Below are 511,467 nucleotides of genomic sequence, written 5' to 3'. Positions count from 1 at the left end.
AAGGAATGATGTTGAATGCAAGCACCTATTCACCCCGTGACCCTGCAATTCCATCTCTGGGAACATACCTCGAAGACACTTCTCCAATAATGTAAAAAGACATATACAAAATGTTATGCATGTAATATTATCTGAGACTGTGAAATTAGAAACAACATGAACACTCAAAGACAGAACAGCTGAGTGAATGATACTGTGTGACACACAAGGCAGCTGCAAAAAGATACAAATAAGTGGGTATGCACTCACAGGGAGTGGTGTCTATTAAATAAAGAAGACCAATTAACAGCTAGGTTAAGGTGGACAGGGCAGGCCTTGTTATGCAGTGGATCAGGCCACCCCCTTTTGACGCCGGCATCCCCTATGGGAGTGTCTGAGTCCTCGCTACTCTACTTCTGATCCAGTCTCCCGCTAATTCACCGGAGAAGCAGCAGGTTGGATCCCTGTCGCCAATGATGGAGAAAGGATGGAGTTCCTGGCTCCTGGCTTCAGTCTGACCCAGACCTAGCTGTTGCAGCCATCTGAGGAGTGAACCAGTAAACAGAAGACCCCTCTCTCTCTCTCTCTCTCTCTCTCTCTCCATCCCTCCCTCCCTCCCTCCCTCCCCACCGCCTTTTCTCAGTCACTATGACTTTCAAACACATGTATAAGTAAATAAATAAAACTTTAAAAAATAAAATAGTGTGAGGCCGGTGCTGTGGCATAGCTGATAAAGCCACTGCCTGCAGTGCCAGCATCCCATATGGGCACTGGTTCAAGTCCCAGCTGCTCCACTTCCAATCCAGCTCTCTACTATGACCTGGGAAAACAGTAGAAGATGGCCCAAGTCTTTGGGTTCCCACAGCAGCATGCGAGACCCAGAAGCAGCTCTGGCTCCTGGCTTTGGATTGGCACAGCTCTGGGTGTTGTGGCCATTTGGGGAGTGATCCAGCAGATGGAAGACTCCCTACCTCCCTCCTTCTCTCTCTGCCTCTCAAATAAATAAATCAATCTTAAAATAAAATAAAATAGTCAGATCAGCAGTGTGGTGCAATAGGTTAAGCCACAGCCTGCCGCGCCAACATCACATATGGGAGTGCCAGTTCAAGTCCCAGATGCTCCACTTCTGAGCCAGCTCCCTGCTAATGTGCCTGGAAAGTAGCAGATGATGGCCCAAGGCACTAGGCCCCAGTACACGAGTGGGAGAGCAGAAGAAGCTCCTGGCTCCTCGCTTCAGACTGTTCCAGCCCCAGCCATTGTGGCCATTTGGGGAGTAAACCAGCAGGTGGAAGATTGATCTCTCTCTCTCTCATTATAATTCTGCCTTTCAAATAAATAAATAAATCTTTACAAAATAAAATGGTAAAGAGTATCAAGGGTGAAAAAAGGGTACAAATTCAGACTATTTCCAGATGGACTTTGTCAGTTAGAACACAGAGCTCATGGCCAGTGCCGCAGCTCAACTGGCAATCCTCCACCTAGTGGCACTGGCACACCGGTTCTAGTCCTGGTCAGGGCGCCGGATTCTGTCCCGGTTGCCCCTCTTCCAGGCTAGCTCTCTGCTGTGGCCAGGGAGTGCAGTGGAGGATGGCCCAAGTCCTTGGGCCCCTGCACCCCATGGGAGACCAGGAGAAGTACCTGGCTCCTGCCATCGGATCAGCGTGGTGCGCCGGCCGCAGCGCGCTGGCCACGGCGGCCATTGGAGGGTGAACCAACGGCAAAAGGAAGACCTTTCTCTCTGTCTCTCTCTCTCACTGTCCACTCTGTCAAAAAATAAATAAATAAATAAAAAAGGAAAAAAAAAGAACACAGAGCTCATAACTTGCAATTTCTTCTAAAACTTGAACAAAGAACCCTGGACACATTGACAATGGCACTGTATTAGCCACCATAAAACTTAGTAAATCAGAGACAGGAGAGGTGACCTTTGGGAAATACCCACACTGTGCACATTGACCAAGAGCTGCACCCAGCGTGAGACACAGCAGAACTGTACTGGATTTATCTACTGCATTGCTATGCTGCTTTTCTTTTGAGTTTTTTTTTTCTTTCTTTCTTGCAGTGGACCTGGGGGGCGGGGCAGGCTCTAGGGCTGCAGGAGTTTCTAACCCATCCTGCTTTGAAAGCCAGTCTCAGCTCCCTGTGATTTCTCACAGGGTCACAGCCTTCATTTTCTGAAAAGCTCTAGGGGAAACGTGTGCGGTGTTTCATGCGATGACCAGCAGAGGGCAGCAGCACCCACAGAGTCCCGCAGAGCCAGGCCCCGAGGCTGCTCAGGCCTCTGGGAATTCCGGGCCAGGTGGGTGCGGGATGCCCACACCCCTGCGGAGGGGACGGGTGCACGCTACCGAGGCATTTGCTAGGAATCGCAGCAAATCTCGGTGTTTTCTGATTCTCATCAGGGAGAAAACCACTCCCATAAAAACTGGGCATGTCCTTAGAAACGCCGCCCCGAATTCTACTTTGCCATGAAGCCAAAGAGCCTTAAAGAACCACTTCCCCCACTCTAAACGCTGACGTCCACTGCTGCCTCAGAAAATGTCCAAGTCTTTATTTCCTCCCTTCAGCCAACCGTGTACTGAGTCAAGGTCCACCAGATACATGTGGCCACCAAACCAAAAATTCTAAAACCTTAACCCACAATGATTCCAAGTTGAGACCAGCGCTGTGGCCCAGTGGGTTAGGCCACCACCCCGTGACACCAGTGATGGCCTACCTGGGGCCCCTGCCACTCACTTGGGAGACCCCCATGACGACCCAGGCTTGGGTTTCCTACGGGCCGGCTCCCACCCTTGCGGCTGTTGGAGGAGTGAACCAAGGTCTGGGAGGTCTCTTTCACTGTCTCTCCCTCTCTGTCACTCTGCTTTTCAAATAATTATTTCAAAAGAGAAAAGAAGATTTCCAAGCCGGTAATTTTTAACAGAGAGTTAGAATGATACCAATGAGGACAAGGGTGAAGAACGAGGTGACTCGGGAGCAGTGTCCTGTAAGCCAGGGTTCTTGATGAATTCAAACCACGGAAAACACACATCTGAGCTGCACTGCATCTAAGATTCTGATGTCCTCGTAAGTTAAATGGGTCATACATATAAGGAAACTTTTATTTTGCTATCTATCATAAATTAATAATAATCATTATGTCACTAAATCCATATACCACCTTCTGTGTTGCAGGTGCTTGTTCAAGTACAATTAAGTATATATAAAGTCACTTAAAGAAAAGCAACTCCTACTTATTTTATTTACTCAAAAGGCAGAGAGACAGATCAACCATCTGCTGGTTCACTCCCCAAATGCCCACTATAGCCCGGGTTGGGTCAGGCTGAAGCCAGGAGCCCAGAACTCCATCTGGGTCTCCCATGTGAGTGGCGAGAATCCAAGTACCCAAGGCATCATCTGATGCCTCCCAGGGTGAGCAGGAACGATGTTGCTGTGGATTCGTTCTGAGAGGAGGAGCGTGGTGGGGGCAAGAGGCGGGGAGTCACCACACAGACCCCAGGAGTCAGGTGAAAGCAGGCGTGAGGCAAGCAGCCTGCAGACTCGTTTATTGCAGTTGGTATAGTACCTTATATAGCCAAGGCAGCCAATCCGGTCAAGGGGCGGTCTATGCCCTAACCAATCATACCCTGTTGCCAGGCAGTTTCCAAAACCATCCAATCACAGCCTGTTGTCAGTCAGGCTCCATTGTCATGTGGTTTCCGAAGCCATCCAATCACAGCCTGTTGCCAGGCAGGCTCTGTTGCCAGGTGGATTTCAAAGCCATTCCTGAGTAACTGACACTGGCTTGCCAGTGGCCATCTTGGCATGGCCTTCTCGTTCCACCACATTTCCCCCTTTTCGTTTATTTTTAAGCAACGGGAGGCATGATTCTTGGCCATACCATTGTTGACCCCATTTCCATGTGGTCTCCGTACAAGGCTGTGCCTGTCTTAGGGAGACCACAGAACAGGAAGTTGGATTGGTTCTCAAACAAGGCTTTCAGATATGGGATGCTGAAGTCTCAAGCGGCGTCTTAACCTCTGCACCCCGTGCCCACCCTCACAGTGAACTATTGAATCAGACAACTCTATGAGACAATACTAATCTTACTCTGTGTTACAGACATTCAGAGAGGTTAAGTAACTCAAAAAGGCCACACAGCTAGTACACTATCAAGCAGGATTTGAACTCAGAATGTCTGGATCCAGATGCCTTTCTTCTAGCCAAGACATCACACGTCCTGCAGTCAAACAGGAACCACAATGCACCCCTCCGCCAAAAATTATTCTCTGCAGAGAATGAACTCACTCGCCCTCCCTGGGCTCCCTGTTCCAGCCATACGAGTTGAGCTGGTTGAGCCCAGGCTGGCCTCCCCCTTGCCCTTGCTGTGAATCACGGGGCTGCGTCACATGAACTTGGACGACCAAGACACAGCAGAACTCCTGTGTATTTTTCCTAAAAGAACACCACACCCAATTCTGGCCTTTTTTCCCCCCTTTCAACTCTTTGATGGTAACTTAATGACTGTTTTTGTGACTTTGATGGAAGTTTAATTTTCACTGTGCAGGTTACCAGACGCAGAGCATCTGTCATCCTCGCCTGTTGTCCCCAAGATCATTTCCTGCCTCCTGAGTAGTCCTAAAACATCTCTCCTAAATCTTTGTTTCTATTTCAGTAGCTGCTCCTTGCACCTCTTTCTCCGGGCTTGAGCTTTCCTAACAGCCTCTCAACTGCTCTCCAGACTCCGATTCGTCCCACAAACCACAGCCAGCTGGGGCATCCCATGGCAACACCCCAGCCAGCTCGTATTTCTTGCTCTGAAGCCCTGGGAAACTTTGCTTGTCTACAGACCTCAGTCCTGAATTAATGAAAAGTTAGTCCTATCAACCAGGCCCCCACTCGTGTTTTTTTTTTTTTTTTTTAATTTATTTTAGAGGTCGAGTTACAGACAGAGAAAGGGAGAGACAGAAAGAGAGGTCTTCCAGCCGCTGGTTCACTCCCCAAATGACCATAATGGCTGTGGCTAGGCCAATCTGAAGCCAGGAGCTTCATCTGGGTCTCCCACATGGGTGGAGGGGCCCAAGGACTTGGGCCATCTTTTACTGCGTTCCCAGGCCATAGCAGAGAGCTGGATCGGACATGGAGCAGCCGGGATCAAACCAGTGCCCACAAGGGATACCAGCACTGCAGGTGGTGACTTAAGGTACTATGCCACAATGCTGGTCCCATCCCCCCATTTGTTTTTATTACCTCCTGGTCCCCAAAACCCTTCACTCCGTGGGCAAATTCATACAGACAGAAAGCAGAATTACAAGTTCCCCAGGGCTGGGGGCGGGAGGCACAGAGGGGGTGCTTGTGATGGATGGGCACAGAGTTGGCAGTGATGAAAACGATTTGGAAACAGACAGTAGGGACAGTTACACAACTGATGCCACTGAATCATACTGCAAAACAATTCAAATACCAAATTTTGTTTTGAGCATTTTATAATAATAATAAAGTTTTCAAACAGTAAACCACATCCTAGGCCAATGACACCATGGCTGCTTTGTCTCCAAGCTCCATTTCTTCTCCTTACCTTTTAAAATAAATTTTTTTTTATTTGAAAGGCAGAATGACTGAGAGAAAGGAAGAGAGAGAGAGAGAGAGAGATCTTTTATCTCCTGGTTCACTCCCCTAATGACTGCAACTGTCATGGCTGGGCCAGGCTGAAGCCAGGAGCCAGAAGCTCCCTCCGGTCTCGTAGGTAGATGGCAGGAGCCCAAACACTTGGGCCATCTTCCACTGCTTTCCCAGCTGCATTAGTAGCAGGGAGCTGGATTGGAAGCAGAGCAGCCAGGACTGGACCTAGCATTCTGATATGCGACACCAGCACCACAGGCAGTGCCTAAACCTGCTGCACCTGCCCCCCCCCCCTTTTAAGTTTGACATAAGAAAAAAATTGGCTTTTTTTTTTTTTAATTTGACAGGTAGAGTTATAGACAGTGAGAGAGAGAGACAGAGAAAAAAGCCTTCCTTCCATTGGTTCACTCCCCAAATGGCCGCTATGGCTGGCGCTGTGCCAATCCGAAGCCAGGAGCCAGGTGCTTCCTCCTGGTCTCCCACGTGGGTACAGGGCCCAAGCACTTGGGCCATCCTCTACTGCCCTCCGGGGCCACAGCAGAGAGCTGGACTGGAAGAGGAGCAACTGAGACTAGAACAGGCACCCATATGGGATGCTGGCGGTGCAGTCGGAGGATTAACCTAGTGCGCTATGGCGCCGGCCCCCGGCTTCTCTGTATTTTTGAAAACTCTTTCTCTACACCTAGTTGGCTTCCTGTTTCCTCCTTATAACCAGAGAAATGCTAAAGATTTCCAAGTGTCTCTGGGGGCTTTTGTTTGTTTTCCCGGCTCAAGTTTCTAGGGACATTTTTTCCTTTCTTCTCAGTGAGCATCTGTAGTACCAGCCAACTCCGTTTCACAGACTGCTTTCTACTCAGATGGTCCCTTGTGGAACATTTTATTTTTTCTTCTTAAAGATTTTACTTATTTACTTTTTTAAGGACAGAGATACAGAGAGACAGAGAGAAAGGTCTTCTGTCCGCTGGTTCACTCCCCAAATGTTCGCAATGGCTGGAGCTGGACCAATACAAAGCCAGGAGCCAGGAACCTCCTCTAGTTCTCCCACGGGTGCAGGGGCCCAAGCGCTTGGGCCATCTTCCACTGCTTTTCCAGATGCATTAACAGAGAGCTGGATCAGAAGTGGAACAGCCAGGAACTATCTGATGCCCATATGGGATGCCGGCGCTGCAGGTGGAGGTTTAACCACTATGCCACAGTATCGGCCCCGGGGAACATTTCCTAAGGGTGTGTCATAGATGCTCTGGTTGTCATACCCAGCACTGGGAAATCTTACCTTTCCCTGTTCAAAGGCAAGGCAGCTGGTGGATTTCTTAGATCCAGCAGAGGCAAAATGTTTGTCTGAAATGTTTAGTATGCCTCCATTTCTTTTCTTCATTAGAGAACACTGATTTTTTCCCATTCAGCTGTATTTTAGGGAATGATTTAGCAGGTAGTCTGTTTAAAATGGTGCTACAGGGACCAGCACTGCGGTGGAGTGTAAAGCTGCCGCCTCCAGTGCCAGCATCGCATAAGGGCGCCAGTTCAACTCCCAGCTGCTCCCCTTCCATTCCACCTGCCCGCTAATGTGCCTGGGAAAGCAGCAGCAGGAGGCTCCAGTGCTTGGGCCCCTGCACCCGCACCAGAGACCCAAAAGAAGTTCCTGGCTCCTGGCTTTGGACTGGCCCAGCTCCAGCCATTGCAGCCATTTGGGGAGTGAACCAGCAGATGGAAGCTACCTCTCTCTCTGCCTCTGCCTCTCTGTAACTCTGCCTTTCAACCAAATAAGTAAATATTTTTTAAAAATAAAGTTGTGCTATAGTTACTGCACAGCAGACTGACTGGCACAGAGAGAGCTGTGAATTGGAAGGGCTCACCTCCGCAGAGGGGAGTTCTGCCTAAACCACTGTCCTGTAAGCGAGGGATGAGGGGCATTCTGGGAGCATGGCCACCAGCATGAAACTCCTTCTGCCCCAGGTTCACCTCAGCCTCTACATCTGACCCTCAGGGCAGGAGGGGTTCAGGCGAGGCTGTCAACTCTGTGGAAGACTCAGGGTGTTGGGGGGACAGATAGAAGCACTTTCCCCAAGTGTGGGAAAAATCCCTGGGCACCAGACTTGGGACACCTGTGATTCTTGTGATGAAAGATGGCTGGGATGGGTTGGTACCTCCTGGATTGTGCATGGTGACAGCCCCACTTTTTACTGTTCTCCCTTCCCAAAACCATCCCTTGTTCCCCAGTGCACATGTGTGCATGCACAAACACACACACATACACACACACACACAGATAAACTCATCAGGATGTCCTAAGACTTCTTACCTGCAACACTGACAATCAAGATGCGACGGAAGGCCTGCACTGTGGTGGAGTGGGTTAAGCCACCACCTGCAGCACCGGCATCCCATACAGGCACCCGTGGACTCCTACCTACTCCACTGCTCATCCAGCTCCCTGCTAATGCACCTGGGAGAGCAGCTGAGGATGGCCCACGTACTTGGACCCACATGAGAGACCCGGAAGAAGCTCCTGGCTCTTGGCTTTGGTCTGGGCCAGCCCCATTTGGGAGTGAACCGTTTTGGGAGTTGCTGCCATTTGGGGAGTGAACCGGCAGATGGACTATCTCTGTTCCTCTCCCTTCCTTCCACCTCTGCAATTGTGCCTTTCAAAGAAAATAGATAAATCTTTAAAGAATAGATAAATCTTTTACAGAAATACGTTGGACTCACATCTAAACCCAGACAAGATAACTTCTCTCCACCTTGAGATATTTGGTGATATGCAAATACCCAAAAAATGTAACATTCAGACCAAGGAAATGACTAAGACTCAAAACCACCACAGGGAAACCAGGACAGAGACCTGGAGATGGGCGTACATGAATCGGAGAAGTCACAAGCACTCAATGGGATACAGAGCACAATTCTGCATCCACAAACCTGACAACTACTACAAATTCAACAGACACAGCATATATGCACCAAACTCTAGAAACCAAACATATAAAGCAAAACCTATTGCAACTCCAAGGAGAAACAGATAACATTACTATTATAACCAGAGACTTCTAGATATTGCCCTTACAGAGTCTACCCAAGGAATAGAAGAGCAGAAACATAGAGAAATCAGGAACACAACGAATCAACTTGCAACTTTTACTTACAGAACCTTCTGTCCCTCGAATAGGAGAAATACATGATCTTCAAAAGTCCAAGAATACCTATAAAAAATGACCATAGAGAAGTGACATAAGAGTGTACATCAAAAAGTTAATGAAAAATAGACCTGAAAGACAAGTTTATTTTGATTCAAAAATTCTAAATCTATTCATGAGAAGTTTTCAAAAAGTTCATGACAATGTGTATTATGGAAAAATGAAAAAAATGCACTGATTTCAAAACATTTACCCCAAAACAAAATTATTTAATTCTATTTTTGCATTAACTTCTTAAAAATTTTACTGATATATTTTACAGACAGAGACCAAAAGAGATGATATATCTGTAGTTCATTCCCTATAATCCCTCCAACAGTCAGCTCTGGGCATGGCCTCAGCCAAGAGCCTGGCACTGCATCCAAGTCTCTCCCTTGGATGACAGGGACCTGAGGACTTAAGTCATCATGTGTTGCCTCCTGGGTGTGCATTATCAGGAAGCTGGATTGGAAGCAAAGCAGCTGGGATACAGATCCACCCCAGCGCAGGCGGTGGATATTCCATACAGATTATTCCACCGACCCACATTGGCTGTCCCTTTCACGAACTTTATGAAGTTCCCATTCCGAGTCCACAACCAAGAGCTTAAACTTTGAAAAACAATGAGATTTTATAAGCCACAAATTTCCAGCCTGTAATCCCATCATATAATCAGACAAGCAATTTTAAAAGGACTCCCAATCTTACCTTCCTGGAAACTAACAAGTAGCTATGAACAATTTGGATTACAGAGAAAATCAAGAGAAGATTATTTGCTGGAAAGCAACAGGAAGCAGGGCATAGCAGACAGAACTCACAGGACCCAATGAGACGCAGCCTGGAGGGCACCAGTGCCTTCGCTGCCAAGGAAGAAAGACCACAAGGGTGTAAGGGACTCACTTTGCTAGTTTTCTAAAAATTAAATAAAATAAAATAAACCCCAGGATACTGGAAAGAGACATGAAGTCCATATAAACCTCAAAAGTAATAAATAACATAAATAGATGGCAGGGAGGATAAATGAACTGAAACAGTGCTTGTTGGCAAGAAAAATCTAATGAAACAGATAAATCCCTGAATATCCCAATTAAGGCAAGAGTGGGCAAGTGAGATAAGACAGAGAGAGAGTGAACAAAAACAGGCACATTAGAGAGACAAAGAAGGAATAACCAGAGATCAGCAGTGATTAAATTAACTTAATAAGCAACTCTATGGCAACAATTTTTCAAACCTTACAAGCATGAATAATTATCTTTTTTGACAGGCAGAGTTAGACAGTGAGAGACAGAAAGGTCTTCCTTCCATTGGTTCACCCCTCAAATGGCCACTACGGCCAGCACGCTGTGCCAATCCAAAGCCAGGAGCCAGGTGCTTCCTCCTGGTCTCCCATGCCGGTGCAGGGCCCAAGCACTTGGGCCATCCTCCACTGCCTTCCCGGGCCACAGCAGAGAGCTGGACTGGAAGAGGAGCAACCGGGACAGAATCCGGCGCCCCAACCGGGACTAGAACCCCCCAACCGGGACTAGAACCTGGGGTGCTGGCGCCGCAGGCGGAGGATTAGCCTAGTGAGCTGCAGTGCCAGCCAGAAGCATGAATTATTAGCAACAATAAAATATGAAAATTTACCAATGGAAAAAAGTTTTAAAACTTTGAATTATCAAAGAGAGGCAGAGAATACCGCTGAAAGACCACCACGAAATTTTCAAAACCCAACCATATAGGTCTTGGAGATACTCGAGATATTTCAAAGTAGACTGTGTATGAAACAATACCAGGCATTAAAATTGATTTTCTTTGTGTGGAAAGTATGGCAAAACCCTTCTTAAAATTTTCATACTGAAATGTTTAGGGGTGAAATATCACGATGTCTGCAACTTTAAATATCCACATAACCCACATCTACCACACACACACACACAAATATGACATTATCATTATTAAACTATAATCATCAAAACATCACAGTATTGCCATAAATACAAAATATTCAATGGAAGAGATGAGAGAGTCCAAAAATAAGCACACATACATTTTTTTAAAAAACTTGCTTTTTGACAAAGCTGCAAAGGCAAGGCAAAAATGGCAAGTTGATTTTCAACAAATGACACTAGAACAATTGGATGGCCATATGCTAACATGTACCTGGTTCCCTGTTTCTGAGCATATTAAAACCAAAGGCTATAAAAATTCTAGAAGAAAACAACAGAGAAAATCTTTGTGAGCTAAGATTAAGCAGAAGCTTGTTAGCTACAATACCAAAACCCATAAACGAACACCTATATGTGTTGGACCTCATCAAAATGTGTGTATTTAAATTCACCACAATGAAGCACCCGCGAAGAAACCCATGAGGAAATGGGCAGCTTGCCACATCAACAAGACAGAGGCTAGGGCATTCCAAGAGAAGTACGGAGCACTGAAGGGCGCTAGCTGCTCTCTCTTGACCTTCAGGGTCTGATCCACAGGCCTGTGGCAGGAGACTGGAGAGGCAGACCCGGCGGAGTTAAGCAAGGAGGAATGCCATCAAGGGCGACGTGGACGCCCACAGGAGGAGGCTGAAGCCTTGGCGTCCATTTCCCATATGGGACCTGTAGCTGTTCTGCACAGAGAAGCTTGGATAGAGGAATGTTAGCTTGTCTTCCTTCCTCTCCTCATCACCTCTCTCGAGTGATGGCCCTTTCTCGTGACCTGGCAGCAATGCTCTCTGTCATCCCCGGGTGTGGGAGTCAGGGGTACCAAAGCCGGAGCCCCCGTGTCCAGGGTCAGCCCTCTCAGCGCCCTTGGTCTTGGAGGATCTCCTGTGTGTCTCTGTCTGCCCTGCTCTGCCCTCTGCCTGGGAAACACTCCCTCTGTGACTTTCACCACTGGCCAGAGAAGCCAGGTTCCGCTGAAGGCTCAGCACACAGATGCTTTGGGCCCCTGGGGCTCAGCCAGTTCAACCTGATGGCACAAAGGACACGGATCCCGGGGCTGGCATCACAGACACCGAGCTTCCCATGATTCCAGAGGTCTGAAATGCGAGATCAGGGTGTCTGCCGGGCTGGCTATCCTGAGGCTCCTCCTCGGCGTGGAGCCAGCCCGCTTCTTTCTGGGATTTTCCGTGAACGTCCCCACGTATTTATTGTCTGTGTTCTGAGCTGCTCTTCTTCTTCTTCTTCTTCTTTAAGATTTATTTTATTTATTTGAAAGAGTTATAGAGAGAGGTAGAGACAGAGAAGTCTTCCATCTGCTGGTTTACTCCCTAACTGGCCGCAATGGCTGGAGCTGTGCCAATCCGAAGCCAGGAGTCAGGAGCTTCCTCTGGGTCTCCCATACGAGTGCAGGGGCCCAAGGACTTGGGCCATCCTCCACTGCTTTCCCAGGCCATAGCAGAGTGCTGGACCAGAAGAGGAGCAGCCAGGACTAGAATCGGCGCCTATATGGGGTGCCGGCACTTCAGGCTAGGGCATTAACCCCCTGCGCCACAGCACCGGCCCCACGAGCTGCTCTTCTTAGACACAGGCCAATCAGATGGGATTAAGGTCCACCCCTACGTCCTTGTGTACTTTATTTTCCTCTGTAAAGACCCAAGACCTTTCTTTTAAAAGATGTATTTATTAATTTGAAAGTGTTACAGAGAGACAGATAGACACACACACACAGAGAATCCTCCATCTGCTGGTTCACTCCTCAGATAGCCACAAAGGCCAGCGCTGGGCCAAGCCGAGGGCAGGGACCAGGAACTTCTTCCAGGTCTACATGGCTGGTACATTCTGAAGTGGTGGAGGGTCAGAGCTTCAACACGGGAAATGAGGGAGGAGGCATACAACTCAGTCCATAAGACAGTGGGTGCATGTGGCAGGTGTTTTCTTGGAGCAGGGAAGGAAGAAACCTGATAAACCGACGTGCCTCAATACATTGATTTGGGTATGTTTGAGAGCTGAGCCAGCAGTCGGCTCACCCCCCAGCTGGTGAACTCTGCTCCATGCTTGGGTTGGTAGCCAAGTCAGGGGGACACTCACACCTGCTGTGGTTGGGTGATGCGTGTGTGTTGTGAACATACAAGGAAGCTGGGCTGGGGCGTTGAGCCCAGGGGCATTGCTAACCCAGGACCACCTTCATGTCTTCAAGACTCTCAGGAACCATCTGCAACTCAGTTCTCAACCTCATACAGTTACTCCACCAGAGGAACCAGAGGAACCGAGCCTTGGCACCCCAGCCCCCTGCCTCTGCTTTGTGGCCCAACACAGGCTCTGGGGCAGACAGTACATTTACACCCCAGCTCCGCTGCTGGTGGCCACTGTGTGCACTTAGAAAAACTCCCCTCTCCACACGTCAGACTTCCATTCTATAAAATGGGTCATGATAATGAGCATCCTAGCCACAGGGCCCCAGGGCCGGTTACGAGTAGTCTTCCACCGCATGCTTAGAACCAGGCCTGACAAACACCAAATGTCAGTAACTGGGAGCCATTGTTTATTATAGGGCAGCTTAGAAACTTACATGTTAGGGTCACTGAATGACTGGAGGAGTTACTTTACTCGCCCAGTGGTTAAACGAATAGAAGCAACTGCCTCCCTCATTGAACGCCACACCTCTGACAACCTAATCCCCTTACAGTGAGCAGGGAACATGGCAATCACAGAGCCCAGGTCCAATAATACACCACGGTCCCTGGGCCGTCACTTGCCCCTGTGGACTCTGGCCTCACATACATGTCGAGCAACGCTGCCTCTCCTGCAGAAGCAGCAAATGAGAAAGGGAGGCAGGAAGGTGATTAGTAGGAGGCACACTGACAGTAGCAAGAAGTGACAGGTGACAGCTTGTCAGCCAAGGAAGAGGAAAGAAAATTAAAAAGCAGAGCAAACAGTCCCATAAGGCCCAGTAACCCCGGCAGGCTCTGCTGCCCAGTGCAATGATTGATGTTCCAGAGGATGACCCCCAGACCCGCATTCCCCTTGGCCACCCAACCTAGAAAACCAGCCTCCTCCCCATCGCCTCCTCCTCCTCCTCTCCTTCCGCCTACACGGAGTCGATCACCAAGTCCCGTCAATCCACTCCACAATGCATCTGGACATTGTGACACTGCACTAAAGGGAATGGACATCTTGAAACCTTAACACGGGGACCAGCTTGCTTACTGAAGCCAGCTCATGTGCCGGTCAACTGTGCAAGCTACTTCTACCTGGTCTGTCTGCAACCAGTCTCCCGACTACGGAAAGCACCATCCAGGCAGGAGTGGGCCTGGGATGGAGGCACCCAGCATGGGCAACAAAATCTGAGCATCATTTGATTCAATACAGAGAATGGCACCCCTGGACATAGGTTATTCGACATGAAAGTTGCTATTTAAGTCACTTTGGCAAATAAAACTAAGTCATTGATTTCAAAGTGATTTACAGAAAGTAATTGGCTCAATAATTCAGATTGCAAAACCCACTTCTAGGGGTTCTTAGGTTCATCTTTTTTCAAGTCTCTCAACAACCTAGGCAAAATTAAATGGGGAGGTGTGGCTTGGGGGGCCCTTTAATTCTTCTCTTTGAAAAGAACAAGGTTTTGCTTTCCTTTCCCATTTCAGTATCTCGCTTTGTTCTTGTGCTCATATGCCATCAGGGGGTTGGTCAAACGCTTTTCTGGTTTTGTTCTGTTTTTTCAACACCTGTCAAAACTCCACCCCGGCCCCCTCTGCCCCTCCCCCATCATGGGCAGATCCTCCGGAGGGTGCTGGGGCTCGAGGCCGAGCTGCCGCCATGCTGGCTGCTGGAGTGTGTGCCAGGCTGGTGGGGGAAACAAGCAAGCAACCACGCAGGATGGTCTTCTGGCGCCAGGGTCTCTGCACCGCACTCACGCTCTCCCCTCGCTGCTCCCCGGGGGGAGCCATGATCACAGAGGCCGCGGCCAACTTCAGATCTGTATCTGAGACTCCCGGTTACTGCCCCTCTACCTCAACTCTGAACCGAATGCAAATGCTTCCCAGCCGTAACGAAGGCTTTTCTAATAATCAGCATCCTCCTGATCGTGAGCTCGATACATACTTTCCAATTATGCGCCTTAAGTGGCGCATTTTGCTTGCTCTGAAGCAATTTGCCAGTCAAGTCACAAACCTTTCAGCGAGGGTATTAGTTGACTCCATTTAGGCATGCATGGGTTCTGGCTGCTCTACGGAGCACCCTTGGTTATCAACTGCCAGTCCTGAAGAAAATGTTGCTAGCGACTGGCGCTGCGGCTCACTAGGCTAATCCTCCGCCTGCAGCGCTGGCACCCGGGGTTCTAGTCCCAGTCAGGGCGCTGGATTCTGTCCCCGTTGCCCCTCTTCCAGTCCAGCTCACTGCTGTGGCCCGGGAAGGCAGTGGAGGATGGCCCAAGTCCTTGGGCCCTGCACCGGCATGGGAGACCAGGAGGAAGCACCTGGCTCCTGGCTTCGGATCAGCGCAGCATGCCGGCTGTAGTGGCCATCTGGGGGGTGAACCAACAGAAGGAAGTCCTCTCTCTCTGATTCTCTAACTCTGCCTGTCCAAAAAAAAAAAAAAAAAAAAAAAAAAAGAAAAGAAAGAAAATGCTGTCAACACCTGCGTGACCTGCGTGGCTGTCCCAGTTTTCCCTTGGTCACCTCTGAGCACCGTGGATTCCCATTCTTGCTCAGAACTTCCCTGGGTTCAGGCCGCATGTCTGCTTCTGATGACATGCTTAGCACCAAGCAGACCTTATGAAGGCCACAGATTGCCCCTTACCCAGTGACCTGTCCCCTCCTGTGCCTCGTGGAATGCCACAGAGCCAAGTCAGGATGCAGCGTCTCCACCAAGGCCAAGTTGAGAGAGTGGGCACTGAATGCCAAAGACAATTCACGCAACTAGCCAGAGGAGAGTTTATTCCCAATATCCATTCACCTGACACCACTCACAGCCCTGCATTGATTTCCTGGGATAATGCCCGTCGAAACTCTAGGCTCACTTGAACTTATTTTTATCTATGATGCGCTCACATTCAGGGAACTGAGAGAAAGAGAGCATTTCTGGTAGTTTTCTCCTTCCAGCACTTGGGGCCAATTTCACATTTCTCTGCAGTGGAAACTGATGCAAATAAAGTACTTTCACTTTGAATGGCCAAGTTTTCTTTTCTACGTGGCTTTTGACCTAAAATGCTCCAATAATTGCACAGACACAGCTGAAGACTCCCTCAAATTTTTCAGAGCCACTTACATAACCACTTTTTATAGGTCACCATGCACTATTTCTTTTTATTTTCACCTTTCTTTCTTTGTGTTGAATTTTCTCTTCTGATCCTTTTATCAACAATCTGGAACGCAGGAAAGCGATGTCAGAGAAATATGCACTTCTCCTCGGAATGCTTGAGAACACCAAGAAAACCACTGGGGTTGTCCTTATTAAAGAATTTTTTTTTTTTTTTGGACAGGCAGAGTGGACAGTGAGAAAGAGAGAGACAGAGAGAAAGGTCTTCCTTTTGTCGTTGGTTCACCCTCCAATGGCCGCCGCGGCCAGCGTGCTGCGGCCAGCGCACCGCATGGATCCGATGGCAGGAGCCAGGTGCTTATCCTGGTCTCCCATGGGGTGCAGGGCCCAAGGACTTGAGCCATCCTCCACTGCACTCCCTGGCCACAGAGAGAGCTGGTCAGGAAGAGGAGCAACCAGGACAGAATCCGGCGCCCTGACCGGGACTAGAACCCGGTATGCCAGCGCCCCAAGGCAGAGGATTAGCCTAGTGAGCTGCGGCCGTGGCACCGGCCTAAAGAAATATTTTTATAATAATATTTATTTTTTTCTCGTTTGACTTCTTGCCATTATCTAAAAGAAAAAAAAAAAAACTAAAATCGTTTCCAAGCCTACCTCTCAGAGCTAATCACTGTTAATGTATAGACATTTAGTCTGATAAACAGAGAACCTGTGATAAATGCTTTGTGAAAAATGTTAAGACATTTAGTTCATTATTTAATGGGAGGGGGAGGGAGGGAGGGAGAAAGTGGTTACACTAGCATTTTCTAATTCACTGCCAAAATGTTCACAATGGCTTAGGGGCCTGAAGCCACAAGTAAGGATCAGAAACCAGGTGTCCCATATGGGTGGCAGGGATCCAACCACTTAAGGCATCCCCACTGCCTCCCAGGGTCTGCATTACCAGGAAATTGGAATCAGGAGCCAGGTTTGGGTTTTGAATCCAGATACTCTGATATGGATGCAGATGTCCTGAGCTGGTTCACCCCCTAAATGCCTGCAACACTCAGGATTGAGCCAAGCTGAAGCCAGGAAACCAGAACTCATTTGGTTTCCACCATGGGAGGCAGAGAGCCCACAACGTGAGCCTCCCAGGGTCTGCATTAGCAGGAAGATGGATTAGAAGTGGAGCTGGGACTGAAACACAGGAACTCGGATGTGGGATGCCGGTGTGCCAAAGGGCATCTTAACTGTTGCACCAAACACCACCCCATTACATAAACTTCACAGCTTAGATAACATTTCTGCTATTGGCTTACAGAAAAAAAAAAAAAAAAAAAAAAAAAAAAAGGCAACAAAAGCATGTGTCCAGTATCACCCTCAGATGTTTTGCTCCTGGGCCAGTGTTGAGGTCATGGCTGTGAGTAAGAATGGGTTATGTGAGGGAAACTAAGAGAGACACACACTTATACAAAGAGGGAATGCTGACACCTATGGGTACTTTCAACTGCACCCATGCCTGGTGATTTCCCTCATTTCTACACATGACGACATTGCAGCCTCCATGAACAGCCCCCCTCTTAGGTAGACGTGCGGGTGCCCTAGTGACATACCCTTCTCCACCCTAGACAGCAATGAAACCCAGAGATTCTAATAGCCCACAGACCAGCCTAAATGGAACACATCTCTTAGACAACTAGACCCCCATGTGGCTTGGGCCCTGAGCTTTGCTGTATTGAAGGAAATATGGGGCCAATGCTGTGGTGCAGTGTGTTAAGCCACTGTCTGCAATGCCAACATCCCATGCAGGTGCTGGTTCAAGTCCTGGATGCTCCACTTCCAATCCAGGTCCCTGCTAATACACCTGGGAAAGCAATGGAAAATGGCCCAACTGCTTGGGCCCGTGCACACTCCTGGTACTTCCCTTCCAGGAGACCTGGAAGAAGCTTCTGGCTCCTGGATTCAGTCTGGCCCAGCCCTGGCAATCGGAGCCATTTGGGGAGTGAACCAGCGAATGCAAGATCTCTCTCTGTCCCTCCTTCTCTCCCTTGCATAACTCTACCTCTCAAATAAATAAATAAATCTTTAAAATAAAAAAAAAAAGACGAAAGGAAAGAACTAGCACCATGACAGCAAATGAGCATCCGAAGGCATTAATTTCAGTCTGTGCTCCGTCTCACAAGAGATCAGCAGGGAGCTCCTGTGTGGCGCAAAGCACATTTCCACTCCAAAGCCTCCCTTAGACTCCACTTTCCAACTCCTGGGCTGCCCTGGCTGACTTGGGCCAAAACCACCACGGTCTCCCCGTCCTCTCCTTCCTAACACGTCAGGCCTAGATCCAGACGCCAGGGCGCCTCCAGCTCCATCCCCACCTCCGTTCCCTGCCCTGTTTCTTGATTAAGTCAACCAGGTTGCCTGCCCTCCCTCCCTTCCTTGTCTTTTGTGTTTTTCATTTCTCCCATTAACAGGATTCTGCACAAGAACACCAAACATCAGAGCTGATCAAGCAGCCACAAAGTCAAGATATGTGCCTGTTCTGATGGCAGTTATGGGGACAGAAGTGGTCAGCTCATGGAGCGCAGCCCCGCCTGGGCCCTAGAACTGTGTGAAAAGGACCACTCGCGTCCACTCCAGAGGCCAGGAGCTCCAAGGCAGCACTGGGAGCCCCTGGAGGAGGCATTTGCGCTATCTGCCCACCCTCTTCTGTGCGCCTAATTCACCGCACGAGCATTGCCGCACCACCCCGTGCGAGGAATCCAGAGCTGACACGGCCCTGAGGACCTGTGGCCAGTTCCTTGGTTCTTAGGCAAACACACACAGAATGTGGATCAACACGGGTCAAGTTCTCAGATGAGGGGAACACCTGGTAGGAGATGGATTCTGAGCTAAACACGCAGAACACCGGAGGGAAGGCAGAAAAGGGGCTCTGCCGAGGCACAGAATACAAGGGAGACAAGCAGACAGGGCTGCGGTAATGACCATCACATGTCTGGGCACCCCACTTTCCATGGGAAGAGAAGACTTAGAGTTACTTCCGGGCTGAGACACGGGATACATAGGCAAGAAAAAGGAATGCCAAATTCACCCAATCTGAAAAAGAACTTTCTTATACACGGAACAACTTGACTGTAGTAATAATAAAAGCAAATATTTATCACTTATTACATGCCAAGCCCTGTTCTAAGTGACATATATACTTGGAAATAAAGAAACGTATGCACAATTTATGTACAGCATAAAAGAATTTTTATGTGTGTATGTGGGTGGGCCTATATGAGCAATTTTACAAGGATTAATTATAATTCTACTACTACTATAATTCCCAATTTATGGGCACAGAGATGTTAGGGAACACATCCAAGGTGCCACAGTCAGCAGCTGGTGGCCCCTGACCTTGAAGCTTGGCAATCTGGCTCTCGGATTTGTGCCCCTACCAACTCTTTGATACTGCCAGGAACTAGCAAGCTATGTTATATTGCACATGTAGTACATCATACATTAGTCTGCACGTTTATCTTAGTGCACATTTGGTATTGCGGGAGGTTTACAAGGTTCATCTGGGTGGTCCTTGCATAGGACACTTCCCACAAGGCTTCCTGCACTGGATGGGAGGTTGAGCTGAATCATTGACTAAGGCCCCTTTCCTCTCTGAACCTGTGAGGCTGACAACTTGTCTCAGTGTTTCTTTGTAGGTTGATAACTGAGAAGTTGCAACCATACTTATGCAAGTCTCCGTTCCTTCTTCCTCCACTTAGGAAACCACTTAACCCGACGGTCCAAACCCTCCATGGTAGCTGCACAATTCCCTTCTGCACTCGCATCCTTGTCTCTCCCAAACCTTGGTATCCCAGGTACAGGCAGGCTTTCCGGGAGAGTCTCTCCACCCTCCTCTCCTGCCTGTCAGCTGGCTTCACTGTTTTCTCTCCCTGTGCCTCTTCCTGCAACATCACCCCTGTTCAGCCATCAGTTTGGCAAAGACAGGATTTAACTCTGAGAATGGGGGGGGGGGTGCAGGGGAGGGAGACAAAGGAGAGAGGGGTGTGGCTGGCCGGGCGCTCATCAGTATTGTCCTTTCTGTGGTACAGTCATTTTGTGGACACTTTGTTCCTGTCACCAAGAACTTCCTGGGTTTGGAGAGCAGAGCGTGCGGACAGCGGAAGAGGAAAAAGTGAGTTGTGTGTGTCAACCTTGGCCACTTGTGCTGGGAGGCTTTTTAGCTGAAGGGTCGCTCAGCCCGGCCACACAAAGCGGGAGCCATCTGCCTGGCCTCCGGAGAGCCAGCAGCCTTCTTAGACATTTCTATTTGCCTTATAAACAGCTGGTGACTCCCCTGTGAATCCAATTAAGCCTCTTGCTGGCTGCAAACCCTTCAAATTCCACTCTTAAGGATAAGGACGGCTTCCCTATATCTCACGGAAGATCAGCTCCAGCCGTTTTATCTCCAACATGCCATTTGTGGTGCGGGCTAAACCTCATTATAGAAATTACTCCACCCTGGGGCTTGGCCAAGTCAATAATATTGATTGATGAACCCAGGATGTTAACTGCCTGAACACAACGCATCAGAGCAGACCCCTTGTTCTTTAACCTTGTCATATCTGTGGCTAATGCCCCTTCCCTGCCAGACCCTCCCTAAAATAATAAATGTCACAGAAGATGGAAACTGACTGCCTTTGCTGCTATCAAGAGAAGCTGGGATGCAGCTGTGTTTAAGACTGTGACATGTGCTGGCACCTCTGCGGTCCTTGGAACTCTGGCCAGTTTGGATGGTCACTGCTGAGGTCTCCTTTGCCAGCCCTTGTAGCACTGTCCTGTTCTGTCCCATTTGCCAAGAGTCACGGTGCGACATTCCTAGCAAAAGCGGCAGGCAGACCGTGGGGTGCTCAGTTCGGGAAAGCAAAAGCCAGCGTCAAAAGAATCCAATTACAGGGAAGAAAATTCCAGGGCTGCTGCAGTCTGTTTTTATTCTTATATACTGACGCTCCTCGACTGTACAACTGAGTTCCACTCCAGTAAACCCACAGTAAATTGAAAATGTGGGGAAGTAAAAAATGCATTAAGTCCACCAAATCCACCGCACATCACAGCTCTGCCACACAGCACCCTGCAGAGTGTGAGTTGCTCAGTCTTCGCGGGGCCCTGCTGGGAGCTGTGGCTGCTGCTACCCAGCTTCGGGAGAAAGGAACACGAGCGAGGGAAAAGGCTCAAATTCCCAACTCTAAGGACAGTTCCGACTGAATGTGCATCATCACCAAGGCAAAGCCTCCTAAGTTGTATCACGGAAGTTGGGGTCTGTCTGTATGCCTAAGTCCAACAGTCTCTCTGGGATTCTATGCTCTGCTGCCTCCATCATTAGCAGGTGTAACCAGGCAGCGAGAGCCCTCTATGAAAGGGAGCAAGAAACCAGAGGCTGCAACCTACCAAGAGGTTTTTCTACCCCCATTCCCCCAAAAAATAGTACAAAATAAAAGAGCAAAGCAAAAGCAAGAGTAGAATAGATTTTTTCCCCCTCTGCCTAAAGAAAAAGAGAGAAAAGAATTCCAGCAACCCACAGAAGGCTGCCTGTTAGGGGCCTGGCATTCATCTGACCAGGGGATGGTGGGGTGGGGGATAACAGGGGCGCTGGGCAGGATTGGGGGAGGGGGATGGGAGAGGGCTGCATTAGGGAAACAGCACAAATAGGACAACAGAAGCCAGCAGGGGGGCCCAGAGCCAGGCTATAAAAAGGGGCAAATAGTAAGTCTTCTTTCCGAATTCCTTCTTTTCAGTTCAGCGCAGCCAGGGCTTCCTGTAATTAGCCAGTCACAGAGAAGGCATGCAGATTAAGTGGGGCTTCGTTTTAGAGAGGGGAGCAAGGGAAAAGGTGTTGGGTTCCAGCTTGACAGCAACCTCCCCTGGACACTCCCCAGCTCCCCAACCCCCAGGACAGGCTGGCCTAGGAGACAAAGTTCAGGCGTCCTCAGTAACTGCCAGAAAGATTTTTGGGGGGCAAAGCAGAGTTTGCGTACGCTGCTGCTCCACAGACAGGAAAGGTTCGCGTTTGATGCTGGGAAGTTCGCGCCACCTTGACGCCGACCAGGCAACTTCAGCTTGCTTCTCTTCTCCCCATTTCTATTCTTGGCTGTGTCAAGGAGCAGCCCTCGGCCAGACAAGAAGGGATACAAAATCGACAACTCCTCTGTTCAGGTATAATGGGAACTCTATAAGGAGAGAAAGAGATCCACAGGAACAAGCCTAAGAATAGCAGAGCCAAGTAAAACCCCGGGGCCTACCAAGGTCACTTCCAAAAGAAAGCAAGAAATACAAACATTGCTGGGCAGAGTGGTAGCCGCTGAGAGCCAAAGGAAAGAGCAATCGTGGTGAGACTGCGACGCAGGGCACTGTCGCACCCATTCTTGCACTCTGTAACTGATGACGTGGCATTTTGAAATTGTGGGCCAAGCCAACGGCCAGAGTTATTTACAGTCACTTTTCCCCGTGTTTTTGCAGGTGCATGGAAATCGTACTACAATTTCTCTCACCACAAACCTCAACACCTGTGTTTGTCTTCCTTCCAGTAAGTCAGACCCACTCAACAATTCCTGCCACTCTAGTGACAGATGCTTTTGTCCAAGCTTGCTGCTTGCTTCTTCTGCCTCTCCACCAGCCCTGTGGCTTCCGGCATGTGGCCCTGCAAGTCACTGTGCCCTTTCCGTTCCCGGGAACTGTAGGTAATAAAATTTCTTTCCAAGGCATTTGTTCCATGCCCATCATCTTACTTTGATGTAAACAAATACTGGGTACACTTTAACATCTATCTATCTATCTATCTATCTATACATTAAAAATATATAGCAAGACATTTAAGCATATTCACTTTAAATATTTATTTTTGCAAGAGAGCTCTACTGTACCCGGTTCACTACCCAAATGTTTGCAGTGGCTGGGCCTGAGCTGCACTGAAGCTAGAGGCTGAGAATGTCATCCAGGCCTCCCACAGGGATGACAGGAGCTCGATTACTCGAGCCATGACCACTGCTTCCCAGGGTCTGGATTAGCAGGAACCTGGAGTCAGGAGCCAGAGCTGGAGACTGAACCCAAATATTCTGATGGCGCATGTGTGTGTGCTTTAAATGGTAGGCCAAATGCTTGTCCCCAAAGCCTGCATATTTATTAAAACAGCAATAGAACATCACTCTGGATCTTTAACAGTGGATATGGCTCTTCATGGTGTTCATTTAAGCAGTGGTCTGTGAGAAGCTTTGTCCAAACAGCCTATGTGATTTTTTTTTTTTTTTTTTTTTTTGACAGGCAGAGTGGACAGTGAGAGAGACAGACAGAGAGAAAGGTCTTCCTTTGTGCTGGTTCACTCTCCAATGGCCGGCGCGGCCAGCGCACCGCGCTGATCCGATGGCAGGAGCCAGGTACTTATCCTGGTCTCCCATGGGGTGCAGGGCCCAAGTACTTGGGCCATCCTCCACTGCACTCCCGGGCCATAGCAGAGAGCTGGCCTGGAAGAGGGGCAACCAGGACTGAATCTGGCGCCCCAACCGGGACTAGAACCTGGTGTGCTGGCGCCGCTAGGCAGAGGATTAGCCTGTTGAGCCACGGCGCTGGCCAAGCCTATGTGATTTTAAAGATGGAACTCAGAAACTGGCTAATGGTGATAACAGCTAACCAGGATTGATTACCTGTAAACCATAAGAGTTTCATGAGACTCATATTAAAAAAAAAAGATTTTATTTATTTTAAAGGCAGGGTTACAGAGAGAGAGAGAGGGAGAAACAGAGAGAGACAGGTCTTCGATCCATTGGTTTACTTTCCAAATGGCCACAACAGCTGGGACTGAAGCCAGGAGCCAGGAGCTTCTTTCAGGTCTCCCACATGGATGCAGGAGCCCAAGCAATTGGGCCATCTTCTGCTGCTACCCCAGGTGCATTAGAAGGGAGCTGGATAGCAAGTGGAATAGTTGGGACTCAGACTGGTGCTCATATTGTGGGGAGCAACTGGGAGCAACTCGGACTAGACTAAGTTACTGGAATTAAGACTTATTCTATACATCTGCTCTCCCACAATATGGCACTGGGAGAGGAGGAAACAACTTCTACACAGCTGCCTCCAGTTCAACCAATAAACAGCAGGACCTGCTCCTGATTGGAGAAGAGCAGCGTACTCGGCGTGTGGGTAGCAGAGTTGGGATTGGTGGAAGAGGACTATAAAGGAGGAGAGAGACAACATGCACCAGGAACATCTATCTGAAGGAACACCTGTGCAGCCCCCGAGAGAGCCAGCCGGCCGGCCGGCCAGCAGTGTGCCGCTCCCCCGCAGAAGTGGGGAAGGTGGCAGGGGGAACCGCCCTTCCACAGAGGTGGAAGGGACGGTAGCCAACCCGGGAAGAACCAGCAGCAAACCCGGGGAGGGCCGAGCAGACGAAAGAACAGCGCAGGGTCCTGTGTCGTTCCTCCACGAAGACAGGGAGCGACACATATGTGATGCCAGCACGGTAGGTGGCAGCTTTACTGATACCCCTCAGCATTGACCCCAAGACTCATTTCTTAAAAAAAGATTTCTTAGGGGCCAGCGCTGTGGCACAGCAGGTTAACACCCTGGCTTACGCGCCAGCATCCCATATGGGCACCGGTTTGAGTCCCGGCTGCTCCTCTTCCAATCCAGCTCTCTGCTATGGCCTGGGAAAGCAGTGGAGTATGGCACAAGTCCTTGGGCCCCTGCACTTGCGTGGGAGACCCAGAAGAGGCTCCTGGCTCCTGCCTTCAGATAGGTGCAGTTCCGGCAGTTGTGGCCAATTGGGGAGTGAACCAAGGGATGGAAGGCCTCTCTCTCTCTCTCTCTCTCTCTCTCTCTCTCTCTCGCTTTCTCTGCTTCTCCTCTCTCTGTGTAACTCTGCCTTTCAAATAAATAAGTAAATCTTAAAAAATATTTATTTATTTGAAAGGCAGAGTTACAGAGAGAGAGAGAGAGAGAGAGAGAGAGGAAGAGACAGAAACAGAAAGTCTTATATCTGCTGGTTCACTCACCAGATGGCCATAATTAAGTCTTCCATGTGGGTGGCAGGGGTCCAAGGATTTGGGTCATCTTCAGCAGCTTTCCCAAACTCATGAGCAGGGAGCTGAATTGGAAGTGGAGCAGCCCAGACACAGACTGGTGCTAATATGGGATGTTGGCATCACAAGTGGCAGCTTGACCCTCTGCACCATTTCATCCTCACCCCAGTTCTGTGAGGTAGGTGCCGTCCCTGTCCTCAGTTTATGCAGGAGAAAAGTCTCAGAGAGGCTGAGTGAGGAGCTTGAGGTGACTTAGCCAGTGCACAACAGACCTCAGAGGCAGTGTGACTGCGAACGGTGGGTTTCCGACAATTTGCAATGATTCTTCACTCACATCCACTTGCTGTATCTTTAGTTCTCTCTGTCGTGTGGCTGTGACCATTTACTGAGGGTGAAATCCATACATCACATTATGGTACATGCCAGGGAAAGCTGATTGTGATGAAATGAGCCCTGCCCTTAGGGAATCTGATGCAAACACAGCAGACCAAGCATCCACTAAGAACTAGTGGTCGAGACAACAGCTGCTTGCTTGGAGGGGGGGCGGGGAATCCTATGCCTTGAGATAGCTGGAAAAGTGTTGTGGTGCAACGTGGAAGGGAGGTGATTCCCTTTAGTGTACAGCAAAGAGGGAGTTTGCAAATGGACAGCTGAGGGCAGGGCAGTTCTAGAAGATACGAGAGGCGAGAGGAAAGACAACATAGGAAGACTGCATGTGGCAAGCCTACAGTCTGGCTGTAATGACCCTTTCCTGACTTCAGTGAAGGGTGAAGTTGAAATGGAAGATGAGGACCCAAGACAAAGACGGGTCTCCCTTGTAATACTAAGGGCTCAGACACCTAGGGCTGTGGGAGAATTGGAAGCGCTGGGGATGAGGCGAGTCAACTGAGCAAGAGAGCAGAGGACCAGAAGGTGGGAGGGGAGGCTCACCGAGGCTGGGATGTGCTGAGCCAAGCCAGGCGGGCAGCAGAGATGAAGGGAATGAGGCGGGAGCACCACAGTCCTTTGTTAGCGTCCTAGAGTCAGCATCCCGGAGTGGATAGAGATGCATCTGGCGATAGCATTACTGGTGTTACAGGCAACAGCATGGAACACCCACTGAACTTCTTGCCCTCCTTCCCTACATCAAGTCCTGCTGTGGACATTTTATAACGGGCATGGCACGGTGTTTGGTCTACTAGTTGGGTTCCTGCCACCCACATGGGAGACCTAGATTGCATTCGAGGCTCCTGGCTTTGGCCCTGCCTAGCCTCAGCCACTGTGGGCACTCAAATAAAAAAAAAAAAAAAAAAACCACAGCTGACATATAGTGGATACTTGATGCCTTAGTTTTCAAGCACTACATATTAGTATTGTATTTGACAGCAAGCAATCTTTTTATGTTTTATTAAATAAAAGTCACTAAAGAGAAGAGAAAGTATAGATATCATTAAGGATATTTTGAAACACATGTTATCCTACAAGCTGGATATAATGACAGCAATTTTCTTTGTATTTTCTAACCTTCTAGACATTATATATGTTAAGTATACATATATAATCCACTTGCTTTATAAGGAAACAATCACAAGTATGCATAACGGTGTAAACCTGCTTTAATTCATTCACCAGCATACTAGCACTGTATTTCAGTGCCAATTGTGGGGAGCAACCGGACTAGACTGAGTTACTGGAATTAAGACTTATTCTATGCATCTGCTCTCCCACAATATGGCGCTGGGAGAGAAGTAAACAGCTTCCGCACAGCTGCCTCCAGTTCAACCAATAAACTGTAGGACTTGCTCCTGATTGGAGGAGAGCAGCGTACTCGGCGTGTGGGCAGCCGAGTTGGGATTGGCGGAGGAGGACTATAAAGGAGGAGAGAGACGGCATGCACCGGGAACATCTATGGGGAACATCTAAGGGAACCCGTGCAGCCCCCGAGAAAGCCGGCCGGCGGTGTGCCGCTCCCCTGCGGAAGTGGGGAATGTGGCCAGGGGGAACTGCCTTTCCACGGAGGTGGAAGGGATAGTAGCCAACCTGGGAAGAACCAGCAGCAAACCCGGGGAGGGCCGAGCAGACGAAAGAACAGCGCAGGGTCCTGTGTCGTTCCTCCACGAAGAGGGGGAGCGACATAATGGTGCCGTGACTCGGATAGGAAACCTAGCTCGGATAGGAAACCTAGCTCGGATAGGAAACCTAGCTCGGATAGGAAACCTAGGACGGATAGCAAACTTAGGAGGGAAGAAACGGGAAGAAACGGGAAGAATTGGGAAAATACCGGAGAGAGAGACTAGCAAACAGCCTAGGGAAAAGCCGGACGAAAAGGGTGCCGGAAGAAGCTATTGAAAGCCTAGGCATAGATTCAGATACGGACTACGGGGGGAAGCTGGGAGAAATCTCTAAGGTCGAAAGCGAAAGTGAAAGCTAGAACAAACAGACTCAGATGCGGACTGTGGGGAGAGGCCAGGAGAAATGAGGGAGGAATATCGTTGGAGGAAAGTTTGGGGAAACATACCGGGTAGAGAAAAATGTTAGGGAAATTGAAGCCGCGGGGGGCAGGCCGAGGCGGACACGAAAGCCACTTTGGGGTTCTCAAGTTAGCCCGGGAATAGGGGGCGAAAAGTTGAAACCAGAAGCTGAAACTTAAGCCAGATTGGGACCCGTCTGATTAGCCCGGGGAGCAAAGGACGGGAAGCCAGATCGTGGGGCGGAGACGTATGCTGGGTTGAATTCGCCAGGCTAGCCCGGGGAACTTAGATTGAATGCTAGTGGCGGACACGTAAGCTACGCTGTGTTACTCGCGGAAGCCGCCGCGTGCAGAGAGAGCACGGGGCGTGAATAGATAGGGAACGGGGCTGGCGCGAGGCCGTGGTGCAGACGCGAAGGGCGTGGAGACCGCGGAGCGCGTGAAGCCAAGCCGCGCAAAGCCGAGGCGCGGGCTGAAGCGGCTCAGAGCCGGCGGGGCGAGGTGCCGGGAAGCTGCGGGGATAAGAGAAACAGAAGTTTAGAAGTAAAGTGAGAGAAATAGGAATGTTGGCAGACAGAAGTAAAATGGGAGAAATAGGAATGCCCGGAGATAGAGAAATAGAGAAATAGAAAGGCCTCCCCACAACATGGCAATTAGAGAGCTTGGATTCGGTCTGCCCGATTAAGTGAGGCGATGAGCACGATGAGCACCTGCGGCGGCTAGCAGCTTATGCGCTGCAGGTCACCGAAGACAGGCACGAATTAACATCAGTAAGGCTTCCCCCACAATACAACAATTAGGAGGCTTGGATTCGGTCTGCCTGATTAAGGCGGTAAGCGCCAGCAAGCAGCTCGACCAGAGTATGAGCTGCAGGTCACCGAAGATAGGCACGAACCAACACTAATAAGTCTCCCCCACAATACGGCAATGAGAAAGCTTGGATTCGGTCTGCCTGATTAAGGCGGTAAGCGCCAGCAGGCGGCTCGACCAGAGTATGAGCCGCAGGTCACCGAACACAGGCACGCATCAGCGCCTAAAAACCTCCTCACAACATGGCGAAGAGAGGACCCGGATTCGGTTTGCCTGATTGATAGGACTTGTAAGAGCCTGTGGCAACTCTAGCAAGTAGAGCAGAGTGTGTGCCGCGGGACACCGAAGACAGGCGCGTATCAACGCCAAAAAATAAAAAGAAAGGGGGATCTGTGGGGAGCAACCGGACTAGACTGAGTTACTGGAATTAAGACTTATTCTATGCATCTGCTCTCCCACAATATGGCGCTGGGAGAGAAGTAAACAGCTTCCGCACAGCTGCCTCCAGTTCAACCAATAAACTGTAGGACTTGCTCCTGATTGGAGAGCAGCGTACTCGGCGTGTGGGCAGCCGAGTTGGGATTGGCGGAGGAGGACTATAAAGGAGGAGAGAGACGGCATGCACCGGGAACATCTATGGGGAACATCTAAGGGAACCCGTGCAGCCCCCGAGAAAGCCGGCCGGCGGTGTGCCGCTCCCCTGCGGAAGTGGGGAATGTGGCCAGGGGGAACTGCCTTTCCACGGAGGTGGAAGGGATAGTAGCCAACCCGGGAAGAACCAGCAGCAAACCCGGGGAGGGCCGAGCAGACGAAAGAACAGCGCAGGGTCCTGTGTCGTTCCTCCACGAAGAGGGGGAGCGACACCAATAATTATGTGTGTGGATATATATATATATGTATACCCATATACATATATATATATAAATGTTTTTGACCTAACAGTTACACAAATGTCCCAAGTGTTATTTAGATATTCTTCCTGCTTTCTTAAGTATGATGCAAGATGGAGCAGTAAACACTTGCAGACATATTTCTGAGTACTTTTGATTCTCAAAAAACAATTAAAAATGTAATTTTCACACTTTTTCTCCTTTGCTGTTCTCAGGACTTCCTCTTCATCTCCACACACATGTTAAACATAATTTTCTCTTTGGTCAATTTCCTTTTTCAATTGAAAAATGACTATGCAAATCTCCCATGCACAAGAATTCTGAATAATTTATGTGGCTCCTCTGCCTTCCAGGGCAGGAAGCACAAATCCCCCCTCCTTAAGGGTGGGCTATGCAGAGTGATGCTGTTCCCCGGGGTATAACATGAACCAGAGAGAAAGAGCGATCCCGCGCAGTGGGGCGACATGGCAACATGACCTCGGCTCAGAGATCAAGGTCAGCATCCACAGCCATCAGTCACAGCCAACTGCTTACCCTTGACAGGAACTAGTGAATACATCACCCATACTGCTAATCCTCTCATGAGAAAATCCCAAACAATATCTCTATAGTGAGACAACTTACAAAAATACCTAACCGGTGCTCTGCTAAACCATCCCAGTCCTCAATTCTGAGCAACCATCAAGCCAAGAGGCATCTAAGGAGACAGGACACTGTAATGTGGGACCCCCAGTAGAGTAGTGGGACAGAAAGGGAGCCTGTGGGACTTGAGTTACATCTCTGTGTCTATGTATCACCATTGGTTCATTAATTATAACAAGTGTGCCCACTGATATAAGATAATAATGATATAGAAACTTTGGGGCCAGCACTGTGGCGTAGCAGGTAAAGCTGTCACCTGCAGTGCTGCCATCCCATATGGGCGCTGGTTCGAGTCCTGGCTGCTCCACTTCAGATCCAGCTCTCTGCTGTGGCCTGGGAAAGCAGTAGAAGATGGCTCAAGTTCTTGGGCCCCTGCACCCACATTGGAGATCTGGAGGAAGCTCCTGGCTCCCCGCTTTGGATGGCACAGCTCCAGCCATTGTGGCCATTTGGGGAGCGAACCAGCAGATGGAAAACCTCTCTGCCTCTGCTTGTCTGTAACTCTGTCTTTCAAATAAAATAAATAAATATTTAAAAAAGAAAGAAACCTGGCATTGAGTATATTGGAACCCGCTGTATCAAAATCTGCTCAATTTGTCTATAACCCTAAAGTCACTCTAAAAATAGTCTCTTGGAAACAAATCTAAGGACACCCTATACAAAATGAGAGAGCGGCTCTGTCTGAAGACCCAATTGCCAAAGTGAGGACTGGACTTGAGGCTACCGCTGTGCCTTGTTTGCGCCCTCCCTGAGGTGGGGGAGGAACAAGGGGTAGTCTGCACAGCACTGAGTGTCGTTCCTGGCCCAGAGGGAGAGCTAGGCACAGAAGAGCCATCATCACTGTTTATGAACACTTTTATAATTCACTTTAGCCATTGCTTTTTTCTGAAACCAGAGGTTTTTTTTTTTAAATATGGTTTTTATTTATCTTCATGTATTTAAAAGACAGAGAAACACACACACACACACACACACACAGTGCTCATATAGGATTGCGATGTTTTGCAAGTGGTGGCTTAACCCACTGCACCACAGCTGCAGCCCTGTGCACACGTATCTTCACTATGCAGCATTCTAAAATGGTCAGATACTCCATAATACCGAGTTCTGTTTCGACTGAAACCCAAAATAGAAAATCCCTGACTGTGTAAAGGTTCATAATACCATTTATAGGTGACCCTATACACAGACGACATAAAGAAAGAACAATTTGATAATACTTAGAGGTGAATTCGTAAATGAAATGCCATTTTCATACCCACTTTAGCACACAGGAGCCTTTGAAGACGAGCCGCCTGTTATCCAGAAGAAAGGAGCTCTCTCTTTTACAACAGCTATTACCAGAGACGCAATGTTTAAGTATGAATAGGAAACCTGAAATCCCCCTGGAATTGAGGGAAGAGACTCCTCTGATGAACGCCATTTCCAATTCTCCTAGGGAACATAATACAGGCAAGATTGATTTTCTCTTGGAGTGACTGAGGAGGCATTTTTTAAACCTCCCCCCCCCCAGATAGTTGAGCTCTGACTTGGTATTTCAAGTCTGTAGGTCACAGATAGGTCATTGTCATAAATGCTTACATAAATAACCCAACAAATAGATGCTGCTGGCATTTTGAAGCCTGATTTTTATTATTGTTTCTAAGATGATATATCACTCCAAATAGCTTGGCAGTCAAGCAGAAGGCTTTGAGTTATTTCTGCAACAGTGTCCCCAAAGTGGGGACAGCCTCCCATCCACACCCACAAAAACTGGAGAAGTTTCCAGTGGCAGGAACGGGGTAAGGAGTACGGGGCAGGTGATGGTCGGGGAAGTTGGACCAAACTTGCAGATACAGAGAGAAGATGCTGAATAGTTAAAGATATACAGAACCCACGCGGCTATTCTGAACATCGTGTGCTGTCCTGGCCAACACCATGACCGAAATTCTCCCGAGAGCTGTGTCTCACAAAGCCACGTGCAGGTTTTCCCTGGGGGGGAGAAGCCCTGCTTGTGTCCACGTTACCATGGTGATACCAAAACCCATTCACAGGAGTTCTCTGCAGGGAGGTGCTTCCGTGAATGTGTCTTGCTCTGTGTGCACTTGCTGGGGTAACTCACACACACACGCATGCACACGCAAGTCAGATACAATGGCTGCTTCTTTTGTTCAGTAGGAGTTTGATGGCAGGATTGTGTGACTTATTTTCAGCCTCACTCCTCAGAAGTAGGTCATCAGATGCCATGTGACACAGAAATTCCCCTTGTAACCATGGCTCTCCCTGAGGCAAAACTGTCCCTTCTCAAGACTAAAGGTGAATCCCAGGGTGGAGAGAGGGGCATGTGACATGGAAACACAAGGAGTGTTTCAAGGGTTCTTTTTGGTAGGGCCCATGTGAACTTTCTTAGGCAAGAAGAGGGAGCCTCATAGATGTTATACATCACTGAAAGGAGATACTGTGAAGGCACGAAAGAAATCCATCCATCCTTTCTCACAGTTTGTTTTGGTAAAAGGAATCACCTGGTGGCTACAGTAGAATCCCTGGTTGCTCCTGCCTCTGCCCTCTGTCCTGCCCCCATCCAGGGTAGTTTTTCCCATAGCCTCTTTTTTTTTTTTTTTTTTTTTTTACAGGCAGAGTGGACAGTGAGAGAGAGAGACAGAGAGAAAGGTCTTCCTTTACCGTTGGTTCACCCTCCAATGGCCACTGCAGCCGGCGCACCATGCTGATCCGATGGCAGGAGCCAGGTACTTATCCTGGTCTCCCATGGGGTGCAGGGCCCAAGCACTTGGGCCATCCTCCACTGCACTCCCTGGCCACAGCAGAGAGCTGGCCTGGAAGAGGGGCAACCGGGACAGAATCCGGCGCCCCAACCGGGACTAGAACCTGGTGTGCCGGCGCCGCAAGGCGGAGGATTAGCCTAGTGAGCCACGGCACTGGCCCCCATAGGCTCTTAAATCTGACCTCTACTCTCCATGTTCGTAGTCACAGCACTCACTCAAGACCTCATCATCTTTGCAAGAACCGGCGTAGAAAGGTCTGAATGGACTTCCCTGAACTGCTGACACTGAGACCATCACCACATGGTCACCAGAAAGACTCCACGACAGACACAGTTTTGTCATGCCTTAGTGACAAAACTACCCATTGGAAGAACATTCGAGACCATTTCAAGCCACATGTGCCAGATACGTTTCCATTAAAAATCTGGAGGCCAGCTGAGGTCAGCCTGACCCTTACGATGTCACTCAAATCCTACTCAAGTCCCTGTGTGGGGTTCTGGAGAAGATCCATCCTTCTCCCCAGGAGTTTTCCTAATTCCTAAGGTTTATGTTCTCTCAGTCTAGCTCCCTAAAGTTGATTTGTAACACCAATGTTTTCTATGGTACTATAATGTACTCCATGTTTATTGTACTTGTGTGGGAGGCATATGTTGCACATACCTTCTCTAACTTTCTCAAAAGCCTAGTGAGGCTGCAACTAATATCAATTCTATTTTATGGTTAAGGAAACTGAGGCTTAGGGACAAGTCTGTGCAAGGGTGTGCAGACAGGAAGTGGGAAGTGAGCAGGCACTTAGGGGGGGTTAGGCTCCATCACCACTCCATGCTGCCTCACTCTTGCTTCATCTTTTGATCACTCATTCACCTAACCATCTTTTTTTTTTCTTTAAAACTAAAAATTTTCTTTGGTTTGGGGGAGTGATGAGTGTTTCTATCTGCTGGTTCACTCCCTAAATGCCCAAAAATGCTCTATGTAGGGCCAGAGCCAGGAGTCTGAAATGCAATCCAGGTCTCCCACGTGAGTGGTGGAGATGCATTCCCTTGAGCCATCCCTGCTGCCTCCCAGGGTCTTCTTGCATTAGCAGGAAGCTGGAATCTGGGGGCCGGCACTGCGATGTAGTAGGCTAAACTTCTGCCTGTGGCGCCAGCATCCCATGTGGGTGCTGACTTGAGTCATAGCTGCTCCTCGTCCCATCCAGCTCTCTGCCTGTCGCCTGGGAAAGCAGTGGAAGATGGCTCAAGAGCTTGGGCCCCCGCACCCTCATGGGAGAGCTGGAAGACACTCCTGGATCTTGGTTTCGGGTTGGCCCACCTCTGGGCACTGCAGCCATCCGGGGAGTGAACCAGTGGATCGAAGATCTCTCTCTCTTATTATCTATAACTCTCTCTCAAAAAAATTAATAAATCTGTTTTTAAAAAGCGGAAAAGTGAATATATAATTGGCTACTGTTTAACTCACAAGTTTAGCAGATAGATGAACACAGACTTACTATGTTGCATAGCTTCTTAATAGTAAGTGAATTTAGAGTGGTTGAGCTGGTTAGTTCTAATTCAGCATCTAGGCTTACAAAAGTCAGGCTATTTGTTGGGTCTACAATTCTACGAAGTCTTGACTGGGGCTGGAGGACCTGCTTCCAAGACAACCCCTTTGTGTGGCTCTTGGCATAGTTCCTTGCTGTACAGCCTCCCACACAAGGCTGCTTGAGATGCTCACCACAGGGCAGCTGCTCCCCCTACTGAGGGACCCAAGAGAGAACAAGGAAGAAAACTCAACACCTTTTAGGACTCCGCTCCAGACATCTCACACTATCACTTCTGCCACGTGTGATCAGTTAGGAGTGAGTCACTGACATCAATGCATGCTCAAGGAAAGTAGAACTGAGCTCCACGTTTTTAAGGGAACATCAAAGCATGACACCATTGCTGCAAGAACATCTTGAATCTCGCAGGATCTCACAGAGCTTCCAACCTCAAGTGGAAATTGAAATCGATACTGTAAAATTTCAGAGAGGCCTCATGCTCGACTCTTCTCTCTCCACGTGTCTTTGGGGAATCCCTTCCCCATTCTACAGAGAAAATCTGACAGAGATAGATAGGACACAGGATGGCAGAGAAAAATATGAATGTGGGGCATGCCAACGTTTAATATTCTATGCCATCCGGAATGATGCCAGAAGTGGAGTGAGATTAATTGCGGGAATTAACTTTCCTCATATCTTGTTCTATGCCGTTCCCTCCCAGATCCTTCCGCCTAGCCACGGAGGTTATCAAATGACATGCAGAATTTTTTCCTCCATTATTTTTAGTCCGAAGGACCCATTAAGCAGCATCGGTGTTTCCAGGGATCAAACAATCAATCATTTTTTCCTCTGAAGCAGGGACACAGTGATCACACATTTTGCTCTGGTTTTTAAAGGGAATGGTGAGGGAGCCAGCACACTCATGATAAAAATACTTTCCAATTGATACGCAGCTATTATTAGAGCTGGTATTTACTTAAATGGTTTGTGTCACCATATTGCATTTTCTGTATTGTGTCGAAGAAGGAATGTTTAGTTCCACAAACAGATTTCTTCTTTTTTTTTTTGATGTTGCTAAGCTGCTCTGATTTACATCGGCAATTTCCAGTCACTGTTTCCTCCCCTTAGAAAAAAGTAGCCCTGTCCCCTTTTTAAATTGAAGTTTTCATTTAAAGCAAAGAATTTGGGGTTTTAAACCCAGTCCTAAATTTAGAACTCCTTACAAGTCTAAAAACTGATCTGGCATAATAGATTAATACATAGGATTGCCAGAGACCTTTATTTAACACAATAAAGTCTCAAATTAGAAGCAGCTGGCCAGAGGATTTTTTTTTTTTTTTTTTTTTTTTTTTACGCAACAGCCTCTATGTACCTCTGTGTATTCCATCCTAATTCCAGTGCTGAGCAAGCAGCTGACTCGAGGGCTTAGGAAGCTCATGCTCCCTCCTCAAGTCTCTTCTTACTCCAACTACTTCATTTAGTATCATTTCATTATTTGCTTAATGTTTATTCATTTTAAAAATTTATTTGAAATGGAGAGAAAGAGAGACAGAGAAAGACAGAAATAGAACACAGAACTATCTTTCACCCACTGGGTCACCCCACAAATGTCTACAACAGGAGGTTCTGGGCCAGGCCCAGACCACGAGTCAGGACCTCCCACACCTGGATGGCAGAAACTCACACACTTGGGCCATCACCTGCTGCCTCCCAGGCACATGAGCAGGGAGCTGGATAGGAAGGCAGAGGTGCATCTTGGTCGCAGGCACTCTCATCCAGGATGCAGGCATGCTAACCCCAGTGCACCACAACACATGCCCTGCTACCACTTGTAACTGGAGTTAGAATGTACTTCCTAAAACCAAAAGATTGTCATGTGGGATCAGATATGAAAACCCATTTATGATAAAAGGGATAAGAACCCATTGTAACCCATGGTAAGGTGCAGGGTTACCCCAAAGTTAGGAAGCCATATGAAGATGGCAGCATGCTTCAAAGAGCCCCTGGTGGCATGCCTGGGACAAAGCAGAGGCTCAGCAGGTAATATGCGAGTGAAATTATTTAAATCAGTTTTGGAGAAATTAGGGCATTTGAGACCCAGATCCTGAAAGACGAATTCATTATTCTCTAAGTAAAAATCAGGTATGTTGGAGTAATCTCAACTATTCCAGAAACTAGAGATATGTCATTACTATAGGAACAATAATAGCAATAAGAAATTGAATTGGCTCTCCCTTTGCCATATTGCTCTTCAAATTTCAACCCTTTAAAAATGAGTTCATTATTTGAGATTATACATCTTCTACAGGCTCTTTATAGAGTATCTAAATAATACCCAAAAGTATAAAGACAAAAAATCCAACCATAAAGTCTGTGCCTAGGAACAGACATTGTTACAATTTTGGCTTCCTTCTCTCCACTAGTCTTGCAACCATGTTGTGAGGATAATGCTGCACCGTATCTGTTTTGGGGTAGGCACTGTGGCCAGCTGGGTGAAGCTGTCAGTTGGAACACCTGCCATCCCATATGAGTGCTGGTTCAAGTTCTAGTTGCTCTGCTTCCAGTACAGCTCCCTGCTAATGCACATGGGAAGGCAGTGGATGATGGCCCTAGTGCTTGGGCTCATAGCATGTCGGGTAAATAGGCGGTAAATTAGTTTAGGAGAGATGAGCTGCAAGTCACAAGTCCCCATGTGTATTCTTTTCCTTCTACTTGTCAACCAAAATGCCACCTTTTCTGGGATGCATCTATGTATATTGGGCTTCACATGGAACTTGTGGAGGTGCCAAATAATTCACACCCACAAAGATACCACCCCTGGAAAGTCACCAACCCCTATCTTAAAAAAGAGAACAAAAACTAGGAGGTGCTTTCTCTCTTTCCCACCATGGACCATACCAGGTGCTCTCTCTACTTCCCTTCCCCCACCCCTTATCCCTTCAAGCAAATCTTCCGGCTCACTCATAATGGGTATGTCTCTCTGTGGGGCAACCCATGTTCACGTGTGTGTGTGTGTGTGTGTGTGTGTGATAACAAAGATCATCACTTTGTGTAGGCCCTTAGAAGGCTTGTCTTTGTAAAACAATACTCCCTCATCCACATCACCTGCTACCCACATAGGATATTGAAACCAAACCCCAATAATGTGAAAGCAGGACCCAGCCTCTTATCTCCCTTAACCCAAGGCATCCTTGCCTGTCCTTTATCAAAAGGAATTCACTGACTTAAGGAGTGATTCAGCTGTCCCTGCAAGGTTCTCATCATGGGACTCAAGGACTCAAGGTGCTTCTCCATTAGATATGAACCTTGCTGACTAGTGTTGTCCTGGGGTGGTCTGTGGAAGGCAATTCCAGGTCTGGGTAGAATGCAGCTGCCATCTTCACATAACCCCCAGACCAGCTGGAGCCCACCTGGCCATCATAAATTCCCAAAAGCGCCCAGCATCACTGACCATAGAAAGGTCATGGGCACCACTGCCAAACCAGGAACTTGGACACAGCTGATCACTCACCCTTCAACCCCAATTTCAGTCTACAAGAAATTTAACCCCTAACTCTTTGGGGAGCCCAGCAATTAAGCAATAGCTGCCCAACTCCTTGCTCTGTGCTTTGCAATAAACACCTACTTGCTTCCACCACTCCCACTGGGGTTCTACAGCAAAACCTCCAACCAATTTGGGGTGTTGTTTGGCAACAATATCAGACGGAGTTTCAAGCAGCCTGCTTTGGCCTGGCCGAGCCCTAGTTGTGGCCATCTGGGAAGGGAGACAGCAGACAGAAGACCTCTCTGTCTCTCTGCCACTGAACCTTTAAGTAAAAACAATACACAACAAAACCCCAAAAAGCCTCTACATCCTGCTTTGCAGAAGTAGAACATTTCACTCAGACTAAAAAGCAAATACATCTTCATTGTAGAAGAATCTGGGAGAGAAGGGAAGAAATCAGAAAAGTGTGAGGCAAGAAATAAAAGCAGCACTGGTCAGCTTACTTCACCTAAGCATGGTTAATAATTTGGTGACCTTTCTTTTCTTCCCAGATTTTTTTTTCCCTAGTCCTTAACAAAACTGTGGACGTGACAGAGCTGGGGTCATTTCTCAAGTGTCCAATTACCATTTCAGCACAATTTAAGTTAAAGACCCCTGGAGAAGTCAGCAGTTGAGTAAAAGCTAAGGGGATTTCTTTTCCCAGCCGACATTTCTTACTGTGGCCCGCGGGGGTCTCAGGGACGTGCAGTACTAACTGGGAACAAAGATGCCACTCGGGCTGCAGGGTATCTGCCTCTCCCAGGCAGTGAGCTTCTGTGGCTTTGAGACGAGGCAGAAGGGGCAACAGGAGACAACAATGCCTGAATGTTGGTTCCAGGGCTAAGAAGTAGCTTGAGAAAGTCTGTGAGAGCTTCAGTCAGTAACTCTAACTCAATGCCTCTGCTACCAAAAAGTCTATGTAGCTCATAAAATTTATATTGAACAAAATCACACTAACCAATGGCCTCTGTTTTCCTCCCAGGGGACTCCCGCACTATGATAAGCTAGGATCAGCTCTTACTGCCAAGAGGAATTAAACTCAATGGTCTCATAAAAGCAGACATAAAACCCAAACAATCATTATTCTACATGTTTTGTTGCACTGACATACAATTTTACGAAGCTAGTTTGATGTCATGTAGAACAGGCACAAGGCAGCTCGGACCCACATTACGTGTGATTGTGAGCAACTTACTATGAGCTGGATTTACCACATGTACAACTGGAGCTTATGCTGTCTCTGCTTGGTAGCAAGAAGCTCACATCAGCTGAGAATGGGCAAGTGTCTTACATATGGGGGTACTTCAACAAGGTCATGGAAAAATGCAACCAAAAAGCATCTTTTGGTACAAAAAATTATGAAATCCAGGTATAGTGTTTTTAAGAAGCACATCTCCGATGCACTTATTAATGACCCTGTGTATAGAGGAATAGTGCTAGTTAACAGTTATCTTAAAAAAAAAAAAAAAAAAAAAGATTCGGCCGGCACCGCGGCTCACTAGGCTAATCCTCCGCCTAGCGGCGCCGGCACACCGGGTTCTAGTCCCGGTTGGGGTGCCGGATTCTGTCCCGGTTGCCCCTCTTCCAGGCCAGCTCTCTGCTGTGGCCAGGGAGTGCAGTGGAGGATGGCCCAGGTGCTTGGGCCCTGCACCCCATGGGAGACCAGGAAAAGCACCTGGCTCCTGGCTCCTGCCATCGGATCAGCGCCGTGCGCCGGCCGCAGCGCGCTGGCCGCAGCGGCCATTGGAGGGTGAACCAACGGCAAAGGAAGACCTTTCTCTCTGTCTCTCTCTCTCACTGTCCACTCTGCCTGTCCAAAAAAAAAAAAAAAGATTCACTTTATTTATTCAAAAGGCAGAGTCAAAGACGGGGAGGGGCTGAGGAGGGGAGAATAGAGAGAGGGAGAGAGGGCAAGAGAAAGATGTTTTATCTGTTGGTTCACTCCCCAGATGGCCACAAAGCTTGTACTGAGCCAGGCCAAAGCCAAGAGCCTAGAACTCCATCTGGGTCTCCCATATAGGTGGCAGAGGCCCAAGTACTTGGACCATTTTGCTTTGTTTTAGAAAACATTTATCTTATTTATTTGCAAGGCAGATCGACAGAGAGAGAGAGAAGGAGGGAGGTGGGAGGTTGACAGCAAGAGAGAGACAGACAGAGGGCGGGGAGGGGAGGTCCTCCATGTGCTGGTTCACTACCCAGATGGCTGCAACAACCAGGTCTGGAGCGGCTGAAGCCAGGAGCCAGGAATTCCATCCAGGTCTCTCATGTGGGTGCAGGGTCCCAAGCACTTGGGCCACATTCCATTGCTTTCCGAGCTGCATTAGCAGGGTGTTGAATTGGAAGTGGAGCACTTCCAGTGCTCCACTATGGAATGCTGGTGTTGCAGGCAGTGGCTTAACCTGCTGAACCACAGTGGTGACCCAGTTATTTATTTTTTGTAAAAGAAAATTTGATTATAAGTGTGGCACACCCTTGTCATGAAAGAGTGAAACATGGTGGGCAATGAACCTAGCAGTTAGGATGCCCGTGGAGATGCAGTTTAAAGGGCCTGCATTCCCCGTCAGAGCACCTGCAATGGGTACCTACCTCTGGCTCCTGACTCCAGCTTCCTGCTAATGCAGACCCTGGGGTGCAGTGGTGAGAGCTCCAGTAAATGGGTTTCTAGCACACACATGGGTATCCCAGATTGCATTCCTGGCTCCTAGCTTGGGCTTTGGCCCAGCCCTGGCTGCTGTAGGTATTTGAGGAGTCAACCCGTAGATAGGAGCTTTCTCTTTCTATGTCTCTGCTTCTCAAATAAATTTACAAAATTTGTTTTAAAAACAAATCCAACAGTACATGACTATACAAAGTAAATAGCAACTGTGTCTATCCCTCATCACACACATATGACAGTTAACACTGTATTGTGGTACTGTAACCATAGTACAGTGCTTCCTGAAACCTTTTAATTCATCACATATACATAAAACACACTTGTGTTTTCATGATACTAGCTCAGAATTGAGGCAATCTCCCCCTGTAAGTACACCATGGAGGGCACCCACGTGTCTTCAACAGCTGTAGGAGTTCTCCCTAAGATGAGTGAATGACAATGTAACTGAGTACCCAAGAGAGGAAGAGGCACACAATGCCATCTCAGAGCCACAGTGAGAAAAATACCTTCTTCCTCTCTGAGATCAGCTACCTTGAGGTAGAAAATCACCGCCCCCGCACAGCATTACTGTAAGAAGCCAATGAGATAACACACATCAACCTGTTTTACCGACTCTCCGAACAAAAGCATGGTGCTGCCTCCTATTTGGCACAATGAGGAGTGGGATGGGGAAGAGCAGAGCTCGTGCTAAGCCAGGCCTGGCTCACTGTTCATGTATTAATGCTGAACGCTAACGCCATGGGAAGTCCAGCGACGAAACGTTCATGAGAACTTGTCTGACATCAGAGCTGTCTGCCCTAATATTTGCATCTCAGTTCTTTACTGATCTAACCCCAAAGACTTCCGTTCTCCTTTTTTTTTTTTTTTTTTTTAGGGCAATCCTTTGTACATCAGGTAGAAACCACCAGATTTAGAAGGCTTCCAAATCAGAAAAAAAAAAAAAAAAAAAAAAAAAGACGCTATATCTTCCCATCTGCCTGATGAAGAGAATTGAGAAATGAAGCCAGGGTCGTTTGCAGTGTCCATCAGAAACGGCTGGCTGGCCATGCGGCTGCATTGCTCAGTAAGCGGTGGATGCTGAGAGGTGGGAAGATAAGAGTGAAAAGAAGAGTCACCGGAGGTCAGATTAATAAGGTCCCTGTCGGGGCGCGTTCTCCCTCTCTCGCAATGCCACACATCGTGCTTTTATGAAGACGAAGCCATTCCATCCCCTTGACAGCAAGAGAGGCTTGATCTTGCCTTCCGCACGACCTACTGTCTCATCTCTAGATCACCAACTCCCTCCCACATGACTCCAGCCTGCACACGCCAACATTGCCTTCAACTTCATTCTTGGGTTTGCCATAAAAAAAAAAAAAAAAGACTGAGACAGAAAATTAAGGCCTTTGATTTCTTAGCAGGGAGGAAAGGAAGTGGGATAAATCTAGCTGTCTGAGTTACTAAGGACGCGCACCTCACATCCACCAGGATGTTCAAGTCCCATTGTGCCAAGTTATTGCTATGGGTTTGTGGTGGTTTGAGTGTGTCCTCCAAAGATTCACTGCTGGAGACTTGGTCCTCAGGTTGGTGGTGCTGAGGCGGTGGGACCATTAAGAGGTGGGGCCCCACAGGCGTTGGTTAGATCACTGAGGTTAGATCACTGCCAAGAGAAAGGACCAAGGAAGTTCTCCTGGGACCCTGCAAACTAGTTCTCTTGGTTTCCCTCTCACATGTGCTCCTGCTAGAGTGCTGCTGTCAATCAGGACAGGCTGCAGCCAGGGGTCCTCCCAAGAGTCAGTGCCTTTCTCTTTGGACTTTTACCCACTCCCTGACCCCCACCAAAACTGCCACCTAAGGGAAACATCTTCTCTTTGTAATTTACACAGCCTCAGTATTTTGCTACAGTAACAGAAAGGAAACTAATGCAGGGTTTACTGAGGCTGAGGCTAAGATGAATGCATGCCCAAGACTGTGATAACACAGCCTCCACAACAACACGAGGGAGCTTCAAATTCAAGGTCAAAGGCAAGCCAAACACAAGAGACTCCATTCACACAGACTTTGAGTGGAGCAGAAGGAATCTGGTCATCAGATTGCTGGTCACGGAGTCAGTTGTTCTTGAAGTTCACTAAGGAATTTTTCAACTTCTTTGATTCTACCCTGGATAATAAATCTTACTGTATAATTCATTGACTTTTAATCAAAATACTGTGGATCATCAAAATTGCACAAGTGGGTGCTCGAACTTGAAGTGTGTTTTTTTCCTCCACTCCTGTTGACTAATGAGTGTTTTCTACCTCTTACCAATTGCTGACACCTGGGAAATACTTTAAACATTTATTTGGACTTTCCATAGGGAAAACATTTCTATGAGCTGAAAGCCGACCTTCCCCATTTTGTAAGAAACAAGCATCCAGAGCCCAAAGGATTCTGCTTGCATGGACGATTCCTCCTACTGCCTCCTAGCTCTACCGTCTGGCTCATCTCCATGCTACATTTTTTTAAACCAGGAAGTTTTCCTTAACCGGGGGAGGAGAGGGGAGACTATGCTCTTATCACCAACTTCAAGACACTGCTTTGCTTTGATTTCAGGTGTGGTATTGTTTGTCCTGCTTCCTGGAGAGCAACTTTCAAACCCATTGTGTGAGTGTCCTTGTGATGAAGAAGACAAACCATCTGTCAACTGAACAATGGTTTCCACTTAGGGGAAAGACTACGTCTTGTCAGTTTCAACTGGCATTGTCCCCAACATGTTTGTAAAGCTCTCTACCCTGAATAATCTGTGATGCATACAGTATCAAGTCAAAACCCCCCACACGGAATGACTAACAAAGGCAGATGCGAAACAGCTAACAATGAAAGCAAACACAAAAATAAAACAGCATGCATCAGGCCCCATGTCAGTCACAAGGGAATGTTTTGCACATCTCATCATCAAAGATTAACAGTCGGATATTTAAGGAATAGAAAATAGAATGTCCTTTAACAAACAACTTAAATTAGGTAAGGAGCTTGGAGATGGAGGGGGGTGGGAAAATGAAATGTGGAATCAAACCTCGAGCTCAAGAACCATTTCCTTTGCTGTGAATTAGTTGGCTCCCTGGAGATGATCAAAGTAGTTTCTAAGACTCATTTCCACTGTCTGTAGATGGGCACAATTGCAGCAACAGGTGTCAGGGCCCAGAGAGGATCAGGTAAGATCATGCACATCAATTTATCGCACAGAGCTCCATAAATGGATGCATTTGATCTGAATGAGCAGAGGTAGTGGGCGGGGGGCTGTGATGGTGGATTTGTGAGAGCTGCAGATGGCTGCACATCCGTCTGGTCACTCCTCCCCTACCCCTCCACCCAGGGAGGCCATCGGATCAGGTCTCCCCAGCAGGGTGCTGGAGAGACTTGATGGGGGCAGCTGGTCAACTGTGCAACCATCCAAGGCCCTGAGATTTCTCTCCGCACAGTCTCCTTCGCTCACTGATTTCAGGGAGCGTCACCCGTGTACTGAATGGAAACAGCAAGTCAGCGGCAAACTCGGTCTGCGGCAGCTGGAGTGTTGAGGGTGATTTTAATGACTTTGTGATTCTCTGGAACTTTAACAGGGGCCTGGAGTGGAAAAATAATATTCTGAAATGGTTTCGTTCCAACTCTGTCTATGAATTCTTTTCCAATTACTTTTGGACTCTAGAGGGAGGCAGAGAAGAGAGAAAAGAAAAAGGAAAAAGCCAAGAGGAAATAAAAGAGAAAAAGAAGAAAAGACACCCATAGGAAGAGCAAACGCTCATTCTGACTCGGCAGAGCAAAAGAGTGACATTTCCCTCCTGCCTATAATTCACCTTCCCATACACTTATGTTCCCTGCATCCCCAAGCCCATGACGGAGTGAAGTCTACTCTACGCCTGTAAACAGGTGGGCACATAAACCTTATGTATTTATCTTTTCCTCCATTAATCAGAGCCATTCCCAGGGCTGAGCCTGGTGAGACCTGGGCCAGGAATAGAGTACTGGGTTTGGAGTCTTGAAAGCTTCAGCTTGATTGATGACAGATCCTACTGTCATCAGCATGTGATACTGAGCTGGGCTTCAGGCACTGAGTTTGGGGATAGTCATGGAATAAGGTTCATGGAAGATTCTGGGCTCTCAATCTGGCCGCCACTGGAAGGAAGATCCAAGGACAAGGCACTGGGGGAAACCCTTCTTCCCACATGTCCTGAATTCCCTAGAAGATAGTCCACAGAAACTCTGGTTTGTCTGCTCTGGGTTTCAAGAATGCTCTGGTACAACTGTTCTTTCATCCAGACCAGTAGTTCTCAAGCACAGACACACATTAATAATCTGGGAGCCCAATTCCTATACTCCCAGTCCTTCCCCATCTTACCAAATCTTGATTGTTGGAGCTGATACCCGGGAATGGGGTTTTTAAAAAATTATTATAATGAAAATACTAGAAATCCAAGAGAAAGAGTGGCTTCCAAATCTTAAAATCCCAAATCATATATTTTTTAATGTTAACTCTATCCCTACCCATAGGCAGATTTAGAACTTTTGTATTTAAAATTTCTATTCATTTATTTACTTATTTGAGAGGCAAAGAGAAAGAGAGAGAGCTCCCATCCACTAGTTCCCTTCCCAAATGCCCACAACAACTGGGACTGGAACTGGCTGAGGTCAAGATCCAGGAACTTAGTCCAGGTCTCCTATGTAGGTGGTAGGAACCCATCTACTTCACCATTGCCTCTTAGGATCTACAGCAGGAAGCTGGAGTCGGGAGCTGGAAGCAGAGGTCAAACCCAGGAAACATAGCTGTCTCAAGTGGCACCATGACCCCTAGGCCACATGCTGACTCCCGAAGTTCAAAATGTTATTTTTTAAAATTAGATTTAATTTATATCAATTAATTTATGATTAATTAAATTTAAATATCATTTATTTTAACAGATTCAGTGCGCTTTGTAGATATAATTCAAAGAACATAATGATAGTCCCTTCCTACCCCCCACCTCCCTCTGCCTCTCTCTCCCTCTCGCCCTCCTTGTATTCAATTATTGTTTATAGCTGTTGTCTATATTCCCACTAAACTAGGATTTTTTTTTTGCTTCTTAATTGTTCAACTTCTTACTGTAATATAAATTTAAATATGTTATTTCAAAAACTAAAAAAGGAAAAAGTTTTAAATTTTAAATATCAGGTAATCTAATATTCTATAATTTTCACTCACATTGTTTGATCAATATGCTCATATCTCCCCGAAGTTGCTTTAGTATGCCTCCCCAATGTCCTTTAGATAACCACCACTGTAACTTGTTAGATTTTCTTTCACTCTTTTCTGCATGCTTATACATAATATACCATATATACATAACATGTTCAGTCATTGCTCCTTTTACAACACATAGCTTCATGTCTCGATTTTTTTCACTTGATGATGTATCATGGGAATCTCTTTAGCTTTCTAGGTACACACCTAACTCATGGGTTAATCAGGGTTCTTAGGAGAAAAGGAAATTACAGGACATGTCTCTCTCTCTCTCTCTTTCTCTGTTAAGAGAGAGAATCAGAGAAAGACACGGAGACAAAAATACTTTTATTTTAAAGAAATGGTTCATGCAAATGTGGACACTTCATTAGCCTGAAAGCTACAGGGTAGGCACCAGGGTTGTGGCACTGATTAAGATGCTGCCTACAACATTGGCATCTCATACTGAAGTGCTAGTTTGCATCCTAGATTCTCCATTTCTGATCCACCCTCCTTCTAATGTGCTTGGGAAGACACTGGAGATGGGCCCAAGTCTCTAGGCCCCTACCACCTCTGGGGGAAACCAGGTAGACATTCTGGCTCCTGAATTCAGCCTAGACCAGTCCTGGCTATCGCAGCCATTCGGAAAGAGAGATAGTCAATCAGTAGATGGAAAATATTTCTCACTCCATCACTCTAACTGCCTCTCTCTCTTTTTTTTTTTAAGATTTATTTATTTGAAAGTCAGAGATACACAGAGAGAAGAGAGGCAGAGAGAGAGAGAGAGAGAGAGAAAGAGAGAAAGAGAGAAAGGTCTTCCATCTGCTGGTTCACTCCCTAATTGGCCACAAAAGCCAAGCTGCGCCAATTCGAAGCCAGGAGTCAGGAGCTTCCTCTGGGTCTCCCATGTGGGTGCGGGGGCCCAAGGACTTAGGCCATCTTCTACTGCTTTCCCAGGCCACAGCAGAGAGCTGGATCCGAAGTGGAGCAGCTGGGCCTCAAACTGGTGCCCATATGGGATGCTGGCACTTCAGGTCAGGGTGTGAACCCCCTGCGCCACAGTGCCAGCCCCTCCAACTGCCTTTCAAATCAATCAATCAATCAATCAATCAATCTTTTAATAAAATCTGCAGAGTGGACCAGAAGGCTGGAGACCTTGGAACAGTGATAATCAGAATCCAAAGTGCACTGGCACAGTTCCTTCCTAGGCAGGAAAGGTCACTCTTTGTTCCAGAAAGGTCTTTACGGATTCCACGAAGCCCACTCACACTGAAGAGTCATCTGTACAAAACGGTCACTCATTAAATGTTATGCTCAGCCCCAAAACACCTGCACAGAAACAGGCAGAAAAATGCTTGGCCGAATAACTGGGGACATGGTCCAGTCACGTTGACACACAAGCTCAGACATCCCTGTTAGGGATGCACTCTGATTCATTCGTATCCCAATTCACTTTTCCATTAATAGATATTGAGGATTTTTTTTTCTGTATTCTGCCTCTACAAGCAATACTCAGGTATCAAAATCCTTTTATTTCTGCCACACAGAATTTCAGAAAAAAAGATTTTTGTGTTCAGTGGTGTGGTTATTTATAATTTTCACACATGTGGTTGGATAATGTCTGCAAGGAGTTTCTTCTCGTTCTTAGGTGCTCCCTCACTGAGCCACTGCTGAAATCCTCCTGACTCTGCCAAGACTTCAGGGCTGTGTACCCATGGCCCTGTATCTACTGTACCTGAATGACACTATTGGGATTGAGGAGCACCCCAGATCTCTGCTGACACTGCCATGGATTTCAGGAGATAAGGAGACGACACTGGAGTATCCAACCGAAACTAAAGCCACAGCGGCCCACCAAACTAATACCCAAAGACACATCTTTAGGAAAAGCATTTTACCATGAAAGTCAGCCTTATAAAGCAGTGAAGAAGACAAATGATCTACCACATGCACAGATATTGATGTGGGAATACAGTCACTGTGAAACTGCAAGGCAATACAACAATTCCAACGGCACCCAGTAATGCTTTAGTAGCAGACTGAAGAAATGGCGGTTAACAACATGCTCCATAAAGAATTCAAACAAATGATTAAATGGATACTCAAAGAGTTACACAAGAATGCAGGCAGTTCAATGTATTTAGGAAAACAATACCTGGGATGAGTGAGAAATTCAGCAAAGAGAAACAGATCTTGAAAAAGAATCCAATAGAAATCATGCAGACAAAGAACTCAGTAAGTCACAAAAAGAACAGAGCTGAAATCCTCAACAGACTAGACAAAGCATAAAAAAGAATATTTGAACTTGAAGACAGATTTCATGAAATGTCCTAGTTAGACATATACACACAAAGAAAGAAAAAGAAAAAAAAAGAATGATGATATTCTTTGAGACCACGGGACACCATTAAACAAATATTTAAATTTTCAATATCCTTGAAGGAGAAGAGAGAAGACAGAGAAAACCTATTCAATGAAGTAATAGCTGAAAAATTCCCCAATTTTGAGAAGTATATGCATATCCAAATACAGGACCCCAAAATAGCCACAATCAGCAAAGATTTTCAAAATGTATTATTGCCAAACTCTCAAAAGTACAATACAATTAGAAAATTCTGAAATCTGCAAAAATAAAGTACCAAGTCACATTTGAGGGAACCTCCACTAGGTTAGCATCACCTTTTAAGCAGAAATTTCATATGCCAGGAGGAAATGGAATGATATATTCCAAAGCCTGAAAGAAAAACATTGCCAATCAAAAATATTATAACCAGATACCCTTTGTAAATGAAGGAGAGACAGTTTCCAAGACAAGCAAAATCTAAGGAAATTCACCACCACCAAACTGGCCTTACTAAATGCTTTAGAGAGTGATATGTACAAAATCTAAAGAAAGATGACTACTGTGATGAAAACTATGATGAAAGTGTAAAACCCACTAGAAGGACACATCCACAAAAGAGAAAGAGAAAACAATCAAGCCTTATCAACACCATGAACAATCAAAACACAAAGATGAACAACAAAAGAGGAAGAAGAGGAAAATGGATACTCAAAATAAATGGAAGAAAATTTTTAAATAGGCATAACATTATTTATTAATATTAATAACAGTGCATGTAAATGGATTAAATCTCCCAATTAAAAGATACAGACTTGCTGAATGGATTAAAAAACAGACCCAACAATATGTTGCCTACAAGAACTCACTTAATTATAAAGGCACACACAGACTAAAAGTGAAAAGATAAAAATAGGGGCCGCACTGTGGCAGAGTGGGTAAAGCCGCTGCCTGCAGTGCCAGCATTGCATATGGGTGCCGGTTCAAGTCCTGGCAGCTCCACTTCTGATCCAGCTCTCAGCTAAGACCTGAGAAAGCAGTGCAAGATGGCCCAAGTCCTTGGGCCCCTAAACCCACAACGGAGACCCAAAAGAAACTCCTGGCTCCTGACTTTGGAATGGTGCAGCTCCAGTTGTTACAGCCATTTAGAGAGTGAAACACCAGATGGAAGATCTCTCTCTGCCTCTGCCTCTCTATAACTCTGCCTTTCAAATAGATAAAAACCTTTAAAAAGAAAAAATAATATATATTCTGTGGATACCAGAAGTCAGCAAGAATAGCCATACTTATATTAGATAAAATAAGCTGAATTCAAAAACTGTAAAAACAAAGATCACTATAAAATTATCAAGGGATCAATTCAACAAGAAGATAGAATGATGATAAATGTGCAGTTAGTACTAGAGTACCAGATCTTCTTAATACAAGCAATATTAGATTTAAAGAGAGAGATCGGTTTCTCTACTATACTAGTGGGTGAATTCAATACCCTACATCCATCAATGCAGAGATCATTCAGACAAAACCAAGAGAGAAAAATCAGAGTTAAATCACATTTACTCTTCTTTTTTTTTTTTTTTTTTTTTAATTTTAGCTCCCACCTATAAGGGAGAACATAGGATATTTGTCTTTCTGTGTTTGGCTCATTTCGCTCAACTTAATGTCCTCCAGTTGCATCTATTTTGATAAAAATGGTAGAATTTTACTCTTTTTTTATAATATTGCATTGCATATATATATACCACATTTTTTTATCTGTTCATCTGAAGATGAGCACCTTGGTGAAATCCAAATTTTGGCTATTATGAACAGTGCTGCTATAATCATGCTGGTGCAGGTATCTCTTGGATACAACATGTTCATATCTTTTGGGTATATACCCAGAAGGGGGATTGCTAGATGATATGGCAAGTATATTTTTGCTTTTTAAAGAAATCTCCATACGTGGTTGCACTAATTTACATTCCCACCAACAGTGTATAAATAAGCAATCCTCTTTCTCTACACATTTGTCAGCATGTTACTGTCTGTCTTTTGGATTTTAACCATTCTGTTGGGATAAGGTGATATCTCATTGTGGTTTGGATTTGCATTTCCCTGAACCAAATGGATCTATCAGACATTTGTAGATCATTTCATCTGACAGCTACCAAATACACACACATTCTTTTCACTAACATGGAACATTCTTGAAAATAGAAAATTTATTCGGCCAGAAAACAAGTTTCAACTATTCAAAACTATTTAAATTATACCATGTATTTTCTTCTGACCACAATGGAGTAAAATTAGAGATTTTTTAAAAAAGAAACTTTAGTTATTACATAAATGCATGCAGAGTGAACAACATGCTTCTTTTTTTTTGCATTTTTTTATTTTTTATTTTTATTTTTGACAGGCAGAGTGAACAGTGAGAGAGAGAGACAGAGAGAAAGGTCTTCCTTTGCCGTTAGTTCATCCTCCAATGGCCGCTGTGGCCAGCGCGCTGCGGCTGGCGCACCGTGCTGATCTGATGGCAGGAGCCAGGTGCTTCTCCTGGTCTCCCATGGGGTACAGGGCCCAAGGACTTGGGCCATCCTCCACTGCACTCCCTAGCCACAGCAGAGAGCTGGCCTGGAAGAGGGGCAACCGGGACAGAATCTAGTGCCCCGACCGGGACTAGAACCCGGTGTGCCGGCGCCGCAAGGCGGAGGATTAGCCTAGTGAGCAGCGGCACTGGCCACAATATGCTTCTTTTTTTTTTTTTTTTTTTTTTTTTGTGACAGGCACAGTGGATAGTGAGAGAGAGAGACAGAGAGAAAGGTCTTCCTTTGCCGTTGGTTCACCCTCCAATGGCCGCCGCGGAGGCGCGCTGCGGCTGGCGCACCACGCTGATCCGGTGGCAGGAGCCAGGAGCCAGGTGCTTTTCCTGGTCTCCCATGAGGTGCAGGGTCCAAGCACTTGGGCCATCCTCCACTGCACTCCCTGGCCACAGCAGAGAGCTGGCCTGGAAGAGGGGCAACCGGGACAGAATCCGGCGCCCCAACCGGGACTAGAACCCGGTGTGCCGGCGCCGCTAGGCGGAGGATTAGCCTAGTGAGCCGCAGCGCCGGCCCCACAATATGCTTCTAAAGATGCAATAAGGCAAAGATAAAATAAAAAGTGAAATTGCAAAATTTCTCAGAACAAAAAGGGAAATAGCATATTAACATGTATGTGATATTGCAAAAATGCTGAGAAAAGTTTATACCAATGAGAACTTCTATTTCCAAAAATAAAGATACCAAATAAACAGCCTAATAATGTATCTCAAGAACCTACAAAAGCAGTCACAGACCAAACACAAAGATGGTAGAGGAAAATAAATTAAAAATCAGAGCAGAAATAAACAAAATAGAACCTAAGAAAACAATAAAAAGATCAATTAAACAAAGTTAGGTTTTTAAAAGGAAGTATGAAAACTCTTTATTTAGACTGAACAAGAAAAATAGGAGATTCAAATACATAAAATCAGGAGTACATGTTCAGCACAGTGGCTAGCAGTCCTCTTGGAATGCCCTAATTCTGTATCAGAGTGCATGGGTTTCAGGCCTGCCTCCACTTCCAATTTCCACTCCCCGCTAATGTGTATTCTGAGTGCAGTATCTCACCCCATTTTGCTGCCCACACTACAGATCTAGAATGAGTTCTAGGCTCCTGGCTTCAGCCTAGACCATTCCTGGCTGTTGTGGTCATTTGGGGAGTGAACAAGTAAATAGGAGATCTCTCTGTCTGATTTTCAAGTCAAATGAAAGAATTAAAGAAAATATTACTGCTGATCCCACAGAAAGGCAAAAGATCATTAGCAACTATTATCAACAACTATAAATCAACATATTGGAAAGAAGGAATGGATAAATTTCTAGACACATAAAGCCTACCAAAATTGAATCATAAAGACATAGGAAACCTATCCAGACTAATAACAAAAAATGAAATTTATTCAGTTATAAAAAGCCTCCAAAAAAAAAAGAAAAGCTCAGAACTGGAAAGTTACACTGCTGAGTTCTTCCAAATCTTTGTGGAAGAACTAACACAAATTCTTCTCAAAACACTGCAAAAAATTGAAAGGCAGCAAACTCTTCAAAATTCATTCTATAAGACCAGCATTACTCTGACACCAAAACCAGATATAGATCCAACAAAAAAGAAAACCATACACCAATTTCACTGGTAATCTTAGCTACAAAAGATCTTAACAAAATACTATCAAATTGAATCCAACAGCACATCAAAAAGATCATTCACCATAAACAAGTGGGATTTATCTCAAAGCTGCAACAATGGATCAATAATGTACCACACCAACACAATAAAGGGTAAACATCATACAATCATCTTGATAAATGCATAAAATGCATTAAATAAAATCCATTTATAATTGAAATAATGAACAAATTAGGTGGAGAATGATCACAGACTCAAGGCTGTACATGACAAATTCACAGTCAACATTACAGTCAATAAAGAAAAGCTAAAAGCATTTCTTCTAACACTAACATCTGGAACTAGACAAAGGATGACTGCTCTCACCACTCTTATGCAATATTGTATTGGAAGTACTGGCCAGAAGAAATTGGGCGAAAGACAGACATGAGAAGCATACAAACAGGAAAGAAGAAAGTCAAATTATCCCTGTTTTCCAATGATAGGATTCTACATTTAGAGAAACCTAAAGAAAACACCAAACGACTGTTAGAATGGATAAATAAACTCAATAAAGTTTCAGGTTATGAAATTAACACACAAAAATCAATAGCATTTTTATATACCAATATCAAACTCACTGAAAAAGAAATAATAAAAAGCAGTCCCATTCACAATGGCTACAAAAATATTCCATCCACAGATAAATTTAACCAACTACCTGAATGATCTCTGCAATGAAAATAATAAAAAACTGATGAGGATATTAAAAAATTGAAGAGGACATTTAAAAAAATACAGACATCCCATGTTTGTGGAATGGAAGCATTAATATAGTTAGAATATCCATACTAACCAAAGTGATTTACAGGTTTAATGCAATCCATGTCAAAATACCAACGACGTTATTGGCATAACGAGGGAAAACAATCCTAAAATTCATTTGGAACCGCAAAAGACCTGAATAGCCAAAACAACCTGGAGGAAAAAGAACAAAGCTGAAGATATCACAATATCTGCTTTTAAGACATACAACAGAGCTATAGGGATCTGTTGACATAAAACAGATACACAGGGCCATGGAAAAGAACAGAGGTCCCAGAAACAAACCCACACATCTACAGCCAACTGATTCTCAACAAAGATGCTGAGAAACACAATGGAGGAAGGTGGCGTCTTCAATAAACAGTGCTAGGAAAACTAGGCATCTGTAGCGACAGATTTAACTTGATCCCTACCTCTGGCCCCGTGAAAGAATCAACTGAAAATATGTCAAAAACCTAAGTTTAAGACCTGAAACTGTGAAAATGCAAGAAGAAAACACAGTAAGCACTTCAACATATTGGTGCAGCCAGTGGTATTTTGGAGAAGATCTGAAAAAATAGGCAACAAGAGCAAGGGAGACAACTGGGTTTATAGCACACTAAGAGGCTTCCACATAGCAAAGAAAGCAACCAGCAGACAAAAGGGACAACCTACAGAATGGGAGAAAATTTCTGCAAATTATTCATCGGACTAACTCAAAAAGCTCAGGAACAACAACAACAAAATCCAATCTAAAGAATGGACAAACAATAGGAACAGAAACTTCTGAAATGTAAATGCCCAGGGCTGGCACTGCAGAACGCCAGGTTAAGCTACCACTCGCAGTTCCCAAATCCTATAGAGGAGGGCCGATTTGAGTCCTGGCCGAGTGACTTCTGATCCAGCTCCCTGCTAACGCCCCTGGGGAAGCAGCAGAAGACGGTCCAAGTGCTTAGGCCCTTGACACCCATGTGGGAGAACAGAATAGAGTTCCAGGCTCCTGGCTTCAACCTGGCCCAGCCCCAGCCATTTTGGCCATTTGGGGAGTGACCCAGTGGATGAAATCAATCTCTCTCTGTTCCTCTGCCTTTCAAATGAACAGGTAAATTAATCTTTTTGAAAAACCCAAATGCTAATAAATGATAAAATCCTCAATATCAGCCACTAGAGAAATGTGAGATATTATCTCATACCAATTAAAATGGTTATTATCAGAAAAACAAAAAATAACAAAGGTCAACAAGAATGTAGGGAAAAGAGAACTCTTATACAGTGTTTATAGGAATGTAAATTGTAACAGCTATATTGAAGAATAGGGATGTTCTCAAACACTACAAACAGATCTACCATATGATTTACCTTTTATGGATTGAACAGGTTCTGGCTCCTCAAACTCATTCAGATGCTCAAATCTGAAGTCTTAATGTTGAGGGGTGATGGCTTAAGGGTGATTTGATTTAGTTATGGCGTCTGAGCAGTGAGCCTGGGGATTTGCTCTCACCATGGGGTTGCTTATTTAAGCTGAATTTGGCTGAGCTTCTCTCTCCTTCCTGGCTTACCATGTCATCAGTCCCCTACTCCCCCTCTGCCATGGCCATCCTCCACTAGATGCCAGACTCATCGGGCCCCCCGATCCTGAAATGTGAAACTTTAAACTAAGCTGATATAAACCTATTCCTTCCCAAGAAACTCCTCTCAGGCATTTAGTTAATATAACAAAAAATTACTATATCCCCTATTCCACTACTGGGTATCCATCCGAAGGAAATGAAGTGAACATATCATTGAGATACTTGACTCTCATATTTGTTGTTGCACCACTCACAATAGCATAAATACAGAGTCAACCTAGATGGGCAAATAGAGAAAATGTGGAATGAATACACATGGAATATTTTTCAGCCATATAAAGGACAACACTCTAGTAAAATGGATGGATCAGGAGGCTATCATGTTAAGGGAAACAAGGCAGACACAGAAAGACAAATCCCACATGTTCTCTTTCATACATGGATGTTACAACAAAACTCAATCTGATTATAGAACAGTGATTACTACAGGTGGGGAGGAGTTAGAGAAGTTAGGATAGAGGTCAGTTGGTAACATGAAAACAACACAGCTAACAGGACTAAGTTCTAGTAAGACACGGCCCAATGGAGTTACTATAGTTCATGATAACCTATTACATAGTTTATGAACAAAGAGAGGAGGGGAGCTTGAAGTCTCTAAAGTTACAGTGACGACTGGGAGAAAGAAATGCTGATTGCCCTGATCTGATCAGTAACATTATATACATTTACAGAAATACTGCACCATACCCCATATGTATGGACAATTATTATATGTTAATTATAAAAAATATTTATATATTTCTCTTAGAAGAAGAGAGAGATAGAGATAGAGATAGAGATAGAGATAGAGATAGAGATAGAGAGAGAGAGAGAGAGAGAGAGAGAGAGAGGGAGGGAGGGAGAGGATGGGGGAGCGAGCGCCAGACAGACAGGATCACTCCTCAGACGCCTGCAACAGTGGGACTGGGCCAACCAAAGTCAGAAGCTAGGAACTCCACCAAGATGTGCAGGTCAGTGGTAGGAGCACAATCAACTGAGCCATCACTACTAACTCAGAGTGCACAGTAGCAAGAAACCGGAATAAACACTGGAGAGGGATACTGAGCCGGCCACTTTAATTTGGGATGAGGGCATCCTAACTGCTATGCTACCAATCTGCTTCCAAAATTTTCTTTTTAAATGTTTATAGAGATGGAAATGCTAGTTAATCTCATTTATTCATTTCATCATCACAACTGAATACACATAATGAATTATCACATTGTGCCCCACAGATTGGTATAAATTAAAATAATAGTTTATAAAAGGATCACATCACTTTCTTAACTTGACTTTACTGGGATCACATCATTTTCTTAACCTGACTTTACTGCTGCCTTTGTGACTGCTGGCTATTTTGAATATTAATTTATGTGTTTTTTCCTTTCTCCTATTTCATTAGGGCACAAGGTGAAATACAAGGTTACTTCAAAAAGTTCATGGACAAAAAGAATTTTAAGTTTATTTGGTGCAATTTTTTTTAAATCCATGCACTGTTTTCTTCTAACATGCATTGTTTTTCAATGAGCTGTTTGAAGACTCCGCCTCACCTATGTGGATTATGAATACACATATAGGTCAAATAACAAAGTAGAAGGTCCTAGGAGATTCTAACTCTCCTATACAGGACCATGGGGTTTGTAAAGAGAGGCAGAGTGGCAGAAGAGGGAGGGGAAGAGATGTGCTAAAGGATTTCTCCCAAGCTAGGGGCCTAAGGGAAGGGCTTATAGGTTCTGGAGCCATGAGGGGTCTCAGTATCCCGCCTGGTGGAGAAAGCAAAACAAAGGCATTCTTAGGCAGATGGGACCTTTGGCTGACTCCCAGAAGATTCTACATTCCAAGCATTCTACCCCTTGCCCAACCGTGGCTCAGTCTAGGACCCCAGAACTGTGATACAGCTCTGGGTCAAAACCCCAACAATAGCTGACATTAATCGTCTTACCAGCAGAATCAGAGGCTTGAAGTAGAAATGTTGATTCAAGGCAAGATTTCGCAACCTCAGCACGACTGATACTTTGGGTTGGGTAACCGTTTGCAGTGGTAAACTCTCCTGTGCTTCCCAGGGCTCACAGCAGTGTGCCTGGTCTCTACTCTCTAGCTGCCAAGAGCAACTCCTCTCCCAGTTGGAACAACTAAAAGTGTCTCCAGACATGGGCAAATGTCCCCCGGAGGTGTAGATACAAACAAATTTGTGCTTGATTGAGAACCATGATTTAAGGCAAAGGAAAGAAAATCTATATTACTCAATTTGTAGACAGAGATCCTTTTTTGCACTGATATCAATTTTATTAACAGTGCTAAGGCAAGCATCCCACTTCTCTTTTGCTTCAGGTTTGCTTCTCTGAGAATGTTTGCCTCGGGCTAATAATTAAACCTTAGCTTTCACTCTCTGAATGCCTTGTCAACAAGAGGACAGCATCCAGAAACAGAGGGACATGTGTCTTAATTATACCTGCGGTGGTTAATGGGCCAGTGAGGCATTCAGGGTGCTCTAAACCCTGGCTGACCTGTCCCAAGCTGGGGCCTGTCAGTTCGACGACGGTGCCAGACTGCAACCAATGCCAGCTCTGGAAACCCTGGCTGCCCTTTAGGGCCTTTTAATTTGACAATAATAAGCCTGATTTGGACTTTGTGTTGCAGAACAGCAACCAAATGTGATTGCCAGCAAGGGCGAGTAGCTGATGTCAGCACTCTTTCCCAGGCAAGAAATGAATGTGATGTTTGCTCCACCTCCTCTCTTCTCACAGAGAAGATGATTCTTGGAGATGATCCACTTGATTATCTACGGACGTGATCATAATTTGGAGGCAGCAGTCACGCCAGATGGCCCACTGAAGCCAGGAGCCTGGAATTCATCCTGAGCCAAATTTCTCACTCCCTGGAGGAGCAGAGGGTGTGTGTGGATGGCGAAGGCCAAGCTTTTCATTTCTGGAAAGGAAGGGAAGACTGGGCGAGGCTCACAAGAATGACCACTGTCTGTGCCAAATATGCATGGTATGACTTAGGTGAGTGCTTAAGCAAACTTCCTGACTGCCGGTGTGGACAGATCCTGGAACAGGATGTAGAGGCCAGCTGGGGGATGACTTCCCCTGGAGGTTGGAGCTGCCTGGGTGGTTTCAAAGCCCAGCCCAGGCATCCCGGATGGCCTCTAATGGTGTATGAACTCACAGAGTCCTTGAGCTGTGTAGGCTGCGGGCACTGGGGTGGGGTGAGACTTGAGGCCAGTAACACAGAGCCACCATGAGCTGGGGACTCCACTATGTGCACAAACAAATGCAGAGAAACCTGTCCACTTACTGGGGATGAGAATTAGTGCTCACTGAAAGAAAAGAAGACCAGAAGGAAGGAGAAGTAAAGGGCATGTGGGAAGCTCTTCTGAAAGTGGTACGCGTGCACAGTCAAGCCAGAGATAAATGAGAGATGCCAAGAGAATTACACTGACAGTTTGATTTAATGAAACAGGAAGGATGAAAAGTATGCTTCAGGATGATGGAGTGGGCCTATTTTACTCTATTAATTTTTAAATATATATTCTTTTTTATCGCTCATTTATTACTGAAATGTACCAGATTTTTCATCCTTTGTCTTGCAAATTGGATCCTGGGGAAAACTCACTTGGGCTTTGGTCTTAGAAGTCATGGTTTTGTCACTTAATCTGTGACTTCAGGACAAGTCTTGCCACTTGTCTGGGCCCCAGCTCCCTGCACATATATACTAGGGGTCTTCAAAAAATGTTCAAGGGAAGCTCCAGTCCGGGCATTTGAGGAGGGAGCCAGTGGACAGGAGTGTACTCTCTCCTTCTGTCTTGCAAGTACACTTAAAAAAATTAAAATAAAACTTCAATCCTAAAAAAAAAGAAGAAAAGAAATCTCACAGGCAATGTATATTTTGAAAAAAACTATGCACGGATTTCAAGTGTTTCTGTATCAAAATAAACTCATCTTTTAATACTGCTTTTCCACCAACTCCTTGAAATACTCTCTGATGTATAATGCTTGTTTCCTGAAGCATTGTGAAGGTCAACTTTTTAAAAATATACAAACTCTATACAAAAAGGAAATGATACTCCTTTACAAGAAAAATATAATCTCTTCCAGTTCATTCTTTAACTTTCAACGTGAAAATCTGAAAACATCTAATTAAGCGGACTCTCAAAGCTACAATGCTCCATGGTTCCCCACAGTTTTCCAGAAATAGTTCAAACTTTGCAGCCTAGCCCACATGACCTCCCTAGTCTGCCTTTTGTGTATCCGAAGCCTCACGTCCCACTAGTCCCAAGCCTAAACTCAACAGGGCAGCTATACTAATTAATCCACACTGTATCCTCCTAAAGCAGTGAGCACACCTACCTTGAGAGTCGCAGCATGGGAGCCTCTCGCTGGCCATGGCAGACTGCACTCTCAGGTGTCTCCTGGGGCCAGGCAGGGACCATCAGCAGTGATGGACCCACCTGGGGGTGTTGGGTGTACAGATGAGGCAGTTACTACTCAGATTCAGTGAAGTCGCTTGCCTCTTAAGAACAGGGCCTCTGTGCTGTCAGATTTTCAATAGAATTCCTCCCCATCCAGATTTTTATGTGAACTTAATTTCTCAACAAGGAATTTTAAAAATCTTCAGAAGGAATTAAAAACGTTTAAAGCCAACTGTTACCCAAATAAAATATGTCACAGAGCTGGATATGTCTATGAGCTACCATGTTCAACTCCTGCCTTTATCCTTCACATATGATGAAATAAAAACAAAACTAGATAAATATACAAAAACAAGAAATGTTAATAGCTGTCCCAATATTTTTTCACTTGATAGAATCATTCTGGTTCTTCGAAATGCTATATAAACACCCCTCTTATGGGAAGCCTGGATAGACATGCCTTCCATTTTCCAGCGTCCCCATCATGCCATTCTCTCTGCCGCCCTCTCAGGCCAAGCCACCATCACATGCTGTCTGCCGCATGACCCAGTATGGCAGCCTAAGCTCTGGGCATTTCATCTGTACTTCAGGGAGCAGGTGGGCGGAAAGGGGTGAAGTGCAAAAGTCCTTCTTCCAGATGAATCAGCCCCTCTCAGAGAGCTTTCAGATGCTTTATCCAGCAACGTCACTTGCTTTGCTTATATCTCGTTTTCCCATCATTGCTGTAAGGGAGTTATAGAGATGAGCTACGCCACCAAGAAGAATAAAGCCAGGGACCTATTGTCGAGGGGAAAAGGTATTAGGTGGGCAATTAGAACTCCTATCCATATTTATTGACTTGCTTCAACTATTTTAACAAAAGATTTACTTATTCACTTTTTTCAAAAAGGTGGAGAGAGAGAGAGAAATCTCCCCTCTGCTCGTTCACTCCCCAAGAGGCTGACAAAACTGGTGCTGGGCCAGGCTGAAGCCAGGAGCCAGGAACTCCTCTGGGATCTCCCAGGTGTGGCAGGGACTCAAACACTTGAGCTATCATCCACTGCTTCCCAAGTGCATGAGCAGAGAGCTGGGTAGGAGGCGGAGTAGCTGGGGTTCGAACTTGCACTGCAATATGGAACTCTGGTATCTCAAGCAGCAGCTGAATCCACAGCCACAACAACACTGGCCACCTCGCTTCTCCTTTCGAGTGTCCTTTACAATTCATTCCCCAAACAATATCATGTCTTCTTTTTGTTTTTAAACAAAAAAATGCTTATTTTTATGAGGGAGAGGGAGGGAGGGAGAGAAAGATAGAGGGGGGCACATCAGATCTACTAGCCACTTACCAACACCTAAAAGCATCCAGTTCCCATCCTTTCTGCTCCCCCTTCCTTCCTATATCAGCCCTCCCATGTCTTCCCAGTTCAACAGTTCTGTGCTTCAAGATTAATGCAGGCCGGTGCCGCGGCTCACTAGGCTAATCCTCCACCTTGCAGCGCCGGCACCCCAGGTTCTAGTCCCGGTCGGGGTGCCGGATTCTGTCCCGGTTGCTCCTCTTCCAGGCCAGCTCTCTGCTGTGGCCAGGGAAGTGCAGTGGTGGATGGCCCAAGTACTTGGGCCCTACACCCCATGGGAGACCAGGAGAAGCACCTGGCTCCTGCCATCGGATCAGCCGCGGTGCGCCGGCCGCAGCACCCCGGCAGCGCGGCCATTGGAGGATGAACCAACGGCAAAGGAAGACCTTTCTCTCTGTCTCTCTCTCTCACTGTCCACTCTGCCTGTCAAAAAAAAAAAAAAAAAAAAAAAAAAAGATTAATGCAAAGAGGGCGCTCCCTCCTCCCCAGCTCAGTTTAATGCATTAATCGAACATCAGGAAATGTGTTTCTGGGGTGGGGGGAGAGGATGCCCGTTTGTTTACATTTTGGGGAAGCCAAATCTGGTGCTCTAAAACATCAAAACACAAACAAAAAATACAATCTTATGAAGTTATTTTCCATTGCCTCCAAAATGAAAACACAAAAACAAACAAACAAAAAAAACCAGAAACACACACACACACACGAGTCTCAGAACTGGAAGGGAATTCTCAAGACATAGATCATGCAACTTTCTCTGAAAATGCAAAATGAAGAAATGGCTGGCAATGTTTGCAGCTGGGACAGGGGGAGACCCGTCAATTATTGATACTTGCTTTTCTCTCACCGAATGTGGTGTGTTCCATGCCGGCTCTAATGTATGCAGAGGAAAAGCAGAGAGAGAATGCAGGGTCTCTCATTGACTTGAAGGCTGACATTGCTTTTCAGCTCCAATCAGAGTGAGACCTTCAGAGTTAGGGTGATGCCCTCTAGCCGTACTTCGACACAAAGTGTTGGAGGATGGGAGATCCAGGTGCCTTGCCCCAGTGGCAGATGTCAACACTGAAATGGTCTGAGCAAGTGCACATTTACAAGCCTCTCCTTCACGGGAGACTCAGGAGATAGTATCCGACAGCCTTATTCCAGATGCTAATCAGATTATATCCAGATGCTCTATAAACATGTGTCAGCAGCTGAAAACCCTTCCTCTAATTGGGACAGAATTATTCTTTCCGATGCTGTAGGTAAAACATACAACTTAATATATAACTCTGTGGTTGTTTAAATACACCCTAAGGTGCTTTATTTTTCTGTAACACACACAAAGTCCAGGTTGAACAAACACTGTATGGGCTTGCAAGAAATTTGCTTGCAAGAGAAGAGTGGCGAGAGGCAGCAATCAGGTATCTACTCCGGCTCCCTGTGATTACAAATGCCCTCTCTTCATGGTTTAGGATTCTAGCATCTGACTTGCAGACGGTCAAGGTTTTAGTACATTTTCTTTCATTCTTTCTCACTGAAAAGCTCCTAACATTAGCAAATATAACCTAGTATGTATTGAAGAATGCATTAACGCATTTTTATTGAAATGTATTTATTTGAGAGACAGAGAAGGAAAGAGAGAGAGAGGGAGAGAGAGCGAGAGCAAGTTCCCATCCATTTGCTCACTCTCCAGATGCACACAAAAGCTAAGGCTGGGCCAAGTCCAAATTCAGGGGCTGGGAACTCCATCCAGGTCTTCAACATGGGTGGCAGAGGCCCAGTTACTTGAGTCATCACTGTTGCCTCCCAGGGTCTGCGTTAGCAGCAAGCTGGCATCAGGAGCTGGAGCCCAGTATTGAACCCAGGTGCTTCAGTGTGGGGTGTGGGGTGTGGGGATTTTAACTACTGTCCAAGTGTCTGCCCAGCGCATGTATGTTTCAACTAAGATTTCAACCACTGCTTGTTGAGGGTCTACCTTACCCACTAGGAATACGACAGTGGAGAGATTCAGTGACCAGTATTGTAGACAGTGGTGAGTGAGGAACTCAGGTTCATAGGCGGGTTGACCAGCACAAAGGAAGTTATAGAACCTGTGGAACAATACATCGGAGGAACTTGAGGATGCAAAGGGAAGACAGAGGGAACTCCCCAGATTCAGCACAGCGTTGGGGATGGTCTGAGAAAGGTTCCCAGAGAAGGAAGAGTGGGGTAAAAGAGCCAGGTGAAGTAGCGGTGAGGCACCAGAACACTGAAGACATAGGGAACATGCTGTGCGTGGTGCTGTCAGTGGCTGTCATTACAGAAATTCTCACTGAAGGTAAAGAACTAAAACTGGCTAAAAACGCAAGAGGTTTCCCTTGAAAGCATCAGCTTCCATACTACTAGTTGTGTGCAGAGCAGACCCACACTTCGGGAAATTCCGTTTCTCTTTCGGTTGAGAGGCTGTATTGGGACGAGATATCCCAACTCCAGATCCAACCCCGATCTCCAGAAATAGAGTTCTGGAAGGCACATTCTTAAACAGCTCCCTAGCTGGTCACTAGGCAAATGGAAACCACAGATAGATAATCATTTCACTGCCATTTGGTGTACCAAGACATTAAGATGGTTATTCATTAAAAATATGGAACACAACCAATGCTGGTAAGGATGTGGAGAAACTCCTGCTGTCAGGAGTGTAAAATGGTCTGGCTGGTCAGGAAAGCACATGCGACTCCTCCAACATCAAACATAGAATTCAGAAATTCTAGTTACAGAATCAAAGGCATTCAAAGTGGGGACTCAAAGATACACAAGGGTATTTCAAAAAGTTTGTGGAAACATAAATTGAAAGACAAGTTTATTTTGGTGCAACACAATTTAGAATTCCATGCATGGTTTTGTCATAGAGTGCATTTTCCATGACAATTTTTTAAGACCCTGTGTATGCATGGATTTCAAAATTGTTTTTGCACCAAGATAAACTCGCCTTACAATTCTGTCTTCCATGAGCGATTTGAAATTTCCCTGTGCTTGCACACCCGTGTTCATAGCAGCATTATTTACAATAGACAAAAGGTGGGAGCAATTAAAATATCTCCCAAATGGAGGAATGCATAAACACAATGTCATGTATGCATACAATGGAATATAATTCAAGCTTAAAAGAAAAAGGAAATACTGATAAAGGGCACAACATGCATAAACCTTGAAGATGTTATTTTTAAGTGAAAAGCAGGACACAAAAGATCAACTATTGTATAATTCAGCATACTTGAAGCATCTAGAATAAGCAACACAAGAATTAGAGGTCAGGCCAAGTGCTGAGGCATAGTAGGCTAAGCCTCTGCCTGTGGCACCAAAATCCAATATGGGTACCTGTTCATGTCCCTGCTGCTCCTCTTCCAATCCATCTCTCTGCTATGGCCTAGGAAAGCAGTAGAAGTTGACCCAATGTTTGGGCTTCTGTATTCGCATGGGAGACCTGGAAGAAGCCCTTTGCTCCTGGCTTTGGAAAGGCTTAGCTCTGTCTGTTGTGCCCATCTAGGGAGTGAAGCTGCAGATGGAAGACCTTTCTCTTTGTTTCTCCCTCTCTCTTTAACTCTACGTATCAAATAAATAAAAAATCTTAAAAAAATTAGAGATTACCTGGAAATAGGGGCAGGAGGAATGGGGAGTTAGTGTTCAATGATTCTGGACTTTCTGTCTGGAATAAGAAAAAGGCTTAGCAATGAGGGTGGACAATCCCCCACTCCAACCCCATCCCCACAAAAGCACTGCTCACAGCCGAGGAGCTCTTGCTGTCAGGTGCAAAGCAGAGTGAACTGGCAGCGCTTGAGTCTAAAAAAATCCCTTCTGTGGTGTACCACCACCGTCTAAACACAGGAGTCATCTGGTGAGCTCTAGTTAGTTCAGTACCTGGTTCCTATTCCTGGGAAAACGTCAAGACCATGAAAGACAAAATGAATGAAGAAACTGCTCTAGACTGAGAAGGTAACGAAACACCCCCAGGAACTGGACTGAATGCTGCTCCTGAAAAGACGGTTGTAAAGAATGTTGTTGGGGTGACTGGGATGTTGGCAGGAGGCCCATGGATCAGGTGCTGGCACTGGATCAGCACCAGCTTCCTGATGTCAAGGGGTTGGCCCTGGTCATGCAGGAGAAGTCCTTGTTTTTATGTTACATGCACTGAAGTATTTTATGGTAAAGGGATATCATGTCTGCAATGACTCAAATGATTAAGCAAATACAGACAGGCACCAAGATGGCGGAATAGGGAGGGAGCTTATTGCTATAGTCTAGGGAAAGAGAGTTTAAAAAATGTGGAGAGAGCAACCTCAGGGAATAGTTAGGGAGAAAACGGCACTGTAAACTCCATACAAATTAGAGGGACACTGTGGACCTACAAGGAGCGTGTGGACGCACAAAACTCAGGACCCCAGCAGCCAAGAGCCTCAGCACCAGCTTTGGAGTGAGGTGAGACCAGACTGCAGCAGCCCAAGCCACTGGCAATAACGCTGTGGGAAGAGACTGGTGGGAGTCTGGCTTGGAGCCCTGTGGGGGACAGTGTACCTGCCAACCTAGAGGGGAAAAAAAGGAGGTACATTTCTCTCTCCCCGACTACCCAGTACCAGTGTCCTGTAACTAGCCGGGAGAGGGCGGGTGCCATTTTGGATATACATAACAGCTGCACCAGCTTATGTTTTCATGCCCAAAACCCAGCCAAGCAGAGATGTCTTAGTCTGGCTGGGAGAAATGACAGGCGGTTGGGTGCTTGTGACTGTGGGAGCCTTGTATGCTGGGACTATGAAAATAGTGTGGCTGTGTGGGAGGGTGTAGGGTGCAGCTGGGTCTTTGGGCAGTCACTATGGGCAGCTCCACATGCTCAGGGCTCCCTGATCCCCTCACGAGGGTCATTGCTGCAGGATTCGTGCTCACACCGAGAATTGTATGAATCCTTTGTGTGGTTCTTATGGCAGCATGGACAAATACTGAACCCACTGGGACTAGAATCCAGGCATTAGTCTCCTTTGAAAATAGGAAGTGAGTATGACAGTACACCAACAGAGCTAAACAAACGTGCCCTCTGATTAAAAAGAGAGGTGGAGGGAGATTTACCATGCCCCAGTGGAGAGTCACCTTGGTCACTCTCCTCACCCTGGAGCACTGAATAGAGCTCCCTGGACACACCCAGCATACACCTCAGAGTATTCATTGAAAGAACAGACACTCCACAAATCCAAAGAGACACAGTCCAAAGATAAAAGCCATCTCAGGGGGAAAAAAAAAAAACAGTTAGTATCTCTACAAATGCCTAAAAATAAACACAGCAAGTTAAGAAATAAGATTAAGGAAGATAACATTACACCCCCAAAGGAACATAACACTTCAATACGAGAATGTGAAAATGAAGAGATTGAAGAAACGCCAGAAATGGAATTTTAAAAAATTGATCATAGGATTACTTAGAAGTAATCAGAAGCAAATCTGAAAGAAATCCATATATGACATGAAAGAAACTTTTTCTCTTGAAATTGAGATTTTAAAGAGAAATCAAAATGAAATATTGGAAATAAAGAGTTCAATAGAATAAAAAGTGTGGTGGAAAGCCTTAACAAGTTAACTGGTGAGACAGACGAAAGAATATCTGAGCTAGAAGACAAATCTCAGGGCTGGCGCTGTGGTGCAGTAGGTTAATCCTCTGCCTGTGGTGCCAGCATGCCATACAGGTGCCAGTTTTAGTTCTGGCTGCTCCTTTTCCAATCCAGCTTTCTGCCATGGCCTGGGAAAGCAGTAGAAGATGGCCCAAGTGCTTGGACCCCTGCACCCACATGGGAAACCAGGAAAAAGCTCCTGGTTCCTGGCTTTAGATGGCTGCAGCTCCAGCTATTGTGGTCGTTTGGGGAATGAACCAGCAGATCGAAGACCTATCTCTCTGTCTCTTCCTCTCACTATCTGTAACTCTGTCAAATAAATAAATAAAATCTTAAAGAAAAAAAGGACAAATCTCTGGAAATTTTATATTCAGAAAAAAAAGAAGAAATTAGAAAACTAAAAAACAGTATTGGAAGTCTATAGATATTATGAAATGATCCAACATATGGTCTTAGGAGTTCCTGAAGGTGTGGAAATAGAGAATGAATTAGAAGGTCTTTTAAGTGAAATAATTACAGAAAACTTCCCCAATTTGGACAAAGAAAGGGATGTTCAAGTACAGGAAGCACATATAACTCTCAATAGACATGACCAGAAAAGATCTTCACCATGACACACTGTAGTAAAACTCTCCACAATAAAACATTAAGAAAAGATTCTAAAATGTGCATGACAGAAATGCCAGATTACTTTCAGAGGAACTTCAGTTAGACTCACAGTTGACTTCTCATCAGAAACCCTACAGGCTAGCAGACAATAAGATATATTCCAAATCATAAAAGAAAAAAAAAACTGTCAACTCAGAATATTATACCCTGTAAAGCTCTCATTTATGAATGAAGGTGAAATAAAGACTTCCATAACAAACAGAGATTGAAAGGATTTGACACCACCCATCCAGTCTTGCAAAAGATGCTTAAGGATGTGCTACACACAGAAACATGGTCATTACTATGTAGGAAGGTGAAGAAAGATCTTCCAAAGAAAATACAAAGCAAATCCAAAGTAAAAAATAGGAATATTTATGGAAAAATGGCAGGGACAAGTTGTTAATTATCAATAGTCATGGGGCCAGCCCCGTGGGCAGTAGGTTAATCCTCGGCCTGTGGCGCTGGCATCCCATATGGCCACCGGTTCTAGTTCCAGCTGCTTCTCTTCCAATCCAGCTCTCTGCTATGGCCTGGAAAAGCAGTAGAAGATGGCCCAAGTCCTTGGGCCCCTGCACCCATGTCAGAGACCGGAGGAAACTCCTGGCTCCTGGCTTCAAATTGGCGCAGCTCTGGCCATTGTGGCCACTGTCTGTAACTCTAACTTTCAAATAAATAAATAAAATATTTTAAAAAATTATCAATAGTCACGTTGAATGTAAATGGCCTCAACTCTCCAGCTGAAACATACAGACTGGCTGAACGGGAAAAAAAAATAAAAAAAAAATAAAAAAAAAAACCTATCTATTTGCTGCCTACAAGAAACACATCTTATCAACAAAGATACATATAGAATGAAAGTGAAAGGATGGAAAAAGATATTCCATGCTAACAGAAACCAAAAAGAGCTGGTGTCACCATCCTGATAGCAGATAAAATAGACTTTAACACAAAAACTGTTAAAAGAGACAAAGAATAACGAATCGATTCAACAGGAAGATGTTACTACAATAAATGTATATCCACCAAATTACAGGGTACCTGGCTATTTAAAAGTAATGTTAATGGATCTAAAGGGAGACACAGACTCCTATACCACAGTAATGGGGGACATCAATACCATAATTTCAGCAATGGACAGATCAACCAGACAGAAAATCAGCAAGGAAACAACAGTTAATCACACTACATATCAGATATCCACAGACCTTTTCATCCTGCAGTTGCACAATACACATTCTCACCAGTGCAAAGAAGTTTCTCTAGGATAGACCACAGGCCAGGCCATAAAGCAAGTCTCAGCAAATTAAAAAAAAATCGAAATCATACCATGCATCTTCCCTGACCACAGTGGAATGAAGTTGGAAATAAACAACTCAAGGATCTCTAGAACATATGCAAACACATGGAGACTGAATAACATGCTCCCGAATGAACAGTGGGTCATAGGAGAATTCAAAAAACTGTTGAGGAACAATTTTTTATTTTCATATTATTTAACTCTTAATTTACTTAGTTAATCTTCTGTGTACAAAGTAAATTGAAAATAGATCTTAGAAAAAATAAGAATTGGAATAGGAGAGAGAGGAGGAAGAAGAGTGAGAGTGGGGGCAGGTACGGTGGGTAGACTCATTATCACTACATTCCTAAAGTTTTATTTATGAAATACACGAAGTTTGTATACCTTAAATAAAAGGTTTCTGGGGGGAAAAATGAGAAACAAGTAGCGGTTGTACAACGTTGATGCACTTAATGCTACTGAATTAAATATTAAAATGCTAAGGGGTTAGTGCTTAGCCTAGCAGATAAATGCCAGTTAAGACGTCTGTGTCTCCAGCAGAGTACCTGTGTTTGATTCTGGCACTTGCTTATGACTCTAGATTCCTACTATTTCAAACCCTGGCAGGAAGCAGCAGTGGCTCAAGTAATTGGGTTCCTGCCATCCACATGGAAGACCTGGGTTGAATTCCCAGACTCTGGTCCAGCCTAGCTCTAATCATTGTTGACATTTGGGAGACTGAATGGAACCTCTTTCCCTCTATCTCTGTCTCTCAGATAAATTATGAAGTGGTAAATTTTATGTTATAAATATAGGGGTACTTTTAAAAATTCATGGAAAATATAATTAGCAGTAAGTTTATCTTGGTACAAGTTTTTGAAATTCATGCATAGTTTTAAAGTAATACATCTTCCGTAAACTTTTGGAAACCTCTCATATGCATGGATTCCCATTTGAGGGGAGAAAAATTTTTAACTTATTTTTTTAATTCCATTTTCTGTGAAAAATTTTAAGCTTCCTATTTTACTACAATTTTAAGAAAAGGACAAAATCTCCCTTCTATCATTTCAGATCCTACAGTAGTTGTGAACAATCACCAGACTAAATCACACAGTTCAAGAAGTTTCAGAGGACAGAAAAGCCAGACAGAGTATTTACAAGACATGTCATGTGTAGGGAAAGTCAAGTGCATGTTATGTTGGCATTACAGACATCCAAGAAGACCCTTGGTTACCAGGCGAATATCTGCCTCTTAAACTAAAACAAACTATAGGATGTACCTTTGGGATTTACCAATTGTGAGCACAGATAAACTCCTAGCCTCTCTGATATCTGCCTGAGACAACAAAGCGCCTCACCATGATGAAAACAATGAAATCCATGGTCTTTCTCTAGGAAGGGAGGCGGTAGACAGGTGATATTTCAGATCCTGTTGCCCACTTCCACCAATCACTTACAATTTCTTTTCTTAGCATTTCTTAGCATGACACCACCCAACAGAAGCCAACTGACATCACCATTCCCTTCTGTAGTCCCTCCAAATGTCATATATACTTATGTACCTAGAATCCGTGGATTTGCATCAATATCCAGAAGATAGAAAAGGAGAAATCTGAGCACAGTTAAGTGTCTTAGCCTGGGTTCCCTATAAAGTGGAACCTGAAACAAAGGGTGGGTGGGTGCAGCTAGGTTTAGTTGGGAAGTGATCCCAGGGAGCAGCAGTGAGGCAGTGGGATGGAGTCAAGAGGGAAGGACCAAAATCCTAGACTCAACTGCCACTTGCTGCAACACCTTGATGGTCAATTAATAATCCCATGGGACATTCTGGGAAGCCATAGGACCGTCTACCTAGAAAATATTTATCAATCAACTCAGTTGCTTCTTGTTAAGAACGACCTCGTGGAAATAAATGACTTGCTTCCCACTCTTGGGGTGGGTGTGCAAGAGGCCTGAGATCCAGGGCCAGAAGACAGAGAGGATCCAGGGGCAAAGGCTAGAGAGGATCCAGGGCCATAAGCTAGAGGCAAAAGGCCCCAGGGCCATGACCAAAGGGGCAGTCATATCAGGCTGGCCCTACATGAAGCTGCTTATAATCCGAGTTGACCTCTTTAACATAGCAGCGGGTGCTGCAGAGGCCAAGGGGACATGAAGCAGTGTACACCAGGGACCCCATGTGGGAAGAAAGGATCCTACAGTTCTAATGACATCTATGACTGCTGCAAGGAACCAGCATCCTCCCAGGGAACCTCCAAAATATTGCCCACAAAGTGCCAGATCAGTTTACAGAGTGATCAAGGAAAAATGACCGGAATTTGACCGGCAGAGACAATATTGCTTATAGAGAGTAGATTCCGTTTGTGTGATTTATAACTTGGCCTCTATAAACCACAGCAAATAAAAAACATGGTCTTTTTTTTTTTCCTTTTCATTATCTGCTTCTTTCTCCCAGAATTTCTACTACTCTCTAAAATTAGAAATAGTCATTTGCCCCAGTTGGCTGCAACCTTCAGCTCCATAGATCTCCAAGTGTGGTTCTGAGCTAGCGGCATCAATATCACTTGGGAACTTGCTGGAAATGAAAATTCTTGGGTCCTACCCCAGACTTCCTGAATCAGAAACTGTGGGGGGGTACAGCCAGCAATCAGCTTTAATGAGCCCCCAAGGTGATTCTGATACACACACAAGTTTGAGAATGGCTATTTGAAAAACTTAATGAACCAGTCACATGCTCTTAACCAGAATTCTAGAAACTCCCATTAGAGCTAGGAGCCTGAAATCATGAACTTGTCTTCATTTTTATATTGGCAAATACTGAATATGCTTCCATGACTTTCACAACGCTGCCATAATACATTGCCGTCAACTGGGTGGCTTCCAACAACAAAACATATTCTTTCACTGTTTTGGATGCCACATTGCAAAGCAGGGTGTCAGTGGGGCCATTCTCACAATGGTCTAGAGTAGAATCCTTTCTTGGCTCTTCCCATGACTTCCAGTGCTGCTTGGCAAATGATCATAGAGCCTAGCAGCGGCCTCGTTTCCCCTCAGCTTTTCTCCCTGTGTGTCTTTGCATCTTGCTCTTCTTCCCTTTCTCCTTTTTCTTATATAAGCAGTCATTGGTTTTAGGGCCCAGACTGAAATTCAGGATGATCTCATCTGGGGAGCCTTGGATTGATTACATCAGCCATGACCCCAAACAAGGGCATATTCATAGTCCAGTGGGGTTACAACTTGGGATATACCTTTTGATGCATAAAAACCCAACCTCCCTACAATGTCCAACATGCTGAAATCCAATATCCTCATAAAATTCATCAGCCTCTTTTATGGATAAGCAAACATGAAATCCACATATGGCTTTCTTCCCTTCCCCAGACAAGAAGGCAACAGAATCACATGTCACTGGGATGTCTATTCACCATTTTGGTGGACAACCATTATCATCCCACGCAGATGCTCCAAAGTACAGTAACTCTGTCCCTGCCTGCTCAGATGAGTGCCCATTTACACCCAAGAATGTGTTAGTTATATGCAAATGCTGAGTTGTTCCCATGTGGTATTTGCCCCTGTGAAGCTGACGGGCACGATCAATGCCTCAAAGTCACGTCCCTGGAAATCTGTCATCTCTGCCCCACAGCAAAGGCTGGTGGTATGCTGACCTTGTATCCCAGGCTCCACTGCTGCCACTGGCTTGAGCACTTACTCTCTGTCTTCCCCCTATCTGACTGCAGAGGCCAGGAATATGGTCTTTTCTCTAGCGCATCACCCAAGCTTAGCTACAGGTTCTCTCCATTTGTGCTTAATCCTGTAGACATTCCAAGTTCTCCCATGGAGCCACTTTCTTGTTTCTGTGAGACACAAGGCCACCTTCACATTCAACTCCAAGTACAAATTCACACTCTAGTCTCTGACAATGGTGCCCTCATGGTCCATGGCATATCCACAGTCCAGGCACACCCAGAGAATGTTTTACTCTTGGGACCTTTTCATGCCTCTTGGCCTGACTCATCTCCAGCCTTTGACAGAAGTTCACTCTTCCCCTAAGAGTGACTTACACCCAAGTCAGCTGGCAACAGGATCATCTGTTCCCTTTGGTGGAAGCTCCACTCTACATGCAGGGATGTACACGGTCTAACCCCATGGGCCCAGAGCAGAACTTTTAAGAGGTTTCAAACTAAATGCTCTTCAATCTTACCCATGCTATCTTGTTTTAAGTATAGTCATTGAAAGACTTCTGTAGGCATCAGTCATTACAGTGTTGGCAACAAATGCAGTTTGTTAAAAAAGGAAAGTCAACTTACTCTCGCACTTGCCAAGTATCAATCAAAAGATGCCATCTGGAAATGATATAAATAAGGACTGGCCCCCAGCACCGGCCAACTTTGCATTTTCCTGGGGCTCACAGATGGGATGCCACATGATCACATCCAGAGGCTTGGTGACTTGGTCCTTGTTCTGTCCTAGATTGTCCCTGTTGGAAGAGAGTGAGAAAAAACAATATGGTATTTCACTGGAAGTCAAATGGAGGGCTGTCCTGTTTGCAATTCAAAGAGCACATCCAGAGACCTCCTCCTCCACGTCCCCTGTCCTGCCATCAGCCGAGCCAGCTCCCAGGTTGAGTAGCTGGTTGATGAATGTCATCTGAAAATACATGGGCTCAACCAGAGCGAGGCCGGGAAGAAGGAACTGGAGTCCATCAAGCAGACCTGTTTTCTTTCTTTCCTTGGCTCAGTATATTTGGGCATCGTTTGCACTCATTCCCAAATAATCTTGCTTGGAATGATGCAATAGTTTCTCTGACCTCAATTCTCAATTTTCCTTCCACTCTGAAATTGTTTAGTAATCCCTCTTATCCTCAGGTACTGAATCCCATATATACATATATATGTGTGTGTGTGTGTATACACACACTTTGTGGTGTCACTTTGGCATACCCAAGTTGCCATAATCTGGTGCCTTGGACCATTATTAAAATAGGGGTTACTTGAACAGAGGAACTGTGATACTGCAATGCTTGATCTGGTAGCTGAGATGGCTACTAAGTGGCTCACGGGCTGGTAGTATTTACAGCCTGGATCCACTGGACAAGAGGACGATTCAAGATCTCATCACCCTGTACAGAGTGGCACGCGACTTAAAGCTTAGGAACTGTTTGTATCTGCAATTTTCCAGACTACCAGGTGACTACAGATGACTAAAGCTATCGAAAGTGAAACCACAGGTGAGGGCAGGCTGCTCTACTGCGTACTGCTACCACAGTACACTTTCTGTAAAATGAGTTCAGTCCCTTCAGGCCCCTATTTAAGAAACGTAGAGGCTCCTCACTGCCCAGAAAACAGAGCTCAAGCTCCTTTGCAATGACATTCAAGACCTTTCTCCATTCCATCTGTCTCCCCAGTGTCATCTGGCACCTGAGACCCTAACCACACTCAAGGTATAGAATTCCCTGAACACGTCACACCATTCATGTTGTTGAGCTTGTCCTGTCTTCTCCATCTCCTGCTGAACTCCTGTATCCCAAAGAAGCAAACTCAAATAGTCTCTTTGAGAAGCATTTATGCCTATTTCTTCTTATTAGGTAGACTGTTCAAGGGCAAAGCTATATCTTTTAAATCTCTCTGGTGCCTCACACAATGGCTAGCACATAGGCGGTTTAATGAGATTTTATTAACAATGCTTACTGAGCTATATGGGTCAGGCTCTCTGCTGGGCTCCAAAGATGTAGAGATTTGATAAACACTCTTGGGACACTCTCCTGAGCTGAATGGGGAATGCCCTTCTTTATACTGCGGCATTCTCACTTTATCATAATTCACTCACAGCACCCAAGAGTTGTACTGGTGGTTTCTTATTCATACATATTCATGCAGTCACATCAAACTTGTTCTCACAGGCTTGCTTCTAAGAAACAGTAGAGAGGCCAGCGCTGTCACGCAGTGGGTTAATACTCTGCCTGTGGTGCCAGCATCCTATATGGGTGCTGGTTCAACTACTGGCTGCTCCACTTCCAATCCAACTCTGTTATGGCCTGGGAAAGCAGCAGCAAATGGCCTGAGCACTTGGGCCCCTGCACCAATGTGGGAGACCTGGAAGAAGCTCCTAGCTCCTGGCTTCCAATAGGCTCAGCCATCTGGGGAGTGAACCAGCAGATGGAAGACCTTTCTCTCTGTCTCTCCCTCTTACTGTCTGTAAATCTACCTCTTAAATAAATAAAAAATACAAAACTTTTACTTATCTACTATTTTTAAAAGTTTTTTATTTTTTATTTAAAACTTTTAAAAATAGTAGATAAGTAAAAGTTTTGTAAAGCTGTCAGATAACACACACTGAAGACGTATTTTTGGGGGCCAGCACTGTGGCGTGGGTAAAGCCACTGCCTGCAGTATAGGGATCCCATATGCACACCGGTTTGAGCTGTCCCACTTCTGATTCAGTTCTCTGTATATCCTGGGAAAGCAGTGGAAGATGGCCCAAGTTCTTGGGCCCCTGCACCTGCATGGCAGACCAGGAAGAAGCTCCCAGATCCAGCCATCATGGCCATTTGGGGAGTGAACTAACGTGAAGAAAACCTCTCTTTCTCTCTGCTTCTGCCTCTCTGTAACTCTGCCTTTCAAGTAAATAAATAAATATTTTCTAAGAAAAAGTTTAAAAAATATTTTGGTGGACTTGTTATAATATTAAATCTATCTGCTCTGATATACACAACTCCTAAAAATAGATCTCCACAAATCTATAGTTTATACGTGCATATACACATGTGTGCACATACACACACACGTGGACATATTAACATTATTTGCTGTGCAATGGGGTCCTGAGACAGATTATAATCCCAGAATCCAGGTGCTACTGAATGCTGAACCTCTACCATACAGGTTTTTTCCTTGGCTACTTAACAACTAAATCATTGTCCTTTGTGATGGCAAATGATGGATGCAAGGGAGTGAAAGTCTATTTACAGCTAAATTTCCTTTCTTACGGTACAGTGTCGGAGAAGAGAGTGAGAAGAAAAAAAATCAAATATCAATAGTAGCAGAATTGCTGAGCATGCAGAAAATATAGATGATTCCCTTAATTTCATGCCACTGAAGAGGATCCATAATAAAATTCACAACGCCTATTTCTTAGAAGTTAGCTCATTAGTTCAATCATCTAAGATTAAAGAATGTCTACTGCCTAATCTGCATATGAATTTTTTCCCTGCTTTGTAGACAAGGACCCATTCCAAGAATGCAGGGAGGTATGTCCTGTCCAGATTTCATACTTGTAGACCCTTTATCTTGTAGATGGCTGTGGGCCGGCTCTGTGTTAAACACCCTCAACCAGGAACTCACAAAGAAGAGGAGGAGCCCCTCTTTGTTTCTCCTTCACCCTTTGCTATGGGTCTGACTGACTCATATTCTTGATTGAAATCAGAGTTCACAGGGTTCTCCAATACAGTACTCTTTTGCCTTGGGGAGGGTAGCACAAAAGCTCTTTCGCCAGCATACTGCAAACACTTTGGTTGTGGTTTCCCTAGTTATTATCCTCACTATTTACCTGGAGATACCAGTCAAAAGGAAGAAGCCTTTGCTAGCTCCAGGAAGATACAGGCACATGTTCGAGGTCAGGGAGGAGACAGGAAGAAGAGAAAGCAGAGGCCTCATGAAAGAAGCAAAGGAAGACTTGGAGATCCCCAATGCACCTGCTCACTGGGGTCCAATTTCTTTGCCAACTTCTTCAATAGCTTCTTCTTTGCATGGTACTTAACTACTCACTCCAAGAGATCTTACCTGCAGGTGTCAGCATACAAAGTTGTAATCCTATGCCCTGGCTGGCCAGGTCTTGGCCTCAGTCTTCAAAAAAACAATTCACTTACAGGACTGTTTGGATGGCATTAATTTGTAGAACAGAGAGCTGGAAAGAGGAGGAGGACTGCCTGGATGGCTTCAGGAAGACTTCTCACAAGAATACATGTTTCTGGGTGACATGGGCAAAGTTGGGTCTGCTCAAAATACTGGTGAGTACTTAAGAGGTTGCAAAGGCAGAGATGGATACTGGCAAATCTCTTTCCATTCCAGATCCTCAAGGATGGTCAACTTGCATTTCCAACTGTTTGGTGACGCTCCAGCTGTTGGGGAGGAAGCACTTGTGGAGGGTGGGGTCATGAGCAGCTGCTGCTGGCTTGCAGAGCACTGCTCACTCATCACTTGGATGCTACTGTGTGGTCTCTGGCAATCTGAGGCATCAACAGGGAAGGAAACAACCTTTGAGTCCTTTGACCAGTTCAGTTCTGACTGCAACTAGGACCCCAGGGACCTCGTCTCTTGGGAGGCCGAACCGCTTTTGAAAACACTCTTCGTTGTGAGTTCCTGGCCGAGGGTGTTTAACACAGAGCAGGCCCACAGCCATCTACAAAACCCGTGATCACAGCAACAGCAGGAAATGGAGCCAGGAACATCAAGAGATGTTTGCAGAAAGAAACAGCTTTTCTTAAGAATGAGTTGGTCAAGAAGGTTAGGAGTCATCTGCTCTGTTGAAACAAGAACTGAGAAGGTGGGGATCTCCACGGAGATCCAGGTCAGCAGCCAGGGGCTCCAAGAAAGCACGGTTTGTTGAGTGACACTCAGCTAGGGTATTTGGACCTTCTGCCTTGCCTTAATTTTTAGACCAGATAACTAGATAGCAGAGCAATTTGCTTTTTGCAGGCCAAAACCTGGCTTTAAAAAAAGACATGGGAGATAGTAAAAGCAGACCTCCAGGAAGGCAGGGCATTTGTCTGACTTGTTTATTGTTTTATCCATAATCTGAGACTAATGCACACAGTGGGTACTCAATAAATATCTGAGAAATGAGTGTGCTGTCCAATGAATCCGGCTCAGTGATCTTCTTCCACAACCTCTACCTTCCTATCTTCCCATGTCTTTCAAGACAAGTGCTTGAGGCGACTAAGTGCTCAAGGCAATCTACATAATATTTGCATAATTAAATTATTTAATTAGATACTTCCATTCTGTTTATTCAGCAAGAATTTACTGGATGCCTACTGTGTACACTTAGTTGAGCACACGTGTACATAACATTGAGCAAAATAGGTTGTGCACCTGCTCGGAGCTTGCAGTCTCACAGATTCTCCAAGGGCATCCTCAGAGCTGCAGGCTTTAATTAACTGATCCATTCAGACAAACCTAAGCGAACAAGCAACCAAACCTAGAAACAAAAAAACACCACCAAAGCACTGGCTACCGTGGCCTCCAGAGCTTCTCCCAACTACCAGATGAAACATGGGAGTAGATGCAGTAGGTGAGAAAGAACTCAGAGCTCATTTGGAACTGGCCTCCTGGGTTAGTCACAATAGTTTGGAGTAGCCAGTAGTAATAAATGAACCCCGAAATCTCTTCAGTTGAACACAACAGAGGTATATTTCTTTATTTAAGCCAAGTTCCACAAAGTCACTTGGGACCTGGTCTGCCTGCTACTTAGTAACTCCCCTCTGAACACACGGTATCCAGGTCACCACAGCGTGGAATGAGATAATGTAGGTGAATGCCCAGGACATGTCCACTGCCTTTGTCTGCAAGTGACACCTGACCTTCTCTCGCGGTTACTCAGTCTGTACTACTTACACAACCTGTCCCCATTGCAAGGGCATTGTTAAGTGGATGGCAGCAGGCGGTGGGGGGAGAACACATTGATATCTGATGAGTAGTAAGTGCCTCAGCCACGACCATTCTGATACAAATCTTCCCCAGACTCTCATTCTGCTGAATGGAGAAACAACCTTGCAACAGTAGGTAAATGAGATTTAGAGAACAGATTTTACAAAGAAGCAGGCCAACTCCTTTTTTGGACTGTTTATCTGGACTAATTTTGAAATGAGTTAGCTCTTCTTTCTAGGTCTGGGGGATTTGCTATCGACTGGTGGGTGTCCATCATTCTCCACGCATTTTTTTCATAGATCAGGAAAATTTCATCTCATACTACATATTTTCAAGTGGCATTGTCTGTTTTTCTCACATTGACCAAAGAGAGAAAACTCTTTGTAGAATAAACAAATTAATATTTCTGAAAACTTCAGGGCTGGAGTACTCCCTAATGGCTGAATGCTTACCTTTGCAAATCTTTCTCCACTGGAATCCTAATTTATAAGAAATACTAAACTAGATTATATATGAAATACTTGCCTAACATTGGCTTTTCTTAGATTTATTAGTGACTTTTTGTTGCGTCAACCTCTTTCTTCTGCCACTGGGGCTTCTATTAAGCGTTGCAGCATCTCACTCACTTCCAATGCAGCTGCAGATTCCTATTACCTGCTAAGTGTGCCTTGATTTTGTCCTTGCGTGCTCAGACACATTTTCCAATAAACAATGGTACTGTAATTAGCACTAGGCCCATGGAAGAAATATGTTCAACTATGATAATTTATTCCATTTGTTAATATACTGCTATTGCTTGGTACCATTTCCCCAACCCATATGGATTTGATTACTCTTGAATCTTCACTTCTTCGTGATGGTTCTTTCATTATATTATAAATCATCTGATTATAATTCAGTGGCACGAACTCTTGACTTTGCTTTTTTGTATTTATAGTTGATAGCACTTGACATGTTGGTAGCTTCATTACAGAATCCAAGAGCACTGTGGACTCCTTGAGACTGGAAAACATGACTGCCTAGTTGGAATTTATTTCTAAAAAATATCCCTTTGCAGGAAATTTGGTAAGGCAAGGCTCATCGCAGACTCCAAGGCTGACAGGGAGCTTGGCATGACATTTTGCTGGGCGGCAATTATCCAGGGGGCAATAAGCCTTCCCTTAGGAAGGAAGGCTATAAATGGGAGACTCACTCAAAGGTGTGAAAAGCCAATTTTCCTTTGAATATACTTCAAAACATCCTTTGAGCATACCTGTATGTTACATCTTGGAGGAAGAGTCCTGGAAAGACAGCTAAAATACTTGCCCCCAGAAATACAGGTTCTAAGGGTAGAGAAAAGGCAATGCACAATCCCCTCAGGGGTGAGGGAGAGGCAGAGTTCCACAGGAGCCCGCATCACAGGTCCCCTTTCCAACTTGCTGGGGCCAGATTTTTCTTTCTGGAAGAAGCATGTGCAGGCCGAGATTTGGTGAATGACAACTCATGAGCCAGATAGAGAACAAGTAGAACGCGGATGGAAGCCATGTGACTGTCCTCTCTGGACAGACCATCAAAGAGCTGAACGCCAAGGGGAGGCCAGGGAGAGGCAGTGTTTTTGCAGTTTGATGGCACCTGTTCAAGTGCACATCACACAATGCTCTGCTGTGGCTGTGTGTGTGTGTGTGTGTGTGGTGGAGGGGGGGTGACAAAGAAGACAGGCCTGAGATCTTATCTATCACAAAGGACTCCCAGCTAGTTGTGGGCCTTGACCACCTTTCACACAACTGGTCTCTTACCTCCCACATAACTGGTCTCTTACCTCCCACACGGACACCAGCTGGAAGGAATTCACACAGGCTGTGGAATCAGGGGAGAAGTTCCTCCGTGGTCCCTGCAGCTTGGGAGAAAACAACAACACAGTTTGAGACAAAGTACTGAGCAAAGAGACAAAAAAGGAAAAGAAAGAAATTTACATAATAAAGAGCAGGTGAGGGAAACTGGAAACTGTGACCCAAAAGGCCTGTACACGTGCAAGTTTGTTTGGGGGCGGAAATTGCGGGGAAAGAACAGAACCTGGTGGGAGCTGGGGGGTGGGGGAGCTGGCATCCATATGCAGAACAGACACAGAGGCAGCAATGGGGAGAGAAACTTTAGGCTGTCTGCTATGCATTAAGAATTCACCTGCTCCGTTAGCAATTCCTGGAGAGAGGTTTGAGCACAGAGCTGAAACTTTTTTTTTGGTTCCTGAACTGTGTGTGTTTGTATGCAATACTTAGCTAGGACTGGGCCAATTAGAATGCTAGGGTTTGGGTAGGGAGATGGTTGTAGAAACTTTTCCTAGGAGATTACAACTTCAATAAATACAGTGCAAAGAACTTTTTGGAAAAAATGTCCAATAGGTAATCTTCCAATACATCATCATCCCAGCTCTTCTCCTCGGGTTGTACTAGGATCTACTTATTTGTTTGAAAGGCGGAGTTACAGAGAGGGAGAGGCAGAGGTGGAAATGGGGTGGGGGGCGCAGTGGGGAGAGAGAGAATATAAATCTTCCATCCGCTGGTTCACTCCCCAAATGGCCGCAATGACCAGGGCTGGGCCAGGCCTAAGCCAAGAGTTTCATTCAGGTCTCCTAAGTGGGTGCAGAGGTCCAAGTATTTGGGCCATTTTCTGCTGCTTTCCCATGCACATAGCAGGGAGCTGTATCAGAAGTGGAGCAGCTGGAACTTGAACCGCTGTTCGAATGTGATGTCAGCATTGCAGATGGTGGGTTAACCCACTACACTATAGCACCAACCCCTAGGATAATTTTTTTTAAAGATTTATTTATTTGAAAGACAGCGTTACAGCAGCAGTGGCAGAGAGAGGTCTTCCATCCTCTAGTTCACTTCCAAAATGGCCGCAATGGCTGGAGCTGAGATCCGAAGCCAGGAGATTCTTCTAGGTTTCTTACATGGGTGCAAGGGCCCAAGCACTTGGGCCATCTCCCACTGCTTTTCCAGGCCATACCAGAGAGCTGGATCAGAAGTAGAACTGCCAGGACTCGAACTGGTGCTCATATGGTACGCCGGCACTGCAGGCGGAGGCTTTAGCTGCTGCGCCACAGTGCTGGCCCCCACCCCCCAGGATAATTTTTATCAGAAATATATTTCGGGGGGTTCTGCCCAGCCCGTGACTTTGCCTACAAACTGTTCCCTCCACGAGAATCAGCACTCTGCCCCCATGTCAGCACCTAGAATTCCATCCCTGGTCATCTCCTATTTGCTAGAGCCAGGAATTAGCACTTGATCTAAATAGAACCAAACAGACTCTTTGAAGAATAAGTGATTAAAGGAGGGAGATGGTAACTTGGGAGCAGAGGAAAATCACAGACGTCCATGAGCCTGCCACAGCTGCAAACGCTGATTAACAAAGATTAAACACAACGAAAAGGAGACAGGGTCTAAAAATTTGAAGTGGAAACCTTCTGAGCTCTTGGTGGCTTTTTTTTTTAATTACTTATTTTTATTTTATTGGAAAAAGAGAGAGAGAGATCTCATCTGTTGATTCACTCCCCAAATGCCTGTAGGACTCAGGGCTGAGCTAGGAGCTGGGAGCTGAATCCAGGACTCCCTATGTGGGAGGCAGGGAACCAAGCTGGAGCCATCATCTGCCTCTCAGGACGCACATAAGCAGGAAATGGAAGCGGAACTGGGACTTGAATTCAGGCTCCCACAGTGGCTTTTGAACCACTGTCTGAACACTCACCTCTCTGGGCGGCTTTCTTAATCAGGGTTCCAGGACCTGATGCTTCTGCTTCAGGGTTCTTGCACCATAGACAGCGTCTTTTTTTTTTTTTTTTTTTTGACAGGCAGCGTGGACAGTGAGACAGAAAGGTCTTCCTTTGCCGTTGGTTCACCCTCCAATGGCCACCGCAGCCAGTGCGCTGCGGCCGGTGCACCGCGCTGATCTGAAGGCAGGAGCCAGGTACTTATCCTGGTCTCCCATGGGGTACAGGGCCCAAGCACTTGGGCCATCCTCCACTGCACTCCCTGGCCACAGCAGAGAGCTGGCCTGGAAGAGGGGCAACCGGGACAGACTCCGGCGCCCCGACCGACCGGGACTAGAACCCGGTGTGCCAGCACCGCAAGGCGGAGGATTAGCCTAGTGAGCCGCGGCGCTGGCCAACGTCTTTCAAATAAACTCCTTTTCCCCCTCTCCTTAGATCGAAGGACGTTCTGATTACTTAAAATCCAAAGAACCTGGCTTAAGGTTGTTGACTTTTATGGCCCTACTTCCCTGGGTTTTTCTAGGACTTCTGGGCCCATCTGTTTGCTAACAGGTGGTGTGTTAAGGACAAAAAGCTGCTCATCAACGCTGATGATTTGTGACCAGCCAATCCAGTAGGCAATACAAGTACCATAGAACTTTAGTAGTTTGCTGAGAAACCTCTTAAACCTCTGCATTAGCTCCTGCTGGGTGTGATCGTGTCGTTGAACAGCTTAGCCATTTCTCTATAAACTTCAACCCATGTTTGCCTGTGATTATTTTAGCTACTATAATTTCTGATAGATTTTCCTTCTTGAAATCATTTCTGGACTCTGTCTCACACAAAATGAGCTATATTTGGAAGTTAGGCTGGGATGGGATCTCCAAAGGCATTGTTTCTAGATCAAAAGTGAGTAAGTGCCTGATTTGCACACAGAACTGGTGGGTATTTGAGCAGCAGACCCTTCCACACCCAGGGGTTCCCAGGAGATCAAGAACATCCCATGCTGAGAGGTTCAAGTCAGCTTTTCCCAAAAGGTGGTGTCCAATCTCCCTGGATGCTTTGAAAAATGCATTTTTTCCAGGCCTTGTTAGAGACATGCTAAATCAGACCCTCTAGGGATGGGGCCAGGGACTCTGAATTTCAAACAGTCTACCTACATTTTGATGTTTGAAAGCCAAGAGTAGCAATTCTCAAGGCCACAAAAAGCTCACCCTCCTCTTCCACGCACTGGCGGCATTCACCTACCAGGAACATTAGAGCCGTTTACAGAATACTCTTTTGTTCAAGACGATTGCTACTGTCCCGACTCTCCAAAACTGGACGCTGAGCCCCAGGAATGCATCTCTCCATGCAGACCGAAGGGCAGCAGCAGATGAGAGATGTGTTCTTTGTTTTTGTTTGTTTGTTTGTTTTCTTAGGGACTGGGAAGCAAAGAAATATGCTAAGGCTGAATTTCATCAGTGATGTCACTCACACAACCTCCATCACAGTGACGTAAGGGGCTTTGATAAAAAATAGTGCCGGGATTCTACCAGAGATGTTATCAGCCAGGACCTCCAGGGGGAGCACCCAGAGTTCTTCCCAAATATTTAACAAATTCCACAGGCCTTCAGGCATCCCTCTGACATCTCTACATCCTGCTTACATTAAAGAGAAAAGTTGAGAGGCATTCTTGGACCAGAGAGCAATGGCATCTAGTTCCTGCCACCCTGTCTTTGGATGGGACTAACAATAACAATGATAGCAACAGTGGATAGGTTTTGAGCTCTTACAAGGGCAGACCTATTGCTGCAGTAAATCCCTTCAACCTGCTGCTGCAGCTGCCACCAGTATAACCCCATTTGATAGATTAGAAAGCAGGGCTGGGAGAGACAGGATATGGGCAGTTCCCAAGACTACCGGCACACAGTTGAGATTGATGTAAAAACTTAAGGGGGAGAGGAGGACAAAGGAAAAGGCGCACAGCTGGCATTCCAAATTCAGTAGGTTGTGGCATAGCGGGTAAAGCGCCTGCCTGTGACAACGGCGTTCCATGTGGGCATCAGTTCAAGTTCCGGCTGCTTTGCTTCTGATCCAGCTCCCTGCTAATGACCTGGGAAGGCAGTGGAAGACAGCCCAAGTGCTTGGGCTCCTGCACCACATGGGAGACCAGGAAGAAGCTCCCTAGCTTCAGCCTGGCCCAGCCCCAGTGGCAATTTGGGGAGTGAACCAGCAGATGGAAGATCTCTCTCCTCTCTTTAACTCTGCCTTCCAAGTAAATCAATCTTTTGCAACAAAGAATTCACTGAGCTGTTTTCATTTGGGTTGCAAGGAACACCTAATCAAAGCTGTGTGTGTATAGTAATGGCACAAAAGCTCAGGGGGGATGGGGGTAGAGAGGGACCAAAGTCGAATGGAAATATTGAAAAATTACCTCCACGGCGGGAACAGGAAGCTGTTTGGAGGCGAGGGCGTCCTAGGGACCAGCTCTTCTGGCTCAGTTCAGATCTCTGTGCTCCTGTTTGGCCTTGTTCTGGGACCTGCTCCTTGCCGGAGTTTCTGATTCCTCATGCTTCTTACCGTGATGCTCTGCGCCTGGCCCTGCCTTCAGGCTCCTCCCTATGCATTCTCTTACTTCAGCTGCCAATGCCAGGCGTCTCTGTCTCTTGCAGTTCTTAGTTATGGTTTGTGCATTTATTTGAAAGGAGGAGAGAGAGAGAAAGAAATAGACACACAGAGAGATAAATAGAGACAGAGAGGGAAAGAAAGAAAAAGAGAGAGAGAATCTTTCATCTGCTGATTCACTCCCCCAGTGGCCACAAAGGCTGGGGCTGAGTCAGGCTAAAGCCAGGAGCCAGGAACTCCATTCAGGTCTCCCACATAGGGGCAGGGGTCCAAGCACTTGGGCCATCTTCTGCTGCCTTCCCCAGTGCATTAGCAGGGAACTGGATCTGAAGAGGAGCAGCCAGGACTTGAACTGGCGCTCTGATATGGGATGCTGGTGTTGTCAACAGATGCTTAAACCTCTGCGCCACAACACCTGCTCCTGTTAATATTGAGACAGGCAATCTGGTTAGTCCAGGGGGTCTGGTTGCATACAGAATGCTGATGAGGTTGCTCTTCACTCTGATCATTTTGGCTGAAGAGGACAGAGAGCAAGGCCATACAATCAAAACCACGGCTGCCTGCAGATCCTATACCCCAGCAGCGTCCATAAGCTGAACAGGCACAAGAATTGCTGTTTTCAATATCAGCCTTTAGCCAAAGGCTTTCATCACACTTGTCACCAACTCCCAGGTCCTGAGGTTAGGGTGGCTGAGGCTACTGACGGCTCTCCATCCCTTGCCTAGCTGAAAGTAGTTTGTATGTCCCTTTAAGGTAAGTATTTTTGTGTTTTGTGTGTTGCTGTCCCAACTTTCAGACATGGGAAAACTGACTCTCCATGATGGCTTGGGCCCAGACAACATGAATACCATCCTAACCAGAACACAACCAGGGGGGTAACTCTCCCGACATACCACTTATTATTTGCTTAAAAGCAAACACAAAGTATTTTGGGGTCAATGTGTTGGTTTCAATTCTTGCCAATAACTAGACATTAACTGTGTGGCCTGGATACGAGTCAGTTTCCAGAATCCTCAGGAAATGGATTCTAAGAAGGCCATGCATTGAAACCAGTGGTTCTCCACTGGGGTCCAGGGTTGGGGGAGGCAATTGTGCCCTCAGGGGAATATGTGGTGATGTGTGGAGACTTTTAACTGTGGCAAAATAAACATCATATAAAATTAACTGTCGTGACCATTTCTAAGTGTACAGTTCAGGAGTATTCGGTCACATTATTCTGTATCTGATCTCTGGAAGTCTTAGACAACTGAAAGTCAGTACCCACCAAGCAGTAACTTGACATTCCACCCTTCTCTTAGAATAACCACAACCCTTTTGCTTTCTACGTCCCTGGATCTGACTCTCTATCCCTTCCATGAGTGGAATTCCACAGTGTTTGTATATGACTGGTTTACCTCACTTAGCACAACGGTTTCAAGGTTCTGATATTCAGGCTGTAACACATGTCATGACTTCCTTCCTTTGTAAGGCTGCACAATACAACATTGTGAGTTCATAATATACCGTATTGTTTATCTGTTCATCCATCAGTGGATATTTGTGTTGCTTCCATCTTTTAGCTGTTGTGAATAATGCTGTTAAGAACAAAGGGGTACAAATATCTGAGTTTCTGCTTTCAATTCTCTGAAGCCTACATCCAGAAGTGGAATTGCTAGATGCTGTGGTAACTCTATTTTTAATTTTCCCAGGAACTATCACACTGATTTCCAGAGAGCTGGCTCATTTTATGTCCCCACCAACATTGCATAAGGGTTCCAAGTTTTCCACATCCTCACCAACATTTGTAATTTTCTGTTTTGTTCTCTTAGCAGTAGTCACCCTAATACAAGAGTGTTTCAAAAAACTTATTAAAAGGTAAGTTTATTTTGGTGCGTTTTTAAAATGCATGCATAGTTTTTTTCTCAGCATGCATTTTCTATGACTCTTTGTGTCGCTCCCCCTCTTCACGGAGGAACGACACAGGACCCTGCGCTGTTCTTTTGTCTGCTCGGCCCTCCCCGGGTTTGCTGCTGGTTCTTCCCGGGTTGGCTACCATCCCTTCAACCTCCGTGGAAGGGCGGTTCCCCCTGCCACTTTCCCCACTTCCGCGGGGGAGCGGCATACCGCCGGCCGGCTCTCTCGGGGGCTGCACAGGTGTTCCTCTTAGATGTTCCTGGTGCATGTTGTCTCTCTCCTCCTTTATAGTCCTCTTCCGCCAATCCCAACTCGGCTGCCCACACGCCGAGTACGCTGCTCTCCTCCAATCAGGAGCAGGATCAGCTCCTGGAGGTCATCACTCAAGTTGGCAAGAGGCAGCTGTGTAGAAGCTGTTTCCTCCTCTCCCAGCGCCATATTGTGGGAGAGCAGATGCATAGAATAAGTCTTAATTCCAGTAACTTAGTCTAGTCCGAGTTGCTCCCCACATCTTTGGAAGATCCCTCTTATGCACATATTTCAAAATCTTTTCACACCAAAAGCATCTCATCTTTTAATTCTGCTGTCCACCAGCAATTTGAGGTGCCCTCACAGGTAATATGTGGGGACATTTTGAGGTGTCCCAACTTGTGTGAGGGGTGCTACTGGTATTAAATGGATTGAGGCTGCCCATGTTGCTAAACCTCCCATGATCCTACAAGGCACAAGATAGGCTCTACAAGCAAGAGTTAACTGGCCCACCATGTTGATAATAGTGGGGCTGAGACTCATGTCTGACTCAAGCAATTGTGAGTAAAATGCATCCCTTGAAACATGGCCTTTTCTTTTCCTGCTTAGATACTCAAAAGGCAAAGATCACCCAGAAAAATCTGCAAAGTGAGGGAGGGTTGAGAAGACAGCAATATTTCTTTTATTCAAATTTTATTGGAAGTTTACAAATGTATTACAGACATCAGTAAAACATCATATCCATTTTACAGGGCACAGATCTCAAGCAAAGTGTTCGGAACAGTCTCTGGCAGAGCACACGCCCAAAGGCCTGTGGCAGGCCTTCCTCACAGATCGCTTGACACTCGACACGTAACACAGACTCTGGCCTGCCTCCCCTTCCCAGGCCCTGCGAAGTTTTAAGAGGGGTAAAGCAATCCTGTGTGGGAAAGAACAGTTTAAGAGCAGGAATACTGCTGAAATCCCAATTTTCCAAGGAAAATGGTGGACTCACAGGACTTAGAATGTTAAGTCAGGGTCTGTGTTAGAATCCCAATATATAATCGTGGAAAAATATGGAAATCAACCAGATAGGCTTGAAAATAGACTTTACTAGTGACTCGCTGAAAAACTGAGGGAAACTTCATCAGCGATGCACTGAGCGTTAATGGCCAATCGCCCAGTAGGTTCAAAGGCTAGCTCAGAAAACCCCCAGGACAGAACAGGACACGTTTTCTATCCTGTGGATGCATCACATCGAAATTTATGGAAAGGATTTGCTAACACGATGTGACTTTCTCCTCCTCAATTTTATTCCCTTGAGAAAAGCTAGTTCTGTCAGCAGGAAGTAAGCTTATAAAATAGTCTAGCTCCCAACAGTGAGTCATGTTTTATGGGAGTCTTGTGTTGACTGGGCTGTTATGAGAAAATGGAAAAAGAATCCAATTCTTTCTTGATCTTAACCTTGATGACTACATCCAAATGGTCACACAAACAAGCTCTGGGGTCTGCTGAGGTCCCAAAGGGAAAAAACCACTGGAGACAAGGTCCCTTTATCTCCTCTTCTCTTGGGTTGAAAGAAATGTATCTCTAAAGGCAGCCATGGGAAACTTCCTTCAAAACCCGCAGCGGAGGCTGGCTGATGAGTACTGCATATGGAATGCAGTGTGCAGAGCCCACTTTGAAGCCCTGAAGGTGCTAAACAGTTGGTAACAGCAACTCTTCTGGCATGAAGGAAACTGGTTCAATTTTCCACTTTCCTTTGTCATGCATGGGTCCTCCTCCTTAGGTGTTAGAATCCGCTTTCTGTTAGAAAGACACAAAGAGCACTTCTCCTCGGAACTTAAATATTTATGTTATTTCTTGCTACAAGGTAGGATGAGATGAAGAAGATGGACTCTTATTTGACCTTTGCAAAATAAACAGAAGGCTGCTGATACTAATTGGCAAAGAACGTGTGAAGAAGGAGGCCAAAGAGATTTGTCTTCATTTAGCCCAGGAAGTCAGCTTCCGTTAGCCTCCACCATCTGGGGAGCAGAGGAATGGGAGTCTCAATTATTTATGAATGATGCTTTCCTAAATTTCTGGTGCACTGTTTTCCAGCCTAGGGTGCAGAGATCATTAGGAAGACTGGTTCTGATCAACAGGCCCTCGCTGGTAGGAGCACTGCAAATGTTTCTGAGGCTGTACCCACATTTTCTAGGAAAGTCTGCACTGATCCAGGGCAGACAGTGCTATATGGATGCTATTACTGGTCCCCTCTGAACTCCACCCTGGTTGGTGGTATACTCAAGAGCAGAAAGCTGCTGGAAGAGGAGAGGAAATCAATTGTGTCACAGTGCAGGAGCATCGCACGGTAAAAGAGGATGAGGAAATGCAGCCTCCAGGTTCCATGCTAAAAACACAATATTACTCATGTGTTCAGCAGCACGGGGCAGACAGGAAGGACTACAGAATCAAGAAGTGAATGTGGAAAGGTTTCAAACACCACCAGGGCGAATTCCCTGGGACGTGCGGAAAGCCAGAAGCATGGCTCTCATCTCCCTCACCTCATTCACCTTCACACTTGGTAGAGATCCCAGAACTGTGCGACAGAAGGAAGAGCCCCAGCATGTCGGGCTCACAGCCGCCAGGCTGCTTAGCAATGTTTTCATAGTACCAAGGGCGGTGTGCGTCAGCGGGGCATTCCGGAAACCGTCAACGACTTACACTTCTTGGGCCTGGGAAGAAATTGGTCTCCTGCCACCGAAATCAGCTGCAGCAGGAAATGAATGAACTGCAGAGTTGCTGTTTCATCAGAAGACAAGAACATCGATATTAGGAGAGGTAGTAAAAAAAGAAAAAACCATCGAGGCATCACAGAAGTGGAGAAACTGGGAAAAGATCACTCTTTTGAAAACTGGTCTACTAAGAAGAAGGAATGATGAAGGAAGAGCTGAGTACAGACCCCACTCACTAGAGAAACCTGACCGCTAAGAGGTAATGGTGAGGCTGGAGGAATCAGGGGAGGACTTTGCATTCTTGGCTCAGGGAAGAATGCAGGGGATTTCTGGGAATGGGATTCTGGGGCGTTATGTGTACGTTCTCACTCACCAGTGGGACTCCCAACACAAGGTCTCCCAGAAGGGGAAGGCTATCCTCCATCCACTTGGATGTGCTGCCTCACTGCAAGGACCTGGCCTTCCTCCTCCAGCAGTCTCTGTAAGGGGCCTGGCTGCACCTGCGTGGGCAGCAGACATCTGCAGGGGTGCGACAGGTGGAGGGGATCTCGAAGGCAGACAGTGTGACCCCCGGGGATGGCATCTCACTCTCCTTCAGGCTCGGAGCAGCTGGATGTGAAGTCACTCACTTCTTAGACCCCTCTGGGTGTGTGCCACATTCTAGGCTACCCGCTTTCTGCTGATGCTTGGTGAAAGCCTTATTTGGGAAATGTGAAATGTGTTTTGGGAAGGATGGAGACAGAAAGCCACTTTTCACTGGGAGAATTTTCTTTCACTGAATGTGGGGCCACAGAGGACGTACAGCTTTTCAACCATTTGCTAAGTTCAGTGATCTACTTTCCCCCCTCTCTTTTCTTTTTCCCCAAGTGCCTTTATATTCTCATCAATTAAAAAACTCAAAGCTCCAAATGGGACTCGCTCAATTTCTACCAGAAATCTGCCACTTTAGTAGCATGGTGTTGCACGTTATTTCTTAATCAGTTTGCCAAGCAGTTTACAAACTTACTATACAAACGTAATAGTTAATTCTCCAGAGGCTCGGATAATTAATGAAGCATTTAGATATGAAGATAGCATGCGGAAAACAGCCACGACCAACATTTGCATTGCTTTTTTAAAAAATCAGTGACAATGACAAATGTCTTATTAATACCTGAAAAGCAAATTATTTTAATACATCCTGAATGGAGTGTCACTACCACATCCTTGACACCTTTCCTTCCCCCAGACCCATGTGGGATGGTGTCTGAAAAGCTACTTTTCACATTCTCTCCATAAAAAAATACTAGAAAATGTTAAGTACTATACTGAAAAGAGACCACGCTCACCTCAGCATGGCAGACACCACTGAGACACACCGTGTACTACACTGACGGTACAGCTCACTAAAGGTGGGTCCTCCGACGGATTATTTCAATGGCCACAATCCATCACGGGGAGGAAGAGAATGGGAGAGAAAGCGAGGGCTTCATTTTTACCTGAAGCAAGGTAGGAAGTTCTATTTTACTATAAACAGCACAACCGTGAAATGTCTTCTTTAAGCAAACTCACTTCTGCACCCACTTTCTGTCTAACCAACAGTCCTTCAAGTTCAAAACGAAACATTCCCCCCCCACAACCGCCCCTTTTAACAAAGTCTGGTTTTCAAAGTCTGACTCAGCTTGTTAAGGTGGATCCTCTTTCTACAGCACGGGGCTATGCAAGGGGCTGTCGCCTCTCCTCTATTTCATTTCCCGAAGTTCTTCTTCCCTGATCTTCCTTTAGAGTCTCCTTCCCTGTCTACCCTTGACCTGCTTTCTGTTTTCTGATTGCCTTGTTCCTTCTCCACGCATCACATGCAACACACCGGGACTCCCAGGACCCCTTCTTGTCCTGCGATTCCAAATGCTTCAGTTCATTTGCTTTGAGGACAACTGGTTGTCAGGTGCAGGCAGCAGTTCTGTCTGCCTTGGTAAAGGAAAGCAGATAATACAATCCAGGAAACATGAGCACCAGAAAAGAATGCCACATTCAAAACAACGTCATGCTGACATCACACACAACGGCATCACTCACAGTCACGTGTGTTTCCCCCAAGGGACAGAGCAAGAGTAAGCAACTTCAAGTTCCCAGCAGGGATGGCGTTTCTCACGGAACTCGACTGGCACTGGTTGGTCTCTCTAATTGGCAAAAGTTACATTTGCAATCCAAGAAGAAGTACTAGCACTTTGTAGAGAAAAAAAAATTCTACTGAGGGAGGGAGCAAACTTATAAAATGCTTTGGGTATAATATTTTTTTTTCTTTTTTTCCAGCCACAAAAAAACGCCAAATTGAATATACTCCTTTGAAAAAAAGTCTCACGGACATTTAACAAATTTCTATAGGAAAAAAAAAAAAAACCCAGGTGGTCCTGGGCCACCTTTGGATTACTACTCAAAGACAATGCCAGATGTGCATGCAAGTCCCCACTGAGTCCTACGATATAGAAATTCCTTTGATATTACAAAATACAAAAATATTTTATCAGAACTCTCATTTACATTGCATTTACAATGGACATGGAAATAACTTAAGTCTTGGGTCCTGGCTAATAAACAAATTACTTAGAGGTCTTGAAAGGAAAAACAACAGAAGAAGATAAAAGCAAGCAGGAAATGATTTGCTGGCTGGCCGGCCGGCAACTCCACCCACAGTCGGTGGGAAGGACGCGGTGACCAACCCTGGCCCCCGTGGGCTACTGTGTTTCCAAAGTGAAATGTGCAAATAAGATTCAACATGCCAATAACCGTGACTACCAATTGAGTCCATCCATACCCTCGCCTCCGTCATTTCCCCTTTGCTTGCCCAAACACCACCCCCACCCCAGAGCGCTCCAAAATCGCCAAGTTTCTGAATGTACATTCTCAGCTCCCGCCTTGCCCCGCTCCCTGACCACGATCACATTACGAAATGATACAGTTTTTGCTCTTTTGTCTTTTCCTGCTATGCAACTGTCCTCTGCCGCCTAACGTGGACGATTTGGGGCCCCCATAGGAGCTGTATTTGTGCAGCAACTCGTCGCTCGTGACATATCGCAGGCGGGCCGGTTGCGGGATGGGCTCTCCAAGGAAATAGCCCTCGTTGTCAGACTCGGAAGAGGAGGAGCAGGTGGAGCACCAGTCGTACTCGGTGAAGTAGGGTCCCCAGCGCTCGCCAAAGGCATTCTGCAAAGCCAGGTCCGACACAGTCCTGGGGCACTGGCCGTACAGGTCCCTCCGGGACCCCTGGCCCAGGCTCTCCTGGAAGCTGCGCTGGCGCAGGAATTGGTCATAGTCCTCCCTGGCTCTCAGAGGGGGCCTTTCTTTTAGGCGAGAGATGGCTTCGCGCTCGCTGGCCAGGTGCAGGGCGTTGTCCGAGCGCGAGCGGCGGGAGCGGCGGGAACGGTGCGGCCGGAACCGGCGGCCGTCGTCGCGCGCCGTAGTTCTTCTCCGCGTGCGTTCGCTCATGGGCTGGATCCTCACGCCCTCCTGGCCCGGCCCCTTGCTGCTTGCTATCCCCCCGTCAAAATCGAAGCTCTGATGCATCCTTCCGTGGGCCTGCAGGTCCCTGTAGCCGATGGGGTTGCCGAGCTGGTGGAGGTTTCCCTCCATCTCCTGGTACTGCTGCGCAGACAGCAGGCTGCGCACCGACTCCGCGCTGCGGAACTGCATGGACGAGTTCAGGGTGCCCATGTTGCTCAGCTTCTCGGAGACGTTCATGCCGGAGTCCTTGCTGAGGTCAGGCATGGAAAATCGGGACAGGTGCTCCTGGCGCTTGGCACCACCATCCGCGGAGAGGCCTGCAGGGTAGGGGAAGAGAGCAGAGGACCAAAGAGGTTAATGCACAAACGCGGTAGTGCTGGTGGCGGTGGTGTGTATGGGGGCACTATCCCTGGAGGTCATCTCTCCAGGGTCGTTCAATACACTTGTGAGCTTGTGCACTGCACAAAGGCTGACTCCCCAGGGGCCTGTGTGGGCGGGGGCTCTCCTCACTCCACGGCAGGGCAGTGTCCGCCTAGAGGGGACTCCACAGACATCCATTTTCCTAGTTCCTGATTCCCCCAAAGGCTCATCTAACTTCCTGGGAGCCCACTATGTACCTTGGGCATGATGCTTCCTGTGCTTAGAAAGTCACTTTACAAACTACTTCAAAGCCCTGATTCTCAGGACGCCCTATAGGACAGTTTTGAGGAAGAAACTTGAAGCTACAGAGGCTGGGCCATGCCTAAGATCCATGATGCTAGACCGTTTCACCTCTCTGTTAACCCTGAGTGGCAGGGAGCCCTCTACCTGGAATGGTTTGGTGCTGATAGAAGGGTATTTACTCTCTCAGCCTATTTGGTGAATGACTGCTCACGATTTTAATTGAGTCTGCGGGGCCCCTGGAAGGTGCAAGGGGGATCCTGGGACACTCTGCTGTCCCCTGGGGAGGCACTTTTGAAAATAAAAAGAGTGATCCTAATCATCGTCTAACAGCAGGGGCCCCCAGCAATGCACTTTCATTTCCTAAGCGCTCTCAAATGAGCTGCTGGCATCCCTGAGATCAGAACCATGGGAAGACAGTGGGAGACACCGGCTTGAGTGACTTCCACTTTGCTCATCTCTAAGTAGCACCCTGTGAGGAGATGCTTAAGAATGGGCAAGGTGGCCAAGTCTCAGCATTTTCCACTCATTATACATCGAAACGATCAGTAATATCGCCATTTCCAGTCTCAGACAACAAGCCTTTGGATCACAATGGTCCATTATCACCCCGGCCCACTGATTATTCTGGCCTCCTCCTGAGCCTAAGAGTTCTTTTTTGACAAAACCAAAGCAACCTTATGAGCACTTCAGATCTATGAAACCAAAATATACCTACATCAACACATACAGGAGTCATGAGTAAAGCTACTTTGACTACTTTCGTGTGTGTGTGTGTGTGTGTGTGTGTACTTGTGCACTCATTTCTGATGTAGGCAGGCATATAGGATAAAATTGATTAGATCTGTGAGCTGGAAGACCACGCCTTCACCACGCCCCCATGACGGCCCCCTGTGTGAGCTCATGCCCCTACCTGACCACACCTGTGCACTCACCTGCCAATCAGACTAATTAACTACTCCCTTTGGAAGTGGATTAAAGGCCTGGAGCATGGCGGGCCCAGCCCTTCTTTTTCCTCCCTACCCTTGATCCCTTTGCTGCCCAGTGCCCTTGGGCATGTGGCCTTCGGGCCACCTGCTCCAGGCTTTCCGGCCTGCATGCTCCTCCACAAGGCTTGCTCCTGGCAGGCTCTCTGCTCGGTATGAATCCAGACTTCCCTTTCTCTTTTAGATAGAGCCCTCACTCGCCTATACATTTCCCTCACTAAATATAAAGCTTAAGAACTTACCATGCTGCTGGTTTATTTGAGCCAGTATTCAGAAGTCTTCTCTAAATTCATGGCAAGAGTTCACACGGGTTAATATGGGAAATAGTAATTAGGCAAATTGGTATTTCTTTGGGTTTATAACCAAGAGTGGACAGTCCATGACTTTTCATGACCTTTCTTGGTTGTATACCTATTAAAAGTTGGTACACAAGGCCCCAGATGGGCAAAGATATTCAGGTAGTTTTCTTCTATAGTATCTCAGATCTCAAAACAATCCATATGTCAATTAACTGAGAAATGCAAAAATAAATGGTGGTAGTATTTCACATTCCCCCATTCAAAAAAACCCACAGCTTTTTGGGAAAAATGACCCATTCTAAGATACAGGAAAGGAAAGGAGAAATGAACTTGGACTATCCTGTTATTCCAGAAAGTAAGGAAGCATGAAAAATAAAATACGATGGAGGCTTGTTATCAGGACAAGGGGCTCACACAAAGGGGCTCCCCCCAGCCAGACCTAGGAAACCCTAGGTCTGTGCTGGAAACATGAGAACAACCAGTGTACAGACAAAGGGAGTGGAAGAGAAAGATTTGTGCACAGCAGTGTGCTGACCATGCCCAACAGAATGAGTGCTCGTGGAGGGAGAGAACCTGGTTTGGAAAATCATTTTGTAGCCACGGAAGGCTAAGAGTGGCCCAGTAGAGAATGGGAAAGTATGCCAAATTTCAGTGGTCAGAAGTAGTGGGAGAGCATGGTCTCAAAGCCTTTCCCTACATTTTGCAGATTAGTTGTAAGGGGAGAATCAATAACTAACAACAGTGAAATCAGACCACACTTCTTCTTCTTTTTTTTTTTTTTTTGACAGGCAGAGTGGACAGTGAGAGAGAGAGACAGAGAGAAAGGTCTTCCTTTGCCGTTGGTTCACCCTCCAATGGCCGCCGCGGCCGGCGCGCTGCGGCCGGCGCACCACGCTGATCCGATGGCAGGAGCCAGGAGCCAGGAGCCAGGTGCTTTTCCTGGTCTCCCATGGGGTGCAGGGCCCAAGCACTTGGGCCATCCTCCACTGCACTCCCTGGCCACAGCAGAGAGCTGGCCTGGAAGAGGGGCAACGGGGACAGAATCCGGTGCCCCGACCGGGACTAGAACCCGGTGTGCCGGCGCTGCAAGGCGGAGGATTAGCCTAGTGAGCCGTGGCGCCGGCCTCAGACCACACTTCTTAACATGGAAATCAAAGTTAACTTCACCAGCGAGGCACAACTGGACCACATGTGCTTCCCTATGGGATGGCCTGAGAAAGATACGCTACGCTTTCTTTAGTCCTGCAGCCAAGAATGCATATCCTGAACATATTCAAGAGGAAACATTTCAGAAAATCCTCAAAGAAGGGGCATTTTATTAAAAAAAGACACTATATGTTTTAACAAGTCAGTATCATAAAAAATATTTAAGAAAAAAAGGTTGAAGGAATGTTCTAGATTAAAGAGTATTAAGGAAACAGGGTAACTACATACAGCATTTGATCCTGGACAGGAACCTGCTTTCTAAGAAAAAAAAAAATGCTTGGCACTGTGGTACAGAGGGCTCAGCCTCCACCTGCAGAGCTGGCATCCCTTATGCGCAGTGGTTCAGGTCCCAGCTGCTCCTCTTCCAATCCAGCTCTCTGCTGTGGCCTGGGAAAGCATGAGAAGATGGTCCGAGTGCTTGGGTCCCTGCACCCAAGGAGGAGGCCTGGAGGAAGCTCCTCGCTCCTGGCTTTGGATTGACTCAGCTCTGGCTGTTGTGGCCATTTGGGGAGTAAACCAGCTGATGGAAGACCTCTCTGTCTCTCCCTCAGTCTGTAACTTTGCCTCTCAAAAAATGAATAAAATCTTAAAAAAAAAGTTAATGGAAGAATGGAATTAAAAGATGGCCGCATTTTTAAAATGCTATAAAGAATAACTTTTGGTCAACAAGAAAAATATTGGAACACAGACAACAGATAAAAGCATTATACTGAATTTACTGAGGCTAACAGATAATTGTGATAATATTGGAAGATTCCTCCTCTTGGGAAATACACATGGGAGGGTGTGGTGGTAATTGACCAAGACGAATGCAACTCGATCTCAAATGGCTCAGAAATAAATCCTTTGCCTGTATGAACACCAGAGAATGAAAGGGGCAAAATAGTAATGCCAATAGGTGAATCAAGGTAAAGAATACATTCTAGGTGCAGTGCGTTCTAGCTTTGCAACTTCTCTCAGTTTGAAATTACTTCCAAATAAAACATTTCTTTAAGCTTTTTCAACTCTAAGGGAAATGTGGAAATATCTGGAGACATTCTTGGTTGTCACAACTGGGAAAGGGTATTATTAGCATCTGATATGTAGAAGCCAAAGAGGCTTGTAAACATACTGTGATGCACAGGACAGTCCCCATCCCCAAAGATTTATCCAGCCCCAACTGTCACCAGTGCCACAGTCAACAAACCCTGAGATAATGGAATACTACACAAATATACAAGGAGAATGCATAACTATACTCAGCCAACATGGATAAGTCTCATGGAAAAAGCAGAGACAAAAAAAAAAAATAGAATGTGCTGTATGATTCCATTTATATGAAGTTCAAGAACAGATGAAGACTGTGGTGACACAGGCCAGGGCAGTGAGGGGAGAAAGAAGAAGGAAGAGTTTAGGCCAGCAGAACTGTTCCATAGCTGGATCTAGACAGTCGTTATAAAAGGATACACATGCGGGGCCGGCACTGTGGCGCAGTGGGTTAACGCCCTGGCCTGAAGCGCTGGCATCGCATATGGGCACTGGTTCTAGTCCCAGCTGCTCCATTTCTGACCCAGCTCTCTGCTATGGCCTGGGAAAGCAGTGGAAGATGGCCCAAGTACTTGGGCCCCTGCACCTGTGTGGGAGACCCTGAAGAAGCTCCAGGCTTCGGATCAGTGCAGCTCCGGCCGTTGCGGCCATCTGGGGAGTGAACCAGTGGATGGAAGACCTCTCTCTCTGCCTCTCCTCTCTCTGTGTAATTCTTTCAAATAAATAAATAATAAATCTTTAATTTTTTATTTATTTTACCTGAGAGGTAGAGTTACAGATAGTGAGAGGGAGAGACAGAGAGAAAGGTCTTCCTTCCATTGGTTCACTCCCCAAATGGCAGCAACGGCCGGAGCTGCACCAATCCAAAGCCAGGAGCCAGGTGCTTCTTCCTGGTCTCCCATGCAGGTGCAGGGGACCAAGCATTTGGGTCGTCTTCTACTGCTTTCCCAGGCCACAGCAGAGAGCTGGATTGGAAGAGGAGCAGTCTGACTAGAATTGGCACCCATATGGGATGCTGGTGCTGCAGGCAGAGGATTAACCTACTGCGCCACAGAGCCGGCCCCAATAATAAATCTTTAAAAAAAAAAGACACACATGCATAAACACGCACTGAGGTGTACTTTCACTATTCATTTGCCTTTATCTACGGGACACCTCCCTCCAGCGATGCAAACATAAAGCATTGTTTGTTAAAGCGCCAAATTCTAACACTGGATATATCTAAGGAGAAACTCTTTGGCCAAATATCAGATAGTCCAGTAATTCTTTAAAAGTTTCCTTTACTGGGATAACTGTCAGGGTAAGGGGAGAGGGGTCCTCCAACTCCTGCTTTCCCGCTGCTTATCTCCAACACACAAATCATAAAAGCTCATTTACAGGCACCTAATCATTTCCAGAGCCTCCCTGGCGGAAGGCAGGGAGGGGCGGGTATCGCTCTGTGATGATGAATGAGGAGTCTGAGCAGATGAACTCTAGTAGGCAAGGGAAAAATGATCTTCAAAATCATAGCTTCATCCTTGAAATGTCTGCCATGAAGGATCGGCACCACAGTCTTTCCAGGGCTTTCTTCCCAAGCTCTGGAGTGGAATTAGCGTCGGCATAAGAAACCTAGCAACGTGGGACATTTGCAAACATGACGTTTTCCCAAACCCATTTCTCTGGGAGCCCCACAGGGCACTGTTTCTGAGCACGCCCCGCGTGTGAATGGATTGCTACTTCCACGCGAGGTAAATGAGAACAAGAACAGCTTCTGTGCTGCCATGGGGTCACGTGCTCTCTCGGATGTGCTGCTCCATCCTGGTGAACAGCAACAGTGCCCTGGCAAGAGCCGAAGGGCCCGCTGCTCAAGCCTGCTCTCTACTCTCTGCATCCCCTGAAAGGTAAGTGATTCCCTGGTGGATGTGGGGCCGGCCCTGGAAATACCACTTGCTCGCTCCAGAAGGGACAAATGTCTCTCTTCTGATTCATTAACTCAGCTTTTCCTCCAGGGACTTTTGGCATGCAGGACACCGAGCAGAAAGGCCAAGGTTGCCCAACAATGAGCAATCATTGTGTGCTTGAATCAAAACAGCGTGGTTCTACGGTTACTTTTATTACTGGCAAAATCCAGAGTCCTTATGCCGGGACGCAAGGCTCTCCGTGACTTGCCTCCCTTCTTTCTCTCTCCATGATCATTGACTCGACACTCCTCCTCGCTCACTCTGCCTCAGTGGTGTGCACACCCTTCCTCCCACTCCTCCAATACACCAAGTTCATTGCAGCCCCCCACCCCCAGGCACATGGCTGATTTCTTCTGCCCATGAACGGCCCAGGCAGAATGTTGCCTTGTCTGCAGTGCCTGTCATGGTCACTCCTAAAGTAGTGGAGTTTGTCATCCCCTGGCCAAACACTCTTGCATGTGGGCCTTTTCTAAGCTACCCACCTGGATCTCTGCCTTGAGTGGGAGTTTAAGTCTGGAGCTGCACAGATCCACTGTGGGAGTGGGATCTTGTCTGCTGTTCGATGTCCTCTGACAGAAACATCAGTGCTCCCCAGGGGTGCTCAACAAATATCTGTGGCATGAAGGTGAATGAACCCTAATGCTGCCCACAGCTTGCCAAAAACAACCCCTCTCTGACCTAGAGTGGGCACCTGCCAGAATTCAGAAGGGTGGATTTCCACATACCAGGAACAAAATACGACCACGAGACTGCTCTAGCTCCTGTCTCTGGATGCTTGCTATAGGGTCCTCACATGGGGCTTTAAATATTCATTTATTTTATTTGAAAGACACAGTTACAGAGACACACAGAGAGAGAGGGAGACACAGACAGACAGACACAGAGAAAGAGCTCTTCCATCTGCTGGCTCACTTCTGAAATGCCTACAACAGTTGGGTTGGGGTCAGGGTAAAGCCAGGAGCTAGGAATTCCGTGCAGGTCTCCCATGTGGGTGACAAGGTCCAAGCACTCAGGCCATCTACTGCTGCTTTCCCACGCAAATTAACAGGCAGCTGGATCAGAAGCAGAGCAGCTGAGAATAAAACCCACACTTGCATAGGATGCCACAAGCAGTGGCTTAAACTGCTGCACCACGATGCCAGCCCAGTTCTTCCATTTTTAAGTCAAAGAATGTGTGGTTACAGTTAGCTCCCAGCAATGCAAAAATGACTTGACTTTATTAACTATAGCTCTGGGCATCTGTTGAAAGCGGCAGTTCCTGTGTCCCCAGGAGGGAACTGTAGTGCTACAGCTCACCCACCAACTTGAAAAATCACCTTCTCCCTTACAGTGGACAGAAGTGGACAGCCACTTTCTGATTGCGAGGCTTGGGGGCCATTTTCCACCTCCTTGAGTAGCATCAGGAAAATGGGTACAATAACAACATCTCATTCACAGAGTGGCAACAATGAGTAGATGAGGAAAAAAGGACTTTTCCTTTATGAGATTTTTCACAACTGCAATACATTTGTGTGGTTTTTGTGTCACCTGTCTTCGTGGTTTAGACTCTAAGCTCCAAGAAGGCAAGGACGGTGCTGTTGGCTGGGTTCCTTCTCAGTATCTGAAGTTAGGATAGGCAGAGAGAGGGAGCAGGGCCTGGAAGTCCCCAGTGGCAGGCAGTGTGCCCCAGGCCTTTAAATCCAGCCAACTTCAGAAGCAAACAAATACTCTGAAATGCACGCTTACAAGGGCACTTCAAATTGGTCTTGGAAAAACAGTTAAGGGATAAGATCATTTTAGTGCCAAAATATTTTGAAATCCATGCAGTTTTTTTTTCTCCCACAATGTTCATTTCTATGAACTGCTAGAAGACCTTCTGTATACATGGATTTCAAAATTCTTTGCATCTAAATAAGCTTGTCTATTCAGGTCATTTTTTTCTGAACATTTTCCCAAGTACCCTAGTATATAAATGAATGAATCCAAGAAGCAAGATCTACACAGGGCCTGACACTCAGTGATGTGCACTTGAATCCGAGCCACTGGTATCCATCATTTGTGCCTCCAAGCTGTGGCTGGGGATTTTTTTTTTCTCCACACAGACGAAGTTCAACTCCCTCTTCCATTTGTCTGTGCAGAACGAGACTTGGAGACAAAATACTGTACATCAATAAAGTCCAGCTAAAGGAGGCTCTAATACGTCTTTCTGCCCTCCTGCAAGAAGTGCACTTTTCTTTCCCTTGTTCCCTGTATATGTGTGTGTGGGGGGGGTGTACACGTGCATTCACATCTTTGCACAGCACCTGCATGGTCAGAAAGGTGGACACTGCAAATTCCAAGAGCTCTGGCTGCCTTGTATCCTGTGACCCCCACATTAGAAAACCTAGCACTATGAGCACCCCAATACACCCTGGAGGACCTGGCCTATGAGACAGATCCCCTCGATGGCAAAGTCATGCTGATGCCAGGTCGTTTGTCCCTCAAGGGGCAACTCTGTTTTATTAATAGACAGATTTTTTTTTTTTTTTTTTTTTTAGTTCCTCTCCAAATAATGCAGGCTTTGTGAGAAGAGCTCCACGTGATTGTGGAGCTGGGGGCTTTGATTCCTCCTTATCCCAGGGGTCAGTGCGGGCTGGGAGCTACACAAATATGCATGCGCAGCAGCGGGCAGGACCCTCGGGCCCTGCTCCAACAACGAGAGGGCAGTATTGAATTTAGCCTGCGGCTCTCCGCGGTTAAATTGTCAACACGAGGGGGCAGCTGGGGCGTTTTAAGTGACACCACCATTCCTGTCTGAGCGATGCCTCCCTCTTGCACACAGAAGGTCTCACAGAACCTGGGGACTGGGAGAAAAATCAATGCCCTTCTCAGAACGCTGTGGGTCTGACGGGCTAGAAAGGCAATCATGGCCGCGTGCCCCTCCCCCACCCGCTCTGCTGTCACAGAAAGAAGACAAGACATCTTACTGTTCTTTATTTATTGTTCTGTCCCAGTCCACTCCTCAAAAAAACCCAAAACTGGAACAGGAAGACTGAAAGCAAGGTTTCTGCTGATCGAAAAGCTGCAATCACATTCCCCATTTCTGTACAGCCAAAAAAAAAAAAAAAAAAAAAAAATCTGTTCACCCGTGCCTTGCAGACATTTGCAGCTCAGACGGATGATTTTGTTCTCATTCAGTAAGGCTTTCCCTATGTGATTTTCTTCTTCCTCTCCTGAGAAAGAAACCTCAAGAAACTGGCATTATTTAGACCAGGGGTTTGCAAACTACTACTGTCTTTTTGCATGTAAAGTTTTAAGGGAACACAATGACGGCTACTCAGATGCAGAGTAGGTACATGAGTATGCATACTGTCTTTCCAGAGGTGAGGAGCTGTGAGAGAGAGAGGAGGACCTGCAAAGCCTCAGATCCTGACCTTCTGGCTCTTTACTGAAACACCATCAGCGCCAGCTTTAGCACAGGGTAGCTAGCCTGAGTGTCCTGGGCCCCACACCATCTAGGTGTCTCATACCATGCCAAAAATATCTTGGGGTGGCCTTGAACGAGTGGCTAAGAAGTCAGCTAAGACTCCCATGTCCCAGCTTGGAGTGCCTGAGTTGGGAGTCCTGGCTATGGCACCCTTGGGGTTCCAGCCCCCTGCTAACACACATGCTGGGAGGCCGCATCAGTGGCTCAACTACTAGGGTCCCAGCCACCCACCTGGGAGACTTGGATTGAGTTCCCAGCCTTGGCCTCAGCCCTAGTCACTGTGGGCATTTGGAAAATGAAAGAGGATGCAGCTCTCTCTCTCTCTCTCTCTCTGTTCTGCAAATAAGTAAATAAAATTTCAAAAAGAAGTCTTGAGGTACACACTTACTTGTTTCAACTATTTGTGTGTGTGTTGGAGGCGCAGGTTGATCAAGTCCCTTGGGATGCTCTTTCCAACACAATTGATTACATCAACACCCTGAACTTGAAACTGGCAACAGCTGGACAGAAACTGACATCTGGGCAGTGGAATTTAAACACCACCACATGTATCTCAGTGACAGGGTGTGGAACGGTTCCGATGGAGCATGACAGGGAAGGCTCGGGCGGAGGGGAGTGGGAGAAGAGGAACACGCTCAGAGCCCCATGCCAGAGTGGGATATGGGGCCCAGGGACCATGCCAGCGCCCCGTGGGAACCAACAGAACAGGTGTCAGACTCCAGCAGGACGTGCACACTACATCTGCACTTGAGTGATCCCCCGGCACGCCCAGGCCCATGCGCGAGCCCCCGAGGAATGCCACTCAGGGACTATTCTCTTGGCCACAGAAAGGTACTTCTGCTCCAGGAAACCAAAACCCTCTACTCCCAGAGCCCGTCATTCAGGGGCTCTGGGGCAGACGGTTCTTCGTCACGGGGCTGGCCTGCACGTTTCCAGAGGTTCCGCAACACCCCTGGCCTCCCACGACCAGACGCCAGTGGCACCTGCTTCTGGGGGTGACAGCCCCAGACACTGCCCTCTGTCCCTGGGGGTAAAACTGCCCCCAACTGAGGACCACTGCTCTGACAGAGCCAGTCCTGCAGCTGCCGCCTGACCACGGGCTAGGAACCGGGCTCCTGTCCATGGGGGCAGCAGTAGGTTAAACTTGTACTGCCCACGCTGCCAACAGGAGCCCACTCACCATAGGGGGTCAATGCTCTTTCTACAGCATGGTGGGGAACCTTTTTCCTGCCAAGGCTATTTGGATATATCTAACACCATTCGCAGGCCAAACAAAAAGATCAACTTGAACGAGCCCTGCTATACATTTATTGAATTTTGAGTCCTGGTGTTGATTGCCTTCACAGGGTCACATCAAATGATTTCATGGATGTTACATGGCCTGTGGGCCAGATGGTCCCCACCCCTGCTCCAGAGAAAGACTAACAAAGCCCACCAGGCTGGGCATGGTTAGAGCTCTCAATTTAGGAAACTGCCAGGTTGTTTTCTCTCCAAACTCCCATGCACCAAACCCCCATCTTGCCCTTTGTGTGTTTCCAGAATCTCCTTGTGTTACAGCCTTCACTGTCTTATTTCCATGGTCTGTTTGAAGCCTGTGACAGTCCAAGCCCCGGCTGCACCTGACTTCCTTATTCTGGTCACCAGCCTGTCTAGCAGGTCCCAAGGGACCAGCAGGTCACAAGTCAGCTCGCAGCTATGCGTCTGCCATCTGCTGCAGTGGTACCAGGCAAAGTGCCCGCAGACCCTGGAGCAGTCTCCTGTGTCAGCTGCTGCCAGGGGCAGGTGGAGCAGGCGCTTCTGTCTTCATATCCCTCCCCTCCGCCTCCAGGCCTGGCCAGCCTCCCTCTTTCCTGGAGGAAGGGCTGTTTCCCCCATCCCTGACCCTTGGGGAGACTGGCTCCAGCTAAAGCAGTTTCTTTAGGACCAGCTAGTGTCAAAATCATGGCTGTTTTTGGCTTCCCCAACAAAAGCGCTTTTGAGCGGTAGACTTCCTGGGGACCTTTGAGCCAGCAGCCCTGGGAGGTGACAAGCATCACAACAGGACTGAAACCACTGCTCTTAGCAGATGCAGTCCCGGATCCAAACCTCCCTCCTCTCCCCTGACTTGCCCATGCGATTCCCTTCTGCTAACCCGGTTATCCCGGTAGAGGTGGGCTCGTCCAGGAGAAGGGAAAGTCAGAAGGGCACAGTCTCGGCAAACACGCGGAGTCAATTTTAACCACTACTCCTCAAGCTCCACGGGGGATCCTGGCTGTGTTGCCACAAAGCCCACTGCTAATTGAAAGGATGCGCAAAAAATTCAAACCAGTTGAAGACTGTTTGCCAGAGTTTGCTCTGGGCTCCCAGTGACCCCATGCTGCTTTCCAGAATCCATTAGCCCGAGTCAACAAGCAGACCACACTGGAAGTGTTTGCTCAGGAAACACTCGACTACACAGGACAGAAGCTCAGTGGCTCCCCAGTGGGACAAAGTTGGGCCGGCAAGGCCCCGGAGACCATGTGATTTCTTCCAAGACTTTTGGCAAAGCCTTGCTGTTGCCAGGCACCGTGAGTACAATGGGGAATAAGGCCCTTTAAGGTCATACCTCACAAGCATGCTCCATTGTACAGGGGGAAAGAGCTACCTAAATATAGCAGTGCAACTCTTACAGATAATAACCCCCAGGAACAGAATAAAGGACTCCTGTGACAGAGCGCTGGCAATGAACCCTGCACTTGGGATAATTAGGGTAAGACCTACAGGGTGAGGAGGAGCCCGCCAAACCAAGCCAAGTCAAAGTGTGTTTTTTTTTTTTTTTTTTTCCAAAGGGAGCAGGAACATTGTGTATCTGAGAAAGTTCTATGTGTTCTAAGGAGTGGCAGAAGGGGATGGGGCTGGAGCACTGTGAGTGAGGAGGAGAGAGGCAGCGACCAGGCTCCAGAGGCAGACAGGAGCCAAAGGGAGGCTCCTGCCAGGCCACCCTGGCCTTTGAGAGGGTCCCTCATGTGCTTCTGCGAGACAGCACAGGGGTGAGAGCAGTGGCTTTGGAGTTCACTTTCCAGTTCTGTGCCTTTGAGCTGTGCCCCCTTAGGCACAACCTTGGCTGCTTGGCTGACTCCATTCTCTCACCTGTGAAATGGCAATGGACATACAATCTAAGGATGATGGTTTTCCATGGGTTACTAGTGAGACTTCTTAGAACAGTGTCAGCACAGTGAGATCCGACGCAATATTCAACCTTACTATCCTTTACTCCGTATTTGTCACTATGAAAAAGATTTGAAAGGCAGAGTGACAAAGAAAGAGGTAGACACACACACACACACACACACGGCATGCATGTACAAATCTTCAATCCCCTGGTTTACGCCGCAGATGTCCACACAGTCGGACTGAAGCCAAGAGCCAGGAACTCTAGGCTCTCCCACATGGGTAGCAGGGACTCAAGTGCTTGAACCATCATCTGTTGCCTCCCAGACATATATATAGGAAGATGGATTGGAAGTGGAGTAGCTAGGACTTGAACCAGGCACTCTGATATGGGGTGCAGGCATCCCATGTGGCAGCTTAGCCTGCTGAGCCCCAACGCTCGCCCTTAAAGCATCTGTATGCAGCTTGTCAGTCTGCAGTTTTTCTGAGTGGGTAACAGAGTCAGGATAATGGCCCAAGGTCACACTGCTTGGCCACTTCTCCGCTCTCCTCTGAGCTCTCGCTTTTTCTTACTGTGAGTAGACACAGTAAGAGGAATGTGGCCTGAGTGCTAGCCATCTGGGATCAGAGGGGCAGGAGGCAAAGAGATAAAGGCAGGGCCGCTACCCAGCGGCAGCACCTGAAAGCAATCCTCCTCATTAACGTTTTGTGTTTCTGTTGTGTAAATACGAATGACGGTTACATGCAACAGCACGGATGAATCTCAGCAACATAATATAAACTGACAGATGCCAGACATAAAAGCACATGTACAGTATGATTCTATTTATATAAAATTAAAAGCCATCCCCAAGCAATCTGTGCTGTTGGATGTCGGGATAGGGTTTACTGTGGAGAGCAGGGAGGGGCAGTGAGAGGGGAGGCTATAGTTCTGGAATACTGGTCACGCTCAAATGCTTGACTTGGGACAGGGCCTGTGAGTTTAACAATCACTGAGCTGCAACTCATAATTTATGCATAATTGCATTTGTTATGCATCTATAAAAGGTTTATTAAAATGACCACCAAGGGGGGCAAACATGTACTCATGACAATAGGAAAGGTAACTATGTGGGACTCACCCCACACCCACATTCTTCTTCAACAGCATGTCCAGGACTCCAGACTGGCATGGCTGGGACAGGGACACCCAGCTCACATTGCTAGCCAACGCACCACGCTGGTGTGGCTGAGGGGTGACATTTCCTTCTTTGCATTCCTCTTCCTTTTTAAATTGGAATCACAGGGACCTTCATCACCTATACTCACGCTGGCCAAGCTGACACATTTATTATACCTGCCCATCGTCTGTCTTCCTTGCCTCCTTATGCATGCTTCTCATCAGTGTCGGCCAGCTTAATAAGGGAGGGTAGAAGTCTGCATGAAAGTGGATTATGGATTTAAGCCTCCACAATGTGCACTTTCAAGTCTAAGATGCTTGCTTTTTAAGAACCCACTTTCAGGGCTGGCGCTGTGGTGTAGTGGGTAAAGCTGCCGTCTGCAGTGCCAGCATCCCATATGGGCACAGGTTCGAGATCTGGCTGCTCTACTTCCTATCCAGCTCTCTGCCATGGCCTGGGAAAACAGTGGAAGATGGCCCATGGCCTTGGGCTCCTGCACCTGTTGGGGAAACCTAGCAGAACCTCCTGGCTCCAGTTTGGCCCAGCTCTGGCCTTTGCAGCTATTTGGGGAGAACTAAAAGATAGAGGCTCTCTCTGCAACTCTGCCTTTCAAATAATAAATTTTTTTTTTTAAAAAGAACCTACTTCTGTACAGCCTGGGGTTGACAATGTGCCATTCTAAGCATAACTGTTTATGATGTCATGCACTACAGAGCGAGTCACTGGACTGATGGACAGATGGATGGATGGATACTGGACAGGTAGAAAGGACGGCCTCAGAATGGAGGTGGGGATAGTAGGAATGACACGTGGAAGGACAGGGGTGCATGGATGTATGAGCATCAGTGAATGGACACAAAAACAATGCACATGCAGAAGAAGAGACATGGTTCGGGGATCTTAAAAAGTCAACCTCGGGGAGACTGCTGTGGTGCAGTGGGTTAAGCTGCTGCTTAGGTGACCCCCATTCCACATGGGAGAGTGCCTGGGATAGAGTCCTGGCTCCTCTGCTTCTGAATCAGCTTCCCGCTAGTGCATTCTGGGAGGCAGCAGATGATGGCCTGAGTATCTGGGTCCCTGCCACGCATAGGAGACTCAGAGGGAGTTCTTGGCTTTGGCCTGGCCCAGCTCTGGCTATTGTAGGAGTGAACTAGCAAATGGAAGATCTCTTTCTCACTCTGTCTCCCTCTGCTTTTCAAGTAGATGCAAACAAACAAACAAATATTAGAAGTCAACATTCTACACAATCAAACTAAGGAACTAGGTTCTTAGATAAGAATGAAATTTTCAGTAATCGCTACCTCTTCTGCCATTCCTGTGCATTGACAGAGCTGCTCATACTGTCCAAGAGTATGGAAAGCTGGAGAGGACGGCAGGGGGGCCTTCCTTTGCCTGACATGAGCTAAATGTAGTAAAGAGCAACACCCTGCCCAAGGTCATGGGTGAGGGTAGGAGTCAGAGGTAGATGCAGAGGGCCAGGCTTTCTCAGGAAGCCTCTTGTTAAGCTTTAGGAGACACACAAATCACCCAGAAATTCTCTTAAAATCAAAGTTCAGATCTGTTTAATCAGGAGGTCAGAATATGCTAAGCCTGCTGATCACAGACTACATCTGGAGCAGCAAGGATCTGGGCACCTTTTGTGTGTTTTCATCTCACCAGTCTGCAAGGCAAGTCTGCTGCCCCTTGTTTCTCAGATCCAAGACGATGTGGATCAGGACGACTAGCTGGGGCGAAATCCAAGCACGGACCACTCCCAGGCGTCTGGCCAGGGAGGCAGGGAAACTCGGAGACAGAGAGAGGAGGAGAGGAGGCATAGCTTTGCTCAAGCTTGCTCCCTTCTCCTCTCATCCATGCAGGCGAAACTGCCACACACCTGTTACTTTACCTCCGCCAAAAGTCACAGCAAAGCCAGCACCGGGTTCTGGGAGAGCATAAAGATGTAGAGCAGGGACGTGAAATTTCCTTTCCTGCTCTCGGTCTCCAGTTCCTGCCACAGGCAGCCTGTGCCGCTCGTCTGGCTTCCTAAAGGCAGCCTGGGCTTGGCTCGGCTCCCCGTCCACACAGATGGCGTGAGCAGCTGCTCACCTGGCAGGTGCTCAGCACCTGGAGGGTCCTTCAGGGCCCTCCAGTCTCTCTGTCCTCACACACTGCCAGCCTCCGCATGGATCCAGCTTGCGAATTACCGAACCCTTTCCAAAGTGTCCTCCCAAGCTCGTGCAAAAAAAAAAAAAAAAAAAAAAAAAAAGAAGGCGGCTTGTGTTGGCAACTGGGAATTTCTCAAAACCTGGCTTAAGCACACAGGAATTTTCAGAGGAGACACGGAAAACACACGGTTCTCCATGCTTGGAAAATCCCTTCCCCATCTAGTCCCACCAGGACTTCAAGGGCTTCCTACGGAAAATGCCCACTTACTGACTTTGATTCCTGTGAACATCCACACATACCTGTTAGCATTTCTGTCCCAGTTACTCTAACAGTGTTGTGCCCAGCTAACGTGGAGCCACGGAAGGCAAAAGGGAAACAAACAACAACAACAACAACAACAAAAACTCCACAATGGATCCCTCCTTTATTTACAAATTGTGTATTTTGTTAAGCATGCATGTTTTGCCATGGTTTTTGATTCTGCAAATATTGCATGCAAATAATCCTTACCTCAATTACTCAGTTTTCCACCCCAGCCCTCCCACCCCCCTATAAATCCCATAGCAACGGGAGGGAGGAGTGGGTTCCTGGCCCAGCCACTCTCCTTTCACTTCAGTTAAATCTTTGCCTTTCATTTGTGGGATTCCACTTGGTGTACACTCACTATTAACCGTGCCTGCCAGGGTTGTGAGGAACGTGACTGATGGGCAAAGTCAGCCACTGCTATGGAACACCAGTGAGTCCTGATTCCCCTCCCTCCCCCCACCCAGGAGCCTGGCCGCCGCCTTCTGATCTCTTCCAGGGGAGCTCTGAGCTCCTCCCACCTGGGCCTGGGATTCTGGTTCCATCCTCCAAGCTGGACACCCCCATGATCAGGTCAGGATGGACTATTCCAGGGCTTACCCTGGCAAAGCATGACCCCAAGGGAAAGGTAATTGGTAGGGTCAGTTTTCATAACGGCAGGCAATGGGAGAGGAAGGAGATATAGGGATACTGCCAGGGAGGTTGGAATGTAAGAGTTATTAGGAGGTTCCTGGACAGTCATGGTGGGTAGTTTCTGGACAGGAAGAAGAGAAAAAGAAAGAAAAACCAAAACTCCAGATCCGCCTCTTCCATCCCCTTCCGTTATTAATCCAAACCTGTTACCACGTCTCCAGTAGGTTGCTACCTGCTTGTCTGCGTGCTGGCCCTCGAAATCGTGACCTAACGACCGAGGTTCACTTGCAAGAACAGTCCTGGCCCTATCTATGTGTCAGAATCACCTCGGGGGCTTTCTCAGATTGAACAAATCAGAGCTCCTGGGAACAGAGCTCAAGAACTGGCATCTTCAACATATTCTCCGGTTGACTTTGAGACCTTCCAACCACTGTTTTGAAGTCACGTGGTTATGAACAACCAGGCCCGAAGCACTGGCTCCCTCCTCCAGTGAGCAACCTTGGAACTCAGAGCCGGAAAGCTGCTGCTTATAGGATTCTGCCTCGCTGGCACCAAGCAAGGTGTGAGGAGTCTGTGACCAATCAGGCCTGGGCCACTGTCAGACGCAGGAGTTCCAGGACGATCTGTGTGTCACCCCTCCCGCCAGAGCTTGGCTGGTGAAGACTGATGACTTAATTCCCCTGCTCTTGTCACTGAGTGTGGTCCCTGTGCCAAGCCAGCCAGGGTAGATGACAATCTAGCTCCCCTGGAAATTGGTCAGATGGCTGTACCTGCGAACCACACAAGATGCTGCAGACCCGGGAGACAGGGAGCACTTTCCTAGACCTGGCTCCAGCTGTTGGGCCGTGGGAGCTGTTCTCTGCTCTGTGAGTGCACAAACCCCAAAATACCACAGCAGGTGGACAACCAGTCTAGGCACTGCCACACAGTGCCGACCTCAAGCATGATTTGGACCCATCAAACACCCACATCACAGCCTTTCCTCTTTTGTGCAACTGACACAACCTACAGGAACACAGATTGGTAAAACCAAGACAAATTTACCATATGCTAGCTGTGGATCCCACGATCCCATTTCCAGAAACGTATACTACGGAGGAATTTGAGTAAGCCCACAAACGTAAGTTAAAAAGTTATTCATCACAATGCAAATTGCGATGGTGAAAAATCTAAGAACCCAAATGTCCACTAATAAGGGATGGATTACAAGACTTAGGGTACAAGGGATCCTTTTACTGCATGACTTTATGTGAAGTAGAGCTCCCCACATCACCAGAGGAAGATGAACGAGGTGTCGTGCTCAGTGAGAACACACGGCAGAACATGATGATAACTTTTTTGTTTTAATTATATAACTGCCAGTGTATATGCAAATACCAAGGCGGGGGAAGGAAATTTTGGAATGATTTCAACATACAGGGTATACATTTCTGTAGTTCTGTAATTTTTTTTAAAAAATGATTTTGTTTGTAATTAGAGAAAACAACAAAATGCCATGGAAAAAGCTAGGGGTTTATGGCTTTCACCTTGGCTTACTTCTGTGAGAACCAGCAGCTTAGCGGGACCTCACTCTGAGTCTGCAGCATGGATGTGCGACACAAGGTGCATCGTCTGGGGCCACTGTGAGGTACGATTTCCTCCCCAGATCTTTGCTAAGTTATGCAGAGCTATTCCAAAACGGAAAACATCTGGAGGAGCTTGGGGGGAGGCAGGAGACGCCAGGTCAGGTTGCTTTTAGATCTGGGGAGCATCTCATACCACCCCATTTTCCTCCTTAGCTCTACCTCAAAGCTCTAGACCCCAAACCTCTTTTTTCTTAATAAAAAATTATTATTTGAGAGGTACATGCACACGCACGCGCGCACACACACACATACATATTGACAGACTGAACACTCCTATCTTCTGGTTCACTACCCAAATGCCTATCATGGGTGGGGCAGGGCTAGGACTGAATCCAGGGCAGGGAACTCCAACTAGGTCTCCCTTGTGGGTTGCAGGTTCCCAGTCACTGCTGCTTCCCAGGATCGGCACTAGCAGGAAGCTGAAATCCGGAGTGGGAGTCAGCTATCAAAGCCAGGGACTCTGATATGGGAAGCAGATGTCCCAAGTGGTGTCTTCACTGCTGTGCCAAATGTCTGCCCTTGGATTTCAAAGGTTTTTCTTTCTGCATCAAAATAAACTTATGTTTATCATGTTATTAAGCTAAAACTTATGTTTTAACTGTATCTTCTACATACTTATTGAAGTTCCCTTGCATGTCAGGTTTAGCAAGTCAGGCAGTGCTCCAGCTGCTGGGACAATGACAGCCAGAGGGAAGTGTCTGTCCTCACCAAGCTATCATTCTATAGGAGACAACAGTCATACAGAAAGTAAGGAAGCAAATAGCATCAAATGGTGCTAAAGCATTAGGGCGAACAAAAGGCAGGGAAGTGGTAACAGGGTAGTATGTAGGGGGAATAAGAACCCACCCTGATAGGATGTGATAACTTGCCATATGATGCTCTAGTGCCAGCCCCCACCCCACTGAAACCACACAGTGACAAACGCCATTGCTGCCACCACTCCTGTGACCACCACTAAATGCACCTGCACTGCCCCCACTGCAGGGAGCCTGGTTTTCTGTAAGTTTATCTCCACGGATATTTTACAAGAGGTCCTACTTCCAGTGTTTTCCATGGGCAAGCCATGGTGCTGAAGGATTTACACATCCAACTTCATTCTATTCTCATGAGTCCTCTAAGAGTTTGTTGCTCTTGGTTTTCTAGGAAGGAATCTGAGGCTTAGAGAGGTTGGGGGTTGCTCAGGTGACACAGGAACATTCAAATCCTGGTCAGCCCGGCTGCAGGCTGAAGCTTCCAGCCACTCTTCCGCCTCCTAGGCCCCACGGCCAGATGTACCAAGCTCAGAGCAGCCTCTGCCCTTTCTCAGGACCTCAGGCTGTCAGTGTGGGGTGCCCTCTGCCACCACTTCCTGTTGGGGAGCTATGCCAGGCTGTGGCAGTGATGACAACCTGTGGAGGCACACCTGCACTCCCCACCTGTGTTGGGATTTTTGGGTCTCCCTATCAGATTCAGCTTCATGTCTTAAATGAGTTCCCCTATGGGAAGAGAGCAGCAGGCACTGATTAACCTGGGACCCTCAATAAGGGAGGGGAGGGTGAGGGAGGCAGGTGAACTAAAGCACTGAGGCTAAGCAGCCAGACAAGTTCCTCCCGGTTTCCAGGATTCCCTAAGTTCTGCTTCTTTGCCTCTCACACCTCTTTGCAGCAGGTGGGGCTGCTCCCAGACTCAACAGGAAGGAGGTGGTGCTAGTGTGGGTGCTAGAAGGGGAGGAGCATGAGACGAAGAGGAACTCCTGTGGCACAGGAAGGGCTGGCCAGGCCTGGGCGTGTCCAGGACATGTCAACAGGGCCAGCCGTGCGCACCTGCTAGAGCGACACCCACAGCTGAATTACTGCTGCCTGTCTTGCACAGAAATGGAACTTCTCCACAGGCACCAAGAGATGTTTGAGAACACATCCACCCTTCGCTGCTAATGCAATGTGACATTTTTAAACACAGTTATAGTAGAGAGTGGACTTTAAAGACATATCATTTTCATGATACAAACTTCTCCCAAAAGGTAGCGTGGTAGTGTAGAGGTATAGCAGGATTTTCCAACCTTGGCACTACTGGTATTTGTGCCCGACAGCTCCTCGCTGGGTGTGTGCATGTGTGGGGCAGGTAGGCTGTCCCGCACACTTTAGGACATTGCCACCAGCCCTAGCCTTCCTCCTCTCTCAGGACACCCAGGATCTCCAGACAGTGTCCTAGGACCCTGGGGTGGGGCAGGGTGTGGTGGGGTGGGGGCAGGGGCTGCAATCACCCTGGGGTTGTATCCACTGGGACATGGTTAAAGATACAGGACTCGAAACCTGGGATACCTGGCAGGGCCCACTTGCGAGCGTGGGATCTGAACATGTATCTCACCATCCAGTCTTGATTTCCTTGTCTGTAAAGTGGAAATGAAATGCAGTTTGTGCCTTATAGCATTCCTGTAAAGATTAGCCAAGGTAACCACAGTTTAGTCATTAATGCACGCAAAAGGCTGGACAGCTCTGAGCTCTACTTAAGACAGTAGATGGCTGTTGCCTTGGAGATACCTAGAGGATATCTCTGGACAACAGCGTGGGAGTGCAGAGGGCCAGGGACTTGGGAGGGGTGGGGAGTGAGGCTTGTTCAGTATGGTAAAAAGAGGGCATGTCTTATAGAAAATCAAAGGCCTGAGAAACGCTGGCGTGAGGCCCGCTGTTGAAAGCAGACGTACAGAGGACCTTGGTCCTGCTGGGGCAGTGGAAGGTGATGACCTGCACGTAGAGAACGGGAGCCCCAGCCAGCTGGAGGTCTAATCTCACTAAGGCAGATGCTGAGAGTGCGTGGGCTGAGCCTGGATGCTGGGGGGGCCACGTGGGCTGGATGGCCACGCGGAAGGGAAATCAACAATCAATAACAGGAGTGGGACATGATTTTGAGAGGTGCCTACTGCACTGGGTGGGTTCAGCGCATTTCAGCTTCACCTGCTCATGTCTCTTGGGAGAACCTTTCCCATGGAAGAAGGGCCTGCTTGGTGTTACTCCCCCTTCCTCAGTCAAGACTGAGACTTGACATCACCAACAAGCCCGTCCTACTTGGGCTTTTGTTTTATGCTGGTTCATGGTGCAGAGTGGCAAAGCCGCTCCAATCACCACTCACCCACTCACTGACTATGTGAACTGAAACCTTGGTCTGTTGCTCCCTCATCTCCAACACCGGGATCACTATGATGGTTGTGGTGGTTAACTGTAGGTCACTCAACTTCCACTCCAGTCTCGCGCTATCACAGTATTAACATCCTGAGAGAACCACGTACCTGTTCTGACAGACAGGACAGAGATCTTGAAGCATTTATGGTGATGTAAGCATGAGTGCAGTTTTATTTAACTCTATGAAAGAGTCTTTGAAAGTGAGCCTCAGTTGAGGCACAAAGCATTGAGGTAGCTTGCCCAGGGTCACAGAGCTGGGAGCTGGCAGAGCCAAGCTGAACAAGGATCTAACTCTGAACACATCACCCACCAGCTAGGAAGGCTGTGCCATCTCCCGCAATCTCTGGGTGTTTTGGGTAGGAGTGGGCAGAGCAAGGGTGGAACAGAGGGCATTTTATACACTCCTAGAGGAGCTCTCTTCTCCTGAGATGTGCTAATTCAGAGAGACAGGCAGAGAGCGAGCGAGCAAGAAAACTTAGGCACTAGAAGGAGAACTGGCCACAAATTACCCCAGAAGCTAGCACTATAGGAATCCAATGAAAAATCTGGGCTTTCCCTAATTCCATGGTTCTCAATCTTTGCCTGGTAGAAATATTAGGGATTTTTAAAACAGTGCCCTACCCAGGGAAACACCACACCAGCGAAATGGCAATCTTAGGGGTGGGACCCAGACGTTGGCATCTCTGCAAAAGACTATTCCAAGTGTGGCCAAGATTGAGAAAGTGTGTCTGAGTATTCTTAATGCCTACTTTATGTCTTTCCAGTAGGTGCTCAACAAAACCATCTCTCTCTCTCTCTTTTTTTTTTTTTTTTTTTTGACAGGCAGAGTGGACAGTGAGAGAGAGAGACAGAGAGAAAGGTCTTCCTTTGCCTGGTTCACCCTCCAGTGGCCGCCGCGGCCAGCACGCTGAGGCCGGTGCACCACGCTGATCCGATGGCAGGAGCCAGGTGCTTCTCCTGGTCTCCCATGGGGTGCAGGGCCCAAGCACTTGGGCCATCCTCCACTGTACTCCCTGGCCACAGCAGAGAGCTGGCCTGGAAGAGAGGCAACTGGGACAGAATCCGGTGCCCCGACCGGGACTAGATTCTGGTGTGCTGGCACCGCAAGGCGGAGGATTAGCCAACTGAGCCGCAGCGCGGGCCTAAAACCGTCTCTTAACACAGCTGGAGGAGACTCAGTGACCTGGTGACTCTTTAGAGCAAGTGTTAAGTATTCACCTGAAACCTATCACGGCTGAAGCAGGAGTTCCCCTGAGCCACTGGCTTCCTTTTCTGTGTCAGGCAGAATAGGCTGAGGGACCCCTATACAGGATGATTCTTGAGGTTTCTAAGGCTAAGCCTTGGTCATCAGTCCTTGAATGTGCCCTCAACTGTGAACTTGCTTGGTCTCCTCTCCTATGTCATCACAAGTGCTGAGTTGCTATGGTGACGATGTCACATGACAGTTTCCCCTCCAAATCACGTAGACTCTTCCTGCTGAACGCCTGGGCTTCGAGCTTAGGAAAGGGATTCAGAGGCAAGATGGAAGGATCCAGATCTTTGAAAGACAGAAGGAAGCTTCCAAATGATGGCAACATCAACAGGGGAAAATGACAATGTTTCTTCTTAAGGATCAACAGATGTATCCAAAAGAGCCCTGGAATGGTTCTACCAGAGCCAGTGCTGCCTAATTTGCGCAAGGAAAGAAGAAAAATAAGGAGATTTGTGAATCATACTTCTGTATAGCCATATGTTTTCAAGGCTTAGTGTTTACTTAAGGAAAAGCTTGTGCTTTAATCAGATTTATATATTAGTTCCTTGGCTAAGCCAAGATATCTGGGGTAAAATTCAAACGCTCTGTGGATATGAAATCCAGGATCTAACCAAGGCAGAAATTAGCCCTGAAAGGAAAAAGAAGCTTTAGCTACAGGAGGATCAACAGGGAGAGTTCACAGATTGTTTTCTTCTTCTTCCATTTTAAATGCTAAGTGCTCCATACACACATTTCTGACCTGGGCTTCCTGGTAATCTTTTCCACCCTCCTCTGCAAAGTCATCAGACTTTTCCTAGCTTAAGAAACACTACTGAAAAGGGGCACTAGGACGATGTTCTCAGGGAAACCCTGGGACCCTAATTTAGCCAGCAGTAAAATTTGAGTGCTTCAAAACTCCAATTCTAGTTCTCCCTCCCTCACAACTATACTCTCTGGCCTCCTTTAAGCTCCTGGAACTAAGCCAGTTCTCTCCTTCCTCAGGGCCTTTGCATACCTCATTCCTAAGGCCAGTACCCTTTGGCAAGGCTATATTCCTTAGTTATTCTTTTCAAAATGTCCTTTACCCTCAGGATCTCTTCTCTTCCCTGCTCACCACAATCTGTCCCTTCAATCTGTGTTCCTACAAGGAGACTTCAAACCATCTGTGGAGAATGGAACTAAAAGATAAGTTTTGCTCGGGCATCAAAAGATTTCAAGATTCACACATCTAAAGGGTCTTCAAGAAGTTCATGGGAAATGTGTCTTCTCAAAAAACTAGGCATGGATTTCAATTTTTTGGGCCTCCAAATACACTTAATTTTTGAATCCATTTTTTTCCCCTGAAGAACCTTTACTAATACTCCCTGAGATCCATTGCTAGATTACAAAGCATACTCCACCCTGCTGTCTCGAAAGCTGCCAGAGTGGCTACCTTGCCCTCGGCTCCTGGGTTTGAGCAGCGGGGAGGTCAGAGGGCAGAGGACAAGAGAGGTCGCAGTGTCTACATCGGCCCGGCTTCCTCCTGCTAGGCTGCAGCTCGGCTGCCACCCTCCACCTCAGGCCTCAGCTCCCATCCAGGGGACCTCGCCTTCATTAGGCCTTCTCTAATTTCCCCAGAGTGCGCCATCTGTTTCCAGCTGGGCCCTGACCCACCCGGGGACTGTGTCTGATTTGTCCACGAATGGATACTTGGCAACTGACAGAACGCCTGGCCACATGGTAAGCGCTCAACAAATATTTGTTGAATAAATGAATATAAAACAAGGCCCCATCAAGAGTTTAAAAAATGTCTTTCTCTTCCCCATACTTTTGGTTGCCAAAAAATCTCTTGGATCAAACTCTAGTATAGAAACAGATACAACAGGGTTGCTGGGATGGGGGTGGGGGAGGAAAAATACATCAACACAGGGTTCTCTTGAATGGGGACTGGAGAAACCCAGCACGGCAGGGTTTGGGGGAGGCTGCTGTGTGCAAGGAAGTGGCGCTGTGTGCAGTTTCTGCAAAATATCAGGGCCTGGGTGAAGGGTGCTCCCAGGAAGACTCCAAATTCAGCTGCTGGGAGACACTGCAAGTTGGGCAGGGGATGGTGTTCTTCCAACCCATGGAGAGGGTTTAAACTTAAATCGCGGAAGGAAGACCTTTCTCTCTCTCTCTCTCTCTCTCACTAACTCTGCCTGTAAAAAACAAACAAACAAAAAACCCAAAACTTAAATCGTACCAGCTCTGGGGCGCCAAAGAAGTGTGGAATAAAACACACACCCAGATCTGATATGTGCTCCATCCAGGCATGCCAGGAAAAGGTGTGTCACCCAGATGGCCCTAACCCCTAAAGCCAGGCCATCAGCAGCTTCCGAAGGCAGAGAGCAAATGAGGAAGCCACCTGCTTCGTGGGCAGTGCTGACCCTGTGGCAGGAAGAGAGCCACAGAGGCTGATGCTCAGGTGACACAAGACGTAGTACGCTACAGGTCATGGTACACTCAGGGATGGTGAGATGTGGCTTGTGTCCAGGGGAGCTCGGTGCGAGGGAGGCTCAGGCCACGCCGGAATTGGTCTCCTTGTAGAGGAGCCAGAACTTGAAACAGAGCTGCAGCCAAGGGCCTGGCCGGGCTTGCATCTGGAGCTGATAATGATCTCAATGGAAAACTTCCATTGTTGTACGTTCCCCATTGTCTTCCTTGCTCCAGGCCCAAAGCCCAGCCTGTTTGTCATCCACAGACTCAAAGAACAAATTAACTCCTCTAAGCTGTGGCAAATGGGAATTCTCTGAGAAGCTAATTGATACAGGGGGGAGGGGGAATCCGTGCAGGCAAGCCGAGCTGGTGAGCCAACAGCCTGCTTTCCCGCACGGGGAGGCCGGGCTCCATTAGCAGTAATAGGTGTTACATGGGCATAATTAGACCACAACTCTGGTAACCTCTTTTAGCTCCGATGAGGCTGGGTATCAGAGTCAGGATTTCTGGCTACAGGAGCTCTTGACAACCCAGGCAGCAAAGGCCCAGGGCTGTCGCGGGGTTCAGCATGGGTCTGTTTGCATCATTGACAGTTGTGGAATGGCCAAACCTTACACAGAGAACCACTGATTCCCTTGTTTTCCACCCTTTCCTATTATACTGAATCCCTGTTAAGGGAGCAATGGGCTGAGACAAAATTAAAAGGAAGGCTGCAGGAGGTCGGCACCCTGGGGTGCCTAATGGTTAAAATAACAGTGACTCTCTAGTGTTGAGTTTGCCATGTGCCTGGCCAGGGATGCAAGGTGCTTCATGTGTGCACCTCGAGGGATGGGGAGAGTTAAGCCATGTGCCTGAGGTCACACAGCTAGAGAGCTGGTGGCACTTCACCTGCGTCACTTTGACCCTTGAACATGAAACCCCAAGTGCACACTGCAGTTGGGGCCAGACCGTGAGGCAGAAAGGGCTCTTGCGCCTGCAGAGGGGGCTCTGAAGTGGCCAGCTGTGGAAGCCCCTTTGCGTGACATCACGCATTCCTTGGCTTTGCCTCAGAAGGACTGTGATTCCCAGGGAACTGGCCCAGCTTGAGGTCAGGCCTTGTCAGTCTTGGTAACTGCTGGACGATGGAGCAGGCCAGTTCTTTCTTGGTTGGGGCAGAGAGAGGCACTATTCTGTGCTCTGTACGGAACACAGCAGCAACCCTAACCTCCACTCACTGGAAGTCAGTAACAGCCTACACCCCTACTGTGGCCTCTGACCTTGCCAACTGCCCCTGGGTGCAAAAAATCCTCTCCCTTGCAATCCCCATCCACTTTGTTGGTAGCCACTGATGGGGTTCTCTCTGCTCCCACAGGGGCAGTGCTTGTAGACAGTGTGCAGCTCAGGGAAAGCAAATCCTTGCCCTGATCTCTTTACATGGGTCTCAGCATCCAAAGAGAAATAAATAAAGATGACTTATTCTTGTCTGTTCTCTTCTCCCATTTTCAGCTATGAGTTTAATCTATGTTCAAGAAAAAGGCACAAGTCAAGTCTGAACTGGACTGTTCTGCCTTTCATTTTTATTTATTTATTTTTAAAGATTTATTTATTTATTTTAAAAGCAGAGTTAGAGAGAGAGAGAGGGAGGAAGAGTCAGTGACAGAGAGATCTTCCATCTGCTGGTTCAAATGCCACAATGGCCAGAGCTGGGCCAGGGCATAGCCAGGAGCCAGAAGCTTCTTCTGGGTCTCCTACACTGAATGGCGGGGGCCCAAGGACTTGGGCCATTTTCTACTGCTTTCCCAGGCCATAGCAGAGAGCTGGATGGGAAGTGGAGCAGCCAGGACTTGAACCGGCATCCACAGGAGATGCCGGCACCGCAACCCACCACGCCACAGCGCCAGCCCCTATTCTGCCTTTTAAACTTGGCATCTTTGATTTAAAAGGCAGCCTTGGGGCACACTGCCCCAGCCAGGATAAGGAATCCCGGCCAGGTAGAGACTACATTCTGCTAGGCAGTGGAGAGTCACCTCCGGGGATCTCGAGGACCAGCACAGGGTTCGATTCAGAAACCCCTGTACTGATGACACCCGCAGAGAGGCAGCCTGCATCGGGCTGGACCAGGGACTCCAAGAGGCAAGAGTCCTACAGACCTAGCACAGTTCAGAGTTACAGATTCGCTCTGAAGGCCCAGTGAACAGAAATGCACACATGTACACTCCATGTTCCGTGGGGCAGGAAGCAAAATGACTTGACTTTTTGCTTTCATTCCTGGTGCAGGGTAAAAATAAGAGAGAAAAGAGGAGACAGGAGCTGGATAATCTGTAAGTTGGAACTCCATACCCTTGGGTAGCCAAGAGTTGAGAAAGGCTATTTTCTGGAAACATAGACAAAGACTGGGAGAAACAGGCCTGCTTTAGCTAAGTGGGTGAGGAATTCAGCATGACATTTTTAAGTGGTTGTAACTTTTTGTACCAAAGCAAACACTAAGCTTTTTCTTAGTAATTTTGTGGTGGAAGACACAGACTTTATCTTCTAAATGGTGGCCTGCCTGTTTGCTCAGGCTGATTTGTAACAGCTGCCTCCCAGAAATATGTTGTAATTTTGATTTGGGGTGGGCAGGTAGGAGATGCCTGGCAGAACAGGGCTGGGTACACACATACCCACACACATGCAAGCTGTGCACACATGCATGCACACATGTTGGCGATCCACACACACACACACACACACACACACACGCATAAATGCACGTGCCTGTGTGCACACAATATATACACACACATACATTCAGCTGCCCGACTGCCAAGGTAGAAAACCAGGGAGGGCTGGTGAGAATTATTCTAGGTTAAACAAGCCAACCAACCTTCAGTTCCTAAAAAACTTCGGTCTCATGGTGTTTTGATTTTTCCTGCTGATTCTCGAGCTGAGAGCCGCCCTATGTGGAGATTAGAGTGCTCTGCTGTTCACTTTTTCTGATGCATTCAGTGACAATACCCAAGCCATCAAATGCTCTTGGCAAGAATTACCCTCTTTCATATTTAATCCATGCCATGTATTTAAGGCTCATCCATATGCTTTAGATAATGTGCTCTCAATTCACTAAGATGCTATTCACTGCACCAAGAGTTATTTGATGTCAGGGATGTCTTCAGAACTTTTGAGGACAAGCATAATTGAGTTTTTCTTTTGTCTCCACAGGGGGCTGGCCTCAGGGCTAAGGGAAGATGCGAAGGGGCACTGTAGGAAAGACGCAAGCTCTAACCATAGCTGGTGAGACTGGTCGATCAGCCAGAACTAAGACAGACAGTTTGCATTTCTTTGGTCACTGGTCCCCAGACCCTGTGCATTCTCTGGGGACACATGTTAAAGATGCTGACTCTTGAAAGATTCTGCGTGCAGGACTGGAGTGGGGCCCAAAGGATGCATGACTGACAAGCATTCCAGATGAACAGACTCATAACAGGGGTGAAACCGGGGCTACCGTGATGGACGGAGGCAATGGTTGAGAGTTGATGTGGAGAAACGTGCTCCCCAAATTTGGTTCCAGGTTGCCTGTACTAGAAGTAGGGGTTGAAAAAAATGTTAATTTATGGCCGGCGCCGCGGCTCACTAGGCTAATCCTCCGCCTAGCGGCGCTGGCACACCGGGTTCTAGTCCCGGTCGGGGCGCCGGATTCTGTCCCGGTTGCCCCTCTTCCAGGCCAGCCCTCTGCTGTGGCCAGGGAGTGCAGTGGAGGATGGCCCAGGTGCTTGGGCCCTGCACCCCATGGGAGACCAGGAAAAGCACCTGGCTCCTGGCTCCTGCCATCGGATCAGCGCGGTGCGCCGGTTGCAGTGCGCTGGCCGCGGCAGCCATTGGAGGGTGAACCAACGGCAAAGGAAGACCTTTCTCTCTGTCTCTCTCTCTCACTGTCCACTCTGCCTGCCAAAAAAAAAAAAAAAAAAAAAAAAAAAAAAAAAAAAAAAGTTAATTTATTTTCATCTCCTTGAAAGGAAGAGTGACAGAGAGGAAGGGTGGGGCTTGAAAGGATGGTGGGGGGTGGGGATCTCATCCACTGGTTCCCTCCCCAAGTGCCTCTTATAGCCAGGGCTGGGGCCAGGCCAAAGCCAGGATTCTGGCCATGTCTCCCACATGGCTGGTAGGGACTCAAGTACTTGATGGATCATCTGCTGCTTCCCCAGATTCATTAGCAAGGAGCTGGATTGGAAGCAGAGTAGTTGGAACTCAAATGGGCACTGGGATACAGGATGTGGCTGTCCTAAGCGGCAATTCAAGTTGCTGTACCACAGTGCTAGCCCTGGAAGGAGCGCTTGAATCACACTAGTTTTCCCTTGCTCTGTGAGGGACTTTGTGTATGGGCACAGGAGGGGAGGCTCAGACAGGTGCTGACCAGGGCAGAGTCACCATCAGGACCCTGTGAGGAGGTAATGCTAATGCTGCTTTTCAAGGCTTTTCACTTGGCCTAGAGTCAAGATATTTAAAAGGTTTATGCATACAAGAGAAAGGAGGCTCAAAAAGTATACTTTCTTGATGGAAGTCAAAGAAAATCAAGCTTTAAGTATGAATCATTTTGAAAACTGCCTGAACAGTCTATTCCGGAGATGCAGTAATAACCAGGAAACACAATGTTAATGCAGTCATTCAAAATGATGCCTATGAAATAATCATGTAAACGAAAAAAATGTCATGACAGAATATAAATGCAGAAATTCAGAACAAAATATTCAGTATATATACAACCAAGTTAGGAAAAAGTAATGCCTCATTGTATAGGGGAACATCTTGAAAATTCACCAAGGGACTGTAGTTGTGGCGTAGCCAATTAACCCGCTGCCACCAACGCTGACATCCCACATGAGTGCCTGCTCACATCCTGGCTGCTCCACTTCCAATCCAGCTCCCTGCTAACACACCTGGGAAAGCAGCACAAGATGGCCTAAGGGCTCGGGCCCCTGCCACCCATACGGGAGACCTGGACAGAGTTCCAGGCTGCTGGCTTCAGCCTGGCCCAACCCTGGCTGCTGCCGCCATCTGGGGAAGTACATCAGTGGATGGAAGGTCTCGCTCTCTAACTCTACCTTTCAAATAAATAAATGGAATCTTAAAAAAATGCACTGAAGTACCAACACCAGTAAAGTGGTTAAATTCACTTTTTTCTTCATTTGTTCTCTCTCACATTTTCCTCACTGTCCACATTTAAATCAATCAATCAGAAAACCCAGGCCTCGAAGCCACCCTCAAACAAACAGCAGCTATCTCATTTCCTTGGGGGAGATTCCCAGCTTCCAAAAGTTCCAAGAGAAATGTTCAACTATTCTTGCCAAACTGGCTGTAAAGATCTGCGATCAGTCTAAACAGCACATCACTGCCCCTCCCCCACACCTCAACAACGCAACGCCGCTTCCACACTGGATCCATTTCTCCCAGGGCCGCATTTTCAGTAACAAAATGAATAAAATCAGCAATCTTTTCTCTCCTGTCAGCAGCTCTGGTTCCTTACTCTGGGCATAGATGATTGCCCACACCCAGGATGTTATAAATAAGCCTGGCGAGCAGTTATTAAAAACCAGGGCACTGGAAACATTTTTCTGGGACCCAGAAAACCTCAGAGAGGCCATGACACACAGCCGAGGTGCACTGGCTGCTTTGGGCTGGCTTCTCCTCTCTGCCTGCTGCTCCCTGGCTCTGGGAACGTCCTCTGCTTCTCCCCACACCAGGAAACTGACTCTGAAACAGAATCAAGGAGCAGATTCCCCCACGACTTCACTCTGTCGCTTTTTGTCTGGTCCCCGGTCTGTGACCCACAGTGGCTTTCAGAGCCATCAGATCCCAATGAGGGGGCCTGGCTTCCTTGTGGGCCGGCGGGGAAGCCGCCCCGTGGAGTAGCTGGAAGGTGCAGCACAGATCCATCCTCCCCACTGCATCGGGAGGTGGGTTCCGTCCAGTCACCCCTCCAAAACACCTTTCCACTGGCCTGAAACTCCCATACTACTACTACCACACAACCGTACCTGTCCCCAAGACTAGAGTTTTGTCTCCGGAGAACCACAGCTAAAACACAAAATGAATGTTCAATGTCAAATCCGTAAGGCGGGGCATCTGGGTGCGGGGACCGGACCAGGGCAGCCCCGGTGGGTGGGAGACCTGCAAGGCTGCAGCAGAGCCTGTGAATTTCGCTGCCTGCTGCACAACCCCTCTGCCTACGAGAACATGACCTTGATTTCCCTTCGAGACTCCCTCAAACCGCGTTCTCATTCCTGCAGTTCTGACCTCCTTGCCTAGTTCCTGGGCCGGGCACAAGACTCAGGTGTGACTTTGTCAGAGCAGTCCTTCCCTCTGGCCACAGGGGTTAGTGTAAGAAGAGTTAGGATGGGGTAGGCATTTGGTGTAGCACTGAAGACACAGCCTGGGTCATACACATCTCTTATCCGAGTGTTCGGTTAGAATCCCAGTGTTTGATTAGAATCCCGGCTACTCCACTTCCAATCCAGCTTCCTGCTAATGCGCACCCTCAGAGGCCGGCATGTGATGGCTCAAGTTGGGTCCCTGCCACTCATGGGGGAGACCTGGATGGAGTTCTAAGCTGCTGGATGGAGTTCCTTGGCTTGTCCCAGCTCTGCCTACTGCAGGTATGAGCCAAACAGCCAATGGGAGGTCTCTATGTCCCTGCCTTACAAACTAATAAAAATTACATAAAAAAACAGAACTGTTAGGTGACCAACGTCAAGCAAGTAACATTTAAACCTCTGGGGGACACTATCAGGAAAGAGCAGTTGTGGGCATTTGAGGACAGAAAAGACAGATGGAAGATCTCTCTGTCTCCAGGCCTACCTTTCAAATAAAACAGAGAGCGAGAGAGCGAGAGAGAGACAGAGGACAGAGAGAGATCCTGTCCCCCTTCCCTGGTGCTACTTTGCTGGGTCACCTTTGCTATTCCTGGCAAGACCCTGCTTGAGAACAGAGTCTGCATGGAGGAAACCAGCACTGAGACCCAGGAAGCAACCCAAGTCCTGATGACATAACTTGGGCCCCTGCAACTTAAAATCTAGCAGCTCTGCAGTTATTTGATTCCTCCCAAGTTTTTACTTTTGTTTCTTTGCACCAGTGGAGCTGGGATGCTGAGTCCTAACAAAGGGGTGTGTAACACCAGGGAACAAAGACAACCCCGAGGCTTTCCAAGCATAGCCCCAGCCTGCTGGCCGCTGGACAGGATGAAGGCCAGGCTTGAGCACACATCTCCCGTCGTGCTTGGCATGCTCAGAAAGATCTGGGCCACACGATTCACGAGCATGTCTGAGGTGTGGCCACTTAAGCACAGGCGCCAGATGGTTAGGAGGCTTTACCCAACTATTTAAATAAAGAAATTGAGTTAGAGCATGCAGATCCAAGTTATGCAGGAGAACGGGAGAAAGTCTCCTTCCCCAAATTAAATATAGAAAGGTTTTGCATTACAAGGATTCAAACCATGGCAGACATTCCTGGGAAAGGGAGCCGCCTCGGTTGTCCCTTCGGGTCCTCACACTGTCGGCTGCTCATCCCTCTCCACTGTGCCAGCAAGGCTGAGAAGTCAGCCCACTCCCCACCCCCTTCCACTCCCCAGAGCAATCAGCATGCCTCGCTGTTGCACAAGCACACGTCCCTTGCCTGGGTGTGTAGGTGATGTGTGCTGAAGGTGTGGACTTGCCACGGCAACGCTACAGTGATCAAAGAGAGCTGGAAGCCCTTCGAGGCGCCTCTGCCCGCTGCGTGTCCTCACACCCATGCCAACGACACGTGTGCCTTCCACGGGTGCTGGCCTGAGTCAAAAATCACAGAGGGGGGCAGAACTGACTCAGTTCTAGTCCTCCCTCCCCTCTCCCCCAAATCTATCTTTCTCTGTCTCCCAGATACCTGCCCCCAGGGACGCTGTAAACCTTTATTCATTTCTTCTCCAAAGTCAATGTCATTCCCATGCTCATAGTCTGGTCTTCCCCCTGTTTACACCCAGGGCTGCTGTAGCCTCTTCCTCCTGTCTGGCCTGGAGTCTGAGGCACCTCTTAAGAGGCCTCTCTGAACCATCATCTGTCTTCTTCCAGTCAAATCCCCACACAGCAGCTGGAGCCACCTTTTCAAACTGCAAACCAGTTCATGTCACCTCCTGCTTTGCTTAGCTTGATGTTTTAAGAGTTTTTCCAGTGCTCTTAGTGGAAAAGCCTAAACCCTTACAACAACCCTAAGTGGGGATCAGCACTGTGACGCAGCAGGTTAAACCATCACCTGTGACGCCAACATCCCATGTGAGTGCTGGCTCAAGTCCCAGCTGCTCCACTTCCAATCCACTTCCCTGCTAAGGTGCCTGGGAAAGCAGTGGAGGATGGCCCAATTGCTTGGGTCCCTGCCACCCAAGTGGGAGACCTGAATGGAGTTCTGGGCTCTTGGCTTTGGCATGGCCCAGTCCTGGCCACTGCAGCCATCTGGGGAGCGAACCAGCAGATGCAAGATGTCTCTCTCCCTCTCGCTTTGTAACTCTGCCTTTCAAATGAATGGATAAATCTTAAAGAACACAACAAAGAATGGCTCTGAAGCATCCGGCCTTTGCCTTCCTTCCCAGGCTCATCACTCTCTGTAGTCCAGCCAGTTACAGGACATCATTCAGCTCTTTGCACTTGCTAGGCATATTCCTACCACAGGACCTTTGAACACACTGTGTCTGCTGTCTGGAACGCCCATTGTTTATCTTGTACACACCACTTTTGCTGGATGTCCTCTCCAACCTCCCTGACTCACCTATGTCCTTCTTGGTATACCCTTCAAGCCCTGTGGTTCCCACAGATGAATTTTACACCAACAATGGATGGCTATACTCTATCAACTCCACTGGAAGGTGAGGTACGAGAGAGCAAGGTCTATGTTCAGGCTGAGCACTGCTTCCCCTGACCTTGCACAGGCTTTGGAACCTACTAATAGCACTATTAGCCGCTAATATTCAGGGAGCACTTAGGAAGTGTTGGCACTGTTCTAAATTACTGATATGGATTAACTCATTTAATTCCCATTCATAAGGCGCTGGCTCTCATTCATCTGCTGTAAATCACAGGGCAGGCACTCCAGTCAATTCCACTGAATGAATAAATGAATACAAATGACTGGACAGAAGTCAAGTCTCTACAGCTTGACTCCCTTCCTGCAGATCCCAGCTCTCGCCATCCCAACCCTCCCCTGACGGAAGCTGGCTGAGCCGCTTGGAACAACCATATTCCCAGACTCACTCCCTCACACCAGGGTCCCTCACCAGGGACCGGCTCACCTTTGCCTGTTGTCCTGTAATGTGGCCCCTGCCGAAGACAACCAATCTTGGTTCCAACTCTACCACACAAGGTACTTTGGAGCATTCATGGAAAATCAGATTAAAAGCTAAGATAACTTTGGTGCAAACGTTTTTGAGATCTACCCATACAAGGAGTCTTCAACAAAATACTCCATGTTATGGAAAAACTAGGCATGGATTTCAAAAAAATTTTTTTGCACCAAAATAAACTTAGCTTTTAATGCCATTTTCCCACCAAGTGTCTGAAGCAGCCTCAGGTACCTGCTTCCAGTGGGTGACCTGAGCCCTGAGGCCTGGCCTGCAGCTGCGGTCCGGATCTCTCTACCTGCTGCCGCCTCTTGCCCTGGGAACTCTGCACTTGTCTCCCTGTCTTCCCTAACTCTGGCCTTCACACACAGCCTCCGACGGCCACCTCTGCCTCCTGTCATCCAGCTCTTTCCCACTTATGCTCTCCCGTGTCCCTCCAGCATTGCCATGGTCACATGGCTGCAACAGGACAGGGAATCCTTGCCCTTTCAGATACAGCCACCGTGCAGCTCAGAGAGTGACTGTGACCCTGCCTGGGCACTTCAAAAAGTCCACTGAAAAATGGAATGGAGGGGCCGGTGCTGTAGTGCAGCGGGTTAAGCCCCAGGCTGCAGCACTGGCATCCCATATGGGTGCCGATTCGTGTCCTGGCTGCTCCACTTCCCATCCAGCTCTCTGCTATGGCCTGAGAAAGCATTAGAAGATGGTCCAAGTCCTTGGGCCCCTGCACCTGTGTGGGATACCTGGAAGACGCTCCTGGCTCCTGGCTTCGGATCAGCTCAGCTCTGGCCATTGCTGCCATCTGGGGAGTGAACCAGCGGATGGAAGACCTCCCTCTCTGTCTTTACCTCTCTCTGTAACTCTGTCTTTCAAGTAAATAAAAATAAACTTTAAAAAAGAAGAAAAAAAAAACAGAATGGAAAATTTATTTTGGTGCAAATATACTGAAATCCATATCTCTTTTGCATATTATTCATTTTCCATGAACTTTCTGAAGGTCCCTCTTGTACATCATGGGCTTCCTGGTCTATCATACATAGTCCAAGTCCCGACCATGTGTGGCAACCATAGAGAGGTCACAACTTCTATGAACCTCAGCATATTCATCTGCAAAATGGGTATAATCATGCAACTTATCCCCGAGGGTTGTGAGGGTTTCCAAAGAGACGCTATGCGCGAAGCCATAAGCATGTCGGGTCGTCAGTGGTCTACTGTGACGGTCACCACTTAGAGACATCAGCAGTACTCACATTTACCACAGTAAGGGGTGAAGGGCCTAGGCTCAGAGCCATGATGCTTGAGTTTGAATCCTGCTCCTCTGCTTCCAAGTGGTGTGGTCTGAAACTACTCAGCTTCTCTGTGCCTCACTTCTATCATCTGTACAATGGGAACAGCTGTATCCACCTCCCAGGGTTGTGGTGAGGCTTAAGTGAGCTGGTAAATGCAAAGTGCTTACAACCATATTTAGGACCTGATACACATTGAGGTTAGTTCTTGATGTCGCGTATTGCTATTTCCCTGCCTCTGATCACGCAGGCTGTAAAGTACTTCGCATGCACATTTCGGGAAGGGCAGGGTTAAACAGCTCCTGCAAGGCTCCCACACTGTGGTGGTGTCAGTGGTGACTGTGCCCGTCTGATTCACTCGGGGTGAGCATAAGGGGTGGATTGTGTTTCCCGTGAGGGGCCTGGACACTCCCAGTTCTAAACAAACCGGGAGGTGCCAGAGCCCAGATCCGAGGCTGGCAAACCACCGGAGCTATCTGTTTTTCCAGATCTGTTCTAAGGAAAATTGCTGCCCACAACAAGCTCACGCTGCGTGCCAGATTAAACACTGCAGACTCAGATGACAACGTAAGTTACCGAGCAGGGAAGAAAACCAAACGCATTATCCTGAAATCTAGCTTCAGCTGCAGGATCAAGGTAGTCTGACTAAGCCTTTTGTGACACGTCCCTCTTACTCACTGACTGCCATTCTAGGATTTAAAGATACACACAGCCAGTTCAGAACCCCGACTTCTCAAAAGATGACGCAATTGCTAGCAAGACGCACAGTGAGGGCAGGGACACACTGGCTACCCAAGCTTAATGAACACTGTGTCCTTGTGTGAGTAGCAGCGGTGGAGGATGGGGAAGACTGGTTAGGATCTGCTCCAGTGAGGACTGCTGAAGCTGTCCATGGGATGCCAGCCACAAGCATTGGTCACTGGTCGGATGGGAATGCTCCATGGAAAACAAAAGGCACAAATGAATGGGCTCAATTCCCTGTTTCTCACACTCTCCTCTTGCTGGTAAAGGCAGAAAAGCCCACATAGGTATTTTCAAAATTAAAATGCAAACCTGGGGGTGGGTGTAGGATGCAGTGGGTGAAGTCACTGCTTGGGATACCAGCATCCTGTTCTGTTGTGCCTAGCATTGGGTCTTGTCTCCAGCTCCCTACTAACATGCTTGGGAGGCAGCAGATGATGGCCCAAGTACTTGGGTTCCTGCCATTCATGTGGGAGCCCTGAATGACATTCCAGGCTCTAGGGTTCAGCCTGGCCCAGTCTTGGCAAGTGGGGGCATTTTAGGGAGTGAACCAAGCAAGATTCCTCTCTCTCTTTCTCTCTCTCAGCACCTTTCAAATCAATCAACCAATCTTAACAATAAAATAAAATGCAAACCTGAACAGCAGGTAGACACTGGGAGAAATTAGTGGCGAAAACATACTTAGGGACCCAAACTAGGATTCCTTGTGTTTAGGAGGAGAAAAAATTAATAAAACTAAAAGGATTAGCCAACCACTGCAGAAGATCCTATGTGTCAGCATATTAATGAGCTGAAAGGCCTTTATCTCTTAAATCTCAGAAACACTCTACCAAGTCACTAAATTCCATAGATGAGGACATGGACTCGAATAGCATTTAAGCAGCTTTTTCAACTGCTCCATGATAGTGGATTTGGATCCAGGGAGGATGGCTTCCGAGCCACTTCTTCTAACCATTAGCTGAGTGAGGATCTGGGAAACTAGGACTCACGAGAGGCAAAAAAAAAAAAAAAAAAAGTGAGCTCCTACCATCAGCTCAGTTCCGCCACCTGCCCAGTCCAACAGTGCTGGGGCCCCATGAGGCTACTAGAACCTGCATTAGTGAAAACTCCAGGGGGCGGATGCTTCCGCCCAGGGCTGCTGCTGGACGATCTTGGCCTCCAAGATTCATTTCGGTTCATTTTCATCTCCTTCAACGTCCACAGCCACCTGTGACTACTGATGAGCCTATCAGACAGGGCTGACCACAGGACTTTCCCCTTGGGTTTGTCCAACACCGTTTGGGGTTGCTTCCCAAACGTCTGAGACAGATAGCACCACAGGCTTTGTGCAAGGAGCCCTAGAAAACCATGGGGAGAATTTCTTATGGGCTCTTCTGTAGGAACGGGGGGTGGATAGCCTTCCTCACTGGGCTTCCCTACAGGCCCTAACCCCGAGCCCTCCTGAGTTCTACACAGGGCACAGCATGAGGACAAAACAGAACTGCAAACCCAGCAACACGGGTTTTCGTCCACGGTGCACGCCAGCAGCAATAGAGAGATGGTTAAAATGCAGGTTCCAGGGCCCCATCTCTGTAGAGTTCTGGTGCAGAGAGCACAGGGCAAGGTCCAGGAGCCCCCGTTGGAATCAAGCACCCCAACGATCCTTACACAGGTGGTCTAGCTTTGAGAAACTCTGCTTTAGACACTCAACTGCATATTTATCTGCTGGCCTCTTAAATAATTATAGCACATAAATCTTTGGAGACTAACATAACCTGGGCTGGAAGCCAGGCAGTCATCACTCTGCACTAATTGCTTACTTCCACGACATTCGGGAGGGCGCTTAGTCACCGAGGCCTCATTCTCCCTTCCATCTGCAATACAGGGGGATGAGTATCTGCTTCTTGTCCTCTGGGACAAACGGGAACACAGATGTGAAAGCATTTGAAGGGACAAAAGGTGAAACGCACGGGAGGGACATCCTACAGTCCAGACACATGTTGTGTCTGTCTAGCACAGAGTTTAAATGGATTTCCCGCTTAAAAAAAAAAAATCCATGTTTTCAACTCTTCTGGAAGAACTGGAAGACTTGAAAAGATGGGGCTTCTAATCAGTTGCAGCCTGGGTCAGAGGGCAGCTCACCGGTTCAAGTCCCTGCTCTATCACTTCAATGCTGGGTGACTTTGGGTGCATCCCTTAACTTTTCTGTCATTCAGGTTTTTTCAACTCTGAAATGAGAACTATGATAATACAGCTCCCTCCCAGTGCTGGGACGATTCTAGGAAGCACACTAATGTTTGTAAAATGCTGGGATTAGTGTGCGGTGCCGGGGAAGACCTACGTGACTGTGAGTTGAATAAACATACATCTCTGCAGGTGACAACTGGTGGCTGGACAGTGGCTGTCCATTTCTGACGCTGGCACACACAAGTTGATCAGAATATCCATCCAGATACCTTTGAGAACAGGGTCCCTGCCCTACGGAGGAAACCTGTGTCTCCCTGCACTGGTACCCTCCCCTTCAACGGGCAGATGCACTGAGCGCATCTTGGAGTACCCTCTCTCAAGCTTTCAGGAGTGCAGGACCACTTTGCTTTTGCTTGCAGTCCACTGTGGCTCATGTCTGGTGCTGCTGAGGACGACGGACGCACAGCACACACTGTGACTCCCCACGGGAGCTCTACTACATCCGGACCTCTTTCCATCCTGATCAGCGGGATGAACCCGTAGCCATGGGGAACTGCCCTAAGGGTTTCTAAGGACCTTCCATGTAAGCACCGCCTTCACGGTGGATGGGATGCAACTGGTGGTGAGCTGCAGTCCTCAGATTCCACATCTACGCAGGCTCCACAGGCTCACGAACCAGATGGACAGAGCACGTATGGGCTGCCGAGAGCACACATGAGCTTGTCTCTCTCTCTCTCTCTCTCTCCATTTGCACCCATATATACATATATGAAAGGCAGACAGAGAGACAGAGAGAGAGAGCATGCTCTCGCCTTCTAGTTCACTTCCCAAATGTCTTCAACAGCTGGGTCTGGGCCAGGCCACAGCCAGGGGCCAGGAACACAATCCCGATTTCCCAAGTACTCAAGTGCTTCAGTCATCACCTGGTAGGCATACCAGGATGCACATAGCAGGACGCTGGAATCAGATGTGAAGCTGGGACTGCAACCCAGGCACTCCAATAGGGTATGTGAACATCTCAAGCGGCTGCCTCAGACACCTGGCCCGAGCCATGCATTTCTGGTATCTTCATCTATACCTTCAGAGCAGCTCCCTGGGAGAACCTGGGGTTCAGCATGGTCTTGAAAGCTGTCGTGGATGCCCTGGTGTCCCCGCAGGCCCCCGGATTTGTGAGTACTACCACGAGCTCTCAGCTGCCCTCTGCAGCTTGCACTTGGAGCTGCTGGGACCCCAGCCCCTATCCACAACCTTGCTTCCCTGTTGCTGCCGAGCGGCCCAAAGCCAGCGACTGGTTGACAATGGTAGCACAAAACACAGCACCTCTGTCCCAAGATAAAACCGACTTCGGGGCAAGGCATCCTCCAGTGTCCCTGGAGGATGCAGCTGAGGTGACCTCCAGGCAAGACCTCATCCTCACTGGGCTCCCTGCCTTAGCACATCCAGGGCAGCCAAAGCCACCAGACACAGAAGCCATCTGACACTCGGGATCGCCTCCCTTGGCAGCCGGGTGGACACATGACAACGACATGTTGAGGACCAGCATCCGGTCCCCCAGAGACCACCCCTTGCCTTTTGCTTCCCAGGTGACCAGAACCTACCTGTCGCATTAGACAGGGCCAACGACTCCATGGAGCCTCGAGGCGTCTGCTCCGTGGGAGTCATCTCCTCCGTGTATTTCAGGGAGCTGATTGGATGCCGGGTCCGACACTGCTGGGTGGACATGCCCCCTTCCTCCTCCTCCTCCTCCTCCTCCTCATACTTGGGGACTTGGATGTTGCCGCGGGTTTCGCTGAAGCTCTGGCTGGACATGTCGCTGTAGCTCTCCTGGGACCTCAGCCTTCCGGGGTAGTAGTCCTCCCTGCACTCCTTGATGAAGCTGCCTCCGTGCCCTTTCATGGCCAAGGACGAGCTCCTCTTGGGGTTGCTGAAGTGCTTGGCCCACATGTCGGGCTGGGCCCCCGCCCCTTGCCCCCCTGGGCTGTACGAAGTTCTGATGTTGCACTGGCTGAGAAGCTGCAAAGGACTCTGGGACTGGTTCTGCTCCATCTTGCTCCCATAATGGTAGGGCTCGTCCCGGCTCCTCCAGATGGGGTCCCGGTTGAGGCTGGGCGTCTGGCTGGACAGGCTGAGGAGGTCCATCTGCAGGGACAGGGGGTCCACATCCGCCGACAGCCGGTTGGAAGTCACCTGCAGCTGGCTGTGCTGGTTCAGCATGGCCTCCTCCGTCTTGCCCTTGTTCTTGCCGATCTTGGCACTGCGGCGGGACTCCTTGGCACGGGCATTCTGAAAGGCCGAGTCGGAAGAGTCGGAGCCGTTGGGATCCTCCCCGGCACTGCAGGCCCGGGAGCAGAATATCTGGCCCTGCTTCGGGAGGAACGGCCGCCCCAGGAGGGATTTCTTGCAGTGGGCACAGCAGAAACAGGTCTCGGTGGCGTGCCAGTGCTGGCCATCATAGGTCATCTGGCCTTGGTCGATGCCTGGGAAACAAGACAGGGAAGAGGCTAAGGGGCTGCTAGCATTAGGACATGACACCCACAGCACCTGGGTGATGGTATGAACAGGTGGGACCTTCTTAGGTGACAGTTAGATGCTAGGACTCATGCATGGGACAGTGGCCTCGTCAGAGGGGCCAGGACCATGCTCACCATTCCCAGTGTGTGAGGACATGGGGAGAAGGTGCCAGGAAAGCAGGCACTGGCTCCAACATGACAGCAAAGCACCAAGTTTACAGGCTTGCCCCCCTGTGCCCTGCGGGATCCTCTCCCAGCCCCCACTGTGCTGGTTTCTCATCTCTTCCACCCTCCTCTGGTCCCAGAGCTTCTGCTGCTCAGGGGAAACCATCTCCCTGCCATCCTGGGGCTGGGAGCTTGGGGCGAGGCTGAAGCCTCATCCAGATCCAACACTGGCCCGTGAGAAAGCCTAGGGCCCAGCCCAGTGGGCATGTGAGCTGCACCAGGGCACTGTGAGGTCACCTGAGACGTTTGCAGGACGCAGGGACATAGCAGGCTCCCTTTCTACAGCACTGGTGACACAGGCAGAGTGGAAGCCTGGAGCTGCTGGGACCCCCGCCATGGGGAGATCCTGGGGGAAGGGAGGCTCACTGCCCTTCCTTCCACATGACTCCCAGGGCGACATACTCGGATAACAGGTGGTACCAGGGTAAGCCTCCACCCTTTGGGACTGGGAGTTCCTGAGCCTGGACCTTCAAGGAGCAGCTTCTAGAGACTGATCTGGAAAGAGCAGGGCACTGAGGGCAAACGGGAAACATAAGAACCAAAGACACAATGCACAAAAGCCACTGGGCCGTCCTTGATCTCTCCCCTGCTGAGTTTAGTGTCACTGCGGCCAGGCAGGGAAAGGCGCTAAACTCTTCCTTTATGAGCTCCTCTCCACACTAAGGGGGAGCGGGAGATCTTTCTTCATCTGGGAACCTGGCCCCAGGAGCTAACAGGGGACTCTGAGAGGGACCAGAGCAGTCCCAAGACCAAGTGAGAGGGACACTGTCCCTCTGGTCCTTTCCACACCAGCGCTCCCAGCTGGCATGAGGAAAGACCAGCTCAGCTCGACACAGACAACTCGGAGCTGTGACATCATAGCCACTTCCTCCCCAGGCCGCTGGGCAGCAGCACAAAGCACAGGGACACACAACTGTGCACTCGCTGAGAGAGAGGTGACAGAACTGAGACCCATGCAGATTCCAATGCCGGCTCCATCTCGTTCGGGCTGGCTGTCAAGGCACCAGAGCCACCTTCCTGGCCCCAGAGCTGGTCTCTGTGCTTCCTCATATTGCAACCGCAGGCTTCATCTCTCGGTGCCTCAGTCTTCCTGGCAGTACAAAGGGGCTAACAGGACTCATGGGTTGCTGTGGGGATTACTGAGCTACACTCAGGCCTGCTAACTATTCTTATTGGGGCTGGAAGTCTCTCTTCCTCTTTGCCCATGAGCAGTCCAAGAACAAACTCTGAGGCTGCCTGAACCATCCTCCTCCCCTCTGCCTTCATCTCCTCCTCTCTGCTCCCTATCTCCTGTGCCAAGACTCCAGATGGCTGGTGCCAGCGTCCCTGGCTGCCCTAGGTCCCTGACTGTGAGCAGCTACTCGGCACAGCATCCCAGCCAGCTGCACAGGGCTACTGGGCCACAGGAAGTCCAGCTCGTCTGGCCTGCCCTCCCCTAGCTGTTCCTCTGTGCCTCTGCAGGGCAGCACACCCAAGGCCAAGTTCCTGGGGATGGGGGCCAGGGTGGGGGAGGCGTGGTAGCAAGTGGCCCAGCAGGCAGCGGGATGGGGTCCTTGATAAACATCAGCGATGTCAGATGGTCCTCTGAACTGCTCCTGAACTTGAAACATCTGGAAAAGGGCTCTGCCGTCCAACATCTAAGCGCTCCCCTTTTATTCCCCCTCTAAGCCCTTTAAGCACTTCTCCGAGGCTGGAGGAATCCACTGCCGCCACAGCCCGCTCTGTGCGTCCCACTGTTTATTCTGCTGTGTGCAGGCAAGGACCGTTGCCCTAGCAACGGCCGCCTGATGCAGGGGCCGCTCCGAGCGGCTGGATACATAGGGGATATTTGCACAGGATGGTCAGAGGTGAAACACCCAGTGACGGACGGACACCTGCTGTTGTGAGGATGTTACATCGTACAGGGAAATGGACTAAATGCAAAGCATCAGGAACAGCATGTTAATGACAGCAGCAAGAACACAGCGGGCCGTGGTGCTTCCCTCTTCTGGTAAAGCACAGATGCCTTTTTATGGATCTAAGAGGAAGGGAGAAGGAAATGCCCATAAAAGCCCTGGAAGCTGAAGGCGGAGAGACAGGGGACGACTGAGGGCCATTGCAAGAGTGCCTTGCAATCAACAAGCACGTCTCTCCTCTCCCGAGCTGCCGAGTGACAATTCCACAGGGAAGTTTCTGGAGAGGTTTTCTGCTTGCATGGAAAGAGACAGAAATGCTAAGGGGAGTGGCAACTGTTGCCATGGGTTCGGTTTCTGCACACCCAGCCCTGTTCATTACAGCGAACCCTTTTTTCCAGAATGGAAGCTACAAGTAGACAAGCCTGGGTCAGCCCCCAGGTGCACCCCTTTCCCAGACCGAGTCCCTCCTGCCTTTCTGGCCTCAGAGACACAGACCTCTATCTGAGCTGAGCTGTTTCCTAGCCTGTAGCACAAAGGACAGTGTATCTGACTGTTTGGATCTCATGAGAAATGAAAGCTCTTTGGGTTCTCCCTGCAAGCATCCGGCTGTGAGATGCTAGGGTTTTGAGGGTTCGGGGCAGGGGAATGTATCATCACGCAAAAGCCCCCAGGAGTTCATGCAGCTGTACCCAGCAGGGCTGCACCTGCACCCTTCATGGCAGGCCCACCCAACACCAGAATCAGGGCTGAGCGGACAGGAGGTGTGTTGGCTGCAAAGCTGGGAATTCTATCTGTGCACAACGCTCTCCCAATACCAGTGAATTTTCCATGTGGATGCATCACTTCTGATGGACCAGGCAGACAAAGACCCTTCCTTTTGGCCCCCAACAAAACGTTTTAGGCAAAATGGGCTCTCAGAGAGATGCTCTTCACCTCTCCCCACTACAAATGAGATGCTAGCAGTCTCTGAAGAAAGTTCTTGGAGTGGCACAAGCCCCAGGAAGATCAGGCTGTGGTCTCACACACGTTGCATCGGTGCCCATTTTCTTTTAGGGAGCAGCTCACTGCTAAGGTGCCAGGAGCAGCAAGGTGAACAGAGAAGGCACAGTGCGGTGGTGTCATCTGGAGCAGTGCAGAAGGGCTGCACACATTAGTGAATTTGCCAAGGGAAGACGATTCTCACCACCCTGGACTGCTGCCTGTGTGTGCAGTTTATAGCTCATGAGCTATTTGAGGTTCTCTTCATTCGGATTTGGCTGGGTTCATTTTCGCTGATTTTTTTTTTTTTTTTTTTTTTTTTTTTTTAATTTTCAAAGCCACGCCTGCCAGAAGCCACTTGGTTTCCTTGACTAGCCCTCCCTCCCAAGAGGACTGCCACGGTCCCTCCTTCTGCAGAGCCCTGATTTTTCCCAAGGAGGCTGTGGAAGAATCTATTTATATTTCCTTCCTATTTTCCTTCTGAGGCTCCCTGCCAGCCCTCGGGAGTCTGCCTTTGCAGCACACAGTCCTACCTCAGAAGTGGACCCACCCCTAGGGCAGGGCTGCTGGGAGTCTTATTTGTAGGAACTCACCTGGAACGTCGAACATTGTCCCTCTCCTTTTGAGAATGCTGTTTTTTAAAACATATACTTTATTTATTTGAAAGGCAGGCAGACAGACAGACAGACAGAAAGCTCCCATCTGCTGGTTCACTTCCCAAATGCCCCCATCAGCCAGAGCCGGGCCAGGCCAAAGTCAAGAACTGAGAATTCCATCTGGGTCTGCCATGTGGTGGCAGGGGCCCAGTTACTCAAGCCATCATCTGGTGTCTCTCAGAGTGGGTACTAGCAGGAAGCTGGAATCAGAGAGGATCTGGGACTCAAACCCAAGCAATTTATTAGGGGTTATGGGCATCCAAGCTGCATTCTAACTGCTGCACCAAGTACCAACCACAAGAATGCAATTATTAAGAACGCATACAGGGCCAGCATTGTGGTGCAGCAGGTTAAGCCACCACCTATGACATGGGCATCCCATATGGGTGCTGATTCCAGTTCTGGTGGCTTCACTTCAAAGCCAGCTCCCTGCTAATGTGCCTGTGAGAGCACCAGACGACATCCCTTGGGTTTGGACCCTTGCCACCTACGCAGGAGACCTAGATAGAGTTCCAGGCTCCTGGCTTTGGCCTGGCCCAGCCCTGGCTGTTGCAGCCACTTGGGGAGTGAACCAGAAATGCAAAGTGCCTCTCTCTGTCTCTCCAGCTCCCTCTCTGTAAATCTGCCTTTTAAATAAATCTTTAAAAAAAATAAACATTTTATAACTTGGGAATCTTCTTGGTCACCATGCAAAGATGACTCACTCCTACAGAATACCAACAGAAGGCAAGGTAAGCTGGGATATATGGGAAAAGCAAACTGTGGTTGAAACCTTGATCTATCCCTACCTGAAGCCATCATACTCCTCAGCTTTTCCAGTACCATGCATGAGTCAAGGAATTCCGTTTTTCATTTAAACAGGTAAGAGTTGGATATGCATTACTTGTAACCAAAGGGATTCTACTAGCACAGATACAAAGAAGATGCCGTCACAGAAGGATGGAGCTGAGTGCCAAGGGTTGCCTCACCTATATGCTGGGCACAGGTGTCACAATATTCCGCATACAAGGACTCGAAGCAGTGGCAACAGTAGGGCCTTCCCTCCTTCATGATGTAGCGCTGGCCGCCCAGGACCGTCTCACACTCAAAGCAGCAGAAGTGTTTCATGTGCCAGTGCCGCCCCTCAGCTTCCGTACACTCGTCTGCAAAGATGATCTGGAGACAGGAAGCCAATGGTCAGTATTTGAGACACCCCAAACCCTGGCCCCACACTTTGAAAGGGAAAATCTACAGGAGCCCCCAACCAAAGGGTCAGAAAACAGGTCTTCCTCACCAATCATTAAACAAAAATCTCCATGTTTAGGCTTATTCTTTAATATCTACACGAGTGTCAGCTCCCACACAGCAATTTGCCTAAAGTATAGTTCAACATGATTTCTGGCCTGGCCAACGGTGAACTCCATCACAGTTCAGTAAGAGAAAGCATGATCAACCTTGAAGATAAACAGCAGGATCAAATAGTGACGGCCTTAGACTTTACAGGCACACTGGACGTACACATCTTTTCTGAGAAAGAGAGAGAGAGAGAGAGAGAGAGAGAAATCTTCCATCTACTGGTTTACTTCCCAAATCACAACAGCTTGGGCTAAGCAAGGCCAGAGTAAGGAGCTAGGAACTCCATCTGGGGTCTCCCATGGGAGTGACAGGGGTTCAAGTAGTCAAGCCAACATCAGCCACTTCCTAGGTGCATTAGTGGGGAGCTGGATTGGAAGCAGAGCACTGGGATTTGAACTGGCACCCCAATGATCTGGCCTGTCCGTGGTACTATTAAAAAAATGGGCAATGTCAGAAGTCCTGATTTCTCTTTTGAAAACAGAACACATGGCCATGCTCAGTACATACTCCTCCACAGCAAAAAGAACCTCCAGCCAAGAGGGGCTGCTGCTTCCACGGGAAGTGGCAAGTTCTCCGCTTTCCCCTGTTCTTCACCACTCCACACTGCCTTCCGGTGGGCCAACTCATTCACAGTACCGCCCAGCCCTCAGAAACACCTGAGTTTGGACCCCTGACAACAGAGCTGACTGAAATTTCAAAGCACAGACTTAAATTTTTAAAAAAATTTCCAAGCAAAAATTTACCATCCAGCTACAGTTAAGAAGTTGGTCTGGTACTTGTACAACGATGCACATATAAATGAACAGAATGGAATTGAGGATCCAGAAATAAACCCATACATATATGGTCAATGGATGTCCAAAAGGGGAACACGGCAAACCCCCCGGGGAAATGGTCTCTTCAACACATAGGACTGGGATGAATGGACAGCCTTACATAAAAGATGAATGTGAACTCCTATCTCACACCATGTATAAACAATTAACTCAGGCGGCTGGCACTGGGTGTAGTGGGCAAAGCTGCTGCCTGCAGTGCTGGCATCCCATATGGGTGCTAGTTCAAGCCTTGGCTGCTCCACTTCCGATCCAGCTCTCTGTTATGGCCTGGGAAAGCAGCAGAAGATGGCCTAAGTGCTTGGGCCCCTGTCCCTGTTTAGGAGACCTGGAAGAAGTTCCTGGCTCCTGGCTTTGGATCGGGACAGCTCCGGCCATTGTGGCCATTTGGGGAGTGAACCAGCGGAAGGAAGACCTTCCTCTCTGTCTCTCCCTCTCACTGTCTGTAACTCTACCTCTCAAATAAATGAATAAAACATTTTTAAAAAATTCACTCAAAATGGTTCAAAGACTTAAATGTAAAAGCAACAAAACTATACAATTCTCAGAAGAAAACGTAAGTGTAAATCTTTAGCCCTTCGACTAGGCAATGGTTTCTTGGCTATGACTAAAGACATAAACAACAAAAGAAAAATAAAGCAAACCTCATCAAAAGTAAATACATTCATGCTTCAAAGGACATCATCAAGGAAGTGAAAATACAATCACAGACTGTGAGAAGATATTTGCGAATCACATCTATGATAAGGGACCAGTATTGAGAATATGTAAACAACTCGCACAATTAACTCAAAGATCAATGAAAAATAATCCAATCAAAAAGAGGCAAAGGATTTAAATAGATATACTTTCACAAAGCAGCATGTATAAATAGACAATGAACACATAAAAAGACTCTCGGCATTACTAGCTGGTACTAAAATGTGAATCAAAACTTCAGTGTGATGTGATTTCATATCCACTCACATAACTATAATAAAAAGACAATAACAAACGTTAGCAAGTATGTGCACAGAATGGAATCATCACTCATTGGCAGGGGAACGTAAAATGGTACAGCTGTATTAAGAGACAGTTTCATATTCCTTTAAAAAGTTAAGCTTAGAATTAGCATATGACTCAGTGAACTGTATGTATGTATATAGATACATGTAATTTTAGTTCCAGACAATTAAAAATAAGAAGTGTACATAAAAATTTGTATATGGGGACCACTATTGTGGCGTGGTGGGCTAAGTTTCTGCCTGCTATGCTGGCATCCCATAGGGGTGCCAATTTGAGTCCTGGCTGCTCCTATTCTGATCCAATTCTTTGCTATGGCCTAGGAAATCAACAGAAGATGGCCCAAGTGCTTGGGCCCCTGCACCTGTGTGGGGGACCCAGAGGAAGCTCCTGGCTCCTGGCTTTGGACAGGCCCAGCTCTAGCCATTGTGGCCATTTGGGGAGTGAACCAACAGATGGAAGTCCTTTCTGTCTCTCCCTCTCTCTGTCTATAACTCTACCTCTCAAGTAAATAAATCTTCAAATAACTTGTATATGAATGTTCATAAGAGCATTGATCATAATTCCAACAAGTAGAAACAATTCAAATGCCCATTATTACTAAATGTCCAAACAAAATGTGATACATACATGCGATGGAATATTATCCAGCCCTGAAAAGGATGAAAGTACTAATATATACTATAATACGGATTAGCCTTGACAACATCACACTAAGTGAAAAAAGTCGGACACAAATGGTCACCTGGCCTGGTTTTCTTTCTATGAAATATCTAGACTATGCTAACTCACAAAGAGGGCATGTAGATAAATGGCTGACAAGGGGCAGGGGTGAGAGAAAAAGGGATGGCATTGCTAGCGGATACTGAATTCCTTTGTGGTCAACAGAGATGATGTGAAATTTGATAGGAGTGATGGTTGTAAAACACAGAGAATATGGTGGCCTTCCCCTCCCCCCCCCCCCCCCGCCTTTACCCATGGTTTTGTTCTCTGTGGTTTGTTTCCTGTGGTTCCAACTGTGGTCTAAAAAGATTAATATTTGTGGGGACTCCTTTAAGAGCAAAAGACTTAATTCACCTAAGTTTCATTACATTCCATTGGTGTAATTGTTCTACTTCATTATTGGTTACTACTGTTAATTTCTTACTGTGCCTAATTTTTAAATTAAACTTCATCATGGCTATATTGGTATAGGAAAAAATTAGTATATATGGGGCTCAGCATTGTTAGTGGTTTTGGACATCCATTGAGGTCTTTTTTTTTTTTTTTTTTTTGACAGGCAGAGTGGACAGTGAGAGAGAGAGACAGAGAGAGAAAGGTCTTCCTTTGCCGTTGGTTCACCCTCCAATGGCCGCCGCTGCAGCCGGCGCACCGCGCTGATCCTGGCAGGAGCCAGGAGCCAGGTGCTTTTCCTGGTCTCCCATGGGGTGCAGGGCCCAAGCACCTGGGCCATCCTCCACTGCACTCCCTGGCCATAGCAGAGAGCTGGCCTGGAAGAGGGGCAACCGGGACAGAATCCGGCGCCCCAACCGGGACTAGAACCCGGTGTGCCGGCGCCGCAAGGTGGAGGATTAGCCTATTGAGCCACGGCGCCGGCTTCCATTGAGGTCTTAGAATGTATCTCCCACAAACAAGGGGGGCTCCTGGGTGCTAAAAACCTCAAACTGTACACCTTAAAAGAGTGATCTTTCATGCTATTCCAGTTCTATGTCAATACCCAAAAAATTCCAAGCACACTCACTCCACCCATCACATTCTATTTGCTATTAGAGAGCACAGCTCTATGCCCTGATTTCTGGATAGGGAAACTGAGGCATGAGTTAACACGGCTGCCATCAGAGTAACAGAGTCGGACCTGAGTTCCGTTTTCCTGTTATCTTCCTAGAAGTTCTCTCTACAACATAATTAGCCTTAGACTCCAAGTTGGCTAAGTCTGATCAACCTCTTCCTGAAAGGGCGACTCTCTCACAGACGGTTAGTCAGACAGAAATGAAACCACCATGCACTGGTGGACCGTAACTGAGAAAGAGAAGTGTCACCTCTACACTGTTCCTTATAAGGCCAGACGAGCCCCCAAAACTCCACTGCACAGGAGGAAATCCTTGCTCAATACCTTCCCCAAATTGCTCCCACCAAAGTGCTCAGGCTTAGAACGTTCTTCCTTCTGCAACTTTCAAAGCTAAGCCCGGTTTTCTGTTCTATTCTGCAGGTACAATGGGGAAGAAAACCAGGCAGGGGCTGTGGGTTCTATCTTGCATTCTTCCCCAGCGAAGCCAATTCAAATCCCTCCTAGAACTCACGGTGGAGTAGCCATCGGCCTGCCTCTTGATTTTCCACTCAGATTGTCTGTAAACCGTCAGGGAGTCCAAGAATGCTCCTCATTTTCTCCTCTTCCATAACCAACCTGTCCCACTGAACTTGGGAAATGGAACCACTGCCAAGTGTCACTTAACGGCAGGGTTCCCACACGCTGACCACTGAGCTGCCACGTGGTTTCAGTGTCTTGTAGACATCACAAGTGTGGTCACCCAAATGGGATGGGTAGGAAGGCCCCAGGTGATATTATCTCACCAGCACCTAGGTCCTTTGTCACTGAGCGAAATGAGGGCCTGCTGCATTTTAAGTCGTAGGTGGCACTCACTCCTGCGGCTGCCTCCTGGGGACATGAGCTGCAATCTATCACCGTGCAATGCCTATTTTTAAAAATTCTGAACTGACCTGCAGCCGGTTGCATCCCACTCAGGAATCTGCCTGGCTACAGAAAATGCCTTCCCAGTGGGAGGCTATGAGACTGCACAGGCAGTAAGAAGTGGGCCACAGTCTACATGTTCCAGCCAGCAGGGCTGGGTGGGGCTTCCCCCTGGAAAGGGTTAACAGAAGAGAGTGGAAATGGCCTGGGGTTTCCTTCTGGGCAGAAGCCAGCAGACAACATAATGACCATGGCACAGGTGAGGGGTGACAGGCAGGCCTGCAAGCCCCCTGGAGTATGCTCTGACCTCGTCACAAGCGGCGCAGCGTGGCTTCAGGCACTCTGCGTGGTGCCTGCCGCAGTAGATCTTTCCGTCTTGGTAGAAGTAGATCAAGTCCACCAGGAGCTCTTGGCAAACGGTGCAGATGAAGCAGGGTGGGTGCCAGCAAACGCCATGGCCCGCGCGCGACGCGAACACGGCGATGTCCCCACCGTTGATCTGGCCTCCGCACTGTCAGGCAGAGAGAGACATCAGCTGAACCTCAGTCCCACCTCTCGAGTGGTAAACTCCTACCACCAACAGCTGGGGGTCAAGCACTGACTTCTTGTGTGGGGCAGCTTTTCCATGCCCCACCCCCATCCCTAACTCTCCTTTCTTCAACGAGATGATAACTGACGGAGCAAGGAATCGCGCAGCTGGGAAGCAGAGAGAGACTCCTTTATCACTTACACACTAACTTACGGGGACTTTGCTGGGGGGAGGCAAACAGGCATAGAGTGCAGGTCTCATTACTTTTCAGATGGCAGACTGCACGCAGGGGAACAGCTGAGCTTAATCCCAGGAGGTGAGCTCTGAGGACGGGAAGGGGGCGGAGCCTGCACTGCTGCATTGAAGGGGAACAGGTGCATACAGATGTGCCCACCTTCACCTGTGCTCTCTGAACGCCTTTGAGATATGCTGTCAGCCTCTTCCTCTAAGGTGTTTTCACACGGTCTTGGTGGAATTGGCACTGCTCCTCAGGCTAGACTAGGGGAAGGGAAGCTGTGGCACCCCTACCACACCTTCTCATTCATTTTCCAAAGCTCCCTCCTCTCTCCCGAAAGGAACAAGGCAGAAGCACGGAGGATGATGGTGATAGCCAGGGTTGAGATAAAGGATGTGGTGTGAGGGTCTTTGTCACGGGGTAACGTGCGAGGCAGGAGGTCCAGGGGAATGCCCTCTGCAGACCACGCTGCTGGCAGTGAACGTCCCGGCTTGAGTCCGAGCGCCGGGAACAATCTCGAAAGAGTAGAGACCACCTCCCAATCTCTCCCATGCTATGGACGTGGCATGGGCTGAAGTGCAGCACAGAGAAAGGAAATGCATTTCTCACGGCATAGTCTCTGGGAGCTTATATGAAAAGATACCATGTCACAGGAAGTACCATCCCTACCTTCCACAACAATATAGGCAGAGCTACAGTACACATGCATAATCTTACTTAATCTTCACCACAGTTCTAGAAGGTTTGTTACCCCCATTTTGCAGATGACAAAACTGAGGAAACCGACCTGGTCAGGGTGAAGACACATAAGTCAAGCTCTCAACAGGTCTTTCTGCCTCCATATCTTTGGCACTCCTCTATGCTACTCTGGGCATCTGCCTGCAAGATGCCCAAGCTTCCGTCTCCCTTAGGGGAGCCCAGCTAGGCCGGTTCCAGGAATCTGATCTGAGAGTATCAAAGGCCCAAAACTGAACACGGCGAAATCTCACATCCTACACTGCCAAATCTTTGGTCAATAGCTCCTCGGTCCCACCCACCTGGACCTTCTCTGTTACTCCTCTGCTCAGGGCTCTGGATGGCTTATTAAGGCCCTGCATGAACTCTGCCTTTATCTGCTACCCCTCCCCCATGCCCCTCTGTCGCAGCCACACGGGACAACTCACTACTTTCCTAATGCCACAGATGCCCCTGGGTCGAGGCCTGTGGCCTGCCATGTGCGTGACTCCTGCCTTACTGCACATCTGGGCTCAGATGCCTTCTTCTCGGGGTGGCGGGGGGTGGGGGGGGGGTCTTCGCGGCCATCCCCTTCATTTGCAGCCTCCTCTCCCTGCCACTGTTTCCCAGCCCCTCCCTGCTATATGTTTCCTCTTTCAGTGGCCACACTGCTCACGTGACTCCTCTCCCCACGACGCATGACCCTCACAGCACAAGACGAACTTCCCTTTTGTCCACTGCAGCATCTCCAAGCCTTGTAACCGTGCCAGGCACATGGCAGGCACTTGGCGACCCAGCTGTTGAGGGGATGTGTGAGTGACAGGATGCCAGGACAGTGGGGCTTCATGGTCCCAGGCTCACCTGCTCGCAGATAGCTCCGGTCATGGTCACGGGGAACGGCCTGACGTTCCCTCGGCCCAGGTTCTCGCGCTTCCTCTGGTTGCTGAAGAGCTTCAGCTCCCTCTTTTCTTCCTCATCCAGGGAGTTGCAGTAACGAACCTGCACAGACACAAAGCATGGTAGAGGGAGGCCACCCCGTCCCCTTAGATTCCTGAAGCCCACGGCCCAGAACACACTCACAGAAAGCCCAGCAATTTGGTTGTACGGCCCTGGCATGAGCTTCATCAAGACGGGGACAAGGGCTATTGAAACCGAGCTTCTGCTAAGGCCATGGGCTGCCCAAAGGGCTTCTGGAAGGCCGAGGGTCTGGACCTGTCCCTCACCCTGGTCCCCACCCTAAGCTCTAAGTCATCTGGTGTGGCCTGCTGCTGGGCAAGATCTAGGGAGTTCCCCCTTGTCCATATTCTGGGAGTAGATGCTTTCGCCAGCCTGTGCCCACAACCGCGACCCAAGAATGGCTCCAGGCCCACGAGCCAGAACAACGGGAATACGCTCCCGGCTCTGGCCTCTCATCCTGTCTTGGGAAAATGGGGAGACAACGGCCTGAGCTTGGAGAACTGCATCCAGAAGCATCCAGAAACAGCCAGGCTGCTGCAGGGACGCCCCTGTGCGAAGTCCCCACAGCCGATTTGCATACAGGACGAAAACCACTGCCTGCTGGTCTGTGGTCGGGTGTGTCAACTTGCAAAATGTATTTTCCTTCTTGTGAAACAGAGACTCCGATGTAAAGGGGTGGGGTTATTACAAAAGAGATTCAGCCCCAGTATTTCCTATTCTCTCCCCTGATTTATGTGCACGGTGGGAACTGAGCCATACTCTTGAACTGTTATTTACTAAGTGCTGTTTTTTTTTTTTTTTTTTTACAATGGATTCACTTCGAATACATTTATTGTGAAAGAAAGTATATTATGACTATAAGTGGAAAATCAATATCACTTGCAAAAAACAAATGGTGACCATAAAGCTAAGTAGGGTGAGAACAAAGTCCCATTGTGAGATTCTAGCCGGAGGCTTTGCTTATGGGAGATGCCGAAAAGGAGCCTCCCATGATCCTACTTCAGACTGGAGACAAGCACGAGACAGAGATCTGTGCTTGGATCAAACCGAATTTTCCTCCTTGACTATTTAACCACTGCAGGGATCTCCATGAATGGAATAGGTATTAAAAGGTTTGATGTTACTTCCTGCAGCATCCACGCATCTTTCCAAGTCTTGGACCTACCACCCGCTGGGAACCATGGTCCTAACCCCATCTTCCCTCTTTGGAGCAGCAGTTTAGGTACAAAAAGGGTTGCTAAAGAGTTGAGCTGACTTGTGAAAGATCTTCCAACTAGGATGCTTGCCTGCTCCTTTACAAGACAGCACGACTGTGCATCAAGATCGCCTTATCTGATGAAATACTGACTTTATGATCATCCTTTGCCCTCCAAAGGTCAAGTCCAATGGGCTAAGCGCCCACTACTGAGGCACATGGACAGAATTCCGCCAATAGGAAGTAGAGATCTGATGGGTCTCTTCTCATCAGAGCACTGTTAACCATAAACAGAAAAAAACTACTCAAAGGAGAAGAGCAGGTCATCTACCAAGATCAAGCAAAAAGAGTTAAAGAGAAAGCAACGTCTCCATGAGAATATTTCAGAGAGACAGAGCGAGAGCTGTAGTGATCTGAACAGCCCAGCATATAGGGTTACGCCACTGACATTTTATGGACATGCTTGTAAAGAAAGGCACACCCCTCCTGCTTGTAAAAACCCGCATTTTCACTTCCAGATCAGTTAGCTGGGCATCGGGTTACAATGCTTGCTCTCAGCTCTAAAGGAGACAGCGTTCTTTATATTTGTTTTATGAAGCTGGAAATCAGCAGCAGGACGGGGACCTGCGATCTCTTTCTAGGAGTTGCTTTGCTGGTAGAGTTTGTGTCTCGCTCACTTCCATTGACTTCTGAGGCTCTCAGATGAGCCCTTTTGATCGGAATGTGGAAAGAAGACGACAAAAAAGTACTCATTTCCCCCAGGACTGGGCTATCAGGATGCAGCGTGTGGGTGGGCAAAGTGGGCAGAAAGCGGAGTCTAGCGCTCCAAAGGGGTTTCTCCTTCCAGTGACAAATCCTATTTCTGTCTTAAATGCAGCAAGAAATAAATAGGCAGCTTCATTCCACAGGATCCCGAGTTTTAAAACTGATAGCTGCAACTTAACTCCAACCTTACTGACCCAACCGTTCCAGCATGAAGATCTTGTAAAAGCAGGGTTAGAGACTTCCCTGTAAGGATCAGTTGTGCTGGCCAGGTTTGTGAGTTCAGAAGAAAGGATAGACTGCAACTCACACGTTGAAACATACATGCGATGCCCTGGCAAGTCCAACCTCACCCCGAGAAAAACACACAGGTCTGGAGCCCTCGGTCTGCATGTATGACCACCTAGGGCAGTGCATTTAATAAGAAATGATGCCAAAAATTCCAGCCTCACAACATTTTTGCAAGGCTGAGACTGGCCCGAGGGATCTCGGTCATCATCTCTATAACTACACAGGCCAGCACAGGACACAGCCCGCACGTGAACTTCACGATTTCGGTGCTCTCCAGCTCCCCTCCCCACCCCATGCCCCAACATCAAGCAGTGTCAGCTGTGAAAGCTACGACATCATGCAAAGGCCTCTTGCCTCTTGGGTCACACTTTCCAGAGGCTGTCGGCCAGTTTCTTTTTGGCTCTTAGGAAAGTGGGTAAAACCGAAAACGAAGTGCCAGAATTTTCCTTTGGCCATCTTACTAACCCCAGCCACGAGATCATGAAAAGGGGACCGCTGGCCCAAGAGCCACAGCCCCCTCTGGCCTCTTACCTCATTGTCATGGGGCGGGAGCTGATGCAGCAGCTGCTTGATTCGCAGTTTCTCTCCAGGGCTGTTGACATAAGGGACCTTCTCTTCTGGGAGGCAGCTATAGTACTGGTGCACCTGAAAGACGGAGCACACGGATCATCTGTCCGCTCCCCAGATCACATGCCCTCTCCCAGGGCCTGGGAAGAAGATGCACCAGGCAAGGCGCCCCCCACCCCCACCTCTGGCTCCCATTGCCCGCAGCCTTCATGAAACTCAACAGTCACGGAGCTCACACTTAAACACTCAACTGCATTTCCCACATCTTGAGAAATTCCCTCTCTCTGCCAAGTTAAAATACAGCCAGCGAACTTTCCTCGAAAAAGAGAAATCGGCAAATCGGCTGGCAGACCCGGAGGGTACAGCTTTCTCGGCAAACTCCCATAAGCGCTGGCTTTACCATGTTCTCCGTGAGGCTCCAGCCTGGGACGCGCCTCCCCAGCCAAAGGGATATGTCAGTGCCTGCCTCGGCCTCGCAGCCAAACCCAGGCTCTGGCACTCGGCAAACTCCTGGGTACCTGAGCCTCCACCTACGCAAAGAGCTCGCCAGGGTTTGAGCCGTGTGTCAGGCAGGCAGAGGTTGACAGCCACCAGAAAGAGACTCGGTAAATCCGGGACGCAGAGCATGTCATGAAAACTCTTCGTTACCGTGAGGATTTTGGCACATCCTAGACTGCTCTTGTTAACGACTGTTAGGACACATTCCTGCGCCTTCTGAGATGCAGTTAACCCTGACATCCGGCCTGGGACACACCAAGTGTCTAATGGTGCTTCAGAAACAACACACAGGCTACCATCCCATCTGGCTATATGCTAAACCAGAGGCGGGGGGAACCAAACTGGCCCAAACAGAAGGTGTGCCATTAGACAGGAGAGGCACAAAGAGAAAAATGCCACAACACAAGCTCTGATAATGTCATGGAAGACACTTTCCCATTCCTCTTCTTGGCATGATCGGTTCTTGTGAAACACTGCACACTCATTCAACCAAATGGAGGAGGCACAGACTGGGGGCTCCGCGCTCCTCACTCTCCTTTCCACGCCCCACATTTGGTCTCATTCCTTTGTGTTGAGGGAGGCTGGGGTAGAAACAAAGGCTTCGGGAATGTTGGGGTGAAGTGTTGCGAAAGCTCGGTCTACTTTGATCTCCGGCAACTAAGTCATGGTGTTCAAAGAGAAAGAGAGAAAGGCTTTGTGATGACAAGGCCTTAAAAAATGTGAAAGCCACCTCTATTTTCGTAACTCATGATCGCAACCGGTCACCATCATGGGCCTGTTGTCCTGCTCATCACATCCCAGAAGCAACCGTCCACGGGGTGCCCGTGGCAGACTAGCCGGCTCTCCAAACGCAGGGTCCCTGGAGCTTCTCCCTGGAGACACCTGGCAGGCAGCCACGGCCCCGGACTGGAAGGAGCAAGCTCCGGGTTTTGAAGGCAGCCCACACACTGCCAGCACTCCCCGCGAAGAAAGCAAAGCGCAGACCACAAGAGAGTCTGGGATTAAGAGCTGGCTGCTGGCACACGACCCTGGAACGTCCTGGGGACTGGGCCTGGACCATATGCCTCATCAGATCCGGGCCAGGTCTAAGGATGCAGGCCCGGTCTCGGAGTCCTGGGGGAATGGCCCTGTCTCCCAACTCACAGGAGCGCTTGGAGGAGGTCTGGCTGCGCCACCATTTTGCAAGTTTTACAACTCTCGATAGTCACAGAACACCACGAACAACTGCCACGGAGTCCAGTTGGAACCTGACCGAGCCAGCTCCTGCTTGCCCCTCAATACAGTCACACCCCTGTCTTCCCTTCTCAGAGCACAGGCATCCTGGTGAGCCCTCCTGGATCACCAGCTCAGAGCAAGCCCTCTGGAAGACAGAACCAGGCTGACCCAGGCGGGCACATCCCCGCGCCTCCCACTGCATGGCCAGCGAGCTCCAAAGGCCCCGTGACGGCACTGTCGTTCCTCATCCCGGGTCCCGGGTAAGTTACACCTGTGCTCAGAATACTCAACCCCAGCCTAGGATGATCACGTGAGAGAGCGGGAGCACAGGCTGTGGCCCCCAATGCCAACAACTCACAGGAATGTGTGACAACCATCAGACTTCCCATCCCGGCCTCTGGCAAATGCTGCAGTCCAGATGCTTCTGGAACTTTCTTCCACTGTAAACTATGAAGCAACATGGCTGGCTTGGAGAGCCAGACCTAACCTTAGGGCCACTTAGCTTGGCCCAAGCAAGAAAAACACAGGGCAAGGATACAGACAATTTAAACCAGTTTGATTTCAGAGGGAAAGAAGAAAAAGTTAGATCAGCAAAGAGGTCCCATTTTTTCAGGAAACCCAGCCAACAGGAGGGCTGGGGGGGAGGGGGGAAATAAGATGCCACTGGCAGGTGACTGACAGCAGACTTCTCACCTCTCTAAGCCCAGTGTCCTCTTCCCTCTGCACTACTTACTCTTTCTCTCCTTTCTCTCTCCCCTCCCTCTCCCCTCTCTCTTCCTTCTCTCTCCCCTCTCTCTCCCCTCTCTCTTCCTTCTCGCTCCCCTCTCTCTCCTTTCTCTCTCCCCTCTCTCTTCCTTCTCGCTCCCCTCTCTCTCCTTTCTCTCTCCCCTCTCTCTCCTTTCTCTCTCCCCTCTCTCTCCTTTCTCTCTCCCCTCTCTCTCCCCCCTCTCCTCCTCCTCCTCCTCCTCCTCCTCTTCTTCTTCTTCTTCTTCTTCTTCTTCTTCTTCTTCTTCTCTCTCTCTCTCTCTCACTCTCACTCTCACTCTCACTCTCACTCTCACTCTCACTCTTTCTCTCTCTCCAGGTCTGTTGCCCACCTTCTTAAAGCTCTGGGTTTGTCTCAGCACTTGAGCTAACACAGCTTCGGTTCAGGGGTGTAGATCACAGACCCACTAGCTTTTTTCAACTCCAAGTTCCCCAGAGAAGGGTCCTAATGTCCCAACTCGGGCAGGGGCCCCAATCAGAGATTTGACAGAAGAAGTTCAACATGTTTAAAAACTGGAGTATAAAGGAATCCCAACCTGACCTGATTTGGTTTATAAAGGTGGAGTTGGCAGTGACTGAGAGCTCCAGAGATATTAAAGAATAAAAACGTATGTTGGCATGCTCAGGTCCATAGGTCCATCCTAAAGACACTGAATTCCTTTTTGTAAAAGCGTCTGCACTTATCTTTTCTGATATTATTTATTTAAAAGTGTTATTTGAAAGAAAGGCAGAAAGAGAGAGAAAAAGAGAGAGAGGGAAACAGAGAATGTGTGTGAATACCGAGTGATCCTTCTAGGGATTTATTTCCTAAATGCCTGTAACAGGCAGGACTGGGAACTCAATCCATGTCTCCAAGGTGGGTAGCAGGCCCAATGGCTGCAGCTATCATCCATATCTGCAAGGGTCCGCATTACAGAGGTCAGGGCTGGGTATGGAAGTCAGATACTCAGATGTATCACATGAGCATCCTAACCAGTGTCTTCACTGCTACATCAAATGTCTGCCCCAAGACACTGATTCCTTTTTTTAAAGATTTATTTATTTATTTGAAAGGCAGAGTTACAGAGAGAGGGAGAGACAGAGACAGAGAGGTCTTCCACCTGTTGGTCCACTCCCCCAAGCAGCTGCAAGGGCCAGGGTGGAGCCCGGCTGAAGCTCTAGGAGCCTGGAAGCTTCTTCCAGATTTTCCATGTGAGTGGCAGGGGCCCAAGCACTTGGGCCATCTTTTGCTGCCTTTCACAGCCATTAGCAGGGAGCTGGGTTGGAAGTGGAGCAGCTGGGACAGGAACCACACTCATATAGGATGTCTGCCACGCAGTGGTGGCTTTTATACCACATCGCCGGCCCCCAGATGTTGAACTCTTAAGTCCTTGGAGAGCACGGTTCCCTGTTTCTTGGACACCTTGCAATACCTTGTATGACTCAAGCCTACTGATAAACACTGAACATTTGTCCTTTCTACTAGGATTCTAATGTTGCTCAAATATAGAATACACTAAAATTTTTCTTACAAGGTAATCAACAGTTTATTGGGTGACTTAACAACTTATGTAGTTGGTGAGATCTATTTACGTTCATCAGCAAACTGCCAAAGCTACAAATCACATGGTCGGTGAGCTGGCTGGCTTGGAGGAAGGAGAACGAGTTAGTTTAGTGCTTTGTGACTTCCAGTCCTTTCTAAAGCTTGTTCACGTCCAGGTGAAAAAGTAATCCCTGTACTACTGGCTTCTGAGTCTCCTCCCAGTCTGCAGGTGCTGGACTTTCCAGGTTATTCATGAGGAAAAGAGGTTAGCAGATGGGTGCGCATGAGGGACAGTAACTCTCTTATACCCCCAGCCTGTCTCTGGTTGAATGAGCTGGACTCGGGCTGCCTCCATAGCAGAACTGCTGGCCAGCCCCAAACAAATGCCAGTGGGAACAGGAAGTGGGAAAACTTCCTGGCACTCTGAACATTAAATTCAGCAGCACCCTTGAAAATCCTTCAGATCACTCATTTAGCTCCAATATGTTTTACCTGTTCAGTTTTAAGTACCTAAGCAAATCCAATAGACCGCTGTCCATGACAATCATAACCAAGCTTTTACCCAGTAGGCAGGAAACTTTTTTTCCTCCTATGTGTAGAGAGCACCTTTCTTCAAAAGCAAGCCTGTAGAATGTGCTAGCAAGTTTGCTCCATTTCAGCATTCCCAGGAAAAGGTGTCCTGTGACTGGGCTCTGGGTGATGTCACACCAGGTAGATTTCCCTTTAACAAACAGCATCTGGAGCGTGGTAAACCGGCTTAGGGAAATGAGATAGCTGAGGGCTTTAATTTGAGGTGTTGCTGCCCATCAGGGAGGCTGGCAACAGCTGCAGCCGGTGCCAGGCGGATGGTGAGAGGTTTAGTCAGAGTGCAGACAAACTACAAAGCAAGGCCTCGCCCACTGGCAAAGACTGGGCTTGTCAGAGGGAGCTGCACACTGAACGACGTTTCTATCTGGGCAGAGAGACGGAAGGCACAGAGAAAAGTGCATACCAAAACAGCGTGCAAATAAAAGTGTACAGAGCACTCCGTGTGGATTAGTGATTCTTAGCCTTTTAGCCTGCGTTAGAACCTGAAGGCTTCAGAAAACACAGATTTCTAACTCTGTAGACCTCAGGCGGGGCCCCGTAAGTTGCATTTTTCATCACTTTTTGGGTCCTGTAGCCATACTTTGAGAATGTGAGGGCTATGTGGCTGTTCTCCCTCAACAACCAGCCCATGAAGTGGTCAGGCCAAGGATGAAATACCTTTTCTCCAAGAGGCCTTCAGGAGATAAAGAAACTGTTTGACTTCACTCAATTGTTTTTTTTAGGTGTCTGTTTGCACACAGGCATATACACACACACACATGCACACGAATTAAGCCAGGGGATTCCACCGGCTTTGGCAAGAACAAGACGTCCGAGGCCAAAGTGCTCAGCCTTCCCAGTGGGAACATCGTCTATGTCTCAAGCATTCTTATCTTAGCACAGGAACCCAAAAAAGGCAAGTCCGAGGTTCTCGCTGATCTCCGCAGCGGCTGTTCCTCAGTGCCTAAATAAAGCCAGGGATCAATGACCTATTTATTGACTTGAGTGGCTCTCACCCCGGGCCTGAAGCGCTTTGTATGTAGTTTTGTTGGCAACGCTTCCCCACACCCTGGAGGTGGGCATTTTATACTCATCAGACGGAAGATCACAGAGTTAAAAACTGGTAGAAGCCGGCACCGTGGCTCACTAGGCTAATCCTCTGCCTTGCGGTGCCGGCACACCAGGTTCTAATCCCGGTCGGGGCGCCGGATTCTGTCCCGGTTGCCCCTCTTCCAGGCCAGCTCTCTGCTGTGGCCAGGGAAGTGCAGTGGAGGATGGCCCAAGTACTTGGGCCCTGCACCCCATGGGAGACCAGGAGAAGCACCTAGCTCCTGCCATCGGATCAGCGCCGTGCGCCGGCCGCAGCACGCCAGCCGCGGCGGCCATTGGAGGGTGAACCAACGGTAAAGGAAGACCTTTCTCTCTGTCTCTCTCTCTCACTGTCCACTCTGCCTGTCAAAAAAAAAAAAAAAAAAAAACACAACTGGTAGAAGCATCTTTGAACTTGGCCTCCTCATCTTCCACCTCTGTTATTCACAGATTCTTGGACTTCTTTATCAAGAAAACCAGAGACTGGCAGAGGGCTCGGAAGGGAGACAAAATCCAGGTAGAGGAGATGCCCAGTGTGTCTGAATGGCTGACTACGGCAATGCTCAACACATTTTCCTTCGGTGTTCTCTAACATAACCAACACAGCGTTCCCAAAGAAACCCCAAGTGGCCTGGCAGTAAGTAAAAAGCATTCTCGGCGTTATCTTTCCTGGGGGGAGGTATGTGGCACGTGGGGTTAAGCTGCCTTTGGGGACGTCCGCATCCCACAGCAGAGCTTTGGTTTCAGTCCGCCTACTCTGCTACTGATCCAGCTTCCTGCTAATGTGCACAGAAGCAACAGGTGATGGCCCAAGCACTTGGGTCCCTGCCACCCACAAGGGAAACCCTGATGGAGTTCCAGGCTCCTGGCTCTGCCTGGAACTATTGCAGACATTTGGAGAGTGACCCAGCAGTGAAAGATATCTCTCTCTCTCTCTCTCTCTCTCTTTCGCTTTCAAATAAAAAAATAAACAAATCTTAAAGACCACAACAGTCTTTCCACAACATCATGGCATGCTGGTGTAAGAGAGTCATGTTACAGACGGCTGCCCACTCACATCCACTGTTTTACCTACAGTATCAATATGCCCACATGCCCAGCCAAGAATAGTATTTCTGTACCTTCCTAGAAGCCACATGTGGCCAGGGAAATACACTGCGGTCAGTGACATGCAAGGTTCTAACTTCTGGGAGCGTTCTTTCCAAGGATGCCAAGCAGTTAGCAAAAGACCATTTTTCTTGCCCATTCCTTTCTTTTCCTGCTTGCTGTATGGTACATAAACAGAATGGCTGGAGCTCCAGCAGCCATGCTGTATCATGAAGTAACTTTAAGAATGGAAGTCATCAGCTGAGGATGGTAGGACAGAAATTAGGAGTGGGTTTGTTTTCAGTTCCACTTGGAGCCACCATACCACCCCGGGATTGCCTATCACTCAAGTTCTTTTACCAATAAGAGCAATCAACTAGTTCTTTCTTTACAGTCTCTGTTTCTAAGACATGAAATGCAATTGCTAAATGATAATACCAGGGGCTCCTGAATCATCACTGGTCCTTTTTTGAACACTATGTCTAAAAAAGGAGCCCAGAACTCTACATTCTGTTATTTTTTTAAAAAAGATTTTACTTATTTATTTGAGAGGCAGTTACAAAGATAGAGAGAGATAGAGAGAGGTCTTCCATCCATTGGTTTACTCCCCAAATGACTGCAATGGCTGCAGCTGGGCCGATCTGAAGCCAGGAGCTTCTTCCAGGTCTCCCACATGGGTGCAGGGTTCCAAGGACTTGGGCCATCTTCTACTGCTTTCCCAGGCCATAGCATAGAGCTGCATTGGAAGAGGAGCAGCTGGGAGACGAACTCATGCCCATATGGGTTGCTTAGCCTACTATACCACAGCACTGCCCCCCAACAAAGTCCTCGTTTTTTTATTTGTAAGTCAGAATTACAGAGAGGTGGGAGGGGTGTCGGTGGAGAGAGAGAGAGAATCTCCTGTCCGCTGCTTCCCTCCCTAAATGGCTGCAATGGTCAAGGATGGGGTAGACTGAAGCCAGGAGCCTAGAACTCTGACAGAGTCTCCCACGCCTCCATGTGGGTGCAGCAGTCCAAGCACTGGGGCCATCCTCCCTCTGCTTTCTCAGGCCCACGAGCAGGTGGCTGGATCAGAAGCAGAGCAGCTGGGACTGGAACTGGTGTCCACATGGGATGTGGGCATCTCGGGCTGCAGCTTAACCCACTGCACCCTGTAAAACTCGGTGTTCCTAACCAAGCCCTCACACTACAGCAGGAGAAACGCCGGTCCAGGGGAAGGCAAACCCACGCCCACATGACAAGGGCACGGGCTTCCGCAGCGCCCTCTCTGATGTCAGCTGGCACATTCGCAAGGTTTATCTCCCATGCTCCTTCATACATAGTTGGAGAATGTCGAGTAATCCATGCCAGTCTGGGCCGACAGTATTCGCAGCGCACCTGAACCTCTCGGGAGGCAGGGTGCACAGAGGAGCCCGAGTTCGCAGCCCGTGGTGGCTTTATGAACAGAGCAGCTGCAGCACAGTCCAGTGGCGTGACAGCTACCAGCAAGGGGGGATGGGCTGCTTCCGAGGCTCCGTTTGTTGACTTTGGCCCCGCTTTCCAGAACTTCATCACCCAAGCGAGGGAGGAAGAGTGCAGAGCGGCATCTAAGTGGTGGCGCGGCACTAAGTGTGGCCCCTGTTTTCTCCTGGAGACCCACATTCCAGTGTTAGCTGCCCCACTCAGGACGTGACTGGGGAAACAGCAGCCCAGTACCTAAGCCCTGAGCGCTGTCTCCATCATGTTCGCACTCCCCCGGGCTCGGGATCAGGATCAGAAGCAACAGCTCCTTGGGGTCCTCTCCATGAGGCATCTTTCAGAGACTCCTTTCCGTTGCTCATTCTTGACCTTCTAACGGAACAGCAAACGCTGCCAACTCTGGGTTTAAACCGGTCCACAGTCCGGTCACTCTCTACCGCCCCCTTACGGCCAGCCTAGCGCTGACGACGGCTGCCCTGAACTACTGTCATCCAAATAAAAACATCAGGAGTGAAGACATTCATACATCTTTAATCTAACTGTCTTCAAAGAACATGTCAGATGGCGACAAATGAGCCACTTGTTATTTCTGTCTTCCCTCTAGAAAGGGACTGTGCAGGGCACTGTTCTCTAAAAGAACCAAAGAGCGCTGAACACTTGGTTAGTGCTGCACACGGGTCCGTGGAATGGATACATCCTGTGCTCCGACTCATCTTTCTCCCAGGCTGACTTATCAAAGGGTTCGGACAGACACATGCAGCAGCAGAAGACACAGGTGGGGTGTCTGGAGGCAGCAGAGGAAAACTCGCCTTTCCTTCCACCACAGCACTTGCTGCTGCTTCAAAGACTTGGGGCGCGGAGTGGGTGGAAGAGCAGTAAGCAAAGGAAGCGGGAATGAACTGTCAGCGTACTGTTCTTTAAGGGGAAGACGGAGGAACAACAGGGAGTTCTTTTCAGATTGAGATAACTCTGTTCAGACAAACAGGAACACAACCACGCAGCCTCCGAAGCGGGTGCTGTAATTCACAAGCACACCATTGCTTTTGCTTCCTTATTTGTTATCTCTCTCCTACTGACTCTTTTCAATTTGTCTGGGTTTTTAAAATTTTGTATTTACAATACTCCATGTTCGGTTAGAAAATACTTTCCATTTAGTTGGACACACTACTTCACAGTCACTTTAAAGTGTCTTAAAGAAAAATTCTCAGGAATGAAAGAACTTGGAGTTCAAATACCTTTCCTTTAAAGTTACCATTATCCAGAGACTCCTCCATCACATTCTACCAACACACTCTTGGCAAAATGTTGCTCCTTTTGCACACATGCCCTACTAAAAATTCCCCAGTAGTTGTTTACTTTTTGGAGGGACAACAATTTCAATGTTGCCCTTAAACCTGATAGACACATTTATACATATGTATAAAAGCAGATGGCTATATCTTACAGTGGTTATGTGTTGTTTGGGCTCTGGGATCAAGTTCTCTGAGTTTGAATAATGGATCTAGTGCTTCCCTGTGAGTCAATGTGTCCATCTATAAAATGGGGACAATTACATTTACCGTGAAGTCATGCTATCAGGCTCAAATGATACAACGTAACCACCACATAGACAGGCACACTGTGAAGGCTGCTTCAAAAAGTCTGTAGAAAATTAAATGATAAATTGATCTGGCACAAAAAATTATGGAATCCATCCAATATAGATTCCATCAATCAATTTAAGACCCTGTATGCATAGATTTCATAATTTTTGGACCACAATTAGTTTCTGACTCCACATTCCACGACCTTTTTGAAGTGCCTTCATGTAGCTTAGCTTTGAAGCCATCTAATACCTAACTCGCCAATGTCCATGCTACAAGCACAGTGCATTCTCCTCCAAATTCATACATTAAATCCCTACCGCCCATGCGTAAGTGTGTTTGCAGACAGAGTCTTCAAGGAGGTAACTAAGGGGAATGGGGTTACTGAGGGTCCCATCCGACAGGACCACTGTCCGTGGAGGGGGAAGAAAAGACAGCATGGATGCACACACACAGGGAAAAGCCTCCTGAGGGTCCAGCGAGACGAACGCTGTCTCTAAGTCAGGAAGTCATTCTTGGACTGCTGGCCCCCAGAGGTGTGAGAAGATAAACGTGTCTGGGTATTCTGTAATGCCGCGTGAATACAGGAATATAATCTGCTACACGCAGGAAGCAGTTAAGCTCTTGCAGAGAAAGGACACACACAGGTTGAACAAGAAACGGCTCTGGGGCCGAGAGAGGTTATACTTTGGTAGAGTTTGTAAGAAGCCAAATGACTGCAACACAAAGGTTGAACAATACAAAAGCCATCAAAAGACAGACAAGCACCACAAAGGTTCAAACAATAAATCAAGTACATGCTTGCGACACTCGCCAATGGCAGGGGTATGTACGTCACCAATGTGACCTCACATCGGTCAGGGATAGGCAGTAGCACACCATTATACGGTATTCCCACCTAGCAGACGTAACAGACGGGGCTGGCGCTGCAGCACAGAGGGTAAAGCAGCTGCCTACGATGCCAGCGTCCTATGCAGATGCTGGTTCGTGTCCTGGTTGCTCCATTTCCGATCCAGCTCCGTGCATTAGCACCTGGAAAAACAGCAGAGGACCGTGCAAGCCTCTGGGTGCCTGCCACCCATGTGGGAGACCCACAGGAAGCTCCTGGTTCCTGGCTTCAGCCTGGCCCAGCCTGGGCCGTTGCAACCATCTGGGGAGTGAACCAACAGATAGACTACCTCTCGCTCTGTCTCTTCCTCTCTCTCTGTAACTCTTCCAAATAAACAAACCTTTTTTTTTAAAGATATGACAAAAAAATCATAAAATACAGTAAAGTGAGTACAAAGTGATGAGCTTCGGGTTTTCACTACCTTTGCTTTTGACATATTGTGTTCAGCTGTAAGTTTACTTAATCACAGTTTTACAAATGCATACTGAAGTGGCTTTCAGAATTCCTGACAACTCACCAATCAGCTCCTACACAGCAGGAGCCGGCTTGGGTGCTTTGCTTTCAGAAACTGACATAGTTTCTTGGGCAACATCTCTTTAAAACAGTGAAAAGACCAGACCGCTCGAAGAGCCGCGTGCAGGGGTTAAACAGCTAAAGGACACTTTCAAGGGGATGATGACAGCTTCTCTGTGGCTCTCCAGCTCCGCCGTCGTTAGTAGTCCTGGCAAATCGCACCCTAAGCTGAGTTATCCCCTCTGGTCGCATGGCTTCAGGCCCGTCGTGAATTCCAAATCCCTCCTCTACATCTCCCCAGAATTCTGCCGCTTCTCTCATTGGCTTTTGCTTTCCTCCATTTTTTTTTTCCTTTCTAAATCCCCAGCCCTAATGCAGAACTGAAAAACCCTTAGAAGTATCCATGTACTGGGAGGGGCTTTGTTTTCTCTTTTAGGATACAGAGTATGTGATCTGGATGGACTGTAGCTCTCCCCGATGAAGAAGAGCCACAGCGGAAACTTCCACCCCAAATCTTGAAAAAGCACTTCTGTTTTTAAACTAGTAAATAACTGTCCAGAGATCTCCCTGTAGGTCCGTGGTTCGTACTCGCAAGACAATTAAAGGCCCCCTAATTCCGGGATGCTACTCAAGTTATCAGCTACAGTATTATTTACTTGCAACGTGGGAGAACGAAACTGCATTAGGTGTTTGATGTTTGAGTCCAGATTAGGACTAATGCTAAGTCTCCGACTTCGGCCAAGTTATCTAGGTGCTCGGGGCTTCCGTGTACTCGTCCTTAAGCCTAGAATACCTGGAATTATCTCACAGAAGTATTAGGAGGATTAAAGGCAACAACAGGATGAAAAACACTGTGAACTATAATGCTGCATATAACTAGTAGATCAGGATTATTATTGAAAATAACAATACCCTTGGAAATCAGAAATGCATTGGGCTGCAGGTAATAATGACCTGAGGATAGCGCTCTACGTATGAGTTCATATTTCATAAGACCATCAAACACCCATACTCTTCCCGTCTCTCTGTACCTACTACCCTATGGGGTTCACAGCACCTATTCTCAAGATGGCAAAATGATTGCTGGAGTTCCAGACCTCACATTCATGTTCCAGGGAAGAAGATGAGGAAGGGTAAAGGGCAAAAGACCTATTTCCCAATTGGTGGAACAGCATTTACTGCAAGTACCAACAACCTTATAGTTAGAATCTCCGGGCGAGATCTAGCTAAGAGGGAAGCTGGAAGATGTAATCCTTGGAAGGGCGCATTGCTGCTCAGAACAAAATCCGATTCTGTTGGTAAGAAGGGAGACACTGAGACTGGGGTACCTATGGATCGGTGTCTGCAGTCAAGATCCGAGATGTGGTTTACCACTTCCTGTGTCCTAGACTCCTTATGAGTATCCAATTTGGCTTCTTTCGTGTGTGTTTTAAGTCATTTTAGGAATTTGACTTCATACTTCAGGTAAAATGTAATTAGCCCACTTGCCTCCCTATTATTTCTTTTTTTTCTTTTTTTTTTTCTATTTTTATTGTTTTTGACAGGCAGAGTGGACAGTGAGAGAAGAGAGAGACAGAGAGAAAGGTCTTCCTTTGCCGTTGGTTCACCCTCCAATGGCCGCTGCGGCCAGTGCACCACGCTGATCCGATGGCAGGAGCCAGGTGCTTCTCCTGGTCTCCCATGGGGTGCAGGGCCCAAGCACCTGGGTCATCCTCCACTGCACTCCCTGGCCACAGCAGAGGGCTGGCCTGGAAGAGGGGCAACCGGGACAGAATCCGGCGCCCCGACCAGGACTAGAACCCGGTGTGCCGGCGCCGCAAGGCAGAGGATTAGCCTAGTGAGCCGCGGCGCCGGCCATCCTCCCTATTATTTCTAAGTGCAGTGTCACGATGTCTTGAAAAACTGTGTGAATGAAGGTCTGAAAACAGACGCAGCTGACATCCTAGGGCCAATGCAACTTTATTAACTGTCCTGATTCTTAACCAACGCATGCTAACACCTGAAGGAAGAATTCTGTCTTGAGGAGACTGGAGCTTGCTGACCCCAGGCGGGGGCTGCAACCCCATTCTAGGATATGGTCTGCAGTCAGTTCGCTTAAACGCCGGTTTCAGCTCCGCACACGAAGGTGCTCACTCACACACACACTGCAAAGCCCCACTGCTGAGCCTGCAGCCTCACCAACCTACCCTGCCCCACGCGCTTGCGATGGATCACAGACGCGACTGCAAGAATTTGTTCTCACTTGTTCCAAGAGGTCAACAGATCAGCCAAGGCAACACCTTAGCCTACAGATCCAAGTTTACACAGGGTCATAAAACTTTGAATGCCTTATTATGTTGTTCTGGACAAAAAAAGAGGAGGAAGAAGCTTTGGATAGGGTGAGCTAGATGATGCCAAAGTAACAAATGCAACCAACATCTTCCAGGCTTTGAACCACAGTTGCTGTATAATTAAAAAGTCATTTTTGAGCAAACTATTGTAGCTTAACTCCGGCCATTGCGACCATTTGGGGAGCGAACCAGTGGATGGAAGACCTTTCTCTCTAACTCTCCCTCTCTCTGTAACTTTACTTCACAAGTAAATAAAGCCCTATTGTTAAGATTTATTTTTTATTTATTTGAAAGACAGTTACAAAGAAAGGCAGAGAGAGCGAGACAGAGAGAGAAAAGTCTTCCATTCGCTGGTTTACTCCCACAACGGCTGGAGCTGAGCTGATCTGAAGCCAGGAGCTTCTTCTGGGTCTCTCACGTGGGTGCAGGGCCCAAGTACTTGGGCCATCCTCTACTGCTTTCCTAGGCACATCAGCAGGGAGCTGGATGGGAAGTGGAGCAGCAGGGACTCAAATCGACGTCCATATGGGATGCCGGCGCTACAGGCCAGGACTTTAAGCTGCTTTGCCACAGCAGCCAGCCCCAATAAATATAATCTTAACATCATCATGTCAAACAGAAATTGCACTAATTAAGCGATAATTAAGCAGTAATTCTCCATTTCTCCCTTTCGACAGCCACAGTAACCTCTAACCTACAACCTGTCTCTGCACCTGTTTGAGTTATTTCCTATAAATAGAATCACACAATGGCCCGTGCCTGGCTTATTTCACCTGGCATAATGTTTCCAAAGTTAATTCATGTACTCCCCATTGATGGCTGACTAATATTTCACTGCAGGTACAAGCCACATTTTGCTTATCCATTCATCTACTGATGGAGCTTGGGTTGTTGTCATCTTTTGACTACTATGAATGACACTTGAAGAAACACTGGTGTTTCAATGACTGATTGAATCTCCTCTTCCAACTGTTTGGGTTATATACCTAGGAGTGGAATTGCGGTCCCATCAGTTAACACTGTTTAGCTCTCTGGGGAACTGCCAAATTGTGTTCCATAGCAATGCTCCACCAGCAGGTGCAGAGGCTCCAGTTTCTCTGCATCATGGCAACAATGATTATTTCCCATTTTAAAAAATTATGCAATCTTCCTGCCACCCCTATAGGAGACTTGTATTTAGTTCCCGGAACCCCATTTTGACTGTGGCCTACCCTCAGTTATTGTGGGTACTTGGAGAGTGAACCAGTAGATGGCATTTTTCTATCTCCTTTTCTCATTTTTACTCTGTGTCTCTCTTTGTCTAACAAACAAGTAAAACTTTAGACAAAATCTATTGCCATCTTGGTAGACATAAGGTGGCATTTAATTGTCATTTTGATTTGCATTATCCTAATAATGAATGACGCTGAGTATCAGTTCATGGGCTTCTTGGTAATTTATACATTTTTAGCAGATATGTTTATTTAAGTCCTTCCTCCATTTTTAACTGAACTATCTTTTTGTTGGTGAACTATTAGGGTTCTTTATATATTCTAGATATAAAACCCTTATCCACAGCAGTTTTACTTCTCACTCACTCTGCTTCTCTCACACGGGGTGATGGAGGCTCTATAATAATATGCACTTCCATGGTGATGGTAGCAGAGAAACGCCGGCCGGAGCGGAGACCTGGTGATTAGATGCCTTCCCCAGGTTGAGATGCATGTGGCTTCTGTTCACATTTCAGGGGTGAATGGAAGTCAGGGGGTCACATCTCACTGGAAGGGGAAGGAAGGTGAGAAGGCACATCCCTCCCCTGTGCCTAGAACAAGATGGAGCCAATTCATTTGTACACAGCCCGAATCCCTGCCACAACAGGGCAAAATGGGCTGCTGTGTGAGCAAGATGTTACCTGTCGCAAAGGCGAGGACAACGGATGGTCTGAATTCGTGTCCTACAAAGTCACTGCAGACACTGAGTCGGTGAATACTCACCGCTGCTCCCAGGGTACAGTTCCTGTGGTCCCCAGTCATGTGTTCATGTGTGTTTCTAGCCGGCATCATGGCACAGTGGGTTAAGCTGCTGCCTGTGACGCCGGCATTCCCTAAGGGTGCCGATTTGAGTCCTCGCTGCTCCACTTCCAGGCCAGCTCCCTGCTACTACACCTGAGAAAGCAGCGGAGGATGGCCCAAGTGTTTGGGCTCCTGCCACCCAGATGGGAGACCCAGATGAAACTCCTAGCTCCTGGCCTAGCCTTGGCTGTTGCAGCCATTTGGGGAGTGAACCAGCAGATGGAAGACCTCTCTCTTTCTGTAACTTAGCCTTTCAAAGAATTAAAAAAAAACTTAAAAAAAAAAAAAACTCATTGAATTAATATTGTTCAATCATTAATACTGAACTCATGGCCAACAATACTGTTAACTCACACTACTTCCAAATACACTTTTCTCCCTAAAGCATATCACAGCCTTCTTGCTCTTAGAAACACTACTTATCTTGCAGCCAAAGCAAACTAAGCAAACACATACATACCCGATGCAAAAAAGTGACACCAAAGTGAACACTTGTCTATTTTTTATATATATATATATACATATATATATATATATGTATTGTAAGATAGTCACAAAACATACCAGACACCGGAGTAAGGGAAAGGGATTATTGGGGAAAACCCAGCAGGCCGGAGAGAAGGGGCAAGGAAGGAAGGGAGAGAGAGAAGGAGAATGTGAGAGAGACAGAGAGGAGGGGAGCTAGTGAGGAGAGGAGAGAAAGCGCAGAGAGACGAGAGACAAGAGAGGAGAGGGGGAAGAGGAGAGAGAGCCACGTGTTCAGGAACAGGTCCTTTTAAAACTTTACGGGAGGGCAGGCAGGGAAGCAGGAGCAGCGAATCCCATTAGGCTGGGGGTGGAGCTTGACACCGGTGGGTGGGCCATGTGGCCACCTGGCTTCCAGCAATGGCGGTAGTGGCTAGAGCCTAGGATGGTGTCAGGGTGTAGATCGTGCCATAGATAAAACTGCACCATTTTCCTAATCTTATCTTATCTAAAATCTTATCTAAAAATCTTATCTAAAAATATATGTATGTATTTGTGATTTAAGAGGAAAAGAGAGACAGAGATGGATATAACTCCCATCTACTGATTCACACCCCAAATGCCCACACTAGCCAGGACTAGGCTGGGCCAAAGCTCTGAGCTGGGACTACAATCCAGATCTCCATGTGGGTGGTAGGAACCCGGACCCTTGCGCCATCACCACTGCCTCTCGAGATCTGCATTTGTGGGAAGCTAGATCAGGAGCCCGAGCTGGGAACTGAAGCCAGGTACTCCAACACGGGATACAGACATCTTAACCGAAGTCTTAACCATCAGGCCTAATAGCTGCCCCTACGACCACCTGCCAATCCAACATGAAAGCAGAACCAGGAAGCCGAGCATCATCCTGCTGTACCTCAGCCAGCAACATATATGGTGAGTGGCTCAAATTTTTTTAGTCCTTTGCGTATATCCATGACCAACCATGAAAATGCTGCAAGTACTGATTCGGAAGTTACAAATGAATTTTGTGAGTAGGCAAATTTGCAAACACAGAGTCATGAATAAGGATGCTCAACAAAATGACATGCTACGTAACCTGCTCAGGAAGAGAGAGCTGAGCCAGGATTTCAATTTCGGTGTGACTCCGAGCTCATTCGTCTCCATTTCACCCCTCTGTCTCCATAAACTAGTCAGAGGATTAGACTCTGCCCTGTATTTGATGAATCAATGAACAGTGCAGTCACAGTTCATTCTCCACGTCTGTGATACCTGCTAAAACCTTGAATAATGAACAGACGAGAGGGGGTGCTTAATCCTAAAAGCCAAGTGGATCAGCTGGAACTCCAAAGAGGGTGGAAATTGGCAATGCTCTTGCTTTGAATGTTATGTGCATACATTAGGTAGTAAAGACAACGCAAACGACTCAGGCTTGACAAACTTTTTAATATTCATTTGAAAAGCAGAGAAAGAGAGGGTTCTCATCTACACAGGTTCGTACCCCAAATGCCCAAAATGGCTGGGGCTGAGTCAGACTGAATATGGGAGCCAGCGACTCCATCCAGGTCTCTCAGGTAGCTGGCAGGGACCCAACTACTCAAGCTTCCCAGCGAGCCAGAGGTGGGCACTGAAGCCAGGCGTTGATATGGGGCACGGGCATATTAAGTTATAGGCCAAACGCCTGTCCTCTTGACAAACATTTTCCCCTGGGTCAGTGCTGGAGGTGTGGATGTGTGCACTGCGGTTTTTGAAGGGCCTACTCCAATTCGGAGCAATTTGATTTTATACGTGTGTATGTACTTCGTGGTGAAACACACGTAACGTGTCTCTCTCTTTTTTTGACAGGCAGAGTGGATAGTGAGAGACAGAGACAGAGAGAAAGGTCTTCCTTTGCCATTGGTTCACCCTCCAATGGCCGCCACGGCTGGCGCGCTGCGGCCGGCGCACCGCGCTGATCTGATGGCAGGAGCCAGGTACTTCTCCTGGTCTCCCATGGGGTGCAGGGCCCAAGGACTTGGGCCATCCTCCACTGCACTCCCTGGCCACAGCAGAGAGCTGGCCTGGAAGAGGGGCAACCGGGACAGAATCCGGCGCCCCGACCGGGACTAGAACCCGGTGTGCCGGCACCGCAAGGTAGAGGATTAGCCTAGTGAGCCGGGGCGCCGGCCCTTGACTCATTTTTAAGCATACAGCTCAGGGGCACCGCGTCCCTCCACACTGCCATGAATGCGTCACCACCGCTCATCTCCCAAGAGCCCGTCACACCTCTCCATGCAGAGACTCGGGCTGGTGAGACACGCACTCCCCCTGCCCCCACCTAGCCCCCTGACAACCACCGTTCTGTCTCCGTGAATCTGACAACTTGAGAGTGATTTTTATTACATGTTGGGACCAAATGTTCTCCTGTGGTAACACTTCTCTGAAATTACAGGGAAAAGCAGTGGGGGAAAACCATGAGTCACACAATATGTCTACGCTTACATTTCAGTCCTCCGCCTCGGAGCAACGCTCTTCCTGTTTTTTAATAGGACGATTAAAGATGGCAAGGGAGACGCGGGCCTCGCCATTAGAATCCGAAACGATCGAGAGGCTGGGGACGTCTGGTGACCAAGGCGTGTCGTGTGCGCTGGGACCCACGGCCTCAATCGCCACTCATAACAGGGCAGGCTGCTGTCTTGAGTCCTTCTCTCTACGTTTTACAGATCACAGCATTCGCATTACAGAGCCCCCTCTTCCCAGCTCAAGACACCGTGCGCTGGAGCTCCAGGGGGGGCCTGAGAAGCAACCCAGAGCCTTAGCCACCGACGGTGAGAGAAGCACACCCACGATGGACCAGGCTCAGAGCACGCAGGCGGTCTTCAGCATCTTGTCATGCCTGAAACATGGCCAACGCCATGCCCCTCCTCCGCCTCATGCTATCGACAGCGGCATCAAAAAACACCGTGGGCCCTGGGACAGGCGAGGCCCAGAACAGTGCCCAGCTGCAGGAGGGTCTTCACGGCTTGGGTCTCTGCTGTAGTTACTCCCTTGCTCTTGTTGTCTACAGCATGATTTTTAAAAAGATGTATTTGTTCAAGAGGTGGGGAGAGAGGGAGAGAGAAAGAGACAGACAGACAGATACTGAGACTGAAGTATCTTCCATCTGCTGGTTCACTCCCCAAATGGCTGCAATAGCCCAGACCAAAGCCAGGAGCCAGGGGCTCCATCTGGGTCACTCACCTGTGTGGCAGGTGCCCAAGCACTCAGCCCTCTTCCACTGCCTTCTCAGGCACATAAGCAGGGGTCTGGGTAGGAAGTGGAGCAGCCAGGACTTGAACTGGTACTCAGATACGGGATTCCACTGTGAAAAGTGGCAGCTTACCCTGCTGTACCACAACGCTGGCCCCAGCCGCAGCATTTTTTTTTTTTTTTTTTTTTTTACCCTTCTTTTAGTTACTCTGCTGTGGACTCCTCTAACGCTGTTTACTAGTCTGGAAACAGACGAAAAGTAAAGAAAACCTTAAACTTTATCCAGGTATTTTAGGGGAGCTGACCTGTGGAAACAGGAAGTTTCAGAATCAGTTCTTCGCTGTGTCAAAGGATGGGAACAAACGTGAGGAAACTATCAGTGCTGACCTGATTCTGTTTGAAACAGAAACTGTCCAAAACTGCACTTTAATTAGGCTTGAGCAAACAGGAACTCAAGGTCAGTTGGGATGTTCTAGAAGTAGATGGAGATTCAGGCTTTGTATGACACAGGGAAAAATCTTCCATAACTAATCTAAAACACGACAGTAGAAAGTGTGTCCTGTAAGATCACCATGATATTTAGAACAAAGGCTAGAACAACGAATAACTAGGGACTGATTCAAATGAACGAAGAAGGGAAGCAAGGCAGAAAGTACAGGCAGGGTAAAGGCCTGAGCACGCAGGATGCTCAGGGTCCAGCTACGTTCCCTGAAGTTCACGTGTTGGAAACGTGATTCCCGGTGCATCACTGTTGGCAGGTGCATCCTCCGGGATATGTCTGGCAGAGCCTCTGTGAGCAGATTTGCTGCTGCTGTATAAACGGCTTGCAGGAGTGGGTTTGTCCTCCTCTGTTCCTCTGTCATGTGGGGACACAGTGTTTGTTCCCTCTCTTGCCCTTCTGCCTTCTGCCATGGAGGGCTGGAAGCAGCAGCAGAACTCGCACCAGACGCTGCTGCCTTCATCTTGGGCTTCCCAGCCTCCCAAAGAGTGACGGAACACGTTTTTTTTGTTCCTTACAAATGACTTAGTCTCAGACATTCTGTTAGAGCAACACAAAAGAACTAAGACCAGTGGCAAAGAATTCCGCCTGGCCAGATGTTAACGAATGGTAGCTGATCTTTCCAAAATGACAGGAATCTTCCATAGTTTTCCACCAAGCAGAGGGAAATGAAAAACACTGGGAAGACATCTTTAAAAAAAGAGAAGTCAGGGCAGGTGCTGTGGCACCAGCATCCCATATAACGGGTGGTTCTAGTCCCAGCTGCCCCTCTTCTGATCTAGCTCTCTGCTATGGCCTGGGAGAGCAGTAGAAGATGGCCCAAGTGATTGGGCCCCTGCACCTGCATGGGAGACCTAGAAGAAGCTCTTGGATCTTGGTTTCGGATTGGCCCAGCTCAGCTGGATCCTGGATTCGGATTGGCCATTTGGGGAGTGAACCAGCAGATGGAAGACCTTTCTCTCTGTCTCTTCCTCTCTAACTCAACATCTCAAATAAATAAATAAAATCTGAAAAACAAAAACAAAACCAGAAGTCAAGTTTGGCCGAGTGATTAAGATACTCATGTCCCACATCAGAGTGCCAAGGCTGGGTATCAGGCTCCATGGCTAATACAGACCTGGGAGGCAGCAGATGTTGGCTTTAAGTAACTGGGTTCCTGCCACTCACATGGGAGACCTGGATTGGGTTCCTGGCTCCTGGCTTTGGCTTGGTCCAGTGCTGGCCTCAGGGGGCCTATGGGGAGTAAACCAATGGACGCAAGTTTTCTCTCTGCATGTCTATCTCTTCATCTCTTAGACAGACTGATAGATAATAAAACTGGACTAAAGGAAAAATAGGGGGAAAGGAAAAGCAAAAAGAAGGTAAATTGGTAGGAATAATTATGTAAGTTACCATAATAAATGTACATACATAAATTAAAAGACATATCATCTTGAATTAAAAAGTACCTTATAGTTTCAGCTAAAACAAAACCATAAGAGGTTGAAAATATAGACTTAGAAAAGTATAACTTTTCAACTAGTCACCAAAAGAGAGTATACCAAGCTACTATTGTGCACACCACAATCTAACTAAATGTAATTAGTAAGGATAAAAAGGTAAATTACACTTGGCTAGCACATCCTCTGTCATTTCAAAATTTTTAGAAATACAAATTTTGGGGGGCCTGCGCTGTGGCGCAGTGGGTTAACGGCCTGGCCTGAAGCGCCAGCATCCCATATGGGTGCCGGTTCGAGACCTGGCTGCTCCACTTCTGATCCAGCTTTCTGCTATGGCCTGAGAAAGCAGTAGAAGATGGCTCAAGTCTTTGGGTCCTTGCACCTGCGTAGGTGACCCAGAAGAAGTTCTTGGCTCCTGGCTTCGGATCGGCACAGCTCTGGCCATTGCGGCCAATTGGGGAGTGAACCATCAGATGGAAGACCTCTCTCTCTCTCTGCCTCTCCTCTCTGTGTAACTCTGACTTTCAAATAGATAAATAAAATCTTTAAAAAAATAAAAATAAAAAAAGAAATATAAATTTTTGGCCACTTTCATAGTAGCAACTGGTTCACAATCTATATTTTTGGAAAATATTATTAATGTATCTATTTATAAGCTTTTTAATAATCACGAGTTATTTTCATGTTAAAAATAAATTAAATGCAGAAGCTCATTAAAAAGGGGATATAAAAGGAATAACCTGTAGAAAATATAACCATAAACTTGTAGGTACCCAAGATTATATCCACACAATCATAAAGCAAAAAGCAGAAAAACAAAGAGAAAGAAATTTAATGGCAGTGAAATATTAATAAATGTCTTTATTAAGCATTAATGGATCAAAGGGACAAAAATTCATGAAGGCTACAGAGTATTATATCAAATAGTATTTATTGCTCATTAATTCTGTTTCTTCTAACAATTTAGAAATATTGCGTTATTTATTCTTAATTTAAAAAAGGAAGAAAATATTTCACATCCTTGTATTCTAAATAGGGAACAGAAGCTAGAAGACGCCCAGAACCTTGGTCAAGGCCACTTAACCAATTTTCCCTTTCCTGTGACCATTCCTAGTCTACATTCCTTATATATTTCCCTTTCACGTCTTAAGGAAAAGAGTGATAAAATAAATTTACTTCCTAAATATGTGTGATAATGGCTACATTAAGTGCTTTCTTTGAGATAGTTTTCTTAAACATCACACGCAACAGCTAGGCTCAGTATTTTCAGTACTGTCCTACTTTGCTTATAGCCTAGAATTCTAGTTCTTGCTCCCATCACCTGTGGATGAGTACTTCAGACTCAGTTCTCAGTTTTGTTTCCTAGTTAGGTCTTATCAAGAAAAGCAGTTTCACACCAATTAGTGTCTCTGGGTAGTAATAATATCTAATGTTTCTGGAAATAACATGTCAATATGAGGCGCTCCTTAAGGCAGGGACCACGACGGTTCTCATATCACAGATAAGAAGAATGATCTTACCAAGGTAACGTGACTGGCTCCAACCCTACATATATCCAGAGAGTGACAGAGCTGGGTCACATTCCAGGCTTTCGGACACCAGACCTACAGCTTTCAATCACCCTGCTTAGGAAGGGCCACCCCCTGGCCAGACTGTAGCAGAGTTTTTTTCTCACACCATATTCAGCATCCGGATGAATCTATGTCTATCCACACAGCAACAGGGCCCAAGCAAAGGTGGATGTTTTATAACCATCTACAAACCCAAACTCAAGTTCATCCACACTGTTTAACCCTCTCCATTAATAAACATGAACACTGTTTCCAAGTAGTTGGCAAAACTGGTTGGTTGGCACTTTGGCCCCTTTCCCTATCTGCCTCTCTGCCTGAAGCTCTGACGCCTGCAGGACGATGAAGAGCAAAGAGACAAGTGGACACAGTCTGGATCATCAATCCCTAGGGAAATCATAACCCTTCAAAAATCACTCAGTGCTGTTGAGGGCTGAGGCACTGCCTCTGTTTCCTAACACCCTTTGGTAAAAGTCAGAAATGAAACTTTGCAGAACCCGGGCCCTGTAGGGATGTTAATGTTACAGACCCTGCTACTTTTGGATACCTTTATGCAAATTAGAAAAAGACAACTTCCTTACTATGAATTAGAAAAAGTAAGTATCCTGTAGGCAGAGTGAGTCTTGCATCACAGCCAGCTAAGCTGCAGGGTGCCTAATGTTCAATAAAATACTCTCTTTCGGGAATCACTAGAGCCTGGTGCATATCAGACTTCTGTCACTCCCTTGACTGCACCTTTGTGCAATGCATAGACTGTGCAACTGTACATGGCAGTCCTAATCCCCTCCAATGCTAACAGCCTATCAACTTTTCCTTTTGGATCAGGAAAAGTAGGTTGGTAAACTGCTGCAATAATGAACTTCCCTTAGCAAGATCTGATCACGGAGCCTGAATTGATCCTTCTAAAAGCCATTATAAAAAAAGGAATCACTACTATTTATTGAGTGCCAACTACATGCTAGGCATTGTCCTTGGGACTTTATAGAGATGATGAAGTGACCCAGTCTGTGAGAGTGATTTTTTTAGTGCTACCACTACCAACTTGGATGTTGCTGAGTTCCTAAATCTCCTTTTGATTATGCATAATTGATATTGAGCAGCTCTTTCTGACAGCCATTGACAAAAAGGCTTGGCTACTTCCTGAGGCAGCTTAGGGAACCCAAGGCACAGTCCACCACTGGCTTGGGAGGAAGCTGGTCTGTTTGCTAAGCAGCAACTTCATTCATTCCACCACTTCACTGACACATTTGACAAATTCTAAATGAATCACTTAAACTACATATGCGATTTGATAGGTTGGGCATATGAGAACATCGACATAATCAGGATAGTCAACAGACCCTTCCCCCGCCCCTCAATGTTTCCTCTGTTCTTTATTATTACCTCCCCTATCAGATAACCAGTGATCTGCTGTCACTACAGAAATTAGCTTACACGTTCTAGAGTTTGAGTAAATGGAATCACAGGGTATGTACAATTTTTGGCTTTCCTTCTCTCACCCAGAATAATGATTTTGAGACACATTCATGATGCTGCATATATTGATAGTTCATTCCCTTTTCTTTCTTTTTTTTTTTTTTTTTTTTTTTTTTTTTTTTTTTTTTTTGCAGAGTAGCCATCCATGATTTGAACAAAACCCCATCTGCTTATCAACTTACTGCTGATGGACATTTGGGGGTTTTCCACCTTTGACTATGATAAAGAAAGCTAAGAGAAGCCATTCTGAAAGCACTGACACTTTTTTTTAAGATTTTATTTATTTATTTGAGATGCAGAGTTACAGACAGTGAGAAGGAGAGACAGAGAGAGAGGTCTTCCATCTGCAGGTTCACTCCAAATGGCTGCAACAGCTGAGCCGGGCTGATACAAAGTCAGGAGCCAGAAGCTTCTTCCAGGTTTCCCACGTGGGTGCAGGAGCCCAAGCACTTGGGCCATCTTCTACTGTTTTCCCAGGCCACAGCAGAGAGCTGCATCAGAAGTGGAGCAGCTGGGACTAGAACTGGTACCCATGTGAGACACTGGCACTTCAGGAAGAGGATTAACCTACTGCACCACAGCGCCAGCCCCAGCACCGACTTGTAAGGCATCATCTTATTCAGTCTTCACAACCATGTTGCCACTAGGAAAGGATGTCCTTATTTTTCAGAAGGTGAAAGGGTAGCACACGCAGGTGAGTGAACTTGGCTAAAGTTAGAGAGCAGCACAGACAGGATTTGAACCTTGAGCTAGCTGCATCCAAGGTTACATTCTTGAACAGCATGAGCCCAGAGGATACCAGGCACAGATGGCCAGCACGACAAATACTACATGACAAGTCTGTATGGGTCTTCCATGAACAAGGCTTTCCTACACCTACCTGTAATGAAGAAATCCAACACAAAGCAAAACATAGACTGGTGGGGGGAGGTGCCAGTGTCATAATGGAACTGAAAAATAGCTACAGTGAAATCACACCTACTAGCAGCTTGCACATAATGGGTGCTTTAAAAATGCAGGTGAATAAGTAAATGGCTGAACGGGCAATGAACGGAAGGACAGCTGGACAGACAGGTGGCCATGTGGAGGAAGGTAGGCAGCAGCTTGTTTACTTGCTGGTGAATCCATCCAGCTGCCCACTGAAGTTCGTTCCAGCATCTCACGAGTCTGAAGGCAGCGATCACCTTGCTGGTGAATCAGCTCCCACACCAGCCTCCAGTGTGGACTGCTCACTCAGCACCAAGAGTATACAGCTGTGAATGAACAAGGCAAGTCCAAGTCCAAAGGCTCAGTCCCAATCTTTAGGATCCCAGAATGAACTGACCATAAAGGCCGGAGCCGTCTGTTTGATTGCCGGTCTCCCCTTTCTGCCTTTGCCAATGAGCCCTGGCTTCTCCGGGCCTCACATCCTGCACACGAGCCTTGACAAGTCCCTGTTGGTGGAATCTGGCCACGCTGCTGCTGATTTCATCTGGCAGAGACCCCGAAGGCTGAGAACTCAGGTTCTAGTCCCATCTCTGACAGCTCTGTTGAAAACAAGTTTCTTAACGGGCAGTTTTATTGAAAGCTGCACACACAGGCATACTTCCCATTGCCGTGCGATGACATCAGAGCGTTCTGGAGCCAAGATAAACACAGCATCGTCCATGCAACTGGCTTCCTGATGCTGTGCCGTAGATTGCTTTGGGGCCTCCTCCTGTCCCTTTCTCGCCTGCCTCCCCTACTCATTTCTCACAATGCACCGAAAATATTGGGGTGAGTGACAGTGAGGATGAACCGGGAGACGCAGCTTAGGAGAAGTTTAATCCAGTTTCACTGGAGGGGCATGCACCTAGCTGCAACCACGAAATTCCATTCTGAGCTCAGCATGTGCTGATGGAGTAATGAAATGAAGACAACACGCTGCAAATGGCTGGTGAGTCTAATGACGGTTTTTAGGGGATATTTAGAGGGGCTATTAGATCATGCCTTCCCTGTCTATGAGCCAGAGACACCCGGCAGGCCTGGACTAGATGAACCCCTTTGTCATTCTTCTCTTCCCTCCCCACCCCGTCTGCCAGCTCTGTCCCTCCTGGTATAAATAGCTTCTCACATTAAAAGAGCAAACCGTCAAGAGCCTGAAGGCGAATGCGAAGGCTGGACGTTTGGCACCAGGGCCCCAGCCCAGCGGGGGTGACCGGCGGCTGCACGATTCATAGCTCCACAGTCACAGGGAGCAGAGCCACCTCTGCACTACCAGGCCAAGGAGGGAGCTGAAGAACAGGACCAGGACAAAAGAGGTGACAAGCATCCTGCGTTCTCTTTTAGCACATGGCCTTGTAGTCAGGAGACAGGGCAGGGTGGTGCGGACAACAAGCCAGGGACCCAACAGGGCAGCTTCCCAGGCTCCTGCTCTGCTCCTACCCATACATATGTGCAATTGTGCATCTATGTGTTGAAGGCACCATTATCCCACAATGGTGGTGAAGGCAGCAGATGCCACGTGAGGAAGCTCTACACTGAGGACACATCAAAAAGTTCATGGAAAATAGATGCCAAAGATGTTTACTTTCCTACAAAAAAAAAATATTAGAAATTCATGCTCAGGAGAAGTCTTCAAAGAGTTCATGAAAAATGTGTTTGATGAAAACACTACACATGCATAGGCTTGAATTTTTTTTTTTTTTTTTTTGCAACCACAACAATTTTAATCCCATTTTACAAACTTTCAGAAGTACCCTCACATGTGTCAGCATTTTCCTAGGCTCTTCACAGCTCCTTTAGACTTGGGTATAAGCCTCCCTTATTTTACAGGTAAGAAAACTGAAACTCAGAGTGCCCAAGGTTACACAGTTAAGAAGCTGCACACACGAGACGTGGTCCCAGCTAGTCACACAACGTTGTGTTTCCATTACCCAGTGCCACCGTGGTTTTCAGACTTCGGCATATGTCAGAAACACCCGAAGGCCGGGCTGAATCAGACTGCTGGGCCCCACTTTCCGAGTTCTGGCTCAGCCCTCTGGGAGACAAAGCCCGAGAATCTGCAGGGTTTGAAAGAAGTTTCCAGGTGATGCTAACACTGGGGAAAGAGACCACATTTTGAAAACCACAGGACAAAGCCGAGGAGATCTGGGGACTTGTAACTACCACACCATGTACCACTGGCTCAAATGTCACGCTTCAGACACACTTTTCTTGGCTAGCCAATCTGAAGTCGAGTTTAAAAATCAGGAGCTGACAAACCATTGCCTGTGGGTCACATCAGACACACTGCACGGTTTTGTGAAAAACGTTTTATTGCTACATGCCCATGCCCATTCTTTCACCAACTGTCGAGGACTACTTTTGTGCCATCACATCACAACTGGGAACCTGTCACAGAGACCGACCACGTGGCCCAGAAGTCTCTATTTACTACCAGGCTCTTCATAGAAAATGTCTGCCAACCCCTGGTTCTATATCACATCACCCTTTCAAAATTATTCTTCTGTTTATTTCAAAGGCAGAGAGAGAGAGAGAGAGAGAGAGAGAGAGCGAGCGAGCTCCCATCTGCTGGTTCACTCCCCAAATGCCTCCAACAGCTGGGGCTGGGCCAGGGTGAAGCCAGGAGCCAGAATGGATAGTCTTCCCCTGCGGGTGGCAGGATTCTAATACAAAGGCCCTTACTGCTCTTCCCTATGGCCTGCTTTTGTGGCATGGAGCTGGGACTTGAACCCAGAGACTCTGATATGGGATGTGTATATCCCCAGTGCCAACTTAATTGCGACATCAAATGCCCACCACCACCCTGTGTTAGACTGCTTTCCCAGTTCACATCCCACCCCGAGTGCATCTTCTTCACACAGCTGTTAATCTGTGTTCCCCACAAGGACAGGGCTGCCTGACTGCTTGTTCATGGCTGCCTCACAGCGCCTGGGAAAGTGCCTGGCACACGGCTGGCACTTGGTCACTATTTGTAAGCAAATGAACATCACCACTGAGTACCCAGGTCACGTGACACTGTACTAGGAACAAGACCTCCTGGAAGAAGCCAAGTCAAACTAGACGAGCGAGAGGGAGAAGAGCCAAAGACAACAAACAGCTGATGGGGAAAACACGCCTTTGACGGCGCTTCCTGCAGTGACGGGAAACTGGAGGTGGGGAAAAGACGAATTCCTTAGTCCCCACGGCCAATCTCAGATTAGGAGAAATTCCACACCCTGAGAAATAAAAGAGCCGGCTGCTCCCCTCTCCAACACATGCCCAGCCTGCTTCCTTGGAGTTGCTATCCTGGGTGGAGAACCACAGTGAAGGCAGCGTGGAGGCAGAAGGGCCCACATGTGCACTGGAGTTGTGCAGAAGGCTGGTGTGTATCCTTCCTCTCTCCCCAAGAGCTGTGGCACCCTGGTCAAGCTTCCTTTTTTCTTTTTTAAAAGCATTTTCATTTAGACATGACTTAGTCTGGATTTTAAAAAATGTTCATTTTTTATTATTTGAAAGGTAGGTAGGGAAAGAGACAAACAGATGCAAGGATAGACAGAGGTATTCACTCTCTAAAGGCCCCTAACAGTGCCGGTTAGGCTAGTCCAAAGCCAGGAGCCAGGAACGCAATCTCCCCTATAGGTGACAAGGACACATGTACTTGAGCCATCACTGCTGCTTCCCAGGGTGCACATCAACAGGATGCAGAAATCAAGGGTGGAGCTGGGCGGGGGCTTGAACCCAAGCACTGTGATTTGGGATGCAGGCCTCCCAAGCGGCATCTTAATACTGCACCAAAGGCCCACCCCTTAGTCAAGTTTCTAATCCTCTCTGAGTCTCAACAAATTAATTAGAAAAATGAGGGATTTTTGTACCAAGAAGCGCAGGCAATTATTCATTCTTGTAACATCTGTTTATTGCATGGCCAACATGTGCCTCGCATTATTTCAGGCACTGAGTATACAATGGTGAACAAGACAATGGATGCCTCCCTCTAACAAGCTTGCATCTTAGAAGTAGGACAGACAGAAGGTGGAGGTGTAACTAAATGTCTGCACAGTCCCTCTATGCAATCAGCATATGGAACGTGTCCCCGCCACTTCCTGTCACCTCTGAATGGGGACTCCTTCCTGCCCATCTCCACCTGCAGGTAGAAATACCAAGGTGATGAGAGACTGGGCTTCCGCTACCTCCCAGGGGCCAGCAAAGCAGTGGCACTTCCCAGCCTTTGAGTCTCCAGAACATTGCTAAGAGCTGGACACTGCATGGGACCCTTTCATTTCTCCCCAAGCAGTCCTTCCACACTGCCCCCAGACCCTGATTGCATTTCACTTCTCAGCTTCACTCAAATGAGAGCTTTAACTTCCATAACAAACCAGATCTTTGTACAGCAGGCTGCTTCACAACCCCAGAGGGGCTGTCTCTGACAGTTAAAAATTAATCAGCTTAAATCAATGTCCCCAACAACCCTGTCCACATCCACAGTCCCAGAAGTCATGCCATTTTCTTCATAGAAAAGATTAACTCGGCCGGCGCCGCAGCTCACTAGGCTAATTCTCCGCCTTGCGGCGCTGGCACACCGGGTTCTAGTCCTGGTTGGAGCGTCGGATTCTGTCCCGGTTGCCCCTCTTCCAGGCCAGCTCTCTGCTGTGGCCAGGGAGTGCAGTGGAGGATGGCCCAGGTGCTTGGGCCCTGCACCCCATGGGAGACCAGGAGAAGTACCTGGCTCCTGCCATCGGATCAGCGCGGTGTGCGCCGGCCATTGGAGGGTGAACCAACGGCAAAAGGAAGAGCTTTCTCTCTCTCTCTCTCTCTCACTGTCCACTCTGCCTGTCAAAAAAAAAAAAAAAAAAAAGAAAAGATTAACTGAGACTCAACGTGTAAACACCTAAGAAAGCGTCTGTATACCTTATAGTTCACTTCATGTGAATATCATTGTTGTCAACGTCATCTTTACAAGGAATCACAACACAGACTTCTCCTGATCACTCACATTCTAACTTCTTCATGCCCATCCCTGTCTTACAACTACAGGGTAACAGGAACCTTCATCATTCTGTTTCTTGTTTTATCTCAGTGCCTAGAACAGTGCCTGATGCATGGTGGTTGCCATAAATATCTGCTGAGTAGGTCAATGAGTGAATGCAAAAAGCCCAATGGCCATTTCACTTTCACAAAGTTTTTCAGCATACTCTGAATCGAGGGGAGAAAGATCCAGTGGGAGGGAGCTCAAGAAGCCTATAGCTCAGCTATTAGCAACAGGTGTTTTTAAAGATAAGGCCAAATGGGGCACCTCCTGCTGACCTGTTCATCCCTCAAGGGAGATCTGCACAGCTTTGTTCTGTGTGGGCAGGTGACAGAAAATGCCCTGGGGACCCACAGCGCCCAGGGCTGGGAACCATGACGCTGCAGCCCTCAGACACCCGGGAAGGTGGTGTCTTCCGCAGACAGCCGGGAAGCCTGCTGTGGGTACTGGAGAACTCAGATTGCGGCAGCTCCCATGGTGCCCCTGTCTAATCCACTTGGGCTCAGGGGAGCCGTGGAACATCAGCAGAATGAAGTCACTCTTTTATGACAATTCCACAGCAGAGAACCTGGGGAACAAGGGCCTCCACATCGGTGGAACTCAAAGATTTTTCAAAAAATAATTTTGAAGAGGCTGGGAGGCAAGTTGGGGTGCCTGTAAGCCCTACCTTACCGGCTCCTCCACCCGGCCAGACCCTCCTCTTGCCTGGCAGCCTCCTGCTGTTCCTTCTGTCCCACGGGGCTAGCTCAGGGCAACAGTAATCTGGGAGGCATTCACTACTATTCGACAACAAGGCAGCAAAGAAAACACCTATTCCACGGAGGATCTTCTGTGTGCTGACACCTCACCAGCAGCTTCCTAAGTACTCCCTCATTTGGGGACAGATCAGCCCCGGGATCTACAGGTTTAAGGGCACTGACTCCAGGGCCAGGTTTTCTGAGGTTGAATCTGTATCTACGACTCATTAGCTGTGTGGGAATGGGCAAGTTATGTAACTTCTCTGAGCCTTGATTTCCTCGCCTCTACAAGGGAAGCAGGAACAGCAATCACCAGGTAAGGTGGTTACGAGAACTAAATGTGATAATGCATGCAAGGTGTTCAAGACGGTGGTGAACACAAAACAAGTGTTCGGTGAAAGATTAATAACTTTCTCCATCATCATCATTACCAGAGGAAACAGACTGGCACTGTGGCACAGTAGGTTAAGCCTCCGCCTGTGGCACTAGCATCCCCTAACGGGTGAAGGTTTGTACCCCGGCTGCTCCTCTTGCAATCCAGCTCCCTGCTAATGGCCTGGGAACGCAGTCGAAGATGGGTCAAGTGCTTGGGCCCCTGCACCCACGTGGGAGACATGGAAGAAACTCCTGGCTCCTGGCTTTGGATCGGCTCAGCTCTGGCTGTTGCAGCCATTTGGGGAGTGAACCAGTGGATGGAAGAACTCTCTTTGATTCTCCCTCTCTCTCTCTCTTGCTGCAACTCTGCCTCTCAAATAAATAAATCTTAAAAAAAAAAAAAAAAAGAGGAAACTGAGGCCCATGAGTCAGAAAGTGATAGGGCAATGGGCAGATTCACCCGACTCCATAAGGGGGCTCTCCCCATGCAGCTACACCACTTCCTCCTTATGCTGAGGCTCCCAACGGGCTCCCCAGATTTGGAATGGCCCACAAATGGCACTCTAGTGGGAAACAGTGGGCTTCAGCCAGGGCCCTGGCTCCTCTCATCCTGCTTCAGACCCAGGGCAATGTAAATCAGGTTTGCAGGAGAGAGCAGTCCTTTGCAAGGTGCCACCCTCTCTGTCCCTCTGTAGCCCAAGACAAACTGTGGAGCCGTCTGAAGGGTCTGGGGAAGCCTCTTAGTACACACACCTGCAGGAGAAGCAGAGGGAATGGGGATATGGAATTGACAGGAAGAAGAAATATAGAAGAAACAAGAGATTTTATCATTCCGGGGTGACGCAACCCTGAACACATCTTCAAAAGTGGATCCCTGTCATATCTCTGTTCGTGAACAAATCCATGTTGGGTGCAGCCAGGTGTCAGACAATGTATCAGGTGCTAGCACTGGAGGATTCCCAAAGAATAAAGCAAGCAAGATCTTCTGCCTTCCTGGATTTTAAAGCAAACTGAGGGAATCAAATGTTACATAAACAACTATATCTGTAAGTATCTAACTGCAAGTTTGACAAGTGTTAATAAGGAACACTGCAGGGTGGGCTACAGGGCATGTAATTGGGGACCGAATCTTTTATTTGGGGCTGGTCACCGAAGCTTTTTGAGCAGATAAATTTAATCTGACATCAAACAGATGTATAAGAGTTGAGAAAATCAAAGCCAAATACCAAATTTTATACACTCTAAATAGAGACACTTTATAATTTTATGGGGCTCAAAACAAATGAATCCATCCATCTCTGGACTGTTGTATTTTGTCACATATGGAGAACGTTTTAGAAGCAAAAACTTGGGGCTGGCCAAGTGGTGCTGTGGGTTAACCACACTTGCAATACTGACATCCCATACTGGAGTGCTGGTTCGAGTCCCAGCTGCTCCTGTTCAGATCCAGCTGCCTGCCTGCTAATGCGTCTGGGAGGGCAGCAGAAGATGATCCCAGTGGGGTTCCTGCCACTCAACATGGGAGTCCCCAAATGGAGTTCCAGGCTCCTGGTTTTGGCTTGGATGAGTTTCGGCCATTATGGTCATTTGGAGAGTGAACCAGCAGATGAAGATCTCTCCTTCTCTCTCCCTCTGTCACTCTGCTTTTGAAATAAATATTTAGGGGGCGACACTGTGGCAGTGGCATCCCACATGGCTGCCATTTCGTGTCCTGGCTGCTCCTCTTTCGATCCAGTTCTCTGCTATGGCCTGGGAAAGCAGTGGAAGAAGCTCAAGTGCTTAGCCCCCTGTACCCGCCTGGGAGACCCAGAGGAAGCTCCTGGCTCCTGGCTACTTATCAGTCCAGCTCAGCCGTTGTGACCATTTGGGGAATGAATCAGTGGATGCAAGACCTCTCTCTCTGTCTCTCCCTCTCTCTGTCTGTAACTCTACCTCTCAAATAAATAAATCAAATCTTTTTAAAAATATATATAAATCAATAAATAAAAATATTAAAAAAGCATAAATAGAAGCCAAAAATTCAAGCAGTTATTCCTGGTATCTATTCTTTATCCTTCCTGTGGAAGTCTGAAGTGAATGCTGAATGTTCTGGACAACTTGTCACTTTTTATGTTGTCACTTTTTATGTTCAAAAACACAGTGAAGGTCAAGGTAAAATCTCTAACCTTTGGAGACTGAGGATGTGAGGATATTGCTATTTGAGAACCCACTGGGGATACCTAAAGTGTTCAAACCAGCGATGAAAAGGACATCGACTCAGGAGAAGCCATTTGATGACCTCTTCTATTTTCATGGAGCAGCAAGGAAGAGAACTAGGAGAGAAACCATCACCACATGAACCCAATGTTCCGCACCCAGAGAACGTCCCAGAAGCGGTTACCTTCTCACAGGGAGGCAGTTGGGCATAAGGAGTCAATACCTTTAGAGGGGGTTGCACCTGTCCACTCCACCTCTGGAAACTGTGTTCAAGGGGAGGAGCAAGCACAGCTGCAGAATGTATAAAGTTATTTGCCACAATTTCACATAATGCAGAGGAAAATTGTCAACAATGCAAGTGATCAAAAATCAGCCTTCAGCCCCTTGGTGCTCCACAATGGCACTCTTGGCATTTAGGATGGGCTAATACCCCTTTGTACGGCATCCCCTGGTATTTTTTAGGATGAGCAGCATCTCAAAGCCCCACTCATTTGCTGGTGGGGTTGCCCAAGTCATTTAGACAATAACTGCCCCTTCCCAAACATGCATTTCTGCACGCCCCCTAGTGGTTGGTAGTACCAATCTGGGTTAGAAACTACCAATGGAAACTACCTTCGTAAAATGGGGAAAAGCTATTTCTGTTCTGGAGAACAAAAGGGTGATTAACCCCACAGGCTAGCACTAATGCCATCCAACTCTTGTTTGACTCAGTGAAGACGGCGGCATTTGCCTCATAGAGTACAAGCTATGCTCAACAGCCTGGGAATATCACCTTTCCACCTGGCTGAGCAGGCACCCATGTTACAAGGCACCAGGTGCTGTACAGGGGTTAGAACATGGGAAGTGCTCAAGGTGCTACCTTGAGTCATTCTTCTCTTGTCTTGATTGAGCCAGAATTTTGCTGAGATATCATCCAGCTTTAAATATATATATATTCATATTCATTCAAGAGGAAAAGAAAGAGAGAGAGAGAGGGAGGGAGAGAGAGAGAGAAAGGGAGGCAGGGAGGGCACGCCTCCCCCATATGCTGGCTCACTCTGAAAATGCTTGCAATGGCCAGGGCTGGGCCAGGCTGAAGCTGGAAGTAGGAAACCCAATGAAGACCTCCCATGTGGGTGGCAGAAATCCAACTGATGGAGCCATCACTGGTGCCTCCCAGGGTCTGCCAAGGCAGGAAGCTGGAGTCAGGAACTAGAGCCAGGAATCAAACATATACTGACATGGGACATGGGTGACTTAATGACTGCTGGGCTAAACACCTGCCCCACTTCAGGTTTCTATGTTCAGCCAGTGGTTCTCCGACTCAATAGGAACACTGTGCCATCTCTGGAGACACGTTTGGCTCTTACAACTGGGAGATGCTACTGGTATCTAACAGTAGAGGCAGAGCCCAGGGAAATTGCTAAGCAGTCTACATGGCACAGAGTGGCCCTCACGGCATGAAATACTAAGAGTGCTAAAGTGGAGGGATCTTGTTTACCATTTGCCTTTCTTAGAACTTGTTATTTTCTAAGTTCTTCCTGCAGTATTATTTGTTAACTGTCAACCTACCACCATGCAATCACTAGGAGATAAAGGATACACTATTAACTGAATGTGAAGTAAAACTGGAACCCTAACAATGAATTCTAATGGTCAATCAGAGACAGACTCCATTTCTCTATTGTGCTACCGCAGTGCTCCCTGAAGGACATTAAATCCTTTATTTGGAATAAGCGAAGGCAAAGCTGAACAATGTCTCTGAGTAGTTTTCAATTCAGTCATTAGAAATAAAAGCATTTCCTTTGTGGCATCATCTATTATAGAGTCAGCCTTGAGTGTGCACAGGAGACTGATTCCAGGACTCCATACACACATCAATGGACGTGGATGTTCAAGTCACTTACACAAAATGACACAGTATTTGCATATAACCTACACACATCCTCCCATGTACACTAAATCATCCCAAATTTGCTAAGAATACTTAATAAAGGGGGAGGGCAGTGGGAGGTGGAGAGTTGACTTAACAACTAAGATACCCTTTATGATGCATGTGTCCCAAAAAAGAATACCTACATTTGAGACCTAGCTCTGGCTCCTGACTCCAGCTTCCAGCTTGTACAGACATTGGGAGTGTTGCTTTAAGTAGCTGAGTCCTTGCTTCCCATGTGGGAGACCTTGATTAAGCTTCTGCCTTTGGGCTTTGGTCTGGCACAATTCTGACTGCTGCAGGTATCTGAGGAGTGAATCACTGAATAGAAATTTTCTCTCTCTGTGTGTTTCTCAAATAAATAAATTTTTAAAACTAAAATACCTAATATAATCTAAATGCTTTGTAAATAGCGATTATATTGTATAGAGAAGAATGAACCAAAAAAAATCAATATCTGTTAAGTAGAAATACATCTTTTTTCACCCCCAAATAGTTTCAATGTGTGTTTGGTTGAATATACAGAGATAGAATCTGCAGATGGAGAGGACTGACTATATTTATCATTTTCACACTTTCAGGAAGGTTGGATTTTGCAGCTAGTGCATTTGAAGAGAATTAAATGTCCATGTTCAAGAACACTCTCCTAAACGGGAGGTGACTCTCGTTTGCATATTTAATTGAAGACCTTTCTCGGAAGAAATAGAACCGTGGAGAGCATCACCTGGAAGTCTATTACCAACCCCATGATCGAGGAGAGAAATGAAAGGTTTCTAACAACAATGAAAGCACAGTACTCTCAACCCTAACTGTTCTTTAATACTTTTGCCTGTAGCACAAAGCATTTTAGCCTTCACTATAATTTCTCTGGATAGAAAAATGGTATTTCTTAAGCCATAGACCACTAACATGATATTAAACATTAGAATTTTTATTAGAGGAAGGCATTTAGGACCCATTTTTCTAATCTTAGAGTATACTAGTCAGCTTCTGAAACATCTTTAAACCCATAAATAGTTTCGTAATAGACTTTAAGAGATCTCCTATTTAAAAATTTGAAGACCGTTTCTTTCACACAGCATGATCTTGTCAAATACCTTTAATATACACTTGTATTTTATTAGGCAAATAGAGAAACCTTCAAATAGCTTGAAAAAGATAGTCTCTCTCTGGAGAGCAATTTCCGCTTCTAATCATGTGTGTCTTGTAGGTTTGAGTAAGCACAGGGGAGAGAGAAAACCTCCCAAGCAACAATAGAATTACAAGAGATGAGAATATCCTTGCATTTGGCATAATTCAAATCATTTGTTTAACAGCATTAATCATTTTCTTTCAAAACAAAGCAAAGCAATTTCAGTTTCACGCTTCCTGAAGAAACTCATTTTGGATGAGTCAAGAGCCCTCCCCAAATACCACAAGCCCTCACTTTTGGAATCGGTAAATTTAATCAACACCCTAGCTTCTACAATTGCCTGTTCTCTGGGGTCAGTATCAGCAGATGGTTGCTCTGAAATCTGAATATCACTGAATAACGTTGAATGGCCTCAGAGAAGAACTTCTTTAAGAATGGAGCTGAAAGCAGTGTAACTGGAAAATTCAGGGCCCAGTTTAGCAGGAAGCAATATCCTTCAGGTGAACAAAAGACAGACAGGTGGCTGATAAGTTGATGACAATGAGATTGGTAGGAAAATGAGCTCACAGATCTATCTAGGTGTGAGAACTCACTGCTCAAGTCCTGGCAGCAGCATGGCAATGTCAAACAAGATATTCAATCAACTACCTCATCTGGGTTTCCAGACAGACTCAATCAAATGCTCTCACCCTGCTTAAGAGTGCTTCAATATTACAATTTTTAATGAAACAGAACAAAAGAAAGAAATAACCATTTCTTTTTTTTTTTTCTTGCCAGTATCACTACTATAGCAGAGAACTACTTTCAGTTCTCCTCTAGATTATTCTCTGTGAATGTTTCTGAAATAACAGTTGCCCTCCTCATAGTAAGAATCAGAACAGAGACAACAAACCTGAAGAGTCTCTAGGGTCAGGAAGGTAACACAAAAGGACAGAGTGGATTTAATGCAGATCAGGATGCAATCAAATTTTGTCTAAAAGGAATGACGAGCACTCTAGTGCAGCTGATTATATCTTTGCAGGAAGGAAAGTTCCTATCTGCAAATGTCTAAAAGACAAATATTAGCTTTTACATGAAAGATGCCTAATTTTTCAGTAGTGGTAGCTGTCCAAATCATCTTTTTGTTATACAGTGAAATAGTGGGGCCATTAACTTTATTAAGAAACAAAGTTTATTTAGCTAATAGTGTTGGAGTTTCAAGACTGGACAGTTCCACTGGTACCGCCTCTAAGTGGAGTAGCAGACAGCAACGGTGTTGTGCCCATAGAGGAAGGATCACATGGTGAGCCATGAAACCCAGCAGCTGGGCCCCAGTGGAAAATTTTTAAATTACTACTTTTATTTATATGAAAGTTAGCATGAGAAGTAGATGCAACTACTGGGGCTGTGCCAGGCCAAAGCCAGGAGCCAGGATCTTCTTCTGGGTCTCTCACATGAGTGGCAGGCGTCCAAGTATTTGGGCCATTTTCTGCTGCTTCCCAGGGTGCATTAGCAAGGAGCTGGACCAGAAGTGGAGTAGCCAGGACTTGAAACAGCGCTCACCTGGGATTCCAGCATCTCAGGCAGCGATGCCACAATGCTGGCACCCAAACAAGGTTTTTATCACAACCCTCTTGAGAGAATTATCTCCTGGCGGTTTGTCTCTAATGACCTAAGGACCTCCCACTGGGCCCGCCTTCCAAACAGCATGTCTTGAGTACATTTCCACCCTCTTCTACCAGTAACCCACGACTCTGGGGATTTAACATCTGCCTGAGGTTGGAGCCCAACTCATATCCAAAAGACAGCAGTTAAATAATGAAGCTTTTAAACTATATCTTGAAGACTGAACACATCCTATCTGTGTGTCCTTCTTCATCTACCCACTTGAACCCTCAACACTGGAGGAAGAAAATGAGAAATAACTAATAGCTATTACCTGCAAGTTACTGGTGAATTCCTGGTTCTTCTTGAATCATGAAGAACTTTTTCTAAAATTATTATCACATCGAAAGTTCCCATATTATATTAACATTTCAAGGCTGTCTGAGCTCTAAAACAACCTGTCAGACACTAAGAAAGAAATCTTGATGTGTCAGGAATAGGTGACAATGGACAAAGTCCTAGGATTCCAGCCATGCTGTCTCTGAAAGCTCAGAGGGAGGTCATAAAAATCCCCAGTTTACCCAAGGGCTTCTAAGCTGGCATGGGGATGTTGGAAGAGAAAATTCCAAGTACCAAGAAATGCAAAACAAAATCTGTATACCAGCAACAAATATGCAATGAAACAGAAGGAAACCAACTTCTTCTCACCAAGTCAATAATATTTACAGCCTGTGGGTAGTGCCAAAATATTTCAGGAAATGTCAAAGTCTTTCTTTGTAAAGTGAGGCCAATCTTAATGTTTAAACATAGCATATATCACTGGCAAGAGTATGGCACATTCACACTTCCTCACTCTGCTTTATAAAGAATCTGAAGGTCAAGATTCATGGTCAAAGTAGAGCTCTTCTTCGTTCCCCCTAAAAGAATGAAGTTTTGTTTGTGTGAAAGCCAACATGTCTGAGTCGTTTCTAGAAAGTCCCTGTTCACAATTAATCCTGGCAACACAGAATGAATTCGCCATGGATCCCTCCAGGCTCAATTCCATTTCCCTTCCTCATTTCCCAGCGGGCTGGTGACATCGTCAAGCCATTTGGCCCCAACTGTTTTTTCTGAATCAGCAAAGACAACTCTTTACTTCTGAACTGGAATGAGGAAGGACCAGCAAGACCAAGTGAAAAGCCAAAACCCCCCACGGCACTCCCGGCAAGGATGGTACCTGTTCCGGCTTCAGCCCCGGCGGGACCCAGGCATACTCCTCCAAGGCGCAGCCCGAGTCATCATCTGAGGTCGAGTTCCTCTGGAAGTCAAACATGAGTTTGCTGATGGTCTTCTCCATCTCCAGCGGCATCACTGTCACCATGTGCTCCTCCTGGGGACACTTGCAGTGCAGACAGATCTTCCTGCAGGCAGCAAAGGTGGCAGGTGAGGAGAAAGAAAAAAAAAAAAAACACCACCAATTTCTTTCCATAAGCCTGCTCGTCACCAGTCCTTGGATCCCAAACCATAAACACATTCCTTGGCAACAGGCTTCTGGCAGAAGCATCTTAAGCTATGTTCCAGAGCACGCCTGTCTTTGTAGAAGGCGTGGCAGGCGCGTGAGACAACACCGTGCAAAAGCAGAAGCCACCAGGTAAGCGTGTTACGAATGTTGACACACAGACGGCAGCCTTTTCTTCTAAGTCAGCGTCTCAAGGGAAATGGTCATATGACTTTGATTTGCTGAGGCCGACCGCCGCATATGGACTGTGACCACAATTTCCTTGACTGTAATAGCAATTAAACACACTTAATACATATGCTGACCAGAAACACAACCGGCAGATTTAACGAACACTGACAACACACTGCTTCTTAAGCCTTGGAAAACAGAAGGAGTGGTTTTTAAAAGGAATTGTGGGTGAGATTTTCTTTAGGAAAAGCAAACATAATTTTTTCCCCTCTCAACAAATCTTGCCCTAAGACCTCATGGGAAAGACATTTCTACCTAAAGAGCCAGAAAGGGTTGAAATGCTAATTAGAAACCCAAGTTTGCCCTATGTTGGTAGTTGTTTTGAATATACCAGAAGACCATGCATGTGAATGATTTCAAAAGGCAATAGCCAAAGATAAAAATCTCTCCCTCAGACTGAACATTTTTCATTTAAGGTTACCATCTGGTCCTTTATCCATGGCTACAAAAAATGATGAAGCAATAAAAATGTTGATGTCAGCAACACAAAACTATTTCTAGTTTCAATAAAATACAAAGAAAAGAAAGGAGTGGGGGAGAAAATTTTAAGAAAATAAACTATTCTATGATCTTTTTTATTTGTTTCAGTAGCACCTTATAAAGGCAATGAAAGAGCCTAGAATTCTAATCCCCACATGTGCCTGAATTTTTTGATAACAGCTTTGTTAGAAAAAAAAATTCACATACCATAAAATGCACCATTTTAAAGTGCAGAATTTGGGGCCGGCGCTACGGCATAGTTGGTAAAGCCGCCGCCTTGCAGTGTGGGCATCCCATATGGACGCCGATTTGAGTCCCTGCTGCTCCACTTCTGATCCAGCTCTCTGCTATGGCCTGGGAAAGCAGTAGAAGGTGGCCCAAGTCCTTGGGTTCCTGCACACTCATGGGAGACCCAGAAGCAGCTCCTGGCTTCTGATTGGCACAGCTCTAGCCATTGAGGCCATCTGGGTATTGAACTAGGGGATGGAAGATCTCTCTCTCTCTCTCTCTCTGCCTCTGCCTCTGTCTCTCTGTAACTCTGCCTTTCAAATAAATAAATAAATCTTTAAAAAAAAATAAAGTGCATAATTCACTGGCTGTTAGTATATACAAGGACTTAGGTATTCCTCACTCTAATTTTACAATATTTTTGTCACACACAAAAGAAATCCCATGAGCAGTAACATTAACTTCCCAAATGCCCGACCCCCACACCCTGACAATCACTAACCTATTTTCTGTCTCTATGGTTTTGCCTATTCGGGACATTTTACATAAATGGAATCATATGATATGTAGTCTTTTGAAACTGGCTTCTTTCACATAGCATGATGTTAAGGTTAATCTAGGTTTAAGCATGTATCAACGCTTCATTTCCTGTTATTGCTGAAAAAGTCTGAACTGTATGGATACATCACACCTCCCCTTTCCTCAGTTGGTGGACATCTGCATTCTTTCCATGGCTGTGCAGAACGCTGCTCAGAATATGTATATGCCAGTATTCTGTGTGGGCATCTGCTTTCCGTTTTCTTGGCTATCCAGGGAGGAATAGGGTACTGCTGAGTCATATGGTAACTTGATACTGAATATTTCGAAAAACTGTCCAGAATTTTTAGACAGATAGCTTGTTTTCCCAAATATCAGATCCAGTCTACATTCCCACCACTGGTGAATAAGAGTTGCATTTTCTCCAGACCCTTGACTTTATATTTTGTCTTTGTGCTTAAAGTCATTCTTCTGGGTGTGCAATGGCATCTAACTATGGGTTTGATCTGCATTTCACTAAAGGCTAATGATATTGAGCATCTCTTTATATACTTTTTATACATCTTTTTATTTATGTACTTATTATACATGGGAAAACATCCATTCAAATCCTTGGTCTATTTTCCCATTGGGATATTTGTGTCATTACTGTTGAGCTGTAAGCATTTTTAAAAATACATTTACTTTTTTATTTGACAGAGCCACAGAGACAGGACGGGGAGGGGAGGAGAGAAAGAAAGAGAGAGATCTCTTTCATCTACTGGTTCACTCCCCAAATGGCTACAACAGTCAAGCAGTCAAGTCTGGCCCAGGCAGAAGCCAGGAGCCAGGAATTCCATTCTAGTCTTCCACCTGAGTGGCAGGGGCCCAACAGCCATCTTCCAATGACTTCCAGGCACATTCTCAGGAAGCTGGATTGGAAGCAGAGCAACCAGGACTCGGAAGTTGCGCTTCAATTTGGGCTACAGGGCAGTTTAACTCACTGTGCCACACAGCCCCAGCTCACTATAGCTTTGAAATCATTAAGTACTGAACTTTGTTCCTCTGAACAACTTAATACTTTATCCCTTTTAGTTTTTTTTTTTTGTTGTTGTTGTTGTTCTACTTAATACTATTGGTTGAACTCTGTAATTAACACACAATTATTCTTAGGTGTTGAAATATAACTGAAAAGTGATCCCTGTTAAATATAAGAGTGGGAATAAGAGAGGGAGGAGATGTACAATTTGGGACATGCTCAATCTGACTTGCCCCAAATGGTAGAGTTAGAAACGTGCCTGGGGATTCCAATTCAATCCCATCAAGGTGGTATGTACCAATGCCATCTCACTAGTCCAAGTGATCAGTTTCAGTTCACAACTGATCATAATGACAGGATTAAGAGTCAAAAGGATCACATAAACAAGACTAGTGTCTGCTAATACTAACTGATAGAATTAAAAAGGAGAGAATGATCCAACATGGGAAGCAGGATACACAGCAGACTCATAGAATGGCAGATGTCCTAAACAGCACTCTGGCCTCAGAATCAGCCCTTAAGGCATGCGGATCTGGCTGAAAAGCCCAAGAGAGTATTTTAGGCATGGAAAGCCAAGACACTCTGGCCAAAAATACAGAGGACCTAAATGAAAGATCTCTGTGAGTGAGATCCCAGTGGAAAGAACAGGCCATCAAAGAAGGAGGTACCTTCCTCTGATGGGAAGAGAGAACTTCCACTTTGACTATGACCTTGTCTAAATATAATCAGAGTTGGCGAACTCAAAAGGCCTCCATAGCCTTGGCAACTCATGACAAGAGCCTAGGGTGATCACTGACACCATAAACAAGAGTGTCAATTTGTTAAGTCAACAATAGGAGTCACTGTGCACTTACTCATGTAGGATCGCTGTCCTAAATGTGCTTTACATTGTGCATTAATGCTATAACTAGTACTCAAACAGTATTTTACACTTTGTGTTTCTGTGTGGCTGCAAACTGTTGAAATCTTTACTTAATATATACTAAATTGATCTTCTGTATATAAAGATAATTGAAAATGAATCTTGATGTGAATGGAATGGGAGAGGGAGCGGGAGATGGGAGGGGTGCGAGTGGGAAGGAAGTTATGGGGGGGAAAAAGCCACTGTGATCCATGAGCTGTACTTTGGAAATTTATATTTGTTAAATAAAAGTTTAAAAAAATATAAAAAAAAAACTGCCATTGTTATTTTGGGTCTCTTGCATTTGTATTTACAAAACATGAATTTTAGGATTAGCTTGCCAATTTCTGAAAAATTCCAGCTGGGACTTTGACACGGATGGCCTTAACTCTGCAGGTCAATTCAGGGATGATTATCATCTTAACAATAATAAGTCTTCCGACTCATGGGCACAGGATGTCTTTCCATTTATTTCAGTCTTCTTCCATTTCTTTCTAAGATAATCTGTGGTTCTCAGGTACTTCTTTTGTTAAGTTGATTCTTTACTACTTTATTCTTTCAATTACCATTGTCATTGCAACTTTTCTCTTTATTTCATTTGCAGATGGTCAGTGTATAGAAATGGGCAAGATTTTTTACATTGCTGTTACATCATATAATCTTGTTAAACGTGTCTATTAGTTCTAATAGTGTATAGGTGTGCATGTATTCTTCAGCCGTTCTTTATGTCTGAAGGAACTTCAAAAAATTCATGGAAAATCAATGTAAAGTTTAGTTTGGTACAAAACATTGAAAGCCATGCATATTTTCTTCATAATAATAAGCATTTTAAGAAATGTCCCATGCATGGATTTGTAATTTTTTGTGCACAAAAATATATGTATCCTTTCATTTCATTATTTGCTAACTTTTTGTAGTCCCCTCATACAAGATCATGCCATAGGTACACTGAGATAACCTGCTTCTTCCTTTCTAAGCGGATGCCTTGTATTTCTTTGTCTTGTCATATTGCCCTGGCTAGAACCTCCAGAACAGTGCTGAATAGAAGCCAGAGGGGACATGCTTGTCTTAGTCCTTATTCTGAGGGAAGGCAGCCAGGCTTTCATCACCATGTATTAGCTGAGGGCTTTTGTACCTGCCTTTTGTCAGGTGGAGGAAGTGCCCTTCGATGCTGGTTTTCTGTGTGTTATAATCATGAAATGGCATTGGATATTCTCAAATGATGTCTCTGCAGCTAAAGAGAGGTTCAACTGCTCTTTTGTCATTACTTTTTTTTTTAACGTGTCATGCCTAAATTTGACATAAAAATGTATTTAAGGAAACAAAACCAGTTTAGTCCAGCCAAGTGAGGCTCGTCAGCTTCTCCCTCTTCCTGTCTTTCATCAACCAAAAATACACACAGACCAAACGCACACCTAGGATCTGGTTTACGTCTCCAAAAGCAGAGAAGTCCCCCCCAAACCCTGGTTGTTGCTGTTAAAAATAGCAGAGATCATTTTAACAGTAACTCCCTAAATTATCAGCTACTGTAAAGAGGACAGGGCTGCTGGGAGGCAGTCAGCACCCCCTGCCACCCCCCTCCCACCGCAGAACTTTCCATGCCTATATATGACTTCAGGGGAAAAAAATTTCAACATGGTTGGGAAAATGTAGTAAGCTTTTGGATGATGATGCTTCTTTTGAAAATTATTTATTTATTTATTTGAAAGGGAGAGAGACAGAAACAGAGAGATCTCCTATATGGTGGTTCACTCCCCAACGCCAGGCAACAGCCAAGGTTGGGCCAGGCTGAAACCGGGAGCTGGCAACTTTATCTGGGTACCCCCCATGGGTAGCAGGAATTCAAGTATCTGAGCCATCGCCACTGCCTTCCAGGGTCTGCATTAGCAGAAAGCTGGCATCAGACCGGAGCAGAGACAGGACTTGCATCCAGAAACTCTGATTCGGGATGGGTTGTCCCAAGTACTGTCTTATTGACTGTGCCAAATGCCTGCCTGCCTGCCTGCCTGCCTCTGGTGACTAATGCTTTTTACTAGAGAGTCATACTTTTAAAACAAAATGTAGGAGAATTTTTACCAATTCAGTCCCCCAGAGGATCCATGAATGAAGCTCCTTTATTTAGCAATGCAGGGAAGAGCACGAAATACACATACACATTCGCACATCTTTATGGGGTACAGTGCACTATTCCAATACATGTACAAAGTGAGAACGAATCCAGCCAGGCGGTCAGCACGTCCACCTCCTTATCTCTTCTTTACGTTCAGAGCCTGGCAGCCTCTCCTCTGGTTCTTCATCTCGGAAACAGGACATGATTGTGAACCACGATCTCCCCACGAGAGCACAATATTTAACATCAAGTGGATACTATCTAAGGAGGTGACGCTCCAACAGAAGGAAAAGACACAAACAACAAGCAAGAAGAAAGCAAAAACCCAAGAGGGCAGACTCAGATCCAGAGTGAGCCTCCTGCACAGAGGGATAAACAGAGAGAGGAAGAGGGAAGGCACTCAGGCTCCACCTGGCTAATCAACAAACAATTACCCAATGCCTCCTAGTGCCAGGGATGGTTCTAAACACTTAGGACATCACCGCAACAACAACAACAAAAAAAACAGAGTCCTGTCTCCTGTTCCCAGGAGGGGGACACACACAGCAAGCCACACACCGATCATTCAATCCCCCAGCATAGGAAGGGTGGCAAGTGCTGTGGATGGCTCTTCCACACAGACACAATACCGGCAGGTAGAGGCTCACTCTCGAACTGCCTCAGGGCACCCAGGTCATCTGCAGGAAGTGAGCAGGACACGGGTGTTGGGGGGGGGTTGGCATGGGGACTGTGCTCCGAGCCCTGTTCCCCGCTTTGGGTTTACTTTATAGCTCATGGACAAGAAGGATACTCTACACCCACTTTCCAGAGCCAGAAACAAAGGCTCAGAGCAGGGAAGCACCTGCACAAAATGACTACTGACTCATGAGCAAAGCAGGGGCTCCAAGCAGGATCGACCTGGCCCTTGAACTGAAAAATTAGAGAAAACCCATGATTCCAACTGCAGAATGTTCTTTGACTCCTGAACAACAAACTCCCTCCCCCAAAAGCAAAATCAATGAGAAAAAAAAAACCAAAAAACAAAGGTCAAAAATAAGTCAAATTCGTGGGGGTCTTATCAATTTTCCCTGTCTGCCTTCTATTCCTCATTTATAATTAACAGGCGGCCCAGTGGCAAGGCATTTTTATTTGCAAAGGAATGTTCACTCTTCGAGAGATTCCACGGCAGACTCCTCAAAGGCTAATTTAATAACCTCCGTTTACAAATTGGGAACCCAAGGCCCAGACATTCAGAAAAAAGCAGAGGGTCAGAGGGCAAAAGGATTTCCCGGGAGGCCCACGGCTCTCTCCCACTGCGGCAACCCGTGCACTGCAACACCAAACAGCTCTCTCCTTCAACACCTTGATGAAAGCTTTGCACCTGAATGGAGCACATTCAGGAGTGTGTGGGGAAATAGAGGATTTGGCCTTTTTTTCTTTAATAGACATTTATGAAACTAGGAGCTGCTGGTAAAGCAGGATTTCATTAAACACACACACAGAAGGGGCACGATGGTTTCATTCTGTCAGAGTTGACATTCCACCTGCACGTAATTGGGTTTGTGAATGACAAGTTTCCCAGGAATAGGCATGATTCAGAGTGGAGATGCTGTAGTCTCCCCTCCTTCTCTGCCTCCACCCTCAAACAACCCCCACAGACCCCTCATGCCTAAGCTGCGGCTAGTACATCATTTGCTTCCACATTTCAGGAGCCACAGTGGGCTCTGCCCCAGATACAAACGCCAGTGGGTAGAGGCCCACGCTGAATGTCTCGGGGCACCCAGGTGATGCAGAGCAGCAACCACACCGCGTGGAGAGTGACTAACAATTGCTACCAATTAACACACTCGCTGTGGCAGGGAAGGCTTCATCTTCATGGACCAGGAAGGGGAAAGGAGGTGGGGAGAATCATCCCCTGCAATGTTGACAGGTTATTTACAACACTGAACCCTGAGCCACAAGGTCTTATTTTGCGGAGGGTGAAGGCAAAAAGGGGGCTCCTCCTTTCTAACAGGATCTACGACGAGTTCAAGTTGGAAACTGGAGACATGCAGATTTGACTGGGACTGTGAACATTATGAAGTCTGTCTCTGTTTTTCCCTTCCCTCCTCTTCTCTTTTTACCTCCCCCTTGTTTCTAATGAGAGGGAAAAAGACTGTTATTAAGGAACTCATATGTGGAAATCCAGTATCTAAAACAGGGCTTAAAAACTGATGTCAGAGATGGGACCTCAAGCCCAACTCCTCTCATGCCCAATCCCCTTCCTAAATGCCAGGCTCCTTCATCGTCCTAAGATCCACAGGATTCCAAAGATACAAGTTGGAAGGTCAAAAAACTCCCCAGACTTCCAGAACCCACGTCTAGAAGGTTCAAAAATGTCAAGTGAATGCTTGATAATTTGACAAAAAGAAAGAAAACAAATTCAGAGGCTGCCGCTGGGTTTTAATTCCTATTCCAGAAACTCTACTTATAAGATTCCATCCTGGGGAATTGTGTATCTGGATGCCAACACATTAGATAGAGTTGCCTGGGGAGTCGTGAGGGCACCCAGCGACTCTGACTGGGTAGTCCCGAGGCAGGACCCAGGAATGTGCATTTTGAGCAGTAGGCCAGCTGGTTGGGATGTAGGCACTCTCGGGCACACTTGGAGGACCCTGTTCTGCAATGTCTCAGTGTGGTCTGAAAGCCCCTGTGAGTTCTCCTCGTGTACCCGATGGTCTCCGCACCTGTGGGTGATGTGCATCTTTCAGACTGTTCCAGGAGACCCATGCCATCCTTCCCAAATGCTCATCTTAGCTCTTGAATCACAAAGACAACCTGCAGCTGGATACCACCTGGGGCATGTGTGTGGAAAGGTGCTGGTGAAAGGCAGGACTCCAGTGGTCTTGGTCTTGAGATAACAGACCTGCCATCTGTCTTCTTCCCCTGTGGAAGGGGATCCTCTGTCCCAAGTTCATGGTCAGATCAGGTTCAGGTCACATTCACGAACAGACTCAAAGGGAAGACAGCTTAAAGACTGGGTCAGCCCAGCACAAGCCAAGCCACCGAGGAAGAATGCACAATGTCCTCCTTTACAAGGCAATGCCCTAGGTAGCAGAGGTCAGGTGTGGGGGAAAAAGAAAGACAAAGAGCCAAACTAACCCAAGGCCTCTGTAACATTCTGCTAAACAACAGATGTGGTCTAGGTCTTTAAATTCTTCCATGCTTCTAGCTCACTAGAGACAAAAAATTTTTTTAAAAACCCTCTTTTTTTCTTCTTAATAATAAAGAGCAAAAGGGGAAACATTTTCTTCCTTGTTATATTTATACTCTCATTTAAAGTTACTGCTTCCTTATCCTTAAAAGAAAGCAATATATAATTGATGTAGAAAAAAAAGTCAGGACTTGCAGATAAGCAAGAGGGAGGAAAAAAATTTCAAAACACTCGCAATCCCAAAGATAATCACCATTAACCAGAAACAGCTGCTGGTGCTCTGTTCCCTTAGTTAGAAGAAACTGGAGAGCAGACTTCATTCGATGTGTTCCCCACCAGTGAGAGCCAGGGGACACGACTCTGGCCCGGAATGACAAGACATGAGCCAGAGCCACCCACACATGCACACACAACATTCCCAGCAAAGACATGTGCATTATTCAATCCAGATAAGTGGCTCTGTTCTGATCTGGTGCCCTGTAGCAGGATCAAAAATTTACTCACATGGCAGGGAAGATAGTGCCGTCGTGGGAATCGCATCTGTATTTACGGGTATCACAGAGTTAAACTGAGGTCCCTTAGATAAAAAACATCTGAAAACCAGATTTCAATAACTATCAACTTTCAATTTTCTGTGCAAGTGGAGGGAGATGGGGCATGGATAATTTAAAACCACTAAGACTTGGCTCTGAATTGCGACTTTGTACATCAGTGCCGTACTGGCCAATGCCGCGATAACTTACATCACTTCAAACCACCTAATGGATCGCCTTGGGAAGGGCTGACTCAGGAGGAGCTGGGCAGGAGTCCGACTTTCTCAGTCTGCTCTGTTGCCCAATTTCCTTGAGTTCCCAACGAGAGCAACAACTCTTCGCCCACATGCAAAGCGCCAGCCTGAACCAAGCCAAGCATTCTTTTCAAGTTTACTTCCCTCGGTAATACCTTTCCCAGGTTTTAGGAGGTATTGAAGGTCTTGGCAAAGAGGGTTTTTACTGGACTATAGGCTGCACAGAAGAAATAACTGAATAAAGATAGTGGGTTTTGTTAGATTAAAAAAAAAAAAAAAACATTCCCCTATGGGGCTCGACTGAGCCAGTAAGAACTGGAAACCAGGTCTGCCTGTCCGCGGATATTGCTGTGACAACCCTGCCTTGAATGAGTCAGAGGTGTTAAAACTGAGCTGTCACAAAGAGCCTATGCTGTCCTCCGCAAGGCTGCATGGGTCGTCACTTCATCATGGGACCACACCTAGGTCTTCAGTTCCTACCCCTCCCCGAACACAAGTGTGGGATCAGAAGGTCGGAGGCAGGAGGCAAGAGCTGTGTACCTGCGGAGGCTGGGCAGTGTTCCAGGCCTTACAGGATACAGGGTGCCTGGGGGCAGGTCTGATTTCCGGGACGCTGACTTTGTTCTGGCAAAGTGCAGGTAAGGGGTAAACGGGGCAGCTGGCTTCTGCTCTTCATCTAAGGGCTTACATTTAGGGAGGATTCTTAATATTCACATTATTTTCACACAGTTTATCTCATTTATTCACTCTCATCAGTCCTGAAAAGCTGACATTCTAATCCATTTCACAGATACAAAAATTTAAAACATAAACTCGTAAGGGACTTGACCACAAGTTAGGCAGATGAGAACTTGCGTTACCTGGCTCCAAGACCAACGCTTTAAGGTAGAATGAATAACTGTTGCTTCCTTATTTTTGCCCAGGCATGAATGCATCTATCCATCCAACCAACCCACCTGCCAATCAACCAACCCATCAACCTCTAACCAATCAAACCACACTGCCTGAGCACCCACCGCTTACGAGGCACTGCACTAAAGTGCTGGACCCACAACATTAATAAAGCCAGACAGTATTCCTACCCTCACAGAGCTTGCAGCCAAGAAAGAAAGACAACATCCAAGCACACAGACAGACACACTCTGCCGTTTACAGAGCGTGGTAACCATTAGGAGAGAAACTGAACAGGGAAACCAGAGCGAGAGGGACTGGGGGTGGGTGAGGTCAGGTCTGCCCATGATGGGACACCCGAGTTGCTCGCGATCACCTGTAAGGAACACCAGGGAAGCTTTCCAGGCAGAGGGCAAGGAGCCTGAGTCACGCTCAGGAGGTGCCATTGTAGCCTCTCTTGTCTCCTGCACTGTTTGCGCTGATGGCAGTGACCAAACTGGCTGGGCCACTGCTTGTCCCAAAGCCCAAGCCCAACTGTGAAACTCAGGGGACGGTGCCATCTCAGTGGGCGTAAGAAAGTTCTTGCATTCTCCCCCGGTCTCTTTTCCTTGGAATCCCTACATCCCTCTGTGCTGGACGTCAGCGTATCCTGAGATTGGCAGCCTCACTGGGTCCTTCATTCCCCCGCTCAATACAATACTTTGTTTTTCTCCCTTTTTGGCAAATGTTCCGTCTGAATAAAGAACCCAGGCATGAACCCTGATACTTTCCATGTCTGGAAGTGAGATTCCTATCTCTGTGAGAAAGGAAAGAAGGTTTCCTCATAAACACAGAAGCTAAGGGGTGGAGACCGTGACGGGGCCAGCTGGGTAAGAGGCTGGTGCCTACTCAGTGCCAAAACCATGCTGCCTGGTCCTGCCCAGCTCCCTCCCTCCCGCCCAGGCCCCAGCGGCTCTGGCCATCTGCATGAAGAGGAGCTCCTCTCTCTCAGGGGTGGCTAAAGTTGGGGCAGGATAATTTTTCAGCGATAATTATTTCCTCTTTTTAAGTTGCCAACCCACATTTCGAAGAGGAAATACACCCAGTGCCCTGCTTCAGATGAAGCTGTCTTATAATTTTTGAGTAGTGGAAACACATTGCCTTAAAACCAGCACCCTGGGTGACTTTTGCACAGAAATACATCTTTTCAATATATCTTTGATTTACAAATATGATGCCTCAGTAATGGAGGCGCAGGCAATAGCTTAGACTGAGTTTCCCCAGAATCAGACCCCCAGAAGGTATCTGCACATCAAGACATGTGTGTGATGATCCTAAGAAGGCCTGAGGGCAAGAAGCCAGCACACAGTGAACTAACGAACAAATTATAGCTTTGGGCAACCAGGACTCATGCCCGCGGAGGACCTGTGGGAGATATTCCAGAACATTCTTCAGAGAAGGTACACATCAGAGTCCAGGAGGCATGGGGACTTATCCACCAACTCCTAACCCAATTCTCATGCGCTGAGGATAATTCCGGGGCCCTTTGGTCCAGTCCAGATGCAACACAAAAGCTACAGCTTAAAGAATAAAGTTGCAGTTGCTATTACTGCAAGAACCACATGTCAGAGCACCCTAGAATGGTGGGTTCTGACGTGGAAGGAGAGCAATGCTGCAATATTTATTGCAGGTAGCATCATTGATTAAACAATAATTCTCTGGACATCCACTATGCATTGTGGCAGGTGTCACAAGGGGTTAAAACTAAACAAACATTCAGAAGTCCCTGTCTGACTAGGATATAGAGATAAGCCCACTAAGGGCTACATCTTAAATGTCAAAGTTGAGAGTACTTCTGGGGATATTTAGGACAACGTTCTTGCAATGAGGAGCAAGATACTGAAATGCATACAGAGAAAGGATGATGTTTGCAGTTTATTCTCAGATGGTTAAAATTAATAATAACAAAAACATGGAAGAAAGGAAGAGAAAAAAAGGGAGAGATAAGACAAGAAGCACAAATGCAGCAAAATGTTAACAGAAAAATCTAGAATGGCATATGGGAGTTCACTGTACTCTTACCATGACTTCTATATAACACGGCACTTCTTCAAAATAAAAAACTTAAAGCAAACAGACAAATTGGAGAGTAGCAAGAGTGTGTTTGGTCACTATTCATGGGCCACACACTTATGCTACAGGGTTTCCTGGGTGATAGGAGTGGTTCCTTGAGGAAGCTGGACCTGAAGTTGCTAAGCAGGTTTCTAAGCGGGAAAGCGCATGGTGCCATCAGGTTATTGGGATGGGGACAAGATGGTACCTGATGAACCACACGTGTAATCCACAGTGAAGAATGTTGGCTTTGTGTAAAGGCATTTGCAAGGCAGCAAGGAATCTGCCTACCAATCACACAGACAGCTAATTCAGCATCATGATGAGAAGATGGAGCAAGTCCTCAAAGGAGAAGAGCTTGGCCACTGATGGTGTCTCCATGGCAACACTGCTATCTGCATCACTGCATCCCTACAAGGGGCCATGTGCATCTAGAGGAGCTCTGAGGTTCTGAGCTGCCTGTCAGACCTACTGCTCTGCTAAAAACAAGGTGGAGAGAATGGGTGACTCCTTTGGGATAAATTCTTTCACTTCACTTCATCCACCTGTCAATCACTGTGATTTTATGGCATGCACGTTTGTGCTTCGTGGGATATTTGGCAGAGCAAGTTCCAAGAGTCCTTTCTTTCCAGACGAGTCCTTCAGGGAAAACAGCAAGTGCAAAATGGACCCTATGACTTCTCACCTCCCAACTCTACAGAGAAAGGGAAGATTACAAAACACCTCCTTGTTGGCCTCTTTCTTCCATGCCACCTGTAGAAGTACTTGTTTAGTCTCTATCTCTTTTGTGAAGAGGTGGACTAAACAAATGTAGATAAGGTTTGAGACATTAAATTCCCCCTGAGCAGTTAAAGGCAGGAGATGGCAGTGGATTATATTCTTAGATTCTGCAGTCACAGTACTTGGGTTCAAGTTCTTTTTTTTTTTTTTTCCCAGAAAGCTTTTATTTAAGGTATACAAACTTCATGCACTTCAGAAATACAAATTTAGGAAAATGATGATTCTTCCCAACCTAGCATCCCTCCCACCCACACTCCTGCCCTTCTTCCTCCTCCCTCTCCTATTCCCATTCTTATTTTTTACTAAGATCTATTTTCAATTAACTTTATACAATAAGATTAATCTTACACTACGTACAGAGTTCAACACATAGTATGGGGAAAAAAAACAACCTGTTCCTCAACAGTTGAGACAAGGGCTTTTTTTTTTTTTTTTTTTTTTTTTTTTTGACAGGCAAAGTGGACAGTAAGAGAGAGACAGACAGACAGAAAGGTCTTCCTTTGCCGTTGGTTCACCTTCCAGATCAGCACCACGCTGATCTGAAGGCAGGAGCCAGGTGCTTCTCCTGGTCTCCCATGGGGTGCAGGGCCCAAGTACTTGGGCCATCCTCCACTGCATTCCCGGGCCACAGCAGAGAGCTGGCCTGAAAGAGGGGCAACTGGGACAGAATCTGATGCCCCGACCGGGACTAGAACCTGGTGTGCTGGCGCCGCAGGCGGAGGATTAGCCTATTGAGCCGCGGTGCTGGCCGGCCGAGACAAGGGCTGTTAAAGTCTTCACATCTCAAAGTGTCGATTTCACTTCTATAGATTACCTTTCAGGTACTCTATTAGTTATTGGGTTTAAGTTCTAATCCTGTCACTTCATCGAGAGGCCATTAGGATTAAGTAACACTTGCAACATGCTTGGTATGATGAAACAAAAGACAGAAAAGTACTCAGGATTCTTGTTCTGTGAAGGTCAGTCTAGATCCTACTGATGTACTAATGTTAAGGCAGACAGAGGTCAATGGAAAACAGCTTTGGTGGCAAACAATTCCTTCCTATCAACTGTTACTGAACAATCAGTGTATAACTAAAACTGTGCTAGAATGAGCTATGTAATTTGACTCCTGTTCCTACTCCTACCAAAGGATTATATATACTACACCATGCTTTTGATTTTCAAGGTCACACAAATGACTTTTTTTAAAAAGTTTTATTTATTTATTTGAAAGGCAGAGCTACAAAGGGAAAGGGGGAGACAGTGCTGAGGGGTGAGGAAGGGAAGGGGGCAGGGGAGAGGGAGAAGGGAGGGAAGAAGGGAGGCAGAGAGAGAGAGAGGGAGAGAAAAATAGAGAGAGGTCTTCCATCCTTTGGTTCATTCCCCACACAGCCACAACATCTATGGCTGGGCCTGGCCCAAGTCAGGAACCTGGAACTCCATCTGAGCCTCCCATGTGGGTAACAGGGGCTTAAGTACTTAGGCATCTTCCACCGCTTTCCCAGGCACACTAGCAGGAAGCTGGATTGGAAGTGGAGCAGCGGTGTTGAAACCAGCACTCATAGGGGATGCTGATGTTGTGGGCAACAGCTTCATCCACTGCATCATAGTGCCAGCTCCAAATAAGCTTCATAACAAGATACAATACAGTAGACAGATTACACAGTAAACCAATGATCTCTGGGGCTAATCAAGTAGTTTCGAGCTTACCAAGCCCCTACACTTGAGGAAAGGCTGAATTGCCAATATCCTCTACAAGTTGGAAGAGCAGGATTATTCACAGACGCAGAAAGTGAAGTTCAGAGAAGGCAAGTGCTGTGGCTGCTGCTACTAAGCGCGGGAAGTGCCTCCAACTCCTAGTCCATGCTTCTGTTCCCCGACCTAGGGGAGTTCAAGTCCACCGGGTTCCATTTCTGGGGGTGAAATTTCTCTGATTTTTCTTTTTAGGAATGCATTCTCTGAGCATCTCCTGGGGTCTGTGCTAAGCACTTTCTGAGCATTTTGTATTGAATCCTGCAACCACACTAGGCGATGAGAATGACATAATTATCCTAGGTGGGATGGGACAACCCAGGCTCCCAGAGTTTATGGAACACACCCAACGCCCTTCACCAAACACCGAACGTCCTTGTGAGCTCCTTCAGTCTAACCACCCTGGTCCCTTAACCCAAGTACAACAAGCTGTGCTGTTCTCCCTGGTCACAGAGAGGCCCCCAACTCACTGGCAAGTCATAGGAAATTCTTAAGTGGCTGCTTATTAATAACATTTTCAGTTTATATTAGGCCGCCTTTCATCCAGGGGAACGCGGCCAGCTCCATACACAGAGAACCACAGAAACGCAGCCATCTCTTGCGTGGACGCATGCCAGCTGGCAGTGGTACCCCTCAGGGGTTCAGCTTGCGGGGATTCTGGCAATGGTCACACCCTTCAAAACCTGACAGGGGCCCTTTAATATCTGTTCTGGAGGACTCAAAGCAAAACTTCCCAGAAATCCTTGTTTGTCAGTGAACGAGGCCAAAGGCTCAAGGCGACCCCAGTGGACTTGCAAAACGAGAGCATCAAGAAATTGGGTGTTGACCAAATACTGATGTTGGACGTAAAGCCCTCAATTCAGATTGAGTTAGACACAACAGGGAAAGCCATGATTTTCAGGAGAGACCTGGCTTTAGTCAAGTCCAAGGGAAAAAGCAAACCCAAACCCAAGTCTGAGTATTTCCCACAGGACGGACAGGCAAAAAAAAAAAAAAAAAAAAAAAAAAAAAAAAAAAAAAAAAGGCAAGATGCTGACTTCCTGTCATCAAGCTGGATCTGGGGAACGGTGTCTTGTGGTTGTGTTCTGAGCCACAACTGGTTTCCTTCTCCCCCAGCAGGCAGGGAAGGAAGGGAATCTATAGCAAGAAAATAACATTTCCTGGTTTCATGGTTGATTGGAAAGAAGCCCTGGATTAATTGAATTCACATGGTCGACAGGAGGACCATGTTTTGCAAACATTTAAAAATGTGTGATGATCAGCTTGGACAAGGTGCTGGGTAAAGGACTCTATGGCTCCTTGACGCTTCCCTTCCAGGCCCTCCTCAAGCAACACCCACCCAACCAGCTGCCCAGACCGTGCACTTCCTTGGTGCCTGGAAGAGTCTCAGTCACCGCTCACCACCTCTCCTCACCTTCTCGGACGTTACTCCCCTAGCACAGTTCACCAACCCCTGCTTCCTCCACTGCTCCAGCAGCCCATTCTCAACTTCCAGCTTCCACCCAATCTGATTTCCACCACAGCTTGTTTTCAAAACCATGACAAGTACTCTAAACTCTCCCACTCAACATGCCTGCTGGCTTCCCCCCGCAATGAGAATGAAGCACAAACTCCTTAATCATGGCCCATGCCCCTCCCTCTCCAACTTCATCTTGTCTCCCCATCTTGCTGATCATGCTTCTACCATGGCAGTCTTTATTTGTCCCTTGAACTCACCAAAGCTATCTCCCTCTCTTAGGATCTCTGCAGGGACTCTGAAACATTCTTCCCCCAGCTCTCTCTGATTTGCCTACTTTTCATTATTCTTGTCACCACTCTAAAGTCAGCTTCACCAAGGACAACAAATGGCTTACCTCCCCTTTTCATTCACATTCTATCCTGGTAACCTCTCAATGTTTCGTTCTTACAATTGTCACTATCAGAATTATTTTGCTTGTCGATGTGTCTCTTCCAGGATTTCCCCACTGCAATATGAATTCCCTAAGTTGGGGGGGGGGGATCTTATCTTATATTTAGAACAAAATAAGCATTCAATAAGTAGCTTTACATTTTTTCAACTTCTTAATCTCCAGTCTAAAAAATTGAGCTTGGAAGTTTTCAATCAGTGGGCTACAAAACCATGCCAAAAACAAACAATAATAATAAAAAAAACCCTGATCCATGTGTAAATCTTAGTTTTTAAAAATATGTATCTTCTACCATAACTGAAAATGTATTTTGTTATAATGATGGCAAAAATGTAGACGACATTCGTGAGTCACCAAGACCACACCGGAGGAAGACTGCCCTTGTCCTCTATTCAAAGTACATAAAAGAGGAAAGTAGGGTAGGAGAGGATGCATGACTTCTCAGAAGGTACTGGAACTACAGTGCAATGTATTTTGTTACATGTATTGCAAAATGTCCAAAGTTTAAAAGAATGTCTTGAGTATAGAAACACTGAAAAATTCTGGCCTGGCCCAAAATGAATGTTCATAACAGTGTTACATTACTAAATGAGCAATAAAAAAAATTCTGGAAAAAACAAGAACTCATATGGCTTTGGCATTAGAAACCACAGCCCTCAATTTACTCATCTGTAAAATGGAAGAGAATCAGGTAATTCTCTCCTTCCAGGTGGACAAGGCTCCAGGACAGATCCTAGGTAGTCATGTAGAAAAGCATTGTATTTCCAAAGGCAGAAGAATTGTTTTTCAGTCCCCTATTCAGCCAGAGCTTTCTCTGCATGCGTTTACAATAACCCAGCACCCTAGAGTTTGCATTGTGGGGTGGCAGGTTGAGCCACCTCTTGTGACATCCCATACTGGGGCACTGGTTTGAGTCCTGGATGCTCCACTTCCCATCTAGCTCCCTACTCAATACACCTGGAAATCACTGGACAATGCTGGGAGTACTTGGGCCTCTGCCACCCACATGAGAGACTCAGTATGTGTTCCTGGCTCCTGGCTTTGGCCTGCCCTACCCCCGGCTGTTGGGAGCATTTGGGGAGTGAACCAATAGATGGAAGCTCGCTCGCTTGCTCGCTCGCGCGCGCTCTCTCTCTCTCTCTGCCTGTATGCCTGTCCCTCTCTGTCACTCTGCCTTTCAAATAAATAAAATACATCTTTAAAAATGAAAAGAATTCACCATTTTTCCTAGTATTTCTTAACCTCCTGGGTGACCACATGCTTCTCAGAATTCACTTAAAGTTTGCATACTTGCCCTTAAACAATGAACATACAGGTACTTCGAAAACTTCACGGAAACATGGAAGTTACAAATAAGCTTATTGGGTGCAAATGATTTTGAAATCCATGCACACTTTTTAAAATAATATGCATTTTCCATGAACTTTTTGAGGACCTCTTATATGTACAATTTCGAAAGTGCACCAAAATAAACTTATCACTTAGATATTTGCCACAAACTTTTTGATGTATGCTTGTATGTAAATTCATGGCAAATTTACTGCATTTAATTTAAGGCAATTCATCAACCCTCTGTGGTCCTCTGGTGCGCCTGGATTCCGAAGTTACAAACATCTGGTTTAGAGAACTGGGTAAATCTCAAAAACCTTCTGATATTTTAAATTACCCACAGGGCCAAAATCTGCGCCTTGTATCTCGCAGGTGCTCAGCTGCTATTTCTCTTTCTCTCTCTCTCTCTCTGCGATGTTTTAAAAATTCAAAATAGCGCATGATATCATTGTCACCATTTAGGATGCTGCGTCTCAGCAACTCAGTGGTGCAGGATTTACAACACATTTTAAGCATCACAAGGGCAGAGCACAGGAGGCAGCCAGTTAGGCAGCCAAATGAACAAAACGAAGGCAGGCTGGTTCAAACTTTCTGATCCATCAAGCCCAGGCATGAAGCTGCTTTCCACCTATTCACCTCTCAGATGCCTAGATTCTGGCAAGAACGGAAGCCCTCGTTGTTGAGAAAGGAGCACGTGAATTATCTGTCTTGTATCTTCCCAGGCTTCCTAATGAGACAGGTGTTTCACAGAGGCCCAATCAGCACAGGTAGCATGGTGGAGCCCCCTTTCCAATCGTGGCCAGCTTCTGTTCCTGTTGGCTTTCCAGGCCACTTCTGAAAGGATGAACAACTGACATTATGAGTAATAGACTCAGGCAGTGATGTAAACACAGCCTTGAATCTTGATGGATAAGCTGGCAGGAGAATTTAGCAAAGGCCATGCAGTCACCGAGCCAGGAGCAGTCATTCCATATGCACGGGCCAAGTAACCAATGGCTGAACTTCCCAGAGGACACCTAAGGAACCAGTGCATTGGAAACCAGGTACTTCTAGAACAGCACAGCAGGAAAGCAGGATAAAGACCCAGCACGTCCATAGTTATGCAAAGTGACAAGAGCCTTAATAGCACGCTGGTCACTGAACTAATGAAAATATCAGCATGCATATCCCAGAGAAAGAAATCTATTAAAATCTTAATTAAGCAAAAATTCATCCAACTAAAATTCATCCACATTTAGAAGACAGAATAAAAATATACTGAATAAAAGGCAGAATGAGTGGAAAATTGGACTTCTTTTCAGCGGCCCTGGCAATACATACTCACTAAATTGGAAAGAGGACCAACTTTCAGAGACTATTCAAGGATACACATGGCAGGCAGGTTAAATCTCCGGGGCCAACTTAAGGGTACAGGCTGCTTGGAGTTCTGTGGTGAGAAGGATTCTGAAGTTGTGTTGGGGCTTCACAGAAAGAATATGCTGCTCATTAGTGAGGTCTGCAATGCACAAGGGAGACTGGGGCATGGTGATGTTGGCATGTACTTGCCAATATTAATCGAAGGGTCAGGACTTTTCGAATAAAGAGTCATTAAGTCAATGGGAAATAATTTTCTCTAGAGATGACTTCTTCTACTGTCCAGATTAAAAAAAAAAAGTCTAGGGAACTTACAAGGAGGAGTGAGGCTAAATAAATACATATATAAAATAGACATCTCTTTGTCCTGCCAGATCACAGCTTCCCGCCCAGTGAGGTGACAGTCACCAACATCAGATCAAGTTCATCATTAACCTCTTCTAACTTGCCCTTCCACAGTAGGTTCACTGGGAATTCACCTCCAGGACAATACCGGGGCTGGCTGTCACATCCTGAATCATGAGGTACACTCGGTTGGGTTAACATAGCCAGGTATATCCTGCTCTTCACTTTAAAGCAGAAAATGGGTCTGGTAGATTGCCCACATTAGCAAAACCAAGGCTGAAAACAAACTGGGCTTCAATTCTAAGTAACTAGAAACCTAGGTAGCCAGACTCCTATTCCTTCAATGTTCCTCTTGGGTACCACACCCAGCTGCTTGCCAGGAAAGGCACCTCACAGAAAAAACACCAGGATATGCCACACTTCACACAACAGTTGACTTTATATAAATGGAAACAACTTTTTTTTTTTTTTTTTTTTTTTTACTTAAAACAATACAACCTCACAGGGGAAATATCTACTTCTTCCCATCTCAAGTCCTCCAAATATTTATAAGTATATGTATGTAAACAACACACACACATAGTAAGTCCCAAGATCTTTCACATCTATGATCTCTGAGAGGCATTCCTGAAGAACCCAGAGTCCCATGGTGTGAATTCAAACCCCAGCCTGGCCATTCACTAGCTGTGTCACTTTGGGTGATGTATTCAACCTCTGTGTGCTCACTGCAGAATGCAGATAAGAACAGAATCCACGTCCTAAGATGAGGATTGAATATCATACAGCACATAAAACAGTGAGCACGGTGCCTGGCAGCCAGGAAGCATTCATTCCGTGTTGGCTATGATTATAGTTATTAATTATTGGCTATTAATTATTAATAATTATTAGTTTATTTGCAGATGGAGAAACTGAGTCACAGAGCAGCTAAGGGAATTCACTGAGGTTTATTCGAATAAGCAAAGACAAAATTCAGACTTTCTGAACTGAGTCACGTTTACTCTCCCATAGAACAGGGGTGGGGAACCTTTTTTCTGCCCAGAGCCATTTGGATATTTATAACATAATTCGTGAGCCACATAAAATTCTCAACTTAAAAATCAGTTTGCTGTGGATCTCCTGAATTTCAATTCCTGCCTGTGGTGGCCTTGCCAGGGCCAGACCAAATGATTGCATGAGCCTCATATGGCCTGCGGGCCCGGCGTTCCCCACCCCTGCTGTAGAGTCCTGTCTCTCTGCCTATTACAAAGGCGACTGAGAAGCAGCAAGGTCAGCATCACCAAGGGTTTGTGAAAGAGGCAGAATCTGCATCTCAGCCACACCCCAGGTGTAGGCCCATTCATGACAAGGTGAGTCCCCAGCCCGTGGTGGGATGCTTGGATTCACAAGGCACACCTGGACAGCTCTGGGAGCAAGTGAGCAACACACACTCTGCCCTCTGCCACTCCCTCCTAAGCAGGATGAAACAGACGAAGGTCAGCTGTGCTTCCAGGAGGCCCAGGGCCACCCTCTGGGGTGCCAGGTGCTCCTCTCCTGTACATCTTTACAACTCAGGCAGGTCAGACCCCGACATCATCCTGACCTTTTAGATCCCTGCCAAGGGCAGCTGACATGGCAACCCACATCCCACATCCTGGCATTGACAAGGCTGGATTCATTCTCAAAGTTCACACTCATCAGCATTCAGGCTGGAGGAGAACCCTTAGAGCGTCTGATTCAGGACTCTGGGGTTAGAGATGAAAGAACTGACATCAGAAAGAGAAGATATTTTAGTTCGAACTCAATGTGCTCACAATTGGGGACCAAGCACAACAGGCCTGCTCCTCTTTCTAGACGCAAAAGGCTGTGCCCACAGCCACAGGGGCAGCCCTGCGGCACCTCCCATGGTGCCTCCAGCCCAGCCAAGTGCATCTTCCATGGGCCTGCAGTTCTCACTCCTCAGCACATTCTGTCTCCCTGATTTTGCATCCAACCCCACACTTCTATCCTGAGAGCCATACTCAGAGCACTAGGTAGAGAAAACACCAAGTTCTCTTCCACACTTCTCACATTCTCTTAAATGTCTCCAATCTTACCAAAGGTCAACCAAAAATACTCTTTTCTGAATTTTTAAAAAAGGTATTTGAGAACGGGGGGTGGGACAGAGAAATGCACACAGAAAGAGGTCCTATTCTCCGGTTCACTTCCCCAAAGTCCACAACAGTCGTCCCCACTCCCCCAGCAAGGACTGAACCTGGAGGCCAGGCATTCATTCCAGCTCTCTCACATGGGTAGCGTGAATCCAGTAACTTGGGCCACTATGGCTGCTCCTTGGGATGCACATTTAGCAGGAAGCTGGAGTCAGGAGCCAGAACTGGGAAACAAACCCAAGCCCTCCAGTGTGGGATGCTGGCATCTTAGTCGCTAGATCAGATGTCTACCCAAACCAGAAATATTTTAACAGCCAAAGAAAGAGGCGCTTCTTGAATGAGGTTTCCATAGAGAAGATCTAGAAGGAAAATAAGGTAACACTAACAGGACATTACGGTAAAAAGTGTATGGAGGCCTACCTAGCATGGTGGATGTCATTCAGGCTTTGGACAATGAATAGTCCAGGTATGAATCCCAGCTTCACTCATTACAGTCTGTGTTAAACCTCAGCAAGTTACTTAATCCCTAGGATTCTTGGTTTCTCAATTATTAGCTGCATGGTTGCTGCAAGAATTATTTAAGTATGTAAAGCATCTTCATGCACGTTAGCCCACAGTGCGTGCTCAATCCATGAGTTACTACTCTACACATCCTCACAAACATGAACACGGAGACTATATACAGACACACAGAACTCAAAACAGGCACTCCCATACATGACAGCTACCCTCACACCACACCTGATTTTGTGACCACACAAACTCTGGCTGTTTCTCAGCGGAGCCCTGGAACTTCCACAAACAAGCATCTCCAGGGCTTCCTAAATGATGAACGGATGCCAAGAATAGAGCTGGAAAAGTGGCATCCTGCCCAGGCGAAATGAACTACTCAGAGTCCCTGTCCTAGTTGCTCTGAAGCCTGACAAATATTTATAAAGTTTCATTCTAAGGAGCCAAGGAGGGGAGAGGCCTCAAGGTCAAGGGAGGTAATTGAAGTCCACACTGCTCATCTGAGATAGGCTGGAGCTAATACATCCAAGACCCAACCGGGAGACCCTCTCCTTCCCATCCTAAGAGATAAGGGGCTCCTGCTGTCCACCAGCACCCCAGGATGGTTTACATGGCACCGCTCAAACGCAAGAGTGCTTCAGAAAGCTCATGGTAAGTGAAAGTAAAAGGGAAGCTTATTTTATTGCAAACATTTCTGAAACCCTGAACCCCATGCATTGTTTTTTCATCATACACATGTTCCTTGAACTTTTCAAAAACCCTACCTATGAACGAATTTCAGAAAGTTTTAAACCGGGGCTGGTGTTGTGGCATAGAAGGCTAAGCCCCTAGATCTGACACCAGTGTCCCATATGGGCACTGGTTCAAGTCCCAGCTGCTGTTCCACTTGCAATCCAGCTCCCTGCTAATGCACCTGGGAAGGCAGCGGAAGATGGCCCAAGTGCTTGGGCCTCTGCACCCACGTGGGAGACCTAGATAAAACTCCTGGGTCCTGACTTCAGCCTGGCTCAGCCCTGGCTATTCTGGCCATTAGGGGAGTGAACAGTGGATAGAAGATTCCTTTCTCTCTGTCTCTCCTCCTCATTCTATAACTCTGCCTTTCAAATCGATAAAAAATAAATCTTCATAAAAGCTTTTTAAACCCATCTTTTAATTCTATTTTCTATGAACTTGATGAAGTTCCCTCATTCTAGCATCAGGAAGAAGGCAGAATCTCACAATTCTGCATTGTTCCTTTCTTCTGTTGGGGTTTGCTCCACTATTCGGATAGAGCATGACTGGGAATTCTTTCTCAAACAAGGCCACCCCTAGATCCCTCCATGCCCCTGCTTCCAACCAGGGACATCTCTGGATTCTGTGCCTCTAGAGTGTTAAGTTTCATCTTCTTCGCCATCGGCTCTCACATCTGAATCTTCAGCTCAGCCAAGTAGATTTTTACAGACTTCAGAGCCAAACATGTGCTCTAAGTTCACTCTACACCCACCAAGCAAAGGCAGGCTCACACTGTACTTGAAAACAAGCTGTCTTCCGTGAATGCACTTTTCAAGATGGTCCACGGAGCACCAGTGGGGAACATGTGCTGTGTTGAGTCATCAGGGGCGTTTTAGGATCGAAAGTGGCTTCACTTGGAGTTTTGTTAGGCAGATGGAGAAAGGAGTTTTCAGTGAGTGGCGATAGAGGCTCCTGTCTTAAGCTGTGACTTTACCCAAAGGGAACCTTCAGCTTTGTACTTCCATGGTGGATTGGAGTCGGCTCTGATATTCTCCCAGCTGCTCCCCATTCTGTCTTCTTTCCCCTCCCTCACCCACCCTTTCTCCTAAACGTCTCCACTTTCATTCTCTCTCTCTCTCTCTCTCTCTCTCTCTCTCTCTCTCTCTCTCCACTTCCCTCTACCTCTCTCTAGCCTTGCCCCCCCCCCCCCAACCTTATCTCCAGGGAAATAACAGAACAAGCAAGTCTCTGGTTTTTAGACTCCAGATAACTAACTGCTCCAATAATAGGCCTGAAGGAGAAAGAAAATCAAGTCTCTGAAGTGGCCAAGTGCCCAGTGGAGATTCAAACGCACACATACACATGTGTAGACACACAAACACATGGGGATGGGGACACACACAGAGGCAGGCAGACTATGAAAACCACAATGCTTCATTTAAAACATCTTCAGGGTGGAATCAGAGCAAAGAGAGGTGTCACCAGAGCACCCACCAGGAAAACTGGTTTTGCCAATGCCTCTTCTCCAAGCTTCTTAGCGTGTCTGGCAGTTGCCCAGTCACAAGCAGCACCAACCATGCTGGCAGTGGAAAGCGAAAGGCTTCAGTGGATCTTCAAGCACCAAAGAAAGCTCCTAGCTACAATTTCTATTTGAAGGACACAGTCTTTGGACTCCCGGAGGCTTCTGAATACAGAGGTTTCTGCTAATTGAAGGCAGGCAATGCAGCTGGGTAGTTCGCAGCCCTTCTCACACTTGAGCGTTTGGAACCTCAGTGTAGTAGAAGCAGCACTAGACTGGGTACCAGCATCTGCACCAGCTGTCATTGAGGGTTATTTTCGTCCTGGGCCTTTAGTCTCTCCAACAAATGTGTATTAAAATGAGTGCCCCCTGTTGTTCACAGGTTGGGATTACAGCGAAACAATAAATACCATCAACACCCTAAGGAAATAAGGCCCAATGCTGGCTAAGTACCAGGAACCAGGCAAAGGCATAACAGCCGTTATTTTCACAGCAGCCCCACGCATTCAGGGGAGAGCACCTCCAATACTCATATGGGAAACCAAAGTTCAGAGACGGTGGGCAGTTTTCCCAAGCTCACACGTAAATTCAGGAGGCAATGCAGGTGGGGGATTATTGAGGGATAAATATTACTGTCCGGGAAAAAACACAACTCCACTAAAGATTAGCAGCCTCAGGAATTATCACCTCTTTATTCCAGGTTTCTTGTTAAAGAATTTTCTAGCAGGCTCCTTTCATGCACTTTCAAACTTTAATTATTATTTATTTGTAAAGCAGAGAGATGGACAGAGATTTCCTATGCACTGGTTCACTCCCCTAAATGCCCAAAACAGCCAGAGCTGAGCCAGGCTGAAGCCAAGAGTCCAGCCCTCAATCCAAGTCTCCCATCTAGGTGGAGGGACCCAAGTACTTGAGCCACGACTTGCTGCCTCACAGCGTGTGCATCCACAGGAACCCAGGCACCCCGCTACGAGAAGTTGGCATCTTGACATCTGTTCCACATGCCCTTCCCTAATTCATTTTTTGTCTTTTAGATTCCATACATTGAAATTCCATTAAAAAAAAAAAGACCAGAGAACAGGGAAAGCAACTGTCCAGCTCTGTGGCTGAAGCATGCTGACCAGCGCAACAGCAGATCACAAACGTGGCAAAGCCACAGCCTGGTAGGGGACACAATACAAAAAGGCAGAGAGGACGGGGCCACGGGCAGGTGTCCGGGGAGACATATTCCTCTCCCTTAACACTAACCTGGAAGCTGAAGCCATTCAAATGGTGGCCTCAGTTCAGCCTTGGACCTCGAGGAGGCACCCAGCCAGCGAAGCACACACCGAACAGCCTCCCTGGCTGGCCGGGAAGATGCCCAGTGAGTGCACCGAGGAGAAGGAAAAACAAAAAGGGGCTGCCTCTCACACGCGTAGCCGAGCCACACACAAACCCAGAAATGCACGGATTCCAATTTGGACCCTGCAGCTTTGTACCTGTGACTTGTCAGCCCCCAGCCCAGGAAGCCTTGTGTGCTGTGCTGATCCCCCTTATCCTAAACGCTTTTCATTACACCTCCTGGTCCCTTTGAGTGCTGCAAAAGACTGAAGTCATGAATCACGTACTTCAGCATGCCAACTCAATCCAAGGATGGAAATGTTGCTTTGGGTGAGGATGGCTTGGATGGAGTAGGTCCTAGGGATGGAATCTCTTTTGTTACTAGAACCTCTCTGCAGGCAAACAGATACAAACATGCCCCCTTTTCAATAGTTACCTTGTTTTCAACAGCAACACTTAAACAATAATCACAGAAAGCAACAGTGAAAGCAACAATAATAGCAAGGAACATTTACTGAACACCTACCACCTGGTTGTGTTTTTCACAGGTCATCTCATGAAATCCTGGCACCCACCACCCTGCCTATAGGTTCTGTGGTTCTCCCCATTTTCCAGACATGGATCAATGATCCAAGAGGCAGCTCTCAGAATCTTCAGCTGTTTCTGAGCCATGGGTAAACACCATCTCATACCAGGCAACCTCTAAGTCCTTCTCTGACTCCTTAACCTTCCATAACTACAGCATCCCTCCTGTATTTCTGTTACAAGCCCTCACCCATTCCGATCCCGCATGGGTAAACCTTTACAATCACACCATGGTCAACAAAGCTATTTTACCATTCCTGGCTGCCCCATGGCAGTTTACAAGCTGCAATGCCCAATGGAGCCAGTACGTTTTAATTTTCACATTAAGAAAAGAATTCCCAAGGGGGCAAAGAGCATTGGATGGAAAGGCAAAATGTTTCCGAGCATTCGAGAAGGCATTAAAATCCAAATTTCCAGAATATGGTAATTCTGTCAAAGTTGTGAGTGGCTCTGGAGCCCTGGGGGACAAGCATCCTGACCCATCTGTGAAAACCATCAGCAGGCAGCCAGCCTTCTGGGGAGCAGGAGAGCAGCCAAGCCGGCCTCTCGCAAGGAGGCGAGGCTGCTTCATTTAAAGTCTCACCGAGATGGTTTAAAACACTTTTTTGGAAGAGGCGTTCCAGCAAAGCACATCGCACGCAGCCACACAATCTGCAGATTCAGTGCAGGCAGTGCCTGTCTGTATATTCACAGCACACAGAGCTCATGCACGCGTTGATACTGGAAGCAGAACCTCACTGGGGAAATCATTTATGTGTCTAAGTTATACAAGAGCCACGCTTGGACCGGCGGATGGCATTGCATCTGGTACAGATCACTTACCCAGGGTGATTCGGCCCAGCCCTGATTATTTATAGTTCTTCAGAGTCCTCTTGGACCCCAGCATCGTCCCAGATCACATAACAAAGAATAACGGGATTAAAAATCTGTATTTCATTGCAAGACCTCCACAGCAAATTAGTAATGCTGTGATTGGCTTTTTTGGGGGAAACCAAGAGTGAGAACTATGAAGGCTCCTTAGAGACTCCATGGGGAGAACAAACTGAATCATATGTTTCCACTGGCTACAGTCATATTCCGAGGCTCCGTCACCATTGCTAATCTGAAAGCATCAGCTAAAATTAAATGCAAATAATTCGAAAGTCACTTCTTAACCTGAAGTCTTGGCTAAGTGGCTAAGTCCCCCGTTCTTCAGAGCCCCTAATGGTTTTTGGCATCACGTGCTGAAATGACAACCATGCAGGAACACTACCAGGTGCTCTGTTTTTTAACCCTTTCCGTCTTCTTTTTTTTAAGAAAGCTGTACTTCAAGGCAAATGATGAATGTTAAGCACCAGGATCCAACTGTTTCTGTAGGACTCCCTATACCTGCGAGCTTTCACCCCACAATGAAACTTTCTAATACATGTCAACAGGATCAAAATACCACCTGAACAGGATAATGGAGCCCCAGTACCTTTCTCCCCACACACCCCCGCAAAGACCCCAGACCTTGCTCTACCTCCCTCCCCCTACTCCGAGAAAACACACTGCTGTTCATTTTGGGAATCAGAGCAGCTGCCTTACCCACCTCTAGGAGGATGGAACGTCCAGTCTCCAAGAAGCTTCCGCCAGACCCCGGAGCCTGTCAATTGCCCCAGTTCACTTTCTCCCCGGGTCTGGCTTCCAAGGACGCACACAGGACCTCGGGCAGGCAAGACATGATCTTCTCAAACCCCCTTCTCAAATCTGGACGCTTCCTGAAGCTCTCGGGAGGCTCCAGGCTGAGCTGTTCTCTGCATTCCCCCAGGGAGGACTGCACAGCTGGGTGCAGACCCTGCTGGGGACTTCACCAAGCAGGGGGGAGACGGTGACTTCTATCCACCCCTGGACGCGCTCCGACCACCTTCCTGAGAACCCGTTTCCTCTTCACGACAATCTGCGGGAGGTCAGACCCCAGCCTCAGTGTCACCAATCGCTCCTGAGGCGACCAGCGGGCTGCTCGCAGAGCCTAAGCCACTGAACCAGGAAACGTGAAGCTCGGCCAAAAAATCCTAAGAACTGGGGGCGGCTGAGCGGCCGGCGGTGCCGGGGAAGCGGCTGTAGCAGCGCCCCCATCCTCCGCATGCTAATGAAGCCGTGATGTCAGCAAGGCAGTCGCGGCATCTGGACGTCCCAACGTCCCAACGCTGCTGCTGGGCGCTGAGATTTATTTACATGTAAATTAGCCTCGCCTTCCAAATCAATAATCCCCGCGCCAGGGAGAGGTGGGGAGAAAGCCTTTGCTGGATGCAAAGGCCCCAGCTATGTAACCTCGGAATAAGTATGGAAAAAAAATCATATGAAAGAGAGGCTTTAAAGACACACGCCTGTTTTTTTCTTCTTTTAAAAAGCTAAGCTCTTCTATGCCAGTGATCAGATCTGGGCACAGTTATCAACCTGGTGCCTGTTTCAGATTAGAGGCTGCACAAGCCCAGGAATGGAAATAGCAATCAACCTTCTCTCTCTCTCCCTCCCTCTCTCAAAAGCTGTGCCAAGCCTTCAAATGCCTCTACTTTGTTTTTCTTTCTTTGCTCTCTTCCACTTTCATTTCAGGGCGGGGGCTTGTTGATAGCTGGGGACTATGTCACCCTGAGATTTTTGTACACCCGGAAATAGAGTGTGACTTTTTTCATGGGCTTGAGTGGTGACTCACGCAACCCCCCCCACCCCCACCCCAACTCCAAGTGAGCATGGGAAGATGACAAAGCAGACACCTGCCCAGGGGCACAGTCTGAGGATCCTTAGACCCTTAGATAGCACTGTTTGCATTTTACAGACTGGAAAAACAGAGGCCAGTATGGAAAAGCAAGAATGGGCAAGAATTTACTTTTCCTGGACCTCAGAGAAGAGCTCCTTAAATACCTTTGGATCTCCAATGGCCATTGCTCCTGAACCACAAAGAGGCCAATCCAAGCAACCAGGTAAAACAACCTCCAGAGTTGGACACTCCTGGGTTTCAGTCCTGCCTTTACTTCCTGCTAGTAATAGGACCTTGGGCAAGAAACTTAGCCATCGGCGTCTTCAGTGACCTCATCTGTATCATTCGCTCATTCAGTAAACATTCACTAAGTACATATTCTATGTCATGCCCTATTCTTTTAATTAATTAATTAATTAAAGTCATTTGAATGGAGAGAGAATGAATCTCCCATCTGCTGGTTCAGTAGACAAACACCCACAATAAGCCAGGAGCCTCCAAAATGGGTAACAGGGATCCAAGTAGCTGAACCATCACCTGCTCTCTCTCGGGTTCACATGAGCAGGAAGCTAGAAGCAGATGCGGAGCCAGGACATGAACCCAGGCACTGCAATACGGGGCGCAGGTACCCCAAGCAGAATCTTTCATTGCACCAAACGCCTGCTCTCCCCTTGCCCCATTCCAGGCAATTTCAGCCCTCAGCTACTTTATCTTCTAGTGCAGTAAAAAACAGTGAAATTACTGAAGAGCCCTGGCACTGATTAACACAATGACCCACACTTTATAAGTAACAATCTTTTTTCATTGTTTTGACTGATGTGAGAAAAATTCACAGCAGTGTTCTATCCATCAGGACAGCCCTTATCTCTCTCATTCAAGTCTTTGCATGGTCATCTTTTGTTGTCTGTAAGCAATGGTTCTCTCAATGCTACCTGTGCAGGAACCTGGCCAGGTAAGAGGAAGGCATAAGCCAACACTACGGACTTGGTGCCTGAGATAAGGAAGCATGGATGAACGTGGAGACGAGGGGCCGAGAAAGGTGGCGCCCAGAGGTGTTCCCGAGGACAAAGCGGCCAGCACAGCTCCTTGCCTGCACTCCCCCCACTGGAGAACCCACTCTGACCAGCTCTGCCTTTCCAGCTCAGCTCCCGAAGCCTCAAATGAATTTCTTTGTTAGATGTGGAGAAGTGAAATTACGTCTTTTGTTACAGGTAATTGTATTAATAATGCTTAATAACTTCTTTCAAAATGTTTCTCTCGGGCTCACAGGAGACCTTTCATGGTGAAAATCATGGGAGCTGGAATGACTTCTTGCTAAGAGAAATGGAATGCAGGTGAATGAGCACCGCTCTGTCTTAGGTCTTCATCGCACAGCACTCAGGGCTTATGGGGAAGCAGACAGGAACCTTCTAAAGTCAATCAACAAACAGTTTGAGGCCACCAGTGGCCAAACGGAAGCTGTGGCATACTACTACGAGTGGCCCTGGACAAGTCACTTGCTTAGGCTCCAGTTTCTTCATTTGAACATGGACACATTTCCATTGTACTTACTATTGGCAGGATCAGGTGAGAATGATGGGAGGCAGTTCAGAAATGATGGACAATGAAGTAATGAAAAGAAAAGTTAGGAAAGAGAAAGCAAAAAGAGATTGCATTTCCTCTGGACTCCCAGGTACATCAGAGTTAACACCACGACATGGGGCCGAGAATGGATTCCCTGGCTCTGACACTTGCTGGCTCAAGGCTTTGAGGTCTGACGTTCTCATCTGGAACTTTTTAGAGCTGCCAGGGGAGTCAAAATGAGAATCCATGTGAAATATCTAGCACCAGGTGCAGCACACAGCCAACACTCAATATATTAGCTATTGGTAGTAGAAGTCATGATGCTTCCACTGTTATTTTGAGTACTAATTAGATAATCAAGTAAAATTCAAAATGTAGGAAAGAAGGAGTCTAAGAAAAGACTGCAAGATAATCCCCAATGTTCCACATCACATGGGTGAGCCACTGACATACTCTCCTCTACATGGTACAACACATGCTATTCCAGTGCTATGCAACTAGCAAAGAAAGCAGTAAAAAGAGCAACCAAGGAGCCTCCTCCTCTGAAACTGGATACCACAGCAAGACAACTGGGATGTGTGGACACCTCGTCTACTCATCTTATTCATTCCTCCTTAAATGAGCTCCTACAGCATGTCAGTCACTTGTTTAGCCTTCGCGACATCCTGGTGACCAATGCAGACATGGATCCTCTTTTTAAAGGGCTTAGCAATGAGGGGAAGACAATTAGGCAAGCAATTAGAGTCGAATGTGTTGTGTGTAATGACAGGGCGTGTGCAGGATCCTCGAAGGTCTAATTGTAGTTGGGAGGGAGATGGCGCAAAAGCAAGAGGCCCAAGGCCTTCTGTCTAGGCGTACTCTGCGAGCTCAGCTCGACTGGGAGGAAGCTGGGTATGCAGGCTTGCATAGATTACAGAAATATCAAACTCCAGGCTCCGGAGAGCATTCTACTGAGGATGCTTGCAACTATGTGCTGTTAGGTATTCAACAAAGTGAGGCAGCAGTTACTTTGGAAATGTCTCACATGGTGTTTACTAAAACAGCAAAATTCCACATTCAAGTACTTATCAGAGAATTGCTGACCTTTAGAATTTTCCATGTAGGTAGGATGACAGGACATTTACACAGATGACCATAACTGCATATACTGTATAGGAGAAGGCACAGGGAGGGCAGACTGATCACAGCTAAGGGGATCAGGGATCAGGTCCAAGGCTATAAAATTGTTACATTTGGGGGATTAAAAAATAATTTTTTATTGGCAAAGACCTTACTATCCATGACACAAATTCCAAAAGCCATAAAGGGAAGAATGCTAACATTGCTAAGGTCAGATTTCAACAGCTAGAGAGGGTGTTGCAAGCTACAAGAAAAGCACAAATATGAGGGCAACATATTTGCACACACGCGGAATTAAAAGACTTGCCTGCGTGGGCACAAGACAGCAAACAGCACCGGGGGTAAACAGCCAGGTAATGACAAGGAGGCAGCTCCATCCACACTGGTAAATCAAATCATCTCCCATCCCGGCCAGCATTAGGCAGATCTTGTTAGGGGACTATGGGGAGGGGTTAAGTGAATCCTGGCAGGGTAGCTTAGGCAAGAGCAGGGTAAATGATGACAAGGACTGCAGCCTTCTAGATGAGGGGCTTTAATGAGCAAGACTTCTAATCTCCATTTCCATAGGCCTAAAATAAGAAGGAAGAGACTTTAAATGAATTAAAGACGGATTTCACCTGGACCCAAGGCAGGCTTTTGAATACTGAGATGATAAGACCCAGCACAGGTCACGCAGAGAAAAGCAATTGTTTTCATTTTAAGGGAATTTCAAACAGATTGAGATAGCACCAGACCTAGCTGGTTTAGAAGATCACCTTCTGCCCCGGCTCTGGTTCTATCTTAATTACTGTAAGGGATATTTTTCAAGTTTCAAACCACTCATCTATTAAGGGTCATTTAGCTTTCATTTAAAAAGTGTGTATGAGGGGTCTTCAGAAAAGTTCAAAAGGATTTCAGCATTTTTTTGCTCCAAAAGGAATTTATCTGTATTCCAATTTTTTATGACCTTTCTGAAGTATTCCAGTATTTTCTGCGTGCAGGATTTTTATTTTTAAGATTTATTTATTTTGAAGGTAAAGAGAGAGAGAGGAAGAGAGGTCTTCCCTCTACTGATTCATTCCCCCAAATACTCAAAAGAACCAGGGCTGAGCCAGGTCAAAGCCAGAAACCACCAACTCCATCTGCATTTTCCCTGTGGAGGGCGGGGGCCCAGATATTTGGGCCATTGTCTGCTGCCTCCCCGGTGCATAGCAGGAAGCTAGATGGAAAGGGGAGCAAGTTAAGTTTTTCTTTTTATTAAAAAGTCGACTCAGGAGTGGTTCCTTGACATTACTATTTCAATATCCAGAAAAATGAATGTGGGAGATGAGGCTGGTTGTCCTGTTTCATATGAAGAGCCGAGGCAATGTTGCAGTCCCAATCCCATCCCAGATTTCAGCACAAAAAGGTTGCGTTTTCATTCAGTAAAGTTGGCTGGAAGTCCAGAATCTTTCCAGGCACGTCCATTCCACTCAGTGGCTCAGGATCTACTCTGCTTCCTTCTTGTGTCTCTGATCTCAGCCTATAATTTTCAAATTATAGCAACAGAATAGAGAGCCAAAGAGGCTTTTAGGAGCTTTGGCCTGGAGACAAATAATACCACTGCAACTGGTCCTACTAGGCTGATAGGCCTCACCCAACTGCAAGGAGGCTGGGAAAGAAGAAGACAACAGATAACGGTGAATCCTAGTAATGTCTGCCATAGTTATCAATCAATTTTTTAAAAAATAATTTACTGATTTATTGAAGGCCAGAATTACAGAAAGAGAGAGAGAGAATATTTTTCATCTGCTGGTTCACTCCCCAAATGTTTACAACATCTAGCCCTGTGCCAGGCTGAAGCCAGGAGGTTGGACCTACATCCTTGTCTCCTGCATGGCTGGCAAGGGTCCTAGTACTTGGTGATCTGCCACTTTCTGAGGCAAATTAGCAGGGAGATGGATAGTAAGTGGAGCAGCTGGGACTCGAATTGGAGCCCCTTGGGATGTGGCAGCCTAACCCACTGCACCACAAAGCATGCTCTGGGACTGTCCCTTTTTATTTTTGCTCTGCAGACACATTAAAAAAGCAAAACAGAGCAGGTATTTGACACCAATGCTTAAGCTGCCACTTGGGATGCTTGCAAGTTTAAGTCTTGGCGACACAAGTTCAAGTCTTGGCGACATTAATTCAGAGGCATCTTTCAGCTAATGTGCATCCTGGGAAGCAGCGGATGAAGGTTCTAGTACATGAGTCCCTTCCACCCCCAAGGGAGAGCAGACTAAGTTCCAGGGTACTGGCTTTTGGCCTGGCCCAGCCTTCACTGTTGCAGGCATTTGGGGAGTGAACCAGCAGACAGCAGACTTCTCTCTGCCCGGTCATCAGTCTTTCCAATTAAATGGAAAAAATAAAAATAAAAAAACATTAAAATACATTCTACAGGGCAAAACAAAATACAGTCTACTATAGCCATAAGGCCTTGAAACAGAAGGATGTTTAACATTAAAAATGATGACAGTCCTAAATGCATAACACGGATGTTTAATACTAATAAAACGACGAGTCCTAGGTGAATGATCCAGGCTCCCTCATTTTGACCTCAGAAGGGAGAAAACAGGGGAGGGCATTTGGCACAGCAGTTAAGACGCCACCTGGGACCCCCACATTCTATATTGCAGTGCTAGTTCCAGTCTTGGTTCCACTTCCAATCCAGCTCCCTGCCTAATGTGCACCCAGGGAGGCAGCTGGTGATGACTCAAGAGCTTGGGTCCCTGCCACCCATTCAGGAGACCTGGACGTTCCTGGTTCAAAGCCTCTGCCTGGCCCAGCTCTAGCTACTGCAGGCATGTGAGGAAGGAACCAGCAGATGGAAGATCTCTGTTTCTCTCTGACTCTCTGCCTTGCAAATAAAAATGCAAAAACATTAAAAAATTTTAAAGTTTAAAAATGGGATAAAACAAATATCCTAAATTTTTATTAGTATTCAAGCAACAGCATCCAATTCAAGTAAACACAAAGAGATTAAGTGGATGAAATATGTGAGGCCTGTATAGTACAGGTACAATTGGGTAAGGCACCCACGAAAGTGAAATTACCTTCATGAAGAAGAAATGCTCCAAAGATACTCCCTGCCATTTCTTGCTGTTTTCCAATTCAGATTTATCATCTGCCTCCTTCAACAGGCAGGACACTGTCATTCAAAGAAGTCAACAAAAGACCTGAATGCAAATCTAGCTGTTACCTCCTGCCCACAGGACCTTGGTGACAACAGCCACTTCACTGGAGTCTCAGTTTCCCCACCAGTAAGAGGGAGATACCTGTCTACCCAAAGTTTTCAAAGGATGAACATGCTAAAGTACTTGTACATAGAGTGCTTTCTATCTAATGTAGAAAGGATGTGTAGGCCAGTGCCGCGGCTCACTTGGCTAATCTTCTGCCTGTGACGCTGGCACACTGGGTTCTAGTCCCGGTTGGGGCACCGGATTCTGTCCTGGTTGCTCCTCTTCCAGGCCAGCTCTCTGCTGTGGCCCAGGAAGGCAGTGGAGGATGGCCTAGGTCCTTGGGCCCTGCACCCACATGGGAGACCAGGAGGAAGCACCTGGCTCCTGGCTTTGGATCGGCGCCAGTACACCGGCTGCAACGCGCCAGCCGTAGCAGCCACTTGGGGGGTGAACTAACAGAAAAAGGAAGACCTTTCTCTCTCTCTCTCACACTAACTCTGCCTGTCAAAAAATAAAAAATAAATAAAATAAAAAATAAAAAGGATGTGTATTATGAAAAAACTGTATGACTTAAGAATTTTTTTATATCAAAATAAATTTTCAATTCCATTTTCCAAGAGATTTTTTTCCCTTGTACAGCAGGTATTCCTATCACTGCCCACTTGGTTCTCAAAGCAGGAAGAAGAGTTACAATCACAAACAGCAAAATAGTTCATAATAAACATTAAGTTGTCCTTCCTCTCCCATAAAGCTTTCTTTCTTGTCCATTTGTGAGGATTCACATCATAAATGCTTCTCAGACCACGGACATTGCCAAATCTCCTGAAAGATAATCCGGCAGAAAAGGGGCCTTCCTCCCTTCCCATCATCTTACGAATCTGCCATATTTCATACATTTTAATTATTCTTGATCCCAATAATCTAATGTACAAAATTTTAACACAGCTTTTATCCTCCTTTAATTACATTAATTAAAATGAGAAATACAGACAAGCTAGACTGCACATTTCAAAATGAAAGACTGCTGAAGATTTTGCTCCCGCTCCCCAAAAAGATTAAAAATTGCATCCATGTATTAAACAGACTTACCACCACACATTTCCATAAAAATATCATCAAACTGACATGATGTACTAACTAAAAGTCGTCTTCTTAGACAAAGAACGCTGCACTTCCTACAGTAGTTTTTTCCCTAACTAATTTCCATTCAACAGCTGAGTAGAAATCTGCATTCACTCTATAGAGAGGACTGGGAGTGTGCACAGGAACACTTTGGTTTTTCTGGGAGTCATTCAAGATACTATATGCTTCTCTTGGGAGAGAACGCTGGCAAAATGAAAGATATCTTGAAAAAAAAAAAAAAAAACCACTGAAATACTCTGTTTCATAAAGTCACACAGCCAAGATGGGCCCTGGGAAAATTATCCTAGAAGACAAAACGTCACAGATGTACAAACTGACACACTGTTTTTTCTGGAGAAATGGGAAGGATTTGTGTGCCAGGTGCTTGGTACATTTTATCTTATTTAGGCCTCACCGCAATCCAAAAACGCAGCTTTAATCAGCCACTATCACACAGCTGAGGACACTGGGGTTCAGAGAGGAAAAGAGTGACAACCAGGAGCGCAGGTGGTTAGCCTGGCACTTCAGATGCCGGCTAAGACACCCATGTTCCATATCCGAGTACCTGGGTTCGATGCCTGAGTCTGGCTCTTGACTCCAACTTCCCACCAAGGCAGGCTCTGGGAAGCGATGATGATGGCTCAACTCACAGGGTCCCTGTCACACATGTGGGAGACCTGAACTGAGTTTCTAACTCTCTGCTATGGCCTGGCCCAGCCCTGGCCATTGTGGGCACTGGGGAATGTACCAGTAGATAGGATCTGTCTCCCTCTTAAGTCTTTTTTTTTTTTTTTTTTGGTTTGTTTTAAGATTTGTTCAACTCAGATTAGATCCTGAAAACCCAAATACCTTCCTTGAATTCACGGAGTCTCAATTTTCTACTCAAAAACCAAGCATCCCCCAATTTGGGTGTGAAATGTTGGAAACAAAGTATCATTAAAAACAGAAGCCAAAGCATTTTGTTGTCCACACCCCATCAGTCAAAGCCTTGGTTTAAAGCCCTTCACTATCCTTGTTGGCTACCATCTTTTGGGGTGGGTGTTAGGAGCAGACACTTAAGTCATCACTGGGAACATCATTGGAGTACCTAGTTCAAGACTCAGCTCGTTTGCATACAATCCACCTTCCTGCTATCGTAGACCACGGGAGGCAACACATGATGGCTCAAGTGCTTGAGTTTCTGCCACCCACATGGGAGATCCAATGCAGTTTCAGGCTCCAAGCTTTAGTTTGGCCCAGCCTCAGCTGTTAAGGGGCATTCAGGAGTCAAACAGTGGATGGAAGAACTCTATGTTTCTATTTCAAATCAAAATAAATACACACACTTTTATAAACAGAGAGAAATACACAAGGTTTCCTGGTCTACCAGATTAAATCAATTCCCTTGCACAAAGGAAAAGTGCACAGTATTGTTCTGTTAGCTATGCATTTTTTCTTCAGAATCCTCATTGTGGATCATAGCTCCACATCCGTGGTTAGTGATTATGATCCATATCCTTTGTTAACACTGACAATTACTGGATGAACATATCTCCTTGTAACGAGGCTCTGCGCTGCCAAAGGGCACTGACTGTGTCTTATCTTTCTATGCCAAGCACTGAGCGCTTGGTGGCCTGAAAGCTAACGAATAGATGAGGAATGAATAAAAAGTTCTACAACTACATTTCTGGCCTAGAAATCAGAGGGAATTTAGGATTATTCCTGTAAGAACATCTGTCTGCTCATTTGCATTCCAGTATTCATCTATGATTGGGACAGAAAAGAATGGAACTAGACTCCCTCAATTACTTTTTTAGTTTCGCTTCCAGGATACCACATCCTCCTGGCATCCATCCTACCCTCTGGCTGCTCCTCCTCAGTCTCCATTACTCTAGCAGTTCTATGTTGGAGGACCCCAGGACTCAGCCCCGGCACCTCTACTGGTCTCTGCCTATCTTCACTTCTTTGATCTGGTCTAGAGTCTCAAATGTCACCTTTATGCCAAAGGCTCTGGCCAGACCTTTCCATGAATTTGTGGTGTACAGATTCATCCATCTATGTCCCATCTACATTTGGATGTCTAAGTCTTCTCCATCAACAAAATCTTCTCCATCAACAAGTCCACACCATACTCCCCCGAAATCTGCACCAACTTGACTTTTCCTTATCTCAGTTAATCACAACTGCTATCCCAACCTCCCCCCCCCCCCCGCCCCATGGGTAAGAATGAAAACCTCTGAGTGATCCTCCATTCCTTTCATCCTCCCACCCCTGATTTCTAATGCAGGAACTGGCAAACTGTACTCCATGGGCCAAATCTGTTTGCTCCAGGTTTTTACAGATACAGTTTGATTGGAATCTACTCATGCCCATTCATCTATGCATGGCACAGTATCTATGGCTGCATTCATGATCCAACAGCAAAGTTGAGTAGTTGCGACAGGGACCAGATGGCCTGCAAAGTCTAACACATTTACTATCTGGTTCTTGACACTACACATCTTCCAACCTTTGGCTAATTCTGTTGGTGATACCTTGAAAACGTATGCAGAATAAAGCATTTTCCCTCTACCTTTGTTATTATCACTCTGGCCCACGCCGCCACCACGTCCTGGATGGAGATCCAAGCTACCCTCAACTCTTGCTTCCTAGCTGGTTTACTACCACCCTCCTTCACTCTATTCACAGAACTCCAATCAGAGTGATTCTACAAAAATACACATTAGAGCATAGCAGGTTTCTCCTCAAAACTCATCAATGCGGCTCATCTCAGAGCTCTGGGCCCCAGAACTTACTCCGACAGCACCTCCTGCCGTGCTCTGCCATCCCGTCACTCAGACACTGGTTGTCCAGCCTGCCAGGCCTATGCTCCTTGCCTTTGCACTTGTTCTTCTATCTGAAATATTCCTACCAACAAGGGAATGACTCACTCTCACCTTTTCAACTCTAATGTTACCTCCATGTGGTCTTCCCATCCTGTCCAAGATTGTCCATATTGTCCAATCTCTCATCTTTCTGATACTGCCCAAATCTTTTCCCTACATTATTTTTCTCCTTAGCTTTTAGGACTTTTTGAAAAAAAAGTTGTATACCACACAGCTCATCCATTTAAAGTGCACCAAGAGTTCTACAACTTTCACTGGGTTGTAGATACAAGAATTACTACTATCTAATTTCAGAACTTTTACCAACCCAAAAAGAAATTCTGTATACCATGCCCCAGTATTCCAGGTCCAGACAAACTTCAATATATTTTTTGTCTCTATAGTTTCATCTGTTCTGGACATTTTCTATAAACAGAATCATACAATATATGACTTTTTGTGACTGACTTATTTGGCTTAGAGGTTCATTGATGTTGTAGCTTGTATCGCAACTTGATTGCTTTACTGAATGGCATGCCGGTGAAGAGACATACATTCTATTCATCCATTCATCAGCACTGCCCATGTGGATTATTTCCACTTTTGACTATTATCAATGATGCTACTGTGAAAATTTATGTATCAGTTTTAGGGAGACATTATTTCATTTTTCTTGCACATCTATCTAGTAGAATTGCTGATATGTATGAGAACTCTAAATTTAATATTTTAATGAACTACCCATTTTCCAATGTGGCTATACCACTTGACAATCCTATCATCAATGTCTAAAGGCTCCCATTTCCCTGACTCTTCACCAGACCTTAGTATCGTCTGCCTTTGTTGGTGTGGTCAACACATTTCTCACAGGCTTTATTCATTTTCATCACTCTTTCCCCCCACTCTGTTCTTCAGTTTGCATAATTTCTATCAATCTACCTCCAAATTTGCAACTCTTCATTTTCTGCGAGATTAAATCCATTGTTGATTCCCAACAGTGAATTTTTCATCTCAATTATTATAGTCTTCAATATTAACAACTCATTTTTATCATGCCTTCCTTTACTCCTTAGATATAAAGTTCTTCAAATATATATATATATATATTTTTTTTTTTTTGACAGGCAGAGTGGACAGTGAGAGAGAGAGACAGAGAGAAAGGTCTTCCTTTGCCATTGGTTCACCCTCCAATGGCCACCGCGGCCGGCGCACAGTGCTGATCCAAAGGCAGGAGCCAGGTGCTTCTCCTGGTCTCCCATGGGGTGCAGGGCCCAAGCACTTGGGCCATCCTCCACTGCACTCCCTGGCCACAGCAGAGAGCTGGCCTGGAAGAGGGGCAACCGGGACAGAATCCGGCACCCCGACCCGGACTAGAACCCGGTGTGCCGGCGCCGCAAGGAGGAGGATTAGCCTAGTGAGCTGCGGCGCCGGCCTCTTCAAAGACATTTTAATAGCTGCTTTGTGTTCTGCCAAGACTGACATTTGGGCCCCCTCATAGGTACTTTCCTCTTATTTATTTATTTTTCCTGTGTATGCGCCACCATTTTCTGTTTCATGGCATATCTCAAAATATTTTGCTGAAAAATTATTTTAGACAATATAGTATAGCAACTCTGGATCAACTCCTCCCTTTCCCGGCCCCCCCCCCCCCCCCAGAGCTTGCTGTTGCTGTCGGCTTATTTGTCCAGTGCTTAAGTGGGCAATCTAAGTGAAATCTGTTTCCCCCGCAGTGTGCAGCCTCTGATGCTGCTTCCCAGAGAACACCAACGCAGTCTTCCTGAGCAACTGGACTAGTCTGTATCTATTGGTAACACTCCCAACTGTCAGCCTCCACTAACTGCTAGCCGATTGTTCTATTGTTTTTGATAATACCCTTTGGCATAAATTGCTCCACAGTCTGTAGTGGTGAAAGCAGAGTTCCTTTGTAAGGGCAGGGTGTTGTCTGTCTACAAGGGTGCCCCTCCTAAACTGACACCACAGCCCTAGACTCAAAGCTGGGTGGAGAAGGAGACCCATTTCTTGGCTGGCTTTCTCCTGGAGTAGTTTCCATCACACCGGTCTGTTCTGGGGGATGCGGTTAGAGGTGGAGGTGAATGGGTTATAGCTCAAATGCCACAGACCCTCATTACCAAAATTTCACAGATTTTCATGACTAGATGTACCTCCATTTGCTGCATGCCCTTGGGACAATTTATAGAAACCTAGCATGGTTATTTTTTTAAAGCAATTTTCAGCAAATGATTGTTTTTGCTAATAAAAAGGTCTACCATGCACATGATACTGCCACATTCTAGAAGCTGATGACCAAAACCTAGTACTCTAAAACCAATGTTCCACTTGTCTATGCTGCTTTATTATTTCACTGTGGAATCAGTCTGTCAGTTTCCCTTGGGCCCTCTATCCCTGGAACCCAGAAAAACGCCCAGCACACAAGATGCTCTCAATAAATTTGGGATAAATAAATGAATAAATGGAGAAGTGCCCATGGCTCACAGCCTGTGCTCACCATGGCTGATGACAAACTATCAGAGTCAATGTTGTACTCATGCTCATGACAGAGGCTTATTTCCACATCACATTGTTCTCACCATTTCCTCAGAGACTGATCACAGCACAGACAGTCACACCTGTGCACCTCATCAGGCCGCTGAGTGATGGAGAGACAAGAACGAGAGGTACAGCTACAGCACACACATCCCTCCACACTGCATTCAGCCCTGCCTGCATTCTGCCTCTCTGTCTCTGCATCTTCCCTATCCCTTACATCCACAAATAGCTTGATAGGGAAGGCGCCTAATTTGCTGAGTGTCCTGCCTGAATAGAACCAGCCCAGGTATTAGAATCAGGAAGACAGTGTTTGATCCTGGGCTATGGATCTTGCTGTCTGTGTGACGCTGGCCAAGTTACTTAATCTCTCTGCTCTTCAGAAGCTTGTGCTGAAAAAATCCCAATAATGGTGATAACTGTATTACCTCCACAAAGCACTCTATACAGTGCTGGACACACCAGCAGCACTCAGTGTTAGATACTATTATTATTATCTGCAAAATAGTAATCACAGACATGCCTGTCCATCACGCTGCGGCAATCCATGGATCTAAGGAGAGTCGCTGTGAAGACAGAATTCTCTGTGATGTACAGTGTAATAATTACCTCCTTGGACCTACAGAATTAAGTCCTCCTGGCCTGCTGGGCTAAGGAAAAGCCCCCTCACTGTTTGTTTCTTTTTTGGTTCATCATTGCCCCAAACCCCAGAGTAAATTCAACCCCACAGGAGACTGCTGGGAGTTCTGCTTGAACAAAGGCATGTCCTCCCAGGGCAGGAAGTTCCTCACACAAGGCCACCATCTTTTTTTATTTTTATTTATTTTTTAAAGATTTATTTATTTGAAAGGCAGAGTTATACAAAGAAAGAAAGAGAGAAAGAGAGAGAATATCTTCTATCTACTGGTTCACTCCCCAAATGGTCATAACAACCAGGGCCAGGCCAGGCCAAAGCCAGGAGCCAGGAGCTTCCTCCGGGTCTCCTACATGAGTGCAGGGGCCCATGCACTTGGGCTATTCTCTGCTGCTTTCTCAGGCACATGAGCAGAGAGCTGGATTGCAAGTGGAGCAGCAAGGACTTGAACTAGGGCCCATATGGAATGCCAGCACTGCAGACTATGGCTCAACCTGCTGCACCACAGCCCCAGCCCAAGGCCACCATCTTGAAGATGGCCTCCAAGCCACCACTGCGATCAGCAGAGGACCAGGCCAAAGCAAGGTCCAAACTACAAAAAGGAAGCATCATAACTTGGAAGTTAAAACAAGCAGGAGAGGTTTAACTATGCACCCAATGTACCCTGCCTTGAGAGGAGGTGGTTGTGTCAGGACTAACAAAGGAGTCTGAACTCCAAGACAGCCAGTGTCTGCAGGAGGGACAAAGGGTCTGCTACCAACCCCCACCTGGTAAGGACCAGTCCTGACTCTGTCCTTTTGCAATTAGCTGTGTGAACTGGGACAAGCCTTGTTCCCTCTCGGAGCTTTGTTTAACAGCCACTGCCTCACACAGACTTTCTGCATTATATGAAATAATGGAGGTGAAATTGCCAAGCACACAGCAGGTGCTTAATAAATGTTTATCAAGCCTGAGTATAAACATACCATCAATCTTACTCTGTATAGTGCGGGTGCCCAAAAGCTTCTAAACTCAGCAACCATCAGGCCACATGGCTCTGGGGCTGGGGTGTCCCTGACAGCCAGGGAGGGTGTTCCTGCTGCTTGTGTCTCCTTCCTGATCCCGGAGGCAGGAACCCTGCTGGTGCCTCCTGGGGTCACTGGGGGACAGGCCCAGATGGATGTGAGAGCAGGCTGCTGTGGTGAATAATTTAGCACCCCTTCTCAGAGGGGGCCGGGTGCGAACCTCGCAGTGGCTGCACACACAGCGAGGTAGCAGCCGGTGACTCATCGTCAGGAGCTGCATTCTTTTTCCCTTAAATGGCACACGCAGAGCCCTGCTGGGGGGCTGGGGGCTGCCAGATTCTTCTCAGCTCAACTCATCCCAGCTGGGGCGGCTATAGAAGGAAGGGCTGTGCGGCGGGAGCCTGGCCAAAAAGAAGGCAGAGAGGAGGTTCGGCTAGCTGGGAGGAGGGGAGGCAGGCACTGGCATAGAGAAACACGGGGCACTGGAGAAGGTGAGCCCTGCAAGACAGAGACGCTTCTGAGACTGGATGCTTACACAGATGTCCCCAGTGTGGAGGCAGCCATCACCAGGCCCCGCCTCTTGGCTGTCCCCTTGAGTCCATAAGCAATTCACAGAATTGAAGGCGTGGTACACCTGGCCCTGTGAGATTCTGATAACCGGACTCAAGGAATCATGTGTGTTCCCAGTAGATAAAACCCTGCTGGCCAGTATTATTTAGAGGGTATTATTTAGGGGAATTCCAGATCTGGAGCAAACCATAACTGGCACCTGAATATACTCCCTCTAACCCCCAAACAAACAGAAGCCCACCTGGCCATCATCAACACTCCCTGAAGAACATGACATCACTGACCTATCAGATAAAGGCCACGAGCACCAATGACCAACCAGGAACTTGGACATAAACTGAACACGCACCTCTTGGCCCCAACTTCAATCCATAAGAACCCTACTCCTAACCCTTCTGGGAGCCTGGGAATTAAGCAATACCTGCCCAACTATTTGCTCTGTGCTTTCCAAATAAATACCAACTTTCCTTCACCATCCTGATGTCAGCAATCGACTTTCTGTGCATCAGGCAAGAGCACCCAGGTTTGGGGGTTCTACAGCAATACTTCCAACTAGTTCTAGAAGCTTGTTCTGTGACACTTCCTGCCTGGATCTTTTGGAAGGGCTAAATCACAGCCACAAGGGGCTAGGCCCAGGTGCTGGGGAGTCCTGAAGTCCAGTGGGAATCTCTGTCCAACTATACAGTGACTGCTATCAGGAGCTCTCTGCCACACGACAGGAGAGATGAACAAGCCAGACTTTGGATGTGACACTTACTGCATATACAACATCTAATTGAACCTCCAGGGCTGTACCCACCTCCTCAGAGACACTATAAGGGAAGCTGAGGATCACAGAATGCCAAGTAATGATTAAGCATAAGCACCTGTCTAATTTCTGAATCTACATCTTTCTCTTCTATGTCATTGTATTTGAAATTTCCATGTAACCTACTGAATGGGTTCTTCCCATTCCATCCTAGCATTTGTGTTGATCCTGATACAAAGAAGAGACACCTGGCTTTTGGCCAGTTTCATGGAGAGGCCACCCTACCGCTAACAGGCCAGCGACATCAAGACAGGTGGGGGACCAAGGTCCTCCAGAACCCACCACCAGTTCTTGTGCTTGTCAGAGAATGAAGGCTCAGTCAGCCACTCCCCCTCTCACAACAACATGGCAACAACGGGGAAACACCGAATTCTTTCTCTACAGAAAGTGCCCCTTTGCAGGCTACATGGAGTTGGGCGCAGATGGAGCCCAAAAATACTCTTCAAACTGAGCAAATACAATAATGCTGTCGGACTCTGGGGAGCCACACAATTCTCTGCTTCAAGTCCCTGTCTAGGCTGTGAAATGCTTCCAAGAGTCCGTCCCCAGGGTTCCACAGAATCATCTCCTCTCCTGTGGCCAACTCACTCATCTGCGTGTCGGGACAGGTGCGTCGAGATAGCCCTGGTAGCAGCGAGTGTCTGAGCCCAGAGTTCTACACGTGGGATGCCCCCATCAGCAGCAGCAGCGAACCAGGGAACTCACTGACAGTGCAGATTCGCAGGTCCCTCCCAGGCCTCCAGAATGGGCAGCTCCAGGGGTGGAGCCCGGCCAGCTGAGTGTGCACAAGTCCTCCAGGGGGTTCCACACCATGTTGCTGATTGATTGACCAATGGTCTAAGTGATCCCTACCAACTGCTGCTGAGCAGCCAAAAGGAGAAAGGGCAGGAGGCTGGAGGAACTCCCATGGAGGGCCCAGGAGGGCCCAGTGCTGGCCTGGTGCTGGAATCTGGCCCGTATGTGCGGTTTGCTGAATCTATTCCAGAGGCCCAGACAGTCTGTAAAGGACCAAGGAGTATACTAGACGTCTTCAAGCAGTTCAAGAAAAATGATTACTGCAGATGAATTTCAAAATTTTTCCACACCAAAAACATACTGTGGGGAGCAACTCGGACTAGACTAAGTTACTGGAATTAAGACTTATTCTATGCATCTGCTCTCCCACAATATGGCGCTGGGAGAGGAGGAAACAGCTTCTATACAGCTGCCTCCAGTTCAACCAATAAACAGCAGGACCTGCTCCTGATTGGAGGAGAGCAGCGTACTCGGCGTGTGGGTAGCAGAGTTGGGATTGGCGGAAGAGGACTATAAAGGAGGAGAGAGACAACATGCATCAGGAACATCTATCTGAAGGAACACCTGTGCAGCCCCCGAGAGAGCCAGCCGGCGGTGTGCCGCTCCCCCGCGGAAGTGGGGAAAGTGGCAGGGGGAACCGCCCTTCCACGGAGGTGGAAGGGTCGGTAGCCAACCCGGGAAGAACCAGCAGCAAACCCCGGGGAGGGCCGAGCAGACCAAAGAACAGCGCAGGGTCCTGTGTCGTTCCTCCACGAAGACGGGGAGTGACACATACTTCCATGTGTCCATGAACATTCTCAACTGCCCCCATGTATGTTGGTTTCTGAATGTGGCATAGTCAATGACTTCCCTCTGCTGCCCTGTGTGAAAGCTGCCAGGCTGTACGGAAGCCAGTAGGTGTGGCCGTGGTCTAGTATAATTTTAACATCAAAGAGCTACACTAAATTTGGCCTGCAGGTTACAATTTGCCAACTCCACATCTATACCATGGCATCTCCTTAAAATAATAATGATGGGGTGGGCGTTGTGGCATAGTAGGCTAAGCCTCCACCTCTGGCACCGGCAGCCCATATGGGCACTGGTTCATGTCCCAGCTGCTCCTCTTCCAATCCCACTCTCTGCTAATGGCCTGGGAAAAAAGTAGAAGATGACCCAAGTCCTTGGGCCCCTGCACCAATATGGGAGACTCAGAAGAAGCTCCTGGCTTCACACTGACCCAGCTCTAGCTTTTGCAGCAATTTGGGGAATGAACCAGCAGATGGAAGACCTTTCTCTCTCTCTCCCTCCCTCTATCTGTAACTCTACCTCTCAAGTAAATAAGTAAAAACTTTTAAAAAATATAATGATGATGATGGACATAATGATCGTAATATCTGGCCACACTGAGTTCAACTTCCTAAGAGGCAGCCTCCAATAGAGGCCAACCAGGGTATCTTCTCCCAGCTGGGGACACACACTCCAGTTTCCTACAGTGCCCACTTTTTCCCTGAACACCAGGACAGAGAGTTTGCACTGATTATCCTGCTCATTAATTTTTTTAAAAAATATGTCTATCTGAGAGGCAGAGAGGCAGAGACAGGGATAAGAAAGAGGAGAGAGAGTGAGCAAGCACACTCCCATATACTGGTTTATCCCCCCAAATGCTTGGGAGCTGGGAACTTCTTCCAGATCTCCCACATGGGTGGCAGGCACTCAAATACTTGAGCAATCCCCTGCTGCCTCCTAGGGTGGACATTAGCACGAAGTTAGAATGGATAGCCAAGCAGAAGCTCAAATCCAGGCACCCTAATATGGGATGCAGGCATCTTCATTGGCATGTTAACCTTTGCACAAAACACCTGCCCCTTGCTTTTCTTGCTTATTTTGATATAAACACATCTGCAGGCAAATGCACACTTATATGTGCATATGAACATGCATGTGTGTGTGTGCATATTTTAGCACCCACCAGCGTTCACTACTTTCCGTTGTGTAGATTCCAATTCCCACCCCAATGCTCTCAAAAATCCTTAAATACCATGAAAGAATTCAGGAAATATCCCCAAATATGCTGTGTTGGTAAAATGATTACAAGTATACTTCAAAATGTTTGGGGCAAAATGGAATCAAAAGATAAATTCATTTTGGTGTATAAAAGCTGAAACCCATGCACAGTTTTCTCATCAACTTTTTGAAGACCCCTCACGCTGCAAATGAAGGGCACTTGAGACACAGTCTGTCCTTGATTTGTTACTTGAGCAAGACTCTGATCCTTTCAAAGGCTGTTCCCTCCATGTCCAACTGCAGAAATCACCCATGTGCTGCCTTCACAGTATTCCTGTGAGGGCAAGTCGGCAGAACTATCTAGAAGAGTAGCACAATGGGACCCCCCTCCCCCATCAGCAGCCCACATGACACATGGAGCACTGGCCCAAGATGGAGAAAGGGTTTTGGTTTTAGTCTTCCTTACATCAGGTATCCAAACGCTTCCTTAAATCCAAACAGATAACCTGTTATATTGGTCCTCCCATGTTACACCTCACACCCTACAAATAAGAGGTCAAGGAGAAAGATCACTCCAAACACGTTATTGTGCTCAGAGTATCTGAAGAGTTCTTTGGAAACCCCAACAAGCCAGGCAGGGCTTCTACTTACCTTTTTTTTTTTTTTTTTTTTTTGACAGGCAGAGTGGACAGTGAGAGAGAGAGACAGAGAGAAAGGTCTTCCTTTTGCCGTTGGTTCACCCTCCAATGGCTGCTGCAGCTGGTGCACCGCGCTGATCCGAAGCCTGGAGCCAGGTGCTTTTCCTGGTCTCCCATGGGGTGCAGGGCCCAAGCACTTGGGCCATCCTCCACTGCACTCCCTGGCCACAGCAGAGAGCTGGACTGGAAGAGGAGTGACCAGGACAGAATCCGGCACCCCGACCGGGACTAGAACCCAGGGTGCCGGCGCCGCAGGCGGAGGATTAGCCTAGTGAGCCGTGGCACCAGCCTTACCTTTTTCTTAAAAAAAGCTTAAGGAACGTGAGGACTTATTTGGAGCCTTCCACTTTCAATCACTTTTATTTTCTCTTCCCATCCTTCCACTGACCCCCAAAATAAGTAATAAATATATGATGAGAATGCACATATGAAGAAGGAAAAAGTCATGCTTATTTTCTATATTTATTTTACTTATTTGAGAGGCAGAGAGAGAGAGAGAGAGAGATTCCCATCCACTGATTTACTCTCCAAATGCCCACAATGGCTGGGGCTGAGCCAAGGCCAAAGCTCGAAGCTAGGAAAGCAATCTAGGTCTCCCATGTGAGTGGCAGGAGCTGTGATTGCTGGAAGAGGGTCTATGTAATGTTATCTTCCTAGTAGTCTAGCTGGAATCTTGCTTTTAAACTTGTTACATGAATCAAGTACAGCAAATCTAACCGCACATTTTCTCTGGGAGACTTTCCACAAAGGAAATCTCTCCATCTAGCCCACGCTACCTCCTTTCTGCAGCTTATATCCTCTTTCCCACCCTGTCTATCCCAGAAAAAGTCTTTGAAGAGAAAAAACATCAATCTTTCGTTTATCTGGGTGGTATGTTCCACAAAGAATCACAAAGATTTTTTGATTGGTTACACAAGTTAAATTTCCATTTACATTACAGAGCAACAATTTATTCTACAATAAAACTAGCCAACCTTAAGAGTCCATTTCAGCAGATGCCTTGGCCAGGGGCCAAGATTCCTGGATTCTTTCGCGTCTGCCATCTGCCTCCTGCACTCACTGGGCCATCATTACTTTATAGCTGCTTCTCTTTGGGTGCATTTCACCTACTCCAGCTCTTGTGCATTTCAGCACTGGTGTGTAATCAACAATCCATGGCCACCGCCAAGTTAACAGTGGAGGCAAGAGCCACCCATAAGAGGAGTACAGCAGAGAGGTTTATAATGGGAAAGAGAGACCCTTATATCAGAGAAAACTGTAATGACTAATTGAGCACTACTAACTGGGCACGTCTTTGTTGCCAGTCAACCCAAAATAAGGTATGACCGTCTTCTTTAGGGACAAGAAACATGAAGCCTAAGACTTTATTAGGGGTGGGAATGGCTGGCCCATGGGCCTGTATAAGTCCTGGGAAATCATTTGGTTCGGCCCCACCAAAGCAACCATAGTGGGGACTTGAAATTCCATAAATCTACAGCAGGTGAATTTTTAAGTTGATAATTTTATGTGAACTGTGAATGATGTTATAAATATCCAAGTGACTATTGGCAGAAAAAGTACCCCACCCTGCAAAAGACCCAAAAGAAAAACAGAAAATGATGCAGCAGGGATTTGAACTTGACTCTAACTCATCCCAAAGTCTCACTCTTAAATGCAGTGTGTAGTGAGAGACCTGCACGTGCATAAAAGCCTCAAATGAGGGACGTCAGCCCTTGAGAACCACCTCCTGGTACTCATCACCTGTGGACAGTGGTGAACAAGAGTTTCAATGGTTCATCCATTTCTAGGCTGGGCCTAAAGCAGACTTTCTCAACCTTGGTGGTATAGATAATGTTGGCCAATAATCCTTTGTTATAGAGTCTGAGTGAAGTACAGGGATGTGCTGCTACATAATGATGGTTCAATCAAAGACAATCAACATATACCATGGCGGTCCCACAAGTATCACCCAGCAATGCTGTGGTCATCTCAGTTTGTAGAAATTCTCTATGATGTTTGCACAATGACAGAAGCACCTGAGTGCTTGCCTCCCATCATACGGTGCTACCAACAACCCTCTCCCAAGTGGTGATAACCAATGACATTTGCAGAAACTGCTAAATGCCCTTTGAAGGGGAAAAAAAATCACCTCCATTGGGAACCACTCTCTAGAATAGTTTAGAAATTCTACTTTGAAATATGCTCCCCTGCCCTCTTTGGGGGGTGTACAGAGTAAAGCACATAGATCTTGATATCAAATACATCTGAGTAGGAACAGCAGCTCTGCCCCTTTATAGCTGTACGATCTTGGATAAATGACTCAACCTCTTTGAACTTCTCAGTGCAAAATGGGGACAGATAATAGCACTCCACTGCTAGAAGAGGTAATACAGTTCAAGCCCTTGGCTCAATGCCTGCCTTACTCTAACAGTGGTTTAAGGTCAGGTAACTGTTATCCTGATGAAGAACAAAAGATGTTGGTAAGTGTCACAGTGAATCACCACATCTTAAAGACGAGCAAACAGGCTCAGAAATAGGCAGTATTCATTCTGATTAGGACTCAAGCTACTTCTCCAAGGAATACACACATTTGGTCCCAATTCCTCGTTCATTCCCACGTCGCCCCCCCACCCCCCAACACACACACACAGCTGTGTATGTTTGGGTCTCCCACTATATCATGTCTGGACTAGCCATATTCTTTCATCAAATAATTGTTAGTTTTCCAATTTGTGGCCAACCGTGGAATGGAAAAGATTGCAACTTTCAGGGAAAACCTCCCTGTTATTCAATGTGGTACTGAGTCAAAGGCAAAAGGGAAAAAGGCAAGAAGAGAAGGGAAGTGTTAACTTGCATGGCATCAGAGCAGTGGCTCAGAGACACTTGGGGAAGTTAGTATTTTGGCCCTGATGTGCTGCCGAAATCGACCGCAGTCCTGAAACATCCCATGTTGTTTGGCTTTGCTCCGTGAGAATTTTTGTGCTCCTACTAGTAACCAAGGCTAGAAAGCTGGGATTTCAGTCTTAACGGAGAAACACCATCTCAATGTGCTCCACTTTGTATACTTATTTGTGCCTTGTCATTTTCAGGCAAGATATGAGATGGGGTGGCAGGCATGGGGGAAGGGGGAGGAATCATGTAGTTGCTGATGCAGTAATTAGCCTCTCCCGTGAAAATGTCAAGATAATTACCAAGTCATAACTAGAAGGGAGCCCCCATGACTAGGGCTGACATTCAATTATCCTGGATATGGTGGAGATGTGCTGGACATGTTGATGACCAGCCGTGGAGCCACTAGATGGAACACAGAAAGAAACAGGAAATACAGTGATAAACCCAGAGGAGAAAAAGTAATCAGGGTGTGTGTGTGTGTGTGTGTGTGTGTGTCACAGAGGGAGGGAGGGAAGTGGGGAAGAGAAACAGAGAAACAGAGAGAGAGAGAGAGAGAGAGAGTGTGTGTATTCACACAAGCCTTCAACAAAGCACAATTAGGAATGATGTAGGTCGTATTTGGTCATCAGGATTTAGGAGAAATATAGCACAGTACTTCGACCAAGAAGCTCAGAGCTCAAACAAGAGATAAAATTACATATATAATATTCAGGCATGATTATATTAAACTTGTGGGTAAACTAATGGTTCTCAACCAGTGGGTCACAGCATAAAACAACGTATCCTGAATCCTTCAAAAATGGGATCCTGAATTTTAATTCATGTGGGTATCAACAACATTGATATCTAGCCTCACAGATACAGATTTATTTGTCCACTTGGTGTCAATAGTGACATATCAGAAGTAAGAGATATGAAACACAGAATAATTTCAAGCCAATTTTTTTTTCTTTTTTTTTTTTGACAGGCAGAGTGGACAATGAGAGAGAGACAGAGAGAAAGGTCTTCCTTTTGCCGTTGGTTCACCCTTCAATGGCCGCCACGGCCGGCGTGCTGCAGCCGGTGCAACGCGCTGATCCGAAGGCAGGAGCCAGGTGCTTCTCCTGGTCTCCCATGGGGTGCAGGGCCCAAGCACTTGGGCCATCCTCCACTGCACTCCCTGGCCAGAGCAGAGAGCTGGCCTGGAAGAGGAGCAACTGGGACAGAACTGGCGCCCCAACCGGGACTAGAACCTGGGGTGCTGGCGCCGCAGGCAGAGGATTAGCCTAGTGAGCTGTGGCGCTGGCCATGATGCAAAAATTTTTGAAACTCATACATAGTTTATTCATAATATGCATTTGCCATGAATCTGTGGAATAATATTTGTATGCATGTATTTAAAAACTGTTTGCATCATCTTATAATTATTTTCAATGAATTTTGCTTTTATAACTTTATTTATTTGAGAGACAGACAGACAGAAAAACCAACAGAGAGAGAAAGCTTTCATCTCCTGGTTCATTCTCCAAAGGCACCCAATGGACAGGACTGGGCTGGGCCAAAGCCAAGAGCTGGGAACTCAATCCAGGTCTCCCCTGAGGGTTGCGAGAACCCAGTGATTTGAGCCATCAGTACTTTTTCTCAGCATCTGCCCTAGCAGGAAGCTGAAGTCAGGAGTTCAGCTGGGTACAGATCCCAGTTACTCTGGTGTTAGACACGAGTGTTTTGACTGCTAGGCTAAACATTTACCCCTTTTAATTCCAATTTCCATCAACATTTTGAAGTTCCTTTGTACAAATGCTAGTGGCTGTATATTTCCACTTCTAGGCAGGGCATTCAGAGTACTGTAAAATCTATAGATGCAGAGTATAGAAACTGCTGCTCCTGTTTGGAGTCAGAGTTCCCTTCATAACACAGAGTGAAAAGGGCAATGAATACCTTGAGGAAGTGAAGCGCATCCAAACAGACTTTTAAAAGGTCACGTGGAACACTCCCAGGGCTTTCAACTCCACAACCCAACTATGACTGTGCATGCCAATAATTCAAATTATTAAGGGAGATTCCTCTTTTGGTTCCAATGGATGATATGTTATAAAGTTTTAAACTCAGTTTAATTGAAAACTAACCATTCTCTAGCTGATGATCTGTGGTTTGAAATCCAAACTTGGTATCTGGGCCCTTAGTTTTAAAAGAAGGCAAGGGTAAAAGGAACAGGTTTCTGAATAACCATGTACTTTCAATTTTCACCCAGTTATTTCTGCAGACTTTTATTAAATAATAGTTCACAATGGCTTCTCCTATTTGCTAAGACTCTACTGAGTATCGTCAAAAACAAAAGTCTTCCCGTGTACTCATACACCTCTTTTCCTTGCAAAATCTCATCGCTACTATTTTGACTTCCAAGCTTTGTGCAAGAATCTTGGTGATGCTATTAAAAACAGAGCTCTGGGGGCTGGCATTGTGGGGTAACAGGTAAAGCCGCCTGAGACACTGGCATCCATTATGGGCACCAGTTTGTGTTCCGGCTGCTCTACTTCTGATCCAGCTCCCTGCTAACGGCCAAGGAAAAGCAGCAGAGGATGGCCCAAGTGCTTGGGCCCCTGCTACCCATGTGGGAGAGCTGGAAGCTCCTGTCTTTGGCCTGGCCCAGTCCTGGCTGTTGCGGCCATCTGCGAGTGAACCAGAGGATGGAAGACCTCTCTCTCTCTCACTCCCTCTCTCTCTTTCTGTGTGTCTCCCTCTTTTTCTCTGTAACTCTGCCTTTCAAATAAATAAATCTTTAAAGAAAAAACTATTTACAAAAACCAGAGCTCTGCAACCAGAAAGACTACAGTGATCTTGGCAGATAACCCTGGCCCCACCCCATGCTTTAAGAACAAAACTCCCTGTGTTCCCTTTTTGCTCTTCTCGTTTCTCCACTTGATAATGCCTGTGGTCTGGGATCAGTTAGCTTAGTGGTAATGTGCAACAGAATCAACTGGAAATTTCATTAAATACAGACTGCTGGGTGCCAACCCCCAGTTTCTGCTTTTGGGTGGGTCTGGGGTGGGTGGAGCCTGAGTTTGCATTGCTGATGAGTTTTCAAGTGATGGACAAGCTGGTGTCAGGGATCTGGAGAAGATCCCTTGAGGACCACTAAATTAGATGCTGACGCACAAGAGACAAAGGCACTCCTAGGGTTTTCAGTGCAGAGCCACAGACTTGACTCTCCTAGGCTCCACCTCTGCCTTCGCCGGCACAGGACTCCTGGTAGGAAGCACCCTCACAGAGTTCTCTGGTCCCCTGGGCTGTCCTGCCCTCTCAGAGGAGGAGGGACCATGACTGAACTACATGATTCACTCTAAGGGCAGTACTTATTCACGGAAAGGTCCTTCACAGTTCAATCCAAAGCTTAGTACTAATCACCTATTTGGGATGACAGATTTGAGTATCTCACTTTGTAGATAAAATCCTGAACCGTAAGTGGTGCATGGGATTTGTCCAAAGTCACAATGCTGGCGGCAGCAGGCAGAGCTGCACCCTCCCATGCAGCAGGCTCCTGACTGCTCAGCATCTCTAGTCGACCAGGCTCCCTGATCGGATGACACCTCTGATACATCTTTTACCTCATTTGAACAGAGAGCTCCTAAAATACAGTGTGCTAATTGCAGCTATTACTCTGCATGCATTTTAATGGACACAAAAGCTACAAGTGAGGGTTTTCAGAAAAGTAGAACTCTTCTATTTATACTACCTTCCCACGTATTTATAGGTTACAGATTACCTTAAAGTATTCTGATCTTCAAAGAGTAACTAACCCTCTAAAATGACTATTCTTCTCAGGGGACAAAGACATTTTATTGTGCAACCTTTTTGTCTTGCATCATACATAAGCGCCTGTACCTTACTGAATCAGGCTTGCATTGTAGGTGGCTTTTGAACCCATTGTTCAGTGATGCAAACTTATGCAGTGATTAGGAGCAAGGCGCAAAGTTCCTCCACTGTACTTAACAAGACACTGTTCCAAAGAAAAGAGTGCAAAGACTGAAATTCTGTAGGTCAAAACAGGTTAAATCACCTGGGCCAACGTGACAACCTCTGAGCCAATTAACTTTCCATTGCTGAAGAATGCACTGGATATAAAGACTTCATATGAAATAGGCTTGCTGGCCTAGAATATCAATGGGCTGACAACCTAAATTGATTCTTAATGAAGAAAATTAATTCAATTAGGAGTTACGGCATGGAATTTCATCTTCTAATGGGTCTCCAATGCAAGTGGCTGTGCAAAATCATTTGGAGATCAAAGAGACTTTGTGTCTGCACTGGTTTTCACCAGCCTGTCACCAACTAAGGAATCAGTCCCTCATGGGTCAGGACTACAGACTTCCTACTGGCCACACCTGTCTATAAAACTTTCAAACCCATCCCAGCCACCGTTTACAAATCTTATATAACTGAAACTTTATAGGCTGAAAATTCCTGTATGCAAAGTTGAACATATAATATTGCTTTAAAAAAAAAAGACGGCCCACCATCCCAAATGAAAATTAATATGCACATTAGAAATAATTCACTTAACATCAGCTAATGTTTGTGAGTCATCCCTTCCAATTTTTTGCTAATGATCTGTCTTGGAAGAAAACGTTTTTATCTAACTCCTCTTCAGTTCCCCTTATTCATTCCAAGGAAAGCATTGAATAATGGGCAAATGGAAAAAAACCAAAAAACCAAAAAAACGAAGAACTTGCCAGTTGACTCCAAAGGGAAATTGCCTCCCTTCCTCAATAAGTTTCCAATCAGAAAGGAGGAGAGAGTTAATTAATGTGCAGCCAGCGTGTGGATGCTGGGACACCCACACATTCAGAAAGTTGCAGGCTAATAATTAAAGCCCATTGTGTAACCAGGAAAAGGTCAGTCCCTCCAGCTGTCAAGAAAGCAATGACTCGAACCACAGATCAATCACCATTCACATCAAAGGGCCAAGAGGTGACGCCAGCAAGACAAACCCAGCTGGACAACCATGTCCCCTCATTAGACAATATATCACCCCTTTTTAAGAAACATTTCCCCTCCCCCTGTATTCCATGTTGCAAAATGTGGCAAATCTTCATCCTAAGAAACTCTCTGAGGAAACAAAATCAAACAACACCAGACTCGACAGAAACCATGATAACACATTACTTGAGCTAACAGCAAAACTTGAAGCTGAAAAGTGAATTGAGAATTTAACTCTCAAGGGAAATTACTTTTTGATTCCTCACCCAATGCCACAATTTAAGGCAGTGATTTAACATAAACTCCTCTGATTTACCAATTTATTAAATTTTTTTTCCACTCTGGGGTAGCACCTTTAAAGCTCCAATCATCTTTCCCCTTCCTACGACACATTAACAAACCAAGACTTGAGATATAGAAGCAATCGCTGTCTTGTCACCCAGAGGCTCAGCGCAGACCGTATGCACCAGTAAGACACAAAAAACAGGATAGTTACAGTCAGTACCTTAAAGATGATACAGCTCTTTTTCTTAAGCCCCACAAATCACTGTTCCACTCTCAGAACATTCTATTGTCCAGGTCTGAATCCTCCCACATTTTGAGGGGTTCTTCGCTACCTGCTGTCTTGTAGAAGTATGTTCCTATCTCACAAGCTACAAGGGATGGTCTTTGAGGGTGGAGTCTCTGTCTTGTGAAACAAGAGGACGAACGCAGAGCACCTGGCACGGCACCCTGCCCACAACAGGTTGTTCACAAGAAAGCAAGACTTGTCTAGTGTTATTGGAAAACCGCTTTCACAGGCAGCTTCCAAGTCAGCCCTCCCAGTGGCTTGGTGAAATTGTTTAACAGGAGCTTACTGACTAGCTCAAGTCCTCAAAGCTCCTACTCAGCAAGAGATAGAACTGAATTCAAGACTCCCAGTGCCACATCTGCTTCCCTTCCCTTTACCAACAAAGCAAACACTGGTAGTTCCACAGTGTCCCCGACGAGCAGGTTTAATGGAAGGCTCTGAGAGCCAGCCGCTGACAGCGTATCTACACAAGCTTTCCTTGTTGGAGCAGTACCCCTCACAGTCTGATCCCAGGGTTTTTCAAACTCCGCATTATTGCGGTCTTGTAAGGATAATTCTTTGTTGGGGGAGCTGTCCTGGGCACTGCAGGATATTTGGTGGCGTCTTGGCTTCTGCCCAGCAGATACAAGTAGAGGTTCCTCCTCCCCTCACCAAACAGTGAAAATCAAAAATGTTTCCAGATATTGCCAAATGTGCCAATGGGAAGAGGGACATGTGACACTGGGATATGGAGAAGCCAGGTTTATCTGGAGGTGGGCACATGACCCACCCACGTCACTGATGAGTCCATACTTGTGGGTGCCATCCAGGCAGGGTCAGTCAAGATTTTTTTTTTTTTAAAGAAAGCCAGTTCAAATGAGTGCAGATGGATGCGAAGAGAGAGCCCCTATGAGTCTGTGTAGCAGCATTCATTCAACAGTGCCTTAAATCAGCTCTACCCCTCAGAATGCCAAATTCTCTGAGCCAACAAATTCCCTTTGGGTTTGACATGAGATTCTGACTTTGCAAGCCAGACATTAATTCACCCACTAACTGCCAGAGTGTATAAAGTCCAGTATGGGCTTCCCTTCTATCACAGTATGAATGCCAAAGTCTTTTGCTAGGCAGGAAAGGTCTTGGATCTCCCCTTTTCCTTCCTCAATTACCCTTGGTCCAGCCCAAGGGTCTTCCCTGCTGGTCCTTGATACACCAGGGGTACCCTGTGTGTTCTAACATGTGCTCTGGTCCCTTTGCCAGGGACACCTCCCTGAAATTTGCATGCCATGCTTCCTCAAGGTCTCAACACAGTGCAAACTTCTCTGGCCAGCCTCTGTTTGAGAGCACCCAGCACTACAGCAATCACCACCTGACAAGCCCCACCTACTGGCTTATTTTCTCTTTGCCTTCAGACTTCTCAGTTTAGAGGTCAGGGACTTTGATCCCTTACTTACAAGCTGGACATACAATAAATGCTCAATAAAGAACTTTTGATTGGGTGAGGAACTGAATCAATCCAAAATGCAGGGGCCCAGTCTAAAGAAGAAAGCTATCTTCGTTTCCATGGCTACAGGCAAGCAGGTGGTGGCAACACTGAACATGAGCCAGAACCATCTGTGTTCCAGGGATTGTCTCTTGGAGGCATGCACACCGTGACCACAGCCCACTTAGAATCAGGAAAGCATGCAAGTCAATCAAAAACAATCCCAAGAGCTGGAAGCTCCTCCTCTGCCACCATTTCTGCATGGCCACCTCTTACCTCTCACCCCAACCCCCGGAATCAGGCTCTTCACTGGTTCTTCCCCAGCAGGACAGGGAGGCAACAAGTTCAAGTCTCATGGGTGACAAATGTTATGCCCAATCAGGGAGTGCAGAATGACAAAATCTGACACTACAGCCTCTCAGAAAAGAGAATTGCAGCGCAGTGGGAAAGCAGCAGGTGCCAGGTCCCAGTTTGCCTCATGGTGAGAAGCAGAGTTCATGCAGCACATGGAGCAGGGGAGAAGTGACGACGACATCAGGGATCCGGGACTTGCTCACCTCTGGGTGCCTCCTACTTGCTGTCTGGCTTTGCAAACCTCAAGTTTTCCATTTTATTTGAAGGGCAGAAAGACATAGACATAGAAAGGCGTGTGTCATGCACGCACACACACACACACACACACACACAAGAAAGAGAGGGGGAAGAGATGCTCCATCTGCCAGGTCAATCCCCAAATGCCCATCACAGCTAGTCTGAAGCTGGGTGCTCAATCCATGTCTCACAAGAAGGTAGCAGGGACCCAACTACTCCAGTCATCACCTGCTGCCTCCAGGAATGTGAATTAGCAGTAAGCTAAAAATGAACGTGGAGCCAGGACTCAAACCCAGGTAAGCAGTGTCTTAATCACTGTGCCAAACAGCCTGTTACTCGCGTTTTCCGAGTCTGCATTCGGACCTCTTCATCCACACTGGACTTTTCCCTTGCTACACAGCACCCCAGTTACGCTCACTGGCCTAAGTCAGTAACATTTCACAGTCCATCAAATAGTCAATAAGTATTTACTAAGCTCCTGCTACGTGCCAGGCTGTTCTAGACTAGGGGGACACAGCAATGAACAGAAGAGACACAGTCTCTTGCCCTGATGTCCTGTTTAAGGACAGGGATCTTTAACACTCTGTATATGGACATCATTTATTGCTTGTCTGGTCAGACCTTCCTCTGGGTGAATTCACATTTTCACACAACGTGCTGGAGGCATTTTAGCAAAGCGATTAAGAATGAGCAACCTAAGATGGTCTAAAAAATGAAGTAACAGGCATAACCCACACCCACAGTTTCCTACCTTATAAGGTTGTTGGAAAGATTAAATGAAATGTTTCAAATAGGAAACTTAATGAAAATTTGGAGGCAATCAGCATGGTTCAGTTGCTTGGAAGAAAAAAAACAACACCATATGCAAATCACCTCTCCCTTCAGCTTTCTCTACCAGGAATGTTCTAACTTGCTCCTCAGTGAATATCATGGCGACTCAGGTCAACCACAGGCTACAGGGGTCAAGTGCAAGGACACCCTCTTCCAACCAAGCAGGTGACTGGCTGGACAAACTGACCATGGAGTGACACAGCAATGGGCAAGATCCTGCACCATCCTAATGTTAATGCTTTACCTCTAGGAAGTGGTTTCCTCCACGGCACAACCTATCTATGCTGGTCAAGAGTACTTCTGCTGGTTTTGAAACCAGAAGTGGCATGCACTTTGTGCTCTATTTCATATAACCCTTCCCTACAAAACTAAGGGGCAGCGTGTGCACACGTCAGTGGGAGTACTGGTATGGGAGTCAAGGCTCTCGTTACAGACTTGGCTGCGACAGTGGGCATCAATCTGAGTGGTTGACATCCACGTTTCACAATGGAGTACCCGGATCTGGCTCCGGACTCCAGCTCCAGACTCCAGCATCCTGCTAATACAGACCCTGGGAGGCAGCTGTGACGGCTCAAGAAAATGGGCCCCTGCCATCCACATGGGAGAGGCAGACTGAGTTCCAGGCTCCTGGCTTTGATCCTGCCCAGGCCTGGCTGTTACAGGAATTTGGGGAGTGAAGAGGCACAAGGGAACTTTATCTCTTTGTCTCTGTCTCTCTGCCTTTCAAAAACATAAGTTAAAATTTTCTTTTAATTAAAAAACACTTGGCTGTATATCATTTTAAGTCATTCCCTTTCTCTGGGTATTATTTTCCTCATGCACAAAACCTCAATTGGTTAGATTAGGGGTTAGTACCTTTTTTCTGTATAGGCTCAGAGTAAATATTTTAGGCCATATTGTCACACCACAGATAATATATAAATGAATGGGCACAATGTATTCCAATAAAACTTTATTTATGGGGCCAGTGCTGTGGCGTTAGCACGTAAAGCTGCCACCCGCAGTGCCGGAATTCCATATGGGCGCTGGTTCGAGACCCAGCTGCTCCACTTCCTATCCAGCTCTCTGCTATGGCCTTGGAAAGCAGAAGATGGCCCAAGTCCCTGGGCTCCTGCATCCACATGGGAGACTTTGAAGAAGTTCCTGGCTCCTGGCTTTGGACAGGCCCAGCTCCAGCCTTTGCAGCCATTTGGGTAGTAAACCAGCAGACGGAAGACTTCTCTCTTTCTCTCTCTCTCTCCATCTCTGTCTCTCTCTGCCTCTGCCTCTCTATAATTCCGCATTTCAAGTAAATAAATAAATAAATCTTTTTAAAAAACTTTATTTAAAAAAACAAGCTTGAGGCTTGATGAGGCCACAGGGCCACAGTCTGTAGATCCTTGGGTTAGATGATCTCTTGATGTCTTCCAGTTCTGAATTTCCATAAAAGGGTTATTTCAGATACATCTCCCATCAGGCCGTAAAGAAATTTTTAAAGGCTACAAAGTTCTAGGTTGAAGTTAAAAGTTCAGGTAAAAACAGTTTATTGAATGACAACTAAGACTTATTGAGTGATGGCTGTGTACCAAGGATGAGTATTGTGCTAACAGCTTTATGTGCATATCGCATTTCACCCTCACAGCAGTCTGCTGTGGTAGGTATCATAATCCATTTCACAGTTAACAAACTGAGGCTTCAGCAGTTTACATAACCCACTCCATATTCTACAACTGGTAAAGGGCAGAGCTGGGACTGGAACCACTGACTCCAGAGACCTTTTCAAAACTTCCGAGTCCATCACAAAGTTGTTCAGACACCTAGACCCCTGCTGGGTGCCCCACCCCCGACCTCCCTTACTCTCCCATGACCCCTGCAGCAGTTCATGTGAAAGTCCTGTTCTTGCATGCCACATAAATTAAAAGGTTAGCCTAAAAATAACATACAAGTTCATGACTCTAGATGATGAATTGCTTTTTAATGCATAATAATTGATTCCTTGACCAGCTTAAAACCTTACGGCAGCTGGAATACCTACAGCAAGCCATATTTGGAAGGTGACCACAAGACAAGCACAGGACTGCTGATGCAATCTGCAGTCTCTCATTCAGACAAACATAGCCCCTTTAAAGAATTCGTTAAACTAAGAAAAAGGAGAGAGAAAAATCAAGGACCTCCATCTTACCATGGTTTATCACAGTTAAACTAATCATAAACAAACCCCAAGAAACAGTGAGCTTGGAAATAAATAATCCCAGGGCAGCTGGAGACGTGCATGGGGTCTGCTGGCTGATCTCATGACAAGCATTTCAAGGTGAGCTTCCATCCATGCTTGTGGACCGTCTCAGACTCTTGAACTTCAACCTCTCTCCTCGTGAGAGTGGTGATTATTAACACAGTCTCCTTGGGCCTTTGGATGGATGGAGTTTGTAATAACACGAGTCTATGCTTCAGCTCAGTTTGGTGCTAGCCAGTTGCCTTCTCCAGAGAGTTCCAGTGTCCACAGCATGCACAGTGAAAATGTTAATGCAACAATTCAATAAATATTTAATGGGCTCTTTCCGTAGCTCGCTGATGCGATTAAGCAGGGGCCTCATTACTAAAACCTACTTTCACCTCCTCTTTTATTTATGAGCTTCATTCCTCTATACTAACACACAGTCTGGTGTAGACAAACCTAAGTCTTGAATACCGGAGAAGGAGGAGCAAACAATTCTACACCAGGTCATCGAAACTCAATGCAAGTCATCTTCTGGCAAGAGGCTCTGCTCCTGTCTCGCAATGTGACAGACAAGACTGACAGCCAGCTAGACAAAAAGGTGCACCAGGAATACGGATCAGCTATTCTTAGGGGGACCGTGATATTCAGAGGAAAGTGAGCAAACACACAGGGTCACGGAATCCATTTCTCTCCTGCGTGGCCAGGGCTGGGTACTGATGATCATAGGATGTGATGTAACACATTTAGGATTTTATTCTTCCCATCCATTCAGTCCTAGTCAAATGTCACCACCTCTTGGAAGATTCCCATACTCCTCCTCCAAAATAAAAGCTAATCATTCTTCCTCTCGTGATCTCATGTGTTTTGTTGATAATGCTAGCACAGCTTTTATCTCACAGCGTGACTTAAGTACTGCAATCAGGAACAGTACAGCTAAAAATGTAGACTTAAGTCCAACTACCTGGGTTGGAGTCCAACTTACGAGTTGTGTGGTCTTGGCCAAGTGACTTAACCTCTCAACACTGTATCTGCTTATCTTTAAAAGAGAATGATGATGGCACCGCATAGAACTGTCGTGAGATTATGTGGAGTAAATGCCTTAGGACTTAGCAAGTACTCACACAGTCTCCCTAAGAGCTAGGTTTACATACCTATGTATGTATGTAGGGGGATTTGAAAATTTCTATCTGCCTCTCCGGCTCCCCATTTAGGGTAAGTAGTTGTGAACCTTGTCAGTCAAATCCAAAGCCACCACAGTGAACAGGGTCATCATAAGAGATCACATGTCCAGCATTGTTTTTCCAATCCAACACCCTTCCTTCCATGGTGCGTGGCAGCCACTGGGCTTACGGCAAGGCCTGCTATCTTTCCTCTGCATGCCTGAGCTTGCTGGTCAGCGTACTCATCTCCCTTTCCACAGGACTGGAGAGAGAAGGTTTGGGAAAATCAAGCATTGCATTTATGTTCATGGGGAGGCTCCATCCAGGCTCTAGCCTCAGCCATGTGGCCCAACCCAGCCTTCCCAGGGCTTTCTTCTGAAAGATGATGGCTGCCACCCTTTCTCGCAAGTTCTCTGGGACATTTCTGGAGGGAGCAAGGGTGTGTAAAAATTAATGCCTCATTCCTAACATTGTGCATACGTGTCCTAAAACTAGCCACAGAGAGAACTGGACAAGACCCTTGAGTGGAACAGTCCTGGGTTCAAATCCCAACATGCTACTAAAGACCTGGAAAAGACGATCAACTCTCTGGGATGCATGTTCTGGCCTCGCTATGCAAAGACAACTCTAGTCACTTGTCCCAACGTCTCTTCATCCTCCTCTGTTACGGGATTCCAGTTTTTATGTAGGCACACCGACCACACCAGTAAACAGCCTCGACTCCCAGCCTCTTTTGTGAGTGCTGTGGTCAACTATCCAAGTTTCCGCAAGTGGGACTTTGGAAATTCTCCTAAAAGACAGTAGATGTGTATGTCTCCTCACCCCTCTTTTGCACTGTAATGCAGACTTGGTGGCAATCCCAGGGCCATGGAAGGACGTTGAGGAAGGAGGCTAATGCCAGCAAGGTAGGAAAGATGCAATCTACGTCTCTATAAGGCAGTGAGCTGCTGAACGAGCCTGCTACAGCCACTTTTAAACACCTTTTACAGAAACAGAAATAAACACTGCACTCATTAGCACTAGTTTTGAGTTTTCCACTGTTCTTTAAGGCCCAGTTCAATGATTACTGATACATGAGGGTATTTCAAAAAATCCACAGAAAATGGAATAAAAACATGTTTATTTTGATGAAAAAAAATGAAATTCATATGTATAAGGCATACAAAGAGTCTTCCAAACTTTATAGAAAATGTGTATTATGAGAAAGGTATGCATGGATTTCAAAATTTTTTGGACAGTACACATATTTTCATTCCATTTCCCCACAAACTTCAAAAACTATCATCATAGAAATCTCAGCAATAATGCAAATAAACCTACTGTCTTCATGCCAAACCCAGCCCATCAACTATTTTTGTGTGGCCCATGAGGTATGGATGAGTTTTACAAATGAATGTTTACAATTGCTTTGATGGCAGGGGACAGTAACTCTGAACTCCACCCCTCCAAAGGGAACTGCAATATTCTCATTAGTCAATCTGTAGGACAAAAACTTACACTCAATTATTATCACTGTACCTTGAGTTTTGTCAATAAAAATTTTGTGGAAGGGACCAGCATTGTGGTATAGTGGGTAAAGTCTCCAAGTATGATGCTGGGGTCCCATATGATCACCGGTTCCTGTCCTGGCTGCTCCACTTCCCACCCAGCTCCCTGCAAATGGCCTGGGAAATGCAGCAGAAGATGGTCCAAGGGCTTGGGCCCTGCCATCCACGTGGGAGACCTGAAAGAAGCTTCTGGCTCCTGGCTTCAGCCTGGCCCTGTACTGACTGTTGCAGCCATCTGGAGTGTAAACCAGCAGATGGAATCTCTCTCTCTCTCTCTTACCCCCTCTCTTTCTGTACTCTACCTTTCAAAATAAATAAATAAATAAATAAATATTTTTAAAAAAAATTCTGTAGAAATTTGTTTTGTCATTACACAAATGCCTGCATACCACCATCATTTTGTGTTATTTTTTGGACAGGCAGAGTTAGACAGTGAGAAAGAGAGAGAGACAGACAGAAAGGTCTTCCTTTTCCGTTGGTTCACCCCACAAATGGCCACTACAGCTGGTGTGCTGCAGCCAGCGCGCTGCGCTGATCTGAAACCAGGAGCCAGGTGCTTCCTCCTGGTCTCTCATTCGGGTACAGGGCCCAAGCACTTGGGCCATCGTCCACTGCCTTCCCGGGCCACAGCAGAGAGCTGGACTGGAAGAGGAGTGACTGGGACAGAATCCGGCACCCCAACCAGGACTAGAACCTGGGGTGCCAGCACCGCAGGCAGAGGATTAGCCTAGTGAGCCGCAGTGCTGGCCACCATCATCATTTTGATGATGATGATGATCATCATCCCACCCTGTAAGACCTAAAAGATTTACTCTCTGACCCTTTACAGAAAATGTGTGCTGATCCATGATGTAGAAAATTCTCTAACAGATTGCTGGTCATGAAGGAAATACTCAGTAAATGACAGCAACTCATACCATTAAATCTCTAGCAAAGAAGTAACTCAATTACTTACTTTCAGGAGCTACTTTAACTCTGCAGAAATCTATGGCTTAATTCTTTGTTGACTTGAAGAGACAAAAATTGTCCTGAGTCAAACTCACCCTTCTCAAGGATCTTCACTTTCTTCCCTATTTCTAGGTCACCAGACATGAAAAAATAAATATGACAGCATAACAAAAGCACTGAGAATACAATTTCGCCCATGCCTCTCTCCCCACCTCATCCGTCATAGACTTTTTTTTAATTTAAAAAAAAGGGGGGGACAAAAAGGATCAAAGAAAGAGGTTTTTGGAACCAGGCCTAATGTAATTGAGATCTCTCTGGAATGTTTTGGTAACTGGGCCTAACATCCATCATCTATTTCACCAGCTCCTTCTAGAATGGACATATGTAAATTGCCAACCTGGCACAAATTAATGGAACCAAGGGCAAAGCCACATACATGATTCTCTGTTCACCGTGCTGTAGTAATGCTTCAGCCATGACCAAACTCAATTTGGGGATCCAGGAGAAGAGTCTGATGCATGTAACACCACGAGCAGTGGAAACATGTGTTCCAGCCTTCCCCAACAAAAGAAAAATTATATGGCTGAGTTAAACCAGAGGCTCCCAACCTTTCTGGGTTATGGTGCCAAGTTTCTGGCTCACGCCCACATCATTCTGCCAGTGCTTGCCAGCTCCTCCCTCTACCCTCTGCCCCCAACCTTCAGCTGGACACGCTCTAATCTATTAGACAGCTTGGGCTATTGCAAATACCAGGCTTGAAATTATAAAATGGGAATACAGGATCGGTTTGGTGGATGCCCCAGATGGTGAAGATAAGGGATATTTATGGCTTATCAAGCCTCTCCTTAAGGCAGCCAGGGAAGAAAGGGCTGATTCCAAGCTGGAAGAAGGGGCATGAGTAAGTGAATGAGGTGACACTAAGTGGAATGCTGGGAGGTGCCCTGTGTCTCTGGCTGGGTGTACTCTCCCAGCTAGCCCACTGGTGGGGCAACCAGGGGGGAGGTATTTGGAAAGAGTAGTGGATTCAAAGATTTCAACACATCAAGAAAATACAGGCATGGCCAAAGGCTCGGGAGGGTGGAGAATCAGCCAGAGAATGAAGTCAGCTACTATCCTTTGCTGTTGGCTAATGTTCATGTCTCCCCCAAATGGATGTTGAAATTCTAAGCCCTGAAGAGGCAGTATCTGGAGGTGAGGGCATTGGGAGGTCATTAGGAGGAGGGAGGCCCCATGAATGGGATTGGTGCTCTCCTATCAAGAGACCCCAGAGAGCTAGTTCAGTTCTTTCACCACGTGAAAATACAGAGAGAAGGCATTGCCGCCTATAAAGAAGACAGGGAACCTGCTCATGTGTTGGTCTTAGACTTCTCAGCCCCAGAACTATGAAAAATCCATTGTGCACAGGCTGCTCAGTTTATGGTATTTTGACGTAGCAGCCTGAATGGACTAAGAGACCTTCATTACAACAACATCTTCAAGTTGCAAAGCATCTGAAGCAGACTACTGGGAGGAGAGAAAGGCAGAGTTCTTGAATGAAGAATTCCAGATTTTGCCCCAGAGTTACAATTCCCCATGCCACCTGCCCAAAAATAGGAACTACGATGTTAGTAACAGCACTATTTGTAATAACCTCTAACTAGAAACCAACCAAACTCCCATAAACAAGAGAAGGTAAAGTGTGGTCTATTTAACAATGGAATGCTACAGACCAATCAAAATGAATAATCTACTACCGAATACAACAAAATGATTGAATCTCCTAAACAGAATGTTGAGTAAAAGTTGTCAGACACGGTACATGCCGTATGATTCCACTGATATCAAGTATGAAAAGAGACAAAATTTAGGATGTTCACAAACAAGGACAGTAGTTAGCATGAGGAGGGGCACAGGGGACTTCTGAAACTTTTTGTTTCATGACCTCTGGGCTGTGTAACACAGGTGTGTTGAGCTGAACACCTGTGATATGCTCACTTTCCTGCGTGTATATACTGTAGAACAGTGAAAAGATATTAAAGAGCACCACATGGCCTCTAAGAGACCCAGGGACATGGTAAGCCAGTTCAGAAAGTGTCTGGAGCCACAACAGCCCTACCATTTCACTTGACAGTGAAGTTCCAAGAGAAAGAACATGGAGACAGTGCCACAACAAGGCAACAGTGAATATCTACACTGATGATCCAATATTTCTCAGTATTTCTCCCGTGCTAAACACAGTACAAATATTACCTCATTTAATCCTTATAAATCAGTATGAGGTATGTGTAAGTAGGATTCTATCCCACTTTATAGTCAAGGAAACTGATGTTATGAGGGGTTGAGAAACTGGCCTGACTCTGATGTAAACACTTTGTTTCTCTGTGTAACCATATACAGCTCTGTGAAAACTCAATCCAGGTCTTTGAATTCTTGAGTTAATATACACCCTTTGATAGACCAAAAAATGGCCTCATTTGAAAAGCGCATCCTGAAAGATGTCATTAGAGACTTCTAGAGAAATGATCACGAATCACCCGCTGGGCCCTCACTGTCATCACAAACAACCTTTCAGGAGAAAGGCAGAGGCAATGTGATGCATACACAGAGAAGCCAGCGTGAAGATGGAGGCAGACATTGGAGAGAGGTGGCCACAAAGCAAGGAACGCTAAGGGCTACTGGCAGCCACCAGAAGCTAGAACAGATTCCCGCCCCCAGCCTCAAAGTCCTGCCGACACCTTGACTTACAATCTTCTGGTTTCCGGAACTTTGAGAGAATAAATTTCTCTGATCACAAGCCATCAAACTAGGGGTCGTTTGGTACAGCAGCCCTAGGAAACATATTCTCCCCATTATCTAAACATCACGCAGCCTCAACTAAGAGACTATCCTACAAATAGTAATGGTGTCCTTGCCAAGTGCCCCCGGATCACATAGGCTTAGGACACAACATCAAACAGGCTTCCGTGGAGTTGGACTTCTCAGATCTCTAACACTCTTGCTGTGCCTTATGTGTCTATGAGAAGGAGATGTGATAATGTAGAACTTTCCACACTCAACACAGAACTGTCCCAGGAGGATCCCATATGACATTCTCAGGCAGTGCTACAGGTCACCATGCTGAACACACTGGTGAGAACCCACAACGAAAGGCCTAAACAATTAAGGGTTATAACTGAGCTAAGCCCATGTTTATTTTTCTAGACCTCCTGAAACATGATACGGCAGTTATCAAGGCAAGAGTTGGACGGAATGATCACATGCCCCTCCAAATCTAATTCTTTATGGACAACAATAGTTCTTGTCCCTGGCAGACATCACTAATCAATCATAACACTGTATCCTGGAGCTCTAAGTCTCCTAATCCGTTTTAACCAGAGCTCCAGGCAAATAAAACCTCTGTATTATTCCTGTCTTAGAAACTCAATGAACAGCCTAAATAAACAAACACTGGCTGTGGATTTTCAGATATGTATTACTCTATTCTTGCCCTGAGAAGGACATCCTCATCCTCACAAGTATTTGTTGATTTCTGCTAGTAGCTTCTAGAATGTGCCATCTATTGCTCTGATTTTTTAAACAAATATACCACCAATGACATCAGGGAGGATCTAGTCTTTGTGGCCAGACAAGAGTCGAAGTCTGGGGCACTGAACTTACAGTTCAACCTTTGTTCTAGGAGAAAGATTTTCTACAGATTAATGTATGTGTGTGTGTGTGAGAGAGAGAGAGAAAGAAAAAGAGAGAGAGAGAGAGAGAGAGAGAGAGGGAGAGAGAGAGAGCGTTTATTGCCCTCCAAGTTTCAAAGCCATTTGTGGGACTTGTACTTGATCTTAAAGACCTCTGGATCCCAAGCCAATTCCCAGAACAGCTGCATCTGATCAGGCATCCCAGGCAGGAGAGTTCAGAAGCTCAGGGTCTCCAAAGAAAACCATGAGCTGGGGGTGCAGGTTTTAAATGGAGATGAAACACTGATGTCTCACTGGCACTGCAATCACACCTTCTTCCAAGGGGTTTACAGGGGCAACTCTACTGATCTCAACTCACAACTCAACAACGGAGGCTCAGAAACATTCAGCACAGGGTCAAGAAGCACAGGAGTCTCCCCATCCCCCACGAGGGAAGAGGAAGAGAAAAGGAAGAGAGTCACAAAAATAATTTTAAAATGTTTAATGAGTTAATTTTCTTGTAGTTGCTACACTAGAGCCCGTCCAGGTAACAGTCAGTCAAAAATCTACTTAGGGAGCCCCTACTAGGTAGCAGGTACTGTCAGGGAAGATGAGATTTAAATTTCACAGTCCCTATCTTTAAGGGACTAGGAGGAACAGACAGAACTGTCACACTGAAAACAAACACAGTTGTGCACCACATAATGACACTTCTATCAGTAACAGATCACATTTACGACAGTGGTCCCATAAGATTGTCTATAAATACACTAGGCATGTGGTAGGTTACACCACCTAGGTTTGTGTAAATGTACTCTAGGATGTTTGCACATTGGTGAAATGACCTAATGATGCATTTCATCAAACGCATCCTTCTTTTAAGTGACATGGGACAATATTTCAGATCTTTTTGGAGAAAAGTTCATAAGGTAATTTGGCCAAGCAGATCTTTGTTGTGGGAGATCAAGATGGAATAGGCTACTCAAGGAAGTATTTTGACAGAAGGTCATTTCAGCTAGGACCTCAGTGATGAGAAATGGCCAGGCAGGTAGAGTTGCAGGGGAAGAGCATTCCAGGCACAGCCCTGAAGTAGCAAGCACTTGGGGGTACTCACAGGCTAGTGTGGCTGCAGCAAGGTAGCAGTAGTTAGAGGTGGGCGAGGCCCTTATAGGAGCCTGCAAGGTGGAGCAGGAGGCTCTCACGGATCATGGTGAAGGGCTCGAGTTTCATCCTTTGGCAATGAGAAGCTGCCAGAAGGTGCAGGGGAGTTTTAGGCTCTAATTTAGGCTTTAGAAACATTAGGTGCTGCAAAAGATTATTGAGCAATCAAAGAGAGCAATGAAGGTGGCATGGCTTAGAGTTCTGCCCTTAGAGATAGCGAGCAATGACTCATTTAATAGACACCTTCACTATCATATTTCTGAGGTCTAATTTACTTCTACAAAATGCACAGATCATACTTGTAGAATCTGATGTCAAAAATGTCTACATTCATGAAATCCACACCCTTCCAAGATATAAAGCATTTTCAGCATCCAAGGAATGACCTTATGACCCTTTATAGTCAGTCCTCCCTGCTCCCCCTGCCTGCCCCCAATTTGGGATACATTTTTCAGGGAGAATTGGAATGACTTACTCCCTCTAGATTAGGAATGTAAGGAAAAGACAAAGGTTAAAGATGCCAAGAGTTTTTTAGCTCAAGCCACTGGGTGGCTAGCGGTGCCATTTGTCAACACAGCAAAGGTTTGGGGAGAGGAATGCATCTCATCTCCTGTTTTCATATATGAAGTTCAAAGAGACTATTTAGGATCTAATGGAGATCCTGAGAAGAGAGATCTATACTGAAGTCTGAGGTTCAGCAGAGAGGCTTTGGCTGCAGATGTAAACTTGCCACTCATCAGTATATGATAACACAAAGATATGAATGGTGGCAGCAAGGAACCAGCAGCAAAGACCAAGAGATGAGCAGTGAGGAAGGAGGCAGCGGCTGTCCAGTTTCTAAAGATTTAAGAGAAAAGGGAGAAGGAGCAAAGGAGACTGAAGGAGAAGGAAGACAGAGCAAATAAGAGCCAAAGAAGCCTGGGGAAGAAAGAAGCAAGAAGGCGGACGATCCAGGCACACTGGTTAGAGGCAGAGGATGATCGACAGCTCTGAACTTACTCCACCTCCCTAAGTCTCAGCAGGGTGAGTAGCACTATGATTTCCATCTTACAGACCAGGAAGCTGAGGTTCTGAGATGTGACTTGAGGCAAAGCTAGGAAGTGCCAGAGTCAACAGTAGGAAGCTTAACAGCTTGCCCCTAAGTGTATTCTGCAGGACATTAGGGGCGAGAACAAAAAGGGCTTCTAAGGTCACACCAGCAATGCAATGCGGAAGGTCAAAGTCACACAGGTGTCTATTCCAGAGGTACGCTGAGCCTTTGCATTCCTAGTAGGAAGTATGAGTCCTCAACAGGAAGATGTAGAGTATCACACACTCCATATATACATGGAAGCTTCTTTGCTTTGCTTGTTTTACAAGACCCATTCACCAACTAGGTCTAATGACCTAGTTGCCTAGACTAATGCCTGTGTCTCTGTTGCCTCATGCTAGAAGGCGCTCTGAGCAAATGTGCTTGAACCAAGCCCAAAGTGCTTTCCCAGATGTCCTGTCATTGATACCCAGAGGAGAGAGGGTTGACAGGAAGAGTCCACTTTGCAGGTGATGCAGGCAAAGCTCATGAGGTTAAGTGGTTTGCCCTGCATCACAACTTGGCAGCAATTAAGCAGGAAAAATCAGCAGCAGTCCATGCACCCAAGAGTGAAAGAAACCAGGTCAAGCCAAGGGAGAATCTGGAAAGAGGCCTACTTGAGGCTTCTGCTCATCTCTGCCTCAATTCCTGACAACACTCCCTTGGCACATGCTTTCCGGAGGATGCACCCAAAGCAAGGGAACTGAAAAGATGATGGAGGAAGAGGGCATCAGGAAAAGGATTCTAGACTCTTGAAGGATCCTGTGGGAAGATGGTGCAGGGGGTGCTATGGATTAGAGGAAAGGGTGCAGCACTGGAAATTGAGAAAAGTTTCCTTGAAGGAGAAAGAGATACCATAAGGGATCTACAGACCAAGCTAATTAAGAGCACGCCTAGAAATTAATCTTGTCTTGGGTCCTCTTCGGGCAGCGTTTCCAGAACCCAAATCTGTGGACATGCCTCAAACATCAGTGCTACGGCCTCCAGCCCTGCGTAGCCTCCCCACGGCCATCACAGTGGACTACATCGTGGGACTTCAGGACTGCTGCCTACTGAATGCTCACATCGTGGAGAAGGCTCCTTGGGCACAGAGAGCCAGACTAGGGGCTGTTGCTAGGTACACATGGTAAAGAGAGGACCTCAGACCATAGGAGCATGTGTCGGGGGGCATGGACGCAGGCACTGGGCAGTCAGAGCTCCACAAGGTCCCCTTTATGGCCACTGAAGAGCCTTGTGACCCAGCAGAGTTCCTGAACCTCTTCGCGCTTATTCTCCTTCATCTGGGAAATGGGAATGTTAATAGCACCAATCCCATAGGATTGTTGTGATGACTTTTAAAAGGCAACAATCAAACAGCAAAGTACTTCTCAAGAGGAAGTCCAGGGTTCTCCTCTTAGGCCTCCTGTTATTTGACAGACAGACAGAGAGAGAGAGAGAGAGAGAGAGAGAGAGAGATTTCTTCCATCCACTGGTTCATTCTCCAAATGCCCACAACATCTAGGCCTAGGTTGTCTGTCATCCAGGTCTTCCATGTGGGTGGCAGGATCCCAACTACTTGAGCCATGACCTGCTACTTCCCCCAGGAATATCGGGAAACTGGAATGGGCAGCAGAGCTGGACTAGAGCCCAAGCACTGTGACATGGGATGCAGGTGTCCCGGGCAGAATCGATCACTGCACCAGATGCCTGCCATGTGATGCTTCTTAAAGTGCAGATTTCCAGGACTCCCCATAGACCTGAGACAGACTCCCTAAAGGATATCCTTTCGCACAGAGAAGTCCGAGAAAGATGGTAAGACATTCAGTCTATGCTTCAGAAAAAAGCACAGGGGCCGGCGCCGTGGCTCACTTGGTTAATCCTCCGCCTGTGGCACCGGCATCCCATATGAGCGCTGAGTTCTAGTCCCGGCTGCTCCTCTTCCAGTCCAGCTCTCTGCTGTGGCCTGGGAAGGCAGTGGAGGATGACCCAAGTCCTTGGCCCCTGCACCCACATGGGAGACCAGGAAGAAGCACCTGGCTCCTGGCTTCAGATCGGCGTAGCTCTGGCCCTAGCGGCCATTTGGGGAGTGAACCAACAGAAGGAAGACCTTTCTCTCTGTCTTTCTCTCTCTCTCTCTAATTCTATCTTTCAAATAAATACATAAATAAAAAAGCACAGGAAGCGAGCAGCCATCATCTGTTTACTGCCATCATTACATGTAACATGCTAACATGAGCCTCTGAACAAACTAGAGATTAAAAATACAATAATAATAATTTAAGCTGAAATCTAATTCAGTGCATATTTGTTCATTCCCAGAATCCTCAATCACTGGAATAAAATATACCAAAACCAGTGACTAATTCTATCACTCCAGGCAAAAGCACAGTAATATTTTTCCAATATTCTCAAGGAATCAAAGAGCCATTGTCTTGTCTTGTTTTTTCTTTTAAAATAAAAAGTGGTAAGAAGCAAACTTTGAAATATGTGCTAAGCAGCATCATGTACACACTCTCTGGGTTGATCTTGCCTGGGAAGGTATTTTGTGAGGCAGGAGACCATCATGATAGGTGCAGGGATTTCCATACCCAGCCTGGCTGCAAAAGTCAAATGCAAAGAATTCCCAGAGGCCTCTGCCCTAACCTTGCAGGGAAATCATTCATGAGTCTTCCCAGACACTGAGTCCCTCAGTACCTGCGTCTGTTCCCTCCACCAGCCCTACATCTTCCATTCTTCCATGCTTCTGGAAGTCATCCAGATTACAATCTTTGCAAAAAGGCATTCTCCTCTGCTCATCACAAGCGCAGCAGGGTAGGAAAAAAAAAAAAAAGACCATCTCTCCTCTCTCTCTCTCTCTCCCCCAATGCACTCACACACACACACTCACTCACACAGACCTCTTCCTTGATCATACAATGTTCTGCATCAAGGAAAAAACCCCTTGTCATTCAGATTTTGGAAAAAATAAATATATATATATATACACACACACAAATATTAAAGCAACTTTTTTGGTACATTACATTTAAACTCTCAGGGTGATTTCTGTCAAGTTTTGTTATATCTAACTGGGATTACCACTCTGTGCTTTGATAGCTAAAAAAAATTATTACCTCTGCTTCCTCTCTTTGACATCAGAATATCACACTGAGTTTATATCCACCCAGAGCTGTTCTTTGTTTTATTACATAGCCAGGAAGCACTTAATGTGACTGGGTATCTTACAGGAAAGATTAAGAGAACTAACTTGGGGAACACAGCATCCCTGAGATATGTTCTTTTTTCCCCAATTATTAAAAACCACAGATCTCGGCACACACAGCTACGCAAAGCAACATGTTGTATCCCTCCCTTGTCCCTCACCGTCTTCTAATGGCCCATTTTCCGCGTGGCTGGTGCACATGGGGGCAAACCCAACCCAGAGCCACTCTGCCTCTTCTGCAAACACCTCCACAAAGACCATAAATGTCACCACCCAATTGGCGGGTGCTGGTTCAAACCATGGCCGCCCTCTCATTCCCGCAGGCCTCAGCGTCCCTAAGGTTAGCAATTCTGGCTTCCAGGAAGTCTGGGGAAAAGGAGCCAAGAGTTTTTCCTGCTGAGGCGGGTGGGAGAGGGGCCGGCGGGGAAGCAGGCTCGATAAAACTGTCTCAGAAATAAATTCCATCTCGAGAAGCCCACGGAGGGAAGGGGAGCGTTTGTTTGGTTTCTTACATGGAAGTACAAGCCCCCCAAATCAAGAAAAGGCTTCTTGAAAGAGAAGCTTGCGAGACGGAACAAGGCTGAAGGATCGTTGAAGAAAGATCGCCTTGTAACAGAGCTTTCTTGTATTATACCCAAAGCTGTGCACCATCTGAGGCTGATTCAGGAAAATACTCAAATCTCCTGGTAACTTCCTGCAGACAGGACGTTTAATCATCTCCAAGCCTCCACCGCAAAAGAAAAAAAAAAAGTTAAAAAAAAAAAAAGAACCTAAACCAAATGATTCACACTCTTAAAATGAATCTGCCTTCAGAACAAGAACCGTTTTCTGCTTTTGAAATGCAGCCACGATTTGTTATTCTAACAAAGTGTTCCTTTCCTCCAAACAGAAATAAAAGTCGCTGAAGGAGGGCTTGTCCTGATTTCTGGTCTGCATTTCTTGAAACTTCCATCCAGTGCAGTTTCTCCTGGCAGGTTCTCAGAAATCCAGGGAGAGCAGGGGAGTCGGTGACGAAGAACACAGGATCATGTTTATGACCCTCCCCCATCCTCCACATTTGGGCCCCCATGGGAAGATGTTTTATTGGAGGACGAGCAGAATTAGCTGCACATATAAATTCTTCACTGCTCAGCTCACTTGACACCTTTATCTGAATTGCCCAATGGCTGGGAAGATTTGGCAACCACCGCTTCCCAAAGGAACGGCCCCAGAACCGCCTCCCCAAGTGGGATCTGTCTGTCTGTACAGACAGGGCCATGTCCATCGCTCTGATGACTCCACGAGCTGCGCAGATTAAAACATCTGTGTGCAGAGAGCAGGGAACCCAAAGTATACAAATGATTCATACCACCTAAACAACTGCAAAGGCAGGCGGGCCCAGCACAAGGAGGGCTGTGAAAAGCCAAAATAATTTAATATGGGCGGAAATGGAATTTGGCAATCCCCGCCTCAGACTCTGCTCCACTTTTGGAAGGCATGTCCTCCAGCTGCCTCATCTTAAAAAAAAAAAAAAAGAAAAGAAAAGAAAAGAAAAGGAAAGAAAAAACAAACTGACCCTCTGCATTAGGTTCTGGCTCCCAGCTTCTTGCTTAGGTACACTCCAGCGAACAGATGGCGATGGGGTGGGGTGGGGTGGGGTGGGTGGAGCGCTGAAACAGCCTTACCCACCCACCTTCCAACTCTCCACATTATTTTGGTTTAAAATTTCCCAGGGCACACAGCTGCACAAGTATCCAAGAGACGCAGAATGCCAGTCTTACAAGTCCCGACTCTCACCGCAGATAGGACCTGGAGGAGCAGAAATTAACTCCCCCACTCTCAACTGCTTCCATCAAACGACAAACTCCCGTCTGGAGAAGAGACAGGCTGCCCTGGGAGGGGACCTCCCTGCCACCATCCCTCCACCCCACAGTTCAGAGACTAAATGATCCAATCTAGAGTTGCTTAACATACAAGTCCATCAAGAAGACAAGAACGACTTTTTCAAGTTCCAGGAAAAATAGCAGCTTTTCCATTTTGGAGGATATAAGCACAAAATAGAAAACAGTGCAGGGGAACGTCAATCATGTTTTAAAGCAGATCTTCCCGGAGACATGAAGAAATGCAGTTGTTTTAGTAATTTAAGGAAAATGAGTAAGTAGGTCAACACCACTAAATGCACTTTAAATATTTAAGAGAAATGAACATCTGTTTTTAAAAATCAAGTTCGGAAGTTTGAAATGTTTTCCCTCGAAAAAGTCCTAATACACAAACAACATCATCCGCTCCTCCTGTTACCATGATCACCACTGTGGGTTAATAAAGTGACTGCGTGACAGCTGGCAGACACTGGGACCAAAGTGACCCTGGGTCCCCTCCGCAGGGCTCCCAGTCTCCCAGCGTCTGCGCAGCAGGAAGCATCCGTCCCGCGGCTCAGACTCCAATGCAAGGCCCCCTTCCCAAGTGAAATCCGGGGCTCTCCGCCCCTGCGCCCCCTCCGCACGCGCCCCAGCCGTGGCGGGGGCCACTTACCCGGCTCAACCTAGCATGGCTTGGCTGCTGCAGCGCCTCCGCCGCCCGCGGACCTGGGGGAGGCAGGGAGAGGGGGGCCGCCGACCCAAGGGCAGGGGGTCCGGCTAAGGAGCCCAGCGGGGCGTTGGCCGCCGACTGCCTGGAGCCGGAGGGGGCCCTGCCGGGGCTCTGTGCGAGGCGAGTAACATTCCCGGGGCGGCAGCTGCTGTGTGCGCAGCTCCGGATCCAAGCAAATCTCTCAGGTCCTGGGCAGAGAAGCTCCAAGCTCTCGGGGCTGCCTCCCGGCTGCTTAAAGGGACGCCTCCTCACCTCGCGCTCTGCTTATTGGTGAAAATTCCCAGGCACAGGCCAATCGTCGGCCTGTTCCCAAATTGAGATTTCAATCAGGGGAGCTACTGCTTTAAAATTAGAAAGTGCTGATGGGGGGTTGGGGAGGGGGCTACTCAGCCACCTTCGAGAAGCCGAAGGACACGAGCTCCGCGGCCTTTGCCTGCACAGGTCCCCTGAGCTGGCAGCGGATCAAAGGCCAAGCTTAGACGGTGCAGAGTGCGAGGAAGAAAGGGGACGTCTCAGACCCTCGACCTGCACCCCTCCTGCCCACCTCCTCACCTCACCCCTATCTGTCAAGGTCCATCCAACTGACCTTCTACTCTTGGGGAGTCATGGGTTTCTGGGGCCCCTGCGTATGCCACCTTCCAGACGTGCATCATACTTGCACTGCCTCGCTGAATCTGTGTCTCCCTCTACACCTTAAGTTCCACCAGGGTAGAACGATTTCATCCATCAACAAGATCTATCACTGCCTGCCTGGAACACTGTGAGCTCTCAGTAAATATCTGTTGATTGACTTGACCGAATAAACGGAGGCATGAACAGTTAAACACGTCCTCGGTCGGCTGTGCCAATACGATTGTTAATTAAGAAACAGTAGGAAGAGGCCAAGCTTTGATTTCAGACAGAACCGCGTTCAGATACGGCCTCTGCCTCTTACATCACCTGGGTCCCAGTTGCCATCTCTGTCAAGCATGGTCATGAATTTGACCATCTCCCAGGGTTGTAAAGACTGCATTAGCTCGCGTCTAGACTACAAGAAGTGCTCAGTCAACAGCTACAGGATACTGAGTAGCCAACAGCTATCCTTATTACTGGGAATAACATACATTTTCAGCGGCTAGGATGAACTCTGCCTGGTGTGTTAGCTTCTTGGTGAGCACAGTCATTCATGAATGAAGTGCTGACTCAGTGCCAGGCGTCCCATGCCAGGTACTGGGTCCGCCAATGAAAGACAAAGACTTTGGTCATAAGGAATTCATGTGAGGGCATAAGGAGGTGAGGTAGGATGGTGGAGCTAAGTGAAATGGATAAATTCAGAGAATTACATTAAATGGTACACAAGCAGAGACATAAGTAGAGGACTGTGTACTGTGGGATACATTCTAACATCAAAATAACTGGAAACACAATTATTCAAGAGTAGGGGAATGGTTAAATAAATTATGGTATATCCATGTAATAGAATAGAATACAGTCATGAAAATATATAGAGGCAGAGCTAAGTGCCCCAGTATGCAAAGAGCTCCAAAATATATTGCTAAGTATGGTGCAAAGGGTCAAACATATCACTGCTTGCATAAGTAAATCTTTCTAAGTTTAGCACACATCGTTATACTATAAATACATAAAATGCTTCTAGAACTACCTAAGAAAATGGTAAAGGTTATTATCTCTGACAAGGCAGATCTAGGATGGGAAGGAGATCAATATTTTAACATGCATCCTTATGTACCATTTGAATATTTTACATTGAGTTTTATTTTTAAGATTTATTTTCATTTTGTTTGAAAGGCACAATGAGAAAGAGAGAGAGAGAGAGAGAGAGAGAGAGAGAAAGAAAGAAACAAACAAACAAACGAATTGATCTTCCATCCCAGGTCAGTCCCCAAATGGCTGCAATGACTAGGGTTGGACCAAAGCCAGGAGCCAGGAGCTTCTTCCAGGCGCCTTCCCACATGGGGAGCAGGGGCCCAAGCCGTTGGGGCATTTTCTGTTGCTTTCACAGGCCATTAGCAGGGAGCTGGATCAGAAGAGGAGCAGCTGGGACTTTAACAGGTGCCCATATGGGTTGCTGGCATCACAGGTGGTGGCTTTACCCACTATGCCATAACACCGGGCCCTACTTTGAGTTTTTAAGAAGGTTTGGGCAAGGTGGCCAATGATGACAGCCTAAAAATCCCCACTCTCCAAGTACCTAGATATGATATAGAAAATTTTAAAAAATTATTTTACACGCATAGCTGACTGTCAATAAAGAACAACATTCAGGTAGTAGAAATATAGAGGCAATTGAAAATAAGAGAAAAATAGTGGAAGGCATGGAAATTTGTGTTGGCTATGAAGAGAGTGGTTGCCATTTGCAAAAACGTTTGTCTTGGCTCCCCAGGGCTAAGGTTTTAATGCCCATGTGGAAGAGAGACAAGGCCCCTCAAAACAGGAAGAAACTCAGGTTGTATAAAACCAGGAATACTTACTAAGGGATGTACACTGAGTGAGTATATCAATTTTAAAAATTGAGGAGCCAGTGTTGTGGCATAGTGGGTTAAGATGCCACTTGCAATGCCAGCAATGCCATATTGCTGCACAGGTTCAAGTGTTTGAGTCAAGTGTTCCACTTCTGATCTAGCTCCCTGCTAACGTGCTTGGAAAGGCAGTGAAAGACGCCCCAACTGCTTAGGCCCCTACCATCCAAGTGCAAGACCAGGATGGAGTTCCTGACTACTGGCTTTGGCGTGGCCCAGCCTGGGGCCATTATGGCCATTTGGAAAGAGAACCAGTTGATGGATGGTATCTCTCTCTCTCTGTCTCTCCCTCTCTCCCTCCCTCTCTGTCACTCTGCCTTTCAAATGGATCAATCAGAAACCAAAACAAAAAGCAGCTCAAAGAAACTTGTCTGTCTCCATTTCGGTTTGCAACGAGGGGGAAAACTTCAGCTGAGCATTAAAAACCCGAGGCCTGTGGCTTTCCTGAGATTGAAGTGTAAATAACAAGAGTCAGAATCAGGAAGATCTAAGCGAAAAGTTAATATAAAAACTGGCCTCGTTCAGCAAATGGGAAATTTCCCTGGAGAGTCACTTCTACAACCCAGGTTATAACCAGTCCTGCAGAGGATGAGCTCCCAACAGTGAATTACACAGCATTCAAGACCCTGCTAAGTCACAAGTCAACCAACAGGCGGGCCAGAGGCTCAGGAATTAGAGGTCATAAAACAACAGCTGAAAAAGAAGGTGAAATGTAAAAGTTTAAAATTATATAAAACATCGAAGCTAGAACTGAAACTTTTGAAAACAATGAGACATGCTGACTATTCCTCTTCCATGACTCACTAATATAAAAAAATTCCATTCATAGATTAAAAAAAGAAATTAGAAACCTACCAAAGAAAGGAATATAGATCTAAGAATACTACACAGAATGAAGCATAATGGGATAAAATGAAACAATAAATATATGTAAGAGAAGTTAAGAGATACGAAGAACAGAATGGGAAGGGCCAACCCATGTCTAATAGGACTCCCATAGGGAAAGACTGCAGAAATTGCGAGAAGCAATAACAGAAGATATAATGGCTGCAAATTTTCCAGAATTTATAAAACTCATGAATCCTCACACTCAATAAGTACAAGATATCTCAAGCAGGATAAATGAACTGTAAGAACATTTGCAGTATTAATTATTCATAAAAGTGGTTAATAAACTGAAATAAAAAAGTAAAAGTTTAATAATGCAATGACAGAAGTACATATGCAGCAGGCACATAGTAGCCCAGAAGAGAAACAACTTCTACCATTCAGTATTTGCAGTTGGATGACATTTCCTGGAATCTCATCCCCAAGGACAATGACTGCTCAATGATGTAGGTTCCTAAAGACTTAGCTGTACATGATATATGGCACCTGGCTACCTGGGCAAGGTGGTGGTGATCTCCCAGGAAAGAAGAATGTATTTAGCCATCCAAAAACACAGCAAAAAGGGTCTGGCGCTGTGCCTAGCAGGTGAAGCAGCTGCCTGTAGCACTGGCATCCCCTGTGGGTACCAGTTCAAGTCCCAGCTGCTCCACTTTTAACCCAGCTCCCTGCTAATGTGCCTGGGAAAACAGTGGAAGAAGGCCCAAGTGTTTGGGCCTCTGCACCCATATGGGAGACCCAGAAGCGGCTCCTGGCTCCTGGCTTCAGATTGGTTATTGCGGCCATTTGGGGAGTGAACCAGCAGGTGGAAGATCTCTCTCTCCCTCCTTCTCTCTCTCTCTCTCTCTCTGCCTCTGCCTCTTGGTAACTCTGCTATTCAAACAAATAAATAAATCTTTTTTTAAAAAATCAGAAAAAAAAAAAAAAACAAGCAAAAAAACCAGAGCTCCTGCCCGTAAAACTCTTACTCTTACAGGAGAGGCAGAAGGTAAACGCCCCATCACAGGGCATCCTAGGGAAGCTAAACTACTATGGAAACCTGGAAAAAGGGCATCTCTATTAACATTAAAAGCAGAGGTGGCAACTAAGGGCAGACTTCCCATAGGAAGTAATATCTACATAAGCAAATTGCTACTTGAAGGGAAAAGATTTTAGGACTAGGTATGAATGAATGTATTCAGTTATTTATTTGAGAGGCAGAGCCAGACAAATTCTCACCTGCTAGTTCACTCCCCAAAAGCCTGCAATGGCTAGGGCTAGGCTCAAGCCAAGATCTGAGACCAAACTCCAGGCTGCCCATGTGGGTGGAAGGGACCACACTGCTTTGTGAACCATCACCTGCTGCCTTCCATGGTGCTCATTAACAGAAAACTAGAATTTGGAATGAAACTAGAACTTGAACACTGGCATCTGGACATGCGAAGCAGGCATCTCAACTGCTGGGCCAAATACCCACCCCAGGTCTCCCTTTAAATCCCAGTATTTCTGGGGCCAGCGCTGTGGCGCAGCGGGTTGACACCCTGGCCTGAAGCGCCGGCATCCCATATGGGCACCGGTTCGAGTTCCGGCTGCTCCACTTTCTATCCAGCTCTCTGCTGTGGCCTGGGATAGCAGTGGACGATGGCCCAAGTCCTTGCAGTCGTGTGAGAGACCCAGAGGAAGCTCCTGGCCTCGAATTAGCGCAGCTCCGGCCATTGCGGCCAACTGGAGAGTGAACCATCAGAGGGAAGACCTCTCTGCCTCTCCTCTCTCTGTGTAACTCTGACTTTCAAATAAAATAAAAAATAAATCTTAAAAAAAAAAAATCCCAGCGTTTCCACTTACTGTCTTGTGACTACCCCCAAATTGTATAACTGCTCTAGGCTTCATTTATCTCATCTGTAGAATGGAATTCATAACCCTGATTCTTCGGGTTGTTGTGGGGTTCAGGAATATATATTATCTAAAGCATTTAGCAGAGTGTCCAGCCTAGAAGTGATTTTTACTAAATGGGGATCTAATATTATTAATGGATAAAATCCAGTGTCTGAGTGGAAAAATAAATCTCTTCTGTTTGCACAGACGACTCCTAAACATGAAAGACAATGCACACTTCAGCCGATTTTCATGAGACTACCCCGAGAAATCTGAAATGTTTACTACCTACCCTATAAAAGGCACATTATCATGTCATCAAAACACAGAGTTACAGACCTGGACCTTCTCATAAAGGAATTTAAAGTCTACTTCCCCCAAAATAACTAATATAGGCTGCATATGGTAAGTGTCAAAGAAGAGATTCTCTCCAGAGTTAAATCCTGAAACTGTGAGAGAATTCCCTCCATATCATTAAACCTTCAGATTCCCACCCACATATCACGTTGAAAGTATTCAGGGTCAGGCAGGGGGAGAAGTGTGTGGACCTTCCTCTCTGTTACTCAGTAGGTTTGTGAATGGCTGGAAGGGTGCATGCGAGAGAGACTTGTAAAGTCCAGCCACGGATGCCAGGTTGCCTGAGTGTTCGCTCTGTTGATAAGAACACAAAGCGATCTAGCCGATCCAGAGGGGAGGCCTGAATTAAAGTGGATTAAATTCAATAATGGCAAGGCTTGTGCCTGCCCTTTAAAAGAAGCACTGAACTGAGAAGTCCTGGAGAGGTGAAAAGAATTGGCCAACAACATGTCTTTCATTCATTCCTTCACGCTGCATTTAACAATCATTTATATAGCATCTCCTTTGAGAAACAGACTCACCTATAGGCTGAGTAAACATGGAAAAACAAGAATGAAACACGATGCCTGCTTTCCAGGAGCATTAAATGCAGTCATTCAAGATCTTCTTCACTTGACACTAACCAAGCCCTGCAACAGTTTTCCTTCTACCATCCAATGGCTATCGAATTTTGTGAGTCATCTCAAGCACATTCTAGGAATTAAACAACAACTGTTATGGAAAGGCAAAAAGATTTCATCTCTTGGGTGAAAACTGATTGATTAGTAGTGGCTTCCTGAAACGCTGACTTGACGAGAAGTCTGAGGGAAGAAAAGCATGGCTATGATTGATTAGTGATGTCTGTCATGAGGTTGGATAAGGAGTGACAGCTCTGGTGCTATAAATTTGACATCTCATAGCTAAGTCCAACCCCCTCATTCCACAGATGAGAAAACAGAAAAGATCTTTCCTTCTTCCTGTGGCATTTTAAATTCAGCAACAGTAGCAGGAGCACCCGAGGAGAACCTCCATATTTGAAAAGTTGCTGTAAGAGGCAAAAACCTATAGCTTGGAATATTTCTGATGAGCTTTGAAGATATGAAGTCAAACTCTTCATAGCCTTTGTATTCTGTGGCAAACTGACTAAATGGAAAAACCTACCTCCTGTGGTCTCCCTGATAGCTACAAAGTGCATTCCTACCCCACACAAGATGACATTAAATATAGATAATTTGAAGATGTTTGAGGACTTGAAATGCATCAACAGGCAGAAATGTCTATAAAGTGGATATATTCCAGAAAGACAAAATGAATAAAAACACAGAACAGCAATTAACATTTTAATCATTTTACTCTACTAAATGGTCCAGATATCATCAACTGAACAAAGGAAAAGGAAAGCCCTTCTTTGCTTCCATACAGACACTTTATATCCTGGGGACACTGTAACACTACCTAAGGAGATAGGGTCTGTCCCCATTAAGCAGCTCCACGTCCAATCAGTGCTCACCGCCAGCACCCAGTCAATCACAAAAATACCCAAGCTCAGTTGCTGCAGAGGCCAGAATCGTACAAACGGACAACAGATAAGCAGTAAGCCCAACCCTGCCTGATTCAGATACAAAGAACAAATTGTCACATTTGGTTCATATGCCAGCTCTTCTGTCATGCCAACTGCAAAGTGAATTTTATAGAAAATCAACTCCTTGAGAAACAGGTCTAATTAATTCAGTTACATAAACTCCAATGAAATATTAGGGGGAGGGGATGAGAGCGAGCGAGCATGCAAGAAATAGAGAATAAGGAAGAGAAAGAGAAAAAGGGAGGAAATAAATGAAAATAAAGAATACAGCATCCATATAAAAAGGATGCTCTGGAGACCTTGGAGTTGACCTTGATATCCCAAAAGGTATATTCTGACTTAGGATAACACAAGACATATTTACATTTTAACCAGCTGGCACTGATGAAGGTATGGATGAGGAATTAAAAGATGACTGACCACAAGTAGCTCTGTGATACATAAAATGTAGACAAGTTTTCCCCAACTACAAACTCAGTCATTTGCATGACACCTGCAATGATTTCTGGTAAATATGCTTTTATTAAGTGCTATGTACATGATTTGTCATTATAATATACAAAAACACTGCAAAATCCAGTTTTATAGGTAGAAATCTACAGCAACAGCAGCCAACATGCATTTTGTGTTCTTGACAGTATCCTCAGCATCTAAGACCCCAGGCACTTGAGATATATTCATAAAATGAATGAATGAAACATTTCCATAGTGTGCTCACACTCCACACCTCCAGACCAGAAAGTTGCAAGGCAGCTTCCTGATTAAGGTCTTCCTTGTAGAGGCTCACAGTCAACGTTCCACCCTTGTGGCTCATAGAAAGCAAGGTCAGCCCTATTCCACCCAATATCCTTCAAGAACAGAGCCTTGTCTTCCAGCAACCCGGTTCTATCAAGGATTGCTCATGGACTTGGCTTCAAACCCTTGGACCATTCTCACCACTCGAAGTTTGACACCCCAACTAAATAAGAACAAGGAACTATTGTTAGTATTATTGAGATGGGGTTACATAAGAAAACATCCATGCTTTTCAGAGAAGCAGGTAGATATGTAAGGCTAAAATAATATTCTTGTTCTCTTAAACAAAACAAAAAATTTTACAAATCCTGAAACATAGCAAGTGATGGCCCAAAGTACTGGGTCCCTGTGACACACATAGGAGACCCAGACTGAATTCCTAGATCCCAGTTTGATCCTAGCCAAGTGTCGGCCATGGTGGGCATTTGAAGAGCGAACAAGGAGATGGGACCTCCATCTGTCTCTCCAACAAGTAAAATAAATAAATAAGAGTTGAAAATAACAAGATGTCTGAGATTTCCTTTAAAATACTTAGACAGGAAGAGGAAGGAAGAGGAAGGGAGAGCAGAAAAACAAAAGGAAAATGGGATTGATGACATAAAGACAGTCGAATTTTGATAATTGTGTTAAATTCTCTACCCAGCAGATGCCAGTAGCATCCCCTTTAATGATGAAAACCAAAAATCTCTCCAGGTATCACCAAATGTGCCTGAGCAGAGAATTTCCCCCAATGAGAACCAGGATGAATGTCAACCGAGGAATGTGTATGTGTGTGAAGGGAGAGAGGGCCAGGAAAGGAGAGCTGGCTGGTGGCTAAAAAAGGCACACTGAGGGAGTTTGGGCTTAACTCATGATAGAAGCACCCCAGTCAGGATCTCCAGACCATCAGTCACCGGCCAGACCACATTAGATTGATCACTATTTTGATCATTAATCTGGCTCTCAGACTGGACATCAAAATCCCTTAATGATGTGATAGACAAATTCTCAGGTGGCCACCCAAGACTCCAGACCCCTGGAGTACACATGCCCCCCAGTTTTTCAAACACTAACTGGGGTGCCCCAGTGAGGAGATTTGGCAGCTTTGTGTGAGGTCCTCAGTCAACTGACTTTAAGACACAGTGGTGGCGCCAGCTCTGTGGCACAGTGGGTTAATGCCCTGACTTGAAGTGCTGGCATCCCATATGGCCACCGGTTCAAGACCTGGCTGCCCCGTTTCCTACCAGTTCTATGCTATGGCCTGGGAAAGCAGAAGATGGCCCAAGTCCTTGGGCCCCTGCACCTGTGTGGGAGACCCAGAAGAAACTCCTGGCTCCTGGCTTCAGATCGGGGCAGCTCTGGCCATTGTGGCCAACTGGAGAGTGAACCAGTGGATGGAAGACCTATCTCTCTCTGCCTCTCCTCTCTCTGTGTAACTCTTTCAAATAAATAAATAAAACTATCTTCATCTTAAAAAAAAAAAAAAAAAGACAAAGTGGTGATCCTCAGTGAGCTTGGTCTGACTGAGAGAGCTCTTAAAGGAGACTATGCTCTCCCTGGAGACACAGTCACAGCTGGGGGGACCCTGAATGTATGGCGCTGAAGTGGGAGAGGGCCACAGGCAATGACCTTGGAGTGGTCTTGAGGGGTTGAGAGAGGCCTCTAGTTAATACCAAAAATGGGAACCTCAGTCCCATACCTGCAAAGAACTGAATTCGGCCTACAACCTAAATGACCTTGGAAGAAGACCACATGAGAACACAGATGGCCAACATCTTGATTTCAGCTTTTTGAGAACCTGAGAAGCCAGCTATCCCCGGCCTGAACTTTGGACCCACAGCACTACAAGTATCAAAAGTGGTTAGATCTGGCCAGCGCCGTGGCTCAGTAGGCTAATCCTCTGCCTAGCGGCACCGGCACACCAGGTTCTAGTCCCGGTCGGGGCGCCGGATTCTGTCCCGGTTGCCCCTCTTCCACGCCAGCTCTCTGCTGTGGCCCGGGAGTGCAGTGGAGGATGGCCCAAGTGCTTGGGCCCTGCACCTCAAGGGAGACCAGGAGAAGCTCCTGGCTCCTGCCTTTGGATCAGCGCGGTGCGCCAGCTGTGGTGGCCATTGGAGGGTGAACCAACGGCAAAAGGAAGACCTTTCTCTCTGTCTCTCTCTCTCACTGTCCACTCTGCCTGTCAAAAAAAAAAAAAAAAAAAAAAGTGGTTACATTTGTTGTCATTTGTTATAGGGCACCAGATATCCCCAATCCAAATCCCACAATCCTCCAAGGTCCAGCTTAAATCCTTCTTTCTCCACGAAGCCTCTGCCCACTGTGAGCAGAGGGAAAGTCAGATCACTTGACGATTCACCGAATCACTGCTCTCTCCTGTGAGATTCTCCTGCCCAAAGTACTTTCCTCTGTGTGACAGCTCATTTTGATAAACTACTGTCAAGGCTACCATCAAATGCTTGCTCAGTGCTTGCATGGTTTTTTAGTTTGTTGGGTTAAGGGAGGTTTTGTCTGTATTTTTGGTCCACACTCTTTCCTCCTGCAAAAACTCACATTGGGAAGTCAGTGGTTGCAGTCAAGGGTCTCTGGAATTTCTGACAACGCCTACCAAAGTAGGGGTTTAGTAAATCACTATTGAGTGATGGCCACAGATGCCCCACTTCTCAACTCCACGTCAGGGGATCGTAGATGCCTGCCATGTCAACATTCACATTCTGATGGAACTGCCTCAGAGCAACAAGCTGGCATTGACAGGCACCATTTATATATCGATACTTACTGACATGTGATTACCCTCTCTCAGGGTCAAGTGGTTGATCAATTACAGGAGCTGCCAATGGAAAGTCTTAATGTTCCTTGCAATTTAAGGCTGACCTGCTGCTCATCTCCTCTGGACACCAAAGTGAAGTTTCCAGCACTGGGATTCAAGTGTAGTTTTCTACTTAGGAGAATTTCAGAAGATTCCTAAAGGAAAACTTCCACTAGCATTGTCCAATGAATATTCTGCCTTCTGCTGTAAGTGCAGCAAGAGAATTTCAAGAATTTGCATTTGTCCAGGAGCATGATCAGAAGAAAAGGAATGTACAGAACCCATGAGCTAAAATAAATTAAATCTGAAGACATTCCTTATCCCTAAGAACCCAATCTTGCTTTACCATGGAATTGAAACTTGGTAATTACTGAACACTTTTAAAAATCTACTTGTAGAATGAAGCTTTCACCTTCAGATTTCTCTCCAGGATGAAGTCTAGAATTAGGGTTCCTAGGACCTGAATTTACCAGCTAGCCTGTGTGTACTTTCCTTTCAATTCTGTAATTACCAGCAGGTTAACTAATACGACTCCGATAATTACAATGCTTGGGGTTGATTATGTCTCCAAATTATCTATGCTAAAAGACAAATAACTAGGGACAAAATTGAGGGCCTGAACTCGTAAGCTATGGAGTCACAGCTTCCCTGCGTGGCAAAAGAGCCTAGCAGGCTATAAAAAAGGCTATCTCCGGCCGGATTTAACTCCTGAGTGAACACCAATGGCACCAAATGGGACCACAAGTTACCATGCAGAGTCTGAGGGACCCAGGAAGGCAAAATTCATAGTTAATAAATGCATACCACGAGAGATGGAATGTATTTCTGGAAAACCATCACTCACAGTCCAGACTGAGGATCCCTTATCTAAAATGCTTAAGACCATACATGTTTCAGAGTTTTTCAGATTTTGGAATATTTATATCAACTTTGCAGGTTTAGCATCCCTAATCCAAAAATCTGAAACACATAATGCTCTAACACTGCCACAATTCAAAAAAGTTGTGAATTTGAGGTTTTAAGATTAAAGATCCCAAACCTCGAGATTATTCTGTCAATGAGGGTGGCAAACGCCTATTAACTATAGCACTAGTGCAGTAGAACTTCCATGGTGAATATCATGAAATGATCAGAGCTAGGCCTGGAACCAGCCTCAGAATCTTTTCCTAACTCGGCAGGGAGGGGAGCCCTTACCAACTGACCCACTTGGCCGGAAAGACAAAATCAAGTTACTTCCTGCTGACCTAAATGAAATGACAACTATCCTTCACCCATCCTCTAAAGCTATGAAATCACAGCTATCCATCATCCATCCTCTAAATGTTTTTGTTTGACTACACCCTTTTTAATGCAGGAAAGGAACAGGAAAACAAAGAACAAAGAGACTAAAGGATGCCTACTTAACTCTATACTTCTCCCTGTTTTCAGAAATCTCTGGGTCACCAAGAACTGCCGGGCTTGGGTCCTGGAAATTTCCAAAATTTTTGCCATTAGATCCTTTCAGAGCAAAGACTGGAGGCCTCTTTCCAGTTTCTTTGAAAGCTCCTCTCTCTCTCTGTCCTGCTTTTTAGTGGGGCCTTCAAGCTTCTGCCCCATCCTCCAAGGGCAAGTCTCTGGTACCTTTCATTCTGCCAGCCGGCTAATGCATTCAGTGCCAGGCACTCTTCTCAGTGCTGCAACATGGCTATGACCAAAACAGACCCAATCCATGCTGGCATGCAGCTTGTATTCTATTGTGGTGCAGAAAGACATACACAAACACAATGAGCACAAAGGGCAAAACAAAGTCCACTGAGGAGATGAGAGAAAGAAGCATACAGCAGCTGCTGACCTCTCTTCTCATTTCCAGCCCAGCAATCGCTTCCAAAGTTCAGACTCACATGTCCTAGTCACCTTCTGGTACATCTACCTGAAAATCCCATGGGCACCAAGGCAACCTGTCTACCAAGGATGCATCATCTTCTACCCTGTGAGTTGTTTTCCATGGTGGAACCATCTATCCAGATCTCAACTCAGACACCAGATGTCAGTCTCAACTCCCCTCTGCACTTCCATTTCCCAACAGCTTCCACATGCCCTTCAAACTCTTCACTTCTCAATTCCTGCTGCTATAGCCTGGTCCAGGCATGGCTGTCTGAACAATTGGATTCTCTGCCAAAAATCTTATCTCTACTCCCTTCACCAGCATCCCAATCCCATTTTATACACCATCGCTGCAGTGATATAATAAATGATTCATCTGAACATATCGCTCCCTGTTCAAAACCCTCCCATGGCCCCCCAGTAGCCTTGCATAAAGGAAGATGACTCACAAAGCCTTTTGATATCTGACTCAGGCTGCCAGCATCCACTGTCCTTACCACAACTGCTCCTGATTCCCACTCTCCACACTTGAGCTAAGCTGACCTGCTTGCAGGTCCTCTGCATCCTCGCTCTTATGCCTGCTGGCACCTGATGCGCAGACCAGGACCTTTGCCCTGGAGAACTCATTCTCCTCCTCCAGCTCTCACCTGGGACAGCCTTAACTCCAAGACTGCCTCTCAGGGGCCCATCTGCTGACTAACACAGCAATTACCATGCAGTCCGGCATGGCTGAATGAAGCTATTTACAAAAGCAATGGAAGGCACCAAGAAGGGAGTCTTCTGGAAACCAAATCAACTCATGTGATTGTGGCCAACTTTTTTTAGGTCTAACAATTCTATTGTACATGGCCTCAGAGATCCAAGCTTTTGGGAGGAAGGGGCTCGCATGCTTGGGGCAACTCATTTATCATCTCTGAGCTTCAGTGTCCTCACTTATCAAAGAAGAATTATGATTCCTATTTGTGGAGATGTCAATGATGTGAAACTGAGATAGTGCATTGAAAGACCTGGCACAGCATCCTACCACAAAGTTACTCTAGCACCTCCACAAATGGGAGCGCTTGTTATTGAGCTCTTATTATTGGCAAAAAATTGTCAGGCAGAGGCCAACCTTAACAGGGTAAGCTACCACCTGCAATGTCAGCATCCCATCTGGGTACTAGTTTGAGTCCTGACTCTTCTACTTCCCATCCAGCTCCCTGCTAATGGCCTGAGAAAATCAGCAGAAGATGGCCCAAGTGCTTGGGACCCTGCTACCCATGTGGGAGATCAGACAGAAGCTCTTGGCTACTGGATTCAGCCTAGCCCAGCCCAGGCCATTGTGGCCATTTGGAAAGTGATCTCTCTCTCTCTCTCTCTCTCTCTCTCTCTCTCTGTGTGTCTCTCTCCCTCCCCCTCCCTCCCTCCCTGTGTGTGTGTGTGTGTGTGTAACTCTGCCTCTCAAATAAATAAACTATATCTTAAAAAAAAAAAGTCAGGCAGAGAACAGAAATGCTCTCTGAAACCAGTGTCTTTCCTTGGAGGTCATTACAACAAAGGAAAACTAGGGAGAATGAGGAAGTGCATCCATTTGATCAAATGCCCTGCTTTCTCCTGAAGCTCTCCCTAGCACTTTGGACTTGATATTCTGTTTTTATTCTGAGTTCATTTAGCTTTAAGATCACAGTCTTTATTTTAATATACACTGCATTTTAACAAGTAGGTCAAAGCCATTTCATACTTGCAATATGATTACCATAGTAATCGCTGTATTTTATAACCTGCAAAATGCTCCCAGGGAGACCAGTAGGGACAGCTACAGTTTGTAACGAAAACAATAATTTCAGCCCTGCAGAATAAGCTCCTCTTAAAAACTCTCTTGCTGCAAGTATTAATTTTTGAGGCTTCCACAATATTTGGAAACAGCAAATGCTAATGACTAACTAAAGACATACTCAACAGCAGTTAATTTTGGTAGCTTTAGGTTTGGAGAGATGATAATAATGATGATGATGATGATAATAAGAGCAGCTAATGCTTATGTAGTGTTTGAAGTAGATTACCTATGAAAATGGTATGATTGGGTTTCCTACCTATACCCATGTCCTTGAGGGGTCCCCTCCCATACTGACTCTGGGCTTGGTTATGTGGCTGGCTTTGGCCAATCGGCTTTTAGCAAATATGACAGAAGCAGAGGCTTGGCGAGCAATTCACACTGGAATATTGCTTTCTTGCTGCTGTTGACTGTGGCCACAGCCACGTGAACAAGCCCAGTTGCTCCTGACCCACCAGTCAAGGGAGGCCAAAAGAACTTCTCAGCCAACCCAAATCTAAGAACTACTGCATGTGTGTTCTTATAAGCTACTAAATTTGGTAGGTTGTGTTTCTTGTTTTGTCTGACAGCATAAGGTCATTGAGACAGTTGTTACACTGTGCCAGGCATTCTTCAAAGGGCTTTTACATCAATTAACCCAGTTACTGCCAATTAATTACAACCCATTCGGGGCAGTACTCTTATTTATTTCATAGATGAGGCAAACTGAGGCACACAGAGATCTGCTAACTTGGGCCACATAGCTAAAATATGACAAAGCCAGAATTCAAACCCAGTCAGTCTGCCTCCAGAGTACCTAAACTACAGACATTGACTCTCAACTCAATCAATTTTTGTACTGCAACAAACTTTTATCTAATCCAGTAGTTATGGAAAGCATTGTTTAGTGTGAGCAATTATGTCAATGATCAAGACACTAAATACTACTTCTCTAAGGAAATCTCAATAGGAATACATTTGGGGTAATGAAAGCAGTAGATCAAAAATACTCCAACGCGGGCAGGAACTATAGCACAGTAGGTTAAGCTGTTGCTTGGGACACCAACAACCCATGTCAGAGTGCAGGTTCAAGTCTCAGCACCTCCACTTCTGATCTAGCTCCCAGCTAATGTGTCTAGGAAGCGGAGGAGGATGGTTCATATTCTTGAGTCCCTGTCACCTTACTGGGGACCCAGATGGAGTTCCTGGCTCCTGGCTTCAGCCTGGCACTGTCCCAGCTATCACAGCCATTTAGGGAGTGAGTTAGCAAATAGAAGATCTCTCTCTCTCTGTGTCACACTGCCTTTCAAATAAATATATTTCCTAAATATACCTCTACCTGTCCACACACCAAATGCCACTAAAAACTTTTGACACACAAAAATAAACACTGAAGAGGTACAGCAAATAAGGTTCAGTTGTCATTACCTACTTTTTAAAATTCAAGATGCAGAGAGAGAAGCAGACTAGGAGAGCTAACATCCATTGGTTACACCCTAAATGTTGGGGATGGATTGAGCTGAGCTGGAATGGAGCATGAGGGCTCTCAGTGCTAGGGAACCAACCATGTGAGCCACCACCTACTGCCTCCCCAGGATCTGCACAGGCAGGAAGTTAGAATTGGAAGCTACAGCCAGGCGCTCAGACATGGGTTGTGGGCTTATTTTAACTGAAGTCTTATTACTAGGCCAAATGCCGGCCCCAGATTTCATTAATTCACATTTGTTAGGTCATGCACTTCCCCATTTCATCATGCATTTTATTTCAGCCAAATAAATCACAAAAACAATACTAGCTTTTAAAATGTAAAGTATATAAAGTGAATCGCTCCCTCTCTCATTCTTGAAATTCACCTTGCTAATATATCCAATTGTAAATAACTTTCTGTGCATTTTTTCTACTTTTCCTTTAATTATGCAAACATAGTTATGAAAGGACCCACCAAGTCAGTGCTCTTTAACACTGAAATAAGAAAAAATAATCACTTGACTGTACACTCAAGAGCATATTTTAACAGCCTTGTCATTCATAAGAAATTGAATAAAAGGCTTAGTTCATTATAATCAAGTGTCTACATTAATTGCACTTTAGTTCTCAAAAGTGACAATTATTCCTATACTTTACACAATCAACAGAGAGGTTAGTTTCTACAAGAAAGCCAGTTTTCTGTTCTTTGTGATCTAAAATAGAAGTCCAACCTATTCTTACCAACCTAATCCTTAACCTATGGTAAATGCATTCTATACCTTTCAAAACTGAAGTCAAATTCTCAGAATGCCCAAACAAAGGCGACACAGGGGGTCCAGAACAGATCATTAAAATCACAAACATGCAAAACAACAACAGAAAACCCAGCACCTGCACAAATACAAGGAGAGGCCACTCTACTCCAAGATAAGAGAGTGCAGCTGAATGAAATAAATTCTCTGAGAAGGCAAGAGTGTCAACATATACTCAAAAGGCACACAGATGAGAACCATGGAAGTCAATTTTTATCAAATGGCAGAATCATAGCAAAACAATGTACTCTCCATAAAAAAAATGACCAATTGTGATTTAAAAAAAAATCAACTTAGAGTATTTTTAGCTGGTTCAAAAGGTTTTGACCCACTGACAAATGTCCTTTGTGGGGACTATAAAAAAAAGTGAACATTCCCATGCTTTGCATTATCTTGTTACATTTTGGTGGCCCAATTTTCCTTCCCTTTAGCTATATGCTATTTCAGAAAATATGTGGATAAGGAATGCAATGAGATGGGGATGGTTCTGATTCCAATCAGATTTCTTCAGGGCAATCTACTAAGACAGAGATAGGAAACAGCTCCTGACCATTCCACTGGGACAAGATGAACACAAAGGTGATATACTCCATCTTTCCATAATGGAATACACTCTACATCCTTACTGGCACTTTGAGTCGTACTGAAGTCTAAACTACTGCTGGTAAGAACTTTGTTAGAATGTACATACACATATATAATAGTTTTATATATTTAAAATGTTTTTTCCTAGGGCCATAATGAAGCCATAGTCTCTAATTTGGATAGGTAATTAAAGGATTATGATGAGAGAACCAAGAACTTAACCCAAGAACCACAACTGAGCTCTTAGCTTTTCCCAGTTCATTCATGCAACAGATCCTTATTAATCATCTACTATATGCCAGGTTATGAGACAGGTCTTAGAATGTAAGAGGGAGGGAGACCTGCAGTGGAACAGAAGATATACCCAAAAGGAATAGATGAGATTATATATGTGCTGAGTTTTCTTCCTTCTGACAAGTCTAATAGCACCCCTCAATGAGTATATAAGATTTCAGTGAAGTCACACATTCACTGAATACTGTCTTGTGCCAGGCACTGTGACAGTGCTGGAAATCCAGAGAGAATAAGACCCAGTCCTTGCCTGCATGGACTCTGTGCCTTATCCCAAAGTCAACAGGTAAATGCAAATAAGGACATGGTGGTACAGTCACATTCAAAGATCCTGTAACCTATCTACCCAGAGAAGCTACACCTCAGCCAATATTTTTTTTTTTAAGGCTCATGGCCAGCTCAGCATTTTTTAAAAAAAAATTATTTATTTGTTTGAAAGTCAGAGTTACACAGAGAGAGGAGAGGCAGAGAGAAAGAAAGAGAGAAAGAGAAAGAGAAAAAGAGAGAGAGAGAGAGAGACTTCCATCTGTTGGATCACAGCTTCAGAGCTGTGGCGATCTGAAGCCAGGAGCCAGGAGCTTCTTCTGGGTCTCCCACGTGGGTGCAGGGGCCCAAGGACTTGGGCCATCTTCTACTGCTTTCCCAGGCCACAGCAGAGAGCTGAATAGGAAGTGGAGCAGCTGGGACTTGAACTGGCACCTATACAGGATGCTGGCACTGCAGGTGGTGGCTTAACCCACTACACCTCAGCACCGGCCCCTTTTTTGGATTTCAACATGGAACTGCATTCACAATTTTTCTAACAACTGATTCAAAAGCTTGCATTCAGTGAGTGATTTTTCTGCCTAAGATTCTCAGCACAGTAATTACCAAATTTTTACATGCCCAGGAATGACCAAGTACCTTGCTAAAATGCAGATTCTGCTGCAGGAGGGGAGCTGTGGGGCCTGAGAGTCTGCATTTCCCGCCAGCTCCCTGGTGGAGCTGCTGATCCGGGGACACACTTGGAACAGCCAGCCCTGGTTCGGAAGAGCCCTCTGGCCGACAGATGTGTTGTGTTTGGCTCATACAGGGTTCCAAGAAAGTCTCAGGGAGTTGCCAACTTTTTAAAATCAGGAGATTTTACATTTCATTTAAAAAAAAAAAAAAAAAAAAAAAAAGACTCCCAGATTCTATTGAGAAAGTTAAGATCAGACCAACGGAGTCCTAAATTTTCTTAAGGTGGCAGTGGGCTGGAGGCAAGTAGAGGCCTGTGATCTTTGCTTTCTACAGTGGCTTTTACTCCCTCAGATTCTCTTACTTACAACTGACTTCACCGGATGTGTCTGCCTTCCTCTTAACTCTAGTCCTAGCACCTCAAAAGCGTTAACAACCCCTGTGAGCACCCAGCATTCTCCCAGGAAGAGCCTGCTTACCTGGCAGGCATTGGCTCCATTAATTTATGCTAAAGAAGGACCAACAGCTTTGTATGAAAACAGCACAGCTCTCTGTTGCCAAATTGAGCTGCCTTGGCAGATGCCTGAACTGCTCCAAGGTGGCCTTTCTGCAAAGCCGTGGAAGGAGATAAAAGGACACGTACTGAAAGACACAAATGGACAGTAGGACTGCAGGCTGCGGGGCTTCCGGTGCCAGGCTGGGGTGCAGCCCAGGAACTAGCTCAGGGGTGCAAGAGCCCCCTCTCATCCTCTACGATGTCAGCACTTGGGTGCATCTGGAAACACTTCTCAGACACGAGTCCTGGCCAGAAGTGGGGGAGGGCCTCCACCTGGAGAGAACGTGTGAGTGGGTGCCAGCAGATTTTCATTGTGGAACAGGAATCTGCACGCGGGCACTGGGCTATTTTTACAGTTGAATGATGTCTCTTCATTGGGATGAGATAGGGAGGTTCCGCTTTGTGGCCCAGGTGCCTAGGATCGCCAGAGTCCTAAGGACAGGGCCCTGCCATCTGCATATTAACACCCACAGTGAAATGGACTGATAAAATTTTTAGTATCAATTGCTGAAAAGTATACCAGAAATCACTTATTCTCTGTCACTTCTGATGCGGTTGTGTCTGTTACTTCCCATGATGAGAAAGATCTACAATTACTCTGGTAGGGTCGGAATTAGGGATTGTAAGGAAAATCGGCCGTCGCTGCGGCTCAATAGGCTAATCCTCCGCCTTGAGGCGCCAGCACACCAGGTTCTAGTCCCGGTCAGGGCACCGGATTCTGTCCCGGTTGCCCCTCTTCCAGGCCAGCTCTCTGCTGTGGCCAGGGAGTGCAGTGGAGGATGGCCCAAGTGCTTGGGCCCTGCACCCCATGGGAGACCAGGAAAAGCACCAGGCTCCCAGCTTCGGATCAGCGCGGTGCACTGGCTGCAGCGGCCATTGGGGGGTTAACCAACGGTAAAGGAAGACCTTTCTCTCTGTCTCTCTGTCTCTCTCACTGTCCACTCTGCCTGTCAAAAATAATAAAAAAAAAAAAAAAGAAGGAAAATCAGTCCAGTCTCTTCTGTTTGTGACTCCTACCATGCATCTTATTCATCATTACTCTCCTAGAGTCCCATTAGGGAGCTTTTCTCAGGTGTGAATCTATTGTTACCTGTCCTTGCTGAACTGTTAGACCAACACTTAGTATGTTCAGAGAGATGGAGTGAAAATATTTTTAAAAACAGTGAAGAAGCAACACGAGACTTTTCAAAAATAGCTTTATGCACAAGAATATTAATGGATAATCACAATTGTGCCACACACACCCACTAATTTGTGATCAATAATAAGAATCAAGGAGAAGCTGGCGCCGCGACTCAATAGGCTAATCCTCCACCTAGTGGCGCCAGCAAACTGGGTTCTAGTCCCAGTCGGAGCGCCGGATTCTGTCCCGGTTGCCCCTCTTCCAGGCCAGCTCTCTGCTGTGGCCCGGGAGTGCAGTGGAGGATGGCCCAAGTGCTTGGGCCCTGCACCCCATGGGAGACCAGGAGAAGTACCTGGCTCCTGCCTTCGGATCAGCGCAGTGCGCCGGCCGCAGCGCACCGGCCACGGCGGCCATTGGAGGGTGAACCAATGGCAAAAAGAAGACCTTTCTCTCTGTCTCTCTCTCACTGTCCACTCTGCCTGGAAAAAAAAAAAAAAAGAATCAAGGAGAACCTGCAACTGATGGACACAAACACGAAGATTTTCTCTATGCTGACATACGGTATTTAAATCCCAAACTTCTAAAACTTTCCAGAGACTAACCTTGGTATAAATGACAAATACATATGAAAGTGCTCTAAAAACAGGTTCACCAACACTGCAGGCAGCCAAAGCGGCACTAAGCAGATCTTGGAAGTTCTTCTCTGATTACTTCCAACAAGGCTTAGTCATACTGCTGAATGTCACACACTTAACGCAATACGGGATTCACTCATGACAACTGTGGCTAAATGATCCCATGATTATCTGTTTCAAGTTAGTCTTTCCTTCTAGAAAATAAAACCACACGACAGCAAGGTCTAGATTATCCTTCACTGTAACCCCAGACCTAGCACAAAGCCTGATACAGAGCAGGCACTCAAATACTGATCATTCAAATGAAAAGACATTAAATAAGTGGATGGAACTGAGCTGGGAAACAGTGCCTGCAAAGGAGTTCAAGAAAGGTCACCCCCAAATCTTCTGCTTTGTACGTTGATTCCTTCAAACTGCGTGCACCTCAGGACCAGGATGCCAACAGAGGAGTCTTTGAGCTCTCTTTAGCTGCCTGAACACTGATCCTCCAAAGGGAGCTGAAAGATCATGAATTTCTTTCCCAGAAATCTCATCAACAATGGAAGATTAACTCAAACCACAGGAGCTGAGACTGAAGACCACAGGAGACAGACTTTGCCAAGGCCATCACCTATTCTGAGGGTCCATTCATCCTTACTCAGAATCATTTACTCCCCCACTAAGTTGGTATAATCCCCTCCCTTCTCCCCATCGAAGAGGGTTTAGAAGCTTCTGGGTATCACTGGGTTTTTGAGTAGTGACTTTTCTTTCATTTGATGCCTCCATTCATAACAGCAAATTTGAAAACCTTTTCTTTAGAGCTTCTTTGGAGGTTTGACACCAGCATCCCATGTGGGCACCAGTTCAAGTCCTGGCTGCTCTACTTTCTATCCCGCACCCTGCTAATGCACCTGAGAGCGCAGCAGAAGGTGGCCCAAGTGTTTGGTCCCCTACACCCACGTGGGAGACCTGGGAGCAGCTCCCGGATCCTGGTATCAACCTGGCTCAACCGTGGCCACTGCAGCCATTTCAGTAGTCAAACAATAGATGGAAGATCGATTCTCTCTCTCTCTCTCTCCTTCTCTCCGTAACTCTGTCTTACAAATAAATAAGCCTTTTTTTTTTTTAAATTATAATATGTGCGAAAACAATGGGGTGGCCACCAATTCTGCATACACCATTGGAAAGAACCTTCCATTGCTCAAGAATGTCAAATGTGGATGAGTGTATTTCAAGAGAACATAAACAGAGAGGCTAAAACACAGAAGTATTAATCCTACCGTGAACAGAAGGTAATGGCCCAATTTCTTAATTTGTTTCAAGAAAATAGTATCATATGCAGTTCCCACAGTGCCACTGACAGGTTTAACTCCTGGGATCCCAAGCACAGATGGCAAAAACTTTCTTCTACCCTTGACTACAAAATAAATGCATATTCAGCAGAGAAGTCTCTGGTAGGTAAAAGGTGCCTGAGTGTGAATTCCAGAAAAATTCTGCTTGCATTTGGGTGGCAGAGGTTGGCTGCCCTTGGGTAAATAGATTGGCAAGATAGGATCAAAGAATTCTCTTCTTGGAAAGCTTTGGCTCATAAAATTATATTCCCATAAAGTAAACTTTGTAATAAGAAACATGTTTACTGTGTATCTGACAGATAAAATTCCAGAACAGCTTTTTCTGTGGTAATATCTTAATCAGGTATACTCCACCCAGGAACTTATAAAATGGACAAATGTGAAATAATATTATCTTTTATACAAATACCTTTCAAATGAATTACAATAATACCATATAAGGACTGTTCACATAATGTAGGCAATAATTTAAAAATGATTATCTGGACCCATTTCTCTCCTAACAACTATGATAGGCTTCTATGAAAAATTGGGATATGAAAAGAGGGAGTCCATAAATAGCACGAGCAGGATTCAACCACTCACCAACACTATATGGACAATATTTTACTGTTTCTGATAGCCTTCAACACCAAAGGTGTTTAGAGAACTAGGCCAACCCTACAGCTAGAAAGAAAGATCTTAGAAGTTGCGACCACAGGAGTAAGCATTTAGCCCAGCAGTTAAGATGCCTACATTCCACATTGAGGGACCTGGTTGGATTCCTGACTCCAGCTCCTGACTCCAGCTCTCTGCTACTGGACCCTGGGATGCAACCCCTAGCGATGGGTCAAGGAATTATGTCCCTGCGACCCATGGCAGAGATCTGCCATGAGCTCCCAACTCTAGGTCCTGGCTCAGTCTCAGCTGCTGTGAACATTTCATAAGTGAACCAGAAGGGAGCTCTCTCTCTCTCTCTCTGTCTCCAACTCTGACTTCTAAGTAAATAAATTTTATGAATAAACAAGTCAAATTTTAAAATGCTAAGAGTACCTGTCAGTTAAGATATCCAAAAGTAAACAAGTTCTCATTTGAATACCTAGAAAAGTTGTGGCCCAAACAAGAAATTTTAAAAATGATGTCATTTTTCAACAAGCTCAAAGGTCAAATTAGTTGGCAAGACATTTAGATATCCTAAGAAACAAAGGAATGCAAACTGTATGTAGTTAAGTATGGAGCTGACAGGAGGATTGTTCTACATTTCCATAACCTCTAGCTTGAAATGAACAGTCATGAGCCAGCTCACTGCTCACTTTTTAAATTTACAAAGTCAGTGATAGAGTAACTACAGGCAGGGTGTAGGATACCCCCAACAGCATCAGGAATAAGAATCCACTCCCCTTCCATTTGAAATCTCTATTGCTCAGTCTTAGCTGCAAGATACTCCCTGAAATTATTGGAATGTTGAGTGTCTCCTTAGTGAGAAGGCATCTTTTAACCATGATAAAATTTATAATGCAATACAGAAATGTTTAAAAGAAACAAACCTACATAAGAAGAAATCTTTATATCTTTTATTTATGGATTTTGTAAATATCTGGTACTTAAATCTTTTTAACATTTAAGAGAATCTGACCTATCCAAATAGGAGACTTCCAAAATATTTAACAGTAGTTGCTATAGACTTACCATTAGAAACTAAAATCTTATGAAATTTAAATACAGTTTTAGGATATTTAAGTCGACAATGTTCACCATATTTGTAAATGTGATTTATAAGAATAATGAAAAGGGCAGGGGAAGGATGTTTTACATGTGCAGAAAGGAGTCAAGTCAGATGGCTTAAAAAGAAAGCAAATATTTTATGCTTAAGGATTGCATTTTAACATATACAGAGTTTATTTAATTTTATAAATGGGGGTAAAGGTTCATAAATATGGTAGAAGAGTAATCTCTAAATGTTGAGTTTGAGGAAGAATTAGGTTACTTAACTGAATATTAACTTTGCAAACCAAAGTAATCTCTAAATAATCTTTAACAAAAAACTGTGCTGGGTGGGAGGCAGTGTTCAGGGATCTGATAAAGACTCCTGCCTCTAATTTGGTGTGCTCGTGGTGGTGGTGGTAGGGGGCATGTCATCAACTAATCACCCCCAAGTGAGAGATGCTCAGAGGGAAGGAAGCTTTATTTCTTAGTGCCAAGTAAAGGGGACAGTGCAAAGGTACAGGAACGGCCTCCCCGGGTAGCAGGTTGCCAGGGCTTTTACAGCAAAGGTTAGGGGAGTGCCCAGGAGACAGGGAAGGAGGAGCAGGTAAGCCCTTCTGCTCAAGCACTGCACATCTTCGTGTTGTGTGTGTTCAAACATCGGGCTCAGCCTGGCTTCCTGCAGCTGTCCTTGTTTGGGGTGGTCTGGTCCCCTCCAAGTGCAAGGTTGCAAGATGAGCTCTCCTTCAGTGTCCTCTAGAAAACCAGGTCTGATGAACAGACTGCAAGATTCTCTGCCGCTGTTCCTGTGTCCCCCTCTAGCCTGAATCTTACACACATGGTTACAACTTGAGGGTCAGAGCAGACACTGCAGCCAATTTCTGTGTGCCAATGTAGCTTGTTTCAGGGTATGCCCAGGTTCAGGTGCTGCATGCACACTACAGACCAGGCTCTGTGCTAAGCACTTTCCGGACCACACCTCCCTGTTTCATGGAGCAACAAACTACCTCTTGTTTGAAAGAGCAGCAATTGGAAGCTTGGGGGCTTTAGGTACCTTGCTAAGGAAAGAAACGTTAGGAATGAGACTTGAGCCTGCCCAGTGCTCTAAGTTCCCAAGCAACCTGCCTCTTCTAAACACAATGTCCCAACAGACGGACGTTTTCTAGAACCTCGCTACTCAAACGTGGACCCAGAGACCATCAGAACTGACACTGCCTGAGAACTGGTTAGACAAAAAGACTTCCAGACTCACTAAATGAGCACCCACAGGTGATTCATAAGTGTGTGTGAGTTTGAAAAGCATCCTTCTAGAGCCAGCAAACCTCTGTCATGGGCCAGAAAGAGAGAATTTGGGGCTCTGTGGGTCATGTGGTCTCTTGATGTTGCCATAAAAGCAGCCACAGACAATGTACAAATGATTAAGCATAACTGTGTTGCTAAATATATATGTGTGTATACATACATGTGTGTGTATGTATACACACACACATACACAAAGGCCATGGGGCAGAGTTTGCCAACCCATAAAGTAAGGTACAGTGGCCACCCCATTGAGATGGGCCCATTCTCTGACTTAACAGGAAGATAACTGAACACATTCTCCACCTGACCAGCACACTGAGCCTGACGTCCCCCCCTCCCCGGCCCCAGTAGCAAGCAATAGATGGCTAATAACACCACGTGACAACCCTGTTGAATACGTTTTTTTGCCTTGCAGTCAGATGGTTATGTCTCAATCTTTATATCCTTTTTCCATTGGGCCCCTTGCTCAGGAAGCCAGTGGGGATCTTCCCTGACTGCTTTTTGGTTTTGGCATAAGGATATTCAATTAAAAGGGTTTAGGCACATTAAGTTCTTCAGGGAGTTTAAAGAACATTGGCGTTTTTTCAAGACACAACTGCATGCACCCAACTGGCATCAGCTCATTCATGCACCAGGGTGCCTCAAATTCTGAAGAAATCCTGAGTCAATTACTATATGATGATTAAATATGTTGGCCAACAGTTCTGCAACTGGACTATTTTTCTCCCCAGACAGGTCCAGTCTTGCACTAGGGAGCACGGCATTTATTGCTCAACTGTCAGTAAAAGCTGAACATCCCATTCCAAAATTTCAACATTTCCATCAGATGTTCCCACAAAAATACGGTTGCTACAGTTTTTTTTTTTTTTTAAGTTACTGCATAATCTTCTTCTTTCCGTTTTCCTCCCACAAGGAACAAAGAGGCCACTCACACTCAAGGGCTAACTCAGCAAAGGAGGTTTAGGAACTGGTTCTGTGAAGGTGCTGGGGCCCAGCAGTTTTATGTCCTCTGCTCATTCGAGAAAATAAAAGGGAAACAGAGGTGGGAAGTGAGGGAAAGGGGTTTACCACGGGCATGTACTGTGTCATTTCCATGGGTAGGATACTGTGGGCTGCCCAAAGATTACCTCCCCGTGACCTCACCATGGGGTTACGTGGGGACAACCAACATGGAAGCACAGGGAGGTTAAAGATCACGCAGCTAGTAGAGCTGGAGCATGGATTTGAACCTACTGACAAGGGAGCCTAGTTGTCTTCAAGCAGAGAAAGGCATGTCTGTCTTCGAGGTATCCTTGCCTATAAAATTTTCAAACAGTGCCTGAAGCATATAAAGTGCGAGGTCAGAAATTGCTAGGGTGGGCATGTAGAACAGTGGCTGAGTCACTGCTTAGCACGCCTGCCTCCCAAACCAGAGTGCCTGGTTCAAGCCCCTGCTTCTCCACTTCCAATTCAGCTTCCTGCTCACGTGTACCCTGAGAGGTAGCAAGTACTTGGGGACCCTGCCACACATGTAGAAGACCCAGAATGAGTTCTGGACTCCTGGCTTCAACCTGGTACAGTCTTGGCTGTTGTGGCCATCTGGGGAGTGAACCAGCACGTGAAAGATCTCTCCATCTTTCAAACAGTGAACATAAATAACAATTTAAAAATAATTTGTTGTTGTCATTATAACATTAATATCACTAATAGCATTTTGATTTCTGTAGGATGCTAAAGATCAGTGCCATAAGCAGCCGTAACTGATTTCTTCAAGTTCAGAATGAGCAGATCTGCTTCCTCATTCTGCAGACTCCCACAGCAACCCAGCAGGTGGGTTGAAAGCAGCTTTGCTAACAGCCGCTTGATCAGGGCCACAGAACCAACTCCTGAGTTGAAGATAACAGTGCTGCTTTCCTCACCAGCAACAGACTGGAGTGGAGTGTGCTCAGGGCCTCCCACAGTCCCAGCCAGCAGACTAATCAAGGGCGGGACTTGGGATTGGCACTGTGGCGCAGTGGTTTGAGCCACTGCTTTCCACATGGCATCCCACATGAGAGCGGGTTCAAGACCTGGCTGCTCTGCTTCTGATTCGGCTCCCTCCTGGTGCACCTGGGAAAGCAGCTGAAGATTACCCAAGTTCTTGGACTCCTGCCACCCACATGGGAGACCCAGATGGAGTTCGGGGCCCCTGGCTTGAGCCTGGCCCAGCTCTGATTGCTGTACCTATTTCAGTAATGACTAAACAGATGCAGGATCTCTGTCTTTCTGTCCCTCCTTCTTTTTCTGTAATTCTGCCTTTCAAACAAACAAATACACACAAGGAAAAAAAAAAAAAAGAAGAAGAAGGACTGGATTTGTTTGCAATGCTAATTAAAAACCAGCCTCTCTGGAAAGGTAAACCCATCCCGTGCATTTCCATCCAGAGACTACAGAAATTCAAGTCAAAGTTTGAGCCTCTTCTTCTTTCAACAGATATTTCCCAAATGCAGCAGGGATGGTCAGCTGTCCCTGGTTAGAGGAGCCTGAGCCAGTGATCACATTTTGATGAGCAGCTTTCACTAATCTCCTGTATACTTACAAGGATTCATCATGTTATTAGAGGGCTGTTCCAGTTCACTGGCAGCATATTTCAGAGAAATGCAAACGAGGCCTTTCCCTCCCTGTGTTTGTGTGCAGAATCACCATTTTCAAAGCGTAATTCTGATTTCAAACACGACTGCAGGCCACATTTCATTATGAAAAATTCCTAATGCATATGTAGACCTAGGGTTTTGTTGCCTGCTATGGGAAGGCCATTGTTTGGAAATCCTGCTGTCATGTAAAGATTCTGTTGTGTTGGGATTTGCTCTAATGGGATTTTGCCTATAACTTAACTGAGAATTAGCAAAGGGCCACATTTATTTCCTGAATTCTAGTGCCAAGGGCACTTTCTTTTATTTTAAGATTTTATTTATTTGAGAGGTAAAGCCACAGACAGTGAGACGGAGAGACAGGGTCCTCCCTCTACCAGTTCACTCCCCAAATGGCCACAACGGCAGGAGCTGCGCCGATCTGAAGCCAGGAGCCAGGAGCTTTTTCCAGGTCTCCCATGCCTTTGCAGGGGCCCAAGTGCTTGGGCCATCTTCCTCTGCTTTCCCAGGCCAAAGCAGAAAGCTGGACTGGAAGAGGAGCAGCGGGGACTAGAACTGATGCCGGCGCCGAAGGCGGAGGATAACGCACTGCGCCACAGCTCTGGCCCACCCAGGGCACTTTCACAAGGACCAGGTTTCTCCTAATGAGGCAATTAGTACCTCAGCGCAGTCTGCCTAGCACACATCTTACTACTTTGCTCATCAGAAGGTGGGATGAGAAATTAAATATCAAAAAGACAGCCAGATACACGTTAAGGTAAAGGGGAGAAAGGCTGTTGACAAAGGATCCTTTTTATTCTCCATTTATGTAGCCAAAGGGGTGGATCACAACTCAAAATACTCTTTTTAAAAAAGTGTTATAAACACCCCGATTCTCCTTTCATCATGCTTGCCTGTAAGCGAGCCAGAAGGCCTTTATGCTATAATTCAAGATGAGGGGTCCTTTGGGTAACACAACCACAAAGGTGAGTCATCCAGCAACAACTGCCTTGAAAGAGGAAACTATTCAAAACGATCAGCTGACAAACTGACTTCCAAAGTCCAAGAGGGATTTCAGCCATTCAGGTTGGGACCTGGTGTAGTTGTTTTGAAACAAAAGAAAACATCTGCTTGTTAATCTAGAAGATATCCAAAAAGTTTGGACACTTGGGGCAAAAGGGAAGACTCACTGTCTTCTTTTCAGATTCATAATTGGCTTTATTCCTTGAAATTTAGGGATATTTCATCTACAATGATGTCAAGAAGAAACAGGAAAACCTATTTGAAAATATAATTCGTCAACTATTTTAAATTATCTTATTTCCTAACTCTTCAGACACTCTGTATATGATTAGGATCTTTCAAAATAAAGAAGGGCAAAGAATGAGCCATAAAGAAAAATATCTCCAACATTAGCATGAGAAAGAATATAAAGTTCTCTATATTTAAAAAGAAAACAGTACCTTAGCCATCAAGATTTTAAATATATACCTGTTGAGCTACTGAGTGCATTTCAATGGATTTATCTGCCTAGTTGACTTATTCACACTTACACACAAGAGATGTGTCTCTGGACGACTACTGGCAGCCGTGAAAGCTTGGAGGGGAGGGAACTTAAATAGCCCTCAACAATAAGTCACAATACATCCATACAGACTGAATAGCATCTATTCAGGAAAATGTAACCCACAGAAAAGTGTCTTCTTGATTGTATTGATCTAATGGAAAACCTTAAATCACTTCTTGAGTTCTGCACAAATGATTTATAATCCTAAAGTTTCTCCTTTCATTCATAACTAGCTCTTTGGAGTACCTATTATGAACTTACTAAATTTTGTGTTTATAATTAAAGTTGGGCTGCCAGAAAACACCATTCCAGAATGTTGGTACAAATACTTTAAAAAATCCATTCCTTTACAAAAGCAACATGAACACTGGCACAAAAAAAAATCAAAATTAACTTCTTCAGAATTCATGAAATTAATTAAAAGCTTATAATAAGCAAAGGACCACATATTTCTGAAAAGAAGCTGAATTTCCCCAAGTACAACATGATTTGTGGCACTTTAACTTGCTCTATTCCTATCCCCCTCTCCTCAGCTCTGCAACATTCCTGAAAACCAGCAGTCTAGCAAAAATACTAACTGTTGAAAAACACAGACAGACAAACAAACAAACCCCAGTAGCCTAGCAACCCCTGGAAGATGACATAATGAGCCCCCCAGAGAGTCCCATCCCCAGAGACTTGTCACTATTTGACTTGCTGGCAGTTCCCTGGAAAAGCCCCATTAAGAGGAGTTGTTTTCAGTTCATCTAAATCAGAGCTCCTCGGTGGGAAAAGCCCTATCCCTATGTGTTTGTTAAAAACAATTAGCAGCAGTTGTTTAACATTGCAGATGCCTGGGGCAATAATACTATTTAGGGGAAACAAGAGGCTGATAAAAAACATCAGAGTAAAAGCTGAAAAGGAAAATCTAGAGAATTAGATGACTACAGGGAGCTTTGTCAAGTTCCAACACATTCCTGGTGATCTAGAAAGTCATGAGATGCAAAGGGCTGTGCACAAGTCCATGGAAAGGATTATGAAGGTTCTAATCTCGCACCTGTATGGACCATGTCAGTCTGGACAAACAGGAAGTGAAGGCTAATGCAGAGCTATACAATGCTTGAGCATTGAAGGTTGATCTGAACACACACACACACACACACACACAACGATTGGCAAGTAGGAGACTACGTGTCCTGTGTAGTTACGAACTTCTCTGTCAAATTATTAGCTGACCAGTAAGGTAACTGAACATGGGCCCCAACAGACAGTCGTGACAAAGAATAAAGACACAGAATTCATCCAAGAAAGTCATTCAATACATAGATGACAACAACGCACTGATGAACTGTTGGTTGGGGAGCAGATAAGTTTCAGACTTGTGATGTCATATTATTTAAAGTATCCATATTACAAAAAGATAAGTATGACCAATATACAAGAATAAATGCATTCAATATAAACTGTACCTGAGGAAACCCAAATGTTCAATTTTCAAGACAAAGACTTTAAATCAACTACTATAAACTAAATATGTTCTAAAAATCTGCATCTAAACATCAAAAGGACTCTATAAAAAGCAAAAAACCCACCAAAAAAAAAAGAAAATAAAAAATTCTTGAGTTGAAAACACAATAACAGAAATGAAAATTTTATGAGAAATTAAGGTCTTCACAGATAAACAAATATTGAGACAATTTATTGCTTGCAGACCTAGCCATTAAGATGCTCTAAAAAGAGACCCCTTCAAGTACATTTTCACATGCAAATGAATGCAGGTAGATCCTTTCTTTACATCTCATACAAAAATTAATTTAAAATGAATTAGAAAACTAAATATAAGAGCTAAAGCTTTCAACTCTTGTATGAAAACAGTAGTAAATATTCATGACCTCCCATAGTGGTTTTCTAGATATAAAACCAAAAGTACAACCAACAACAACAAATAAACCTCATCACAATTAAAAAAAAAAAAAACTTTCTACTTCAAAGGACCTTATCAAGATAGTAAAAAGACAACTCACAAAATGAAAGACAGTATTCATAAATCATGGCTATAAGTGATTTGTATCCAAAATATATAAAGAACTCTTAAAACCCAACAATAAAGATAATTCGATTTTTAAATGGCAAAGGATTTTAGCACATATTTCTGCAAAGACAGTATACAAACGATCAACAAACATACAAAAATATGTTCAACATCATTTGTCTGAAGAGAATACGAATCAGAACCACAATGAGATGCAGCTCTACGCAGACAAGGATGGCTATAATCAATAAGACAAGTATTATTGGAGGATGTGGAAAAATTGGAACGCTCCTACACTCTTGGTGGGATTAAAATGGTGCAGGTACTTTAGGAACGGTTTAGAAGTTTCCCAAAATGTTAAGCTTACAGTTACTGCAATATTCAGCAAATCTTTTCCTAAGCAGAAATCTAAGAGAAATGAAGAATATGCCCACACAGAAACTTGTACATGAACATTAACAACAACATATTAAGAATAGCCAAAAAGTGGGAGCAATCCCAATGTTCATCAACTGACAAATGGTTAAACAAAATATGGTATAATTACTCAATACTACTCAATGGAGTAGTATTCATCAATTAAAAAGAATGAAACGCTGATATACACTATTCAACGGATGAACCTTGAAAACATACTGAATGATAGAAGCCTCTCTCTCTGTCTCACGCTTGCTTGGTGTCTCTCTCTCTCTCTCTCTCTCTCTTTCTTTCTTTCTTTCTCAGACACAAACACACAGTTTATGACTCCCATTACATGAAAATACCCAGAACAGGCAAATGCAGAGTCAGGGAGCAGAAGAGTTGCTATCGAGGGCTGGGGGAAGGAAGTAATGGGTAAACAACTTGCTAATAGGTACCAGGTTTCTTTTGGGGTGATGAAAATATTACACAGGCACCAGCACCACGGCTTAATAGGCTAATCCTCCACCAGCGGCGCCGGCACACCGGGTTCTAGTCCCGGTTGGGGCGCCGGATTCTGTCCCGGTTGCCCCTCTTCCAGGCCAGCTCTCTGCTGTGGCCAGGGAGTGCCCTGGAGGATGGCCCAAGTGCTTGGGCCCTGCACCCCATGGGAGACCAGGAGAAGCACCTGGCTCCTGCCTTCGGATCAGCACGGTGCGCCGGCCGCAGCACGTCAGCCGCGGCGGCCATTGGAAGGTGAACCAACGGCAAAAGGAAGACCTTTCTCTCTGTCTCTCTCTCTCACTGTCCACTCTGCCTGTCAAAAAAAAAAAAAAAAGAAAAGAAAATATTACATAGGCATCAGCTGCACAACTCTGTGAATATACTAGAATCCACTAAATTGTCCATTTTAAAAGGCAAGGACTTTATGATACATGGCTCACAATTCAACAAAGCTGTTATTTTACAAAAAGTTGATAGGCATGAGGGGCAAAAAATAGAGGGTCTGGATCCTGGAGCCAGATGACTAGGTTCAATCCCAGCCATGATACGTACTAATGTGTGACCTGGATTAATTAACCTTTTGGCATCTCAACTTCCTCAATCGTAACATGAGCATAATGATAGCACCAGTTTCAAGGAGTTGTGAAGATTACACGAATCAGCTATTTGTACCACTGGGAAGGGTTTCTTGGATTTCTTGGATCTTCTGAGCAGGAAAAGAATGACCGAGAGATGGCGAAGCAGGTACACCCAGAACTGCAAGACGATGACTCTGAGCCGTTGCTAACAGGTACCCTTATTTTTTGTGCTGAGGGTGGAAAAGAAGCAACTCTCTGAAATGTCCTCAAGGCAAAGCTGTCACGTGGAAGAGAGGACGAGGCAGAAGAGGAAACCACACAGGTGTGGGGACGCCACGCAGATGGCTGTGAGAACCTTCCCTTGGAGAACCTGGCAACCCAAGATCAATAGCATGAAATTGATGACAGGACTTTTTTCAGAGGTGGTGATTGTTCAGGGCTGTGGACAAAGGAAAACAGAGTGAGGGAACATGGGTGTGTCAGAAATGTCACTGAGGGACTGGCAATGGCATTTCCACTGTGGAGAGGGGAAGGAAGTTCCACTAATGCAGCCAAGAACGAAACAATTCTATCACATTTCTCAAGAACTGAGCTCCACAGTAAGAAGAAGGGAACTGCGATGCTTTAGCCTGGAAATGAGAATAATCAAGGCTGACACATGTTAATTGTTCCACTGATTTGATTTCTTTAACATTTTGTCCCCAAACTCTTTTTCTCCCAGATACTACCACTGTTAGAGAGCTTCTTGATGAAAATTTATTTATTTATTATGCAGGCTCATAAAGCGATGCAGAATTTAGTGGAGGTGATTTGTTTGAAACAGCACATTAAAGAGAAACCTTTAATAACAATAAATGCCCATGAGTTTATCCAGTAAATTTCTTCCAAACCCAAAGAAAGTTAACCCAATTTATCCCCTGAAATCCTCAGGGCAGCAATAGCTACATCATCATCTGCAGCCCTAGTACACATTGAAAAAATGCATTCTCTTAGCAAAACAACTTTTTAAAAATCAGTATCAATGATTACCCTTTTGAAATATTTATAATGAGCATTAATAGCCTAGAGGCTCTAAAAGACCTGCAGTGAGGAAACTGAAGTTGTTTATCAAAGTCATTTGAGCATAGAGTCGTTTCTTTCCAGAGACCCCATTACAGCACGATCCAAAACTGGCTGCCTGTGAAACATACTTTGATAAATATTAGTCTATGCAAAGGCAGCACTGCCCATAATGCACAGATTGCAACTTCTTATAGTGCAGTAAGAGAAAGCCTCCTAGAGACTCCCTAGCTTGTTCCCCTTTGTTCTGACAGCTAAACCAACTTTCCCAGCGCAGCCCATGTGAAAAGTCCTCCTTACAGCTAACCGCGAGACAAGGGATCTACAAAGGCATTTCCCTCAATGACATCAAAGCGAGCATATGTAACAAATTACCAAGGAGTCTCAGTACATTGAGGTATAACCACGAGAAGGCCTCATTTTTACTAATCTCCGTGCTCAAGTCTGCTCTGTCGAAGTCTCCTGTTGAGTACCCAGCTCCCTCAACAAACATCTTAATGCGATTCTATAACTTTTCAGTACCTTTGAATTATTGGGAATGTCTCAGCCTTGGTTTTTGGAAAACTTCTCTTCTGTGTTTATATCTACATTCTTTCCCCCATCCCATGGCGACAGGGACAGGTGGCTCAAACACTTCAAGTGGAGTGGAATATGGTTCTTCCCCCAGGTTACCTGCCTCCCTCTCTCCTGTACTTACTGTTCTGGTTATCTGGGACAAGGCAGATGATAGGAAAGCTGACATGCACGTCTGTGACAGACACAATGATTATTCTAAACTATTTGTTCTCTCCCCTATAACTTCCTAGGAGGAGCACCCCCGGCCTCGCAGGTGGGCTTCATCATTTGCCCACTTCGGCCAACAGGAGATGGGCCCAGATATGGGCCGAGCCTTACAGCATGGATCAGCAGTGTGGCTCACACTCTCGCACTTCTTTCACTGCCATAAGGAAAAATTCCCATGTCCTTGCTGCCCCTTCAGCTTAGGAACCAGAAAAAATACAGGAGAGACAGATCTGAGGACAACCCACAGGCCAGGTCACACATTCAAGCCAGTCCATCCTAGGGAAGCTGGCATAAACAAGAAGAGATTCTCACTCTAGGTCAACTTCAGCATGGACTATTATCTGGTACAACTGCAGGAAAAGCTAACCCACAGAAAGATTACATGTAGGACATGTACAGCTAATACTGTCCTTTTCTGTGCACCTGGTGTGAACAGGTGGCTCTCCACTGTTCTGGTCCCAGTGGTCCTTTCGAGGGCTGTAAGATGTAAGCCACATGTCCAGGCTGACTCCCAGCTGGTCGTCTTGGGCCACATCCTTCTCAAGCATGCGCTTCCTGACCTCAGCAGCATCCCCCAATGAGTCTACAGCCTCCATATCACTCCTTACTCTGTGTCCCAACTCCAGCTCCTGCAGGCACAAGTGGGCATAAGGTCTACATCCTCCAGAACTAGAGGGCGCTCTCACCCCACGGGCCCTTGGCCATCCCGCTGGTCACCTCTCTCCTGCCCCTTTGCTACAAATTTTTGCTGAGGTTATACCAGGTAGCGAGTGAGTGTGGTGGCTCCCCAGTCTGCAGGCCACAGAGGATTATCAGGCCCTGACTGGGTGGCCGGTGGAAAGGGGATGACTCTGGCTGGTACACATCCAGACTTGACAAACCCTTCTCTTTACAAACAATACCACTCCCACCGCTGCCTTTGGAAGATGCTGTGCTATTGTAACTATAATTTACTTTAAAATACATCTGCATCATCATTATAATATCATGTATGTGCTAGTCAGATTAGCCCTAATTTTAGGGACTGTCAGCTAACATGCTCCGAAGAATACAGAGATTCAGTGAGGTCCATTACCACCACACTGGAAAGAGCCACATAGGCACACTTCTCTTAGCCTAGCTTAGTCAACAACCAGCAGTTGTTAATTATGATCAAAGATGCCAAAAACAGGTTTTCATTGATGAAACAAATGACTGGTTAATTAGCATGATGAATGTTAGAAGATCTTGCTGGCAAGAAGTATTTAGGATGTGCAAAGTGGCTAAAGGAGTCTTGAGACACTTGCCATCAGAAAAGAAAAAGAACACACAAGGGCCAGTACCCCCTCTCCCGCTCCTTACGACAACACCCGTGACTTAATCCCCAGTGCTAGGTCTTGCCCTTGGATTAGGAGGTTTTCTGATGGAAGGGACCTGATTGGAGGAGACAGAGCCTGCCTCTGTGAGCTTGCAGGCTTGGCCTTGAATGAACCTCCCTCACAGGGTGTGGCTGGCGCATCTCTAACACTGCTTCTCAACCTTGGCTGCACCGTGAGCATAGCACGAATAGCTTTTAATAAATAGCCACGCCTCATGCGGCCAGGAAAAAAAATGTGGGAGTGTCTAGGGGTGGCACTGGTCTCAATCTTTTTAAAGCTACCTGTGATGATCCCAGCGTGGAGCCATGCAAGAGCCTCAGTAGTCTATGGGATGGCAAGCTGAGACTGCATCAGGCTTGTAGAGTGGGTTTATGAGCTGTTTTGAGCCTGCTCTGCTAATGAATATTCATTGAGTCGATGTCTGTACATGTGGGAGAATTTGGTCTGAGGCCTGCTTTCATTAAAATTGGAGCAAGGTTATAGAAGAATAGCTAACACCCAACAACTCTAACTTCTTTTAGCAGCTTCTCAGAGCATCTCAAATGGATCAAATCAGTTCCCATCAGTTCACAATGAGGAACCTACTCACCTCCCTTACAGCCCCTCTCCCAAAACAGTCTACCTCTCGCTGTTCCCCTAACTTGTCCCTTACATCAACTAGGGTTGGGGGTGAGGCAGACAAGGCCTATTCTGCTGTAACAGAGCCCTTTGACAAGCTGCAGGTAGCCCCAACTTCTGAACCTAGAATGTAGGGGTTACTTCTGTTCTTTCTACCTTGGATCTTGGCCAAAAATCTAGAAAAACAGGGGATAACTAGCACCAGGATACTAACACCATTCTATCAGAAATACATAAACAAGCGGGCACATGCATGTATAAAATTAGAGGCCAAAGTCAATTATTTAGGGAAACGCCATGGCGCATTGAAATTTAATGTTAAGACTAAAAGCATGATGAGAAAGGACCAAGTACTGGCCCTTGTCTACTCTCGTCAGTCCCTTGATAAACACTAGACAGCTGAACACAAGGTTAATCTCCACACTAAGCGAACCTCCTTACCCTGGGAAGTCACCCCTGGGATTCCCACTTCAGTATAATAACAGGCATCTATCCAGAAGAGGGAAATAAACAGGCAGTTACAAGCAGGCCAGGCTACTTGGATAGCACAGGAGGGTAAGAAGCAGTGAGAGGCGCCTTCTCATCTCGCATGTCACTCTCACCAGCGGAAAGCGTGCCCTGTGTTCTTCTCCCGCTCACAATGTGCTGGCTGAGTTCTCTCCGCAGAGACCGTAGTAGACAAGAACACTGCATGAGCTGGAAGCACAGGGAAGACTTTCATCTTCGCCTTTTCGAAAGAAAACAATACAATGACTGTGAGGGACTGAACTGTGTTTCCTCCAAATTCATGCGTTGAAGCCCTCTCGATGTGAGACTATTCGGAAATAGAGGGCACAGAAGAAAGAAGTGGGGCCATAAAGGTGGGGGCTTAATCTGATAGGAATGCTGTCTTACAGGGGCGGGGAACCTTATTTCTGCCAAGGGCCATGTGGACATTTATAACATCATTCCTGCCCAAGACATAAAAAATTATCTACTTAAAAATGAGCCTGCTGTAGATTTATTGAATTTCGAGTCCTGCTTGTGGCTGCCGTGGAAGGGCCAGACCAACTGATTTTATGGGCCTTATATGGCCCTCAGGCAAGACATGCCCTAGCCTGCAAGATGAGGTGACACCAGAGAGCTCGCTCTCTCTCCTCTCTCTCTCCTCTCTCTCCTCTCTCTTTCCTCTCTCTTTCCTCTCCCTCTCCTCTCCTCCCGCCATGTGCATGGACACAGGAAAGGCCATGTCAGGACACAGTGGCAGGCTATCTATGAACCAGGAAGACAGCACTCCCTAGAAACCAGTCCCTCTGGCACCTTGATCTTGGACTTCTGGTCTCTAAAACTATGAAAAAAAAATAGCGTTCTGATCACGAAGTCACCCAGACTATTGTATTCTGTTAAGGCAGCGCAGGCCAACTCCTGTGATGATGTGAAAAGTGTTTTCCCAGGAATAAAGAGTAAGGTGCTCTATGTTTGATGAAGCGAGGTTCTAGTAACTACAGCATGAAGGCTTTTTCTCCATCCAAGTTGGGCAGAAAGTCAGAATGAAAGCTGCCAAAGGAAAAAAGCAAGCTCCTACTACGTGCCACTGAGAGATGAGCTGTGACTGGATGGTCCAAACTGATCTGCTCTTCATGCTGCCCATTCAGGACTCAGAGAGCAAACGGAGTTCAGGCCAAGGCACGTAGCACAGTTTTAAGCATCAAAAAACCAAAAACCTGGAGATAAAAGCTTCCAACTGGTTGTAGAATTGCCAGTTTCCTCCATCTTTTTTTTTTTCCTGCACTGGAGCAAGTGAGCATTACAGTGTCTGTGAAAGAACTGTTGATCTGTACATGTTTGGGTTGGAAAAGGGAGCTCGGGGGGAAACAATGCCTGAACATTTCAAAGCCGAGTCTTCACGTGAGCACTAATTCAGAGTGAGCTGTTTTTGACTCTTGCAGTCAGTGCAGCAGTATCTGAATTCCTGAAGCTCAGTTAACAGCTCAACAGGCTTCACTAAACACAAGCTACGTTTTTCCTTCTCTTAAACAAAACCATCACAGCGGTTAATAACTATGCTAGGTCACAACATATAAAGCATCTGAAATATTTTTAACATACTCTTTAAATAGAACTCCTACATTGCGAACATAATATCCTGGTTCAATACAAGTTTTAATACTGTTTTTCTTCAATTTACCTGCACTGGGTCACCAATGTGAGCCCCCAGCAGTCTATCATTGTATTGCTGAGTTCTCTAATTCTGACAACAATTGGCTGTACACAGTCCCAAATTACCCTTCTTTCCAGTTGTCAAGGCCCAGTGTTCAAATAGCTACCAGTACATCTGGTGTGGAAAAACACCCATACTCTGTGTGTAAGGATAGCAAAAAGGAACGACGCAGCACTGCTTGCTTCTTTAGTTCTCTGTGCACATGACAACTTCAGCCAGCAAGTCTACAGCAGCTCTGGGAGTTGTGGGCACAGGAAGTGAGGGAGCTTTTGTTTTCTCTCACTACTAACTCATATTATATCCACATCAACACATTATCTCCCATTAAGAGCAAAAAGATTTCTCCAGATATTCTTTTGCAGACAAAAGACCAAAGTACACCTGTTACTGCATAATTTATACATCAAAGATGTTTCTCTGGCTCTAATGTTTGTCTGTTATAACCTTTTATACTATCCCTTAGCCCAGACCTTTAACCTGTTCTAGGATATTGCTTCCATATGCTAATTTATGTTTCCTGTTTTTAGAGCATTTTGTGTGTCTGTCTGATTTAAGACAACACAGAAATGCCTTAAGAGCAGACGATCAAACAAAACTTTCATATACCTATAGCACAGTATGTTACAATGCTATAGAATGGTAGTGGGTCTCAGAAAAGAAAAGAAAAACAAATCAATGTATTCCATTTATAGTGTGGGCTTAAGTGGTATACATGAGGAAAAATGGTAAGCACTATCAGCATTCGTGGGGTTTTGCCCGCCCCAAATCCATAATTCCACTTTGCAAGAAAAAGTATTCCACTTTTCATTTAGGAACATCCCATCCAGTATTCTCCCAAGAGGTAACAGGCCAACAGGAGTAGGCAAGTTTGACCCTACTATTCCCGAAGGCTCCAAGGGTTGCCACCCTGTCCCAAACCTCACTAATAACAGCCTTCAACCTCCTTCAAAAGTTAAAGACAAACTTTTGCTCCTAGCAAGTCCATGCGATTCAGCCTCAGTCCTATTGCTGAGAACGTTAGGAACACATAGGGTACTACGACTTGAACATGTCCCCTCCTGAATTCAGCATTGAAACTTCACGGCCAAGGTGACAGAATTAAGAGGTGAGACCTTTGACAGGTGACAAGGTCTGGAGGGCTCCTCCCTCATGAGTGGAACTAAAGCTCTTAGGAAAGAGGCTCCGTGCATTGCTCCATTCACATCCTCCCCACCCCAGGACGACACTGCATTCATTTCCTCAAGAAGATACTACAAAAACACATCCTGGGAGCCGAGAACAGCCCTATGTAGACAAGAGAAACCACTAGTGCCTGGATCTTGGACCTCCAGCCTCCATAACTATAAGAAATAAGTTTCTGTTACTTACAACTCCCCCAGTCTCATATGTCCATCACAGCAGGACAAAAAGACCAATACCCAGAGGTTGCCAAGCTGGTAAGAGAAAACCAAGAGCTGTTAGGGTCAAATTCTGCCTGAGAATGATGCCAATTGAGAGGACGGCCAAGCCCAAAGGCTAGAGAAAAACCTAAGCTCTGATTTTGTTAGCTGAGCCCTTAGATCTAGTTGTGCCTGAAGTTAATATACCACTTGCTTTTGCTGGCAAGAAATGTCCTTTTCTTGGTTTAAGCAAGCTTAAGTTGTATTCTTTCACTTCCAATTCAAAATCCCAACCAATAACAGCTCCTGCCTCACAGTAGTTTGGCCTGCGTAACAATGTAGGAAGTCAACTACTTACTGGGAAAGGAGGAAGGGTAATCAGGCAACTCTGGAACTGGAGAGCATGGGTTCAAATATTTAGCACCACTGGGTATCTTTGGGCACAGCTCAATTTTACAGTTTCACTGTTCTTAACTATAAAAGATATAAAAATATTTATCCCTTAAGTATAAAATACATATAAAAATATTTATCCCTTGGGCCATTTTTGTAAAGTAAATTAGAAACAGTAGGTGAAATTTGGCTACTGTGTGTGCCAGCCATTTCTGGATTTCATTTGATGGTTTAGAAATAGCTCCTAATACCCCTTCTCTTTTCCATTCTTTTTTTTTTTAAGATTTATTTGAAAGACAGAGTTGGGAGAGAAAGATAGAGGAAGCAAGAGACACACACACACACACACACACACACAGATCTTCCATTCATTGGTTCACTCCCCAAATGGCCACAACAGTTGGGGCTGGTCTAGGCCAAAGCCAGGAGTCAGAAATTCCATCTGGGTCACTCACGCAGGGAGCAGGGGTCCAAGTACCTGGCCCATTCTCTGCTGCCTTCCAGTCACATTAGCAGGGACCAGGATGGGAACCAGAGCAACTGGGACTTGAACCGGTACTCTGATATGGGATGCCAGCATCACTTAACTTGCCATGCCACAACACCGTCCCCGTCCCCATTCTAACTAAATCACAAATTTCAAACTAGAAAAACAAGAAAAAGGTTCCCAAAATATGGTACAGCAAACCCCTAAAACCCTTCCAGGAGGTCTGTGAAGTAAAAAATATTTTCATAACCTCATTAAGATTTCCTAGGTCATTTTACTTTCATTCTGTAATGAATATACACTGAAGTCCTCCAGAGGTTAAATGAGTTGTAATACCATAATAAATTGAATACAGAAGCAGATATAATTATCCTTCTGTCTTATATCAAACTAGACATTATAATTTTGAAAAATAATGCTGCTGTTCATACTAATTTTCTGTTGTTTAAGAAAATATGATATGCATGTTAATAAGCAAAAACTATCTTATCCTTTTTAAAAATATTTAATTGCTTATTTTTAACCCACTTGAATGAATGAATGAATGAATGAAACAAGGACAAAGAGATCTTCCACCTGCTGGTTCACTCCCCAAACTCCTGCAACAGCCAGGGCTGGGCCAGGCTGAAGCCAGGAACCCAGATTTGCATCCAGATCTCCAACATGGGTGGTAAGGCCCAAATACGTGGGCCATCATCTGCAGCCTCCCAGGAAACATTAGCAGAAAGCTGCATTGGAAGTGGAGTAGCCATGACTAGAAGTGACACTCCAATGTGGGATGCAGGCATCTGTCGCTCCCCGTCTTCATGGAGGAACGACACAGGACCCTGCGCTGTTCTTCTGTCTGCTTGGCCCTCCCCGGGTTTGCTGCTGGTCCTTCCCGGGTTGGCTACCGTCCCTTCCACCTCCGTGGAAGGGCGGTTCCCCCTGCCACATTCCCCACTTCCGCGGGGGAGCGGCACACCGCCGGCCGGCTCTCTCGGGGGCTGCACAGGTGTTCCCCTTAGATGTTCCTGGTGCATGCCGTCTCTCTCCTCCTTTATAGTCCTCCTCCGCCAATCCCAACTCGGCTGCCCACACGCCGAGTACGCTGCTCTCCTCCAATCAGGAGCAGGATCAGCTCCTGGAGGTCATCATTCAAGTTGGCAAGAGGCAGCTGAGTAAAAGCTGTTTTCTTCTCTCCCAGCGCCATATTGTGGGAGAGCAGATGCACAGAATAAGTTTTAATTCCAGTAACTTAGTCTAGTCCGAGTTGCTCCCCACAGGCATCCCAAGTGGTAATTTAACCTGCTGAAATGCAAACTCCTACCCCCAAATACCTTATTCTTATATACAAAATTACTAAGTGACCAAGTTATAAATTCTCTCTTAAACTGTTCACGATAGCTACTGACAGATAAAACCCACATAACCAAAAGGTCTTTTAAGAGAACCACAGGGACCTGAGAGCAAAAGCTTTGAGAACCCATGAAATTTAAAAGCATGGATTTTGAAGGCAGGCAGGTTCAAATTGAGCCACTCCTACTCACTCAGGGAAATTTTATATCTTTATTTGCCTTAGTTTCCTGATCTGTACAAAGGGCATAATTATGGTACCTATCTCCTAAGGTGGTTATAAGGATTAAATAAGTTAATAGATGTGTAGGGCATGGTTCAATTCCAGCATAGACTGAATGTTCAATCAATCTTAGCTGCTAACATTATAACTCAAACACAGCATGAAAAAAAAAACTAATTATATAGAGTACTACAATATGCACACTGTTTTTGCTGTAACAATTTCGTTCAGCAGATTATTTCTGAATACTTACTATCAATAAAATCTGTGTGTTCAAGGATGAAAAGAATGAGACTGTGCCCCCAGGGAACTCATACTAACAGGAAAAAGAAATCATTTTTTAGCTCTTACTTTGTACCTTTACTGTTATACTCAATCCACTGAGGTAGGTCCTATAGAGCTCTGGATTCTCCAGATACAGGAACTGGAACTGACACGGATGTGATCATTAGGCCAAGACTATACAGTGAGCAAATGAGTCACTAACAAGTGCAATCCACACGTGCCAAACCACGAAGCCCTTGCTCCTCACCAGTAACCCTGAAGAATCACTGAGGGGATGGCTGAACGCTGAAAAATGCTGAATCAAAGATTAGCTTCAGAGGAAAATGGACACAGGCTCTCAAAATCAGGACAGCACCTCTATGGTTCTCCTCCTACCACCAAGGCTATAGGGACATGAAGAATCTAACCGCCCATTATGGAGGACACAACACCACTTTAAATGTGAGAAGCAGGCCCAGTTGTCTCGTCCTCCAGAAAAGAGCAAGATTAACACAGCACATCTCACAGGGGCTCGTGCAGGCAGGGCAATGTGTGCTTTCCAGCAATGCCTCTGAAAGCAAAAGCCCTTCCTAGACAACGACAGAGACGAACCACCAAGTCAGACATGGAAAGGGCACACACAACCCAGAGCCCAAACTGTAAGCTGTTCCTCTGACTGCACGGTCTATCAGAGCAAATGAAATATGCCCCCCAGGGCCTGAATTATAGCTAAAGGCAGCCAAAAATATGGCCTTTAGGAAGAGAAACAATAAAGCATCTATTATTTTTAGCAATTTCTCATCATTTGTCTTGGGAGGGTGCTTTTTTTTTTCTTTTTACCTCTTTTTTCTCAAAAGATTCATTTTCAGATTAGTCATAGAGGGCTGGCAAAACGCTGGGGAGCTGGAGGAACTTCGGTGCCTTATTCTGGGGCAATGCTCCAAAGCTTTTCAGGGATAATGAAGCCGTCCCAGCCCAGAAAGCTGTGTGAGGCAAAGCAGGAAGCAGAGACCGGGGGGACTGAACTTTGTCAATTCCCTGACCTTCGAATAGATGTTCTCTGCTCTGCAGGGAGCAGTATCCCCAGGAAGGGTGGAAAATTTGAGATACACTAAGTTCTTCTGAAGCATAAATGAACACGAAAATATAAAAAGATCTTTTAAAAAAGGAAAATAAAAATTTGTATTAAGATGTTTTAGTAGATTAAAGCAGTAGAAAAAGAAATCTTCATCAAAGTGGCAAAGCATTTTAGGCTACATTGTGGTATTGTGGATGTTAAAAAGAGTCCCTTCTCCATACATAGGTGCTATGGCAAAACAGAATAGCAGTTCTTTAAAATATTAAACATAGGATTACCATAGGGCCCAGCAACAGTATATAGTACTAATAGTAACAAGATATGTCCACAAGAATTAAAAGCTGAGATACAAAGAGTTGTTTGTACATGTGATTCAGGCAGGTGGGTAGCTAATAGAGAGGAGCTGAGGTCTGACAGCTCAAGCCAACCTATGTGTAGGCATGGCCTGTGGCACGGCAGCTTCAGCTGGCCCATGCAGAAGCCCTGGATGGCTGGTGCAGCAGTCAGAGCCAACCCCAAATGACAACCTGCCTTGTCCACATGACAGCCCAGCGTGCATGACCCAAACCTCCTTTATGTGAGCTGCTCAAACCCACCTTCCCTGCACCACCAAGCTTTCTCCCATGTTCTGTGTAGCAGACACTGCAAATTCTGCAATGTGGCACACTCAGAATCAGCACGAGCTGGAAATATCCAATATGACTGCAGGCTGAGTCCCCGTGACAACAGTTAGGCCATTATAGCATCATTACAGTAAAATTACCATGGCCGATAGTCCCATTCCCATGATGTAACTAACACTGCGACACTTCCAAGGTTTACAAAAGATGGCATAGAATGGGCGGGTGGTATTCAAGCCCCACCCCAAACTCCATTCCCTTTAAATATTCAACTAAGCCCTGATGCAGACACACCCACTATGTCTCCCAGCAGTATAAAAGGATGGTCCAAACCTTGTTGGAGAATTTTCTTTGTGCGTTTTGTTATATTCTCTCTCCTTTCTCATTCTCTTGAGCTTGGCCACACTTATTTTTGTGTGTGTGTACTTTTCCTTTGCTTTAAATAAATCCTACTTTCCCATATGCCTTTATATCTCTCCCTTGAATTCCCTCTTGTAGCAGAAACAGGAACCTGGACAGACTAGCCAGGAACTATTCGTACAACACACCCATGTTCATAGTAGTATTATTTATAATCGACACGAGGAAGTAACCCAAGTCTATATCAGTGGATAAATGGGCAAACAAAACACACCACCCCCACACACACTCAGGAATATTGTTCAGACTTAAAAAGGGGGCAAATTTAGATGTATGCTACAACACAAATTAATCTTGAAAATACTACGCTAAGTGAAAAAAGGAGTCCATTCATATGCAGTTATCAAGACAGGTTATACACAGACTAGTCAAGTTCACGGACACAGAAAGTAGATGGGTGGCTTCCAGGGACAACTGGAGAGGAGAAGGAAGAGTTAGTGTTCCATGAGGAAGAGTCCGTTTGGGAAGAAATAAAAAGGTCTGGAGACTGAGAGCTGTACAGCAACAAAAACATACTTAATGCCACTGACTTATACAGCAGCTAAAAATAGTTAACATGGTAAATGTGGTTATGGATATTTTACCACAATGAAGAAAAGGACACTGCAGAAAACAAACTCAATCCTCTCTCTCTCTTTCCTTCCCCTGCAAATTCTGCAGTATGACACAGGAGATCCTCCCACCAAGAGACAGCGACTTTCCCAACCCCTGTATCCAGGTTGACTCTGGGACTGCTTTGATCCACAGAACATGCTGGAAGTGACATTTTGGGATGTGGGAGCTTCTGCTTTCACTCTGAGAACATAGGGACCATGCAAAGAAACTCAGACTTTGGCTAAATAGGCCGTATGGAGAGAATGGCCCTGGCAGGATGAGAGGCATGGGCAGAGAAAGGCTACATGGAGGAAAACCAAGACATGCCAGCCAAGAGTCAGCACCAGGAATCCTGTCTTACAAGCGCGTCATCTTGGATTTCCCAGTATCAACTAAGCTGCCCTAACCAACATCTCACAGAGCAGAATCGAGTCATTGCAGCTGAACCCTTCCCAAACTCCTGATCCTATCACTGGTACGCAAAGCCCCAGTCCTTGTAAGCTACTGCATTTGGGGGAGGTTTATTCCATAGCAAGAGAGAACTGATACAATCATGCAAACATATGCCATACACTTCTGAGAATTTCTTTTCATCTTAGTCAACTTATACAGCTATCTATAACATTCATCCATTCATTCACAACTATTGACTGAGTACTCACATGGGCATTGGAGCTCTATCATAGAGTGAAATGAAGATCCCTGCCCTGAGGGAGCTCACAGTTGAAAAGGAGAAGATGACAGCGAATAAATGCAATTAATAATACATCAGATAGTATGTTAGAAAGTCAAGTGCAATGAGAGAGGAAACAGAAAAGAACTGGCAATCTGCATCCATGCGGGAGGAACATAAGCACATCTTCTTATGGGCTGTATAAACTCCTTCCTGTGAAGAGATGATTCATCTTTTTTAGCCCATGATTTTTTGTTATCTGACCTTTTCTGATGATGCCTTAGTTTTAATTATATGTAATCACTATGCTAATGGAAATAAATATAGACAACTCAGTTCATTATTTTGATTACAGAAAAAAATTATATGTTCTCTCATACTGCTACTATTATGTTAAAGAAACTTCATCTGCAAGGCAAAACCTTGGGGAAAGATCTGAAGATCCAAAAATTTCAGAATTACCATCACAAATCTCAAAAGGCATCTGGGGATTCTCCATACCTTTTATGCTAAAGGGATACACAGCATGGGTAGTGTGGAAGAACACAAATTGCTCCGAAAAGGACTTTTACCGCCCCTACTCCATGAGTTATATACAAATTTATGGTTCAGAACACAAACTTTGGTGTTAGACATACCTTGGTTCAAGTGCAAATTCCACCATTTATAACCTGACTGAAGTTCTTCATAAGCCTCAGTTTACTGGTTTGATAAATGGGGATAATGACACTATGCTTCACAGAATTGAGGATTAAATAAGATCATATTACAGATCATAAAACTTTAAACCAATGGACACAAAATGATAAGCGTAAGATAAAGATGGTATTTTAAGGCATAAAAAGTACAGAAAAAGATCAATGGTCAACACTTGAGTTTCTACCCATGGAACTGCTCATTATCAGACATTTCACAAGTGTCTACACATGTTATGAGGCACATGAAGCTCAAGAAGCTCTGGAACTGGATTTCACTTTCAAAGAAAGCTCAGGCTTATAGGTGTCCCCACTACCCATCAAATCTCATTATTTTTATTTTTTAAACATCTATTTATTTGAGGCACAGAGAGATAAAAAGTGTATGCACAAGAATAAGCATGCATGCTCCCATTCACTGGTTCACTCCCCAAAGTCCCACAACAGCTTCCAGCAGGGGTGGAAAACAGAAGTCAGGATCTCAATTCCCATTGCCCACTTGGGTAGCCAGAATCCAATTACTGGAGTTGCCAGTACTGCCTCCCAGGGTCTGCATTAACAGGAAGCTGCAGTGAGGAGCTAGAGCCAGGAACGGAACTGAGGACCTCCAATGTGGGATAGAGGCAGCTTAAATGTCTGCCCGCCAAACTCTGTTCTGAAACTAGATTTAAGTGATCTACGACCATGCATGACCTCTGTATAGGCTCAAATCAATGAAGGTTAAGATGGAAGCCAGGGTCGATAGAAGACATGACTCTCTACCATATATCTGAGTATTTAAGGCCCCCACAAATCTTCCTTCCTACCTGGATTTACCCTGAGATTTAACTGGAAGAGTGCCTCTTGGCATGTTGAAAGTATTAGCAACTTCATGGTGAACACAGGAGATTTTAGACTGCTTTCAGGGAAAACAGGTGTGTTCTGTGGCATCTAAATTCCTCCCTATATTTGAGTAGTCCTGCCTTTTAAGTGGAGGATGGAGCTTTTTTCACTCCAGAGAAGATGGGAAGTCAAAACCCTCAATGATTATTCCAGTGTCTGGAGCATGGGCAGAAAACATGGCACGAATCTGTCAATCTAGAATGTGAGTCTAATGACACAAGAGATCAGGGATAGCGTGGCAAGAGTCTTTCAGATGGCCACAACATTGGCTTCCAAGGCCAAGGGGGCTGAGGTGATGTCCAGGTCAAAAAACCAAGGTATGTTAACTGAGGTCTCCACCAATCGTGCAATGGAGTCAAGTGCATGTGGATCCATTTTTGGGCATAATCCTGATGTCTGACTACAAAGAGTGCTTTCATCTGTCTGTGCTAAAGCCTGGTTCCCCAGCCTTGCCAGAGATTCAGAGAGCCTCACAACATCCTTGGAATAATTATCTCCCTCATTAAATCAGCCCACGTTCAGGACTGGGCTGTTGCTTGCAACAAACAATCCTGACTGTTAACAAAAAATCTTAAAACACCTACCACTGAGTAAATGCTGGTCTTGTGCCAGGCACAGGCTCAGTATCTAATGATAGGATTTGAATTAATTCTCATGCCCAAACTGCAAAGAAATCATTATTGCCTCTTTATCTGACATGATGAAATTTTAGGTGTTAGACTTTGCTTTCAGGCTGCTCAAGTACCAAAACATATTCTGTTACCTACTAGACCATATTCGAACTCCTACACCCTGTGATCTAGAACATCAATTCAAGAAATTATATTGAGTACCCATTATATGTCAAGCACTGCTCTAGGCACTGAGGATAGAACAGTGATCCAAAAAAGCAAAAATACCTACCCTAACAGAGTTTACATTCTAGCTACTATATTCTTGATCTGTGTGTGTGTGTGTGTGCATGTACGCTACTTGGTTTTCTTAAATGATCTCATGGCCCATTTCCAACCCAAGTATAACTCCACAACTCTACTCCAGTAGAAAGAACCTAGAACAGTGATGGCATACTTGAAAGGTCTTCAAAAAGTTCACAGAAAACATGTATTATAAAAAAAACTAAGCATACATTTCAAAAACCTTTTGGACCAAAATACACTGAGCTTTTTAATTCAGTCTTCCCACAGACTTTGTAGTAGCCCTGTAAGTTGTGGCATACATGCAGTCACTCATATCAGAATCCTTCTGAACACAGCTCTGTGAGCTGGCACTACTGAATAAATCAAATCTGCCACAAGAGACGGATTCCATTTGCCATCTGATTTAAATTTCTATGGCTGATAACAAAAGACCACAAACACAGCAGCTAGAACATTCATTCATCATCTCATGGTCCTGTAAGTCCCAAGTCCAAGGGGCTTGGCTGGGCTTTCTGCTTAGGGTCTCACAAGACTGAACGCAAGTGTTGCCAGACTGGCCTCTTATCTCCAGCCTCTGGGGAAGAATCTGCTTCCAAGCTTTGAGGTTGTTGGCAGAATCTACTTCTTCACAGACGGTAAGTCAAGTCCCTGCTTTCCTGCTGCTTGTCGGTCAGGGGTCACTCAGTCCTTGCAGGCCAGTTTCATGTGCTTACATGGAACTGTCTACAAAGCCAGCAATAGTAGGTCAAATTCTTCTTGTGCTTCAACACCTTCTGACTCTCCCTTCTCCTGCCAGGCAGGGAAAACCCTTTGCTGGTGACTTTTTTCCTTATGTGATTGGATCTGGCTAACCTGGGCACATTCCCTCGTATGTCTTGCTCCGTAACGTAACATAATCATGGAACCCACAGTACAGCTTAGATCATGGAAGCCACCTCACAGCTGTGCCGACCACACCACCCTTAGGCCCGAGTCTAGGTCTAGGATAGAGCACAAATTTTTAAATAGTTTGGATGCAGCCAGTCCTACTAAGTTGGGTTTCACAAATTTTCTCAAAAGTAGAGCTACTCTTAAGGTGACATGCAGGCAATGACTTCAATGAGCAGGGTCCAGAGTTGTGGCATAGTGGGTAAAGCTGCCGCCTTCAACACTGGCATCTCATACAGGTGCTGGTTCGAGCCCCAGCTGTTTCACATCCAAGCTAGCTCCCTGCTATTGGCCTTAGAAAAACAGTGTAAGCGGGCCAAAGTGCCTGGGTCCCTGTAACACATGTGGGAGAGGAGACCTGTATGAAGCTCCTGGTGCCTGGTTTCAGCCTGATCCAGCCCTGGCTGTTGAAGCCAACTGGGGAGTGAACCATTGGATGAAAATCTCTCTCTCTCGCTCTCTCCTTCTACCCCTCCCTCCCTCTCTCTCTCTAATTCTGACTTTCAAATAAATTAAAAAAAAAAAAACTTTAAAAAAAAAAAAAGGGACATGAGCAAAGACGTCACAGGGAGGAGTGGAGGAAGGGCACGCCAGGCAGAAGGAACCGCAAATGAGCGAACTCAGCAAAGGTGTTTGAGGAAGAGGATGGAGACCAGGTGTCTGAGACAGAGCTAGCAAGAGGTGGGGCCAGCTGGAGCTCCAAATCAAAAAGGCCCTAATAGGGACTTGCAGGTCAAGGTGAGGACTTAGACTTTCACTCAGAAACACAGGAGGCTCCGTGTGGTTGTGTGCCAAATCACAACCGACAGCCTGTGCCGGCCCCCCTGTTGAAAAGACATAGTCAACAAGCAAGACCACTTGTGGGACTATTGTGATCATCCCGGGAGAGCAATGACAGTGGCTCAGATCGGGCAGAGCAGCGGGCTGATTCTGGATCCATTTTGAAGGTGAAGCTGACAGGCTGAGAGAAAGACAAGCAGAAGAATGAAAAAGACTTTGGAGTCCCTAACACCTGTTTTTCATTCCAGCATTAGATTTTGCAAACTTTGGATCTTTGCAAAAACCATTGATACCTCCTGTTATGTGGTTTACTGGGTGGTGAAATAAAAAGTGGCATTTACCTATCCCTCCTGAGGTTTATGTGAGCATTCAACTGGGTCGTGTGTTTTAGAATCTTGCAGGGCTCAAAACCTGTCGGTTTTTCTTTCCTAGTTGCTCTACAGCACAGGACTGGGATTAAATGCCAGGCTCCACCCCTTCTTTTGGGAGCCCCCCTTCTCTGTTTCCTAGCCTGACTCTTAGGAATATATGGAAAATGCAACATGGGTTAGAGTTATGCACAGGGAGAGGAAGCAGACAGCCAGAGTCTGTCATATCCTACAATGGAACCAGGGCATTAAATAAGAGAGAAGCTAAACAAAAGATTCCAAAGAGGAGACATACCTTAAACGTTTGTGGCCGATGGGCATAAATATGGGGATTAAAAAGTGTATTCTCAGGGCCGGCGCAGTGATGCAGTGGGTTAAAGCCCTGGCCTGAAGCACCGGCATCCCACATGGGCGCCGATTCTAATCCCAGCTGCTCCTCTTCTGATCCAGCTCTCTGCTGTGGCCTGGGAAGGCAGTGGAGGATGGTTCAAGTGCTTGTGCCCCTGCACCCACTTGGGAGACCTGGAAGAAGCTCCTGGCTCCTGGCTTCGGATCAGTGCAGCTCTGGCCGTTGCGGCCATCTGGGAAGTGAACCAGCAGATGGAAGACCTCTCTCTCTCTCTACCTCTCTCTGTAACTCTGTCTTTCAAAAAAAAAAAAAAAAAAGTGTATTCTCCTAGGGATACACCCATCTGGCGGTGGGAGTAGGTACACAGCGTAGAGCAGCCATTCAATAAATGTTTATTAAATGAAAATATTTAAAAAATACTTAAACCTGCATGGGGCTTTGAGAGGAGACTTTATCAAAGACTTCCCAGGTTGCGACAGAATGACTCCCACTAATGCAGCAGAGCCGTGTTAAGAACTCAGGCACCTGTTACTTCTGTGGCAGAAGGTTATGGTCTTTATTATCATCCTTTCCTTACCACTTAATTAGCTGTGCCATCTTGAGCAATTAACCTGAGCCACATTTGCATCATCTGCATTTCCTTGTGCAGATGGGCCAGGTTAACGATATACGCAAAAAGCTAAATAACAGCGGCCAGTTCCTAGTAAGTAGCTGATAAACAGGTAACTGTTATTATCACTAACACTGCTATCAATAAAAAGGGCTTCTGGGTGTGGAATCCAGAACTCTCATTTGGAATCTAGTTTGGATACACATCTCTATTTTTAAATCCTCTCTCTCCCTTTCCCCCCGACAGAGGAAGCATCAAATTTAGTGCACAGATCCAAGAAAAAAACTTGAGACAATTTTGGAGAAGGACATTTAATAACACTGCAGCCCTCATGGCTGACTTCTTTCCTTCTTTGTTAATTTCTTTTCTCTGCCTTCCCACCGCCACCCAACAAGCAGGCTCTCCGTTGATCTGAGTCACATGGTTTCTAGCGATATACCTGGAGCTTTGCAGATGCCTTCTCTCAAACCCATGCAGACACATGGCATCAGCAGACTCCCCTCACTTGCCAGGAAGAGAGCTGACATTTACATTCTCACGGCTCCAGGCAGCAGTGACCATGCAGGTGCATTTCCAAGGAAAAAGGTGTTGGTCTTCAGAAATAAGTATTAGACAAGTGGAAATTTCCAGGGGAGAATTAACTATTTTAACTCACTGTGTACAGTTTTCCTTCTTCTTCCATTTTTTTTTTTTTTTTTTTTTTTTTTTTGTCTTTCTCCATTATTTCCCAGCTTGGTTGCCCAGAGAGCTGCAACTGACTAACAGGGTTCTTAAGGACCAGCCAGGAGAGAGGAGGGGCAACAAAAGCACAGGTAAATGGATGATTAGCAAGGTCCATGGTCAGACTGGTGACCATTTTTGGAGGGAAAATGCCACAATGTCTCGCTATAAAATACTGAGTATTACAGGTGATGGAGAGCAATGCTATTTACACTTTTGCACCTGTTCAACCTCCTACATCACTTCTGGAAAGCAGTTACCCTTAGGAACATGCTCCTTCCTAGTACTGATGGGAATCTCAAATTCCATCCAGTGGCCCCCCCCACCCACCCCAGCCCTCAACTGGGTACATGACCCCAATCAACTCATTTAGCTCTTTCATGCATACTGCAAATCTTAAGCAGAGAGGGACAAGCTGGACCAACAGACATCAGTCCCCACTCCCCTGGTCAATAGCTTTCGTTCTGCAGTGTTCGGCTTTTTCTGCTTTGCCTTGGATCTGTGAAGAACTCAACAGCCTTCTTTTTTTACTGAAGTTAGCAGGATCAGTTTCTGTTACATGCAATCAAAGAATCAAAAAATTCTATCAGCTCTAAGACTAGCCTTTGCAAGGACAGCATGCTAGTTCAGAAAAGCAATAAAACGTGTGTGTCAGTGGTTGCCAGGTATGAGCTATTATTTATTGTGGGTGAGAAATTATTTTCAAGACAACAGAAAAATTAGCATTTAGGCTATCTTCGGGTTAATAACGTCCATTCCTCGGCTCGTTCCTGGGGAAGAAGGGATGGGAGGGGGAGACAGAAGGGCACAGATGTCACTGATATACCAGGACTCTGGAGGGATTAATTAAGCGAGGTTAGTGGATTTTATCAGCATACAAGAAAGAAGACAGTGTGAAAGGAAAAGAGATTTATGCCAAAATTATATGAATTTGCAAGAGTAGGATAATAGAGACATCTTATTCAGGGCTTGGGTTCTGAAACCAGGATAGAGGGCAAAAATAATGAAGCCTCAAGTAATGTCTAAGATCTCTTGTACCAATGAGGTACAATAAAGCTGATGACTCCTTACAAGGCTACATTAACAGAAGGGTAATACAATGACTACAAGATGCAGTGTATATGAGCACACATGCCAAGTCTAATTTTACATTATTGTTGATCACATCCAAGAGCCAGAATCTGAAACACATGGAGTCCTTGTGTCTAAGAGCGCACACTGCAAGGAGCAGACAGCTCCCTAACAGCGCACACACATCTCCTGTCTCTTACGTAACCCATATACAAACCTTCCGAACGAGATCACATAGAGTGTGTTAAGAGCTATTTTTATTTTGGGAAGTAAGTTGGGGGCCAAGCACTTAGTTAACCCAAGTTAAAAATAGATCTAATACAATGTCTGTGACCTCAGGAAGTCATTTAATTTTCTCCACGGGTCATGGCTGCAATTAGGTAAAAGCTGCCACTGGTATGAACAACCTTGAGATTTCATGAAGACTCCACAAGGTTAGACTTCCTCCAGGCCTTGAATACAAAGATATACAGAATATTCTAAGTTTCTTACATGGTTTTGCATCTTTGATTAAAAAAAAATAAAGGTAATTCTATGAAAAGATTTTGATAAAATGCTAAGAAAAAATTCTCAAATAAATGGAATTAAATAAAAATATTTAGAGGAAGAAATGCAATATAAAAATCCAAGTTCAAGGATGTGAATTCTTGGTCACAGAATTGTATAAACAACAACAACAACAACAACAAAAAACATTAGGCCTGCCTGCAAAGGACTTTAAAGATAATCTAATTTATTTTCACACTAAAACCCTAGTGGATGGTAGATACTCAAAAGTGTCTGCTGAGTGGATAAGTAATTTGATTTTTTAAAAATCAGGAAACAACAGTGATGGAAATAATTAATTCATGGTGACACTCAAATGGGGTGGGGCGCAGAGAGGAGAGCATAAGCGAAAGGGAAGTAAGAAGAAACATAAAACTAAATAGTAAAATTTCTCTTGATTGGAGAATATGAGCTAAGAAATGTAGGATAAATAACAGAACTGGAAAGAATCACCATTCTACAATCCCTAGTGTAATAATTGATTTAAGTAAGGATTATCTATGAATGCTACAACAATTGAGTGGAAGGATTTTGGAGCCCAAGATATTGATTCACACAGATTACTTACTAAGTGTAATAGGGAAAAGATCCTCTTCCATGGAGAGATCCCACAGACGTTCCCTTGATTGTGTGATCAAACTAAGCATCACCAATTACAGGACAGACAGACACCACGTACCTCCCAATGCGATGGAAAGGAAGTACACGGCATTACCCATACAATATTCTTGCCAAAAACCATTTACCCTGATTGTAATCATAAGGGAGCAATTAGATAAATCCAGAAGGTGGGTCATTTTACAAGACAACTAGCCTAGACTCTTGAAAAAATGTCAATATTACAAAAGAAAAAAGAAGGGGGGGGGTGTTCTAATTTATAGGAGACTACAATTTAACAACCACATATAGTATCTGAAACTTAAATGGATCCTGGAATTTTTTCTAAGATAAGAAAGGACATTTGTGAGAATACTAGGAAGACTTGCAACTGGATGCTGTATTAGGCATTACTGAATTAAGATTACATTTCTTGGTATGGTAATAGTACTGTGGAAATATAGGAGAATAACTTGGTTCATAACCTGTACATGCTAATGCTCTTAGGGCTAATGAGTCATAATGTCTGACAATTACTTTCTTCTTCTTCTTTTTTTTTTTTTTTTTTTTTTTTTGACAGGCAGAGTGGACAGTGAGAGAGAGAGACAGAGAGAAAGGTCTTTCTTTTGCTGTTGGTTCACCCTCCAATGGCCACCGCTGCCGGCGCGCTGTAGCCTGCGCACAGCGCTGATCCAAAGCCAGGAGAAGAGCCAGGTACTTATCCTGGTCTCCCATGGGGTGCAGGGCCCAAGCACTTGGGCCATCCTCCACTGCACTCCCGGGCCACAGCAGAGAGCTGGCCTGGAAGAGGGGCAACCGGGACAGAATCCGGCGCCCCAACCGGGACTAGAATCCCGTGTGCCAGCGCCGCTAGGCAGAGGATTAGCCTAGTGAGCCGCGGTGCCGGCCCTGACAATTACTTTCAAACAACTGAGGCCTGAGAAAGTATGTACACAGAGAGAACAAGACAGCAACCTGTTCATGACTGCTGAATCGATCAGTATTCCTTGCAAAGCTCTTTCACTTAAGCAATTATGGCTTTTTTTTTTTTTTTTTTTTTTTTTTAAGGAATTATAAAGGAGGTGGGATAAGGGACCAAGTCTGGTGACGTCTTTAAATGAAGCAAGCAAACCATTGCCAATGTAGTGACTTACAGCTTGGTCTATCCCTTGGTTTCCTCTCAGGCTTGAATAAAAGATACTCCCATTAAGCCAGCTGTTAATAGTCGAGATCTCACAGAATTCTAAGCAGCTACATGTAAATTGCTTATAACCAAAATATATAAAGAACATATACAACTCCACAGTAAAAAAGACAAGTAATCCAATTTAAAAAGAGGCAAAAGGTAGTTCTTTGAAGAAGATGTACAAATGGTTACTGAGCATAGATGTTCAATAGCACCAGTTACTAGGGAAATGTCAATCAAAACCAAAGTGAGATCTTACTTCCCACCAAGTTGAAGGACTATCATCACAAGACAGATCATAGCAAAGGTTGATAAGGATATAGAGAAACTGGAGTCCTCATGCTCTGTGGACAAGTACAATGGCACAGCTACTATAGAAAGCAGCTGGGCAGTTCCTCAAAAGGTAAGGGCAGAGCTGCGACGTGAGCCAGCAATTCCACTCCTAGACAAATATCCAAGGGAAGTTGGAACATGTACCCACACAAGCTTGTACACCAGTATTCACGGCAACATTTGTTCATAATAACTAAGCAATGGACACAGTCCTACCTACAATGAAAATCATTTGTCTTAGCAACAAGAAATGACATACTAATACATGCTACAGCATGGATGCACCTTGAAAACATTACACAAGATGCACGAAGCCAGTCACTAGACTACAGACTGTACCATTCCACTTAAAGGAAATGACAGAATACACACACCTATGAAGACACAAAATAAACCCATGGCTACTGGGGATGTGGAAGAAGGGGGCAAGGAGAGTGACTGCAAAAAGGTATGGAATTTCTTTCTGGGGGTGATCCAAGCGTTCTAAAAACGGATTTAGGTCACAGTTCCACAGCTCCATGAATATGATAAAAAGAATAGAACTGTACACTTTAAATCCATGTACTGTATGCTATGTGAGTTATATCTCACATACAAATAATCATGACCACCCCCAAGAAGTGTTTGCCAGCAGCCTTCCCCCTCTTCTTTGATCTTCCCAGTGCAGAATTCCTTCCGTCTGCTCCATCTCGGAGATAGTCAGAGATAGTCCCTACTTCCCCGCCCAGACTCCTTACTGCAGGCCTCTGGCGGAATAAAGATAAGAAACAAGAAGCATAACTTGCATCGCTCCCAGCATGAGCTTGCACTAAGTCACTTGGAGTTTCTTCCTCCCACACTGGGAACATGAGCGTAAGGCGCTGACTGATCAGCCAGTACCACACTGTCCCCGAGCAGTGATCGCAAGCCCAGCATCAGGCTGCAAACTGCTCTCCGAGGCAGCTTGCCTCTCAAGCATCTGCTTTCTCAGACGAGCTGGGAGTTTCAAAATGAGGAAAGACGGCACCAGGGCTTTAAAGGGATCAAAAGTGATTTCTGCGCTGCAGAGGACAAAGCGGGAAAAGAGAGAAAGAGGAGGAGAGGGTGAGGCAGGCAGGAGAAAAGAGGTGTGTTCACGAGGCTAGCGAACTCAGGGGATATGAGAGCCTGGGCGGTACCCTGTCCTGTTCCTGGAAACAGTTCTTTGGCTTTCCAAGGGAAGTGTTCCTTCTCTGCGCTTCAGTCCACTTGGTTGGGATCAGGCCACATCTCAGGTCCAGAGGAGGCCGCATGACCTTGATGTAACCCAATCAGCACCCTCATTTCCTCAGCCACAGATACTGGGGCAGGGGTGGGCATAGGACCCCAGTGGGCCAATGAGTTTCGGATCCAGATTTTGAAAAAGAATCTGTGAAGATATTAGGTCAACAGTAGTAGGCAGCGCTCTAGCTACCTCAAGGGCAATACTTGCCTGAGGATGCAGACAAAATAGGGGTCTGATATAGAACCAAGGACCTAGAAGCCAAAACGCCAGCTTGAAGTACTGATTTAATATTCATCTCATGTTCCCCACCTCATTTCTTTTTTTGTCCGTAAGCCCATTAATGTTAGTATTTGCATCATGTTCCTTTCTTTTTATTTATCTGCAAGAGTTACAGAGACAAAGAAGAGACAGAGAGAGAGATCTTCCATTCAGCTGGTTCACCCACCAGATGGCCACAATAGCCAGGGCTGGCCCAGGCTGAAGCCAGGAGCTTCATTTGGGTCTCCTACATGGGTGGCTGGGACCCATACATTGGGGTCATCTTCTGCTGCTTTTCCCAGGCCATCAGCAGGGAGCTGGATCAGAAGTGGAGGGGCAGGGACTCGAACCAGCAGCCATATGGGATGCCAACATCATAGGCAGCAGTTTATAACCCGCTATGAACAATGCTGGCCCCTGAATCATGTCCCTTTCAATATAAAAAACTCTGCTTAACACGAAAGGCAAGGAGCAGAGTCCTACCAGTGATTCTCCAAATGGCCACCCAATGACAGCACAACACCATGTGTGGTGGTTCATTTTCTGTGTCCACCTGGCTAGGCCATGGTACTCAGACATTTGGTCAAACATGAATCAAAGTTTAAACTAGTAGTCTCGGGGTAAAGCAGATTATCTTCTGCCCTGTGGGTAGGCCTTACCCAGCTGAAGACCTTAACAATAAAAGGCTGACCTGGAATTTTGTCAACAGATAGCATTTAGAATCCAGTGACAACTCTTCCCTGGGGGTCCAACCTGGAGACTACTTTTACAGATTTTAGACTTTCCAGCCTCCATCACTGTATAAACCTACTCGTTAAAAAAAAAAAAAAAATTCTTTCTATTTAAAGGTATACACACATCCTACCAGTCCTCCTTCTCTGAGAACCTCACCAAGGCCCCATCAAATGGGCTTATGCCAGTAAGTTGGCTTTCAAAGTTTTAGGTGGGAAGAATACGGTATATGCTTTCCTTCACCCAACTTAACGTCCACCTTCAACAATAGTCATAACCACTGCACAAAAGGTTCTGTGTGATATCCGTTGCCCTCATCAGCTTAATCCACATCTAATATACTATCCCCATTTCACACATAACAAGAGGCTAAGTGACCTGCCCAACACCAAGATGCTGGTAATTAGGAGACCCAAGAATCTAATACAGGGATCCCCAAAAATGTCAACCATCATGTAAGGGCCCATTTTCTAAGAGGAACTCCCTGGGGATGTTCTTTTCTTTCTCAAAGAGTAGAGGCAGCAAAATGTGAAAGTTACAAGAAGCAAGATCTCACTCGTCCTCCTCATCGCCTCCCCCCAGCCTCCAGCATTCTGTCCCTGCTTGGACCCTGGCGTGACTAAAGCAAGCAATTGTGGGAGTGCTTATCTAGTGAGGCACTGAGTCACCCACGGCCACGGCCTCTGCTCCAGGAGAGCAATCCGGGCTCTGGTTTCTCAATAAGCGATCTGGCTCAGTGTCCCAAGTTAATAGACTCACACAGCCTCGCCACCCTTCCTGGGTCGGCACTTGACTTTCTACCAGGCGTCTGCCATCAAGTGCAGCTGGAGGGCCACAGGCTTTCCAAGAGGCTCCCCTCTGAGGTTTAAACAGAGGCCTTAGGGAAGCCTGTCTGGGCAGACTGACAGGCACGACTGTCCTAGCCCCCTTAGGACACCAGGAGCAACTGCTCCAAACCTCTGCCATGTACACCCCACCCCCACGAGAAACACCATACTGGGGGCTCAGAAAACCATGCCCTAAGGAACAGCAGATGCCTTGGTAGTCTGATTACACCTAAATTGAAGGTGTTTGGGAACTCCATTTATCTGCCTGAAGACCAAATGTTTCAGTAGGAATTCAACACTCAAGAATCTTTTCCTCTGATGCCTCATCAACTCACATCCCAGGAAACAAGACCCTCACAATCAACCCCTTGCCCAGAGAGACATGCACCACTTATCACCTATTCTCCAAGGGCTGCCACAGCTTTTAAAATATACTTTAATTTTATAAATGTTTTTTTTTCTTTTTCTTTTTCTTTTTTTTTTTTTTTTTTTGACAGGCAGAGTGGACAGTGAGAGAGAGAGACAGAGAGAAAGGTCTTCCTTTTGCCGTTGGTTCACCCTCCAATGGCCGCCGCGGCCGGCGCGCTGCGGCCGGCGCACCGCGCTGATCCGATGGCAGGAGCCAGGAGCCAGGTGCTTTTGCTGGTCTCCCATGGGGTGCAGGGCCCAAGCACCTGGGCCATCCTCCACTGCACTCCCTGGCCACAGCAGAGAGCTGGCCTGGAAGAGGGGCAACCGGGACAGAATCCGGCGCCCCAACCGGGACTAGAACCCGGTGTGCCGGCGCCGCTAGGCAGAGGATTAGCCTAGTGAGCCGCGGCGCCGGCCCTAATTTTATAAATGTTAAGTAACACATAATCATTGTACTAACTTATGAGGTACGATGTAAGACTTCAACACACGTACACAATGTTTGATGATTAGGTCAGGGTAATTAGCTCATGTATAACCTCAAACATTTATCATTTCTTTGTGTTAGGAACATTTAAAATCCTCTCTACTAGCTATTTTGAAATATATAATTAATTATGGTTAACCTTAGCTCTTCTACTATGCTACAGAACATTTATCTGCACAGCAAGGCAATCTTTGTTCACTATACATTTCCTTCCCTCACCCTCCTAAAATTCATCCTTTCCCCTAAGGTCTCAAGACCCTATTCTGGCCGGCACCGCGGCTCACTAGGCTAATCCTCTGCCTTGCGGCGCCGGCACACCAGGTTCTAGTCCCAGTCGGGGCGCCGGATTCTGTCCCGGTTGCCCCTCTTCCAGGCCAGCTCTCTGCTGTGGCCAGGGAGTGCAGTGGAGGATGGCCCAAGTGCTTGGGCCCTGCACCCCATGGGAGACCAGGAGAAGTACCTGGCTCCTGCCATCAGATCAACGCGGTGCGGCGGCCGCAGCGTGCCAGCCGCGGCGGCCATTGGAGGGTGAACCAACAGCAAAAGGAAGACCTTTCTCTCTGTCTCTCTCACTGTCCACTCTGCCTGTCAAGAAAAAAAAAAAGACCCTATTCTGGTCTGTAGCGCAGGAAGCCATATAAACTTCCATCATTTCAGTATCTTGGAAGACCCAATGTGTATGCACAGTCAATTTGTGTGCCTTTTCTCCTTTTAATCCATTCACTGTCACTTTATTCCAGACTCAAATGATTAAGCTTCCAGAAAGCAAAGGGAAAATTGAAAGTCCTCAACAGCCACTTTTAAAATTATTTACAGAGCATAGTTCTAACTGGTTCCCTGTTCCCTTTATTAACCTAAATTCTTTTGAAAATCAAGTTTTATATAATTACTATATATTACAACAAATTTTACTAACCACAAACAGAAAGTAACTTGTTACAAATAGGTCTCAACAACTTGCTTCATTGTCTGAGACACTCCTAGTGCCTAGTAGTAGCAGGACCTTCAAGACACTACTGGACACACAGATGACAGCAGCCTGGCCAACAATGGCTCCGAACCTGTGGCAAACTCTCCTGTTGCTCAAGGGAAACGAAAGATATAACAATTACGAAGCTTTAAAGACCTACTACCTTTCAGGCTGGCGTTGTGGCATAGTAGGTTAAGCCACCGGCTACAACACCTGCATCCCTTATGGGCACTGATTTGAGTCCCAGCTGCTCCACTTTGGATCCAGCTCTCTGCTAATGCACCTGGGAAAAGCAGAGGAGAGTAGCCCAAGTTCATGGGTCCCTGCGCTCATGTGGGACACCCGGAAAAAGCTCCTGGCTCTGGCTTCCATCTGGCCCAGCTCTGGCCATTGTGGCCATTTGGGGAGCAAACCAGGGGACAGAAGAGCTCTCTAACTCTTCCTCTCTGTAACTCTGCCTTTCAAAGAAGTAAATAAATCTTTAAAAAAGAAACCAAGAGTTTGAAAAATATATTAAAATTCTGCTGGAAATTATTCTTTATATAAAAAAAAGACCTGGTAATTGAGTCATTAGACTAAATGCAGTATCATTTCCAAAGCCCTCACAGTATATGGAACACTTAAAAATATTTATTTATTTGAAAGGGAGAATTACAGCAAGAGAGGGAGAGACGGGGAGAGAATGAGATCCCTCATCTGCTGGTTTATTTCCCAAATGGCTATAACTGCCAAGGAAGGGCCAGGCCAAAGCCAGGCGCCAGCAGTTTCATCTGGTCTTCCACATACATTGGGTGGCAGGGGCAAGGCACTTGGGCCATGTTCTGCCTTCCCAGATGTGTCAGTAGGGAGCTGGATCAGAAGTGGAGCAGCCAGGACTTGAACCGGTGCTCATATGGAATGGCAGCCTTGCCGGCAGCAGCTTAGCCGCTGCTTAAGCTCAGCAAACCTTTACCGAATACCTCCTTTGTGCCATATACTGTGTTGATTATGCCTGACAAACTATTTTGTTGATGACTGACTCCTCTAGAAACCGCTACAAGATTTGGCACTTAATGCAATTATGTCTTAATATAAAAGAAAACACATTTCTAGACACTATATTTAAGTGCCAATATTAGTGTAGCATTTCCTTTCTCAGTTTGTTTATGTCAGCCTTTAAAATATATCTTCAATTAATGGAACAAAAACACATAATCTTAAAAATTATTATCATACTGGAATCCATTTTAAAGGCAAAAACATCTGTCAGTACCAACTCAAACTTTCCCCTCAGGTTTATAGGAGAACAGAAAACATATTAACTTCTCTTTTGTGTACTTTATGTGTATTTAATTTTTTTAAGGATGTGTTAATTTATTTAGGAGGCAGAATTACAGAGGGAGAGAGGGAGGGAGAGACAGAGAAAGAGAGAGAGAGAGAGAGATCTTCTATCCCTCATCTCACTCCCCAAATGGCCACAACAGCCCGGGAGCCTGCAGCTCCATGTGGATCTCCCCCATGGGTGGCAGGGGCTCACGTGCTTGGGTCATCTTCCTACTGCCTTCCCAGAACATTAGCAAGAAGCACATGCAGAGGCCCCAGGAAAGGAACCAGCCTCCGACATAGGATGTAGGCATGCCAAGTGGCACTTTAACCCACTACTGGGTCACAACACCAGCCCTACATACATTTAATGCAGAATTTGAATGCCAACTGAAACCATCTTTTTCACCACCTAAAAGCAATTCAGTGCCATACAAAACCAATTGCAAACTACTGCTCCATACCTGAGTTTGATTCCTACTCTGCCACTTACCAGCTGCGTAGCTTTAGGCAAACTACTTAAGCCTTCTGCGCCTCCAGCTTTTCATCTATTAGGTGAGCACAACAACACGTGGCTTGTAGCACTATCGGTAGGAACAAAGTATGCCAAAGGCCTAGCTTAGGGCTCGGCAGAGAGAGAGCAAACCATACATGCTACCACTCTCTGCTGGGAGGTCTGAGGTTCCTGCTGCCACTGACCAAGTTGCTTCCCATTCAGGATAACAGTGGACCAAGCAGGTCCATTTTAAGAGGGAAGCACATTGGGTGGTGTCCTAATAAAGCAAAGATCCATCACAGATTCCATGTTGGGCGAGGAGGTTTAGCTCGGTGGGTAAGTAGCCTACATCCCATATCGGAGTATCTGGGTTCAGTTCCAGACTCTGATTCCTGACTCCAACACTTCTGTCAACACAGACCCTGGGAAGCAGCAGTGATGGCAAAGATGATTAAGTTCCTGCCATCCACACGGTAGATTTGGATTGAGTTCCTAGCTCCCAACTTGGGCTTGGCCCAGCTGCCGCCACTGTGGGTATTTGAGGAATGAACAAGAGGATGGGAATCTATATGTGCCCACCCCCCTACCTCTCCAATCCCAGTTTCCAAAAGAAAGAAGTACAGATTTTAAAGAATTTTTTTAAGAGGCAGCTGCTTGCTCAGCTGACTATAGCAAAGTCAACAGCATCTAATATTTGTTAAGCTACCATATTAAGGGTCAAAGGCCTTACACAAACAGGCCCACTTACTACTCGTTACTTAGGAGGACGGAACTATTACTATCCCTAGGTTATAAATGAGCAAAGGGAGTCACCGAGGTCAAGTGGCCTGTCGAAATCCACACGGCTAACAATTGGCAAGCCAGGATGAAAACCCAGGCGCTGTGTTTTCAGAAGCTGATCAGCCCTCTTTGAAGCACACAGGCAGAGATTAGTCCTCACAAGGTGCATCAGAACGTCTAAAGGATTGGTTAAAATACAAAGTGCGGGGGCCAGTTTGGCAGGTGAGGGACCTGGAACTTGTACCTGTAACCTGTTCCAGCAGGGGGTCTAAGGACGACATTCTGGGAACCATGAGTCTGGGCAAGGCTTCTGCTCCTAAGGCTGGTGGAGGACTCGGATCTTCTGACTGAATGACGGGCAGAAATGTGGTCTTTTGTATGGATGCAGGCTTGCTATATTTAAATGCCAGTCACTCATTCAGTATTTTAAAAAACATTGTGCAAGCAAAAAAAAAAAAAAAAAAAAAAAGGCACTCAGCAAGTTAGCAAGCCCAATTTGGCCTGTAGGCTGTCAGTTTGTGATTTCTGCTTTATGCGTCCAAAGCGTTTTTAATACATTTATGCGACAAATGTTTACCGAGTACATGCTGTGTGCCAGGGGCCGTGCTATGAGCTGAGCGTATAGAAAGATGCACATGAGACAGAATAAGAATGACTCTTCATGGAGGTTACTCCTGGGGTGGAGGGAATGGGGGAGGGAAGACAAAAAAACATCAAAAAGATCTTTTTCCTTCTGGTAAGCTCCCCAAAGAGGAAGCACCAGGAGGATCTCCTGCCTTAGTTACCACAGGAAGGCAGAAACACTGAGGCCTGCATCCCAGAAGAGAAGCAAACAAAAAGGAGTTGAGTTTTGCATCACGTCTCAAGTCCCCAAGCCATGGAGTGAGAACCACACCTCTGCCTGACTGCTCCACCGATATCCTCTCCCGTGACATCACTCCACCTCCCGTGGATTATCTCCCTCTTTCCCAAGTGTGGAAGGTCAGACCACCAGTGTTTTGCAGTCTGCCTCTGCAGGTGAAATTTAGCTTTAATTGTCTAATTGCTACTCTGGCGACGGCTGTCACAGAATCATTTTAGAAGCCGGCACAGGTGCGCTCTGTGGCTGATGTGCTATTTTCAAGGACGAAAGGCAGGAATCAGGGAGGCTGATGTCTTCTGCTTCAGGAGTTAAGATGGAGTTATTTTTTTCCCCCAATCAATTCTTGTTATCTCATTTCAATTTTCCGGAGTGTCTTATCATAAATTAAACTGGGTTGCCAAATCCCAGAGCAACAAAAATGGGAAGGTAGTGGGGAGGAGAAGAAAAAGTTTTAGAGCTTATTAAAAAGGAAAATGTTCCTATGTCCTTGGAGTACAGTCATTATATAAAGGGGCTCCATGTGATGATAATGAAGATGATGGTGTTGATGATATGACCTGGCCTGGCATATACCAAGGATTCACTAAGTAAAACCATAGAATTCTAGTCTAGGGTAGGTAAGCAGCTCTAAACCTGTTTTACATATTTAAAAAAAAAAACAGATTTTTCAAAAGTACAGGGGAATTTCTTCAAATAGCTACTGCATTCTTGATTCTAGCCGTTAATTCAATTGCAACAAGATACCCCTTTTATTTTCCGAATACTTGGCAGACAGAGACCCTGACTTTACATGTGCCTTAATTGTTTTAAAGTCAGCACCAAGGAGATGAGCTGTAGCCAGTGGTATGTGCTTTTACAAACTCGACATGTAAAGGAATGAAAGTACCAAGGCAGGGAGAGTTCACTGAGACAATGCCAATAATTACATTCCAGAGCCCTCTACTGCACTGTGGTCCGCTTCAAAAACCACCAAGGTCAAGTCAAGCCCTGGAAACGCAGCTTGCAAAGGTACAGGAAGCAGAGAAGTGACCCATTAGGACGCCACACACTTGGCCAATAGCAACATGGATTCATGTCCTCTGATGGTGTCATGGGTAGAAAAAGACAACAAGGTAAGAACTCAAGAGTTGGAGTAGCTGCAAATGGTCATGCCAGACGTCCTTGTTCTGGTCCTCACCTGTGGAAAAGAGGTGATGATAAGAAACAGAGCTGCGCTGCCTACCCTGCTCGGGCTGCCAGGAGGACCCGATGTAATACCCCCCTGGAAACTGACAATCAAAAGCAAGGGTGTTATTATCTGTTATTATCAGCATCTTTTCCCCAACTGGACTTGCGTGCTACTTATGTAAAAAGGAGACATCCTCTCACGCCTCTCTGTACATCTTACCACGTTATTACCACATGATAATGTCAAACACACAGGAGAGACTTTGGAGTGATTCCTGGTTTGCAAAAAATCCTTGTCTTTCTACATGTGCAAATCAAAGGAAAAATCATGATGAGAGCAACACCGGAAGGGCTTTTAAAAATGCATTTGGGAGGCCAGCAGGGATGCAGGATGTACGCACAATTCCAGCTGCTGCCTGGAATGTGAACTGTGTTCACCTTCACCCCTTGACTGTGGACATCTAGAACAGATAATTGCATTGTGACCAGAGTCTCAAGGTGCCTATCATGAGGTTGCTGGACTCCCATTTACTGGACATTTTTACTAAGCATGTACAGTCCTCCCTTTATCTTCCATCAGTCACTTGGCTCCTGCCACACAGCCCCTCCTCTTGTCTGCAACAGAAATTTCCCCCAGAGAATGTTCATTGCTTTGCAGTGAGACAACAACATCTGCTCACGTACGCTCCCACCTTCCCTGCCTTCTTCAGAACACTGGTCTGAAGCTAACCGAATCTCTGCTTCCCAAAGGGCAGTGCTTCAGACCCCAAAGTCCTTTTTACTTTCGAAGTTTCTGAGTTTGGATTGACTGACAATCGAAAGAGTTCACCTAAGGTTGTCTCCAGTCAGCTTTACCTCATTCAAATATGATCTGCTTGCCCACGAAACACAAAAATCCTATTTCAGTTGCTGCATTGAAATGTCATTCTTATTTTTGTTGAGATCTTTATTTTTCAGGGATAATCTTCACAACGGTCCTTCAAGGAAGAAATAAGTAGGCCCACTTCTGGACAAAGACACTAAAACTCAGAGAGTTTAAACAGCTTGCCCAGTATCACATAACTCATATAAGCAAAAGAGGCAAGTTCTGACCGTGTGCTTTGACAACTCCAAAACTTGCCCATTTCCCTCAAAGTTGTGCAAAGCATTTTTGGCTGATGGTCGTGGCTACATAGCTAAACAACCATTCTAATTTGAGTGACTTAACATTATGAAAAATTCAGTCCTTTCTATAAATATTTCTTATTTATTCCTCTTACCAAAGTATTTTTCTTACCAAAGAGACATGATCATTTTTAAGCCAGCCTTCAAACATAAGCCTCATTCCCACAAGAACTCTACAGACCCTTCCGATTTATCCTTCAACTTCTAGAACTTAGTCAAGGAGGGGTGTACAAGGGTCGAGGATTATTTTGCAGCCACTTAAGCTGGGACTATGATGCTCCAATTCCAGCTTCAGGGAAGCTTGTGAAAAATGCACATGCCCAGCCGTCCTACCAGCCTGTTATGAACTGACTTTCTTAGGGTAGAGCCCAATGCTCTGAGTCTGAATAAAGTCCCAGGGTAGGCAGGTGGGTCCCAGGCCATTTTCCGCCTTCTGTAGGTCCAGGAGAACAAACAAGGAATTGGAATCCAAGAACCCAGCTCTGTGGAACACTGCTGTGAACTCAGACAACTCAGCCATCCTCTTCAAATATTTCCTGTGGAAAGTAATCCTGTCTTTCCTGGGCATTCCTGGCCCCACCCTTTGGAGATTCACTGCGCCCTGTTCTGCTTCACAACTTCTTGATGGGCATCATGAGATTTTGGTGTGCAATCACCGCACCAGCTATTATCCACGGGGATTGTCCAGCGAGTGCTTTAGTTGTACCTCTAGAACCAACGCCAGCTGAAAGGCTAAGGCTGAACCGCGTAAGGAAGCCAACACCCATTCCCGCATTTGCAGGCTCCACAGCGACCACACATTCTCAGAAGGCAAAGCCACCCGAAATAGCCAGACAGTTCAGTTAACTTTCTTTTATTAGCCTTTAAGTAACTACAAAAACTACCTGCCTTGGAAATACAAGGCAGCTTCAAAAAGTTTATGGAGAAATAGAATTAAGAGCTAATACACATTTTCCAGGAACTTTTTTTTTTTTTTTTGGACAGGCAGAGTTAGACACTGAGTGAGAGAGAGAGAGAGAGAGAGAGAGAGAGAGAAAGGACTTCCTTCCATTGGTTCACCCCCCAAATGGCTGCTATGGCCAACGCACTGCGCCGATCCGAAGCCAGGAGCCAGGTGCTTCCTCCTGGTCTCCCATGCGGGTGCAGGGCCCAAGCACTTGGGCCATCCTCCACTGCCTTCCCAGGCCACAGCAGAGAGCTGGACTGGAAGAGGAGCAACTGGGACAGAATCCAGCGCCCCAACCGGGACTAGAACCCAGGGTGCCAGCGCCACAGGTGGAAGATTAGCTAAGTGACTCACAGCGCCGGCCACATTTTCCAGGAACTTGTAAAAGCCTCCTCATATGTGTAAATAAGAGATACAAAGGCTTGTGGTCAGAGGGGAATGCTCCAATACCTATGCAAAATACAGAGTTCCCCTCACCACCCCCTACACGTGCATACACACATAAGGTATGTTAAAAGTTCATGGAAATGCAAATTAAAGGAAAACTATGAATGCATTTCAAAAAATTCTATACCAAAATATTGTTATCCAATAATTAATTCCATTATCCACCAACTTCATGAAGTTATATGTGTGTGCAGATAGATGACAAATAGCTAGGGACAAATAAACTATGTTGGCAGTGGTGATGAGAGCTTGCCAGAGATTTAGATTCTTTTTGAGGCTACAGTTCGCCACCCAATCTTTGCATTAGAACCAACCTTAAGAAATACATACGCATTCTTGGACCACAGACCTAAAGACTTTTATTTAAAGGGTCTCAGGTGGGAGCCCAGCATCGCTACTTTTAAAAAGTTTCACAGCTCCATCTATGATGCAAGAAGAATCGCAAACACTGCCTTCAAGGACCTCCAGGTGCCCATCACCACGTGGGCATGAGGGAGGCCTTCTCACAGAAGACCCTTCTGTTAACTGGAGCACAACTCAAGTACAACCAGATGTTTAACCCAACCATTTCCAATGTGGATTAAGTAACAAGACTAGAGTTTATGTTTAAATTAATTTTTACCCAACACTTGAGGGACTAACACTTATAGATATTTAATATATGCTCTCACGCTGGGGTCCTCAGTTGATTTTGCTGTCAGGTGGTCGTGTGTCATGTGTTCCATGTGGCACTGAGAGTACCACAAGGGAAGAATGGAAGCACTACAACATGGGACAGGTGACAGTGGCGCTGTCAAAGGTTATTTGTTAGTGATCAATGACATTACTGAGTTTGCTAGGCTAAATGGATCTGTGGCTATCTGGTTTCACTTGAACTAACTTTTACAAATGACCTTAAGAGACTGCTCCCATCTACAAATTGAGTATAACTGCATTAATGCAAACACAAGAAAACAGGAGAATGCTTGATTCAATGCATCTCTTACTCCAAATACGGGTATGCTGAATTCCACTCTGTAAAGCAAAAACGACGGGAAGTAATAACCATAAATCGGTAACAAAAATCAAACTATTCAAGATGGCTCTTTAAATTAAGAATTTTACACACTATTACTAACTATGAACATGGAATTAGTGCCCACCATTCTTTGGAATAAAGACAGCCCTAACATTGCACAATTCCTCTATGTACAAATTTCAGTTGAATAATAGTCCCCCAATATGGTTCAAATTACAATATTTTCAATTTGTTATCTATAACTAGCACAAAACTTAAACTTGACTGCTTCAATCCACAATCACTATATAAGTAACAAATGACTATCATATCATTTCTTTCTTTTGTATTTTTAAAAAAGATTTATTTATTTATTTGAAAGTCAGTGTTACAGAGATAAAGGGAGAGACAAAGCCAGAGAGATCTTCATCCACTGGTTCAGTCTCCAGATGGCTCTACCAGCCAGGACTGGGCCAGGTCAAAGCCAGGAGCCAAGAGCCAGGAGCTTCTTCCAGGTCTCCCAAGTGGGTAGCAGGGGTCCAAGCACTTGGGCCATCTTCCACTGCTTTTCCCAGGCCATTAGAAGGGAGGTGGATCAGAAATGGAACAGACATGACAGGAATGTGCACCCATATGAGATGGTGGCGTTGCAGGCAGCGGCTTTACCTGCTGTGCCACTATGCCAAGCCCACATCACTTCTTTCAAAGTCTGTCAGTGATTGCGTACTGCACATCAACTATGCAGTTCACTCTCAGAGGGCAAAGTGTATAGTTGTGTTACCTTCCTGTCTCCCTCTGAAGCACCCATATGGTATTTTCTAAAAATGAGTGCAATGGCCACGAAAATTGCAAAAAGTTGTCAAGAAAAATAAAAAAACTGATAAGGCTGAGAGTGAAATTCAAATGGAATGTAAGTAGAATTGTAGAAGAGATAGCTAACTTCAGAGTCAAAAGTCTGGATTTTTAACCAGAGGAATTCAATGAAAGTCAACCTGATGACATAAACAGGAAAGTGGTGCTGTCAGAAAGGACAAAGGTGTCCCAAAGGAAGTGGCACCAACAAAAAACTTCAAATTAAAGGAACTATCAAAGATATTTGATGACATTGAAATGACAAAGCATATAATACTGGAAACTGTTCTGAGTTAGAAAGGAGTGTGACAATTGCCAAGTTTCAGAAAACAGGCTTGCTGTTGGTAGTCTATATACAATGGGAAGAAGACAAGAGCTATTAAAGAAACATTCTTGACAAGTTTTCTACAAAGAAATAAAACATTTTCATTCTTAGCATTTCTAATTTTAAATTTCATTATACTAAATAAATATTAGTTTTAGGACTTTTCTTATTTCCCTATGCATGTGTAACCAACAGTAGGAGAGTTTTTAATATTTTGAAAAAAAATTTTAAAGGTCACAGTATGATTGTAATTTTCCCCACTGCTTATTAGGAGAGCTGTGCAAAGTTTTGGCTCACATGGTTATTTTATGGTTCCACACTGCTGTGCAAAGCAAATAGTGTTACTTTAGCTAACAATAGGAGCATATTCATGCAATTTATGGATAAGTAAATACACATGGATTGGCAGTTTATGTTCAAACATTTTCTACTGCGAGAGGGTACAACTGAAAGAGTTTGGCGGAGAGGCAGCTAGGCTAGCAGTTAAGACATCATGTCTCCGTTATTCCTGGAGTTCAAGGGTACACTTCCCAGCTCCAGCTTCCTGCTAGTGCACATCCTGGGAGACAGCAGGTGATGGTTCAAGGGATTGGGTCCCAGCCATCCACGTAGGAGACCGGGATTGAGTTCCTGGCTCTTGGCTTTAGCATGATGTAGCCCTGCCATTGCAGGCATGTGGGGACATGACCCACTGGATTAGAGAGCTCGCTCGCTCTCGGGCGCTCTCTCTCTCTCTCTCTCTCTCTCTCTCTCCCTGCCTACCTAGTAAATAAGTAAAACTTTTAAAAAGTCTGGAGATGTCTGAGTCAGAAAATGCTTAAGAAAACACGCAACGGCCAAAAGGAAATGATCTTAGTCAGGAGGAACCAGATAATACAAGTCTCATGGTGACTGCTTCCTTATCTTCCACTTGATACAATACTTCCCTGCTAACCTCCAGCCTGCTGTCCCCAAGTGTCAGAGGCAATCAGGAACACCTCTTATCTGGGGCTGCCTCCTAGGAACCTCCTCCACCTCATCCAAAAAGGGTGGGCACTCAAGAGCTTATCAGAAATGCAGGTTATCAGGCCCCATTCCAGACCAAATGAACCACAATCTGCATCTTAATAAGATCCCTAATTCTTTTATATATATATATGAATGTATATGTATATGTATGTATATTTGTTTGTTTGTTTGAAAGGCAGAGAGAGAGAGGACTTTTATCAGCTGTTTCACTCCCCAAATAGCCACAACAGCCAGGTCTGGCCCAGGCCAAAGCCAGAAGCCTGGGAATCCATCCCTGGGTGGCAGCGGCTCAGATACTTTGGTCTGCTACTTTCCTATGTGCATTAGCAAGAAGCTGGATCAGAAGTGGAGCACTCAGGACTCCAATCAGTGCTTATAAGGAATTCTGGCATCACAGGAAGTGGCTTAACCCACTGCTCCACAATGCTGACTCCCCTAATTCTTACACTCTACAATTTGAGAAGCTATACTCTGGACTTCTTAAAGTTTGGGCCTAAGAGGGAACTGAACGGTCAGACAGAGAGAGGGATTTTCCTATGTTATATATCCAAGGACTATCTACTGAAGTCTGTATTTCACATACGTTATGCTTCTCTGGATGACTTATATAACTCATAAAAAACAGTAACATCACAGCAGCAACAGTGAACATTTATGAAGCATTCACTCTGTCAGACAGTGCAATAAACCACTGATACCATCTCAATGAAGACTCATGCGATCTATAAAATGGGAATAACAAAACTCTCAATAGACATACAGCAAGCAACAGGGTTGCAGAGAATCTAGGTAACAGTGAAGGTGGTTGAGAAGGAGTACTTGCTGATACACATGAACCTCAAAGTTCTATACGCATTCATACGTGTATATGGACTTATGTGCAAGTGCATACAATACTTGCGTCTTAGCACAAAAAGTCAACAGCTTATCTCTCATCCCTGATTTTCCTTAGGCTCTTGGTGGACTTGACCTGAGTTCCTGCAACCAACCCACTTGGAACTACCTCAAATTTGGAGTATAGGTAAAAGTAACAACCGCTAAGCATAAACTGACAAAATTCACACATGGACATTTGAGAGATTAACACCACACTAATCTTGCAATAGAGGGACAAAACTAGCAGACTCACATTTTCCTGCCTTAAAATTTACTGCAAAGCTATACAAATTGACACAAAAGTGTGGCATTGACATAAGGATAGATACACAGACCAATGAAATAGAATTTTCCACCCAGAAATAAATCCATATGCCATTGTCAATGAATTTTTTTAAGATGTACCAAGATAACTCAATGGTGGAAATAACAATAATTCTAACAAATGGTTTTGGGACAACTAGATGTGCACATATGAAATAAATGGAACGAACACCTTCACACCAAATACAAAATGTGACTCAAAACAGATCACGGTCTAAAGTAAGAGTTAAAGCTATAAAATGCCGAGAAGAACACAAAGGAGTAAATCCTTGTAAACTTGGGACAGGCAATGGTCTCCTGAATATAATTCTAAACCACAAGTAACAAAAGTAAAATACAAATAACTTGGAGTTCATCACAATGAACTCAAAAGACACCATCAAGAAGGTGAAAAGACAATGGGAAAAAATATTTGCAAAGTATATATTTAATATGGTATCTGTAAGTAGAACAAAGACACTTTAAAACTCAACAATAAATACATAAATAACTCGATTAAAAAGGTGCAAAGGCAGAGAAGTACATGGGAAGTTAGCAATCAGGAAAATGCAAATCAAGACCACAATGAGATAGCCGCCTACACTCACTAGGATTGTTATAATCAAAAGATACAAAATAGCAAGCACTGGTGAGGCTGTGTTGAGATAGTAATCCCCATACATTGCTGCTGGAAATGTGAGATGGTACAGCTACTCACACAGTTGAACAATTTCTCAAACTGTTATAAATGGAGTCACTATGTAAGTTAGCAATTCTACTGCCAGGTGTACATCCAGGCGAAAAGAAAACATGTCTAGCAAAAAAGCTATACATGAACATGTATAGTAGCATTCTTCACAACACCTAACAAGTGGAAACAATCCAGCACTCACCAATATTTGGCATACCCACACAGGTAGAAAGGAAGATTAATCACCAAGAGAGAAAACAGTGAAGTACTCATACATGCTACAACGTGGATGAAATTTGAAAATTATGCGAAATGAAAGAAGTCAGACACACAAAATAGATTGTATGATTCCATTTATACCAATTGTCCAAAACAAGGAAATCCACAGGGACAGAAAATAGACTGTGGAATGCCTAGGGCTGGGGGAGGGCTGACCTGAGGAAAAGTGAGGAGCCTCTGCTCACGGTGCAGGGTTATCCTGTGTGTAAGAAAAATGTTCTGGAATTAGGGATGACAGTTACAAGACCTTGTGAATATGCTAAAAAGATCGGATTCCACTGTTTTTAATTTTCTAAAATTTATTTTCATTTTTTATTTTAAAGGGAGAGAGAGATGAGACATACATACATACATACATAGAGAAAGAGAGATCTACTTGTAGGTTCACTCCCAAAATGCCTGTAATACCCAAGCCTGGGTCAGGCCAAAGCCAGGAGCCAGGAGCTTAATCCAGGTTTCCCACATGGGTGGCAGGGACCCAACTACTTGAGTCATCACCTGTTGCCTCCCAGGATGTGCACCAGTGGGAAGCCAGAATCAGAAGCAGAGCTGGGGGGACTTGAACCCAGGTACTCTCATTTGGGATGCAGATCCTATGTGGCATCTTCACTGCTGTGCCCAGTGCCAGTCCCTGCTTATGAGTGAGATGTGTGGTACATGAATTATGTTTCAATAAAGCTGTTGGAGAAAAAAATCAGGAGCCTGGGGCCAGTCCTGTATGTAATTTCTCCCACCTTCCTACGGGCCATTGCAATGATTCAGGTCAGCAAATGGAACTCAGCTGAACTCCCCTTAAGCCCAGCCCAGTCCCAATTCTGCATGTGCCAGCCCTTAGACAGAGAAATCTTTTTATTCTCGAGGGATGATGAACATAGTGATGTGAAGCTGGACACGGAGGTCCCAGGGTGACAATTAACACAGGCACCAGCTCAGAAGCCAGCCCTCCCGGGCATGGTCCAATGTCTTCTTGAGAGAGTCAAGCTTCCAGTTTGGGGCCCTTCTGCTGTGGGGGGCAGGGGTGTGTGGGGGGGGAGCCAGCGAGGGAAATGAGCTCCCAACTTGACTCTCAGTAAGAATAATCCAGCTAAAGGAAGATGGTTAGGGGGAGGAGGGACTGTGAACGTGGTACAAGAGCGACACTGAATTTCTCTTTCTCCTCCACTAATTAGATTTTCATCTTAATTAGGCTGACTCCATCTGCCATCTCTTCTCAAATCCAGAGACTAACAGAACAGAAGATTGCCTCTGAATCCAAACTTTCTATGAGGATGGGCTTGAACTGCAAAGAACGTGGAGAAGTCAGACCGTGAGAAGGGCTCACCTGCCCAGTGAATAATCCAATGAGGAAAGATATTATGGGCAATTTACACTTCAATGATGACATCGCCCCCTGCATGGGTTAACCCACGAGAGGAGCCCCTTAGCACAATATTCTAGAAAAATGACGTTTCCATCTACGCTGAGATTCCGAGGACATCAGCTCACCAGGCAAAGTCAGAAACGTACACGCATGACTCAAAGCGCTCAATTCCCACTGGTAAGTCACTCCTGCTGCTTTGGAGGAAAGAAAACTCTCAAATATAGAGCTTAACATAAATATGTCTATTCCCTGTGTACCTTCCAAACTTGAAATGCTCCAAGTTCTTTCCAAACTCCATGTTAAAAGGAAAAACAAGGTTAATTGCTCCAACCTCCTCCCCCGACACCGCCATACACACAAGACCAGTGCAGACTAGCAAGTATGTACGCCCACAAACATGCATACCCCGAGCACCTTGCTCTAATCTTTTCTGAGCGCTGAGGATTTCTCATCAAGAATCTGGCAAGTTCTCCTGCTGGACCCTGCAGCCATTTCCCAGACTACAGCCTTCCCCTCTCATAGTTTCAGCCGGTACGTAATTTAGACCTGCATGGACTGAAGCTGCAGTGGCCAATTTGTAAATAGCCCAGGGTTCTGGAGAGGGTCACTCAGATGAACGCTAGGGACACTGCCTATAAACTATGAAATAAAGGGCTATAATTTGTTACAATGTGCTTTGCTTTGCTTTGCTTTTTTTTTCCAGGACAGCCCTAAATTTCCATGGCCCTTATGAGTTAAATGGAGATGTAGTAAAGTTCTTAAAATGAGGCCTAGAGGGAAAGCAAAGAAATATTCTTCCTCCTGCAGCTCCAGTTGGAGTTCCGAACGACTTCCTAATCTGGCTGCTTCTGGGCCAACCACCCCCAGCTTTCTCTCTTCCCTTCCGAAGAACCAACTGCATCTCAGCCTGTTCTGGGCCCTGCCAGAAGGGAGCCCTCCTGCCTGCCTGGGACCACCCACAGACTGCTGGCTCTGTTTGGACAGGAGGACCCAAATGCAAAGAGGGAACATCGTGCCTGTTTCCAAAGGGGGCTGAGTCACCTTGGTTCAAGCAGCAGTTACACACCCCCGCCCCCACCCCAACAGTCTCACACAGCTTAGCGTCTGGGTGGCTTTTAGAATGGGATGTCCAAGTAGTGGTAGATGGAGGGATGCTTGGTGGGCCAGAGCATAACTGCCACAGCAGCTTATAAAATACACAGACTTCCAGAGCCTCCTTCTACAGACTTGCAGGGACTAAGTCCTGGGCTGGTGACTGAGAAACTGCATTTTGTAAAGTTTCCCAGGTGGCATCACTGGACCAAGGTCTTAAAGGGAAGGTTTTCAAAGTGAGATGAGAGGTAAGCGTTTAGCTTAGAGGTGAAGTTGCATGTGTCCATTATCAATGAGCTCGGGTTCCATGCCTGGCTTCAACTCCAGCCTCCAGATTCCTGCTATATAGACCCCGAGAGGCAGCAGGTAATGGCTCAAGTGGTTGGATTCTTGCCACTCACATGGGAGAACTGGATTGAGTTCCAGCTCCTGACCCTGGCCCCTGGCATGTGGGAGTGAATCAACAGAGGGAAGCTCGCTCGCTCTCTGTCTGCCTCTGTCTCTTTCTCTCTCTGCTTCTCAAATAAATAAATAACCAAAAAAAAAAAAAAAAAGGTTGATGAGGTGGAAATACGGAAAAAGACATGTCTCTTAACACCAAAATTAAAGGATTCTTTTGGGGACTCTTTTGAAACAGAACCTACATCTTGGGAAACTTGGAGTTGGTCAGAAGAATAAAATTCCAAAAAAAAAAAAAAAAAAAAAAGAAAAAGAAAAGTCAACTCTTTGGAAATGTGCAGATTTGGCTTCCAGTTTGTCTAAAACTGACAGATTCATTTTACAGTTCCTGCTCTGTTACTAAGGAGCCGAGAAATCTTGGAGAAGTCTGAGCATGAATTGCTGGAAATGATACATTGGGCTAGTGGGGGCTAAGAACAGTAAGGGTCACTGCTGATCACTGTACTGTGTGCACTGGGTACTGGCCACTGTGCTAACACAGATATCTGCTTCCTGACATGTGGTGACTATAAAGCGCACCATTTCACATAACGGGTTTAGCGTTCTGCCTTCGCACTGCTAAAGAGAAGACACAGTTCCAATCATGGCCTTCTTTGGCCAGAATGGTGAGGGCCCCTACTGTCACTTTAAGCAAGACCAAAAAGTTCTACCTGCTTCCAGGCAACAGCTTCCTGGCCCACAGCACCTTTCAATCCCACCCTTGACCTAGTTTCTAATGTTGCCCCTGTGACATACACCTTTGGGTTCTAGCACAAAGAGGACCTGCTTAAAATAAATCTGTTCTTGTCGGACAAAATACTCTCCTCTTACACCTTGGGCATCATGCTTCAGATAGAATTTATTTCTCAGACTGGTTACTTAGCAGAATCCTAAATAGTTTAGGACAAACAAAAAGGAAGAGACAGCAGAAGTCAAGAATCAATATGGGCAAAAGATGCATCCTTTCAAGTTAAGGGGCTTCATCTCAGGGTCTCAAACACCCTGGAAAAAGTGCCCACAGCTATTCACTTTCCAGAAAACCCCATGTGGGCAGGCACATCTGGAAAATACTCTGCATGTCATTTCTGAGGATTCTGTAGCCCACCAAGCTCATTTTGTAAAGGAACAGCTAGTAAATATTTTTAGTTTTGGAGGTCATATGGTCTCTGTCACAACTGTTCAACTCTACCACCATAACACAAGTTGCCATGGATGAGAACTAAACAAATGACATGGCTGTGTTGGCTGTGTTCCAATAAAACTTTATTTACAGAAGCAAGTGGTGGGCTGGGTTTGGACAAGGGTTGATGTTTGCTGACCCTTGCTTTAAAGCTTTGGAATGTCCTTGAGTCAACACCCATTCAAGGAATGTACAGCACCTATACCTTCCAGGAGGTGTAGAGTAACAGGTGACAGGTGACAGTCCCCTCAGCCTTGGCAGAACACTGTCCCAGCTTAGAAGTCAGGGGTTCTAGAACCAAGGCAGCTCCAAGGAGGTCTTGCCTACCTCACATCCAACTCCAGTCCACCTAGATCCTTAAGAGCATCATGGTCCCTAAACTATTCTCATTAAACTCCCTTCTATGTTAATGAACCTAATAATCTAAACAGCAGTGTTGTCATCCCTGGAAAATGCAGCTCCACACACAGTTACAGGAATCCAATGGTAGCAATTAACAAAGTGGTATTTATTCATCCCAAGCAGGTATTGAAGGAGATGGGGGAAAAAACAACACAGCCTAGGGGTCGTCATTGGGGATAGCAGGTTAAGCCGTTTGCTATAACAGCATGCCATATCAGAGCTGGGGTCCTGGCAGTGCTTCCAATCCAGCTCCCTGCTAGTACACCTGGGAAGGCAGGAAGTGATGGCCCAGGCATTTAGGTCCCTTCCACCCATCTGAGAGACCCAGATGGAGTTCTGGCTCCTGGCCTCAGCTTGGCCAAGCTCTGGCTGTTGTGTGCATTTGGAGAGTTGAACCAGCAGATGGAATATCTGTGTGTATGTGTGTGTATGTGTGTGTGTGTGTGTTTCTTTCCTTTTCTGTCAGTCACTTTGCCTTTCAAACAAATAAATAAACCTTTAAAAAAAAAAGCATGACCTAAAAACCCAGAGCAGCCCTGGATTGTCCCAAGTAATTACATGACGGACTTAAGTGGGGTTGCCACAGGTTAGGAGATTGCCTTATTAGTTTTGACAAATTTCATCAGAAAACACCACATCTTCTCATCTGACATGATTAAAATGTAATCCACAGACGGCTGGAAGAGAACAGCCATTCCATTTTCCCCTGTGGTCATGTTTTTTTAAAGAACCTTTTAAATAATATACAGGGCGGTAATCAGATGCTACCCAAAGATAGATGTGACATTTATTAACCACAGAGAAAAGCCTTCCCCAGCTAGCACCGTGCCTCCAACTCACAGCGTACGCACCTAGGCTGAGCGAGGCTCGCTCCTGTTCACGGCAGCTGTCCTACTGCGTGTGTGGCTGCCACTGCCCTCTCTATCCTAAGCCTGGACTTTCTCCTGGAAGAGGAGGGTGTGAGTCGGGTGTGGGTGACGTCACCCTGTTGACCAGACAGAAGGACAAAAATCGCTTGATTCAAAAACTGCCTGAAATGTTTCAGTCCAACCCCCTATTCGCTTCATTTCTCAAGAAAGCTCTTCTTCACGTAAGATATCTTCCTGCAGACATAAGCTTGGTGGGTGGGGGTGGGGAGGCTGCTTTTCATCCAGGGAGAAAACTGTTAGCTCCGGAACAATACAGCTTGAAGCAAAGGAGTCTAAACCCAAGAATCACACCCCGCGGGTGCATGCAGTGGCCCGTCTGGCCCGGGATTCAGACCTCTGAGACTTTCATACAGACATCCTCGGGCTACATCATAAAACTTTTAAAGCCCTATCACGATCTCACAATTGTAAATTCCTGAGTCCACTCAGGGTAAGAACATTCCAGGGAACTTCACAGCAAACAAGAGGCTATTTCCATGGCACCAGAGGCTTGCAGAGCTTCAGAACAATGTATCTTCCCTAAGCCTGCTTTAATCTCCGTCACCAGCTGACCCAGCCACCTGAAAAGATACCTTTGTCTGTCCCGCAAGCTTCTGCATTACTTGCTGCCCAAGGAACATTACACAAAGCGAGTCTTTTACTAGCTAAATATTTGGTTTTGGTAAGGGAAGTTCTCTTTTGCTAATAGAAACAAACCAAAATGGCTCTATGGCAGTTTTTCACCAGGAGATGAGCCCAAGAGATTTCCCTGAGACACTAACAAGTGTGGCAGCTGCAGGCTTAGGTGTTTAACGCTCGGAGAAGCAGTTCTGCCCTGCCTGCACTGGGAAGCCATGTTTGGTTTGTCCTCAGAGATGTGTCTGAGTTTCCTAATTAGGAAAAAGCCTGGAGAACATCAAGAGGTCAAATATTTATTCGCAGAGGAGCGGCCAGACTGGCTAATGTGCTCTCCTGATGTGGAGGTGAGTCACGTCCAAAGGCAGCCAGGACTGCGTGCTGCTGACTTCCACCCTCGACTGCCAAGCTCGGGAGCTGGGGGCCTCCTTCCCCTCCCCAGCCCACCCCGGGGCTCAGCAGCACACGTGGTCTGTGGGAAGTCAGCTGCAGCAGCTGCCACTGCAGACAGCACCCAAGAGCTCACGCCTAAGACCAGGTGGCCCTAGAAAGGTTTTCACCTTGAAGATGGCACCGAGTCCAGGGGGGACAGGGCGCTGGTGCCTACGGAGCGAAAGCTCCCTTTGCTTGGTTCCAGAACGTTCTTCCATCACCCGCAGCCTGCTCCTTTTCTATTTTCAGCTTCTCTTTCCCCTCTGCTGCCCCACCAGGCACCCTCTACACCTTGACATCAGCCCTCTCTATGTTCCTGTGAAGCAAGCCACACAGTCTTTCCTTCTTGGTCTTGAATCTGTCGCTAACTGGGATCAGTATTTTCCAGTTCCATAAAGAATGCCTGTGTGGCTTTGGAACATATGCTGACAAATCATTTGGCAAACACTTTCTTTTGTTGCAGCAAACGGCACTGTGGCAGGCCGAAGTGCTGGCAACCATAGACGCACGCTCTTTAATGAAGCAACCGAGATAAGAAATCCATCCTGAAGCCGACTGCGGGCTCGGGGGAGCCAGAGGCTCAGGAAGAGGGAAGAGTGATCTATTCTAAGAGGATGGATGTGTGTGGGAATGATTTCCAGATGAGTCGAGGGGGCCCAAGAAGAGAGGTTACTAAAGAATTCTTTAAAGTTCGCAGGCAGGGTGCTGCTGAGTCATAGTTTAGTCCAGAGGAATCTGCTCCAGCCTTATCAATGTCGTTAAGACTTTATAGAGTGTTTTGTAAAGGAGGCAGTGCACCAGGTTCGATGATGACAACAGATTAAAATCACCCTCGTGAGCAGACACAATGCTTTACTCAATAAAGATCGTGAAGCGCCCTCGGTGCGCCAACACCAGTGACATCAACAAAGATCCTTGCTCTTGCATCTGGAGCAGGGGGGCAGGAGCGGGGCCACCTTTAGCAGGGGTAGGCACACAAAACGCAGACAAAATAAATAAACGGAAGGTGGAAAGTGCTCTGCTTCCAAGAACAACAGGGGGACTGAGGGTGCCACCGGAGGAATGTGGACACTTTAAATCGACTGTCAAAGGCAGATCAAGGCAAAACTTTGAAGGGAGTAAAGGCAGAGTAGGCAAAGGTCCTGAGGCCAGAGCTGACCTAGCTTGAGCATGGAATTCCAGACGGACCCGTGCGGCTGAAGCAGAGTCTGAGGTGGTGTAGGAGTAGATGAGAAAGCAGAGGGATTAGGGGTGGTGGGGGGGGGGGAGAAGCTCTGCATCATGTGACATCTGCAAGGCCATTGAGAGCAAGGGAGATGGGGGAGGGTTCTGATTAGACACCTGATTGATGCTTCCTTTTCTCATCTACTTGAAAGGCAGAGTGACACAGAGAAACAGAGATTTCATTCATCTGTTGGTTCATTCTCCAAACGCCCACAACAGCCAGAGCTGGACCAAGCCAAAGCCAGGAGCCCAGAATTCCATCTGGGTCTCCCACTTATGGTTGCAAGGGCTCAAGTACTTGACCCACACCTGCTGCCTCCCCAAATGCATTAACAGGAAGCTGGATTGAAAGTAGAGGAGGGGCTGGCGCTGTGGCGTAGCCAGTAAAGCCACTGCCTGCAGTGCCAGCATCCCATATGGGCACTGGTTCGAGTCCCTGCTGCTCCATCTCTGATCCAGCTCTCTGCTGTGGCCTGGGAAAGCTGTAGAAGATGGCCCAAATCCTGGGGTCCCTGCACCCACATGGGAGACCTGGAAGAAGCTCTAGGCTCCTGGTTTCAGATCAGTGCAGCTCCGGCCACTGTAGCCAACTAGTGAGTGAAACAGCAGATGAAAGACCTCTCTCTCTGTGCCTCTCCTTCTCTCTGTGTAACTCTGACTTTCAAGTAAATAAATAAATAAATCTTTTTTTTAAAAAGAAGTGGAGGAGCCAGGACTTAGAGCAACACTTCAATACAGGATGCAAATATCACAAGCAGAAGCTTACCCCACTGAGCCACAATGTGTACCCCAAGATTTATGTTTTCTAAGGACTACTCCAGAGGCTGGCATGGGAGAGATGCTGTTGCTAGAATCCAGACAAGAGGGGAGTGACCAGAATTGGGGCAGCAGCAGCAGAGGTGACGACCAATGGTCAGAGACTGCACATATTCTGAAGGGGGAGCCATAGTACTTCCTGGTGGGCTGAGCATGGGCTATCACAGCAAAAGAGTCCAAGTGGACCTCACAGTTTCTGGCCTGAGAAAACTGGGACAAGCAGGATTGTCATCAACTGCTATAGCCGGCTTGGGGTTTAGAGAGAAGACCAGGAGGCCAGCGTCGGACAGGTTAACCTGGAGACGTCTAATGGCATCCAGGAGACTTTCCGGAAATTGTAGACTATGCACCTGCTGTCTGAGGAGAGTCTGCTTGTGAGCCAACAACGTACACACAGAGCACTTAGAGCCACGAGCTGCATGAGCTCCCCACCACAGCAGGCATTTTGTGCAGCAGGACTTCCAAATCCAGAAAATGTTTTGGATTCCCTTCACGGTACAGTTCTCAATGAGAATGAGGAACAAATGCAACAATAGATGGAAATGGTGTAGCGGCAAACCCTTGCACGCCCAAATCACAGCTGGTCTGCTGAGAATTCCATAAGATGGAGTTATAGGAAAGCTTGGGTAAGCCTTTCAGAAAGAGTCGAGTGGGTGACTCCTAGTTATTTTGAAAATTACATGGTGCTTCTAGAGAAGCAAGATAATGGGGAAAAACAGCAGGAAGTCTAGAGCCCCTGTGTGCAGTCAAAACAGGCAAAATAACCAGTTACCGGAATTAAATTCTCCCCTACTAAATCTCAATTGAATCTATGTTTCCTGTGCCTACTAAGTGTTTGGGTCTCCCCTGCAGAAGGCTCTCCCCTCTCTTTCCTACTCCCCGTAGCTACAGAACTCACAGGGGAAGGATCTGCCTCTTTAATGTAAGAGCCACTTTATTTATACCTCTCCTAAAGCTCATCTCTTCACATTTTTATATATTGATTGATTGATACCTTGTCTGGTTTCAGAGGGAATTGAAGGCAGCTTATGAGGATACATAAAATACAAGATGGCATAAATTAAAAATAGGAACGAAAGGCAAAGAAAAATGAGGATGGAGACGTGAAATAGATTCAAGAAGGAGGCTAAATAGCATACCGAGAAGACGTATGGGCCACAAATTTGGCTGTAAGTTTGTAGCAGTCAATGTGGAAAAGGAAAAATTACACAATTACATACTTGCTGTATCCAAAAAGTAAAATCATTCCAAGAGCCCTGAAAAAAAAAAAAAAGACTACAACATTTCAAATACCATCCCTCCATCCCTTCTCCTGAGTGGGACCCAGCTAATGCCCCAGCTACAGGAGCCACTCAACAAATGCCTGTGGATAGGTGAGAGAATAATTAACATAAATTCATTCCCCTATTCACTTATCGTTCATTCATTCTCTCATCCCATAAATATTTTCTGAGCATAAACTAAGGGGCAGGCACTGGAGAGAGGGTGATGAATACAATAAAGATGGTCCCCTCCTGCAGAGTTATAGCAAGAGAATGTCACAAAATCCAAGGAAACCACCAAATAAAATAATTACAAAGCACATCATGCTACAGAGAAATAAGATATGAATAAGAAGGGGATGAGATACATATTTTTGGATGGGTGTGGTCAGGTAAGACCTCTCTAAGAGATGATAAGGCTGGAGATGTGAAAAAAGAACAAGTCAATAGCGTGCAGAATTTGGGAGTTTTCAAAACAAGCCCTGTGGAAAGGTACTGAGGTACAGACAAACCCAGCTCAACAGAATGTAGCCCAATGTGCCCAGAGATGATGGAGCTTAAACAGTAGGCAGGGCTGGAAGGACCATGAGGTGACACCTGTTGAATCAGACCATTGGAAAAACTTGGTTTTGTTTGGTTGGTTGGCTGGTTGTTTTAAAAGATTTATTTATTTATTTGAAAGTCGGAATTACAGAGAGAGGGAGAAATAGAGATTTTCCATCCCCTGGTATACACCTCAAATGGCCACAATGGCCAGGGCTGTGCCAAGGCAAAGTCAGGAGCTTCATCCAGGTCTCCCAAGTGGGTGCAAGGGCTCCAGGACTTGGGTCATCTTGCACTAGTTTCTCAGGTGCATTAGCAGGCAGCTGGATCAGAAGTAGAACCGCTGGGACTCGAACCAGAGCCCACATGGGATGCCGGCACTGCAGATGTTGGCTTACCCCACTGAGCCACAGTGCTGGGCCCAGAACTTGGTTTAATTTTTTAAAGATTTATTTATTTGAAAGGCAGAGTGACAAACAGGGAAGGAGAGACAGAGAGAAAGGTAGATTCAGTGACAGAAATGGATACAGAGATCTTTCATTGGCTGGTTCACTACTCAAATGGCCGCAACAGCCAGGTCTGGGCCAGGCTGAAGCCAGGAGCCAGGAACTCCATCCTCAATTCCCACATGGGAGGCAGAGGTCTGAGCACTTGGGCCATCTTTTGTAGCCTGTCTAGGCACATTAGCATGAAGGTGGATCAGAAGCAGGGCAGTCAAACTTGAACTGATATTTCAATATGGAGTGCCAGTATCTCAGGCAGTAGCATACCCCGTAAGCCACAAAATCAGCCCCTAGAACTTGGTTTTTTTTTTTTTTTTTTTTTTTTTTTTTTTTTGACAGGCAGAGTGGACAGTGAGAGAGAGAGACAGAGAGAAAGGTCTTCCTTTGCCGTTGGTTCACCCTCCAATGGCCGCCGCGGCCGGCGCACCGCGCTGATCCGATGGCAGGAGCCAGGAGCCAGGTGCTTTTCCTGGTCTCCCAAGGGGTGCAGGGCCCAAGCACCTGGGCCATCCTCCACTGCACTCCCTGGCCACAGCAGAGGGCTGGCCTGGAAGAGGGGCAACTGGGACAGAATCCGGCGCCCCGACCGGGACTAGAACCCGGGGTGCTGGCGCCGCTAGGCGGAGGATTAGCCTAGTGAGCCGCGGCGCCGGCCCAGAACTTGGTTTTAACGTTAATGTAGGAAAGGGTGTTAAGCCAAGAAGTAGTACCCAATGTATATCAGAAACAACATTCTGATTGCATCTTGGAGAACAGGGGGTTAGGGGAGAACATAGCCTATCAGTGAGGAGGCTGCTGTCCAGGCATGAACAATGGGGCAGGAACTAAAGAGCAGCAGGTTAGAGATCAACTAAAGAAACTTTAAAATCACCCAGATCTGGCAAGAAGACCAGGTAATCCAGAAAAGGACAGAGGCGCTAAGAACAGCAGAAGGTTCCCAAGACAAGAGATGATGATGATGACAATGATGACAATGCAACAGCATCAACAAATGGAAGCTGAGGTGGCATCTGTGCTGGGCTACTGGGCTACATGCTGGCACTGGGTTTGAATTGTCTTGGGCCATCATCTCAACAGGTTCACATGGTCAGTCCTACTACTATCCCCCCTCTGCAGAAGAGACACGCATAAGAAACACACAGGATCACAGAGCACCTAAGCCCACAGGGGCCCAGCTGCATCTGTTTAAGAACTTGCAGGCATCTGGTTCTGTGGTTAAGACACAGCTTGGGACTCCTGCATTCCTTATCAGAGTGATTGGATTTGAGTCCCAGCTCCACTTCGGATTCCAGATTCCTGTTCATGCAGCCCCTAGGAGGTAGCAGGCCATGGCTCAGGTTCTTGGGTTCCTGCCACCTACTTAAAAGACCCGGACAGAGTTGCCGGCTCTTGGCTTCAGCATGGCCCAACCGCAGCTGTTGGGGCCATTTGGGAAGTAGACAAGCAGATGGAGGATCTCTATCTGCCTTTCAAATAAATAAAAATTAATTACTCTTTTAAATATTAAAAGAAGTGCAGGGGTGATGGGGTGACTAGTGCAATGGTAATTAGGCTGTGCTGTGGTTTGGGAAGAACCATCTCTCTGCTTGGCCACGCTTCCAATAATAAAAAATTGTGTTCACAATACACTTAATTGCTGACAAAGTGGGAATAATTATTTCTTGCTTTTGCCTTTGTCAAGGTTTTCAGTGCTAAAATTCAGCCAACTGCTTCTCAGGTTCTTTTAGCAGGTGGTGAAGGGGGTGGGTGAGGGGAGGGAGGAGAACCATTAGGGAAGGGCCAAACATGCTCTCATCAGATTCTTCCAGAACCTTCTCTTACAAGACCAGGAAGGAAGCTCGGAGATTATCCAAGGGTAAAAGTGCAAGGTTTAGAACACAGCCCAGATTTACAAAGTTACTCCAGACCATTCTAGATCAAAGGCTCGTGGATTTCCCAGTCCCCAAGAACATGGATCCAGTCACCTGCCCTAGCAATGAACTCCCACCCTTAGCTTTGTCTGAAAGTTCCTACTTGTATCTAACTTAAACCCCAAGGGCTGCTATTTAAACTCATTTCCACCTCAATTGCTAGTGGATATTCAGAAGAATTGACCTTGATCTTTAAAGCAGTCCTTCACACTGAATAATAATAGGAAAGATTTTTCTGCAGTTGCTGGAAGAAAAAGAAAGGAATACATAAACTCAGCAAAGAAAGAGAAAGGAGAAAAATTGCCCTCGACTTTCATTCCCAAGAGTTGTCTTCCACGGAAATACAAATTGATTTATCACATACATATGTTAGCATCTGGAGTGAAACTAAGAATTCTATTTATGATCAGAATCGTTGAGTTTAGGAGCTAGAAGGAAAAAAAAACTAATAGTGGGGAACAAAGGCCTACACATCAAGCACCCATTATAATTTCCTTAGGTTTTCTGTCATTTCATCTTCCCAGTCATCCTCAGAACGGGATTGGCCCTTCTGAACACAGATAAGGAAACAAAAGCTGGGAAGCATTAGGATGCCCGGGTCCTGCTGGTCTTCTGGGGAAGCGACAGAACCCAACCCCTCTAAGACAGATTTAGCGGGGTCTGAGAGAGATGGCTCTCAAGCAGGGGGGATTCTGCACCCCAGGGACACTGAGAAAAGTCTGGGAATGGGCTGGGGAGGTGTCACTGGCCTCTAGAGATAAGAAGCAGGAACACTGTTAAACATTCTACGGTGTGTGCAGGACAGGCCTGAGGACAAGAAATATCCAGGCCAAAATGTCAGAAGAACTGAAACTGAGAAACCCTGCCTTAGACAACCCTCCAGGCAGAGTCTGGATTCTCAGCAGATTGAGAAATGGAAGCACAAGACTTCAGTACACAAAGATATTTATTCTTCTCAGTTTAATAACTTGTTTAATTATTATCCAGAGCTACCTGGAGAGATTTTTACCTTCCAACAAAAGAATACATCTGATTCATTTTGTTTGGCATTTCACAGATCCAGTGAAACTAAATTTAAAAAAAATAATAAGAAGTAAGCATTCAAGGAATAAGTATGATTCACTTCCGCCCAAGGCCACAGGGAAAGCTTGCTTTCAAAGTGCTCAAGTATTACTGTGTGATTCTTAAAGGGGCAGGCTCGACTCAACTGTGCAAATGTCAGGATTGCTACCTGGGAAGTTCTTCACACAGTGGATATGAGCCAGGGGTCCAGCACCGGATGGCGTGGGTTTGAATCTCCATTACTTACTTAATCTCTTTGGGCTTCGTCTTTCAAAACTACAAAATGAGGATAAGAAAATATGCACCTCATGCAGTTGGTGTGAGGATTAAATGACTACACTCCTTGGAATAAGGCTTGATTTTACTTAAGTATTTGTTGTTGGTATTATTAATCTATTGATGGAAAAAGGAATGAACTTTGGGGTTTGAGAAAGATTTTACCAGAAAATAGAAACAAGAAAGATGTAAGTTGTCCCTAAATTCAACTTTGGGCACCAGAGTTTCTTAGACAGCAAAGAACATGGAGGTGATAACACAGAGAGGCTTTTTGCCAAAGGGCTGAATGTGCAGGAGGACATCTACATAGACAGAAAGCTAAACTCCTGAGCATTTACTGGATGCAACACACCAGGCTACGCACCACAGCACAACACCAGGCTATGCACCACAGCACAGCACCTTATTTGTTGTCACAAGGACACACAGATCCTCTTTTATAGCCTCCTCTTACTAACAGGAAACGATAGCTTACTGAGATCAGGGTCCATGCCCAGCACACTCAACCCATTTATGGCAGCACCAGGACAAGTGCACTTGACCCTAGCCTGAGTGTCGAACCACTGAGTTCCACTGTCTGTGTCTGTCTCTTATCCTAGGAACAAAAGCACAGCATGGGTTGAGGATGTGTAGTGGTCAATCAGTTTCCCTCTAACGGAGTTGAACAACATACACTGTTCTTGAGAATTCTTTTTTACTGGGCTGCTGCATTTCCCATTGAGGCTGTCCACTCAAGGCGAGAGCATGAGGAAGCCTAAATAAGGCACACACATAGCCAAAGGCTACCTGTTGAGATGCCTTCTGGAGGGTGTTTGGACCGCTCAGGCACTGGAGAATAAAGGCAGGATTGTAAATGCCACATACATCTTGGGAATTCTGAAACATCACTGCTCACACACAGGGTGGCTCTGGACAGATGGTGGAGCTGCTGCTATGGGAGCCATGATGCCAGTGCCAAGGGAGGTGTCTCCGGTCACCTTGCCATTAGCCCAGGCATGTCCACTGCTGGGCAAGTCACAAATCCTAAGCACAGGCTCTAAAGCACAGAGGTGATGCCTTTTCAGGTGGCATGACTGAAAAAGTGCGCACAGCACAGCACAGCTCTGTTCCCAGTCGGTACATACCACAACAGAACCAGCACAGCACAGGACCAGGGCTTAACAGGCCCAAGACATTGTTAAATTGGGTTATTTCTGCTCCTTCTATCTTTATATTATGTATTATGCTCTTATCCATTCAGGTCTTTAAAATAACTTTTCTAATTATGTGCTCAATGCATAAAACTAAAAAAAAAAAGTACCAAAAGACATAGATTTATATAACAAAAAAATCACCCAGGATCACCTTTCTTAAAATTTTAATTTATATATATTTTTTCTAGTAATTTTTCCAGGAACATGTTAAAACAAAAAAATGGTTTCAAATGTCACCTTCTGTTACGCAGGGTAGGTTTTCCCAACTTAGCACACAGAGCCTCTTATTCTTTTCAATACACTGTCATACATATAGTTTCTTTGAGTCCTTAAAATAAACCTATGACATGAACAGATCAGGAAATTGAGACCAAGTAATAAAGTAACCAGACTAAAGAAATAAGCTAGTTTGGTGGTAAAGCTACAATCAGATCTCTCTCCATTTCCCCATATGAAGCCTTGTTTTTAATGGACCAAGAACCAAGATCAACAAACTTTTCCAGGAAAGGATCAGGTAGAAAATATTCTGTGCTTTTCCACCAGATAGTTTCTGTTGCAAAGATTCAGTTCTGCCGTTAGAGTACAAAGGAGGCCACAGACAATATATACAACAACGGAGAAAACCTTTTCCAAAGGGACAACAAAATTCGAATTTCATATAATTTTCATGTCACAAAATATTATCTTTGCTTTTCCCCCTTAACCATTTACAAATGTAAAAACCATCCTTATGTGGGGGCCGGCTCCGTGGCTCACTTGGTTAATCCTCCGCCTGCAGCACCGGCACCCCATATAGGTGCTGGGTTCTGTCCTGGTTGCTCCTCTTCCAGTCCAGCTCTCTGCTGTGGCCTGGGAAGACAGTGGAGGATGGCCCAAGTGCTTGGGCCCCTGCACCCGCATGGGAGACCAGGAAGAAGCACCTGGCTCCTGGCTTCGGATCAGCACAATACTGGCCGTGACGGCCATTTGGGGAGTGAACCAACAGAAGGAAGACCTTTCTCTCTGTCTCTCTCTCTCTCACTGTCTACCTGTCAAAAAAAAAAAAAAATCATTATCTTGGAGAAACAACTTAAGTGGGCAGTGGGCTGCATTTGGCTTAGAGGCTGAAGGCACCTGGCTTAGTCCATTTTCTGTTGCTGCAACTGAACGCTACAGACTGGGGCACAAACAGAGGTATGCTGAGCTCACAGCTATAGAGTCTGGGAAGTCACAGGTCAATAGCTGCCTCTGGTGAGGGCCCTCTCCTTGCATCATCTCATAACAGAGGGCAGCACGTGGTGAGGCAGAGCAGGTGTGCTCACGCAGGCCTTGCCATCTGTCCTATGCTGCCACTCACACCTCATGACCTCACCTAATCCTGCTGACATGCCAAAGACGCCACCCCCAAATACCATCAACACACGATGCTGTGGGTCAAGTCTGACCACGAGTCTGGTGAGAACAAACACTCTGATCATAGCAGCTCCTTTCCTGGTGGGTGTTTGGCTGCTCCATTCTTGAGTTCCAAGGACAAACTGGCTAACACCCACGACATTTCCATGTCTTAAAGTTATGACAGTCAAAGATTAAAGAGAATGTTTAAAAAACTTACCACACACATGGGTCATTATTTGAAAAAAAAAAAATGCAAGGTGAGGAGAATATTAGATGTATAAGGATACTTCAAAGGATTCATGGAAAGCGCAATTAAATGATAAATTGAAACCCATGCCTTTGAGGAAAGTCTTCAAAAAGTTCATGGAAAAGTGTATTTTGAAAAAAAAACTACACATGGATCTCAAAAAATTTTGCACCAAAATAAACTTCTCTTTTAATTCCACTTTTCCCCGAACTTTCTGAAATACCATCATATAACCCCATATCAGCTGAGGTACCATGCCAGGTACCAAGGTAACAGCTTTACATTCAGTTCATGGAAGGATTAGATAAGTAAGGATGGCAGAGGTCAGCAGAGTTAACAAGCTCACCGCTTCCAACCACAAAGGTTTAGCTCCTTCTCGTGCTACATGTCCATGTGGCTGTGCCCCTCCCCCATGCCTCCCCTCCATCTTGACAGCAGAGCTAGGCTGATGAAGAAGCCTCTCTCTGGCACATGGCCAGTCTTACAGCAAGGAAAGGGGGAAACACAGCAAGTATGCCAGGAATAACCACATTTCCTTCACCTCCAGCATATAACCACAGCACTGAATGATCATGCCTGAGTTTAATAGGCATGATGTCAGGACATGGGGAAGACAAATATTTGTGCAAATAATAGAAGCCAGAGCAATAATTTATTTTATCTTCATAGCAATCCCTTGAGACATAAGGAGATAAGAAATTAGTTGGAATCCCCTAGCCAATAAGTATAGAACTGAGATGGGATCCCCCTTGCCTAAATATCTAACTTCAAAATTTCTACCCAGGTCCCTAGACCCTCCTGCTTTCTGAGACTACTCAATGGATGAACCACCCTGGAAAGCATAGCAGTAGGTATTGATAACCCCCACCATACGAACCAAAATAACAGGTCCATGATCCCAACACGTCAGACATCCTGACAAAGCTTGTCAAAGCCATGCCTATGAGACATTAAAGAAGGTGCCGGACTGATAAGCTCCTTCTCAGAAGTCAAAAGATTTAACTGACCCAAACAATCAAGACTTAGAAAAATCACCAGTTGACAAGACAAAATCAGTGAGACAGAACTCAAACGTGTTGGAGGTTATTTTGTTTTCAAACTATAACTCCTATGGTGAACTCAAAAGGCTTCCATAGCCTTGGAAACTCATGACTGGAGCATAGAGAGATTACTGATGCCATAAACAGGAGTGTCAATTTGTAAACTCAACAGGAGTCACTGTGCACTTACTCCTCATGTAGGATCTCTGTCCTTAATGTGCTGTACATTGAGATTTAATGCTATAACAAGTACTGAAACAGTATTTTTCACTTTGTGTTTCTATGTGGGTGCAAACTGTTGAAATCTTTACTTAATGTATACTAAACTGATCTTCTGTATATATAGAAAATTGAAAATGAATCTTGATATGAATGGAAGGGGAGAGAGAGCGGGAAAGGGGAGGGTTGTGGGTGGGAGGGAAGTCATTGGTGGGGGGGAAGCCAATGTAATCCATAAGCTGTACTTTGGAAATCTATATTCATTAAATAAAAGTTAAAAAAAAAAAACTATAACTCTTCTAACTTCTAGTAGGGTAAACGAACTTTGACAAGACCCAAGGAGTACATCAGCGGTTCCTAACTTAAGGTAACGGCACTTGGGGGAACATTGCAGGAGGAGGCACACAGCGGACAAGAGGAAGAGGAAGAACAGGGACAGAGTCACTTGGAGAGTGTCCACAGCCCTGTGCCTGGGTGGTTTGTGTCTCTGTCCATGACAATAATCAAGGAATGTCTGCTGACTTATTACGATGACCAACATCCAAAACCCCGGGATTTCACTTAATCTTACAGACGCCCTGCTTTGCTTGCTAAAGTTAGCCCCAAGTTACGCACGGATCTACCCTTTTAATTAGAACTCACACATGCTAAACAACTGGCTGTTTTCCAAAAATGCTCACAACTCTACAAGACAGGCATTATTATCTTGGAACTGATGATTGCTAATGAGAAAAGCGAAGCTTAGTGGGGTTAATTAATTTGTTCAAGATCATACCAATAATAAGTTGCAGAGCAAATTCAGATTTCTCTAATTAAATTCTATTATAGTGCCTTAAGAATAAAGCCACATATGGCCTAAATACCCTAGGATGCATCAACTTTTGGCCACATGACTTACAGATCAAGACAAAATCTTTGGTCGGGCTTGGCATTTTATTTGTATCCGGGTATGTGTGCATATATTTAAGACCCTAGATCATTAATCACTGCACAGAACACAGTAACAGTGGTTTCAAGAAAACAGTTTCTTGCTGTCTTGTGCGGACATGCAGACCAGGCCCGATACAGAGAATGCCTAGGTTATGCAACCATACTCCTTCCTCGTTGGACCCCCAACTGTTCAGTGTCACTCTCATCCACCAATGACTGATGGCTCACTGCCACCATCACCACATTCCAGACTTTGGGAAGTAGGAGGGAAAAGAGGGAGGCAGGACTTGCTTCTCCTTCTGAGTGTATATTTCAGTAGCTTCACTCATCCACTGGTCAGAACATAAAGATGTGGCTCCATGTAGCTGCAAGGGAGGCTGAGAAACGTAGTCTTTATCTCACGCCCTCCTTAATTTCAGCATCAATGATGGGGAGAATAAATACTGGAAGACGACAAGCAACGTCTGCCCCAGGGTGGTTAGGAAGGGAGTCCTGGTGGCTCCTCTTACGAGAGCCAAGAAGCGAATGAGCTCTGCTGCTTTGTCCTGCGGAGTGCACTTCCCTTCTAGTAGCTGGAAGAAGGCAATGACAAGAGTGACCAGGAATATTCCAAAGACCACCAAGCAGAAGGTGTGGCAGATGGAGAATGGACAGAGTAAGGTCACACTGCTGACCCTCCCACTTCTAAGGAATGTCACTGGACATCTATGTCCTGCACAGAAGGGGTGTGCAGGTGCTCATGGGAGAGTGCCCTGGAGGGGAGGGGAAGTGAGCCCATTTCAGAAGGGTTCTCACTCACAGCAGCCACAGCCTGGAAGCTGAGCAGCACCAGGAGCTGCCCCGGGGTTCTGCACAGCCATTCACCCCCAAGCTGCTTCACTGGGCTCCCGACCCCATCTCCGCTGGGAAGGGCTCACAGGCTCTCCCTTCTGTCTAAATACCCGGTCACTCCTGCTCCACCTTCACCAGTAGGAACAATTCTGGGCTCTCAGATGTTATATGAGACTTCCCAAGAAATATCAGGAAATGGTCACATCTGGATTGCGAGGAACCTCAGAGAGGGTTTCTTAGGTATTAGCATGAAAACCGGAAGCAGTAATAGCTGTAATAATGGGGGTTATTTTGATGTACCAGCCACCATGTATAAATGACATAAATAACATATGAACATAGGAATTAACAATGTATACACCAATGTATGTATGTCTACACACATTCATATTTTTATCCTTGAACTCCATTTCACAGAAAAGAAACTGAGGGTCAGAGAAGTTGCACCTGTATCCCAAACATGCACAGCTAATACAAGCAAGGGCCAGAGTCTGAACTCAAACTTTCTGACTCCAAAAACATGAAGCAATGCTAGCACCTGTATTCACTGCCACCTTCCCACACCCAGACACTGCTGTAAGAGTCACAGTGCCCTGAGCAGTAAAAACTATTTAAATACAAAAGAACCATATGCAGTGTGTCAGGGGTATTTCTAAGAAGTTGCACTAAACTCAAAGTCTTTACAAAAGAACCATAGTTGAAATGAGCTCATCATATTAGGGACAACGGTGGCAGAGTTCTTCGTAAATGAGAATCATCTTGCACAGTATGTACCTGATAATGTTTAGTACATTTTTATTTTCAGACATGGGTATTCAGTTACTTTTAAAGGGGGAAAAGGGGAGGTTTTTACATCTGTGGTGCTTTCAAATCTATTGTCGCTGTGTTTGTAGAAAACTCACTCGGGAACTGACTGTGCCATTTCTGCATTATTCAAAAGGTTGACTTTCCATTCAACCTGAGAACTAAAATAAGTAAGGCAGGCAGGTCAGATGGAGTAGGCAGCAAACTGCACAGCAAATGTCCCCACCTGAAAGGTGCAATGGTGACTGAGCGCCAGCCAACCCCACAGCACTGTGTGCCCAATGCTTAAGTGAAATAACATTTTGTTTTTTTAAGACACAGACACAGAGACAGAGAAAGAGAGAACACTCCCATCTACTGGTTCACTTTTTTTTTTTTTTTTGACAGGCAGAGTGGACAGTGAGAGAGAGAGAGAGAGAGAGAGAAAGGTCTTCCTTTGCCGTTGGTTCACCCTCCAATGGCCGCCGCACCGCGCTGATCTGATGGCAGGAGCCAGGTGCTTCTCCTGGTCTCCCATGGGGTGCAGGCCCAAGCACTTGGGCCATCCTCCACTGCACTCCCAGGCCACAGCAGAGAGCTGGCCTGGAAGAGGGGCAACCGGGACAGAATCCAGCGCCCCGACCGGGACTAGAACCTGGTGTGCCGGTGCCGCAAGGCAGAGGATTAGCCTAGTGAGCCGCGGCGCCAGCCTGGTTCACTTTCCCAAATACTTTTAACCCAAATACTTACAACAGGGCTGGGCCAGGCTGAAGCCAGGAACCTGGAACTCAATCCAGATCTCACATGTGGGTAGCAGGAAGCCAGTGACTTGAGCCATCATCACAGCCTCCCAGGGTCTACATTAGCAGGAAGTCTCAGTGGGGGGCAGAGCCAGGATGTGTGTAAACCTAAGCACCTCAACTGCTAAGCCAATGTTCCTGCCCATTTTTAAACATTAGCTCCATTCTTAAAGAAAATCTATATCTGTCAAAGTCATACTGCAGACAAGCTGTCTCCTATAATCACTACTGTGTTACCTCTATTTTGAGTTACCCAAGGTTTGGGGCATATTGTGAATTCCAATGATCCTGGCAGTACAACAGAGTAGAAAGGATACGAATAGAGGCTACGTGTGGACATGTTAGAGTCACCTAGATCTAGACATAACTTTTGGCCCTGCCACTCACCAGCAGTGTGATTTTCCAAGTCTCTTAGCCTATCTGGAGCTCCAAACAGTGGATACAATGGTATACCCACCTGGCAACTGTGATGGGCTGGACACTTCATATATGGCTGCCAATTTTTAAGCATCCTATCTTTACCACCGACGGTTCACAGGGCTGTGGAACCTCAGCCGACATCTGCAGAAAGAACTTTGTGAGCTGCCTCTTTTCACGTAGACCCCAGCAGCATGCTCGCTTGAGGGGCACTACTAGCAAAAGGATTGGTTTCTTTTTCTCTTGGCAAGTTCAGAAGATCTCTAGATATCTCATACTGCACCACCAAAATCTCTGGTGGGGAAGGGACCTCACAGGTCATCTTCTAATCTTCTAAGATTATGGATGAGGAATCTGAGGTTTGGCAACTGAAATTATGCAAGTTGTGAACAAGATGCACAGCCCAGAGGAACAGTCGCAGGCAGGTGCTCTGATCCTAGGACACAGGCATTTCTCCTCTGGACTAGCAGGTCCAGTGGGAGCTAAAATCAGGGAGGGACCTAACCTTAATCTTCAAAACAAGCCCCTGAAACCAGGGTGTGACATTGAGAACTCACTGCAAAAGTTGTGTCTACATATCTCTCCCCCCCACTCCTGTGTTTTAAAAATAAAGTATACTCCTTGAGGCCAGTGCTGTGGCCTACTGGGTAAAGCCACTACTTAGGGTGCTGGCATCCCATATGGGTGCCGGCTCACATCCTGGTTGCTTCACTTCTGATCCAGTTCCCTTCTAATGCACCTGGGAAAACAGTGGGAGATGGCCTAAGTGCTTGGGCCCCTGCCACCCAGGTGGGAGACCCAGATGGAGTTTCAGGCTCCTGGCTTTGGCCTGTTCCACCCCTGGCTATTGCAGCTATTTGGGGAGGGAATCAGTGGATGGAAGATTGATCTCTTTCTCTCTCTCTCTCACTCTAACTCTGTAACCCCAATGTAAAAGTCACATGAATATCCAATTCTAGCAAACAGTATATTTGAATCAAGTTTGCAACAGCTCATTACTACCTGCACCAGATCATACAGTCTAGGGCCTATAGAGGTAAAGTTCTGCATGAACACACTAGCAACCCTGCTCTGACAGCCCATGTCCCCAGAAATCATGTCACTTATACAACTCCATCTTCTTGCTTTCCCCACCTACTTGACAATTATTGGCTCATCACTCCACCTGTGGTGATGTGACGGTACCCTCATGATATCAAACAAATCTCACTACATCCTGATCACCTCCAGATACTGATGCTGTTTCACTGCCTTAGCAATTTTCCTGTAAATTCTCTTAAGGCCCACTGTTTCTAGATTTTCCTGATACTTCTAACACCATTTCTCACGGCCCTTCTGCAGGTATCACAGGTCCACAGCATTCGTGGGGCCATGACATAACAGTAGAAGACTGGTGGAGAAATCAAAGAACTTGCTAGCACATTCCTACTGCATAAATCACAGGAAAGCATTTAAGTCCTCATCAGCCAAAATATACTCCCCTGAGCAGTCCTGAGAAAACACCTCCCACTGCTGCAATCAGCTTGTGAGTATGGAAAACAAAAACAGTGCTTAAAGCGAGCTAGGATAAATCAGTGCTATTATATAATTGGCACTTAATCAATAATAATTGGTTGGAAAAATGCTGAACAGAATCAAATCAGACAACCTAAGTATGCACCAAAACTTAATAAAAGGTGATTGAGAGTGAAATTCTACAGCCAGACATAAACATCAACACTTGGATATGTTTCCTTTCTTTTTTTCCCTACATTTTTTTAAATAACGAGACCAAATTAAAGACAAAATTTCCACTTAATATATCATAAGCTTCCCTAAGGTCCTGGAAAATCTTTGTAAGCATCACTTGGAATGGCTACACTACTTCAATATATTAATATTCTAGTCCTCCATAACTAGAATGCTTCATAACCTTACTGGTAGATATTTATGGTGCTTGCAATTTGCAATTTCAAAAAAATAACATTGTTAAAAACCTGAGCATACAGTTATACCTTCATTTTTTTAAATTAATATTTCTTTAGTAAGCCACTATTGACTCAAAGGGAAGGAATCTATCAGCCTTTAACTCAGCAGCTTTAAACCCAGGTGTGCTTGCCATATGAGTGAATGAAAGTGCCTCTCACCATGGTCCTTATCGGCACTCGGCACTGTCACCAGCAAGTCAGAAACAAATACATACTGCCCCAGAATAAAACTCTGCTGGTGTAATAGGTAAAATAACATCTCATATTTTTTTCTTTTTGTTCCATGTGCCCTGTGTTCATTGCCAGTAAGCTAAATGTTTAAAATCCCAATCTGCAGGGTAGGTGTGTGGTCTAGTCGTTAAGATGCCCGCATCCCATATCAGAGTGCCTATAGTTGAGCTCCAGCTCGGCTCCCGAGTCCAGCTTCCTGCTGATGCAGACCCTGGGAGGCAGCAGATGAGGGCTCAAGTTGTTAGCTTCCTCTGACCCATGAATGAGACCTGGATTGAATTCCCAGTTCCTGGGCCAAGCCCTTACAGGCACTGGGGAAGTGAATCAGCAGATAAGAATTAGCTAGCTAGCACAACTCTTTGTACTTCTCAATTAAATTAATATTGTTTAAAATTTCTATTTGCAGTGCCGGCACTGTGTAGTACTGGGTAAAACAGCTGCCTGTGGCCGGCGCCGCGGCTCACTAGGCTAATCCTCCACCTTGTGGCGCCGGCACACCAGGTTCTAGTCCCAGTCAGGGCGCCGGATTCTGTCTCGGTTGCCCCTCTTCCAGGCCAGCTCTCTGCTGTGGCCAGGGAGTACAGTGGAGAATGGCCCAAGTCCTTGGGCCCTGCACCTGCATGGGAGACCAGGAGAAGCACCTGGCTCCTGCCTTCGGATCAGCGTGATGCGCCGGCCGCAGCGCACCGGCCGTGGCGGCCATTGGAGGGTGAACCAATGGCAAAAAGGAAGACCTTTCTCTCTGTCTCTCTCTCTCACTATCCACTCTGCCTGTAAAAAAAAAAAAAAAAAAGAAAGAAAGAAAGAAAGAAATTAAAAAAAAAAAAAAAACAGCTGCCTGCAGTGCTAGCATCCCATATGGGCACCAGTTCAATACCTGGCTGCTCCACTTCCAATCCAGCTTTCTGCTGTGGCCTGGGAAAGCAGCAGAAGATGGCCCAAGTGCTTGGCCCCTGCACCCATGTGAGAGACCCAGAGGACGCTCCTGGCTCCTGGCTTCGGATCGGCACAGCTCCAGATGTTACGCCCATCTGGAGAGTGAAGCAGGGGATGGAAGACCTCTCTCTCTGCCTCTCCTTCTCTCTCTGTGTAACTCTTTCAAATAAATAAATTTTAAAAAATAAAATTTCTATATGCCATATTTTCTGTTCATACCCTTTGCCCATCTGTAAGGCACTCTGAAAATGATCATCATGTATAAAAAGGAGAATAGGTCCTGTTCCCACTGTTTCATAAAACAAAACACTGACCTAGCTACTGCTAAGTGACCTTGAAAGCCAGGTAACCCATTGCCATCCATGGAAGAGAGAGGTACGGCTTCCTCCTCCGGCTAGACACAGGAATTGCAGGACCGCCCATCCTCTGTGCTCATGTCCTTCTCATCCCTTAGTCCCAGAGTCCACAGACGCTACAAGAGCTCCAGGCTAGGGGTGGGGTAAAAATTCCCACAAGCTGGCCCACTAGGAACCACCTCCAACAAGAACACCTTTCAGTTAGAAAGGAAGTCAGAGATCTGTCACTGTGAAAGCCATCCTAGCATCTGTCACGCCCCTCATCCGCGTCCACTCATGGAGTCTGATGCTGCAGGATGCTGGTGAGGAGCCAGAGAAGGTCACCGCAGGAAACCTCTCGTGAAACAAGATGGAAACTCAGTGCTCAACAGTCCAGAAGCTGAGGACGTGGGCTCAGTGCAGGATCACCTTGGGACAGAGGCAGGCACCTGTTCTTTTAGAAACATGCCTGTGCTGGAGAAATTAAAACAGGCACAGAGGAGTGGGCATTTGGTCTAGTGGCTAGGACACCAAACAGGACATCTGCATGCCACGTCAGAGTAACTTGGTTTTATTCCTGATTCTAGCTTCTTGCTAACGCAAACCTTGGGAGGCATCAGGTGATGGCTCAACTACTTGGGTCCCTGCCACCCATGTGGGAGACCTGGACTGCATGCCCAGATCAAGGCTTTGGTCTGGCTAACCAGGCCTTTGAGAATATTTGGGAAATGAACCAGCAGATGGTACCTCTCTTTATCTGTGGCTCTGTTTCTCTCTGTCTCCATCTGTCTGCCTCTCAAATAAATAACAATTAAGAAAACAAAAACGTTAGCAACAAGGGTGAGTGGTGGGTTTTGCAGAGCTGCAGCTATGTGGGTGTTCCAGAGGACAAGGAATAAAGACTCTCATGTTAAACACAGCACATTAAATTCAAGACCATCTAGAAGCAGCAGCACTTGGAACAATCAGCTTCACTGAGAGCGATAAACAAGAACGAACTGAACTGGTTTTCACAGAAGCTCTGGGACAGTTGGTTCCGAACCTACATGCCTTGAAGGACTCACTTTTCTCTGGAGTAAAAACCAACAAGGATCTGTTCACTTGGGTGTAAATGTGGCTAATAAAAGCCTGTTCTACTGGGTCTTTATATTCATTCAGCATCGCACTTAGTTGGCCTTGCAGGCACACAGCTCAGAGACAGGTAAGTACTGGGTCAGGAGCCTCCAGTTACCAGGGCTGCTCCACAGTCCCTCTGTGCCTGGAAACTTCTTTACCTCACAAGGTGCTAGGTGCTTTAGTAACTGAAACTGCACCCGAATATTTACAGAGCTGGCCAAACACAAGCTTTTATATAAAGGAATCAAATGCAAAGATCAAGCAAAGTGACTTAGCATCAGACTGGCCTGATTTAATTCCCAGCTGTATGAACAGAGTGCTTGACCATGGGCAAGTTACTCCTCCTTTCTTTAAGCAAATACTTTAATAGTAAATGAGCTCAAATAAGACCATCTGAACAGTGCCTGGAAAGTGGTAAGAACTGAATAACCTGTTATTACATTTCCTCATCTTTAATGTGAATACTTATTTCAAACCAAAACTACCTGTGAAGGATTAAATTGTGACAAATAAATAAAACCTGTAAAATGTTCAGCACAGACCCTGGCAGATCCTAAGTGCTCAGTAGTGGAGGCTATTATTTTCAATTCATGAAGAGCTTTGGAATCTAACAACAATTACATAGAATGTTAGAAGGCTTCAGTCCTAGTCCCAGACTTATCAGCTACTCAGTCTGTAACCTAACCTCATTCCAATTTTCATTTGGGAATCTAGAACTTGTGGGCAAAAGCTCAGGATGTCACATATGTAATTCAAAACATGTTCTCTGCTGTGTAAAACAATGTCAAAAAATAGATTTTTCAATGAAATAAGAGAGGAAATAAACAAAAGAACTAGCATCAAAATCTAGCAGATGCTGAGATGGCCTGAGAAAAGTGGCTGACTCCCTCAAAGAGGGAGCTGACATCCTTCCATGCTTTCTGGAAACCCCAACCTTGGAAAAATCATTACTGTGATGGCTCCGTGACTTCTCAAATTCAGTCCTAGAGAAACATCACCACGGTTGCTTTACCACCCAAGAACCTAAGAACTCAGGTGCCTGCAGCTGTTTGCTGAGAGTAGGGGTACAAATCTTCCATTTTCGGGCTGGCGCTGTGGTGCAGCGGGTTAACACCCTGGCCTGAAGTGCCGGCATCCCATGTGGGCAACGGTTTGAAACCCGGCTGCTCCACTTCTGATCCAGCTCTCTGCTATGGCCTGGGAAAGCAGTAAAATATGGCCCAAGTGCTTGGGCCCCTGCACCCACGTGGGAGACCCGGAAGAAGCTCCTGGCTCCTGGCTCCTGGCTTTGGATCGGCGCAGCTCCGGCCATTGTGGCCAACTGGAGAGTGAACCATCGGATGGGAGATCTCTCTCTTTCTCTCTGTCTCTCCTTCTCTCTGTGTAGCTCTGACTTTCAAATAAATAAATCAATCTTCAAAAAAAAAAATCTTCCATTTTCCCAGACAATGCCAGATGGTTCTAGAACATGGCTGTGCCACACAGCCAGGCCCCAAGGTCTACATTTTGAAGTTTAATAATGTATTACCACAGGAGGGGGATCCTATTACACAAGGCGTCTCAAAAAGTTCATGGAAAATGTGTACTACTAATAAACTATGCATGGATTCAAAAAAATTGCGCCAAAAATATTTACCCTTGAATTCCATGTTTCTACAAACTTTTCTGAAATCTTAGATCTCTATTTCTCAGATGAAGACACTAAGGCATTCAGAAGTCAAAGCCCTTGTCCCGACTTTGTGGACAGTAAATCTGAGAGTAACACGAGGGATCAAGAGACAGGCAGAAGATACAGAGAAAGATAAGGACATCGTGAGCACCAAGAAAATGAGAACCAGAAGGCATTGTGACGATGTTTAGCAATGAAACTGAAGCAAGGAAAATATAAAGTTAGTTTAGTGAAAATTTTAGTATAACTTTTGCTATCTATGTAAAATGAATTCTGTAAGTAATGCTATTGATCTGTTTAAGAGAAATAAGGGTGTAATTTTCCAGTTCAATGATCTTCAAAAGATCATGAAGGGGATTGCTGGGTCTCCTAGAGTGATAAACATTTAAGAAGTGCAGGGTGGGAAGTGGGGTTGGGGCCAAGGTGTGGCCTCTGCATTACAAAATAAAGCCCTGATATCCTCGTTAAAAAACAAAAAAACAAAAAAACAAACAAACAAAAAAAAACCAGAAAAACCCTTGCCCTGTTCATGTAAATAAAAGGTGGAATACAAGTTGAGTGACCCACATTCAAAATGCTGAGGGCCAGAAGTGTTTCAGATGCTGGATTTTTTTCAAATTTTGGAAAATGTGCAATTACATGATGAGAAATCCAATTTGGGATGGGACCACAAGACCAAACATGAAGGTCCTTTATGTTTTATATATAACTCATACACAGAGCCTGAAGGTAATTTATGCCATATTTTTAATGTGCATGACACATCTGTGTAGTAAAGAGTTTTCCAGTTCTGGCACCATGTTGATGCTTACAAAGGTTCACATTATCATGTATTTCACATTTCAGACTTCCAGACTAGGAAGACTCAGCCTATACTGCAAATCTTAGGCTGCCTGTGTGTGGACACCTCTGAGTGCAAAGGTTTAATTGTATAGGTCTTGTTCATAGAAAACAGCAGAAGTGTCTGCAGCCATTAGAGAGTAGTGAAAACACAGATTTACTTTCTTGAAAAATATTTGAGAGACAGAGACTTCCCATTAGCTGGTTCATTGCCCAAACACCCAAAATCGCCAGGGCTTGGTCAAGTCAAAGCCGGGAGCCAAGAACATAATCCAGGTCTCTCATATGGGTGGTAGGGACCCAAGTACTTGAGGCATCACTAGCTGCCTCCCAGGGTACACATTAGCAGAAAGCTTGAACCAGAGGTGGAGCCAGTACTTGAGCCTAGGAACTAGATATGGAAAGCAGGCATCCCAAACGATGTCTTAATCACTAGCCAAACACCCACCTCACACAGATCCTTCACATACAAGGATATACATGTCACACAAGCCACAGAACCCCCTAGGCCAGTGGTGGTCAATCTTTACTACAAACTGGAATATCATAAAAATCTCCATGCCCAGGCCACACCCATACCTATTACATGAGTATCTCTGGAGTAGACCCAGGCATCAGCATGTCTTAAAACTTCCCAAGTGATTCCAGGGTGCAACTAAGTTTTTAAAAATGTGGGCATGAAGGTATTTATTAATGTGTCCTAAATATTCAAGTGTAGTATATGCAGGTATTAAAATAGTCATGACCATGGGAAATGCTTATGATACAACATCAAGTGCAACAGGCCAGGTTGAATTTTGACTTCAGGGACAAAGAAAGGCAGACCTTTGCTTTTTCTGGATCCTTCTCCAGGACGATACAGTATCCAAGGTACCTGCTTGCCTTCCATGCTCAATTCTGCAAGTCTGTGATAGATTTCCACAACATCGTTCCCATGATTCTATTTTTAAAAAGGTATTTATAAAATGATCCATGAACTTTTACTGTAAATAAGTAAAAAATATGCATGCATGTGAAGAGAAACAGGAAAAAATATACGTGGCATATAACCACATAACATGACCTCTGAGGACAAAAGAGAATTGATGTACTGAAATTTGGTCAAGTTCATTAGGCAAACAGCACACTAATAATTGTGGCAAGCAAAAATCCTCAATGGATGCTAACATGGATGGGCTAAAGTATGAGAAATAGGCTATTTGCTTATTCTCCCCAGTGTCCCCTCCTTGAGAGAGGCATTGATTATAAAGGGGCAAAGAGAGGGAGCATCTTTCCCATGGAGAAACCTGGCACACAGTACCTTCAGCAAGTGATCAGAATCGGCATCGGCAGTAATAAGGCACATCCACCCCACGCGCTCTCTCATAGGCTGCCCTGAGAAGGACACTGCATGGCTCCTGTGGTTTTCTCGCCCTACAAGACGTAGCGCAATGTAATCACCCAGACAGCTCAGACAAACTCAAATTGAAGGCCGCTCGATAGAATCACTGAGTACTTCTCTTTACATGTGTCAAAGACGTGAAAGACGAAGACAGAAACTGTCACTGATGGAAGGAGGAGGCTAGAAGCAAACGGCAATGCCAAAGGCACTGTGGGATCCTGGAAGGGATCCAGGACCAGGGGAAAAGGGCATTAGTGGGAAGGCTGCTGAATTTTGAATAACGTCTGTGGTTCAGTTTATCATATTGTGTCAAGGTTGATTTCCTAGTCCTAATCAGTGAACAATGATTCTGGAAGATATTAATCCTAGCAGAAGCAGGGAGAGAGGTATAAATTAACTTTCTGTAATATTTTCACAACTATCTTGACATCTAAAATTATTTTCAAAGTTTTAAGAGAATAATGAAATTTATTTAAAAATAAGTAGGAAGACAAGTGTTCATATTCTCTTCCCACAATCTATACCCCCCCCCCAACCTCCAAACCCCGCCACTGGATCATTATATATAAGTATTTGGCAGATTAAAGAATAAGGTATAGGCCAGCACCGCAGCTCAATAGGCTAATCCTCCACCTGCAGCACCGGCACGCCGGGTTCTAGTCCCGGTCGGGGCGCCAGATTCTGTCCCGGTTGCCCCTCTTCCAGGCCAGCTCTCTGCTGTGGCCCAGGAGTGCAGTGGAGGATGGCCCAAGTGCTTGGGCCCTGCACCCCATGGGAGACCAGGAGAAGCACCTGGCTCCTGCCTTTGGATCAGCACAGTGCGCCGGCCGCAGTGCGCCGGCCGTGGCAGCCATTGGAGGGTGAACCAATGGCAAAGGAAGACCTTTCTCTCTGTCTCTCTCTCTCACTGTCCACTCTGCCTGTCAAAAAAAAAAAAAAAAAAAGAATGAGGTATAGGGTGGCTGAGGAAGATGATTGGGATTCCAGTGGGTCGGAAGTTGAGCTGAGCCTTGAACATGGACAGTTTAATTCTGAAGCCAGTGTTGACAAGCACAGAAAGAGATGCCACACTTTAATAACTGACGAGGACTATTGAGCAAGGAATTACAGAATGATACAAACAGTCCTGGATTCTGAGCTTAGGAGGTATAGATAACAGATGCTCAGGTGTTGTCCCCAGCGCTGTATAGCTTTGTGATCTTGAATCAATCACTTGGTATCTGTACACATGGAGATGAACATGATTATCACGAGAATAAAGTGATAAGTGTGTCTGAAAGCACCAGGTAGACAGTAGAGCTCCACTATAAAAAGACTGTTCAAATTGCTCAAAGTAGTTACAGGCATTTTGGCCCAGTGGTTAAGATGATGGTAGGATACCCACATCCCACATCAGAGTGCCTGGGTTCAATACCCAGCTCTTGCTTTTAACTGCATCTTCCTGTGAATGCAGACCCTGGGAGGCAGCAGTGATGATCTGAATACTTGGGAACCTACCTACCACCCACACAGGAAACCTGGACTGGGTTCTCAGCCCCCAGCATTGGCCCTCTCTCAGCAGTTGTGGGCATTGAAGGAGTGAACTAGCAGCAAGGAGCTACTTTTCTATTTAACTATCGAATCAACTATTGATCTGTCTGATTTTCTGTGTGTTTTTTTTTTTTCTTTAAACTACCAAGAGCAACAGTACCTACCCAGCCAAAATAATCGCTGTATTTCATTCCTAAGCCACAGCATCCCAGCACTGAATGGTATCCACCCCATATGGAAGCAAATCTGTGTTGCCTTCTGCCTGACCTTGGAGCCTGGGGCCACCAGTCTTCATGTGTGGTCAGCACTCAGTGCCATCTGTCCTGCATTAACACAACCCATCCTTCGTTTCAGCGATGCACACGGGCTGCATGAGCTAAAACCTAAATAAATGCACTAGGAAGTAAGATTCTCCCATTCCTCTGGCTACTTTAGATGAGTGCTGCTCACCTCCCGGATGTTTACCCATCTAAACTGTGTGACACAACGTCTTTTGAACACTTGTGCAAGCAATTCGATGCATTCCAGTTCTCTTTTTGCTAACATTCCTTGGCACAGAAAATACTAGAGAAAGAAAAGGAGGCTGGGCTTTGTTGTAAATCTTTTCTCCTGCTGATACAGCCCCTGCAGTCACTCCCCACTGCCCCTCCATAAAAGCCCTAATAATTGCTATGTTCATGATCTCTAGTGTGGATCATGTTTCTCACCACTTACTAATCCAATGATATGAAATGAAAAGAAAGCTATATGTTACAGGCACGTAAACACTGAGTCACTGGAAGACTCATTTGTGCTTTGGGAAAAGCATCTAGGCATTCCTGGGGAGCCAGTCCAAGGGATGAGCAAGCTGGGTGACTCCCATCCAGGAATGGCCATTCGGCATAGTCCACTCTTCCCGCCAGGGTTCAAGGACAGGCATATGCCCCATCTGCCATCCCAGGTCATCTCAAGAAGCTTGCAGACATGACTGCAAAAGGAAATCTTTCTCTGGGGTACTATGTGAACAAGATGTAAGCCTGGGGCTGCTGAGGGTAATGCCAACCCATGAAAAGGGCCTGGCCAGGAAGAAACCATCATACAGAGCAAAAGAGAGAGATGGGAGGCAGAGACAGAGACAGACGGATGCACAGTACAGGACACTTGACACCATCACACCTTTTGTGTCCCAGCCACACACCAGGGCCACATCCTCCTCCCCTCTACCCACTGACTGCTCAGTTCCATGACCCACTATTCTTTTTGGCATCAGTTCGGTTTCTGTCACTTGTGACCCAAAGTGACCTGACTGAGATAGCCAGCGAAAGCAGACGATGCTGCCGGGGTGTCTGAGATTTTTCAGGGAGCAGGGATGGCTGCTCAGGGCACCCCCATGGGCTCTCACTGCCCTCCCTGGTGGTCAGGGCCGGTATCATTTGCAAACCAGTTGGTAAGGAGGCAAAGGAGATGGCTGTGTTGAGCTGGCTTATCCCACACACAGCGCCCAGATCACCTGTCCAGCCTCATCGTCTGTTTTCCTCCCAAGGTGCTGACATTCCAGACCTTGCTCCTTCCCTAACTCACAGGTTCTCGGCAGCCGAGTCCCAGCTGCAGCCCTCCCCTTGGAGGCTTCCCACGGCTTCTCCAGGTGGAACGGGTGGTCCAGACTGGGGGGTCTCCAAAACACCAAACTAAGCCCAGTGTTGGGCTTAGAAACTGTGATCCCCGAAGTGCAGCACCTGCACAGCTGGACAAGCAGCCTCAGAGCCAAGGTCTCTCTGACCTTCCCTGGCCCCCTCATCCTCTGATTCCCTCTTGATCTTGCTTCTCCTCCCAAGCGCAGGAAGGGGCTTTCTAGGAAATCCTTTATCCACCTAAAGACCAGACACGCCAAAGAGCAACACAACTGCCTTCAAATCCTCTTACTGAGATTTCATTAACCAAGGGAGATTAAACTCACATCACAGAGGAAAAGACTGAAAATCAAATGCCACCCCTACAGCCCAGAGGTACTTTTTACCCAAGCCATTGTCTGTTCTCTGGACTCAATCAACAGCTCCTAAAAATCACTTACTACTCAAGTCATCCACATCCCCTAAAATTCCCTCTCCCCTGTGAAGAGGATATTCAAGCTATAAAGAGAATTATGGAAGCCCTTCTTCGAGTTTCATGTTTTCGCCAAGCTCCTTTGCACACAAGCACACGAATAATATTGCACGCTTTTTCTCCTGCTAATCTGTCTATTAACAGGTGTTCCAGACTCCACCCTGCAGAGGGGAGGGAGAACTTCTTTCTCTCAAACATTAGATACAGGTGACCATGTGACAAGATAAACACGGATGCACAAATGTTCCCACCTCTCCCCCCTCTATGGACACAAGTCCTGGCTTTGTCAACCTGCTCCCTTCACCCTCATCTTTTTTTTTTTTTTTTCTTTCTTTCTTTCTTTTTTTTTTTTTTTTTTTTTTGACAGGCAGAGTGGACAGTGAGAGAGAGAGACAGAGAGAAAGGTCTTCCTTTGCGGTTGGTTCACCCTCCAATGGCCGCCGCGGCCAGTGTGCTGTGACCAGCGCACTGCACTGATCCGATGGCAGGAGCCAGGTGCTTCTCCTGGTCTCCCATCGGGTACAGGGCCCAAGGACTTGGGCCATCCTCCACTGCACTCCCGGGCCACAGCAGAGAGCTGGCCTGGAAGAGGGGCAACCGGGACAGAATCCGGCGCCCCGACCGGGACTAGAACCCGGTGTGCCGGCGCCGCAAGGTGGAGGATTAGCCTAGTGAGCCGCGGCGCCAGCTTCACCCTCATCTTACACCCTTCACTGCACCCCTTCCCAGGGGTCTGAGGGCAGCAGACAGCTTGCATTCTCAGGGAGACTCGGTCAGGCCATGGAGCAACTGAACAGGGAGACAGTGGGAATAGAAGAGGGATTAGAGAGATACAGAGGCTGAGCCCTGGGGAAGGATGTTTCAGAGCAAATTTGAGGGTCGTTTGGAAGAGACAGACAACCAGAAACCAACACTGTGGGAGACAAGGGCTGCAGTGGGGAAACAGCTTTTCTTAGGAACTGATTCCAGTTTCCCTTCATTGTGAACAAGAACAAAGTAAGAATGAACCTTATTTTGAAATGACTTTTAGTTGTCAGGTATGTGCCTTGGATGATGCCACCCCTTTTAGCACATTTGTGTCTGGATGCACAGCAACACACACACACACACACACACACATCTTTATGTCCATTTCTATTAGAATGAAATTTCAGTAAGATCGGAAAACATTTCCTGGCCTATTAAAATACAGGTCTTTGTGTTTAGCACACAGTACATCCAAATAGGTTCTTTTTATAGCCACTATTTGCTCTGTTCCCTGTCATAAAAGTGTGAAGAAAAGGATTTTATAGATGAGAAAACAAGAATTTAAAGAGAATAAGGACTCGCAAAAGTCCAAGGGGCCAGGAAACAGCAGAGACTACAAAAACGCCACATTATCCCCTGAGTAAACCACTTTGTAATCTTCCACACATATCCCTAGAACCCAGGCAGCACAAGATGCTAACATGTGGACCCCAGCTGGGTCTCTCTCCAAGACTGTCTCAGGCACTGGAGCTGGGCAATCCTTTCTAAGTTAGCAAGATATGGGGGGAAAAGTCTCTTTCCTCTGTTTTAAAACATAACCTCAGCGGCACCGTGGCTCACTTGGTTAATCCTCCGCCTGCAGCGCCGGCACCCCATATGGGCACCGGGTTCTAGTTCCAGTTGCTCCTCTTCCAGTCCAGCTCTCTGCTGTGGTCCGGGAAGGCAGTGGAGGATGGCCCAAGTGCTTAGACTCCTGCATCTGCATGAGAGACCAGGAGGAAGTACCTGGCTCCTGGCTTTGGATCGGCGTGGCATGCTGGCTGTTAGCAGCCATTTGGGGGGGGGGGGGTGAACCAACGGAAGACCTTTCTCTCTGTCTCTCTCTAACACTGCCTGTCAAATTAAAAAAAAAAAAATAACCTGGTGCCCATCTTCACAAGAAGTTAAGCCCTCTTCCTGCATTTCTTCTGATAACATGACTCCAAGGACACCAAGAACGTGGGCCAGTAGTTCCCCTCAAAGCCCAACACAATTATCGGTGTATAACAGGTATTCAAAAAAGACCAAGTCATTCAAGGCCAATATGAACCTAAGTCCTAGTCCCTCCTGTATACATCTCTACTCTAGCAAGAAGTATCTGCCTACATTCCCCTCCTGCCACTATTGAATGCCACAGCCAAAACCGAAATGGGAGAGAGGCACCATGAGCCACGCTAGGGCAAATCAGCAAGGTGGACACAAAGTGAGCCTTGGACACTTGCCAGGGTGAGAGCCAGAGCTCACCTGAGGGCCAGCTGCCACTTCCATGTGACTTCTGGACAACCCTTAATAAAGAATCCATTGCCGTCGCTGACCACCCTGGGTTTCTCCCTCAAGGGTTCCTGAGTTGGAGGCTTGGTCCCCTGTATGGCAATGTGATGGGTTGTAGAGCCATTAAGAGGTGGGCTGTGGTACAGGTGGATTGGGTTCTTAGGGGATCTACTGTCAGAGGGGATTAATATAGTTCTTGTGGGACCCCAATTAGTTCTGAGAGTTTGAATTATTGTAAAAGAGCAAGACTGATCCTTCCTCAGCCTCCAGCTTCCTGTCTTGCTGTGGAATCTCTCAACACATGCAATCCAACCGTGATGCCCTCCACCATGATGTGATGCAGTCAGGGGGGCCCTCACCAGAGCCAGTGCCATGCTGTATGGACTTTCAGTCTATAGAACTATGAGCTAAACACACCTCTTTTCTTTATAAAGTTACCAGCATCAGGAGTTTCACTATAGCATTGGAAAATGAATTAATGCACATGCATATGAAAGGCCAAGGGAGGGTTGCTGGACTCCTGAAAGCCACAATAGAACAGGAACTGTCTTCCCCTGGAAATCAGTGGGGTACGGCCCTATATAAGTAGCAGCGAGTGAGCTGTCTAGCCTACTGCTCACTTCCCACCAGAAGTCAGCCGTCATGGCCTGCCCACTCTCCCACAGAGCACCGGGGCTAGAATTCTACCTCTGCATGGAGCAAACCCAGACCTTCAGAGTTTCTGCTTAACTTATCCTAACAAATGTTGTAATGGCCAGGGACACACAAGGACAACATGCAAATGACTACCCATGACATACCTGTGAACAGTTGGTAAGAACATGCATCTTAAAGCAACAAGGACTTTACAAATAGAAGCAACCAAAGCATTTCAATGTACTTGATGTCTCAGCAAGGGTTCTCCAAAGAAACCAGACCGATGGGTTGCAGGGAAAGGGAGAGAAAGGGGAGGGAGAGAGGAAGAGAAAGATTTATTTTAAGAAATTGGCTCACTAACTTATACACTTGTCAGGGCTGGCAAGTCTGAAATTTGTAGGGCAGGCAAGTAGGCTGGAAATTCATGTAAGAGTCAATATTGTTATCTTGAGTATGAAATGCATAGGACAGGCCACCAGGCTGGAAATCTGGGGAGGGAGTCTAGGTTGCAGTAGAGGGGCAGAATTCCTCCTTTCCTGGGGGCCTTTTTTTAAAAGACCTTCAAATGATCCAATGAGTCACATTCACCCTATAAAATGTAACACTCATATGCTTCACTTAAAGGCAACTGATTGCAATGTCAATCATATCTTAAAGCTAACTTCTTCAGGAGCATTAGACTGGACTTTGACAACGGATAGCACCAGGTCTGTCTCCTAGCCAAGATGACAAATTAAATTAACCATCACACCAGAATTCAATGCATATAATTTAGTGGGTTTTAATCTTTGGACTATGAGGATTTCCTTTCTAAATAATTTACTGGAGTGCAATTTCCATATAATAAAATTCAGCCATTTTCATGGTTCAAGTTGATGGTTTATGTAAGTTTACTGAATTGTGCAACCGTCACCACATTCAAGTCTTAGAAGAGTTTCATCAAATCAATAAGATCACTCGTGTGTGAGGGATCCTTTTGAAAATGTAATCATTCTAGCTGGAATAAGCAGGAATGAGCCTAGAGGCTGGGTACGCCCAGCATCCACGCCCTGCTGCTGTAAACTGCTGGCATAATATCTTAACATACATACACAATTTTGGGCAGCATTTCAGGGGTCATCATATCCTCTGACTTTGTCTCCAGGAGTAGGCTGAGGGCTAAAATCTAACCATTCTCCAGTCCAGCCCTTCCATTTCACCTCTCCAACCACTTTGGGCATCCAGACACTCATCATCTCACACCTGGAAAACTGCATCCCTCTTACAAGACACACCTCTCCAGCCCCCAGCCAGAAGCAATCTTCGAAAACGCAATGGTCCTCTGCTTACAGTCTTTTCCTCATCACCGTTGCCATCCAACCCAGAGGCTGTGCCTGTGACCCTCAATATCATACCAGGCCTTCTCTGACACAGCTCTTGGCTAGTCTCTGCCCCCATCTCGGCCTGCTCTCTGCCTAGGACATCTCACTTTAATAAGCATAAACTGCTCATCACCCCAAAGAAGCACCTGATGCCCAGGGGGGATTTGGCAGGTACAACTTGCCTCTATTCTACACTGAGCATATTTCTTTTCTTCTATTTTTTTTAAAATGTAATGTATTTATTTATTTGAGAGGCACAGAGATAACACTCCTTAAATGCCTACAATTACTCCAGATATGGTTGGAACTGGAAAAAGGGAACTCAACCCAAGTTTCCCTCATAGGGGAGCAGGGACCCAATTACCTGAGCCATCACTTGCAGCCTCCCAGGGTCTGCATTAGCGGGAAGTTTGAACTGGGCATGGAGCCAAGACTTGACTCCAGGCACTTCTGATATGGAACAGGGGCATCTTAACTGCTAGGCCAAACGCCTATCTCTACAGGTGTATTTAAAATTGCTTTTGCCTCTACTCCGATTTTCCAAAAGTTATTTATAATCAACACTTAACAAGGGCAGATGAAGAGAGCACTGTGGCTAAGAAAACTGCTTCAGCCCTGTCCCTCTCTCACGGCGCTGCTGTGAGGCTTACGTGAGCCAACACACGTGCAGCGTTTCACCAGATGCTGGCACCAAGTCAGCCTTCCAATAACTTGACAGCTTTTAAACAGAAATAGATGGAGAGAAATAAACAAATATCAGTAAACAAACATGCACGCCGTGTTCTTGTGGAAGACAACAGCAGAACGTATATGGCGGGCATGGCTCTCCCACACCTGAAGCAGAAGACTGCCCTGGGGTATGGGGGCAGAGTGGAAGCCACTTGCCCGAACCTCCACCTTCCTGAACCAAACTCCAGCAGTTGCTTTGGGGGTACTGCCTAGAAGCCTGTGCCCTACCAATCGCACGTCCCAGAGGATGCTGCTGCCATGACTCTCTCGTTTCTCATTTCGATGTCGTGGAAGTCGGGTGCCTAGCAGAGCCAAGGTTCTTGTGCGGCCCTTGTGTGGCTGTGACCCCACCAGTGCTCACTCCTATCAGCTGGCAGCACAGCAGGGAGTGGGAGGAGCAAGGAGAGAAGACAGCACTCACTAGAATCTGAAAGCAAAGGAAGCAGCAGGGAGTTGAAAGAACTCAAGCTGTCCCCTTAACCCTGTGCCAGCAACAGAGGGAGAAGGAATGTGATCTAAGTGCCATCAGAAGGCCTACTTTTCATGCCAAAACCTACAAAACCAAATTCACTTTTTCTTAGGGAGTCGTTCATGTACTTTGGTCCTTCAGCCTGACATGGGTGTCTTCTAATGATCATCCCTTTCATGGAGACCACAGTTCTGCCATGTTTTTCCCGCATGGCATTTACTGTAATATGCAATTAAAGGTAAGTGTAGTGACTCATCTACTTCTTCATCTCTAGGTCCAGTGACTTGGGAAACCAGAAGCAGATCAGCGTCGGCTTGCTGACAAGCATGCCCCAGAAGGATGCACTTCCTCCTGAATTCACTGCCATTTGAGGCACTAAAGCTGTCATTGTAACCAAGCCAGTGGTTCCATTGGCATATCTATTAACTGGCTGAAAAGGTGAGAACGCAGCCCACATCCATTTGTCTGCATTTTGTCAAAGGTGAAATATGGTTTTTCTCCATCTTGGCATGAAAACCAGCACCTCTGATGGTCTTTAAGCCACTTTTAATCACTCGCATCAGCGGTCACTGTCATCCTCTCTGCCTCCCTCCTGACGGGGTCAAGCTGGATCAAGGGGCTGGATGAGAAGCACCACTGGGAGTTCAGCACAGACTTTCCACAGACAGAGGCAGGTGAAGCTTCAAGTCCTCTCCCAATACTTAATGAAGCTCTGCATTTAAAGTCAAGCTACACACTGACATTCAGCAGATCTGTAAGGAACACCTAACACGTGCTAAGGACTGAGCTACGTAATGACCACAGGACCTCAGACAGGACAGATAAGGACCCTGCCTTCATGGAGTTCACATTCCAGCAGCGAAGACGGAAGACAGACAACAACACAAGCAAAACAGACATGAGCACTTGAGGTGGGGCAAGCGACAAGAAGGAAATGCAGTGAGATGACAGAGCATCTGCATAGGGTACAGACACTGGGGGAAACCTGAAGATTCCTAAAGAGCTGTCTTGTCCTAAAGGCAGTTCCTATGGGAACAGTAGGCTACAGGGAAGGATCAGCAAGTGGAAAGCCCCGAGGCTTGAGCAAGCTTTGTGTTCTAAAAACAGAGAGGAGACCAGTGTGTCCATTAAGTGCAATCAGACTGACTGGAGGTCTGGTGGCAGAGTGGACATACCCAAAGGAGTCAAACAGCCCATGGTCCCTGGAAATGAGGGAAAGCAACAGTAATAACAACAGCAATGTCAACAACAGCAGGTGAGTTAGTCCTGTGGTGAGCACTGTGGGAAGAACTTAGCAAGGAACACTTCATGGGACCCTCAACAATCCCCCAAGATGGGTATTGTCATCACTTCCACATTTCAGATGAATCTACCTAAGCTCGGAGGGGTTCATGCTTATAATTTTCAGGCAGAAACTAAGCCATGGTAGAGCTGGGATTAGGAGTCAGACAGTCGGAGTCCTGGGTCCCTCTCTGCCCTGCTATGCCCCACTCTAAGGGACGTCTTCTCCTAGAGCCCAGCATAGGCACTGCAGTAACAGTGACTCGGCTTCACCAATCCACAATCCAGGCAAAAAATCAAAGCATTTTAGATCAACAAGGCAAAAAGACAAAAGCCATTAGTCGTAATTTTCTCGCAGCTCTGCACAAGGTTGGGTTTACCACCCACACAGTCTTTTATTAAGCTATAATAAGCCTCAGATGAGAGCTGTTGCCATAGGTGAAGCTTACGTTAACATATGGTTGATCCAACTGAAGAAAAACACATTTAAAATGCATTTTTAAGATCCCAATTTACTTGTAGAATGGTTTTTTAAGAAAACATTTATCATGTTTCTGGTCTGCTGATGCGTTCCAAATGTGGACTATGGCCACGTGAACACATCCAAGGGTTACTTGGTAAACTGATAACAATGGCACTCTGCCCCCTTGGAATTTGGCGTTCAGCATTCGATTTGATGCAATTTGCAAACACATAAAGAGGTAACCTGTGGTTTTGTTAAACTTGGTTAAGGGCAATGTGTTTCTTTCTCTTTCTTTCTTTCTTTTTTTTTTTTTTTTTTTTGACAGGCAGTGTGGACAGTGAGAGAGAGAGACAGAGAGAAAGGTCTTCCTTTGCTGTTGGTTCACCCTCCAATGGCCACCGTGGCTGGCGCGCTGCGGCACACTGCGCTGATCTGAAGGCAGGAGCCAGGTGTTTCTCCTGGTCTCCCATGGGGTGCAGGGCCCAAGCACTTGGGCCATCCTCCACTGCACTCCTGGGCCATAGCAGAGAGCTGGCCTAGAAGAGGGGCAACCGCGACAGAATCCGGCGCCCCGACTGGGACTAGAACCCAGTGTGCCAGCGCCGCAAGGCGGAGGATTAGCTTAGTGAGCCATGGCGCCGGCGCAATGTGTTTCTAACTTGAAAGCTGGCTGGGATGTCTTAGCAGGAGAACTGCAGCTACCCAGATCCTCTCCACTGAAGAAAACGTCTCCTCACTCTCAGAAGAGGGGGTCCTCTCCCAACACACTCTGCTTGGGAAGCCAAGCCACCAGGGCAGAGGGAAAGCAACAACTTGGTGCTCAACTTGGGACTGAGTGGGGGAGAAAGACAGATCAGGCTTCCATACTGGCTGTGACTGAACTTGGCCAACAGCCAACACTTCAGAACACTTGAATTGTGTCAAGGATGAAACACTATGCATCTCACATGTCAATTCTCCAGTCCTCCTGACAGCTCAGTAAAGCAGATCCTACAACCAGCCATCCCATTTGGCTGGATTGGCAGACTGAGGCATGGGTGTGCAAGGCCACACAGCTCCTGAGTGGCCCACGTTTCTTGGATTCTGTGGCTCTAGTAGGCACTCAAATTGCCCTCTGTTCTAGCCCAAAGATGAAAGTACCTGCTTGACCAGTTTATTCCAAGGATATCTACAAAAAGACTTTAAAAAAAAAATTGGAAAAACTGAATAAGAAATTTTGGTGCAAAAAATTTTTGAAATCCATGCATGCCTTTATTTTTTTTTTTTTTTGGCATGATCTGCATGTTCCATGAACTTTCTGAAGACCCTTTCATAGAGTTAAAAACTTTGCAGCAAAATAAATTTATCTTTTAATTCTACTTTCCAAGAACTTTTTAAATTGTTCATTTATTTTTTATTTTAAAGCCAAAGAGAGACAGACAGACACAGAGTGAGCTATCTTCCATCTGCTGCTTCATTCTACAAATGCCTTCAATAACCAAGGCTGGGTCAGGCCACAGTCAGGAGCTGGCAGCTCTATGCAGGTCTCCCATGTGGGTGGCAGGGACCCAACTACTTGAGCCATCACCTGCTTCCTCCCAAGGTATACATTAGCAGGAAGCTAGAATCAATAGCAGAGCCAAGACTCAAACCTACACACTCTGATACAGAATGAGGGCAGCCCAAGTGGTAATTTGATTGCTGTACCAAATGCCTGCCCCAAGACCTTTTTGAAGTCCCCTTGTATCAGCCACCATTTCCCAGGTATTGGCCTGTGACGATATCTACTTTGTCTATGGCCTACTGCCAGCACTGTGGCAATTTCTACTTTTTCTGTAGACATCACTTTTATTGCTTTTATTTAATATTGTTTAAGCTTATTAAATTTTTATTTTAATACATTTATTTTAAAAGGAAACTTTATACTCCCATAGGAAAACCAATATACTTTGCTATAAATGGAAACTAACCATTTTTTAAAAGTGCATAAAATGTCCAGAATGGGCAAATCCAGAGATAGAAAGTAGATTAGTGGTTGCCTAAGCCTGGGGGATGGGCAGAGACAGGAACTTGGGGGATAATGGCTCAAGGTTACATGGTTTAGTCTTGACATAACACAAATATTTGAAAATTGTCATGATGGATACACAACACTGTAAATACACTAAAAGCCATTGAATCACACACTTGAACAGGAGAATTGAGTGAGATGTAAACAGCATCTCAATAAAGCTATGTTTCAAAAGTCAGTATGATTCCCTCACTTCCAAATCAAGAGGAAATAAAAGGAGAGAGACATTGTTTATAAAGCAAAATACAATTCAAAGGTCTTCTTAGACTTTGGAGTCTTCACGCTGAGAACAGTGATGGTCTACCTTCTCTGTTAGCAAGGAAATGAGGAAAAGAAATGAATTTGCTTTCACACACACTTGGAAAAACACAGACAATAAGAATGTTGACAATGATGTAGAGAAACTTTTACCTTCATACATGGCTGGTGGCAATGGAAAATAGTTTGGTAGTTCCTCCTAGCCTAGCCTAGCCATTCCAAAAACACACTCAAGAGAACTGAAAACCCATGTGCACACATTAACATGGCAGCTTTAATCATGCACGTCCTTCAAATGATAAATGAGCCGGCACCGCAGCTCACCAGGCTAATCCTCCGCCTTGTGGCGCCGGCACACCGGGTTCTAGTCCCGCTCGGGGTACCGGATTCTGTCCCGGTTGCCCCTCTTCCAGGCCAGCTCTCTGCTGTGGCCAGCGAGTGCAGTGGAGGATGGCCCAAGTGCTTGGGCCCTGCACCCCATGGGAGACCAGGAGAAGCACCTGGCTCCTGCCATTGGATCAGCGTGGTGCGCCGGCCGCAGCGCGCTGGCCACGACAGCCATTGGAGGATGAACCAATGGCAAAGGAAGACCTTTGTCTCTCTCTCTCTCTCTCTCTCACTGTCCACTCTGCCTGTCAAAAAAAAAAAAAAAGATAAATGAATAAACCAAGTGTGGTATATCTGTACAATGGGGATATTATCTGATCATAAAAAGGAATGGAGTAGTGGTATGTGCTACAATACAGAAGACTCTTAAAAATACTATGATAGAAGAAGTCTAACAAAAAATGCCATGCAGTATATGATTTTATTTGTAAGAAATGACCAGAACAGGCAAATCTATGGGACAAACAGTAGATTAGTGGTTGTCCTGGCCTGGGAGGATGGGTGGAGGGGCAATGGAAAAAAGACTGCAATTTGGATGACGTTTCTCTTCAGGGTGATGAAATTGCTCTAAAATTGACTATCATGATGGTTGTGTAACTCCACAAACACACTAAAAGCAATGAATTATGCAATTAAAATTGGTAAATTGTATGACATATGAATGTCTCAATAAAGCCATTATTAATTTAGAAAAAACAGTGAATTTACGTTATTTCACCTTAATTGCTATGTCTTGGATGATTCCCCCAAAAAGCATGTGCTGCACACTTGGTCCTCGAGGTGACCAAACTGGGAGGGAACCCAGTGAAAGGTGATGAGCCCATGAGGAGAGGACGAATGCATTAATGGCGTCAGGGAGTGGGCTCATTACAAAAGTGGGAGTTCAGTCCACTTTTACTCTCTTGCCTGTCTGCCCTTCGCCAGGGGATCACATAGCAAACTGGCCCTTGTCAGTTTCTGGGTCCTCAGGGTAGGATTTTCCAGGCTCTAGAAATGTGAGCCTAGAATCTAAGAAAGTCAAATTCACAGACTGAGACAGCAGAATGGTGGTTAGCAGAGGGTGGGGGTGCCAGGGCGGGGGGGAGAAATTGGTCAAAAGGCACTAAGTGTCAGCTAGACAGGAGGAGTAAATTCTGCACAGCAACTGTTACAACAGTTAATGTATGGGACTGGAGCTGTGCCATAGTAGGTGAAGCTTCCGCCTGTGGCGCCAGCATCCCAAATGGGCACTGGTTCAAGTTCAGCCGCTGCACTTCCGATCCAGCTCCCTGCCTGTGGCCTGGGAAAGCAATGGAAGATGGCCCACGTGCTTGGGGCTCTGCACCCACATGGTACACCCAGAAGAGGCTCCTGACTCCTAGCTTTGGCCTGGAGGAGCTCTGGCCTTTGCAGCAAACCATTACATTGTACCCAATAAATATATACAATTACTATTCATTGATTGTAGATAATAAGAAAGGCAGAGGAGACCCCACAAGGATCAAGTGCAGATAAATAAAACCTGCATCCACACCAAGGGATCTGCTCTGGACATGCACCCAGTAGACTCAACTATCACGGGACGTGCCTCAAGCTGCACAGCCCAATTCACTTCTCCCACGGCTCCTTCCACAACACAGCTCCCACACATGTTAATGTAAATTTATTTTCATGCTTTCACAGACCCATCTTCACAAACTTTTGCCTGTCATTGTCACGTCCCAGTCTAGCCCCTCTGGAAAGCATGCCCCTCCCTTTTCTTCCAATCCCTAACAGCCCGATATAACATCCAAAACTTCTTTTATGTGTATGGAACATTCATATCCCAAGTGAGCATTTCATTGTCTACAAAATGTAAGCAATGTGCCCGACACCAGCATTAACCTGCAGCTGGTATATTCTATAAATGGAATTCCCCCCTCAAAACGTATTAACTGCACTCACAAATCTCTAATCCCTAAGGAACCTCATGCCCAAAATATATCTTCGATGCCATTCAGTTGTCTTTCAGATAACTGGTGGGAGACAGTTTCTCTAGCGTCAAGGAAAAGAATCTCCACTGATAGCTATCAGCCCTATGGCCAGTAAACAGAAGGACAGCAAGTTCAGAAAGAGAGACACACACACCAGAAGACTCCACATTCCTGGGGTTGAGCCTTGATGAGGAGATACAAGTATTTACCATTCCAGCAAACCTCAGACACAAATCAAACAGCCTGTCAGCTCTTGGAAAGCCATGGTTTGGTATTTCTTCTCCAAACACTACAGTGTTATGTAAAATCCCAGTTTAAAATGCTAGACCAGCAGGATCTTAGAGCTGGAACGGGCATTCAGATGCGAGAGTCTGTCCATCTACCACCAGACACTAAAGCGAATGTCTGCCTAGTGAATGGACAGAACCAGAGCATCTCCCTTCGAACTTCGTTTTGAAAGAACAGATCTGTTCTTGCTAAATGCTCAAGACTTGTCTTCAACACAGAAGACAAGCTATGGATGCAATTTCTCCAAGTCTCTAGCCAGTCCTTTTACTTTCTTCCCTGTGTTGGCTGGTCAGTGCACTGTAATCACTTTGGAAAAGACAGCAAATCCCTTCATCTAGGACCAAATTCATGCCAATATTTTGGGGACCTGTGTGAACACAGGGAGGAAAGAGAAATGATGACTTTTATCCAGTGAACAAAACTCCTTATAATTAGGTTGGTGGTTTCTATGGTAACGAGGAGCTGACTCTTCCATTTGAAATAAAAAATAGCAACACTCCAGCTGTCCTTGCTGTCCAGACGCTCCAAAGCAAACGAGAGATTTGATTTCACATTTGCTATGACTGCTGAGGACTTTCAACCACATATTTTACTCGTTGTCAAGTTTTGGCAAGACACTAAGTCCCATTCCTCTGAGAAAACAGGTGTGAAAAACAAAAACAGAAAACAACCAAAACAAAATAATTTTCCCAATCTTCATCCAACCTGCTGTGAGTTTCCTTTTTCCCAATGATCATTACAGAATATCTCAAGCTGGTTCCTTGAAGGAAGTCATCCATGGTGGTTCATCTCAAACAGCCACTGGAAATTGCCACAGTACATTTCTACATTTGCTATAATGGCACCCACTTTCACTGGGTTTACTAGCTGCTGGCCACTGTGCCAAGGGTGCACACTGCCTCACCTCCTAATACTCCCACAGCAATCCCAAGGCAAGGTCTCTTATCTCATCCATTGTGGTTGTAAAGAGGTTTAAGAGGTTAAGGAATTCGTTCAGTGCCAGTAAGAGCTCAAAGCCCATCCCAGTTCTGATGCTCAATCCCATACTTCAGTCTAGGTAAACTACGCTATTCTGTTTACACTGTCGTTGTATAATCTAGAAAACACCACTTAATGGTGGAGAGACCATCTTCGAGTAGCACCCCAGAGGACTGTCCAACTCAGAGGACTCTGTGGGTCACACTTTCCTTCCTCCAGCCCATAAGGTGCCAGGAGGCCAAGGGACACAGGACATCCTAGCACCTTCTCAGACAGATCTGCCATAAACCACACACAACTGTCAGGAGTGAGAAAGGGATGCCACCAGTGACAGTATCAGGGCGCTTGCACTGGGTGCTAGTGGAACTAGGAAGAGACGAGGGACACCTGCCAAGGCACAGAAGTACCAGGAATGCCTAGCAGAGTCAAGGTGACACTTGTGACCCAAGTCACAGTGAGAGAGCGAGAGCCCTAAGGGAGGAGAAAAATGCCTGTGTGGAGAATTGAGGGTCAAAGGGGGTAGGGAGGGGCAGACATGCAGACATGCAGCCTAGCAGATACGACGATGGTTAAGAGTCTATGTCCCACATCACAGCGCTAGGTTCAAGCTCTGGCTGCAGCTCCTCACCTCAGCTTTCTGCTCATGCAGACCCTGGGAGGCAGCAGATAATGGCTCAAGTAGTTGGGTCTCCATCAACCCACTGTGGGAGACCTGGATGAAGTTTCTAGATCCCTGACTTTGGCATAAGCTGTGGCAAGCATTTGGGGAGTGACACCATGATCAGGAACTCACTCTGTCTTTCTGTCTACCTCTCAAATAAACAACCAAAATTAAGAAGGGGCATGGCTCCTTCAGGGAGTGTTGGGAGCCAGCACTGGTGGGCAGGAGAGCCCAGTAAGGCCCACGACTGAAGTGACCTGCCTGGCTTAGTGGGCTCACGGCCAGGGATGACAGAGGGACACTAAGCACTGGTGGAGCCCAGGCTTCCTCTTCACACCCCTCAAAATCTGAATGAGGTTAAAATGACTTCAAGGGACTGAGTCACAGGACCACAGAACTATAAGCATTACCCAGGATTGTTTGCCTACCAGTTGCCTCCACCAAGCCTCTAAGGCCTCCAGGAATTTTATCATAGATGCTAAATGAACAGAAATGGTCCACAAACACTTGTTCTTTTAAATATAGAAATAGAAATATTGACGGCTATAGGACAGCCCTACCCATTAGCCAGCTGCTACGCAGAGCCCTTCACGGGTATCATCTCACTGGATCACCACCCTGGCTCTAGATGGAGTGTACTCTCTAAGCCTCACCTTATCAGTGAAGCAAGCAAGGCCCATACAGGCCTTAGACATCCAAATCCACAGGGCTGGCGAGCGGCAGACTCTGCACTTCTATCAGCTCCACGCAAACACTCTTAGTCAGCAGCAGACGGGGGTAAAAACCGACGGGACTGATTACTGCAAGTGAGGGAAATCAAAATAGCCCACCCCAAATCCATTTCTTCGGCATATTCCGAGTGGGTTATTCAGAGAAACTGCAGACCTCTGCAGACACAAGAATGGCTCTGAGATGCCGTCTTTTTGTCTAAAGAATCTATCTCCATCAGTAAAGAGCGATGCAGGCAGACACTTTTCTCTATGAAGTCCACCATCGGACTGCGAAAGATCGCTGCACAGGAAGAACATTTTGGCAGCCCGACATCCGGCCCTAATGAGGTTGACATGGTGGCTCTAACCTGGAAGGCCTAACCTGTATAACCAGACAACCCTTGAGGGCTGTGCAGTTCCCCATTCCAAGTTTTCACAGCCTGCCACCCCATCCCCAGCCCAGTCCTTTAGTCCTTTGTTTAGCTCTACGCGAACTTCAACTCTCCAGCCCTACATTTGGGTCTCCTACTTCACATATGTGGCTCCTGTGTTTAGGCACATAATCCTCTTTTTCCCTTGCTCCTCTACTGTTAGTTGATTTCAGAGAGGCTCAACAATTAAACTGACAGAGGGGGTAGGGAGAGCTTTTTTTTGCCCCTTACACATGAACAGACATTTCATGAATTTAATAGTCCTGGTGCTCAATAGGTATATAATGAGATGTATTAAAAAGCTTCTATGTGCAATGTACTGGGCTGAGATCAAAAATCAATATGGTGTGCTCTCTGCCTTTAAGAAGCTTCCAGGCTACGGATCACTGGAACAATAGCTTTGGAGGTGGAGGAGGGCTGCAGTTTCTGCCACAAGATTCAATCTCGTGTAGAAACAGACAAAGGATTCCTATATGGATTTTTATGGTTGCCCTTTGAGGGATCTTGCCAACCCCACACCTTTTCCCCACTTCAATGATAAGTTGACTTTGGTTTTTTATTTTTACTTTTTTGTATTTAATGAATGCATTTTTACGTAGAAACAACTTTAGGAATACAGTGGTTCTTTCCTCCATTACCACCCCCCCCCCCGCCCCACCTGCTCCCATCCCACCTCCTATTCCCTCTCCCATCTCCTTCTTCATTATGGATCATTTTTAGTATGACTTTATATACAGAGGACCAACTCTATGCTAATCATAGGTTTCAACAATTTGCCCCCACGCCCACATACAACATCCAAAGTACAGTTTGGGGAGAGAATTTGCAGTCGATTCTCATACTGCAATTCAATAGGAACAGAGGTCCTACCTGGGGAGCAAGTGCACAGTGACTACTGTTGTTCCTTTAACAATTAACACTTTTTTTTATGATGTCAGTGATTATCCAAGGTTCTTGTCGTGGGCTGCCAGGGCTATGGAGACCTTTTGTGACCATAAACTTTGTTGGTAGATAAACTGACTTTGAATTTGCTCTGGGGTGCCATCTCTTTCCTCTCTCTCAACTCCAGCAGGTTTGGGGGAGACTGATATCACACCCTGATAGGCAGTGTGTCCCAGATCTGCCCAATCAGCATGTAATCTGCTTGGTCACAGTTCAGGGAAGGCACATATCCTCAGGAACTTCTCCTGGAACAGTCTGGAAAGTCAGGGTCTTCTGACCCCTGGGGGCATGGAGAAGGGGTTTCCTAACACGCAGTCACCTGGCGACTAGGTGGAGACAGCACTGGTGATCTAGAGCTGTAGCCTAATGACAGGACTTGAGTCTCAGGATACAGCCTTGCCTGGGTATTTCTTTGTTTCTTTGTTAATTTGAGAGGCATAAAGATATGAGACAGTGAGATAGAGAGCATGAGCACTCTCTCATATCCACTGGTTCACTCCCCGGATGCCAACAAGGGCTGGGACTGGGCCAAGCCAAAGGGAGGAGCTGGAAACTTAATCCAGGACTCCCAAGTGAGTGGCAGGAATTCAATTACTTGAGCCATCACTGCTGCCTCACGGGGTCTGCATCAGCAGGGAGCTGGAATCAGGAGCCAGAGCTGAGCATCAAATCCAGGCATTCTGATGGGCAATGAGGGTATCTTAACCACGTGGCCAAACACCTGTCCCTTTTGGGTATTTTAATAACCTCAATCAATAAATTCTCAGTATTTCACCCAAATCCCTTTCAGATCAGTCTTCTGTTGCTTACAAGTCAGAGTGTGGAGAAATACAGTTCCGCTACAAGGGCCAGATGGAGCATAGTTCCATGGGCTATACCAGGAGAGGCTGAAGGAACACAGAGAAAGGGTTGTTCAGCTCCTCCTGCAGGTCCTTCTATTTGCTGCCCTAAAGCATGTTTAATCATAGGGCATTAAGGTCCCATTCAACTCCGCCACCAACAGCATTTACCTAATCACTGCCTCAAAGCACTACATAGTCTCTCCTCCAGTAACAGGGAGAGGTTAACGTAGCTTTCCTAGGAGACAAACAGAAAACCCATTCATCCATCCATTCATTCATTCACTCAGGAAACACCAATGGAGCACCTTCTATGTGCCAAGAACCAAGGTCCACATATAGAGAAACTTCTATCTCATCTCCATCAGCTGAGATTTCAGATATCTTTCAAGTAAATGAAACTTCACTTACTCATGAAAAGAATTACAAAGAAAAAAGGGGACTGACATCGTGGCATAGCAAATAAAGCAGTCGCCTGTGACACCAGCATCTCATATGGGCACTGGTTAGAGACCTGGTTGCTTCACTTCTGATCCAGCTCCCTCCTAGTGTGCCTGGAAAAAGAGGCAGTAGATGACCTGAGTGCTTGGGCCCCTGCAGCCACGTGGCAAACCTGAAAGAAACTCCTGGTACCTAGCTTTGGCCTAGATTAGCCCTGGCCATTGTGACACTTGGAGAGAGTGAAATTAGCAGACGGAAGCTCTCTCTTCCTCTCTCTCTCTGTCTCTGTCTCTGTCTCTGTAACTCTGACTTTCAAATAAATAAATTTTTTAAAAAACAAAATAATCTCTTATCAAAAAAAAAAAAAAGGAAAAAGAATGAAGATACCTCTCCCCCACCTCCCACTCTCCACTCCCCTGAAGGACATTCTGGATGGCTCAGACTGGCCAATATCTATTTGGAAGTAAATTAGACCACAAAGTGTATGGAAAGGAAGGAGAAAGGGAAAGGAGACTGAATGGATTACTGAGGGATCCCTTCTGGACAAAGCAAGGCTATGGCCAAGGTAGAGTGAAAGGACAGCCTGAACACCAAGGCCAAGTGGAGACAGAGGGAGCTGTCGTTAAAGCAATGCAGCTGATGTGCCTGGTGCATACAAGCTGAACCAGACACATCAGGGAGCAGCCCCTAGGAACACGCGTCTTCTTCAGTGTCACTGGGTGACTCTTCTGCAATCTGAAGCTTGAGAGCCAAGATACTGGGCTTTTGAGCACCATTCTGCACCGGGCTTGGAGGAAGAGCAGCAGGACTCAGACCTTGGCAAACCATACTCGGTGCCTACATGAGCACCTAAGCACCATCTGTAGTCAGATAAAGTCACTGGAAAGCACCTGCTCTGAAAAACAGGGCTGCTTACTCACCTCCTGGTAATTAATGGCACCATCTACAGAACTCAAATGTCTACAGAAGTAGTAGAAACAATTATTTGTTGGCTACAGATCTTAAGCTCCAGAATTTTCTTTGGATTTTTGACAAACTTTACCTGCTCCTGCAACAGTTAGAAACAAAACAAAGCTAAACAAAACCCATCGACCTCTTGCTTCACAAACGGAACATCAGAGAGATAATAAGTTATAGCAGTGCTTTCCAACAGAAATATAATGTGAGCCACAGACAAAATTTTACGTTTCTATTAGTTGGTTTTTTTCATTGCTATCATGAAATACCTGGGGCTGGGCAGCTTTATAAAGGAAAGAGGTTTATTTAGCTCCCAGTTCTGGAGGTTCAAGAGCACCACACTGCCATCGCTCAGCTCCAGGGAGGACAGCACACCCACTGGCACCACAATCACAAGAGAAGGAAGGAGGAATCACGTGGCAAGACAGGAAGCCAGAGAGTGATGCAGGCGTCAGGCTTGCTCTTCCAACAACCTGCTTTCTCCAACTAACTCTGCATCCCACAGAAGCACCACCCTCCCTCCATGACTGAGACGCTGCCACCACGCCCCACCACTCAAAGGTACACACCAACTCCCAACCTGGCCACAATGAAGACCAAGCTCCCAGCACACGAACCTTTGGGGGAAAACCCACAGCCAAACCACAGCCGCCAGACACATGGGAAATAAAAACAGGCAAAATTAATTTTAACAACACCTTTTATTTACATGCATAGATCAAACATATCATCGTAATACATCATCAATATGAAACACTGAATATGCTTGAGACAAAGTTCACATTCTCTCAGATTTCAAACTCCAGTGTACCTCGGCATGTAGTACGTACCTCAACTAGCATAAACCGCATTTCAAGTGCTGTGTAACCCATGTGGTGCAGCCACCACACTGGACAACAAAGCTCTGTAGATCAAGGCTGGTAAAACTTTGAGTCAAGACCTAAATCTCCTAACAAGAATGCCAAGCTGAATGCATCTGGGGGAAAAGTAAGTACAGGTAAGAAATTAATTAATTAATTTTCACGCATACTTACTATATAAAATTATTTTTGACAGGCAGAGTTAGATAGTGAGAGAGAGAGAGAGAGAGAAAGGTCTTCCTTCCATTGGTTCACCCCCCAAATGGCTGCTATGGCTGGCACTACGCCAATCCGAAGGCAGGAGCCAGGTACTTCTGGTCTCCCATGGGGTGCAGGGCCCAAGGACTTGGGCCATCCTCCACTGCACTCCCGGGCCACAGCAGAGAGCTGGACTGGAAGAGGAGCAACCGGGACAGAATCTGGCGCCCCAACCAGGACTAGAACCCCAGGGTACTGACGCTACAGTTGGAGGATTAGCCTAGTGAGCCACGGCGCTGGCCTATATAACATTTTTTAAAAGAACAACAAAAAGCATCTTCATTACAACTGAAAAAAAAAAAAATCCTGGACTACCAAGACGCCCCCTCCTCAGCCAGAGAGTAAAAGAATCAAGGGCCTCCCTACTCTGGCACACATTTCAGGTGCTACCAGAATTGGACAGATTATCTCCTGGGGAAGAAGTCAACATAGTGCATTTCCTCCGTGGAAAGGCTCAATTTGCTGAATAGGTCAAACACAGAGCATCAACTACCATGGGCGAGGGTGAAAAAAAGCTCAGCTCTTCCTGGAGAGATGCAGAGTCAGGCACATCATGGTTACAGTCTCACTTCTGCCTTGCCTGCTTGGGTGGTGATTTGCGGCCGATAGTCAGGCTTCTGCATCTATGGATTCCACGTTCATAGATTCAGACAAATATTGGCCAAAAATATTAGGGAAAAAAAAAAGACCTGCGTCTGTACTGAACACATACAGACTTTTTTCTCATCGTTATCCCCCAGTTTAACAACTATTTACTACAGCATTTACATTGTGTTGGGTATTATAAGTCATTTACAGATGACTAAAAATATTCCCATCCAGGATGTTTGTAGGTTATATGCAAATATGACGCCATGTTACATAAGGAACTTGAGCATCAATAAATTTCGGTATCTATGGGGAGACCGCAAATCAATTCCTCACGGGTGTCAAGGAATGAGTAACTTCTCGGTGCCCCAGTTTCTTCCTTTCTAGACTAGGAATAATCACTATACTACCCCTGGCAGATTTCATGAGTTCGTGCTTGTAAATATTTATCAAGGCACCCTGCACAGGAACTCAGTAGAGTGTAAATGGCACCACTAGCATTAATATAATTGTATTTAAAACCACTCAGGTAGACTTATTATCAGGCCTGGGACCAGAAAAAGGAAGACACTCACCTTGGAAGAAGAATTTCAGGAACCAAAACCAAAGAAAAAAAATCTCAAAGATCAAGAGAAATAATTTTGTCACGCAATATTTTACTTTTTTAATTTTTCCTTTCAGCTGAAACATAAAAACTTTATACATGTGATGTTTGATACATGTATACATTGTGCAATGTCCAATCAGGGTAAAGACAGCTCTTTAAATATATACCATTTCTTTATGCTGAAAACATTCAAAATGTTTCTTCTAGTATTTTTAAGAAAAATACACAGATTATTGTTACTTTTAGTCATTTTACTATGCAACAGAATAGCAGAACTTATCCCTAACTAAAACTCAGTACCCATTCAATCTTTAAAAAGTAAATTTGAAGCCAAAAAGGTGAACAATAAGAGGCCAGAGCTGTGGCGTAGCAGGTTAAGCCTCCTCCTGCAACCCCAGCATCCCTTAAGGGCACCAGTTCGAGACTCAGCTGCTCCACTTCCCATCCAGCTCCCTGCTAATGCTCCTCGGAAAACAGTGGAAGATGGCTCAAGTGCTTGGGCCCCTGTTCCCACATTGGAGACCCAGTAGCAGCTCCTGGCTCCTGGTTTCAGTTTGGTCCAGCCCCAGCTGTTGTTGCCATCTGAGAAGTGAACCAGCAGATGGAAGATCTCTCTTTCTCTCCTCCTCTCTGTGTAACTCTTTCAAGTAAATAAAAGTAAAAAATAAAATTCTGGCCAATAGAATACAACAACACATCAGGAAAATCATCCACCCAGACCAAGTGGGATTCATCCCTGGTATGCAGGGATGGTTCAACATTCGCAAATCAATCAATGTGATTCACCACATTAACAGACTGCAGAAGAAAAACCATATGATTATCTCAATTGATGCAGAGAAAGCATTTGATAAAATTCAACACCCTTTCATGATGAAAACTCTAAGCAAATTGGGTATAGAAGGAACATTCCTCAATATAATCAAAGCAATTTATAAAAAACCCACAGCCAGCATCCTATTGAATGGGGAAAAGTTGGAAGCATTTCCACTGAAATCTGGCACCAGGCAGGGATGCCCACTCTCACCACTGCTATTTAACATAGTTCTGGAAGTTTTAGCCAGAGCCATCAGACAAGAAAAAGAAATCAAAGGAATACAAATCAAGAAGGAAGAAGTCAAACTATCCCTCTTTGCAGACGATATGATTCTGTACTTAGAGGATCCAAAGAACTCTACTAAGAGACTATTGGAACTCATAGAGGAGTTTGGCAAAGTGGCAGGATATAAAATCAATGCACAAAAATCAACAGCCTTTGTATACACAAGCAATGCCATGACTGAGAAAGAGCTGCTAAGGTCAATCCCATTCACAATAGCTACAAAAACAATCAAATACCTTGGAATAAACTTAACCAAGGACGTTAAAGATCTCTACGATGAAAATTACAAAACCTTAAAGAAAGAAATAGAAGAGGATACCAAAAAATGGAAAAATCTTCCATGCTCATGGATTGGAAGAATCAACATCATCAAAATGTCCATTCTCCCAAAAGCAATTTATAGATTCAATGCAATCCCAATCAAGATACCAAAGACATTCTTCGCAGATCTAGAAAAAATGATGCTGAAATTCATATGGAGGCACAAGAGACCTCGAATAGCTAAAGCAATCTTGTACAACAAAAACAAAGCCGGAGGCATCACAATACCAGACTTCAGGACATACTACAGGGCAGTTGTAATCAAAACAGCATGGTACTGGTACAGAAACAGATGGATAGACCAATGGAACAGAATTGAAACACCAGAAATCAACCCAAACATCTACAGCCAACTTATATTTGATCAAGGATCTAAAACTAATTCCTGGAGCAAGGACAGTCTATTCAATAAATGGTGCTGGGAAAACTGGATTTCCACGTGCAGAATCATGAAGCAAGACCCCTACCTTACACCTTACACAAAAATCCACTCAACGTGGATTAAAGACCTAAATCTTCGTCCTGACACCATTAAGTTATTAGAGAACATTGGAGAAACCCTTCAAGATATTGGCACAGGCAAAGAATTTCTGGAAAAGACCCGGGAGGCACAGACAGTCAAAGCCAAAATCAACTATTGGGATTGCATCAAATTGAGAAGTTTCTGTACTGCAAAAGAAACAGTCAGGAGAGTGAAGAGACAACCGACAGAATGGGAAAAAATATTTGCAAACTATGCAACAGATAAAGGGTTAATAACCAGAATCTACAAAGAGATCAAGAAACTCCACAAAAACAAAACCAACAACCCACTTAAGAGATGGGCCAAGGACTTCAATAGACATTTTTCAAAAGAGGAAATCCAAATGGCCAACAGGCACATGAAAAAATGTTCAAGGTCACTAGCAATCAGGGAAATGCAAATCAAAACCACAATGAGGTTTCACCTCACCCCGGTTAGAATGGCTCACATACAGAAATCTACCAACAACAGATGCTGGCGAGGATGTGGGGAAAAAGGGACACTAACCCACTGTTGGTGGGAATGCAAACTGGTCAAGCCACTATGGAAATCAGTCTGGAGATTCCTCAGAAACCTGAATATAACCCTACCATTCGACCCAGCCATCCCACTCCTTGGAATTTACCCAAAGGAGTTTAAATTGATAAACAAAAAAGCGGTCTGCACCCTAATGTTTATTGCAGCACAATTCACAATAGCCAAGACCTGGAACCAACCTAAATGCCCATCAACGGTAGACTGGATAAAGAAATTATGGGATATGTATTCTTTAGAGTACTATACCGCAGTAAGAAACAACGAAATCCAGTCATTTGCAACAAAATGGAGGAATCTGGAACACATCATGCTGAGTGAAGTAAGCCAGTCCCAAAGGGACAAATACCATATGTTCTCCCTGATCGGTGACAACTGACTCAACACCAAAAAGGAAACCTCCTGAAGTGAAATGGACACTATGAGAAATGGTGACTTGATCAGCATAGCTCTGACTGCTAATGGACAACTTAATACATTATCCCTCATAGTATTTTTTTTGTCTGTTCTACTTAATATGACTGGTTTAATTCTGTAATTATCACACAGTTATTCTTAAGTGTTGAAAATTAACCGAAATGTGATCCCTGTTAAACATAAGAGTGGGAATAAGAGAGGGAAGAGATGTATAATTTGGGACATGCTCGGGCTGACTTGCCCCAATTGGTAGAGTTGGAAACATACCAGGGGATTCCAATTCAATCCCATCAAGGTGGCATGTGCCAATGCCATCTCACTACTCCAAGTGATCAATTTCAGTTCACAATTGATCATAATGAAAGGACTAAGAGTCAAAGGGAGCACATAAACAAGTCTAGTATCTGCTAACACCAACCGATAGAATAAATAAAGGGGAGAGTGATCCAACATGGGAAGTGAGATACTCAGCAGACTCATAGAATGGCGGATGTCCTAAATAGCACTCTGGCCTCAGAATCAGCCCTAAAGGCACTCGGATCTGGCTGAAAAGCCCATGAGAGTATTTCAGGCATGGAAAGCCAAGACACTCTGGCAAAAACATCTCTGTGAGTGAGATCCCAGTGGAAAGAACAGGTCTTCAAAGAGGGAGGTGCCTTTCTCTGAAGGGAGGAGAGAACCTCCACTTTGACTATGACCGTGTCTAAACAAGATAAGAGTCGGAGAACTCAAGGGGCTTCCATAGCCTTGGAAACTCATAACTGGTGCATAGGGAGATTACTGATGCCATAAACAGGAGTGTCAATTGGTAAAGTCAACAACAGGAGTCACTGTGCACTTACTCCTCATGTAGGATCTCTGTCCTTAACGTGCTGTACACTGAGGCTTAATGCTATAACGAGTACTCAAACAGTATATTTCACTTTGTGTTTCTATGGGGGTGCAAACGACTGAAATCTTTACTTAATGTACACTAAACTGATCTTCTGTAAAAAAAAAAAAAAAAAAAAAAAAAAGAAAGAAAGAAATTTTCAATTCCCAACTTGACTCTCACTGGGATTAAACATGACAATAGGTCTGATCTGATTTCATCATCATTTAAAAAAAATCATCTATTATTTTTCACTTTATGTTTCTGTGTGGGAGCAAACTGTTGAAATACTTACTTAAGGTATACTAAGCTGATCTTCTGTATATTAAGATAATCGAAAATGAATCTTGATGTGAATGGAAGGGGAGAGGGAGTGGGAAAGGGGAGGGTTGTTGGTGGGAGGGACGGTATGGGGGGGGAAGCCATTGTAACCCATGAGTCGTACTTTGGAAATTTATATTCATTAAATAAAAGATAAAAAAAAAAAAACTTGACAATAAAAAAATCAGAATTTTTAAATAAAAACAGAACTGATTTCACCCTCCATGCTCCATGCCCAGGCTCCAATATGCTGTTAAAATCCTCTCTTCATCTCTTCATTTAAAATTAATTTCTTTAAACTCATGACACTGTGTTCCTCCACTAGCAGAGTGGCAAGCATCCCCAACCCTAACCCTAGGCCTTCCCTGGCAGGGGAAACTGGGCAGCTCTTGGCCACACAGCCCTCATGTCACCCTGGGATGTGACAAAGGCGACCAGAGGCCCAGGATTACAATCTGTGGAACTCAGTCAGAAGTCCAGCAGCAAGGGAAACAATGGGAGCCGTGTGTCTCACACGACTGGGTCAGTCCTGATGGTGTCTCCATCCATCAGTCCCTGGGACTAGTAACAGGCACCATCTGCCACAAAGCTTCCAGGAAGAGCCAATTCACCCTTGTCCTTGTGAATTTGATTTCTCCCTGCTTTTCCCAGGGGACACCCTCGCCCCAAGACACACACACACACACACACACACACAGAGTTCCCTCTGAAGGGACCCGCCTCCCCCTCGCCTTCCCTTCGTTAACAACAGAGATCAGAAGTTACAGAAACTGAATCTCCTCCAGACAAAGATGATTTAAATGGCAAATAAATACAGTATGTGGGAGTCATCAAAATCAGTGAGCTGCAAGCCTCACTTTGGGCCCGGATTATTTTAAAGCATGAGCAGAATTGTCAATGAACTGTAAAAGAAGGAAGGAAAAAGCAAAAACACAAACCCACCGCCAGCCTGGCGTGGGGGGAAGAGAGATTTTACATTCCCGCGAACCAGAGCTGAATCTTGACCACCAGGGAGGCGGCAGCTTTGCCTCTACCGCCTTCTGTGCGGTCTTAAGTTGCAGCAACAGAACTTTGCTACATGGCTGTTCTGGAGGTCAGGCACAGCCCAAGACAAGCTAAATACAGAGGAGAAAATGTATTCTTCTCCACGCAGATCTGTTCGCTTTACAGTTCATTTCAGAAGCTGCGGCGGATTTTTCCTATTTGGTGCTACAGAGCTATCTGCTTTCTACCAGCTCCGTGTCTGATATAACAAAAGAAAAGAAGGAAGGATGAGTTTTGGAGAGGTGGCTGCCTTGTTCTACTGGATACTCAGTTTCGTCCAGGCTGTTTTGGCCCATAGAATTCTGGGAAGTATGATCTCTTCTCTTCGTGTAAAGGAGACCTTTGACCTAGTTGCCTGCTCTCTTACTTTCCTCACTTGGGATCATATTCACCACAAACACCAAGTCAGATACGGAGGACTTCATCTCAGGTGCAAGGGATCTCCTAGAATTTCTTTTTGATGTATTTGAAAGGCTGGGAGAGAAACCTCCCCATACAATGACTGATGGCCCAAATGCCCACAGTGACTGGAGAACCAACGCTGAGAGCTGGGAACTCGACCCAGGTCTCCTCTGTCGGTGGACAGGAACCCAAGGACCTGAGCCGTCACTGCAGCCTCTCAGGGTGTGCATTAGCAGGAAAGCAGAGTCAGGAGCTGGAGCTAGACACGGAAGCCAGATACTCCGGTACGCAATGCAGGCATCTTAACTGCTAGGCTGAACCCCCATTCCTCAATCGCCTTTCTAAAAATGTTCTCTCCAACTTACCAAACGAAGAAAAACAATTGGTTTCAATAATTTAGATTACTAAACTCTCAGGTAATGAAAGAAGAGCCAAATTTCCTCTTCTACATGGCCACAGCTAAAAGCCGAAGTATTTTTTAGAACACTTGTCTCTACAAAACACATTCACACCAGTGTAGTCTCCACAATGAATTAATTCTATTCTTAGTCTTATATTTTATTGCTCACAACAACAGCTCTTAAGCCAGGCAGGAGAGCCTTCTGCAGGGAGAAGCAAAACCTTATCCTGAGTCACGACAGCCGGATGCTTTTTCTTCTAGTCTCACATTCTACACTTTCATCCATACTTCTCTTAAAAGGTATTTTGTCTACATTTTTGAAGAATGACATATTCTCGGCAGAGAAAGACAGTGGTTCTCTGGTCAAATGAGGTTGAAAAAATGTACACTAGATCTTCTAGAAAACCCGTGACATTGGAGGAATGAGTCAGAGAATGGAAGATCTCTCTCCTTCCTCTCTCTCTCTCTCTCTCTCTCCTTTTCAGATACAATGAAAACAAATAAATGAAAAAAAAAATGTGACACATATGAAGGTACCATAAAACTTTGTGGGGGTGTGTGGCATATGGCACAGTGGTTAAAATGCTGGTTAGGATATCTTTACACCATATTGGAGAGCCTGTATGCAAGTCCCAGCTCCATCTGACAATGCTAGCCTCCTGCTAGTGCAGACCCTGGAAAGCAGCAGGTGATGGCTCAGGGGGCTGGGTCCTGCCACTCTTTTGGGAGACCTGCACTGAATTCCCAGCTCCTGGCTTTGTCAGCCCAGTCCTGAATAACAGGCACTGGGCGAGTGAAACTGCTAGTGGGAGCTTTCTCTTGCTTTCTCTCTATCTTGCTACACAATGTGGAAAATGTGTATTATGAAGGAAGCTGCCTGGATTTCTTTTTTTTTTTTTAAAGATTTTTATTTATTTGAAAGTCAGAGTTACACAGAGAGAGGAGAGGCAGAGGCAGAGGTAGAGAGAGAGACAGAGAGAGGTCTTCCATCCGATGGTTCATTCCCCAACTGACGCAATGACCGGAGCTGTGCTGATCCAAAGCCAGGAGCCAGGAGCCTCCCCTGGGTGTCCAATGCGGGTGCAGGGGCCCAAGGACTTGGGCCATCTTCTACTGCTATCGCAGGCCATAGCAGAGAGCTGGATAGGAAATGGAACAGCCAGGACTCGAACCATATGGGATGCCAGCGCTTCAGGCCAGGGCATTAACCTTCTGTGCCACAGCACCGGCCCCACTGCCTGGATTTCAAAAGTATTTTTGTACTCAAATATATGTGCCTTTTAATTCTATTTTACACAAACTTTTTAAAGTACCCTGGCATGAAAATATTAAAAAAGCCCAAAGTCCTATAATGAAGATAAAACAAATGGATTGACTCTGACCTCTGTGAACTGGTATAATGTGATATTTCCCAAACAGCAAGAGCCTGCCTCACAGTATTTCCCACTTCTCTGTGCATGACATCTCTGTGCTATCCAGACTGGACTTTCTCCATGGACTTATTTCTCAGGTACGTTCCTAAAGCTATTTCGTGTGAAAAGAGAGATGTGTATAACAAACTGCCTTTTGCATTTCATTTAACTTGGAGTTTCAAACTCTTTTTCTCTCAGCCTCAATTTCCTCAACAAGAAGGTGAAGATAACAAATTTCATCCTCCTAAAGTTACGAGGCTTAATAACAACCACAACACTTAGCATGTTAAACAGCAGGCAGCACGCAATGAAAGCTAGCTCAGGAGCAGGTGTTTAGCCTAGAAGTCAGGATGTCCATGTCCCACATTAGAGTAACTGTGTTGAATGCCTGGTTCCGACTCTTAACTCCAGCTTCCTGCTAATGCACACCCTGGGAGGCAGTGCTGATGGCTTAAGTAACTGGGTTCCTGTCACCATGGACTGAGCTCCTGGCTCCTTCCCTCAGCCCCATCCAGTCCCAGCCATTGTGGGTAAATGGGGACTGAGCCAGAAGATGGGAACTTACTCTGCTTCTCTCTAAAATAGATAATTATTTTAAGACATTGCCATTTCTACTCCTACTACCTTTAAAAACCATCACTATATAGCATACAAGGGGACTTTTAAAAGTTCATGGAAAATGGAGGTAAAAGATAAGTTTATTGTGATGCAAAATAAAATTGAAATTGAGGCACAGCTTTTTCGTAACACACATTTCCCATGAACTTTCTATAAGGCTCCTTCTAACAAAAAAGCAAGCAAGCATGCACCAAGCTCATCACACATGCTGCTTGGAGCAGTGCGAGAAATTTAGTAGGCTCAGAATCTGTCCTTGTTCCACTATCTCCCTACCCATATTCCCTCCCTTCCTCTCCCCTCTCCGTACTGAATCACAGCTCCTTCGCTATCCAGTACTAGTCCTGTGTACAGAGCCTCCAGGACCCACACTTTCTACTTCCTATCTTGTCTTCACAAGACTCCAGTAGAGACTTTGCATATAGAAACCAAGAAATGGCTCAGAAGCCCAAGAGAGCAGGCGATAAGGAACCAGAACAGGCCTCTCCTGGTTTCCCCAAACCCAGCTACTTTCCATTTTTCTCAGGGACACGTTCCTTTCCCCAAGGCTTTCATTTGTAACTAAATAATCACCTGTTTAAAAACTATTCCTAGGTAGAGTCTCAACAATACAAGTCAATAAAGACCTGCTTTGGACTCAAATTACTGAGCCCCGGAGGCACAGATTTCTTTCCCACAAGGCAGTTGACAAATTGGGTCCCTTTCCCTCAAAGCCACGAACAGAGAGAGATGACTTAATGACTTACACTGCCACAAATGTTTGCTAAACAGTCCATTTTGTAGTTCTATGGTGTCGGGCACATTTTTCTTTCAAATGCTAATACACATGAAGGGGTTATGATAGGGATAAACACCCCCTTTTCATGCTCTCATTTGGGTTGTTGACGATTATCAAACAGTTTCAAAGGCACCTACTTCCTGTCAGGCTGTACTAAAAAGCTGACTTAAAATAACCCAGGGAACAGAAATCAAACACATTTATGGATTTACAGGATCCTTTGTGCAAACACAAGGCACTGGACGAAAACATTCCTACCAAGTTGGAGGTAAAGAGAACAGATATCAAAGCAATTATAATATTAAACACGCAAAAGCCAAACAGATATTTGATGCTACCAAGATCTCAAGACTGAAATGTTCTTGTGCCAAAGAAAACCAAAAGCAAATCTCAAAAGGTAGCAATTTGTAAAACAAGAATGCCAATCAACTTCAATAAGCTCCACGCATGCATGTCTACGACCACAAAATGCTACATTGGACAAATGTTAGGGTTTGTCTTGAAACCACAGAAACAACAACACAGAGCCTCAGGACTGGGAGTGGATTCTCAGAGAGCCAGCTGTGTGTAAGTGATCTGGTCCCAAGGAGGGTGGAACCCTCTTTAAAAAGATACCATGCGGGGCAGGAATTCGGCACAGTGGTTACCATCACGTGGGATGCCTGCATTCCCTATCTGAGTGCAACGGTTTGAATCCTGGCTCTATTCCCCACTCCTTTCCTGTAAATGCATATCCTGGGAGACAGCAGATGATGGCTCAAGTGCTCCGGCCACCCATGTGGGAAATCCAGATTGAGCTCCTGGCTCCTGGCTAAGGGCTAGCCCAGCTCTGGCTTTTGTGGGCGTCTGAAGATTAATCCAACTAATGGAAGATTTTCTTCTTTCTCTTTCTCTCCTTTTCAAATAAATATGCTTTAAAAAATACAACTGTACATGGTATCTTTTTAATTAACAGAGAAAAACCCAAACTAATCCTTGATGGGAGAGAAATACCTTTGTTTTGGCTTTAAAACTCATTATCTTCTCATAAATTGTTTTAGAATGTTGGTCCCGGTGTAAATGGACACATTCTTTGCAAACACAGTTGCATCTAACCCAGGAGACAGGACAGTGCTTAGTTAGGCTGGAGCTGATAGGGTGAAAATGGCAAGTGACCTGGAGGGAGGGAGGAAGACTTGGCACAGGGCTCAGGTTTAAGGACCTGAGCAACCGCTTCAGACCTGCCTACAGAAGCTCCCAAGGACCGACCCACAAGGCCGACTTCTGGGGGAAAGCACTGTCACCCCACTTGTTGAGATCTGCGACCCTTGTGGGCCAACAGCTGCTTCTCTGGCCACCTTTGCTGAGGCACCTCCACCAGCACCAAGGGTTGACTCCTGGCGCAGGAAGTGGCCGCCAAGACCCTGTCCCGGTGCTTGACCTGCATTTGTTGTCAATCCAGGGCATATTCAATATTCTGAATATTCAAGTGACTACAAAATGACTACAAGTCTCCTTTTTAGTCCAAGGGTAAAAAGGGACTAAACCCAACATCTAAGATTGTACAGGGGTAAATGTTGCTTAACAAGATCCCAGAAAAATGAAAGACCTGTTCCTTCCAGAATGGATTCAAAGGGTAAACAGAAGTTCTCTGTCCAGGCTTCTGAGGCCTAACAGGCTGAAGCCATCTTACAGGGTACTTCAAAAAGTATGTGGGAGGGGTTGGTGTTGTGGCACAGCAGGTAAAGCCTCTGCCTGAGATCATACCATATACAATGCCTGGGTTCGAGGCCTGCCTCCATTCCCAATTCTGGCTTCCTGCTAATGCAACACACTGGGAGGCAGCCACTGATGATTCAAGTCACCAGGGCCCTAGCAACCATATTGGAGATCTGGATCACTTTCCTAGCTCTCAGCTTCCACAGGCAGTGTGTGTGTGTGAGAGAGAGAGAGAGAAAAAAAAACAGTAGCTAGGAGCTCTCTGTGTGTGTGTGTGTGTGTGTGTGTGTGTGTGTGTCTGTCTTTGTCTCTCTCAAATAATTTTAAAAAATATTTTTAAAAAAGGAGTAGCTCAGGGCTGCTACCAAATACTCTTGAAAGGCAGGGGTTAGATTGGTTGGTAAGTTAAATGTTGACTCATCATTTTTTTAAAGATTTATTCATTTATTTATTTGAAAGTCAGAGTTACACACAGAGAGAAGGAGAGGGGGGTAGGGGTAGGGGTAGAGGTAGAGGTAGAGGTAGAGGTAGAAAGGTCTTCCATCTGCTGGTTCACTCCCCAAATGGCAGCAACAGCTGGAGCTGCGCCAATCTAAAGCCAGGAGCCAGGAGCTTCTTCTAGGTCTCCCACAGGGGTGCAGGGGCCCAAGGACTTGGGGCATCTTCTACTGCTTTCCCAGGCCACAGCAGAGAGCTGGGTCAGAAGTAGAGCAGCCTGGAGTGCACTGATGCCCATACTGGATGCCAGCACTGCAGACAGCAGTTTTACCCACTACGCCACAGTGCTGGCCCCATCATTTTTATTAAGTAGGCCGTTGTATGCTAAAGTTTACTCCACAATATATTTATAAGACATTGATATTTCTGTTCGACTAAACACACACTTACTTGTTCTCCACCAAGGACATCACTGGGTACTCCTCCACTACTGCCCTGCCCCCAGGAACATCTGGACATGTTTGGGCGCATTTGGGGTGCTATGTGTATTTAGCAACTGAAGGCCTGGCTGTTGTGTATCTGGTTCAGTCCTGTACCACAGGGCATCGTCCCAACTGAAGTTGCCTATAATTCCCATGTTGAGAAACATGGATTCACTCACAAACTTGATTTTTCTAGAAAATTTGAATTTTAATGGAAACTTGTCCTACTCTCTGACACCTGCCTCTGGACATCACAGTCCAGGTGTGGTCAGGCTAAATTACAGTCTTCATGGACATGCACTGATAAGTCACCTCCTAATTATTCATCTTGCAGATCCACGCCTAGGGAGTCGCTAGCATCAATCAAAGGAATAGAAGTTGCTGTGCTTAAGAAGCTAGACTGTCTCCTCTTGTATGTAGGATATGATGGCTGAGTGTGGCCACCAGCTGGTCAAAGGCAAGATGTGGAACGCAGAGCTACTGCACAGTGGCTTGAGGGGTCAGGGAAATCACACACCCAGAGGAAACAATCATAAAGCACACATATGGCACATGACAGTAATCAGCGCACTGTAGCAACAGAAGACCACGCGGCTGATAGGCTGCAGAGCCCCCTAGTAACGACGAGTCTCTTAGAACTTTAGGTCCAAACTGGTTTCTCAGCTATGGCAAAGAGGGTCTCTCTTACTTGGATTTCAGAAAATTAAATGACGATGGTGATCATCAGTGAAGACTCTCACCCTTAGAAACGGCCTTCCCCAAATCCTTCTCAGGTAGCAATCATTTTCCCATTTCATAGATAAAAAAAAATCAAAATAGCTTTTCTGACGTCACACAGTATAGAAGCAGCAGGGTCTGAAATTAGAATTCAGATCTGTTCAAGTCCATGCTCCCTTATCTTTCAAGAACAGTGAGAAGAAATTGAGAAATCAAAGAAAAAAGCAGGAAAAAAAAAACTAGGATGCATTTTGTAACACATCCCATTCATGCAGAATAAAGGAGTAAAATTAGACAGGATCCAGACCTAAGTAAGGGCTCTCTCCTCTGGACACATTCCCCAGCCTTTAGAAGGTCCCCTTCCCTTTCCTTTATCTTTTTTTAACCAAAGCCACTGGATGATTCACTTTTTTTCCCAAGGCCAGTGGAAGGTCCACTTACCCCACCAAGCTCTTCCATAGCCACAAATCCAGGCAGTCGGTACTTCCTCAGAATTCCTTGAAGACACAAAGTCTGTTTCCTAGAAGCCCAGTTTTGCCAGGAGCTCTATCCCACCCTTCCAACATCACCTGCTCGCTCCTTACAGCCCTTCCTTTTACATTCTCTCCTCCATGCTTTGACCAACTGCAACAGGACCGTCCAGGTAGCTCAACTCCCATCCAGGACTACCTTGCTCATGGTGATGTTCCCACTAAAATACACGCATATGGGTCCAATGTGGTGGGGGAGGTCCTATGCCTATAAGTCTAGTTTATACTATTACAGAAGATACTGAAACACCGGCATCACCACTGCCACCATTAAGTTCACAGAATGCTAGACACTTAAGAGACATCCTTCAGGGCTGATCAACCCATCCTCACCCCAACCCTAGGAAGCAGGCACGACCATTGCTGCCATTCATACGAAAACTCTAGAAAAGATTCTAAAGATGATACAACCAGTCCAGCATCACACATACTTCTTCCCCTTTTTGTTGTCTTCAAATACGTATGTCCATGAAGGGCAAATGAGCAACTGGAAAATAGTGAGTGGTAAGTAATTCATTCATAGACAAAAACATGAATAAGCCTGACATGCCGCTCCTGGAGAAGGCACAGTCCAGGGGGAGCTGTCCCCCCATTCCTCCCAACAGGCCTAGATTGGAAAGTCCAAGAGTGAATGTGGAGGCTCAGGTTCCAGAAGAGCTTAGAGAACAGGGGTCCCTCCTGTAGGAGGTGATCCCTGGGCTCTGGAGTGCCCACTGCTGTGCGTTACACCATCCATACAGCAAGCATGACCTGCCCTCGGGCACAATCCTGCATCCTCACCAACAGAGCGCACAGGAAGGACCAGTCTCTTCCCTGCCAGTCACCATCTCCTCTGAGATCTTGTTTCACAGAGATCTGAGGACCTGGGCTCCCACTGTTCTGAGCAGTGCTCACTAGAATGCTGCAAAGAAGCAAAGTCCCCTTCCTTATTTTTACAGATGATTGTTTGTGGCACTTACAATCCGCTTCAAATAAGGACATGGGTTTTATTTCCCTGTAGACTTGAAGTAACAACGCCCTGCCACGAGCTGAAAATCTAGTTGGCACTCCTGAGAACACGGCAGCTTGCAGCTGCATTCCCTTTCAGGCATCAGACATATTGGGAAAATAAAAATTCTAATGGATAAAAAAATTCAACACTTTCCCCAAGGAAAAATCGACCACTAGAAAATAGAGTTTCCTCTAAGCATGGCTATATCGGTAACCGACTGCAACAGTAATACCGAATACACACGCAAGATCTCCATCATGTTTCTTGCCCACGCATCTGCAGGGCTGAGTCCATCGAGGGGGGCTTCCTTGTGCAGCTGGGGGCCGGCTGATGGTCAGCGAGTTTGACTGATCTACACTGCACCACCTGAGGTGTCTCTCACTCCGGCCCTGGACCAGGAGACTTAGCAGTCCCTCTTTCTCATGATGGTGGCAGGCAGAGGAGCAAGGCAGAAACATCTGCTCAGGTTTGCTCATCTCCCATTGGACAAACCATTCCCACGGCTGAGCTCGGAGTTGGAGGGGAAGGTCACTACCAACAGCGTGGACACGACGAAGAAGGAAGACTTAAATGCCACATGGGTCCTGGGAATTTATAGGGACCTTGTTTTCTTAGCCAGGATTTTATGCATGACAAGGATTTTTATGCTTTTATGAGTGAGAAACACATCCTGGGAAGAGGGGTTTTGAAGGCGAAAGATGAACATTTCTGAGATTTTTTTTTTTTTTTAAGTTTAAAAGGCAGAGAGACAGAGAAAAGAGCTTCCATCTGGTAGTTCACTCCCCAAATACCTTCAGAGGCCAGGATTGGGCGGGGGTCAAATCTGGGAAGAGGGAACTCAGTCCAAGTCTCTCATGCGGGTGGCAGGGACCCCAGCATTTGAGCCATCACCTGCTGCCTCCCAGGATGCACGCTGAGCAAGAAGCTGGAACTGGGAGTAGAGCCATACGCTGAAGCCAGACACTCTAACAGGAGGATGCCGGTGTCTCAGGCAGCATCTTAACCACTGCTCTGAGACATCTTGAGGGGATATTCCAGGTGACACAGGAACCACCTGGAAAAACATCCTACAAAGTGGGAGTGTACCCGCAACCCAGGAGGCTGTCCAAAACAAGTGGAAAAAATAAAAAACCTTGTAAAAGGCTGAAAGCTTCGGATGAAAGTAGAATATAATCTACATACTGCCTGTAACTACCTAACAAAAGAAATAGCAACAGTAATTGCAAACATTTATTCAATAATCACTATACCATGAGCACTGTGCTAAGCACTTTCTAGGCATCGTTCTTTCTAATTTTTACAACAGACTTCTGCAACAGATTTATATTAAGATTATATAGATGAGGCCAGCGCCATGGCTCAATAGGCTAATCCTCTGCCTTGCGGCGCCGGCACACGAGGTTCTAGTCCCAGTCGGGGCGCCAGATTCTGTCCCGGTTGCCCCTCTTCCAGGCCAGCTCTCTGTTGTGGCCCGGGAGTGCAGTGGAGGATGGCCCAAGTGCTTGGGCCCTGCACCCGCATGGGAGACCTGGAGAAGCACCTGGCTCCTGGCTTCGGATCAGCGCGGTGCGCCGGCTGCGGCGGCCATTGGAGGGTGAACCAATGGCAAAAAAGGAAGACCTTTCTCTCTGTCTCTCTCTCTCACTGTCCACTCTGCCTGTCAAAAAAAAAAAAAAAAAAAGATTATATAGATGAGAAAACTGAGGCCAGTAGTTAAAAAGGTAGATCAAGAACACACAAATAATAGAAGGAAGAGCCAAGACTTGAACCCACGTCTGTCTGGTTCCATGCTTATCACTGCCCTCTATCTACCATCCTTCTCTGTACTCACAGCAGCCTCAACACGCTTCTCACGCTTCCCTCTTTATTTATAAATAATTCTCAGAGCATCTGAAGCTTCATCAGTTACTGACAGAAGTCTATTCTGTCTAAAAACATGCACATTTTCCCCACTGTCTGACTAGTCTAATTTGCCATTCCTTCCATTTGTACATTAACTAAGGCAGTTTCCAAGGAGAAGTTAAGACAAGACTGAAGACACAAGGGATGATTGGCTACTGCCAATCTATGAATAGGAATCACACAGGGAGGAATCAATAAGGCTCTGAGGAGCAGAGGGGCAGGGGAACAAGCCCTGCACTTGGCGCCTGCGGCTCTTGGCTCCTCTTCTGTAAAATGAGACTATTCATTGATTAGAATCGAAATAATAAGCTTAATATACACTGGTAATATATAGATCAAAGCACTTCCTTTTATTCTCTATATAAAGTATATGCATGCATAAAAATGAGCTGTTGCCAAATTGCTATGTGATATAAGCTGCCTCACATACTGTACATCAAGCTGGTTTAAAATTTTCTCAATCATGCGCTGATTTTTAGATTCGCCGGCACACTCTTCTGTTTGATGCGGTTGTCATGAGGCAGTGATGCCCCTGTCTGAACCATAGCTGGCACAGGAAGTCACATGAAGCTCTTGCAAGGGCAGTCCTCTAACAGTCATTAGAACCCCAGCCCCTGGCACTTGGTTGTAACCAGGAGGAGGCCAGATGCTGCTGGTGCATCTTGGCCAGCAACTCGGTGTCAGCTCTTCTCACATGACCTGCATGGAGCGACCCAACCTTGGCCCCTACTGACAAGGCCATCAGCACCCAGCCTCTTTGCCACCACACTGGTTTAGTACCAACGTCAATCAACTGGGCAGCTGTAGCTATTCTGGAACCTTCTGACTAAATTCAGCCCTGAGACGCACCTGCTTATGTACCCACGATGGATTCTTGTGTTGTTTAAATGGGATAATGGATGACAGGATTTTTTTTTCCAAAATAAACACTGAATATTGCTTTGAAAATGCTTTGGGACATATTTTTAGCTGTTGAATTTGCACTTCATAAAACCAAACATCAGTTCTTCACTCTTCCCTTGCTTCCTACTCACTAATTCCAGGAAATGACCTTCAAAGCATGAAAAAAGGAACGAAAGGACTGTTTGTCAACATGCTCCAGTGTTAGGCACAGAAAGGCGTAAAATAGTCCTTATTGGCCAACATGTATCTTATAACCATCTAATAAGGACAGCGACCCAGCATGGAGGTTTACGCAATAAAAGTAAATATTAAATTTTTTAAAAAATATATTTATTCCTATTTGGGCCAGCTCTGTGGGGCAGTGAGTTAATGCCCTGGCCTGAAGTGCCGGCATCCCATATGGGCGCTGGTTCAAGACCCGGCTGCTCTTTGCTATGGCCTGGGACAGCAGTAGAGGATGGCCCAAGTCCGTGGGCCCCTGCACCCACGTGGGAGACCCAGCAGAAGCTCCTGGCTTCAGATCGGCATAGCTCTGGCCATTGCAGCCATCTGGGGAGTGAACCATTGGATAGAAGACCCCTCTCTCCCTCCCTCCCCCTCTCTCTCCCCCCTCCCCTCTCCCTCTCCTCTCTCTGTGTAACTCTGACTTTCAAATAAATAAATAAATCTTTAAAAAAATTTATTCCAGAGACAGTGAGAGATAGAGCTCCCATCCACGGTTCATCCCCCAAATGCCTTCAATAACCAGGACAGGGCAGGTCAAAACCAGAAGGCCGGCGCCGCGGCTCACTAGGCTAATCCTCCGCCTTGCGGCACCGGCACACCGAGTTCTAGTCCTGGTCGGGGTGCCGGATTCTGTCCCGGTTGCTCCTCTTCCAAGCCAGCTCTCTGCTGTGGCCAGGGAGTGCAGTGGAGGATGGCCCAAGTGCTTGGGCCCTGCACCCGCATGGGAGACCAGGAAAAGCACCTGGCTCTTGCCTTCAGATCAGCGCGGTGCGCCGGCCGCAGCGCGCCAGCCGTGGTGGCCATTGGAGGGTGAACCAACGGCAAAGGAAGAGCTTTCTCTCTCTCTCACTATCCACTCTGCCTGTCAAAAAAAAAAAAAAACACGGAAGCCAGGAACTCATCTGGGTCTCCCACGTAAAGTGGCCAGAACACAATTATGTAAGCAATCCCCACTGCCTCTCAGGGTCTGCATTAGCTGGCAGCTGTAGTCGAGAGCCATCCCTGGATACTGAAGCCAGGTACTCTGATACAGGACCAAGTGTCTTAACCAGCATCTCAATCGCTAGGCTAAACGCCTGCCCCTAAGTGTGAACATTCTCACCACATGTGTACAGCACCAACATCTCCATCCACGCTGCTGGTGCCAGAAAGCAAGCGGGGATCTCCACTGTGTGTGTGTGCAACAGTCGGAGCTTACAAAGACAAGGCCTTTGAAGCTTGTGGAAAAGATACAGACGGTACAGAACACTGGTAGAAGTCATTCTACCTGCAAGGGTCCTCTTGAGAAACAGGTACAATAGAATACGGTGACAGAGAGACGCATGGAGAGGGAGCATGAAGAACCCATTCACACCATGCAGGGGGCTGGTAAATGCACCATCCGCAGGGTGGCCTGTTGGCACGGGAGAGCCCGGCTGAGCCGACGGCCCGGTTCAGAGGCCAACAGGCAGGAAGACGAGGTCGGAGGGCAGTTGGCTGGGGAACTGCCTGCTCCTGCAGAAACAATCCAGTCTTCTTGTCGTCGGGCCCTGAACCGCCTGGGGGAGGCTCGCCACATCAGGAGGTCAGTCTGCTACACGCAAGGCCACTGGTCTAAACGTTAATCTCATCCAGGAGCACCCTCACACAAACACCCCGAACCAGAGAGGACCAAGCATCTGAGCTCCCCCACGACCTCGCCAAGGTGATACTCAAAATTACCCATCTCAAGCAGCCAAAGCCGAGGCACAGCTTCACAGCCAAGCATCCTGTGCCAAGAAAAGTCCAGGAGGCTTAAGAATTCTGGGAATGTTACAGAGATGGATTTTTTAGCACATGGAAAACTGCTAAAAAGGGGGGTGGGAGTGGGGGTGGGTCGAGAGGAATAGAGAAAAACCACAGGGGAGAACCATTAACAGATAATGAATCATCATCTCAGCTTAGCAGCTCCTGCCACTTCCTTTCACAAAATAGCACTTTTTCCAGGCAAGGTGCTCCTGGAGAGGATTCGCTGGTGACAAGCAACACAGCAAGCAGGACGCCGGGCCATGCGCGAGGGCGAGCACGTGCCTGCGGCTGTGCACTGCCCCTCACGCATGGAATATTTGTCTAAGGACACATTTTTCCCCTTCTCTAATTCCGTAGCTGGTTCCCCCTCCACTATCAAGCCTATGAATGCTGCAGACCCTCAGGCTTTGGGCAGGCCCTCAGTTGCAGCTCCGTGCCCTCCGTAGTGATCTCATTCACAGATTTAAATACCATCCATAGGCTGATGATTCCTGAATTTATTTCTCCCAGCCCAGACCTTCCTTACCACACAGCAATTTCATATGCTATAGCTTAATATAGCAACCAATAAAAAGACTCTCACTCATACTTTAAGCTTTCGCTCTTTAAAATGATTCCTTCTGGTCACATGACTCACAAGCTCCTCTCCCCCCAAAAACCATTAAACCATCACCCGTTGCCATTTATAAACTATGTGGAGCAGTTCAGATGCAAGCAAGGGACATTTGGTGTCACTGAAGGGCCACGGAACCTGCCTTTTATACTCAGGCCTCCCTCCCACTCCTGCTAAGTAGGACCAAAGCATTGAGGCCTGGCCAGAGGTGGATGAAGGACAATCAGAAACTGCCTGCAACGCAGGCTTCCCATAGGGACAACGGGTTCGTGTCCCGGCCGCTCCAGTTCCAATCAGTCTTCCTGCTGATGTGCCTGGGAAGGCAGAGGAAGATGGCCCAAAAGCGTGGGCCTCTGTTGTTCACATAGGAGACCTGGATGGAGTTCCTGGCTCCTGGCTTTGGCCTGGCCCATCCCTAGCTGTTGCAGGCATTTGGGGAGTAAATTAGTAGATGAAAGATCCCTCCCCCCAACCCCAGGTCTCTCTTTTCAAGAGACCTATCTCTCTCTCTCTCCTTCTCTCTGTCACTCTGCCTTTCAAATAAATAAAACAAATCTTAAGTATCAGAAAAAAGAATAAGTCTCTGGACAGTTGGTTGAGGCCTTCAAAGAAGATAACCTTTAAAGAAAATCTACTTGTTTCTTTTTCTGGGAATATTTTTTAGGGGAGGGACAAGCTGAATTGTTTCAGTAAAGTTTATTGGGAAAAACAAGATGAGATTGGTCTCTCCAATTCAGTGCATTCACAGTTTGCCTTTGCATTTCACAGAAGAGCAGAAGCATACGCCCCGTGGTCAAGCTTTCAAAGCCACTAATACAATCCTCATTTTAGCATGCTTAGGGAGCTGGAGTAGCTTATTGCTAACATAGGACTAGGCTCAGAATCTTAACACAGAGGGATGCTAAATGGGGCCGATGCTGGGCTTCGGGCACGCCATAGGCTCAGCTCAAGGACTTGTAAACCGATGACAAAAGCACAGCTCTGCTTCCTTGTCGCTATCAGCAGCACACCCACCCCCAGAGAAGTCCTTATTCATCGCTCTGGCTTCAGTGCTTTTGATTTGATCCTGTCCTGCACCCAGACAAAACGAGGGTCTGGGAAGCTGTTTCAGCTAAAGCCTTTGTCTGACACATGAGCAAAACAAGGCCCAGAGGAACTCCGGGACCTGCTCATGGTCACACAGCAATTCACACCATCTCCCCATCTGCAAATGGTAATAACAAGCATATCTATGGTGACTATTAAATGCTGTACAACACAGACTCAGCAGAGAGCCTGACACAGGACATAAAAACAGATGTTTGGCATTAATAATCCTCTCCAGGGTTATCCCTTTTGTGTTGGGGGGAGGGGGGAATACATAAAATAGTCTGATAAATCAGCAAGTCTGGCTGCATTGTGTTCAAATGTCCCTACCACTTTGACTATTTGATTTTTTAAAAAAAATCCTACTCTAAAATTAACCTCCTTTGTCTTTGAACTTCACAAATTAGACCCAAGAGTGGAGGATTAAGGGGAAACAGAGAAATCTCCCCCTTCCAGAACAAAATGGCCCTTCCTGCAGACAAAAGATGGCTTCTAGGGTGGCAAGGGATTTGTCTCCCCTTTATGAAGCCAGCCTAATTAAGGAAACTTCTAAGGCTTCTTCAATTAAACAGGCATCAGGACAGAGGAAGCCGTGGCATGCATGACACTGCCCTCTGCTGTGCATTTTCATTAGTGCAGCCGTGCTGGTGCTGAGCGGAACTGAGACACAGGCCCAGGAGTGAATAAAGCCCAGGAATCCGGAGGGACCCATGCAACTGCAGCAAACTGACTATTCTTCAAGCTCCGCCCCCTTCCAAAATGCAAAGTGCAACCCTACAGGGGTCACAACCAAATGAGCTCTAGGGGAGCAGCTGAGACGGGGAGGATCCCTGATGACGCAAGCTTAGCCAACTGGAAACCTTGCAAATGGAATAAGGCTAGTCCCCTTCGGAAGCTCCCCTAGATTTCAGGTGGGTAGCACATCACTACACAACACCCAGGCGGTAGGTTCCAAGAATCGGCGATTGGCAGGCGAGGGTCTGCTCCTCCTCCCTTTTGAAATATGCTTAGAAGCTGTCTAAAGGTCATGGTGCTTGTCTGCTGTCTCTTAGGATGCTGCAATCTGGAGGAACATTTCAGATTGACACAAGGAAGGATGATGCAGGCGTCACAGCTGACCAACGATGGCAAGCTGCCATCGCTCCGGGTAATTGAATAGGGTCTGAAGGATCCCTTAGGGACAGAGAGAAATATTGAGTCCACCATCTTCAGAAGGCCAGTTGCTCTGCAGTCCCAGTTCTCAAGAGTTGGAGATTTCACAGATAAGAAAAGCAACTGACACAATCCTGAAAATCATGTTCAGGACTTTATATCATGCTCATCAAAGAGCCTGTAAATTAAAAAAAAAAAAAAATGTGAAGCCAGGGGCAGGCATTTTGGTCTAGCAGCATTCCACACTGAAGTACCAGGGTTCTGGTCCTGGCTCTGCCTCCTGAGTCTTGCTTCCTGCTCATGCAGATCCTGGTAGGCAGTGGTGATGACCCAAGCCACTGGGTTCCTGCCACCCTCATGGGAGACCTGGACTGCATTCCCACACTTCCGGTTTTGGTTCCAGAATTCGGTGAGTGAACTAGCAGATGGGAAGCCTTCCCAGCTCTTTCCCCTACTGAAATTTTTTTTCCTTTTCTTTTTTTAAGCAAAGCCACTGATATAACTGCTAATTCTAAAAAGCTTTCTATTGGAAACGGTGACAGACTGAAGCATCAGGTACATTTTTCACTTCTCCCTGCACCAACACCATGCTCATCAAGGCCATCATTCATGGAGATTTCCCTATTCCACACTGTCACTTGCCACATGACTTGCTTTAGCCAATAGCAAATGGGTGAAAACCTCTTAGGGTCCAAGCAAAGACCCTAAGAGGTACAGCTTGCTCTTTTGCACCTCCGGCCCTGCCAAGAAGAAAGCATTCCCAGGTTAGCCCACCGGCCCCAGGAACAGATGGAAAGACAACAGGAACAGAGACGCCCCCAGCCAGTCCACAACCTCAGAAGGGAGAAATGAGAGCTGAATCGTGCACACCACTGAGATTCTGAGGTCGGCTGTTATACGTCATTACGGAGCAGCTAACTGAGAGAGGACCCAGACCCCAGAAGTCTCCAAGCAGAGAAGACAGGGACCTGACACCATGAGGGTGACAGGAAGCACCATGCAGCTTCTTTCTCAATCGCATCCCCACCTGGCTGCTATATAGGCCCTTGAAAACCTTCCACCCAAGTGAAGGAAAGCCAATCAGCTGCGACCAAGAAGTCTTCACCTTGTCATTTATCCTCAATGGCTGCGTGCATTTTTCAAGCAGTTTCTTTTTAGAAGTCCCAGCTTTAATCATTTTTATTGCGATTGTGTGAAATGTTTTTACAGACTTACAAACAGAGCATAGAGTCCAGTTTTAACTTTTTTGTAGGAAATCAGCATGGAGATCAGTTGTAGAAATGAACCTGAACTCTTCAACAGACTTTCAACTTTTTTTTTAATGACTTTAAGAATTAGGCCGGCGCCGCGGCTCACTAGGCTAATCCTCCGCCTAGCGGCGCCGGCACACCAGGTTCTAGTCCCGGTCGGGGCACCGGATTCTGTCCTGGTTGCCCCTCTTCCAGGCCAGCTCTCTGCTGTGGCCAGGGAGTGCAGTGGAGGATGGCCCAAGTGCTTGGGCCCTGCACCCGCATGGGAGACCAGGAAAAGCACCTGGCTCCTGGCTCCTGCCATCGGATCAGCGCGGTGCGCTGGCCGTGGCGGCCATTGGAGGGTGAACCAACGGCAAAGGAAGACCTTTCTCTCTGTCTCTCTCTCTCACTGTCCACTCTGCCTGTCAAAAAAAAAAAAAAAAAGAGAATTATATCCTTTTATCTTTTTCATTTTAAATATTTTATTTATTTATTTATTTATTTGAGAGGAAGAGAGAGATAGAGGTCCTCTATCTGCTGGTTCACACCCTAAAAGGCCACAATGGCCAGAGCTGGGCCAATCTGAAGCTAGGAACTTCTTCAGGGTGCAGGGGCCCAAGCACTTGGGCCATCCTCTACTGCTTTCCCAGGCCAGAGCAGAGAGCTGGATCAGAAAAGGAGCAGCTGGGACTAGAACCAGCACCCACAGGGGATGCCTGCATCCCAGGCAGAGGCTTAGCCCACTACACCACACTTAATCTCTCCTAGTCTTTCTCATCCGCAAAATGGGATTCCTACGTGTGTTAGAGAATTGTAACTTGGGTATGCAAGGTGCTCAGAAAACTCCATGTTGGTGTGCTGGTCAGTACGAACTTCAGTCCCAGCCAGGAGGTGACAGTGGTGGGCAGCAACTAGGGCAGGAGTAGGAACTGGAGTTTCAGAGTCAACACTGGCCTCTCACCCTGGCTCTGTCACAGATCAGCTATGCTCAACAAGCCACTTCGCCTTCTGTAAAATGGTAATTGTAAAAAAGAAAAAAATATATGTAAGGGTATTGACATCATGAAATTATACATGCAAAGCAGTTTAAGAACTGGAAAAACATTATGCAACGATGAGGTGATTCTCGTTCCTAGACAGGCCACAGAGACCCATTCTGGGGGCACTTCTGTTTTAATAGAGCTAAACAAAGGGAACTTAACTAACGGTGCTTAATAACAGATGCATGCTAATTAAATACTACTGATGCCTACTTATGAAAAACCACATGAACTCACATGGAATCCATTTATTAAGAACCAGTCAATCAAAAAGGACAATGCTTGGGCAGCATCTGGCCTAGCAGCTAAGGTTCTGGTTAAGACAGCCACGTCCCATATTGCAGTTCAGGGGTTCGATCCCCAGCTCTGACTTTGGACTTCAGCTTCTTGCTAGTACAGACCCTGGGAGGTAGAGCAAGTGACAGCTTCAAGCAGTTGGGTCCCTGCCACCCACGTGGGAAACTGAGATTGAGCTCCAGGCTTTGGTATCAGCCCAGCTATCTCAGGCATTTGAGGAGTGAACCAGAGAATGCAGTCTCTCTCTCTGCATCTCAAATGAATAAATAAAATTTTTAAAACAGGAAAATACAACTTGAACACTTTTTCCAAGCAAGGAGAAAACCACACTCAGAGTTCCATTACTGTATTATCTTTTAGTTTTTGAGTCCCTTGCACAACCCAGTTACATCATGATTAATGTTCCTTTCAGTCAGAGGAGACGGTGCTTAGGAAGCCGTATCTGAAACCTCCAAGAGAGAGCGCACGGTCCAAAGTCTGCCGGTGCACAGAGGGGAGAACACTGGCAGCGAGAGCAGGCGCCACACAGAGAATCCAGCTTGGAAAATCCAAGCTCTGAAAACTAAGCGCCCTCCTCTCGGGCAGGCTTTTATGTGCCTTGTAATCAGACCTGACTTTTGCGCACATTCTGAAATTTATTAAACATATGGGTCATCTTTCCGAAAAAATGTTCAGCTTTATTATTTTTGCATAGCTCCGAGCTGATGTTGCAGCCTCCCTCCAACTGGGCATCTGCAGAGGTGGGATTCCAAAACATCTTTCCAGCACAGGCCCTGGGGTCCCTGTGCGGGAACGGGGCCCCGGGATGAATGTCGCAATTAGTTCCATGTGTGAGAAAGGGTGAGCTCTTATACATCTCTGCGTTGTTCCTGCAAGACTGTTTGCTTTTTTTTTTTTTTTTTTGGTCATCATGTCACATTTTTTAACTAGAACTTTTTTTTTTTTTTTTTTTAATCCCTGCTATGGGACTCAGATTCCTGGGATAACTGAAGGAAGGGGCTGGAAACAACATATGGAGATCCATGGAGTCTACCAGGTCCTGGGTAATAAATGGCCTAAAATCAAAGGATTCCTCTGAATATGGACACAGGAGGCTTGGGGAGCAGGGGATTAATACCCAGCTAACAAATTTCATCTTTTCCTTCAGGTAAGAATCTTCTGATTGAATTGGGCTAAAAGCGATTAGCAACAACAACAAAATGAAGAAAGAAAGTAGTGAAATTCAGCCAGTTAGACCTGTTTCATATTACAGGTCTGTGGGGCCTTCTTTATCAGCATGGAGTCAAGTTCAAGACTAGAAATCAGCTACTGATCATAACATCCAGTAACAGCTTTCAGCTATTGCCAGGCACCGCTAAAGTCTCAACGTACACAATCGGCCTTCTTCATTTGTGTGGTCCACATCCCTGACTCAACCCACTGCAGGCCAAGATGAGATTTTTTTAAATCAATCTGTACGAAACTGGGACAGACTTCCCTTGCCATTAGTCCCTAAACAATGTAACAATTATTGATAGAGCTTTACATTGTAGTAGATATTATAAGCAGTCTGGAGATGATTTAACGTACACAGGAAGATGGGCAGAGCTTATATGCAAATACTCTATCATTTTGTATAAGCTTCCAGAGTATTTGCAGACTTGAATCATCTTGGGGGCCCAAGGACCAATCCCCAACAGATACCTAGGGATGCTTGCACTGTACATCATTTAATCTTCCCAACAACCTCATGAAATAAGCACTGGGAACTTCACCAGACGGACAGGGAGATGGGAACTCACTGTGTATCTGGTACCTTGCTCATAATCAAGTGTTAGAAACACCAGAAATTAAACCCAGACCTGGGTAAAACCAAACCATGCCCTACCCCCAAACAGTACCCACAAAGAGATTGGAAGTATCCATATTCCAATCTTCTGGAATCCAGTGTCTCAAGGACAAAATGAATTTTCTTTAGAGGAAAACTTATAAAGGATAAAGATCTCACCCAGTGACCTCACCTGCTCAGCCTTCTTACCTCACCTACCAACTGGGTTGAGAGAAACTAAACCACCAAAAATCTTAGAAAACTAAAACGTTTATCAGTCATGAATTACCCAGCGGAGAATAGAAGCTTTGCATTTATAGCTAATAAAATAATTTTACCTATATATTTAGAAACCATTTCTTTTTTCATTTTCAGAAAATTTCTACACCTTCGTTTGAAAACCACCACGTTAAACTCCACTTCTGGATTTGGCTGTGTGACCCATTAGATTCCCTTAGGAAGAGTCACATGTCCCCCCTGTAAGCCTGTTTTTCTCAACTGGAGAAACCAGGAACTCTCCAGAGTATTCCTAGGTGTAAGGTTCTGTAAGTCAAAGCAAGGAAAGGTAATTTACTCTAAGAGTATTCAAGCAAAATCTCTGCTTATCAACACTGAACAGCAGGGTTTGGGAAGAAAGAAGCCTGACATCTCGAAAATGCCCACATTCATCTTGTAAGATGGATGAATACTGAAAAAGTTCCTAACGAACCACCTTATGGTCCTAAAGTAACAGAGCCAATTGTTACTCAGACAAATGACTTCTTACAGGGAGGGGCACGTTCCGGAGGGCGGACTTTCCATTTCCTAAGCTGGGGCCATCAGCGTCTTGGGTGCAAAGCAGCCAAGTCTGGGGGCCCTCAAAGAGGGCCATCTGAGGCCACAGCACATGAGCGAGGCAAGCTGGCTACCACGACCTGGGGACTCCTATGGGAGAAAGGGCTGCTCTGGGGCCGGGAAGTCTGAACTGCCAGGCAGAGGGACAGCAAAGAAATGATCATACACCCCTTGTCTGGATTCGACTTTTCACCACATGCTTCCTGGCAAACTGAAACCACAGGGGACCTCGCAATCTCGCCCACCCCAAACACGCATCTTTCTTGGGCAGGCGTTTGGCAGTGGTTAGTTCACTGCTTGTGTCTCCACCTCCCCTAAGAGTGCCTGGGATCAAGACCTAGTTCCTCTCCCAATAGCAGCCTCTGCCTACTGTGGGAGGCAGCAGGTTATTGCTCTCGTGGGTGGGTCCTTCACCTGCAAGGGGAAACCTGGATTAAGTTCCAGGCTCCTGGCTTCAGTCTGGCTCAGTTATGGCTGTTGTGAGCAACTGGGGAGTGAATCAGGGCATGGAAGACATCTCTCCCTCTCTCTTTCTCTGTGGATGTTTGTGTGTGTGTGTCTTTAAAAATATATAAACAAGTAAATAAAAATATGGCTGCCTTGACAGACTCAAGTGACTTTTTGCAAGATCAATGATACCAAAACTGAACAAGCAGTGGGAGCAGACATGAATGGCACCCGTGCGGGATACGCTGCAGCGTAGCCCACGTCATTTAACTGGTCCAAGCGTCCTCTGACGAGTTGCATGGCTGTCAATGGGAAAACCCCAGTAGGCCAGGACCAGCTCTGGAACGAGGGTAAACCCTTTCAACGCCAGCACTGTGATTGTTACTGGCTGCCAGGTCCCGAATGCCTTGTTTGAAAACATAAATGCAAAAGTTCAATGGCAGAAGATAAGAGCAGCCCAACAATAGTTACTTCTCTTTATACAGTGAGTTCCGGAGGCTAAACGATGCTTCCCAGGCAGGATGAGGATATTGCATAAAGGAAATGCCCTTGGTTTTCTATCATCCACAGAGATCTTGGCCACAGGGCCCGGCTATCTGGTGACCCAGGGCAGCCCTTGAAATGTCCATTGCCGGCAGCTGGTCTAACTTAGGCGCTACACTTCTCAACATGGGTTTCAAACATTGTGGGGATGAGAATGCATATAACAGATTTGCCTGAATTTCATACTTCCTTTCTCAGCTTTCCTCCTGAGCCTCTCCCAGTGGCCTGGCCGTGGCCCAAAGGCAAACACGATATTCATATGTTCTCCATCTCCTTACTCACTTCTGCGGCACCACCTCCTGATTGAGCGTCATGCCTTCATTTCATTAAAATCTGCTCACCTAGACAAAGAGCGAGCAATGTCTGCCTTATGCCCAGCCCAAAAAGAGGCAAGGGACCAGAAAGTTAGTGCCCCAAAGTCCTGATTTTCCTAACAGCAACTCTCCAAAGGGGGATTGTATGTTTCTGGAAGAATTCTGAGCATCTCTCAGAAGTGACTAAGAGATGGCTCACTGCCAAGAGCATGTGAGAGCAAAATGGAAGGGAGAGTGACGGAAAACACTAATAAGTGTCTCAGATCCCCCCACATGCACATCCACATACCACCCAAGTCACTGATCTTCTCTCTCAAGGGAAGTGCACTTGGTCCTAGGATGTGACCCAGGAAGAAACACACAGCAAGAAGAGAGAGATCTATCTTCCATCCACATCTACCTGAGTTTTCCTAGCATAGGAACAAATGAAGGTACCCCAGAAACATCAGGCCTACTTCCCCCCTGCTCCAAAAGGGGTCACTCCTTGATTCTTACGCTACAACACGATGTACATAGAAGTCAAAGGAAGACTCTCACCAACATATATTTGGACCAAAGTGTGAGCCCTTGTTTATCATCAACCAATCGAGGTGGGAAAGCAGCAGAGTGGGATATAGGAACAGGAGCTATTTTGAAGGTTTCCCATGGTTACAGCTGCTATGGAAATCATTCTCTTCTCTGGGGTTTTCAAAGATCTCTGAGCCTAGCTTCAATCATGGTTTAAAGAAGCAGAACAAAGGGAGAACACGGACAGAAATTGCTTCTTTTATTTAAAGTTTCAAAAGGTTCCCAACTGGGGTGGTTGGAGGATGGGTGCAGGTGCCAGTGGGAACTTCAGAAGGCCATGTATCTGAGTCACACAGCAGGGGACGAGATCAATCCGTCGTGGTCTGGAGAGAAACTGGTGCTTTCTGGACCCAGTCAGGGACAGATTGATCTTTTTAAAGCTCAAATCAAACTAGGTCACTCCCCTGTGTAAAATCATTCAATGGCTCCCCACTAGTTTTCAGATAAAACCCTTGATATCCATGACAATCCGACCCAGGCATTCCTGCTCCACCTCATCTCTCCCACACTGTGCCTTGTCTCCTACATAGCACTCAGCCTGGTTCTCAGCCCAACAAACGTGTTAAACTATTTCTGCTTCAGGGCCTTTGCACATCCCCTAACTTCTGCCAGGGACACTCTTTCACCCTCACTGGTCTTTTACCAGGTCATCTTTCAGGCCTCAGATTCAACAGCACTTTCTTTGGGCTCCTAGGCCATCCTGTAGATGCCCTTCAATGTAGAGAATTTGCTACCATCTAATTAAATCTATGCTTTGATGTTTCATGCGTGATTAGCATGAAGGAGAGAGGAGAAGGCACCTAAGGGCAGGGGTTATGTCTATGCATCACCCTGTCCTACTCACACCTTACCTCACAGCCTTGCACAAACACATGCGAATATTTAGTGAACGAATGATTGAAGGGAATGTAATGGGGATTTTAGCTGCCTCTTCCTCCCCAGTGTCAAGGCATGGTATTTTTCCCAGTTCCAAATACCCCACCCTGGCACCTTTGTGGGAGTCTTATTAATACAGACAGGAATTACATCTTAGGCAGGCTTCAAATCAAGTCAGCACGCAAGGTCAGGTCAAGGACAGCAGCGGTTCTCACCCCAGGGGACAAGGGCAGTAGCTGGCTATTTCTGGCTGTCACAGCTGGCACAAGTGGGCAGAGATGAGGACACTACTAAACGTTGTACGATGCACAGGCAGGACAACTCCCAGAACTCGGGATGATCCGGCCTCAAATACGGATAGCGCTGAGGCTGCGGAGCCCTAATGAAGAATGAAAACTACTCCCCGCAGGCCACATGAGCAAGAATTTGGAGCAACTGCTCGTCCCCTTCCATTCGCGCTGTTTTGGAGGAGGACCACCTCTCTGCCAGAACCGCCCAGCCTGTTCCTCCTAGTGTTGAAACTCGGACTGCTGCTGCGGCGGAGTGCCACGGGGAATCGCTGGCTTGCAGCAAAGGACCATCCTGCATCACCGGCAAATGTATCTTTAGGGGTAGGGTTTGGTCTCATGGCTGGAACTCTGCTCAGACACCTAAATCCCCTACCGGCAGGCCTGAGTTCAAGTCCTTACTCTGCTCCCACCCCCAGCTTCCTGCTAACGTGCACCCCAGGGAGGCAGCAGTCGATGATAGCTCAATTAGTGGGGTTTCTGCCACTCTCATCACCCTCCTTGGGAAGCCTGAATTGAGTCTTGGATTCCAGGTGTGGGTCTAGCCTGGACCTATCTGTTGCAGACTCTTGTGAGTGAACAAGTAGATGGGTAATCTCTCTCTGTTTATCTCTCTGTCTGCCTCTCAGATTTCAAAATATTTTAAAAATAAAACACCTAAATCACCAAAGGTGGCTTTCGTTTTGGGGAAGGAGGCATGTGTATGACTTGCAGCCAACAACTACACTCCCCTTACCTTACTGCATAGGAGCTAGACCCCGTCTTTGCCGATCCCCGCCGGCTGCCCGAGTCCTGTCTGCGTTGCTCGGGCAGGATCCCGACTGCAGTGGCTCAGAGCTTCAAGTCCCCTCCAGTTAGCAGGCAGCAAAGGGATCCGGGGAAAAGGGCAGGGATGGACAAAACCCTTTCCAATGCTCCATCTTCCCCCAAGAGCTCCGGGTCCATCGCTTTCTGGAACTGACACGGTACTTCCTTTCTGAATTCCTTAGGTATTTGGAGGTGGTGGTAGCCATGGCTTTCGGGTGTGGGCGCCGTATGGTCCCCCCCACCCCACCCCATCAGAAGCAGTCACCGAAGCGGCGGGTTAACTCTACTGTTTGAACACAGAGCTTCTCCATTTCCTAACGCATGCTCCATCTCTCTAGGAGGAAGTGAAAGCTTCAAAGACTTTCAAAGGTGCAATAGGGCCAGCCTTCCAGAGCGCCACCAACGGGGCAGTTCACCAGGCACCCAAGAGGGGCTTTGCGCCCTACGCATGACTGGTCCCCCGCAGCCACCTCCACCAGACGCCAGGCAGCTTCCGCCACTGGACAGGCACCGGGGGAGGGAGGGACATCAAGCCATCTTCGCTGATTTCCTCCGCGATAACTTCATGACTATGTATGGAACGCTTCAAAGGCTAAGAAATGCTAAACAAACACGGAGACGAGTTGCCGAAATGTTAAACATTTGCCCTGGCTGACCTCATGAGACTTTGTGAGAGGAATTCTTCTAGGTCCCTGTAAATTATCACTGGAAACCAAATGCAGTGATAACATCTTTCAGGAAAAAAAAAATTCATCCTATGCCAGACTGAGGGAGCTCACACACCAACAGGAGATTATTTTTAGAAAGTTGGCTATTGAGATGCAAGAAGAGAAAAGGGGGGGATGTGATGATAGAATGAGAAAAATCAAACTCAGATCCTTGGTTTGCTTTTTTTTTTTTTTTTTTTTTTTCCCCGGAAGCTATCTTGACCTTTTCTATTCTAGTATGGGAATTTGGCAAGTCTTCAGCAAACCTAATTAAAAACCACTGCTAACATTTCAGTTCACACAAAGGTAATACACCTTGATTTTTTTAGATGACTACACATATTTTTCCCAGCTAATCTTTCTTAATATTCTCAACTGGATATCTTACTGCCAGTTTTTCCTTTTCATTTTAAGGACAGACTATAAAAATGGCATTCTCAAATAAGAGTTTCTCCTTTCACTTCAAGTAGCTGAGACAGATATAAACACCAGGACAAAAAACACTGATAACCTGCAAGAAACAAAAGAGGTAGATCTTTTTTTTTTTCTTTGACGGCATCTGTATCCACTGCGGCAGAAAACAAAAATTAGAAGTGAACTAATTGTGCAGTGAATAAGAGGCAAGGAATAAAAGGCGGTTCCATTCTTATCAGGCAGCATCATTGCAAAGCGGTCTCTGTGCAATTAGACGTTCCAACCCCAGGAGTAGCCATTACCAGATAATGAGAAAGAAATGCACTCAGTAACAAACAGTTCTGAGTGACAGGCTTAAGAGCAACAAGTTACCGTTTATTAAATTCTTCTGTTTGTCAAACATGATCATTAGCATTTATGGAAGAATTTAATATGTGTCAGGAACTTTTCTATGCTTATTAAGTTATTATCTCACTTAATCCCCCGTGAAACTCCATAAACCTTGCAGCCATCCTTTTCTGTTTGTTCCCTGAACAAATTTTTTTGAGGAAGGCCTCCCTGCCTTCAATACACAGGTGAAGCAGTAAGGATCAGCCAAGTTGTGCATCTTGAGCCAGCCTTCAGATCACGCACACCTGGTTTAGAATGCTGGTTCTGGGGCAGCCACTGTGCCATAGTAGGTTAAGCCTCCACCTGTGGCACCAGCATCCCATACAGGTGGCCAGTTCAAGTCCAGGCTGCTCTACTTCCAATCCAGCTCCCTGTTAATGCGCCTAGGAAAGCAGCAGACGATGGCCTAAGTACTTGGGCCCCTGTACCTATGTGGGAGGCCCAGAAGAAGCTCCTGGCTCTTGACTTTGGATTGGCCCAGCTCCAGCCATTGTGACCATTTGAGAAGTGAACCAGCAAATGGAAGACTTCTCTCTCTGTGTCCCTCTCTCTGTAACTCAGCCTCTCAAATAAATAAATCTTAAAAAAAAAAATCTGGTTCTGACCATGGCCAGCAGCAGAGCCAAGGCAAGGCTTGAACGCTGGGACTCAGTTTTTCCCTCCACAAAATGGAGCTGTACCCTTTGTGAGGATATAACAGATCACCTGTATTTAGTGCTGGCACAGAAGTTGTCATAAAGGATGTGCTCTCCTTCCTTTCTTCTACGTTTGATTTTTGTGTTTCTTTGCCTCCCGCAGAAGCGCTGGGCATATGGTTGGTCAACTCTGCTCACCTATTATGGTGCTATTAAAACATCCTCGCTACTGGGATATGCACTCACACCAGTGACTCCAGCATGAGATCACCCCCTTTGGAGTGCTGACGCCTCCCAGTTCACTGCGCCGAGGGACTCCCAAAGGGTGGCCCACAAACCAATGGTGGGAGCACGAAGTGCATGAAGGCTGCTGCTGCTGTTTCTACATCAATGTCCAGAGCATTCAGCTTGAAAACTGTGTGCCAGTATGGTGTGTATCCAATCAGCCCTCTGTCCAACCAACTTCAGACCCAAAATAGTGGCTTGAAAAATGAAAACTTGCATCTATACTGAATATAGACATTTTATTCTTGTCATTATTACATTTACATTGTATTAGTTACAATGAGCAACTCAGACAATTTAAAGCTCACGGGAGAACACAAAGAGGTTATAGAAGGGACTCGATCATCAGCAGATCTGGGTGACCCAGGGGGACCTGGAGTCATCCTTCAGACACTGAACTTGGGCTTTGCATGCTATATTTCAGCACAAATGTTTAAAAAAGAATTTCCAGGAACGGACATTGTAGTGCAGTGGGTTAAGCCACAGCTGTTAATGCTCGCATCCCAAATCTGAGCACCAGCACCAGTCCCAGGCGCCCTCTTATAATCCAGCTCCCTGCTAATGTGCCAGGGAAGGCAACAGAGGATGGCCCGAGTCTATGAGGGACCTGGATGGAGTTCCTGGATCCTGGCTTCCACTGGCCCAGCCCTGGCCTTGCAGCAATTTGGAGAGTGAACCAGTAGATGGTAGATTAGTATCTCTCCTCTCCTCTTCCTCTTCCTCTTCCTCTCTCTCCCTCCACCCTCTCTCCCTCTCTCCCTGTCACTCTGCCTTTCAAATTTAACATAAATCTTTTAAAAAAGACCACTCAATGGCGTGGTGAAGGAAAGCCCTAGTCACTCCCCAACCATGGATCCTGGATCCTCCTGTCTTCAGACTTCTAAAGCAGCCAACAGCTGAAACACAAGAAGCATTAACCCACCCCCACCCCCCACCCCCGCCTTGCACCTTCTCCTCTCCCTCCACAGAAGGGTCAGCCCTCTTCTTGTCTGCACTTGCGCACCTGAGGACATCTGGCAACGTCTGGGAACCCCTTCTCAAAGCACAGTGAGTGCAGCAGAATACATTCAGCAGAACAGAGAACCACATCTTACTGGGGCAGGTGTCTGGCCTAGAGGCTAAGATGCCAGTTAAGGCACCACATCCCATACTGTAGCAGCGGCCGGCTTCAAGTCCCAGCTCTGTTCCCTGGGCAAGCTTCCTGTTCATGCACACGCTGGGAGGCAGTAGCGCTGGCTCAAGTAGCTGGATCCCTGCCACCCCTGTGATAGCCCTGTATTAAGTTCCCAGCTCCGGGCTTCGGAGAGGCCCAGACCCAGTGAGTCCTTGTGGGCATTGGGGCAGTAAAACAGCAGAAGGCGGAGTTCTGCATATCTGTGTGTCTGTGTATCTAGCTGTGTGTGTATCTCTCTGCCTGCCAAATAATAAGTAAAAGATATTTATTAAAATATTTTCTAAATTTGATATAGTACTGTAAGTCCTTATATGTTAGGATATATAGTTTATATAGATGTATGTATATGTATATATATATACACACAAACATACCATATAACTTAGTACATGTTATTTAGCATATACTAATTATTATACCTGCAAGAGATATATAATAACCCTATAATTTAGATAATGCAGAATATATGGTGATAATAAATACTATGTCATATACTATCTCGTAACTTGGAACACACGGTTATGATATAGTTACTAACAAACGGCTCGCAAAGACCTAGCAGTCAGTCCAACATCAACGATCATGTCCATGCAGCAACAAGCAGAAACGATATTTCAAGATGACTGCCACGACCGTGACGTGCGACAGCACATCTGGGATTCTTCTTGGTGACAAAGCCACAGGTATTGCTAGTGCAATTACTGTGCTTGCTGCCTGCCTTCATAATGGAGGGAAATGCTGACGTTCAAGCAGGGGTTAGAAGCAGCCAAGGCAGGACTGCCTCCCCACCCACGGGCAGGGTGCTCTCCGGGTAAGAAGCCGAGTTCTGCAGAGATGTCAAGAAAAGGTCAAGGCAGCAGCAGGAGCTGGAGGGGGCCGGGGCCAGCGCCAGGGCGCGGCTCGTTCTGCTTCCCTGGCTCACTAATTAGCACGAGGCAGCCGGTCTGTCCTTTTCACACTAAGCTGGCTTTTCACAAAACGGCGTTTCCTCTTGGCCAGGGAGAGGCCTGCACACATGGGCGAGCAAGGCCACGGGACAGCCAGCCTCCTAAAGCCTCCGCCCCGCACCCTGCAGCCTGGCGGCTGACGCTCGGACAGCGCCACTTGCTTTGCTCAACTCCTTGCTGCATTTCAAACAAATCTTCAGTCATCTCTAACTGCACGCTACTACCAACTGCTCAGAGCTTTCTGGAACCTATGATTTTCAACACTTGATTTGAGAGACCGAGACACACAGAGACAGAGACAGAGACAGAGACAGAGACAGAGACAACTCCCACCTGTTGGTTTACTCCCCAAATGCCCACTGTGGCCAAGGCTGGAAGGGGTCAAAGCCCAGGTCTCCACGTGGGTGTTAGCAAATCAATCACTTAGGCCACCACCACTGCCTCCCAGAGTGCGCATTGGCAGGAAGCTGGAGTTGGGAACTGCTCAGTTTTAATGACAATTAGTAATAGTTAGGTACACGTACAGACACACACACACATCCATTAAGTATACTCCATTTTGAATCATAAGTAACTAAAAAAATACTGAAACAAAAAGACTTGTGAAACTTTAAATAAAAAACTGTTCTTCCCCTAGAAAGTTTAATTAAGAGAGAATTAAGCTCTCTGAGTTACTCTCACAGTAGGAGGTCCCTAAATCTGGGTTCTGGGCCCAGGTTCAACTACGAAACTTCAGTACGTCAGTTCCTCATCAAATCCCTTGCTCCCTCGTAGGAAATAAAGATGACAATTCTTGAAAAGGAAAATGTTTTTTGAGACCTTCTATGTGGCAGGTACAATGCCAAATACCATTATCTGATGAGAAGCCTGCCAGGATTGGTTATTCCCACTTTATAGATGAGGAAAACTGAGGCAGGGTGCAACCACATCACTTGCTCAAATTTACGAAGCTGGTCAATACACAAATGGAGACTCTAGCTTGAGACCACTCTATGCCCCCTATGGGGTATCCCTCCTGCTAGGACTCACAGGAATATTCAGCACACATACACTTCTTCCCATGTCCAGTCCAGTGCGACTGAGCTGTAGGGGACTCGGTGTAATGATCTTTCTTTACGGATAGCACTCTGGGTAACTCCGTGCCTAAATTCCCAACAGTGGCATCGCATCCCCACCTCGTCCGTCCACTACTGCAGCTGCACTGCCCAGCTTCCAGCATGCTTAGCTCTCAGGCCACCAGTAAGGACCGAGAGATTCCAGTCTTCATGAGTCCAGGCAGAAAAACAAAAACACACATAAGCAAATGCAGATGTCCGCAGCGGGCATGTGGGCTCTGGAGTAAAACCGCCCCAGACCGCCCATCTGGGCTCACTTACTTGTATTTTTTCCCATGTGTGACTGCCTGGAATATCAGGGAATTCTACACCCCCCAGAGCATCACCTCCCATCTTCGGATACAACAGCATCTACAGCGCCTGCCTACGTATACTCTGTGTGCACGCAGACGACACTCGGGTGTCAGTGTTGGAAATACTGTGGTCCTTCAGTCTAGCGTAGCAGCTACACTGCTTTCAAAGTCCCCAGCTCTCAGGTCCATCAAGAAGCTACTTTTGGAGCTAGAGGCCAACAGTACATTGAGTTTCTTTATTTTTAAGACTCTTAAAAATATGTATTTATTTATTGGAAAAGAAGAGCGAGAGAGAACACATACCTTCCATCTGCTAATTTACTCCCCAAATGGATGGAAGCCAGGAGCCCGGAATTCCATCCAGGTCTCCCATGTGGGTACTACCGGCCCAAGCATTTGAGCCGTCCCCTGCTGCCGTCCCAGGCACATGAGCAGGGAGCTGGATGAGAACTGGAGCAGCCGGGACTTGAATCGGAGCTCTGGTAGGGGATGCCACCTGCCGCCATCAGCGTGGCTCAATCCGTTGTACCAGAACACCGGGCCCCAGATCGACGTTCCTGTAACTGTCTCATGTCCTCATTTCATTTCGCAGGACCAAGGGGCTTCAGACAGCCAAGAACGTGACTCACAGTCACGTCCTTTATCAATGGAACCCTGAGCACCTCCCCTGTACCAGCGCCATGGCAGGCCCGTGGGGGCTGTGGAGGTGAACCAGTCAGGCATGGGCTCTGCTCTCTCCAAGGGTACAGTCTTGGGCAAGGTCACAGAATGTTCTGAGAAGCTGACATTGAAATTGAGAGCTGGAGGATGAGAGACAAGACAACAGCGCTGGGAATAGATAGGGAACATTGCAGAAAAAGGAAACCCAAGTACAAAGGACTAAAGGAAGAGCTGAAAAAACTCAGGATGTAGGTAAGGATGAGGCGCAAACATCCCATCTGTTGAAGGGAGTATAAACTGGCACACGCCCTGTGGAACTCAAGGCATCCCCGGCGAGTCCAGTCCCAGGCGCACACACCACGGCCTGGCAAACCCACTCCCGGGCACAGGCCCTGGGGGAACTCTTGCACCCGTGTCCTGAGAGAAGCCATACAGAAGCAAACAAATGCTAGCAAGGAAACATATGAGGGTGCTTCAAAAACTGTGTGGGGAAACAGAATAAAGATACACTTATTTTGGTGCAAAGAATTTTTAGAAATTCATACATAGCTTTTTTTAATAATACACACTTTCCGTGAACTTTTTGAAGGCTTTACCTACTTCTGGCACAACCATCAAAGCAAGGACATGATACCCAGACAGTCCGAGAGTGCGGTACTTGGGGCGGGCATTGTGGGGCAGCGGGTTACGTCATTGTTTGGGGCGTCCCCATTCCATACCAGAGTGTCCAGTTCAGGTCTGGAATACTCTGCGCTTCTAATCCAGCTTCCTGCTAATGCACCTGACAGGCGGCAGATGATGGCCTAAGTACTCGGGATCCTGCCCTCCACATGGAAGACCTGCATGAAGTTCCTGGCTCCTGGCTTAGGCCTGGCCAAGCTCTGGCTGTTGCAGGCATTTGGAGAGTGAGCCAGCAGGTGGAAGATGTCTCTCCCTCCATCTCTTACACTCTCTGCACAGAATAATAAATACATCTAAAAAGAAGACTGGTGCCTCAGAGCAGGGAGAAGATGAGATGGGAAACGATAATGACAAATTCCTTTTTCCTAAAGCCAGGTGGTAGGCTCGTGGGCATCTGTCATATCGCTATTGTTTATGCCTTATACATATTTTATCTATATTTCTGTACCTGTTCAATATTTCATAGGAATACTGTGTGTCTGATGGCTGTGTGGAGACTGGACAGGGAGGGGAAGGCAGATGCAGAGAGGACTATTAGGGGGTGAAGGCCAAGAAACAGGAGAGGCTGGGACTAGAGAGGGGACATGGGGGGGCAGGGTGAAGTAGTGATGTCCTCCACACCGCACCGGTGACTTTCAAGCAGGGCTTGGGCTGAATTCAAAGAAGTTTTTCTGGAAGCTGTGATGAGAACAATGCAGGTGAGGGGTTTCATCCCCTAATTCACTTGACCTCTTACCTATTTTTACAGATGTGTCAATCAAGACCTAGAGCAGGACTGGATAGGCCAGTATCAAAGTCCTTTCCACGAAGCCCTGGGGTAGAACACAGACTCCCAGGCCGACCTGCCGTATGCCAGGGCCTGTGTGCAGGATCAGGAGCTGAATAAGGCAGCACGCTGGGCCCTGCCTACCAGCAGAGTGGTATGTCTTACTCCCATACTGATTCTATCAGCATAAAGTCACTGAGTAGTTGCTATCTCAGGACCAAGGGGGTCAAATCAGGTTGGGTGGTTTTGCAAAAACTCAAGGTTGCTAAGTGGAAGTCATAAATAAAATGTCACTTGGTTTTTCTAGAACTAGCCAGGCTTTTTGGGAAGTTCGCATAGCATGCTGGGGTTTGAAGTACTTCTAGCTGTAGTGCACCCTGGGAGCCACTGGTGATGGCTCAAGTAGTTTGGTCTCTGAAATCCATGGGGGAGACCCGGATTGAATTCCTGAACTCTGGCTTCAGCCTGGTCCTGCTGTGGCTATTGACAGCATCTAGGGAGTGAACCAATAGATAGACGATCGATCAATCGATCTCTCTCTCTCTGTCTTTAAAATAAATCAATCTAAAAAAAATCATGGAAAAGTGCATTGAAAAGATAGGTCTATTTTTGTGCAAGAAAACTGAAATCCAGGCACAGTTTTCTCATTACACACATTTTCCATGAACTTTGTAAAGTATCTTTGTGTGTAGTCACACAGACGCAAGTATCATATATATGGATACATTCCTGTATGTATAATCAAGGAAGGACATCTAGCCCTTAAGTACAGAAATTTATGACCTCATCATAAATGTATTTCACAGCATGCGATGCCACAAAAGGCACCCCATACATTTTCCTGAATGAATAAACCCCCTGTAAGCTTCTTATAGATCCATTTCATAGTGTGTTACCTCTTACTTGTAAAAACTTGACCCCAAAACGCTGGTCAGGTTTTCCTTAGCCATTTCACACTCCTCTCAGATAATCTGAGAAAGCTGGACAGCAATAACCATCAGAAAGATAACACTCCGAGACTTTCACACAAAACTACCCTGGGACCCACCACTCAGACAGACTTCCCTGCGAGGAAACTTTCTGGCCGGCGATGATTTCATCAGGAGGTTAAAAAGGCGCACGCTGCTTAGTGTTCGCACAGAGGCGATAGGGTTTCAGCCCTCGCCCACACTCACACACAGTAGCGCTGGGGCATACTTCCCCACGTATGTAATGTGAACTCCCGCCCTCTGCTTAGTCTGCTCGTAACAGGATAGGGGCTATCCGAGGGATTAATCGTATGCCTTGGTTCTCTGCGCTTTAATCCCCAACTAGGCAGCTCTAAATGCATTCCTCAACAGCACATGTGCCTTGTCAGAGGCTGAAATCAGTGTGACGTGACGTTCCTGAAACGGTCCAGGTCATTCCTCGACAGATAAAGGGTGCAGGTTCACAGAGAAGCAGGGTGAGAACAAAAACAAAACAAAATCCTCTGGTAATACCTATTATATTCAAATGCATTCGATTTCCTCCAAGAGCTTATGAAAAGGCAAAGTTCCAAATGAAGTCATCCTACCTCAAAACTATGTTCTGCAAGAGCGTGCTTATCTCTCACAGGTACTCAAAAATTTAAAATAATCTTGGAGTTAAAACCAAGAGAACACAGTGTATGTTCTATTACCAGAGACGATGTTTCCAACAAATTTGTTGAAGCAAACAAAATGAATTCTTGACCCTTGAACAGTATCTGGTATAACAGAACCTTTATCTAACATAATCGGTGTCTGTAGCCAGTGGGTTAATTTTTTTAAGTTTTATGATTTGAAAGATGGGGTGAGAGAGGGATAGATAGACAGACAGATACAGAGAGAGCTTCCATCCATTGGTTCACTTCCAAAATGTCCACAATAGCCAGGGCCAGGGTAGGCCAAAGCCAGCATCTCCCATGTGGGTGCCAGAGACCCAGGTACTTAAGACATCATCCGCTGCCTTCCCAGGGGCTTTAGCAGAAGGCTGTATTGTTAGCAGAGGAGCCGAGACTCAAACTAGCACTCAGAAATGTGGCTTTTAAATGGCAGACCAACCTGCTGAACTACACCACCAGTCATAAGTTGGGTAACGTCAAAATCCAGTTAAGGTGCAATTCAACTGGGAACAACTGAAAGCCCAAAGTAAAGACGGAAATAAATTGTTTCCCACGGAAGTATCAACTAGAGCTATGAAGTTCAAGGCTACTGTTGTGATTCCATGGTTATCAGACAACGAGGCACTCCTATATTTTTGTTCCGAACCCCTGCACATAGGGCTTTTACCTCATGGTCCAATTTAGTTGCTTGAGTTCCAATGATCACATCTGCATTCCAGTGTGCAGAAAGTAGGGAAAGAAAATTCAGCAAGCAAGCAAGCAAGAGCACTTTCCAGAAGCTGTACATAACATTTTCACTTGTATCACTTTGGCAATCCTAAGGGCAGCAAAAAATGGAAAATACTGTCTTAAATTTTAAGTTATGTGCCAAAAAATAATTTTGTTATATTTCTAAGAAAGAAGTAGACAATGGATATAGGAGCAAATAATAATGCCACATTAAGGTTTCACAAAATATGTGCTTAACCTAAGTCTTAATTTCTTCCTTGAAATTTGTAACCACACATTCATTTTTAGGCTTCTACGTAAGAGTCCCTTAAATGAGGATACTTCCAAAAGTTCGTGAAAAATGGCATCAACAGACAAATTTATTTTGGTTCACAAAATGTTCAACTCCAAGGCCAGTGTTGTGGCACAACAGGTTAAGTCACTGCTTGCAACCTTGCCATCTCACACTGAAGTGCTGGCTGGAGTCTTGGCTGCTCCATTTCCCGCTAATTCACCTGGGAAGGCAGCAGAAGACGGTGCACGGATCTGGGTGTCTGCCACCCATGCTGAGGACCTGGCCGGAGTTCCCAGCTCTTGCCTTCAGCCCGCCTCAGCAGTGGCTGGTGCAGCCAACTAGGCAGTGAACCAGCAGATGGACAATCTCTGTCTCTGTCGCTGTTCAAATAAATAAGTATTTTTAACAAAAAATACTGAAATACAGGCATAGTTTTTTCATAAAAACATTTTCCATGCGTTTTTTGAAGATCTCAGATATGCATGGATTTTAACTTCTTTGCCCCCAAAGTAAACTTATTTTTAAATTCCATTTTCCATGAACTTTTTGAGGTACACTCATATTTTATGCATAAAACACACTTAGAGCCGGCGCCGCGGCTCACTAGGCTAATCCTCTGCCTTGTGGCGCTGGCACACTGGGTTCTAGTCCCGGTCGGGGCACCGAATTCTGTCCCGGTTGCTCCTCTTCCAGGCCAGCCCTCTGCTGTGGCCAGGGAGTGCAGTGGAGGATGGCCCAGGTGCTTGGGCCCTGCACCCCATGGGAGACCAGGAAAAGCACCTGGCTCCTGGCTCCTGCCATCGGATCAGCACTGTGTGCTGGCCGCAGCGCGCCAGCCGTGGTGGCCATTGGAGGGTGAACCAATGGCAAAAAGACGACCTTTCTCTCTGTCTCTGTCTCTCACTACCCACTCTGCCTGTCAAAAAAAAAAAAAAAAAAAAAAAAAACCACACACACACTTACTGTACATCTTCTCCAATTCCTTATGCAGAGTTTTCTTATGAGCAATGTCAGATACTATCCAAAAAATCTACAACTTCTGCTTCATCTGTAAGCTTTTATGGTTTATTTTGCCCAAAGCCCAATTCAACTCTTTGGATTTTTAAAATTTTATGTATTAACATATTAGAGAGTCAGTGAGAACGCCTCTCTTTGCATTCAGTCCTCAAATGCCTGCAATGGCTGGGGCTCAGCCAGCCCATGGCCAGGAGCTGGGAGCCAACCCAGGTGTCCCTTGTCAGTGGCAGGGACCCTACTTGAGCCATCACCACTGCAAGGAGCCAGAGCCAGGAAATGAACCCGGGCACCGTGATAAGGGACACGGGTGCCTTAACCACCCTCTCAACTACTAGGCCAAATGCCTCCCCTTTGTCTGGTTTTACAGCACTCATTTTTCAGTCATTTCCAAACATTCGGCTTAGTGTCCACGGCAACAGCAGCTCTTCTCTCTCCGCACACTCCTGTTCCATGGGTGTACAGGAAGGTAACTTACATGATGACAACAGCAGGTGTAACCAGCACATATGTGTTTAGGAAAAAACACAGCTCACGCTTAGTAAATATGCAACTCTACAACACAACTAGAGAGATGTGAAGAGAGAGCCCTGGACCTGCTCACTTGATGTTGTACAAGGGCAATGGAGATTTTTGTTTCTACAGCAATGGGGCTGAGAGAAGAACTTCCATTCTCTTTCCTCTTGCTCAAATCTCATTGCTTGGCTATTTCACTGGTAAGGCCAGCAATGCTAGACTGTTTTTTTTTTTTTAAATATTTATTTATTTGAAAGTCAGAGTTATACAGAGATAGGAGAGGCAGAGACAGAAAGAGAGAGAGGTCTTCCACCTGATGGTTCACTCCCCAATTGGCCACAATGGCCGGACTGCGCTGATCCAAAGCCAGGAGCCAGGTGCCTCCTCCTGGTCTCCCATGCCGGTGCAGGGGCCCAAGGACTTGGGCCATCTTCCACTGCTTTCCCAGGCCACAGTAGAGAGCTGGATTTGAAGCAGAGAAGCGGGGACTCGAATAGGCAGCCATTTGGGCTGCCGGCACTTCAGGCCAGAGCATTAACCCGCTGCACCACAGAGCTGGCCCCTAGACTGGGTTTTAATGATAGGAAGGCCCTTCCTGCTTCTAATATCTGCCTCAATTTACAGGGGAGACACACTGAGATCTGGAGGAGTAATTCCCAAACATCAGAGGTGCACTATGCACTTCCTGAAGGCATCTGCTGCTTGCTCCACATCCCAGTAGCTCTCCCGGGTGCGAGCTGCCACTGGCACTTGGGGCAGGACCTCCTTCGTGGTGGTCACCCTGTCTCTCAGGTCACAGAATGTTCGATGTCCCTGGCCCCAGCCTACCAAATGCTAGGGGCACCACTCCCACAGTACGGTGACAAGAGAGAGAAACGCAGCCCTGTGTGTCCAGACGCCCCACTCTGCAGGTGCAGAAGTGATTTTACAGGTTGTGCTTTTGGGGTTGTTTTCCCATCATCTCTTGGGTCACACGGTCACATGATCAATCCCGTTTCTGCACATGGGCCATTCGAAATCCTCAGGAACCACAGGAGGTCTTTCTATCCTCTTCCAGAGGTGACCCAAGCTTAACTCAAAACCTGAGAGTGGGGCTGTAGCAGGTAAAGCCGCCACCTGCAGTGCTGGCATCCCATATGGGCGCCGGTTCAAGTCCCAGCTGCTCCACTTCCCATCCAGCTCCTTGCTATGGCCTGGGAAAGCAGTGGAAGATGGCCCAACTGCTTGGGCCCCTGTATCCACATGGAAGGCCTGGAAAAAGCTCCTGGCTCCTGGCTTCGGATCAGTGCAGCTCTGGTGGTTGGGGCCAACTGGGGAGTGAACCATCAGGTGGAAGACCTCTCTCTCTCTCTCTGCCTCTCCTTCTCTGTGTAACTCTGACTTTCAAATAAATAATCTTAAAAAAAAAAAAAAACAAAAAAAAAAAACAACAACCTGAGAGTCTGCACACCATTTTAATCATTTCTAGGAAAAGAAATGCAATTGTTCACGGAACACAGAGCTCAGCCTTCTATAAGAACCCAATGTCTAACAGCTATTTGGTTTGGACTCACAAATAAACAGAAACATTAGAAATGGTAATATCTTCATTAAGAAAACAAATGATACCCTTTCATATGTCTGCCTGCTGAGACCCTTTACCCACTTTTCTAATGAGGTTGTTTCATGTTTATTTTTCTTATTAGTTAGAGCTGCTTGCATGTTTTAAAAAATCAGCCTTCTTATAGAGGAGCCAAATAATTTCTTTCCGTGTGTCATCTGATAATTAAGTTATTGGAATCAAAGTAATCCATTTTCCGGGGCTGGCATCTTGTGCAGTGGATTAAGTTGCCACTTCTGAGGCAGCATCCCATGCTGGGATGCTGGTTTGAGTCCTGGCTACACTACTTCTGATCCATCTTCCTACTAATATGCCTGGGAAAGCAGTGGAAGATGGCTGAAGTACTTGGGCGCTGCTACCCAGGTGAGAGTCCTACATGGAATCCCTCACCCTGGCTTTGGCCTGGCCAACACTTGGCTTTTGGAACCAGCTGAGGAGTGAAGCAGTAGATGGAAGTTATTTTTCTGTTTCTGTGTTTGTGTATGTGTGTGTGTCCCTGTTACTTTGCCTTTCAAATAAATAAATATTTAAGGAAAAAAATCCAACTTCTTTTTTGACGTCTGGAGTTCATATTACACATCATTTATTCATTCTTTTAAATAAATTATGTCAGCGTTTCTGTCAGCATTTCTGCTAAGCACCAAGCATTTTTCTTGGTGTTGGGACATCGAACAAAAGACACGGAACAGAACATTGTCATGAAGTTTAAATTCTTATGCAAGCTCAAGTAGTTAATTCTAGGGCAGAATGGAAAACATTAAAAATATAACATTAGAGAGTGGAAGAACTAAGACAAACATGAAAGAGAAGAATGGGAAAGGGATGACTAGAGTGTAATTTGAGGACAGCCAAGGAAGACCAAACCACTCTCAGGGAAGACCATCGGGGACGAGCCCTGAAGGGCAGTGAGGCAGCAAACCCTGCGGGGGTCAAGAACAGGAACCGGCGAGGACGAGCACCCAGAGGTGGACACAGGCTCCTGTGCTTGGGGAACAGCAAAGTGGCCCATGAGGCTGGGGGCAGGGGATTAGATTCAGATATGCCTTTTAATTTCCAAGTATTTATCTGGAATAAACTGTCAACATTTTAAGAGTTCTGGTGTCATCTCTTTGTATGCCAAATGGAAAGCTGGTTGGCTGTCCTAGCACCATGTGTTGAATCACTGTCCCATGGCTTTTATACATTTCTACTTATTTATTTGAGGGCCAGAGAGACACAGCTCCCATCCGCCAGTTCACTCTCCAAATGCCCGCAACGGCAAGAGGTGTGAGGTCGGGCCAAAGCCACAAGCCAGGAACTATCCAGGTCTCCAACAATTTGAGCCATCACCTGCTGCCTCCGGAGGTCCCCCACGGCTTATAAATGCCACCTTTATCTTCTACCGCTGTCCCATTATGACTTGAATCTGGTTTGGAAGTTCTGGTTTGGAAGAATCTCTCTGTACTATTTGGATTTCTGTAGCCTACTACCAGGAAGGTCTGGAACTTCCTACCAAGCTTTTCTGATTTGCATACAGAGCCCACACCTTGGCTGCTTTTATTTTCCATCCGACGAAAGATCATGAAAACCACTTTATTAATCGTCATGGTCTTCAAATGATAGGAAAGAGAGGACAAGAACAAAGTAAAGCTCAAGGAAAATAAACTCCCATCTAACCTCCTAACCTCCTAATCTTCACCACTTTGTCTCCCATAAGACATAATGATAAGGAAGCTTCTGGACTGCTGAACGGGACAGTCATTTAACCGACATAAGCAGTGTATTTTCACTTACTTTTCAGCACTCCCCTTTGTCACTATCAAGCCCTGAAGGACTGGGCTCGCAGACCAGCAGCAGTAGCACCTGGGAATTCATTAGAAATGCAAATTCAAAGTCCCACCAGAGAGCTAAGGAATGGGGCAGCCTTCCAGGTGGTTCCAATGCATAAGAAATCGTGGAAAACACTGATTTAGCTTCTGACGCCAGCCCTCCAGACCCAGGCACATACCATGGTGGTAAAGAGCCCCACGTCTGCACTGAGGGTCCCAGAATCTGATGTGAGTTTTATTATCAACTAGGGGAGTAACCAAGGTCACATCCTGGAAGTAGTTGCAACTCGCAGCATTGCAGGTCCTCTTTACAAACAATGTGGATAATGGTGTTGACCTGGTACAGGCTTTCAAGAATCAGACAAGAGAAGGCAAGAAATGCTGAGAATAAGACCTTCCTGGCATAGTGTTGATGCTCCATGAATGATACCTAACATGATGATGATGCTATCAGATGCATAACTTGCTTTAATTTTTATTGCAGTTAATTTATTCTGGTGTGCCTGTGTCCATTTACACTGGATTTAAAGGGAATCAGAAAGGGGGACGCACAATTAACAGTGTATTTTTTTCTGATGTGTTTGGAGGGAAGTGGGAGAGTGCAGTGAGCTAGCTGACAGCGTTTTGTGGATGGAATCCATTTCTAGGATTACTGAAGATTTCCTTTTCTAAGGAAGCCCATTTTTACCCTTTCAAAGTTAATTGATTATAAAACCTAGACATTAATTAAAAGGCCCAGGGCCAGAAGTTCTTCCCACACACAACTGTGCACACACCACCAGTTCATTTCCTATACACGCCCCCTGAGAAGGCTCAACAGAAGCTAAAATAAACTAGATGAACTTTGCAGGGTGACCAGGGATCAATGGATTCAGACAGCTGAACTCAACAATATGGGCAGCAAATTCCTTGGGAGAATCACCTCCTCTGAGAACAGCCTGAACAGTCTCTTCCTGTCGCAAGCACTCAGCTGTGCCTAGGAAAGTCAAGTCCTCACAACCTGCCCACCAGATCAGGGCCCAGCCCTCCTGTGCCATGGTGATCTTACAAATAATACTGTACAAAGGCCTCCTCAGGTACAATGCTTAAGAACAGAAAGCTGCCTGTACCCTATGACTGTTACTACAGAACTAGTAGAACGCATGGAGCAGTGACTCCTCAAAAGGTATGTCCAGGGGCCAGCGCTGTGGTGCAATGGGTTAAAACCCCAGCCTGCAGTGCTGCCATCCCATATGGGCACCTGTTCCAGTCCCGGCTGCTCCACTTCCAATCCAGCTCTCTGCTATGGCCAGGGAAAAGCAGTAGAAGATGGCCCAAGTCCTTGGGCCCCTGCACTCACATGGGAGACCTGGAAGAAGCTCCTGGCTCCTGGCTTCGGATCTGTGCAGCTCTGGCCATTGCGGCCAATTGGGGAGTGAACCAGCAGATGGAAGTCTCTCTCTCTCTCTCTCTCTCTCTCTCTTTCTCTCTCTCTGCCTTTTCTTTGTGTGTAACTCTATCAAATAAATAAATAAATCTTTAAAAAAAAAAAAAAGGTATGTCCATCTGGAACCTCTGAACCTTACTTGGAAAGGAGACTTTGCAGATGTGATTAAGAGTCTTGAGATGAGATCATTGTGGATTAGGGTGGGTCTAAATCCAATGAGATGTCCATAGCAGAGGGAAGAGAGCAGACACAAGGAGAACGCCACATGACCAGGCAGGCAGAACAGGGAGTGATGCGTTTACCAGCCAAGAACAGCCAGAGTAGCTAGTAGCCACTGGATGCTAGCACAGAGACATGGGAGACACCTTCAGAGCTGCCAGAGGAAAACTAAACATTTGTTTGGGCTGCTCAGGAAAACAAACACAATTACAAAGAACTCCAAGTAAAGAAAGCAGACTAGGGACCAGCATTGTCGCACAGGTTAAGCCCATATCAGGCACCAGTTCAAGTCCTGGCAGCTCTACTTCCCATCCAGCTCCATGTTTGTTTGTTTGTTTTTAAAGATTTATTTATTTATGTGAAAGAGTTACACACAGAGAGAAGAAGCAGAGAGAGAGAGAGGGGTCTTCCATCCGATGGTTCATTCCCCAGATGGCTGCAACGGCCAGGAGCCAGGAGCTCCCTCTGGATCTTCCCACACGGGTGCAGGGGCCCAAGCACTTGCATCATCTTCTACTGCTTTCCCAGGCCATAGCAGAGAGCTGGATTGGAAGTGGAGCAGCCAGGTCTCAAACCCGTGCCCATATGGGATGACGGCGCTGCAGGCCAGGGTGTTAACCCACTGAGCCACAGCGCTGGCCCCTGGCTCCATGTTAATACTCCTGGGAAAGCGGCAGAAGATGACGTGAATACCTGGGCCCCTGCTACCTATGGGGGAAACTGGGATGAAATTTCAGACTTCTGGCTTGAGCCTGGGCCAGCCCTGGCTGTTGTAATCATTTGGGGAGTGAACCATCAGATGGGAGATTTTCTCTCTCTCTCTCCCCACCTCTATCCCTGTCACTCTGTCTTTCAAATAAATATAAATATTTTAAAAAGAAAAAGAAGACTAGAAGTAAATCACACCCTAATGCTAAGAGTACTTGTCTTTGGGTTATTATAGTTAACACTACACTTTTTCTATTTTTTTTCAATAATCACTTAACTAAATTTTTCAAATTGTCCACACTGCACATTTATCACCTAACAATCTAATGAAAATTTCTTCAAAATAAGAAAGACAAGCCATTATGTGTTCTCAGGATTTTGAAAATTAAAACAAAAAAAAATTTGCCTGAATAAATGTTGGACACAGCTATTAAATGTTTCCACCTCCTGGAACCCAGAAAAGCATATTTATGGCCCCTTCTCTGTGGCTTCAAATTCTGCAGGCCCAAGCTGAAGCTACCCATTGTCTCCCAATTTCTGACTTCATCGGTGAGAGGAGCTTGTGACGGTGAGTTCCGAACAACTCACGTTGCTGGAGAAGCGTCAGAGGTCCAGTCATCCAGGATGCAAATGAAGGGGCCCACTCGGGGGTGTCTGATCACGTGGCACTGAAGACTTTGAAAAATGACACTAAGAGTAATTTCACAGAGCCATGGAAGAAGGAAAACACCTGCATTCGTTTAATAAGTCCCCTAGAGGCCTCATTCCTGAGTACTAAGGTCTGAGGATCCACTCTGGGTGTTAGGCGTGCACCTAATGAGCCAGTGCTTACGCAGAGTGGAAGCACATTCTGCGCCCTGATCTCGTTTACCGCACGTAAAATCAAATAACGCCTTCATTAAGTGCCTTCCAACGGTTGGCTGGTCGAACGTGCTGGAGTCTATCTTGCCAAGGTGGCAACAAGATTACTCAAGTGTTGGGGGTTTACATGCAGAAGCACAGTTCCAAGGGACGCACAATGACCATCCTGCTGATTTGGGCTTGTTGAGGTCACGCCGAGACGCTGTCCTCCCTTGCCTGATGTCTCGCGGGAGTCTTCCTCTAGGAGGCACTATGCTAATGGTATTTCTAAAGGCCACCCTGCCGCAGCGGGCTCTCGGTGCCGTGATGAAGACACAGCTCGGGGTGCACACACCCTGTAGCAGAGCGGCTGGTTTCAGGCCCTAGCTCCTGTTAGGATTCCAGTTTCCTGCTGCTGATACCCTGGGAGGCGGCAGGTGATGACTTAAGTGCTTGCGACCCAGCCACCCATGTAGGAAACCAGGGATTGAGTTCCTGACTCCTGGCCCATCTCTAGCTGTTAGAGCCATTTGGCATAAGCCAGAGGATGGAAGATCTCTGTCTCTTCTTCTCTGTCTCTTTGCCTTTCACATAAACAAACACATAGCAATTAACAAGAATTTAAAGAGCGCTCTCCCAGACAGTCCAATTGAATATCAAGGCTATTAACAAGCCAAACGGAGTCGTCTATAATCTAGGCAGATCTGACAAGAAAACAGCAAGTGGCCTCAGAATTAACAGATTTTGCAAACTGTTTTTATAAACAGTTTGGCATCAGCTGCAAGAACGTCAAAAAGTTGGTGGAAAATGGAACCCAAAGGTAAGCTTAGTTTGGTGCTACAATTGACTTAAATCCACGCATAGTTTTTTCCTAACACACATTTCCCGTGAACTTTCTGAGGACCCCTCGGATCTGATTCAGTTCCTCCCATGGTCGCACCTCGCAGACACTCCCATAAGCTCAATTTCATACCTCTGACTTGGTAGGAGGTGACCTGCAAGACCACAGGCTGCAAGTGAGCCAGCAAGCATCACTGGCCCAGCATTCTTCAGATGCTCTGTATGGTGTAGACATTCATCAGACCTCATCCCCAGGCCAAGGAGAACATAATAAAATGATTTTCCCCGAGGTACAACTTTTTTAAAAAAAATTGGAGATGCAGAGACAGACTGCCAAGAGACAGAGAGACAAAGATGGACAGAGATACAGCTAGTAAGAGACATCTACGAGTTCATGTCTCAAATGCTGGCCACACCAGGGCGGGGCCAGGCCAAAGCTGAAAGCAGGAAACTCAACCCAGGTCTCCCATGCGGGTGGCAGGAATCCAAGTACTCCAGCCATCAAATGCTCCCTCCATGGAGTGCGCTAGCAGGCAGCTGAAATCAGGAATGGAGCTGGGACTCAATCCCAGGCGCTCTGATATGGGATGTGCCGAACAATCGCTCCCAAGGCACAATTTTAGATTCAGACCAAAAGCATCAAGCTGCCAGGGCTAAACACTCTTGGTTAAAGAACGTGTAATCTTGAGCCCCAAAGACTTGATTTCAAATCTATGATTCAGAGATATATTTGAGCGTGTTACCTAACCTGTGTTTCCCCATATCTAAAAAGTGGAAGGCTAAAGACATGCCTTGCAAAATTACTTTGAATATGAAGGGTTATATAGAGAGGCAGAGAGTCTAGCATGGGCCAGTTCCTTGGTAATGCAAGCTCCTTCCCCCACAGCATCAGCCAGACAGTGTGGACTGAGCTGCTCAGATGACTAAGGGGATAACTTTAAACCTACCACACATATCAACCTCCCAGGAGTACACATCCACTCACTGGTTCCTCCCAATTAGCAGTCACAAAACCAAGTGTCTACAGTAGTAGCCAACCAGTAAAATTAAAAGGTCAGGCAAACCAGCTACAATGCAATAGGGAATGGTGAGGACTGTGGCAAACTGGAACCCTCATGTTCCATCTCCAAGGAAAGAATAAATGTCAAGCACAGAGGTGTCAGACATTCCCATGTTTCCAAAAAAAGCCCAAATCTGAATTGTTATACAAAATCTCAAGTGCTGGCGCCACACTGAAAATTTAAACCTCTGTAATACTAATGCAACAGACCCAAAGGCCTGATCTAGTCTCGGGAATTTCTGGGATGTGCGCTCAGGTTCACATACTGAGCAAAGGTTCTTCTTCCCCATGCCCCAGACGAGGGGGCTTCTGCTGAACTTGAGGTCACACACACGGCAGCATCTAGCACGGAAGAGCACCTCAACAATTCAGGCTCACTGAGCGGGGAGGAGTGACCCAGATCCCATGTGGCCTTGATGATGGGTGCTTTTCTTCCTAGGCGTGAAGGTTCATGGTCCAGCCGGCGCAATGCGGTTCCCCAAAGAGGTTACTTGGGATATACAGGTTGACCCCAGGGACACCGTCTGAAAGGTACCTTCCTCTTAGATTTTACAAACTGTTTTTATAAATTATAAATATCACATGCATACTTCCCTTAGGGAAAGAGATGGTGTGGGTGCAGGGCTCAACTCTACCCAACTCTATTTCACTTGATGTGTACTTGTGCATGCCCCTAAGTGTGTGACAAGCAATGAGGGTCTACTATTCCATAAAGAGGGCTCATTCCTTTAGAACCTAATGTACTTCTCTCATCTGTGGTGAGTTCATGGGACAAGTATCATCACTCCCATTTAATCAATGAAAATTCTTCTGCTCACAGTGGGCAAATGAATTGCCACCTATCCTATTACCTATAATTTACAGAGCCTTCAACTCAACTATTCGTCCTCCTTATGCAGTCCTGTTTCCATTAAACCCTCCTGAAACCATAAGCATACTGGTATGTCAAGTCCAGGTGCATGCCGTGACTCTGGGAGGCACCTTACATGCATGATGCCATTGAATTCTCACAACAAACGGCAGCACACAAGTAATATTACCCTCACTTTGTGATGAGAAACCCCAGCCTCAGAAAGGCTTAGTCACTTGCCCAAGGCCATTCAGTCATTAAGAGGCAGAGCCACAGTCCCAGCAATCTGTCTTCAAAGCCTGTTCCCCAACCACTCAGCTCTAACGCTCCCATATAAACTCTTACAGGCTTCACAGAAGTTTCTAATGACAGCAGCCAGAAACCCACATCTCTCCCCAGAGATCAGGAGCTCCACGACGCTCGCAAATACGAGGGAGAATCCGTTTGATGTCCAGAAGCTGAAGGATCTGGGAATCATTCCCATTAGGGAGTGCTCCCCCTCTCCGTAGGGAAATCCCTCTGGGGTGCTCATTAACTGCGGGGTGAAAGAATAACTTCGAGGTTTCCGAGAAAAGAACACATTTATTAGGCTCCCCTTCATCCCAGCAACCCTAACCCAGAGGCGATGTGATGAATGATCATCTTTCAACACAATGTGGGGTATCACTTTCATGATTAAAGACAAATAAAATCTACTTTGAAAACAAAGATGACTGACATTGATACGCTGAGTTTCCTCATTATTCACCAGGTACAGATTGTCACTCAGGGCGATTAAACAAGGACTAATTACCAGGTTGCTACGCAAGCCGAGATGTTGCAAAGTTTCAGCCCAGAAAGCACACAAACACCAGGACACCTCAAAATGTTTGTGGAAAATGGAATGAAAAAGATAAGCTTATTTTGTTAGGAATATTCTTAGAAAGTCATGTGCATGAGGACTCTCACAAAAGTGCATGGTAAATGCATTTTATGAAAAAGCAGTGCATATACGTCAAAATTTTTTGCATGAAAATAAACATACCTTCTCATTTCATTTTCCATGAATTTTTCATGTTCCCTGTACACTCAAATTTTCAAAAGGATGGGGTGGAAACTGGCACCATTTTTCGAAGGACAATTTGGCAAGAGCTCTTCAAAATGTAAACATTTACATCCTCTGACCGACCGATTCCAATCACATCACAGAAACATACCACTGAGTAAATGCAGGTATCCTGGTGAGCTCAGAAAAGCTTCTGTCCTACAGTTTTCAAGTACAACAGAGAGTGGAAACAGCCACAGTAGCCACGCACAGAGAAATGTCGACTCAGTGACAGTCCACTAAATGGATCCTAAAAGCTCATCAACACATTAGATTTTTTTGCCCTGTTTAAACAAACCTGGAAGGATTTCTAAAAGATATTTCTAAGTATGAGGCAGCATCAGCTATAAAAGACTGTATGGCAAGTATGTCGTCTGTAATGGTCATAAACAATCATTTGAATGACTCTGAAGAGATAAACAGCAAACCTTGCACAACGTCTATCTCTAGCTTAGATATCTGTAGACTGCACCTGTGAGGACCAGGAAGATGTTTGGGCCTGCAGGCCTCAAGAGCTGTCATTACCACTCAACTCTGCCTCAGATGTCATGAGGGGTCTTCAGAAAGTGTGTGTAAAATCTGCATATGACAAAGCTAGCATGGGAGCTGGCACTGTGGATTAACAGGAAAAGCTGCTGCGAGCAAGGCTGGCAATCCATATCAGCTCCAGTTCACGTCCCAGCTACTCCTCTTCCATCCAGCTCCCTGCTGATGGCCTGGGGAAGATGGCCCAAGTGCTTGGGCCCCTGCCAACCATGTGGACCCAGTGCTGGCCACTGAAGCCATTCGGGGCCATTCAAATAAACAAATCTTAAAAAAAAAAAAAAAAAAACAACTGTGCATAAATTTCAATGTTTGTAAAATAAAGCTTTTTTTAATTCCATTTTTCCCTCAACTTGTTGAAGTCCCTCCATACTAATGGAGTGGTAATGAGTGAGTTCCAATAAAAATTCACTTAGATTTTAAAACTGAAATGTTGTATCATTTTCACATGTTAGAAAACACTTTTTTAAAAATTTTCTCAGCTGGCGCCGTGGCTTACTTGGCTAATCCTCCACCTACGGTGCCGGCACCTCGGGTTCTAGTCCTGGTTGGGGCACCGGGTACTAGTCCCAGTTGCTCCTCTTCCAGGCCAGCTCTCTGCCGTGGCCCAGGAGTGCCGTGGAGGATGGCCCAAGTGCTTGGGCCCTGCACCTGCATGGGAGATCAGGAGAAGCACCTGGCTCCTGGCTTCAGATCGGCACAGTGCCAGCCACAGTGGCCATTAGGAAGACCTTTCTTTTTCTCTCTCACTGCCTATAACTCTGTGTCTCTCTCTCTCACTGTCTAACACTGCCTGGCAAAAAATAAAAAAATAAAAATAAATTTTCTCAGCCATTTAGAAATACAGAGACAGGCGTCTGGTGCAGCATTTAAGACACCACCTGGGATGTCAACATCCCATAGTGAAGTGCCTGAGTTTCAGTACTCGTTCCACTCCCACCTCAAGTTTCCTGCTCATGTGCACCCCAGGAGGCAGCAGGGGATACCTCAAATAGTGGGGTCCCTACCACTCCCATGGGAGACCTGGAAGGAGTTCCCAGTTCCTGACCTCAGCCCGGACCACACAGTCATGACCATGAACCAGCCAATGGGAGCTCTCTGTCTAGCTGTCCATCTGTCTTTCAAATGAACTCTTTTAAAAGTACATCACTTAGGCCGGTGCCGCAGCTCAATAGGCTGATACTCCGCCTTGTGGCGCCGGCACACTGGGCTCTAGTCCCGGTCGGGGCGCCAGATTCTGTCCCGGTCCTCTTCCAGGCCAGCTCTCTGCTATGGCCCAGGAGTGCAGTGGAGGATGGCCCAAGTGCTTGGGCCCTGCACCCCATGGGAGACCAGGAGAAGCACCTGGCTCCTGCCATTGGGTCAGCGCGGTGCGCCGGCCGCAGCACGCTGGCCGCGGCGGCCATTGGAGGGTGAACCAACGGCAAAGGAAGACCTTTCTCTCTGTCTCTCTCACTGTCCACTCTGTCAAAAAAAAAAAAAAAAAAAAAAAAAAAGTACATCACTTAAATCTACATGTTTGCCAGTGCGCCGTACAGAACAGGGAACTGGTGAATTTTATCTACCTGCTGCAGTTTGCCAACCCTGCCCTAGAAAAGTCTGCCCCTCTGTGATGTGAACATCATATATGTGTACAAGTGAGGGGGATTCTAGTATCTTCTGTAACACCTAAGCTTATTTCAAAATCAGGGACAATATGACAGATACATTGGAATGAACTAAGAGAAAAACTCTACTCCAGTATTTCAACTTCTATCATGCATATTATGAAATGCTAATGACATAAAGTAGGCCAACCAGCAACCTCGTGTGCTGTGAATAATTCTGTCCCTCTCTCTCACACACACACAGACACGCGTGCACACACACACATACATACACACACACACCACTGCCTTGTTTTCCCTTTGCTTGGCACATCACTGATTGAGACAGAGGGTTTTTTTTCCATCCCAAGCAAAGTAGTCAGTGGGAACCCGTTGCTTAGCCAGACCACAATCCACCAAAGCAAACCAGGCCGGCACCCCTCCAACTCACGGCCCCAATCATCCATCAACACAATCGCCAGGACAACTGAGCAAAGACACTGTCCAAAGCAAGGCCAGGCAACCACAGCAGCACCAAAGCATCCGGCCGCCTGCCCGGCCGCCCTGGCTGCCGTTGTCGTTGTCGGGAGACGAGGCACTCTGCATAATGATCACGCCCTCACAAAGCCAGTCCTGCTTCCCACGTCAGCGACTCCTGAAAGCGGGACTCCAGGAGGCTTGTTCTGAGAGCCCGCCCTTTAATGCTCCAGTCAAATCTACATTTATCAGCAAAGCTGAAACGTTAAAGGGATTACAAGGGGCTTAGAAGCCACTGTTGGGTCATTGATCTGGCCTTGCGAACCTCAGCTCCGCACGCCCTTCAGAAGCAGCTTGGGGCCGCTCCCTGGTTCTTGGGCTGCCTTTGATTTTACCATTACCTTCCTCCAGGTCAGAGATGCCTCCTTTACTTACTCCGTAAGATCTTACTCCGAAAGATCCTCCTATTCCTTTATTCTAAACTCAAAGAAGCTGCTTGCATATGCCCCTACATAGAGGCATAGACTGGGGATAGTAAACATTTTCTGTAAAGAAAGAGAAGCTAAATATTTCAGGCTCTGTGAGCCACACAGTTTCAGTTAGTCAGCAACTCAACTCTGCTACCGCATGAAGATAGCCACAGGCACACTGGAAACAAACGGCCGTGACTTTACCCAGGTAATCCCTTATGTTTAGGTACTACAATTTGATTTTGATATAATTTTTCCATGCATGGGAATATTCTTGATTTTTTTCCCCCATTTAAAAATGTAAAAGACATCCTTAGCTCACGAGCCATACAGAACAGGTGCAGGTGTGGGTTTGGCCCCGGCCGTGGTCTGCTGCCTCCAGTCTACAGCCTGGCTATTCCAAGTTGGGTCCCTGGACCATGCAACATCAGCATCACCTGGTTGAGAGTAATGTAGAATCTCAGGCCCTACCTCAGCACTCCAGAAACCGAATGTGCAATTGAAAAAGACTCCTTGGTAACTCATAAGTAAAATCTGAGAAGTCTTATTCTAGGCTGCAGACTTCTAAGTGAGGTTGGAATACTTTGACTTGCCGGCTGTGCAACCTGAGGCAGACTGCTTAACCTCGCTGAGGCTCGATTTCCTTACCTGTTAAAACGGGTGTCACTAACTGCACCAACTCCCAAGGACTGTCAGGAATAAAATACAGAAAGGAAATAGAACACTTGACACTGTCAGTGCTTGAGAAGTGGCAGCAAATACAAGAGATGCTTATTATTCTCTAAACTGGTTTTTGGAGAGATAAGCATGCTTTTTTAGGATTTGCAAGCTTCAGTGACTTCCAACCCTGCACAGATAAAGCACATGTTTGAAGAGGCCCTCTTCAATCAGCCATAATGTTGGAGACTGTGGTGAGTCAAGGTCATGCCCATCTTAAGGGAAACCAACTGCTTGTGCAGGAACTAGGTCTGATGCTACTACAGCTTCAGCTTTTTTCAAGAGACGCTGGAAAGCCATATTTTAAAGGGATCTTCAAAAGAAGTCATGACAAATGCATATTGGGAAAAAACTGTACGATTTTCCAAATTCTTCACGTCAAAATACACCTGTCTTTGAATTCCACTTTCCACGAACTTTCTGTAGACCCTTGTAGGTTATGCAGCTCAAACAGAACCCATCTGTAGGCTGGATTTGACACAAGGACCTCTGGCCCGTGAGCACTGACTTCAAGTGCATGGAAAGAGACAACGAGTCACTAAGAAAGACACCTGGGGTGGGGAGCCAAACCTCCCAGCATCATTCCCCCAGCCAAGTGACCCTGGGTATGTTATCTAACAACCCTGAGCCTCACAGGAAGATAATCACATCTACCTCCCAGGATCTGGCGAGGATGAAATGGGACATGCATGCAAAACACAGAAACACAACACCAGACACAGCACTCACACTTGTGAGGGCTAATGTGTTTTGATATCATTACTACTACAATTATTGCCCATCAGTCCCTGGGCGTGGAAAGAGCAAATCTTCACCGTGCACTTGGCCATTTTTCTCTCTTTGCTCAAATTAGCTGCAAACAAGCAAACCCAATTAACCAGCCCTCAGAAAGCTATCTTGTAACAGAGTGCACTAAGCGCCCAGTTATTAATGAGTATGTTGCAGGCATTGTCCATGAAGAGGCTTTAATCTTTCTCTTTAGGAACATTCTCTCTGTGGCCCAGCAGCTGCAGGATTCTCCATTCCTCCCCTGGAAGGGATATTTCTTCTGGGTCAGGTCACCTGTAATGGAGCAGGGGCCACCTTGCTCTCAGCTGCCTTATATTAGTTGGGGAAAATGTTCTTGGCTCAGAATTTTGAACCTCTGTTTGTGTGTTTTAGACAACCTACAATTCCCCATATCTGCCTCCTAAAGTTATGGGAGACAATACAAATAGGGAGAGAATATGTTCACTCAGGAAAAAAAAAAAATCCCATAAAAATCAGACTGCAGCAAGACTTCAGGAATTTTTCTTTAACAAGAAGAGTAGTCAAAGTGGATGCAGCAATTTGCCATACACCATGCAAGGTGTTTTCACTCAGTGCCTCTAGGTATCTTGGTCAAGCTCAAGTTCGCATGCCGTAGGTCTTGGGCAGGGCCTGAGGTTTTGCCTGTGTCTCAATCTTCCATGAAGGAGATGGCAATGCTAGTGGCTCCCGCAGCAGCTTGGTGCGCTTAAGTCTCTGCTCAGGTGTCACCTGCTCACAAGCCTCTCCACATCACCTTCTCTAAAGCGGAATTATCTACAGAACGCAGACAGGAGTTTTGTCTATTCCCTCCTCTGCTGTACGCTCAGTACCAGCAGAGAGCCCAGCACACAGCAAGCACTCAAATATTTGTTCTACGCAGCTATTTCAGTTTGGCCAGGAAGGGAAGCAACACTCAGGCAGCTGGAGTCATTTGCCCAAGGTCACACTGCTCGTCAAAGTCACAGAAAATGCCAGCCCAGCTCTATCTGGACTTCAAAGACCCAAGTCTCACCACCATGCCAGAGGGAAGCCAAATTTGTTTACACACTTCCTAGAAGGTAAGTGCCTTCCTTCTGGGAGGAATAAAATCCTGTTTCATTTTGCAATGATGGCTTCGGGGTGGACAATGGGCTGGAGGGGAAGCAGAGAGGCCAGTTAAGAGGACGCTGCAGAGTCGAGTGGTAACCTCAGGGTCGCCTGGTATTTGGATAAGGGGAGTGCCATTCTCCTCCGGCAGGGGCTCACAGTGTTCCTGGGCCAAGGAGCGCCAAGTGGATTTGCGACTGCCAAAGAGAAGACTGTGTTGTCCCCCAGAGAAGACTGGCCCTGTTCTTCAGAAGGTCACCCAAGAACATGCCCCTGGGGAAAAGGACAGGCAAGGGCCAGGAGCTGCTTCCTCCCCAGCCTGAGTGGAAAAGCCATCAAACCCCTATTCATGGCACCGAAGCGCAGCATTCCTGCTGATAGTGGGAAACTGCTTCTCCGTGAAAAGCCACCCCAGCCTGTTGTAAGGGTCCCTTTCCAAGAGAAAAGCTCCATAAGGGGCTGAAAAGAAAACATTTGGCTTCCCATCACAAAATTGGCTGGATTTAAATGGCTTAAGGTTCTCCAAGAAGCTGTGGTGGGATCCCAGCCACCTTAGCCCCCTCCTCCACGCCCGTGATCACCTCCTAAGCACCAGTGGGGAGGAAGCTAAAAAGTGTCTGTGAATATGTGCTGTAAAAAATGTTTTATGCATAGTTTCCACCACACGCATATTCCATGAACTTTCTGAAAACACTGCATAACCATGGGATTTTACAATTTTTTGCACCCAAAAAGACTTATGTTTTAACTCCATTTTTCCAAAAACTTCGTGATGCCCACCTTGTAGGTACCTAAGTGGGCCAAGAATGCTTTCACTAGCTCATGAAGACTCTGCAATAACTCTCTGGGGGTGAGCACCATAGCTGGTCCCAGATCAAAGCTAGGAAAAGTGAGAACCAGGGAGAGGTTGTCACTGACCAGAGGTCAGAGGTCACGGCCGTGGGGGAGAGAAACCAGGCCCCAAACCCATCCTGCACCTCCGCCCCACAGGCCTCTGACCATTGCAGAGTAGGCTGGCAAGGCAGATCAGAAATCCCAGGTTAGAAACCTACATCTCATCAGAGCACAGGATGGGTCCGGATTCTGTCACGCTGCAGTGGGTCGCTAACACACGGCTTGCACACCTATTCCTACAGAGCCCCAACGTGCACATTCAGGACACAAAAAGGTCAGCCCAGAGCACAGCTCTTTGGGCACACCATTGGCACCACTGTTGACTGCCTAAGTCTGCCAATTACATATTTATAAGGTCGCCCGCCTGGACTCTGACACACAAGTTATTAAATGCCCCAGAGCCATAAGGGTTGCGCTCAGTGCCCTGAAACAAAGACAGAGAGGCTGCCAGACCCATCTGAGGCAGGAACAAAAGCAATGCATTTCTCAAGGAGCCGGGTGGGAGTTTGCTGATAACTGGGTGCCCAGCGCATATTACAACTGGGGAAAAGTAGAGGCGCACAGGCAGCGGCAGGGGCAGAAATCAAGGTAAGCTCAGTGCTGAGCGTCCAGTAACGGCTCTCTTCAAGGGGGCACACCAGGGCAGGGCACAGGAGGAAGGATGCCCGACCCCAGGATACTGGATAACCTCTTCTCCCGCCATTGGGGCGTTCCTCTTTATGAAAACACAAGGCACAACTCGCCCTCTTTCTACAACCCATCTGAGAGCCTGCACCCCAACTCTTCCCAACAGAGCCCCAGCAGCCAGATGCCCGGGGAAGGCACCGGGCTCCCTTGTCTCCCAAACATAATCATTCCAAGCCAGGCTGAGGCTGCCTGGAAGTCAACATTCAAGGCACATTAATAAGAAACATCTGGCCACCGCAGAGGGTTGACACAGCACAGGCAGGCGGGCAGGGTGGATTTGTGGTTGGGACCCAGAGTTACAGGGGCTGAATGAAAAACACAATTGGAAAATACCAGCCGGTGCAGGCGGCGAACGCAAGCTGCACAGTGGCATCTGGCAACTCTGCCATGTCCAGGTTTCAGTGTGTGAGGCTGAGTTACCTAGACAGAGTGAGAGCGAAAGCGCTCTCACATGTTGGGGGGATGGGGGTGGCGGATGCAGCTTGAGCCCCCTCGGCTGCATCCCCCAGTGCCTGGCCACCACTTCCACCTTCAATATTTGTAGCAGATGTAGCCCTGCTCTTAAAGGAACAGCCTTTGCATTCTTTCCATGTGACTTACAAGTGAGACTGAAAAGGAGAAGCCTTGTTTATTTATTTATTTACTCCCTGCCAGTGTTGTGGGGTTAGGGTCCTACCTCCATTTATGCAAGGCGAACCCTGGGCACTGGTCACCGCAGGCGTTACACGGCTGGCCTCTCTCGATCCGCCCCAGACCAGTCAACTTCAAAAACAAAAAGACAACACAGGCATGTCTCCACCAGGGGCCCCCTCGAGAGCCCCACTGGGGTCCCGGGCTGGATGGCCGGCCCCTCCCGCCCCAGCTCCTGTGATGTGACTCAGCTGTCCCTCTCCAATGGGGGTGGGGGAAGGAGCCTGGGGCGGGGCGCGGCCGCTGGCCCCCGGGGTGGTCCCCGGCTAGGGGAGGGGAGCGCACACCCGGACAGGCTGTGGCCGGAGTGTGCACCAAGTCGCCACGACATGGCTTTGTCTCCCCCGACACCTTGGACACGGGTTTCTAAGAAACAAAAGCAAGACCTTTCTGCTCCCTCAGAGTCCCCGAGGCACGACCGTCGCACGCCAGCCCTGGAAAGGGCTGGTGCTCCCACGAAGGCGGCGGCAGAGGACAACCCAAAAGACAGCCCCAAAGTCCACGTCCGGGGCCAAAGCTCGCAGAGGCTGCAGCTCCGGGACTGGGATTCCGATCTGCCTTAAGGCAAGAACCCGGGGGGGGGGGGGTTCCCGGGTACACACCCCCCTCCCCCAGACTGTGACATTCAGGGCCATAGCTCGGGTCTCCCTCTCGCCAGGCCTGGGGGTTTGGGGAGTCAGGACTGCCCCCTTTCCCGCGCCTCCTGCGCTCTCGCGTGCGCCCCGCCCGCCGGGCCGGCTTACCTGGGGCCACAGGTGCGCGGCCGCGGGGCGGAGGGGGGCTGGGCACGGGCGCTGGCGGCCGACTGCAGGTACCCGGCGAACGGCGCCGCTCGGGTCGGGGACACTCACCGAGCGGCTGGAGAGTCTTTTCCGGGAGCTCCGGCTGAACATGGCCGGACGCTTCCAGCATGCAGCGCCGTCCGTCGGTCCGTCCGCGCCGCAGCCGGGAAGGCGGGTCGCCTGGGCGGGCACCCTCGGCGGCCGCCGGCTCGGCTTGTCTCCGCCTCGCAGCCCCCGGCAGGCTCCGGAGCGCACGCCTCCCCCTCCTCCCTTCCCTCGGCCTCGCCCTCCCCACCCGCAGGTCCCTCCCTCTCTCCCGGCATCCCCCCGCCCGCCCCGGTTCGCCCCGCGTCCCGGGCTCTTCCCATTCCTCCCCTGCACCGGCCTCGGCTACTTTCTCCCTAGCCTGGGCTTCCGGGACCACGGGGTCCAACTGCCTTCGCTCACCTGGTCCCGCCCCCAAAGATTTGCTCTCGCATTCTTGTCCCCAAAGTTAGGGGCAGGGACCACACTCATGGCCCCCTTGCCGCTGGAGCTGGGGTAGAGGGGTGGAGATTTAGGGTGACGCTGGCATTTTTTAAAATGAAGGTATAAAGCACACAAATTGATGTTGTCCATTTTTGTGCACAGATGTGCCAGTTTTGACAAATTCATAGGGTAACCACCACCAGAATCAAGGTATAGAAGAGTCCCATGACTCACCCCACCCCCTAATTGGATGATTTTAAAAGTTTGTACCACACCTGGAATGCAGTTACTATCACTGGATGTTGGGGGGGGGGGGGGTGAATTACACTCCTAATGGAAAAGGCCTGGAATACAGTAGACGCTCACTTGTTAAGTTATTGTATACAAGTTTCGAAGCCACCTGCCTTGGTTCCCTTTCTCTTTCCATCATTTACTAGCTGGTGATTTCTCCAAATTAATTAACCTCTTTGTGCCCCTGTCCTCTTATCCATTAAAGAAGCAGTAGCTAACAGCATTCCTTTTCTCATAGTGTCGTTAAGAGAGATGACTCCAGACATGCACACTTGTTACAACAGCACCAACGAAGGGCTCATTAAAGATTAGCTGTCAAAAAGAAAAAAAGGTTGTAAGTCTGAAAGGTGTAGGCTGTGGTGTCCACTTACTGGTGCTATTTCAGCTCAGGTGTCACCTCCCTGGGGTGGGCTGTTGAGCCTAGTGGTTAGCATGCCTGCACTCCACATGGGAGTCATGGGTTCAATACCCTGCTCCAGACTCCAGCTTCCCACTAATGCAGACCCTGGGAGGCAGCCAGTGATGGCTCAAATAGTTGGGTTCTTGCCACCGATGTGAGTTCCCAATTTCTTGCTCCCAGCCTCCCAGCCATTGTGAGCATTTGGGGAATGAACTGATGGATGGGATCTCTCCCCCTCCCCCAAATAAACACATTTTAAAATTGAAAAAATAAAAAGTTTTCCCTTAATTAACCCTCCCTTGAGAGAATTTTCTGACTCCCTGTTTTATCATCTTAGACTAATGGTCTTATCACATGTTGTATACATTGGAATGATCATGTTTACTTACTTATTTGTCCTCACCCAACCCACATTGCTCAACAGAAAGGACACTGCCCACTTCACTTCAGTCACCTTAGAGACCGTGTCAGTGCCTGCCTGTAGCAGGTATTTTATAGATATTGGCCAAAAGAACACATTCGCAACATACAAGTTAATTGTTGTTCAAAAAGATCACTACCGGCTTAGTGCTGAACCTGAGTGAAGAAAAGCTATTTGCCTTGGGAAACTCAATCCAGGTCTCCCACGTGGGTGGCAGGAGCCCAGCTGCTGAGTCATCATCACCACTGCTTCCCAGGTTCTGCATTGGCAGGAAGCTGCAGTTGGGAGCCACAGCTGAGATCTCACCCAGGTGCTCAGATATGGGTTACAGGCATCCCAATTGCCAGGCCAAATGTGTACCTCTATGCAATATTTTAAAGACTCAAAACAAATGTCAAAAAAATCCACGCTGAACAGAATATCAATGTGTTATTTTATTAAAGGTTTATTTATTTATTTAAAAGTCAAAGTTACAAAGAAAGAATGATGTCCAGCGCCGTGGCTCACTAGGCTAATCCTCCGCCTGCTGCGCCGGCACCCCAGGTTCTAGTCCTGGTCCGGGCGCCAGATTCTGTCCCAGTTGCTCCTCTTCCTGTCCAGCTCTCTGCTGTGGCCCGGGAGTGCCGTGGAGGATGGCCCAAGTGCTTGGGCCCTGCACCCGCATGGGAGACCAGGAGAAGCACCTGGCTCCTGGCTTCGGATCAGCGTGGTGCACCGGCCGAAGCGGCCATTGGGGAGTGAACCAACGACAAAGGAAGACCTTTCTCTCTGTCTCTCTCTCTCACTGTCCACTCTGCCTGTCAAAAAAAAAAAAAAAAAAAAAAAAAAAAAAAAAAAAAAAAGAGCCTGCTTCACTCACTCCACCTGTATCTTAGACCTGGTAACAATGTTCCAAACCCCAATAACATTCAAGATAGACTCCCTTAGGTGGCATTTTTCTGTGCACTCACACGTAGGGTCACCATCTGATGGGACCTTGTAGAGGGTAAATGCCATAGCTTATTCATCTGTGCACAGGCCTGGCTCATTTCATTCACTTCAATAAACACCTGTTCAATGACTAACTGGAAGGCAGTAGCTTAGGCAGAGGATGGGAGAGGAGTGTTAGCAGTCATACCAGGTTGAAGTCAGTCTCAGGGCAGGATGCCCACCTGGCTTTTAGAAGGCTACTGCAACCCAGCTCTGTGCTGTGCGTGGCACCTACTTGGGCATTAATTGTGTAAAGTTTTAGCAAAGGTCAGTAGCAAACCCGTTCCCAACAGCCCAAAGGGCTGAGTCTCGAGGAAGTGATTCTCTTAGAGGAAGGACAAGCTCATGGGAAAAAAATAGAATGGAAAGACGAGTTGATTTGGATGCAAGAAAAATGCTGAAATACCTGCAGGTGTTTCCATGCTATGCGTTTTCCATAAACTTTTGGAAGTCCCCTCGTGTAGGAGTTGGAGCGGTTGAACCATCCCATATTTCGCTTCCAGGGAGACATGGAACCTGAGGACGTGGTTCCAGTGCTTCTGGCCCCTCTTAAGTTTTGTGCTTTGATTAAAGAGGACACACCACAAAGATGTGAGTGCATTCCTGTATGGTGTCTGAATCATCCAACACCCATGGGCTCACTCCCACCCCACAAACAGGGCTCTGAGCGTCTTTCTCCCGACACTTATCCTAAAAAAAAACACTCATGGCCCTCATCTGTTTCAGCTGTTCCGTTTCCCCCAAGCAGGAGCCAGTATTCCGAGGACTTAACTGCACCTGAGACTCCTGTAGGAGAAGCAGTGTCTTCCTTATCTATTCAACAACCACTTTATCTTGCTTAGGAAGACAAAGTTTAAGTTTCTTGCTGTCAGCTCCAAGTGAACAGTAGACAATTTTCTTTTGCTTTATCACTGCATTTGCATCCATAAGACATCTGTGATGTATGCTCTTTCCTCATCTCTCAAGGCAATACAATTTACTAACGGGATGTGGAGAAATACACACACACACACACACACACACACACACCACACCACACATATCAATGCCAGCAGCGAGAAATATACAACACGTTAAAATGAATTGAAGGTAGAATTAGGAGGTAGTTTTCTTTCTATCTTTTGAATGTAGTTCCTATAATGAACACGTGTTCCTTTTATAAGCAGAAAGGTAAAAGCGATGATCAGAAACTGAGAACTGCGCCTTTGTTTCCCAAGGTCTTCTAATGTCAAACCTGGATCAGGTGTAGCTGGAAGCCACCTGCCGCCCCCTGGCCTTGACCTCTATGGAAGGATTTTTCTGGAACGTGGCTTTGCAGTTTTTCTTTATATAAGTCTGTGACTTTTAAGGCAGGTAAAGCCTCTGGCCCGCTGTTGCCACATACCTGCAGAAAGCCTCCAAGCTGTGTGCATCAAGTGCTTTCTGAAACAGGGAAGAACACAGGACCGCAAGGGCCTCACGCAGACGCACGTGTATTCCGTTACCTACCAGAAACAACCGTGAAGGCTGCGAGCAGGGTCAAAGCTCCCTGGATGGCAGTCAGCACTCAGAAGCTCCACCAGAGAAGCCTGTGAACCACGAGGCACCTTGCAAAAGAGTAGGAAAGCTGTGTTGACCGGGGAGTTGAGGAGATGGAGTAGGAAGATGATTCTCTCGGTTTACAGGGAACTTTTTCTTTCCCATGAGTCGTCTTCTGAACGTTACAAATTCTCTTGTCTGGACATGAATTTTATATGTGTATGAATACACACATATGTAAAATCAGACAAAGTTAAATCAGAAGAGAACTGGAATAAAGAGAAAGTTATGACAAGCTACTTCACAGAGCATTAAATTATCTTAAAATCAACTCTAATATATTTAAAAACAAAAATATTTGAAAAAAGTACTAAACTTCTTTTTGAAAAGCCCTAGCAATGTGCTGAGCCAGTTTTAGAAAAAAAAAAAAAAAAAAAAACAACTAAATAACACAAAAGCAAGAATAAGTAGCTCAAGGGATAGTCAGGATGGTGTTTAAGTCAAAAACAAAACCCACAAATGATCTAAATATCTAATATTAAAGGACCCAAAACATAAAATGAAACCTAACAAAGGAAAATAAAATAAATAACAATTCATCTTTTCAATGGTATTCTGCTCAGATATCTTGAGTGATACTGTGGAATACGAAGAAATATGCATGGAGAGCATTCCATTTGAAAATCATGTTTAAAAAGCAATATGAGTGCACATTTCTGAAATACTTTGGGTACCTCCTTTGCTTTAAAGAATACATGTGCATCTGAAAAAAGTCCAGGGCCAGTGCTGCAGTGTAGTAAGTTACGCCTCTGCCTGTAGTGCCGGCATCTCATATGGCCCCGTTCAAGCCCTGGCAGCTCCACTTCTGATCCAGCTCTCTGCTTATGGCCTGGGAAATCAGTGGAAGATGGCCCAAGTGCTTGAACTCCTGCACTCACTTGGGAGACCTGGAAGAAGCTTGGGGATCCTGGCTTCGGAGCAGCCCAGCCCCAGCTGTTGTGGCCATTTCAGGAGTGAATCAGTGGTTTTCTCTCTGTCTCTCCCTCTGTCTGTAACTCTGCCTCTCAAATAAAATCTTTTTTTTTTTTAAATAAAAAGTCTAAATATTATAGTGAAAATAATTAGTGGTCATGATCACTTTGGAGGATTGTGTTTCAAAATTTTTTAAGTGAATGCATATTCCCTGAATAACAAAGGTGAAATTATATAATAATCATTATTTTTAAAAGTTTTTTTTTTAAAAAAAGGATTTATTTGAAAATCAGAATAATACAGAAAGAGAGGGACAGAGTGAGACAAAGAAAGAAAGAGAGAGAGAGAGAGAATCTTCCACCCACTGGTTCACTACCCAGATGGCCACAAAAGTCATATCTTGGCCAGACCCAAGCCAGGATCTAGGAGCTTCTTCCAGGTCTCCCATGTGGGTGGCAGGGGCCCAAGTACTTGGACCATCTTCCATTGCTTTTTCCAGGCCATTAGCTGGGAACTGGATGGGAAGTGGAGCAGCAGGGACACAAATTGGTGCCCTTACATGATGCTGGCGATACAGGCAGCGGCTCTACCCACTACGCTACAGTGCCAAGCCCCTTTTTAAAAAAGTTCTTGAAGATCTGGTGGTATCCTTAGAAAGAATATGGGTTTCTTTTACTTTCTCTTACCTTTTTTTAATTTCTGCATGTAAAGTGCCATGACAGTTCTGAGACAATAGTTGAAGCAGATATTTCAAATTTAAGAACACTCTTAATTAGATAGACTAAATGAATTTTAAATATGTGCAAAAAATTACTTTGGGAGACAAATGGTCAGTTTTCTTTTCTTAAAAGGAACTCCCAAATGTTCTTTCTTTGCAATTGTCTGTGTTTTCTGGGGTTCATTTCCTCACAAAAATGTCTTTTGTGATAACAATAAGATACTTTTGGCCTCTCCCATCACACTCCCTTGAAGGATAAATATAATTGTTTTTCCGATACTCCTATACCAGCTCAAAGATGCAAAGTTGATTTTTGCATCATCTCTCTCACTTGTGTCACATTCTACTGTTTGCTGAGTGCAGGCGTAGGTTGGAAGCCCAGCAGAGACGATGAGAAGAGGCTGCAGATTCTTGCTGTGGTCCTGTGATTTCCCTGCCTCATACACTGGTTAGAGAGCTGGGGTCAGAATGGAGGAAGCCTGGTTGTGTTGTCCGGCGTGTCCATACTGCCTTTGGGAATAGCTTTCTCCCCAAAGCAGAAAGTGTTCTCTCTCCCTCTATGTCTGTCTCTCTCATTCAGCCACACACAATACGCACAGGACTGTCCCCGTGTTTCCCATGTGACTGATGTGAGAAATGGGTGCACGAGGAAAAAGAAGCACCTTTAAGGTGACACAAAGGTGCATGCAAGTGGCCAGCACAGGTCTGTATTAACAACCTATCTCGGGGGAGGTGAGCACACTTTTACTCTTTACTTCCTTAACTACATTCTTCTCCCCATAATCCCGGGCCCCTCCTCCCACTCACCACACAAAGCTGTCCTGGTTCTTGAAATTTCTTCCAGTCATTGTTGTATTGTTCTGCAATGCCTGGGTCTATCATGGCTTCCATCAAATGGATAGAAACCACACAAAGGAGAGCACTGACGGCTTCAACGCACTAATGCATCTGTTTCCCCAGTGTGTGCCCTCAGAGGCTTGGAAAGCCAAAGCCATTGGCTTGACACAGGGAGCTGCTATTCTTCCTCCAATCGAACTCGAGAATAAATTCTCCTGGGACAGGCATTTGGTGCAGCAGTTAAGATGCCACTCGGGATGCCCACATCCCGTATCAGAGTCCATGGTTAGAGTACCGGCTCCACTTCCAACCTACCTTCCTGGGAAGCAGAAGATAATGGATCAAGATCTCGGGTCCCTGCTACCCACATAGGAGACCAAAATGGAGTTCCAGGTCCCTGACTTCCAGTCTGGTACAGCCCCACCTGCTGCAGGCATTTGAGGACTGAACCAGCAGGGAGAAAATCTCTGTCTCTCAATTTTTGTATGCCTCTATGCCTTTCAAATAAGATAAAAAAACAAGTGTTTTAACTTACCTAACACACACACACATGCACACACAATGGCCTCTGTCTCACCAAGATTCAGAATTACTGAGTAGCTCTCAACCCTTCTGTGCTTCCCACGATGGAATTTCAGAAGACCAGATGTAGGGGTCAAGAGAGTCACAACAACACCAGATAGTCCAGCAGTGAGGACAAATCGATCGCAACTGCGTTGTCTGTTCCACTTGCTTAAATAGGCAGCTTAAATAGAATTCCGTTTCTCAAACGTGGCTGTATGTTAGCAAGGACTTGGGGAACTGGTAGAAATCCTGATACTCAGGCCAGTGCTGAAACAAAAGTAATGGGAGCTCTGGGGGTACAGTGCAGACATCACCCTTTAAAGAACTCCTCCATATGGTTCCAGTGTACACTCAAGAAGCAGAATCGCTCACTGCTCATCCTTTTAGGTTCCCATCTACATGCTTTGACGTGCATTTTTTTTTTTTTAACCAGAAGCAGTATCCAGTTCTATATCCTCTGGAATAACCTCATGAACATGCAGGTTACAGCTTACAAGGTACATCTTAAGAGGGCAGGTCTGGGTTTCTGGAGGTCTTTTTGGGAGAGGTTTCCAGAAAGTTCATGGACAAAGCATATCGTGAAAAAAAAGTGTGGATTTTTAAAAATTGCACCAAAATAAACATATCTTCTAATTCCCTTTTCCATGAGCTTTTAGGTACTTTCAACTTTGCTATGCTTGGGTATAGGCAATTGAGTGTGGGGCACCTAGAAGAGCTAACGTCGGCTACCTTTTAAAGGAAGAAAAAATGTGTAAAGGCTAGGTGACAGGAGAATCCCCTCATTGGCTGCATGGACAGGGGTTTAGGGGAGACACATATCTAATGGTGATTGTTCAAATGAAATACTGTTCCGTATCTGAGTCGGACCCACCCCAGGACATACTGAATTGTCCAGAAAATGGTAATATTCTCACATATAAGGCATACTTAAGATCCCAGGGAATCCTGGAAGAGGACTCGGCTTTGTGTCTGCACTGGCAAAGGGCTGTATCTGAGCTGGCTTCTGGCTACAAGGAAGCAGCCTACACCTGGGTTTCCAGAATGTGCAATTAAAGATGCTTATCGGTCAGAATATGCCGGAGCACCCATGCAGGGCTGGGAGACCACTGAATGAGGCCTGGATACTGCCATTAGAAATGCCTCCTGAGCTCCTATGAACACCATTCAACACCCTCTGCCGGCTCAAAGGACAACCAAACCCACATCTCCTATTCCAAGCAATGGCACAGATGTCACTTCTCCATTTACCCTTGGCTTCTCAACAAACACATTGCTTCAAAGGCCCAGAGCTAAGTTTTCAATTCGGCAGAGGCAGTGATTTAGTGTTTTTGAAACCATCTGATCAAATGGATAATTGGCTTCTGTTACCTGCAACAATTTCCACAATTTTTTTTCCCTACTAACAGCCCTCCTTCAAACAAACCTGAAATCATATCTTGGTAAGGCCCTTTCCTGACTCTTCCCAACTGGGAAAGTTGCCTTGTTTGTCTAGTTCAACAGTTCTCAACCCTGCTTCAACACTAGAATAATTGGGTAAGTTATTTTCTTGAGTATGTCACGTCTGGCCACAATCAACTCAATTATTATTCCTGGGGTGGAATAATGGATAGTTTTCAAAGCTCACCACAAAAGTTTGGAGACCAGTCAGAGCTGCAAATCTCTAATCCATCTCTTTTTTTTCCATGATTTATTTTCTCATCTGCCTCAATTTTCCTTCTCCTTGCTCATTCTCCATTATTCTTTTCCTGTACTTGTGTGTATTGCTACACACAATAGACAGGACATCTCTTTTAAACATCTAAGAAAGAAGGAAACAGAGCAGGAGAAGGCTTTAGAGTTCTTGCTCTTAAAAGGTGATGTTAGAGACCAGCATGCTTGGAATGACCCAAGAACTCACTGAAACAGCCTAATCCCAGTAACTCTAAATCTACATTTGCACAAGTGAAGTTACTTGTGCAAACAACTAAGTGATAGATTCAAGATTTTAAGAGAGGTCTGTTTGATTCCAAACTCGGTTCTCTTTACAATAAAACATGTGTTTTATCCAAAAACACAGGTGGGTGATAGAATAGGTAAGATGGATGGTGCGACCCTAGCTCTTCTTGCTTGGGAATGAAAGTTATGAGACCTCTGTTTGCTGCTGCTACTCCAGAAAGAGAGACAGGTCATCCTATGGCAGCGCCAAGCCAACACTTCACCTTGGAAATGACCAAAGGAAATGTGAGAGTGATGTGTGCAGTGCCGCTGAGAACTGCCCCCCTGGAGAGCACTGTCTGTTTGGCCTCCTCTTGGCAGAGCCCTCCTGGACATGTAGTTCATTTCCTCTTCAGCAAAGAAGCTGGTCTCCGGAGTATGAAAACTTACACTTTTCTTTTGTGTTCTCTTCCTCCAAGCCAAAAATCATCAAACCAGATGGCTCTTTCCCTGTCATGTATGGGACATGTACAGTGTAAAATGGTTGTAAAAAGCAATTATAACTCGGTTTTAAATGGGACCGAACCTTCCTACACAGCTTGCAGCTGGAGCCCATGCAGCCAAACTGCTAAGTGCCCATGAAGTCACCTCTTTCATCTTTAAAACAGGAAAATCAATGCCATAGACTAGGTGGAAAACTGGATCCAAGCAGAGGCCCCTGGCCTTCTTTGAGTTTGTGAAACGGTTGAGTAGTAGACTGAATTGTTATTTCTTCATAAAAGCGGATGCCAGAATTGGGGTGAGAGTCAAGGCAGCCCAGCTCGTGTAACAAACACCAAGTCTCACAGTCCTATCAAGAGAGCTGTGTCCTTTTTCTTCGCTTCACAGTCGGATGCAAGTGGAGCAGGGGAGGGAGTAGGAGAGGTGAAGGTGCACGGAGGTGGTGCTTTGCCTCACCTAGGAGTTCAGGTCCATGATTCTACCATTGGCTACACACGCCATCTTCCAGAGCCACACTTTCCGACGTGGCAGTCACTACTCATACGTGAGCACTTAGATTTAACGGAGTTGACAGGACTGGAAGAGGGGAGAGTATCTATCCTCAAGTTAAGACACTAGTTGAAATGTCCACAGCCCGTGTCAGAGAGCCCAGCCCCAGCTCCTGACTCCAGCTTCCTATGAGTGCAGATCCTGGGAGGCAGCTTCAATGGCTCAAGTAATGGGGTCCCTGCCACCTGCACGGGAGACCTGGATTTATTCCCAACTCCTGGATTTGACCAGGCTCAGCACCTGCCGTTGTGGGCATTTGGGGAGTGAGCGAGTAGATGGAAAAGCACTTTCTCTTTCTGAAAATTATATATATATATGTAAATATAGATGTGTATATATATGTGTGTGTGTGTGTATATATATATATATATATACACTCTCAAAATTATAAAAAAATTACATACTGGATGAGAAGAGCTGGTAGGCTCCAAACACAAGAAAATGGAAAGGCTAACTGCTTGATTAGAAATATTAACATTCATAAATTTCAAGTAAAAATCCACCTACCCAGCCACATTTGTCACACTTCTGGTTCTCGGTGGCCTCATGGAACTGGATGCTCCCTTGGATCGTGGTGCAGAAGAGGTTTCCATCATCCCATGAAGTGCTATGACACTCACTCTGAACTGCAGGGTCCTCCCCTCGGAATCCAGCCTGCAGGAAAGAAAGAAGCAGATGTAGAGCCCCAGTGAGGAGCAGGGCGGGGGAAGATTGCCTTCCTCATGCTGCAGGCAGAAACTTGAGACATGGCCACTTTTTTCTGCAAGGGGACTGGGACGTGGGCTAGCTTTGTGCATAGGGAAGAGCAGTGACACACAGACCCACAAGAACCCTCGGAACCTCAGCAGAGGGACTCAGCAGAACTGCAATACCATCTCCTACCCTTCCCTGTACTTTTAGTAGAACTACACAAGCTTCCTAGGGATCAAAACATTATTCTTGATTGGGCCTCATAGGCATTAACCCTTGCTTTCAAAAAGGAAATCAGGTATGGATGAGGGTTGGCTGCGAGGTGCAGGCAGTCTTGGGTGAGGGTTGGCTGCGAGGTGCAGGCAGTCTTGGACAAGAGTTGGCCACTGCCCTTGAGAGAGACAGCCTCATTCTGACATTCTGGAAAATATATTCTGTCTTTATATTCTAGATCAGGAGATGGGAACTTTTTCTGTAAAGAGCCAGATGGGAAACATGTTAGGCTTTATGGGTCATACAGTTTTGATCACAACAAGTCAGTTCTGTGACTGTGGTGCAGCAGCAGTCACAGATGAGTGAGTGTGGCTGTGTTTCAATAGAAATACAAACAGGTGTGGGTGGAACGTGGCTTGTGGGCAGTATGCTGGCCCCTACTTGCAGGTTTTTTTTTTCTGTTTTTCAAATACTTATTTATTTATTTGAAAAGGAGAGTTAGAGAATAAGAGAGTGAGAGAAAGAGAGAGAGAGAGAAAGAGAGAGAGAAATCTTCTATTCATAGGTTCACTTCCTAAAAGGCTACAATAGCCAGGACTGGGCCAGGCCAAAGACAGGAGCCTGGAACTCCATCCGGGTCTGTCATATGGATGGCAGATATCCAAGCACTTGGGCCATCTTCCACTGCTTTCCCAGGCCATAGCAGAGAGCTGGATCGAAGTAGAGCAGCTGAAACACAAACTGGCGCTTCTATAGGATGCTGGTGTCCCAAGCGGCAGCTTAACCTGCTGTGCCACACTGCCAGCCCTGCTCTGGGTCTTTTACAAGATCCTCTACACTTCCTAGCAAAATCCCCCAACCTTTCTTTCCACCCCCTCTCAAAAAATAGTAATAAAAATGCCATCAGAATTACTGGTGTATGGGAAGAGCTGGCATTCATGGTGCTAAGCACTTGACCTGAATTCATTTAATGGAGTTAGATTTTCCAGATGCGGTACCTCAGGCACAGAGAGGTCACATTACTTACTCAGTGACACAACAGGCAAAGGACAAGACTGGGAACAAAAACCATGCTTAGCTCATGCAGAGGCTAAGACTCAAAGTGCAATGGTGCCCATTTCCTTGAGGTCACTGGTGTGCAGAACAGTATCATGTGCTATTCCCCAACATGCTAATCAGGGAAGAACTCAGCCACAGATACCTTCAGGGGGAGGGGCCGGCACAGGAAACCATTAAAGGACATTTTTAAGAATTATACTTGGTAGTTGATGTGATTTGTTTGTGAACGCATGTGTTGTACGACAAAACGAGGAACAGCTGTATCCATCATGTGGTCTTGTGATGGCAGATGGAGCAGTCATCACCAAGAAGAGCACAGGGCTTTCAATGACCCAAGGTGCCTAGGTTTTAGCCCTCCTCCATTATTTTTGATGAAGGAAATTTTGTCTTGGATACCAACTTCTTTCCCCAGTTCCTGGCATTACAAAAAAAGCCAAGTCAGGATACATGGTATAAAGAACAACCTCCATTGTAAGAGAAGACAGTGGGAAAGGCGTTTGCATATCAGACGTCCTGTGGACTCTCCTTGGTTGGGGACAAGGCAGGCAGTGGGCAAGCAAGAAAGGTGGGAGCAACCTAACTATTGTGTTGCCCGGATGGTGGTAGAAGACAGAAAACCTGCAAAGTCCGTTGTGCTGCTCCTGAGGCGATCTGGGGTTGCAGTAGTGGGTGAGAAGCCAGAGGGAAAGCAAAAGGGGTTCTGGGAAATGTTATCATCGTCTATGAAGTGGACCCCTTAGAGCATGCCTTGGGAGTTACAAGTAAGATTCCATTACAAGTGAGTTTCCTTTTGAAGATGTGCAGGAACTGGAACACATGGGCCTTGTGGTTTATCAGGGTGACACTAGTGAAGCGACTCCTCTTTTAACTCCTGAACCGGCTGGAGAAGTCCAAACTGTGTGCAGAAAGAAAATTCAAATAGACACAGCTGTCAAAGAGTAGACAGCTTAGAGGAGGGAGAAAATTCCCCAGCCCTACAGGTGGCCAGGTAACCACCTGTTGTGATCTGGAGGAGGGAATGCCGAGCCAGGGGAAGAGGTTCTTCCACCTGGCTGACTAGCAAAAACAGTCAGGGCTTGCTTATCCATAACCCCACGTCCTCTCCGGTTCCCCGATGTTGGGGAGCCTGACCTTTCACGGAAACTCTCCAGAGAATTCAGAGGCTGGGGCATCCCAAAGATGCTAAGAATTGGGCAAGGTGATCGCTGCTGCCTCTTCCAAGCCTGATGCCATCTTGCTACACGCATCTCTCCTCTGTGAAAGGATGCACTGCCGAACGGGGTAGCCAACCAGAGCACAGCTATTAAAAGGAAGTGTGGCCAGAGGAACCCGCTGATAAATACAACTGCAGGGAATGGCAATCCTCCGCAGGCACTTCCTGCTCCCCCTTGGCTCTCCCCATGGTGTTTTAGACTCAGTAAACCAGATCACTTGTTTATTTTTAGCGCTCTTTTTTAAGGTCTGTGGGGTGCCACCCTTGCTCTGAATTCACTCTCAAAGCTCCTTTAAAGGGACAAAAAGAGCCAAATTGGGGTAAAGGAAAGAGAGAAAGACACACACACACAGAGAGAGGGGGAGAGAGGGGCAGAGAGAAAGATCCTCAGGCCTGCCACAAAAATTATTCTAGGGTGCAGGTAACTGTGGCGTCGAGTTGTATCTGGAAAATGGTGAATAAATTAAATTTTTGTAAATGGAGTCCTACATACAAAAGCTGTAAACGAAAACCTTACAAAAATTATTAAGTTAGGGAAGACTTCCTATAAACCGAGTATGTATCATCATATTCACTTATTCTTTTTAAAATTTTTATTTACTATTTTGAGAGACAGAGAAATTTAAAATAAAAAAAATCAAGAAAGCTCCCCTCTGCTGCTTCATTCCCAGATGCCTGCAAAACCTGAGACTGGGCCAGGCTGAAGCCAAGAGACTGGCACTCAATCCAGGTCTCCCATATTGGGTGGCAGCAACCTAATGACTTGAGCCCCCACTGAAGCCTGCTTTGGCAAGAAGCTGAAGTCAGTAGCCAGAGCCAGGTATTCTGATGTGAGATATGGACATTTTAACTCCTAGGCTAAACGCTTGTTCCCAAGATTTTGATTTTTAATATTTTCTCCAATGCAAAAGTAATAGAAGGAGCGGCTGGCATTATGGTGCATCGAGATAAGCCACTGCCTGTGATACTAGCATCCCATATGAGAACCAGTTCAAGTCCCGGCTGCTCCGCGTCCCTGCTAATGTCCCTGCCACCCACATGGGAGACCCTGTTGGAGTTCCTGGCTCCTGGCTTCAGCTTGGCTCAGCCCTGGCTCTTGGGGCCACTGGGGAGTGAACCAACAGATGGGAGATCTCTCTCTGTCTCTCACTCTTTCTCTGTAACTCTGCCTTTCCCATAAATAAATAGACCTTAGAAAAAGTAATACAAGAAGATTTCAAAAAGTTCATGCAAAGTGTACATTATTTTTTCATTCCATTTCCCCACAACCTCTTTCAAGTACCCTCATATATATTTATTGTAGAAAACACAGAACATTTAGGAAAATGCAAGAAAATATTTGATATGCATAATTCTATCAATGATGTTATCATCGATAGTACTTTAAATATTTGGAGTATAGCCATCTCGATTAACACATACATACACACACATGTGTACATATATATCAATGTGAATATATGTATATCTTCTGTTCTCAGAAAATTAGGGTCAAGCTATACATATTTCTTTGTAACCTACTTTTTTCCACTTCATCTATTGTGAGTATTTTCTTACATCACAGATATTTTTCCACAGCAGTTTCCAAAGGTTGCACAAATCCCATCCTATTAAACTCTTTTGTTGGACATTGAAGTTGTTCCCGATTTTTGACGTGATAAATAACATTGCTTGTCTGCATCAATATTCTCTCACATCTGGACAGGCAGGCAGTGCCAGTGATGTCAAATCAAACAGGCATGATCTCATGCTTTCTGCATTCTAAAACATCAGAGCTGTGAGGTGGGAACCAGTTCACTGAAGTGTGTGAATACATCACACTCTCGCTGGCACTGAACCCCGCTGCTCCTCTGGGCCAGCCCTCTTGGATATTTATACACACACATATATATCCCCTCAGGTACTCGGAAATCCTGCTCTAGGGCTGGTGTTGGCACAGTGGGTGAGTCAACACCTGCAATGCAGGCATCCCCCATTAGAACACTGGTTTGAGTCCCAGCTGCTCTTCTTCCTAACCGGCTTCCTGCTAATGCACCTGGGAAAGCAGCAGAAGATGGCTCAAGTGCTTGGGCCCTGCCACCCATGTGGCACTTGGGCATCCAAGCACTTGGGCCATCTTCCATGCTTTCCCAGACACATAGCAGGGAGCTGGATTGGAAGTGGAGCACTCAGAATTCAAACTAGTGCCCATATGGGATGCTAGCACCACAGGCAGTAGCTTTTACCTGCTAAGCCACAACACCACCCCCCACACCCCACCCCCCACACGCCATCAGCAAATTCTTATGTTAAGATCCTAATCCCTAAACTGTGATTTTATTATGACTTGGCCCCCTAGGAGTGAGACCTCAAAATCTCAAATTAATGCATATAAGGGCAAAAACTCCAACCAGTTAAGGTGTTCAGAGGCAGGACTTCCCAAAAGCAATGAGACTGGATTCAATTTTCAGGATGCAGGCCTAGGCCTGGATGCTGGCGGCTTTGTAAGGACAGAGAGATGAGACAGATATGCACACTCCCTGTCTCCTGTACCACCTCGGGTCCCTGCCCGGAATAAGGCCATCACCAGAGGCTCAATCAGTGGGGCATCCTGATCTTAGACTTGAACTTCCATACTCATGAGCCAAAATAAACCTTTCCTTTATAAAGGTAGATATTGCCTTCAGCATTTTGTTATAGTGACAAATTACTAATACACCTTAATACCTCAAATGTGACTGTATTTGAAAACAGGATCTTTTCTTATGAATGCTTTATTTAATTATTTCAGAGGCAGAGAGAAAGAGAGAGAGACAGAGAGAGATCTTCCATCTACTAGTTTACTCCCCAAATACCCACAATAGTCAGGGCTGAGCCTGCCCAAAGCCAGGAGGTCTATCTGGGCCTCCTATGTGGATGTCAGAGGCCCAAGTATTAGGGCCATCATCTGCTGCCTTCCCAGGTGCATTAACAGGAAGCTGGATCAGAAGCAGAGCAGCTGGGATTGCAACCAGCACTCTGAGATGGGTGTCAGGGTTGCAACCGGCGGCTAAACCTGCTTCCAGAAACAGGAACTTTAGGAGTAAATTAAGGTAACAGGAGATCACAAGGCTGGGCCTTCCCACAGGAGGAAGAAGAGACTGGGACAGTGACACGCCTATAAGTGAGACCATATGAAGACACACAGAGAAGTCAACCATGTGCCACAAGCCAGAGAGAGAGAGGTCTTGATATTGACCTTCCAGCCTCAAGACTCACAAGAAGTTCATCCTGTCGTGTAAGCCATGTGGTCTGCGGCACTTGGCTCTGGCTGTCTTCGGGGACTGCTAAGGCTGCTGCCAAGGAACCCTCCAGGTGAGCCACACTTTGGAGCCGGAGAGCTGGGAGTGACACAACGCTCTGCGACTCAGGAGCTGGGAGGCCTGAAGACCTCCTCCTCTTTAAACTCGGAGTCCTGAGGTCACTTACCTCTCAGAGGACTGTGAAGACGACAGATATGGAAAGTCCCGGGGACAGGTCTGGGGACCAGCGGCACTGTGTGAGCTGGACAGTTGGTGGCCGTGGCAAGTTCTTGTCCATCCGCCAGATGAGATGAGTCTTGATAACCGTAGAATTTCTACAAGGGGAGAATCACATGCAGGACTTTTCCTTTAACATAAAGTCCCTTTGTTTAGCCTACATAGAGCTTTTTAAAACTTCACATTAGTGGTCAGTATTTTAAAAACAGGAGATCCTACACAAATTCTGGACTTCTGGCCTTTAAAAAAAATTCACACAATCTAGTTGTGCTGGGCACCCATTCTCTGGATCACTATTGTTCCTGTAGCACTGAATTTGTAACCTAAACTGCAATGTATAAACTAAATTACACAACTAAATATACATATATATATTTATACACACACAGAATATAGGTACTATATATGTGTGGGTATATACTCATGCGAGTATATTTATGTGAGTCATTTTTAACAAGATTTATTTCATTTATTCAAAAGGCAGAGAGATGGAGAGAGAAGGATAGTGTGTGTGTGTCTGTGTGTGTGTGTGTTTATGCACATGTGAGAGAGAGAGAGATTGATTGATTGATTTTCAATCTGCTGGTTCACTCCACAAATGGCCACAAGAGCCAAGGCTGGGCCTGGCTGAGCCTGGGGCCAGCAACTCCATCCAGGTCTCCCATGTGGGTGGCAGGGGACTAAACACTCAGGCCAAGCTCTGCTGCTTTCCCAGGTGCATTAGCAGGAAGCAGAATAGGAAGCAGAGCAGCCGGGGCTTGAACCAGTGCTACAATATGAGATGCTGGCTTAACCTGCTGTGTCACAATGCCAGCCCCATGTGAGTGCATTTCTTAAATCACTTGCCTGTTGGCTTCATCACTGCAATACTTTTTCATTTTGCCAACTCCACCTTGACTCTGGGCACATGTTTTTAGTGTCTGAAACAATAAAATTGGTTTACAAATCTTATCTTCCAAAGTATGGATGAGCCACAAGTCTCCTAATCTGACCTCTTATTGTACACCTCAGGTCACACAGCTAAATTATGGTTAATGATCTTAGCTTTGGAAGGGACATCAGCAATTTCCCAATCTCTGTAAAACCCTCATGCATGGTTGCTAGAAACCTAAGAAATTTAGGAAAGGCTTTTGTGATCGGATTCCATTTTTACCGAAAAACAAAAATAGAAAGCAAAGAAACTCAAACACTTAATTAGTCATGTTCATTCCCTTTCTTTCCTTTCCAGCAACCTGCAAGTCTGTCTGAAATACTCTCAGGTATTCCTAAAACAGATTTACCTCCACCCAGCTCTGTGAAGCTTGGCGTTGTCTTGCATCAGTTGCTAGGTAACCAAGGAAGATTTATGCACATCCATTGTTAATTTAGAAGACAGTTTGCAGCTCTGCCATAAACAGCGCTTGAAGCAGACACCACAGTTGCAATGAGACACTCCTTTGGCCTGCCCTGCAGTGGGTATTCCAGGGCACATTTACGAGACCCAGAATATGCTGGAAAAAAAAATTAAAAAGCAAAAAAAAAGAATCCTGTTGGTGAATTCCCAGCTGTCTGCAAAAACCATGTGGAAAATCTGAGCCATGTGGGTCCACCTCCAGTGCTCTTTCATGTCCTTCCATTAAAACTTTCATTCAGAGAGCATCATCTTCACCACCTCCCACTACGGGCTTGCTTGAATTTAAACAGTGGATTTCTCTCCCCCATCCTTTTTAGCAACACTAAAATTCAGTCTTTGGCATCCCAGAAGCATCTGCAAATTTATTTCTGAATCCAGTGTTTTCCTTACCTTGCTAAAGGCTTTTCTTGGTCACAAGTGCCATCTGTGCTGGCCTGGCGCCTGTGTAGGGATTTTACTGCCACTGAGCCAGGAAGCAATGAGGGGACACAGTGTATACGCTGGGCCCCCAAGCCCAAGTTTGAGGAGTGTTCATAATTGTAATGACACTTTGCAGGAGGGTTCCTGTCCTTCTGTGAGCCTCCATGGGCACCTTGTCAAAGGATCCTCACCACAAGCCCCAACGAAGCCTGATTCATGGTATCGTTGCTCGTTTCTTTGATGTCTTCTAGACTTCAGTAGTCTGCCAGCTGCCGGGCCAGCCTCACCTCTTCCTCATCCAGCCTCAAGGTCTCCAGAGAAGTCCTCCCCAAATGGAGACCCAAACATGCCCCTCTCCTGCTTAACATCAGATGCAGGCATTTGACAATGCATAGGATCTAAGCTGACGTTTCCTAGCATGGAAGCTAAGAGTCTCCTGGCCACTGCCTATCTCTTGAGCTTCGTGTCCCACCTTCTTGCCTCGTGTCTTGCATCCTGACCGGGCTGCATTTTGTGTCGTCTCCTGCATGCTAGGTTGTTTCTTGTGCTGGTGTCTTTGTTCACTGTTTTCCCCACCATCCATTACTGCACTAAGGCCAAATCATTCTCTGTCTCCTCTCCAGCTTCTTCCGAATGAGCTAGGGGCTGCTCTTCCATGCCCCAGAATCGTCATTGCATATTCGTATCAAGTCATCTGTGGGATTGCTTCCTTCCTTTCTTTCTTTATAAACTTCACTGCTTATTTTCATTGTATCTGAAAGACACAATGACTGGTAAAGAGATAATCCATTCCCTGCTTCACTCCTCAAATGCCCTCAACGGTTGGGGGGCTGGGCCAGACTGAAGCCAGGAGCCTAGAACTCAATCTGTGTCTTGCACATGGGCAGCAAGGACCCAAGCACTTGCACCCTTCACCTGCACGATGAAAGGAATCTGGAAATGAAAGCAGAGCCAGGACTTGAATAGGGCACTTCCACAAGGGTTGCAGGTGTACCGAACAGCAGTTTAACAGCTGTACCCAAACACCCATCGCAGAATTGCTTTATAATGATCTGTTCATCTGTCTCTCTACCAAACACTGTTTTTCCTAAATCAGTGCCTGTATACCATCTTCTCCCTGGGAGTATGCCCAGAGTGCAGCACAGCTCCTCACAGATCATGGACATCCTTTATCAGAGGGAGAGAGCCCAGGGGAAGGGGAATGACATCATAAAAGAGAGGACAACAGAGTGGATGAATCAATCCAGTCTCCCAGGGGTCAAACGACTGAGACAGAAGCTTCAGCAAGTGCAAGAACCAGAATTCTAGCAGGGAGTAGGATCCTTAGAAACAGTTCATTCAAGTAACAGAGGGAGCTTCTGCCTGCATGCTTGCAGGGACGGGGAACACCCTGACTCTCGGGGCAGCCGTTCCCATGGCTGGTTAGCTCTCTCGTGGGTGGTGCCATAATGAGTTTACCTCTGACCCACAACCGCCTGATCCTGTGTTTGCCATCTGCTGTTAGATGCTTCCTCTTGTCAGAGGAGAAACCTCAGCCTCCCTGTTCTGTGGATAACTCAACCTCAAATTACTCCCGCCTCCTTCAATCACCATCGAGAATGCAAAAAGAACCAGAGTCCCAGCCTGAGCACAAGCACTGGCCATGCACCATCTAATCCAAACCTCCCCGAAACCCAACTTAAAAAACAAGCCCAAGATCACAAAGCCACAAAGTCACAGATCAGGCTAGAACCCAAGGGCTTTAACTTCAAGTTCATGGACTTAACCACCCCACAATACTCTTGCCTGTCTGAGCCCTTCAGCTACTCGGCAGAGAAAAGCTAAGCAGATTAAAGGCACATAATTCCCCCTCTCCCTCTCTTTCCCTGCACGCACACACACACACACACACACACACCCCTCCACCCCTTTCTCTAAAACCAGCTTTATGGAGACCGAGCAGATCTCTTTCCTCTGAGGAGTATCTTTAAAAATGAATCTCTTTCTCATCTCTCCAAAGCCCCATCAGAGGAAGAAAGATCTGGTGGCCCACTCCGCATAGACGGCGTTCTTCACAGGTGTTGAACCAGGATGGGCCAACTCATTAGTTTCAAAGCTGCAAATTAATCTTACATTACTGTTCCCAAAGGTGAAAGGTCATGTTTTATCTCCTTAGCTTTATCCACCACCCGGGAGGAAATTGGATCTTTAGGCGGGAGGGGACCTTTCTGCCTCTTAAACCAGCTGTTAATGTGGCTGTGCCTTTGAGTGAGTAACGGTACCCAGAGAGCTAGGATTGTGTTTTAAAAACCAGAGGTTTCTGTTGCTTTTCTTTTTAAAAAAATACAATTTTATAATTCATAGAGCAGAGGACTGATTAAGAGCCTGGGCCTCGCAGCACTGAGAAAGCTGGGGATGGAGGCAGGCTGCTACAGAGGCAGCAGGCAGCAGATGGAAACTGGAAGGCGACTATCTCTTTCTGTCCCTACAAGCTTTGCAATCACCCTCTGGTGCCTCCTAGTGGCAGAACCTCGCATGGTACTAGCCAGCTGGGACAAACTGGAGGCCCAGCTAGGACAGCATAAAATAGGGGTGGGCTGGGTGACTGGGAGACAACAACTGGACCTACTGATCAGACCTATGCCAAAGAAGTGTGCTAATGGCCAGGGGACTGGTGGGGAGGGGTCTGGTAAGCTGGGAGTGGTTCAGGTTCAGGCAATGTTCCAACGCCACTCCCAGTCACATCCCCAGTGATGAGAAGAGCCCCCATGCACAGAACGAGGCATGGTTCCCAGGGTGGGATGCCCCAGTTAGACTGAAACCCTTCCTGGGTAGCTCGGGCTGGATCAAAGTTGCATTGAGGAAGGGAAGAAAGCTTCATTGAATCCTGCCTGCCTGTACTCACAACAGCTATTGTCGCGCCCCTAACGGTGTAATCAGAGCCAACACATCGACCAGTGTTTGCTTTCCCTCACCCAGGCCTTCACCCAACATGTTCAGCCAGCTCCACGGGGCGGGCTGGTATTTAAAGGAGGGGGTGGGGAGAGCATGGCAAGATTGCTGGGTGGACTCCAGGGAGGGAAGAAAATAGACCCTTTTCTTGACAGCCTGGATGTCTCTAATTGATCAAAACCCTGCAAAAGAGACCTGCTCCCATGAAGCTTTGGGGTGGGATACTGGCAGAATGAGGCATCAGCTGGCCATTAAAAAAATGCTCCACAAATATCCTGGCATTCCCTATAGAAAGAGCTGGGGAAAAGGTCAGACTAGAAGGTGGGATTTGGAGAAAGAAAGCAAAAGGAGCCACTGCAGTTTTTAAGTCAGCTTAACTTTAAATTATATTCCGCAGGAAGTGCAATGACCTCACGAACCAGAGCAAATGGGTTACACTTACTGCACGTCAAGCTTCTAGTTAAGGCCTATTCTGTCTCCAAGATGGAGACATGAAGGAGTACCAATCCCATTGGAGAGGAAAGCCCACGCACGCAATGAGAGACAGGGCTGGCAAAGGAAGGGCTGCTCGAAATCACACTCAAGTGCGGACTTGGCATGTGTTCTGGCCTCGACTTCCTCACTCTGAGTCGAGCCGGCACTGCAGGGAAGGATGGTGAGCTGCCAAGTGTTAGCTTGCAGGCTGACCAAAGCCACCATGTCCCTTCTGACTTAGAAAGTGATGCCCTCTGATTTGGGTGGAGAACCCAACTCTACGTATAGGGCCTCTGTTTCTTTCTTTTTTCTTTTTTTTTTTTTTTTTTTTTTTTTTTTTTTTTGACAGGCAGAGTGGACAGTGAGAGAGAGAGAGAGAGAGAGAGAGGTCTTCCTTTGCCATTGGTTCACCCTCCAATGGCCGCCACGGCCGGCGTGCTGCGGCCGGTGCACCGTGCTGATCCGAAGGCAGGAGCCAGGTGCCTCTCCTGGTCTCCCATGGGGTGCAGGGCCCAAGCACTTGGGCCATCCTCCACTGCACTCCCGGGCCATAGCAGAGAGCTGGACTGGAAGAGGGACAACTGGGACAGAATCTGGCGCCCCGACCGGGACTAGAACCCAGTGTGCCGCCGCCGCTAGGTGGAGGATTAGCCTAGTGAGCCGCGGCGCCGGCCAAGGGCCTCTGTTTCTGACCAGCTGGTGACCTGTTCTGAGCTCTGGCTGAGCTCCACTCTACACAGCTACTATAGACTTGAGAAAGTTGGTTCCTGGCCAGCACCACGGCTCACTAGGCTAATCCTCCGCCTGTGGCGCCAGTACCTCGGGTTCTAGTCCTGGTCAGGCGCCGGATTCTGTTCCGGTTGCTCCTCTTCCAGTCCACCTCTCTGCTGTGGCCTAGCAAGGCAGTGGAGGATGACCCAAGTGCTTGGGCCCTGCACCCGCATGGGAGACTAGGAGGAAGCACCTGGCTCCTGGCTTCAGATTGACACAGCGTGCCGGCTGTGGCGGCCATTTGGGGGCTGAACCAACAGAAGGAAGACTTTTCTCTCTCTCTCTCATTGTCTAACTCTGCCTGTCCAAAAAAAAAAAAAAAAAAAAAGAGAGAGAGAGAGAGAGAGAGAGAAAGATGTCGTGCCTGCCACGCAGCTTTGGGACACAGGTGTGTGCAGCCCTGCAAGGATGGTGTAAGGAGAATCACTCGTTTTGGAAGCTCAGCATCCCTTCTGTTTTGGGGGAGGCATGAGCGCCATGATTTCCCTGTGGGAAAACATCCTTTCCCTTTCAGCTTGGTGACCCGGCTAGAGACGCTTCTCTTCCCCCTTATGCCAGCACTAGCCGTGGGTCCTTGTCTTGCCAATTGAAATTGATCTTGGAATTTTCACTGGAACTATCAGGAAGGAAAACAAGTCTCTTTTTTGTAGTAGTTGTTGGGAGATCATCTGTGTGTCATTCAACGATGCCCACAACACCACTATCCAACAAACCCTCCCATCGCTCAACACCATGAGAGAGTGAACATTTATTATCATGGTGACAAGTGTGTGCTCAGCTGGGCAGCTCCCCATAAGTCTTCTGTTTCTCTAGGATAAACAGGCTACCTGTGGAATATTCTCATGGTAATTCTAGAAGCCCAAAAGCAGCAGGTGGGATGGGCATTGTGGTGCAATGGATTAAGCCTCCACCAGCAAAATTGGCCTCCTATTTGGAGTGTTGATTCAAATCCCGGCTGCTCCGCTTCTGATCCAGCTCCCTTATAATACTCCAGGGAAAGTAGCAGAAGATAGCTCAAGAGCTTGGGTCTTTGGGAGACCTGGACTGAGTTCCAGGCTCCAGGATGCAACCTGGTTCAACCCCAACCATTGCAGCCATGTGGGAAGTGAACCAGGAGAGGGAAGCTCTTTCATCTTCTCTGTCTCCCACTTTCTGTCACTCTGCCTTTCAAATAAACAAAATCTTCAAAAAAGAAAAAGAATCAAAATGGGCCATTCCTCATAAGACTTGGACTGGCACACCATTATTTACAATGGTGTTCGTTGAGTCAAAATAGATCATCATCATCATCAGTGAGATGACTAATGTACCCCCACTGTCTCCATGGAAGAAACTGCAAAGTCACGGGCGAGGGTAGTATACTGCTTGGTGAAGAATCAGGAACAATTGTGCAGTTGCCCACATAGGTTAAGACGTCTTTGCCATTCGGCCACCTGGTGGAGAGGGGCTGTCTGAGTTAAGCGAAGAGAAAGGAGAGCATAGGAAGAGATGGAGGCAGACACCAGACAATACTGGTGGAGCCCTTGAAGCCTGCCATGCCCTGACTCTTCAATTAGATGACTGTTCAAGTCTATTTCAACTGGGTTTCTGTTGTCTGCTACAAAAAGACACTTGACCTCTCTCTCTCAGTCGGGAAACAAGGCATGTCTATCGTATCAAGTCTGAGAGAGCAGTGGCCGGACTCAAAGGGAAGGCAAGAGAGAGAAGTGGGTTCTGGAGACTCAACGTTGAATGGCTACTGGAGGCAACTGGGCATGAGTCACTGTGTCGGGTTGTGTGGGGTGCCCTGAGCAAAGCGGTCAGTGTGCACGGAAGAGTGACAACACACTGCACCACTGGAACACCTGGACCTAAGGGATACAAAGGCTCTTACTTCTCCAGCACCTGACAGCCTCAGAGAACACCCGAGTGGTCCTGAGAGCAGCCATGTTGCTGAACCCTAAAGTAAAAACCTCAATTCTGGAGAAGTGCTATGAGGACAGTGAAGACAGTAAGTGCTAGAATCGGTCCTTGATCTTGTGATCCCGAAAGGAACAAGAGATTCCAGAGGAGAAGACTTTGGGCTAAGAGGACAAGTTCCTGAGACTGCCTGTTTTGTTTGACAGGCCGAGCTAGACAGTGAGAGAGAGGCAGAGAGAGACAGAGAGAAAGGTCTTCCTCTCGTTGGTTCACCCCCTAAATGGCCACTACAGCCAGCATGCTGCGCCAATCCAAAGCCAGGAGCCAGGTGCTTCTCCTGGTCTCCCATGCAGGTGCAGGGCCCAAGCACTTGGGCCATCCTCCACTGCCCTCCCGGGCCACAGCAAAGAGCTGGACTGGAAGAGGGGCAACCGGGACAGAATCTGGCACCCCAACCGGGACTAGAACCTGGGTACTGGCGCCGCAGGCATAGGATTAGCCTAGTGAGCTGCGGTGCCAGCCCGAGACTGCCTCTTTGAATAACCTTAGCCACTACCATCTACTGAGAACAAATCTTGGGCCCCGCAAGCAGCTAAGGCTTCGTCAAGTATCCAGTCATCCACTCCTGCCACTAAACCAGAGAGGGAAGGATTTCACCTCCATGTTACACACACCAAAGATGAAGCTGGAGAAGTTCTTTCCATTGGACGGCCCAGGGCTGGACATCTGTCCTGCTCCAAAGCCCAAGAGGTTAACGCCAGGCTGTGAGCCTCCCTAACCATGATTCTTTGTTCTCTCTGACCCTAGAGCCCAGCAGGGACCTTTTAATTAGTACTTCCTTCCCTTGCCCTTTTTATGGCCTTTTGTTCTTTGAAATTTGGGCTCAACATCAGAGAAAGAAAAATACCCTCTCTGTCGATACTGTTTCTATGGCTTCATTGTAGAGAGCCCTTGCAGTTCCCCAGCCTGGTACCCAGTCTCCCTTCCTCTGGCAAGAGCACCCAGGATGCCTTTGGAGATCCCTCCCCCCACCATCACTCTGGGCAACTGAGCCGGGACTGACCTCACAGAGCTGATCCTATAGGCCGGTGTCTCCCTCCAGGGTGGGCATCCGAGCCAGGGCTGCCTATCAGTGCATTCCCATAACCTTAGAGAGCTCCACAGTACATAGGGGCCAGAGTCCCCTGGCTTGGCGCACTTACCTAATCATTTATGTGCCTCAGCCTCCCCATCTGTGAAGTGGGAATGCTAACAGCCACTAGTAGATAGGACTATTACAAAGAACAGTTCAGTTAATACACATTAAGAACCCATCACACACCTGCAACAACAGATGGCAGTGGTCACTGCTGGTTTAGGCCTAATGCACCAGTATGGCCAGGCTGAGGAGGTGGGAGTCTGGACTAGGATTTTGTTAGGACTCCTGGGAGAGCTGTCCTCCCTCTCTCCCTCTCTTTCTCTCTCTGGCAAGGGTCAGAGTTGGTGGGACGTGGGAGTGGACCCGCTAGGGGAAAAAAGAACTAATGAACCCTAAGAGAGTTTTCTCGGCACGGTTGGAGGGCCCAGGTGAGGCAGGACCTATGGTCACCACTGCACTGCCCCAGTGACTGCCTTCTGTGGAGAGCATCAGTTTGGGATGGGGGACGCTGGACAGCAGCAGCAGGAAGAAGAGAGAATAGCAGGAGTGTCTCAGAGTTCAGCACCTTCTGAACTTTCTTCTCTGAACCCATGAGACACACAGTAGAGGGGAAGAGAAAAGGAAGAAGCCTCATTTATTATCACTTCACCCCCTCCCCTTTTCATTCTTGGAAGCTTCAGGCAAAGGGGAACAGCAACCTGGTACCATGCACACCTGGGTATGAATCTGAGCTCAGCCACTCCCAATTAGAAAAGCATGGACAACTTCTGAAAACCCTCTGGAAGATGCTATTAGGCTCAACCTTATGAAACAGACATTTTTAAAGGCAAAAATAGGTGTTAAATGTTGACCATCTCACATCACTCAACCCAGGAATTCCTGCCTCAGAGTATCAGGGGAAAAAATCAGATGATGTCCTTGCAGTTCTTCTCACAAGGCCTGGGTAATATACATTCACTTACACCTGACTCTGACAATGGTATTGATGATTGACAAGAAACAGAAGCATAGAGATGTGTGTCTGGTATCACTTGGGACGCTCACATTCTCTATCAGAATGCCAGGGTTCAAGTCCTAGCTCTGATTCTAATCTAGTTTCTTCCTAAGGCACACCCTGGAAGACAGCAGGTGACGGCTCAAGTCATTGAATCCTTGCTGGTCATGTGGGAGATCCAGATGAAATTCCAGGCTCCTGGTTTCAACCTGTCCCAGCTCCGGCCCCAGCCCAAACTGTTGCAGGCATTTGGGGAGTAAATAAACAAATGGGAGATCTCTCTCTCTCTCTCCATTTCAAATAAATAAAATTAATGAATGTTTAAAGATTCAAATAAAAGAAACAGATGTGCAGATCAAAGAGAACAGAAACACCAGCCATTTTCAGGCCTTCAGGGATGGTGCTGAGGCTCGGCTGCCAGTTCTGCTCATTTCCCCCCAGAACGTGCTCTTGGGTTTCAGCTGTTAAGGTCTCCAGGCAGACAGGGAGGTCAAAGGCTCAGAAGCGTAAAACAGGAAGCCTCATGGCTCAGTGGGTCTTCCTGGGAACAGAACCCTTGGGATGCCAGGGTTCTCTCAAGTTTTGATTCCTGGGGAGGGTGAAGAGGAGAGGGAAGGAGGAAGGGGCTATTTTAGAATTGCCACACATATTTTTAAACATCTTGACGTCAATAAAACAGTTTCCAATTCAGTGACAACTGGGGCACTTGTTTTGATTGTGTGTTTCTCACCCACCAGCCAGTTATTTTGGTTGAGACAGACTAGCATTTGTTTTCTGAAAGACAACAATCTGATGCATAGTTTAGCCTCCTTTCCAAAGCCTCCAAGGTGTGGCTACTCAGTTATCCTGGCTCCTCCTCCCTGCCTGGGACTCTCCAACATAGTCTGCTCTTTCTCTCACCTGGTTCACGTCTAAAGAGTTCCATTTCAGTGTGATTTTATGGAACCTTCTCGGACACTCTGAGTCCACAGATCTTCCTGTTTGATGCCACCAACTTCCTGGGTAATTTCTCACTGTGGTGTGTGTCACAGGCTGCTTCTCTGTGTGTCTGAACCCCAGGATGAGCTCCGATTAGGTCTAAGCTATTCTCTACTGTCCCCAGTGTCCAGCCTGATGTACAACACGTGGTTAATACTCAAAAAATCTACTGAATGTATGAATTTATCACCCCCTAATTCATACTACTTAAATACATTCATTAATCTGTAACAGAGACTTAGATATTCCCCAATGGAAATGGGATACATTTTTGAATTCAGGGTGGCAGCAGGGTCCAACCTGTGAGGGGGAGAGCAAAAAGAAGGGGTGCAAAAAGGAAGGAAAATTCCTTTGACCTTGAACATATTTTAGCTCAGGGTGAAATTTGGGGAAGGTAATGTAAAGACATTCTAGCATTGCATTAAAAATCCTGCACAAGCAAACACAGACCACTGAGAACCAGTCTTGAACTTCAGACGTGACAAACAGCCCAGGATAAACAAGCTGTGTTAGGGACTAATTCAGAGTGAACAACAAAAATACAGAAACTGAGGAATCTAGATTAGAATAAAAGGGGGAAAGATGCTTGTCCTGGGACCAGGACCATGCAGATTGTAAGAGACCCTTGGCTACAGGGAATGCTGGCCATTACATCTAGGTTTTCATGGGAGTTTGTAAGAAAGAACAGCAATCACAGTAGATACAGGGAGAAGATTTTTAAATTTGATCAACACTAGCCTATCAAACAGCAATTTATCTGTCGTACATGAATATCTCCCTTTAGATGGGTAACTTCCTAAAGGAAATAAGTGGACCTCATTTTATGTTTCAACTTGTTGTCTTTCAATGGAACTCCTGCAAGGAAAGTGTCGCTCCCCCTCTTCGCGGAGGAGCGACACTGAACCCTGCCTAGGCTTCATATCCGAGTCACGGCACCATTATGTCGCTCCCCCTCTTCGTGGAGGAACGACACAGGACCCTGCGCTGTTCTTTTGTCTGCTCGGCCCTCCCCGGGTTTGCTGCTGGTTCTTCCTGGGTTGGCTACCATCCCTTCCACCTCCGTGGAAGGGCGGTTCCACCTGGCCACTTTCCCCACTTCCGCAGGGGAGCGGCACACCGCCGGCCGGCTCTCTCAGGGGCTGCACAGGTGTTCCTTCAGATAGATGTTCCTGGTGCATGTTGTCTCTCTCCTCCTTTATAGTCCTTTTCCACCAATCCCAACTCTGCTACCCACACGCCAAGTACGCTGCTCTCCTCCAATCAGGAGCAGCTCCTGCTACTTATTGGTTGAACTGGAGGCAGCTGTGTAGAAGCTGTTTCTCCCTTCTCAGCGCCATATTGTGGGAGAGCAGATGCATAGAATAAGTCTTAATTCCAGTAACTTAGTCTAGTCCGAGTTGCTCCCAGTTGCTCCCCACAGAAAGCAAACAGGCAGAGAAAAGCTGGATATGGAATCCAAGAGTAGGAAAAGTGGGCATTAGAACCAGAAAGCCAAAAGTGGAGAGCAGCCCGTCATTATTTACCCTTTTCCATCTGCTAACTCATCTTGCACTTGACCCAAAATGGCAGCCAGTCCCAACACTGCATTATGACCTTGATCTAACGCTATCACTGATTTATCATGGCTGGGGAAGACAGAGGGGCAGGTCACATGATCTGCTGCCTACTTACCTGGGGTGCATGCAAGTTGTCACCACAAGACGTGGCAGAAAGGACCCATACACAGGAAGAGATATCACAGTTGGGGCAAACGGCACAGCGCATGGGAGTTCCAGGAAGGAAGTAATAAGCATAGTCCTGGTCAATCAAGAAAGACGGCCAACTGAAACGCAGTTGGGAGGAGAGGCACTCAGTGAAGGCGTTAAGATGCTGCTTGGCACACCCACACCATCTTGCAGTGCCTGGGTTCAAGTCTCAGTTCCAGCCCCAATCCTAGCGTCCTGCTAACGTGCACCTGGGGAGGTGGCAGGTGAGAGGTCACAGCGTTGGGTCCCTGCCACCCATACGGGAGGCCTGGATTGAGTTCCTGGCTTTGATCTGGTGCGGGCACAGCTGCTGCAGGCATTTGGTGAGTGAAGTAGTGGATAGATCTGTCTCTGACTCAAAAGAAATAAAAAGAGAGTGGGGAGAACAAAGAAAGGAGAGAGAGAAAGAGAGGCAGAACCGGCGCCCTGACTGGGACTAGAATCCGGGGTGCCGCACCGCAGGCAGAGGATTAGCCTAGTGAGCCGCGGCGCCGGCCGTGAACCCATTTCTAAGTGTGTAAAATGGTGACAGTCTAAAACCTTTTCATCAGCATTTCATGAATATGGAGTCTCTGTAGAGATTTTCTCTTACTTCTCTCTTAAATCCAACAAGTCACCGAGCAAATGAGAAATCAAATAAAGTAGCCTCTACCATCTGAAGTTATCTCCAATCACTTTTCATGCAAGGACAGTAAGACTAGGCCAACTCCCTACTCCCAAGGAAAGAATGAGCTACAATATACCACCCATGGAGGTTTCCACTTCAGTCTTTGGTTTTCTTCAAGATTAAGGTCTAGGGAAAACTGGATTGTGAGAAATCAAGGAAAATGGCTTGGAGAAAAGTATACAACAATTCTACTAACTTCTATGCTTATGTATCTTGAAGGGTCTTTTAAAAGTTCATAGGAAAGATACATAATGAAAAAAGCAAACATAAATTCCTCTAATTTTTGCACCAAAATAATAAACTTATAATAAAATAAATTTATTAATTCCATTTTCTTCAAACTATTTGAAGTGTCCTCTTACCTGTCAAAAAAAAAATGCAAAGGGAAAATTCTAGAAAGATACATTCCAAATACGTGCCTTCTAGTAAAGAAAGTCCTGATTAAGCATAGTGGCCCGAAAGCACTTCCACCTCATCTGTGATGTATTAAACTTTCCTGACAGGAGAATGCATTCATCTTTTACTTAGATAATTAAAGTTTAATTGTTAAATAGGGAACCTTGTTTAGGGCACAGTGCTCCAGGGAGCTCCAAGGACAAGCAGCTTAGCTGGCTGATTTCCCTGAGGCCGGGTCACAGGGTTCAGACCCCAACTGAGCCATTCCAGAACTTAAGAGGTGAGTTTGCCAACTTAATCATTAACTGAACTGAAAAAGTGACTTTCTGGAGAGGAGGGCTAATTTTGACTTGATGTCAACATGGAGCTGTCTTTTTTTAAAGAAAGCATCTGGTTGTGTTTTCCCAATTATTGTTAGAACAAAATTAGATGGGAAGACAAATGTGCATGAATTGCTATTTTGGGGGACTCTTGAGAAAATAAAAATATAAAACAAGCAGAGCATCAAGAAAATTCGTTCAGCTGTGGTTGTGTTAGAGCTGCATCCTTGTCTTCCTTCTCAGTGGACTGCATACACACACACACCTCCTTTCTAATCCCCCTGCCTGCAACTCTCAGGAGTTTGCAAGTGGAAAAAAATCATAGAGTCAACACTTTTTAAAATCGCCAATGTATCAGACACATAATGGAGAGAATTTATAGCTAGAGATCTTCTTAAATCTTCAAGCCAACCATTGGTCTCAATGACTTCTTCTAAAATCTTGCTCAAATCCACTGCAAAACCACAAATATTACATGGTCTTCCGGCGTAAAGGACTCTGGACTTTGCTTCCCTCCACGCCTGTTAGAACTGGTATCCAATTCTCCCTCCTGCTGTGTCCAAGAGAAAAGAGTCCCCGGGCCTGTATGCCTACAGCTATGGTGTTCTGAACATCCCATTTCACAGGAGATGCTGCCACCAATGTTACAATGCAAAGCTCCTTCATGTTTTCCTTTACCAGTATTCAAGGGGACTAAGGAAACTAAAGTCTAACAATTAAGTCAGAGTGTGCTCCTTAACACTACTGAGCCCATGGAAATTAAGAATTTATTTGAAGACCAGGACTCAACAGATCACGTTGGGATCATGGATGGCATCAAGAGGAAAAGTCATTTCCCAACAATAAGGACAAGAAAGAGAATCTTGAGTTGCCTAAGTTAACAACTTGAGCTTAAAGAATAGCCTCACCCATGGAAGTGATCCCAGGTAACAGATAGAGAGGAGCCCCATGATGTGTGGACACCATCTCAAGGTCTTGTTCAGTTCCTCTGATAACCCAATCATGAACCCTTTTCCCAGATGAGAAAACCATACAGCAGGTTGAGAGGCTGGGATTTTTTTTTTTTTTTTTTTTGACAGGCAGAGTTAGACAGTGAGAGTGAGAGAGAGAGAGAGAGAGAGAGACAGAAGGTCTTCCTTCCATTGGTTCACCCCCCAAACAGCTGCTACAGCCGGCGCTCTGCGCCGATCTGAAGCCAGGAGCCAGGTGCTTCTCCTGGTCTCCCATGCTGGTGCAGAGCCCAAGCACTTGGGCCATCCTCCACTGCACTCCCGGGCCACAGCAGAGAGCTGGACTGGAAGAGGAGCAATGGGGACAGAATCTGGCACCCCTACCGGGACTAGAACCCGGGGTGCCAGCACCGCAGGTGGAGGATTAGCCTAGTGAGCCACAGCGTAAGCAGAGAGGCTGGGATTTTTAACCAAGGCAGTGTGGCTCTGTTTACGTGCTGCTATGGTTGTAAAATGTTTGGCCCCCAAATTCATGCAGTTTAGTCACCCAAGTCTTGTATTAATGGTAGGAAATGGTGAAAACTCACTACAACCACGGTGTTTAAAAGCAGATCTTTGGGAAGGTATTGCATTGTAAAGTCATTAGGCTGGAGCCCTCGTGATTGAATCCTGGGGTCTTTCTGAGCCAATACAACACTCTCTGTCTCTTGCCTTGTGATGTCATGTGCCACTCAGGCCTCTGACAACAAAAGAATTGTCATCAGAGCCTCAAGCAATGTGGCCACCTGATCTTGGACTGTGCATTCCCAGAACCGTGAGCCATTATAAAGCTAGCTTGCCATTGATTATGCTATCATAGTAATGAGAAGTTCCCTAATACATGTTCATCACTATCAGGCAGGGGGGAAGGGAGAGACAGATAAGAGAGAATGAAGGGGGAAAAGGGATGGCACAGAGACAGGTAGATGGTTAAAGATTGGAATTGAGGATTTCAGGGTTGGGAGCTCAGCCAACTTCACCTTGAACCCAAGCAATGTTTGCATGGGGAGGCAAACCTCAGGAAAGAGGTTCATAGAGCAAGCACGAAGATAAATACAGCCAAGTCAGAATGCATCTCTATGCCAACAGCAGGTGTATCAATTTGAGACCTAATGGAACAGATGACACAGTCAAGTGAGCATAATTGGAGGAAGACACATTTAGAAAAGGACCATTAGGGAGGTGCACGTGCAGAAGAACACAAGGGCTAGTGCAAGAATCTGGGCTATAGGCAGTCAAGGACTCGCTGGTCCCCATTCTGAAGGGCAAACTGATATCAGGACTGGGTGGTGGGGGGGCAGTTATGTAGAAGAGGCAGCCAGAGAAGAAGAGACCTTAGCTTGGGACACAGGCCAGCTCAGGTGACCCGGAGAGGGATCCCAACTCCACTTTCTCTTCTCCCTCCTTCCAACCTCCTTTTGCATTTCTGCAGGGACTAAACCCAACTGAATGCCCAAAGTGGTCAGCTGCTGGGGTCAAGAGAGGGGGTCTGGAGGAGAATCTACAATGCCCAGCCCAGAAGACGAGGGCAGCCCCTTTACTTTGGCTGTGAAGTGAGCTGAATGGATCCGGGCAGAGGGAGGACCAAATGGGAGCAGAGTTTGCAGGTTGGCTCCACTGCTACAGGGCGGTGATGGCCACCAAGACATATTCAGCCACCAGATGGAGACTGCCAACCTAAGAGTGGCTTAGCTAAGATCTGCATGAAACGTTTTTTGGACTTGCAGGTTGAGTCCTGACTGTGTAACACAGTGCATTGTGGGCAGTTTTTAAACAGATTTATTTATCTATTTGAAAGGTAGAGTTACACAGACAGACAGACAGACACACACACAGAGAGAGAGAGAGAGAGAGAGAGAGAGAGAGAGAATCCTCCAACTGCTGGTTCACTCTGGCTGCAATGGCCAGAGCAGGGCTGATCTGAAGCTAGGAGCCAGGAGCTTCTTCTGGTCTCCCATGTGGGTGGCAGGGGCCCAAGCACTTGGGCCAGCTTCCACTACTTTCCCAGGTACATTAACAGAGATCTGGGTTGGAAGTAGAGCAGCCAGGATTCAAATCAGCACCCGTATGGGACGCCAGCAATGCAAGTGGTGGTTTTATCCACTACGCCACAGTGCTGGCCCCTACAGAAATGTTTTAGCAGCTACTCGGCTTGGGAAAATATTGGAAAACGGCAACTTGGGAAAAGGACACCCAGTAACTGGGGAACTTCAAGGACATGGAGAGGTGCAGAGAGTGATGGAAAGGAGTTAGATCCAATGGTCCCTCACTCCTTACTCAAAGGCAGAACAAAAAGGGCTCCTCTCTATTTATGGCTAGACCCTATTCTCAAGGTTCCTTGGTCAGAGAGTAACATTAATAAACAGCTGGCGCTGTGGTATAGCAGGTAAAGCCTCCACTCGCAGTGCCAGCACCCCATATGGGCGCTGGTTTGAGTCCTGGGGGCTCCACTTCCAATCCAGTTCTCTGCTATGGCCTGGGAAAGTAGTGGAAGATGGCCCAAGTCTTTGGGCCCCTGCACCTGCGTGGGAGACCTGGAAGAAGCTCCTGGCTTCAGATCAGTGCAGCTCCGGCTGTTGCAGCCAATTAGGGAGTGAACCAGCAGATGGAAGACCTCTCTCTCTCTCTCTCTCTCTCTCTCTGCCACACCTTCTCTCTGCGTAACTCTTTTAAATAAATAAAGCTATGGGCCGGCACCGCGGCTCACTAGGGTAATCCTCCGCCTAGCGGCGCCGGAACACCGGGTTCTAGTCCCGGTCGGGGCGCCAGATTCTGTCCCGGTTGCCCCTCTTCCAGGCCAGCTCTCTGCTGTGGCCAGGGAGTGCAGTGGAGGATGGCCCAGGTGCTTGGGCCCTGCACCCCATGGGAGACCAGGATAAGCACCTGGCTCCTGGCTCCTGCCATCGGATCAGCGCGGTGCGCGGGCCGCAGCGCGCCGACCGCAGCGGCCATTGGAAGGTGAACCAACGGCAAAGGAAGACCTTTCTCTCTGTCTCTCTCTCTCACTGTCCACTCTGCCTGTCAAAAAAAAAAAAATAAATAAATAAATAAAGCTTTAAGAAAAAAAAAGAAACGAAGAGCTGTAAATGACCAAATAATATACTATTATGACAGAGGATTCTCTGTTGCTAGAGGGCTTTGAGGTGCAGTGAAAGAAATGAGAAAGAAAAATAACAAAAGCATTGGGTTGTTTGTTGCTGGAGTCCCTGCGTCTGGTCCAAGGAGCTGTGATCACCGTCACACCAAGTTAGCAGCCCGGGTGCCCGAGAGACTGCAAGTCTTCAGGGTGAAGAGGAATAAAGCCAGGATCTGCCCAGCAGCTGGGCATAGCAGGGCCAGCTCGATGAGCAGACTGGAACGCCCTGGCTGACAAGAGCTTGCTGTTAACTGGGTCAGGGTCAGAGGAGGGAACGGGCTGGCTGCTCCAGAGGCCAGCCTGCAAAGAGCACCAGACATCACTGGGAGGCAACGCACAGATCTTGGCTGTTCCCGGGGGTCTCCTTTCACATCGGGTGGAATGCAAACCAGAGCAGAGGCCACTCCCCAGCAGAACCAAGCGACGGCACCTACCAAGGAAAACTTACCTTTTAAAAGTCTTTGGCCACCAGCTACCCTGAGCTGCAAGTCTCAACTCCTGATATGTGAGAATGGCCACCTGGCCACGTCTTAAAGTCTAAACAGATGAAATGTTGGAACTGAGGAATGTACAAGGTAGCATAGTTTCCCAGGGACCTTTTTAATAGCTACATTTTAAATCTGTAAGAACTTTCTCGGAAGATTTCTGGTTTGTAAAACAGCAGTAGCAAATGGAAGTGAGAGGCATAGAAAAGCAAGCTTTCTCTAGCTGGCGAGTGGGAGGAATTTATTCTGAACATATTAGGGGACTTCAAAAAGTTTATGGAAAACTGCATATTGTCATTTAATTCCATTTCCCAGGGACTTCTTGAAGCCCTCTCATATATTTGATTAAGTAGCACATGTTTGTTCTGTGTGCTAACCCAACACATGTTGAGGAACTATGTCAAGAATTTTGGCTTCAGAGAGTACCAAAGTAACAACATGCCCCAGGCAGCCCCCTATGGGTGTTGAACTCTGGTAGATATATATATTTGCTTAAATTTCATTTTACTTAATTTTTTGAGAGGCAGGCAAACACACACACACACACACACACACACACTGCTCAAATCTATTGGTTCATTCCCTGAACCAGACTGAAGCTGGGGGCCAGAAATGCACTCCAGGTCTCCCCTGTGGTAGTAACATCTATCAGGAGCTGGATCAGATAATATTTTATTATATTAGCCAGCACAGGCGCTCCAACGTGGATGCAGGCATCTTTTTTCCTAGACCCGATGCCTGCCCCAAACTCTTGAAGATGTTGCTTGGGGAAGCCCAAGAGCTCAGCGCCACAAATGAACAAAACGTGGCAAACACAAAACACGACTCAGCTTATTGATTTTCCTTTCTCACATATCTTTGTTTCAGACTCAAATTCATCGACCACTTAGTGTATGTCAGGCTATGAATGTGGAACATGGCTTTTTTTTTTTTTCATGGCCAGCGGGTCCTAAAGAACAAAGACTCTGAGCTCAGCCATGTTTTAGACCGGCACTGTCCAATATGGTAGCCACCTGCCACATGTGGTTACGTAAATTGAAATTCACTGGAGCAGGCGTTTGGTCTAGGGGAGAAGCTCACTGCCCACACTGGCGTTCCCGGCTCTGACATACAGCTCTGCTTCTAACTCCAGCTTCCTGTTAATGCTCCCCCTGGAGGCAATACCGATGACTCCAGGAGTTGGAGTCCCTCCAGCCACCCACGTGGGAAGCCTGGATGGAGCTCCCACTCCCTGGCTCCAGCCCAGCCTCTTCTTGTCTTTTGTGGCCATTTGGGACAGTAAACCGGCAAATGGGAGATTTTTCTCTCCTCAGTCTTTCTCTCCCTCACTCAAATAAAGAAATTTATAAAAAATAAATTTACATTGTAACTCAGTAAAATTAAAAATTATTCCTCAGTTGCACTCGCCAAGCATCAAGGGCTCAGCAGCTGTGCGTGTGCGGCTGTGACTACCATACAGGGCACTGCAGACACAGAACACTTGCATCATTACAGGAAGTACCACTGGGCAGCCCGGGGCCAGAGCCCTCACCACTCTGGGCCAAGCCAAGTTCTGGGCAGGATCATCTCCCCACAGCCAACTCTTCTCGCTCTGTGTTAGCAGGGAGGACACCTGAGCACAGAGAGGCCAAGTAACCTCCTCGGGGTCACACAGCACGTGAGTGGCAGGGCCGAGGGAGCTCCCCATCACAGCCCTTGCTCATTCTGGCAACATCACCTTCAGCCGAGTGTGCGAGAGGATCGCCTCGACAAGGAAGTGCTGCTGGGGACGCTGTCCCTTCTTTTGGAGGCCTACAGGCTAGAGAACCACCCTCTGGATGACACTGGCTAAACCACTTAGGACTCAGCAGTTGAAAGTGGGGCTGCTCACAGCGTGCACCCTACGAGCCACGGGGATGAAATTACAAAACACACATAAGGCACTTGGCAGTCTCTGGCACGTGGTAGCGTTGAGTAAACGTACATACGATTATTATTTCCAGACAAAGTCCATTTCCCCTAGAGAAGCCACCGCCGGCGAGCTTTGCCTCCCCTGGTCTTGCACATTTCCGAGTCTGGCGCGCCCCCTGCTGGTCACTTGTGGCCCTTTCTCCACCCAGCCCGGACTCATGGGGCAGGGTCTTCCGGTCGCTCCACATTCATGGCCCTGGACAGCTCCTGGAGGCTCCCCGCTTTTCAACAGGGTTGAGAAGGGCTCAGCCCCGAGCCCAGGGGGCAGTAGCTGCCGCCTCCCAGGAGGGCTCTTTCCATCACAAACTGTAGAGCCCTCTCCCAGGCTCCCTGAGGCCCGACAATCATCTTTTCTTGTAAACTCCCAGGCGATGTGCTGGCCCAAGGACTCCTGCTGTGCCTAGCCCACGTGGACAACAGCGCCCTGTGCGGTGGCTTCCCCTTGCACTCCCTCTCACATTCTGTTCTGCAGCCCGCCGGCTAGGCTGGGCCCCTCCTAGCTCATGACCTCACCTTCTCTGCCATAGCTGCCTGCCGGCCTCACGTTCGTCTCTTGTCCACCTAACGCCCGTTGCAGCGCCTGCCCTGTCTGCCGCAGGGCTGCTCTTTCAGCTCCCCTGTTGTCTGGTTGCCTCGCAGTCATCAGAGCTCATAGTAGTGTCACCTCTGCAGAGAAGCCTTCCCTGACTGCCCCGTTCAGCAGGGCCGTCTCTTTGTTTTCTTGATAGCACTGTATAGAACACACAATTATTACACATGGTTGTTCATTTAGAATAATTTAAAAAAAAACTCCCCATCTGTCTGAATTCAAATTTTGTGAGAGCAAGGACTTTGTCCTCCTCCACCACCACCACCACCACCACCAGCTTTTTTTTTTTTTTTTTTTTTTGAGACAGAGAGCAGAGCTAGAGAGAAAGAGAGAGAGAGAGATCTTCTATTTCCTGGTTCACTCCTCAGATGGCTGCAACAGCCAGGGCTGGGTCAGGCCAATGCCAGGAGCCAGGAGGCAGGAACGCTATCCAGGCCTCCACATGGATGGCAGGTGCTCAAGCACTTGGGCCATCATGCATTATTTTCCTGTCCAGGAAGTTGGAATGGAAGCAGAGCCTCAAACTGGAACCAGCACTCTGATATGGAATGCCAAGGTCCCAAGGGGTGGCTTAACCCACTACCAGCCAACACCTGCCCCAGGAACTCGTCTTCTTGTTCACTGCCTGGCGCATAGTAGATGCTCAATAAATGGGAACTGACTGAAGGATTGAGCAGAGATACAGCATCTGAAAATTTAGTGCTTGGTAGCCAAAGCCATTTTCCCTGGAGGGACTGATTGTGCCTTGTGATCCTTTAAATCCTTCTCTCTCATCTCCACAGTGACCTGGCAAGGCAGGGGTGTTATCTTCCATTCACCAACATAGAAGCAAAGAGTGGGAAGTGCGAGGAACTTGGCTGAGGTCACACAGCTCCAGGGAGCAGAGCAGAGCCTGGGTCCAGGCTGCTGGCTTCCACACTCAGCCCAAGACACGGTGACGGGAAGAAGGCGCGTCAGGGCTGCAGCTCAAGAGCTCTTCCCTCGGGGAATTTTTAACTTTAAATTCTTTGCCAAGGCAAAAATATCAAACCGAGCTGGAATCAAAGAACCCTTGCCCTACTTTCCAGCTCTCTGATTCTCCCAGAATCTCTTCAGAAGAGAGTGATCCAGCAGTGATGGATGCCCGACTTTTAAGACTTTTTAAATAGCTTTGCTCAAAAGTCTTGGGGAAAATTAGCACAGAGAGGAAGCGGCAGAGCCAGCAGCCAACCCAGCCCTGCATCCTGCACAGCCTACCCCGGCTTGGGTGCACAACAGCGGGAGTGTCCCATTCAACTTCCTCTGGGGGCTCCCACCTCATGACTGTTTTAGTTAGGGTGGCACAGGATGCGATGACGGATAGCCAGTACCCTTCCCAAACTCGGCGACTGAACAGAAATTTCTCGCTCCATCCAACAAAAGCCAAAACCAGTGCTCCTGACTTAAAGACAGGAGTGTTTCCTCCAAGTAGCGCTCTGAGAGCTCGCTGTATGAATCTGCTTCCCGTGGCCATAAGAAAATACCCGAGGCTGGGATTTTATGAAGAAAAGAGTTTTATTTAGCTTAAAAGTTTGGGAGCTCAGGGTCCAAACAGCATGGAGCCCTGGCTCTGGCGAGGGGCTCCTTCGCCTCTTACATCACAGCAGATGGCACCGTGGAAGGTGCACCGTGAGAGCGAGAGATCAACGCGGGGACAGGAAGTCAGAGATCGGCGAGCGGGTGAGGCTTGCTCCTTTCTAACAGCCTTCTCCTGAGGATCAAGTGGGAGCCCACGGGAACCATCGTAATCCATCCCGAGGGCAGCAACCCAGTGACCTCGTGAGCTCCCCGCGGGCATCACTCCCACTACTACTTAAGACAGCCACACTGGGGACCAAGCCTCCGATGCACGATCCCTCATGGAAGAAACCACATCTGAATCGTGGCACGCGCTCTTGCATCCGCATCGGCTTCCCTCCCACTGTGTTGCTAGGGCAAAGGAAGTCGAGGGAGCAGGGATGCCGAGATGGGCGGGGCCTGGCAGTGGGCGCATTGTCTCCACCCGCCAGCTCTGCTCAGAACGCAGGCTCCACCACTAAGGCTGCTGGGAAACACAGCCTCATTGTCAGGGTTACTGACCAGCCCGGCGGGCCCAGCATCATCTCCAGAGTCAGTGATGAATTCCTCACCCTCATATTTCTCCTCTCGCTGGTCACAGAATATCCGTAATCGTAGAGAAGACTTCAAATGCAAAGGGCACTCTGATGATGCAGTCACATTGTAGGAAACATGACTCATCTCCACTGTTCTCCACAAAGGAGGCTGGAAATTTGGGAAAGGGCAGGGGAAAAAAGTTGAAAGCACAACTTTTATTCAAGTGCAGCCCAGGCCTAGAGAGGAAGACAGCATTGTTGACTTTTGAAATGGCTGACAAAATCTAAATTGATTCCGATTCTAGATTTTCCAAAATTTCACCAATGTTGCAAACATTTATTGAGGATCTATTATGGTTTTTTTTTTTTTTTTTTTTTTTTTTTTGACAGGCAGAGTGGACAGTGAGAGAGAGAGAGACAGAGAGAAAGGTCTTCCTTTGCCATTGGTTCACCCTCCAATGGCCGCCGCGGCCAGCGCGCTGCGGCCGGCGCACTGCGCCCATCCGATAGCAGGAGCCAGGTACTTATCCTGGTCTCCCATGGGGTGCAGGGCCCAAGCACTTGGGCCATCCTCCACTGCACTCCCTGGCCACAGCAGAGAGCTGGCCTGGAAGAGGGGCAACCGGGACAGAATCTGGCGCCCCGACCGGGACTAGAACCTGGTGTGCCGGCGCCGCAAGGCGGAGGATTAGCCTAGTGAGCCGCGGCGCCAGCTGAGGATCTATTATGTTGTAGGCACAGGCTCAGGCCTTTGGGCAACTCAGTGAATGAATATGATATAATCTCTATTATTTATCTCATTGAGATCTTGATCTGTGATAAAAGTGACACAATTATAATATCCACTTAAATTATCTTAATAATCAACATGTAAATAACCTCACTTAATCTTCCTAATAACCCTACGAAACACGCACCAATATTATTCCCATTTACAGAGGAGGCGATCGAGATGAATAGTTGTCCCCAATCTCACTGCTGTCATGAGACAGGAATGATTCTTAACTATATCACACTGTCCCTGTGTTCAATTATAATACTCCCCAGACACAGGCATAATGCAGTCCCTTCCAGAAAATAGACTTGGAATTTTAAGCCGTTACTGAATCCAAGAACAAGTCAACACCAAGCTCAGGATTTCCCCAAGTAATGCAGAGGTGACCACGGAGCCAAGCAAGCTGTGTGACCCTGGGAGACACGTGCCGCCTCTCTCTTGCTCAGGTTCACCGCCTGTAAAATAAGGGAGCTGCCAAGACGAATGCAAAGCTCCCCACTTCCTCTGTAAGGGGACATGTGCATCCACCAGATGCAGGGTGAATCTTTCTATCGGAACCTCCGTTGCCCCATCTGTGACACTGGAGTTGGGTCTGGTTTGCTAACGGTTCCCTCCCGAGAGTCTGTCGTAGGGAAGTTAATAGGGCCCCAGGGAATCCTGGTAGGAGAAGGGACAGGCACTTGGTGCAATGGTTAAGACGAGGCTTGGAAGCCTGCATCCCACACTGCAGTGCCTGGGTTGCAACGCCAGCTCTGGCCCTGATTCCAGCTCCCTCTAACATGCAGGCTGGTGGGGGGGGGGCAGCAGGTGAGGGCTCAGGTACCTGGGCCCCTAATACCCATGTGGAAGACCTGATGCTGAGCTCCTGGGTTCAGCCTGGCCCCAGCCCCAGCTGCTTATGGACATTTGGGGAGTGAACCAAATGGACAATCTCAGCTTTTCAAAGAAAATTTAGCAAATAAGCAAAATGATTTTTAAAAATAATCAATAAATAAGTCTTGGACATCCCTTTCACCTCCCGCCTGACTGCAGATGGCAATTCTCTAAGATCTCTAAGATCTCTAAGCTTTGAACTGTGAATGAGAGCCCAAGGCATAGGCAGCTCCATCCTGAGGAATCTGGCCACTTGGCAGAGCAGCTCGCTCCTGGCCCCATGCAATGGCCTGCAGATGTGGACCCACATGCAACATTTCCCAAAGTGCACCCTTGCCACCTCTTCCTCATCCCCATCCCCCTTCCATCATGCACAGGGCCAACCCCAGCCCCAGCAAATACTGGCTTCCCACCATGCACTCAGAATCCCCTGTGGGCCAAGTTCAGGACTCCGGAGTGCCAAGTTCAGCTTCGATGTCCCCACAGGCCTCCCCAGCAAGCCCTATTTCTTAAGATGGCTTTTGCGATGCTCCCAGGAGCCCTGCCCGCCTGGCAGATATTGAATAAGGCAGAAGCCAGCATGAAGGAAAGCAGGATCCTGGAACGGTTGCCTGGTTACACGGGGGTCTGGACCACGTGGTCTCCTCCCTTCAGAGCTGCCCAGGGTAAGCCGCTGAGCCAGGGAGGGGAGGGGCGCGTGTCCCTGGGCAGGCGGGGAAGGGAGGCAGCTAGGGCCAGCTCCTGAACACCGTGTGCCTTCCTTGCTCCACCCTCAACAAGCCCCACGCCAGGCCATGAGAATGACCTGGGGAGCGGCTGCTGGGCTGGGAAGCCGGGCACCCGCCCTTACCTGCCTCATGGAAGATCTGGGTGCGTTCATTTATCCTACCTGCACCTGTCTGTCTTCCCTGGCTAAGGGAGTCTAATAATAGTACACAACCCACTGGGTTATCACCAGGCTTCATAAGGGACATAAAGGAAAGTGGCTTAGCCGGGGTCTTGGAAGGCCATGTGTAAGTTCAAGCAGGTAACAATATGTTGCCATGTGGCCAGGCAGGGGCCGGTGTTCCAAAGAGGGGGGGAGCTCCCCTTACAGACGCTCCCCTAGAAAGCTTTTCTTCCCTTTTGCTTTTCATTTGCAGGTTCATATGCAAGAGCAAGACCTCACAGGCACCCCCAACCATGCACACAGCCCACCTGCTGTGAGGTCCCCTACACAGGGAAGTAGGAAAGGCAGCAGGCATCCCCCTTTTCCACAAGCCCTCACCAGGGTGCACTGAACCCCCAAGTCTTGTCCCCTGCACAGCAGGATGCATGGGGTCCTTGCATCAGGGCCCAGGAGAGGCTTGCTCTGCTGGGCTGCCTGACCAAGGCACCCAGAGGTCACGCACCACCAGCTGGGGCTGCAGTCACACCCCTCCCATCCAGGCCCCTGCAGCAGGCAGAGCAGCAGCTGAGAACGAGGGAGGGGCAGCAGGGAGTCAGGAAATCAGGGCTGAGGCCTCCGCGGGGGTCCGGCAGGTCACAAGGTCCACTCACTGGACTTTTCTTCACACCCATCCAGACGGGCTCCCTGTGCCAAGACCCACCAATCAGAAATTGCCCCAGCAACATGCCCACGTCTCAGCTTCTCTCTCCTGACCCCTTAAAACTTTCCCCAGACCCCGGAACAGGCGAGAGCAGATCTTGCTTTCGCCCCTGTCTCCATGCTAGCCAGCCACAGGCTTAACACCAACCAGTCTTGTGTGCCTCAGGCTGTGAGCCTACCTTGTTTGGTAACACTAACGATGGCTTCAGCCGGACAGGCATTTTCCCTCTCCTGGAAGCACCTGACATAGGCTAAGACATTGCAACATGTGCCATCCATCCAGTGGGGCCATCTCTAGGGCCGCCTTCCATTTCTGAAGCCCCCACAGCAAAGTCCAAACGGGAGCTGAGGTTCTGATCATTTGCTCTACAGCCTGGGTAGCAGCAAGAAAGGGTGGGGGGAACTTCCTCTCTGCAAAGATACATCTCAGAAGTTGCATGGACCACCTCAGCTTGTAGTCTAGTTGCCAGAGTTTATGCCACCTGACCACAGCTGCAAAGGAGGCTGGGAAAAGTAGAGCTAATTCCCACAGCCACCTGCCCAATTCAACTGTGTGGCTTTTATTAAAGAGGAAGAAAGGGACATTGGCTATTTGAGGACCACTGTTTGTCTTCATCACACAATTTTGATTCAGCCCTCTATTGCATTAGGAATTCAATCTGAACTCTACTGGCCCCTCGTTTTCCAACCCTGTCTCTTCTCAGTCTCACCTCCTTTGGTTTTCCCAAAGGCCCTGGTTCCCACCCAGGTGGTCCATGCTACCCTCAGTGCTGCCATGCCCTCTCATCCACACTAAGCCTGTCTCCAGGTCTCAGCTCACATATCCCCTTCAACAGGCTTCTCCCCCCTCATTCTTTCTTGATTTTATTTGTTTGTTTATATCATGAGCGACACCTGGAAACCATTTGATTAAATGATCCGATTCAAAGAACAAAACACAACACGCAGGCAGGCATCAATGTTTGCTGCCTTCTTGATTTGCCCCACGCATTGGAAAGCGAGCTCCACGGGAGGGGCTGGGTTGTGTCCTCGTCCCAGTGGAATTCCTGAGGCTTCATCTACAGATGTTCGCCACCCTCTTAGTACACGCCAGGAACTTAAGACAGGCAGCAGATTCAGTTTCCTTCTCAGCTGCAGAGTGATACAGGGATGAGATTTGGGGCTTCTCTGTTAGAGAGTGGGAAGGGGGCTCAGCACGGTGGGGGACAGGAGTTTGCTAACACCATAGTAACAACTCGGGGGCAGCCAGGAGCATGCGCATACTTGAAAAGGTTTGTGAAACTGGGATCCAAGGTGTGTATTTTGGTACCAACATTTTGGAAATCCATGCCGTTTTTACATCATCTTCAGGACACGGTTACCATGAATTCTGGAAGACCTCTCCTATAATTGGCCTCCACTTTGGCTTTGTTAATGGTTCCATCCTATGTCTCCATCTTTCTGGTATGTGCTCCTCTGTGGCACTTCTAACCCACATCAGCTGCTGTTTGTTCCTTATCCTCATAAGCAGCTTTCCACCCTTTCTGGAAGGGGAGTGGCATGGTGGGGGGCAGGATATAAACAGAATACATCGAGTATTTGGGTGTATCCAGTCGCCAGGAATAGAAATGCACTCTAAGCAGTGCCGGAATTCTCTGAGCTGCAGAGCCAAGCAAGCATCCAATGTTCTACCTGCTCCATCCACTGGGTTGTCTTTTTAAATTAAAATTTTTTTTTTCTTTGAAAGGGAGAAAAACAGACAGACAGGGCTCCTATCCACTGGTTCACTTCTCAAATGCCTGCAATAGCTCTGAGCTGATGGCCAAAGCCAGGAGCCAGGAACTCAGTCCAGGTCTCCCATCTTAGTGGCAGGAACCCAATTAGTCATCATTTACTGCCTCCTAGGGAGCACATTAGCACGAAGCTGGCATCGGGAGTGGACACTCCGATGTGGGACATGGGTGTTCACAGTGGCATTTTAACCACTAGGCCACATGCCTGCCCATCTTGGGTGACTTAAAGGACTTGAACGTGATGTGTCCAGAAAGCAGTTCCCCATCTCCCTCTAACTGGTCTTCCTCTGGTAGTGGAAAACCAGTATTGAAGCCAGAAGCTCAGACACTGCCCACCACAGGCAGGGGAACGCGATGACTGACAGCAGACTTCCTCAACCTTGGCACTACCGAGACTGGGGCAGCTCCTTGTAGCGAGGGCTGTGCTGTGCATTCTAAGATATTTAGCTGCACTCCTGGCCTCTGGCCACCAGAGGCCAGAAACACTTCAGCCTCAGTTGCAACCGACGGCCAAGGATGTGTCCAGACATTGCCACATGTCCCCAGAGGGAGCAACTGTCCCCAGGTGAGGACCACTGGTTTACAGCAAGGATTTCAACTCCAGACCTCATGGTTTCCCATCTCTATTGCACTGTGGGACCTGGGGCAAGTAAGTTCATCTTTCTCAGCCTCAGGTTCTTTCTCTGTTAAGTGAGGAAAATCATAGTCCCTCCACTGATTAAATGAACTCCTGTACATACAGTGCTTAGAATGGCATATGACACAAACACATGTGACCTTAACAATAACTGTGCTTGTGGACATCATTCCTAGCTTCTCCTCACTCTTCAAGCCAATCCATCAGTTTCTTCTTATCTCATGACTTAGTTTTACTCTAAAATCCACCCACCTTTCTCCAAATCACCCTCGCCCAAGCCATCAGCATCTCTTGCCTCTGAACAAGGCTTCCTACAAAGCCCGCTCTTCAGAGAAACCACTGTGATCTGCTTAAATCCTTCAACACTTGAAATCGTCTACAGAGTCCCACTGTTCTCAGAAAAAGCCTCTCCCCCCAAGGCCTGGAGATCACAGAAAGACCCAAGTCCATTAGCATCCTGGGCTAAATTCAGCCACAATGCGTTTTCCTCTCCATTCTTCAATGCCATTCTCCCTCCTACCCTCAAAGCCTTCAAGTGTTCCAGATTCTCTGCTTGAATCTCAAACAAAGCTGTTTTCACAGCAGGGATCAAGAGCTTTTTAAAGATAGAGACAGGTGGGGCAGGCATTGGACACCCACATCCCACACCCGAGTCCACTGCCCGACTCCAGCTTCCTGCTAAAGCACACTCTGGAATGCAATGGTCATGGCTCAAGGCGCTGGGTCCCCGCTACCCACATGGAAAACCTGCTTTGATTTCCCAGCTCCTCCCTTCCATCTGGCCCAGCCCTGTCCTCTGTGGGCCTTTGTGGGCATTTGAGCAGGGAACCAATGGATGGGAGCCCGGTCTGCCTGCTGTCTGTATCCATTTCTCTGCCTCTCACAAACAAAATGAAAAAAAAAAAAAAAAAAAAAAAAAAAGAAGAGGCTGCTTCCTTGTAGGAGCAGAGTTTCAGTCACTGAGACACCAAGGCTGCCTTGTCCAGCGGGGCTGTATGTGCAGTGCACAGAGTCGCTGAGCCAAGGGGGCCAGTCGGAGCTGTGGTTCATCCCACGCTCCACCTGCCAAACCACACCGCGATGCAGAGCCATCTGCTCCCAGGCTGCTCGTGAGTTCGTGTGTAGAGCTGTGTTCCCTGAAAGGCATGTCCTTGGCTAACTTGGGATGAAGATGCCACACGGGCTGGTGGCACACAATAGGTGGACAGTGACAGAGCCACACTTAATACCCATTGCTGTTGTCAAGACAGTCAACGGTTGTCCAAGACAAGAGAAGACATCCATGACGTCCATCAGCCAGCTCTTGGACATCCTCCTCCTTTCGCTCGACGGCAAGCTGCTCCTGTCTCACTGGCACAGGGCAAAGTGGATGCAGACTTGAGACAAAGGGGCCTCACTTTGTGCATCAAGCAACGGGACAAATTTCAAGTCACACAGTGCGACAGTTAGCACTTTCTGTAATTAAATTCCTAATAAGATGCCTTCTGGGAATTTAATATCTTTTTAAAATGAACTATTCTTATTAACCTCATCCATCTGTCTCATTAAAAAAATGTAAACTAAGCCTAGCCATAAAGAACACACATCCCAGCAAATGTAATTAGCACTAAATATTTAGCCTTACAGTGAAAACATTTCAGAGCCAGGAGAGACCACAGAGGTTGTATGATACTAATATCCATTGAGGCTGAGTGTGTGTGAACTTCAAAAAGTTCATGCATGGGTTTCAAATATTTTTTCTACCAAAATCAAACTATCTTTTCATTCCATTTTCTGTGATTGTTGAAGTCCCTTTGAATGTCCTTGGTCACAGGACTCAGAATTGACACTGCTAAAAAGATCAAGCCTCCTGTTTGCTAGGCCGTATTTCATATGCCATACTGGAAAAAAAAAATGAGCCCTACTACTCTCTTATCAGACAGTAACTATAAAAGAAAGCTGCATTTTTTAAAGGAAACATTTACTTATTTGAAAGGCTGAGTTAGAGAGAGGGGAAAAGACAGAGAAAGATCTTTTATCCACTGGTTCACTCCCCAATGAATGCATCAGCCAGGGCTAGTCCAGACTGAAGCCAGGAGGTACTTCTGGGTCTCCCACAAGGGTGCAGGGGCCCAAGTACTTGGGTCATCTTCCACTGCCCTCCACGGTGCATTAGCAGGGAGCTGGATTGGAAGCAGAGCAGCAGGGACTTGAATCAGTGCCCATACATGATGCCAGCATGCAAGTGGTGGCTTTACCCTGAGCCACAGTGCTGGCCTCGAGAACCGTATTTTTGATTATTTGGTCTGCACACCAGGGGTTATTTTCCAAGGAACTGACTGGTGACTAGATGTCAAATCTAATTGTATTTTATTACAGGGACCATTACTATTTTTTAATTTGCAACAGGTTTTGAGGGTATTGCTTGTTGATAAAATACAGGGCCTGGGTTGTCAAGGTCCAAGGAAAAGTCTATTTTGTCATTTTGGTGTTATTGGATGAGACCAGAGCATGGGAGACTACCACCTTTCAAGCAAACCCAAGACATGTGTAGATTTGTAGTCTCTGGCTTTTTCTGCTCTATGTTTTTTATGAAGTACTGACTTTAATTTTATTTTTTAAATTTATTTACTGAGGTCGGTGCTGTGGCAAAGCAGGTAAAGCATTGCCAGTGTCCCATATGGGCGTCAGTTCAAGTTCTGCTGCTTCACTTTGGATCCAGCTCCTTGCTAAAGCACCTGGGAAAAGCAGCGGAGGATGGTCCACGTGGGGACCCAGCAGAAGCTCCTGGTTCCTGGCTTTGGATCAGCCCACCTCTGGTTACTGCAGCCATTTGGGCAGTGAACCAGCAGACCTAAGATCTGGAGAAGCCAGGACTCAAACCAGAGCCTATATGGAATGCCAGCACCGCAGGTGGCGGCTTTACCTGCTGTGCCACAGCACCAACCTCAGTAAATAAATTAAAAAGAATCAAGTCAGTATTTCATAAAAAACATTGAGCAGAAAAAGCCAGACTACTCCCCCTTGTGCCCAGGACCACAGAACTGAGCGTGGACTTGTGTGCACCTACTTTCTATTCTTCAGTGAGTAACCAGAGAAAGCTTTTTAAAAGCAAAATCAAGTCAAATACTTTCTGAGCCCATTCAGATTGGAATTCAGGATCCCTATCATGGTCTATAAGGCAATATGTAAACTGTCTGAATCTCGGTATCCTGTCTCTTTTCCATGCAATTTCAACTTTTGAAAACAGATTTATTTGAAAGGTGGAGCTGTAAAGAGAAGGAGAGACACACAGAGACAGATAGAGTTTCGATCTGCTGGTTCACTCCCCAAATGGCCATAATAGCCAGGGCTGGGCCAGGGTGAAGGCAGGAACCAGGAGCTTCTTCCTGGACTCCCATGGGGGTGGCAGGAGCCTCAGCATGTGGGCCATCTTTCACTGCTTTCCCAGACCATCAGCAGGGAGCTGGACTGCAAACGCAGATGCCGGGACACACACTGGCGCCTACAGGGGATGTAGGCAGTGGCTTAACTGGCTGCGCCACAACACCAGCCTCTAATTTCCACTTTTACCTGCCTTTGTTCACTCACTGAACTCCAGCCTCTGGTTTCTTTGCTGCTCCTTCAGAACACCAAGCACGCCCCTACCCCAGGGCCCTTGCATCTACTGCTCCCCCATCTGGAACACTGCTCTCCCAGACATCTGCAGGGCCCTGTCTTTGCTTTCAGGATCAGATCCCACGGCCATCTGCAACCACCACGTAAAGCAGCATCCTCCCTATCTGCCTGATTATTCTATTTTCAGATCGCATGTCCTGTCAGTAGAATGACCTTGAACTTTCAGCTTAAAAATTCTACACACTCATCATGAAACATCTACAATTTAATCAGAAATCTGTAAAAACTGTGTGGCTTTGAAATGATAAAGAGAAAAAAAAGCACTGCTGGTCAAGTTCATGTATCTTTTGGATTAGGTGGGAAGAGACAGATGTTATCTACAGAGTGGGAGAGACTTCAAAGCCAGTGATGGCCAGCTGGGTGAGAGGTCCCAACCGGCATGACTGTCGGGGGTATGCATGAAGCTGCTCCCTGTTTCTTTAGACATCTCTTAGGAGAGAGTTCGCTTAGAGCCTCAAAGAGCCACATCCTAGACATCAAACCCGGCAACCCTGAAAAGCAAATCCTCAGACCTGAAAGGGCTGACGTCACTGTGTCCCTAAAAGGGAACATATTCTGACCCCAAGGAAATTTATGGTTAAGTATAAAAATGCGTAAGACAATCAAGTCCATATCTTTTTACATATGACACATACATATAAATATTTAATATACACGCTTATTATATGGACCCGAACTTGATCTATTAGATTGAACAGGTCAGCCAAATAACATCCATTTAAAATATGTAATTGAGTCCTAATTGATCTTGACTGAGGATTTCAATTTAAAATCCCATTAACTTTATATAGATAGAACATTTAAGATACTTTAAAACTCACCATATTTATTAGTTTAATTTAATAGATTTATAAAAATTACTTAAGCACTTGGAAAGCTTTGTCAATAATACAAATGAGCTACTAAAAAAAGACATCGAAAACGCAGAATTTATAAAGGCAGCTAAAAAGGTTTGATAGCCCTGGAATTGAGTTTGCAAATGGAATCAAGCATTATTCAAATGGCACTTAATTGTGAATTCTCACAGTTTTGAGACTCACAAGGGGATGGATACGTTGAGCTCAAACTCTTGCTTCCTTTTTTATTACGTGACTTTAACAATTTTTAATTTTTCAAACCAAGGCTAAGAGGTCACAGACACCCACGATCCTGAAGAAAGGCGGAGCTAAGGCCTTGGGGACACCCCAGGACCCCGACTCGGCCTTCCTGGGCCTTCTGCTCGGCCGAGGCACCGACAGTGGCTGTCTCTTCCCTGCAGCCTCCCTCTGCGCCCAGTCACGCCATTTACATGACGCAACCACGTGCGGTCGCTTAAGTGATCCGGTGAGCTCCAGACGCGACCTTGCTGTAGACCCCCAACACTCTCCCGAGCCCACTGCCCACGAGAGGAAACAGACGCCGCTGCGCGCTGAAGATAAGGCCACAACCACCTGCAGACTAAGGCTTCCCACCACGCACTGCGCCGGCCACGTGCGGAAGGGCTTCCAAGCAGTTTACCCTGCAGCCTCAATATTTATCAACAGAGGGCAGCGGCCCCAGGAGATAAGCCCTTGGGTAAATAGTTGACAGCCCCCCCCCCCCCTTCATGCTTCCTGGGATGGGCCGGGAGGCTCAACAATGGGTAAGGTGGTTCCAGCTGGAGAGGAGGTTTGGGCAGAGAGTGGAACAGACTGCACTTCAGACCCGAGCTTCTCACAGTCTAAGATGCAGGTGAATCACCGGGGAATCTTGTTAAACACAGCTGCAGGCTCCTAGGTCTGCGCTGGGGCCCAGGAGTCTGCACTTCTTATGAAGCTCCTAGGTGACTTTTTTTTTTTAATCCTTAAAAATAATTATTTATTTGAAAGGAGATTTACAGAGAGAGAGGCAGCAAAGGTCAGGGTTGGGCTAGGGCAAAACCAGGAGCCTAGAACTCCATCCAGGTCTCCTACCTGGGTAGTAGGGGCCCAAGCACTTGGGCCATCTTCCATTGCTGTCCCAGGTGCATTAGCAGGGAGCTGGATTGCAAGTACAGCAGCCAGAACCGGAGCTCATACGGGATGCGGGCGTCACAGACAGAGCGTAAGCCACCACAATGTCGGCTCCCATCAGGCCACTTTCTTTCTTTCTTTTTTTTTTTTTTAAAGATTGATGTATTTATTTGAAAGACAGTTACAGACAGGGAGAGGCAGAGAAAGAGATCTTCGACCTGCTGGTTTACCACTCAAATGGCTGCAACGGCCAGTGCTAAGCCAGGCTGAAGTCAGGAACCAGGAACTTCTGGGCCTGCCAGCTGGATGCAGGGGCCCCAGGACTAGAGCCATTCTCTGCTGTTTTCCCAGGCGCACTAGCAGGGAGCTGGATCAGAAGTGGAGCAGCCGGGACTCGAACCGGCACTCAAGGGGATGTCGGTGCTGCAGGCAGCAGCTTAACCTGGTTGGCCATGACATCGACCCCTCCATGAAATTAATGAGGACTCCTCCTAGGCACAAGTTTTAACATTTTATGCACCAAAATACTTACCTTTTAATTCTATTTTTCCATGACCATTTTGCTGGACGCTTACCTATGATTTCATTCCCTCCTAACTGACCCTTTGGGCTAGCTGCACTATTAGTCTCACAGACAGATGAGGAAAGAGAGGAGAAAAGTCAGAAACGTACCCAGACCACAGAGGCTCCGCTCTTCCCCAGCGTGCGTCCCTGCCAGAGCTGTTGTGGACTTGGTTCCTGTCCGATTGTACCCCACCCTACAGCACCTTTAGTCTTTGTGACTACAAAAGCCGCCTCCATTTCTTGTGGGCCAGCGACAGTTATAACGTCTTTTCATTACCAAAGAAAACCTTTTATTCCACAGGAAAATGGAGCCGAAAATGACTGGGCGCACACATAAGGAGGCAGGAACTAGAAATGGTCACTGAAAAGCAGCCCCTCTCAGAGAGAGGGCTTGGGCCTGGAAGGGCAGCGTGGCCTTTCAGAACCGCTCACATCCTATACCAATTAAGCGTTTGGGGAAGCCGCCAATGTCTTCCTGATGTGGAAAGCACTTTGAAACGCACGGGCTGGCAGTTAAAGCCATTAGTCCCACTTGGGCTTCAAGGACAACTACAAAGAAAAATGTTTTGCAAATTGCACAAGAAGCATGGATTTGCCAACCCCTGGGTTAGCCCCCACTGGACAAGCAATTGCTTTTAACACTTTATGACCCAAATGACTGGTACCTGGGGGGAGACAGAAAACAAACCTCCCTCGAGAAAGACAACACAGGGCCTCCCGTCTCCCGGCCTCATTCCAGCTGCTGAGAGAAGAGCCGGGCCCTTGCCTTGGACAAAGAGTTGTTCTTTCACTCCCAAGATTGAGGCGATGCAAATGAGCCTTGAGCCTCCTATTTGACCTTTCTTTTGACCTTTCCAGCAGGGCCGGAAGTGCACCCAGTCGGGCATTTCTGTGTGCTATTCAAAGTGAAGACACAAAGAGCCATGGCAGAGGAGCCGAGCCCAGCTAACTCACTGGAAAACAGCTCTGTCTGGAGCTCTCGAGGGCCTGCGGCTCTTAACCGCTGCGATCTACCGTGGAGTCATGCAATCGGAGGAAATGGTCCAGTTGGGACTCATTTCTGTTCTTGCTCATGTCAAGCAAGGTTCTACATTCCCTCGCCTTTCTGTGAGGAAGTGAGCTGGTACAGGAAGCCTCAGGAGTGAGGCAAGGTTGCTCCTAGTCTGGGAGCTGCCCTGTGGACCCAGTGTCGCCTGCACTGAGATGTTAAGTGTGAGAGTCAGGTGGTCTGATTCGTGCCCCCTCCATGTCCTCACGTTGACAAGAGGAATCAAAACAGCAGTTCTGCCTGAGGGCTCTTTGGGAGGACATGCGCAGAGCACTGAGCACAGAGCTTTGGTCTCAGCGTGGCTGGTGGCCCGTGCAGCTGTGCAGAGAAGGTTCTGGCCTCTCATTGGGCCAGTCAGGGTGAGGCTTCTCCAGAGAAACAGGACCAAAAAAGAGATAAACGGATCAATGGAGCAACAGATCGATTTATCAGTCTGTCCACACATTCATCCATCTATCAAATATCTATATCTATCAATTTCTATCTGTATTTTTTCATCTACAGGAAAAGCAAAAGCGAGAGTGATAGAAAAATCTTCCATCTTCTGGTTCACTTCCACAACAACCAGGGCAGGGCCTGGCTGAAACCAGAAGCCCTGGGATCCCATCTGGGTGTTCCATGTGGGTAGCAGGGGCCCAATCACTTGATCCATCATCCATAATCTCCCTGGACTCATTAACAGGAAGCTGGATCCAAAGTGGAGTAGCTGGGACGCGAATGGGACTCAGATACGGGATGTTGGAGACCCAAGTGGTGGTTTAACCTGCTGTGCCACCACACCCCCCCCATCTATCTATCTCCCTATCCTCTATCTCCCTGTCATCTATCTCCCTATCCTCTATCTGTTGGTTTTAAGAAATTGCTCCATGGATTGCGGGGGCTGGCAGGTGAGCTGGCTGCGGCTCCGTGGAAGAGATGATGGCGCAGCTTGAATCTGAAAGTTTCTGCAAGCAGAATTCCTTCTTTGGGGAACCTCAATCTTTTTTTCTTAAGGCCTTCAACTGATTGGATGAGGCCCTCCCATTGTATGGCAGATAATACCCTTTACTCTAAGAATCCTGATACTCATGCTAAGTACATCTGCCATAGAAACATCTAGACTGGGTATCATGACCTGTTGCACTGACATATGAAATTAACCATCACACATAGTAAATGGTCTGCTATGGTCTGAATGTTCCTGTTGCCCTCAAACTCAAAGGAAGATTCTCACCACCAAGGTGAAGGTATTAGAGGATATGACTCTTGGAAGTTAATCAGTTCATGGGGACAGGACCCTCCTGAATGGGACTGCCTGTGCCAGAGATGCACAAGAGACCCCTTACCCTTCTTTGGATAAAGAATTATTTACTCATTTGAAAGGTAGAGTGACACAGAGAGGGGAAGAGACAAAGATGAGAGATGGTCCCTTTGCTGGTTTACTCCCCAGGTGGCTACAACAGTCAGGGCTGGGTAAGGCTGAAGCCAGGAGCCAGGAGCTCCAGGTGGGTCTCCCACGTGGGTGGTCGGGGCCCAAGTACATAAGACATCATTCACTGCTGGATTGGAAGCTGAGCAGCAGGGACTCTCACTGGCACTCTGATAGGGGATGCTGGCACAGCAAGTGCTAACTTAACCTGTTCTACCACAGTGTTGGCCCCAAACCCGCATGCGTCTGTCTGGACAGGTTAGACTGAGAAGACAGCTGTCTATGAGGAAGCAGGTCCCGGACAGACAGGGGCTCTGCCAGAGCCATGTGCGTGTTCCGACATCGCCCAGCCTCTGGAACGTCGGGGTGTAAATCCTTGGTGTTTATAAGGCACCTGCTCCGTGCATTCTGTTACAGGAGCCCCCAGGGACCAAGACCTAGTCGATAAATACAGTTGATATAGGCCTGTTATTCTTCCCATTTGTGTTGGTCTAGCGAGGTAGCTTTTCAGGCCCCTCTTGCCCTGCCATCTAAACCCACAACGTTCATTCTTATTTTGGGAAAAGCAGCAGGAAGAACTGCAGTCATGAGGATCTGGGATGACGTCACCAGAAAGAAATGTTAAATGTTTGAGGACATTACACAATGTGTAGGGCTATCAAAACATCATATCCTATTCCAGAAATAAGTATGATTTTTAGATTTGCTAAATTTTTTTTTCTTAAATGCAAAATGTATTTAAAATACTGCAGTGTGAATGAAGGCAATGCGAGAAAGTCACACACAGGAAAACCCACTTTTTCAACTGCAGGGCAAAGTAGGGTCAGCATCTTTCTCAGAATGGCCTAGCACAGGTAGCCTCTATCTGGTGGAGGTCACAGGTCACACGTGTCCATCAGTTATGTGCCTTTCCTAAGGGCTAGGCGATGCCAGGCATTTACCACACCCAGCAGTGTTGCAGATGTTGCACCTGCATCAGCTCACTGAAGCCTTACGGTAACCATGTCACCTCGGGGTCCTGAACGTTCCTCATCTTGCCAAAGAGGATGGCAACATTTAGGTGTGTCATTGTCTTGTCCAAGGTTACAAGGGAACCAAGGCAAATCATTCCATCTTGTTCTACAACACGAGTAAGAGGGGGCACTGGCTGCATGTCCACCAAGCACAGAAGCTAACTGCCAGAAAGGCAGGGTGCAGGACACTCCACAACCCCAGGCTGGCATCTGCTACAGCAGTTAAGACCATGCAGCTCATATCAGAGACCCCTGTTTGAGGCTCAGCTCTGTTTCTGACCCAGCTTCCTCTAATGCACACGCTGGGTAGGCATCAGATGATGGTCCAGGTACTTGAACCCCTGCCACCTATGAGGGAGACCTGGATGGAGCTCCTGGCTCCTGGCTCTGGCCTGACTGAGCCTGGCTATTGCAAGCATTTGGGGAGTGAACTAGCAGAGGGAAAGTCTCTCTCTCTCCCTCTGCCTTTCAAACAAAATGAAAATAAATAAATAACAGAGAGAGAGAGAGAGAGAGAGAGAGAGAGTGAGTGTCTTCCGTCCTCTGGTTCACTTCTCAAAGTGTCTGCAACAGGCAGGGCTGAACCAAGCAGAAGCCAGAGCCATGAGGTTCATTTGGGTATCCCATATGCGTGGCAGGGGCCCAAGGACTTGAGCCATCATCTGCTGCTTTCCCAGGCACATTAACAGGGAGCTGGATTGGAGGTGGAACAGCTGGGTCTCAAACCAGTACCCACATGGGATGCCAGTGTCACAGGCAGTTGCTTTACCTGCTACACCACAATGTTAGCCTCCACTAAAAAGTTTTAAAAATAAAACAAAAGGTGGGCCTCCAGAGTGTACCAAAAGGTCTCTTAGGGAGTCTATTAAAAAGAGCAGGGTTTTGGTCTCCACCCCTCGGAAGGACTGAGTAAGCCTTGGGTGTGTCCGCACAGGAGCCCCCTGAAGTCTCTGGCTTTTGTTCCCATTATGCTAGGGCTCTGAAGGCTCCCAGCCACACTTCCAGTGACACCATTAGGCTCATCCCTCAGCATTCAATATGTCTCCCATGCCTTCAAGATATATATATATACACATATATATACACACATGTATATATTCATATAAAAATAGAAATATATTTTCAAAAGTCATCTTCATGTAAAAGGCTGAATTCATGGTCTGGAGTTTCTTTTGTTAATTTTGAAGTACATATTTGAGAGGGGGGCAAGATAATCTTTTCAGGGTTGAGGATTTCCAAAGATGTCAAGTGAGCCTTGCAAAATCACCTCTCCAATAAGCAGAGCAAAATCGCAGGCCCAGACCTGGCACTAGAATGGCAGAGCAGCCATCTGCTGGTGACAGGTGCTTCCCTCTGCCCACTGAGGTTTCTGGCTGACTTTGACAGTGACCCCCAGCTTTGTCTGTCACTCTGCGAGTTTGCAAGGCAGGCATTT

General features: G+C 46.4%; 1 protein-coding gene across 4 annotated transcripts; it reads right to left on the bottom strand.

Moving 5' to 3' along the window:
• Positions 1-86,395: 86,395 nt before the first annotated feature.
• On the bottom strand, positions 86,396-454,770 carry PRICKLE2 (prickle planar cell polarity protein 2). Of its 4 annotated transcripts, none has more exons than XM_002713291.5 (9): positions 454,617-454,770; positions 453,752-453,837; positions 187,533-187,716; positions 148,139-148,252; positions 145,264-145,401; positions 143,232-143,435; positions 138,034-138,220; positions 132,400-133,278; positions 86,396-92,215 (listed from the first exon to the last, which is right to left on the bottom strand). In XM_002713291.5, exons 1-9 carry the CDS (start codon positions 454,656-454,658, stop codon positions 91,341-91,343), a joined length of 2,709 nt encoding a protein of 902 aa, XP_002713337.2. In that variant the 5' UTR covers positions 454,659-454,770; the 3' UTR covers positions 86,396-91,340. The 4 variants fall into 4 exon arrangements, with proteins under 4 accessions (XP_002713337.2, XP_008259104.2, XP_008259106.2 ...); XM_008260882.4 differs by having other exon boundaries at positions 454,509-454,724; XM_008260884.4 differs by lacking the exons at positions 453,752-453,837; positions 454,617-454,770 and adding an exon at positions 264,761-265,051.
• Between the last annotated feature and the right edge of the window lie 56,697 nt (positions 454,771-511,467).

The sequence above is a fragment of the Oryctolagus cuniculus genome, chromosome 10, assembly GCF_964237555.1.
Source record: "Oryctolagus cuniculus chromosome 10, mOryCun1.1, whole genome shotgun sequence".
NCBI classification, from domain to species: domain Eukaryota; kingdom Metazoa; phylum Chordata; class Mammalia; order Lagomorpha; family Leporidae; genus Oryctolagus; species Oryctolagus cuniculus.
Note: the sequence above shows the minus strand (reverse complement) of the source record. Positions and strands in the feature narration are given on the sequence as shown.

Bases quoted from the DNA above. Each gene is read 5' to 3' on its own strand.
- PRICKLE2 (XM_008260882.4), bottom strand. From the start codon at position 454,658: ATGTTCAGCCGGAGCTCCCGGAAAAGACTCTCCAGCCGCTCGGTGAGT. The intron at 148,253-187,532 runs GTACCATCCTTG...TCCGTCTTTCAG, and splicing joins CGGGGCTGAAGCCGGAACAG to GTGCACCAGTACTATAGCTG. The intron at 133,279-138,033 runs GTGAGGCAACCC...CTTGTTTCCCAG, and splicing joins CACCTGTGCCCAGCATATAG to GCATCGACCAAGGCCAGATG.